Raw genomic sequence first — 576,716 nt, forward strand, 5'->3', positions numbered from 1 at the left:
GTGTTATTACTTACAGGGGAATGAAATCTTGTAATTCACTTACTCATGGCGGTGTTAGAAAGATTGATCCATCGTGTGCTCTGATTAAGCTTTGTAGACTAGTGCATACGTGATAGGATGTACATACATGTGAATATTGTTTTATACACGAACATGTAGTTTTGTTTAATTATAGAGAGTTCCCTATTCCAAACCACGCCACGCCACGCCACGCCACGCCACGCCTCGCCACGCAGATTTACTTTGGGTGCAGACTCAAACGGCACCTCAGCAAAACGTCACCGATTTCTCGGGCGAAAACGGCACCTCATTAGGCGACAACGGCTACTAATTGTCGGGCGAAAACGGGACCTCCATTTTTAATAACAATAAGAATGATTTATGTAGTAGTATATATACTTTATTTACATGCTTTATCATGTTATATTGTAATATGTACTAAAACGAATATTAAATATATAGCATACCTGTAGTCCAATTTCTTGACATTTCCGCCAGGCTCAGTTTCAGCTTGCCATTGAGCTAATGAGTTAATTTGAGTAAAGGTAATTACAACTTCAAAGCATGTGATGTTTTAACAATAAAAAGTCGGTGAGTAAATTGGAGTAGGGCTAATTTCTAATGTAATTAACATTTTATCTAACATTAACATTTCACAAGTATTTGTGTTTGCAAGTGACCATGTGAATTTAATTTCATTTATTTTACTTCAAAGCATGTAATGTCTTAGCAATACGTTTCGCCACATCACATCTTGCACCAACGTGGTCCGAGTGATTTACTATTTGGTGACACCCCCCACCCCACCCGCCCAAACCCCACCCCCACCTTCAACCCCTCCCCTACCCGGGGAGTCAAGGTCGTTACTCAACCTTATGCGTGGATGCACAGGGAAGTAGGCAAGATGACTCCCAGTCCGTGGGAAAATTGCGATTGCATTTTTCATAATCGATGTGAATGGAAAGAGTTCACGGTGGCAGAGAAGGATGTGAGCTTTCATTGTGGGAGTGTGACTATAAATCTTAACTCATTCACTCACTCACTCACTCACTCACTCACTCATTGTGGGAGTGTTGGTTGCGTGAGAGCGATGGTGTTTTCATTCGGAAAATAAGATCCCTGGCTTTTGTAAAGACAGATAAATATGTTATTGATTTAAACATCTGGATTGGAAAAGTTATGTTAATACAGCTCCAAATGTGTTATTCGCGTAGAATAACGGTCGTTTGGATTAGAAAAACACAAAAGATAAATTGATAGTCTTTTCGAGTACATTGTTTTAGCATTGACTAATTGGTTGCTGTGTTGAAATACATTCAGGGAAACTACTGTAGATTTATTTACATTACGTTTTTTACTTTGAGATTAATTCAGATTTGTTAGTAAGCAATCTCTCTTATGAGGGTGAATGTAGTTTTACGGCTGAGTCAGCATTATTCCGGGGCCTATAAATAATCTAGCGTGTTGAGGCCGACCCGGATGACAGCTCTCACCTGTGCCCCATACAGTGTGGTACTGTTGTTAGCTGGGGACTGGTGATCATGCTATCGCCCACCGGTACCCCGTCTCCAGACCTGCTAACACAAGCAACGGCGATGATACGTATTAGCATTCTGCTAGACCGGGCAGCCATTCGTAAAGCAACTTATGACGTTGAGAGCGGGCGGGTAGCGTTCGCTCGTCACGCCGAAGACCCGGGTTCGATTCCCGACATGGGTACAATGTGTGAAGCCAATTTCTGGTGTTCCCCGCCGTGATATTGCTGGAATATTGTTAAAAAAAAAAGCGGCGTAAAACCATACTCATCCACTCATGACTTTGACAATTTTTTCAAACACTACATCTATATAAGGTTCACATACCTGTAAAGTTGTGTCAGCTTCAGAATGTATCTGTGACATTTGAATCAGGCACGATAAAAATAAACATATTCTCACAGGTTGCAAAACTGAAGCTCATGATTATTAATAAATCAGAATGTGACCGTGACATTTGAATCCAGACAGGATAAGAAAATATTACAGGTTTCAATCACTGAAGTTAATAAAATATAAAATATAAATGAGTTTTGTTTATTAATGTACTAATGTGTCTCATGGACATTATATTATTGTGGGTGTTTTTATATTAGTGAGAAAGTGAGTATGATTTTACGCCGCTTTTAGCCATGTTCCAGCAATATCCCGGCTGGAGACACCAGTCATGGGCTTCACACATTGTACCCATGTCGGGAATCGAACCCGGGTGACTAGCGAACGCTTTAACCACTAGGCTACCCGACCGCCGCTGTTTTTATGTTACCAGAGAGTGGGAACTATTTTATACAGTATTTTTAAGTAGATAGGAATTATTGTGACTTACACAAGGGCAATTTAGGCGCAGTTACTTTTTTTCTCACTTCGTGATAAGCTGACGAGCGAAAGAATGTATATACTTGAAAATTAGATTGACCAACAAATTACAAACGTTATCAAAACGTTACTTGGCTGAAAACAGTCGCCGAAATACTGCAAACTTGAGGTCCGAAACACAACTATGATATATCACCAACCACAGGGCTTGTAACGCAACATAAACCTGCAAGATATATGTTGTCATTGCCGGGGTCATCGTACTATATATCCTTTTATATAGTACCATGACCCCGGTAGTGACAGCATATATCTTCGCTATTTGCTCTACAAGCCCCCGTGTCACCATCGAATAACTATTTCTTGTTTGTTTCATTTGCAGCCATCACACATGGATGTATAATTTCTTTTGCTCGCATAGGGAGTTAGTGAGCATTGTTTTACACCGTATTTAGCAATATTCCAGCAATGTCACCAGAAATGGGCTTCACACATTGTACCCATGTCGGGAATCGAACCCGGGTCTTCGAAGTGACGAGCGAACGCTTTAACCACTAGGTTACCCGACCGCCCCTCGCATATGCAATGAAGTGATATGTCGATATGTTTATTGTGACATTAAGCGTGAGACACCGAGACGCAGGGCTAACAGTTGTACATATATGAGGAATCAAATCCAATTTTTCGACTTGGTGAGCGACCACACTCCCCACTGGCCTACATACTCAACAACCCCTTAGACTGAATTGTGATTTCACGTATATTATAGTCAACAAATGATCATGCATTGCCGGTAACCACACTTACAATGATACGCGCTAGGCGCAACCATAAAACTATTGTCAGAACATTTACACTGGAAATATTTAGCACGCATCAAATAATGTTGCCTAGTCCGACACTCTTGCATTGAGAAATTTTCATGATAAAAAGACGAATAAGCCACGGAACCACCTCCAAATGCATAAATACCTTTGTTTATGGCATTACTGTGTAAGCGTGTATACTCAAGGTGATAAAGAATTAGCTGGCGTGACAATCAGGGACGTGAGGCGTGCTGTGGGCGACCAGATGGGCCCACATTATTTGACTGGGGTCACGTACTATCACACCTTCATTTGACGTTGTCGGCATGACTGGGATAATTCACGGCGTTTTTAAGACACACATTAAATATGTTGGTGTTGCTGGATAGCCGAGAACATAATGTATACATTAATAGAAATCTTAATTCACATTATACAACCATGAAAGTATGAATGATGTAGTTAGATCGCGCTTGCTGCAGTCATGCGCATGTATATTTGACACGCCCATGCTCTGAGGATTAATTTAACAGCGGGCTTTAAATCCACCATTCACTTTTTTCTACGAATGAGTACGAATGTAGGCTGTCATGCAAAAATGACTGTGTTTGAGTGCACGCGTAATGTCAAAAAAGGAAGAATGTGTATTAAGATATTGCGGTCCTGTGAAGATTCCATAAAACCACTGAGTGAGTGAGTGATGTTTAAACTATACAAAACATAAAGATGATGACCAAAACCAAATTGTTCCGCGAAGTATTTGCATTCATCACTCATGTTGTGCAACCCTTCTTTATCAAAAAGCTGTATCTGCGCTTACCTTCATGTATTGAGTTTATCAAGGGCAGATGTTTGGTAAATATCTGCGTAAACAATCTCTCAGGCACCGACCATTTGACAGACTGATGAAAAAAAGGATTGTCTGCCACAAAAAATGCGTTGTTGCAAGGTCGGTTTTTTGGTAAAAAAAATATTTAGGCTTAAAGTTTTATTTTAAAACATGTGGTTTTGCACATGTAGCCGAAAAGTATGTCATATATGAATTACTTCCCTGGCCAGCCTGACCAATCACACATGATTATTGTTTCGTGAGATATCGGCAGTTTCCGCCAACTTTCCCCCACCTACGAGAGTTCAACCAATTTCCCTATAAACCTTCTGCTTGACTGGGCAAGGATTGGCGATCCTTTTATGATAAAATCCGTGAAGTTATAGCATTATATGAAGGGTGTCTGAGTTATTAAGATATACTAAACGGAACCAAAGATCATTAATTTCTCTAATTGATTGGCTCGCAACAACCGTGAAGTCCAGTTTACAACATTTTTCGAACTTAGCGACAGACTCGAAACACCTTAAGGCGTTGTGAGACGCCGTTTACCGCTGGTTAGAGAGAAAGTTTAATACGCGTCTTCACACCTCGCCTACAGTAGCTGCTCCTCTGTTGTTCCTTCACTGCTGGCGTTGAAAGGTTATATTGCAAATATTAAATATTTATATCATATGAGAAATAGATTTAGGGTTAGTTGAGCCTGTTTCTTTGACTAGTGTATATATGTTACAATCTATGACTATAATGGTTCACTTTGGCAAATTTTTAAAATGCCTGAATAAAATTTTAAAAATCTGTCCATTTATTTGAGAGTTCAAAAGGACTTAAAAACATATAACAGACTAATTATGCTTGGATTAGAAGCCCCCAACAATAATAAAAATGTTCATTGACTTTCGCTTTCTTTTCATCCTACCATTTTCAGTCAATAGGTGAAGAAATTATACATAACAATGTTTTGAATTCGCTATTATGATAAAACATATAAAAAGATTTTTCATACTATTTGTAAAATAACTGAAATATTCAGATGTTTTGTAAAATTATCATTCTACAAATTGACTTAACATTATATATAGTATACATACGAACGGAAAAAAGTGAACATAATTTATTTTGAAATTAAATAATGCATCTTTCAATACATATTCATGAAGACATCTCTTCGGCTTTAAGATAGTGAAGCCCATTTAAGGTATCCCCCGCCGTGATATCGCTGAAATATTGCTAAATAATGTGCACGTGCGTGCATGCGGCGCACAATTTAGATGTTTGTGTGTTTGTTGGGATCATGGTACTAATACACGTGTGTTTTTTTTAAAATGTGAACAGCACACAATGATTTTTTAGCTATCAGGTGCTCATAAAAACGCTTTTGTGTGACGCTTATGCAATGCCACGGCTTGCTGAAAATCAGCGTCTACGCGTCGTGGGTTTGCTGCAAACAGGAATGGCGCAAAAGGAAGTTGCCTGAAATTTTACTGTTCATCGAAACACAATATCATCTCTTTGGAGGCGTTATCTACAGCAGGGCATCACTCATGGCTTACCACGGGCATGTCCTCCACGTGTGACGTCACGTCAACAAGACAACCAAAGTCGGTTGGTGCATCTACGGAATCGATACCAAACGGGCACATTAACAGCTAGGACAGTTCCTGGGTTTAGACCAATTAGTGGCAGAACCGTGCGCAACCGGTTGAGGGAGCACCGACGTCCCGCGATACACCTAATTTTGCTTCCACGTCACCGTCAGCCACGCTTAGCTTGGTGCAGACTGCGTCCGAGGTTCAGAGTGAGTGAGTGAGTGAGTGAGTGAGTATGGTTTTACGCCGCCTTTAGCAATATTCCAGCAATATCACGTCGGGGTCCGAGGTTCAGAAGACAAGACCGGGACAGTATACAGTTCACAAATACAGTAAACTACGGTTATAACGAACACGCTTATAACGAACTGACGGATATAACGAACTTACTTTTTTGGTCCCGACTATTTGTTATGCTGTATATATCCTTATAACGAACTACGGTTATAACGAACTATAATTAGTAGTCCCCTTGATTTTGTTATAACCGTACGTTACTGTATGTCCAGGTTTCATCTGATGTTGGTGCTCTACAGGCTTTTAGGAGAACGTTCAGTAGCGACGCATGCTTTTCTCAACGTCGTCAGTTTTGGGGTGGAAGTGTAATGGTATGGAGTAGCATCACAACTCACGGGAGAACACAACTCATCATTGTAAATGGCAGTTTGAATAGCGTACGCTACCAGGACGACATCGTTCGAGGTCATGTTCTTCCCTACCCCAAAGGCAGGGACGTAAAGTCACGTCTCAGCAGGATAACGCCCGCCTACACGTTATATGTGTTTTAACGGATTTTTGAGTGAGTGAGTATGGTTTTACGCCGCTTTTAGCAATATTACAGCAATATCACGGCGGGGGACACCAGAAATGGGCTTCACACATTGTACCCATGTCGGGAATCGAACCCGGGTCTTCGGCGTGACGAGCGAACGCTTTAACCACTAGGCTACCCGACCGCCCCTCTCACCCTTAGAACATATCTGCCATTCTTGGATGAGTTGGACTCATTGTGTGGCAATCTTACAAACATAAACTACAATACGATGGTCATAAAAGTAGTTTGGGAAAGTTCATTGTAAATATACTACTCAAAAGAAGTTAAAGAACACCTGATTCTTTCATATTACTGTGGTAATATGGCTTGGCAGATGAACTTTAGTTTTATGAAAGAATCGGCGTTCTCTAACTTCTTTTGAGTATTATATACTGATTTATCCACCTGGCCATGTTGGGTGTATCCAAAGTTGATGATTTGTATTGATATTGTCAGTTCAGTTCAGTGGAAGGAATTATGGATTTGCTTGTTCAAACGTGGCTGTTGGGTAGGGTAGTGGTTGAAGCGTTCGCTGACCACGACGAAGACCCGGGTTCGATTTCCCACAAGTGAGAAACTATTTCTGGAGTACCCGCCATGACATTGGTGGAAAAGTGGTTAAAGCGAAAAAAACCTCACGCACTCAATCACTCGACAAAACGCAGTCAAACAAAGTCTTGTCGGCAAAGAATTTAAAATTCTATAGTAGTGGGTAGGGTAGCCTCATGGTTCAAGGTTGGTCCGTCGCACCGCAGATCCGGGTTCGATTTTCTTTTGGATCCAATTTGTGAAAGCCATCCTTTCCGTTGCCCTAAGCCGATAAGACTGGAATAACGCAGAAAAGGCATAGAACCATACTCACTCACTCGCAATTCCGGGTAAGAATATAAGTATGGAATATAGCAATATAGCGCGTGCGTGTGTGTCCGAACTAAGCCTACTAAAATGCCATGTCGCAGTTTTACATGGACACCCAAACTCGGCCACACAAAAATGACTCCGAGGCGGCCAATCCTTGCCTTATCTCCTTAATGCCGATCGCCAGGCATAGTAACAAGTAACATATTTTAAGATCTTTTAATATGACGCGGCCTGGTATGGAACCACCGATCTCTGCTCTCAGGGCACGTGCTCTGTCCACAAGACAACTGTGGAGATTACGTGACCTTGTTGGCGCTTAATCTGGCACATCGTACATGTATACCGTTAATTTAAAATCACAACATGTCAGCTTAAACTTCCAAATTATATGGAAAACATGTCTTAAGAAATAACATCAGGTCAGGTGAAACTTCCCTCACGAAGTAGCTAACTCCAATGCCAAGTGATCGTAAATTTCGAAGACAGGACAAGCGAGAAGAAAACGGAACAATGGCGAGTATTTGCAGACTGTCACAGAGAAGCGGTTAACATTCTCTTGGAGTGAGTGAGTGAGTTGGGTTTAACGCCGCTTTTAACAGTATTCCAGTTATATCGCGGCGTCTCAGCTTAATGTGGGAGGAAAGCCCGAAGTGATGCAGGCCTAAGACGTTTACCACTTCGGTGAAACCCGCGAGCACGGGTATGGTGCTGACAAACCTAGAAACATAATCAGGGCGAACCGGGATTCGAACCCACAATCATAGGTTTCTGGCGTGCCCAAGGGACGCAACTCTGCACAGCGAATAGCGGCGCCTTAGACGACTGGGCCACCCGTGCCCCCACATTGTCTTGGAAGCTTCTGTAAAATCTTGTCTCCATCCGTCGTTAAGACGAGTGCAATTACGAACTGATATTACAGATTTTAGCCAGCATGTTATTTTTTCAAATTATCCATAAACTAAAGCACAAACAAATAATTTTTCGATTCAAAAGTGTGATGAGGCTGGGGAATGGAAAAGTGAATAAATATTGCCCTGAGACATAAGCACGCTTGCATCTTTTGAAGTAAACGGCCCGTTTTCGCCGAGATGTTTTGGTTTTTTTCAAATCACTTAACTCTTTATAAAATATAGAAAGTAAAGTGTCTTCTCTTTCGTTACATTTTGTCTCAAAGAATTCGATTACGTGTGCACAGAAATTCTGCATCAATCTGTTTTCATATCTGGGCTAGGATGCGATATTTTACGAGCGCATCTCTCAATATGCAAACATGAACAAGCCGTCTTACAGTCCATTCCTGAGACTTCTTTCTTGTCGTTTAATATTTTTTTGTGTGTATAAAAATAAACCCCAATAACAAAGTTTAATGCCTTCAAACTGCCGTTACCTCCTTACAAAGGGTGCAGACATTCACCACTTCAGTTACAGCTTACAGAGGATCATTATCTGGGTATTTCTTGGATTTGAACCCAAAGCTGCAGATCTTGGCAACAATGGAACGCAACTCAGCACAACACATTGAGTGAGTGAGTTTGATTTAACGTCACTTTGAACAGTATTCCAGTTATTTCCCGGCATAACAGCTTAATATGGGAGGAAAGCCTGAAGTGATGCAGGTCTCAGACTATACCACTTCGGTGAAACCCATGAGTGCTGACAAACCTGGAAACATAATCTGGCTGAACTCGGATTCGAACCCATGACCATAGGCTTCACTAGATACAATTCTGCACTGCCAATTCCTAACAACTAGGCCATCGATGTCCACACAGCAAACTGAAGCAGCACAGACCACAGGGCCACTCAGACCCCAATTCCACACGATATGCACCGATAAAGACCGTGCCACGTCATACCATAAGATGTTACCATAAAAGTCATGAAATTAGAAAATCCCCCCGACAATGGCACCACCTCTCTTGTCTAAAGGTAGAGCACCCGCCCAAAGAGCGGAAGGTCCAGGGTTTGATCCTCAGACGCATCATACCATAAGACGATAAAAGAATGTACTTGTGGTTACCCTGTCTGGAACTCGTCATTAGGGGCTAAAACAAGGACTGGTCGGCTTAGAGTCAGTATATGCTCAACTGCGGCATGGTATCTCAGTGGGCTAGCTCTATAAAATAAGCTTTAGGACAAGTACACACGCACGCACGCACGCACGCACGCACGCACGCATGCACTTAAAGTAAATGCGTAAGTGCAATAATCTTGGAAACGACGTTAAACCTCATTTCACCTCGACTGACAGATACACAGATGACAGAAAGACAAAAATCATTTATTGTTAAGTCATTTTATTTATTTCCATTATTTTATTATGATTTGAGTAACAAGTTTCAAGTGATATAACATTGATATAAATCAGTAAAATCCATTTTGATTGAGCTATGATACAGTTGGATATTTACATATATGTCCCATTATATATAATAATATATGTCTGTATCGATATGAAGACTCTGGAGACAAGGTCTCCGACGCCATATTGCGGAGATATATTCCTCGTATGTACATTTCGAGTGTCAGCGGCGTCAGTATCACAAGTGCATTATGTGCAGTGTATACAGATTAATTCCCTTGGCATAAAGGGCATATAACAAAAATATTACATGCTGATAGACATTCGAACATATCAATGAAATGTACATCTGAAAACAAGCTTAGGACTACAATGACAAAAAAATAATATTCTACAATCTGTAAACTGTTTTTTACATAAAATGATAGTAATGTTGACATGTATTATCAAGACTTATCTTTTCAATAAAATATACTTGATCTCATTAATTCTGTCTCCATATCACATACATACAAATATATCAATTGTTCTATGCCTATTCACATTTACTGAATAAATCATTCCAAGTTTTATATAATCAAAACCAACACAATACTCCACAGATAAAATACCTGAGTATATGTTATGATGTATATATAAATAACTATTTCTATCTGAAAATGGAAATCTATATTCTACTTCTATGAATTGAGGTTTGAACGGTGAACTGGCGAAGGACTGTATACTAAGTTTCCTGACAAGCATCACAGTTGACGCACGGAATTGGTGACTACTTAAGTGCTTCAAGTGATCCATGTCTCACAGCGTCCCTCCTTTAGCAACACATTTTAATAGACCTATCACATACATACTAACAAACAGTGCTATTTTGTACTCTGCAGATGTGGCATACCTTCTCCAGATCTTAATATCTGAAAAGGGCAGACAACTCTAACTACACTTTGGTGTCCTGGGCCCCGTTTCACAAAGCGATCTCAGCGCTAAGATGATCGTAACTCTCATACTTAAACATAGACCTACGACAGTCGTAGCTTTACGATGGCTTTGGGGAACGGGGCCCTGTTACCATATTTGCCATATTAAGCACCCTGCTCCAATACTTACACCCTGACCAACGTCTAGACCAATCTGTAAGTAGCTGTTATAAGCACCTCCGTATAAGACGGAAAGTTTACATGACAGTCAATGTTTTCTTGTGTATATCGCCCATTGTTTACAGAAAACAGCAGCACAGAGAGGATACATGACTTCCATGTAGCTATCACCCAAGAAGTTTAAGTTTCATCAATGTTTCAACTAAGTTTGTTCACGACCATTCAATCTTCGAGAGTGAGTGAGTGAGTATGGTTTTACGCCGCTTTTAGCAATATTCCAGCAATAGCACAGCAGGGGACACCAGAAATGGGCTTCACACATTGTACCCATGTCGGGAATCGCACCTGGGTCTTCGGTGTGAAGAGTGAACGTTTTAACCATTAGGCTACCTGACCGCCCCTCAATCTTCAAGAACAAATTTAACTTGTTGTATATGGTCTAATTAAGCACCCCTTTTGTCAATTTTCAAAGTGCCCAGGGGTTATATAACAGTGAATACAGTACGACTATTGACCAGTTGTTTCTTGTCTGTGGACCACAACTTCAGAAGGAAAATGAAAACATTAAAGTAACTTGCATTGATTTTGTCCGAAAAAATCCCCAATAAATATTTTATCAATTTTTGAGGGCAAAGATAAATCATTGCTGCTAGTATCTAAATCTGCAATTGATACAGGTCAATTTCAGTGCATTTCAACCATCATAAATCATTGTCTGGGTGGGCTAGTTAAAATAATACCATAAAGCCTAAAGGTTTAATACAGCTACTACTATCCTTTCAACTGATATTGTATATTTTCAAATATTCAACCATCTTAATACCAGTATCTGAAACAGTCATCAATACACTCTTTTCAATGAAGAAGTGGCTATGATGTATACACATGCAATGGTCTAGATCCACATTGTCCCATTAAAATAGTTAAAATAAGTAATTGAGCTAGTATCTCGAAGCATATAAACACTTTGACTAAAATACTCATTTGGAAAAAAGGATAAATGATCACTAATCCTGAGCAGTAACAGATGAGCTCGTTGTTAGAATATCTATTCCATTATGTAACAAATGAATAATCGACACATCACTGTGACTGCTGTGAATAGTTTCCAGGAGAGCTGTGAATAGTTTCCGGGAGAGCAGTACTAGACGAAGTTTAATCACTGCAGCGTATATTTTGCACAATATGACTACCGGTATTGAAAATGTTATTAAAAACAAAGCCTAGACACAAATACCAGTAAATAATAATGAAAACATGAACGTTGATGTGATGTTATCAGTTAAAGTTACTCAAAGTGTGTGAAATAATCGGCATATATTCATGAGGAATCAGAAGTGGTCTCAAATGTATATTACTCAAAAGAAGTTAAAGAAATCTGATTCTTTCATATTACTATACATGTAGTTAAGTTGTGAAGGCGTGACAGATTAACTATAATAATATGAAAGAATCGGGCGTGACAGATTAACTATAATAATATGAAAGAATCGGGCGTGACAGATTAACTATAATAATATGAAAGAATCAGGTGTTAACTTCTTTTGAGTAGTATATAAACTAGGACTAACATATGCTGTGATGGTATATTTTTGTCAAAGCCAATATAAATTATGAGCAGAAAAATACATGTGCGATGAGCTACCACAAACAAATTAAGGTTTTGTACAAATATGGAGTGTGTGAGTTTGGCTTAACGCCGCTTTTAACAGTATTCCAGTTATATCGTGGCGTGTCAGCTTAATGTGGGAAGAAAGCCCGAAGTGATGCAGGTCACAGACGTTTACCACTTCGGTGAAACCCACGAGCACGGGTATGGTGCTGACAAACCTAGAAACATAATCGGGGCAGCCGGGATTCGAACCCACGATCATAGGTTTCTGGCATGCCCAGGGGATGCAACCCTGCACAACATATCGCGGCGCCTTGGACGACTGGGCCACCTGTGCCCCCGTACAAATATGGAATGGCGTACTTTACGTCTGACAGGAGGTATTGGATGAGTAGTTTGATTATACAGTACATATATCACAGAACAGCGGAGCCATTATGCAGATTAGTTGTGGGTCATGTGTATACCACTCAACTGTAGATAGGGATACATGCCGTCCATACAGTGAGCCGGGTTAGACAACACGGTCAACAGTAGTTTAGTTACATCACGCTGTGTCAGCTAAACGTGGGAGGAAAACTAAGGTGATGCAGGTCTCACACACTTACACTTTGATGAAACCCACGAGAATGGGTATGGCGCTGACAAACCTAGAAACATAATCAGAGAGAAAGTGGGATTTGAACTCACGATCATTGGTTTCTGGGATGCTTAAGGGCGAACAGCGAACTTCAGCACCCCATGACTGTGCCACCCATGTCCCCCTCCCACCCACGTCACCAGTAATCAGCTTTTGGATATCATGATATCACAGGACTATCCCTATCAACAACTGAGCAGTATAGTACCAGTATATATATGGGAATGTACCAACCTCTGATCATAAACTGAGAAAAACCCAACAATGTTTGTCTAGGCAACACAATTCAAAGCTACGGGTATGTTAACAAATGATATCAACCCTTTTCTTCAAGCACAGCGAGTTGAAGCGGTTTAGATGACTGGACCACCTGTGCACCCGTCCATCAGTTGATGATGGGCTAATTAAACACACATAATGTCTCAGTTTGACAAAAGGCATTTAGTACACTGACGAGACCTACACCGAAACAGGGCTCCACATCATGAAGTATTGTACCCCTTTAAGTGTTTTAAAAGGAATAAGAATTTTATTTGAATTGCAGCCTCCTCCCATCTGACCAAAACAATTAGAGACAAATAATCAATTTGTTGGAGGAAATTTAACCCATGCTTGTCGTAACGGGTGGTCAGTCTCACTGACTTGGTTGATGCATGTGGATTGATGCTCATGATGTCAATCACTGGATTGTCTGGTCCAGACTTAATTATTTACAGACCGCCGTCACATAACTGGAATATTGCTGAGTGCGGCGTTACACAACAAACAAACAAAGAAACAAATGGCAAAGATGAGTATCTGCAAAAACAAATGTGTAACATTGTTGTTATTCCTCTCAGTTTGTGGAAGATGGTTGGGTACATCCCTGCACGGAATGCTGAGTATATAGTAACAAGCTTGTAATACTCCCAGCTTATTTCTCATCAGTCCATTGAATATGAACAGTGAATATCTGTAAAATAATTCTTGTTTTAACAGATATAAACATGAAGAATCATGTGAGTCAAATATTACCATGTAAAATAATTCATAACAAATGGATATTTATGCAACATAAAAATTAATTTCACATTTTGAATGATTTGATTGAAGGATTTGTGAAACCTTTAAAATCAAACTTTGTTTATTCATTGTAATTTTTGATTCAAGCAGTTAATCATACATTGCATGTTAATATTAAAGTGCAAAAGCATTATATAGTGTAAGTTAGAATAACAGATTCTCCACACCCTTGTGTTAATTCCTTGTTCATAATACTCCACACAGCATGCAGGTATTGAGAATTGACCTTAATATGGAATATTGTAGAAATCTAAAAAATAATTGAAAATTATGTGACAACTGGCCTTCTGTTCTAAAAATATGTGTATTATATACATATATGAAGACTATAAATAAATACATCTGAAAAGAAATGAATTTGTTATGATATATTTGAACAATGAACCTTTAATTTGTGAAGATAGTTCTGAGGGTGATAGAACCTTGCAACTAGAGTTATTTCCCTTGGACCATGCATGACAATCTATTCCCAGCGTATTACCAGTACTAGCATGGAATAATCTTGATATCCACCATCCACTGGATTTTCAGTTAGTACCAAACCAAAGTTAAGACAATGATTTGTATGAAACAAGATCTGATGACAACGATCCTTTCTTTCTAAATAAAAGTTGAATTCTGATTTACTGAAGACCGATGTTGATTCTCTTTTGCTTCCAGACGACAACAACGATGTCAAAAGAGCTATGAGACAATTATAAACAGAACACATTAAGTAATATTTCTTTTCTAAAAAATAAAAAAACATGTAATTGCTTTGATAACAGAAAACCTGTTTCAGTTGAAATACTTTGATAATGACATAATTCTATACTTGCTGGTCTAGTAAGACATGCTAGAAACCCATTTCCGTCCAAGACATGATGAGGATGAATTGATCAGGAAGACATGACAGGATAACAGGATAACTCAGTCATAGGATAACAAAATCTTGAATAATTCTTTGCCCCATTGGACTCATGAAGATCCGGGGTAGAATAGGTCTTCAGCATCCCATGCTTGCCGTAAAAGGTGACTAATCTTGTCGTAAAAGGCGACTAACGGGATCGGATGGTCAGGCTTGCTGACTTGGTTGATGCATGTCATCGATCCCAATTGCATGGATCGATGCTCATGATATTAATCACTGGATTGTCTGGTCCAGACTCGATTATTTACAGACCGCCGTCATATAGCTGGAATATTGCTGAGTGCGGCCTTAAACCAAAAACCAACCAACCAATCTTTGCCCCATTGATAAACCACAATAGATTCAATATGAGATTTCCAAAAGTACATAAGAAATGAGATGGGACACACGATACTTACTACTTCTACTAAGAAAAGCTAAGGACCACCTGATTCTCCCATGACAGACTAACTACAGTAATATGGAAGAACCAGGTAGTAATTAGCTTGTTTTTAAGAGTAAATTTTGTGAATTGACAAGTAACAAGCAACTTCGTCGACTGCAGAAAGATCTGAGAACCCATTTCACAAAGCAATCTTAGCACAATATGACTGTAGGCCTCTGGTAAAGAATATGGGGTAACAATCATAGTGTTACAATAGATTTGTGAAGCTGGGCCTTGTCTATGGTGATGGGTCCTTTAAAAATATCAAACCTGTATTTTCAAGAGAGGACTTTCGGACAAAATCTCATATTTAATGTATTCTGGCCTTTCATCATGGTTAATTTGTAGAAATACTTGACAGTCTTTGTCAGGAACATGCACGATTTGTTAGACATGCGGTATAATGTTCTACTGCCTAGTTCTGTAGAGTTAGTTTGTACTGGTCGATAACGTTCATAGTCACCTACAACAAAATAGCAGCGGTAAGCAGAGCATAAATTAGAATGCCACTCATAAACGCAGGGAGAAGGACTCATCTGAAACACACGAAGTCAGTCACATTTAAAACAGTGTGAAAACAAGCATAGAGAAGGAGAAGTAATTCAAAGTTTGTTAAGGTGGTTTGTTATATGTCCTTTATGGTCTGCACAGAAATGATCTTGAGACACACATACATTGAACCATTTGCTGGATTGCATATAACAATTATTTCAAATATAAGAGGGTGTAGAGCCAAGAACACCCACCCATCCCCCACCCCATCCCCCACACCACAATCCCACAATATTCGAAGCATGTTAGTATTTTTTAGCAATACATCAAACTGACCTTTCTCTGAATTTATATGATTTACTTGACAATGACAGCCCAGCTATATATTTAACCAAATGAATCTTCAATATCTTTTGTTTAAAACAGTTTCTTTGTTGCTTAACGCTGCACTCAGCAATATTCCATCTATATGACGGCAGTCCGAAAATAATCGAGTCTGGCCGACACAATCCAGTGATTGACATCATGAGCATGGGTTTCTGAAGACCTATTCTACCCCAGGTCTTTCTTCAATATCTGTGACAGTGGAATAAAGGACACATTCCAGTAAACTCAAGTACAGGATGGAAGTGTATGTGTTAGAAAATTTAAAATAAGTGTTAGGTTAAATATACAGGCAGTGAACCAAGGCTGGGGAATCTCTATGGAACACTGTACAACTATGCATACTACTCAAACAAAGTTAAGGACCACCCAATTCATTCATATTACTACAGTCAGGACCACCCAATTCATTCATATGACTATAGTCAGGTCCACCCAATTCATTCATATTACTACAGTCAGGACCACCCAATTTATTCATATTACTAAAGTCTGGACCACCAATTCATTCATATGACTATAGTCAGGACCACCCAATTCATTCATATTACTACAGTCAGGACCACCCAATTCATTCATATTACTATAGTCAGGACCACCCAATTCATTCATATTACTACAGTCAGGACCACCCAATTCATTCATATTACTACAGTCAGGACCACCCAATTCATTCATATTACTACAGTCAGGACCACCCAATTCATTCATATTACTACAGTTAGGACCACCCAATTCATTCATATTACTATAGTCAGGACCACCCAATTCATTCATATTACTACAGTCAGGACCACCCAATTCATTCATATTACTACAGTCAGGACCACCCAATTCATTCATATCACTATAGTCACGACCACCAATTCATTCATATGACTATAGTCAATCGGGCATGGAATGACAGATTAAGTAAAGTAATATGAAAGAATCTATGGCAGGACAGATTAACTATAGTAAAATGAAAGAATCGGATGGTCCTTAAATTATTTTGAGTAATATATTTTGCAATAACAATGTAAGATCATCATGAAAAGGTTAAAAGATCCCAAACAGAAAAGTTTCCTAGTTGGCCACACCGTCCAGAAGTTGAAATTTGAATAGTTATACATCTTCTAATGCAAACCAAACCAGAGAGATGTGATCTATAACACTCAACCTTTGAATGGGATTCTCAGTTATTAATACTATTTACATATATACACATACCTGTGTGACAGAATAGGATGAATCCCTAACAAAGGTTGAACAGTGTAGATCAAATTTAATTGACCCGTTTGCATTACAAGAAACACCTAACTCAAATCTTTCCATGAACACATTCATATTACAGATACTGATCCATGGGCGTCTGCTAAGAGCTGCTAATAAACACACCTGTACTCGTGATAATGGCTGCAGATTCTGAAACCCATATAACTCATACCACACTCTACAAGAAGCAAATCAGGTGAATTAGTTTTAATTAATTTTTCTGAACTATTTTCCAAACTTACGAAATAAAATTTGACCAAAAAGTATCTTTCCTTACAGTTTAAAAGCTATGTGTGTAAACATCACTGAACAGATTGAAACACAATTGTCAATACAAATGGCTTACAAAACATGTCTCTCTAAGTTCATGCCATGTCGGCCTGGAATTCTGTGTAAGGATATGTCATTACAATGATCAGTGAGCATCTTCAATACCAGGGTGAGTCACTGCATATATATTTCAGCTATAACAGGCAGGTGTTACCGTACTTGACAAAATAACTGCCCTGTACCTGTCAAAACTTCCTTGAGCACGTGAAAGGTACTAAGTGCTATCAAATATGCACCTGATTTATCAAATTACCTTCACACATTCAGTGCAGGTGAGTTATAAAAAAGGGGTTTTCTCAAGGATTTCGGACAAAGTTCTGGTGTGCTAAAACACACGGTTGTAATGTGAAAGAATCAAGTGATCCTTAACTTCTTTTGAGAAGTATATAATGTCATTTTTTGCAATGCTAAAATCCATTGGTTTATCACATTGATAACATTGAGTCTGACCACCCAATCCCATTAGTCGCCTCTTACGACAAGCATAGTCGCCTGTTCTTGAGTTGGTCTTTCCGAGTCATGATATTGTTGCATATTAATGTGCACTGAGATTACCCCACCCCACAGGCTTATTGAAACTGGATCAATCAAAACCATGCATGATGACATATGAAAAGCATAAACTAAATAAAAAAAGTTCAATTTTCTCCTTTTGGCAAACCTTTTGGAAATATATTTCTGTTATTAAAGCAACTGAATACCATATAGGTTGAGCAGTAATTATGTCAAATACGGTAATGTATAGAGTAGCAAGAGGTCAAGAGGTCAGTGTTATATACCAGCATGGGGGATTATGACAATCAGCTGACAATCATCACATGGGTTATGAATGACGGACACGTTATTTACTTTTTAACTCTTTGAGTGTTTTCAAGAGGGTGCTAAGGAGTGAGGCGAGGTTAGTGGCCTGTCGCATCAGATATTTCATATGAGGGTCCGTAAGGGGCTTCCCGCACGCTGCGTTTGCTGCATTCAAGGTACTTTTGAATGAATTGGATACTTTAATGACTTCGAAGCCGAGGTGCTGCGCTTGATGAACAGACTGCATCATCAACATAACTGCTTGACTGTGGAGGAAGAGTTTGGCGAGAGTGTGAATTCCCTTGTCTAAATTCACAGCCAGTTTCTCCTTTGTGTGGGTAGCACTACTGACTAAAAGTTTTGCATCATTGACGAAATGTCTCGTTTGGCTAATAAGTTCTTCACGACACATTTCAAATTGTTTCGGACTACGGTCTATCCGTGAAGCTTTCAAGGATTCCATTGTGGATTTTAAGTCTGTTAAAAGTCTTTCAACATCGTTAGTTGCCGTGTCAAAATCTTCCACTCCGTATGAATGTGACACAACGTATTTCACTGAGTCTGTCACAGAACCACTGACAAGTGAATAACTCTCCTCAGACACTGAAGATCTCCTCAAAATTGGGGGTGGGTCTTTCTTTGGAACACTGATGTCCGATTTAACACTCCCGTTCAATTTTGAAAATTCAGTATCCCTCGATGTGGTATCGGAGTAGTCCGGTTTGGTTTCATCTTCAAATGATATTGTCTTTTTTAACTTCACAGGCTCTTTAGCGAGAGAATCAGTCTTATCAAGCTGCTTCAACTGTGATGCCATTTCACGGAAGTCATCAAAACTCTGGTACACGTCATCATCTTTAATTGAACTTGTTGTCATAGATAGAGGGCGCCACATTTTCACAGTAGCGTAGGGATTGGCTTTGATTTTCTCTCTACTTTTTCTACTTAACATGTTACTGTCATCCTTGCTCTGAAATTTCTTGCTTTTTGATTGGTCAGTTTTGGACTTGGCAGAGTGACCTCCCCTTAACAAGGTGCCTCCCTTTTCAGTCTTTTCTTCAGAACCAAAGATTGACGAGAGGGCCTTCAAAGGACCACCCTTCTTGGATTTACTCTGAAAAATGCCAAAACAATATATTAAAACAAAATTAGACGACATTAAAAGGTGTATATTGGAAGTGAGTGAATTAAAAAAGTAAGATGCATTATTTCAACAACCATCTATAAATTATAAGCATAAATAATATGGGCAAAAAACAAAGCAAATGTCTATAAAGAGATGTGGAGAGACTAAAAAATGAACACAAAAAGGATGGAAATTAATTGAGAAATGATCTTATTCTTGTATAGTTAATGTCATTAATCGTAATCAGAAGAAAATAAGCCTCCATATGCACTCAATAATACACAAAACCATTATCAAAATAAATATGGTTAATAAGTGAAAATTATGAGTCATTTCCATGACAACTGTTAACTGCATGTCATTAAACATTACACAGTGATATTTGTTAGTTATGTGAACCAAACTTTGGAATGTGATATATGTGTGCTACATGTAATTCCCCTGCCAGATGTAATCATGCACAAACACTGTTTAATCATTCATTGAGGAACAGCTCCCTTTCTTCAGGTTTCAATGAAGGAATCAGTTGGTTCTGCCTAATGCCACTTTTAGCAATGATACAGACATATTGGGGCAAAGGGACACCAGAAATTGGCTTAAATCAACAACACAGCATACCAGGTTTTTTCAGGTGACAAGGAAATGCCTCAGCCATGATAGTATGGAAGGTAATTTTAATAGTGTTGTGGTGTACAATTTAGTCAAGTACCATTCACACCTAGCTCTTCAAATTTGGCACCACCACCCAGCATATAGTCCTATCATCACCACCACCCAGCATATAGTCCTATCATCACCAACCCCAGCCCACTATACAGTCCTATCACACCCACAGCCCTATCACCACCACCCCCCGGCATATAGTCCTATCACCACCACCCCCAGCCCACTATACAGTCCTATCACATACACAGCCCTATCACTACCAACACCCCGGCATATAGTCCTATCACCACCACCCCCAGCCCACTATACAGTCCTATCACATACACAGCCCTATCACTACCAACACCCAGCATATAGTCCTATCACCACCACCCCCAGCCCACTATACAGTCCTATCACATACACAGCCCTATCACTACCAACACCCCGGCATATAGTCCTATCACCACCACCCCCAGCCCACTATACAGTCCTATCACATACACAGCCCTATCACTACCAACACCCCGGCATATAGTCCTATCACCACCACCCCCCGGCATATAGTCCTATCACCACCACCCCCCGGCATATAGTCCTATCACCACCACCCCCCGGCATATAGTCCTATCACCACCACCCCCCAGCATATAGTCCTATCACCACCACCCCCCGGCATATAGTCCTATCACCACCACCCCCCGGCATATAGTCCTATCACCACCACCCCCCGGCATATAGTCCTATCACCACCACCCCCCAGCATATAGTCCTATCACCACCACCCCCCGGCATATAGTCCTATCACCACCACCCCCCGGCATATAGTCCTATCACCACCACCCCCCGGCATATAGTCCTATCACCACCAACCCCCAGCATATAGTCCTATCACCACCACCCCCCAGCATATAGTCCTATCACCACCACCCCCCGGCATATAGTCCTATCACCACCACCCCCCGGCATATAGTCCTATCACCACCAACCCCCAGCATATAGTCCTATCACCACCACCCCCCGGCATATAGTCCTATCACCACCACCCCCAGCCCACTATACAGTCCTATCACACACACAGCCCTATCACCACCACCCCCCGGCATATAGTCCTATCATCACCACCCCCAGCCCACTATACAGTCCTATCACCACCAATCCCCCCTCTCCTTAACAATTAACAATAGTCTTAGCGCTAAGATCGCTGTGTAGTTCAAAACAGCATCTCTGTCTAAATGAGTGAGCTAAAGTTAACACTGCTTAAAACAGTAGTCCAGTAATATCATGGCATGTCAGCTTAATAAATGGGAGGAAAGCCCGAAGTGATGCAGGTCACAGTCGTTTACCACTTTGGCGGAACCCCCGAGCATGGGTATGGTGCTGACAAACTTAGAAACTTAACCGGAGCAAAGCGGGATTCAAACCCATAGGCATGTCCTACTGCATGGTATGAGTTGACGGCCACAGATATCAGCTACACATAAACTCAAACAGGTTTCTCACCAAACTTCAATATTCTCAAAAACGTGTCAGACTTCATATGCTCTCACAATGGCACTTAACTTTGCCAGATTTATGACCTGAAAATTAATTGACATTTACTAGCGAAATACACTTTTACATTATAATTTGTAACACAACCGGTTTGAATAACCTATCTCCCTGTTCAAATACCACTGCACAAAAACATATTTCTACAATGGTAATCAATGTAATAATTCATATATCCAACAACCAATTTGTAATGCAGCGTCTATATTTTCCACAAGTGTTTCTGACAGGTCAAAGTCCTCCAGGAGAAGAACTAGACAGAGATGGAATAACTCCCATTTGTGTTCTCACGTCACATGCAGCATCACGACTGTCACATGTACATAATAACAGTGACATAAACCACTGGGAGTCCATGCTGACAGGAATACAAAGGACGTTAAATTTCCTGACCTACATGGCAGCTGCGTGTGTTTTCATGCCTTTCTCTCAAATCATGTGTGAGAAATACTATGTCAAAACAAGTGTTTACTTGGCTTGTAGCATGTTTAGATTTCACAGGTTGTGGCAAATTTTATGATGAAATATTACTTACTTTACGTTTTAAATATGGGGCCACCCAATTCATGCAGTTTGTTTAGATTTCGAGGTTGTAGTCTCAAGAACTTGTTTGTTAAAAATATTATTTACCTTGCTTATTGAGTGTCAGGCCACACAATTCATGAAGTTTGTTTAGATTTCTAGGTTGTTAGTCTCAAGTAATTTTTATGTTAAAAATATTATTTACTTTGCTCATTGAGTGTTAGGCCACCCAATTCATGCAGTTTGTATTTATTTCAAAGGATGCAGTCTCCAAACATCCAACCTTTTTATCATGAAAATATTATCTTCCATATAACCGACTAACATCTGTCAACTATGAAATCTAACGAAACAAATTCAGTTTAATATCAATGACATTTTTGACACAGACACCGCCCTGATTGGACGGAACAATGACAAACAAACCACTATGCCAAAGACTTCTCCTCAAAGACCTACATATATTATGCAATGGTCTCATGAGAGAGCCCTGTGACGTATTCACAAGATGTATAGTTGACATCAATCATTCTGATCATCCTCTTTCATATCAAACGTTCACCTAGTCTGTTATACTGTCGTATTTACCACCTGTGCTGATCACTTGTCATTGATTATTGATAGGTGTCATTCAAAACGAGAAACAGGTGGTGTCTTGTCACACTTAAACTGCAGTAATTTATCTTATATGAGAGTGAACAAGCATTGTGACAGGGCTTGACTGTTTAATACTGGAACAATGTGAATATGACATATAGAACTATAAGATTCTTTCTCTATTACCCAAAAGAAGTTAAAGATCACCAAATCTTTTCATATGACTCTAGTTAATCTGTTACGTCAGGATGTATTTACTTTAGTCATATGAAAAAAAACGTGTTCTTTAACTTCTTTGAGTGGTCTATAAAGAACCCTATAGCCAATCCATAAAACGCTTGTTTGTTGTTTAATGCTGTACTCGGCAGTATTTAAGCTATATGATGGTGGCCTGTGAATAATTGATCTGGACAAGACAACCCAGTGACCACCGGATCCATTTAGTAGCCTCATGCAACCAGCATGGTTGCTGTGGACGTATCCTAAGCGGGGGGCACAGACGGTACACTATATACAGGATAGTATTATTAACATTAAAACATCAGCAGTTTTCACAGTCATGAGTGAGTGAGTTGGGTTTTACACCACTTTTAGAACATTCCAGCGCCATCATCATGAGGAACTTCAGAAACATGCTTCACACACTGAACACAAGTGGGAATCAAGCCCAGGTCTTTAGCAAGACGAGAAAACACTTTCACCACTTGGCTACCCCACTACCTAATCGAGTGGTCGGGGTAGCTGACATGGTTGATGCATGTCATCAATCCCAAAATTACGTGGATCTCTGCTCATGAAAATTAATCACTGGATTGTCTGGTCCAGACTCTCATACAGCTGGAATATTGCAGCGTTAAACAACAAACCAACCAACAACCAACCACTGCCTCAAATAATATGATGAAACTGTGTTACATCATTTGATGATGTCATTTAATTAAACAAAAGTGACGTAAAACAAAAAGGCAAAATTGTTGACGAACATCACAACCTGAGTGAACCTACGCTGTCAACAATCCACTTTACAGCTGTGAAATGGGGCAAAGATAGTTACATCCTCGTGAAATAAAAGTGACTGAATGACCTTGATTCATGTTGAATTGTGACATGTGACATGAAATGAATGCTGTAGAACAAACCGTCCTGGAATCACTTGATCTAGAGTTCTAAGAGAAATGATCACAAGTGATGGAAATTCGCGTTGAACACATATGGAACAGCAACTATAAACAGACTGATTGATGTCAATCTGGCGAATTTAAGTACCTTGTAAAAATGTAAGTATCATCAAACCTTGGGACCCAACCAAGTAACTTCACTGGGTCAGTCTATCATTCACGATGCGTTTAAAAGTTTTAATGTTCCCCCTTCACCCACCCCAATCCCCTCAAGTTCTCCAAGATATTTAAGAAATGACCTCAATATTGTTTGTATAAACATTAAAACACTTTGAAAATCTGCGTAGTTCTATTACGCATAGTGTGCACACCGTTTTTACATTTATGCATCTCTCAACACCCAAACAAATTGAAATCAGTTCTCATAAATATATTGGTCAACAATAATATCTACTCATAAAACTGTATGCAACAGTACAAAAGTAGTGCCATTTTTCAGCACAATAATACAAGCCAATATGATACAAGCCAATATGATACAAGCCAATATATCAGCCAATCTGGAAACAGTAGTCTGCTAGTGGGACTGGCCTATATATTTTATTTTTGTCAGATACATAAACTCAAAAAAAGAATCACACAGTTAGCCAATCAAATGGCATGGAATCACTTGCAATTTATTCACTATTATCTGACATCACGTGAGTGAGTGAGTGAGTGAGTGTGTGAGTGAGTGAGTGAGTGAGTGAGTGAGTGAGTGAGCGAGCGAGTGTGCGAGTGAGTGAGTGAGTGAGTGAGTGAGTGTGTGAGTGAGTGAGTGAGTGTGTGAGTGATTGAGCGAGCGAGTGAGTGAGTGAGTGAGTGAGGAGTGATTGAGTGAGTGAGTGAGTGAGTGAGTGAGTGAGGAGTGATTGAGTGAGTGAGTGAGTGAGTGAGTGAGTGAGTGAGTGAGTGAGTGAGTGAGTGAGTGAGTGAGTGAGTGAGTGAGTGAGCTCTATCTCTGCCTTGTACAGTATTTCAGCTATGTCACAGTGTGTCAGCACCATGCGACTGGAATGCTGGACACAGATAGTAGACATTACCACTAGGTGAGACTGACACGCTTGGGTACAGTGCTGACACCATGTAACTTGAAGATGTTGCAGCACGGGATAAGATGACATGTGACACCTGCAGCTGAACACCTCCCTGTCACATCTGCACACTTGACTGATGGGATCATCTGGATGTTCCACGGCTTAATGAACATTTACAGGTAATCCTCCTGTCATCAACACGTGGCTTGTGATTGAGATCGTCTTCTATAGCTATGGAAGGTCCAGACATCATTGCCTTACACAATCCCGGTGTGTATTACATGTGTGATGTGTCAGATCTACACACTGCTTGTCTCCAAAACTGGATAACTCAGTATCTGTTCCTTCAAGTTCCTTCAAGTCTACGTATCAAAGTATATTGTCTTAACCAGATCGTTAAGAAAGAAATTTGGGGAATGAGTAAGTGAGTTGGGTTTACCGCTGCTTTGAGCGAGCGAGTATGGTTTTACGCTGCTTTTAGCAATATTCCAGCAATATCACAGCGGGGGACACTAGAAATGGGCTTCACACATTGTACCCATGTCGGAAATCGAACCCGGGTCTTCGGAGTGACAAGCGAACGCTTAACCACTAGGCTACTCAACCCTCCCACTGCTTTGAACAGTATTCCAGTTATATCACAGCGTGTTAGCTGGATGTTGATGAAATCATGAAGTGATGCAGGTCTCAGACGGTCAAACACTTTGGTGAAATCAATGACCATGTGTATGGTGCTGACAAACCTAGAAGCATAAGGTTGAATCTGGTATTCAAACCCATGATCATTGGATCCTGGTATGCTTAAGGGAAGCAACTCTGCACAGCAAACTACAGCACCTTAAAAAACTGACAAACCCATACAACTGTTATCTTCAAATAAATGCCTCGTGTGTGACTTACAAGTCTCCCATTGCACACATAAACTGTGGTCGGAATAGTTTTTTGTCAGTGAAGTCAGCTATTGGGATATTTCTGTCGCCAATCTCTACCACTCTTGAGTTATTGTGTTTGGAGTGTTTGCACTAACCGTTTGTTCATAGCTATTTCAGTCAAACTTGGAGACCAAACACTTCATGTACTATATAGTCCTCTTAAAACCTTTTGGAATACACACCACTCGGGCTCGACTTTAACTTACAGACTCCACAGACTTCCAACCTCTAGTCGTTTTTTAATGTAGTTCAAGTCATACGGAGATAGTACCTAATACATCATCTTTAGTGAGTGAGTGAGTGAGTTAGGTTTAACACCGCTTTTAACAGTATTCCAGTTATATCACGGCGTGTCAGCTTAATGTGGGAGGAAAGCCCCAAGTGATGCAGGTCTCAGACGTTTACCACTTCGGTGAAACCCACGAGCACGGGTATGGTGCGGACAAACCTAGAAACATAATCGGGGTGAACCAGGATTCGTACCCACAATCATAGGTTTCTGCCGTGTCCAAGGGACGCAACTCTGCACAGCGAATCGCGGCACCTTAGACGACTGGGCCACCCATGCCCCCATATCATCTTTAGTATTTATTGAGGCAGTATATAGTGAGCACAGTAATTCAAGTATGGTCTATTACATCTGAAGTAAATATAAGTCATCTTCAAAATTGATTGATACATTAAAGTTAATTTTGATAATGACATATCAGTATATTTCCATGACATATTCATAAATCATAACTTGACTTGGATAATAGACAATAAAAATACATATATATATATATATAAAAACGTGATTTCATCAGGTGTATAAGTATTAAATATAGAAAAACCAGAGCACTAATATCTGGACTCTGTTTTATATATATAACTCAAAATAAATTTAAACATTAAGTTTAGAACGGAAAGACATAAAGACCTTAAGCAAAAACCTTAAGAAAATAAATTTGATTTTCTATTTCCATTTAAAATACCATAGGTATAAAAATACAAATTTCATTTTAGAAAATCAAATGTGCCCATTCTGTGAACTATTTGCTAACATATAGCCCACCATCCTACAGAGTCTGAATAAACATCATTTGGTACTTTCAAAATACTTGTAAAGAAACCATTTGAAAGAAGTGCATCAATGTCTTTGAATAAGACATACCAGGCTCGCACAGAAAGTCCACAATAATGGCCAACACCTTCATAGTGAGGTGTCATATTACACACGAAGAAATGACATTTCTTTCTCAAAAGAGTTCACAACTAACCCAGTAAAAAACAGCTATTAATAAATAAATCATCATTATAAACGAATCATTAAAAAACAAGTACAACAAAAAAGTACAACATAAATCATAAATATGAAGCTTTCCGTTGAAACTATTTCAACATTTAAATCCCAGACGGTGAAATTGGTATAAGCTCACCCCTACCTTGAACATGGTGTAAGACGTCACGCTCTCAAACAAAACCCGGTCATGAGTAAACAAATAAATTCTGTCCGTAAGTTAGCTGATATGGTCCAGAAATCACGGGGAATGTCGTTTCCAGTAATTCACATTATTTTGTGAATGAGGTCCCTGGTCCTTCTCAGCAGAAGCTGTTGACACTATCAGTAGTCCAGCTCCATCGACTGTGCGAATATAGAGGTCGCCACTTCACCTACGTGTGACTTGATTTACAACCTATCGGGACGGTGCAGCGACCCACGACTGCCTCAGTATAACATAGTCCCGTACAAACAACACAACTATAACACGACTTTCTGATTCAGATGATTCACACCCTAACACAGCAGAAATTATTTTCCATTCAGTATTGTCACTTGCCTGAAACTAAGATGAGAACTGCCCTGAAACGTCACGGTATAACGATGGCAGAAATTCAAGACTCTTACCTGTTTGTATGACAACCTATTGCATACCGAGGTTGCTGAAGTTTTATGATTATCGCAAGGCTTGTAAATTATCCCTAACCTCAAGAAAGTTATCTCAAGAAAACAACAGTGTTCAGCCTGTGTCGGTATCCGGGTATACACTGAGCCTGACGGATGGGTTCGGGGATTTAGGCCAAGAATTTACTGGCAAAGCCGGGTGGAGTTTGTGGCTGGTTGAACATTTAACAGTCTGAATAGAAACAGGTTATCATGGGCTAGCTGGCTCTTTGAGAAGAAAGGGAATGTTGCATTGCAACGTGATCCCTACAGGGCATTGTAGTGACTGGGAACAATAGCTGTCCATCCCCCAGGGAGTCTGTACACTGGCTTCCTTGTCAGGGAAATAATTAAACCAGCAAACATTTGTAAGGGGTGTACTGAGCTGATACATAGTGATATTATGTAATGTTATATTGAGAACTAAATATCTTATTTGTTATCTTTTCTTAGTAGAACCTGTTCTTTCTTCAGGTTCCCAATCTGCATTGCCTTATCACGTGAGTTTCCCTCTCAGTGCAACCCCTTTATCAGGTCAGTTTCCCTCCGAATACAACCCCTTCATCAGGTCAGTTTCCCTCTCAGTATAACCCCATCACCAGGGCAGTTTCCCTCTCAGTACACCCCCTTCATCAGGTCAGTTTCCCTCTCAGTACACCCCCTTCATCAAGTCAGTTTCCCTCTCAGTATAACCCCTTCATCAGGTCGGTTTTCCTCTCAGTATAACCCCTTCATCAGGTCAGTTTCCCTCTAAGTACACCCCCTTCATCAAGTCAGTTTCCCTCTCAGTAAAACCCCTTCATCAGGTCGGTTTCCCTCTCAGTATAACCCCTTCATCAGGTCGGTTTCCCTCTCAGTATAACCCCTTTATCAGGTCAGTTTCCTTCTCTCTATAACCCCTTCATCAGGTCAGTTTAATTCTCAGTGCAACCCTTTCATCAGGTCAGGTTCCCCCCTTTCAGTGCAACCCCTTTATGCCGTCAGTTTAATTCTCAGTGCAACCCCTTCATCAGGTCAGTTTCCCTCTCAGTATAACCACTTCATCAGGTCAGTTTAATTCTCAGTGCAACCCCTTCATCAGGTCAGTTTCCCTCTCAGTATAACCCCTTCATGCCGTCAGTTTAACTCTCAGTACAACCCCTTCATCAGGTCAGTTTCTCTCTCAGCATAACCCCTTCATGTGGTCAGTTTAGTTCCGAGTACAACCCCTTTATCAGGGCAGTTTCCCTCTCAGTGCAACCCCTTCATCAGGTCAGTTTCCCTCTCAGTAAAACCCCTTTATCAGGTCAGTTTCCCACTCAGTATAACCCCTTCATGCGGTCAGTTTAATTCTCAGTACAACCCCTTCATCAGGTCAGTTTCTCTCTCAGCATAACCCCTTCAAGTGGTCAGTTTAGTTCTCAGTACAACCCTTTCATCAGGTCAGTTTCCCTCTCAGTGCAACCCCTTCATCAGGTCAGTTTCCCTCTCAGTATAACCCCTTCATCAGGTCAGTTTCCCTCTCAGTACAACCCTTTCATCAGGTCAGTTTCCCTCTCAGTGCAACCCCTTCATCAGGTCAGTTTCCCTCTCATCAACTCTAACACCCCAGAATGTGGCAGTACAGTGCACTTTATCATTGTCAGTGTAATTTTAAGTAAATGAAGTTGGCAGAGCATCAACACTGAGACACACCAGGAGAGACGAACTGACATCGAGACATGCTCCACTTGCACCCTGATATGCAGCTTATGACAAGACAATTCATGACACATGACGTCATGACACCAAGTCCACTCAGTGCATGCCTACGAACAATGAACTGTCTTTTTTTCATACAGTAACCCATAGCTCATGCATACTCACGTACACCAGCACTGATAGAGAAGCGAAGTTTTTAAGTCTCATTAAAAATGGATATAGATAAGCAGGAATTACATGGCTCATTCAGGTCCAAAAAATATCACAAAAAACAAACAACAATGTGTTGTTCTTCCTAAGGGGCCTCCCATTCAATATACTTGTGGGGAGCTGTGATGTTTTGGCAAAAATATTTGGATCCAGAAGATTATATAGTTTAGCCTGAGGCTTTACAAGAAATTGTTCACTCAATATGCTTGAGATACTGAGAAAAAATGTAAAAAAAAAAAAAAATGGATTTTGTTTGTTATATTGTCCTGTCCGGCTGTTAGAGAAACAACTGAATGTTCTGAAGCAGTGATAAAAAATATCCTGTCCTCCACCAAAAATCCCAGTTTCCTAATAATTGGTATTTAAAATAACAATCAGACTGACATTTCTGACTTTCTGATTTCTGTTTTATTACTATCCCAACATACTCACACACTCACTCACTCACTCACTCCTGATTCCTGGTACATATTCCTCCCCACTTCCCTGAAGAAACACGTCTCATGTACGTCATGGTTCATCTCTTGGATTAGGAACACTGAGAACTTCACAAGCAATGAAACAACCTCTATTGTCACCTACATGCTCTTAATCCCATCTGACACGATCTCTCTATCAAAACAACCGAAATATCTATATTCTGGTTATAGTGAGTGAGTAATAAGCATTATCACGGCAGGAACACCAGAAATGGGCTTCACACATTGTACCCATGTCGGGAATCGAAGCCGGGTCTTCGGCATGATGAGCGAACAATTTAACCACTGGGCCCTTGACTGTCCTCCACTGCTTTGAACAGTATTCCACTTATATCACAGCGTGCCACTATTCTGGTCATAACATTTCACCAGAGGGTGTCCTGTCCTCTGCTTATGCTATATGCTACTCAAGTTTAGATAAGGATACTCAGGTATTTCACACTGTGTAACAAGTCATCAGTGTGGCACGTCATGTAATAACAGCTATATCTCCCTGACAGGGATGGAGCCAATTACATAAGTTTATGTATGGCATTCTTGCCAAGATATAAGTACATGTACTGTTTTGTGAGGTCATGTTGTGTTTTGTTGCTTCTGTTGTTGTTGTTGTTGTTTTATTGTTCTTGAACTTTACAGCTATATACAGTTAGCTTGTAAATAATGAAGACTGGACCAGACAATTCAGGGACTGATATTATGAGAAACATTCCACTCTTGGTACATAAGGCATCACCAGCTTACTATCCAGATACATATCATATAACTATCTTACTATCCAGATACATAAGTTACATCTTACTATCCAGACACATATCATATAACTATCTTACTGTCCAGATACATATGTCACATCTTACTATCCAGACACATATCATATTGCTATCTTACTATCCAGAAATATATGTCACATCTTACTATCAAGACACATATCATATAACTATGTTACTGTCCAGATACATGTGTCACATCTTACTATCCAGACACATATCATATAACTATCTTACTATCCAGAAACATATGTCACATCTTACTATCCAGACACATATCATATAACTATCTTACTGTCCAGATACATAAATGTCACATCCTATTATCCAGACACATATCATATAACTATCCTACTGTCCAGATACATATGTCACATCTTACTATCCAGACATATATCATAATACTATCTTACTACCGTATACATACCGTATTCGTCGTAATAAGCGCTCCGCTCTAATAAGCGCCCACGGCGACATTTGCTAATATATTGGCTAGTGAACAATCCCAATTATCACCCCTTCCGATTGATCAATGTACACAAGACTTATTTATTCGCGAATAATACGCACTCGTGTGTTATATGCACCCTTAATTATGGGCAATCAAATTCTGGAAAAATATATCTGTCGTACATAAACACTTCAGGCTGTCAGCATAAACCATGAAATTTATCTTTCAACTCTGTTTCTTCACCAAAATAAAATTCTAATAAGAGCCCCCTATTTCTATTTTTGAGAGCGCCATGGGCGCTTATTACGTCAAATACGGTATGTCACATCTTACTATCCAGACACATATCATATAACTATCTTACTGTACAGATATACCACCAGAGAGTATAATACCTATCAAAAGTTAAGTAGCATGACACCTGAAACCTGATAATGGGAGGTGGTACTTCTACATATAAGCTAACCACTGAGTGCAGGCACAGAGTAGATAAGTATAGGGGGAATAAGGAAATTATATAGAAGTATCCTGCTTAATGTACTTAGATGCACAGGGTGCTGCTGAAATTACCAGTCACACAGAGACAAACAACATGATGAGAGTGGAACTTCTCAGAGTTCTGTATGGGGGAATAACAAGGTTATACATAGTGCAATCACTAGGCTATATCACATTATATCACTCCTAGGAACAACCTTCAGACAAATTAACTACATGTTTAGTTATTCTGACTAAGATACAGAAATTGTATCACATGACTGGTTGATTTAGACATATTGTCAGTCAAGTGGATTTTATAAATGTGATATTAGAAGTAAAGTAGTAATAATAATGTCATGGTGAATAAAATCTATGTTACAAGGCACCATAATAAAGCATGATATGTTATTGCCTAACAAGACCCGACACCTTCTCCACTGAAGCAACCATGCATAACATACACCTACTGGTTTTTATACAATGAAAAGGAAGATAAATGATATGAAATGAAGGACTTCCAAGGAAGACAATGTTGGAAAAAACATTTTTATATATTTTGCAAAAAGAGTATATCATTAATGATATCGTTTGATGAAAAAATATGAACACCTGAAAAGAATCTTGCTTATAGTGAAATATGAGTAAATGCAACAAATTAAAGAGAAAATAACATTGTAATTCCTTGGAGACTGAGAAGGCTTATTTTTAATGGAGGATGCATTTCCAAAATATACGGAACAAAAAAACTTAGGGATCATGTACATATTGCAAGATATATTATTGTAGTGAAGACACAATTTCATAAAAATATTCCTAACAAATATTCATGATCCTTAAACTATCCTGTTCTGTATATATCCCTATATTCGTAGTATGTTTGAATATAAGCATTATAGCTCTACCCTGTGCAAGCTCCCGGATGCTGTAACCTTCCCAACATGCAGTCTGTTTTAGATGTCTGTTGCCTCTAATGCCATCCCATCACCAAGCGGTTATAAACAGAATCTCTGCTACATAAACCTTCATCAAGAAGCTGCCCTTCAACAGCCACTCATATAGAGTAAACAGAGTTATCCCCCTTTGGGTACGCTCATTTTTTTAAACTTTAACCAGTATCAGCAAAATAACAATGACTTAGGGTGTGGTCTTTTTCGGGTCAACATTGAATGTATTTTATGTCAACCTGATGCATATAGACTGTTAAATACAGTTTATTCATTGTTCAATGCTGCACTCAGCAATATTTAGCTACAGGACTGTTACCTGTTAGGAAATGTTTGCTAGCACTACTTGATCGAGGATCTCTCCTTCAATCACAGCTACATATTAACAGCACCCTCCCCATCCATAAGTCACTACATATTGAATCAAGCCGGGGTTCCATGTTATATGACTTGAAATGACAAGCCTGTCAGTACCCATGGAGAACTTAACAGTGACAATACTATTTTAAGCTATCAAGATGTCAAAGTTGTTTCAATCACAAAACAACTCCCAATATATCCATCAGAAAACGTATTGGCAATGTTACAAATTAATTTTTGTAAAAGCATTGCAAAATTCTTAAAAATTCCCCAAATATTTTTCAAACTTGATAATGTTCTACATGCTATTGATGTAAAGCTGCACTTTAATATATTTTCCAGGTATGGAATCAGAGAATTAAACAAAAGTAGTCATCTTAATTTTTATCAGAAAAGATAAACACTACAAAAATCAAACAGAATTAATTAACTGTTAACTGTTTGAAATGTATTGAATCAAGTCCCTGTCCCATTGTAACACATTATAAAGAGAAGATATACATATTCATGTTAGTCTAAAAATATTTAACATCCTGCACTTTAAACCGAATTGTCTTTACTTTGTCACACCAAACTGACAAACCTAAAAAAATCCATGCCAAACTGAAAACAAAATTCTCAGCTACACACATTTAATTAAAAATTTGTATTTTATTCTGCCACAGCAAATTGGTGATCGACAAAGCTATAAACAATAAACTTATTAAGACTGTATTGCAACTAATCCTTCTTGATAGCTTCAGTGGTTACAGTCACTCTCAAGGCCAGCATGTGGAACTGTGGGTACCTCCAACAAAGCAGTTCCAGGTGTATGACAATCACAAGAACAGGTAGAATGGAGACAACTAAAGCCCCAGGACTACCTTCAGGGGCAATCCCAGGAATATATTCAAAAAGGATTACAGGTATAAATCGAAAAATTATAGCAGCTGTAAATTAAAAAAGGATTTTAGGTATAAATTAAAAAAGGATTGTAGCTATAAATTCAAAAAGTATTATAGGTATAAATTTAAAAAATATATAGCAGCTGTAAATTTAAAAAAGTATTATAGGTATAATTTAAAAAGAATATAGCAGCTGTATATTCAAAAAGGATTGTAGGTCTAAAATAAAATAGGTTTGTAGCTATAAATTCAAAAAGGATTATAGCAACAAATTTGAATTTGAACTGTTTGCACTGAAAATGATTCAAAAACATTATTTTTGTAATGTTTTTGTATTTGTGTGATGTTATATATTGCTACAATATTCTGGCAATTTGATGGATGATTTTGTTCAAAAGGGATTTATGACTGTCATAGCAACCAGAATTCTTTGTGAAAGGTACTGTGCGTTGGAACTGCTCTGGACCCCTGATTGAAGCAGGTGCTTGCTTCCCCCTCGACAATGACATGCATGCTTCTGGCATACCCATGCTGAGAATTGTACAAGAACATACGACAACGACGACGACAGTGGTGCTATCGGCTGGTGTTAATGTTACACGGCTCGTCATTGCATGCAAGAACAGTTGGTGTGGTGGACAATATCCCCGTGTTTACCTGATCACTATCATCATCATCATCATCATCATTATCTGTGGAATCCAGCTGAAAAACCAGGACTAAGGTGAACAGAAACGACAGGATAATGAAAGGTGAAATGTTCTAAGAGTGTACCGTATTTCACGCATTTGGCACTCTTACAGCAAACAAAATGTAGTGGCTGCTTAGGGAGAAGAAGAAGAAGGAGAAGAAGAAGAAGACTACAATGAAAACATTGAATAATAAAGAGCATGTTAACAAGTCATCAGGTAGAGCGAGTGTTCAAGAACACAAAGTGAAATATTACCTTGATCCTGTGCAGAAAAGTACAATTTCCTGATAAATTATCTTTTCCTCAAGGAAATATGACATTTTCCTGATCAAATTATCTTCCTTTTATGATAGAAAATAAGAAAATTGGAACTTGTCTTATTAATTCCTGAGTGTGAGTGAGTGAGGTTTTACGCTGCCTTTAGCAATATTCCAGCAATATCACGGCGGGGACACCAGAAATGGGCTTCACACATTGTACCCATGTCGGGAATCGAACCCGGATCCTTGGCGTGACAAGCGAACGCTTTAACCACTAGGCTACCAGACCAACCGACCTATTTCCTGAGGGGAAAATGAGGAGAGTCACAGAAGCATGTCTCTAGCTACTCCCTTCTCACCCAGACCTTGAATGAAATCTCAGTGTACATTACACGGACAGACACTGCTATTGATTATAAGACATGCACAACCCTGTCACTGACAGATCAGGCATCAAAGTGCCCAATTCCTAGATCAAGGCTGTTAATTATGTGAAATATGGTAGGTGTATCACTGTCAAACACTACAGTCTGACGTTCAACACAGCATACATCTTGTATATGCCAATCGCACAGTCAATGCAACACTGCAAACTGAGACTGTTTGGTTGGTTGGTTTGTTATTTAACGCCGCACTCAGCAATATTCCAGCTATATGACGGCGGTCTGTAAAATAATCGAGCCTGGACCAGACAATCCAGTGACTGACATCATGAGCATCTATCCACGCAATTGGGATCGATGACATGTATCAACCAAGTCAGCGAGACTGACCACCCGATCCTATTAGTCTCCTATTATGACAAGCATAGTCGCCTTTTACGGCAAGTATGGGTTGCTGAAGACCTATTCTACCCCGGAATCTTCACGGGTCCACTGCAAACAGAGACTGACTAACAGGGACTACTGGGTGTCACAGACAGATCTTACACATGGCCCCAAATAGAAGGTGTTGGTATGTTTGTGCATGGCAACTGACACACACCAAAACCCCAATTCATTACTGTGTTTAGTACATGGATACGTGTAAAACTGCAGTACCAAATAAAAGAATGAAGTCACAAAAATAAAAAGAAGATATAATTGAAAAACATTTTTCTAAGTTTACTTATCAAAGAGAAGAGACATATATTACAAACAAAATAAAATTAAGAGGGAATGAGTGAGTATGGTGTTACGCCGCTTTCGGCAATATTCCAGCAATATCCCAGCGGGAGACACCAGAAATGGGTTTCACACATTGTACCCATGTAGGGAATAGAAACCGGGTCGTCGGCATGACGAGACAACGCTTTAACCACTAGGCTATCCCACCGCCAAAATAATAAGAGGAAAGTTTAAACGCAGAGAAGAGCTAGGGTACTATAAACAAGGGAGGTAACCCACCTTTTCAGAACTGTTTGTTGTTATTGGAGGTCTTAGGATTGTTGACCTTGGTAATGCCAGAGTCTCAATCATCTTCATAGACTTCTTTGAATCGCTAACCGGTGTAAGGCAACCATCCAAGTTTGAATCTGTGTCCCCACTACCATCTTGACTCATGGATTTCTTGATATTTTCCTTGGAACCACGTTTACTAAATCGTGCAACAAGGTCAGAAAAGGATCCTGATCTTCGAAGCGAACTCTTCCCCTCCTCTACCTTCTCTTTGCTAACATTTTCACTACTTTCGGACTTATTCTTCTTCAGTCTAAAACTGCTCCGGTTAGACTTTTGTACAAGGTCATCTTTACAAGCTTTTAATTTGGCTTTTAATGATGCAAAATGTTCAGACCCCTCACTGTCCTTTTTGGAAGGCTTCTTCACACTGTCAAAAGACTGAGCCATGAGGATCACAGGCTTCTGTCTCTCTTCAGGTGGATTAAACAGCTGCGACAACGGAGTTCTATCAACACTACTGGCCCTCTTAGGAACCATCACTCTGAGTGAAGCAGCCTTCTGCTGACCTGGTTTCAACATGGCCGACTCAGCAGACGCCAAAATATCCAGTGAGGAGCTCCTGTGGAGTCGTAATGATCCAGTCCATGAAGCCCCTTCAACGCGGGGAAGTGATGCCAACAAGCTGTTCAACTTTTCTGACACAGTTGCTGGTGATTCGGCAGCAATCCCAGTCCTTTTCCCTGAAACTTTGCCAATCTGACCTAAGGATGAAGGTGGTTCAAGTTGTCTATGCACTGACTTATCCGCGTTTTTGTCACCTGGTTGGGAGGAATCTACAGATTTGCTTTTATTTGTTGCAAGAAAATCTTTAGCTAGTTGAAGGGAGCTAACATCTACAGATGATGAACGTTTGTGTCGGAATTTTTTCCGTTTGGTTTCTGCCTTTGCATCACTGACTGGCGGAACAACAGGAATGTCATCTGTGCTGGCAGTAGAACTCTCCGGTGGAGGAGGTATGATCAGCGAAGCAAACTCGTCTTCCACCATCTTCATATCGAGTGTTGCCTGTTCCAGCGGGTTCTTTGGCCGGGCGCCATGCCAGGTCTGTGCAAGAGGATCTGATGACTCACTATCTATTTCTGATGGTGGAGGAGGAACAGTGAATCGAGCTATGAGCTCATCAATGTCATTGTCAAAGAAGTCCGGACAGTGTCCGACACTTGCTGATTTGGCCAACTTCTGCTGCGGCGACCCGCGGACTGGTGGAGGGGGGGCAGGTCGTGCCACTCTGTGTATGGTGGTGGGTACAAGCGGCGCTGGTTGTCCCACTGTAGAGCCTGCGGGTCAACGAACAAAACATTGGTATCATTGTCTTTTAAACTGGGCCCAATGGTATCATTGTCTGTAAAACTAAACCCACTGGAATCATTGTCTGTAAAACTGGGCCCAATGGTATCATTGTCTGTAAAACTGGGCCCATTGGTATCATTGTCTGTAAAACTGGGCCCAATGGTATCATTGTCTGTAAAACTGGGCCCATTGGTATCATTGTCTGTAAAACTGGGCCCATTGGTATCATTGTCTGTAAAACTGGGCCCAATGGTATCATTGTCTGTAAAACTGGGCCCATTGGTATCATTGTCTGTAAAACTGGGCCCCATTGGTATCATTGTCCGTAAAACTGGGCCCAATGGTATCATTGTCTTTAGAAATGAACCCAAAAGTAATCAAACCATACTTTGGGTTTGGGTGTAAATGGGAGATACCGCGACTCCATCTTACCTGCTGTTGTAGTGCTGGTGAGGGGGAGTGAGGGGGAGTGAGGGGGAGTGAGGTAGAGGGTTGCGTTAACCCGGGTTTGGGTGTAAATGGGAGATACTGAGACTCCATCTTACCTGCTGTTGTACTGCTGGTTAGGGGGAGTGAGGGGGAGTGTGGGGAGTGAGGTAGAGGGTTGTGTTAACCCGGGTTTGGGTGTAAATGGGAGATACTGAGACTCCATCTTACCCGCTGTTGTAGTGCTGGTGAGGGGGAGTGAGGGGGAGTGAGGGGGAGTGTGGGGAGTGAGGTAGAGGGTTGCGTTAACCCGGGTTTGGGTGTAAATGGGAGATACTGAGACTCCATCTTACCTGCTGTTGTAGTGCTGGTGAAGGGGAGTGAGGTAGAGGGTTGCGTTAACCCAGGTTTGGGTGTAAATGGGAGATACTGAGACTCCATCTTACCTGCTGCTGCAGTGCTGGTGAAGGGGAGTGAGGTAGAGGGTTGCGTTAGCCCGGGTTTGGGTGTAAATGGGAGATACTGAGACTCCATCTTACCTGCTGTTGCAGTGCTGGTGAAGGGGAGTGAGGTAGAGGGTTGCGTTAGCCCGGGTGTGTGTGTAAATGGGAGATACTGAGACTCCATCTTACCTGCTGTTGTAGTGCTGGTGAGGGGGAGTGAGGTAGAGGGTTGCGTTAGCCCGGGTGTGTGTGTAAATGGGAGATACTGAGACTCCATCTTACCTGCTGTTGCAGTGCTGGTGTGGGGGAGTGAGGTAGAGGGTTGCGTTAGCCCGGGTGTGTGTGTAAATGGGAGATACTGAGACTCCATCTTACCTGCTGTTGTAGTGCTGGTGAGGGGGAGTGAGGGGGAGTGAGGTAGGGGGAGTGAGATAGAGGGTTGCGTTAACCCAGGTTTGGGTGTAAATGGGAGATACTGAGACTCCATCTTACCTGCTGTTGCAGTGCTGGTGTGGGGGAGTGAGGTAGAGGGTTGTGTTAACCGGGGTTTGGGTGTAAATGGGAGATACTGAGACTCCATCTTACCTGCTGTTGTAGTGCTGGTGAAGGGGAGTGAGGTAGAGGGTTGCGTTAACCCAGGTTTGGGTGTAAATGGGAGATACTGAGACTCCATCTTACCTGCTGTTGTAGTGCTGGTGAAGGGGAGTGAGGTAGAGGGTTGCGTTAACCCAGGTTTGGGTGTAAATGGGAGATACTGAGACTCCATCTTACCTGCTGTTGTAGTGCTGGTGAAGGGGAGTGAGGTAGAGGGTTGCGTTAACCCAGGTTTGGGTGTAAATGGGAGATACTGAGACTCCATCTTACCTGCTGCTGCAGTGCTGGTGAAGGGGAGTGAGGTAGAGGGTTGCGTTAGCCCGGGTTTGGGTGTAAATGGGAGATACTGAGACTCCATCTTACCTGCTGTTGCAGTGCTGGTGAAGGGGAGTGAGGTAGAGGGTTGCGTTAGCCCGGGTGTGTGTGTAAATGGGAGATACTGAGACTCCATCTTACCTGCTGTTGTAGTGCTGGTGAGGGGGAGTGAGGTAGAGGGTTGCGTTAGCCCGGGTGTGTGTGTAAATGGGAGATACTGAGACTCCATCTTACCTGCTGTTGCAGTGCTGGTGTGGGGGAGTGAGGTAGAGGGTTGCGTTAGCCCGGGTGTGTGTGTAAATGGGAGATACTGAGACTCCATCTTACCTGCTGTTGTAGTGCTGGTGAGGGGGAGTGAGGGGGAGTGAGGTAGGGGGAGTGAGATAGAGGGTTGCGTTAACCCAGGTTTGGGTGTAAATGGGAGATACTGAGACTCCATCTTACCTGCTGTTGCAGTGCTGGTGTGGGGGAGTGAGGTAGAGGGTTGTGTTAACCGGGGTTTGGGTGTAAATGGGAGATACTGAGACTCCATCTTACCTGCTGTTGTAGTGCTGGTGAAGGGGAGTGAGGTAGAGGGTTGCGTTAACCCAGGTTTGGGTGTAAATGGGAGATACTGAGACTCCATCTTACCTGCTGTTGTAGTGCTGGTGAAGGGGAGTGAGGTAGAGGGTTGCGTTAACCCAGGTTTGGGTGTAAATGGGAGATACTGAGACTCAATCTTACCTTCTGCTGCAGTGCTGGTGAGGGGGAGTGAGGTAGAGGGTTGCGTTAGCCCGGGTTTGGGTGTAAATGTAGGCGGAGGTAGAGCTAGCATGGTAAAGTCTATTATGTTGTCATCCTCAGGCGTCACTGGTGGTGGAAACAACGTCAGATCTGAAAACAGATATGTAGCTTGTGAATGGTAACATCTCCATGACACGTAAGCACCACCTCATAAACATCTGAAAATTGAACATGTACTTTAACTGCAAGAAAAGACAGTCCTGAAATATCAGGCTACCAGTCGATAATGAGGCCATTTTGCCTCCAGGATATATTTCGTATCCATAATGAGAGTTGACTCAGTACACAGCAAACACACTATCTACTTGGCTACCCATCTGTCACTGGAATCATTATAACCAATAGCGAACTCTCACAATACACACATATATTTAGTCAGGTCATCAAGGCAATTGAAAATATATTGTAATGTGATAAATGCTTACTGTTTCCTAAATCCTATTTTAAAACATTTCGCAAACCCATGCATAAATATACAAAGCACTTCCATAGAATACCCGGCATTCCCAGCACCTTTAACTGGTGATGGTAATGAAATGTTCAAGGCTCCAGGTAAAGGCACAATATCATTCAAGTTGTTTTATATTTCCAATGCCAAGCATGCACTGTAGTGAGTGAGTGAGTTGGGTACAGTGCCACTTTCAACAGTGTTCGCTTGTATCATGGCATCTCAGCTTGATGTGGGAGGAAAGCCCGAGGTGATGCACGTCTTACGTATTTACCACTTTCATGAAAGCCATCAGGGCACAGAGCTAGAAACATGATCAGGTGGATTCCGGAACCCTGAGTACAGGGTTCTGGGTTGTCCAAGGGAGACAACCCTGCACAGCAAATCGCAGCACCTTGACATCTGGGCCACCCAATCAGAATCAAATCTGGCCCTGGTCCTTGTGTGCACACAAAAGCAGAAGACCAAGCTATAGAGAGCCTTTGTGAATGTCGGGTACGTCTGTGTAGCTGTATAAAGGCATTCAGTTTCTACGACGACTGCAACTTGCCCCCTATCAGTCTGAGGACAAGCTTACATTCAGATGTCCCTCCAAACACAGTCCAAGCAGATGTGTATTTTTGTTGTTTAATGCAGAACTCAGCAATATTCCAGCTACATGAGGATGGTCTATAAATAGGCGAGTCTGGATCAGACAATCCAGAGGTTGACATCATGACCATCGATCTACCCAACTGGGATACAATGACATGCATCAACCAAGTGAGCGAGCTCCAAACACAAGGCGATATACGTTGACTAGCTATCTAAGTCCAGGCCCCAGCATCATGCATCATTAAGCAGGATCCTACCTGTGATCTCAGAATCAATGTAGACATTCTTTCCCTTCCCTAGAATAATCAAGGCATTATGAAGTACAGTCTAAATCACTGAACAACTTTTGTCAGATCTACTACTTATCTGAAATTCTCAGAGACAGATATTTGTCTCCTCAACTACATCAAATGTTCATATCCCACAGTGGATGACAAGGTTTGCGACAAGGATATTACAACTTGATTGTTTTGTTTGTTTGTTTAAAATGCCACACTCAACAACATTCCAGCTACATGATGGTGGTCTGTAAATAGTTGAGTCTGGACTAGACAATCCAGTGGTTGACATCATGAGCATCGATCAACGCCATTGGGATACTATGACATGTATCAACAAAGTCAGCAAGCATGACCATTCGATCCTGTTAGTCACCTCTTACAACAAGCACAGTCGCCTTTTATGGCAGGCATGGGTTGCTGAAGATGTATTCAACCCCGGATCTTCACGGGTTTATTACAGGTCCAATAAAGAGAAAAGGACCTCAATATTAAGTTTTACATTATTGCATTATTTTGGCTGAAATAATTATTTTCCTCAATCTACCTTCCACTGTCACTTAGTGATAAATCCTCGACAAATCCCGATTAAAACAAGTGACTGTATACTTTTCTGTTTCAGCAGCCATAAAACAAGTGAGTGAGTGAGTGAGTGAGTGAGTATGGTTTTACGCCGCTTTTAGCAATATTCCAGCAATATCACGGCGGGGGACACCAGAAATGGGCTTCACACATTGTAACCATGTCATGAATCGAAACCCGGGTCTTCAGCTTGACAAGCGAACGCTTTAACCACTATGATACCCGACCCCCATAAAACAAGATTACATTCACATGTCCCCTAAATACATGTTTCATTATTCGTTTGGAATGACAGATATGGCAATGATGTGACAGAGAAACATTGAAAGGCAAAAGTGGTATGTAACACAGACGACATTACCTATGATATCAGGGTCGAAGTAGACCCTCTGGCCCTTCATGGTGGTGGGGTCGTTGAGGACGTCGATCAGCTCCTGGGGGATGTCGTCGGGACTGTGGAGGCCAAAGCTCTCGAGGAGTTGCTGCTGCTCCTGGTCTGATGAAGGAAGGAGGTCGGGGCTCAGCAGCCCAAAACTGTGCTCTGTCAGCAGAAACAAGGACAGTTAGAGGGAGTCACACAGCAGCAGGGAGCAGCAGGATGGAGAAATAGAGTGTCATAACAGTAACATAGAGGTGGATTCTGCAGACAGACTACAGTAAACAACATTTATAATGAACACGCTTAGAACCAAGTGATGGATATAACGAACTGTTGTTTTTGGTCCCAGCCATTTGCGATAACCTTTAGTTGAAATGCTTATAATGAACTATGGATATAATGAACAAAAATTATTGGTCCCTTTGAGTTCATTATAACCATAGTTTACTGTTCTTCACTAGACGGAGCTAAACACTGAGGCTTGTAATGTCTTTCATATCTTTAGAGAACATTCTTGAACAATCATGGGGTCACCTATTCTGCCCTGGTAAAACAAGTATTAGAAGCACTGCACAAATTCTTTTTGAGTACATCTACAGGACATTCACACATAAACATTTTTTTAAAAGAATCATTGAAATTATATTAAGAATCCTTACTCCAGGAGGCATCTGCCAACTCACCACTGCCTCCCTGGCTCATCCTTCCTTTAGCTGGGCTATCATGAGGCGTCCCCCACGAGTCTGTATCATCACTCTCAACATCAAAACTTGTCCGAGCGTCGCCGTTCATCATCAAACTACTCTGCGACGACAACAATGGCCTCTTTTCTAAATCTGCTCCTGAACCACTGTCTGTGTCCGACGGAATCTCCTCCAACCTTGATGGCTCGAATGCCGAATGACCATTGGTCAAAGGTCCCGTTTTCCGAACGTTCTTGGCAGTACCATTCTGACTAGCAGTACTGAGGAATGTCTGGAAGGTGAGCCTGTTTTGCTGTGAGCTAGCCGAGCTGTTGAGGCTGCTCTCCTCTGTGCTGTCATCACCGACGGACAAACCCGTGGCACCGAAGGAGGTGACCGCTTCCTCGTAAATACTGGTATTGTGGGAAGGAGTTTCAAGGGAGGTAACATCACTGTCGTCATTGTGGAATGTGTTAAGTTGGACTGTCTCAACCATTTCTTTTGGATCCTCGGACTGAAAAAGAATAAGAAAGGTATTGCCAAGAGATAAAAATAACTGGAATACTTTTGTTTTATTTCTTGGGTCTCACCAAAATGGTAAAAGTCTAAGACCTGCATTACTTCAGGATTTCCTCCAATATCAGAATGACATGCTGTGTAACTGAAACATTGTTCAAAGCAGCATTAAATACAACTCACTCACTCACAGACAGAAAGACCATGCACTGTTAGAAGCCAAGGAGCAGATCCACATACCTTCATGCCGAGCTCCTGTTTGATCTGAGCCAGGTATTCCTTGTTCTCTGTGTACGGCGGCGGTGACTGGCCCAAGTCAATCAGCTTCTCATCCTCCGACACCTGGCCATTCTCCTCCAACACCTGTCCGGCATCCACCACCTCCGATACCAGGTCCTCGGGGTAGGCCCACCGCGCCCCCTTCACCCTATGCTTGCTGCTGTACGCTGGAACTGGAACAGGAGAGGGGGAATGTGACGTGATTGTTACAATAAACCTACTTACCATCCAGACCTGGCTTCCTGGGGAGATGTCCTTTGGGTGAGATCAAGCAATATATGTCTTTGGAGATCTAGCCCTGAAGCCACAGACCATGGTGATATCCTCAGCTACCAAGACATCAGAATCAAATGACATCGCTGATATCTAAGCTGTAAGCTGAGGATAGCTGTACACTTCACACTCAACACACTGGTTAATACTGTTTACAAAAGTTTGAAGAATGATTTGGGGAAGTCTCAGAGTTTTAAACTTTGAGCGATGAATGTTGATATTAGAGCAGGGACAAGTCCAAATTTACTACCCGGGTACCCGACCCCCTATTACCCAACCCTACCCTGGTACCCACTGTAGGTCTCAAGAGGTGGGAATAGTTTGACAGTAGCCTTGGCAAAATGTAATAAGTTACATGTATAAAATTAAATGGTCATGCATATACTGAAGTTGACTGAAGCTTTATCTTTATTCAAACATATGAAAGTCAGAAGGAATGTGTGCATAGTCAGAAAGAAGTGCTAACATTAGTGACTTGTAGTGTAACAATGGAGTTCTAATTAATTTTCGTCATTAAACAATACATCATGTGACTAACCACGGGTCCAGGAAGTCCTGTGGGTCCTACTCAGTACCCACCCACCCGACCCGGGTACCAGAGTTACCGTCCAAGCCCTAATCACTAATATCTAAGCCACTGAGGCGGTTAGCTGTCCTCTTTACACTCAGGACACTGGTAAACGCCGTTTACAAAAGTTCAAAGAATGATTTGGGGAAGGCTCAGATTTTTAAACTTTTATCGATGAATGTTCATATATTTGATATCAAAAGACACTCAGATGAGATTCTGTATTTAGCCACATTAACCAAGCAATATCATATTGTCCTTTTACTACTTTACCGTACTTCTTAACTGTACAATGTAGAAATGTAAACTTTGGCACACCCTTTGTTTGTTGCATAAGGCGCCCCAGGCACTTGATATTGAATCTACATCGAAACGTCACTACATGCAATGGTACAATACAGTACAACGTTTCGATGGTGATTCATACATCATTATGAAGTTGGAGTATCCAGTTTGATAATGGGGTAAGAATCTACATCAAAACATCACTAGATCCTATAAACCCGAAAGTTGTTATCCATAAAGTTGTATGTTTTCTTACAAACTCACCAACTTCTAGAATGCCAATCAATCAATTAAATTGGAGCTTATTAAACCATGCACAAGCTTAAATTTGAGTCAAAATTCAACATCTGCTCGTATATCACAGACATTCCAGACTGTTTTTTGTTGTTGTAAAAAATTGTATTAAAAAAAGAAAATATGCATCATCATGTAAGATTTCAGTCTTAGAACAGCGTACTCATAAGTATTACGTGCAGCGTGGTCTAATGGTAGGTTAGGGGACGCTTATTGGAGTTGGCACTCAATATGGCAGTACAACATATATTTAAGTAGATATGTTCAGACAGCCTTGTTCATTGATCCTGGACTCATATTTTTGTTTTGTAATGGGTTACGTATGTATTGTTATAAAAGAAAAAATGAGTAGGCAGCCAGCAAGGGTCAGTTCATATATATGCCGAGATGACGATCCAAAATAGAGGCAAGTGGGAAAATCTGGGATATTTGTCATGAAACATGAATAATTTTCCAAAAGATTTGTAATCACCATTAGCAGAACTGCCTGTATGGCATCATTTGCATGACACACACCTCAAAGTCTTCCCATCACAAGTAAAACAATCTTCCATCTTTGTGCATGCAAATTAAACTAGTTGATCTGTGGACAGTTCACACAATTACTCATACCAGTAAGTATTCTATATGACCTTAAAGGAGCTCTTTGCCTGACAACGTGATCCCTGGCTGAATTGATTAATTATTTCACACACCCCCCCCCCCCCGTGTGAAGTAGATTGGCAAACAAATTAACCCTGATGGATGAAGTGTTAATTGCCTCTTTCAGTTGCTGCTGCTGCTGGGCTGGTACAGTGCTGCTGAGGGACCAGTCATTTATCACAGTGGAGGGTGGGTAAGTCAGAGGTGTTTCATGCACTAATGTATAGAGAATAATGACCCTCCCCTAATGCTTGTCATATTTCGGGATGGCCCTCTCCATGTCCTTAATGGTTTTGAGGATCTCTTCGAAAAGACAAAATGTAAAAGCACTCCATATTTTATTCTATAATATGACCCTCCCCTAGAGCCTGTCATAATGTTGGGGAGGGGGCACGGTTGGCCCAGTTGTCTAAGGCGCCGCGATTCCCTGTGCAGAGTTGCATCCCTTGGGCACACCAGAAAGCTACGATTGTGGGTTCGAATCCCGGTTCGCACCGATTATGTTTCTAGGTTTGTCAGCACCATACCCGTGCTTGAGGTTACCACTGAAGTGGTAAACGTCTAAGACCTGCATCACTTCAGGCTTTCCTCCCACATTAAGCTGACACGCCGTGATATAACTGGAATAATGTTAAAAGCGGCGTTAAACCAAACTCACTAACTTACTCACTCATAATGTTGGGTGACCATCCACTCAATCCCTCTGATCTACGCAACTGGAATACAAGGACATGCATCAAGCAGGCCAGCTAGTCTGACCACCCGATCCCGTCAGTCACTTCTAGTCTGACCACCCGATCCCGTCAGTCGCTTCTAGTCTGACCACCCGATCCCGTCAGTCGCTTCTAGTCTGACCACCCGATCCCGTCAGTCACTTCTAGTCTGACCACCCGATCCCGTCAGTCGCTTCTAGTCTGACCACCCGATCCCGTCAGTCGCTTCTGGTCTGACCACCCGATCCCGTCAGTCGCTTCTAGTCTGACCACCCGATCCCGTCAGTCGCTTCTAGTCTGACCACCCGATCCCGTCAGTCGCTTCTAGTCTGACCACCCGATCCCGTCAGTCGCTTCTAGTCTGACCACCCGATCCCGTCAGTCACTTCTAGTCTGACCACCCGATCCCGTCAGTCACTTCTAGTCTGACCACCCGATCCCGTCAGTCGCTTCTGGTCTGACCACCCGATCCCATCAGTCGCTTCTTACGACCAGCATGGGTTGCTGAAGACCAAATCTAACCCGTATCTTCATGGGTAGAGCTAAATGTATCAAGTTCACATGGCATACATGCACACCATCACACTGCACCACACTCCCCTGTTCAATGGAAATAGATTCTTCCACTGCATGCAATGCCTACTGTCCCCAAACCCAATGTTCTACGGCTGGGACAGGTAACTTGGGTACTCGGGTCGGGTGGGTACTGAGTAGGACCCGGGTACCAGGACTACCCGGACCCGTGGTTAGCCACATGATATGTCTTTTCAGGACAAAAATTCACAATGACTACATGGTTTCACAACAATTTTAAGTCTCTAATGTTCGCATTTCTTCAGGACTATGAACGCATTCCTTCTGACTTGTATGTTTCAACAAAGATAAAACTGCAGTCAACCTCAGTGTTTGCATAACCAGATCGTTTTATACATGTATGTAAATGCATTTTGCCAGGGCTACTGTCAAACTATTCCCAATCGGACAGTTTGTACCTATCTCTTGAGACCAACAGCGGGTACCCTGGTAGGGTCAGGTAATAGGGGTGTGGTTACCCGAGTAGTAAAATTGGACTCGTCCCAGCCCTACAATCTCCAACAGGATTTTTCAAAAGTTTAGAAGTAGGCACCAAAATAAAATTTCACCAATCCAGGTACTCAGTATATTCATGCAACATGAATCTGTCCAATGAATGAAATTCAATTAGACAATAGAGCAGAGAGCACAAACCATCCTTCGTTGTCTCCCACATTACAGCTTCCCCTAGACTAACATCTAGTCTCTGAAGTGAACATATTGTACAGAAAAAACAGTTGTTCAGTTATCTTAATAAAAATATAACAAGAGTTTGCCACTAACATGGCTATATCCCCCGCCCCTGTTGCAGAATTTATGACATAATTAAATCTAAACAAACCCTAAAATTTTTTAATGAAGGTGGAACTTGTCATGGAAATTGTAAAAAAAAGATGAGTTTGGAACCTAAGTCCATCTTGTTGCCATGGAAACGTAAAAAAATTTTTTTCTAAAATTTCTCAATAGCAAAAGGCACCAGTTCAGCATGTACCTGACAGACCTGCAAAGTTTCATGAAAAAATATTGAACGGTTTATGAGTTATGCTCCGGAAACGAAACGTGACGGACAGACGTAGGGACATAGGGACGGACGGACGGACGGAGCCCGTTTCTATAAAAAAAGGGAGTCCAGTGACTCTCCTGATACTGCAGTAATCTAGACTTGCCAAACATTATAGGCTTGCATGGGCTGTATTTGATATATATTTGTATCAGGGTCTGTAAGACAGACTAAGACAGACTAAGCTTCACCAAGCCGTTGTGCAATTACAGGAAGCAGATAACAAGTCCAGTGAAGTGATACCCTCTTGCGGCATAAGAAGAAACTCCACACTTGACGGTGATACAAAGCAGATTGGAGCAAACCATCCTACCAGAAACATTGGGCAGATGCAGAGAGACAGGTGAAACTAATTGTGAGACTCAATTCTAGGTTCGGATTCTAAAGTAGAGACACTCCAGATTTTAATACTCTAGGTTTTTGTTTTCCCATGTAATGTTTCAACCTGAGGATATTTTTATAAAATCACTCAAATATAATCAGGAAAGAAAATTCAGGACAACTTCTTCAAGAGTTCACAATTCCAAACTTCTTCTCCAATCATTGGGATTTAAACAAGAAAAAAAAGTCACAAACCTGGCAGTTTTACTTAATTAAGTTTTTCCAAAATGAAATTCAGGATCACTCTGAGAAGGGACTGTAATAAATTTCAAAATTGGCTTTAACTGAAAAGAATTTTGCCCAAGTGAAAATTACTTCAATAGAATGACTGAAAATGCCAAGCTGACAGAGTTATAAACTGAAGAAGATGGAATTTAGAGGTGTAATGAAATTTGACCATGGACGATCAATGCATTCCTGGTGATCACAGTTACCTCCCTTTGTTGATGGTGCTTCATGTATTCTGTGTGCTAGACATAATCGTAAATGTGTCCATTCCTGTTTAATATTCTCTGCACTGTCAGCTTCATCCTGTACTACCTGAAGGTGATATTTCTGAACAATCTGAGTTTTTAAATTGTCAGAGATTGATTTAACTTAAACTGAGATGTTATGGCAATTTTTATAGATTGTCGCCATGTTACTTTGTGCCCTTAATTTGGTGCTGATGTTGCTAAGCGTGAGATGAACTGCAATGACTTTAAGTTAAAGTGACAGGGTTTATGTTGCCTGGGCGATAGGCTCACTCATCCGGGAGGAAGGTGACGAGCAAGAAATGGAACATGGCCATACCCAACCCGAGTCAGAATACAAGACACGTCAAACTTGAATAAGTAACTCTCGACAGCGTCTGAAGAATGTCTGAATCGCTACTGACAGTCTTCAAACCAATATTCCAATAATTTGTTCTTGGTCCCAAAATGCACAGAATACATAGCAGCCGCTCAAGTCCAAACACTTAACAAATTCAAATCATATACACAAAACAATTATCAATTTTGATTAAAATTAAATATAAACAGATTTTGTTAAATTCCTTAATTCCTTCTACACATAAACCTTCAGAAATTCAAACATATAATTATATAAAATTCCATTCTAAACCCCTTCTCAGATCTAGCAGCCGATACTCATCCCTTTCTCAGCTCTAGCAGCCTATACTCACCCCGTCTCAGTTCTAGCAGCCCATACTTACCCCCTTCTCAGATTGAGCAGCCTATACTCATCCCCTTCTCAGCTCTAGCAGCCTATACTCATCCCCTTCTCAGCTCTAGCAGCCTATACTCATCCCCTTCTCAGCTCTAGCAGCCTATACTCATCCCCTTCTCAGCTCTAGCAGCCTATACTCATCCCCTTCTCAGCTCTAGCAGCCTATACTCATCCCCTTCTCAGCTCTAGCAGCCTATACTCATCCCCTTCTCAGCTCTAACAACCTATACTCATCCCCTTCTCAGCTCTAACAACCTATACTCGTCCCAAACTCAGATCAGCCACCATTGCACAAAGCAATCTTACCACAATGACTGTCATATGTTTATGTTAAAAGAATGGAGCTATGATCGTCCTAGGGCTAAGATTGCTTTGCGCAATAAGGGCCAGGAAATTAAGAGGCTTAAAGGTTCCTTAATACTTGAGGGTTCCCTTATGGAAACTATTTCTTTAACATAACTTTAGACTAACACATACATCCTGCTGACAGCCAATTAGATATGTGAAGTCATGATAAAGAGTGTTACCATCTGGGTCAGATGTGTTCTTTCCTTGTGTTGTCTCCACGATGCGCTTATCTCTGTCAACAAATATCTTGTAGTAACCGGACGCCATGCACACAAAGTTCTGGGCATCTTCCGTCAACAGGCCAAGGCTGATTGGCTAAAAAGGAAGCAATGAAAGTTCTGAAAACCACACTTTTTCAAACATCATTATCATTACCACCATTTTTACAAACATCATCATCATCATCATCATCATCATCATCATCATCATCATCAATAATTCTGAACTGACCTCTGCCTTCTCGTCGGTGAGTTCGATGTCCACCCTGTGCATGTTCTCCCCCTCTTTCGTCACCCTCACCCGCGCCATCTGGTCAAACTCCGCCAACAGGGACAACTGCAACACCACCGCAACACATAAACTACACATCATCTGAATCATACTGTACAAGATGCCAACAACATGAGACATTACACAACTAATCCTGTCAAAGAGATGCCTTTCAGGCGACTCAGTGGTCAATCATACAAACGTATCTTTTTTTCAAGGGTCTAGGAGTCCTTCCCAGACAATAATACCTTCCCAGATTGGCTTTAATCAACACCCCATCACAATTCATCAGTGTGAAATATACTAAAAGCATAATCAAATCCAGTCATCCTAAATTGGTCCTATTTTGAAGGAATTGTTGCCTGAACGAAATCTGATGCCACAATCAGCAAAACTGAAGCAAAATAAACAGTGGACTGTTCATAACTGGTCTCGGGAAGGTTGACCAGTGATTGATAGAATGAGCAACGATGTGAGCCTAAGTATGACGACACACAGACTGCAATCACCGGATGCTCATCACTTGTCTCTTACAGCCAGCAGGGGGTTGCTGGGACCTTCACTGTCCCCCATCCCTACCAGACAGCCCCTTGTCACATTTGTCTCATTTTGACAGATCTCTGGTCTGTGTTAAGCTGCTACTGTACCGTGTAGGACTTGATGTTGGTGACCACGCTGATGCCAGACTTGGGACCCACTAGAACCATGGCCTCTGTCTTCTGATCCTGAAATATGACATGCGGGGAATTACATCCATCACCAGTTGAGTCATAGTACATCCTTCTCAGTTAAAGTCAGAAGCTCCAAGGTCAATGAATATGCAAGGTCAATGAATATCCAAGGTCAATGAATATCCATGATCAACTACTATCCATGATCAATTACTATTCATGATCAACTACTATCCATTATCAACTACTATCCGTGATCAAATACTATCCGTGATCAACTACTATCCGTGATCAACTACTATCCGTGATCAACTACTATCCATGATCAATTACTATTCATGATCAACTACTATCCATGATCAACTACTATCCATTATCAAATACTATCCGTGATCAACTACTATCCATGATCAATAAATATTCATGATCAACTACTATCCATGATCAACTACTATCCATGATCAATTACTATTCATGATCAACTACTATCAATGATCAATTACTATCCATGATCAACAGCTATCCATGATCAAGTACTATTCATGTCAACTACTATCCATGAGCAATTAATATTTATGATCAACTACTATCCATGATCAACTACTATCCATGAGCAATTAATATTTATGATCAACTACTATCCATGATCAAGTACTATTCATGATCAACTACTATCCATGATCAACTACTATCCATGATCAACTACTATCCATGATCAATTACTATTCATGATCAATTACTATTCATGATCAAATACTATCCATGATCAAATACTATCCACAGTCAATGAATAATGAAAAACAATGACTGACCAAGGTCAATGACACTCCTTGAGCATGGTCAGATAGCCTGGTGACTATGACCATCTAATTACCAACGGTCTAGACTTGGCCGCCATTGTGAGGGTAATGGGAGATGGTAGCCCTGATCATCATCAGTCAAACACCACTGTGGTCATGACTCCCAGACAGTCTGGAACTGACATGCTACATTCTCAGCAAAACTACACTTGCTTGAGTTAATATCTATTTGATATTCTTCCTGGCTATTACGTCTGGAACAAAACATTTAGTCGTCATATAAATCACGAAAGTAAGTACCGTAAAGTGGCATTCAGGAGCTGTACATTCAATGAAGACAGGGCTGATGGATGTCAAATGGTTTTTCTTTGAATGTGGCTTTGAATGAATAAAGAACCTACAATTCATGAGTCTTCTTTGATATACTAAGTTGAAAAAGAAACGCGCATCTCATGTTGCAACTTTCAATCTCAATAATATCCACTTGCAGTTATTTGAACACACATTGATAGAATAACATGTCTAGAAATGTTCCACTCATCGTTTTTGGATTCAAAGACAGACACTGAACATAGAGAGACTCTTCATATCCATGTGTTTTCTAATCATGCAGCCTCAAAAAGGTTAACGTGGGGTACCCTGAATGACAGGAAGAGGCTGTATGACTGAATCCATCAAAATCATCATCTTTCTCTCGCTACAATAGGATAAACATCTGAATAGAAGATACTATGCATAGCTCCAGGGAAGTACAGTAAACTATGTTTATAACGAACACGCTTATAACAAACTGATGAATAATACAAACTTATTTTTTGGTCCTGGCCATTTGCATTATGTATGCTGTATATATGCTTATAAAGAACTACGGTTATAATGAAATGTGGTCCCTATGAGTTCATTATAACCGTAGTTCACTGTACTGCTATAAATCTAGGCCATCTCTCATATAATCTGTCTGTCATAGATCTTTTATACATTCCAGACCCGTGAAGATCCAGGTTAGAATAGGTCTTCAGCAACCAATGTTTGGTGTAAGAGGCAACTGTGTTTGTCGTAAGAGGTGACGAATGAGATCGGATGGTCAGGCTCACTGTCTTGGTTTGATGCATGTCATGTCCCAATTGTGTGGATTGATGCTTATGAGATCAATCACTGGATTGTCTGGTCTGGTCAAGAGGTGATTATATACAGACCACTGTCTTGTAGCTGGAATATTTCTGAGAGTGGCGTTTAACAACAAACAAACTCATACATTCCAGGATGTTCTTTTGTTCAAATTTTGAGTCAATAATTTTTCAAAGAGTAGTTTGGAATGGAGTCGCCAGTTTGAAACTAGTGCCGTAAAGCTCGAGAAAGCTGCTTTAGGATTGACCAGTTTCGATTTCTTCTTAGTCATTTTATTGCAAAATGCCGTTCTTGCATGACCTGTAATGGGACGTCCTCAGATCTTTCAAGTGGAAGCGAGAACTAAGATCTGATTTCAATGAGATTGACAACTGTCTCTATCACTGCAGTCTACACCGACCTCACGTACCAGTAATGTGACCATGAACACCCGACTGCCGAACGTCTTCAGTTCGCTGACAATCTTCATGTAGTGTAGTTTGGCCTGGAGCGGTGTCAGCTGCTTCTGCCCGGGTGCGGTGAGTGACTGGTTCATCTTCAGGTACTGATTGAGCATCTTGCGGAGGTCCTTGCCCTTCATGTTCTCAATCAGACTGTGCGGCACGAACTTGTCCAGACCGCACTCCTTCCTGGAAACAAACAAACGTAGTGCCTCTTACTTCACAGATGAATCTACCATAAATATGTACACTCAAGTTTTGACTGGAAATCAGAAATTGAAGTAATTTGAGGGAGGGTGAAATGTGGTTTAAAGTCAGAGTTCTAGATTATTGCACTTATATTGCTGCATGGAGTCCGTCCTGATGACAAGCAAGGGGTACTGGGGACCTATCACATACAACCAGTCCAGACACGTCAGTGAGTACGGTTTGACTCCACTTCTACCAATACTCCAGCAATACCCTGGCAGGGATACCAGGGGAAACGCTGTCCTCATGTGCGGAGTCAAACCCAATCCTTCAGCGTGATAAGCAGCGCTGTAACAACTAGGCTACCTAGCAAAGGAAGCAAGGATAGCTAAAGAAGTGTGTATGTTTTGCAGACAATGCAACCTGCTCTGGCTGTACTTGCTTCAGACACATGATGTTTATGACTTACTCAATAGCCTTGATGGAGATCTTGCCGGTCATGTTGTTGCTGGTGGCGTGTTGCTGTATGTGCAGCGCTGCCAACCTCAATGCCGTGTCATATTTCAGCTCCGGGACAAACCTCTCATGTATCACATCATTACAGCACTGAAATTAATTTCCACCATGTGATGACTTTATTAAATGTGTTGATATTTTAAACTGAACTAAAAAAATAAATAAATATGTTTAACATATTGAGAAAAATATTTCATCAGTATGTCGATCATAGAATCTGACAAAAATATAAAATTTTAAAACAACTATTGCAAGGAAATGGCATTTCATATCAGGAGTGAATACTGGATGATAAAATTAAGAAAATGCCATCCATAAGAGAGTAAGTATTGTTTTATGCCACTTTCAGCAAAACTTCAGCAACATCACAACTGGTGACACAAGAAATGTGCTTCACACATTGTACCCATGTGTGCCATCAATTAACACAACATATAAAGTGAGTGAGTGAGTATGGTTTTACGCCCCTTTTAGCAATATTCCAGCAATATCACGGCTGGGGACACAAGAAATGGGCTTCACACATTGTACCCATGTCGGGAATCGAATCCGGATCTTCGGCGTGAAGAGCAAACGCTTTAACCACTAGGCTACCTGACCACCCCAACATATATAGAAAAATGCTCAAAAGTATGTTTGGATTTGAAACAGATAACTACATAGAAAAAATATTTTCCAGCATAGGTGTGATTCTGTGAAGAAAGTTAAGAGCTGACATCCTTAGAATAACTCACCTGTAAATAAAAATACTCAAAAGCTATTGCATCTTCCCTCACTAAGTCGTATGCATCTCTAGGGACATAGGCCACGCGGAACAAACAGCGGAAGTGTCGGGCGCCGGGGCGAGCTGCGATCTGCAGATAGAAGTCGTTTTTTTCAGTCTTGCAACACACACTTACCCTGTACCCCAGGTCAATCAGCGTATCCCTTCATGTGAGTGAGTGAGATGGGTTCAACGCCGCTTTGAACAGTATTTAAGTTATATCGAGTTGTGTCAGCCAGACAGTAAGGCTGGTGAAACACATGAGCACGGGTATGGTGCTGACAGACCAAGAAGCATAATGGGAGCACACCGACATTTGAACTCTCGATCACAGGTTTCTTGCATGCCCAAGGGAAGCAACTCTGCACAGCTAAATGTGGCACCTTCAAAGACTGGGCCACTTAAACAAAGCTGTCTATGTTAATAAGAACATCTTAAAAGAAACACAATTCAACAATGTTGTCTTCAAATTTTCTTACAATGTACTTGAGTAAACTCTAAAATTGAGAGAGGCTTAACCACACAAAAAACACCCCATGTATAGATCCTTTTCAGTATTTCACAATATCTACATTACATCCACAGCAATGATTAACATAACATTTGAAAGCTGTGAGATCTGGACATGACAGTGTCCTCCATGGTAACCACGGTGACCCTGACCTCTGCGAGTGTCTCGTGCTCCTGCAGCAGTGTCATCTTGCCGGCAGTGTTGTTCTTCATGTTCTGCAGCACCACGTTGAAGTGGTGGATGCACTGGATGTTAAGCTTCTCCTGCAGGGACTGCATCACATCCTGAAACAAACAACAACCTCAAAGTCACAAGCAGCACCAATAACAACCTCGCTGTCAACAGCAGCAACAACAACCTCACAGTCACCAGCAACAACCACCTCACAGTCACCAGCTACAACAACCACCTCACAGTCACCAGCTACAACAACAACCTCACAGTCACCAGCAACAACAACCTCACAGTCACCAGCAACAACAACCTCACAGTCACCAGCAACAACAACCTCACAGTCACCAGCAGGAACAACAACCTCACAGTCACCAGCAACAACAACCTCACAGTCACCAGCAAGAACAACAACCTTACAGTCACCAGCAACAACAACCACCTCACAGTCACCAGCTACAACAACCACCTCACAGTCACCAGCAACAACCACCTCACAGTCACCAGCAGCAACAACCTCACAGTCACCAGCTACAACAACCCCACAGTCACCAGCAGCAACAACAACCTCACAGTCACCAGCAACAACAACCTCACAGTCACAAGCAGCAACCTCACATTCACCAGCAACAACAACCTCAGTCACCAGCAACAACAACCTCACTGTCATCAGCAACAACAACAACCTTGCTGTCACAAGCAGCAACAACAACCTCGCTTTCACCAGCAACAACAACCTCACAGTCACCAGCAGCAGCAACAACCTCAGTCACCAGCAACAACAACCTCACAGTCACCAGCAGCAGCAACAACCTCACAGTCACCAGCAGCAACAACAACCTCGCTGTCACCAGCAGCAACAACCTCAGTCACCAGCAACAACAACCTCACAGTCACCAGCAACAACAACCTCACAGTCACCAGCAGCAACAACAACCTCAGTCAGCAGCAGCAACAACAACCTTACAGTCACCAGCAACAACAACCTCACAGTCACCAGCAGCAACAACAACCTCAGTCAGCAGCAGCAACAACAACCTCACAGTCACCAGCAACAACAACCTCACAGTCACCAGCAGCAACAACAACCTCAGTCAGCAGCAGCAACAACAACAACCTTGCTGTCACCAGCAACAACAACACAACTTTGGTACACAGGATGGGGCAAACAAACCAAGAATCATGACCAGGGCTTTGAACCCATGGTCATCTTATTCTGGCATTAGGGAATTAGGGAGGCAACAGTGAACTGCAAAGGGGACCAGCAAGCAAACACACATAGTGACACACCATCTTGTCAGGCAGGGGTGCTCCAGGGGGTGGATCAGGGGGATCAGATGGATTGATGTGTTTTAACTCAAAACAAACTTGTGACAGCAAACGGAAAAATAAAAACAATGACTAATGATGTTTTCAAGATGGATGAGGTCTAAAATCATATCGACCAATCCGGTCAATCCAATACCATAATTTACTTCTGGAAAATATTACCAAAACGTTTCCGGCAATGGCTGGGCCTCATCCTACCCATGGCCAGTCATCATGATAGACACACCCACACCAAACAAGGAATAATTGAAGGCCTACACATATTCTCCCTGCGGCCACCAAAAACATTGAATAGTTTTACATTCCCTGCCAGAACAATGTTCACAGACTGACCAGCTGAGTCAAGGGAAAAGCTGTCTGGCACTCGTAACTTGTAACCTGAATGATGTGCCCTAGTGGGTGGGAGAAAAGTAGGTGAGTACTCGAAGACTCTCGCAAAGACAGAATTGCTAATAATCGACAAATGTCTGGGTTTACTCATATATGTTAATATTGAATTGATATAAATCAAGTTTTCTAACTGTTGAAATAAATCAATCAGTTTCAAAAATGATTTTCAGATCCCAGAATAATCCATGGTGCTTTAACTGAGTCACTTATGAATGAAAAATGAATTGATATATAAATGCTTACTTTTTGGGGGGTAAAATCAATCATTGGGGTTTTAAAATGATTTTCTGATCCTAGAACAGTCCATGGTGCAACTGACTGGAGTTATTCATGAACACCCAATTTTTCATATTAGCACAGTTAATCTGTCATTTCATGACAGATTAACTCTAGTAATATGAAAGAACTGGCTGTTCCTTTACTTCTTTTGAGTAGTATATGGCATGTCTTGAATACTGCCTGGTGAGGACCCCCAGCTATAGATCAGATCTCCACAAGAAATCATGACTGGCAGTGTGTGCAGAAGGCCGTAATAAATTGATTATTCAATTTTGAGATTTCAGTAGAATAGTTTCCAAAAGTGAAGCAAGGAGTATTCAACTTCTTAAATGTCAGTCTGGGGCAACGTTTTGGAGAAGAAGAAAGAGTCCAATTGAAATATGTGAATGATAGCAAGCTGCATCCATGGGGCTGGTCGACCACTGCCTTGAATGTTCCTTCACTTACATCACGGCATGTCAGATTCTGTTGGAGGAAGGCCGAAAGTGATGCAGGTCGTAGTTGGTTAACACTTCGGTGAAAACCAGGAGCACAGTGAGTGAGTGAGCGAATATGGTTTTACGCCGCTTTTAGCAATATTCCAGCAATACCACGGCGGGGGACACCAGAAATGGGCTTCACACATTGTACCCATGTCGGGAATCGAACCCGGGTCTTCGGTGTGACGCCAGGAGCACAGACATAAAGTTTTGATGAAGCTTACGGATTTGAGCAAATCAGGAGATAAATGCAATTAAAGTGGCTGGCTGGCTGGATGTTTGTTTGTTTGTTGTTTAATGCCTCACAGCAAAATGACAATCGTCTGTAAATAATCGAGTCTGGACCTGACAATCCAGTGATTGACATCATGAGCATTGATCTATGCAATTGGGATGAGATGACAGGCATCATCCAAGTCAGCGAGCCTGACCACCCTATCCCGTTTGTCGCCTCTTACGACAAGCATAGTTTCCTTTTAGGATATGCATGGGTTTTAAAGTGGATGGAGCTGCACCTAAGACCACAAGGCTACCTATCTCCATCATCAAAATGAGTGAGTGAGTTGGGTTTTATGCAGCTTTAGCAGTATTCCACTGATATCACAAGGGACATATGTTATTCCCATATTGCGAATCAAACCAAGGAATTCGGCATGACGAACAAACACTTTAACCACAAGGCTACCCTACCTCCCCCGCCATCAAAAAAGATTATTATAGAACAGTGATTAGTGAGTGAGTGAGTGAGTGAGTTGGGTTTAACGCCGCTTTTAACAGTATTCCAGTTATATCACGGCATGTCAGCTTAATGTGGGAGGAAAGCCCGAAGTGATGCAGATCTTAGACGTTTACCACTTCGGTGAAACCCACGAGCACGGGTATGGTGCTGACAAACCTAGAAACATAATCGGGGTGAACCGGGATTCGAACCCACAATCATAGGTTTCTGGCGTGCCCAAGGGACGCAACTCTGCACAGCGAATCGCGGCGCCTTAGACGACTGGGCCACCCGTGCCCCCAGAACAGTGATTAACCCAATCATTTAGTTCTGAATCAAAACAGAAACATGCCCCTGCTTTGATGGTTGATGTCTTCAGTGAGTAATGTCCAACACTGTTGACTTTAAAGTTAATCCCTACACTCTATTACAATACAGGATGTAAGGGTAATGAGAGCACGTTGGCGCTGCCAGGCCAAGAAGGAGCTTGAGAACCACCATGATTGGTGCCCAGATTACGAACTGATTTGAAAAACTAAAAAGCAATATATTCTGTGCAAATGTTGCTTGAATATCAACAAAATGAAAGACTGTAGCAAATTGGGGGGAAACCCATCCATTTATACAAGTTATTGAGTGAACGACCTGCTGAGTGACAATTTCATCCTACCAACGGTTATAATTAGGAGTGATTTCTCTCACATTGGACCATGCCCATGGATCAGGTGCACTGAGTGCACAACACTGTAGTTTGTGAATGTGGGTCGAAGGTATTGAGGAAAGTTGGTCTAACTTTCCATGAGTTATTAGCTTCAGGTGGAACATCCAACAGAGAGGATCAGTCTTTCCAAGCTGTACATCTTTGCAATTACCTCCCTTCTCAGTCAAGAGACCACTCATCAATATTACCCATACCTCATCAGCAATATTACCCATACCTCAACAGCAATATTACCCCTACATAATGAGCAATATTACCCATACCTGATTAGCAACATTACCTACAGATTATAAGCAATATCACTAACAGATTATTAGCAATATTACCCATATATAATCAATATTACCCATAAATCATCAGCAATATTACCCATAAATCATCAGCAATATTACCCATACCTCATTAGCAATATTACCCACAGATTATCAGCAATATCACTAACAGATTACTAGCAATATTACCCATATATAATCAATATTACCCATACGTCATCGGGAATATTACCCATAAATCATCATCAATATCACCCACAGATTATCAACATGTAACTCATAGATGATCATTAATATAATATCATCATATCATATGGGGATTTGAACTTGGGCCTTTGATGAGCTGACCACATGCTTTAACCACTGGACTACCCCACAGCCCCACCTAGATTCAGGAGATAGCAAAGGAAGCTGTGATGGGCATGAGGAAGTTGGCTCCCATAACCAGATATTAAGACATAAGAAGGTGAATATTGACATAAACTTTGGGAAAAGTCAGCCACTGACCGATCTGACTGTTCTTGTTTTTGTGCTCAGCTTGGGTTCAAATCCCTGGTAAGAAATCACAATCTACAGATCCACTGGTGTATTGTCCCACCACTACTCTTGACAACCTAGGCTCTGCTCTGGTAAAGTAACACTACAAAACACTCTGAAACATTACAATGAAGGTATCTGGTATCTAGCTGTTTACCAACAATAACTTGTACATAATGACAACATTTGATAATCATTTACTAATGGTGATTGAGTGAGTGAGTGAGTGATTTAACGCCGCTTTTAACTGTATTCCAGTTATATCATGGCATGTCAGCTTAATGTGGGCGGAAAGCCCGAAGTGATGCAGGTCTCAGATGTTTACCACTTCGGTGAAACCCACGAGCACGGGTATTGTGCCGACAAACCTAGAAACATAATCGGGGCGAACCGGGATTCCAACCCACAATCATAGGTTTCTGGCATGCCCAAGGGATGCAACTCAGCACAGCGAATTGCGGCATCTTAGATGACTGGGCCACCCGTGCTCCCTAATGGTGTTAGAATTTTCACCGGAATGTTGGGTTCAAATCCCTGGTTTTGACCTACTGGTCTGTCAGCACCACACCACGCCTGCTGGTTTCACCAAGTGGCAAATGACTACCATCTGGATCACTGTCCTACCCCAGCACACTGTGATTCATACTGAACACAAAAAGTTGAATGGATCATGAATGTTAAGGGGGACATTTTTCTTCATTCCAAAACATAGCCGCCAAAATATTTATGAACCTTAACGTTTTTGGTTCTGTGAAGACAGAACTAAAAATATGCTATCCCAAAGTTGTGACTGCAAAATTGTTGGCAGTTGAGAGTATCAGATTGAACCCTCCATCCACAGTAAATACATTGTTTTATTCTTTGGCAGTAATATTCCCTGCCCTGAGTTGTCTGACCTCAGTCTCACCCACAATCTGTCCCTCAGGAAACAAGTCTCCTCTCTAACACAACACACAACCTAGACCCCCACTTGTACAGCCCCACAGGAAACAAGTCTCTGCTCTAACACAACACACAACCTAGACCCCCACTTGTACAGCCCCACAGGAAACAAGTCTCTGCTCTAACACAACACACAACCTAGAGCCCCGCTTCTACAGCCCCACAGGAAACAAGTCTCCGCTCTAACACAACACACAACCTAGAGCCCCGCTTCTACAGCCCCACAGGAAACAAGTCTCCGCTCTAACACAACACACAACCTAGACCCCCACTTGTACAGCCCCACAGGAATCAAGTCTCCTCTCTAACACAACACACAACCTAGAGCCCCACTTGTACAGCCCCACAGGAATCAAGTCTCCTCTCTAACACAACACACAACCTAGAGCCCCACCTTTACAGCCCCACAGGAAACAAGTCTCCTCTCTAACACAACACACAACCTAGAGCCCCACCTTTACAGCCCCACAGGAAACAAGTCTCCTCTCTAACACAACACACAACCTAGAGGCTCGCTTTTACAGCCCCACAGGAAAAAGTCTCTGCTCTAACACAACACACAACCTAGAGCCCCGCTTTTACAGCCCCACAGGAAACAAGTCTCCGCTCTAACACAACACACAACCTAGAGCCCCGCTTTTACAGCCCCACAGGAAACAAGTCTCCACTCTAACACAACACACAACCTAGAGCCCCGCTTTTACAGCCCCAAAGGAAACAAGTCTCCGCTCTAACACAACACACAACCTAGAGCCCCGCTTTTACAGCCCCACAGGAAACAAGTCTCCTCTCTAACACAACACACAACCTAGAGCCCCGCTTTTACAGCCCCACAGGAAACAAGTCTCTTCTCTAACACAACACACAACCTAGAGCCCCGCTTTTACAGCCCCACAGGAAACAAGTCTCTGCTCTAACACAACACACAACCTAGACCACCACTTGTACAGCCCCACAGGAAACAAGTCTCCGCTCTAACACAACACACAACCTAGAGCCCCGCTTCTACAGCCCCACAGGAAACAAGTCTCCGCTCTAACACAACACACAACCTAGAGCCCCGCTTCTACAGCCCCACAGGAAACAAGTCTCCGCTCTAACACAACACACAACCTAGACCCCCACTTGTACAGCCCCACAGGAATCAAGTCTCCTCTCTAACACAACACACAACCTAGAGCCCCACCTTTACAGCCCCACAGGAAACAAGTCTCCTCTCTAACACAACACACAACCTAGAGCCCCACCTTTACAGCCCCACAGGAAACAAGTCTCCTCTCTAACACAACACACAACCTAGAGGCTCGCTTTTACAGCCCCACAGGAAAAAGTCTCTGCTCTAACACAACACACAACCTAGAGCCCCGCTTTTACAGCCCCACAGGAAACAAGTCTCCTCTCTAACACAACACACAACCTAGAGCCCCGCTTTTACAGCCCCACAGGAAACAAGTCTCCTCTCTAACACAACACACAACCTAGACCCCCACTTGTACAGCCCCACAGGAAACAAGTCTCCGCTCTAACACAACACACAACCTAGAGCCCCGCTTTTACAGCCCCACAGGAAACAAGTCTCCACTCTAACACAACACACAACCTAGAGCCCCACTTTTACAGCCCCACAGGAAACAAGTCTCTACTCTAACACAACACACAACCTAGAGTCCCGCTTGTACAGTCCCAAAGGAAACAAGTCTCCGCTCTAACACAACACACAACCTAGAGTCCCGCTTGTACAGTCCCAAAGGAAACAAGTCTCCGCTATAACACATCTTCCTCTTTTTCTACTTCTACAAATTACATTTGATATGATAGACCGCTTTAGGAATAACTGGGATCATTTCTAAAAACGCTGCTTTTACTCTCTTGGGTTTGGTTACAGTGTTAATCAATCTCGGCTATCCATCACACAGCAGTATGTGCACACAACCATTAAACCCACTTAGGGGGCTCTGGTGGTGGAATCCCATGGGTCTTATCCCTGTCAAACACTCATCTGAGAGACATTCACTTAAAGATTGCCTCGACACTACACCATAATGGAATTGAGAAGTTCTTCCCAAAACAGAATTTGGTAAACGTTTGTCCATTGAACATCCTCAGTGATACAGACTGAAATTGAAAGCCTGTGACACAAAATGATCACACGAGTTAATGCCTATAGAAGGCGCCTTACACGCTTTAAGCAACAGATAGGGGGATGTGACAGCACATTATTGGCATGTTAAGTTTGTTAGTTGTTGTTAAACACCGCATTCAGCAATACTCCAGTTATATGACGGTGGCCTGAACTTAATCACCTATATTGTGAGCAATTAAATACGCCATTGGGGTACGATCACATGCAATCAATCAATTCACGAGTCAGACCATCTGACCTGTTCAGGGTATCAGTGCTTCTCATCCGAATAATGCACTTACATCTCATGTAAGCCCAAAACAACAAACAATGAATGCATTACAAGTGTGTGTAGTACATGTTTCTGAATGTTTTACCTGGATATCAAAGTTTCCTATATTCATGTGATCCAATAGCCATCTCTGTTTTGACCAGAGCCTTCAGCAGTGGTATAATGGACTGTGCAAGTAGTCGAAGTAGTGTGTGTATGTAGGAAGCATGTGCGCACGTGTATCATTGTACTAATCTGGACTATTATACCAGTTTTATAGTCCATTGAGATTGAGATAGTATGCTGCAGTAAATATGGATACCCCACTCAGACGACCAAGCCGACCAGTCACCTTGATGTCAAGTGACTGGTAGGGTAACAACAAGTAAACTTTTTAATGTCTTTTGGTATAATGCGGCGGGGGATCGAACCACCACCTTTCCGCTCACCAGTCAGACACTATCTACCAGACCATGGGGGAGGTCATAGCTCATGAACACAAATCATGCCAGTAACTGTAGTTTTCAAACATGGCATCTGCCCGAGGAAAAGCTGTTTTCTTCATCTTAAACTGCTCATTTAATCACCATCATACTCAATTATCCATTATTATCATCTTATTTTGATACATATCCTGAACCCTCTGACACAGGATGACTTCATTCAGGAAGTGACATCACAACCTCCACTGGTCCTTTCACTAGCTTTACTCAGATTAATCTTCCAGAAGAGTAATTTGATTGGACGGCTATTTTTACTGTCATGCTTTTTGAATCGGGTTCCAAATGAAGGTATTGTAGCAATGGGTCAAGGTATCCTGATGGAATGGCAATGTAATAACCCTGTATGGTCGAGGATGATCACGATGTTTGTTGAATTTTTCTCAGTGAAAGTTTAATGTTTATCCAGAAGACTTTCGTAACGTTGAGGACATTGAAAAATAAACAGAAATAGAACCAAGCATTATCACTTAAATGAGACACAAATATCAGAGAAGACGTCATTGTGCCTTTTGTGTTCCTGTAATGCAACTACCTAGAATAGACTCAAATTGAGAACAGTATCAAACTGTTCATAGAGAATAGACTCAAATTTAGCAGTAACGACTTCAGGACACCCAGAACAGCTGCCAGATGTCGTAAAACATCTCAAGTGGAAGGAACCAGACATCTATCTCACCTTTACTGTGGTTTTGTTGTCGTACTTGAAAGACTTGGTTTGCCCATTCTCCAGAAAGACTTTCAGAACATTAGGCATGAAAGGCACATAGCTTTCCTGGGCGGACGGCTGGAAGAAAGACAGAAAACATGTGACTGGTTAAATCTTTAACATGACAAATTTGTCTGGCAATGGTCCCCTTGGCTACAGATATGTCGAATTGGAGACAAAAAGAAAATAGAACAGATTTATAGCTCAGAGTGACACTCTAGAAAAAAGGACAGTCGTATTTTAAGCATTCCTTTGAACATAATTTTGGTGAAGATCACAGAGCTCGGAAGTCTTCATCCGAATTGAAATAAAACTCAGCCATTCTTTGAATGAATATTGATCCTTGCAGACAGACGCATTTTATAATGAATAATCAAATACCCCTAATTTGTACAATTTAGAATGAGATTATTCTAAAACTGTCTGCCATGACAGTTCTGCTGATTAAGGCACAGAGACGTTGTAATATGTGTTGAGTTAGTGAGTGAATGGGGGTCACATGGCAACCTGAACAGGTTAACCAGTGACCGATAGCATGAGCATGGATCCATGTTGTCAGAGTAGGATGCCAGGTCAGAACTAGAGTTATCATTCACAGATTAAATATTGATGTATCAATACTGTTTTACATTTAAATGTCAATTAAAGATATCATTTGTTTTCTAATACTGTATCAACACACAAAATTGAAATGTAATAATATTTCATTTCACCCAGAACATAACTGAAAATATTGACTGAAACTTGAACTCAATGAGCAAACGCATTAACCACAAGGCTAACTGACTCACAAACCCGTACTTGATTAGATCTTTGAAATGCTCTCTAATACACCAATTAATGATACAACTGAAAATGTTGATCTATTGTGATATTTTCTCATACTCATATCAATACTGACACTCCCAATCACTGCTACCCAAGCCTCAAGTTGTCTTCCTAATGTCCATCTTTCTTAAGCATTATATACTGAGAACCGTTTCTAATCCATAATCCATGATACACCATATATTCATGGACAGAACAGCTACCAAGTATTCCATTCATTCCCAGGGATCAGAGGGGTAGCCTAGTGGTTAAAGCGTTTGCTCATCACACCAAAAGTCTGGGAGTGTAAAATGATACTCATCTTGCCATCTTCCCAACGAAACAATGGCACTACACTATAAGTTGTAGCAGGATCACGAGGGGTAGATGGGGTTTTACACCAGCTTTAAAGCTGGGTGTAAGGGATTTATTCTGCCTCTGAGAAATCCACGTACAGCCTGTATTGCTCGTGGCGGGGTATAAGAGATTTATTCCACTGCTCAGAAATTTATTACCCTCCAAGGCGGGTTACACAGTATTTTATCAAGATCATGTGGACCAATCAGATCTCATCATTTTGACATGGTCGTATGATAAAAGGAAATTTAACTGGTCCTGAATATTACTAGTCTTGGACTGGTGGACGTATATTACTTCGAGCCCTGACTGCAACAATGTGAACATGTTGCTGTTGATATAACAGAAACTTCATAGCCTGCTGTGCAGTTTCAAGTTTCTTAATTCAGTGCTATTTCATTCAGGAACAACTAATTCAATTCTGAAGAGAATTGAATGACTTGCCAAGAGCACTTTATTGAATCCATAGAACTTTCCTGATTTTTCTCTGAACCAAAACAAACTCATTTAAAAGATTTCTACAGCATGATCTTTAACAAGCTCCTTTTTTCTTTAACATTTAAAACATTTCCTTCAAGTCAACTTGTCCTCATTTAGTAACCTATATTTCCTCAGTCCATAAAGTTCTTGCTGAAAAGACGTACATGCCCTGTTCATTGTGTAAAGGACATGAGATATTGCTTGTGTATAGGACATGAGCAATTGCTTGTGTATAGGACATGGGCTATTGGTCATCTGTAGGTCATGAGATATTGGTCGTGTTTAGTAGATGGGTTATTGGTTGTGTATAGGACATGAGATATTGGTCGTGTTTAGTAGATGGGTTATTGGTTGTGTATGGGACATGAGGTAGTGGTTGTGAAAAATTGAATATCTGATGAGTATGGGACATTTGACATTTGTTAATATTGTCTCTTGGTCATGTGAGCATTGTCTAATACTTCCTATTTAATGACTCAGTGAGTTTTACCTGAAAATGGTTTTTCAAAACATTTTAGTTCGGTCAAATTAAGTTAAGGTAAGAAAGATGGCAAAAGTGACTCTAAAAGGTAGGTCACAACAACACTTGTTTATGGGCTTTACCCTACTTGAGATCATGCAATAACCTATAGTCCTCCCACTTACTGTAAGAACAGGGGCTCCGTTTACCATGACGGAATCGGCAAAGCGAACTCGAGAGGGGTTACTTTTTAACTTGGCCTTCTTTGCCGCAGTGAGTAGAGCTGACTTCCGTGAAGACTGAAAATAAAGAATAGTAATGATGAAGCAAGCATCTCCACCAGCCAAGCAGTCACATACACACGTAAAATCAATATGGCCGATATGGTAAGCTACATGTCGTCTGCTAAGTCTGTGTGACTTCTGCTACCTGCACATTCCAATATTTTTGCTATCAACTGAAACAAGATTAATGTGGACAAAATTTGTGTGGGATGATTGAAATATTGAAAAGTCAAATTTCACCAAAGTAGACACAATTTATGGATAATAACTTCTTTATTTACTGTAAAGTCGACTTTTCGGTATAGATCAAGCAAGGCTGACATCAAGCTTTATTCTACACTTCGCATACTACAGCAGGGTAGAGAAATGCATCAGTATTTCCCCACAAAAAAATAATCTGTAAATAGCTTATGAATGATTTTGACAAAGTTATGTGCACAAAACTAACAACATAATGTTCTAATCAGTAGTGAAAGTAAACACTTCCCCCCTTCTACAAACAAATCACAAAATTGGCCAATTATTAGATGATTTACATTTTCAAAAGTTGACAGAAATCGACAGCAAAAAATGTTATCAAATATTATTCAATTTCTGTTACATCTCTTCAAACATTTGATGAAGTCTCAAAAAAGAATAAAGAACAATGATAATAAATGACAACCTTCTTCACAGCCGACATTAACTCGATTAAATAAATGTTGCACCCAATTTCCACTGTCTTCACAAGCAGACATAAAGATTTTAAAAAATCAAGACGGGCTGTTCATAATTCCCTTTGCATGTTCTGTCCAAAAAGATGGCCAATCCACAAATTCCAAACTGAATTTCAGCTGTCGGCTGAAGGGAGCAGAATAAATACTTACATTATCCGAGTAAGGTTGACACACAGTAAGAGTGATGGCTTGTTTACAGGCTCTGTCAAAAGAAGAGAATAATTACAACAAACAACCTTAACATGACCCAGGGCATTTCAACAAGCCTCTGTCAAATTGTACAACACTGTTGGCAGGAGTCTAACACCTCTTTCATTGGCTGGAACCAGGGGGTACAAAAGCTGTTATTCTCCCCATGTTTGATTTTGATGATTAAATTAATCGGCATATGGTGAGAAAACATTTTGTATTGTTAATAGCGTAAGAATAATACAATCTTGTTTGTTCATTAGTTCATTAGTCAGCATTGATGCAGGATAAAATATAATTATGGCTATTGTTTCAGGTATTAGCCATAATGAAAACATAGTCTCCTAAAATATACAAACATTTACGATGTAGTCCGTAAGATTATTGCAAATTTGTGATGCAAGCATCATTCAACAAATCACTACAATATCAAATCTGTCAGTTTTATTTGAAATGCAATATAAACCACTCATCACTCAAAGACAACAGAGTGCCTTTTTATGGTTCTAAAGGCCTTAAATCATCTACTGAATGTGCATAAAAATATGATAAAAGTTTCCAAAGAACACAAACTGTTCTTGAAGCATTGGGACCTTGATTGCCTGTATGTGTCATTGCTGATCATGAAGTTGGCAGCTTTGATATACATGCATTATTGAACAAGCTTTTTATACCACTTTCCAAGGACCATTCATTGGATTTTCTCAACTGCACAGAATTACCTTACGGCTATATTTTTACAAGTCGTACAATAACAGAATTGAACAGGGAGATCTGAAGACACTGCGAGAAACAAAACCATTCCCCAAGATTAAATCTCTTGCAAGGACGGTAATTGGACATGTATTTGAGCATCATTTGTTCAAATGGGATCGGACAAATGATAAGGTTCCAACACTCTTGAAGAAGTGCTATCATTTGGTCGTCGTTTGTATCTTTGAGTGCCAATACTGCAAATATCCTTTTTCTAAAAGAACTGAGAAAGCTTTGATGAGTTAATGAGCTGAAAATTGAGCTTGGCTCCTTGAAGTTGAAAAAATAACTTTGGTTACTTTTATCGGAATTTGCATTGTAATGAGGTGGAAATAGAATTGTTACAGACAACCCAGTGGTTGCTGGACAATACCCCAAATATCCGTCCATATTATTAATTGCCACAAAATGTTTGTAACAGACATTGAGTTGTAATTAAACACTTGGATGTTTGCATATCTTGATGTGCCATAATATATAGATTCAAGAAAATGTTTGAGCATTTCAACTTTTACAAATAAACTTGTACTTTTATTAACCACAATTTGGGGGAGAGATAATGCTGTTTAACAATGCCATCATCACTATTCCAGTTATATCCCAGTATAATCAAGTTTGAACCTGACACACCAGTGACTGACAACAAGAGCACTGAACCACACGTGACAACAATGGCGGCATGATGACATGTAATAAGCCAAGTTACAACCCATCTCAATCCCAACAGCAGATCAGACAAACCAGTGACTGACAACAAGAGCACTGAACCACACGTGACATTAATGGCGGCATGATGACGTGTAATAAGCCAAGTCACAACCCATCTCAATCCCACCAGATGATCAGACAAACCAGTGACTGACAACAAGAGCACTGAACCACACGTGACAACAATGGCGGCATGATGACGTGTAATAAGCCAAGTCACAACCCATCTCAATCCCACCAGCAGATCAGACAAACCAGTGACTGACAACAAGAGCACTGAACCACACGTGACAACAGTGGTGGCATGATGGCGTGTAGTAAGCCAAGTCACAACCCATCTCAATCCCACCAGCAGATCAGACAAACCAGTGACTGACAACAAGAGCACTGAACCACACGTGACAACAGTGGTGGCATGATGGCGTGTAGTAAGCCAAGTTACAACCCATCTCAATCCCACCAGCAGATCAGACAAACCAGTGACTGACAACAAGAGCACTGAACCACACGTGACAACAGTGGCGGCATGATGGCGTGTAATAAGCCAAGTCACAACCAATCTCAATCCCAACAGCAGATCAGACAAACCAGTGACTGACAACAAGAGCACTGAACCACACGTGACAACAGTGGGGGCATGATGACGTGTAATAAGCCAAGTCACAACCAATCTCAATCCCACCAGCAGATCAGACAAACCAGTGACTGACAACAAGAGCACTGAACCACACGTGACAACAATGGCGGCATGATGACGTGTAATAAGCCAAGTTACAACCCATCTCAATCCCACCAGCAGATCAGACAAACCAGTGACTGACAACAAGAGCACTGAACCACATGTGACAACAGTGGCGGCATGATGGCGTGTAATAAGCCAAGTCACAACCAATCTCAATCCCACCAGCAGATCAGACAAACCAGTGACTGACAACAAGAGCACTGAACCACACGTGACAACAATGGCGGCATGATGACGTGTAATAAGCCAAGTTACAACCCATCTCAATCCCACCAGCAGATCAGACAAACCAGTGACTGACAACAAGAGCACTGAACCACACGTGACAACAATGGCGGCATGATGACGTGTAATAAGCCAAGTTACAACCCATCTCAATCCCACCAGCAGATCAGACAAACCAGTGACTGACAACAAGAGCACTGAACCACACGTGACAACAATGGCGGCATGATGACGTGTAATAAGCCAAGTTACAACCCATCTCAATCCCACCAGCAGATCAGACAAACCAGTGACTGACAACAAGAGCACTGAACCACACGTGACAACAGTGGCGGCATGATGGCGTGTAATAAGCCAAGTCACAACCCATCTCAATCGCACCAGCAGATCAGTTCTAATTCATGTCTCAACAGATTGTGTACATTTTAGTTAAAATCTGGCAAAACTAAAAAAAGATAGTGATCATCAATTAACATTTCACAGAATATCGTAACTTCTAAAGATACATCAAACTCAAAAGACTGATCAAATTCCCTGCAAATGACAAAAAACAGTTTTGTCGGATAAGAATGTAATTCTCACAAGACAAAATGATTCATCTGTTGAATAAACTCAGGATCTTTGGTTATCTCTTCCACTGGAATATTACAAGGCCTGCAATACTCCATCCTGATGTTGCTGCAGGAAGTTGAAACAAGTTTACAGGAAACCAATATCTTCTTGTAACTGTTAGAACTCCTTCTGAAGAATATTGCAGTAAATTATCAATACTATGTCAATTTTGTCACTGTTACAAAAAGCCCTTAAAGACAAGTGATGTAACACTGACCTCTATCTGTTCATATTGATACAGTGACCTCCATTAATGGCTGAAATGAAAGTCATTTCCTGAAAACTAGTTCAATGTTGACCTTTTTCCGACAAGCCCCTGTTCATCTTACAGGTATAATCTTTTCCATCAGTTAACAAATCACTTGTCCTTTTACAAAAAGCAAATTTCAAGATGGAATATTTTGCAAAAATCTTGAAAAGCATGTAATCTGCACAAGTAAAGACGGACTAGGGAAAACAAAAGGAAATCAATACTTAGTTCTCAGATTCGAAGGCAATCATGGCCGAGTAAGAGGAAGCAGAGATGTGCCTGAAGATATTCTCCTCACAGGGATGTAGTGAAGTGTGGTCCTTCAGCATTACGTGATCACTTCTCTCCTAATCCAGAACACTTCACGCTGGATGACTGTCACACCCAACCCTTCAGTCTGATTATGTTTTTTTTCCATTGTGTGACTTTGTACATAAATTGCACACATGAATTACATAAAAAGACATTTCTTCATTCCTGACCTGATTGGATCTGTCTTAACATTGTGAAAAACCTGAACTCATTTTATGTGGTGGAGTATTTGTGTTTTCAAATATTTTGGTGTTCAGTAATTTTACAGTAGTGAGTGAGTGAGTGAGTGAGTGAGTGAGTGAGTGAGTGAGTGAGTGAGTATGGTTTTACGCCGCTTTTAGCAATATTCCAGCAAGATCACGGCGGGGGACACCAGAAATGGGCTTCACACATTGTACCCATCTCGGGTATCGAACCTGGGTCTTCGGCGTGATGAGCGAACGCTTTAACCACAAGGCTACCCGACCGCCCCTGATAATTTTACAGAACGATGAGTTGTCAGAGAATGATAATGGAATAATAAGGTGTGTCAACAACCTCCATGCATTCGTCACCACTCGCTCCTTTCCGTAACCTGCAAGAAGACTCGTCCCCCTAACGATGTTACGTGCAAAAATACGACAAAACCAATCAGAATTCGTGTATGACTTCAAGTAATTCCTTCAAAGAATCCCTCAGGAATAATGTTTGATTTTCCATGTCTTGCATTTAAAAATATACCCAAGATACATTTAAATGTGTTCAACCATACTGTATAATAATGTAAGTCCCTATGTGTTTTCAAAAGCATTTGAGGGAAATATATGTGAATCATTATGCAACGAGTTGACCATTTTTTAGCTATGCCCGTTTGCGCTCAGATGGAACCCAGTCGCAAAAATTGCCACGAGAGGGGCACGAGTCGCTAATCGGCTTGTCCCGGAATAACACGAGTTGGTCACAAATGCACCTCCATGGTGGGATGGACAGAGCATCTCCTCAGAGATTGCAATGTTAAGCTCGGTGTTTTGATCTCCTGTCATATACCTGCTCATTGAAAGTATTGATGTATACTCTTTGGCTGAATATCTAAAGAACTTAATTAGATCATAAATCTATTTCCTTCAAATACAAAGCCAGAACTTCATGTGTAATTGAATGCCTCTTGAAAAAGTGCAAAGGATCTCAACACCAGAATAATAGCAACAAAAAGATCAAAGTACAGATATATTCTCATGGAATATCTGAAGAGCTCATTTCTTGAAACTGCAAAAACCTTAAACTGAAAGCATTGGTTTATTTCTTGAAGTCGTGTTGACAATCTCAACACCAGAAGAACACATGGGCAGAAGATACCAAATTCTTCACGAACATTTTTTCCTGGAAAGAACAATTCTGCCAATAAACCATCTCCACAGTCTACAGAACAGCCCTGCAATGATGACCCATGATCCCTGTTTGATGACCCATGAACTCTGTTTGATGACCCATGAACTCTGTTTGATGACCCATGAACTCTGTTTGTGGACTCGCATCACGGTTTAGGTCTGTTCGATATGTCACACATGATAAAGCATACACCAGCAATATTACGACACCTTTCTTGCCCCCTAAGAATCAATCAACTCCATTGGTCATCTCCAGGCTTCGGAGAAGTGAAGTGCTCCACTTTCTTCCACTGGTTCACTCAACACCATTAAACCCAGACAAACTAAACGTTGAAGCTTCTCAACTTTTGCATTCAGAACCATTCTCCTAAAAACAGATTTTCTGCTTTGGCTTCCCTTCACATGAAAAGCTGTGAGTGTCTAAATAAATGCTAACAGCGAACCAATTAGGGTCAAACACGAAATTCAATAGAAAGATTTCAATTACAAATTAAGCAAAATGCTGAATTAATGTAAATGAAATATGGATTTCGGATTTGAAATAAATTGGTTTATAGGATGTAGATATGAGAAGTTGGACACCCTACAAATTGAATTTGGATTATTAATCCATCACTATTTGTTGGGAATATAGTCTCATGGCAACTGAGGTCTAACATGACTTCTGATCTCTGACCTCCTTATGCCCAAAAGATATCAACAGAGTTAGTTTGCTATCCAGGGCTAGCATTTAATGGAAGTTTGATTCCTAGAGTCTACAAATTGAATTTGTTTCTAATACATCAATATCTGCTAAAGTGTATGTTAAGAAATCAGTCTAAGCGAAGTTACATATCCTGTAGGAATTTGGGAAAGAATAGGCTGCCAGTATACTATTCCATCTCCTTCATGAGATCTGATTTGAGATTCCAGTCAGTCATGATATAACTATTGTACTACCCATCCTGTCCAGATATCCTACAGTCAGCCATGACATAACTACTGTATTACTGAACCTGACTAGATATCCTACAGTCAGCCATTACATAACTACTGTATTACTGAACCTGACTAGATATCCTACAGTCAGCCATGACATAACTACTGTATTACTGAACCTGACTAGATATCCTGCAGTCAGCCATGACATAACTACTGCATTACTGAACCTGACTAGATATCCTACAGTCAGCCATGACATAACTACTTTATTACTGAACCTGACTAGATATCCTACAATCAGCCATGACATAACTACTGTATTACTGAACCTGACTAGATATCCTGCAGTCAGCCACGACATAACTACTGTATTACTGAACCTGACTAAATATCCTGCAGTCAGCCACGACATAACTACTTTATTACTAAACCTGACTAGATATCCTACAGTCAGCCATGACATAACTACTGTATTACTGAACCTGACTAGATATCCTGCTGTCAGCCATGACATAACTACTTTATTACTGAACCTGACTAGATATCCTGCAGTCATCCATGACATAACTACTATATTACTGAACCTGACTAGATATCCCAGTCAGCCATGACATAACTTCTATATTACTGAACCTGACTAGATGTCCTGCAGTCACCCACGACATAACTACTGTATTACTGAACCTGACTAGATATCCTGCAGTCAGCCATGACATAACTACTTTATTACTGAACCTGACTAGATATCCTACAGTCATCCATGACATAACTACTTTATTACTGAACCTGACTAGATATCCTACAGTCAGCCATGACATAACTACTGTATTACTGAACCTGACTAGATATCCTAGTCAGCATGACATAACTACTTTATTACTGAACCTGACTAGATATTCTACAGTCAGCCATGACATAACTACTGTATTACTGAACCTGACTAGATATCCTAGTCAGCAATGACATAACTACTGTATTTCCGATCCTGTCTAGATATCCTACAGTCAGCCATGACATAACTACTGTATTACTGAACCTGACTAGATATCCCAGTCAGCCATGACATAACTACTATATTACTAAACCTGACTAGATATCCTACAGTCAGCCATGACATAACTACTGTATTACTGAACCTGACTAGATATCCTACTGTCAGCCATGACATAACTACTTTATTACTGAACCTGACTAGATATCCTACAGTCAGCCATGACATAACTACAGTATTAATGAACCTGATTAGATATCCTAGTCAGCCATGACATAAGTACTGTATTACTAAACCTGACTAGATATCCTGCAGTCAGCCATGACATAATTATTGTACTACTGAACCTGACTAGATATCCTACAGTCAACCATGACATAACTATTGTATTAATGATTCAGGCATATAAGAACATTCAAAGAGTGAGAAGCAACAATTCTACATATCCCCACAAATTTGTTCAGTAAACATTAAGTGGTGAAGTGTCACCCAAAGGTGTCAAACGAACAGCATTTTCAAAACTCACTGGTCTCAGGAGCTGAACTCTTCAACACCCGAAATAAAAAATGAGCTGATTTGGATCATGCAGCTCGCGACTCAAGCTTCCAGTGACAAATATGACGTTATGACTTATATTGGTCTGTGTAAAATGTCAGCCAAATTGGCAGGCCGGGCATCATTTCCTGCCACCTAGCCATCGGTAATACGAAAGGGGAAAAAAGTCTATAATTACCAAGCTTTGCTCTATTGCTCTATTGCATTTGGACTGAAGGAGTCACTGCATGTTTCTTGGCCGACAGCGAGTTCTGATCATACAGCACAGCGAGGGCATGTTTGTCTGGGAACTTCCTGACAGTTTGTGGGGTCAGCAGGATGCATCACCAGGCAGATATCACAGTCATAGGGTAGACTGCAGTATTTGGGGGCCCAAGCCAGAATGAATGTTTATCATATTTACTGAAATTTATGAATCAAAAGCATTCCCCACATGCACACTTCATTATCTACAGACGAAACAAGGGTATTTTACGGGCGCCATTTTTGTTGCCTAAAGCTGTCGTCTGAACGTTATCTTAGCAAGACCCTTGGGCATAGGGGATGGAACCCCCTTATTAGAAACAGAACAGAGAAAAACAAGGGGTGTGAAGGGTTCTGGAACCCCCATTTTTCAACAAAATCTCTCAATGGACACTTACAGTAAGTTTGTTCTGAGAGGACCATGGACATGAATGTCAAACATGATGAAAAGTTCACATGACATTGTATTCTTAAACTAGTAGATCCTTATTTAGAAAGTCATGTTCCACAAATTCAGGCCATGATTTCAAGTCAATGTCTTTTACTTTATATACAAAAAGGGGGCACGGGTGGCCCAGTCGTCTAAGGCGCCGCGATTCGTTGTGCAGAGTTGCATCCCTTGGGCACGCCAGAAACCTATGATTGTTGGTTCGAATCCCGGTTCACCCCGATTATGTTTCTAGGTTTGTCAGCACCATACCTGTGCTCGTGGGTTTCACCAAAGTGGTAAACGTCTGAGACCTGCATCACTTCGGACTTTCCTCCCACATTAAGCTGACACACCGCAATCTAACTGGAATACTGTTAAAAGGGGCGTTAAACCCAACTCATCCACCCACCTTATATACATAAAGACATTTCTAGTTTTTCCATCATGGTTACAACATTCAAGGCTTCAGTAAATCTTTCAAAAACTTGTATGGAGGACATTTAAAAAACTGACACATCAGTGACAAAAACAATACTATGTTCCCTTGTTTTTTCAGATGATCAGTTGGTATCATCACTATTTGATAGTGATTCGTAAACACATGCTCATGATATAGTTTGACAATCGACTCTGCTTTTCGAAAGGGTTTTGTAGTAATATTTACGTAAGATCCGTCAGCACCAAACCAATGCTCAAGGGGTTCACCAAAGTGGTACTATCTATGACTTGTGTCACGCTTTCCCCAGCCTCCCACATCGCGCTGACACACGGTGACATTTGAAATACTACTCAGGGACGAATAAAAACCACCAAGTGTCCATTTTTACACTTTGTCTTCCTATATTAGTCAATGATCAAAGAGACTTCAGAAATAAAAACAGTCTACAAGTCCTTTCTATATCTCTAGTGGCATTACAGACTAAATATGTTCAAGTCCTTCTTGACTAAAATACAATTTGAAGAACCTGACTTGTAAAATTCAATGACTGTAGGCTATTGTAACTTGTCTATTTTAATAGATTTAAATCTTGTTTGTTGACAGAGCTGTCAGTTTGCTGTAACAGCCAAAAGACACACATAAAAGTAGCTGTACCGTTAATGAACATATTGTCAATTCCCTTTGGCTTGTGTTGCTGCGTACCACATTAATCAGAATGTTTCAAAACATGAACGTCAATGAAGGACTGAAAAACAACTTAAGTGGAACGGACAGATCCCATTTGAATTTGATAATTGAAATTTTTAATCTGATTATCCTCCAGAGAAACAACAGTGTGACAAGTTACTACCTAGCAAATAATCAATACTGAAAACAACACCCACAATGCAATATTACTTGACATGAGCAGGAAACACTAATTACATTTAGCCTTTCATCTCAAAGCATGTAAAAATACAACAACTTCTTATGTGAAACGTTTGTAAAAACCCTTGACATTTTCCATTAAAGAAAGTTTTAGGTCATGTAATGTCACTGACAGGTAAAAATGGAAGAGTTACATGAGCTGGTAATTGCTTTCCAAACTGTTGCTCAGAAACAACAGGACGAACAAAATATTCACTACAATATAATAACATTGCCTGTATCAAATTCCATTAGGAACTGCCTGGTTGAGTTCATTTTTTAGATACCAAAGGTTATTGGCCGACTGAAATGTTCACCTGAGGGGACCTATGAAGAGTTTGTCAGATCCTCCTTAAGACAGGTATCAAATCAGAGCAGGTATCAAATTAGATCTGATTTCAATGAACTTGCAATAAAAAAGTTCATCAAAATTTCAACATCTTCCCAAATTGCAACAACTAGGGACCGAGGAATGGGTTCCAGGGAGGAAGGGTTCCAGGGAAAGGGGGTTCCAGGGAGAAGGGGTTCCAGGGAAAGGGAGCAGGGGGTTCCAGGGGGAAGGGGCTACAAGGAAAAGGATCTCGAGGGAGATGGGGTTCCAGGGTGAAAAGGTCCCAGGGAGTAGGGGTTCCAGGGAAAGGGAGCAGGGAGTTCCTGGGGGAAGGGGTTCCAGGGAAAGGGGGGTCCAGGGAGAAGGGGTTCCAAGGAGAAGGGGTTCCAGGGAGCAGGGGGTTCCAGGGGGAAGGGGCTACAAGGAAAAGGGTCTCCAGGGAGAAGGGGTTCCAGGGTGAAAAGGTCCCAGGGAGTAGGGGTTCCAGGAAGAAGGGGCTCCAGGGAGTAGGGGTTTCAGGAAGAAGGGGTTTCAGGTGAAGGGGTTTCAGGAAATGGTTCCAGGGTGAATGGGTGCCAGGGAGTAGGGGTTTCAGGAAGAAGGGGCTAAAGGGAGTAGGGGTTCCAGGGAAAAGGGGTTTCAGGGAGAAGGGGTTTCAGGTGAAGGGGTTCCAGGGTGAAGGGGTTTCAGGAAGAAGGGGCTAAAGGGAGTAAGGGTTCCAGGGAAAAGGGGTTTCAGGGAGAAGGGGTTTCAGGAAGAAGAGGTTTCAGGAAGAAGGGGTCCCAGGGAAAAGGGGTTTCAGATGAAGGGGTTCCAGGGTGAAGGGGTGCCAGGGAGTAGGGGTTCCAGGGAAAAGGGGTTTCAGGAAGAAGGGGTCCCAGGGAAAAGGGGTTTCAGATGAAGGGGTTCCAGGGTGAAGGGGTTTCAGGAAGAAGGGGTTTCAGGAAATGGTTCCAGGGTGAATGGGCGCCAGGGAGAAGGGGTTCCAGGGAGTAGGGGTTTCAGGAAGAAGGGGTCCCAGGGAAAAGGGGTTTCAGGTGAAGGGGTTCCAGGGTGAAGGGGTCCCAGGAAGAAGGGGTTTCAGAAAATGGTTCCAAGGTGAATGGGCGCCAGGGAGAAGGGGTTCCAGGGAGTAGGGGTTTCAGGAAATGGTTCCAGGGTGAATGAGTCCCCATAAAAGTAAAGAGTAATGTGTGTCCAGCTGAATATGGACTGCTGCTCATAGTATCAACCACTGGTTTAGGGATAGCCCAAACTATCATTTAGAATCTGCAGCAATAAAGCTGGAATGATGCAGATAGCGATGTCAACGACCTTCTAACAAATGGGGCAACTCATCAATGGCTCAATGAGAGATTCCTGTGCACATGATAAGTGCCGGGAATAAATTGAGAGTTTATCACAGGTCGCCGGTTATAATCAGTTTGTTGCAAGCAATCAATACTAGATCATTATACCATGAGTGGTTCAAACTGGCAGAGGTCTCACTGCTGTGGTGCACAATGATCACCGAGTTATGTGGACGCAGGAAGGTAAAGCAGAACAAAGTTTCCGTCACAGTTATTCTCCCACTAATCTGAATCTCATACTTCATCAAACATTTGATCATTTTCTTCTTCAAACCGTGGCAATGATAACGTATTGATTGACCAACTAGCCTCCACACTCAAGAGTCACCCCCCTCCCCATGTAGACCTCCTCCCTACAGTTCACTGCGTCACAATCATGCAATGTCAAGAATTAAGAGTAGTTTACGCTCCATGAATCCTATCAAATGGAATTCATAAAAATTTATTGTGATTCCATGGGAGGTGATTAGACCAAAGATATAGATGTGTGTGTTGAGGGAAATGTGTCCTTGACAAAAATTACTTCGATGGTTAGTATTTTCATTTTTCAAATTTATCATCACATATACCTTCAGCGAAGAGAAATACAAAAATATAAACAACTTACATGACATATTTTATTTCAGTTGGTTCATGGAATATTCCGAAAATATATTTAGTTTCGTTGGGGATGGGTGAAATTCTGACATGACACATACCTGTATTTGGACTTTGCCATTTATAAATACCGTGACTAAATAAAACAATGCAACACAATTATTCTCTGTGCCCTGCATATTTAATACTTTGAACTGCATTTTAAAATACAAGGAGGAGTGAGACATGCAAGTTTGGACAGTAAAATAGTTTCATTACTGTGCAGCAAGATCTTGAAAAATATTTTGTTAATCTTTTATTTGCTTATTCGGGTTGACTGTGATGAAATATAAAATAAAATGTTTAAATGTTAATTTTGTTTTGGGGTCGGCAGATCCGTAAACAAAGTTAAAAAAGGAAAAGAAGCCATACAGTGAGATACACAGTATTGGGTGACATGCTGATACACTCACCAGGGACATCTATATACAGTAACTACGTTTAAACGAAACACACTTTCAGGCCGGGCCATTTGCTGTACGTGTGTATACATGCTGTATATAGACTTATAATAAACTACGGTTGAAATGAACTGAAATTAAGGGTCCCTTTGAGTTTGTTATAACCGTAATTTACTGTACATTGTTCTGGCCTTAGGTTCAAGACTAGGACATGCAGAAATTCTGCCACATTAATAACCTTTCTGACTTCTGCTGACTGCAACATGAAATTATCCGGCTGACCAATGGCACATCTCATTTAAGTATTTCCAAACAAAAATACTTGTCATTTGGAATTTCTTTTATCCAACTTGAAACAAATTCAAAGACGACTTGTTATCAGTTGATTATGCTCAATCCTGCAGAGTAGTTGATGACTATCAAGTACATTGTCTTACCACGTGTTGTCATTTGTCGAACAAAACAATATCAAACAAAAACAGAGAAAACTTCGAACAAAGGGTATTAAATAAACACAATTTCAACTATTACCAAGAGAAATAAAAATTAAAATATCAAATCATACAGAAATACCTAGAAATAAAAGGAATGCTGCTATGGACCAAAAAAAAAGGTGCTATTACCAGAACAATTTTTTTGGTAATAATCGTCTAATTTAAGTAATAAAATTAATTTAGTTGAACTTCACTTGAAATATAAACTTCCTGATGCCTCTGTGGCAGGAGACCGTAGATCTACCCGGTCTAATCGGTCTTGAGTAATTTTTTTATGCGCTTGATATTCAAATTTTTCTCTCCAAAATACTGAATCCGCTAGAGGAGGGTGCGCATTATACATGGGTGCGCACTATACTGAAGAAAATACGGTAATCCTGATTAAAAATTAACATAATCACAAGTATCTGAAAGAAACACATCACAATGCTTTCACATTTTCATGCAAACAAAAGCACAAATATCACAAAGATCTCTCAAAATAATGAAACTGGACTCACCGGACAAGTTCTATGACTTTTTCTCTAGGAGCCTTGCGCACATCTTCTCCATTAATCCTGAGAATCTGATCTCCGGAGAGAAGTTTGTCGACGCTCGGTCCACCTGTTGGGACGAGACACAAATGTCAACACAGCAGATACAAGGTTCGGGTAAGTCAGGGGAGTGTTAATGAGCGACCCAGGTGAATCTCAGGTGTGCACATACCTGCACCAGTGCGCAAGGTCAAGATTTGGCAACAATCAGCTGTCAGGGTAAACATATGACTTTAATTCTTTTCAGTTTACACCTGTCAATGAAGAAAGAAAGCAAGCATTCTTATATTCAAAATAATCAGTTTCAAGAGTAATCATTCAAATTTAGGACACATCCAACTGTTATGACTGTTTCCTCTAAACATATATCACTTTAATAGGCAGCAGTTGTCCCGAGTTAATAGTTATTTGTAATGCCGATTCATGAACAGCTTCATCACCCGAGACTCTAAAACAACAGCCATCAATCAATCTCAATATCACATCAGTCAAGTTGAAAACCAAAATAAACATTGCATGGAAATAGTAAATAGATAATATGATTGTAAAATCCCATTAGAAATCAAATTCTGAACTTTCTTACCAAAATAAAGTGATGGTAAAAGCACTGATGAATTGCAGATGTGCTTCTGAAATCAGATTACTTAATCTACGACAGGTCTGCCACAGCGTACGTAATCTGATTCAACATGTATGCCCCGTGAATCCTCCATGGGGATTGAATGGGATAGACATTAAATGGATTGGACGATTTCACAGAACTTTATCATGACAATAGGCATCTAAATCACTTAATATTGACAAATACTGAAATAACTGAAGCATTGTAAAAACATTAGGATTGAGTACAAAACAATCCCTGTGCGAGGATCCTTGAAGTTGTACCTGTTCTGCAGGGACTTCAGTGCAATGTGTTTCTCCTCCCACATCATAACTCACTCTGATGCCTCCTGATTGGGAAACCTGATGCTTGCTTTAAACTGTCTTCAAATACACACTTGGTAAGTCCAAACACAACAGGGTCAAGCCTTCTGTTGCACAGTGGACATTGAGAGTCTCACCCATGTGTCTTTTGATATCAAATATATCAACACAAGTCAATAAACTTTTAAAACTCTGACGCTTCCCGAGGAGATTTCAAATTTCAAGTGTTGAAATGTTTGATATCAAAAGACACGATGTGAGATTATATTTATCATCCAAAAGCATTCTTCCAACCTTTTAAGTTTGTATACAGTAATAGTTTGTTTGTTTGTCGTTTAACGCTGCATGTCTGCAATTTTCCAGCTTTATGACCGCGATCTGTAAATAATTGTGTCTGGACCAGACAATCTAGAGATTGACATCATGAGCATCGATCCACGTAATTGGGATCGATGACATGCAACAATCAAGTACAGTACTAACCAGTGTCCTGAGTATAATAAATAAACACCTAACCAGCTTCAATGGCTGAGAGGTAAGTGATGTCATTTGATTGTGGCATCATGGTAACTGGTGACATCACAATTTTGCAAAGTATTGTGATGCAATTTCATTGCAACAATACGTCCAGGGAGATATCGTTTAATCTCACCCAAGCAGTATCTCCTGTGGAAGCCAGTCTGGATGATAAATATATTGTCCCAGCATCACGTTGACAAAATATGTCATCTTCCCCCCACCCCCCCCCACCCCACCCCACCCCCGATGAAATCGCCAATAGCTATTACGTACGTTTTGCAAAGTTCATAAATTGATATCCAATATATCCTTGGAAAAGAAAGAGTTGTAAGCAATACTGAGCTATATTTCTTAGAGTAATGGAGTTCCAGAACCAACGAGTTTGTTCTTTGTTTGTTTGTTGTCAGACGCTGCACTTGGCTTTAGTCCAGATATATGATGTCAGTCTGTACATTATTGAGTGTGGACAGACAATCCAGTGATTGACATCATGAGCATTGATCCACGCAATTGGGATCAATGACATGCATCAACCAAGTCAGCAAATCTGACCCCCCTCTGTACTAGTGAGTGTGATTTTGGTCACAATAGGTGCCAAGTAACCAGGATTGTGGTATGACGATTAAAGATGCATGACATGTTAATGGATGACCTGACTTATTTGTGTTACAGTGCCCACTCACTCACACACGCAACCACTCACTCACTCACTCACTCTCCAGCCTGTCATTAGACTAGCCATACACCATTGTTGTTTCTTCACTATCAACCACAACAAACATTACCAAATGTGGAACCTTGAAAGGTTTTACTGAAACATTATTCACCCAATCAAGAAGGACCCTTTAAGTTAGGCTTTCCTTCTCATAACTTCTCCAAGTTTCTTATGAATCTGATCACATCATCTCAGGAAGATTCCTCCACTTGTAAAACCACTTATTAGGAACATCAAATCGGCAGATTTTTTAAGCCGTAAGCATAGAGATGATAGGTAAATAATTGCATCATTTTACCATGTAATTGGGAAGACATTTACCACAAAATGATCAGCAAAACGCATCCCCAGGGAAAAAGTGACATTTGAAGCACTGTTTAAGTAACAATCACTCCTGTAAGGACATCCAACACCTTGATGTCCTCCTGTACTAACGACCCCATCACGGTAATGAAGTCACTACATGTCCGGCAGAGACTCCTTCGGCTAAACTGGGCAACAATTTTCAAGCAGTATATGAGCAACCTCCTTGGTGTTTGACAAAGTCAGATAAACAAGACTGCAAGGGTTTCTTAAAATGAGACATACACCACCAAGTCAGAGTGAGTGAGTGAGTTTGGTTTTACGCCGCTTTTAGCAATATTCCCGCAATATCACGGCGGGGAACACCAGAAATGGGCTTCACACATTGTACCCATGTCGGGAATCGAACCCGGGTCTTCGGCGTGACGAGCGAACGCTTTAACCACTAGGCTACCCGACCGCCCCTCCACCAAGTCAGAAACATTTTAGATGATTATATGCAAGTATCGAGTCTTCCTTGGGGTCCAGGTGAAAACAGTACAGGTCTTGTTCTGACATGACAAATTCTCGTGCTGACAGCCACAACATTGCTTTCTGGTTGGTCATGTGAAACCCTCGTACAGACAACCACAGCAAGGCTTTCTGGTTGGTCATGTGAAACCCTCATACAGACAACCACAGCATGGCTTTCTGGTTGGTCTTGTGAAACCCTCATACAGACAACCACAGCATGGCTTTCTGGTTGGTCTTGTGAAACCCTTGTGCAGACAACCACAGCATGGCTTTCTGGTTGGTCTTGTAAAAAACACATGTAGACAACCACGCTAGGCTTTTTGGTTGGTCTTGTGAAACCCTTGTTCAGACAACCCCAACATGGCTTTCTGGTTGGTCTTGTGAAACCCTTGTGCAGACAACCACAGCAAGGCTTTCTGGTTGGTCTTTTGAAACCCTTGTGCAGACAACCACAGCAAGGCTTTCTGGTTGGTCTTGTGAAACCCTCATACAGACAACCACAGCAAGGCTTTCTGGTTGGTATTGTGAAACCCTTGTGCAGACAACCACAGCATGGCTTTCTGGTTGGCCTGGTGAAACCCTTGTGCAGACAACCACAACATGGCTTTCTGGTTGGCCTTGTGAAACCCTCATACAGACAACCACAGCAAGGCTTTCTGGTTGGTATTGTGAAACCCTTGTTCAGACAACCACACCATGGCTTTCTGGTTGGCCTGGTGAAACCCTTGTACAGACAAGTCATAGTAAATTAATTCTCTAACTATTGGGGCTAAAAATCTCTCAAAAAGCCAAGACATTTCTCCTCACTACAGAAAACAATAATATCCTGTTGACACACACGACATTCTTTCTTGCTGACAATTTTTCTTGCTGAGTTAATCTTGCTGCTGGTAGCTAACAGCTATACAATATTGGCCAATTCATGCTATCAAGGATGTACACCACATATTGCTCCTTATTTCAGCCAACTTTGATGGCAAATCTTGCCTTGGGTCATCACTGATAAATGTAGGTAATTGTGACATGAACGGCAAATCCAAGACCGGCATATGATTGGCAGTAGGAGATCAAAGATACAGCCACAGACATTTGCAACACGGTGTGATAAAAGGGACATCAGATATACAGTTTAATCAAACTATCATATCGCAATATTTGGGGAAAGCAGAGATGACAGACATGCTGGCCTCTTTAATTCTTCGTCAGAATCCATATAGATGTAATTAGCCTGGCAATCTCTAGCCTCAAAATAGTCCTATCTTCACTGTAAGTGGGTACAGAGACTGGCGGGTGACAGTAGCGGCATATGCTCCTTGCTGGTTCATACAGGAGATCCCAAACACTTCATCCTCATCTTAATCTTTCATTCATTGTCTATCAAAATTCAATAAACATTTTAATGACATTTTATTAAAAGATATGAAATGGAGGAAGGGGTTCGATCAAAATAAAACAAGAGTTTGCCACTAAAGTGGTTATATCCCTCGCCCCTGTTGCAGAATTTATGACATAATTAAATCTAAACAAACCCTAACTTTTTTTAACCAAGGTGGAACTTGTCATGGAAATTGTAAAAAAAAAAGAGTTTGGAGTCCATCTTGTTTCAATGGAAATGTAAAAAATAAAAAGTTCTAAAATTTCTAAATAGCAAAAGGCACAAGTTCAGCATGTACCTGACAGACCTGCAAAGTTTGATGAAAAAATATTGAATGGTTTATGAGTTATGCTCCAGAAACGAAACTTGATGGACAGACAGACGGATGGACGTAGCCCGTTTTATTATCCCCCACCAACTTCATTGGGCGGGGGATAATAATATAGCTGTCAATATGAGAGTGAGTTAGTGAGTTTGGCTCGTGCCACGTTGAACGTTATATCATGTATGTCATCTTGATGTTGGAGGAAAGCCTGAAGGGATGCAGGTCTTAGACATTTACCACATTTACCCAAAGGGGCTTTCATTTTTCTATTATTTTATTTACAAAAAATTAGGCCTAAAATTCAATGTAGGTGGTCTATATTAGTAGTGCCAATAATAAATGAAAAAAAACAAACATGGCAAGATACCAAAAGGTAATTGAATGTTTTTAAGTTACCGGTAGAATAAAGATTTTAATACATATTATTCACCATTTCTTATGAACAGCAGTGAAAAATGTGTGTGTGTGTTTTCATTTCACCTAATTAGAAAATAAATTTGTCAAAAATCTTCAGATGTTTTGGTAGGGAGATCTTATAAACCAACTATAGAAGGCCTAAGCACAGGTATGGTGCTGACAAACTTAGAAACATAGTTCCGGGCCATATTGTTTCTGGCATGCATTACGATTGCAACTATGGTATATCGCTGTCTATACAAGCCCCTGTAGAAGCCTTAAAAATTGATGCTGATTTGTATAGCCTCTCCAAAAAGCAAATCAGAATGAAGCACATCACAAGTGCATACACAATCCCCCCATTTGCAATAAAAACGTGTTTGTCTTCTACAGAAAAAAACTACATCATATCCCTTCAGCGAATTCAGGAAAATGAATAGGTGATAACATACATGTGATACACAGCGATGTATGGTGTGCGCAGTCAATTGCAGTGCCTAAACCATCTAGATCCCTGAGTCCTTTGTCAAAATATGTGGTATTTTAAAGCTGTGATTTGGAATTTGATGCATGAATAGTGTCCAACATAAGCCATTACTTTCTTTTTCATGACTTGAAGAAATAAAATTTGTAATGCAGTCTGTCTGATACAATACAAGATACTGATATATATATATATATATATATAGCATCACATTATGCATTCATGATCTTGTTTTGTTATTTTTCTTCCAAATATGATTGATATTTTGAATTATCATTTCAATTACAGAATATATGAATAATCATTCAGGGATCAGGAATACTTGTCAAAACTGTCTCCTCCTGCTGCCAACCTTTCAAAGAGTTTCAGAGCCTGAACCTCATGACATCACCATAGCCACTCATTAGTTCAGCATGAAGCTATCCATCATTAGCAAGACAAGATGGCCCATCTCAGATACTGGTGTCTCATTCTGGATGTGTACATGTCTTAGTTTTCTGGATTTCTGAACTTTTATTACTGACATAACTCATGTGATGGCAAATTGTGTTTTTCAATCAGAGGCAAAAAATAAATGAATTTGTATCCTGGGACTTTGTTTTACAGATGCAGATGACACCAGAGCCCACTTGCACAAAGTTATCTTGGTGCTAAGACTATTGTAAGCCAATGTTAAAGTATGGGAGTTACGATAATCTTGGCACTAAGATTGCTTTGTGCAAGTGGGCCCTGATTTGTTTGTTTGTCAGCAACATTCCAGCTATATGACAGTGGGCAGCGAATAAACAAGTCTGGACTAGTGATTGATATTATGAGCAACATTCCACATCATCTGGGGACGATAAAACACAAGCAGTCACCACCCGATCCAATTGGGTCTACCCTTACCCCATGCATGAGTGTTGGGATTCGAATCCACCATAAGAGTGGAAGGACCAGCAGGGCAGAGGGGTGGGCAGGTGAATGAGTGTCACAGTGAAGAATTCAGGGACAATGGGGTTAGCCCAGTGGTCAAGCCAAATGTCTGGGTTCGATTCCCCACATGGTTACAGTGTGTAAAGCCCATTTCTGGAGTCCTCATGATATTCAATGGATATTGCTACAAGAGGCATAAAACCCAACTCATTCACTCACTCACTCTCACTCACTCACTCACTCACTCAGACCTGGGTTACCAATAGCTCGCTCACTCACTCACTCACTCACTCACTCACTCAGACCTGGGTAACCAATAGCTAACGGATGTGTTATGTATGATTTCATATTACACGCCTAAAAGTATTACTATAATGCATATCCATGAAGATTTGGTTTGAATAGGTCTTCAGCAACTCATGCTTGCTGTAAAAGGCGACTATGCCTGTCCCAAGATGTGACTAACAGGATCAGTGGTCAGGCTCACTGACTTGGTTGATGCATGTCATCATATATCAATTAAGTGGATCCATGCTCATGATATCAATCACTGGATTGTCTGGTCCAGACTCTATTATTTACAGACCGCTGTCATACAACGGGAATATTGCTGAATGTGGTGTTAAACAACAAACAAACCAATAAACAATCCTATGATGCAACTGTTACATGTGTAATGCTGCACTAGTGGGATTCCTGACGAACTTGCTAAGGGTTTCTCCTTCTGAAACCATTTATTTTGCATAATAAATATGTAAATTAAAAAAAAGAACACATGTGTGACAGTTTGAATGGATGGAAGTATTAATAAAATTAATAAAATTGATGAAATTTCATGTAATATTTCCCAACGAGCCAATACTACATTCTTCATGCAAACGGAGAGATCCCTTGACACTCTAGACCATTACCAAATAAGTGGCTGCATAAACGAACCCAAGTCAAAAATCAATTTTACCAGAAGACAAACGCCAGGATAAGAATGGCCTTCTTGTATCAATACTTGCTGTGGTGTAACAGTAAACACTGTCATTGCTTGTCCCCCTCTCCCCTCCACAAACACAGACACGAGCCAATTCACGCAGCTGACCAGCCCCCGGAGAAAGAAAACCCAACCTATTTACCCCATCCCAAGTTTGTGCTGTGAAGGGAATGCTTACATTTGATGAGGTTTTGGGGTCATGCCAAACGATGTTAGCATCCCTGTCACGATTTCGTAACGTTTTTTTCAAACCTTTGATTGGGGAAATAATTGTGTCGCATCCTGAATCTGTATCTCTGGCTGAGAAGGAAATGGTTGAACGATCCGACACGCTGAACAAATGCCAGCAGCGGCTGATTCAAGGCCACAGAGTGGTGGAGTTCACAAACTGTGTTTTTTATACAGAACTGGATAATTTACCTCTCAACAGAGAGTTTATCATTATAAGCTAGTATTCATTATTATTTTTATTATTATCAGTATTCATTAGTATTATCATCATCATCATCATCATTATCATTATTATTAACCAGTATTCAATCATTTTCCGAATATGAACCAAATTATCATTCTTTATACAACCCTCTACTGTATAGTCATAAATTCATTTTATTGATGAGGGCCAGATTTGATAAAAAAAAGATCACAATAAATCTAACTGAAAAACCTAAATTAGGGGTTGGAGGGAAAAAATGAGGGGCTTATGGGGGAGCTAGGCTTTGAAAAGGGTTGGGGAGGTGGGTCAGGGGGATAGGGTGGTTTGGGAAAGAGGGGATGGGTAGGGGTGGAGTGAAGAGGGTTGGGGAGGTGGGTCAGGAAATGTGGGGCTGGGTAGGGGAGGGGTGAAGAGGGTTGGAGAGGTGGATCAGGGGAACGGGGTAGTTAGAGAATAAGGGGCTGGGGGTGGTTGAAGAATAAGATCTGCCAGGGTGCTGCTACAAGGTCAATGTTGGTACCAGCTGTTTTTCAGGGTTTTTTTAGAATTAAGTGAAGCCATCTGTGTATAGCCAAGTCCTCCCTGGAGTTACATGTGAGGCCCAACAACACTGAGTGAGTGGGTGAGTATGGTTTTACGCCACTTTTAGCAATATTCCAGCAATATCACGGCGGGGGACACCAGAAATGGGCTTCTCACATTGTACCCATCTCGGGATCGAACCTGGGTCTTCGGCAGGACGAGCAAATGCTTTAACCACTAGGCTACGTGACCTCCCCCTGAAATAATGACAGACTGCTACTTCTCTCTCAACTCATCTTAGTTAGTCATAGCTCTTCCTGCAACATAAACACATAATTCAAGTATGTAGGATGTGATATATCGGTGGTTTCTGTCTGGGGGCAGCTGACCCTAGAGAATCCAATGGCAGTCCTCTAGTGGCAGTGGTTACATCACAGTTTCCCTGGCAACCAAATCTGACATTTAACAAGCAATCAAATTATTGCACCATTCAACTCGGGGAACAAACAGACTAGGGAGTAAACAGAAAAGAAAAGAAAAAAGTGTTTCATGAGATCATCTTTCATGTCTTACATTCTGTCGATGCCTGGCTAATCTCAAATAATGTCTGGAGTTCTTAGCTATAACAGGGTATGTGTAAATTAGGACTTTAAGTTGGCACCAAAACAAAATAACAGAATTTTGAACTGTATCTGTTCAACAACAATATATAATCATAAGTTTGACCATCATAAGACCATTTTCATAGCACCAAGAATACCACTTTCATTACCACGAATCATCATCATCATCATCATCATCATCATCATCACATCAATATCATTACCACAAATCATCATCATCATCATCATCATCATCATCATCATCATCATCATCATCAATACTCTTCACTCCCAGCATCCAAGTGTACGTCTGCTTCCATTCCACGAGTATATGTATTTGAGTTCCCTTCCTTCGTGTCATTGGGCAGAATTTAGAAGTAGTCATGCCTTGCAAAACATGAATATGATTTCCCATATGAGCCAAACTGGAGCTCTCGGTTGTGTGATAAAATTATCTGAACTACTCCCTCAATGTTTTATTACATCTATTTGAGCTACGCTTCTTGAGCCTGCCAATGCCAGAAAAACAAATATTGATTGACTCCATGTCGTTCACTTAGTTTCAACAGCTTGGCTGTTTTTCTACTCAGTATAAGTAAACAATCCACATGTGGCTATTTGCTGTCCATTCAGATGAAAACCAGAAATTTATCTTCAACGCCAATGAAGGCAGTCCATTAGTGAAGGCTATAAATGATGCCTCAATCAGCTGAACCACACAAGGAGCAAACACATAAAAGATGAACCCTCTACACATTATTCTTGAAATGAAAACAAACCTGGTCATTCTGGCAAACACTGAACAGAAAACAGTAAATCCTTCCTTAACAAGCCCTGAATCCTCAGCCCCACCAACGACTGTCATGTTCTATACAGTTCAGTCACGTCAGAAAAGTCGTGGGATGTTCCGCATGATTGCTTTTAAATGCATCAGCGATCAGAGAGAACTGGATGCTGTACAATTTTAATGACAACAGCTTCATAAGAAAATTCAATCAATGAATTGTGCAGTTCCTTGTGTATTAATCACATGCAACTCAGAACACAAGGTCAGGGTCAAGGTCAATGCTTAGCATCACAAGACGGACAAAAAAACATTGAATCTACACAGGTTACATTGTTTTCCATTATCTTGCAAATTAAGTCAACCAAGCAAATACTCCCAAGACAAAGTGTCTTTATTGAGCCTGCAACAATTCCTAAGCGTAAATGTATCGCGAATTTAGACCTTACGATACGATACACACGCAGTTACCTATGTATTAATTCACCATTTGGTCATTACACCAAAACATGTTTAGAATACTTTTTTTTGGAATTACGGTCAGTTCCATGTTTCCTTCTAATAATGGAGTCTTATTAATTACTATTCGAAGTAGTTTCTGCTGTTAAATAACAATATCCTAGCCTCTAACTGATCCCCATGCGGTAAGAGGGCACACAATCAGTCAATCAATCCCCTTTTGACCACACAACCCTCATATTAGTCACACACCTTTGTGACCCAAAAGCCCCACCAGATTAACATCATTTCTGTGCATCCTGGGGGTCATATAACAAATGAGCTGAGGTGATTGATGATGTGTTCAAAACTATTCCACTAATATATATATAGTGACGTGCATGCATGGGTGTGTGGCTGCTTGTTCTAGACCGGACCAATGCAGGATTAATACTGCTAGCCCATACCAAGCCACAGTTTAACATCGATACTGAATACATGTCTATGGACTCCGAGTTGACCATCCCATATACATGTGTAGGGACTCCTAGCTGACCAGTCCCATATACATGTGTAGGGACTCCGAGCTGACCAGTCCCATATACATGTGTAGAGACTCCAAGCCGACCAGTCCCATATACATGTGTAGGGACTCCGATCCGACCAGTCCCATATACAAGTGTAGGGACTCCGAGCTGACCATCCCATATACATGTGTAGAGACTCCAAGCCGACCAGTCCCATATACATGTGTAAGGACTCCGATCCGACCATCCCATATACATGTGTAGGGACTCTGAACTGACCATCCCATATACATGTGTAGAGACTCCAAGCCGACCAGTCCCATATACATGTGTATGGACTCCGAGCTGACCATCCCATATACATGTGTAGAGACTCCAAGCCGACCAGTCCCATATACATGTGTAGGTACTCCGATCCGACCAGTCCCATATACATGTGTAGGGACTCCGAGCTGACCATCCCATATACATGTGTAGGGACTCCGAGCTGACCAGTCCCATATACATGTGTAGGGACTCCGAGCTGACCAGTCCCATATACATGTCTATGGACTCCGAGCCGACCAGTCCCATATACATGTGTAAGGACTCCGAGCTGACCAGTCCCATATACATGTGTAGGGACTCCAAGCCGACCAGTCCCATATACATGTGTAGGGACTCCGAGCTGACCAGTCCCATATACATGTGTAGGGACTCCGAGCTGACCAGTCCCATATACATGTGTAAGGACTCCGAGCCGACCAGTCCCATATACATGTGTAAGGACTCCGAGCTGACCAGTCCCATATACATGTGTAGGGACTCCGAGCTGACCAGTCCCATATACATGTGTAGGGACTCCGAGCTGACCATCCCATATACATGTGTAGGGACTCCGAGCTGACCAGTCCCATATACATGTGTAAGGACTCCGAGCTGACCATCCCATATACATGTGTAGAGACTCCAAGCCGACCAGTCCCATATACATGTGTAGGTACTCCGATCCGACCAGTCCCATATACATGTGTAGGGACTCCGAGCTGACCATCCCATATACATGTGTAGGGACTCCGAGCTGACCAGTCCCATATACATGTGTAGGGACTCCGAGCTGACCAGTCCCATATACATGTCTATGGACTCCGAGCCGACCAGTCCCATATACATGTGTAAGGACTCCGAGCTGACCAGTCCCATATACATGTGTAGGGACTCCAAGCCGACCAGTCCCATATACATGTGTAGGGACTCCGAGCTGACCAGTCCCATATACATGTGTAGGGACTCCGAGCTGACCAGTCCCATATACATGTGTAGGGACTCCGAGCTGACCATCCCATATACATGTGTAGGGACTCCGAGCTGACCAGTCCCATATACATGTGTAAGGACTCCGAGCTGACCATCCCATATACATGTGTAGAGACTCCAAGCCGACCAGTCCCATATACATGTCTATGGACTCCAAGCCGACCAGTCCCATATACATGTGTAGGGACTCCGAGCTCACCAGTCCCATATACATGTGTGGGGACTCCAAGCTGACCAGTCCCATATACATGTGTAGGGACTCCAAGCTGACCAGTCCCATATACATGTGTAGGGACTCCAAGCTGACCAGTCCCATATACATGTGTAGGGACTCCAAGCTGACCAGTCCCATATACATGTGTAGGGACTCCGAGCCGACCAGTTCCATTTTTATCCCACTGATGCCAAGGCCAGACAGGGGAACAACAAGTACCATCTTCTGGTGAGATACGGCGCGATCGAACCACAGACTTTTTTGGTCATACACTCGATTCACAAGACCACGGAGGATGTTCTCAGATTATAATTATATGACACAGAGGAATATTCTGGATAATAAACTATACATCATGTAAGCAAGAAAGGAATTGGACAGGACTCATGTTCTTCTCTCCTTCATCTTCTTGCTCTTCTTCGACAGCAGCAAACCAATCAGCAAGCATTGTCACTGCCGAGCAATCTATGACTGACTATGATAATGTTTTTATGGTTTCTTAAAAGAAATCTATTTGTCGCAAGTAGATTTTACATTGACACATTTAATTTGAGAGTGAGGTATCTGTGGCTTCTCTGACAACAGTCCCTGCAAAGTAAGGATTCAGTCCACTGGCAACAAACTACCAGTAACAATTGATTTCTTACGCCATAGAGAGACGACAAAAAGAATGCAATTTGTGTACATGTAAGTAGACTCATGAGGCAGCTAGTCCATCAGACCCTGTTTGGTAACACCGCGGAGTCACACTGAGTATGTTCAACATCCTCCCCGGTGTTCAGCATCAAGGACGGAAGTGCAAAACAGTTTGCAGGAAATTGGAACTGTGTGTGGTCCAGTCTTTTCTGTAACCAACTCTTATATATAGATTTTAATTTCAATCTCAAAACAGGAACTAACTTGTGATCTTCACAGAGGCGAAGCCATGTCTGACCTCCTTTCTGTTCTCCATGTTACAAATAGGATTTTTTATCTGAGGTCATGTTCCCATTTTACACACAAGACCTCTATTCCCAAGTTTACACATCAGACTTCCTTTCTGAGGTGGGGTGGTCGGGTAGCCTAGTGGTTAAAGCGTTCGCCCATCATGCCGAAGACCCGGGTTCGATTCCTGACATAGGTACATACAATGTGTGAAGCCCTTTTCTGGTGCCCCCCGCCGTGATTTTGCTGGAATATTGCTAAAAGAGGCATAAACCAAACTCACTCACTCCTTTCGGAGGTCACCTCTACTTCCCATTCTACATATCAAACTTCCTTTCTGAGTTCACCTCTATTTCCCATTCCACACATCAAACCTTTCTGAGGTCACCTCTATTTCCCATTCTACACATCAAACCTTTCTGAGTTCACCTCTTTTCCCCATTCCACACATCAAACCTTTCTGAGTTCACCTCTATTTCCCATTCTACACATCAAACCTTTCTGAGGTCACCTCTATTCCCCATTCTACACATCAAACCTCCTTTCAGAGGTCACATCTATATCCAATTTTACACATCAAACCTCCTTTCTGAGGTCGCATCTATTCCCCACTCTACACATCAAACCATTCTGAGGTCACCTCTCTTTCCAATCTTTCACATTAGATTTCCTTTCTAAGGTCACCTCTATTCTCCATTCTACACATCAAACCTCCTTTCTGAGGTCACATCTATTTCCCATTCTACACATCCTTTCTGAGGTCACATCTATTCCCAATTCTACACATCAAACCTTCCTGAGGTCACCTCTATTCCTAATTCTACACATCAAACCTTTCTGAGGTCACCTCTCTTTCCAATCTTACACATTAGATTTCCTTTCTGATGTCACCTCTATTTCCCATTCTACACATCAAACCTTTCTGAGGTCACCTCTATTTCCCATTCTACACATCAAACTTCCTTTCTGATGTCATCTCTATTCCCTATTCCACTAATCAAACCTTTCTAAGGTCATCTTTATTTCCCATTCTACACATCAAACCTTTCTGAGGTCACCTCTATTCCCCATTCTACACATCAAACCTTTTTGAGGTCACCTCTATTCCCCATTCCAAACATCAAACCTTTCTGAGGTCACCTCTATTTCCCATTCCACACATCAAACCTTTCTGAGGTCACCTCTATTTCCCATTCTACACATCAAACCTTTCTGAGTTCACCTCTATTTCCCATTCTACACATCAAACCTTTCTGAGGTCACCTCTATTCCCCATTCTACACATCAAACCTTTCTGAGGTCACCTCTATTTCCCATTCTACACATCAAACCTTTCTGAGGTCACCTCTATTTCCCATTCTACACATCAAACCTTTCTGAGGTCACCTCTATTTCCCATTCTACACATCAAACCTCCTTTCTGAGGTCACCTCTATTTCCCATTCTACACATCAAACCTTTCTGAGGTCACCTCTCTTTCCAATCTTACACATTAGATTTCCTTTCTAAGGTCACCTCTATTCCCCATTCTACACATCAAACCTCCTTTCTGAGGTCACCTCTATTTCCCATTCTACACATCAAACCTCCTTTCTGAGGTCGCATCTATTTCCCATTCTACACATAAAACCTCCTTTCTGAGGTCGCATCTATTTCCCATTCTACACATCAAACCTTTCTGAGGTCACATCTATTCCCCTCTCTACACATCAAACCTCCTTTATGAGGTCACATCTATTTCCCATTCTACACATCAAACCTCCTTTCTGAGGTCACATCTATTCCCCTCTCTACACATCAAACCTCCTTTCTGAGGTCACATCTATTCCCAATTCTACACATCAAACCTCCTTTCTGAGGTCACATCTATTCCCCTCTCTACACATCAAACCTCCTTTATGAGGTCACATCTATTCCCATTCTACACATAAAACCTCCTTTCGGAGGTCACATCTATTCCCATTCTACACATCAAACCTCCTTTCTGAGGTCACATCTATTCCCCTCTCTACACATCAAACCTCCTTTCTGAGGTCACATCTATTCCCAATTCTACACATCAAACCTCCTTTCTGAGGTCACATCTATTCCCCTCTCTACACATCAAACCTCCTTTATGAGGTCACATCTATTCCCATTCTACACATAAAACCTCCTTTCGGAGGTCACATCTATTTCCCATTCTACACATCAAACCTTTCTGAGGTCACATCTATTCCCCTCTCTACACATCAAACCTCTTTTCTGAGGTCACATCTATTCCCAATTCTACACATCAAACCTCCTCTCTGAGGTCACATCTATTCCCCACTCTACACATGAAACCTCCTTTCTGAGGTCACATCTATTCCCCTCTCTACACATCAAACCTCCTTTCTGAGGTCACATCTATTCCCCACTCTACACATCAAACCTCCTTTCTGAGGTCACATCTATTCCCCACTCTACACATCAAACCTCCTTTCTGAGGTCACATCTATTCCCCTCTCTACACACCAAATTTCCTGAGGTCACCTCTATTCCTAATTCTACACATCAAACCTTTCTGAGGTCACCTCTCTTTCCAATCTTACACATTAGATTTCCTTTCTAAGGTCACCTCTATTCTCCATTCTAAACATTAAACCTTAATGAGGTCACCTTTATTCCCCATTCCACACATCAAAACTTCTTTCTGAGGTCACATGCTTGATTGTGATTGGTTAAAAAGATGTCTCCATTTTGCAACAGAAACCTCTTTTAAACATATTAAGCCTTTTCACAAAAAAATCATCCATATGAATACATTGATAGCCAACAAGAGTAGATACCTCTTATTCATACATTTCAAACCTCTCGCTAAAGTGCACTGTTCCAAATTAAAATAAGAGGTATCTACTCTGCAGTGGGACTACATCAAATTTCAAAACACAGTAGGTATATCTCCTAATAAAAACATCAAGCCAATGTCAATGGCATGCAAGATAATCAAGCCTGGTAGAAAGACTATTGGGGAAGAGGTAGAAAGAGGTGAGGTGAAATTGGGTTTAACGTCGCGTCCAAGATTATTGCACTTATACAGCGACGTGCATGTACATGTGTGTTTGTGTAGCTGCTTGTACTAGTCCGGACTGATGCCGATTTATAGTACTAGCTCACTGAGATACCATGCCACAGTTTAACATGAATACCCCACTCAGACACAGTATACTAATTCCGAGATAACCAGTCCTTGTTTTAGCCCCTTAATGACGAACGCCAGACATGGTAACAACAAGTACCATCTTTTAACGTCTTTTGGCATGACGCGGCTGGGAATGGAACCCCGGACCTTCCGTTCTCCGGGCGGACGCTCTACCATTAGACCACAGAGGCGGTTTAGAGGCAGAAAGAACCTATAACATGAAGCAAGAAGACATCGGGATAATCGGGCTTAACTCTACCTTGAACAACAGTTAATTTATATCAGCTTTGTGAAAAGAGCCATAAGTGACGCAATTTGTTGATTTTTACAAGTGGAACCCTAAACAACAAGCAATACGAGAGACCACTGGGCCACCTTGAAATACAAGGAATAAAGAAAGCTGGAGAATCAGAGTCATTATAGATTCAACCTAACAACTCATACATACAAAATTTACAATTCTTCTCTCCGAGGTCCACAACTTCTCAAGGGCTGAACGAACAATCACTGTGCAGCATAAACTTGACACAGCTAAAACAATAACAATTTGTCTTGTCAATGATTGGAAACACAGCGACCTGGCCATGTCCCAATAAAAGGGTTGGATGATTTGCTAAAGTGGCCGTTCCCCTCTGAATCAATACAGGGCTGGTCATATATGTGTGGCCTAGCTATGACAACCATAAGACTATAGGACTTGCTTTGATGACACTGTGTCATCCTGGTCGAACCACTGCACCAAGATAACATTCTGCATAAATACATGTTATTAACCCCTCCGTGTCACAGTAGCTTCTAAAACAGTAAAAACTAAATATCACAAAAAAAGGCTTGTTTTTTATCTGTTTAGTGTTTATAACAGAGCAGTATATTGGGTTGACATTGAGCATTGAGGGTCAATATCAATATGTTATGATATGTTGGAGTGTTGACATCAACATCATTAAATAAATAACGGACATTAAAACATATTAAACATTAAAACAAATAAAACAGGAAAAATGCTTGGTACAGATTTGGTTAACACTGGCTGTAGGCTGTATGTGGAGACATTGAAACAGGGTGTCCCATTGTCCAAGGTGCTGCAGTTTGCTGAGCAAACCTAATACATATGATCATGAGTTCAAATCCAAGATACACCCTGATTTTGTTTCTAGGTTTGTCAGCACCATACCCAAGATCATGAGCTTCACCAAGATGGTAAACATCAAAGACCTGCATCATTTCGAGTTTTCTCCCACATCAAGCAGACGCACTGTCATATCACCTAAATAATGTTCAATAGCTGCATTAAGCCAAACTCACTCATTCTGTAGAAACACATTGTTGTAACTGACATCGTGTTATTTCTATTTCTTTATGTCAAATCTTGATCTTTTCAGCAATCAGTTCCTGTCACATAAAAACTGATGAACTGTGGTGAGTGAGTGAGTGAGTATGGTTTTACGCCGCTTTTAGCAATATTCCAGCAATATCACGGCAGGGGACACCAGAAATGGGCTTCACACATTGTACCCATGTCGGGAATCGAACCCAGGTCTTCGGCGTGACGAGCTAACGCTTTAACCACTTGGCTACCCGACCGCCCCGCTCATATTCAGAAAGATTTCGGTTAACACTACACATTAAAACAAACATGTGAACCATTTATTAACCAATATTGACAAATGTTCTCTATTTCCCGAAAACATTTGACTCAATTAACACCTCCATTTTTGTATTCCAGTTCAAATTTGGAGCCTTTCCCATCCAAAACCTCCTTCAGCATTAGAAAGGTTAATTGTGTCATAAAATAAAAACATAAACCACATCAAGTCCCAACTTCATGACTGTCCAAGAAATGGAATATTGAGCTGAGTGAGTTAATTCAATACGTTGCCTTATGAGGGACTAAATTCAACTTGATTTCAAGTGGCACCAAATTGCCTTTCAAGGCTTTCCAGGTTTAATAGCAATTCAGACATTTGAGGAAATGGAACAATTTATATTATGCCTCAAGGGAGCTATTTGATCCCAGTGGCTGCCTTACCGACACAGGAAATGATACCAATGTTTTTGAATTACTTTGGTGTACTGACACATGCATTTACATCAATGTTTTGAAATTCCTCTCTTTAAAACATCAGGACAAATCAATGGATCTAGTCATTCCATTTAACAGGTTACGTTTGAGACTGTCATGGCCATTTACCCCAATTACCCAAACATAGAGGCAGTATTCTCCTGTAAAGGTAATTTGTGCATCAGCGTCACTGAAGTCATCGGATACAAATCAAAACCTAATAACATAGCAGTGAAATAAAACTTGGGTTTCAACAATTCCCGTTATTCCAGCCACCCCTGATACTATAATGAGCAAGTTGTCATTGTATATAATTCATCATTGTTTCTGTGCAATGATGCCCCTGTAATTTAACAAAAGAGGAATGAAATCTCAATTCTAGGAGGTTAAGTATACACACTGGAAAAAGACAGAACCACCAGACACTATCATCACAATCTGAGGACCACCAGACACTGTACCACAACCCCAGGACCACCAGGCACTGTACCACCACAACCCCAGGACCACCAGGCACTCTACCACCACAACCCCAGGACAACCAGACGCTCTACCACCACAACCCCCGGACCAACAGACACTCTACCACCACAACCCCAGGACCACCAGACACTGTACCACCACAACCCCTGGACCACCAGACACTCTACCACCACAACCCCAGGACCACCAAACACTGTACCACCACAACCCCTGGACCACCAGACACTCTACCACCACAACCCCAGGACCACCAGACACTGTACCACCAAAACCCCAGGACAACCAGACACTCTACCATCACAACCCCAGGACCACCAGACACTCTACCACCACAACCCCTGGACCACCAGACACTGTACCACCACATCCCCAGGACCACCAGACACTTTACCACCACAACCCCAGGACCACCAGACACTCTACCACCACAACCCCTGGACCACCAGACACTGTACCATCACAACCTCAGGACAACCAGACACTCTACCACCACAACCCCTGGACCACCAGACACTGTACCACCACATCCCCAGGACCACCAGACACTGTACCACCACAAACCCTGGACCACCAGACGCTCTACCACCACAACCCCAGGACCACCAGACACTGCACCACAACCCCTGGACCACCAGACACTGTACCACCATAACCCCTGGACCACCAGACACTGTACCACCACAACCCCAGGACCACCAGACACTGCACCACAACCCCAGGACCACCAGACACTCTACCACCACAACCCCAGGACCACCAGACACTCTACCACCACAACCCCTGGACCACCACAACCCCAGGACCACCAGACACTGTACCACCATAACCCCTGGACCACCAGACACTGTACCACCATAACCCCTTGACCACCAGACACTGTACCACCACAACCCCAGGACCACCAGACACTGTACCACCACAACCCCAGGACCACCAGACACTGTACCACCACAACCCCAGGACAACCAGACACTGTACCACCACAACCCCTGGACCACCAGACACTGTACCACCACAACCCCAGAACCACTAGACACTGCACCACAACCCCTGGACCACCAGACACTTTACCACCATAACCCCTGGACCACCAGACACTGTACCATCACAACCCCAGGACCACCAGACACTGTACCACCACAACCCCAGGACCACCAGACACTGTACCATCAAACATTGTATCCAACTTTGTTATGAAGTCACTCAGGACAATGAAAAATCATGGAACAATCAAGAAATTAAGGTCAGGAAGTGAACAGTGTCTGCCTGCATGCATTATCAGTGCCTACAATCTACTTCCTTCTCAATCAATGCTATAGTGTCCATTGTTCCTTGAGGTCTCATTAAAACCAGTGTTCGATGAATATAGCACGTGGACCTGGAGGTTGCAACTCTCCTTACTCCCTAACGAGTAACTGAGCCTTGGTACATGGATCGACTGGGGGCTTTTGATTTACCACAACAGCCCAGCAATGGATGATATCAGGCCTTCCAGGTGACAAAGGGCCATCTGTTTCAACTGCTCCTGGAAAGAACACCCAACACCCTCTGACCAACTCTCACTGTTCCATCCCAACACCCTCTGACCAACTCTCACTGTTCCATCCCAACACCCCGACACCGAAGGCTAAATAGTGCTAAAAATTGTATCAAACAGTGAGTGAGTGAGTTGGGTTTAATGCCGCTTTTAACAGTATTCTAGTTAGCTTAATGTGGGAGGAAAACCTGAAGTGATGTAGGTCTCAGACATTTACCACTTCAGTGAAACACATGAGCACGGGTACGGTGCTGACAAACCTAGAAACATAATTTGGCAGAACCGTGATTCGAACCCACAATCACAGGTTTCTGGCGTGCTCAAGGGACGCAACTCTGCACAGCAAATTGTGGCGCCTTAGACGACTGGGCCACCCGTGCCACCCATCTATCAGTCATGACACCAGATGTTCTTGAAAAGGGTAAGCGTGTCCTCGAAAACTTGTCACAGAAAGTCTGCTACACTGCAAAGCATGTACAGTTTATGATAAAATATGGGAGATGTGACAGTTGTTTGTGGGCAGTCCATTGAGTGAGTATGGTTTGAAGCTGCTTTCAGCAATATTCCAGCAATATCACAGTGGGGGACATGAGAAATGGGCTTCAAGCATTGTACCCATGCGTGGAATTGAACCCCGACCTTTAGCGTGACAAGAAAATGTTTTAACCATTAAGCTACCCCACCACCCCAGCAGTCCTTTGAACCAGAACTAACACATGCTCAAGATAACGGTGCCCAACATGACCACAGTGAACATTGTTTCACATATACGTACATAAAAAACTGTGTCTGGAAAGTTTCAAACAACAATCCAAGCAGCAAACAAAAAATACCACCAATCAGTACCCAATGCATACTGTTGGCTACCTTGAACGTCTCAACCAGCTGGAAGGGTCAGAGCCATGTTGATGCATGGCATATTCAGGTCCGGCAGAACAATAAATTGGGCTTCTCCAGTTCATTTCTCTAGGATCAAGTGTAATTGATAGGATTGGGAGAATTACTGAAGTCTCACCTACCATCAGTGACAAATCGGACCACGACAGGCTTCTCGCTGCCAGCTACGAAACCAAAACCTTTTTCTGGATCTCGGAGGAGCTCAACATCGCGGGGTTTCGGCGGTTCGATGTAGTCTGGGTCATTGCGGGGATCCTCCCGAGTCGTGTATTTCTCGATGTGACTGAAACATAACATAAAATTTGTTAAAGTTGTTGTTTCAGACATTATCTTGGCCAGATTCTGCCTGTTCTTCGTTTTATTTGTACACTTATGTACTAAAAGCAATTACGGTGCCAGAAGTTGTTATATATTTGTCAAGGAGTTCGAGGGTAAGACATATTACATCTAGATAATGCAGTCATTGATGAGACTGCACTGGAGCAGGTGAAAGTCAGTTGGTTGCGTCTAAGTTTATAAGCAGAAGTCACTGAGTGCAGTTGGTTAAATATTCCACAAACAGGCTAATAAACACCACTTCAAATTTATACCATGTATACAAGAGCTAAACAAACTGATGTCATGTCAGGCTACAGTGTGTGTTCATATTTGGAGCAGGCACACCCAAGACAGTGGCAGAATGGAGCTAATGCAACAGTGAGTGAGTGAGTGAGTGAGTGAGTGAGTGAGTGAGTGAGTGAGTGAGTGCACAGTCAGCAATATTCCAGAAATGTCATGTAACTATTCAAGTTTAGACTAACCAAACCAGTGTTTGATAGCATGAAAGATTAACACTAAGAGAGTACAATGACATGCAATCACACAAGCTACCCAGCCATCCTATCCCCATTCAAGTCACAAGTATGAGCCTATGGGAAGGGCATGGTGACACCCAATCAACAAAGCCACAGAGCCTGACCACCCAATCCCTGGGACTCTGGTGACCTATTCTGACCAGGATGTTATAACAGCAGCAGCAGCGATGGCTAATAATTGTCAGAGGAACAGTAATGGCAGTGTCTGGGAAATTGATATACTTCACCATACTGAGTCCCTGAATCAGACCACCATATATAATACACTATACTATGTCCCTAAAAACAGACCACCATATATAATACACTATACTATGTCCCTCAAACAGTCTACCATATATAATGCACTATACTATGTCCCTAAAAACAGACCACCATATATAATACACTATACTATGTCCATGAAAATAGTCTGCCATATATAATGCACTATACTATGTCCCTCAAACAGTCTACCTTATATAATGCACTATACTATGTCCCTAAAACAATCTACCATATATTATACACCATACTATGTCCCTAAAAACAGTCTACCATATATAATGCACTATACTATGTCCCTAAAACAGTCTACCATATATTATACACCATACTATGTCCCTAAAAACAGTCTACCATATATTATACACCATGCTAGTGCTATGCCCCTTACAACAAGCTACCATATAATATACAGATCTAAATGTGATACTATGCCCCTTACATTATTCAACTATATATAATAGAGATCTAATGCTGATATTACATCTCTAACAACTGAGGCAGTAAATACCATATAAGGACAATGCCTCTCGTCTGCAAAAAAAAAAGACCCCATCCTTTCACAAACCAATTTCCCTCCTAAATCCCTCTTCTGTAAAAAGGATTTACAAATGTCTGGCAACTCTGTTCAGATTCTGGTACACTCCCTTACAATGAGACAAAAACCATTTTTCTGAATTCTTAAAAGTTCATTTTGATGAAAGAAATCTAAATTTGGAATTCCTGATACATGCACTGGCTGCATCCAAAATGCCAGTCAAGCGAGGTTAATGTCCCTTGAAGAACAAACGTGTGTCTGAGAAATGCAATTAATCTGGAGAAAGGACACCAAATGGGCAACCTTTAAATATACAAAAGGATACGTATGGTTCATTCATCATTAGGCCCATGTTTCCAGTCGGTCCTTATAACACTGTCTCTCGCAGACTGTCCTGTTATCAAAGAGTCCTGTAATCCACAGAGCATGAGGGTACCTACACCACAAACAGGCTCACTTCAAGGAGTTAACAAATAATCAATACCCAGTCCATACAGACGACAAGTTCAAATCAAATCATTCAGTGCATGGTATTGAAAATGTAAATAGTAATTTGACTTTTACTTGCAGAAAGTAGGAAGAAGGATCAAAATGAAATGGCTTTAATCCAGCAGGAAATGTGGGCTGAACTTGTCAGACAGAATCATTTGGAGGTCTGGAGTGAGTGAGTGAGTTGGGTATTACCCAACCTTTTAGTATTATTCCAGCCATAGCATGGCAGGGGCCACAATTATTTGGCTTTTGAAATTGTACCCATGTGGGGATTCTAACCCAGATCTTTCACATACTGCGCCCCATTGCCATTCCCACCCCCAACCTTACCCGGCCCTTATATGGCATGTCCAGATGTACTGGGAAGACCCATAGGATACCCTTACTATGAGTGAGTGAGTGAGTGAGTGAGTGAGTGAGTGATAGCATTTAGAAGTGATACACATAAGGAGGAGAATATATGGATGTCAACTTCTTTATTATGAAGAACACATTAATTTTGTTGTCCTTACATGTACATATATATGCTCTCTGCCTCATGGCATTTATTCACCTGGTTCAGGAGTAAGCATGTACTCCGAAACGTTGTGTTCCTCATAATATAGAAGTTGACATCCATAAATTCTCCTCCTTATATCAACTCAGGTGGGAACCCACAAAGTAGTGGCAGGGGATATGGAGTGAGTGAGTGTGTTGGGTTTAATGCTGCTTTGATCTGTATTCCAGTTATATCACTGTGTATCACTTGGTGTGTGAAGAAAGCCAGAAGAGATGCAGGTCTGAGACGTTTACAACTTTGGTGAAACCCACAAGCACGGGTATAGTGTTGAGTGAGTGAGTGAGCTTGTAACAGTATTCCAGTTATATTGCGGCATGTCAGCTTAATGTGGGAGGAAAGCCCGAAGTGATGCAGTTCTCAGACGTTTACCACTTCGGTGAAACCCACGAGCACGGGTATGGTGCTGACAAACCTAGAAACATAATCGGGGCGAACCAGGATTCGAACCCACAATCATAGGTTTCTGGCGTGCCCAGGGGATGTAACTCTGCACAGCTAATCACGGTGCCTTAGACGACTGGGCCACCCGTGCCCCCGGTATAGTGCTGACAAACCTAGAAACATGATCAAGGCAAACTGGGATTCGAACCCACAACCATGGGTTTGGGGCATGCCTAAGTGAAGCAACTCACAGCAAATAGACAAGCCCTAGACAACTGGGCCACCCGTGCCTCCGACAGAACATATGGCTATCACTGTCAACACACATAAACCTAAAACATCCTTTTCTTTCTCCAGTGTTATTATTCTCTTTTAACCTAATGTTCCTCTAACTCTTTATGTCACTATGAGTTACCAGAAGATACTGATGAAATTGCTTGTATGCCAATGTTACAAACATGGCCTGACAATGAAGACTGTGGACACACAGGTCCATTAACACAGTCCCCTACTTCCATCAGCTTTACCTACGCCGTCTTACCAGCGGGAAATAAAAGATGTATCTCCTCTCCAGCCTTCTCTGGACTTACTCGTGCCATCCGCAGTAATCCCTGCCACAAACCTACAGCAATACCGACCGGAAACCAATCTATTTGTGGCAAGACACACTCCACACGGCCATACATATAGAAGTCTGGACATTTGAATAGCAACATAAAATAAGGCCCATGCTTACAGAAATATCTGGACAACTGTTGGGAACGAGCATAAAAACACAACAGTGCTTTTTACGCTAAGTGACGCCGAGTTATCAGACCAAGTCTTGTACATGTCTCTACATAACAGTTTATATTTATATATATATACATTACATGTCAGAAAAACAAATGACAATAAAATACCACTAACAGCTATTTATAAATATCAAAAACCGATTTTTTTAAATTTTGAAAAGCATCACTAGGTATTGGATAATTTGCAGATTCTTCAATACCTTTTTCTGTAAATGCTCATTGTCACAGGTTAAGAATTAAGAATTCACAATTCAGTTAAGAATTAATTATTGACTTCAATTTTGTGTGAGTTCATTGGAGTATGAACCTTCATAGAGTGAGTGCCAAACTACGAAACATCGGAATGTCAAAATTTAAAAGCACAGCATAAAACAAATAAACTCAAATGACTGAACCAATTCCGTTAATGTTACTCTGCTACCACCCGTATATCACCCTCTCTCAACAGGGTTCCACATGCCTTGTTTTACAGTGCCAATGGTGTGGTTAAATGAGAAAGTAATTTACAGTTAGAGCCTTGGTTTCTGAAGGGCACACTTAGAAGTCATATCTTTTGAACAAAACACCTTGTGACGATGTGTATTGTGCAGAGCTAGCCATAAATATTTTAAACAAAAGTAAAATGACAACACAAACGTGCATAATGCACAGTAGGAATCAAGAAATAAACATGTTTATTCAGAAATTGAATAGGATGTATTTGGGCTGGGATGGGTAACTCGGATACTGGTCCTGAGTAGGACCTGGATACCCGGACCCATGGTTAGTCAATTGTTTTATGACAATAACAATCAAACTCCATGGTTACACTACAAGACGTTTAATGTTCATTTATTTCTGACTATGCATGCATTTCACCTGACTTTTACATGTTTGAGTAAAGATAAAGTTTCAGTCAAATTCACTGTATGCATGATAAGACTGGTTTGTGCACATATCTGCGGAGTTTTTGCCAGGGCTCCTGTAAAACAATTCTCAACTGGACATTTTGTTGCCAACTTAAGACCTACAGTGGGTATGCGGGTAGTGTCGAGTAATAGGAGGTCGGGTATGCAGGTTATACAATCAGACTCGTCAAAGCCCTAGGATTTATCAATCTAAATGAAAAAGAGGCCCGTGAGGATCCGGGGTAGAATTGGTCTTCAGCAACCCACGCTTGCCGTAAAAGGCGACTATGCTTGTCTTAAGAGGCGACCAGGTGGTCAGGCTTGCTGACTTGGTTGATGCATGTCATCGATGCCAATTGCGTGAATCGATGCTCATGTTGTCAATCACTGGATTGCCTGGTCCAGACTCGATTACTTACAGACGGCCGTCATATTGCTTGAATATTGCTGAGTGCGGCTTTAAACAACAAAAAAGCAAACAATGAAAAAGAAAGAGGCAAACGAGATTACAACCACGTATTGTAAAGCTCATGGCGAAATGACATGAACTGGGAACAAAGATGGATCTAAGGTATTCTGTTGTTGGCACACTTTAATTCCAAAGGGCACATCTAAACATCTTTGACAGTGCCCTGGGGCACACATGAGTGAGTGAGTGAGTTTGGTTTTACGCCGCTTTTAGCAATATTCCAGCAATATCACCGTGGGGGACACCAGAAATGGGCTTCACACATTGTACCCATGTCGGGATTCGAACCCGGGTCTTCGGCGTGACGAGCGGACGCTTTAACCACTAGGCTACCCAACCGCCCCTGACACGCATGAAAACATCGAACCTATCACTGCTTCATTTCACTGCATTTCCACATACAAATTTGTATTCGTATCAAATCATTTTGACCACAAATTCAGTCATCTATCTAGATCCTCAACCCGATACATAAACTCTTCCAAAACTAATCATCTACAGGTCCACATAACACCAACAGTATTCCTTTAAGGAACAAATACACAAATGATTTCCACAGCAACAACTCAATTCCATTCAACAATAATTCAGTATGGGTCACAAACTAGATGCATTCTGTCCTTAACGAGCAGTTACAGTTTCTGCTGCCCCTTTAATACCAGGCGAGCTAAATAGCAATAACACCGTGTGAGGAACAGAGAGACGTATTTAACACATATTGCTTCCTCTTATAGCCTGACACAGGGGATCCCAGTCTCCAAGGCTATTGATTAGTGAACCTGCTTCAGTGTGCATGATGGCGGTACCCGTGGTGAATACGAGGCAATGCTCCCCTGGAGCTCCCCTCAACACTCCAGGGCCATGTTCCATGAAGAGTTTGTAGCGTAAATGATCATAACTCCCATACTTTAACATAGACATACTACAGTCTTAGTGCTAAGATGATTGTTACTTCTATACTTAACATGGACTTACTACAGTTGTAGTGCTCAGATGATCGTAACTCCCATACTTTAACATAGACTTACTACAGTCATAGTGCTAAGATGATCGTAATTCTCATACTTTAACATAGACTTACTACAGTCATAGTGCTAAGATGATCGTAATTCCCATACTTTAACATAGACTTACTACAGTCGTAGTGCTAAGATGATCGTAATTCTCATACTTTAACATGGACTTACTACAGTCATAGTGCTAAGATGATCGTAATTCCCATACTTAAACACAGACTTACTACAGTCATAGTGCTAAGATCATTTGGTGAACAGGGCCAAGCATGTATACTTCTTCAAGCATCTTTAAAGCAGCCCAGATGCAGCTGCTCAAGATTTTAACAATATTTTCGAAGTTTCATTCAGTCTTTGTGTCAATACTCGGAAATAACCACATGAGTGGCTGTCAGATAACATTTATCTTATGAGTTGTTTCAAAATGTATCTAACAAGCAAAATAACAATTTAACACACAAAAAATTCAGTCAAGTTAAAAACTAATTTTCTTGAATGATACTTGAAAATACTGTCCCCTAAGTCATACGAACTACTATAATAATTCAATGCATCAGTGTTCTTTCAACAAAGCATGTTCTCAAATAACCTCACAGTAACATCCCTCTTTCATATGAGATTACAAACTTCAGCACCGTAGGAAGCAGACTAATCACAACGTTCCCATGGTGAGTTCTGATTCCTTGATAAAACTCAGAACAACATCCACTGCTGTGAAACACTAACTTGTCAAATTCCATCTGGAAGGCAAATATCAGTTTTTGAAATTATTATTATTCTATTATCAAGCACAGCAGGAATATACAAACTTGGTCAAAGTTGGTCTATAAAATGGAAGAATGTCTTTGTAATATATAGCTGTATTAACATCACATAGCACATTATCACTGCCTACTGGAGGCATGCTGGGTTCCTGATAGATAGTACAACAACAAGCCTAATGCAATATCGGTGAGAACATTGAGTTTTACACAACCATATTTAAAAAATAGCGACACAAAACATTTCCATTATCATCAGACAGCAAAGTCCATTGTATGATTCAGACAATATTAGTATGTACTCATGAATCAGTATCAAACAGTGATGATTCCAGGTGTGCACGAAAAAGTAATCCTGCACCACCAGTGATACCAATTACAAACACATGCAAAGGCAGGTCAATTGTTCACCTTATTCATGGAACATACGGTACAAGTCAGAATAGGGATTTGCTTCAGACATAATTTCTGGCACCGATGCATTAAATTTGGAAATGTCCTCCACATGTCTACCATAAAACCTTTTGAAAGCTTTACTGAGGCCTTGAATGTTTTAACCCTGATCAAACAACTTTACAGCAAGAGTCTGATGTTCTTTGAAATCTTTGTGGAAAGCGTATGCTCAGTTGTACACCAAAAGTGAAATTTAGACGCCAAAGGTTAGAGCTGCTGGAACATTGCGTGACAAAAAGTCTTTTCATTGCATGACATGAAAGTTTGGAAGTCCAAAGGACACATACAGCTTATAAGCATTTACCACTTTACAGAAGGCCTGGGAAGATCCGGGGTAGAATAGGTCTTCAGCAACCCATGCTTGCCGTAAAAGGCGACGATGCTTTTTGTAATAGGCGACTATCGGGATCAGGTGCCACTGACATGGTTGATGCATGTCATCATATCCCAATTTTGTGTATCGGTGCTCATGATGTCAATCACTGGATTGTCTGGTCCAGACTCAATTATTTACAGATCGCCGTCATATAGCTGGAATATTGCTGAGTCATGCGTTAAACAACAAACCAAATCAAACCTAAAACTTCACAGAAACCTGACAGCATGAGTTTGGTGCTGACAAACCAAGGATCGTAATCAGGGTCAATCTGGGACTTAAACCTTTTTGTAACAACAATAAGCTTCAACTTGGACCACTGAGATATATAACCCCACATTAATAACAGGAGTTATGGTTTTCAGAGGTTGGACAAATTCCAAGTAGTGAGTGAGTGAGTGAGTTGGGTTTAATGCCGCTTTTAACAGTATTCCAGTTATATCACGGCATGTCAGCTTAATGTGGGAGGAAAGTCCGAAGTGATGCAGGTCTCAGACGTTTACCACTTCAGTGAAACCCACGAGAACGGGTATGGTGCTGACAAACCTAGAAACATAATCAGGGCGAAACGGGTTCGAACCCACAATCATAGGTTTCTGGCGTGCCCAAGGGACGCAACTCTGTACAGCGAATTGTGGCACCTTAGACGAAGTAATGTTCAGTGTTTCTGTATTCAGAGAGTGGGCCACTAACTCCTGAAAGTCAGTACAAACATGGCTCTATGTGAATATAAGTTTTGGCCCTTCCCCATCTCTCTTGACAACGTGATGTGAAGTTGACTAATGGAAGCCGACGGCTCAGAGAGGAATCTATTCTCTTGCGTTATTCTCCACGATATATATCCTTTTGATGTCTGACACAAGGGACGTACGTGAATGCATTGCTAGTGTACGTGCCATCAATCGGTCAGTTGTGTTCAAACTTTTGAATTGCATGCACAAGAATATGACTGAAGTGGTGCTGGCTCCTTGCTGGCTGTGGTGAAATATGGTTTGTGTAGAGAAAGTGGACAATGGGAATGGAAGTCATCCATTTGCCTTGCATGACAGATCAGCTTCTGTCCAAGCTGACATAAACAGCGATCACGCACTACACTAAGTGGTACAAATTGAGTGGTAGTAAAATAACATACAAAGTCTTTCCCCTCGTGCAAATGATAATCTCTTTCCCAGAAAAAAACATTTGTACTTCCTCAAAATTAAAACGGCAAATGGCTAGAACATGCAATAGATGCTAAAATGCTTTTGTTTGGTGAGGAAGAGGTTTACATCCTGTTGCAACAGGTTCTGTTTGTTTGTTATTTGATGCTGAACTCAGCAATATTCCAGCAATATAATGAAGGCCAGACAAACCTACCATTGACATAATGAGTGAGTGAGTGAGTATGGTTTTATGCCGCTTTTAGCAATATTCCAGCTATATAATGAAGGCCAGACAAACCTACCATTGACATAATGAGTGAGTGAGTGAGTATGGTTTTATGCCGCTTTTAGCAATATTCCAGCTATATAATGAAGGCCAGACAAACCTACCATTGACATAATGAGTGAGTGAGTGAGTATGGTTTTATGCCGCTTTTAGCAATATTCCAGCTCTATAATGAAGGCCAGACAAACCTACCATTGACATAATGAGTGAGTGAGTGAGTATGGTTTTATGCCGCTTTTAGCAATATTCCAGCTCTATAATGAAGGCCAGACAAACCTACCATTGACATAATGAGTGAGTGAGTGAGTATGGTTTTATGCTGCTTTTAGCAATATTCCAGCTATATGATGAAGGCCAGACAAACCTACCATTGACATAATGAGTGAGTGAGTGAGTATGGTTTTATGCCGCTTTTAGCAATATTCCAGCTCTATAATGAAGGCCAGACAAACCTACCATTGACATAATGAGTGAGTGAGTGAGTATGGTTTTATGCTGCTTTTAGCAATATTCCAGCTATATGATGAAGGCCAGACAAACCTACCATTGACATAATGAGTGAGTGAGTGAGTATGGTTTTATGCCGCTTTTAGCAATATTCCAGCTATATAATGAAGGCCAGACAAATCTACCATTGACATAATGAGTGAGTGAGTGAGTATGGTTTTATGTCGCTTTTAGCAATATTCCAGCAATATCACGGCGGGGGACACCAGAAATGGGCTTCACACATTGTACCCATGAAGGGAATCGAACAATCGTCTGTATGCAGACTTGACAAACCAACAAGCTTGATAATATAAACACTTTTTCAAATATATGCTATCTACAATACAGAAACACACTTGCCTAATAGTCTGTTTGTCCAGGATCAATTAGTTTTGATGTAAGTTGTCAAGAAGTCTATGTCAAGTGATTGGCAGTGATAAGTAAGATATTTACCAGCCAATCAGGAAGCTCATGCGTCATAATAACAAACTCCATTACATGCGTCGTAAAACGAAACACAGTGATGTATCAATTCTTCTGTTTTCCTAAAAATATTCTTCAACTTAACAATCATAAAACCTTTCCTATTATATCTTACCATATCTCGACAAAACATCCTTTTCAAATTAGACATGGCTCCAGGCTAGGTGAGATGTATGGTCCATGAGGCATGGCAAAGCAGTAAGACAGTATACATGACAGTGCATTAAGGGTTTCCCTAACAACTATTAGATATCTTGGCAGTGTAGAGGACGTCTGTTGAAAATATATATAAAATTTATAGTGTGGTTCTCAGCATAAACAGGAATTTATGGCAATGATGTAATAGAGGTAAGGTATTCAAAAGAATTATTACAGTTCTCCACACAGCTGTCTCATGGAATGCAGTAGCAATGCTAATATACTGTTAAACACCCTAAAAGCACATCAGCACTGATAATGTCTTTACTAAATTGCTCCATATTTCACTTTTGTCAGTTCAATTTGCTTCTGATGGGATCATGATGTGCTCTGAAAATATTTCTTCATTTACGTGCTTGGTAAACTGCACAACTGCTCAAATTGAGTGAGTGTGTGAGTTTGGGTGAGCGGGTTTGGATGTGTGGGTGGTCAGGAGATGACTGAATGAGAGGGAGGGACGGAGGGAGGGACGGAGGGACAGAGGGAGGGACAGAGGGAGGGAAGGAGGGGAGGACGGAGGGAGGGACGGAGGGATGGAGGGGAGGACGGAGGGAGGGAGGGATGGAGGGGAGGACGGAGGGAGGGACGGAGGGAGGGGAGGGGAGGACGGAGGGAGGGAGGGATGGAGGGGAGGACGGAGGGAGGGAGGGATGGAGGGAGGGATGGAGGGGAGGACGGAGGGAGGGAGGGACGGAGGGAGGGAGGGATGGAGGGGAGGACGGAGGGAGGGAGGGATGGAGGGGAGGGACGGAGGGAGGGAGGGAGGGAGGGAGGGATGGAGGGAGGGGAGGACGGAGGGAGGGAGGGAGGGAGGGAAGGAGGGACGGAGGGGAGGACGGAGGGAGGGAGGGATGGAGGGAGGGAGGGATGGAGGGGAGGACGGAGGGAGGGAGGGACGGAGGGAGGGACGGAGGGAGGGAGGGATGGAGGGAGGGATGGAGGGGAGGACGGAGGGAGGGACGGAGGGAGGGAGGGATGGAGGGGAGGACGGAGGGAGGGACGGAGGGAGGGACAGAGGGAGGAGGGATGGAGTGGAGGACAGAGGGAGGGAGGGACAGAGGGACGGACGGAGGGAGGGATGGAGGGAGGGACGGAAGGAGGGACGGTTTAGGGAGGGAGAGATGGAGGGGGAGGGACTGAGGGATGGAGGGACGGAGGGAGGTGGCAGGGGGCTGTGAATCAATGACGTTCCCTGGATGAAGTCCCATAGTGCTGTGATGTCATGCAACAAGGTTACAATGACAGGACATTGCCATGGCTCTCCCATTCTCCTTAGCCATTACACAACCTGTCATAAAGTGGGAATTAATCCACTTCCTGTGAGTGAGTGAGTGAGTGAGTGAGTGAGTGAGTGAGTGAGTGAGTGAGTATGGTTTTATGCCACTATTAGCAATATTCCAGCAATATCACGACAGGCACACCAGAAATGAGCTTCACTCATTGTACCCATGTCGGGAAGCTAACATGGGTCTTCAGCATGACGAGCGAATGCTTTAACCACTAGGCTACCTCACCGCCCCTTTTTACTTTATGATCCTCAACTGCTCACTTGACATTAATTTCAGATAGGACATGAATGAACTCCTGAACCATGACAGTCAAGCCTCACTTCAATTCTGTTGTTTGTTGTTTAATGCCATACTCAGCAATAAACAGCAGCCTATAAATAATCGAATCTGGACCAGACGCAATTGGGAGACGATGACATACCTCAACCAAGCAAGTCTGACCACCCGATCACAATACTCGCCTCTTACGACCAATTTGAACCAGGATCTGAACAGGGGTACTGTTATGTAATGTAATTGAAAATCAATGTTCGAGCTCTGATTATCGATACGAATATTTATCTGGTAAGCTGGAGACCTTCTGGGAGTCGCAAGCTTCCACTCTGTATGACCTACACATTTGTTTTCTTGTGCTCTTAACAGTACCAGTATTTTTCACGTTGGCACCAAAGTGAGATATGCAGTACAACCATGGCCACGACATGCCCATTTACACTGGAGGAACAAATGGGGGAAAAAATAATCCTTTTCTTTGCGCAATAGAGTTAAACATTATGCTTTTAAGATAATCAATATCCTGTCTCTTTGAACTCATACCTTTCCTGGTGATTTAGTTTCTCGAATTGAAGTTCAAGCTATTTCCGATGTATTCGCTCAGCAACTTGCTTCTTTTTAAGGGAATTAAATATGATGCTTTTAAAATAATCAATATTCAGTGGCTTTGAACTCCTGATTTGCTTTGCTTTGAAAAAGTCATAAATGATCAGGTTACAGAGACTAAATACATTTTGAATAATACAATCACAACATGGCATTTGAACAAGAAACAAAACAGCTCTAAAACTACAAAAAAAGATGAAAGTGGGAAGCACCATTGAATGGCAGTGTTGACAAGTAGGACGTCCATGCCGTGCATGTCTTGTACTCTGATCTCCCAATTACACGATAATGTGGAAATTTCCATAAGGAACGAAAGTTAAAATAATACTGTTAAAATATTGCTGATACTTTCAAAATATTGCTGGGATACTTTCAAATTATTGCTATGATACTGTCAAATTATTGCTGTTATACTGATTAAAATATTGCTGTAATAAAGGTAAAATGTTAATGTGATATTTGTGGAAGTATTACAGACTATTTTGTAAATGTAATGATGACACCGTAGTGATAGTGTTGTCAAATTGGGATGGTGTTTAAATGTTGTGATATTGTTCAATTATTGCTGTGATGTTCAAATATTTCTGTGACATTGTTCAAATATTGCTGTGACATTGTTCAAATATTGCTGTGACATTGTTCAAATATTGCTGTGATGTTCAAATATTGCTGTGACATTGTTCAAATATTGCTGTGATGTTCAAATATTGCTGTGATGTTCAAATATTGCTGTGACATTGTTCAAATATTGCTGTGATGTTCAAATATTGCTGTGATGTTCAAATATTGCTCTGATGTTCAAATATTGCTGTGACATTGTTCAAATATTGCTGTGACATTGTTTAAATATTGCTGTGATGTTCAATTATTGCTGTGATGTTTCTAGATGAAGTCATTACAGTGAAACTACTGACATATTACTTCGCTCTGGCGTGATATTCCTTCACATGGTGAAAAGCAAAAAGGAAAATTGGTTTTTATCAGTTATCCATGATTGTGACAAGAACGATGCAAGTTTTATATCTGACCAACCCTGAATTAATCGCTTTTCAAAAGCTGCACCAGTAATGAAACAGAATGCTTTCTCAATCCATACAATGTCCCAGGAAGAGTCAGCTGTTTCCCTGTTCCATACAGAGCATGTCTGTCCCACATAAAGGCAAACTCATTTCTTCCGAACAAAGAAATCAATAAGACGTTAATGTTAAACTGTTTTTTCAAAATGTTCATTTTTTAGGGTAAAATGAGGCAAATCTGTCGGGAGTGAAAACAGAGCAGAAAGTGAACAAACTCTCTTCAATGGAAATTGAATGACAAAAGGAAAGATTTCATTAGAAATGGAATCTTGCACTAGTATTATTTCATTTTGATTCTTCTTCCCAACACCAGGTTCAAAACAGAGGAGTTAATTATTTCCAAAATGAGAGAGTAAAACAAAAAGAAGGACTGAATTATTCAGCGTAATTTCTCAAGTCTCAAACTGAAGCATTATAAGACTTCCTGGAGGAGAAAGTCGTCAAAGGTCAACTGAAATTAATCAACTACTCCCATACTGAAATTTGTTGACAGTTAAAAAAATTTGGCAGACATACTGTCTCCTTCTTGACAGGTATTTCGTTCAGTGTCAACAGCATGGGCGTAATTGGTAAAATATGAACAACAGCATGAGACTGTATTGATTCTAGAAAGTTTTCTTGAAGGAATATAACTTGAACATGAATGTTAACGAACATAATTCAATAAAATTGTAACTGAAATAGAATTTAATTATATCAAAGAGAAGGACACAAAACTAAAATGAAGTCTTAGTCAGGAAAACAATATAAAAGTTTAATGACAATCCTTGAAGGAAAAAACGTAAGTTTACTACTTTGGCCATCACCACCATCATCACCATCACCATCACCATCATCATCACCGATCAGTATCATCACCGATCATCATCACAATCATCACCATCACCATCATCATCACCGATCAGTATCATCACCGATCATCATCACAATCATCATCATCATCATCATCATCATCACCAATCAGTATACACATCATCATCACCGATCATTATCATCATCATCATCATCATAATCATCATCACCGATCAGTATCATCATCATCACTGATCAGTATCACCATCACCATCATCACCGATCAGTATCATCACCGATCATCATCACAATCATCATCATCATCATCATCATCATCATCATCATCACCAATCAGTATACACATCATCATCACCGATCATTATCATCATCATCACCATCATCATCATCATCACCGATCAGTATCATCATCATCATCATCATCATCATCATCACCGATCAGTATCATCACATCACCATCAGTATCATCCCCGATCATGCCAAGTCATCACCACCACCATCAGCAGATGAATAAGATAAGTCTGACGTTGACTGTCATGTATATTTTTCCCAGAACACTCACAAGGCTTTGCCCTTTACAGTTTTCATGTGCCAACAAGAAGAATATGTTTGATTCATCTTGGAACAAGAAAACTATCAGTAGTATTTTAAAATGTTTGCCCCTTCCTTGTGATCAGAACTGATAATACCCTTTTCAACTTTTTAGTGAGTGAGATAGTTGGGTTTAACAACGCACTGAACTGGAATACTGTTCAGTTTCATGTTGGAAGAATGCTCGAAGTGATGCAGGTCTGATATACTAAGTATACCCATGGCCATAATTTGTTTGTCTAGATCAGTTGTTCAAAGGCACATGTATGATTGGCTTCATTATAGCAATCAAGGTCAGGGGGTAGTTTTGTGAAAAATATTATTTCTTAGTGTGCTCTTCACGAACTGATTTTAACCGTGCCTTGCTATTTTATCTATGGGATTGTCACTCAGTTACACGGAAGTTTTAAACCTGTAAGACCTCCAGTATCTTTCCCATACTGAGTGAGTGAGTTGGGTTTTTAACGCCGCTTTTAACAGTATTCCAGTTATATCACGGCATGTCAGCTTAATGTGGGAGGAATGCCTGAAGTGATGCAGGTCTCAGACGTTTACCACTTTGGTGAAACCCACGAGCACGGGTATGGTGCTGACAAACCTAGAAACATAATCGGGGTGAATCGGGATTCGAATCCACAATCATAGGTTTCCAAGGGATGCAACTCTGCACAGTGAATCGCGGCTCCTTAGACGACTGGGCCACCTGTACCCCCTTCCCATACTGACTAATCATGAATTTAATGGAAAACAGAAACAAATTTCAATCTGCACAAAATCTCATATTTTTTTAAATTAAGATCCTGCCAATCGAATCATAATATTCATAGCCAATCATGATATTCATCATAAAAATTATCATGAAATTTATCCTAACCATCAGAACATTTATTGCAATTATCATCATAGATTTCATCGTATTCTAGGAAGACAGCCCGCAGGTTTAAAACATGACATGCTTATTACCGTGCCGACACAAAATGGTGCCCTGATTGAAAGAGCACAGTCAAAGCCAATCACAAGCCATCCTCACTGACCAGCGGTGGACTAGCTTGCGGCCTTGACACGCTCAGCTTGGGTTAAAGCAAAGCCCAAACAATCGCCACCAATGAGAGTGAGCACCATGAAGTGTGGTATTGACCTGTGTATGCGGTAACGATAGGTCTGATTGGAGGCTCGGAGCTGGGTATGTCTGGTCATAAAAACAAGCAGTGACCTACAGTATTACTGTGAAATGTCAGGTTGAAACATCTGCATGTGTTGCCTCAATTACCTGTCAGTGAGGTGAGGTGAAATGGGGTTTAACAGCGCGTCCAAGATTATTGCACTTATATAGCGACGTGCATGCGTGTGTGTGTGTGGCTGCTTGTACTAGTCCAGACTGATGCCGATTCATAGTGCTCGCTCACTGAGATACCATGCCGCAGTTTTAACATGAATACCCCACTAAGACACAGTATACTGACTCCGAGCTGACCAGTCCTTGTTTTAGCCCCATAATGCCAAGCGCCAGACAGGGTAACAACAAGTACCATCTTTTAATGTCTTTTGGTATGACGCGGTCAGGGATCGAACCCCAGACCTTCCTCTCTCCGGGCGGACGCTCTACCATTATACCACGGAGGCGGTCTACCTGTCAGTGACATTCTGGAGACAATTGTTAGAAAGTCGTAATTTTAATAGGTTTTTGCTATAAATGAAATAGTTAACATTCTTTGTTTTCTAAAGGTTTATACGAATTGGTCATTCATGACTAATGTATATTGTGCAGCTATGTTAATTACAACTTCAAACAATCATCTAATAAGATTAATAATGTTTGTCGCACAGTGATCCTTCACTATAACGCTACCTATGGGGTCCCAAAAATAGACGATCATGATAGACAATCAGCAGATTATCCAGCTGTAATCCGAGGGGGTAGATGTCTAAGATGGCCAACACAACAGCACATGCTCTGCCTACATAACGTGATCTATGCTGCACTTTTCAGAGTTTGGTAAGAGATTAGAATCATAGTTGTTCATGATTCAGAGAGTAAAATAGATTCATCAAGTGTTATGCACAAGGAAAGAAACAGCCTCTTATCCCTCCAGAGAATTCAGGTGAATGATGAGGTATGAAACTTGGTCAACAAAAATATGAAATTTGTTATAAAACTTCGCTGGACATGATGATCTACCATTTAAATTGCATTTCGTGCTCTCCAAGGCATTGTTGTATATGGAGAGATTATGAATACCATGTGTATATTCTTGTAAAAAAAAGCTGGAAATAGCAATCAGCTGTACACATGTTTTCTCTCAATCTACCAGTGATTTAGTTCAAAACTACCCAATGAAAATATCGCGTTACTTTAGTTACAGCTATTGCTATATATATCTAAAATCATAAGACTTTGGTACAGCTGACTGCTATTGTAGAATATTTTTTACAGATGGAACAATTTGACAAGTCAACATAGGGACTTCAGGCCCGACACATATTTTTATTGCGAAAAAGGTTATGTTGACATATAATAGTCAAATCGCCACAAATATGACTTTTAACGAGTCAAGGTATGGCCTTGATGATACATGTATCCGTTCTCGGTGTGACTGAAGTTCATTTCAAGGCATCAATAGCAATATTTGACCGTGGTTGATGTACATAACAGTGAGTTTACCGATCACTTTACAATCGATTTTGCCGAACTTTATGTACACAATATTGGCTGAAATTTTTAATAAAATTAATAAAATATAATACAAAGGTAAGTCCAGAAACACAATGAACACATTTTTAAAACCAGGTGGTATAATAATGGGATGAAATGTACTACAGTTAAGACTTGTTGACTAGTATTTCTGGTGTTAGATGCTCGCTAGAGATCAGCTGGTAATGTTTTTTGGCGATGGGGAAAAACATCATGTTTGTGTAAAAGTAAATTTGGGGAGCCATGTGTTTCCGTGCACTATAAATGAGTATATTAAAGGGCGCATTAGCAAGGGAAGATACATAATTTCCAAAATTTCTGCCGGTTTGGATGGCTGAGTTTTTACAGTATTCCCACACAAACCAAAAATTCTGGTTTTATTCTCAACATGACAACAATGTGTCCAGCCGATGCATGTTCTGGTGTTGTGATATTGCTATACAAAACCTGCAACGAACAATCTCCCTCTTTTACTACCCCAATCATTTCTATCTTATCACTATGTCATTATAACTTCTGCTGTCTACAAAAGACTTCATAAATAAACAAAATTGGAATATTTCTTTCTGAAAATCTAACTGGATAATTAACCTTTAGCCTGCTGAACTGATGCACGGCTAGTGACACACTGTACACTGTTAAATGGGCCCGACATTGGCGTTGAGAGCTTTAAAATAATACACTTATATTTAGAAACTAAAATAGACGAAAATTATTGGTTAATAAATCTTGTTTATTATATGTTTATATTTGTTTATATAAACAGATAATGCCAGATATTGACAATCAGATTGCCGAAGTGGAGAGAACTCTGCGAAAATCTAGCCATTGAATATGGAGGTCTAGAGTTGAGGAAATGGACAGATCAATCTGGTATTGAACTTGGCGCCATAGATAGGAACCAGCGTGGCCGGAGAGTACGAGCATGGAACTCTTCAGGCCTAGAGGACAGTTATTGATGAGTGTTTAAAGGTCAAAGATAAAGTGTCTCGTAAAGACCCAAGAAGGAGGTTTCCTGCTCAAACAATCCATTCAACGTTGATTTACAGTAACGGACAACTTTTTCATTTTTTGTCGAGTACCTCGCATCAAGTCTCTTGAACACCATCTGTTCAACATGGACAAAAATTAGTTTCTGCCTCGAGATGCATGTAAGCCATACGACGTGAATTGAAAGTCTCCGTAATTGATGTTTTTTGAATGAAAGGTTCAAAGATTGATTTTCCCATAAAAGGGCACCACTGATCCCTATCCATAGACATAAAACTAGTGGGGTTAATGGCAAAATGACTACAAAATACCACAATAATGCCAAACGTTTCCTGATGGCTAAGTAGTCTGTCTAGAGGGAGACCAACAGTTGTAACATGACCACTGGCATTTGTAACTCAGGGAGACAGGATTTAGAAAGAAACATTTTCATTCATCTCAATCTATAATCGAAACTAATGAAATAATTGATTAAAAGAAAGCTCCAAATTGGTATGTACTAGACAACACAATCAGTGAATGGGGTAGAAGAAGTCTGTCCTTGGTACCAGCTCCTGACCCTGTCAGTGCAAGTGCATCTTTAATTATACAATAAACAAAACCAGAATATTATGTGGGTGTGTGAGTGTGTTGGAATGAGGGTTGCTTTAACCAGGATTTCCATTACATAATTCTGTTGCTAACCAACAACACAGACATTAAAATATTTCAATTACAAATCTCCGATCAGGATCACACACAGAATTGTGGGGGCATGTGGTCCTGTGTACAGCACACGGGTCACAATCAGATGGTTTGTTTTTGGTTTGTTATTTAACGCCGCACTCAGCAATATTCCAGCTTGATGACATCGGTCTGTAAATAATCGAGTCTGGACCAGACAATCCAGTGACTGATATCATGAGCATCGACCCACGCAATTGGGATACATGTATCAACCAAGTCAGCGAGCCTGACCACCCGATCCCGTTAGTCGCCTTTTACGACAAGCATAGTCGCCTTTTACGGCAAGCATAGTCGCCTTTTACGGCAAGCATGGGTTGCTGAAGACCTACTCTACCCCGGAATCTTCACGGGTCACAATCAGATGGAGTTAAGTATTGCTGGTAGCAGGGCGTAGGGTAGTTGGATGGGTGATGTGTTGCCAGCTTGACTCCTAAGAGTTTCTAGGGTTTCAATCCTGTCCCACATCAAGCACATGTGGCGTCTCATTGGGCAAGTGACTTTGTTCAAGAAACATGCTTCAGTTCACCCATCAGTTAATGGGTACCTGGTTGGATGAGATGGTCAAATACATGTGACCAACCATGAGATAAGAATCCTGATGGGTTAAAAAATCACAGCTTAACATTTTATTATATTTTAAAACAACAGCATCTTCGGAAAACAAAAATACAATTCAAAAGCTTCAATTCATATTTATTACAGAGATGCGTGACATCACACATGGCGATCTTCACTGAAGTTAGTTGACGTCAAATGTCTTCATGACATATAGCACAATCGTATTCTAGCACCCACTAGGTCCATTTTCTCCTGGTGGGTCCAATATGTTAACTTAGTGCCTTGTATACTCCAAAGGGAGCTGTAGTGGACATCTGTCATAGTCTAAGTGCATTTGAGCAGTTTTAAATTTGAAGGTGCATTGTACAAAGTCTGAAAATTTGTCCTGGAACAAAGCTCCCAAAAGATCATGCTTGTGTTCCAGAAAGGCTTCAAGCCAATCAGGTCTCATTGAGATTAATGTCAGTTAACTGAAAGCCTAAACAACTCTGCAAAGCAAATGAGTGAGTGAGTAAGTATGGTTTTAAGCCGCTTTTAGCAATATTCCAGCAATATCACGGCGGGGGACACCAGAAATGGGCTTCACATATTGTACCCATGTCGAGAATCAAACCCGGGTCTTCAGCTTGACGAGCTAACGCTTTAACCACTAGGCTACCCGACAGCCCCGCAAAGCGGATGAGGTCAAGTAAAGAAAATCAAACTGCAAAATACAACCCATCATAGTATTCCCGTCTGTACAATGTCACGTACATCATTCACAGTATTCACAAAGATTTCAGTCAACTTACAGTGACATTGCAGGAATTATGAATGGATTTCCAGCGACATTAAAATCTCAATAATCTTATATAGTTCCCAAAGTCATTGTAAAATCAAAAATAAACATTATCCCAATTTCCTAATTTCAATCAGTATACAGCACTACATCTCCAACAGTTCATTACATTAAGAAGCAGCCACCTAAAAACCTGATGTCAGCTTCATTCTGGTGAAAATAACCAGCCCCAGAGAATCCCAATGTCAGAGAAACAAGAATGCAAGTTTGTCCAAATGTCTCATTCTGGAATAATGCACAACAATTTAACCTCAAACATTTCTCCGACAACAGCCATATGAACAGAGCGAGAAGTGGGATTCCAACTGAATTTCCCCCACCGCTTTGTGTTGGACCCACAACAGCTGCATGACATCAAAGCAAAACACTTCCGCATTCATATTCAACACCGATGGCAAAGCTGTCATTTGGTAATTCAAAATAAAACATACTGCAGCAGCTATCGATCCAACTTGGGATGAAAATTGCTGCATTTGCATCAGATATTTTGTTTTAGCATCAGCCATGAATAAATGCAGGTTTGAAAGAATATTACAATAAAAAGCTTCCTTTAAATGAAACCTGGACAAAATGGAATCATTCAAGGAAGATTAATAAATTCATGCTCACGGAACCTTAAAGAGCATGTTGGAAATGATTTTCATTCTGAAGAAGCATTTTCAAGTGAATATTGTTTAACACAACAGATGTCTGTAGACCTCACATCTCAACCAGAATGAATGAGTAAATATAGTTTGACACAACAGCTGTCTGTAGACGTCATGTCTATAGTTCGACACAACAGCTGTCTGTAGACGTCATGTCTATAGTTTGACACAACAGCTGTCTGTAGACCTCATCAACCAGAATGACTGAGTAAATATTGTTTGACACCACAGCTGCCTGTACACCTCACATCTCAACCAGAATGACTGAGTAAATATTGTTTGACACAACAGCTGTCTGTAGACCTCACAGCTCAAACAGAATGACTGAGTAAATATTGTTTGACACAACAGCTGTCTGTAGACCTCACGTCTATAGTATGACACAACAGCTGTCTGTAGACCTCACATCTCAACCAGAATGACTGAGTGACTAATGTTTAACACTGCAGCTGAAATGTCTCAGTCATTAATTGAGACTGATAAACTATTGATCATGTTGATGTGTCTAAAGATAACTGGGCATTACACAATACTACCTCTGGTTTCTATATATAGCAAACAGGGGCACGGGTGGCCCAGTCGTCTCATGGGCCGCGAATCACTGTGCAGAGTTGCGTCCCTTGGGCACACCAGAAACCTATGATTGTGGGTTCGAATCCCGGTTCGCCCCAATTATGTTTCTAGGTTTGTCAGCACCATACCCGTGCTCGTGGGTTTCTCCAAAGTGGTAAATGTCTGAGACCTGCATCACTTCAGGCTTTCCTCTCACATTAAGCTGATACACTGCGATATAACTGGAATACTGTTAAAAGCAGCGTTAAACCCAACTCACTCACCACATAGCAAACAATAAACAAGAATGACAAACTAATGAGACACTAATTGCTTAATGGAGGACACCTGTTGCTGGTCCACATAGATGCCGTCTTTGCTAGCCCCGATGAGATGCCTGGCTCATTGATCACGATGGTATTTTTGTAAATTGCAGGGTGGGCTATAAACTGGGTCCAAAATCTCCACTTGCGGTTGTTTAATTCTAATGATATTCAGGCCAGGGAGGTGATTAGTACAATCCCCTCACTCTCACAATAACTCAATTTTCACAAACAAAGATCTGTATTTATTAAATTTGTCCCATAATAGAAGGCCATTTTGTGCCAAGTCTGGCCCCAGCCCTTCAACAGAAGATGGTCAGACTCTGTAAAGAAAGGCGGTATCGAAATGGCGTCATTACCAATATGGAAATCAATAATGAAAACAGCTTCTATTCTCCTTACAACACATCTCAGTGTCACCAGTTCCTTGTGTCGAGACTGTCGTAGTTGGAATTCATACCCACTGTTAGACAGGGTTCATTTTCCCAAACCTGCTAAGACATTCTCTCCAATTTTGACGTAAATAGAATTATTTGCCCAATATCATTCTATTTTGTCTTACGAGTGGGACAAAATCGATCTACACTTATCCAAATTTGTCAAGACAGACAAAAGGAAAATGATGTTAGAATATTTCGCAAGGAGCGAGGGGTTTTATAGCTGGTAATTTGATTCAGTCTCCTCACGGGAGCAACAATTAGCAGTCTAGGTTATTGTTTATAGATCTTAAAACATGGTACTACATTTAGCAAGTATCCATGTACCTACAGGAGAAACTAGTCCATTATCATGTTGTTCCTAACAGGATTTTTATGTAAACAGGAAGGGCAAGAATTAAATTTCTTTACGTGTGAATTCTCGATTTGCAATGAAAAAATCATGAAATGATTAATTTTCAAATTTATGTGAGTTTGGGGACCATTGTGACATCATTGGTTATCATGACATCACAATCAAATGACATCACTATTCTTTCTTCCACTGAGGATGGTTAGCGGTATTTTGCACACTTATATACTGTTTACAGACTGGTAAAGTAGGAAGAATGATTTTAGATGATAGAATTCACCCTCATGACTGTTGACATCAAATATATCCACATTCATCAATTAAAGTTGAAACTCATCAGAACACTTCTGAAATGTAACCACTAATTTGAAGGTGATGTAGTGGCTTTTGGGTCTGGACCTCGATCAGACCACAGCTTCCATTGGAACCGATATATCGAGTTTGGTTTTACGCCGCTTTTAGCAATATTCCAGCAATATCACAGCGGGGGACACCAGAAATGGGCTTCCTACATTGTACCCACGATATATTGGGGAATACATCACAATTATTATTGCCTACCTAATCCATGTTTGATTGTTCTCTAAAATACTTTGACACATTGTAACCATTACTTTCATCCAAAATTGACATGAATTGTGTCAAGCAATAACAAACATCAAAGAGAAGATCAAACCCAGTCTCTGTTTCAGAGTAACCAAAACACAAACCACGAGGTTCTGCCGACATCATGCACATTTTCAAGCCCTTGATGGGATTCGAACTACAGACTTTATGATCTGAGGTCGGATGCTTTGTCCACATGATCAAAGAGGTTAATCTTGTCAGCATGCAGACAAGGTAATGATGTCATCTGTGGGATGACTCCACGCACAGCTACACCCATTATTCATAAAAGACAAAATCCTTTTCATAACAATAAGAAATCTCTGCTAAAAGCAGAGACTGCTGAATGTGCTTATGAAACAATTATGAAGTAATTGAGTGGTTAAATGAGGGTTTAGGGGAGTGGTTGAGTGAGTGGTTGATTGGTTGGATGAGTTGTTGGATGAGTAGTTGAATGAGTTGTTGGATGAGTGGTTGGATGAGTGGTTGGATGAGTGGTTGGATGAATATTTGGATGAATGGTTGATTGATTGGATGAGTGGTTGAGCGAGTGGTTGGAAGAGTGGTTGAGTGAGTGGTTGATTGGTTGGATGAGTTGTTGGATGAGTAGTTGAATGAGTTGTTGGATGAGTGGTTGGATGAGTGGTTGGATGAATATTTGGAAGAATGGTTGATTGATTGGATGAGTGGTTGAGCGAGTGGTTGGAAGAGTGGTTGAGTGGTTGGATGAATGGTTGATTGATTGGATGAGTGTTTGATCAAATTGTTGGATGAGTGGTTGGAAGAGTGGTTGAGTGAGTGGTTGATTGGTTGGATGAGAGGTTGGATGAGAGGCTGGATGAGTGGTTGGGTTGGATGAGGGGTTGGATGAGTGGTTGGATGAGTGGTTGGATAAGTGGTTGGATGAGTGGTTGGATGAGTGGTTGGTTGAGTGGTTGGATGAGTGGTTGGATGAGAGGTTGGATGAGTGGTTGGATAAGTGGTTGGATGAGTGGTTGGATGAGTGGTTGAATAGTGGTTGGTTGAGTAGTTGGATGAGTGGTTGGATGACAGGTTGGATGAGAGGTTGGATGAGCGGTTGGAAGAGTGGTTGGTTGAGTGGTTGGTTGGTTGATTGGATGAGTGGTTAGATGGGTGATTGGTTGATTGGATGAGTGGTTGGATGAGCGGTTGGTTGATTGGATGAGTGGTTGGATGAGTGATTGGTTGATTGGATGAGTGGTTGGATGAGTGGTTGGATGAGTGATTGGTTGATTGGATGAGTGGTTGGATGAGTGGTTGGATGAGTGATTGGTTGATTGGATGAGTGGTTGGATGTGTGGTTGGTTGATTGGATGAGTGGTTGGATGAGTTGTTGGTTATTGGATGAGTGGTTGGATGAGTGGTTGGATGAGTGATTGGTTGATTGGATGAGTGGTTGGATGAGTGGTTGGTTGATTGGTTGGATGAGTGGTTGGAAGAGTGGTTGGATGAGTGGTTGGTTGATTGGATGAGTGGTTGGATGAGTGGTTAGATGAGTGATTGGTTGATTGGATGAGTGGTTGGTTGATTGGATGAGTGGTTGGATGAGTGGTTAGATGAGTGATTGGTTGATTGGATGAGTGGTTGGATGAGTGGTTGGTTGATAGGATGAGTGGTTAGATGAGTGATTTGTTGATTGGATGAGTGGCTGGATGAGTGATTGGTTGATTAGATGAGTGGTTGAGCAAGTTGAATGAGATGTTGAGAGAGTGTTTGAGTGAGTGTTTGGAAGAGTGTTGAGTGAGTGTTTGGAAGACTGGTTGAGTGAATTGTTGATTGGTTGGATGAGTTGTTGGATGAATGGTTGATTGATAGGATGAGTGTTTGAGTGAGTGGTTGGAAGAGTTTTTGAGTGAATGGTTGATTGGTTGGATGAGTTGTTGGATGAGTGGTTGGATGAGTGGTTAGATGAGTGATTGGATGAGTGTTGGATGAGTGATTGGTTGAGTGATTGGTTGATTGGATGAGTGGTTGGATGAGTGGTTGGATGAGTGATTGGTTGATTGGATGAGTGGTTGGATGAGTGTTGGATGAGTGGTTGGATGAGTGGTTGGATTAGTGGTTGGATGAGTGGTTAGATGAGTGATTGGTTGATTGGATGAGTGGTTGGTTGAGTGATTGGTTGATTGGATGAGTGGTTGGATGAGTGATTGGTTGATTGGATGAGTGGTTGGATGAGTGGTTGGATGAGTGGTTTGATGAGTGGTTGGATGAGTGATTGGTTGATTGGATGAGTGGTTGGATGAGTGGTTGGTTGAGTGGATGAGTGGTTGGATGAGAGGTTGGATGAGTGGTTGGTTGATTGGATGAGTGGTTGGATGAGTGGTTGGTTGAGTGGTTGGTTGATTGGATGAGTGGTAGAGCAAGTTGAATGAGATGTTGAGAGAGTGTTTGAGTGAGTGTTTGGATGAGTGTTTGAGTGAGTGGTTGGAAGAGTTTTTGAGTGAATGGTTGATTGGTTGGATGAGTTGTTGGATGAGTGGTTGGATGAGTGGTTGGATGAATGTTTGGTTGATTGGATGAGTAGTTGAGCAAGTAGTTGAGCAAGTTGAATGAGATGTTGATAGACTGTTTGTTTGAGTGAATGATTGGATTAGCAAGTGGTTGAGTGGTTGAATGAGGGGTTGGATAAGTGATTGAGCGAGTGTTTGAGCGTGTGGTTAAGTGAGTGAATGGATGAGTGGTTGAGTGAGTGCTTGGAGGAGTTATTTAGCAAGTGAACAAGTGTGCGATTGAGAGTGGGATACAATGAGTGAGTGGTTGATTGAGTAGTTGAGTGAGTGACTGAGTGACTGAGAAGATTTTTGGGTTAGTCAACTTGTGTTGAACCTCCAGGTGGCTAAATAATGACAAGATTAAGATTATTTAGATCAACCAAGCTCTCCAATGTAACAGATCTGTGATATCCTGAACAATGTGAATAGGGAGGACAAGATGGGATTAGAATAGAGCTCCAGTACTGGCCATTAACTCTCCACTTCCTTTCTCGGCTCAACAAACAGGGTTTGCTCAACCAGCAACCATAATGACCATCCACTGGCACAACTAGCCACAGGCGATTGGTCAAGCCCGGACTTGGCCGCATGTCTATAAAGCCTGCCTAGCTGTGCCACTGGAGCAAGAGGAATCTGACCCTGTCTTCAGACAGTCATCACATTAGTCTTCTAAATAGTATTTTCAATAATGTCAAACTTCCGACAAACACGACATGTGGTCAAATTAAGACAAAGACTCCTTATTATTTGCTGGGAAGCTGTATGAACTTCATAGCTGTGCTTTGCCACAATGACAAGTGTATCACTGCGGAAGGTTGTATCAGCACATGCCTTGGAAACTCTGTTTTGATAGAAACTTACTCTGTAGAGAGTGTTGAAAGTTCTTTACACCACAGTCAGCAATATTACAGAGTGAGTGAGTATGGTTTTATGCCGCTTTTAGCAATATTCCAGCAATATCACGGCAGGGGACAACAGAAATGGGCTTCACACATTGTACCCATGTCGGGAATCGAACCTGGGTCTTCGGCGTGATGAGCGAACGCTTTAACCAACAGGCTACCTGACCGCCCGCACTATTACAGATAAACAGGCAGCCTAGAACACTTGAGTCTGGACAAAGCAGACCAGCTGTTGAGTGAGTGTGAGTGAGTATGGTTTTACGCCGCTTTTAGCAATATTCCAGCAATTTCACGACGGGGGACACCAGAAATGGGCTTCACACATTGTACCCATGTCGAGAATCGAACCCGGGTCTTCGGCGTGCGAGCAAACGCTTTAACCACTAGGCTACCCGATCGCCCCCTGTTGAGAGCACACAATCAGCCAGGTAAAACATTCTAATTACCTGTTCTTTTTTGTCGGTTCAGGGTAAGGTGAGGTGAAATGGTTTAAGATTATTGCACATGCATAGCGACCTGATTGCACATATTTGTGTCTGTGTGGCTGCTTTTACTGAGAAGACTAGTGCTATCCAACAGAGATACCATGCCGCAGCTTAGCATGGATACCCCACTCAGACACAGTATACTGACCCTAAGCCGACCAGTCCTTGTTTTATCCCCTTAATGTTGATCAATCACAAGGCAGGGTAACAACAATTTCCATCTTTTAACATGTTTTGGTGTGACATGGCCAGAAATCAAACTACTTTCCGTTCCGCTTTCCGGATAGATGATCTATCCACTAGACCACGGAGGCAGTTTAGTCACCACACGGAGATCCTTTAGTCATGGCCTCCAAATCAAATTAATCATATCTCCCTGTGTTGAACTTTTAACGTAGCATATGAACCATATAAGACTGTTCAGAGTTGCTGACCTTATGTCAAGGAATCTAGGAGAACAGAACATCTGTATTTTGATATAAATATATAAACAAAATCCAAATCTGACTCCCAAAAAACCATGACTTTGTAAAAACGTGTAAAATGTAGGAAATTTGCTGTCAGAAGCAATGTAGGAAAGGCTCTCCATGATAATCAGGTTCACTGTCGAAAAGCAAATCTTGACTTAAGTTATTCCACAGAATGAAATATTGCCCGGAGAAGTTTGACAGCTGTGGTACTGGTTAGAAATAACCAGTCAGTAAACATGCAATTATCGTTCAGGCTTATTTTTTTAAATCTGACAAGTCAACATCCCTGGACTATCTCATGTTGGATGAAGTGTACAGCAAAATAGAGGTCGGTGGTATAGGTGGCCATGTTCCATTGATCAAGCAGCTCCTCCTTCAACAGGAACCAGAGCAAACATTCAGACTTGAAACTTTATAAACAACAACTTCTTGATTATTTCTCCACAAACTGTCCGGGCTCCGTTATCATTCACCAATGTCTATTGGTTCTACCCTCCAATGTCCAAACACCTACCGAAGGCTATCAAGACAAACATGATAAATCAGTCATAGCAATAGCCCCATATCCCATTAATTCCCATAACACTGACCATTGGCCTATACTTGCCTTGTTTATGTCAAACACAGTGTAATTTCTTTTGATTGGTATATCAAAATGTCCCCATGAATTGGTATAAATGTCCATAGCTGCCACGGCTTGGAAGGTCATGCCAACAATCTCCATACTAATACATAGTTTTACCTTGACCTGGCCAGCCATCCTTATGACCAGTGGCTGCCGTGTACATCAGGAACACCAGGCACTAGTTGTAGGAAGCCAGCATTGACACCTGGTACCATCACTTTGACACATCGTGTACAGGTTGTGACATCTGGTACCATCACTTTGACACATCGTGTACAGATTGTGACACCTGGTACCATCACATTGACACATCTTGTACAGGTTGTGACACCTGGAATGGGTTGTGACACCTACTACAGGTTGTGACACCTGGAACGGGTTGTGACACCTACTACAGGTTGTGACACCTGGTCCAGGTTACAACACCTTTACTTTGTGACACCTGGTCCAGGTTACAACACCTTTATTTTGTGACACCTGGAACAGGTTGCAACACTTTTACTTTGTGACACCTGGTCCAGGTTGTGACACCTTTACTTTGTGACACCTGGTACAGGTTGTGACACCTACTACAGGTTGCAACACCTTTACTTTGTGACACCTGGAACAGGTTGCAACACTTTTACTTTGTGACAGCTGGAACGGGTTGTGACACCTTTACTTCGATACACCGGGTTGTGACACCTTTTTCTTGGTGACACCTGGTACAGGTAGTGAAATCTTTACTTTGTAACACCTGAAATAGGTTATGACACCTACTACAGGTTGTGACACCTTGTACAGGCTGTGACACCTTTACTTGGTGACACCTGGTCTAGGTTTTGACATCTGGTACAGGTTGTGACACCTTCACTTTGTGACACCTGGTACAGGTTGTGACACCTTTACTTGGTGACACCTGGTACAGGTTGTGACACCTTCACTTTCTGACACCTGGTGCACGTTGTGACACCTGGTACAGGTTGTGACACCTTCACTTTGTGACACCTGGTACAGGTTGTGACACCAACACTTTCATTCTTGATCAAAGGCACCAGTTGACAACCAGATCTCTGTGTTTGCAATGTTTCTTCTACAAATAGCAAGTTGTTTCAGAGATATGGTCTAAAGACACCACTATTAACAGTCAAAGTAAGACTTGTTGCCATGGAAACAGAATAAATAAAAATTATAAAAATACCTGAATAGAAACAGGCACCAGTTGACAACCTGGGTTGAACAAAGTGATCTTAGCGCTTAGGTGATTGTAACTCCCATCCCTTAACATAGACTTGTAGTGCTCAGGTTGTTTTGGTTGTTTTGCACAACAACACCCTGGTCTTTGTGTATGCAACATTTCATGACAGAATATCTATTAGTTTTAGATATATGATCCAGACAAAATATGATTACAGACCGTATTACATACAGGGGGGATAAAAACTTGAATATACATGTCTACATTGACTTGACTGATAGGCCAAAATAATAGCTGGTAAATGAAATAGAATGTCAAGATGTTTCAATTGTCTCAGATCAGAAGGAATGAAATATTAATTGTCTGGCTTTGAAACACATTTGAGTGGGTGAGTGAGTATGGTTTTACACCGCTTTTAGCAATATTTCAGCAATATCGCGGAAGGGGACACAAGAAATGGGCTTCACACATTGTACCCATGTCAGGAATCAAACCCGGGTCTTCGGCGTGACAAGTGAACGCTTTAACCACTAGGCTACCCGACTGCCCTGAAACACATTTGAATGCATGCCAAGTGTATGGCGCCACACAGAATACTGAAATCCTGGTCCGCTAGTGAATATGTTCTGTGGTACTGCTATGACTCTGATACTGCATTTATTCTCCATCCATTTATCTTTACATGGTAGATATTATGTTTTTATCACATAATGGCTCGTGTTATTGATGCATAAAACCAAACCGATAAACTTATCACAATCCAAAAATAGGCAAATGATGTCACCTAGCAGGAACTGCTGTAATTTCAAGTTCCATATCAATGCAATGCCTTCATCGTCAATTATCTGTTGACCGACGTTCCCAATATGCTTAAACTTGGGGTTCCCAATGTGTCTGCGTTTTTGAAGACAAAATAACCTGCAAGTCATCTTGCACTATATGATAAATTGGGCGTTTAACTAAAACACTGTACTCATCCTCTGTTTCTAAAGTTACATCATTGAGAGAAATTGAGTCTTTAGCTTACATGATGATAAGAATAGCATTATATAATAAAGAGATTATTATCCTTAAGTGTATCTGTATTATAAATATGATATCTTAGGAACAAAACTTGTATCATGTGAGTCTTTGGTGCATAATGCAATATATATTCCTAATATGTAATATTATCGATATGGAAACGCACTCAGCTCATAATCTCTATCTGTTATTAACAAATTTACTCATCCTACAAAATTTCTGATTCCAAGAAATTCGGCTTCAAACATAAGACCCCATAATTTACAATTCTGAATTTAAGCTTCAAAACATGATTGAGAATATTTCCATAATCAATACAACAGACCCTTCAATATCCACTGCCAAAACAGCTGAGCAGATGGAAATGCCAGTTAATGGCAATCTAGAAGTGACGGATCGTATATCATCCCTCTTTCAGGGTACACAACACAGACAGCCATCTATGTCAGAAAGGGGTCATGTGAATTGGTTTACCAGTGAGTTAGTAAATACTGTATTACGGTGAAGTCAGCATTATTCCAGCCACATCATGGAGGCTCATTCTCCGGTGCACACCTGTACAGGTCTCAAATCAGGTGAAGTTAAGCAGCATCTGTCACGAGTGAGTGGGTTTGGTTTTACGCCGCTTTTAGCAATATTCCAGCAATATCACAGCGGGGGACACTAGAAATGGGCTTCACACATTGTACCCATGTCAGGATTCGAACCTGGGTCTTCAGCATGACGAGCGAACGCTTTAACCACTAGGCTACCCGACCGCCCCACATCTGTCACGAGGAGTCCTTGGATGGGTGACCATGTTTTGGCAGCTTGGCTCCTGAGTATACCCCGGTGTGGTGTGGAAATATGTGCAATATAATGTCCTATAATTATTACATCAAAATAACCAGTAATTGATCAAACCTGGCTCTGTCAAATCAGTGGTTGATGGCATGAGCAACAATCCACACTATACTGCAGTGTGACACACAGCAAACAAACATTATTAACATTAACCATCCATCCTCATTATAAGTAGCCCACCTATGAAGATCCGAGTTAGAATTCATCTTCAGCAACCCATGCTTGTCATAAGAGGCGACTACCATGATCGGGTTTTCAGGCTCGCTGACTAGGTTGATGCATGCCCTCATACCCCATTTGCGTAGATCGAAGCTCATGATGCAAATCACTGCATTGTCTGGTCCAGACCTGATTATTTACAGACCACTGTCATATAGCTGGAATATTGCTGTGTGTGGCACTCAGATCTTTTTAATTCTGCTCAGGATCCCATAGGGATTTCTTATGTCACCCACACACCAATGTTGTCAGCACAAGGTAGGAACTTGACAATCCTGCAGCATGAACAAATATTCACTCTCATGGAAAGGCATAGCTTCTCCTTTAGCACATGACTTCACACTGTAGGTAGACACCCATCATAGTATCTGTCAAATTACATTTTCTATTCCATGGCTTTTCTGTCCATTGATGTTCTGATTGAATTTTCAGACAGGAACCATATCATCATGCCAGACAAACCATATTTTCAATGTAGAGACATTTCTAGCCATTGGCGCCATAACCAAATGCCGTGCCATGCTCAGCTTACCATGGTCCAATTGCGCTAGTTCCTCATGTCTAGACTTAAATAATGAGGCAGTTTAGACTTGTTGATAGTGGAACCAGTCAATACTCTGAAGACTGGTCTGCTTTTTGCAGCAATTACGAATAGTTAGATTACAAGGAATGTTGTTACACTTCTTCAAACATAATCAGCACCGTTCCAAAGCATGAGTTCTAGGTCCTTCCTTCTGAAACTTTGGTAAAATATTGTACTACTCTTCATGTATAAGATGCACGCTGCACTGCTTTTACTGCAGAACTTTCTTGAAATGTGGCTTTGATGCCTTAATTGTTTCATGTCTAAATACATTACAATGTCAGTTGTAAAGGGTTTTCAAAGCCCGCCTCCTGGTGGGGCTTAACCTCAAACAAGACACAGACAGAAAGTGTGTCTGTGCATGCTTGCATGTGGGCGTGGTGGTTGTTTATGTACATTTAGGGGGCACGGGTGGCCCAATCGTCTAAGGCACCACAATTTGCTGTGCAGAGTTGCGTTGGGCACGCCAGAAACCTATGATCGTGGGTTCGAATCCCAGTTCGCCCCGATTATGTTTCTAGGTTTGTCAGCACCACACCCGTGCTCATGGGTTTCGCCGAAGTTGTAAACATCCGAGACCTGCATCACTTCGGGCTTTCCTCCCACATTAAGCTGACACGTGGATATAACTGGAATAGTGTTAAAAGCAGCGTTTAACCCAACTCACTCACTCACTCACTCACTCACTCACTATTGTACATTGCACTCAGCAATATTCCAGCATGTATAATAGTGGTCTCTGGGGATTCTGGGTAAGAAATCTAAGCTCCCAGCAAGCTCTGCTTGTCATAAGAGGTGACATGGCGGGTCGTTGACTTGGATGATTGCGTGTCACCGTATCCCAAATGAGTTGATCGAGGCTCACATTATCAATCACTGGATTGTCTGGTCAAGACTCAATTATTACAGACTAATGTCATATAGCTGAATATTGCTGAGTGTGGCATTCAACAACAAACACACAAGGCTTGGGAATACAGCATGGAAAACACTGTGGATATGCAAAATATTGACAAAATACCACATAGCCATCCCACCCCACCCCCCTTATCTGAAACAACTGAAACTAAATGCAACCATTTACACAATTTAAGAGTGAGTGAGTGAGTGAGTATGGTTTTACGCTGCTTTTAGCAATATTCCAGCAATATCACGGCGGGGGACACTAGAAATGGGCTTCACACATTGTACCCATGACGGGAATCGAGCCCGGGTCTTCGGCGTGACGAGCGAAGGCTTTAACCACTAGGCTACCTGAGCGCCCCACACAATTTAAGATAAACACAGGTGATTTCCCACCTGCCTCATGGTCAAAGATTAAGATATGTTAAGTTCAAGAATTACTCATAAAATGTAAAGTGGACAGATGCAATTGGTTCTGTGACCTATCCCAGCCTCCACTGATTATTGGAGGAAAAGGTACCCACACCTTTTACTAACATGAGTGAGTGAGTGAGTGAGTATGGTATTACGCCACTTTTAGCAATATTCCTGCAATATCACGGCAGGGGAGACCAGAAATGGGCTTCACACATTGTACCCATGTCGGGAATCAAACCCGGGTCTTCAGGGTGACGAGCGAACATTTTAACCACTAGGCTACCCAACCAGCCCTTTAATAGCAAGACAATATGGATGATATACAGTGAGTGATACCATTACACAAATATGACACTGGTGGATTTTGTTTCTGCCTTTCCTCCAAGACCAAACACAGATTCAACTTCCCAGGCAACCTATCCCTAAGAAAATATGGCATATTGCAATGTGACATTTAACATCTTCCTCCGCCATATGCAATGATGATTGCCCAACTACACAAACACCAGGAGATGGTCTCCATATTTAAGAGCACATGAAAGAAGCCTTGTGGCATCTCCCTGGCCCACCACAGTCAAGATGGTAAGTGTATGCATTAAACTTGACTAGGACAGAATCCATGATCATACCAATCACAACATATACTACTCAAAACAAGTTAAGGTACACCCACAATTGAGAAGGTTTGGTGTTGCAATACCCACCAGCCCTGACAGATGAACTGTGAGTGAGTGAGTGAGTGAGTGAGTGAGTGAGTGAGTGAGTGAGTGAGAGTGCGTGAGTGAGAGTAGTTTTACGCCGCTTTTAGCAATATTCCACCAATATCACGACGGGGGACACCAGAAATGGGCTTCACACATTGTCCCCATGTCGGGAATCGAGCCCGGGTCTTCGGCGTGACTAGCGAACGCTTTAACCACTAGGTTACCCGACCGCCCCTAGATGTACTATGAGGAAATTCAGAACCAATTTTTTTATATTAATTTTTGCACTCAAATCAAGTTAAGAACACCCACAATTGGAAGACTGTGTGTTGCAATACCCACCAGCCATGACAGATTAACTATAGTCATATGAAAAGTTTGGGTGTTCTTAACTTCTTTTGTGTAGTATATAACAGAGCTCAACCTTCCAACATCCCATGAGGGTTAGGATATGAAAAGATGTGTGCACACATTTCCTGTCAGTAATAGTATGAGGCTCCCTTATTATCAAAAGAGAATCTACATCTTAAATAAGAATAATTTACATATTTCAATTATTTTGGACAATATCAAGAACAATGGTTGATGTGTTACGTCTGTATTGTTTTACATAGATTTGCTGCAATTTGAGTGGTGGCATGAATAGGATATTCAGAACCAATTTAAAAAAAAAGCAAATGGACTTGTTATTAATAATAGGTGAAGTGATAAAACCCTTTTCATTATCACAAAAAATCTCTGATACCAACAGAGGTGAGATGAGGCGAACTGGGGTTTAATGTTGCGTTCAAGATTATGATTCTTACTATATCATATTAAAGCATGTGCTTATGAATCACTATCAAATGTGATGATAAAAGGTGTTTTAGAGAAGATGGCATCCATCACAAACACACGCAAAGGCAGGTAAATTATTCACCTGAAAAACTTATTACTTAATTATGCTAAGACACTTTATGGTCATACTTATGTCTTCATGAGAATTCATCTCCTTGAACCTTGTGTTTTCTGAGATGAAGATTCTTACGCATTTTTAAGTTTGAGACTTGTCCCGACTTATACTGGTTTAATACAGCTAGTCCCCTGAGGTGCCATGCCACAGTAAGAGGCAACTAATGGGATCAGGTCAGGCTTGCTAACTCGGCTGATGCATGTCATCATATCCCAATTCCGTAGATCTATGTACATGGTGTCAATCACTGAGTTATCTGGTCCAGACTCGATTATTTACAGATTACCATCATATAGCTGGAATATTGCTGAGTGTGATTTTTAACAAAACAAACCATGCTGCAATTTAACATGGGTGACGTTACTCAGGCACAGTATACTGAATCCAAGACAACCAGTCTTTGTTTAAGCCCCGTAATGCCAGCACGAGGCAGGAAAACAACAAGTACCAACTGAACACCTTTGAATATGACAAGGTTGCACTGACCTTCTGCTCCCCGGGCAAACTCGATCTACAAGGCGGTCTTCAAAGTTTGAAATATTTATATTCATACATAACTATTTGTTTCATTTGACCGGCATGAATGAATCTGCACCTCATCAAGATGCAAATGTTCCACAGTGTCAGCTGGCTGGGAGTTGTGCTGTTTAAGAAGATTGTTAAAAACACAAAAATTCACAATTTAAATTGGTTTTCATTTTCAACCAAATCGCACAAGACACTGCCTTAAACATCACACTGTTATTCTGGTGCTTGACAACCGATTAAAATTTCACGATAATATTTCAGCAACTTCAAGGAAGAATATCGAAATGTAAAAGACAGATGGGTGGCAGTTTGATGCCGAAAAAAAGACCAAGGAGGTTTTCAATGGACTTCGTATCAGCTGGGGTTTGTCAGATCATGCTTTTTATGAATATATGACTGTCGGAACTAGAAGACATGTGCTCTGTACAAGAATGAAGCATTACAGAAATAACGCAGTTCATAGAATATAGGAATTGCCCATATGACCTCCGAGATCCAGCAGCTAAATCTTCAGCATGATCGAGCCTACTTCTTGCCCCAATATCAGTGTGATCTCTGCCTCTTGCTGATCGATATCAATCTGTAACCGTCAATCACCTGTCAAGGCGGAGCGTTGATTACAATTCTTAAACCTTACTGTATTTCTAAATGTATCCCTCATCCTTCCGAATGGTATGAAAAGATATCCGTGGTGTACAGCCTGCGATTTTTCATCTCCCGGCTTTGAACATTGAACCAATGAATCTTTTTGCTTGTGGGTGTCTTACGATAATGCTATTATTAATGAAATTGAAAAAAATACATTGGTAATTGAGATGTCCAGTTTTGCCCTTCTATGAAGATAGAACTTTTCTCCATTTTGGTGAACGCTTTCTAAGAAACTTCATGCACTGGAAAATCAAATTATTAGAATTGATTTTCCAATAAATGCTGTTTTGTTCTGTCTATGGTGGAACATAATTAGAACATTAGTCTATATGGAGATTACTTTTTCAATAATTTTACAGGAACCAAAAAACCTGACCATCAGTCGTAGTCTGCTACAGGGGGACAGGTGGCGCTGTTGTCTGATGTGTCATGCTACAGGGGCTAGTTGTCTGACCTATAGTGCTACAGGGGCTAGTTGTCTGACCTGTAGTGCTACAGGGGCTTAGTTGTCTGACCTATAGTGCTACAGGGGCTAGTTGTCTGACCTGTAGTGCTAAAGGGGCTTAGTTGTCTGACCTGTAGTGCTACAGGGTCTAGTTGTCTGACCTGTAGTGCTACAGGGGCCAGCTGTCTGACCTGTAGTGCTACAGGGTCTAGTTGTCTGACCTGTAGTGCTACAGATGCCTAACTGTCTGACCTGTAGTGCTACAGGGGCCTAGTTGTCTGACCTGTAGTGCTACAGGGGCTTAGTTGTCTGACCTGTAGTGCTACAGGGGCCTAGTTGTCTGACCTGTAGTGCTACAGATGCCTAGTTATCTGACCTGTAGTGCTAGAGGGGCTAGTTGTCTGACCTGTAGTGCTACAGGGGCCAGCTGTCTGACCTGTAGTGCTACAGGGGCCTAGTTGTCTGACCTGTAGTGCTACAGATGCCTAGTTATCTGACCTGTAGTGCTAGAGGGCCTAGTTGTCTGACCTGTAGTGCTACAGGGGCCTAGTTGTCTGACCTGTAGTGCTACAGGGGCCTAGTTGTCTGACCTGTAGTGCTAGAGGGCCTAGTTGTCTGACCTGTAGTGCTACAGGGGCCAGCTGTCTGACCTGTAGTGCTACAGGGGCTAGTAGTCTGACCTGTAGTGCTACAGATGCCTAGTTGTCTGACCTGTAGTGCTACAGGGGCCAGCTGTCTGACCTGTACTGCAACAGGGGCCTAGTTGTCTGACCTGTAGTGCTACAGGGGCTTAGTTGTCTGACCTGTAGTGCTACAGGGGCCAGCTGTCTGACCTGTAGTGCTACAGGGGCCAGTTGTCTGACCTGTAGTGCTACAGGGGCCTAGTTGTCTGACCTGTAGTGCTACAGATGCCTAGTTATCTGACCTGTAGTGCTAGAGGGCCTAGTTGTCTGACCTGTAGTGCTACAGGGGCCTAGTTGTCTGACCTGTAGTGCTACAGGGGCCTAGTTGTCTGACCTGTAGTGCTAGAGGGCCTAGTTGTCTGACCTGTAGTGCTACAGGGGCCAGCTGTCTGACCTGTAGTGCTAGAGGGGCCTAGTTGTCTGACCTGTAGTGCTACAGGGGCCTAGTTGTCTGACCTGTAGTGCTACAGGGGCCTAGTTGTCTGACCTGTAGTGCTACAGGGGCCAGCTGTCTGACCTGTAGTGCTACAGGGGCCAGCTGTCTGACCTGTAGTGCTACAGGGGCCAGTTGTCTGACCTGTAGTGCTACAGGGGCCAGCTGTCTGACCTGTAGTTCTACAGGGGCCTAGTTGTCTGACCTGTAGTGCTACAGGGGCTTAGTTGTCTGACCTGTAGTGCTACAGGGGCCAGCTGTCTGACCTGTAGTGCTACAGGGGCCAGCTGTCTGACCTGTAGTGCTACAGGGGCCTAGTTGTCTGACCTGTAGTGCTAGTGGGGCCTAGTTGTCTGACCTGTAGTGCTACAGGGGCCTAGTTGTCTGACCTGTAGTGCTACAGATGCCTAGTTATCTGACCTGTAGTGCTAGAGGGCCTAGTTGTCTGACCTGTAGTGCTACAGGGGCCTAGTTGTCTGACCTGTAGTGCTACAGGGGCCTAGTTGTCTGACCTGTAGTGCTACAGGGGCCTAGTTGTCTGACCTGTAGTGCTAGAGGGCCTAGTTGTCTGACCTGTAGTGCTACAGGGGCCAGCTGTCTGACCTGTAGTGCTACAGGGGCCTAGTTGTCTGACCTGTAGTGCTACAGGGGCCTAGTTGTCTGACCTGTAGTGCTACAGATGCCTAGTTATCTGACCTGTAGTGCTAGAGGGCCTAGTTGTCTGACCTGTAGTGCTACAGGGGCCTAGTTGTCTGACCTGTAGTGCTACAGGGGCCTAGTTGTCTGACCTGTAGTGCTACAGGGGCCTAGTTGTCTGACCTGTAGTGCTAGAGGGCCTAGTTGTCTGACCTGTAGTGCTACAGGGGCCTAGTTGTCTGACCTGTAGTGCTACAGGGGCCAGTTGTCTGACCTGTAGTGCTACAGGGGCCTAGCTGTCTGACCTGTAGTGCTAGTGGGGCCTAGTTGTCTGACCTGTAGTGCTACAGGGGCCTAGTTGTCTGACCTGTAGTGCTACAGGGGCCTAGTTGTCTGACCTGTAGTGCTACAGGGGCCTAGTTGTCTGACCTGTAGTGCTAGAGGGCCTAGTTGTCTGACCTGTAGTGCTACAGGGGCCAGCTGTCTGACCTGTAGTGCTACAGGGGCCTAGTTGTCTGACCTGTAGTGCTACAGGGGCCTAGTTGTCTGACCTGTAGTGCTACAGGGGCTAGTAGTCTGACCTATAGTGCTACAGGGGCCTAGTTGTCTGACCTGTAGTGCTACAGGGGCCAGCTGTCTGACCTGTAGTGCTACAGGGGCCAGCTGTCTGACCTGTAGTGCTACAGGGGCCAGTTGTCTGACCTGTAGTGCTACAGGGGCCAGCTGTCTGACCTGTAGTTCTACAGGGGCCTAGTTGTCTGACCTGTAGTGCTACAGGGGCTTAGTTGTCTGACCTGTAGTGCTACAGGGGCCAGCTGTCTGACCTGTAGTGCTACAGGGGCCTAGTTGTCTGACCTGTAGTGCTACAGGGGCCAGCTGTCTGACCTGTAGTGCTACAGGGGCCAGCTGTCTGACCTGTAGTGCTACAGGGGCCTAGTTGTCTGACCTGTAGTGCTACAGGGGCTAGTAGTCTGACCTGTACTGCAACAGGGGCCTAGTTGTCTGACCTGTAGTGCTACAGGGGCTAGTAGTCTGACCTGTAGTGCTACAGATGCCTAGTTGTCTGACCTGTAGTGCTACAGGGGCTAGTAGTCTGACCTGTACTGCAACAGGGGCCTAGTTGTCTGACCTGTAGTGCTACAGGGGCCTAGTTGTCTGACCTGTAGTGCTACAGATGCCTAGTTGTCTGACCTGTAGTGCTACATGGGCTAGTTGTCTGACCTGTAGTGCTACAGGGGCCAGTTGTCTGACCTGTAGTGCTACAGGGGCCAGCTGTCTGACCTGTAGTGCTACAGGGGCCTAGTTGTCTGACCTGTAGTGCTACAGGGGCCTAGTTGTCTGACCTGTAGTGCTACAGGGGCTAGTTGTCTGACCTGTAGTGCTACAGGGGCCAGCTGTCTGACCTGTAGTGCTACAGGGGCCTAGTTGTCTGACCTGTAGTGCTACAGATGCCTAGTTGTCTGTCTTCAGAGTCCAGTTGTCTGACTACAAGGGGCTCAGTTTTCTGACCTGCAGTGCTACAGAGGGGCCTGTTGTCTGACTACAGGGGCCCCAGTTGTTGTAGTGCTACAGGGGGCCTGTTGTCTGACTACAGGGGCCCCAGTTGTTGTAGTGCTACAGGGGGGCCTGTTGTCTGACTACAGGGGCCCCAGTTGTTTTAGTGCTACAGGGGGCCTGCTGTCTGACTACAGGGGCCCCACTTGTTGTAGTGCTACAGAGGGGCCTGTTGTCTGACTACAGGGGCCCCAGTTGTTGTAGTGCTACAGAGGGACCTGTTGTCTGACTACAAGGGGCCTGTTGTCTGACTACAGGGGCCCCAGTTGTTGTAGTGCTACAGGGGGGCCAGTTGTCTGACTACAGGGGCCCCAGTTGTTGTAGTGCTACAGGGGCCCCAGTTGTTGTAGTGCTACAGGGGCCCCAGTTGTTGTAGTGCTACAGGGGGGCCTGTTGTCTGACTACAGGGGCCCCAGTTGTTGCAGTGCTACAGGGGCCCCAGTTGTTGTAGTACTACAGGGGGCCTGTTGTCTGACTACAGGGGCCCCAGTTGTTGCAGTGCTACAGGGGCCCCAGTTGTTGTAGTGCTACAGGGGGGCCTGTTGTCTGACTACAGGGGCCCCAGTTGTTGCAGTGCTACAGGGGCCCCAGTTGTTGTAGTGCTACAGGGGGCCTGTTGTCTGACTACAGGGGCCCCAGTTGTTGAAGTGCTACAGGGGCCCCAGTTGTTGTAGTGCTACAGGGGGGCCTGTTGTCTGACTACAGGGGCCCCAGTTGTTGCAGTGCTACAGGGGCCCCAGTTGTTGTAGTGCTACAGGGGGCCTGTTGTTTGACTACAGGGGCCCCAGTTGTTGCAGTGCTACAGGGGGGCCTGTTGTGTTACAGGGGACATCATTCTATGATCGCTGTTTGGGTCTCAGATTTGCTATGATTATGGTCATTTGTTTGTCAGCACAAAGAGGAAACGTCTGAGATCTGCTTCACTTTGGGTTTACCTCCCACATTACCCTGACATGTCGTGCTATAACAGGAGTACTGTTCCAAGTTGCATAAAACCCAAATCACACACTCACTCTGTTCATCTAGCACTAGTAGTAGTGTGTTCATCAATAGCAGATCATACTATTCAAGGGAATTAAATACCGTATTCGACATAAGTGCCCAGGGCGCTCTCAAAATTAGAAATAGGGGGCTTTAATTAGAATATTATTTTGGTGGAAAAAAAACAGTTGAAAGATCGTAAATTTTGTGGTTTATGCTGACAACCTGAAATGTTACATACAACAGAATTTAATTGCCCATAATTAAGGGTGCATATAACAAACGAGTGCGTATTCTACACAAATAAATAAGTCTTGTGTACATTGATCAATACGAAGGGGTGCTAAATGGGATTGTTCACTAGCCAATATATAAGAAAATATCGCCATGGGCGCTTATTACGTTGAATACGGTACATCAGAATCAACGTCCTTACAAGATATTTGTAGGAATATAACTCATCCATGTTATTTGAGACTGTGGAAAAATCCGTCACTTACATATATATACAAAACTTCTGATATTTAGCAATTCACATTTTTATCCTATTTGTCTGGACATTTTGTCCAAAGTATCACATCTACAAAGTAACTAAACTACAGTATATTGATTTCGTTATAATCTCTAAAGTATATCATTTTTAGTCCTGTCCTAAAATTGTATGAGCATTGTGACTTAGATGTACATGTCTATCACATATTACATAATTATTTAAAAGAAGTCTATCAAGAATACGTAACAAATTTCATTTCAAAATTGCTTAAGGAGTATTTCATCCTCCAGGAAATCAATGATAGCTCAAATGGGTTGACATCTGTACTATGAAGTATCTTAGATAGATGACATTGTGTGAGTGAGTGAGAATGATTTTATGACGCTTTTAGCAATATACCAGCAATATACCAGCAATATACCAGCGGGGGACATCAGCAAAAGGGCTCCACACATTGTACCAATGTGGGGAATCAAACCTGGGTCTTCGGCGTGACGAGCCAACACTTTAACCATTAGGCTACCCCATCGCCCCAGACAACACGGAGAGTATTTGGACCTTCATCACTGAAGTGAACTTGTGCAAGCCTTGATGGTGTACAGAAAACAAGCACCTCAACAACAGGGCAAGAAAATCATGCATCTGTATGACCGACTCAAATAATTTCAGGCTAGTGGCTGACAAAAGTATATTTACATTTTGGAAAAAAATAACTCTTCCTGGAAACCACAACATGGGTTTGTGGCCATTCCAAACCCCAATCTAAATATCACCTCTCGATGGTTGCATATTCAAATCAATTCTGCACTACATGCATGAATATAAACAAAACCAGGTCATATTTCTCAGGACAAAATAATGTTTATAGTCCATATCAATAGTACTCCTCTTTTTCAGATGCTTTAACACGGGATAGATTGCCACATATTTTCCCTCATATTATGTGTCAGATACATATTCTGCTAGTGAGCAACAAAAGAGAGTACTGTGTGATGCTGAGTCTTACTTGATGTAATATGGCTTGTCGTTCCTGTCCACGCCCGTTTCCCAGCCGTACGGCAGCCCCGTACTCGCATCCCAGTTGTCCCGCGGTGGCAGCCATGATGATGTCTGATTCTTGTGGCTGGAAAACAAACCATTTCAAGTTGAAGTGAGTGAGTGAGTGAGTTGGGTTTTATGCCACTTTTAGCAATATCCCAGCAATATCAAGACAGGGACACCAGAAATGGGCTTCACACATTGTAACCATGTGGGGGACTGAACCCAGGTCTTTGGGGTGACGAGCGAACACTTTGACCACTAGGCTACCTCACCACCCCTAGTTTGAGTTAAAGAAAGGAAGAAGTGTTTTCAGATTTGAAGGTGTTTATACCCTCCTCATTCATTGCTGTACACTACTGTACAGTTCAGTGTACACATCATTATCTGGAGATCTCACAGCAGTTTGTGCAAAACAGTTGCGATTCTTTGAATTCCACCACAGACATCATAGACATATTCCATTGATAAAAATGCTACTGAGAGGATAGCAGCTATGTCATGAGCATCAATACAGCCCTTTTTTGATAGACTGATTCCTGGTTCTCTGTGCATGCAGGGGCGGTCGGGTAGCCTTGTGGTTAAAGCGTTCGCTCGTAAAGCCGAAGACCCGGGTTCGATTCCCGACATGGGTACAATGTGTGAAGCCCATTTCTGGTGTCCCCCGCCGCGATATTGCTGGAATATTGCTAAAAGCGGCGTAAAACCATACTCACTCACTCACTCACTCTGTGCACTGCAGGATCTTTTCATGTAGAAATGTTCTTTTCGTGATCTACTGTTATGAATCTATTTACAGTCAATGCATGTTTGGGGAATGCTATTTTGTTTACCATCCTGTAACATAACACTTCATTACATATGCCACCTCTTAGCATAGCTGCCATGAAAAATTTGAAAATGATGATACTCTGACCTTGCATGTGAAAGTTTTTTATTTTTCATATTTTATAACCTTTCTGGAAAACATGTCCAAACTTTCAGAACTTCAAATCTGGTTCAAGTTGTAAAGAAAAGGCTCATTCTGACAACTTCTCTATTAACTCAAACAAAGTTTGACAGCGTGATTGTCGTACATTCTCTGTAATATCTAACCTGCTGACGACTCCTAGGTTGCTCTTCACACAGAGAGCTAAGTCAGTAGAACGGCAACACACGTAGCATGAAATTGTCCGCCACAAGCGTATGTGACATGTGTCCCAATGAGACTGTAAGTTGACAGAGGCAACTAACTTATGAAAGAAATCATCCTAATCCAAGATGAAATACGCAGACGAGAGACAGACAATTTGCTTCTACGTGCTCAAAACCAGACCAAAGGCATTGTTTAATCAGCTGTGAGTTCCTGCTCGTGAAAAATGTCATTTAATATTACAACTCAGCCAGACAATGCCCAAATCCTAAGTACTTGCCTAAAAATGAATTTATTGGTTAGAGATCTCTTAAGAAGACATATGAGGATTACAGGACCTCTACCCCTGGCGAGTCTGAGGCACTGGTCAGATTAGAACCGATTGGAACAAATTCTTGTCCTCAAGTTAGGATTAAGTCGGCAGAGTACATCTGACATCTTGCCCATATTCTCAACCCGTCCGCCTCCTGAAGATGATTGTTGTGAAGGAGATTCATCACAGATGAAGTGTATACACCTGTGGGGCAGCGACAGCTTTCAGATACTGTGCTTGTAACTTTTGAAATATGTAGACATAAATATGACATGCTTTAGGCCCAAAATAAAGGAAGTACTGAGATACTGAAATTAGAAACATTCTTCTGTAAATACCCAGCCTATTCTGTGCAACATAACAAGGTTAACCTTTCATGACTTATTGTCAGGAATAATGGCGTTGATTTCTCATGTATAACGGGGCGAGTGAGTAATGCCACTTTAGGAATCATGTAAGCACAACCTTTCTTTGCACACACTGAATGCCATCCAATCCACTCAGCCATGTCATGTGAATATTTCAAACACCAAACGAAGCCCTTGTCAAAAAGGTGAGATACTATGAAATCACTTCCAACTTCTTAAGAATAATTTGATGAATCACTCTTACAGTTTCAGTGCAAAATATCTACAAATGATATTAGATAACATAAGATATTACTTATTTACTTACTTAGGTACTTATTATTTTCCAAACCAAATAAAATTTGATTATTTTGTAATATCTTGTGACTCTTATCTTTCAGTTGCTGTGATGACAGGTAAACATTTTCTGATCTTCAGCCAAGGAAGTCATTAATGACCATAATATCCACAATAAAACTTAAAGATAACTTTTATTTCCAAAGAACTATTTTTTATCTTTGGTTAAAAATCTGATCAAGTACATTTGACATTTCCACAGAAAATGAAATATGGACTCATGACATGTGGTTGCTAACACAGAATACATGTAAGTCGTTCACATTGTTCGAATCTGAAGACAGATATCAGTTTTCAAAGTACTGAAAACAAAAGTGTTACCGAAATAGATGTCAAACAGCGCTGCTGCAGAAGATGACTAAGGGCGATGGCAGCAACAACAATATACTGTGACCACACAAGAGCTGCAACAGTCACTGAGATCTTACAATAACATGTGTTTGTGCCTTGCTTATCCAATCACAATGCGTCTTCTCCAGCCTTCTTCATACACCATATTTACCATTTTAAGTGTCCCAGGCACTTGGTCAGGGGCATTTATTGGAGTGGGGCGCGTAATACAGTGACTGTGGTACATTTCAGAAGTGATTTAATGATACAAGTGTGTCCTGTGTGTTGTATGCATGTTCATCCTTCCATCTGTGTGTGGGGGATTCAGGTGGGATTCAAGTGGGATTCAGGTGGGATTCAGCTGGGATTCAAGTGGGATTCAAGTGGGATTCAAGTGGGATTCAAGTGGGATTCAGGTGGGATTCAAGTGGGATTTAGGTGAGATTCAGGTGGGATTCAAGTGGGATTCATGTGGGATTCAGGCTGGATTCAAGTGGGATTCAGGTGGGATTCAAGTGGGATTCAGGTGGGTTTCAGCTGGGATTCAAGGGGGATTCAGGTGGGATTCAAGAGGAATTCAAGTGGGATTCAGGTGGGATTCAAGTGAGATTCAGGTGAGATTCAGGTGGGATTCAGGTGGCATTCAAGTGGGATTCAGGTGGGATTCAAGTGGGATTCATGTGGGATTCAGGCGGGATTCAAGTGGGATTCAGGTGGGATTCAAGTGGGATTCAGGTGGGATTCAAGTGGGATTCAGGTGGGATTCAAGTGGGATTCAAGTGGGATTCAAGTGGGATTTAGGTGGAACTGAACATATTATGTTGTTTGATTGTTTGTTTGTTTTTTTGTTTGTTGTTTAATGTCTCACTCAGCAATATTCCAGCTATATGACGGCGGTCTGTAAGTAAATGAGTCTGGACCATACAATCCAGACATTGATATCATGAGCATCGATCCACACAAATGGGATGTGATGACATGCGTCAACAAAGTCTGCAAGCCTGACCACCCGATCCCTTTAGTCGCCTCTTACGACAAGCATAGTCGCCTTTTACGGCAAGGAAGGGTTGCTGAAGACCTATTCTACCCCGGATCTTCATGGGTCTTATGTTGCTTGAACAGAATGTCAACTATGTGTGGAAGGAAAGCCCCATAAGTGATGGAAGGTTGTTTACCACTTTGATAACAACCACCAGCACGGGTACGGAGCAGACATACCAAGGATCATAATCAGGGTAAATCTTAGGCTAGAACCATTGATCAGCAGATCCTGGCATGGCAAAGGGACACAACCCTGAACGCAGACATGTCTTTGACCACTAAGTGAAGATGTGAAAATTAAGTAATTATTAAAAAGATATAATTAGAACTTGTAACCAGAAAATTGCACACCTTAACTGGATTCTAGGCAGGTTGACAGGAGCTTGTGTGATGATGTCATTTCAATGAATTGCTCTTTCACCATGTAATTTTTGTTAGACCAAAACACTGATAAAGCCAAATATTTTATTTTCCTCACGCCAGATTATTATACTGGAATAGAGCCAGTCCTTACTTCCTTACTTCAGTCCTATAGGGTTTTGTTCCTGTCTAAACAGTTCCTTACCAGTCACAGAGATCACACATCATTCAGTATAGGACAGCACCAAGCCAGTTTTACCACCTTGGAGAAAGTGTAATTTCTTTCCCACTAGCTATGAAAGGTAGCACTTCCTAACATAATTGACGCTGACAGCTTTCATGTAAGACTCTGCTGCAAGTTGAGAGAGCTGTCACAAGTGGAAGTAAGATGGCTGAGAACCTGTCTGCTGGTAGACATCTGTCAGCACCTGTCATCCAATCACTGGCTTCTACAATTTCCAGGAATCTAGTTTTGGTAAACTGTATATAGTTATACCACATGAGTACCTATTAACAGATGACTGTGTGGTAATGGATGAGACACCTCCAGGAAGGATGCCATCTGATGGTGGTCCACATGCTGAACAGATTCTCTAACAGTTGGACCAATGGCAGCAACACATCAAGAATGGGAGTTCGTGGCTAATCATTTACTGGTGACAAATTAATTCTCAGTCTTTTCGACAAATCATTTCTAATTGACATAGTGAGAAGTTTAACTGGAACTATACTCAAGAGGTGAGACTATTGAGTGTAGAAATGTTTGGAGGCAATCAATACTCTTCATTTAATCAGACTGTATTTAAGAGAACACGATTTGTGACAATATTGGGGACACACCGTGGTATACCATGTATACTATGAGTGGCCATCAGTTTACCACTGACAGGAATGGAACAGCTTCTTGAACACGGATATATAGTTTCCTGGTCAATATATACAGGGTTAGTGAGCGGATGAGTCAGATAGAGTTAGCAAAAAAGTGTGTGGATGAAAATGATGAAAGAGAAATATATTTAAGCATCACCATTTCAGTAAAATATGGCAACATGAGGAGAGAGAGAGAGAGAGAGAGAGAGAGAGAGAGAGAGAAGGAAGGAAGGAGTAGGAGGGAGTTATAAGGGAGTAGGAAGTGGGAGAAAGAAAGAGAGAGAGAGAGAGAGAGAGAGAGACAGAGACAGAGAGAGAGAGACAGAAGGAAGGAAGGAGTAGGAGGGAGTTATAAGGGAGTAGGAAGCGGGAGAAAGAAAGAGAGAGAGGGGTAGAGAGATGGGGAAAGAGAAAGAGAAAAGGATAGGGAGAGAGGGAGAGAGAGAGTGATATGCTCTCATTCCTATTTCCTTCTACCAATTTAATGACAGTGAGTGACTGAGTGAGAGAGTGACTTTCATTAGACAATATCATGTCAGCAGACGCCATGGCCTACATCAATGACAAAACAGTTCCCACAATGCACCGCCCATCGTGTGTAATTAATACCAAAGGATGTATTTACTGCTACAACTTCCCAACATCATCCCCTCCTCCCAGCAGCAACACACACTGATCAGCCCAGCAGCACGGAGTAATCCGGTCTACACCAACATCAACTCATTACAACCTGTTTGCAACCCCAATATTTGCCAATCTGTAAATCTACACATTTTTCAAGGTGATAATCCCGGTAATGGCTGCTCCTGAGCCAGACCCCTCTCAGCAAGAGACTAATCGTGTGTCACAGGTTCAGTGAGGGCCGGAGGGCAAGTGATTCTGGGTAATCTGTGAGTGGTTTGAATCCTGATGATGACAAACACGATTTCAACTTTCATCTCTCTCTCACCAGGGAGCAATCAGTCCCGTCATCCACCAATATATTCACTGTTCCCTGACAGGGAAACACTCCCTAGATATGTCCACACTTCTGTCTGAGTGGAAGCTAAGAGACAGGGATAAAAGGCTGAGGGGAACTGTGATGATTATTGTGATGATAATTGGGAAATGTGAAAAAAAGAGCTCCTACTATGATGGCACGGAATATGAAGTACTGATTGATGTTGGTGCTGACGCTGATACTGCTATGGTTGTTGATGCTGCTGTTGCTGATGCAGATAAAGAGGATGAGATTGATGCTGATCATGATACATTGTTTGGTTGTTTGTTGATAAGCATTCCAGTCATATCACAGTGGCCTGAACAGAATCTATCCTGGACCAGACAAACCAGTGACTGATATTATGAACATACATGATACAATGATACCTCCCCCTGAGCCTCTCCACCTGATCTATTCAGCTGCCCCCTACAAGGGTTACAGGGGCACAGTCTCATCAGTAATCCCCTCAGATATATATGAGGGATGAGGAGGTAGATGTTGATGAGGATGATGACCCAATGAATATATTATCACATACTTTTTGACTTGAAACCTTTTCAAGTATCTACCTAAGTCGGGGACAGATATCAGGCACTCTGAACCATAATCCCTCATGGCAAACCGTTCAGTTACCTGAGAACCAGAGGAGATGCCTTTAATTATTGTGTATGCGTGTTCTTGTTACGGGCTAATGCTGGTTTTATGGTGCTAGCCAATGAAAGACCATGCTGTAGTTTAACATGGATACCCCACTCAGACACAGTATACTGACTCCCCAGTGACCAGTCCCTTCATGCTGGGCACTGGGCAGGTAACAACAAGGACCCCTTCTTGATATGACGTGGCAAGGAATCCAGCCACTGACCTTCTATTCTCCATCAACTACACCACGAAGGCAGTCAGGGGATCGAACCACTCGCCTTCCACTGGCCGGGCAGATGCTCCATCAACTACACCACGAAGGCAGTCAGGGGATCGAACCACTGGCCTTCCACTGGCGGGCAGATGCTCTATCAACTACACCATGAAGGCAGTCAGGGGATCTAGCCACTCGCCTTCCACTGACCTTCAACTCTCCATCAACTACACCACGAAGGCAGTCAGGGGATCGAACCACTCGCCTTCCACTGGCCTTCCACTGACCTTCAACTCTCCATCAACTACACCGCGAAGGCAGTCAGGGGATTGAACCACTCGCCTTCCACTGGTGGGCAGATGCTCTATCAACTACACCATGAAGGCAGTCAGGGGATCGAACCACTGGCCTTCCACTGGCAGGCAGATGCTCTATCAACTACTCGATGGAGGTGGCTGACTGAAATGAGGGCCCAGGGGTTACACTACTTCTGTGTCATCACATCCTTGACAATGCAGAGCAGTGCTCACACTATCAACCACTGGTTTGCTACTCAGATGTTATAAATTGCAGGCTGCTGTGATACGGGCAATAATGTTGTGTGAATCATGAAACAAAGTTAACTGCGATTGGTCTCTTTCTGAAGATGATCAGCCAGAGTTGTCTGAGTTGGGATAACACAGAAAGGGTCAGAGAATCCGTTACATGAGTATTTCAACAGTATCGAGATCTTCACGCATGGGTACGAAGTAATGGATGTCACAGACGGTATACCACTGACTAACATCAATCACACAATGTTCCCATCGCCATGCTACAGCATCAAGCACACGGTTCAGATATAGAAAATGAATTTGTCACACTTGACATTTTTGTTAGAAACAGGCCTAGACAGATATTGACAAACCAGTAGGAATCAGTGGCGAGTTCCAGAGAGCTTCTCAAGACAGTGGGAACTGCCATGGAGTAGTCTGGGCGACGGAGCAGATCACTCACACGCCGGACAGGAAGGGACTTCTGCGTTACGCACCTTTTACCAATATTGCTACCATTTAGCCAGAATACTACAAACAGCCATCAGACAACTCACTGTAGGGAGTCAACCCAGAATGCAGGTCACAATGAGTATAAACAATAACTTGTTTGTTTGTTTGGTTTGGTTTGTTGATTAACACCACACTAAAAACTCTTCTAGCTACATGATGGTGATCTGTATACATATTTTATTTTTTATTTTTTTATTTTTTTGTTTAACACCGCACTCAGCAATATTCCAGCTATATGACGGCGGTCTGTAAATAATAGAGTCTGGACCAGACAATCCAGTGATTAATATGAGCATCGATCCACACAATTGGGATCGATGACATGCATCAACCAAGTCAGCGAGTCTGACCACCCGATCCCGTTAGTCGCCTTTTATGACAAGCATAGTCACCTTTTACGGCAAGCATGGGTTGCTGAAGACCTATTCTACCCCAGAATCTTCATGGGTCCTGTATATATTCGAGTCTACAGCAGACAATTCAGTGGTTGGTATTACGAGCAACGATCCATACATCTGGGATACAGTGACATGCAGTCAACCAAGCCTGACCACAACAAGCTTAGGATGCTGGGGACCTATATTGTTATCTGGAATACCCACAGGTTGTAAACAATTCAGTCCAACAAACATGCAAAGAGTGAATTAATGCTTCTACAGATGTAGTTGGACCTGAGTTTTCATGTAACGGAGCGATGGACTTTACACACTGTACCCACCTTGTACCCGCCTGTGCCGCCACAAATATACAGTGATAGAGTCTTTCGAAAGAGGTTCATATTGCCCAGATGTGTTAGAGCACCATTAAAACAGTTTGTTAAATCTTTTAAATACTGTTTGAGATTGACACAGACACAGCAAATTCAGAGTGAGTTCCACATTAAGAGCATTTAAAGAGAGCAATATAACCCAAAGAAGCAATTCAAGTTGGAAATGGAGAGGAGCCTGTTTGCGAGGCATCGCCTGGAACAAGAAGACTTATATTGGCCCAGCACAGCAACAGCCTGCAGTCATGTCCCATTTATCTCCTGATTGGGCAGAGACAGTTCCTTACAGTTGGTAGATCCAGAATTCAAATTCTCTGCTATCTCAAACACGTTAGTCAATACCAGGGCTGAACAGAACAGATACATCGGACACGGACATCAGCTGTAAAATGAACGGGAGTATGATGCAATCTGAACGCTTGAAGAAACTGTAACCCAGGAATCTTGCCGACTCTTCACAGAGTATGGATACTTTTACTTGAGTAGCAGCGTTTTTCTTACAATCCAAGATTGGTAAACCCCTGTGCCATTCAGCTAGGTGTAATGGATAACACATTTATTAAATACTACTGCTCCACTTATTAAAGGATAATCAGATATGTTAGATATATTTAAATATACACTTGACATATTATAGGGGTCATTGTTACGTATCATGGAAAGATGAAAACATATCACTATCAAAAAGTATAGTGGAATATTAAGTATGATCACCATTTAACAGTAAAAATCCTTTTTGCCAACCAGGTGGGTTCAGTTATCTCAGAAGCAAATGATGTCATCCATGGTATCATGAAGTCATTCCAGTGGACTAGTGGTAGAGGAGAGCAGAAGGTGGGGGTTCGATCCCCGGCCACGAATGTGAATCTGTTACGTAGTATACCATCAGATCATAGGTCAGCCATGTTTATCGTGATTACTCTCACAATAACGGGGGATCATACAGACGTTGTAAATACTCAGATCATGGCTTGTTTTTAAGAGAAAACTGTCTTTTAAAAGTGAATGAGATGTTTTACAGTTGTCCGTGTGATTAGAGAGAAAACTATGAATGTTTCTTAAGCGTCTGAAAACCCTTTACACAGGAATATACTGCTCAACTTTTGATAGGGATCGGGAATATCCAGGCGAGGTCTGAATGTGACTGATTGCTCGGATATGTTGTCTTACAAATAGTATTCAAACTTGCCATGGAACCAAAGTATGTGCAGCTTCATTTTAAGTTGATTTAACACAAATACACAGTTTAATAAGTTGTTGTCATCACACGTCACAGTATGAAATATCTCAGTACTAGGGCATCCCTTCAAGTATTGAGTAGTATATCTAACAATTTTTTTATTTTCTTTATAGTTCCCAGAGTTGTAGAGTAATACAGTATATTTAACAATTCATAGCTTAGAAAAAGTCCAAAAATGTCAGATCAAAATGTTGAGAAATTGTATGGATGGAAATACATAGTGACAGATACAATTGTGGTTTCTGAGGATGCTGACAAAATAAGTTGCAACAAATAGGATAAAGTTTATGTGAAGAAAAAACTACCAAGACTTGCAGCCCTTGAAAGAGATGATCACTCTCCACAACCTTTGGGAAAATTACTTTTCTCAATTTCTTATTATTATCTTACTGGCCTTTTGAGTCAGCACTGTGCCCCAAGGACGACATGAACAACCAATTTTTATATATCAAATGTTGCCCTTTAACAACAAAAGTCGCACACCCCCTGAGGTATTGCCCAGCATGGGCATTGTATAAATCCCGTACACTCATACCTTGGAAGTTGATATATCTACAGACTCCACCAAACATTGCTGTCAACAAGATATTGGTTTAGGAAAATATTTCTATGATATTTGAGATCAAGTGGTATATGAGCAGAATGGCGTCAGTCTTGTGGCATCCTGATCACGTTATCTCTCATCAACATAAAGTTCAACTTCAATGTCGTAATTCCAATACCTAGATATATTGCACAAGTCAGGTGCATAATCACAGTGTGGAGACATAAAATGTCCGTGTCAATGCCTGCATCAGGAGTTTTGTTCTTGTATGATTTGGGTAGCCTGAACCCCTAGCTTTATTCAAATGCAGGATGCACATCTGGTATGAACCTGATGCTATGGTATTATTCCTACTTTACATATAGTCGCCATATCAAATACTACCATCCCTGCCATGAACTAAAAAGGTGGTATATTTTCAGTGACTTGTTATTCTTACTTAGAACATATGGGTACCAGATGAAATTTCATTCCCTTACTTGCCATCAACTAAATACAAAGTGGTATATTTTCTGTGATCTCGGATTCCTACTATAAACACATAGGTACAATATGAAATTTAATTCCCTTACTAAAATCAATGTGGTATATTTTCGGTGATCTCGGATTCCTACTTAAAACACATAGGTACCAGATCAAATTTCATTCCCTTACTTGCCATCAACTAAATACAAAATGGTATATTTTCTGTGATCTCGGATTCCAACTTAAAACACATAGGTATCATATCAAATTTCACTCCCCTCCTTGTCTTCAACTAAATATGTCATGGTATATTTTCAGTAATCGTGAGGACTTAACAGTTAAGGTTTCACAGGTGTGTCATTTTTGTGATGATCACATACAATTAAATTGATCTCTGACATTTTTAAGAAAACTCAAATTAACACTAACTGTTTTCAGTTTTTGCCGTAATAATGCAACAAGAATATGGAAAAACACAGACGACATGAACAGAGGCAGTCAATTAGATACAGATAAATATAGGACCATCGGTTGTCTCAGTTTCACACAATAATATCGGAGATTCAAACACATCTAGAAAGTAGCAAGTACAACATGATCAATGAAAAACAATTTGTACTATTATCCCTGATAAATGGGATCTGAGAGAATACAATAAGGGTCGTTGAAGACCAGTTCTGGTACTAATGAAAGCCCACAAGGGCACCATGAAGCTCATTAAACTACCATTAATTACCTTAGCTGCAGCTCCTTGGGATGTGCCCGGTGTTTACGTCTCTGACAGGATACACAACAACACGTACATCCACAGTTAACCTTCGAGTTCTTATTCCCCATCCTGTTAGGAAGCGATTGATTAGAAAATACAAGATCTACATGGCACGCTTCGTCCTTGCCGACTCACGTCTCCAGTGAGAGAATACAGAGTGTTTAGGCACTTCCACTGACAAATGTTGTTTCCGAACCTTTTTAGTCAAAGTCTTTGTACTGGACTCTAGAACAGTTGTCAGTGTGCTAGTATCACTGACCAAGAACCAGTCATGCTCTCTGACAAACTCCAAGCCTCTTTTGAAAAGAAGTGAGGGAATTACTTTCCCGAAACAAGGTAATCTGTGTTAGTACATTCTATCCCGCACAATTTAATTATTGATAGAGATCTTGGCACTGTCAGTCTCCCCTCTAAGATTAGCCATGCCGGGAGCAGCCTATTCCACACAGATCGGACACAATGCTGTCCTAATGACCGCTTCTAATGCAGACCGTGCAGCGACAGTCATACATTGGATGCCATCGCATCTGCTACTTCACCCAACATAACATTGGCCATAGCAATACAAAATGATCTAATTGATTAATGCAAATCTAAATTGAGTTTCAAATCTGTAACCATGGTGATAGCTTCCTTCACTTTTCTGCCATTTTGCTCCAAACATGAACACGACAGAAGAAACATCTTCCATCATCCAACTGACAATTCACAGATCGCTCTCATAGGAATTTCAGCTTGCTAATGCTGGAAGTTGTAAAGGCAGTCAGAGTGAGTTTTACAAGTCCGTAAATATGAGTATTTACATCGCCGTGCCTCAGCAGCTCGGTGCCAGTGAGAATGATATTGGAGAAGTAATCGCCCAGAAAGTTTTCCCCTGTCCAATACGTCATTCCTCTGATCAGCTGTGTTTCAAGAAGGTTCACAAAACAATTAGCAATCAGTGGAAGAACATATGCGCTTGCAGCAGGGGACGCGCCACGTGGCAGAATCACGCTGCTGCCTGCACCATTCTTTATATATACATTATATTGCATGTCATCATTGTAACTGTAGAACCTCTGAACAAAGGACCCTCGATTCAGTGGACACCTGTTTACCATACATCCACATTGGATCTTCATTAACATTGTTTCCAAAACCCATTAAATACAAAACACAGTCTCGATTATCCAACAAAACAAATTCCATTGGGTATAAAAGGTTAAAAAATAATGAAATAAACATAACCACAGTTGTTTAAACTGTATCATGCTTCATTTTCTTACTTATATCATTATTTTATAAACATTTTGAGAAATTGTTTGTAAAGTGAAATGATTTAACGATGAGCAGATTTTTTGCTTGATAAGACTTGTTAAAGTTGCCAGAATCAGCTCCAAAATATTAAAAAAGTGTAAATAAAGAAGTTGTCATCCATTGAAATTGCATGTTTTTATCACACTGAAGTTGATAATATTTGCAGAATACAAATCAGGCAATTGAACTCTCATGCCAAGCACTCTGCAATCAGCAGGCAGCAGGCAGCATTCAGCATGTGGAGTTATTCCTTTTCTAACAGTTTGCATACATATATTCATTTTATGAAGCATGCTGAGTACAATGAGAGCTTTCCCTTTTTTCCAGTAGCCAAACACGTCTCAATGTAAATTCCAGTCTGACTTTTGATTAGGAATGATAATATAAGTGACAAATCACTTTGCATAATCATAAAAAATCTCTGCTAAGAGCAGAGTCCATAGTACGATTTGGACGACATCGCAAGCATGTGTTTATAGTGATGATACCAGGTTTTTAATAAAAGGTGAGAACATTCTGCTCCATCTGTAGCATCTATAACAAATACAAGCAAAGGCAAGTCAAGTGTTCACCTGAACAAACAAGGGGACATATGACACATATCTATGTTATGTGAAAATACAAATAGGGACTGAGCTGAAGGCAAAGCAAAATATGTTTGTTGTAAGTTTTTGGCAATCATTTCGCCCTCAAACAATAAACAAAAAGGACAAGGAAAAAAAGAAAAAGAAGAAAATGAAGAAGGAAGAAGATAAGAAAAAGAAGGAGAAAAAGAAGGAGATAGAAAGAAGAAGGATAAAAGAAGGAGAGAAAAGGAAGAAGGAGTAAAAGAAGTATCAGCTCAAAGGCATTATTACCATGGTCAATGGATCACTGTCCACTCGGTTATAATTATCATCCCTGGGGATCCTACAACGCAAGATGTCTGTGAGGCAGGAGAAGGGTAACAGTCCCATTACCCATTCACTGCTGGGTGAACAGAGGCATATCTGGAACCAAGTCACCTGCCTAAGGAGACAGATATACCGGTATTGACAGGTTTGAATATCATGGTATGAGTCCAATATTTCTACATTGAATGGCGAATGGTACCACTGCTTGTTCACAAAGGAAGATAGGATGCTGGCTTGTTTGAGGGCGTGTGGGAGGTGTTCTGTCAGGCTTTTGTGTAACGTCTGCCAGACAATGACACTAATCACCCACAACGTCCGGTGTCTGATGATACTTCAACCCTGCGACTAACTCTGCAAGTCGAGAGGCTGAACATAACAAACAATCCGTCATTTCAAAGCTACAAATAGTACTCATCAAATGATTTATAAAAACAGTTCCAAGACGACAATATGAGCCAGTGTTTGGTACCATCAAGACTTCATTATTAGTGTCGTGTAAAACTTACACAATGAGTTAGTGTAATGAGGGAGAAATCATGTGAAATTCACACACTGTCTCCGTGTAACAAGGTGGAGACTTCATTAATACTGCTGTGTTAAACTTACATATTGTTTCAGTGTAACGAAGTGAAAACTACAAGTGCCCTGAGTGAAACATACACCGTGCAAAGAAGGTAAATATTATCTGATACCTTGATGTACATCATGTTAATTTAGGGGGCACGGGTGGCCCAGTCGTCTTAGGCGCGATTCGCTGTGCAGTGTTGCGTCCCCTGGACACGCCAGAAACCTATGATTGTGGGTTCGAATCCCGGTTCACCTCGATTATGTTTCTAGGTTTGTCAGCACCATACCCGTGCTCGTGGGTTTCACCGAAGTGGTAAACGTCTGAGACCTGCATTACTTCGGGCTTTCTTCCCACATTAAGCTGACACGCCGTGATATAACTGGAATACTGTTAAAAGCGGCGTTAAAACCAACTCACTCACTCACTCATGTTAATTTAAGACAGCAGTCAAACTACTTGATTCAAAGTGACTGCCAATTATACCGTCTATTTACCTTAAGCCCCTCATATCCTGTGTTACCTATAGAGAAGGGTGGGACTTATGGGAAACTAGACGGAATAACTGACATTCACTTTCAGCCAGTCATTTGTCTGCTATCATTTATCAATATGACTGATATCCTGTGTAAACTGTACCCCATGAAGATTCGGGATAGAATTTGGTCTTCAGCAACCAATGCTTGTATTAACTAACAGGATCGCGTGGTCAGACTCAGTGACTTGGTTGATGCATGTCATCGTATCGCAAATGTGTAGAACAATGCTCATGACTTCAATCACTGGAATATAGCTGGAATATTGCTGAGTGCCGTGATAAACAACAAACAAATGTTAATTCTACAATGACAGTGAAGAATGCTTGATTCTGATTGGCTAAAATGAGGTCTTAATTTTCCGATTGATACCTCTAAATTAAAAACAAAATAACACTTACAAATCCCAGAAATCAGTAATTCTCAGGTAGCCAAACACCAGCACTTCGAACATACCTCCATGTAGTGGCCGAGGAACACGAGGTCCTCCGTTCACTACCGTAATACATTCACACCTTACCGTCAAAGCATGTTCTTGCTGACTGGGTTAATTAAGCTTGGGAAGCAATCTCTGTCTCATGTTTCATGCTCTGCTTGAGAGGGTGCAGTGTTCTAGAACACCTACATCATCAGATGTGATAGTTATTGACACCAAGCAGGATTTGTACTAGATAAACCATCTCAGGTCTGGAAACAGGATTTGGACCGGACAAGCCACAGCTGATGCAGGAACAGGATTTGGATCAGAAAAGTTCAAAGCTAGTCTTGGAATGGGATTCGTACCAGACAGACCACAGGTGATACATGAACAGGATTTGGACTAGACAGACCACAGCTAGTCCAGGAACAACATTTGGACAGACAGACCACAGCTGGGTGGGTGGTTGCGTGCGTGCTTGCGTGCGTGCGTGCGTGCGTGCGTGCGTGCATGCGTGTGTGCGTGCTAGTCCAGGAACAACATTTGGACCACACAGACCACAGCTGGGTTGGTAGGTGGGTCTGTGGTTTGGTGGTTGCGTGGTTGCTTGCGTGCTAGTCCAGGAACAACATTTGGACCACACAGACCACAGCTGGGTTGGTAGGTGGGTCTGTGGTTTGGTGGTTGCGTGGTTGCTTGCGTGCTAGTCCAGGAACAACATTTGGACCACACAGACCACAGCTGGGTTGGTAGGTGGGTCTGTGGTTTGGTGGTTGCGTGGTTGCTTGCGTGCTAGTCCAGGAACAACATTTGGACCAGACAGACCACAGCGTGCGGGCGTGCGTGCGTGCGTGCGTGTTTAAATAGAATAACACCTGATTATCAAAGTTGGGTAGAATGAGTAGAACATAAATTTACATGAAAATTAAGTGGATTTCAAAGAAGAAACAAATTGGTGAAAATAATCAGAATGTTTACCGTTTTGTGACAAATACTTGTTACTTAATTCTTGGCATTTAACCAAACCAGATCAAGCCTGAAGCTTCCTGTTTCTTCAAACAATGGCCCAGGGAATATAAGTCATATCAGCCTAGTGATCCCTATCTGGCTGTCATCTGCTAGATATTCGTACACCTACATACAACTACCTCACCACTACAGACCTACATATGAGCAAGCCTTCATTACAACAAAATTCATTATAATGAAAATAATCATACAAGCTTTATTAACATAACGAACCCAAAGGGACAACTAATTTTAGTTCGTTATAACTGGAGTTCAGTATCAGCATATGTAGACCATATATATGGCAAATGGCAGGGCCAAAACATTATTTTTTTTATAAACGTAGTTTATTGTATATGTTTACATTATTACATCTTAGTTCTTTAAAATATTTACAAGAGAGTAATTCATGAAATTCATGTCAAAACAATGGAAACGGAAATGATTATTGGTATTTTTTATTGACATCTACATACAAAAGTATTGTGAAGAATCAATTTCAAAAACTGATATTTTGACTTGTCATTGTAGTATTGCCACAAGACCAAAGAAGCATTGAAAGTTTAATCAATCATTTCACCCCATTAGGGATATGACATGGCTTATTCCCAACACTGTTTCAACAATGCAGCTTTATTTCTAATCTTTTTATTTTCAACTTTGTTTGAATTGTTCCTGAACATGAACGTTATGACACAGCTGGAAGCCAATATGGATCTGCTGTCAGATAAGAAGATTACCCTGGTAATTTGTTAGTTGTGTTTCAAACAAAGGAATAGAAATCTTCTTCACCGCCCTGAAAGCCTGCAGCATGTATGGTTTGCAGCTGCACCTGAACTGCATCATCACCGCCGTCTGCCCAACACTGACGGAGGAAGCCCTCTGCAGTCTGATGACAGGATTACACATCTCACAATCACAGGTCTTCACAATGACAGAAACAAAACTGATTTGAACATATTGGGTAAATGTCATGTAACCCAACTTATGAAATCATTCACATTGACACCTCTATTATTAAATACCATACACCACCTTTGTAGGGTATTTAGAGTAATTACGGACTACCGTATTTTCTTGAGTATAGTGCGCACCCATGTATAATGCGCACCCCCCTCTAGTGGGTTCAATATGTTGGAAAAAAAAGAAATTTGAATATTATGCGCAGAAAAAAATTACACCGTACCCTTTCAGCGAAGTCCGGCAAACGAACGGGTGCTGAGAAACTTCGTCAGTACAAATTCGAAATTTGAGATAAAAAATCACCAGACATGTTTATTTACCGTTTAAATAGTAACTATTGTTCTGCTAGGCATTGTTTTATATCTAGGGATTAAGATTACCTTGTGTATTTTCTCGTAAACTAAGCCGGAAACAGCTATCAGCTGTACACACGTTTTCTTGGAATCAACCGGTGATTCGGTCAAGACACACCCAATGATATAACTTTATAGGATTTTTAATGCAAGGATCGGCAACAATTGTATCTGAAACTATTTTATTTATCAGGAATAATATATATAGGGTATGTGTCCCTCTGACTCGGCAAGTTCCCAGTCTTGGCTTCTTTAGATTACTCGATCGTATTCCATAAAATCGTCATGACGTCATAAACAATTGGTGACATCCTCCTCAATTATTTGCAACGATCCATTAATATAGCGTTACATGATACACCGGGCGGTCGGAGAGCCTAGTGGTTAAAGCGTTCGATCGTCACGCCGAAGACCCGGGTTTGATTCCCGACATGGGTACAATGTGTGAGCCCATTTCTGGTGTCCCCAGCCATGATATTGCTGGAATATTGCTAAAAGCGGCGTAAAACCATACTCACTCACCCAATCACTCACTCACTTGTTTTATGGCTGCTGAAACAGCAAAGTATAATCGGGATTTGTCGAGGATTTCTCACTAAGTGACAGTGGAAGGTAGATTGAGGAAAATAATTATTTCAGCCAAAATAATGCTATAATGTAAAACTTGATACATCAAACTCTTTTCATCCATTGCCCAAAGTAAAATTTGATGTTCCGAGATCCTTGAGTCATGCATGTAAGATCAGATTCAACACATCATTAGGGAACACAGCATTAGATCTCATATCTCTAACGTAAGAATTTAACAGACTGATCCTGATTGGAATGAATGATGGATTCAAACCAGCAATTTCTGACCCGTCCTCTATAATCTTATCTCTCTATTCTGTTATGATAAATACACTAGAACTATTAGCCACCACAGCTTTGTTTTAAGGGTCACTTGACCATCAGCATCTCAAACTCAGCACAACTATTTTTTCGAGTAATTAATTTGATTAGACCCGTGAAGATTCCGGGGTATCATAGGTCTTCAGCAACCCATGCTTGTCATAAAAGGTGACTATGCTTGTCGTAAAAGGTGACGAACGGGATTGGGTGGTCAGGCTCGCTGACTTGGTTGATGCATGTCATTGATCCCAATTGCGTGGATCGATGCAAATGATATTAATCACTGGATAGTCTGGTCCAGACTCGATTATTTACAGACTGCTGTCATAAAGCTGGAATATTGCTGAGTGCAGCGTTAAACAACAAACCAACCAAACAACTAATTTGATTAGAGAACTATTTTTGACATCATGCTATTCAAATACGGTTCAAAACAAAGCTAGTGTAGCAAATATGTCCAGGGTATTTGATAAATAGAATTAAGACAATATACCCAGGATCATCAAGGATGGTCTGACCATGATAAATGACTTAACTTAGTACAACAAGAAATGGCATCATAGAGAGGATGACTTAAAATGAACATGAACTTCATAACGTCTTTTTGGATGAAGTTATAGTATAATACTGCTGGCTGTTTGAGAAACTGTCTGTTAAGAATTAAGGTGAGGTGAGGTGAAATTGGGTTTAACGTCGCTTCCAAGATTATTGCACTTATATAGCGACGTGCATGTACGTGTATGTGTGTGTGTGGCTGCTTGTACTAGTCCGGACTGATGCCGATTTATAGTGCTAGCTCACTGAGATACCATGCCGCAGTTTAACATGAATATCCCACTCAGACACAGTATACTGACTCCGAGCCGACCAGTCCTTGTTTAAGCCCCTTAATCCCGAGCGCCAGACAGGGTAACAACAAGTACCATCTTTTAACGTCTTTTTGTATGACGCAGCCCGGGATTGAACCCTGGACCTTCCTCTCTCCGGGCGGACGCTCTACCACAAGACCACGGAGGCGGTCTTAAGAATTAAGAATATAGACCATCTACAACAGTAAATAAATAGAGCTAACTATACATAGAAATCTCTACCATCAGTTACAGCATCACGGGCAAGATACATCTGTAATGAATGCTCCAGTAGTTTACAGGCCAGCACAGACATAGACCATGAATAAGGTTTGACCAGGGTAATTCAATCTGTGGATGTAAAGCAAGTGGATATTTCTCAAGTACATTCTGAAGCCTAGACAGTCCCAACAAGTCTGCGACCTCCATAATAATACATACTAGACAAATATAAATGTAACATTTATGTGTACTGATCTATACTACCCAAAAGAAGTGAAGGACCCCTGATTCTCCCATACTACTATAGATAATCTGTCGGGGCATGACAGATAGACAACACATTCGTCACCACTCACCCCTTTCTGTAAGAAGACTTGTCCCCCCTATCGATGAATGTTACGTGCGAAAATATGACAAACCAATCAGATTGTGCATATGATTTCAAGTTCTTCGTAAAAAAATCCCTCAGAAAATTTTTTTATTTTACATTCGACTTGCATCTATATATATACCCAAGACACAATTAAATGTATTCAATCATACCAGAGACCATGGTCTCAGTTCATACTGTATAATTTCGCATGTCCCGATGTGCTTTAAATTGCATCTAAAATATATACTATATTTGGGGAAATATATGTGAACCATAACGCAACGAGTTGACAATTGTTTTAGTCTTGTTTGCACTAAGACGGAACCCAGTTGCCAAAATGGCCATGAGAGGGGCACGAGTCGCTATTCGGCTTGTCCCGGAATAACATGATTTGGTCACGAATGATGGACTACTGTTACATCAAAGAATGAGGTGGCCCTACACTTCTTGTGAGCAGTATACTTCAGAATAAATGATTCAACTCTCTTAAATTTCACCATGATTATCTGATATCTATTTATTTATTTTTCTCATACAACTCTGATAAAATATTTTCTTCTATAATTAAGCCTCTTTTCAAATAGATGAATGCGCACAGTTTGCACCTAAAAGACTGTACCTCAGCTTGAAATCTCACCATACAACCACGTGTTTGACACACAGTCAACAAAGTAACCGACCATAGTTTGGTGGGGACCAATTCCAACCCAGCATCCCCCGATGGAATAGACCCTTGAAAAAGTATATATACCAACAGTAAACACAAATCTTAGAATTAAGAAAAACTGGAAAGTAATAATGGAAAGTGCAAAATAATGCAAAAAAATTGTTTATACAAAGTTCTACATTGTAGCTATGAACTGCCTTAGATAGCTTTAATTTGTTGTTTTTTTAGGTGAGGTGAAATTGGGTTTACCGTCGCGTCCAAGATTATTGCACTTATATAGCGACATGCATGCACGTGTGTGTGTGTGTGTGTGTTTGGCTGCTTGTACTAGTCCGGACTGATGCCGATTTATAGTGATAGCACACTGAGATACCATGCGGCAGTTTAGCATGAATACCCCACTCAGACACAGTATACTGACTCCGAGCCGACCAGTCCTTGTTTTAGCCCCTTAATGCCGAGCGTCAGACAGGGTAACAAACACTACCATCTTTTAGGGTCTATTGGTATGACGCGGCCGGGGATTGAACCCCGGACCTTCCGCTCTCCGGGCGGACGCTCTACCTCTAGACCACGGAGGCGGTTGCAGTGAGATCTGCAATGCCAACTAGAATCAAGGTTTTATCAATAAGAACCTTAAGTCTTTGATAGGCATTTAGAAGCTCATTCAACACAAAGACAGGAAACTTTAAAGTAGCTCTAAAATGTTGTGACAAACAATTAAGAAGTTGTTATCCATAAACGTTTAATGTCTTCAAATAACTATTACGTTGTCTGGGACATTTAAAAGAACCATCTATCCTCATAGAATTTACACGGAATAAATGAAAATATTAAAAAGAAATTACAATATTTTCACATCTGTCTGATGAAGAATAGAATTTTAGTTTGGGGTAGAATGTAGAATTTGAAGGCGTAAAACTTAAATTTGAGAATGAACATAAAAAAACTAACTGAGCTAAAACAGGAAATGATAGCAAACCACACTGGGCTATTATATAATCAACCTAAAATTAGGTTAATTTTAATTTTTTTAAAACAAAACATTTTTCTCTTAGCAAATGTCTCACAAGGTCAATCATGTCATTTAAACTCAAACCTGTCACCACTATCATACCTTTGCCACTAAGCTTCCTAAAATATTCACAAGGCAACGAACAAAAAATCTAAATCTCTTTCTTCCCAGACAACCTTCGGAAGATAAACAGATGGCGATAAAAACAATGGTATCTTTTTAATTCAAACTTGTATTTTTTTATGCAAATCCTTTATAAACAAAATTCAAACACAAAGAGACAAGAAGAAAAAATCTCCTGCCTTCTTCAAATAAATCTCCACTTGACTGATAACCAAATTACATGAATGACGAGTCGAGAATATTGCTGGCAGCGGAAGAGCGTAACTGACGTTTATGATCCTCATGCAAATAGGCGAACACTAAACCTAGACGAGAACAAGCAATGGTGTCTGTCTTGGTCTCTCTTTGTTCAGAGTAATACCGTTCTTAATTTTTCTAATATAAAAATAAAACAAAGAATGCAGAGTTGCAAATAACCTTCTCGTAAACTTCAAGGGATGCAGGAGGATAGTATCACCGTGCTTAGTTAGGGTAAGGTTTATGGATGGACTCAGTGGCGGTTATAAAAGTGAGACGACGGCATGATTGAGGACACTCGGCAAAGGCATGATGGGAAATACAGCCTTCTCGCAGAACATTCATCTTCAAGATGGATCAGCTGATGTACACGACATATGTATTTTCGGAACTTTGTTTATTGGAAATTGTTACGCAAGATTAGGTAAATAAAGCACTTTTATAGGCTACTGTGATGCAGGCACGGATTGCACATTAAGCCCAGAATAATATGATCGATATGGTTTTATTTTGGAGATAATTAACCTCATACTATTACTGATATTCTTCTCTGGGACAGTGTGAGTAGGAGGCTCTCTCAAAATAAATTTCATTAATGAAAACATGGAATGATATGAAAGGCATCCATTTCATGTAAACACACGGAGCATACATGCAATCTGTGCCCAAAATGTCTGAGTCTACAAGCCCAAACACTGCTCTCAGCATCTTCTACACTAGATTTTAGTGTGGTAATATGGACAAATAGTAGTGGAGACAACTTCAGACTTGTGGCTAAAGTCACCGACAGTGATTGGCTCCAATCCAGGAGAGTGATAGTGACATACATGTCCCTTGGACAGTGGAAGCTGTAATGGCGCCAACATACAGATTGAATCCATAACACCCAAGGACCACTTTGCCTTAAGGGAAGTTTGTGTCTATATTACCCAAGGACCACTTTGCCTCAAGGGAAGTTTGTGTCTATATTACCCAAGGACCACTTTGCCTGAAGGGAAGTTTGTGTCTATATTACCCAAGGACCACTTTGCCTTAAGGGAAGTTTGTGTCTATATTACCCAAGGACCACTTTGACTTAAGGGAAGTTTGTGTCTATATTACCCAAGGACCACTTTGCCTGAAGGGAAGTTTGTGTCTATACTACCCAAGGACCACTTTGCCTGAAGGGAAGTTTGTGTCTATATTACCCAAGGACCACTTTGCCTTAAGGGAAGATTGTGTCTATATTACCCAAGAACCACTTTGACTTAAGGGAAGTTTGTGTCTCTATTACCCAAGGACTACTTTGCCTTAAGGGAAGTTTGTGTCTATATTACCCAAGGACCACTTTGCCTTAAGGGAAGTTTGTGTCTATATTACCCAAGGACCACTTTGCCTTAAGGGAAGTTTGTGTCTATATTACACAAAGACCACTTTGCCTTAAGGGAAGTTTGTGTCTATATTACACAAAGACCGCTTTGCCAAGGGGAAAATTTGTATCTATATTACCCAAGGACTGCTTTGCCTATAGACAAGTTTGTGCCCATAATACACAAGGGTCACTTTGCCCAGGGGAAAGTTTGTGTCTATATTACCCAAGGACCGCTTTGCCCAGGGGAAAGTTTGTGTCTATATTAATCAAGGACTGCTTTGCCCAGGGGAAAGTTTGTGTCTATATTAATCAAGGACTGCTTTGCCCAGGGGAAAGTTTGTGTCTATATTACCCAAGGACCGCTTTGTCCAGGGGAAAGTTTGTGTCTATATTACCCAAGGACTGCTTTGCCCAGGGAAAGTTTGTGTCTATATTACCCAAGGACCACTTTGCCCAGGGGAAAGTTTGTGTCTATATAACCCAAGGACCGCTTTGCCCAGGGGAAAGTTTGTGTCTTTATTACACCATGACCGTTTGGCCCAGGGGAAAGTTTGTGTCTATATTACCCCAGGAACACTTTGCTTCAGGTGAAAGTTTGTGTCTATATTACCCAAGGACCACTTTGCCTCAAGGGAAGTTTGTGTCTATATTACCCAAGGACCACTTTGCCAAAAGGAAAGTTTGTGTCTATATTACCCCAGGACTGTTTGGCTAAAGGAAAGTTTGTGTCTATATTACCCAAGGATTGCTTTGCCCAGGGGAAAATTTGTATCTATATTACCCAAGGACCACTTTGCTTCAGGGGAAAATTTGTGTCTATATTACCCAAGGACCACTTTGCCTAAAGGAAAATTTGTGTCTATATAACCCATATATATATTTACTTGAGTGAATGAGTTTGGTTTTAACACACTTTGAACAGTATTTCGGTTATGTTATGTCAGCTTGATACTGGAAGAAATCCTGAAGTGATTCTGGTCTCAGATGTTTACCACTTTGGTGAAACCGTAGAGCACAGGTATGGTGCTGACAAACCTAGAAACAAAATCAGGACGAACTGGGATTTGAACCCACTTTCTGGCATGCCAAAGGGAGAATCTCTCCACAGCGAATGGCGGCATCATACATGACAGGGCCTCCAGAGCCCACCAGGTCATTTGAAACAAGTCATAAATCCCAGGGATTGTATGTCACAAAAAAGACCAATATCACCCAAGCACATGATTTGTTTTTTCTTTTGTTTAACACTGCAATATTCCAGCTATATGACGGTGGTCTGTAAATAATCAAGTCTGGACCAGACAATCCAGTGATTGATATCATGAGCATAAATCCACGCAATTGGGATACGATGACATGCATCAACCAAGTCAGCGAGCCTGACCACCCGATCCCATTAGTCACTTTTTATGACAAGCATAGTCGCCTTTTACGACAAGTATGGGTTGCTGAAGACCTATCCTAACCCAAATCATCACAGGTTCCAAGCCTATGAATAACACGAGGTAGGTCGAGTTCCTGTCAACTGAAGACACCTATATCCTCGGGGAGATGAATCACAATGAAGGCTTCTATCACCAATGGACATGTATTCCACTCAGTAGTTCAAGTCTTTATCAAATGAAGACACATATGTATCATATTTTGTGTAGGACAACATAAGTCTGACTGTTTTTATGTGACTTCAAACCCTCATCTGGGCGGAAGTTGGTTGGTTTTGTAGTTTAACACTGAACTCAGCAATATATTCCAGCTATATGACATTGGTCTGTAAATAATCAAGTCTGGACCTGACAATCCAGTGATTGATATCATGAGCATAAATCCACACAATTGGGATACGATGACATGCATCAACCAAGTCAGTGAGCCTGACCACCCGATCCCGTTAGTCGCCTCTTACTCTGGGGAGAAGTGTTTCAGTTTCAAACACAGTTTCCATGAATCTCTGGAAACGGACATGAAACTTGTCAGGCTGGCGTAGATGTACTTGAAAAAGAGATTCTTAAATGCATTGTGGTTCACTCACAATGCTCCAGATACAAAGGGCACAAGTTCGACTAAAATCCACTAAAATATATAGAAGACATTTGTGATTTGATTTTACATCATTTCACACTTTTCTTACAGAAATAGAAAACTGCAAATGCAAAATCTCTGGGACAGAAGGATTCACAATAGAATATCCCTTGGCTGGACGTACTTTCTAAGAATATTCCTGGGACAGAGCTGAAAGGTCATTCTACAAAATGAGGGCCCAGCTAAAAGAGTATGAAATAAGAGTTATTATCACCCAGTGACATTACGTATTAGGCACTGCGGGTATACTCAGGTCCCAGAGTTACTTACCATACACCAGGGAAACAACTGCCAGCGGTGTCAACCACTTACTCACTGTTCTACCAAAAACATCCAGACAATCCACACACTAAATATTCACTGTTAATAAAGAATTTTATTGAAGAGGTCTGGTAAAATAGATTGGGAAACGGTAATCCATCTATTGCACAAATATATTAAAGTTTTGCCATTGGCTGTTGTATTGGTATTTTATGAGTGCTTCCTTCAACAACTCTTTCCCCAAAAAATAAATGCTTTGTGAATTAAAACTTTTAAAAACAGTGAGAAAAACCTGGATCAATCAGATCTGGTATCTAACAGGTCACATAAAAAAACAGCAAGGAATTAATGACAAAAACTCCAGTTTTGTCTGAACATTCTTTAGAACTCTAGCAGAATAGGTTCAATACCTGATTTGGACATTAGGACTGCAAGAGTTGTGTCCCTTCTCCCAGCAACATCCATGGTTAAGAAAAATGATGAAGAAATTTCAATCATGAACAGAAATAGACATCCGAGCATATGATAGACAGCGACAGATTAAATATATGATTAAATATTGTTTTCTCATGTATATATAAGATAATCAGCTATGATGGAGTACGTCAGATGGTTAAGAAATTGTGCCTTGAAACTGGAAGACATTGGGTAATGATAGCTGAGCCTTGACAGTTTGTAGAGAAATATTCAAGGTACACTCAGTACTGTGATCTACTAGATCAGACAATTCAGAGCTGGAAAATCATCTTCCTGATTATCACCTCACCATTCTACAGCCATACTTTACGGTCTTTGCGTTGGCAGTGAGGTAGCCTAGTGGAAATGCATCACAACGAGGGCCTGGTTTGATTCCCATATGGGTACAAGTGTGAAGCCTTTTTCTTTACTCACTCACTCACTCACTCACTCCAGCCATTGTGACCGCCCAATCCACCTTTAGTCACCTCTCACATCTAGTGTTCAAAACAACTTAAACCAGACCAAGTATGTTGCACAATTAAACCCTGATGATGTCACGCTATCGTTGCTGCAGTTGATTCTGAGCCAGGAATTTACTGGACATTCTGAACGTATGTTTTAACAAGTTTAACTATAGGTCATTATGCCAAATTATGGAGAAATTCCACTATCACATGGTTTGAGTTGTAAAAAAAAATCACTCAAATCTGTTTATTCTGGAAGTCGTATCAGTTTGCTAATTCACAGCCTGTAGATCCTACTTCCAAAGACTCAGGTGATTTCTCAATCACAGTACACTAAACTATGTTTATAATGAACACGCTTATAACGAACTGGCGGATACAACAAACTGATTTTTTGTCCCGGCCATTTGTTGTGTAAATGCTGTATACATGCTTATAACGAACAACGGTAATAACGAACTAAAATTAGTTGTCCCCTTGAGTTTGTTACAACCATAGTTTACTGTATATTGTTACCTGCAACAGCCTTTTGATACATGGAGATGGATTCTTTTTGCAACATTTTCAGCTTAGTTGAAAATCTGTTGAATTATTCTAAATAATCTCTCTGGTGATAACATCTTTCGGTTGATCAATTCTTTCCAATGAATTTATCCTACGTCATTTAGAAAGTTTGCAAGTCCTGATTTGCACCTTCAGACAAAGACATGGAAACAAGAAACATGTGGCAAAATAATTACTGCAGAAATTCTGCAATGATAGGTGAGGTGAAATGGGGTTTAACGTCGCGTCCAAGATTATTGCACTTATATAGCGACGTCTGCAATGATAGTGTGCAGGTAGGAGAATGAAATAGGTATGACGCAGTAAACAACTATTGGCAACTGAACCCAGTCAAACTGTACAAGAATACACATGGTTGGTTCAAAACTTAACCTACCAAATCACATTTTTCAAGGCAAGAAGTAAGACCCAAGAGTGCTATCAAAATATTTAGCAGACATTTACAGAAGGCAAGCTGCGGTAAAGTAGCAGAAAACTACATCAGACAGCTATGACAACAGCAAACAACAAATAGGTCAGCAGACGACTACAAACACTGCTACCACAGCATATGACAACAGCAGAGAGGAGGCCACAGGCAACTACAGCAGACAGTTACTACCAAGCAACTGACAACTCCAAACACAGCTACTTCTACTGCAGACAAGCTGAGGGGAGGTAGCAGACGGCTACAGCTGTCTTCACTTGTCAACATAATCCAAGAAGTCAATAGCCCCCAATCCACTACATCCAAGAGGCAAAATATCCATTACAAACCATTTTGTACTTTGCAACAGACTACCCCAATAACGATAATGGCGGCAGAGATGATTATAAGGGGATATGGGAATCGAAGCACTGTGGCAATATTGATGAGAGTATTACAGCCCACAGACATACAGCTGACCCAGCCATTTATCAGGATGAAAATACTGCTACCAAGTTATCAAACATGACTGTTTATCGTACACTTTTACACTGGCACATACATTGCCAGTGTTAACTATCGTTACATGCCGAGCAATGTTATGATGCTTTGATACTTGTCTGTTTCTGCTTGGCATATAATGTGTGGCTGTGAAATGAAGGGATTTCAATATCTCAATTATTTATAATGTTGGCAAACACTAATCATAAACAGGATTCCAAAAGACCTTGTCCTGAGACATGGGCAAATACAGATCAGGTGGACACAATCGATTATCAAACTAGACAGGATTACTACTTGGATGAGCAACTACCTCGAAATATAACTGGATCCAGCAACCACCTCAACCAGAACTATATGGATCCAGAAACTATACCAGCATCCAACAACTACCTGGATCCAGAAACAACCACAACCAGAAACTATATGGATCCAGAAACTATACCAGGATCAAACAACTACCTGGATCTAGAAACAACCACAACCAGAACTATATGGATCCAGAAACTATACCAGGATCCAACAATTACCAGCACCCAGCACCCAGCAACCACCTCAACAAGCAACTATATGGATCAAGAAACAATACCAGAACTAGCAACTACCAGGACCAGAACTTACTTGGATCAGCAACAACCTGGACCATAGATAGCCACAACCAGTAACTATATGGACCCAGAAACTATACCAGGATCCAACAACTACCAGTACCCAGCAACCACCTCAACAAGCAACTATATGGATCAAGAAACAATACCAGAACTAGCAACTACCAGGACCAGCAACTACCAGGACCAGAACTTACTTGGATCAGCAACAACCTGGACCATAGATAGCCACAACCAGTAACTATATGGATCCAGAAACAATACCAGGACCAGCAACTACCAGGACCAGAACTTACTTGGTTCAGCAACAACCTTGACCATAGATAGCCACAACCAGTAACTATATGGACCCAGAAACAATACCAGGACCAGCAACTACCAGGACCAGAAACAACCTGCATCAGCAACAACATGGATGAGCAATGGGTGGACAATGGGGGACTATCTTGACAAACTGCCTCAGATGTTGCCTAGCCTATTTAGCACGTCACCTAACACTGCTGCCCATGTTAAAAAAATATTCCCCCATTTCGTATGTCTGGGGGCTTGAAGTAAATTAATAAAGCATTCTGCTGTGACACTTTGTGTCTACAAGGATGTATACAAATGGTCAAACTATATCTGAATGTCCTTTTTAAATTAAGTGACCATAATAAGCCACCTATTCTGATCAAAATGAAAACATTTCGAGAACACCCCAAATGGAAATGGGGCTCAGTTTCAGTCTTAATGTCGCACCAAATGGTCTATCAGATCCCATAAGACCAATTGACAAATCACGATACTTTGCACGGCCTGAATAAGAATGGTGGATTAGTTCATAGTAGATAGTGGGTTCCATTGATTTTTTAGAGTTCATCAGCATTAAAGTCATGTGTCACTAATAAATACTGGCTCAGTTCACTCGTGCGACATGCAAACCACTTGATCAGGTAACAGCACCTCTGTCTATGCATTTCGCCAGCAGCTTATCTCCCACATACCTCCCGACACTGACAAGCAAATCGCCACGTTAGCTTCTCAATTAGTTTTTTCCCGGTCACAAAGCCCCTGTTAATCTAGTAGTTATGGTGTTGGATAAGCATATTTCGGGGACTTTAAATAGTTTAAAATATCAAACATAAAGATTGTCCATGCACAATTTGACAAGCTTGCAGTTTATGTGAGCGAGTGAGTGCATGTTTTCAGCACTGTCAACACTATTTAAACTGTATTCCAGCTGCCTGTAAATATCTTAGTCTGCATTTCCTTATTTCCTTATGTTTTTCAAGTACATTCTGTCATTCTTTCTTGAAATGTCATAACCAAAGTTACGACTCAAACTTGTAATGATTTCAACCAACTGCTTCCTAAGATACTTGGTGTTTCGATCCGTCCCCATCAGACCACCCCACCAATGCCCTTCACCCGCCTAATGCCAGCTTGCCGTTGTTTCTTCTACATGACAAACAAGATAAATAGATAGCCCATGACAGTTCTTGAAAAAACACTTTACCCAACAAATAAATTTATCTTTTTCATTGAAGATGCATATTTATTACCTACTAGGGCAAACATATCGGGGTTCATAAAAATCATATGTGCCCTTGGGTCATATCACGCCACAAGAAAACAGTGTATTGTTTCCATCTTCAGGACGGCATTGTTGACGTCATTCAAATCTTATTGTGACGTGGGGTCTGAATGACGTCACACTAGAAACGATGTCATAGCTGAAGATTGTTGACATCATTTGACAAATTGTGGTTCCGCTGCTGTGGCAACTAGCTGTCCTTATAGGTAAACACTCAAATTTGTTTCTGTATGTAGACATTTTCTTCGGTAATAAATAGTACATTATATCTTGTTCGGGAAATACCAGAATTCAGACAATCATGTCATAAACATAGTATGACATGAACACTCATATAATATCCTCTACACATTTTATTTGGATGAAATATCGTCTTTGCATAACATTGATTTTTTCCCTTCAATACTTCCTCCAAGAGGTCAGTAAGTCCCTCCAAGTACGCAGTAATTACAAATCAAGTCAATCCCCCTGAACACAGCAATGAAACCAGGGGGTACCTAGCCAACAATCTACTCCACCTTAAGTTCCTGCCGGTCTGTGTGCTGAGCAATCAGTTCAGCTGGACATATACCAAGGAACACCATCACAACCTATATTAGATGGCAGGCTGTGTTCTGCCAACAATGAATCTACATACAATAACTCAGCTTGGTACAATGCACAAACTACCCAGGGATATACAATAAGCCCTCACAGCATACTGTGCCGTATGTCTAAACACACACCAAAGACCGTATCGTGATCGCCCAGTGAGAGCATGATCGCAACCAGGATCAAATGTACTGGTCGTAAATCCAAATACCCACACTGACAAGAAACCTTTAATTGGGGCTAAGTTCTGACAAATTTGACACAGCTTCTAAGTCTAATCATCAACAAGGTAAGTCAAAAATCATTCAGTGAGAAAGATCTTTGTGCGAAAACATTCCATGCCATTGTGAGACCGACTCGTAAACTAATTTTTAAACATCTTGAAATAAGATAATTTATTGAGAAAGACTCTTAACTTCAAACCTTTACAGAAATACATCTGACACTTTGACAAATAGCAATAGAAATAAAAATACATGTTTACATACCTCATTTGTCCTTCAAGATGCTTGAATAGGTCTAAACCTTTGTGATCTGTGACTAACTTTTAAGTGACAGTTTTCTTTTCTGTATGGAACTGTCTCTTGATTCGATCTTTGCAAACTGTGAAATCTGACCTGTGACTACGTCACAAGTTGGAATATGTTCCAAAATAGCCTGTTGTTAAAAATCTACAGATATCTCTTCCCGTCATGCACATGATAAAGGTTTCATTTCAATGCGATCAGTTTAAATGCCAACACTCCACTCTCAATACAATTCCATTTATTTGCCATGAAATCTTAGACAAAACATTTCTCAGTCTAATTTTCGCCCCTACCTATCATGACATGAAGTACATTCATGCTATACTGCTGTGTAAGCTGTGGAAAAACCAAGCTGTTTCCATGGCAACCATCACAAATTTATTCTTGTAACCAAATTATATCTATTTTTATGGAATTGTTATTTTATTGGTCATCATTACCCTCACAAAGTTATTTTTCTGAAACTGTGGAAACTGATCTGGATCCCCTTCCTCAAAGCGATCATATCTATACAAGTATCGCAAGTTAATGTTAAGGTGGTGCAGTTATGATTGTTTTAGGGCTAAGATCGCTTCGCTGAACAGGGTCTTGTTATGGTTAAGCAACTGTTTGTTTGTTTGTTTGTTGTTTAACGTTACATCCTGCAATATTCCAGCTACATGACGGCGGTCTGTAAATAATTGAGTCTGGACCAGACCATCCAGTAATTGATATCATGAGCATCGATCCACACAATTGGGATACAATGACATGCATTAACCCAATCTGCAATCCTGACCACACTATCCCCTTAGTCACCTCTTATGACAAGCATGTGTTGAAGACCTAGTCTACCCCGGATTTTCACGGGTCAGTTAAGCTACTGAAAAGACAACTATTTTAATGGAACTGAACCTAGTATACTGTAAACTTGTGTTTGTAGTACACATAGATTATGGGATTCAACGGAAACAGATGTTATGGACAGTCATAAAATTGTTATATCACATAATAGTTGAACTTGACTGTGGACAGTGAATAAGGGAGTGAGTTTGATTTATTTCAGTTATATCATAGATGTTTACCAGTTTGGTGAAACTCATGAGCACGGGTTGGTGCTGACAAACCTAGAAGCTCACTCAGGGAAAGTCTGGCAGTCAAAACCATCCATGACCATCAGTTTGTGGCATCCGAGGGATGCAACTTTGTAATTGCAGTGCATGATATGACTGGACAGTCTCTGAGTCTCGTCAACCAAACAGACACACACCAAGCCAACACAACTTCAGCACAGAGTTGGACTTGCCTGGCCATTCCCATCCTGCCACATCCAAACACTAAGCAACCACATCTCAGCATCCACAATAACCAACCACATCCCAGCATCCACACTAACCAACCACATCTCAGCATCCACACTAACCAACCACATCCCAGCATCCACACCAACGCACCACATACCAGCATCCACACTAACCAACCACATCCCAGCATCCAACACTAACCAACCACATCCCAGCATCCAACACTAACCAACCACATCTCAGCATCCACACTAACCTACCACATCCCAGCATCCAACACTAACCAACCACATCCCAGCATCCACACTAACCAACCACATCCCAGCATCCACACTAACCTACCACATCCCAGCATCCAACACTAACCAACCACATCTCAGCATCCACACTAACCTACCACATCCCAGCATCCAACACTAACCAACCATATCCCAGCATCCAACACTAACCCACCACATCCCAGCATCCACACCAACCCACCACATCCCAGCATCCACACTAACCAACCACATCCCAGCATCCACACTAACCAACCACCTCCCAGCATCCACACTAACCAACCACATCCCAGCATCCAACACTTACCAACCACATCCCAGCATCCACACTAACCAACCACATCCCAGCATCCAACACTAACCAACCACATCCCAGCATCCACAATAACCAACCACATCCCAGCATCCAACACTTACCAACCACATCCCAGCATCCAACACTAACCAACCACATCCCAGCATCCACACTAACCAACCACATCCCAGCATCCACACTAACCAACCACATCCCAGCATCCACACTAACCAACCACATCCCAGCATCCACACTAACCAACCACATCCCAGCATCCACACTAACCAACCACCTCCCAGCATCCACACTAACCAACCACATCCCAGCATCCACACTAACCAACCACATCCCAGCATCCACAATAACCAACCACATCCCAGCATCCACACTAACCAACCACCTCCCAGCATCCACACCAACCACATCCCAGCATCCACACTAACCAACCACCTCCCAGCATCCACAATAACCAACCACATCCCAGCATCCAATACTAACCAACCACATCCCAGCATCCACACTAACCAACCACATCCCAGCATCCACACTAACCAACCACATCCCAGCATCCAACACTTACCAACCACATCCCAGCACCCACACTAACCAACCACATCCCAGCATCCACACTTACCAACCACATCCCAGCATCCACACTAACCAACCACCTCCCAGCATCCACACCAACCACATCCCAGCATCCACACCAAACAACCATATCCCAGCATCCACACCAACCACATCCCAGCAACCACACTAACCAACCACATCCCAGCATCCACACTAACCAACCACCTCCCAGCATCCACACCAACCACATCCCAGCAACCACACCAACCAACCACATCCCAGCATCCACAATAACCAACCACATCCCAGCATCCAACACTAACCAACCACATCCCAGCATCCACACTAACCAACCACATCCCAACATCCACACCAACCACATCCCAACATCCACACCAACCACCTCCCAGCATCCAAACCAAACAACCACATCCCAGCATCCAACACTTAACAACCACATCCCAGCATCCACACTAACCAACCACATCCCAGCATCCAACACTTAACAACCACATCCCAGCATCCAACACTAACCAACCACATCCCAGCATCCATATCAACCAACCACATCCCAGCATGCACACCAACCAACCACATCCCAGCATCCACACTAACCAACCATATCCCAGCATCCACACTAACCAACCACATCCCAGCATCCACACCAACCAACCACATCCCAGCATCCACACTAACCAACCATATCCCAGCATCCACACTAACCAACTGCATCCCAACCTCCACACCAACCAACCGTATCCCATCATCAACACCAAACAACCACATCTCAGCATCTACAACCAGCCACTATGTCCACCCCCTCCCGACTATAGCTGCCTCCTATGACAAGCAATATCCATCTCGAATATAAAAAACAACTAATGATAAACTATTTGGTTTCTACTAAATCCAAGAACACCGCCTGACCAGATATCCCCCATTCAAACCGACCACCACCCCAGTCCGTATTTCACAAAGCCCCAAAGAGCATGATCCATATGCAGTTAAGCAAGCTATCAAATCAAACACCAGTTACCTGCGTTCTATTTATCAGCTGATATACCTAGAGGACAACACATGGCTAAGCCCTCATAACTGAAGTATTAGCAATGTCATCTTATGCGTGCAATGTGATCTTCCAAATAATGGAACAGATCAAACAATATACAAACAGTGCCAAGGAATCGGAAAAAGATATGTGATATGTAATCCACTAAGTAATTGTAGAACCACTCTCAGTATACAAATAGATACTGGCAGCTTAATCCCAGAAACAGCAGTTACCCGTGGAAACAAGCAACCGGAGATACAAGGGATATTACAGCTTATCATTTCAGGGGAGGCAACTCTTGCTGTCTTCACAGTATCTAACTCCAGGAACTGTGGAATCTTTTCAGTATGCTATCTAGATCATAAAGTGAAAAAAATATATTTGTGAGAAATTGTATCAGCAACTTAATTGTAAAATGCTTCCATGAGTAGACATTTATATTTATCACAAAGTATTTTGTCACATCAGTAATCATGTTTTATGACAGATACCAGTATGTCTGGTCAGCAGATCACAAGCCATTAGCAATCATAGGATGTCAGACATGGTTGATATTAATAGCCAAACCCACACCTAATTCCCACCCAATTGCAGTGTTATAATATCCAAAGCACCTCACTGTCAACATTTTCCTTCTACTCTTTACACCAACATCAATTATCTCAACGAAATCCACGCCATCACCCAGTGACACCCTCATCCCATACCTGCACACACAGCCATGCCAAGGTCCCCCTCACCCCACCCCCATTGTTCATCCACTCCCACCCACACAGCCATGCCAATGACCCCCAACCCCTACTGCCACCCCTTCCACATCCTCACCCACCCATGCAAATGATGCCCCAACGAAATGGGGCCCACTGTCACACCACATCCATACCACACCCATGTGCATGCCAAAGACCCCCTACATCCATGTCAATGACCCCCCATCCCCATGCCAATGACCCCCCACACCCATGTCAATGACCCCCAACACCCATGTAAATGACCTCCTATCATGTCAATGACCTCCAACACCCATGTTAATGACTCCCCACCCCAATGTCAATGACCCCCACCCCCTTGTCAATGACCCCTCACCTCCATGTCAATGACCCCCTATCTCCATGTCAATGACCTCCAACACCCATGTTAATGACTCCCCACCCCAATGTCAATGACCCCCACACCCATGTCAATGACCCCTATCCCCATGTCAATGACTCCCACACCCATGTTAATGACTCCCCACCCCTATGTCAATGACCCCCACCCCCATGTCAATGACCTCCAACACCCATGTTAATGACTCCCCACCCCTATGTCAATGACCCCCACCCCCATGTCAATGACCCCCCACACCCATGTCAATGACCCCCTTTCCCCATGTCAATGACCACCCACACCCATGTTAATGACCCCCCACACCCATGTCAATGACCCCCCACACCCATGTCAATGACCTCCAACACCCATGTCAATGACCCCCCACACCCATGTTAATGACTCCCCACCCCATGTCAATGACCCCCCGCCCCCATGTCAATGACCCCCCACACCCATGTCAATGACCCACCCCAGCCCCCTGTCACTGACCACCCACCCCAACATCAATGCCCCTCAAGCTGGAATATTGCTGAGTGTTGCATTAAACAAATTCCAACCTCAACCTAGGTACATCAACCCAACATGTTAAACTCCTCAGGCCCGACACAGATTAAGTCTCATGGCTAAATCTTCCAACATTCAATCTCCTATGATGTTGCTCATCAGCTGTTTCAGGACATGCGATTAACAACAAAAACACTGATGCTCTGTAATTAACCACCAGGCAGAGTGCAGGATCTTTTTAAACTCAGAAAACAAATTACCTTCCATTTTGAAAAAGCAAGTTGACTTTTTCAGATACAGACACAATCGAATAATGAATTTAATAGTGTTCAGCAATGCAGAAAATTGCAGGTTGTACAACAGAGCCCACTGACAACACTCTGGGCGGAGACCTGTCTTATATGCTAGTCAAGCGATCGCCAACATTCAAAGATCTACACTAGTCTTTGATGTGTAAACTGGGACCATCCATGCGATGTCTATACATGCTGATGGCTATCAGTCACAACATTCTTTGGGCAAGTTCAGTTTTAAGCCCCTTTTGACATTATTCCAATATATTTTTTGTTTGTTTGTTGTTTAATGCCACACTCATCAATATTCCAGCTACATGAAATCGGTCTGTAAATAATCAAAACCAGACAATCCAGTGATTGGCATCATGAGCATCGATCTACACAATTGGGATACGAAGACATGCATCAACCAAGTCAGCGGGCTTGTCCATCCGATCCCGTCCAATATATAAAGGTGGGCAACACCAGATATCTATTTCACACTTTGTCCCATTGGGTCTATTGAGTGATGAGCAAACACTGTGACCACAAGGCTGTCCCACCACAACTCTACAATCTTTGTTAAAAGGCTCTACTGAATTTGATTTTCATTTGATTTTTGGGTATTCCAGTTATATGGCGGCATGTCAGCTTAATGTGGGAGGAAAGCCCCAAGTGATGCAGGTCTCAGACATTTACCACTAGGGTAAAACCCACGATCACAGGTATGGTGCTGACAAACCTAGAAACATAATCGGGGCAAAGCGGGATTCGAACCCACAATCATAGGTTTCAGACGTGCCCAAGGGACGTAAATCTGCACAGCGAATCGCGGCGCCTTAGACAACTGGGCCACAAATTCAAGAACATGATTCCAATGAAGCATGTATGCTTGGACCATGTTTATGGTGTATTACCGTAAGGGTTGAAGGATCCTATGTAATAACTTTCTGATATCTGCACACATGCATTTTAGTTATTTGCAATGCTGATGGGTCATTTGACGCTACATGAAATCAGAAAGCTTCATTGTTCATTGTAATAGGACGTCATCCATTGTTCATGACATCACAAATTGCTGACATGACAACATCTGAACAATAGGGTGCTTTCAGTGAAGTTTCTCTGTAGGAATGTGTCTTTCGATTTTAAGGCACAGACAGTGTGCTATAATCAAACTACATCGAGTGACTGAGTATGATTTTACACCGCTTTTAGCAATATTCCTGCAATATCAGGGCAAGGGACACCAGAAATAGGCTTCACACATTGTACCCATGTCGGGAATTGAACACGGGTCTTGGGCGTGACAAGCGAATGTTTTAACCACTAGGCTACCTGAGCGCCTAAATGCAAACTGGCCTACAAGCTATAAGACATCTCAACAGAAGGGTCTCTTGCAGTGTCAATTAAGTGATTGAATCATCTGACCCCCATAGATCCATCTGTCCCCCATAGAATCATCTGACCCCCATAGATCCATCTGACCCCCATAGATCCATCTGACCCCATAGATCCATCTGTCCCCCATAGATCCATCAGACCCCCCATAGATCGATCAGTCCCTCATACATCCATCTGTCCCCCCATAGATCCATCTGACCCCCATAGATCCATCTGTCCCCCCATGGATCCATCAGACCCCCAATAGATCCATCTGATGCCCATAGATCCATCTGTCCCCCCATGGATCCATCTGTCCCCCATAGATCCATCAGACCCCCATAGAATCATCTGACCCCCATAGATCATTCTGACCCCCCATGGATCCATCTGTCCCCCATAGAATCATCTGACCCCATACATCCATCTGACCCCTATAGTTCCATCTGACTCCCCATAGATCCATCTGAACCCCATAGATCCATCAGCATCCACCTGTCTCACAAAAGCTCCACCTGTCTCCCCACAGCAGCCAAGATACTCTGCATGACATGCCTTATCAAACTTCCTCTCCAGAAGAGCTCCCATCAATTCCACATCAAATCATGCCCCAAATCCAATATTTTACCCTGAAATCAGGAGTAATTCTTCAAGATTGTCCGGACACAGCCAAGAGGGTGAATGCTGCATCCTTTTGATGTACTAATGGTTCCACAATCAAATATAATCGCCACATATTACAGTTAGACGTATTTGCCTGTGTGGCCCTTCTGGCCATGCATGACCCTTTTGGTGTTGTTCGGGACTCTTTCAGGCCCTTGTTCCTGTTGTAAGTCCTTGACCCTTCTGGAACTGCCCACAGCTCTAACGTGGTGAACAGTTACGTTCAGCTGTGGACTTGAGAACCATGCACTTGACACACTTCACCTGGCCCCTAAACCAAAGACTGTTTGCTCAGTGGTGATTGTATCCTTGGGCTAACAGAAATTAGGGCTGAAATTACTGATAGTTGGTATCGCGATAGTTTGTGTCATGTGATCTGAGTATCCTTTCACGAGGTCATGTGTCGATACAGATCAATAAATGTACATACCAGCAGTGAGTGAGTGAGTGAGTGAGTGAGTGAGTGAGTGAGTGAGTGAGTGAGTGTTCCAGTTATATAACTGGGTGTCAGCTTAATGTGGAGAGAAATCTCAAAGGGAACAGGTCTCAACTTTACCACTTTGGTGAAACCCACGAGCACGGGTATGTACTAAGAAATAAAATCTGGACAAACCTAACTTTGTTACTTTCGCCTTTAGGGTTACGACAAGGATCGACTAATATGCTTAGTTTCAAACTCTGCGAGATACAGGGACCGATTCTAAGATGGAGTCATCACAGGGCAGTTTGGTTAACCATCGTCCTGTACATGTTACAAAAGCAGAACTGGCATCACACCAACTGACACCATCTCTCAGCCTGAGGATACCAGCTCCATATTGAAGATAGCCATTGGTGATGACTTTATGTATATATGTCGGACATTTGTAGTGTGTTGTCAGGTTGTCACTATATCCTACTGTATGTGACAATAAGTATCCTTCCCGTGATGGATTAGATTGTTAGCCACTCACTCACTCACTCATGAGGCAGGTACAGTTGGCAAGACATCTGTCAATGTATGAATGTACAGTACTGAGATTGAAGCTGGATTTAACTTGAACCACAACCATTATTGCTTGGGGCTATGTGATCTACTGGATTTCGAATTTTCAAGAACAAACTAAAGAACAAACCATAATCGATTGAAAAACCGTCCGATATTTTATAAAGCTACGTTGGTTGGTTGGTTGGTTGGTTGGTTGGTTTGTTGTTTAACGCCGCACTCAGCAATATTCCAGCTATATCTGTCTGTAAATAATCGAGTCTGGACCAGACAATCCAGTGATTAATATCATGAGCATCGATCCACGCAATTGGGATCGATGACATGCATCAACCAAGTCAGCGAGCCTGACCACCCGATCCCGTTGGTCGCCTTTTACAACAAGCATAGTCGCATTTTACGGAAAGCATGGGTTGCTGAAGACCTATTCTACCCCGAAATCTTCACGGGGCAGTGGAAGAGGAACATCAAGGGGCCATTCATAAACAGCATGGGTGTTTAACAGTACCACAGGGCTATATGCCCTGATTACTTAATTAAGGCTAAAAAAAAAATAGTCTTTGTTCTCAGGCACCGACCGCATCTTCATATAGTTCGCTGAACATTTCATTTTTAATTCCATTTTTAAAAAGAAACACAAAAAATCCTTAAATATAAAGTCCAAAAGTCCAATGGTAGTCAAATACTGTATTCCAGTATTTTACTCATCAAGGAATACATTTATATAGGGAGGCCCTTTCCCGGGTTGATTGTACACAATTGTTTATTGATTACACAACTGTTTATTGGTTATATACTAGTTTGAACAACAACAACAACAAAAGTCAATAATAAAACATTGTCTGAGAACCATTTCTTTTATTTTTTTAAGCCTAATTGTTTAATTTTCAAGAGTAATATATTCAAACAAGAGTAGTGCTGCTGACATGTGCAGAAAGAGGTTCAATTGTGGAGTATCTAGGTCATGTGATACTTAGGTCTTGCAGTCTTTATGTATGACTCGATAACTACCTTTAAGGGACACAACTCCGCACAGCAAATTGAACCTGTCATTGATGCAAAAAAGTGACCGGTAATCATACTTGAAAGATTTGTTTCCTAAAAGAACTGGATTGTGATGAGAATACAGGTTTGGAATACATTTGCAGATTTGAAACACGAGACAAAATTACCTTTTGCAAAGTATGTACCACCTTCACAGAGGTTGCAGCAGATTAAAGAAGGGATGAATATTGCAAAAATATGCATTCTTATACACCCTGGTTGCATTGTGATATGAATTGATACCTGCTGGAATTTAATGGTTACCATGGCAAAGCATGATGCAGTAAAATGGCTGTTTACACTCTGATTCTGTAATTGCCTAGACGTGCAAGTCAGGTATACATAGCACATATCAATATAATATCCTCAAAAGCTTGTTTACATCAGCGTTTCTCTGCAATTGGATGATAACTGCTGACGCAGCTGTGAGCATCAATCATTCATTCACGCTCTCTCACTCACTCACTCCAGATCAGCATACTTTTTAACTGGTTGATCTAATCAGATCAAAACATACTACTCAAAAGAAGTTAAAGAACACCCAATTTTTTCATAGTTAGTTAGTCAGTCATGACAGATTGTCATGATGGGTCATGTTTGACAAACTATGTCACATAACGTGCCTTCAGGTGAACTGTATGTAGGTCACTGTGTACTCTGACAGATTATTATTCTTGGTTTGTAAGCACTATAATTATGCTTGTGTGTTTTACTAAAATGGCAAATGTTGACCGCCCTTGTCAGGATCTTTCCTCCCCATGCCATGATATGACTGAAACACTGTTGAGAAATGTCAAACTCCCTCACCACAGGTCTCAAAAAACAGGGATGGCTGCGAGATGCTGATATTCCCTCACTCACTCAAGACGTGTGAAGATTGAGTGAGTGAGTGAGTGAGTTGGGTTTAACGCTGCTTTTAACAGTATTCCAGTTATATCACGGCGTATCAGCTTAATGTGGGAGGAAAGCCCAAAGTGATGCAGGTCTCAGATGTTAACCACTTCTGTGAAACCCACGAGCACGGGTATGGTGCTGACAAACCTAGAAACCTAATTGGGGTGAACCAGGATTCGAACCCACATTCATAGGTTTCTTGCATGCCCAAGGGACGCAACTCTGCACAGCGAATAGCGGCGCCTTAGACGACTGGGCCCCCTGTGCCCCCATGTGAAGATTGACTATAAGGATTATCCAACCTGACAGTTGTAATCATATTAGACTAAACGGATTGACTTTCTATCAAAGCTTGACATCCCCCACTTTCTAATCCCTCACTTAAGCCCCTAATCCCCTTCATTAAAGCTTGGATACTCAGCTCAATGCCTGTTCTATCCATCATCTCCTCACAGTCAATAAATCATAACCCACTTTTAGCTCTTTCCAAACTTTCTGCTCCATCTAATGACCCTTACCTTCCTGAACCCCATTCTTCTCTACTTCTTCAAGTGAGTGAGTTGAGTTTGATGCTGCATTCATCAGTATTCCTACCATACGGTGGGGGCGCCAAGACGGGGCTTCCAACATTGTAGCAAGTATGTCAAGCCAATGGTTTCATAACCACAATCGGGGCGGTCGGGTAGCCTAGTGGTTAAAGCGTTCGCTCGTCACGCTGAAGACCTGGGTTCGATTCCCGACATGGGTACAATGTGTTAAGCCCATTTCTGGTGTCCCTTGCCGTGATATTGCTGGAATATTGCTAAAAGTGGCGTAAAACCATACTCACTCACTCATAACCACAATCACACAACCCATTCTTAAACCTAGCCACATACTCTTCACTGCAGTAACACCCTGTGGGGACTCTGGGTTGGAACAGGTCTCCAGCAGCCCATGCTGGTCGTATGAGGCAACAAAAGGATCCAACGATCAGATTCAGTAAATTGGTTGATTGTGTGTCATCTTACCCTGACGGCGTGGATTCTTGCTCACCATATTCATCACTAGATTGTCTGGTCCAGACACCATATTTACAGGCCATAGTCTCAATATAGCCTGAATATTGCTGAGTTTGACAGAAATCACAAACAACCATCACTCCACTAAATGTCCTTCCTTTTCTTCCCACATCCTACCACTACCTTTTCCTTGTTACTCTCCTGCTCATCGTCTAACATTAACTTTCTTCTCCAAAACACTCTCTTCTGTTCATCTCTCGCCTAAGTACTCATTGTCAAACATGCTGTCTTCCTTCTAAACTAGCCTCTTCTCCACCTCACTAGCTCCTCTCCCTAACTAGCTCTTGTTTTTCCAAGCTCTTAGACTCTCCCATTCTCATTCTTCTCTTTCCACAATCTCCCCTTCCCAAACTCATTCTTCTCTTTCAACAATCTCAGCCTCACAAACTCATTCATCTCTTTCCACAATCTCCCCCTCCCAAACTCATTCTTCTCTTTCAACAATCTCCCCTTCCAAAACTCATTCTTCTCTTTCCACAATCTCCCCTTCCCAAACTCATTCTTCTCTTTCCACAATCTCCCCTTCCAAAACTCATTCTTCTCTTTCCACAATCTCCCCTTCCCAAACTCATTCTTCTCTTTCCACAATCTCCCCTTCCAAAACTCATTCTTCTCTTTCCACAATCTCCCCTTCCCAAACTCATTCTTCTCTTTCCACAATCTCCCCTTCCAAAACTCCTTCTTTTCTTTCCACAATCTCCCCTTCCACAATCTCCCCTTCCCAAACTCATTCTTCTCTTTCCACAATCTCCCCTTCCAAAACTCCTTCTTTTCTTTCCACAATCTCCCCTTCCAAAACTCCTTCTTTTCTTTCCACAATCTCCCCTTCCACAATCTCCCCTTCCCAAACTCATTCTTCTCTTTCCACAATCTCCCCATCACAAACTCATTCTTCTCTTTCCACAATCTCAGCCTCACAAACTCCTTCTTCTCTTTCCACAATCTCCCTTTCCAAAACTCCTTCTTCTCTTTCCACAATCTCCCCTTCCAAAACTCATTCTTCTCTTTCCACAATCTCCCCTTCCCAAACTCATTCTTCTCTTTCCATTAGCTCACCTCCCCGAATACTCTCTCCTCTGTCCAAAATCTTTCCCTCCCAAACTTTCCATCTTTGGCACAATATATTCCCTCCACTAAATTCTATGCCCTCCACCCTAAACAATCTTCCCAACGTAATCTCCCCTACCTACATAATCCCATTCTCCTTGATTTGATATCCCTGTATTCTCTGCCAAACCCTCCACCAAACACCTACAGCACCTTCACCCCCAACCTCAAGGTAAACCTGTTTTCGAGTCAATTAACACCATTACCGCTGCATATGAAAGGTATGTGGACATGAGTAGGCCCTCTAACAAGTGGCTACCTCTGTTGGTCTGTGTGATATGTGGCTGTACTTGTGTACAATCCTGACCAATCTTTTGACCTGAATGTCTGCCCTACTGTCAACAGCGGTGGAGGCTGTGGTGATCACATGTCACGCCCCACTGTCTCCCAGGCAGAAGGAGACACTTATCACATATGTGTATACACATAGGGAATATATTACCTACCTGGTCAATAAATAACTTACTAACTGCCTTCTATAAAGTTCAGCTATTCAAAGATCAAGAATATTGTCAAATAGTTTGCAGACTATACTTCAAAATCTCACGCTCATGCCTTTTGATATTAAATATATCAGCAAGAGTCGACAAACGTTAAAAATACTGAGGCTTACTAAGAAGTCTTAAACTTTTATTGACAAGTGTTGATATATTTGATATCAAAAGACACAAGGGTGAAATACTATTTATCATACAAAAACATTCTTACAACTTTTCAGTTTGTTAACTTGAATATTTCATGGCTTTTCTTTTCAGATTAATAAGAATTTATACTTCCTAAACACAGGTAGGCTAAATACAACTGTAATAAAATTTATTTTACATATTAGAAAGTTATTTTTTTAAATCTGTCCTGTCAAATGAATTGTCTGATAGGCATTTCTTTGAAGCTGGCAGATGACTAATTTCGAAAAAAATAATTATGGATAACAACTTTTGGTACAGATCCTTAACTGTTGTTTAGCATCTTTGTTGTAATCCATACATTTCTTGTCCACTTTTTTTCTGTCAAAATGTTTTTGAGAGGGCAATCACATTTTTAAGTCTGATTAATTGAATTTGTTTTTAAAAAGATACTGTACAGAATATGAAGAACCTATTACTATGTCTCTTTTAAAAACAATCATCATGAAATGTATATTAATATTCTGTGCATTTGTTACAGTAAACAATATCAAGAGACAACAATTCTCTTCAACTTTTGCCATAACAACCGAAACTTGAGGCAAATTAACTTAGTTAATCTGAAATAAAAGTAATTAGAGTTTCTGATATATACATATTTTATATTCCATTTGACAAGGCATACTCAGATTGTCAATTTAGTACAGAAAAGGGGAAATAAACTTTGATGGCCAAACATCAAGCTGAACTTGATAAATCTAAACTTTAAACATGCATAAAAACACAAAAATAAAACAATTCCTTCTGACTTGGAAAATAGCTTTGTGTGTGATCAGATGATCTGTAAAGCATAAAATTAGAAGGTTTGGCCTTACAGAGAATTTAGGGGATTACAAGACCAACGTTAGCATTCTTCCTTCATCCAAAACCCCATAAACAGCCTAAGACCTAAGCACAGGGGCACTTGCACACACTCCAGGTAAGTATTGGATTTCTGGACAGGGCATGATGGGAAATCAGGATGAATACAAGAATTTAGGGAATTCCCTCATGAGATTCATAAGTAGTCTGATTAGAAACATGTCCCTTTAGATAACAGAGTAATAGAGTAGTCTCTGACCTAAACAATAATTCCCAGGGGCTAAAGGTAAGGTGGGGTTTAACATTGCATTCAACACTATTGCATTTACATAGCTGTCTGTCTGTCTGTCTGTCAGTATGTCTGTGTTACCATACTGCAGTTTAACATAAATACCCCACACAGATACAGTATGCTGACTCCGAGCCGACCAGTCCTTGTTTTAGCCCCTTAATGCCGAATACCAGACAGGTGAACCACATGTACCATCGTATAACGTCTTTTGGTATGACGCGGCCGGGATCGACCACCCAACTTTCCGTCCCCAGGCAGACACTCCATCCACTAGACTACAGAGGCGGTACCCAGGGGATAAAGAGCATACAACTTGTACATGCTGACTGGAAAAATGTGACTTAGAAAACATTATCATGAGTGAGTGAATTACATCTACTTCTGCTTTGAACAAAACTTTAATCATATCATGGCATGTCAGTTTAATGGAGGAAGTCCCAAAGTTATACAGGTTGTAATTATTTGAAAGTGATTCATAAACACGTGGTCGTGATATTGTCTGAATCTTACAATGGACTCTGCTATTACCAGAGGTATCTTATGAATATGTAAGGGTTTTGTCGTTATTATTAATGTGTGTAAACCCAAACACATGGTGATGGTGCTGACAAACCAAGGTTCATAATCAGGACACGTCTTGGATTAGAACCAACTAGCACAACATCCTGGCACTAACAAGGGAGGTAACTTTGTACAGAAACTTGCAATGCCAATGATGACCCAAATTTCAGCATTGGAAACTTCCATACATCTTATAGTAATTGGTCCAATATAAATTTAAATTGAAATTAGAAGATCTGAAAAAGTTCCTGTACATGTCACAAGAACCACAGACTTATATTAAAGTTTTTGACTCTACTCACCATATTTGTTTATATGTTTATAAGGGGTTAGTTTCCCTAAGAACAAAAATGTTATAGAAAAATTCACGGTTACTACAAAACATTCTTGCTTAGTTACACTAGGAAGCGAACACATTTCTCAACAAAACTTCTATCACTTACAGAAATAGCCCCAACATAAAAACCATTAATGACATCAACCATGAACCATAACTGAAAAACAAACACATCCATACTGAATAATAGCCCATATTATGGCGTAAAGGAAATAATCCAAAATTATTTTGTCCAGACATTCTGAAAATATGACATTTTACTGGAACAATGGCCATTCAGGCAAGACAGACTTCCCAAGAACAAGTTATAACCATAAATATGTTCATTTTTCAATAACCTCGGATCTAATCCCAGAATCCTCTGTTGTGCCACATCCCAATGAAACTGTCCTGTGAGGTATGAATTACAATCATGATAAACTAATTTCTTGAAGATGGTTAAGCATGTTAGGCCTCTCATATAAGCCTGTCGATTTATAAACCAATTAATAAAGAATATTTCGGCGCTATTCAGGAGACTGGGCAGAGCAGTTCCATCAATACTAGGCAATTGATCCCCTTGTGTTGGCATATCTTCGACAAGCATTTTCCCAACATTGGACATTACCCCCAAACCAACTCGCCATAAATGTTCCACGAGCGTCTCAGCTTGCCCAAGCTACATCCCTACTTTGAGGAACGCAAGCAAATTAGAATTATGTGAGCCTGTCCTTGAGACAAAAATAGTTGAAACATAATTTGGAATTAAGTATTGAACAGAAAATGTAAAAAAATGGTTTGTACCATTTTTTTTATTTAAGTCCATTTTACAGAGATGGAATTGGACTGTTGGTGTATTTTTGAAACTTGTTCTTTTGAGTGCCATTGTGGAGTACCATTCCTGGTGTAATCAAGAATGTTGGTAATCAGGACATAAAATAATAATAACAAGTTATATGTATTGAAATATTTGTTTGTTTGTTTGTTGTTTAATGCCGCACTCAGCATTATTCCCGCTTTATGACGGCGGTCTGTAAAATAATCGAGTCTGGACCAGACAAACCAGTGACTGACATCATGAGCATCGATCTCAGTAATTGAGATCGATGACATGCATCAACCAAGTCAGTGAGCTGACCACCTGACAAGCACAGTCGCGTTTTACGGCAAGCATGGGTTGCTGAAGACTTATTCTACCTCTGATCTTCACGGGTCTTATATTAAACTAAAAAATCCAGTCACTTAGTACCTTCTCAAAGCTCTACTCAACATTATATACATTACATACACAAGCAACTGTGATAATGAGATAGGTAGCTGTGACAATGACACTTGGAACAGGAAGGTCTTTAAATGAGATTTTAAGGAGTGTTGGTAAAAGCATGTGGCAGGCAGTTCCACAGAACTGGAGCAGTGTAACTGAAGGAACGGTACCTGAATGATTTTAGGTGACGTTTTGGTGTTTTCAACAGGCCTAGATCAGCACATCATAATATCTGGATAATATATTCCAGAGATACTTTAGACCTGTTCCACTAAAACACTGGTAGTTAAGTGAAAGAATCTTGAATTATATTCATGTTGCATGGACGTAAGAGGCGATCATGTTTGTCATAAGAAGCGACTAACGGGATGGGGTGGTCAGGCTCGCTAACTTGGTTGAAGCATGTCATTGATCCAAATTGCGTGGATCAATGCTCATGATATCAATCACTGGATTGTCTGGTCCAGACTCGATTATTTACAGACCGCCATCATATAGCTCGAATATTGTGGCGTTAAAAAAAACAACCAACCAATCATGTTGCATGGGTAGCCAATGTAAAGATTAAGAACTGATGTGATTTGTGACCGCTTGCTGGTCTGACTGATGATTCTATTAGAAGAGAAAATCACCATATTACGGTACATGCAAGGCTTGGATCAATCCATGTCTTTGACCAATTTCAACAGGATAGATGATCCAGTTTCATGTTTCCTAGAGTTGACACTGATCAAATATTATTGAACTTGTGGGATATTGAACAAGGAAGATAGTTCTCTGGACATACGACTTCTTTATTACAATGAATGCGACGTTTCGGTGTAGATACTAATGCAGTTATCAAGCAAGTAGAAATATCTACCTTGTACATCATTCTGACTTCTAAATGCCACTTAAAGAAGTTATCCCCCCCCCTTCATGGTGACTTGGCAATTCCAGCCATCAACAAACTCAAGGACCATATACATCACTTGCTTGATAACAGTGATTGTCTCTACACCAAAAGGTAGCAGTCATTGTAATAAGAAAGTTGTATATCCATAGAACTATCTTCCTTGCGCATCATGCCAACGTCTAAATGCCACTTACAGACATTGTGGGGTATCATCGAAGGCGACTCATGAAGACCCGGGGTAGAATAGGTCTTCAGCAACCCATACTTGCCATAAAAGGCGACTATGCTTGTCATAAGGGGCGACTAACGGGATCAGGTGGTCAGGCTTGCTGACTTGGTTGATGCATGTCATCATATCCCAATTGCGTGGATCAATGCTCATGATATCAATCACTGGATTGTCTGGACCAGACTTGATTATTTACAGACTGCCGTCATATAGCTGAAATATTACTGAGTGCGGTGTTAAACAACAAACAAACAATCATCAAAGGCAGGGATATAAAACCTTCACAAACAAGCATACAAATGGACAAAACTGTGTTCACAATGTAAAGTAAAATTTAACAACGAAGACAAAGTTGATGGAAACTGGACCAGACTATAATCCCGACATGAAATACACAACAATATTACTGAATACAGACATGAATGTAGGGTATAAATGTCACTGACAACACAGTATTCAAATACAAGCCAATAAAACATAGACTCAAATACTACATTACTAATAATGTAACAAACGTTATATTTGGGATAACACTTTCTTAGTAAAGTACAGATTCTAGTATTTTTATTAAAATCCCATCCAGGATTTGAACCCACTCTCCCAGAGCGAGGCACCTTATTGCCAGCACACAAAGTCAGCGATATAACCCACTCAGCAAAAAAACAACAACTTGGCTTCCACTACTAAGAAAGTGTTATCCCAAATATAACATTTGTAACATTTGACCACTTTCTAAATGGCATTGTGTGTTCACTACATGGCTTATTAGAATCTTCTATTTCTTCCAAAATGTCATGACTACATATGATTTCCTGAAAAAAAAGAACATGGTTCCTGGTTTTCCGTGCTTTGGTGCCAGTTGAAGCCATGTGGTATTCTAAAATCTTGCACAAATGAAAAGACATGGTAAAGGGTTAAGTTATGAACAAAACCCCTTTGAAACATGTATGGTGGTTTCCTAGCGCAATATCATCATGCTCAATCTAAGTATGATATCCAAATAAATTGAAAATTCTAGCACAGGGAAAGCCTATTCATCTAGCCTTTAATAACTCACTTTATCAAACAAGAAATTGTGAAAGATGAGGTATGTGATTGATCATGCTAAGCCTGTGACAGTTTCCACAGTAAACCCTATGATGTATTGCTGTGCACCTTCATCGTATCAATACAGAGCTTAAAATGAACACTTCATAATGCCATTATCATATTTTCAAATCCGCAAGAAAAAGAGGACCAAATTATTTGCTTTTTCAAGATTGTCAATCAATGTCATTTACAATCTCTTCATAAAAGTTCTGTTCATATTATATTATCGATATTATTAATCTTAACTTTTAATAACACATCAAAAACTTTCATTCTGTATTTTTAATGGATTCACTTTCAAATATATTTTTGGCGTAAGGGATGCAACTCTGCACAACAAACTGCGGCACATAAGATGACAGGGCCACCTTTGCTTACAGAGGAAGTGATGTACGAGGGGTGGCTGAAACATTCGGAGCCTAACTAGGTTGGTTGGTTTGTTGTTTAACGCCGCACTCAGCAATATTCCAGCTATATGACGGCGGTCTGTAAATAATCGAGTCTGGACCAGACAATCCAGTGATTAATATCATGAGCATCGATCCACCCAATTGGGATCGATGACTGTGCATCAACCAAGTCAGCGAGCCTGACCACCCGATCCCGTTAGTCGCCTTTTATGACAAGCATAGTCGCTTTTTACGGCAAACATGGGTTGCTGAAGACCTATTCTACCCCGGACCTTCACGGGTCCTGAGCCTAACTACGAAGGATGTATAGTAAACCCCTGACAGTTTATATACACTGCACATGCCTACAGGCTGCATTTGAACCACATAAAAAACAGGCAGCGAATTTTGGCAGCCATCAAAGTGACTCTTATAGTACAGAAACTACGGTTATAATGAACACACTTATAACAAACTGACAGAAATAACGAATTTATTTTTTGGTCCCGGCCTTTTGCTGTATATATGCTGTATATATGCTTATAATGAACTACTGTTATAACGAACTACAATTGGCTGTCCCTTTGAGTTTGTTTTAACCGTAGTTGACGGTACAACCTCAAGAGGTTGCATGTAGTACCGTAAGTGCAATACTCTCCATGCTTACAGGATACATTTGAACCACACACACAACAGGCAGCATATTTCTGCAGCCATCAAAGTGACGAGGTATTCTCTGTTGATGAAAATGGACAAAATTGTCTAGCACACTGTCATCAAGTATCTCCAATTGAAAGGGCTCATTCAAACAGCCAGCCATGCAAACATGGAGTCAACCTTGGGAATGATGCTCCTTCCTTCCTCTGCCTCTGTTGGGAGGTGGGCAGCAGAGTTCAAGAGTTCAAGAGGAAAAGCTTCAATGATGTTCCATCATCAGGATCAGCTGCCACCACTAAGGAAAATATTCATAAAATATGTACGACTATGGATGATCAACGGCTCACCACACATCACATAACCAATACAGTGGGCATGTCTTATTTTAGAGTGTTGGGAACCAAAATTTCTCACTTTGTCAAAATTTTCATCATCACATTTTGCAAGGTCACATGACCTTGACTTACTGAATATTGACCAACTTGACAATCTAACTTGAATTGTTTGGTCTTTTTATAAGAATATATCCACAAACAATCAGTGAGTGAGTGAGTGAGTGAGTGAGTGAGTGAGTGAGTGAGTATGGTTTTACGCAGCTTTAAGCAATATTCCAGCAATATCATGGCGGGGGACACCAGAAATGGGCTTCACACATTGTACCCATATCCACAAACAAAATCTGGTAAATATCAACCAATATAGTCAGGAAACCAATAGCTGTTGATCTGATGACAGCAAGAGGATGGTTGGCAGGACGGATGCTATGCCACCTACCTGTCCATTACCTAATGATAAAAAGGTAAATGGGGACGGATTTCCATTCCATATATAAAAACACATAATACTGGGAAAAAACTCTGATAACTGATAACAGTAGACACAGCAAGTATCCAGTATAACGATTATCAGTAAATAAAGCCTAGATAAATGAGACTTACAGGCTTCCAATTCAATTACAGAACACATCCTGCTAGAACAAAACACTGACCTTGAACCGAGACCTATTGGACACTGATATACTGTGCCACCTGACTGATAACAGTAGACACAGCAAGTATCCAGTATAACGATTATCAGTAAATAAAGCCTAGATAAATGAGACTTATAGGCTTCCATTCCAATTACAGAGTCTACTAGCCCAAAGCACAGGGTGGCTTATTCAACCACCAACAATAAAGTCAAGGCTATTTCACAGGATATTGACTATGGTAGATGATGAGCACAAGGCCCGGAGTGTCAGCGTCAGACGATGACCATCGGTTCTAATGGCAGCATTGATTGGCCCAAGACTGCCTTCTCACTGCTGCCAGGGAAAATAATTGTGGGTTTCATTTTGGAACATTTCATTGGTACCATCTGACTCATTTGCATGTAAAACTTTTCCTTTCTGTCCAGTTTAAATGACGACTTGTATACAAAATAAAATACACTTTATGCAATAAGTGGGTATGACTTTACGCCGCTTTAAGCAATATTCCAGCAATATCACGGCGGGGGACACCAGAAATGGGCTTCACACATTGTACCCATGTCGGGAATCGAACCTGTGTCTTTGGCATTAAGAGAAAACGCTTTAAGCATTAGGAATGAAGAGACCTTTATTAACAAGTAACCAATAGGTGATTAGGGAGTGTTTCATCTTTACAATTTGACTTGTTCTCTGAGGTTGAACCCCGGCTATGTCATACCAAAAGATGTAAAAAGATGGAACTTGTTGTTACCCTGCCTGCTGAACAGCATTATGGGGCTAAAACAATAAAACAAGTGGGCTAGCACAATAAAATCAGCATTAGTCTGGACTAGTACAAGCAGCAACACACACACACATGCATGCACATCGCTTTTTAAGTTCAATAATTTTGGATTAAACGGTAAACCCCATTTCACCTCATCTAAGGTTGAAGTGGCATTGGGGTAGTGTAGTGGGGTAGCATTGGAGTAGCCTTGGTTCGATTCCCAACATGGTTACAATGTGTGAGGCCCATTTCTGGTGTCTTGCACTCACTCACGCACTCACTCGCTCGCTCACTCAACCACTCAACCAATCAACCACTCAATCAACCACTCACTCAACCAATCAACCACTCAATCAATCAACCACCCACTCAACCATCCACCAACCTCTCACCCACCCACTCAACCACTCTTAGGTTGAATGATGCAAATTAATAAAGTTAATGCCCTTCCAGTGAAACGTCATTAGACATTCACAATATGATTGTCTGTGGTGATCAGTGCCTCAAGGTCAGATGAAGAGATTCTGATGGTGGGTGTTTCAGCTGCAGGTATGAACGTCACACAATGTCAGATCTGAACCTTACATCACAGAGAACCAACAGCAGCAACTGATGGAAGTTTGTGTCAAATTGAACTGATTTTTTTGCGGGGAGGGGTGTGGACAGGTGTGAAACAGTAAAAAAAACCTGCGAGATCGTCTCCCCTGTGGAGAGGGAAGGGAGAGGGGGAGTGAGATGTCCTTTATTTTCAGGGGAAGTCACGATAACTTTATTCATGTTGAGAAACACAAGTACGAGATATCTATACAACTTGTTACATTTATCAGGCTCTATGAAAGATTATAACTGAAATTCAGTATGATTTAATTTTAACAATATTATGTTCCAAAATGTTCACAAACTACATCGTGAAAATTAATTGAGAATCAGCAAACAGGCTGAGCCCATTTAAGGGCTTCTCTCCATGTAAAATATAATCTTTCTCCATGTTCTACATTTACAGTACAATATAATTAAGTGTGATAACAGCAAATACTTTTATATAATGCATATATTGCTAAAACCCTAAACAGAGCTACAAACTAATAAGGATATTTTGTTTCAGCAATAAAAAAAAGAAACTTCAATGTGATAAAAACAGTTGACAAACTACAGTTCATTCTTATTCCTTTTATTGTGCCCAATTGCATTATCATTGTCATCTGAAATGAGGTAGAATGGAACACTGCACCACACCCTATAGTTGTGAATCCCCACACTTAAAACACACTGTTTCTCTTAATCATATAAATCTGTTAAGTAAGGAATTGATCCCTTTCACATCCTCAGACAAACACTCAAAGCCAACGCAGTACTACCTCCCCTTTTTCAACACTCAAGTCCCATTTTATTATTTATTTATTCATTACACTTTTTAAAGACAGAGGTTTTCATGAATATACGAACAAACAGTTCTTGTACCTTTTTAAGTCAAATTCGTTTAAATCATCTGGCTGACACAGCAACCATAATATTCCGGTAACATATAACATGCTGCAAGTCAACAAACATCTTCCAAAAACACAAGAAGTGTTGTCTAAAAAAACTATTTAAATGCTACAAACAGGTTGAAATTGCCCATTTAAATTCTGCACAAATTGTCTCTGTCCAAACACAAGGCCTTAACATAGGTCCTATATGTATGTGAAGCTTGTGAGTAGCACAAGCGTTGTATTTAAAGTAGCTTTAAGGTCACAGCAACCTTTAGGAAAGTCCTTTTCTTCAAGGCACTCAATCAAAACTTTCGTTCTACACTCTGGATGACACATGGAACAGTATTAATGCGAGCATTTCAAAGGAATTTTTTATGAATGTAGTTTCAATGTTTTCTGACAAATGGCACTTTTAATGATTTTTAATGAGTGTTTTAAACAAGTTCAACAAATGTTACTTTAACAAAATTTTAATCAACATATTCTTAATGGTTTTTAACAAATGGTATGATTTTTTTATGAATGTAGTTTAAATGAGTTTCAAACATTTCACTTTTAATGATTTTTTTTAAACATATTCTGAATGTTTCTTAAATTTGATTAATTTTGATGAATGCATTCTAAAATTTTACACTTAATGCTTTAATGAATTTAGTATAAATGATTTTTAAGGAATGGCCTTTTGATGTGTGTCTAATTTAAAAGAGCATGTTTATACTTGGCAGACCACGCACAGGGGCTGACATTAAGCTCTACCAGTATCAATGTCACACACACAAACTTGACTTAAAGAAATCTGACCTTTACAAAAATTATTCAACCATTTCATTTAATCGAACGAACACTACACCATACAAACTGAATAAATGACTTTGTTTTTTCAGGACTTGGGTGAGGTGATATAGGGTTTAGCGTTGTGTTCAAGATTTTTTCTTTCATGTAGCGAGGTGCATGTGTGTCTGGTTACTTGTACTAGTCTGGACTTACACTAGACTTCATAGCACCAGCCAACTGAGATGCCATGCTGCAGTTTAAGATGGCTACCCAAATCAGACACAGTATACTGACCCTGAGGGAACAGTCCTAATATTATGCCTTATCAGGCAGGGTAACAACAAGCACTGTTCGTAACCATTGTTGTTAATGCCTCACTCAGCATCATTACAGCTGTATCAATGATCGAGCCTGGGCCAGGCAAACCGGTGGCTGAAACATGAACAATGATCCACGTCCTTGGGTAAGATGACAAGGAATCAACCAAGTCACCTAGAGGCTCATTTGATAGTTACAATGTGTGACCTAGCTGATAGCGTGTCATCGTAAGTAATGGGCAGTACCCAATGCTACAACCAACTACTCTATTCGACGTAATAAGCGCCCACGATGATATTTGCTAACATATTGGCTAGTGAGCAATCCCAATTAGCACCCCTTCCTATTGATCAATATTCACAAGACTTATTTATTCACATATAATACACATTTGTGTGTTAATTGCACCCTTAATTATGGGCAATTAAATTCTGGAAAAATATATCTGTCGTACTTAAACAGTTCAGGCTGACAGCATAAACCATGATATTTTTCTTTCAACTCTGTTTTTTTCACCCAAATAATATTTGAATAAGAGCCCCCTATTTCTGATTTTGAGAGTGCTTACCTCTAATACGGTCCTTGTTTTTCAATGCTCAGATTGATGATCTACAGGCTGTGGTGATATAGCTGACTGCAGTGACAAACAACATCCACTGTCACAGTCTGTGCCAAATGCCTTTGAGTCTACGAGCCTGAATTTGGCAGTCAGCATTATTTTTCATACATTTTCATACATATGGGATGTTATCAGTTTTTCACTAGTCTGGCTCTGCCCAAGTGGCTAAAGTCCAGACTTCACTCACTCGCTCACTTTTTATTGTGTAAGCTGCAAACATGAAAGACAACAAAATACATTCTGACACTACAAACATAAAGCTGCAAGACCTTCAACATCAATATGGTGTTGTATATAACAACAGTTCGGTTTATTACAACAGTATGTACAGGCTACAGGGCCGGATTCTCTCATCAAGATGTCTATCACGAAACCTTCCACTCCACAACGACCAGGTCGTAAATTTGTATTGACACAGCACATTCTGGGGGCACACAAGCCAAGGAAGACCCAGTACAATTGTCTAATGCCTGGAGCATCTTATAACTGGTATCCTGTCTGCGCCACCAAACTCCTCACATCGTATACATGCATTCCATCAATGAAAGGAGTCTTGGTACAAAACTTTAGGACAATTACCATATCATCATAATAAGCACCCATGACATAATAGCTACTGCAGAATATCAAAATCATCATCACTTCCAAACTCACCGTCTCCATGCTTCAAGAACAGGGAAGTGGGATGGTCTCGTTGATAAAGCGTTAGTATGTTGAAGACTGGGGTTCGAGTCCCCAAATGGGTGCAAAGTGTCAAGTCGATTTCTGATGTCCCACACCATGATACTGCTGGAATATTGCTAAAGGTTGAGTAGGCCCCAACTCACTCACTCACTCCACAATGTTAGGTGATTCAGTGCAAGATTGTTAACAAAAAGTTTCCCTCTGACCGGACTTGATTAAATATCTGGCAGTAATTATATTAATAGGGTAGTTCTTCAGTTTGCTCGGTTTGAAAATTACAGATCAGGTAGATCGCGTAGCCCGGAGCATTAACGTTTGTGGTACAGATTATATCCAGCTTCAAATCAGGACTGGTTGATGAGTATTGGCAAAAGTCTAAAAATATTTTTTTTAAATCTGGGTGAATGACAACAAAACTGGCTGTGGCCTCGGCTTAATACGGTTGTTTAAGTGACTACCTACAAGACATGCATGTAGCAGGGGAGATATCTTCCTTGTTCATTTTACACCAAAGGAAAATGGACCAAAATTATAGGCAGTGAGGCAAGCTCACTGATGCAAGAAAGATCCAACTGATTTGGCTGAGGTTAATGACACCTTATTACAATCACAAAAAGAATAATTTCTTCCAATGTAACATCCGAAGAGATTAACCCAAACTTTCTAATACAACACTGAATATCGATATTTCACAAAAAATGACTTGGAGCTTCTGGATATTATTACTGACTGTGCATCAGAAAATTGCCTCCTGTACTGATTTGTAACAATCTATTACAATGCCAGCAAAAACCATTAATACACTGAATCTCATAAAAAAAAATCATCAAATTATTTTCTACAGAATCCTCACCCAAATCCCTCAGATTATCCCCAACCAAATGTAAGACTCAAAAACAGGAAGTATAAAAAATATAACCCTCCTGTTACCAGTATTCTACAGGATAATACATTCCCATCCATGCAGAGATAAAGCTTTATATCTTTCAACCTTAATCAAAGACAGGACTGTGTATTTCAATGGCAGAGAAGCAAGCCTCCTCTCCTCCCCACTTCCCTACTAATGACAAGGAAATGGCAGATTTATCCCCAACTCGCATCACCACCATTATTCCCTACCCTGAGACCACCATTCCTCGGTTGCCTCTCCCAGGTTGTTAGCAGCGGCAGAAATCAATGCACCTGCGGAGATTAGCGATAATTTAAGACATCTCCATCTGAAACATACATTTGTCACCAGCCTCTGTTTCCTGTCAGGACCCTGCCACCACAAAGCCATTATTAAATCTTTGATGTTGGGAGTTTTTTCTGCTCCTTTGAGCCCTCAACAAAAACCTTGGTGGCCTTGCAGAGTTATCTGCAGGGTTTTCTTTAATGATAGAAATGACTCCACGATTTTCACCTTTCATATCATTTTCTTATGCTTGTAATGATTTAAACGTGATAACCTTTCATGACAGCTCCTTACACCACACTGTTTCAACAGATGTCAAGAAAAAAAATTCATACAAGTGTCTTATAATAATAATAGTTTGTGGCATCTCAACTAATTCACTGAGCAGAGTTGTGTCCCTTAGCCATCCAGGATGTGCTAGCATTGATTTGAATCCCAGATTGCCCAATATATTAAGAGAATTCAGTCTGTGACTTGCCCACACTGGACACTTGACATTTTCAGTATATCAAAGAGTTAACGTACGTACATTTGTTTGCAAAACTTACGATAGCAAAGTATATTTTACTTGACTTGGATTACGGACAAATGGCTGAAGTCACAGATAATTTCCATCAGAGGAGTTTTAACTTGTCACTATTGCATCTGGAACAATACATTATATTGGTTCTCTAAAAGAATGGAGAAATCAACCTTTCTTTGATATCGACAAAGGCACTAACTGATCCTGACATCCGTGACTTACACTGAGACTGATTAAGAGTAACTGTATTAGCAATCCACCTTGTTTAATCAGGAAGATAGAGGTTACAACAAACAGGTGGCCAATAGGAACAGGATCCCACTTTGCTGTGCAGAGACACATCCCAAACCTGTGCCACTGTCTCCTGATTCTGGGTTTGAATCCCAGACTCATGCTGATAATGATATATGGTTTGTCAGCACCACACATGGGTGGTGTCACAGGTGCTACAGACACCAGTCAGCTGACCTTGGGCTTTCCTCCCCCATGCTGTAGCCCTATGCTCGACAGTGTGAGTGAGTGAGTAGGGTTTACACCTCTTGGAACAGTATTTCGTCAAGTGTTTCAGCTTCAGATGGGAGGAGACCCGGGTTTGATTGCCCACATCGGTACAATGTGTAAGGCCCATTTCTGGTGTCCCCCGACGTGATATTGTTGGAATATTGTTAAAAGTGGCATAACACCACTCACTCAGTGGGGAGAACAAAATGTTCAACACTGCTATAAAACTAATCCAAATGACACGATTCAGTTTGTGTCAAACAACCACTTCATTCAATACATCCAACATATTTGGCAAACACTCATCTCACGAACCCATATTGATCTATATACAATGGCAAGATACCATACCAGAAAGTAAAGTAGCATTGCTGTCATTTGAACGCCAAACTTATATTCCAGCCGTATGAAAGTGACATTGCAATGACCAATAAAAGACCAAGCAGAACAAAGAGTCATGTTCCAAATAAAATAGATTTCATCACAAACAGGTAAGGGGAGGTCGGGTAACCTAGTGGTTAAAGTGTTGGCTCGTCTCACCGAAGACAAGTTTTTGATTCCCGACATGGGTACAACGTGTAAAACCCATTTCTGGTGTCCCCCGCCATGATATTGCTGTAATATTGCTAAAAGCAGCGTAAACCCATATTCACTCACTCACAAATGGGTTAAACACAATGTGAAATCACACATGACAGAAAAGAATCATTGATGCTTTTAAAAGATCTTAAATGGCCATTTTACTCGAAAATCTTTAAACCTCTGTAATCCTGCATGCACTGAGTAGGAGAATGTACTAATAAAGTAGAACATTGTCCAAGACATCCTTCCTTCAGGCTGATTGACAGCTTGCAATGGATCGCCAAATATTTTTTTCTGCAAATAGATCTCAAAGTCCTTGCTTTTCTCCTGTAGCTATTACAGTATTTTATCAGCCAAGCTCACTGCCGGTTTAAATAGCTATCAATGCCGAAGCTATTTGTGTGTGGAAAGAGCTCAAGGCCCACAAGCTGAGATTTGAAGGAAACCAGTGAAAGTGTTCATTTTCTTCCATATATTCTTCATGTAACAGTTTGTTGTCATTTTGCAAGATGAAACTTCGTTGTTTCATGGTCCCGAGGGCTCCTGTTTTTCTTTGAAGGTCAGGCTAGCTGTACGGACTCCTTGCCAGGGCCTACAAGAGTCTCGACTTCATATACCAGAGTTCAAGAACATCACGATTCCTGGCACTCCAAGACACAACCGACCTTCTCCGTAATAAGCAAACAGTATTACAGCATATTAGATTTATGCCATACTTACATAAGCTTAATGTCTGTTCAAGGTCTGTAAAAATCAACGATGTTGTTCAGCCTTCTGGCTATCTCTATCTAGTTGACTATATTACTCCACATTTGACAGGGATATGCCTATTGCTCAGTGATGCACCAAACTCATAATATGGATATAGAGAGAGCATAAAATACTTGTTGTTAACTTTGGACTTGGCAATATTCCAGCTACCTGTAAATAATCTAGACAAGACAAACCAGTGACTGATATTCTGAACAACGTTCCACACCGTCAGGGAATGATGACACGCAATCAACCAAATCACCTAGCCTGACTACCCAATACATATAGTCGTATCTTACGACCAGTATAGGTTTGCTTGGGACAACTTCTAACCTCAAATCCCCACCGGATACAAATGCCTTACCACAGCTGTCAATACTACATTTTAGATACAATTTACTTTTACTGTATATATAACATATCTATGAAAATTTGATTAAACTTTTGAAATTCACTGTAAAATCCATCATCATCATCATCATCATCATCATAATCATCATCACAAGGAATAAAAGATTTCTAAGTGTTCCTTTCAGGCACCGACCCGTGAAGATTCCGGGGTAGAATAGGTCTTCAGCAACCCATGCTTGCCGTAAAAGGTGACTATGCTTGTCGTAAGAGGCGACTAACGGGATCGGGTGGTCAGGCTCGCTGACTTGGTTGATGCATGTCATCGTATCCCAATTGCGTGGATCGATGCTCATGTTGTCAATCAGTGGATCGTCTGGTCCAGACTTGATTATTTACAGGCCTCGTCATATAGTTGGAATATTGCTGAGTGCGGCGTTAAACAACAAACCAACCACCCAACCAACCTCCAGGCACCAGGAACGTATTGAATTTGGACCATTATAATTCTAATCAAGCCATTGCCATTCTAATACAAGGAACCTCTGATCTTATTCTATTCATTTCGCTTAAATGAAGCATAAACAAAACATGACATAAATAGGAATTAATATCAAATCAAATAACAGATCAAATGTGTTTTTGAAATCTGTGAGAATGCTAAGCCATGAGTCTGACACTCCTCAAGGACCATGGCCATTTACCCTGTCACCCTACTCCTGCTAAAGTCACTGCAGGATAGCCTGATATCTAATGATTAACGATTCCACGCCTCTGTGCCCTTGTTTTAAAGGAATGCTATTGAGATGTGAAATTGTGTTATCCAAGGGAGATAATGAACTAAGGCACTTCCCCATCCAGGTCCCAACTGTCCGCATGGCTGATGCTCCACTAACTTCAGCTATAACCATTTTCTGCGGAACAAATTTGAACATGTTAGATTTTTTCCTAAAGAGGATCAGGTGACTATCCTTTGCACGGCGATGGTTGGTTTATGCCACCATAATAGCTTTGATCGATCCAGGTTTTGAGCAAATTCCATTAAAGCACTCTGAAGAGGTATTTAAAGAGAACTAGCACTTTGCTATGGGTTTGGCCGTGTGTTTTTGGTGGGGTAACACCAATGATAAGTGTTCAAAATGACAGTGTCTTCCCTCTTTAAAATATTAGTACTAAATATTAACACGTTTAAATAACACTAGGTACCTTGTATAAAGGTCAAGTTAACAGACGATTATCAAAATATTGTTTTTGGTCGTAGCTATTTATCAATGTTTGGCAGCATCAAAGTATGAGATCTTGTATTGACTGGAGGTGAGATGAAACATGGTTTAATGTCACGTTCAAGATTATTGCATTTATATAGCGAGATGCATGCATGCGTGAGTGTGAGGACTTATGCCGGTCTTATAGTACTTGTCCACCAAGATACCATGCTGATACACCACTCAATAACAGTATACTGACCAGTCCTTCCTTAGTCCCTTAATACCGAGCACCAGCCTGGGAACAACTAGTATATGTATCAGCTTTTAACGTAATTTGGTATGACGCAGACAGGGATTGAATCACCCACTTTTTGCTCTCGGGGCATACACTCCATCCACTAGGCCATAGTCACACACGACTCTACATTTATACCACAGGGAAATATTGTCCCTCCACAAGTGTAAAAGCATACTTAGCCACTTATAGTTCTTGTGCAAATTGGCCAAAACAGAATATAATCTCAAATATTGTCAAGTATCAAGAGCCATATATAGGTTTATTTGTTTTGAGGTCCTGGAGACTCACAGCTTTTCATTACGGGAGTCCCAGGATAAAAATAGAAGTTTGTTTCTTTGTTTGTTTGTTGTTTAACCCTGCATTCAGCGATATTCCAGCTATATGACAGTGGTCTGTCAATAATCGAGTCTGGACCAGACAATCCAGTGATTGACATCATGAGCATCGATCCACACAAATGGGATACGATGACATCAAGCAAGTCAGCTAATCTGACCACCTGATCCCGTTTGTCACCTCTTACAAAAAGCATCGTCACCTTTTATAGCAAACATAGGTTGATGAAGGCCTATTCTACCCCAGATCTTCAGAGGTTTCCCTAAGGTACAAAATGGAGGTCCTTGCTTTACTTTGCTAGCACAAGAAGATTGTGAATCATTCGACTTTGAATTGTATTATATATTATTGCATATTTCTTCATCCCAATGGATGCAATGAGAACACAGAATGGTGCAGACAAAGCAAGAATCATGACCATAGAGAATCCAACATGATAACAAATAATCAATGGATCTTGGCTTAAACACTCTATTTTTTAAGTTTGGCCAGTCATTATTCAAAAAAACTTTGATAAATGAAATAGTCACAATAGTTCAAAGGCATTCTCCTGACTTGATGCCACCACCAATTTTTCTATTTTCACTTAGCTCGACACGATCTAACAGAATATCTGTATGCCGACCACATATTTTGTAAAGGTCAATGTTGTATAGACATCAACAATGAGCAAATAACCCTTCAAAACAAATCACAATGCTTTAAAATATCACATCTTGATATCCAATTACGTCAAAGTGTCTCCATAAATATAGCCACAGTGACAATAACATTTTCCACACAACTGGTCATGTTTGAGAACTGTGAAAATTACAAGTCACAAAAGTCAGATTGTGGGTATAATTTCGGGTGAAACGTACACAACTGCCATAAATGTTTTGCAATGAATATTTTGACATGAATATTTTGACATGAATATTTTGACATGAGTTTTGCCATGCTTGTCATTGTTTGGGCTGAGACAATAATACCACCTCCTAGTGTGTTGTAAAACGCTTTTACTTTACTTTTAAGCAGCAGAATCTCAGCACTTGTACACACCAGATATATATTTCAAAATTAACATATCGTTTTGGTTTCAACAAAATCAGTAAATGCACTATCCTATGACTGCATTTCTGGGCAATCACTTGGCTATACACATTCTATATATCTCATTGCTCAATATGATGTCTATCAGAATACAGATGTATTTGACATGTCATAAGAAAAGAAATACAGAATACCATTGAGTCTCAGGATAGATTTACCTCAAAACTAATTAGATAGTTGGCAGTGAAGGACGTCTGCTGAAAAATCAAAAGATTTGATAGTGGGATAAAAGCTAAAACAGGAATTTATGGCTATGAGGTATAATATTCAAAGGAATAAAACAAAATACAATCTTTTGATCATACTGCAAATTGATGAACATGGATCGTATCGCATTCCATATGGTCCTTGATCTTCCGTGCTGTATTCTTATCTATTTAAATGAGGCATAACAAGTCTGATTGTGTAAGTTCATAAACTTCTATGGACTCCTTATGGCATGATAAGCTTTGGCCTTGAGCGGACTGTTTCTTTAATTGGATATTGGAACGTAGACCAAAATAGCAGTAATAAAATATCTGTCTCTGACAAGAAAGTGTTGGCCATGTTTTTCTTTAAAATTGTTAAGAAAATAAATCTTGCTGCTACTGTTTGTGTATAAAACTTTTCATGAAGCATTTTTTCACTGCAGAGTGAGTGAGTGAGTGAGTATGACATGTTTTCAATAAACAAATGACAAATAACACTAATTAGGATGTTTTGAGCTAAAAAAGAAATATCTTACAGAAAGAAAGCGTGAGTGAGTGAGTGAGTGAGTGAGTGAGTGAGGTTTTATGCCGCTATTAGCAACATTCCAACAATTTCACGGCAGGAAACACCAGAAATGGACTTCACACATTGTACCCATGTCGGGAATCGAACCCGGGTCTTTGACGTGACGAGCGAACGCTTTAACCACTAGCCTACCCGATCGCCCCTCTTTCACTGCTGAACAATTTCCTATTGACAACAAGATGTCGAACAAGTTAATATTATGCTTAGTTTTAAAATAGTGAATTACTGGCCAGTAAATAGCATCAGAAATGAAATGGTAATGACCATGGTAACACAATGTTACCACACAATCCTCAGTTTAATCAGGTAAAGTGACTGACCCATTGATTCACTTGCATCCCAAATGCTTTTATCCCAGCTAGAAACAGACGTCAAGACACCAAAATTTACATTTGGAGTGAGTGAGTGAGTTGGTTTTACGCCGCTTTTAAAAGTATTCCAGTTATATCACGGCGTCTCAGCTTAATTTGGGGACAAAGCCCGAAGTGATGCAGGTCTAAGACATTTACCACTTCAGTCAAACCCACAAGCACGGGTATGGTGCTGACAAACCTAGAAACATAATCGGGGCAAACCGGGATTCAAACCCACAATCATAGGTTCCTGGCGTGTTCAAGGGATGCAACTCTGCACAGTGAATCGCGGCGCCTTAGACAATTGGGCCACCCGTGCCCCCATTTTACATTTGAAAGCACACATCATCATTGCCATAACTGATTTGATGTAAGATTTCAAAAGACACTGCAACTAACATTGGTTTAAAATTTGCCATTTGTGTAATATATTATCCCACAAAAAGATTTTTTTTTTTTTTTTTTAAAATACCTACTGATTTTTTTAAATATCTACTGATCCAAACTTGTTGGGTTCATGTTATCCGAAACGCAAGTTTGTTTCTTTTCTTTTTTTGTTTAACACCTCAATCACCAAATATTACAGCTTTATGATGGCAGTCTGTAAATAATGGAGTAGGGACCAGACAATCCAGTGATTGACATCATGAGCATCAATCCACGTAATTGTGAGCAGTTTTTGAAGAGATACTACCTCACATTTACTTAACCCCTGACAATATAAACATTTAACATATTTCTACAATTTTTAAAAATCAATTAATATGACTCAGTGATCCAAAGAAGCATCAATTAGAATTGTTATAGTACTTTAGAACAGCTCCACTCTGATTGAAATATCTCAATGACGAATACTAGCCATTGAATTATAAAGATTAATAAATTCGCAATGTCTGAAACCCAGCCTATCAATCTCAAAGCAGGAGGTCTTTAGGTGTTGCCTTAAAATGCCATCATTATTGGTATACAAGACATTTCAAACTAAAATCTGTTTGTGTTCCCGAGTTAATACATATGCCAGCAAGACTGTTGTGACTCAATGTGTGCTGAACATAAGAAAGAGGAAATGGCACATGGGGTATCTGTAAGTAACAAGGTTCAACCAATCACTGCTTAATCTCCGGGGGCATTCCACCCCACCCAGGACACATAGCTGAGATTGAGGGCATAGGCCACGAGGCACTGTCACCCAGAAGTCTGCCAGTTCCCCTCCAGCTGGGCCGAGAGTGGCTGGATAATCAGGGTTCCACCGGGTCGTACTTCACAGAGACCGGACAATCAGGCTCTGCTTTTGGTCTGCTATCTAGTTTGGATAATCAAGTCCTCACCCTAGCTGACCTGGCTTTCATTAGTATGGATAATCATGTCTCGATCATAGTCTTACTTCTTCCCCTTTTTGAGGGCACCTGGTGTCATTGAGTTTCAGTCATTCATTCATACAACTTTCACCACTGTTTTGCCAACTGCACCTAATGGAATCTGTTTTGGCACATGATCGAGATATTTTCTAAGGTTGACATAATACATTCACATAGTCTGGATAATCAAGACTTCAACCTTGTCTTACTTTACTTAGTCTGCATGATCAGCCAAACCCCATCTAGCCATACACCCTCAACACAGCCCAACCCCATTTAGCCATACACCCTCTGAACACAGCCCAACCCCATCTAGCCATACACCCTCTGAACACAGCCCAACCCCATCTAGCCATACACCCTCAACACAGACCAACCCCATCTAGCCATACACCCTTAACACAGCCAAACCCCATCTAGCCATACACCCTCTGAACACAGCCAAACCCCATCTAGCCATACACCCTCTGAACACAGCCCAACCCCATCTAGCCATACACCCTCAACACAGCCCAACCCCATCTAGCCATACACCTTCAACACAGCCCAACCCCATCTAGCCATACACCATCTGAACACAGCCCAACCCCATCTAGCCATACACCCTCAACACAGCAGCCAAACCCCATCTAGCCATACACCCTCTCAACACAGCCCAACCCCATCTAGCCATACACCCTCATCAAAGCCCAACCCCATCTAGCCATACACCCTCAACACAGCCCAACCCCATCTAGCCATACACCCCCTCAACACAGCCCAACCCCATCTAGCCATACACCCTCAACACAGCCCAACCCCATCTAGCCATACACCCTCAACACAGCCCAACCCCATCTAGCCATACACCATCTGAACACAGCCCAACCCCATCTAGCCATACACCCTCTGAACACAGCCCAACCCCATCTAGCCATACACCCTCAACACAGCCCAACCCCATCTAGCCATATACCTTCTGGACACAGCCCAACCCCATCTAGCCATACACCCTCAACACAGCCCAACCCCATCTAGCCATACACCCTCTCAACACAGCCCAACCCCATCTAGCCATACACATTTAACACAGCCCAACCCCATCTAGCCATACACCCTTAACACCATCTAGATGTACACTGTCAACCGCATCTAGCAATACACCCTCAATACAGCCCAACACCATCTAACTGTACACCCTCAAAATAAAAGTACACCGATGGCCAGTTTTATTGCCAGCATTGCTGAAAGTGAGAAACATGATATCAACTCTTAACAATACTGGGAGACAAATATATCACTGATGTGACTGACCCTCCCGCCAGGTCAACCTGAGGCTCCCTGCCTCACACCACATTCCATTGCTCACACCTTCAATTATTTTCTATAACACTTGAGATATATAGATTTCTCTGCTGTCATGCGGAACCAGCTGGTAAATGGAAATTGCCATGCTATCTACATCATGCAATATGAATCAATACAGCTTGACAGTAAGAAAGAGACCTGCTATATACACGTGAGATACAAATCAATATTCACTGGACATTTGGAGGTTATGGTCATAATGGCTATAGGGTCAGTGATTATGGCCAAGATTTGTTTCACACACTTCATACAAACTTGCTTTTGTACTATTCCAGGAAGAACTGTATGCACGAAATAGGAAAAAAGGTATTGCAATTCCAAGAGATTTAACATTTACCAGTCCAGGAAGAATGGTATGCATGATAGGGGAGAGAAATATATTAAGATTACAGAAAGGTTTATCAATCATTCTTCTGATAACCTCAAAGCAATAAAGACTCTTCAGACTTCAGCTGTTTGTGGCAATTCCCCTTGAACTTAAAATTCATCATACAAGGTCCATACACATATATAAAAGGGATTGAAAGGGACACAATTTCAATCAATAAAAGTTGTCAACAACAAGAAATGCTTAAATAACAGAAATTGTTCCTTTGTAAAGAAAATTAATTACCATATACGAGTACTGATAGTGACAACGGGCTGTTTGCAAGGAATTTAGTTCCCTCCTGGAATATCCCAAATTGTTGAAAGGTTCTTCTGAAATATTTCAAGTGATCTTGAAAATAAAAGCAATTTGATTTGTATCTTCAAAAACTGAATTTTGATATGATGCCCACAAATTAATCGCAATTACAGACAGCTTTTCACGTGTTGGTTGGTTGGTTTGTTGTTAAACGCCACACTCAGCAATCTCCCAGTTATATGACGGTGGTCTGTAAATAATCAAGTCTGGGCCAGACAATCCACTGATTGACATCATGAGCATCGATCCACACAAATGGGACACGATGACATGCATCAACCAAGTCAGCGAGCCTGACCACCCGATCCCGTTTGTTGCCTTTTACGACAAGCATAGTCGCTTTTTATGGCAAGCATGGCAAGTTGCTGAAAACCTATTCTACCCTGGATCGTCACAGGTACTTTTCACGTGAAATATCATGAGAAAAACATATTTTTCAGAAGTAAGCTATTGTTTTCAACTTTAGAAATGTACAGTAACATTTAGTGAAGAAGTTGGTGATAATAAAGGAAATTTGTGCAGCACATTTGTGAGTATGGCTTTACACCGCTTTAAGCAATATTCCAGCAATATCACGGTAGTATCACACAATGTACATCATCCTTTATATTGTTCTTTAAAATCTCTGGCAGTCTTAATTTAAATCAAATATTCTTCAAGATTTTGCCTTTTATCCTGAGGCATTTAGAGGCTAATAAGAATCAAGTGAGTGCAAGCTTGAATGAATAGTAAAGGGAAAAGAAAAATATCTTTCTTGCATGACAGTTGAGACTAATGTTTGTAAGTTATTTATGCAGCCTGCGAATCCACACAAAAGACTGCCACAAGTAAATATGTAAGGAATATCACTGATCTTGTTCATGGTGTGATGAACAACAATACCAGGATATACATGACTGGATCCATGGTATTCAATAAGTCAATAGGTGCTATTGACGTGACAATGGGTCATTGGTTATAGGGCTGTATCACATAGGTGTGAATGGCAATACTATGAACTATTTCACTTGCAACAAGTATTTGGCTATCGTTTGACATTGGAATGCTTATGTAAGTGTAAGATCATGTCTGGTACCATTACCAGTGAGTAGGTGAGTGAGTGGGTGGGTGGGTGGGTGGGTGGGTGGGTGGGTGAGTGAATGAGTGAGTGAGTGAGTGAGTGAGTGAGCGAACGAGCGAGCGAGTGAGAGTAAATAGGGATTGAGTGAGTGAGAGAGCGATCAAGTGATTGAGGGAGTGACATGGTTGGTGGGTGGGGGAGTGAGAAGAGTGAGTGAGTGAGTGAGTGAGTGAGTGAGTGAGTGAGTGAGTGAGTGAGAAGGGGACAAGCGAGTGCCATCTGCAGTGACATGCCATTATACCCAATAAGGATGTTATACACCAGGGCCTCGTTCAAAGGTTACAACACTTCAAACAGTTTTAACTCCCAAATAATACCATAACATCCCTTAAGAAATATTCTTGCTCGGTGTTAAGTGTGCATCTTAGCAAAGGATATTTGGGTCGGCCCTGAACCAACTAACGACAAAATAACACTGACAGTTTTGTATACAGATTGATATTCTGAAATGTTATACACTTGTCTACAGTAGAGTGTAAAAAATACCCTGGGCTATAAAAGAACATACAACAGGACCAGGGTATTTTGCCAAACAAATTTCATTGCAACCAGGATCCATTTAAAGCCCAAATGACAACAGATTACAATCAAACCTTGACATTAACTGCCCACAAGAACATATTTTCTAGTCAACAGAACACAAAGAAATAACACCAACTGATTTTAATACTTTGTTACAAAAGATAAACAAACAGTGACCAATAAATAAATGTTCCCTACACATGCCTGAAACACAACCTAGAAAATGATTACTCTCCATTTCCATACAGCAGCACATGTTTTGCTTTGTCACCAATCAATCACTCCGCTTACAAATTCCTTTTGACATACAAGTGACCCACTTGCTACGCGGAACTGTGCCCATTAATTGATTGGTTGACAATACGGGACAACGCATCCGTGGGCCAACAAAAGACTTGTCAATCTATTTCAAATGTTAATGTCCCCTACCAACTGAAAACACTTCAGAAGGGTAAATTTCGCCCAGCAACGATAGTCTCAAATCTCAACTGAGAAGATTTGGACGTTATTGACAGAGGTGACGTCTCCCAGACAGGAGAAATTCCACAGCACAGTGTGTGTAAATAAATATTGGCATTAATCTCATTCAACTGAAATATCAGCGCACAGAAAAAGTCAGAAATTTCATTAATCCCCAGGCTGCAGCTTTTGAAATTATCTTAATTAATTTGCTGGCCTTTTTGATCACAACGATCAAATGAAATCACAGATAACCAAATGAGAAGAAAACGAGAATAAGTCTCTTGTTCAACAGATTATTCAATAACAGAATGAAAATGCTTTTCTTTTCCAACATTTTGCAATCTTCAGACATAATTTTACCCAAAATTCAATAATCATGGAAGTAATAAAATGGAATATATTTTTAATTACTTTTCCTTCTCTTTAGATATTATTTAATCTAACATCTTCAATTGTGGTTTATCTTCTGTCAGTGTTTACTGCAAATCTCAAAGCGATCACCAAGGCTTTCCTGAGTATTTTGTTACTAACAGAACATAACAACGTCAATCATAATGATCACGCCATGTCTTTCCATGTGCCCAAAGATTTCAATTTATTCTAAATCGATAGAAATATTCCCTTTTAATTGGGCCTAGCCAGAAAGACAAACACTATTCTACATTTATAGAATGTCTTTCTGATTGATCAAAAACAAGTAACAGGCAGCGTTTCTGTTACGAACCAGGATTTCACTACCCAGAACAAGCAACCAATGATGCACTGCTTGGACACATCTTGTATGTTATGTACATTAACCAGCTTGTCAAACTTTATTTCCTAGATAAAGACAAAAGTGAATTATAATGAATTATTTGCAACATCTGTCAAACATTGTCAGTATTTCTTGAAAGGCTAAGCAGAGATCCATTAAACATTTGACAAGCAGACATATGAAAGTTTCCTGGGGGCTTATGGCTTCATTCTACAGCGGTTGTCTGGCTAACAGTATCGGAAAAGGTTCATGGATTAAGTCATTTAAGCCTCAGGATGGTTGTTGGTTTTTCCTGAACCTGTTTTTATAGAAAACAGAATGAAATGACAGGGATTGACATTGGGTCACTTTTGATTGGTCAACTACTTTTAGTGCTGTACGTTGTCCACAAAATGGCTTACGTTGTTTACATCTCAGAGTGGGTACTTGAATACATCACTATGCCAGTGAAAGCAATGTCACAGCAATATGTCACATAGAGCTCAGACCAGCTGATAGTGTTCAACATCATTAGAGATATGACACCATTCAAGTCAGGTCATAGCCAAGAGTAGTTGTCATATATGTAGTACCATTTTTCTTGGTTCTCACTTAAGTACTACCCTCTTCTCAATTGTCACACAAGTACTACCCTATTCTTAGTTATATCTGCTTAACATATATATTTTATTCTCAATATCAATTTTAATATCAATCCAAAATGAAATAACCATTCACACAATAAAATGGAAGTACAAATGTTAGAAATTCGACCTACACTATTACTTCCATGTCTATTGTCACCACCATTGAAATGCATTAATGGCCTACTAAATAGCGCAAGAATGGTAATCTAATAACATATTTAGTCTGAGGATACTGAAAGCAGTGGAACAAATATCACTTATCGGGTCCCTCGGACAGTGCCCGGTCGACAACAGGTACAAATTGGTTCAATCTATTTTGTCCAGGAATAAAAGTCCAGCAGTGATGAACGACGAAAGTTGTGGGCAAGTCCCTCCAGTGATACATGTCAGGTAAAGTGTTCTCCGTCTATTCAATCAACAGAAATAGGAAGACTCGTAATGAACTGCTTCCCAACACCGTTTACCACAAATCTGTTTTCGGTCGCTGGAGCAGCCGTCCTGATCACTAGATATATCAAAGAGTCCCGCTTAATCAAATCAGAAAGCAAATTGCCACCTTAACAACGTGCCAGTCGCAGCTCGTCCGTCTTTTTCTCATCCTCGTCCTGCAAGACTGGCACGTTTCTGTGAATAATTGTGCAGGCATGTGTGAATGTGGAAATATCATCAAAAAAAATATGTCCGTTATTGGTTATTAAATCCTAGATATTCTATCAAACGGAAGAATCACAATTTCATGTACAGCTCCTTGGCTGGTAGGAAATTGTCCTGATCAAATATAATACCATATAATTTTTGGAGATGCGTAAAATTATCAGGTCAGTTTATCCTCATACACAAAACTGTCGTCCTAAACATAAGTAACTACGCCATGCTGAAAATGTTTTTTATCTTTCCGATTTTTTTAAAATACAGATCAACTCTAGCTAAATATATATAAATACATATATATATTTCAGGAATATATTTCTAAAACAGATATTGATACCAACATATCAGCTTGAAAAACTTTGTATTTCAGATGAAAGACTCACATAATATTGATTTTGCAAACCATACCCTAAGCCTTGTCTTTAATCTGATACCAGTTTAGGAGTAAATCCCCTCAGCTCAGGGTTTATGTTGCAAAACCCAGATGTAGTCTTTGACATTCAAGACATAAATTTCTAGGACAGAAAACAGAAGTAGTTGTATTGAAAACAGTTTAATTGACAAGGTCATATAGTGAGTTGAAGCCTTACATTTGTTTTACGAGTGAGTGAAATTCCTTTTATGCCAGTGTCAGCAATATTGTGGCTATAGCATGACGACTTGACAGTTTGTGCCTGATGCTGCGTTTGCCAATATGATCAACAAGATGTCGAAGAACAATGACATAACTGTAATTGTATGATTGTGATCACTTTAGGCAGCTCTTAGGACAAGCATTGGATCTACTCTGACAAATGGTTACTTGCTTTTTGGACGGGTCCAAACTTGCAACAGTCAAAAGACAAATATAATTTTGTGTTTGATCGAAAAGGAAGTTATTTCAGAGCCATACTTGAATGTCGGTTTGCGTTAACCCTATATGTATCGTCAAGTCTGTTATTTGGGAAATACAACATGTACCCTAAAACATAAAAAAATAATTTCAAATACTCTCAAACAAATCCTTGCTATAATTTGTTTGAGCAAAAACAGACCTTCAGTCAATCCCATCTTGACATTCTGACCAAACACATCAATAAAAAAATAATAAAAAATTGTTCTGGGTTGGCAAGGATTTTTTTAAATTCTTCTCTGGATGAGTAATTTTCTTCATTGGACATTTCATCTCCTTGAGTAAAGTTCACTGAACTTTGTCACCAAAAGAGGGAATAATTGTTCTGTTTGCAAACAGTTTTATATAAAAAATGCTGTCTGTTATGCCGGTTTTAGCAATATTCCAGCAATGTTATGGAGGGGAAGAACAGAAATAGTATCACACATAGTATCCATGTTGACAGTCAAACTTGGAATTTTGATGTGTTGAGTAAACACTTTAGCCACTAAGCTACCATCGTCCCAGCAATCATGTAACAATTTATAACTGTGATGACTCATAGACAAACGTTTCACTGATCCGAGGCTGATAGGAGAGGAAACTGCCCTCACCAAGGGGAGATAAGTCTGTGACTTACACGGGAACATGGCCACACCAACATGACCCCATCTATTGCACATGCATGCATACTGGATATTTAATCAAAATGAAGACATCATATTCATACCTTTGATCTACCTTAACACTCTAATTGAAATACTTCTCAAGCATGATTTGGGGAACTACAAAAATTTGGAATGAGGAGTACTCTGAGCCTCTTTCAGCAATTTTTCAGCTAATTCATGCACAAATCACTAGGCCACCCAACAAACCTGATTTTAGCAAGTCTTAGTATGACATTAACGTGAAACTGATACGATTTATTACCTCCATGTTTTTGTTTCACAAAAAGCTTTGAAAGGAAATTGCAAAAGCATAAAAAGTTAATTGGAGAATGGAATATATCCTTAGGGTGCCATCATCTTATATCGCATCGTGAAGAAAAACAATGGCCGTCATTTCGTAATCAACTAACTGTGTCACACGAGTCTTCAGATGATCATTACAAGCCGGCATAACCTCATCTTCTGGTCTAAGAAGGAGTCAGGGGGTCTTCCACGCCATCAGTCCAGGTGTGATTCTCCTCATCAAAACACATGCTAAGAATTGCGGTTTCATCAATACAACACATTGACGGCAAACAAAAATTAACTTTTGTGTTTTTTTCTAAACAAAATTTCCTTAGTTTGAGTCCCTTAGATGATAACAGTATGTCATCTGCACACCAACTAGACCGTGACTGTTTCAACACTTTTTCGATCCAAAGTATACCTTTTAAAATATGAGTGTTAAAGCAAGATGATACCCTTTACGGATGTCCTGATACGACTATCTCCCAATAAGATATGCATCAAGATATGTTCCCAATACAATACACATCGCGATACTTAATTCGCTGCAATTTTGCCTGAATTTGTATGCTTCATTTAAAAAGGATTGGAACTTCCCGAATATCTGGTCTCACATTTCAAGTATCAACATTTATATTTTACATTATAAAATAAAAAAGCAATTTCCTTTTTTGCAACATACCTCAGACTTGCACCCAAAATTAAAAATATTAAATATGAATGAATTGGTCAATTGGTGAAACGATAAGGGATTAAAATATAATTTGTTGCAGGATTAAAATATGTATCGATACAGGTAAGTGTTTATCACATGTTTTATCATTTGAGAACATCAATGTATCGATATATTGGTAAATCATGACATCCCTAACACATACCTGTATTTTTGCTGATGCGGGTGTAAGCCTGTCGCAATGCTGTGTTGTGAAGATAATTACACTTTGCACTTCTATTGCATATCATGTGAGTGTGTGTGCGGGTGTGTGGGGTGTGTGTGTACCCTGGTTGCTTGTACTAGTCTGGACTAAAGCCTAACTTAAAGTGCTAACCCACTGAAATATCTTGCTGCAGTTTTAACATCAGACTCAGACACATGACTCCGAGCAAACTAGTCCTGGCTTTATCACCTTCATGGCAACAACAAGCACCATCTTTTAACATTTTTTGGTATGATTCACCTTTGGCTCTATCCATGAGACCGCAGAATTTGCATCAAAGAGAGTCTGATACTGCTGACATTGTCGCTTATTTCAATCAAGACAGAACATTAGTATGGTACTGATGAAGATAGAGGAGCATAACCAGGGTGCCCTGATCATGAAACGATTGTGAACATACATATCATTTATCACAGAACTGCTCAGAGCATGCATGACAACCCTCCAGCCTGTAAAAGTTCTGTGTTAGCACTTTTTCTCAATTTTTTTTCACCTCCCACTGCGGCATATTGTCATATATCAAGGTTAGACACACGCCCAGGCCAGCGTTGATCAGTTTACGTCAGATAAGATAGATCAAAGCCTGCTAACGAGCATACCCAGGCGTAGCAGCAATGTGGGTGACACTACCAATGTCTTCTGTGAACTCCTTAATCTTCTGTCAGTATATGGCATGCTTGAGGAGAAATATATCTACGTACATATATCCTTAACAGTATATCCTTATCAATATATCGCAATTAATACATCCTATACACTAGGGATCAATTCATGTCTTCACATGAAAGATCCGAGAGCTCTTCAGTTACCAGAAGAAAACTAATGGTATCTGTCTGTGGGGCGTGTTATTTTAACATCAAAGTATCAAATTATCTAAAGTTACAAAAACAATTGGCTTGTTTCATATGGCTCTACTGTGAAGGATCTTTGAAGTCTTCAGGAGAACTGGGAGTCTGAAAAAATTATATTCTTAATGTTTTGCTAATATTCAGTTTATCTCTGATCATGAAAGTATTGTGCAGCTAATTGGTCACGAACTTTTCAAATTATTTGACTTTAGATCAAATTAGTTCCCCTCTCTCTAAAAGGCCTAAATTGACTACCATCTTATTCACATGCTTTTAAATGAAATAAGCTTTGAAGCTTTGAATTTAGTTTGACACAGCTTTGAGCAGTATTTCTTTAATATCTCATTACATCAGCTTGATGCAGGAAACAGCCGGAAGTGTTGCAGGTCTGCAACGCTACCACTATGGCTTAACACATGGGTGTGGCGCTGACAAACCTTGAAACAATCAGGGTGAAGCTGGGATTCAAACCCACTGTTATAAGTCTCAAGCACACCTGAGGGATGCAACTCAGATCTGGGACATCTGGGCCACCAATGTCCTCACATTCATTGCCAGAATAACTCTCAAATATGCCTGGTTCTTGTGAGAGTTCAGAGTACAAGTGTACACACCCTCAACTGTCACAGGATTCAGAGGATGTATGTAATCATACACTTACAACAAACAATCAACCACTGGTTTGCCTGTGCCTAGTAATATCCTTGATTTAATCTTTAGCCATCAAATTCAAGTCCTTTCAGGGTCTTTCAAGCCATTTTCACCCATTTCAAGCCATTATCACCATGCTAAGTGAATATCACCCATTTCAAGGCCATTGCCACCCATTTCAAGACCATTATCACCCATTTCAAGGTCATTATAACCCATTTCAAAGCCATTGTCAACCATTTCAAGGCCATTCTCAACGATATCAAGAAATAAAGTAAGACCATGCATCCTTTCAAAAAGAATTATCATGACATTCTAATTTAATTTCATATTTGACGCAATGGCTCGCTCAAGCTTCAATCACTCACTCTATGTGGCCCCTGTGAAGATCCGGGTCTTAGGCAACTCATGGGTAAAAGGCGACAAACGGAATCTGTTTGTCAGGCTTGCTGACTTGGTTATTGCATGTCATTGTATCCCCATTCTGTAGATCGATGCTCATGATGTCAATCACTGGACTGTCTGGTCAGATTCGATTACTTAGAAAACACCATCATATAGCAGGAATATTGCTGAATGTAGCATCAAACAAACAAAGACTTTGTGAGTTTAACAGCAAAGCACCAAACATCTTACAAACATATAAATTAATATATAATAGTGTCTTCCAACAACAATTAATACATAATAAAACCGAAGCTGTTAGAAAAGAGTTCTTTTCATTCATTGACATTCCATGTACCGGGGTAATAATGTATTCAAATGTTGAATGAAGTAGAAATATTACTTGTGCTTTAATATAAGGCACTGAGCACTATGATCTAAACCTAATCCGACACCATGACTCAGACATCCAATGGAACAACCAACAATGGACAGATCTTCAAGAAATCCATCATGAACTACCAGCTTCAATATTCAATCTGAAGAATACATAAGTCCATTATTGTACAAGCATACATCCTTCCTTCAGCAAACACAACACTACACACTAAGTAATGAAAATTCCCTTACATATTGTCATGATATCCGTTCCTGTAGTCATGGGTCAATGTAGAATAAAGAGCAGTCTTACATTTCTACAGACTTAAGTGCAGTGTGGTCTCCTGAAGACATTAATGACACTGATAATGGAGACGGGTTATAAGAGAATAAAAGACTAGTAACAATATCAAACATGCCTACTTTCTGACTCAATTGCTACATAATTGCAATGTGATACGAATGTAATATTTCCCACCATGGCCAAGGGGAATAATAAATCAATGCTTCATAAGAGGGGACTATAAAATGGATGGAAACCTGTAATCGTGTACATGTACATGCTTCTGTTTGTTATTGATCACACTGATGTTGGGTTCTCAGTAAGAGGAACACATTTCCTCATTGATTGACAAGTAATCTGGCACGTGACAGGTGAAACATACACGCTATCTACAGCCAGTACAGTGGTCATTAAGCTAATGGTTCTTTTGTTGTACATACATATTAATGGTAAAGTAAGACTAATTGCAGTTCAGGGTCAGAAGTTAGAAATGGTGAAATCGAGATAATCATTAGCTTTGATTAGCCTTAAATGACATTTAACATTATCACTATTTATCCCATTAACTTGACACAAATCAAATAGTCAAAGTTTCATGTTCATCAAATGCTTGATTTTGGTTTTAAGGTTTTGACATGGTTGAAAGGCCCAGTTAACTTTAGTCCGACGATCATGTGTTCATGCAGTCATGGCATCTCTTGTGCTCTCTTACAGGGTGAGTGAGTATAATTAAAAGCATTTTGAACAGTATTTCAGTTATATCACAATGCAGTGCATCAGATTAATGTGGAAGGGATGGGTAGGATTTTTGCCACTTTGATCAGAGCCATAATTATGGGTAACATGCTCACAAACCAAGGAATATAACTGAGGCGAATATTGGATCGGAACCATAACAAGCTGATCCTGGCATGGCAAAGGGAAACAACTCTGCACAAGATGTGTCACTTGAGCCCACTGACCACCACAGCTTGGGTAAATTAGGTCAAGTAAACAATATGACATTACATTAATTGAAAACATTACTGTACTGTTTTACACCACTGTACTCAGACACATTAAGTCTGCGCCAGTGCAAGTTATTTGAAATCTTTCGTGTCTACAACTCCTTGAATCTTTAATAGTCTTTAATAGTACAGTGCATTTCATTAATGTCTTAGCGTTCGATTAACCAACTACAATGAACCAATTTCTATGAGACATTAAGCATCCTGATAACCGGTAACTGTGATCAGAAATGCACTCAATCCAGGGCCACACATGGTGGATAACATATGTCATCACTGCTTCATTAGTTGTGTGGAGAATACCATTTGGATGTAATTATTGATAGTAATTTGTAGGGACAGTTATTACAAGGAAGCTGCTAACATGGTAACCATCACACAAATATAACACTATTCACAATAATCGAGATCCCTATACTTCACAAATTTACCTGTAAACTATTTCTATTGTTGCTTCTGTTACATACTACTTGCCTAAAGTTAAAACAGTACTGACTATGTCTAATATAACATTTCTGTCTGGAGTGTCATGTAAGGGTAACTTATTATCAAAATAGAGAAACTTCATGAAAAAAATTTGTTTCATAATATGCATGCTCAAAAGTCCTAACTGGTTCATTAGTATAACAGCTAATGGCTATTTCATTAGAATCATTTTAATATAGTTAAAATTTACCAAACACATTATAGTTCATCTTTCACAGAATTTAAATAGACATGATGCAGCCATGCAATATCAGGAACATTAAAATCTTCTTTGTTTTCACAAACTAAAGTGACAAATTACAATCTTTAAACATGAATAACATTTGCTAAAAAGAAAAAACAGTAAATTTACAGAACTTTTCAACAAACATTAAAAACATATTTGAAACTGATTTTTTAAACATGTATCACTTTTTAACCATCAACATGTCAGTAATATTATTCTTCAGATATTGTTTAATGGGCCTCCTTCGGATGATCAAACTTTGATCACACACACTAATGATCAAACTGTGATCGCATGAACTTCTCATCAAACACAAAGGACTTGTTCCACAAACGGGCAGAACAATACTTGCATTATCTTATCATGACGATCGTCAGTCTGTAAAGTGGCGAGTTTCACTGACTGACGTGCATCACATAAAAGCAAAGCGCCATCTTGTGTTGACAGACATTCTCAAACACATCCCTTGGAATGTCCAAACAGGTGGGACACAAGTTTTTTTGCGTAAATAACAGTAATTTCCTTCTGTTTATGTTCCCGGGGTGCTATTTGCATATGTTACAAACATGTCCGCAAATAACTTGCGCAAACATGATTTGTGACGTATGCAGTGATGGTCACAGAAAATCAATGAGTTGCACTTTTGGATAGCAACACAAGGCAAATTGTAAACGGCTGAGTACATATGGATGCTTTACACATACTTTAAACACAATACAATGATCAGTGCATGGTAGTCATTTTCTTATTGAAAATAGTTCGAAATAGTTGAGACAAAACATTTCTTACAAAGAGACAATTTTGTCAATAAAAAAAATGACTTGAGTGTATATTTAATTAAAGAATATCAATAAATAATTTCTATATCAGACTTCTTCTTATATGTAAAGACCCAGTCAATGTAATTAATATTTTGTGAAATTACATATATCTAAAAATAGTGCCATTGCACTAAAGCTCACCTGGATATGTAGTCTACAGTTTTAAATGTCAACAAAGACAGCCACTCAACAAATTTGCTTTCAGCATTGATATTCAAATATTTGCTGCATAAATACAAAAGCTCTAATGATTTGAACAAATATTATGACATCCTAAAGAGACAGAAACATGCCTTCGTTGAGCTCCCTCAACGCCTGATATGGACTTGGAGGACATTAGAGAGCATGGTCAAAACAAGGTCAAAGTTCATAATAATGCACACAACATATTTACTTCCTATGTATTAATTTTCATAACATTTTTAAAAAAAGCCCAGCCAAGTAGCTTTTTCAGTATGGTTGTCAAAGTTAAAAATATCTCACACAACGGAAAACATATGTTCAGCCCACCATATTCACTTCCTATGTACCAATTTCCATTACATTTTGAGAAATTCCCAGCCAAGTAGTTTTTTCAATATGATGGCCAAATTGAAATTGTAATCGAACCACTTGAACAAATTCAGGTTTCAGCATTGGTAGGACCAAGTATGCGATGTTTCTGCTTCGTTGGTCCAGTGGTTTCTGAGGAAAAGATGTTTCCGCCAGATGACAAACAAATAAGCTTACTTGATTTTCAGGTCAGCTAAAACAATAAAAACACAAACTTTGTAAACGTATGTATACATCCCAAATTACTATATAATACTAATATATGAATACATATCAAACTCATTATGTGTTTAGTTATTTCTATCTTCATTTCATTTACATTAAGTTTTGTTTTCAGTTCTACAGTGACCGAGTGAGTGAGTTAATATTTAACGTCACATCGGAAGTATCTCACCCATCTAGTGACGATCAGTTCCACAGTGGTAACAGCAACAGATTTAAATCTTTTACAACACAAAATAATCATTTAATCAGGTTTAATCATGTAGATTTCAGCAACGCATTAGCATCCTTATATGTGGCAGGTGCTTCTAAAACACTTCATTCAGATCAGGCCAACAGAAAATCAAACCTTCGTCAGTTAAGATGCAAAATGGACCATTTCAATTACAAAAGGATAGGAGCAGGTTAAAAAAATGTTTTTTTAAACTTCTCCTTTCCTCTTCGTCAGTTCTGCCACCGTGAATTTGCAAGTCATCAGACTTAACGAAGCTAGGTGAAATTGATTCAACAGCCATCAATGTGAGACGGCTGCCATCAACTTGCACAAAGTCGCAGTGAATCCTTAGTGCCAATTTCCACCATCCTTTTTTTAACGATGTGATCATTATCCCGTGCTTTAAGGCCTTAACTGTGAGGCAAATTATGTGATTTCTGAGCTGTAGTTGCGTGCATGGCCTCTAGGGGGCAGCACATGTACAGGGAGGTGACAGCTTGTGACATGGGCTGAGGTGACGGTCTGTCACTAACCTGTTATGTTGTCATGGTCATATTAATGTCATCACAGAGAGCTTCATGTCAACACACTTCTTATTTCCATCTGGCGATCAATTTGATATTTTCTATATTGCATTCGTCAATTTTTATTAAAACTACCAACATATTTTCATGTACAATTCATTTCATCCCTATGAAAGCAATGAATTGTATACTATAACATGTTTTTGTGAAATTGATGAAAATCCTGTACTGCCAATGTCGATTCATCTTTTCACATTTAATGATAAACTTCAAAGTATCAGTCGTCTTTACAGTCCAAAAAACTTCCATTCCTTCAAACAAAATTATTACCAATTATAATTTTACATTCTGGTAACCATGGAAACCATTTAATACAGATGTTAAATCCTTCCAGCAAAATATAAGATTAATGATCATCTTAACACCAACATTCATACATCAAACATGTAGTTCCACAGATTTCAGAAATAGAATCAAAACACAATACATCAGAAAACAAGACTTGACAAATCTTAATGGACATGTGATACAAGGAGGTTTGTGTAATTTTTATACAATTTTGATACAGCTTTTCTGATTTAAATGTGGAATTACAAGAGACAAGCATCAGAGGAATTTAAGGTATTAGTCTTAACTTATTTTATTGTCCAAAAAGACAATGGACTTGGTCACTAGTGCAACATTTACTGCTGCCTTTTCCCTATGAGGTATTGGCTTCCGTTAGTTGGTCTAACGTGCTACAACTGTCTGGACACAGTTACTTCCCTTAACTGTGACAGGATCCACTGAAAATGGGTTTGAATCCTAGAATGCCTACATTTAGGTCCTTGGTACATCAGCACCATAGCTATGAGAACTGGATTCTCTAAAGAGGCAGGTCTCTGAAATTTGCAACGATGACGTCTGGTACAGGGAAACCATGAGCAAACGGTTTCAAACTTTCAGAAACGTCACTTGGTCTTTCAACCATGTCACAGCTTAGCCACACTGGACTACTGAATACAATGAAGAGTGAAGAAAAAGTGAAGGTCACAGGAAAACATATTCTATCATGGTCATGATATTCTGATATTCCTCTTTTCATACCCACAAGTATTTCGTTTTCAAAAAAAAAGGCATCACTTTTGATGAAACAAATTAATTCAGGGTTGTTAATGATATATTTTGGTTATGTTTTAAAAATATTTTGCAGCATTCTTAAAAACATCAGAAAAAGGATACAAATATGTGAAAAAGCAACACAACTCAATTTGATATCTTGCATACCAGGTACCAAATACACTGCTTGACCATCTAAACAACAAGCATATTTCCATTCTCACTTGAAACATTCTGACACCAGATCGTATTGAGTCACCGATCACGTCAGTTTAATGTTGTTACAGACAGTTAGACTCCACTTAGTTTTTTAGTGATATCTGTCACTTCTCAAAGCTGAACAAAAAGCACCCAATCAAATAAAATGAGTAAAAATTTGCTAAAGATTAAAACCTTGTCTCCAAACATTCCCAATCCCAGGAATAAACAAAAAAATACCCTCTCTCCCAATCAGCTGCCAGTGCTTCAATTCAGCTGTCACCAGCCCGAGCCTGGATCAGCTCAAATGGTATTTGGAATACACTCTATCCCCACCATCACACGCTAAGCCAGGGACCTTATTTCCACCAACTTCTGACATGTTTTCATCAATACAAATATCGTTAGTGGTATGCAAGTTTCCTCCTCTTGCAGGATGAGCACGCGTTCACGACCATCTTAAACGATTCTCGCCCGCCGTGGCTTTCAAAATTTGGCGTGAAGAATTCATTGCCAGGGAGGAAATTGGAGTTATTTCCTCCTACATGGAAACTATGGGTCGACCATGAATAGACAGAGAGACATTTTCACAGTAAGGGAGCTTCAGTTTGGTTTTCACTTATATCAGCTGCATCAAGTAGCATCATCAGTCTTCATCGTAGCTACATTACAGCCAGGAAATATTAATGTTGCCATTCAGCAAAACCAACGAAACAAGAAAAAAAAATTGTACCTGTTCCAGTAGAACACTATCCACTACATCTTCTATTTCAGGACCAATTAGATGATGAAAGTTCCAAAATAATTTGAAAAGGTCAACAAATTGATTTGCTATTTCTTTGCACAAATGGCCATCTTAATCTACACAATTATCTCTCAGGGTTTAAAAAAAGATCAGCCAGTTCCTAACTTACGGCTGCATAAGAACACTATATCCCTAAAACTAATCCTTGATGATTTGTATATCGCCTATCGTACATTCCTTCAAAGTTAGAACTATATGTGTCTCAAAAACTGTTTAGGCACTTATTAGCATATTAGTTTGTTTGTTTGTTGTTTACCGTGGTACTCAGTAATATTCCAACCATATGATGGCGGTATGTAAATAAAAAAGTCCGGACCAGGCAATCCAGTGATTGACATCACCAGCATCGGCCTTAACAATTGGGATACAATGACATGCATCCACCAAGTCAGTCAGCCAGACCACTCTAATCCATTCAGTCACCTCTTGTGACCAGCATAGATTGCTGAAGACCAATTCTAACCCGGAATCCCCACAGCGGTATTGGCATATTACCCTGATGGCATGAAGCCTGAAAATTTAATAGCATGATACATTTTACTGACTTGCCAAAAAAAAACATTATAGTGATGTATACAAATAAACTATCTAGACATGTCTGAAAATAGTCACGAGTCAACGACGTACAGAGTGTAAATTAATTTCTAACCTATCAACTCTGGATTCTTTTGCCTTGATTCCAGACAACATATACAACAATCCGAGCACACTGTAAGTCACATATCAAGACGTATCTGCTTTAGGACTCCCCCTAACAGTATCAGTCACCTGGAACAGCACTAACAACGCGTCTCTCGTAACATCCATATACGGCAACATGCTGCCAACAAGGTAAATAACTATGTGTCCCCTGCTACAGTACATCTGTCACATTGAAGTGAAAGAGAGGCTTGTGCCCGACGCGTTAACTACGTACAGGAAGTGGTAATGTATTCCTGCATCGCCCGACTACCCTGGAGACTTGTGTGAAGGACGGAACTCCTCAGGGCTTTCTCATGTGATGTACACTTCCTGATCCGATGTGAAATATCTACTCTGGATCGTTAGACTGTTTCGATACATTTAACACGGTAACGAAAAAATTAGACACCAGGAAACAGTACCTATCTAGAAAACCATTCAGCATTCATTGCAGACTGAAATGACTTGGCCAGATCTGTCTGTGGCCCACTTTTGTGAAGATCTTGGCGTTAACAACTCCAGCAACTACAGCAACACGTGAGCATCATCAATTCAGGGACACTTTCACAAGAAATCATAGTGGCAAGAGCACCATCATCAACACGGTGGGTTCACTGCAGACGGCAGTGCAGAGAGTATCCCTAATCAGGCAGTGAGACAGTCCCTAGTCTGAGGGAGGCAGGTTGTATTAGACAGGTTGTATTAGACATATTCTGACACAGATTTAACATAAACAGACTGGGAGGACCTTTTCTCAGTGTTTGAAATAAACTTACGTCTGCTTGTGATCCAAGTGAAATTCAGGAAGGGCTTGTGACATTTGATTGTGGACTATCTATTTTACCATTTAGTGATGGCAGCTCTATAGGAGATCATTTTGCGGAATGGTGAAAACAAAAATTAATTTCTGCTGATGGATCCAACTTTGAGAGACAAGCATAGGGCAGAAGACCTTTTCTGTCATCGAATCTACATGGGGAGACAAGCATGGGGCAGAGGACCTATTCTGTCATTGAATCTACATGGGGAGACAAGCATGGGGCAGAGCACCTATTCTGTCATTGAATCTACATGGCAAGACAAGCATGGGGCAGAGGACCTATTCTGTCATTGAATCTACATGGCAAGACAAGCATGGGGCAGAGCACCTATTCTGTCATTGAATCTACATGGGGAGACAAGCATGGGGCAGAGGACCTATTCTGTCATTGAATCTACATAGCAAGACAAGCATGGGGCAGAGCACCTATTCTGTCATTGAATCTACATGGGGAGACAAGCATGGGGCAGAGCACCTATTCTGTCATTGAATCTACATGGCAAGACAAGCATGGGGCAGAGGACCTATTCTGTCATTGAATCTACATGGCAAGACAAGCATGGGGCAGAGCACCTATTCTGTCATTGAATCTACATGGCAAGACAAGCATGGGGCAGAGGACCTATTCTGTCATTGAATCTACATGGGGAGACAAGCATGGGGCAGAGGACCTATTCTGTCATTGAATCTACATGGCAAGATAAGTATTGGCAGAGCACCTATTCTGTCATTGAATCGACATAGCAAGACAAGCATGGGCAGAGGACCTATTCTGTCATTGAATCTACATGGCAAGACAAGCATGGGGCAGAGCACCTATTCTGTCATTGAATCTACATGGGGAGACAAGCATGGGAACTGTAAAACAATTTGTTCTTGAATCACCACAGGGAACACAAATCCGTTTGAACACTATTAGACCTGTTAACACATAAACGATTTCCATGTTAATTTCATTCATGTGTGACCACGATTATTGATAAATTTTCCACTGAACCTTCCACTGACATTGGCAACAATATTTGGGAATCGACACTGACTGATCATCACAAAAGACAGCTTTACTTTGAGGAACTAATCAACGACTGTGATTTACATGCAGTCTTCAGGGCCATACAACCCTCATATTGAAAGGTCACTCTCTGTTCTGGAATCTTATCACAGGGTTCACCGTTCATCACAGAACCCTTAATGACAACAAAACAAATTAAAAGAACTGGTATTTTGGAATAAAAGAGAAAATCGTCTTCACTTCAAATGCATGATGTCATAAAATAATCATTTAACATATTGATTGCTTGTCATTATTACCGATGAAGCATGGACGCACCTTAACAATCGTCTAGATTTATTAAATATTGATATGACAACATGCTACTTCAGTGACAACTAGTTTGAGAAAGAGAGATATTCTAATCCAAGCTGTCAATATTTCCTGGCTACTATCAGCTGCTTGAAGCCCCTGACAGCGTGATAACCCTGGTATCGCCCTCCCACTATCAGGGTATTATATAAGCATCCATATACACTGATTCCTGCAGTTCTGCCAAAATCAGTCCAATGACAGAGCATTACCTCTGATAAGATAGCATCATAACCTTTGACCTTTCTAGATAGAAGAAAAGCTTGGGAACCCCTAACAGAGCTTTAATAATAAACATACAGTATTGATACAGCAAGCTTCCTTAATCCACATCATACAAGGTCGCTACAGAAATCTTAGAGCTGTATGAAAGCGTGAGAAATTTCATTTAAAAACAGAAAATTTTACTCTTGTTCTGACAAGTCCATTTATAATGCAGTAGAATTCAATCACCAAGTGAATGGGCATGGTGCTAGAAACCGTTATTACGGGGACGATAATTGGATCATTGTGCAATCGATTTTCATTATCAGCTCCCTGGAGAGTATACAACTGAAGCTGCCTGTTAGGCGACAGAAGGTTAACAGTCACATTCCCATGTCATCCTACTTGGTTCACAGCTGGGTAAAACACAGGTTTAAAATCACTTGCCTAAGAAGCACATGTCCATACATGCAACATGTGCTTCAGTTTGGGGCAGGGTTGAAGCCCTAACACTGATGAGTCAAGCTAGCGAACAGTCACCCATCCACCTACTCTCCACCACCAATGCTGCGTAACTTCGTCTGATTTGAGACTTGTGTGCCGTGCACAGGACCATGTGAAATAGCAGCAATAATGTTGTGGTATAAACAATTTTCACTCACTCACTCACACAAGATACCAAAATAGGAAAAGATTTCCTACACGGAAAACGAACTACTAACGAGGTATTACTCATCACACTTTCTCTACATACTATTGCCCTGTAGACTAATGGTAGTCAGTGTATGTTGCCCACATGAGCAACAAACCGCCGGATATTCTTCTTGTAGCTGTGTCAATGTCAAACACAACTTCAGTAACATCCAGACCTTAATATCCTACCCATTACAGCCATATCATATTTTTCTTGCAACTGTTTCAAGAAACGATCACATGCACATCCTATTTCCTTGGTCATCCCACATGTATATCACAGGGGGCATGATGGCCCAGACGTCCAAGGCACTGCAATTCACTGTGCAGAGTTGCGTCCCTTGGGTTTGCCAGAAACCTAGGAATTGTGAGTTCAAATCCTGGTTTGCCCTGATTATATTTCTAGGTTTATTAGCACCATACCCATGCTCTTGGGTTTCACCAAAGTGGTACTTACATCTTTGGGCTTTCCACCAGCATTAAGCTGACACCCATGACATAACTGGAGTACTGGTAAAAGTGGCGTTAATCCCAACTCACTACCTCACTCACATACCATCATCCTAACAACTAATCAAAGTAGTTCAATTTCTTTTTGCACATTTACAAACTATTGCCATCACAACTATTCACATTGTTGTCAACTACTTCATCTGACCAGGTGAAACTGACAATCCGAATCATCTTCCTCTGATCAGGGGCTAAATGTCTTGTATTCCTGCCGGACAGCTGGTATTTGACCTCGCTAGTCTCCTCACAAACTCCTCCTCATCAGCAATGTGGGCTTGTCAATAATACACTCGATCAAATTCCCATCTTCCACATGTGAACAATTACTAGACCTCATATCTTCCGTTCTGATGGGCTCGGCTTTACATGTAACACATTCCAAAATTGAAAGAAACAATATGGATTATACCCTAGGATGGTTTTTATGGCAAGATATAAATGATGCTGTCTTTTAGGACAAGATGCCTGTTGACTTCATTGAATAAACCAGAATGAATTCATCAACTGATAAAAAAACATTGTGTGTTCATCTTGAAACAATGGTCCATTAAATTCACATGTCAAATTAAAAACAAAACAGACACGAAATAGGGACTGTAAATTTCCAATAAACATAAGATGAAGGCTCCATTTGCAAGATGGTTGTGACTATTTTTAAGGGGCAAGTGATTCCTGACAGTGATGAATTATTGCACAAGGAGACCAATTTTATAATCCTGCAATATTCCAGCCATTTCCCAGTGGTGTGTATTTAATTGAGTGAGTGAGTGAGTGAGTTGGGTTTAACGCTGCTTTTAACAGTATTCCAGTTATATCACGACGTGTCAGCTTAATGTGGGAGGAAAGCCCGAAGTGATGCAGGTCTTAGACATTTACCACTTCGCTGAAACCCACGAGCACGGGTATGGTGCTGACAATCCTAGAAACATAATTGAGGCGAACCGGGATTCGAATGGCTTCACACATTGTACCCATGTCAGGAATCAAACCCGGGTGTTCGTCGTGACGATCAAACGCTCTAACCACTAGGCTACCCGACCGCCCCTCATCATACAGTCATCCTTCACGACAGTGCTACCTTAGGAGTCCAAATAACTGATGAGCATTACAGACAACCGAGGTAGCGTCGTAGGGGTACACGACCAACACAAAAGTACATGCTCTACTAGGGGTGGGACGAGTCCAAATCTACTACCCGGGTACCCACCACCCTATTACCCGACCCTACCCGGGTACCTGCTGTAAATATTTAGAGATAGGTACAAACTGTCTGATTTGGAAAAGTTTGACCATAGCCCTTGCAAAAGATTTAGATAAATGTGTAAAACGATCTGGTCATGCATACACTGAAGTTTACTGCCTGAAGTTTTATCTTAAATCAAACATGTAAGTCAGAAGGAATGGGTGCATTGTCAGAAAGAAATGGGAACATTAGTGCAACTATAGAGTTTTAGATAATTTTTTTCATTAAACAACATATCACGTGACAAACCATGGGTCTGGGTAGTCCTGTGGGTACCCGGGTCCTACTCAGGACCCACCTGACCTGAGTACCCGAGCTACCCGTCCCAGCCATAATTGCTCTACCTGCCTAAGACGATCTTAACCTCACATTTCAGTGTTTGAAAACAGACTAGAAAAGTAGTTGTTTATGATTCATAGTGTAAAAACAGATTCATCAAGTGTTACACGCAGTTACAAAAAACACATCGTATCCCTTCAGCGAATTCAGGTGAATGAACAGGTATAACAAACTTGGTCAACAAAAATATGAAATTTGATATAAAACATCACTAGACATGATGATTTACCATTTAAAATGTATTTCCTGCTATCAAAGTCATTGTTGTATAGATACTTTTGTATATGCAGAGATTAAGATTACCATGTGTATTTTCTCATAAATAGCAATCAGCTGTCAAGCCGTTTTCAACACAATCTACCAGTGTTCCAAATGATACAAATTTAAAGATTTTTTATGCAATGGTCAGAAGAAAATGTATCTGAAATTATTATTTTATCGGGAATAATATATTCCAATATAGTGTTATTTTAGTTGCATAATAGCATAATAATAGGATTAAATTGCGTACTTCAGTTCAGACATGTTGACTGGTATTTTCTATGTTACTTGCTCGTGGTGATCAGCTGGCAATGTGTTTTGCGAAGGGGAAAAAACATATTGTCAGTGTAAAACTGTAAAAATGTAAGTAATTTTTGGGAGCCATGTGTTACCGCGCGCTATAACAGAGTTAGCGCTATAATGAAGGGCGCAAGGTGTGTCAGTTGGTATCTTTTTAGAGTGACAATAGCAATATCCAGCAATATCACGGCAGGGGACAACACAAATGTGCTTCCCACTATGATAGGATTCAAACCCAGGACTTCAACATGATGAGTGAACACTTTAGCCACTAGGCCACCAAGCGCCACTCTCCACTCATACATTAGTGGCACAACTATTGCAATAAAAGTGACAAAACTCCTTCCATATTCATTGGAAATCTCTGCCAAAAGAAGAGTCCATTGCACGATTCTGACTCTATCATGAACATGTGTTTATGAATCAGTATCAAGTAGTAATGACACCAGGTGTTCGCGAAAAGGTAAGCATATCCTGCACCACTGGTGAACAATCACAAACACATGCAAATGCATGTTAATTTTTCACCTGAAAACAAAAACGGGAACATATAGTACAAGTCAAAATAGGGAATTGCATCGAACATCATTTTTGTCACTAATGCATCAAATTTGGAAATGTCCTCCACATGCCTACAATAAAACGTTTTAAAATCCACTGAAATGTCTCCTAAAGTCACTCCATCTTTTTTACGACAAATGAAGAAGCCTGGAACGTGAACATGGAGCATCCTTGAAGAGCCTGTGCACACCCTACAAGACATATTCCCAGTGTGTAATCATAAACGCCTGTCAATATCAAGTCACCAGGTGCTCGAAGGTTACAAGTTTCCACCACATTTCATTTCAGATCCTGTGACAGTTCCTCTTCTTCTTCATCGATATGACATGTCATTTAAAGCCACTTTCATAATGAAAATGTCAAATCCATGCACTTTTTATTGTCCTAATCATTAACTTGTACAAAAATATTTCACCTTGATCTAAAGTAACAACCCTGAATTTTTCACTATATATGGCCAACATTATTGGTCAAATGATGCATGGATGTGTTATAAAGCTAATCAATAAACTTTACACGCAACATAAGGTGGGGGGAAAAAATCACTAATGTTTGCTGTTAATCACTTCCTGTGGAAAAAAAATTGGGCCAAAGACTCCATTATTGGCAAACACATGCAACATGAGTGGCAAGAACGTATACTCCGACACAATCTGAAGCAAGTGTTGGCACTTAAGGATTGTTGTATTATGACGCCGTCCCTCCGCCCAGAAGGCATGACCCTCCCTGATTATACCTCATACAGAACACTTCCACATCAGTTGACCGTCCACTAAAGCTTTCGCTAACCCTAGCTTCGGGGGAACACCATTTTACATTTAGCAGATGAAATGCTCCGAGCCCTGACTTCCCATCACAGCCATTGTTTTAACAATAGAGATCTTACCAAGACAACATTCACGCTCGTGAATGATAATATGATCATGAGGTTTTGACCCAGGGGACGGTAAGTCCTTGTCCAGTAAATCCCCAGAACGGCTTCAGCTGATGGCCTGTCATTGGTGATAAGGTCATTCATAACGGGAACTACGCATCTAATCACAAGGTGCTGTTATATACATGGTTGGGCTTAATGAGGGCTGTGATGAAGCACCTGATTCAATACTAGGCAATTCAATGTGTTTCTATTGCCTGCAAATAAAGATTTGATAAAGGATGTCTGACAATGTTAATGATTCGCCAACAAGGGATATGACTGTTCTTGTCACTGGAGCAACCACAAAAATGTTGTCCATTCTGCTGACTGCATTTCAGCAGCACATATGAGCCCTTCCCTCTATACAATATACAGGGTCCTGGTCCCCTCCCTCTATATAGTATACAGAACTGGTCCCCTCTCTCTATATAGTATACAGAACTGGTCCCCTCTCTCTATACAGCATACAGGGCCTGGTTCCCTCTCTATACAGTATACAGGGCCTGGCCCCCTCTCCCTATATACCAGACAGGGCCTGGTCCCCTCTCTATACAGCATACGGGGGCTGGTCCCCTCCCTCTTTACAGTATACTGGGCCTGGTCCCTTCCCTCTATACAGTATACAGGGCCTGGTCCCCTCTCTATAAAGTATACAGGGCCTGGTCACCTCCCTCTATACGGCATACGGGGCCTGGTTCCCTCTCTATACAGTATACAGGGCCTGGCCCCCTCTCCCTATACAGCATACAGGGCCTGGTTCCCTCTCTATACAGTATACAGGGCCTGGCCCCCTCTCCCTATACAGCATACAGGGCCTGGTTCCCTCTCTATAAAGTATACAGGGCCTGGTCCCCTCTCTCTATACAGCATACAGGGCCTGGTTCCCTCTCTATACAGTATACAGGGCCTGGCCCCCTCTCCCTATATACCAGACAGGGCCTGGTCCCCTCTCTATACAGCATACGGGGGCTGGTCCCCTCCCTCTTTACAGTATACTGGGCCTGGTCCCTTCCCTCTATACAGTATACAGGGCCTGGTCCCCTCTCTATAAAGTATACAGGGCCTGGTCACCTCCCTCTATACGGCATACGGGGCCTGGTCCCCTCTCTCTATACGGCATACGGGGCCTGGTCCCCTCTCTCTATACAGTATACAGGGCCTGGTCCCCTCCCTCTATACAGCATAGAGGACCTGGTCCCCTCTCTCTATATAGTATACAGGGTCCTAGTCTTCTCCCTCTATACAATATACAGGGTTCTAGTCCCTTCCCTCTTTACAGCATACATAACTGTTACCCTCTCTCTATACAGCATAAAGTATTGGTCCCCTCTCTCTTTTCAGTATACAGGGCCTGATTGCCTCTCTCTATACAGTATATAGGGCCTGATCCCCTCCCTCTATACAGTTTACAGGGCCTGGTACCTTCCCTCTACACAGTATACAGGGCCTGGTCCCCTCTCTCTATACAGTATACAGGGCCTGGTCCCCTCTCCCTATACAGTATACAGGGCCTGGTCCCCTCTCTATACAGTATACAGGGTCCTTGTCCCCTCTCTCTATACAGTATACAGGGCCTGATCCCCTCTCTCTATACAGTATACAGGGCCTGGTCCCCTCTCTCTATGAAGTATACAGGGCCTGGTCCCCTTTCTCTATACAGTATACAGGGCCTGATCCCCTCTCTCTATACAGTTTACAGGGCCTGGTCCCCTCTCTCTATACAGTATACAGGGCCTGGTCCCCTCTCTCTATACAGTATACCAGACCTGGTCCCCTCTCTCTATACAGTATACAGGCCCTGGTCCCCTCTCTCTATACAGTATACAGTGCCTGGTCCCCTTTCTCTATACAGTATACCAGACCTGGTCCCCTCTCTCTATACAGTATACAGGGCCTGTTCCCCTCTCTCTATACAGTATACCGGGCCTGATCCCCTCTCTATACAGTATACAGGGCCTGGTCCCCTCTCTCTATACAGTATACAGGGCCTGGTCCCCTCTCTCTATACAGTATACAGGGCCTGGTCCCCTCTCTCTATACAGTATACAGGGCCTGGTCCCCTCTCTCTATACAGTATACAGGGCCTGGTCCCCTCTCTCTATGAAGTATACAGGGCCTGGTCCCCTTTCTCTATACAGTATACAGGGCCTGATCCCCTCTCTCTATACAGTTTACAGGGCCTGGTCCCCTCTCTCTATACAGTATACAGGGCCTGGTCCCCTCTCTCTATACAGTATACCAGACCTGGTCCCCTCTCTCTATACAGTATACAGGGCCTGGTCCCCTCTCTCTATACAGTATACACGGCCTGGTCCCTTCCCTCTATACTGTATACTTGGCCTGGCCCCCTCTCTCTATACAGTATACAGGGCCTGGTCCCCTCTCTCTATACAGTATACAGGGCCTGGTCCCCTCTCTCTATGAAGTATACAGGGCCTGGTCCCCTCTCTCTATGAAGTATACAGGGCCTGGTCCCCTCTCTCTATACAGTATACAGGGCCTGGTCCCCTCTCTATACAGTATACAGGGCCTGGTCCCTCTCTATACAGTATACCAGACCTGGTCCCCTCTCTCTATACAGTATACAGGGCCTGGTACCCTCTCTCTATACAGTATACAGGGCCTGGTCCCTCTCTATACAGTATACCAGACCTGGTCCCCTCTCTCCAGACAGTATGAGATGCAAGTTAGAGCCTTACTATGAGTAAACAGGGATTGGCAAATTCTTTCAAGTTGGTGAACTATATCAAAATGTCAAACTCCGTCTGTGAGCACGACACAAACATAGGAACTACTTCAGCTAGGAAGTCCTACTCCACCTGAATGAATTATACACATTTTTTGGCACTGAGCCACTCCAGAATAACAGTCGGTCTCCATTACCACGACATGATCTTACATAATTATTCCCTATCACGTCTGTGATAAGGTTCTATACACATGTGTTGAATGGTGTGTATGGAATTCAATATGTTAATAACGTACCTCCAGCACACATAGTAAATGTAGATTCCTATTGACGGTGGGTGACTTCACTTGTTAATGCTGGTAGGTCATTTCTATTAGACACAAGTTGATCTAGATTTGATTTCTAATGAATCTGACCACGGCACACAGCACAGCGACAAAGGCTCACTTGCAGTAGTCACACAGATGTGGAATATATTATAGGGAACATATTTGAAATTTACTTCTCTTTGATAAACAGTTCACGGTAACTGGAACTGGAGGAGTCAAGTACTATTGTCTGTTTAGAGGGAGCTAAAAAGAACAGTGATCTTTTTCCCTCACTGATTCAAAACACAATATTTTTCAGTAAAAGGAGGAACATAAACATTTTTACCAAAATTACACATTTTGGTTTCAGGACATCCATTTTATTTTAATCCTCAGGATAATTTTTTTCTTCAAAATTCTCTAGACCAAATTAAAAAGAATTCCAAAACACTAAGATCAGTTAGAATCCTGGTGTCAGACACCAACGATATCACTAACCTCTCTGCCACTGAAGCCAGTGAACTGTACTTTTCACACTCAAGACACTGGTTATTACTGTTTACAAACTAAAAATGTTGACAGAAAGATTTTCGAGATAAATAGAATCTCACTCTTGTGTCTTTTGATATCAAATGTATCAACACTCGTCAAGAAAAGGTTAAAACTTCTCAGCAATCCTTGGGGTTTAAAACTTGATTGATTCGTTTTGACATAATTGATATCAAAAGACCCCCGGGTGTGATTTCCTAAAGCATGACATAACAAGCTGAATGAATCACCAAACATTGCCAGAAAACTTTTCCTAACTTTTTTGTTGCTAATCTAACCCCTTGATTGGCCAAACTGAACATTGTAGTCACTAATTAAAACAGCAGAACCCTTAAAAAACAACACTACATGATATCTATCATTACTATTTTAATAGCCCGTGGTTTGATCAGGACGTGTTTCAGTTTGTTGCTAACATTATCCAATATGTCCGCCAAAATGGCACATAAAAGTCTTAATTCCATATAATAAATAATCTGTCAATCGAACTTCATCCAAAAGCTTTGAAGTCCTCACGCCTGCCTTAATTCAATCAATAGGTGCCAACTTCAATGACAATATAGCACTTCACAAAAACAATCTGGCTTGACGTAGTAAGAAAGCTGCATCAGTAGTTACCAATACCCCGACCCTCTACAGAAACAGGACTTCAAGGAATATTGGGGATGGAATACATCAGCATTAGCACCTAATTAGTATACTATATTAGGATATATGGAGACATAAATATGTCTGTACACGATGAAGGAAGAGTTTTTTCCTAATATAGACTTAATGAAAGAGAAAAGTTGGAAGGCCATGTGAATAATGACTAGTTGTGGGGAAAACAGTATCCTTAAATCATCCGATGAAGATGTTTGGATGGAAATTGGAAAACTTAATTATAACTTACAAAGAGAGATGGAGACATGCTATGATTTATTATGAGTGTAATATATTCTTAATGCTCTAATTTTATCTTCATCAAGATAATGAAACACAGTGATCCATACAGAAAAATATTCCCAATATCAATATGACTGGAAAGGTATTATCTAGCGTTTATGAAAAAAAACATCTTCTCATGGTGTTTCTGACAAAACATATTAAGCAACTACTGAATGTCATGAATAAAACAATAAATAACACTAAGAACAGAAAACTTATTTTGTTGTAAAAAAAAAAATTTCAAAGAAATTCTTTATAAATGCTCTTCTTCATTGAAAATACTTTTGTATCACCTTTCACTATGATTATTGCAAGTTTCAACTTTTATGTCAGGGATTTTTTAAGTCAAAAACCTCAAATCAACCCAGACAATATTTTTATGACTTTTTTGTCTGTCTCATGGCATATTGACCAAAAACATTTTGCATCAAGCATTATATTTGACTAGTTGCAATAGGTTTTAAAACCAATAAAATTTATGAGTGACAAAATAAAGAAAATACTCAAATTGTTTGTTCCAGATTAATGTCAGGAAACCTACACAACCAAACCTGGAACGTCTTCAGCCACAAGAATATTGGCAAGTCAGCTAGCTGGCACGTCCCCTTTATAGACAAGCACCTGCAGGAGGTGTTATAGACAAATTACACAAATCTTATAGCTCATCCCGAGGAATTTTGCCGCAAATAATAGGACTGTCATAGTGACTAATGACGTAATTACGTCACGGCTCAGTCCAAGGAGATAGACCCAACGCTCTCGCGAGCCTCCTTATCAAAGGGCTGGATTCAGACAGTTGTGGTGAACATTCTGTCTACATTTACATGTGAAAAATACTAGCAGACTATCTTGGAAAAAATATATTGGTTGAGAACTGTTGTATGACATAAAGGGAATATAGCCTTTCATGGAATAAAACTACTGAAACATTGATGTCATGTCATCACCAAAGGGGTTAAGAACTGTTGTATGACATATAGGGAATATAGCCTTTCATGGAATAAAACTACTGAAACATTGATGTCATATCATCATCGAAGGGGTTAAGAACCGTTGTATGACATAAAGGGAATATCGCCTTTCATGGAATAAAACTACTGAAACATTGATGTCATGTCATCACCAAAGGGGTTGAGAACCGATGTATGACATAAAGGGTATATAGCCTTTCATGGAATAAAACTACTGAAACATTGATGTCATATCACATCGAAGGGGTTGAGAACCGTTGCATGACATAAAGGGAATATAGCCTTTCATGGAATAAAACTACTGAAACATTGATGTCATGTCATCACATGATTGTATTAAAACAAATTATGTATCAATATGGCAGCAAATCAATTTTATAGTTTTTAAAGAATATAAACATCAACATAACTGCAAAATAATGTCACTCTGTGGACTACCAGAGATAATTTTGATATGGAAGCAGTGCTGAAATTTGACCGTTAACTTGCAACAGATACAATGTTGAAAGTCACAAGCAAACAGAAAAACATTTATTCAATGAATACCCAACACTAAATATACAAACACTGATATCAAGTACATGCCTCAACTTTACACAAACATTATTTTCTGTACATTTGGCTCATCCAAAAATCTGAAAACATAATACATAAAAATATCAAAAATAATCTAATATAAAACCAAAACAACTTGTCCCTGAAATAATAAACCCCTCCATGTGACAGTGCTATATAGTATAGAGGTAATGACTTACTCCACATAATAGATCCGTCCTCCAGAGCTCAGCTTAGCTTCCCAGCCTTCGACCAACTCAATATTAACTTGTTGAAGGAACGTCTCCTCAGAGGCCATATTGTGATCTCCAAACTGTTAGGTATAAGTTACGTAATGCTCCATACTGATTTGCTGCAAGCTTCTCTGGGTGAACCGTTTCTCCATCACCATCCAACTTGCCTGTATTGGCAATTTTGGTGTGAGTAGCAGCAAGAAGCAGCGCTTCTTCTCTTCACCCCCTGTGATTGCTTCCCTCTACCAGTCTCCCTTGGGAGGAGTCGGCATGGCACGACAGCTCTACCTGAAATAATGAAAAGCTTTTCATACCATGTTAAATATTAGATAAGCACCAAATGGACAAAATTAAAGACTTGAGGATATGCTATTTGAGTTCAGGTTGTCCGTGGCGCATACTTGAGGGAGTTGTGGTGACCGCAGGGTCGGGTTTAAGGGTTGGTTTTGGCTCCAGACTAACGTGGAAGTGATTTGTGTTTATTTCTCAGTTAGTTTATTTGCTGTAAAATACTGAACCATCCTAATTTGTATTTTGCTTGGAACTGATTGCAGCAGTTTTTTGGTTGTCTCGTCCATGAGAAGAGACACCCAGTTGAAACTACTTCACAAAAACTATAGTGAACAAGTGGGGAAAAGGAACATGGTTGCTACCAAGTGAGTAAGTGCAAGAACCCCTAAGCAATCTCACCCTCCAACACTATTTTTTATATATTTTGCCTTTTCAGACTGGGCAAGTGCTGGGGGGTGGACAGTGAGTGGTTTCTGTGTCACTCATGAGGGTGCAAAACCCCCTGATGCCGAGCCCCATAAAGCGGTATTCTGTTGCCGCAGTGCTGTACGCTGGATGCCGAGCCCCATAAAGGGGTATTCTGTTGCCGCAGTGCTGTACGCTGGATGCCGAGCCCCATAAAGGGGTATTCTGTTGCCGCAGTGCTGTACGCTGGATGCCGAGCCCCATAAAGCGGTATTCTGTTGCCGCAGTACTGTACACAGGATGCCCAGCCCCATAAAGCGGTATTCTGTTGCCGCAGTGCTGTACGCTGGATGCTGAGCCCTATAAAGCGGTATTCTGTTGCCGCAGTGCTGTACGCTGGATGCCGAGCCCTATAAAGGGGTATTCTGTTGCCGCAGTGCTGTAAACTGGATGTCGAGCCCTATAAAGGGGTATTCTGTTGCCGCAGTGCTGTATGCCGGATGCCGAGCCCTATAAAGCGGTATTCTGTTGCCGCAGTGCTGTATGCCGGATGCCGAGCCCTATAAAGGGGTATTCTCTTGCCACAGTGCTGTACGCTGGATGCTGAGCCCTATAAAGGGGTATTCTCTTGCCGCAGTGCGGTACGCTGGATGCCGAGCCCTATAAGGGATATTCTGTTGCCGCAGTGCGGTACGCTGGATGCCCAGCCCTATCAAGCAGTATTCCATTGCCGCAGTGCTGTACGCCAGATTCCTGGCCCTCTCAAGCAGTATTCCATTGTCGCAGTGCCCTACACCAGAAGCTGAGCCCTGTCAAGCGGTATTCGATGGCCACGTGCTGTATGTTGGATACCACAAGATATTTTTCTTGAATATGGATGCCAATTTTTCAAAGTTGAAAAAAAATTATTCCCTCGCAATGAGTGAAAATCAATAAAATATTTATCCCTAAGTTTATGAGCATACATGGTCATGCATTCTATATGAAAATCCCAATCTAATTTACTTGTACCGCCTCTGTACACTGATACGACCCCGAGTTCTATAATTAGATGCCAAGACAAATGAAGCGGTATGCCGAATGCCTAGAGGGTGGGGGTTGGTACCCTTACTCCCCCTGACCAGGTTTGATGGGCATAATAAACACAGTTTCGTAGTTCTGATTACATTAGGAAATAGAGTGGGTAGGTAGGCCATTTTTCTAAAAAATCCTGCAACAATGTTGGAGAACTGCTTTTCAGTTAGTAGTGTTTGGTTTTATTTTATAAGTGCTCTTTGTTTTGTCAATAACACAGATTACCACTGGCTCAACGCTTTATATCAAGGTTAGATAATCAGAACCATTTCAGTTTGTTCAGGCATAATGGAGTCAGGAGTCATGACAAATCCTTCAGTAGTCATCTCATATACATGATGGTCTAAGTGAGAAAGTTTGGTCAACCGCTGCTTTGAACATTATTTCAGCCATATCACAGAATGTCAGCTTGATGTGGGAGACACATGCAGACCTCAAACGTTTTCCACTTTGGTGAAACCCATGAGCACAGGTAAGGTGCTGACTGACCAAGAAACATTATCATATGGAATTCAAACCATCATAGGTTTCCGACACACAAGGGAAGCAACTCCGCACAGTGAATCAATGCTGTGGCTCGGATGACTGGACCACTCGTGTCGTACAATGATCACCTAAACAAACTAGGTTTGGAAGAGGACTGTTCCAGCCACTGAACTTTGGAACATGTAGCAGAACTTGTGCATACGGATGTTAGAGCATCCATGATAGTTGTACATCACATTCTATGTATTAATCATTGCCCAGAATGAAGAGTAGCACATAACTTAGTCTGTCTTCCAGACCCTAGGGGGGCACGGGTGGCCCAGTCGTCTAAGGCGCCGTGATTCGCTGTGCAAAGTTGCGTCCCTTGTGCACGCCAGAAACCTATGATTGTGGGTTCGAATCCCGGTTCGCCCTGATTGTGTTTCTAGGTTTGTCAGCACCATACCCGTGCTCATGGGTTTCACCGAAAAGGTAAATGTCTGATACCTGCATCACTTCGGGCTTTCCTCCCACATTAAGCTGACACGCCGCGATATAACTGGAATGCTGCTAAAAACGGCGTAAAACCAAACTCACTCACTCACACTCCAGACCCCAGAGAATATATTAAAAAAGAGTGCCACTCACATCTGGAATTATTTGGCAAGTCTAGATTGCCTCAGCTCTAGGCTGAATTTAAGCATTGTCCTGTGCTCCGTTTGGATTTTATTTTATTTTTTCGAGATACATATTTTTAAATAATATTTCTGGGACTAAATGTGAGTCTACACATAGCCTATCAGCATATATAAAGTGAAGACAAATGTGTTCACTCAACAGTACACAAAACTGTCAAAATTATTTATAACCTTTTTTTTGTTGACACAATAGATGGCAACTCCCATCACCATGACAACATGAACCTGGAAACCTTTACATATTTAGCACTACACAGTCATGTTGAGAAATTTTTAAATTGATGATTTGTAATCGAAAAAAACAATGTGTCAACCACACAGTTACTTTAATGATATTAAAAAAATATAATGAGGGAGTGAGTTTGGTTAAAGAGTGAGTGAGTGAGTGAGTGAGTGAGTGAGTGAGGTAGGTTAGCAATATTCCAGCAATATCACGGCAAGTAGCACCAGAAATGGGCTTCACGCATTGTACCCATGTCGGGAATCGAACCCGGGTCTTCGGTATGAGTTTGGTTAAAGAAGCTTTGAACATTGTTGGATTTATTTCAAGGCATGTACTAATGTAGGTTTGATGTGGCCAACAGGTGGACATTAACCACCACGTTATTAAAACTAACGGCACCAGACATCTAGGGCGTGTAATTCGCAGGGCAGAGTCATTCAAAAGAAACATATGATCATGGGTTCGAATCCCAGTTCACCCCGATTATGTTTCTAGATTTGTCAGCACAACGCCCTTGTCAATGGGCTTCACCAATATGGTAAAAGTATTCAGACCAGCATCACTTCAGGCCTTCCTCCCACATGAAGCTGAAGACCCGTGATATAACTGGAATACTGTTCAAAGTGCCTTAATCCAAATTCAATCAGCCTCTCCTACTTATTTGTGACAACCAGACTCCTCCAATGAGGGGGCAGCGGATGAAACATATCAAGGGTTGCTATCAACATATTTCAAATGTCCTTGAAAATTAGAGATTTCCTTCTTGTTTTTGTTTACTGCTATATTGTATCAAAACGCGAAGAAGCTGATTCTACAAAAAATTAGGTAGAATAGGTTGACACCCTTGGATGCTAAATATACTATTCAACATTTGATAGGGATAATCTGAGTTTGTGACCTAAATTTTTGTTATTTCACACAGCACTCAGCATTATTACAGCTATATGACAGCGGTCTGTAAATAATTGAGTCTGGACCAGACAATCCAGTGATTGACATCATGAGCATCGATCCATGCATTTGGGATCCGATGACATACATCAACCAAGTCAGTGAGCCTAACCAACCGATCCCATTATTTGCTTCTTACGGGAAGCATAGACGCCTTCTACGGCAAGCATGGGTTGCTGAAGACCGATTCTACACCGGATCTTCACGGATCCTGACCTGAATGTGTGTGATTGGTTGCTTGGAAATGATGTCAGACAAATAATATTCCATGCTACCATCTGGGGCATGTTCACCTTCATTTGAAGTTAACAAAAGTAGCTACACAAGTAGACCAGTTGCTGTCTTCTATGTATCCCTCTCAAATGCTGAGTAGCATATGTCCATGCGGTACATGTGCAGATGGTTATGAGAGGTGGTTGTGTTATTTCAACAATATTCTCAAGAGTAATGATAAGGACATAAAACCTGACTGATTTTTCGCACAAAGTCGAAATTACACTTCAATAATGAAAATAACCTTCAAGTCTTAAATCTATATCCTACATAATTGGCAAGGGAATATATCTTCAACTTCAAAGCGAAGGAGACGTGGTCGGATTGGTTATAATGAACTCACATTATCCACCAATCAACTACAGACACTGTCTGTAAGGAAATGTAGACGAAAATGTGCTGGAATCCTTTAAGAAATAAGGGACCTGTCATTTGTTATTGGTTGACTTAAATAATTGTTCCAAAGAAGACCCTTCCTAAGGTAAGTTACCCTCCATATGGCTTAATCATCACCCTCTGAACATTGAACTGCGAAAGTAGTGAGTGAGTGAGTATGGTTTTACGCCGCTTTTAGCAATATTCCAGCAATATCACGGCGGGGGACACCAGAAATGGGCTTCACTGCGAAAGTAGTTTGTTGTCATGAATATAATGTAATAAAACAAACATTATTAATATTTCAACCTCATAATCACACTTTTTCATTACTTTCCCCAAGATAGTGTATATCTCCACCCAATTCTACTCTGAGACTCTCCCTACCACCCACTCTTCCTTCTCCACACCCTCTCCTCCTCGCCCCACCACCCTCTCCTCCTCACCCAACTACCCTCTCCTCCTCCTCCCCCCACAACCCTCTCTTCATTCTCCACACCCTCTCCCCACCACCCTCTCTTCCTCTTTACCCTACCCTCTCCTCCTCCTCCTCTCCCCACCACTCTCTCTTCTTCCTCACCCCACCCTCTCCTCCTCCTCCTCACCCCACCACCCTCTCCTCCTCACCCCACCACCCTCTCCTCCTCACCCAACCACCCTCTCCTCCTCCTCACCCCACCCTCTCCTCCTCCTCACCCAACCACCCTCTCCTCCTCCTCACCCCACCCTCTCCTCTTCACCCCACCACCCTCTCCTCCTCCTCACCCCACCCTCTCCTCTTCACCCAACCACCCTCTCCTCCTCCTCACCCCACCCTCTCCTCTTCACCCCACCACCCTCTCCTCCTCCTCCTCCTCCTCACCCCACCACCCTCTCCCCCTCCTCACCCAACCACCCTCTCCTCCTCCTCACCCCACCCTCTCCTCTTCACCCCACCACCCTCTCCTCCTCCTCCTCCTCACCCCACCACCCTCTCCTCCTCCTCACCCCACCACCCTCTCCTCCTCCTCACCCAGCCCTCTCCTCCTCCTCACCCAACCACCCTCTCCTCCTCCTCACCCCACCCTCTCCTCTTCACCCAACCACCCTCTCCTCCTCCTCACCCAGCCCTCTCCTCCTCCTCACCCAACCACCCTCTCCTCCTCCTCACCCCACCCTCTCCTCTTCACCCAACCACCCTCTCCTCCTCCTCACCCCACCCTCTCCTCTTCACCCCACCACCCTCTCCTCCTCCTCCTCCTCCTCACCCCACCCTCTCCTCTTCACCCAACCACCCTCTCCTCCTCCTCACCCCACCACCCTCTCCTCCTCCTCACCCAGCCCTCTCCTCCTCCTCACCCAACCACCCTCTCCTCCTCCTCACTCCACCCTCTCCTCCTCCTCGCTCTACCATCTCCTCCTCCTCACCCCACCCTCTCCTCCTCACCCCACCACCCTCTCTTCCTCCTCACCCCACCCTCTCCTCCTCACCCCACCACCTTCTCCTCCTCCCCACCCTCTCCTCATAACCCCACCACCCTCTCCTCCTCACCCCACCACCCTCGCCTCCATCTCACCCCACCCTCTCCTCCTTGCCCCACCACCCTCTCCTCCTCCTCCTCTCCCCACCACCCTCTCTTCCTCCTCAGACCCACCGTCCTCTCCTTCTACCCACCCTCTCCTCCTCACCCCATCCTCTCCTCCTTCTCACCCCATCCTCTCCTCATCCTCACCCCACCACCCTCTCCACCTCACCCTACCCTCTCTTCCTCACCACCTCCTACCCACCCTCTCCTCCTCACCCCACCACCCTTAAACCTCACCCTACCCTCCCTTCCTCACCACCTACCCACCTCTCCTCCTCACCCCACCACCCTCTCCTCCTCACCACCTCCTACCCACCCTCTCCTCCTCACCCCACCACCCTTAAACCTCACCCTACCCTCCCTTCCTCACCACCTACCCACCTCTCCTCCTCATCCCACCACCCTCTCCTCCTTCTCACCCCACCCTCTCCTCATCCTAACCCCACCCTCTCCTCATCCTCACCCCACCACCCTCTCCTCATCCTAACCCCACCCTCTCCTCATCCTCACCCCACCACCCTCTCCACCTCACCCTACCCTCTCTTCCTCACCACCTCCTACCCACCTTCTCCTCCTCACCCCACCACCCTCTCCACCTCACCCTACCCTCTCTTCCTCACCTCCTCCTACCCACCTTTCCTCCTCACCCCACCACCCTCTCCTCCTCATCCCACCACCCTCCCCAACTCACCCCACCCTCTCCTCACCACCTCCTACCCACCTTTCCTCCTCACCCCACAACCCTCCCCACCTCACCCTACCCTCTCTTCCTCACCATCTCCTACCCACCCTCTCCTCCTCACCCCACCACCCTTAAACCTCACCCTACCCTCTCTTCCTCACCACCTACCCACCTCTCCTCCTCACCCCACCACCCTCCCCACCTCACCCTACCCTCTCCTCATCCTAACCCCACCCTCTCCTCATCCTCACCCCACCACCCTCTCCACCTCACCCTACCCTCTCTTCCTCACCACCTCCTACCCACCTTCTCCTCCTCACCCCACCACCCTTCCACCTCACCCCACCCTCTCTTCCTCACCACCTCCTACCCACCTTCTCCTCCTCACCCCACCACCCTTAAACCTCACCCTACCCTCTCTTCCTCACCACCTCCTACCCACCTTCTCCTCCTCACCCCACCACCCTTAAACCTCACCCTACCCTCTCTTCCTCACCACCTCCTACCCACCTTCTCCTCCTCACCCCACCACCCTTAAACCTCACCCTACCCTCTCTTCCTCACCACCTACCCACCTCACCCTACCCTCTCCTCATCCTAACCCCACCCTCTCCTCATCCTCACCCCACCACCCTCTCCACCTCACCCTACCCTCTCTTCCTCACCACCTCCTACCCACCTTCTCCTCCTCACCCCACCACCCTTCCACCTCACCCCACCCTCTCCTACCCACCTTTCCTCCTCACCCCACCACCCTCTCCTCCTCATCCCACCACCCTCCCCACCTCACCCCACCCTCTCCTCACCACCTCCTACCCACCTTTCCTCCTCACACCACCACCCTCCCCACCTCACCCTACCCTCTCTTCCTCACCATCTCCTACCCACCCTCTCCTCCTCACCCCACCACCCTTAAACCTCACCCTACCCTCTCTTCCTCACCTCCTACCCACCTTTCCTCCTCACCCCACCACCTTCCCCACCTCACCCTACCCTCTCTTCCTCACCATCTCCTACCCACCCTCTCCTCCTCACCCCACCACCCTTAAACCTCACCCTACCCTCTCTTCCTCACCACCTACCCACCTCTCCTCCTCACCCCACCACCCACTCCTCCTTCTCACCCCACCCTCTCCTCATCCTAACCCCACCCTCTCCTCATCCTCACCCCACCACCCTCTCCACCTCACCCTACCCTCTCTTCCTCACCACCTCCTACCCACCTTCTCCTCCTCACCCCACCACCCTTCCACCTCACCCCACCCTCTCCTACCCACCTTTCCTCCTCACCCCACCACCCTCTCCTCTTCACCCCACCCTTTCCTCCTTCTCACCCCACCCCTTTTTCATCCTCACCCCACCACCCTCTCCTCCTCACCCCAACACCCTCTCCTCATTCTCACCCCACCACCCTTTCCACTTCAACTCACCCTCTCCTCCTCACCCTGCACTCTCCTCCTTCTCACCCCACCCTCTCCTCATCATAACCCCACCCTCTCCTCATCCTCACCCCACCACCCTCTCCACCTCACCCCACCCTCTCCTCTTCACCACCTCCTACCCACACTCTCTTCCTCCTACCCACCCTCTCCTCACCCCACCCTCTCCTCCTACCCACCCTCTCCTTCTCACCCACCACCCTCTCTTCCTCCTCACCCCACCACCCTTTCCTCTCCTTTGTCCTCATCCAACCCTACCATAAGATTCTCCCCACCCCACCCCTTCCCATGAGATTCTCCCCCAATCTCTCCTTCATTGTCTCCACCTCTTCTAGTTCTACCCACCCAATCTCTCCTAGCACTCTCCATTCCAACCAGCCATCAGTTTCTCTATCACAGCCTTCCAAAACATTCTCCCCACTCGCCCTATTATATATACGAGGTCCTTGATATGTTGAAACATTAATAAATGTGCTGGTCTAGGATCCCACAAGAAATCAACTTGTTCACAAAGATAGACGAGTCCAAGACTTGAGCAGTACCAAGACTTCTGCTGAGAGCTGGTCTGATTCCCACTGTAGGAGTCGCCCTGAAGCTAACCACATTTAGTCAGGTACAAATCTCGCACGCAGATAGCTGTGACTCTGGTGACCGAACCAATCAGTGACAGGGACCCCCAGCAACCCTCCCCAGACCACTAATCAGCTGCCACCATAAGCTCTGATTAGATGCCTCTTCACCAGTAATTGCTACGTGTGCACAAAAGCCAGACACTGAACTCTGAAGTATCTAGTGTCTTTAAACTACCAGTGTGCTTCTCTGCTGATTGAACAGGATAGTTTTATCATTCCTGCAGGCTTATTATGAAAGTTGATATTGTTATTAATATATATACTGAATGTTAATTATGAACGTTGAAGATGTAATTAACACTTCATGTTAATTATGAAAGTTCAAGTCATTATTAATACTCCATGTTAATTATGAAAGTCTAAGTTGTTATTAGTACTTCATTGCAATTATGAACAAACTGAAGTCATTATAATACTGCATGTTAATTATGAAAGTTGAAGTCATTATTAACACTGCATTTTAATTATGAAAGTCTAAGTTGTTATTAATACTTCATTGCAATTATGAAAAAACTGAAGTCATTATTAATACTTCATGTTAATTACTAAAATTGTAATCAATATTATTAATTTTTGTGTATTACAGGCACATCAATAGAGCTAAAAAACATACACACAAAATAGAACTGCAAATTTATACCCGAGCCAAGAAAATGACTGTTTGGTATATCAACAATTCAGCACAACCTTCAACAAAATGAACCATTGTCTGCAAAAGTCATTCCTTCATTCCTCAGTGGGCATCTCATTCTATATAAGTTCCAACATACTGCTTCCCCTACAACTAACACAGCCAAATATGCATATTGTTTTAACTTGTTGCAAAGGCCCAACAATTAACAGTTTACAGCCACAGCAGACAATGGCTGATGCCCAGGGATTGCCCTCTCCAGACCCAACAAACAGCCAAAATTGACAATGTCACTCTCCATGCTTGTGCCGCAAACAAGTACGTGTATTTTTCGCATTCAAATTCTTTACTCTGTCAAGGGCACGACACAAGTGTGGCCATCATGGAGGGCCAAGACAGTCAAATACTTGCGATTGTCAGCTCTCAATGGGGGGAATTCCAGGCAGGATTGAGTGGGAGAGAGATTGAGTATGTGGTCATGGGGTGTGGAGAATAGTGATTTTGACTTCACCTGCAAACCGATCTTTGGAAGATACCGTATTCGACGTAATAAGTGCCCTGCTCTAATAAGCGCACACAGCGATATTTGCCAATATATTGGCTAGTGAACAATACCAATTAGCACCCCTTCCGATTGATCAATGTACACAACACTTATCTTTTTGCATATAATACGTACTCATGTGTTATATGCACCCTTAATTATAGGCATTTAAATTCTGGAAAAATGTATCTCACGTATATAAACATTTCAGGCTGTCAGCATAAACCATGAAATTTATCTTTCAACTCTGTCTTTTTCACCAAAATAATATTATAATAAGAGCCCCCTATTTCTAATTTTGAGAGCACCCTGGGCACTTATTACGTCGAATACGGTATCTTTGTGGGAGCTGACTTTCTGTCAGCTGCTGGAGACAGAGTTTGGAATTTCAAAATTGATCATTGGGCCGAGGAAGTAAACAATGATAAAAATTAAAAATAAGAACATCATACATTTTAAAACACTTTCTGTCAGTATATTTCATGTAAATAATAAATAAAACAGCAAATCTCTGAAACAATATTTTTCGACACGAACACATCTGATGGGAAGCATTACAACAGCATCAGGACTTGTAACCATATCTGTTTGGCATTTGTGTCGTCATGCATGTCATACTAAACTGTGTTGTCCTCATAACTAATCTAAATGAAAATAATTTGAAATTAATCGATAACATTGTTTGACATCGATTTGAAAGTGAAACCAATCAGTCCATGATGAAATTGATTAACAGGACCAACACTACGTGGAAAGATGCTGACAATGTCATGATATGTTGATATACCATTTATACCATATTTGGTGTAATAAGTACCTCGAGAGCTTAGAAAATTGACAAAGGGGGTTGTTTATTAAAGTGAGGTGAAATTGGGTTTAACGTCGCGTCCAAGATTATTGCACTTATATAGCGACGTGCATGTACGTGTGTGTGTTTGTGTGGCTGCTTGTACTAGTCCGGACTGATGCCGATTTATAGTGCTAGCTCACTGAGATACCATGCCGCAGTTTAACATGAATACCCCACTCAGACACAGTATACTGACTCCGAGCCGACCAGTCCTTGTTTTAGCCCCTTAATGCCGAGCGCCAGACAGGGTAACAACAAGTACCATCTTTTAACGTCTTTTGGTATGACGCGGTCGGGGATCGAACCCCGGACCTTCCGCTCTCCGGGCGGACGCTCTACCACTAGACCACGGAGGCTGTCGTTGTTTATTAAAACAATACACAATCATTAAATTTGTTTTCAGAGATCAAGTGTTAACAAACTGAGTTCAAAACAAAACTGAAACATTTTTCCTATCAGTCACTTGGCAGTTACCGTAAATATCCATTTTACCTTGCTGTTTTCTATAAGCATGATAAGAAATGTGAAATATCCACAAGAAAAAATAGACTGTCATTTGAATTATATTACATTAAAATGTAAAGGTTACTTTCAGATTGGACTAGACGTTGGTCAGGGGTATACATGTCACAGGAGCAGAGCACTTAATATGGCGAATACGGTCATTTAAAAATAACGTTACTAGGATTCACTAGGATGTTTGAAGTTATCTGCAGGAGAAATATTTTGATGCACCTGCTATATACAGGCATAGGATCAAGGGTTTCCTGACTTGTACATTTCTCCCACCATATGCACACTGAACACACAAAATGGCCAACCCAACCCGACCCAACACAACAGTATTTCAGAGGGCGTATTTAAAGATAGATACAAAATCAAACCTGATACCAAGTTATTAGAAATAACAATTTCAGGTACTGTGCGGAATGAAATAAGCTGTCAAAAAAAAAACATGTTGATCTTTTCCAAGCTATGAATAATTTCAGACCAAATTGAACTCCTATCTTCCCCACACCCACGCACACAATAAAAACTGACATTGGAGAAGCATTACAAAAACACGCTTTTATTATGTCAGTTTTTAGTTTTTCATAAAAGCTTAAATGTTAAATTTGGTTTTATAAGTTTGATGAACAACATGTTAACATCTCTAAAAGCTCAGGACATTGTAGTTTGTGACAGCAATCATCGTCGCAATCTCTGAATAATAGTTTTTGTCTCTTGTAACTTGGCATATAGATCTCAACAAAATGCTTTCAACACAAATTCTTACAGGGTCATAGGCTTCATAGGTTTAAACAAATTAAAGCGAAAATGTTAAGGAAGGCTTTGTCAGTTCATTTTCTCAAGAGTTTCATACCAACAATCTTGAAATTATTTACAAATACAAATCAACTGTTTCAGTGTTATTTTCCATGTAGGCAACATACAGGAGTCACCTTTAGTCCCCACATTCTCTTTAACTCTAAAAATACCTTGAAATTTGCACATGTTTTGCCACCTGCAATTAAGCCCTGGACATGAGGGACCATCTCAAAAGTTTGTAATTGTTTATATCAAGGTTGATAAAAAAAAAACATGTTGCACAGCTTGGGGTAATATCTGATCTTGTCATACTTGATGATTAGAAGAATCTTTTTATAAGCTTGGATCCTACTTTTCTTTCATCACTGTAACTCCTTCCAGGGTCAGATCACACCAATGGTATTTTGATACTATCCCTCCATGCATAACAACATCAAGTGTCTGCAGGTTGGTAAATGTCATTGTTTTGGGAAAGTCAACAGGGCCACAAAATACCCCTGGGCCCACTTGCACAAAGCGATCTTAGCGCTAAGACTATCGTAAGCCTATGTTAAAGTATAGGAGTTACGATCACCTTAGCGCTAAGATCGCTTTGTGCAAGTGGGCCCTGATCTGTGTCACCATGACCTTCAACATCACTCAAGGATTGGATAAAATACTTGTTTAGTTAGGCTTCTTCAATAACATGTTAATCATGTGTTCATGAATACATGGAATATGTAGCACAACATCAGAGAATATCAAAAACAAGTTTTTATATATTATCCCTGTATGTTTGAAATCTGTTAAGGAAGACAATTTAAAAGCCAATTTGACAGAATAAAATGCAATCAAACAGAATCATGTTATATACAGCTGCCCTTTCAACACCAATGCCTGCCATAATATATCCTCAGGATTACGTTTCACAAAATAAACCGTTTTTAAAAAATTATTGTCGTAAAGATATAAGGTCTGCCTTTTCACAATGAAACCTGTGACAATGGTAGTCCTGATGAAACATAGACGTCATGTTTCCAAGAAAATTCAACCTAGAAAAAATAATCGGAAAAAAAATATCATGATAGTGCAAGGGTGTATATTTATTGACTTTCATCATCTTATCACTTACCATTTCCTCAATTAAAAGCTGGGCATCGAATAACATTGGGTGTCGATTAAATGTCCGGCCTCTATGAAAACCTTGGTAATTTTTTTAATGCACAGAATACTCCCCATTTCTATATTTGCAATAAAATGTCAGGGGTAAAGAGTGTCAGAAAGAAATATATGTCTTGGCGTTTAATCGAGGAAATACGGCAATATCACCTGTGAGTAAGTGAGTGAATAGGGATTGAGTGAGTGAGTGAATAGGGATTGAGTGAGTGAGAGAGTGATCAAGTGATTGAGGGTGTGACTAGGTTGGTGGTTGAGTGAGTGAGTGAGTGAGTGAGTTTTACGCCGCTTTTAGCAATATTCCAGCAATATCATGTCGGGGGACACCAGAAATTGGCTTCACACATTGTACCCATGTCGGGAATCGAACCTGGGTCTTCGGCGTGACGAGTGAACAGCTACCGGAATGGCTACCCGACCGCCCCCAATATCACCTGTGGTAAACAAGGTGCCACTTACTAACTATTTATATCTCAGCAGAAATGCTAACAAATAAGAAGTTCCAAGGTCCCCACAAAACATCTGTTGGTTCAGGCTTCTGCCAACTCGGAGTCTAAAACCAGTCATTATGGGGGGGGGGGGGCTCTCAACTGATCAACTGCGTGTTATTATTTCATGTCAATCACTAAATATAAAGAAATTTACACTCTGTAACTCATCCCCTGCTTCTTCCCAATTAAAGTTATTATTTTCAACTGACATTAACATCTGACATAGACCCATCACAAGACATTTAAATGTTACGCTCATTGACATTCACATCAAAAGTATCTTGCTTTTTGGAAACTTATAACACGATTATTTTTCCTCATTTTACATATGAGCCTTCATTTAAATAAATAATATTTTTTAAATAAGCTCTAGATCGCTTACACTCAAGATCTTTTCAGGAAAATAAAAACTAACATCATTGTTTAAAAGCATTTTCAAAGAACATTCAGAATTCTCAGCTTACAAAGCTGACATTTACTCCTGAGAGTTTATTTAAATCAACACTGAACCTGTTCAATTTCTTTTTAGTTTGCCTTTCACAACTTGGCAATTTCATCATTAGAGATAAAAAAATATATTTGAAAAAAGTGAAAACACATGTTGTATGTCTTGAAAAGTTTCCTTTAATCAATGCCACACTAATCCAGCTATATGCCAACAGCCTGTGAATAACAAAGTCTTGACTTTCAAACCAGTGGTGGATATTATGAGCAGCCAGAATTTTACGTGACACTCAAATGTGCGTCCAGTATGCACAAATGGAGATGTAAAACCCTGGCAACGGTTCAAGTCATCAGGATACGATGATACACAATGAACACGTCACCAAATATGATCCCCTCAACCATTAAGTTGCCTCATACCACAAGGATAGGTTGCTGGGGACCCATATAATCTGGAATACCCAAAGTACAAAGTATGTATTAGATAGAAAGAGTGTCACAAGACATTGCAGAAAAACGAATATGCATTACATGCACAGAATATCCTGTGAACAGTGTTGACTATATTTTGTTTGTTGTTTAGCACTGCACTCAGCAATATTAAAGCCTTGTGACGGCCGTCTGTATATAATCAAGTCTGGACCAGACAATCCAGTGATTGACATCATGAGCATCAATCCACACAATTGGGATACGATGACATGCATCAACGAAGTCAGCGAGCCTGAACATCTGATCCAGTTAGTCGCCTTTTACGACAAGCATGGGTTGCTGAAGACCTATTCTTCACGGATTCGTTCACTATGTGGGAGAAATCATTCAATGGGTCAAAGGATCTGGGCAGGCTTACACCATATCATACAGTACAGCTCAATCCTTTTCATTTTTCAATTACCGTATTTGACGTAATAAGCCCCCCGCTCTAAGAAGCTCCCACGGCGATATTTGCTAATATATTGGTAAGTGAACAATCCCAATTAGTACCCCTTCCGATTGATCAGTGTACACAAGACTCATTTATTCGTGCATAATACACACTCGTGTGTTATATGCACCATTATTATGGGCATTTAAATTTTGGAAAATATATCTGTCGTGTATATTACGCACAGACTTTTCTTTTGTATCATATTAGGCTGTCAGCATAAACCACAATATTAACAATCTGTCAACACTGCTTTTTTTCTTACCAAAACTATATTCTAAAAGCCCCCTTTTTGTATTTTTGAGAGCGCCATGGACGCTTATTACTCCGGATACGTTATTTTTAGGAAAACACTATTACTTTAGTTTGGAAGTTATTGTGGCCCTGTGTCAGAATTGTCAAATTCAGTCATGAATCGTAAATGAAATCTGGTATTATAATTCAGGATATTAATACTGATAGGTAGTGCCGAAGATACAATAACAGTTTCGAAGTTTTAGCGCTGCAGTCATTTTAGGTGTGAGTGAGCAATTTGGGTGTAATGCCAATTTGAACTGTATTTAAGTCATACCATGATGTGTCATTTACCACTTTGGTATGGTATGGTGCTGACAATCCTAGAAACAAGGAATGGTGCTGACAATCCTAGAAACAAGGAATGGTGCTGACAATCCTAGAAACAAGGAATGGTGATGACAATCCTAGAAACAGGGAATGGTGATGACAATCCTAGAAACAGGGAATGGTGCTGACAATCCTAGAAACAGGGAATGGTGCTGACAATCCTAGAAACAGGGAATGGTGATGACAATCCTAGAAACAGGGAATGGTGCTGACAATCCTAGAAACAGGGAATGGTGCTGACAATCCTAGAAACAAGGAATGGTGATGACAATCCTAGAAACAAGGAATGGTGATGACAATCCTAGAAACAGGGAATGGTGCTGACAATCCTAGAAACAAGGAATGGTGATGACAATCCTAGAAACAGGGAATGGTGATGACAATCCTAGAAACAGGGAATGGTGCTGACAATCCTAGAAACAGGGAATGGTGCTGACAATCCTAGAAACAGGGAATGGTGATGACAATCCTAGAAACAGGGAATGGTGATGACAATCCTAGAAACAGGGAATGGTGCTGACAATCTTAGAAACAAGGAATGGTGCTGACAATCCTAGAAACAGGGAATGGTGATGACAATCCTAGAAACAGGGAATGGTGCTGACAATCCTAGAAGCATATTCAGGGTTCTAGGTGTAGGTTTGTGTGCACAGAGAAACAGCAGTGTTCACTCAGAGAGCTTGGAGGAGCCAGGATTAGATATCAATCTTAACTTGGTTATTAGGCAGGAACCACAAAGCCTGTTGACACATGGCTGAAGGTAGATTGTTCAGTTCCCAGAGCCAGGAACTAAAGTACATTAAATGTGCACAAGTACTTAAGTTAACTCAGAATAGAATGTTTATTGGAACCCATAAGTCATGACCCTGTCACACCAGACACCCTCTTATACAGATGATTGCTTTTAGGAATTCCTGATTTCTTCATATGACAATAGTTAATCTGTGTCATGACAGATTATAATTAAAGTCAAAAACAAAATTGGGTGTTCCTTAACTTCTCTTGAAGAGTATATAACATGGGTAATGCCAACTCCAAAATTTCGGTAAACACATTGTTCCTGAGCACTTTGTATAGTGATCCATGTTTTGAATGTAATTAGGACTGTACAGAGGCTGTGGGCTACATACTCAATAAAACAGCTGCCTTGACTTGAAATGCTGAAAAGGACAAGGTAGGATAGGAGCCTTTATTGGCCCACTGGAATTGTTAAATATGAAGGCGAGGGTAAACTTTGTAACAATGGGGTGAGTGAGTGAGTGAGTGCGTGAGTGAGTGAGTGAGTGAGTGAGTGAGTGAGTGAGTGTGAGAGTGAGTGAGTGAGTGAGTGAGTGTGTGTGTGTGTGAGTGAGTGTTAGAGTGAGTGAGTGAGTGGGTGAGTGAGTGTGAGAGTGAGTGAGTGAGTGGGTGAGTGTGAGAGTGAGTGAGTGAGTGAGTGAGTGAGTGAGTGAGTGTGAGAGTGAGTGAGTGTGAGAGTGAGTGAGTGAGTGAGTGAGTGAGTGTGAGAGTGAGTGAGTGAGTGAGTGAGTGTGAGAGTGAGTGAGTGGGTGAGTGAGTGAGTGAGTGAGTGAGTGGGTGAGTGTGAGAGTGAGTGAGTAAGTGAGTGAGTGAGTGAGTGAGTTTTACAGTTATATTATGGTGTACATACAAAAGGAATAAACATAAGCAGTTTATGTAGTGTAGACTATACAGAGGCAGGTTGTCACTGCATAGAGTCACAGTATGTTAAAAACAATAGAAATGAAAACGCAATATTTTCCAAAATTCATAAACTTTACAAACACACTGAACACAATGTCTTTTAAACATGCACACTATCCAAACATAAACAGAAATGTGAATCCTCAAACATGTATATTTCTTTGATATCCCAAAGGAACGATATGATGAAAATTCCTTTCCACTAAGATAATCCTTCCTATTGTTGAAGATCAGTATATGGGTCAGAGAGTGGGCGTCGTCCTCCTCCCTCACAACTGGATCTGTCTAATGGCCTGTGAGATAGGAAGGACTTCACAGCAACCAGTCAAGCGGGACAAGGAGAGAGCATGTTGGGCTAGTCTTCAGCGACAATAAACACTGGCTACACTTGTAATAATAAACTCTGTGAATGACTGACAAGCCTACAAGAAAGACAACACTTCCTAAGGAGAACTTTGATGTAAACATGAGATGAACACAATAACTGTTTATCATTGAGGCACACATCTCACTTCACACAAGAGGCAGACTGGAGGCTGGCAGTCTGGTTGGGTTTAACATTTATTGCTTATTTAATGACACACTGGGCAATATTTCAGCTAGATGACAAGCCTGTACATCAAGCCTGGACCAGATAAACCAGTGACTGATGTCATGAGCCAGGATCCACATCGTCGGGGTCAATGACATGCATTCAGGACTGCTGGGGAACAATTCTAACTTGGAGTAATAATAAGATAGTCCATTTATTATACCCCCAGACCGCCTCCGTGGTCTAATGGTAGAGCGTCCACCCGGAGAGCGGAAGGTCCGGGGTTCGATCCCCAGCCGCGTCATACCAAAAGACGTTAAAAGATGGTACTTGTTGTTACCCTGTCTGGGGCTCGGCATTAAGGGGCTAAAACAAGGACTGGTCGGCTCGGAGTCAGTATACTGTGTCTGAGTGGGGTATTCATGTTAAACTGCGGCATGGTATCTCAGTGTGCTACCACTATAAATCGGCATCAGTCCGGACTAGTACAAGCAGCCACACACACACACATACACGTGCATGCACGTCGCTATATAAGTGCAATAATCTTGGACGCGACGTTTAACCCCATTTCACCTCACCTCACCTTATTATACCCCGACCTTTACCTTTTAAGTCGGGGGTATATAGTTATACCAAGGTTCCGTCTGTCCGTCCGTCCGACCGAAAACTTTGTCCGCGCGATTTCTCTTAAACTATCCAGTGGATTCATCTCAAACTTAGTACATATAATCTGTGTCATATGGAGGGGTGCAGTCAAAAGACAAAAAATTGTTTTTATTAATTTTCCATTTTTTTATGAATTTTTCAAACCCTAACCCTATCCATTATTTAATTTGAAACTACCGACACACTAGGCGGGTCGGGGTATTGGTGAGCCACGCTCACTTTTGCCTTTGTATTGTGCTGTTCTCCTTGCAGAAGCATGCTTTCAGTGCTGTGATGTTATCATTCCATTTAATGGATCAGTGTGCACTTCATTTTCATTCCATGCTCCCTAGGGAGTATACAACCCATGTTACATGTGCAGCAATCGAGGTTAACAGTCACCATCTCATATGGGAGTGAGTGAGTGAGCATGGTTTTACGCCGCTTTTAGCAATATTCCAGCAATATCACGGCGGGGGACACCAGAAATGGGCTTCTCATATTGTACCCATGTCGAGAATCGAACCCGGGTCCTCGGTGTGACGAGTGAACGCTTTAACCACTAGGCTACCTGACCGCCCCAATCTCATATGGAAGAATCATGCGTTCTTTAAGTTGTTTTGAGTAGTTTATGTAATACAAGATGTAGGAAGTCTAACTTGTATGGAAAGATATAGGTGTATTATTGAAAAGATGGACAAAGAGAGCCATAAAGATAAACAAATTGTTGTTTCTTGATACAAGTCTCTTTAATCAAGGTCAAAGAGTAGATTCTTTCTGCCGACAATTTACAATCCCAAGGTCATTTCCAAACAGGACTGGTGACTGTAACCTGAACTAGTTCTGTCCAGAACTCGTCACATTCCAGAACACTTGTACCTCATTAAATTTTCTATTAACAAAAGAAATAACATATACTACAACATACCAAAATAAACATATCCATACAATTTCTAAATTTGATAGCACAAATTTAGGGACTGGTGCTTATGCTAAACAATGGGAATGGTTCTTGTGTTACACGGCAATATAACTTAGAAACGGTTTGACGGCAAAGGTTTTGCATGATGATTTTACAGGAATTATTTCACTACTTCAGCTGAGGCCAATCATTTTCCTTGTTATACAGAAATGAAGTATTACACTTTCAAAACTTTGCAAATTAAATATTGCTGTTTGACTAAAACTATTTTTAACAATATTTCTTTTTGTGTTCAATAGCGAAATGCTTTTATGACAAAGGCTTTTATTTTTTAAATCAATGTAAAAAAATCACACAATATCTTCTTTTTGTATCTTCGCACAACAATCCATAAATTTAGATTGTGATTCTGCTGGAGACAAATGTAATTTGTACATTTTCATGATATTAGCAACTTTGACAGGACATTCTTCTATACCTTCACCAAAATTGAAAAATAATCAGTCAATGTCCTGGAAAATGAACCGATCTGAATCCCTGAGAGAAATAACATGGCCTAGCATTAGATACAGGGACAAGATTTCATTTGTCAAATATTTTATCAACAGTTAAACAAAACAGTTTTCTACAATTGAAAACTTTACAATCATGTGTGTAAATGAAAGCTCTCAAGGCATCTTACACTTCAAGTCAGTAACCATACTTTTGTTTTGGAGTGTCTCGCTGATGAAACATTCCAGCAGTGCACGTCTACATACCTGACCAGGTAATAACGATGTTTTCTACATTACTCACCTGGAACATCCCCCAAGCTTGTCACCTCGAGCATTTAATTTAACCTTTCTTAATAATGGTGACATTATTCTCCACTGACACACTGGGAGAAACATGTCCCCAGCAGGCCTCCATTTGCAAAACAGTTGGAAAGCCAGCTGACTTCACGCACTTCCCTTTGTCAACTGTTGGGTCATTTGTCACTGTCCACGAGGGTGCAATAACATGAGTAGTGAGCCTTGGTGTACTTATTTATCTTACCTCACATTAACATACTAGCTTCTGATTGGTTAAGGGTGGGCAATTATTCTCCATGAAGCACAATCACGACACCCGCTTAGAAATCAATCAGAACACATCTTCAATAACTCGCATAAGGTATGTTTGCGACAAATTTTGTTAACTCAGTGTGGACTTATATTACAAGCCTGAATGAATTTTGGTTAGAAACATTCCTTGCCAACTGATCCCTCGGTACATATGGTGTGATGTACCCTATGTGTGATTCTAAACCCCTTCTACACTAACATGTTAACAACTGATACTGTACACACCAATATTCCTGATATATGACGAGGGTCTGTAAATACAGTCAGACAGACAATCCAGTCATTGACATCATGAGCATCGATCTACATGTCTGCGACACATTGACACGCATCAACCAAGTCACTGTGTCTGACCACCCAATCTATTTATTCACCTCTTACAACAAGCATAGATTTCTTGGACCACTTCTAACCAGTAATCACCAGAGGTCAGAGGTTAACATAGGAGTAAACTAAGACAATAAACACCCATATGATAACATGGGCGGATACAGAGGGTGGGTGCAGGGGTGTGCACCCCCCCTTTTTCTTTCGAAAAAAATCTTTATTTCTGTATAAATTACCACCAAAGACAATAAATAGATCTTAATTGTGCACCACCCCTTTTCAAAAAAGCTGTATCCGCCCATGGATAATGAGTGTTGAGAATCATTTTGAGAGACACATGAAGTGAAACTCAAAACATGCAGTGACATAGTGAGTGAGTGAGTATGGCTTTACACCACTTTTAGCAATATTCCAGCAATATCATGGCAGGAGACACCAGCAATGGGCTTTACACACTGTTGGTTGGTTTGATGTTTAACGCCGCACTCAGCAATATTCCAGCTATATGACGGCGGTCTGTAAATAATCGAGTCTGCACCAGACAATCCAGTGATTAATATTATGAGCATCGATCCACGCAATTGGGATTGATGACATGCATCAACCAAGTCAGCGAGTCTGACCACCCGATCTCGTTAGTTGCCTTTTATACAAGCATAGTCACCTTTTACGGCAAGCATGGGTTGGTGAAGACCTATCTTCACGGGTCGCTTTACACACTGACTCTTTTTATTGTCCACTCATATTCCCTATAATCTTACCCAGAATCCCACAGGTCAGCAGTGGTGTAACATAGGATGACACAGTATCGGAATGCAAGGTTAGGATGTTACCCCACATAAAATATTTTGTCCAATACTGATAAATTTAAGGAGTGAGTGAGTTGGGATTAACGCTGATTTGAACAGTATTTCAGTTACCATATTTATCGCAATAAGCGCCTCACTCCTATAAGCACCCCCTTATCAACTTCCATACTATTCTGTAAGTCGTCTATATAAAGGGCGGTGGGGTAGCCTAGGGGTTAAAGCGTTCGCTCGTCATGCTAACGACCGGGGTTCAATTCCCCACATGTGTGACGCCCATTTGTGGTGTCCCTCGACGTGATATTGCTAGAATCATTGACGTCTGAACGAAGTCTGTTCTACTCCTTAATCCCAGACATAAAATTGTACTCGTTGTGAATGGTTTTGCAAAGTATCTTTGTCAATTTTCTCAGCACCTGGGGCATATATTTATCAAATATGGTACATCATGGTGTGTTGGGAGGAAAGCCTGAAGTGATACTGGTTGTAAACACTTGACTGTGGTGACATCAACTAGCTTGGATGTGGTGCAGACAAAACAAGAAACATAATCAGGGCAAAACGGGATTCAAACCACTCCTTAGGGATGTAACTCCTTGAATTGCAGCTCTTAGACCACCTGGCCACCTGAGTAAACCAAAGAATGGATGCTTTAAATATTAACTGTGAGTCACATTGGACACAAAAGTGTATGGACTTTGTAATGATGGAAGCTAAACTGTATACCTAAGTAATCTTAAATTCTTGTTTTATAAAGAAATCCATAGATTTAAAAATTAGATCATATTCAACATAATAAATACAATGAATACACTCTGGTTGATAACAAACTGTGTGTAAAAACGGCACTGTTTGGTTGTAATATATTCTTAAGCTATAAAGTGGTACTAAGCCTCGGGCTCTCTAAGTCTTAGACCACAACACACTAACGCATGTTGCCATGTATAAAACTATAAAAAAATAGAAATGCAGTTACAACCTGTATTAATACAAGTTGTACCATAAACTGACTTCTGGGTAAGAATATAGGGAATATGAGTGGACAATAAAAAGAGTCAGTGTGTAAAGCGACCCGTGAAGATAGGTCTTCAGCAACCCATGCTTGCCGTAAAAGGTGACTATGCTTGTTGTAAAAGGCAACTAACTAATCTACCTTCTGGGTTTTGGGACTTCAGGACGTTGCTCATTCCAAAAAACTTGCTTTGATGCTTATACTCGGTAATAATGTTTTGTCACTTCAAACATTAATCTGAAGCCTGACTTACCTGTTTTTTACTTCATTTTAAATTTTCTTTCTTGTGAATTTGTGTTGGCTCTAAAAATGTTGTCATGGCTACCAAGGAAATAACATAAGAAGCTATGAGGCTCTGAGGCAAATATCAAACTTTCTGGCCTGATAGCATGGATAATGCAGTGCAACTATACAAGACATTAAAAATATTTTAATTTTGTCCAAAAAAGACCAATTCCACGAGTAATACGATACATGAATCTACATGAATCTGATCCTACTAATACAACTACCATATATTCCTAACTCAAAGCATGCCATAAACAATTGCCTTGTCAAACTTCAGATGATTATTTAATATTTAACTCTCTCTTTTTTAACATGTTATCCCACAATTAAACTTTGGATCTGTTTCCTTAAAGTACATACAAAACATCAACAAGAGACATTTGAAGTCAAATTGAAAAAGAAATCTGAAAAATAAGTCATGCCAGTTCTAAGGAACTACTGAAATAAACTGGCAGCTCTATCCATGGATGTTACCTTCAACTGAAGATGTATAGCTTAAGTGTTGCCATATTGACGGCTATCATCATGCAGTGTCTTAAACAGCATCCCCAGCAGGATAAGACTTCACACAGTCAACACAAAACCACATGCCACAGTTATGAAATTAATCCTTGTAAATCACAACAGGGAGCCATCAAACTCACAAAAACACTTCCAAATAATGTCATCCAAGTCTGATTTCAGCACGTATTAACAATGAATTTATGGCAGTCTACGCCAAAAGCTTGGCTCCTAACATCATTACTGGGTACACTGTAGAGTTATCTTATGGAGTAGCGTCAGGAGATCTTACAACACTGTACAATTTTACTAGACTAGCCTTTGGACTTGTGGCTAAAGTCAGACTGTATGTACATTTTGATACTTCAAACAAGTGTGAAGGGGTGACTATTGTTTAATGCAACATCAGCAAATCTGTAGCTGTTCATGGTGATTAAATGTTAAATATGAAATTAATTTGGTATTGAGACAGGCTGTTTAGAGAGACAACAGGGAAATTACATAAACTATATGAGAGATAAACACATGTGACACGGCCTTGTCATTGTCACTCAACATTGACATAGGCAGTTTAATAACCCGTTTTCTATTTCTGACAAGATCTGTGTACATGCAAGTGTTTTGATACTTCACATGAGTAAATATTAACCTAACATGGCTTCTGAGACAACTAGATCTATCTTGCTAGGGGAACCTATAACTAAAGTCTGGGGCATATAGACATAACTGTGCAGTTAATAATTATTACCTTTACAAACAATGTTTCCGAACTCCTTCAAACATTAATATGTTGTACACATATTAAACAGTCTGTGCAATAACATGTGGTACATACCAGAGAGTTATTGGCTCATAATGAACTAATGGGTCCTGTCAAAACCTTTTATGTCATTTTTCATTTTTAATGACTGGATTTCAAAGGCCAGGAAATAACATAATCTCTGAAGTATATTTAATTTTATAAACTATAAATAAGCTACTCATAAACTAAAATGTTGATTCATATTAAACTGTCCGGTGATACTGATTCTAAAATGAATATAAGGCCTCTGATACGACCCCCTAACTATGCAGATCACTTCATGTGTGGTAGATCAAGCTTGAAACCTGTTAATGAATGAACATGACTTACAAGTTGTTATGTCACGGCACAAAGAAATGCATTAATATTGACAAGGTGATGTCATGCAAGTCAGCTCGTAAGAATACAGCCATCTTGTGCTTGAACACAGATATTTCATTAATCCAGTCAACTATTTTCCATCAGTAGCAAATTTGGATGTCATTACTGCACAGTATTAAACTGACTGTATAACTAAAACCTTCCTTCATATATTTGACCATTTACAATGAATAATGCTTTCCTACAACTAATGTTCCTCAGTGGCATACATCAAATGGTACGTCATATGAAGATACCATAACAAAAAGCACTTGCTAGGCATTATCAAAACTTGTTTAGTTTATGGCAATGGCAAATAGCAACCTGAAGTATTAAACATATCGATTTCTTCAACATTTTCATAAAAGAGAATCTAATGACAAGAGACATAGTTGATGTGATGTGTCAATGCCAACACCGATAGTACTGAAAGACACATATATTGTGCTTAAGCCCACGTTGATCTATTGAACAATGCAGTCAGGAGATGAGCATCAAGATATTAACTGTACTTAGTAAGTGCTTGGCATCATCACCTACGATAACAACTATTGTTTAAAATTACATGATATGTAAAATTTAATGAGTATAATTTGAGAAATATTCCAGTCATATCACGGCAGGGGATACCAGAAAATGAATTCACACATTGTTTTGTTTTGTTTTGTTTGTTGTTTAATGCCACACTCAGCAATATTTCAGCAATATGACAGCGGTCACGGTAAATAATCGAGAACGGACCAGATAACCCAGTGACTGACATCATGAGCATCGATCTATACAGTTGGGATACCATGCCATGCATCAACCAAGTCACTATGCCTCACCACCCGATCCCGTTAGTCGCCTCCTACGACAAGCATAATTGCTTTCACACATTGGGAATTAACCTTGGCTTTTGACATGACGAGCAAGTGTTTTTACTATTAACCCACCCACCCTTATAGACCAATTAATAACCAGGTCTTGCATGAGTAAACAGGGCTTATACTTCAGACTGACTGTCTTCACAGCCATGGTTGATGTAACGAGATTCGGTTAAACAGCAATCAAGGTAGGTGACATGTGATCGTCCAGTGCAACACATGGCTATCAATACCTAATGATTATGTCACACCTTTACTAATTGGTTTTCACACGATCAACACACCTGGTGGAAAGTGTTAAGTGATACACATTTAGGTATAATATCAATCAACAACTATTACTTCACACTTCAAATAGTAAACCATGGCAAACTGTACTATTTGTCTCAGAAATTGTTTTCATGTTCTTTTAGTTTCTGTGATCATAAAAAATATATCGTTAATTTATGAGTGATAAATTTATTTTTTTTCTCATCATAACATGTTTGATAATACCTTCAATACAACAATGTACCACACAGTGAATAATCTTAAGAAAAAGATATGACATTTAATATAATATATTAAGTATTATGATTAATATTGTAATTGGGGTGGGTGGAGTACTTGATATGATTCTACTCAATACATATGCTATATACAGTTAATTACCAACTGACTAGATGTTCTAATCAATATTCTGTTATAACCTCCCAGTGGGAAACAACACTGCTCTACATTTATGATGCCGAAAAACCCACTCTAGAACACTGTAAAACTGTGTTTCACTCATATGTCAATTTATAAGCAACAGTACACGTGTCAGTAATAAAATCGAGAGTAAATAGGTGATTAATGATTTACAACAAACTGCCCAGATTTTCACCCAAACGATATCTAGGCACATCGATTTTCTGGGATAAGGACTATGACAGCCCTATTGCTGTGTCTCCATGATACAATCTATACATTCTAAAGAAAGACATTTTTCGCGACAGTTAAAAAGCTTTAAGGCAGAAATGACATCAGGTAAGGACCGGGGTTGTTATATAAAAACGAGAAAAACTGTCATCTATCAGCTGTCTATATTTTGTTATGCACGGCTGGGCGACTTGCTGGATAAGTTGGCCGTCCTCGTCTTTCACAGTAAGCGCTCCCAGTTATAGAGATCGGTTGTTAAAGACAGACTTTTCTCCTAAGGAGGAGTCCAAACTACCGTAAAATCAACACACTTTGCAATCCCGTTCAAATTGCATTACACCGCAAGATCTAGGCGGCCTGCCAAATGTTACCTGCACATGCCAGGTAGATCCCGTCCCCACATGATCCTTTCGCCGGACAGTTTTTTACTTGACGTTTTCATGGCCCATAACAAAAAATGAAAGTACACAGATTTGTGTATAAAGTTTAGAAAACAGTTATAAAAAAGTGTCCCACCTGTAAAGATTTGTCAGGTTCCTTCCGAAAATCCACAAGACAACAAAATCGCGTTCATATCCAAGGTAAACGATCCGCACGCCTCTCAAGGCTTATATTGACAGTTTGCTACACGCAGGTGGCTGTTCGACGGTTCGGGTTATTCCGTATGTTTACGTTAGCACTGCGGAATTCACCGTCACTAGCCGGAACAGTATTCTACTTTCCTTACAACTACGGTTGTAAGTTCGAATGGTAGTCTGTTGACGATAAGCCATAACGTGGTCACATGAATACAGACAGATCTTTTCTGTAGAAAGACGAACAAATCTGGTTTACTGTTCATGATATTCTTACTAGTTCACCATCATGTCCTCAAACACATCTATCCATCACGCTATCTTAATATATATTATATTTTGTTTGTTTCACACTGTGCTGTTTACTGGTAAGCGAGAAAGTGTAAAGTGCATAATGTCTCCTCGTGCTTCATAATCGCAGGCGGGAGTGTGAGAAATGCATATCAGCTGACTTGGCAACCGAACACTGCTGAATTCTCTCTTTCATTTATAAACTCAGATCATTTCCATACAAGAATATAACTTTCCTAATCTGATTGTTCCAAATAATGTTCAGTTGAACAAACACATGCCCAAATCCAAGAAACATATTCGAGATATATCGTATTTTAGACAGTAAACATCTGGCACTTTAAGCAATCTCATTAAAATCAGATCATAGTTCTCGCTAATGCTAAACTAAGATCCTTTTATCTTTTAATTAATGCTAAACAAAGATCCTTTGTTTAGCGGTAGCGAAAAACTAAGATCTGATTTTAATGAGATTGGCACTTTAAGGGACTGGGCTTGGTGAAATTGACAGTGCAGAGAAGTTTCACTCAAGTATTAATTAATTCGTTTGTGTACTAACTCGAAGTTGTATATCAATCTAACAGTCAACAAATCTATATTACGCGGAGACAATGCGTTAGTTTCATATAAGGACCCTGCTCCCACAAGGACTTCCGACAATAATGAGTGAGTTTGTGAGTGAGTAAGGTATAAACGTGGCTTTGAACAGTATTCCAGTTATATATCACATCGTGTCAGCTAAGGCGTTTGAGGGTCCGAAGGGATGCAAGTAGGTCTCAGGCGGTGTACCAATCTGTTGAAACCCATGAGCACGGGTTTAGGGTTTCGAAAACGAGAAACATGATCGGGACGAACCGGGATTCGAACCCACAACCCTTAGGTTTCTGGTGTGCCCAAGAAATTGCGGCGCCTTAGACGACTGGGCCAAGTTTAACGCCGATTTTAGCAATATTCCAGCAATATCATAGACAGGGAAGCCAGAAATAGGCTTCACACATTTTACCCATGTGGGGAATCGAACCCGGGTCTGCGAAGTGACGAGCATGACTAGCTAGACTACCCCAACCGCAACTGAAAATAAAGAAAAAGAGGCACATTCCTTCTGCTAAAAAATACGCTGGCCACAAGCAGTTGACGCTACTGGGAATTTTGATGCTAGTCATGTATAAATTATAACCAACATTATTTTATCTCTTAACTGCAAATTATAATGTTTATCAATCTAGCAGGAAATGATACCCTAAATTCACAGGTATGATGTCTTCAATTCACAATCACAACGACCAAAACAGGACATCTGTTCAACAAATTGTACATTTGATAGACATATTTATAAACTTGGTCTGTTGTTGAATGGAGTTGGGATGTTGGTTCCTGTGTTCATCAAGATGAATAATTAGTATCACGTCACGTTAGTTGATGAAACGAGTTCTGTGTCGAGAGACAGAACAAGTTGCCGATTGTCACCACCAAGATACAATAAATAATATACTGCGATGGCCATTTTGAGATAGTTTGAAGGCTTTTCGTGTTTTATTGATACAGAGGGATAATATTGACACTGACGGGTGAGTTGAATACGTTATGCAGGTCCGTTTAAAAGCTTTTCATATTCTAGATATTTAAGAAGTTGTAACGTAGGTAAAAGCATGGATTTTGACAAGTGCCCGTGACGTCATTGTCACGTGACTAATCCAATATGGCTGAAAAGTTGTGAATGAGTGAGTAATCCTGTTTATTATCGCTATTCACACGTCATGGCATCTCTTTGCGCGGTTAATTTCTTTGCACCGTGCAGTTTAATTCAATTTACATTTGTAAACGCAAGTTTCTTTTCCAGGTATTACCCAGTATCTCCATTATTCACCGATACGTTTGCGAACTGTAGTCGCCAGTTTTCTGGGTCCTACTCATAACACGGAAGTGAGGGTAGGATTCTGCGGGTAGCATCATCCTTTTGGGTATCATCAAGTTAAATCAGATCTGACCAACACACGTCTTGAAAATGTCCAACGAAGATTCAAATGGACATCTGTACAACGTCCCTCTGTCCAGTGATAGCGAACCAGGTAAATGAATAATTTATGAAAATTATGGCACCATGTTTATAATGTTTATGCTCGACTATGGAGTACACTTGCAAGCATGGTTCCATAACATTGTGTGTTGTGTTTTATGGAAAGGTCGTGATCGAATGCTATATTAAGCTCGCGAGTACATCGTCAGAACAATGTCATATAATTGATCCTATATTGAGACTGAGAGGAAGGTGTTTTCTTCCCCCTTGAATCAATGAAGATTGGTGTGACCTAGTACAATATAGTAATATAAACCAGGGTTACTAAAGAGTCCAAAAGAACTAGTTAATTTATTTTATAGACAGTGGATCTATTTATGCTTGTATTGCATAATCATTAAGAGACACTATGATTTTTATAGCAATTGGTTTGTTTGTGTTTGTGAATAGAAATGTCTTTTACTTTTGCACTTTTCTATTCTGATATATTCAGGCTTGGGGTATTTCCATCTAAATTCAAAATTGTGTAATCTTTCAACTTTTTGATTATGATGTATTAAAGTTTAATAAATGTTTTCTATTATGGCTTCCCCAGCAAAGAAAACATATTGTTTTCAGTCTCTTTTGTCATTCTTCAGTCACATGCCTGTATAAATAAGCACATTAGGTCACCCATTGGTACCCAATTTCATGTTTCTATCTTTAAAAATAAATCAAATACCGTATTTGACGTAATAAGCGCCCCGCTCTAATAAGCGACCACGGCGATATTTGCTAATATATGGGCTAGTGAACAATCCCAATCAGCAACCCTTCCGATTGATCAATGTACACAAGACTTATTTATTCGTGCATAATACACACTCGTGTGTTATATCACCCTTAATTATGGGCAATTTAATTCTTGAAAAATATATCTGTCGTATGTAAACATTTCAGGCTGTTAGCATAAACCCCGAAATTTACGATCTTTCAACTCAAAATAATATTCTAATAAGCGCCCCCTATTTCTAATTTTGAGAGCGCCCTGGGCGCTTATTACGTCAAATACGGTAGGTCAAATATGTCTATATTTCGGGTGTATCACAACACCATTATTAGTACTTGTTGATGACCTTTAATAACACACTCAGTAGACTGTCATCTTGCCATGTTAACAATGTTCACACAACTTGCCAATGAGATTGAGGTTTAGTCACAAGACCAACTTGTTTTGAGAATGTAATTTCACTGAGACATTAAGATGTAAGATAATGTGTTTTTTTCACCAGTTAGTTGCATGAGTTTCAGTTAAAAACATCACTGGTTATTAACTTCTGTAAGTTATTTTGACATTACCAATAATAATATACATATAAAACAATGAAAAAGAACAGCAGTATGTTATGTTTCCACAGGCTTTATGTTGACTAAGAATGTTTGTTATTTACAAATATGAACTAGCGGGAATGATTAATTTAACCTTTTCTCTTTTTAAGGTGAAAATATTGATAAAAACAAAGCTATTGTGGAACAGGAAAATACCAAAAATGAAGGATTTACCGGAACAACACACAGTAAGTATTGAGCCAATCCAACTGCTCTAACGAGGAGAATGTCCTTTATCAAACATATTATCATGATAACATGTTATCATAATTACTGCACTATGTATTGACACCATGTTTCTCATGCAAATGATATGATTGTCTTAGTGTGAATATTATACTCTTATCATTTATACAGTGGTACATTAAGACAAGATAAAATGTTCCATTGCAAAATGTTTACTGTACAAAATTACCCATTTCTTGAGGAGTTTGGTGTCTCAATCGGGCCCATGGACATTCTTGGGAAGACATATTTGTTTCCAGTACCGCATTCGACGTAATAAGCGCCCAGGGCGCTCTCAAAATTTTGTGGTTTATACTGGCAGCCTGAAATGTTTATGTACGACAAATATATTTTTCAAGAATTAAATTCCCCATAATTGAGGGTGCATATCACACACGAGTGTGTATTATACGCGAATAAATAAGTCTTGTATACATTGATCAATTGGAAAGAGTTAAATTGGGATTGTTCACTAGCCAATGTATTAGCAAATATTCCCGTGGGCGCTTATAAGAGCGGGGCGCTTATTACGTCGAATACAGTATATGTCACAATAGTCACTACATAATAGTGCGTATCGGGGATACTGGGGATACTCATCCCTACTAACTAGTAACTGCCTTCGTGGTGCAGTGGATACAGAATCTGCCTGGAGAGCGGAAGGTCGCTTGTTCGATTCCTGGCAGGGTCATACCAAACGGTGTTAAAAGATGGTATTTGTTGTTACCCTGCCTGGCGCTCAGCATTAAGGAGATAAAACAAGGACACACTGTGTCTGAATGAAGTATCATATTTAACTCTAGCATGGTACCTCAGTGGGCTAGCACTATAAGAACCGACACTAGTCCGTCCTTGTTCGAGCAGCTTCATACACACGCTCACATGTCACTAGATAAGTGCAATTGTCTTGATCATGACATTAGACCACCTTTTACCTGGCCTCTTCAGTGGAATCTCAGCATTTTTGAAGACAAATACGAATGCTGTTATTCTGTTGTCAATCAGTATATTAGTCATTATATCTTAGTTGGTCCAGCTTAGATTTGGAATTTTCCCATCGACATTCCCGGGATAGAATATTGTTGCCATCAACCTATGCTGGTTGCCCCTGGTGGGGATTCCGGGTTAGAATGGGCCCATAGCAACCTATGCTGGTTGTTCCTCGTAGGGATTCTAGGTCAGAAAGGGCCCACAGCAACCTATTTTGGTTGTCCATCGTGGGGATTCTGGGTTACAATGGTCCCCAGCAACCTATTTTGGTTGTTCCTCGCAGGGATTCTAGGTCAGAATGGGCCCACAGCAACCTATGTTGGTTGTTCCTCGTGGGGATTCTGGGTCAGAATGGTCCCCAGCAACCTATGTTTGTTGTTCCTCGTAGGGATTCTGGGTCAGAATGGGCCCACAGCAACCTATGCTGGTTGTCCATCATGGGGATTCCAGGTTACAATTGTCTCCAGCAACCTATTCTGTTGTCTGTCGTGGGGATTCTGGGTTAAAAATGGTCCCTAGCAACCTATGCTGGTTGTCCATCATGGGGATTCCAGGTTAGAATGGGTCCCTAGCAACCTATGCTGGTTGTCCATCGTGGGGATTCCAGGTTAGAATGGGTCCCCAGCAACCTATGCTGGTTCTCCTATGAGATGACTAAGTGACTAAGTGGATCGGATGGTCAGACTTGATTCATTATATGTCATGATACCACAGGGGCGGTCGGGTAGCCTAGTGGTTAAAGCATTCGCTCATCACGCCGAAGACCCGGGTTCGATTCCCGACATGGGTACAATGTGTGAAGCCCATTTCTGGTGTCCTCCCCCCCCCCCCCCCCCCCCCCCCCGTGATATTGCTGGAATATGATACCACACAGCATGGAATATTCTTCTTGATATCAATCACTAGTTTGTCTTGTCCTGATTTTTATTTACAGTCATATAGTTAGAATATTGCAGAGTGGGTTAAACACAAAACAAATAACAAGTTGACATTGTTGGTCTTGTTGAATTATATTTCATTGTTGTTTTGTTTAGCCTGTAAGTGTATGTGCAAAACTGTTTTACTGAAAATATTTAACTACAACTACAGTTATGGGGTAGCCTGGTGGTTAAAGTGTTCGCTCATCATGCCAAATTCCTGGGTTCTATTCCCCAGGGGGGTACAACATATAAAACCAATTCTTGTTCCAGGATAGACACAACTTTTTATGGATAACAACTTCTTTAATACTGTAAAAGGCGACGTTTCGGTATAGATCCTTATACTGTCAGTCTTGCTTGACAACGGTATAAGGATCTATACCGAAACGTCGCCTTTTACAGTATTAAAGAAGTTGTTATCCATAAAAAGTTGTGTCTATCTTGTCATCCATCAACTTCTAAGTAATGCCTATCAAACAAAAAAAATCAATTCTTGTTCCGACCGACCCGTGAAGACCCTGGGTAGAAAAGGTCTTCAGCAACCCAAGCTTGCCTAAAACAGCAACTACACTTGTCTTAAGAGGCGACTAACAGGATCGAGTGGTCAGGCTTGTTGACTTGGTTGATGTATGTCATTGTATCCCAATTGGGTGCGTGGATCGATGCGCATGATGTCAATCATTGGATAGTCTGGTCCAGCCTCAATTTTCTACAGACCACCATCATATAGCTGGAATATTTGCCGAGTGTGTCATTAAACAACAAACAAAACAAAACAAATCTTGTCTCCAGCTATGGTATTGCATAATAATTAATCAGAGTTTGTGTACACTATACTCTGTTATTAATGTGAGCCTTTTTTGCTTGTAAGATATCTGCAAAAAGCAAGGCAGTTTCAACCACCACCTGTGTTGGGGGGGCGGTCGGGTAGCCTAGTGGTTTAAAGCGTTCGCTCGTCACACTGAAGACCCGGGTTCGATTCCTGTGTGAAGCCAATTTCTGGTGTCCCCCACCGTGATATTGCTGGAATATTGCTAAAAGCAGCGTTAAATAAAACTCACTCGCTCACTCACACCTGTGTTGGGGTCAACATAGGAATTCCATTATTGATGATGTCACAGTATGACATGAATATTGTATGATCATGATGATGTCGATTGCCACTGTCACTTGTTAAAGTTGAATGTTATCCTTCTAGGTTTGGACCCAGACATCAACCCCGATGAAGAGGAGGAGAAACAGAGACTGATCACCCAGGTGCTGGAGCTGCAGAACACACTTGATGGTGAGCTGAAGCTTGTGTTGCTCGGGGCAACAATGAGTCTTTCAGTACATTATGGATATTGAGAATTGAGAAATAAAATAAAGCTAGGCTGGGCAGCGTTAGAAATTGGCACTAGTCCTGTAGTCCTTGCCAAAGTGCCAAATAGTTAAGGTTCCAAAAGGACGAGTAGACATTTGTCATTTTTAAGGGGTTTGCTGTATGTTATCATTATAAGGACTAGTGGACTAAAAATGTTATTTTCTATCGTTGCTTGGGATGTTATTGTATGTCGTCAAATCAATGAAATGATCAATTTAATGTTCATTCTGTACTCATACAAATTTATGAATATAGAGGCCAAATGAATAATTCATTTCCCCAAGAACATTTACATTTGTTGAGATTACCATGGCATTGGAAAACAAGAAGGCAGAAATTCAAAGTTACATTTGTGACATTTAATGGACCAGTCTAGTTCATATTTAACATTAACTTGATAAATTGCTGGTCTAAATAGGATCTTTTTATCTACACACATACAAAATAGCTAACTTTGTTTTTATTAGATATACCAATATATATATCGTGATACTTTAGAGTCAACATATTGATACTAAACTTTCCAATCAATGACACCCAGCATCTAGACATAACTGAATATTAGACTATGCTTGTAAGAGGCGACTAATGGGATCGGGTGGTCAGGCTCGCTGACTTTGTTGATGCATGTCATCGAATCCTAATTGCGGGGATTGATGCTTATGATGTCAATAACTGGATTGTCTGGTCCTGACTCGTCCGTCATATAGCTGGAATTATGCTGAGTGCGGTGTTAAACAACAAATAAACAAACTCTAAGTCATGGTAGCTGATGGGTGGGACTAGTTTTTAAGTTTACTTAATAAGACAGAGGAATAACACTTTTGATATTGTTTATGTGTGTATGCAAAATTAATTACATCTGACCAATATTTTATCAAATTATTTACAATGTTTGTTGCGGTTTTGTTATCCAGCCAAAATATTAATTGTGAGTGTTAATTACAGCATGACATGATTTCATTAACTTCCTGCTGTATCTGTAGACATGTTCGAGAATATGAGTAAGGAAAACAGGTAAACACCACATTGCTGTTGTGTCCTAATCCTTTGTGAAAAGTGGTTTCTGAGTTTAGAAGTTTGTGTAAATATATAACTTTTCCTGATCCTGTTTTCAGATTTGTCATCTCGTGTGGACACAGTGAAGGAGGAAAACCTGAAACTTAAATCGGAGAACCAAGTCCTTGGCCAGTATATTGAGAATCTAATGGCGGCAAGCAGTGTTTTCCAGTCAACTTCGCCCAAATCTAAGAAGAAGTAAATGGCACTCCACTGGTAAGTGTCCAGAAGAATCTGTTACATTGTTTAATTAATGGTTCAACTTTTGACACATGATCTACAAAGTAACAAAGAATAACATAAAACAGTGTCAGTAAAGAATGACCAAATCACTGTATTCCAAAATAATGTAACAGGGTGGAAGGGAGATAACCCTGTATGAATTTGATGAACTTGTTGATAATACCTTAAAGCAGACTTTCTTACGGTTTTCTTGTATTTTATGATATTCTTTATCATTCATTATGAATTCTAATAGGTCTGTTTCTTTTCTATTTTTTACAGATGTGGAAATCCTTTATACCTGTGATCACAATGTGTACAGATGCTAGTCAGACAGACGGAATCTCCATTGAATATTTCTGGTGTATTTTCAACAGTGTATTGTGATTAAACTATCATCCCTATTTCACAAAACTTGGACAGTTGGATCAGTATTTCCATATGAAGGCCTGATCCTTGTAATAGAGAAATAACTAGCATAACTGAAAATATTCAGAGGATATGTGCAATAAAGTATTTTGAAATATTATCATGCGTAGCTCTGACAAGTTGTCCTTATCTTTCATAATTTCTTGAAGTAGTCATAAGCACTATTGTATGTATATTGCATGTTGTGATTGGGCATGTGTACATATTTGCACATTATACTATAGGAAGGGCTATGGCTGTGAATGTAATATAGCTTATGTCAATGACTGTCATATTATGTGGTATGGGACCTTTCAGGGGCCATCTCAAACGTTCTTGCACTATTTTTGGAAATAGTGACTCCCTGTATGTGAAATTGAGTTCAATGCTGGATGTACTTCTGTCAGAAATTTAAAGTGGTCAATTTTCTTAAAATTTGTTATGTTTTGTAATTGCATTTGATAATTGTTTGATTATCAGGACTTGAGCAAATGCTCCATATTTTGATATTGTTTTCCATACTGACCTAATATATGCTTATGATGTTGTGTTGTGATTAATGTCTTTGTGGTAAATATTTTCAGTAAGCACCATTTGCCGAGGGCATTAACTTCAAAATGTTTTTCTATATTACATACTGATGTACTCCATGATAATCAAATGTTGTGATCTGGCCATTTTTGGTTTCAGACAAGATGTTAAGACAAGTATTTTCAAAGTACCATATCTCATATGTCGGGTAATATAATGACTGGGATTGTTTAGTTTTCTTGTTCTGACAAGGTATGAACATTTTGTCAAGTTGGGTACATGTACTGTTTAACCAGGGACAATTAACCTGTTAAGTGGTTACTTATCACTTAGCAAATACTCTCATTCCAATTTTATGGTACCAATTGTGAGACTTAAAACATTGTTATTTTCCATTTTCACAACTTTTTCTGTCCAAATGTTATTATTCCCAAAACATGCTAATGATAAAAAGGTCGTCTGTAAGTACCTTTTATCTTTATGCTATGTACAGGGATTGTGAAGAAAATTACACCAATTTGAGGGGGAGGGTAAAGGAAGAGCTGCTACTGCCATCATCATATTTAGTATATTTACAGCTGTTATCTTCAACATTAAAGCATAATGAGACCATACTGCCCCTTATAGAGAGAAGTTGCATCAGTCTGAATGGTTTGCTAAGATTCATTCAGTATAAAAGTATTTATGCTTGCCAATACAGTGTACAAGGTTGAATGTGCATGTTAGCTTCGGCCGACAGCTTTTTTTAAGTACGGATCTGTTTTATGTCTCTGTTTACTGCTTGGTTAGTACAGAATTTGATGAGTGTGTGTTATCATTTCTCCATCTGCGTGTTCAGTTGAATGGATGGTTTATTATATGTATTTGTATTTAAGTCTGTCATGGTATCAACATGAATAAACTGCTTTTCACTTGACAACTTGGTCGATGTTCTTGCTCGATGTGCGATGCTGACTCGGGGACATTTCAACCTACCCAATATTCAACCATACATGCTGTTTTCTTTGTATGACACTGCACAAGGTAGTATTCCAGCTATATCATGGTGGCCTGTAAATAATCAAGTTTTGGACAAACCAGAGACTACACAAACGTTGTTAACTGTCAGCTCACATTTAAGCCAATAGTCGCCTCTTACTACAGAGTACTGGGAACCTATTTTAACCACAATCCTTATCTGTGCCCAAACCTTGTGAGTCGACTTGCCCTAATAGTGCTCTTTACATCATTTTCCATGGATTTTGGTGTTATCATATGGACTACTGAGCTTACTACTTGGTCTTCGGAGCAGTGGCTTAAGTCACTCAATGGGTCCTGAGTGAGTGAGTTGGGTTTGGTTTAACGCCGCTTTTAACAGGATTCCAGTTATATCACGGCGTGTCAGCTTGATGTGGGAGGAAAGCCCGAAGTGATGCAGGTCTCAGACGTTTACCACTTCATTGTAACCCACAAGCACGGGTATGATGCTGACAAACCTAGAAACATAATCAGGGTGAACCGGGATTCGAACCCACAATCATCGGTTTCTGGCATGGCCAAGAGATGCAACTCTGCACAGCAAATCAAGGCGCCTTAGACTACTGGGCCACTCGTGACCCCCCCAATGGGTCCTGAAGCATTGTGAACCTACTGTTGATCAAACAAATAACAAAACGTGTTTTATGCTTCTTCTTTATTTTGAGCTGTATCCGACAAACATATTTAGTACAACTGTCCACAGAAGGAGACTAGGTCAGCCGACTGGGGTAAGCAACGAATATATACATAGACTGGTGCTGTATATGGATGGGAAAAACATTAACATAATATGAAGGAATTTATGTACATTATGAAAGTGATGAGGACTTGGAGACTATGTCCAGCCATGCTTGCCATTAAGCACTGAGCAGAACAAGGTAAATATGAGAATTCTGGTTGACAAATCCTCCAGATCGACAAGAAAGTTCCAGGGAACCAGCTTTTCTTGAGACAGGAACTGATACTGACCTATTTCTAGCATACGTTGTACCTCAGGAAATCAAAGGCCTAGCTCTTGGTTTACACACCTAATTTTCCACAATACAAGTGTCTGGTCAAAACATAGTTTAAGGTAAGTGAGCTAAAAAATATAATTGTAAAGGTAAAATAAATATGAAAAGAAACACTTGTCCTTATTAATGAACCTTCAAATAGTTACTTTCATTTCTCTATTACCAACTATCTTTTTCATTATTAAACCAGGTGAAAAATTGAAACTAAGAAAAAACAAGTTCCGGTTATTTCCACATTTGTAAAGTTTTCGGTTTGCATGGCATCATTCCACAAAGCGATCTTAGCTTCAAGACAGTCATAACTCCCTTACTTAAACAACGATTTACGACAGTCACAGCACTAAGACAATCGTAACTTTCCAACTTTAACATCGACTTAAGACAGTCGTAGTGCTAAGATGAACATACCTCCCACACTTTAACATTGACTTAAAACCACCATAGCTTTGTGGAACAGGGCCCTGGTCTGTAAACATGCTAAGCTAACAAGATGTCTTCAAAGTAACACATTGTTCTGAAAGGTCCTAGATTTTCAACTTTGAAAAGTAATGACAAAATGAATCAAGAAAATTTCTAGTTTGCACTTGGAAAGTATACTCACACTGACAGCTACTTTCGTGTCGCAGATACCATGTCTGCGTTCCAGGTAGGCCTTGTTCCATGGGCCACACTTCCCTAATTTAATGTTGCACATATATATTTCAGCTTTTCCACACAAGGTCAGTTGAGACAAAAGTATTGATAAAAATAAATAGCTGTGTCAATCATTTATTTATTTATATGAAAGTCATTCTAAAACTGCAGCAGGCTTCTTGAATCATTGATAGTCATGAGGACATGTAATTAAATATATCTTGATATATTTCATAATAGTCTACATTACTTGCGGGAGACATAACAATAATGAGAAACGAAAAATATAAAAATGTGTGGCCTTACCTACCAGTACAGATACACTAACCCCAAACATTGTGTGATGCTGTCAAAGTGTAAAACTAGAAATAACACATCTTTCTCTTCCATATTTAGGAGGTAAAAATATTCCTTAAAATGGCTTTAAATATATGAAAGTATTAATGCCCTTGCTCAATATTAAATAAAATAAAAAGTAAATAAAAAGTAAATAAAAAGTAAATAAAAACCTCACTAACCAATACAATAAATATCTAACTTAACATGCTCTGATTAGATCATTTTCCGGGACATTGATAGATTGTCTTTTATAACTTCCATATTATTTGTTTAATCTCAGTCATGATACAGTATTATGTCCTTTCTAAATTTGCTAAAAATTGAAAATATCCTAATGACATTTGTCGCCAGCAAAACCATCGGCCTTCAACACACCCTTAAACAACCTGAGTATCTGGTTTACCAAAAAAAATGCATTTGCATCCTTAAAAATGAAAGGAAAAAGTACCATTTTAATATCACCCAACTATAATACTCATTCCTTATTCCTTCCCCTTCTCTCTGTAGTTTTACTCTTACCCGTATTTATTGTCCAGTTTATACAAAACAGAGTTTTTCACCTAATTTAATATGTCTACACAAAAACTTGACAACTTAAAAAAAGTGTCAAAAACAGATTAAATCTGTGACTTGGATGATGGATTCTCACAGTTTAAAATCTATCCAAAAAAAACTTTTTACACAAGGCCTGGGGCGATAAAAATAAATCACTGTGCTGTCGACGAGACAGGAGCAACACTATTTACTGGACCTGTTTGGAGAAACTACGTTCAAGTACTGCATCTCCGCCATGCACACAAGAAAGCTTGGTAATCTAAACATTTTCAACGATCATCTTGCACTTAAACTGTTTAAAAAATGCCCATTGTCGCTGCATATCTGTACTCCTTATCTCATGCTACCCACCCCTGTATTAGATAGAACTTTCGTGACTCCATGTGAATTAAATCACTGCTGTAAAATAAATACAATGGACCCACTCTAACATAGTTTTGTGAACATATGTCAAAATGTCTTGCTCTTATCAGGAACTTCCCACAGAATTTTTGCAATACATTACACTGTAGTGTAATTAAACTGGACGGCAAGCATCTTGTCATTCAAATCAGACTTCCAAAATATTTTTTGGAAGCAATCTTGTCATGTTTCTTTCATAATATACTACTCAAAAGAAGCTAAATATTCAATACCTGGTTCTTTCATATCACTTTAATTGGTCAAGCCACGACAATAACTACAGTAAGATGAAAGAATATGGTCTGCTTAACTTCTTTTGGGTAGTAGACAATGGAAATGTAACCCACTGGATAATCGGGGCTGAGATTCTAAAGCAGAGGTAACTCCTGTCTAAAAGTGCTATCTTTTACCCAGATCTACATATAAACCACCCTCCCAGCAAGTACATGCACCAGAGGCTGGTCCTACCTCAGCAGACCTGTCCATGCTGACTGTATGAAACAACTGGCCCAACCTACAGTCGGACAATTTATCTATCAATCCAAAGCCTAAACAGAGTCCTTCAGAATATTAGTCACAAAACTCAAGGTCCATGCAAGGCTTTCTACCTTAAAAAGAGGCCATGTTAGCCAGGTTTCTTCAAAATCTGCCCGGTAAAAATCATGTCACACTTGACCTTGCCACCACCATCCCACCAAATGAAACCATGGTTTGTTTCGGACCCAACATAGGAATAAAGGCATGTTCAACTCTATGGAAGGATACAATCACTTGAAGGACAAGTAACTCATGGTTCCCAACAATAAACAGACGAAATACAAAGTTTTAAACAAATTTCAACAGTTTTGATTTTTTCAAACCATGAAGAGACCTTTATCATAACATGCGTTTGGGATTGGTTATAAAAATTCAAGGCCTTATAAAGGCACATTACCCATCTCATAAGCCTGTTCAAGGTAAAATCCAATTTCCATTTCTTTTCAAGCCTGTGCAAACCTTACAATTTCTGTCACTTTTCGGAACAGTTCAGCTTACAAGTCCTCTCTAAAATATACACCAAACTATTCATGTTCCCTCTCTACAGAAATGGACTGCTCTATTAGTGAGTGAGTATGGTTTTACGCCGCTTTTAGCAATATTCCAGCAACATCACGGCGGGGCACACCAGAAATGGGCTTCACACATTGTACCCATGTCAGGATTCGAACCCGGGTCTTTGGCGTGACGAGCGAACGCTTTAACCACTAGGCTACCCGACCGCTCTATTAAAGGACGAGGGAGCTTGATGGCCCCCAACCCCTCTATAGGAATGGATTGCTCTGTTACACGCCTAGGGAGCTTTGTGCATGTTCTGCCGGGTGGGTCCTATGTACAGTGGGAACAGAGAAACAATTTTGTGTACAACATACCTCTTGTGTGTTGGATGATGCTCTGAATATGACTAATATCACATGACAAACAAGGCTTTGACAAGTAGGATTACCAGGGATTACTGAAGCAGAAACATATACCTTATGTTGGAAAAAAAACAGTACCAAGACCACTGATTTCTTGAAGGACATGGATTTATTGGTAAATACCACTTACGAATTCAAAATACAGCTTGAAGGAGTCAGGTCTAACCTGCATTGCTACCAGATATTTTACAAAAAAACATAATACATTTTATGTTCATTAAACATGTCACTAAGAACAGTTCAGCTAGCCCTTGCATTTCTTCTACAAAGGTAAGTCCTTCAGTGTAGATGGTGTGTAACTTGATCAACCTGCACACAAGTTGTGTACGATGTACACGAGACTTGTACTACTCAACATTTGCTAAGGACCAAAATGGTCATCTTCACTCATGTGATCCTAAGCAAACGTTGCGTTTCTCAGCATCCTTTATATACTGAACAAAAATAGTCAGGGATGATGAATATTTTTGGGCATATTTTTGAATTTGTGTTTTCAGTCTTCACATCAAAATAAATATTCCCAAAAATATTCCTGATCCCTATCCTATTTTGTTCAGTATACACGATTTAAATAAACTATCAAAATGAATGAACTGTACATAAACTCCATTGCCACATCAAGGCCAACAAAACTGGTGGACAGAGCTGGGGGCATACTAACTTTGCAATATAAATAACACTGCTCAAGACCAGTTTTTCATAATAGCACTTTTGACCGACACTGCATACACAAGTTGCCTCTTGCCTTGGACAAATGCAATAATTGTACTCCTTACTGTCATGAGGCAAAGTTGGAAGGCCGAAGCCATCCTTCACGTAACCGGATTTTCATATTGCTTCTTGGAGAATGAACACTATCTACTGAATTTTCATCAACATCTACAAGTTGGCTGCGCGTCACCCGTCTTGGCGTGCTCTCCCTGGAGTCTGGTCGCCGCCCAGGCTCCGATACATCTGTCCCCTCGCTAGACAAGGGGGAGTGAGACCTGTACCCACGACAGTCTGAAACTAGTTCCATGTCTTTGGTAAACTCAGAATCTGTACTCAATGCATCAAATCCTGTGGCAAAAATGTCTCTCTTCACACCGCCACCGAACCCAGTATCTTTCTTGCGTGAGCTTCTGGTCTCCCCTGATTTAGAATCCTCTAACTGCTCCTCGCTCTTCTCACATGGACTTTGGGTTTTCTGGGGTGTGTGTTCAGCACTGTCTCCCTTCTTGGGTATCTTGTACCCGCTGAGGCTTCCCCTAGGGGTATAATGCGCACCAAACAAATTGTTTTCAAATGGGACTTTCCCTTTGTCAGGGGATATCTCATTAAGAATACGATTACCCGCACGTAAGGACAGTGAAGATTTGGTATTACCAGATTCACTTTCCGACTTTATTTGAAAATATTTATCAAGTTTCTGCAGCGACTTGTCCTCAACACCATTCATATAACGTAATTTTCTAGACTTGAGCAGTTTATTCTGTACTCTCTCCTTGACCGACACATCTACAATATACTTGCTTGACTTCCTTAGGACACCGTTAACTTCAGGTTTTATGCATTCAGTCTTTTTACGGTCTCGAGACAGAGATAAAGTCACATCTTTTCTTTTGTCAGGGGATCGATGTTCACCCCGCCTATGTTTGTGACCACGTCGTCGATGTTTCTCCTTCCTCGATTCCCGTTTAGGTTGTGGGACTTCTTCCACTAAGATCGCATCTGGTATGGACAATCGTGACGGCGACACATCCACTTTGGGCATTTCAATCTGATGCCTATTCTCCCGCTGTGACCGTCGTGGACGTTCGGAATCAAACACAGAAGTTTCTACTTTTGGCTTGACTTCAACCCGTGTTTCAATGTTAGGATGGAAACTGGCACTTACAACAGGTGGGTCGACGGCAACAACATCAACCATCTCACTCTCTGACAGAGGTTCCACCTTCTCCTTACCCTTACCTCGAGTTCTTTCACTCTTATCTCGGACCATTTTCACAGTTGTATCATCAGACTTACTCTTTTCACAAGGTACTTCCTTTTCAAAACTGTCTGAATCAGCCTTGATTTTCACACTGTCACCTGCAGGTTCCCGAACTGCTCTTCTTTCTGGTTTCTCCCACCGTAACAATTTCTCACTCGTGTCCTTCCAAACATGACAGTCTTTGTCAAACTTTTCCCCTGAGTCACTGCCTTCCTGTCGTAAATGTCTTTCTCTTGATTTCTCACCATCTTTACCTCCTTGTCGATCATATTTTTCCCTCCTGGAAACCTTCTCCTCCTGGTCCCTTCTCTCCACTTTCTCTTTCCCAAACTTTTCAGAATGACCCTTATGATTATCCATTTTCTCTTTCCCTGACTTTTCAGAATAAATCTTTTCACCCTCTGATTTCTCTTTCCCTGACTTTTCAGACGGAACTTTTAAACTTTCTTTCCCTGACTTTTCAGACAGAACTTTTAAACTTTCTTTCCCTGACTTTTCTGAATACACTTTCAAACTATCTTTCTCTTTCCCTGACTTTTCTGAATGAACTTTAACACTGTCCACTTTCTCTTTCCCTGACTTTTCAGAATAAACTTTCAAACTATCTTTCTCTTTCCCTGACTTTTCAGAGTAAGCTTTTAAACTATCTTTCTCTTTGCCCAACTTTTCAGAATAAACTTTTAAACTATCTTTCTCTTTCCCTGACTTTTCAGAATAAACTTTTAAACTATCTTTCTCTTTGCCCAACTTTTCTGAATGAACTTTAACACTCTCCACTTTCTCTTTCCCTGACTTTTCAGACTGGATCTTTGGACTGTCTTTATTTACAATACTTTTCATAAGGACATCCTCTTTCCCTGGCTGCCTTGACTTTTCTTTCCCACTAACTCTCTCACCATAATCTTTCCCACTACGCCTTTCCGTTCTCTCTTTCCCACGTTGTTCACTGTGATCTCTTTCAGTCCTGTCCTTACCGCTGTGCTTGTCCGATAATTCCCTGATACCTGGCTTGTCAGGCCAATCTTTTCCAGAGTCTTTTTCACTTTTGTCCTTCTCACTCCGGCCAGAAATGCTGCCCTTGGAGGACAGCCTTCCCCGAAATGATCCCCCAGCATCCCTGCTGTCACTGTCTAAACTTTCACTGTCCTCGCCTAGCCAAGGCGGTGACAATATACTATGGTCATGAAAGAGCTGGCTCACTACCCTTGGCTTATCTGTGGACGCATAGCCTTCATACAGGCAGTTTTTGGTGTACTTCTTTGCTATTTTCTCAGCTTCCCTGGCAGAAAGGTTAAGTTTCTCTTCAGTCAGTGTGTGCACAGTAGCCAGGAAAGTACTTTCCCTTGCCTTGTAGTACTGGCGCTTGGTCTTCTCACGACGACTTATCATGTAGCACAAGTTGCGCACCTGAAATGAACAAGGAATAAATAACGAACGTAATTTGTGTTACTTAATATACTGTCCAATTATTTGGCTTTTTGCAGCATCAACATTAATTTTGATTAACATGGAGGTTAAACTAAACACCACTGAGAATAGAACAGTGTCTACTTCTTAAACTCAATTAACTCCTTAATTATTGAAATAATCCTTTCATAATAATAGGACACATATCACAAGTGTAAATATAGCAACGTTGGTTTGTTTTCTGCTGTACTCAGCAAAATATCAGCATTGACTTCAGTCTGTAAATCGAGTGAGATAAAGCACTGACTGAAAGAATGAATGTCAAATGCTACTGGGGTATGATGACAAACAATCACAAGGTCACCAAGCCTGACCAGCTGACCACAGTCAGTCATCACTTTCTACCAGTAATAGGGTGTAGGGCATCTATTCTAACCCATGGGGATTCGGGTTGGAAGTGGGCCCAAGCAACCTGTGCTGGTCGTGAGACAGACAGGTCGTGGTCAGATTTCGTGACTTGGTTGATGGTGGGTCAAAGTACCCCAACCATGTGGATCATTCTGAACAGTATCAATCACTGGATTGTCTGGTCCAAACTCAAATATTTACAGGCTGCTGTCATATAGCTGGAATGTTGCAGAGTGTGGCGTCTAACAAACAAACAAACAAACAAACAAACAAACAAGCACACACACAGACACACACACACACACTGTGATACCAAAACACACAACAGTTTACGCTGGCAACAAGCAAAGTAGATGCCTCACCCTCTCCAGGTCCTGTCGGAGATGCACGAACATCTTCATGCGAGCCACCAGCGAGTCCTCCTGCTGCTTCTCCAACATGTCAGCCTCCTCCGTCTTTGGCATCAACAGCGGCTTGTCGAAGTTACTCTGAAGGCAAAAAATTCAAGAAATCAGGAATGTGGTTAAGAAGACCTCTCTGTAATTCTTATAAGGCAATCATATACAGTTTCGTATATATGATTGCTAAAGTTATGAATTTGAGAGAGAGAGTGAATGAGGTTTTACGTCTCTTTGAGCAATATTCCAGCAATGTCACGGCGGGGCACACTGGAAATGGGCTTCACACATTGTACCCATGTCGGGAATCGAACCTGGGTCTTCAGCGTGACGAGCGAACGCTTTAACCACTAGGCTACCCGATCGCCCTAATTTGTGAGAGTAGTATTTATGTCATGTTCTCACCTTTCTCTTGAGTTTCCAGTATACCTCCATCATCTCGACCACCTCATCCTCCACAGACAGGTGCACAGCGATGCTGTGGGTGTCAACAACATTGTAGAAGCTGTTCTGGAGCTCAGACATCCTGCAACAGCACACATACATTAGTATCTTCCCCTACACTAAACCAACTTCAGCGTTTTCATCTCCATCACATGAAGCGGGCATGCATGCATTATTTGTTTCAATGCCACACTCAGCAATATTACAGCTCTAAGATGGTGGCCTGTTGATAATCCAGTCAGGGCCAGACAATCCAGTTATCATTAATGTGAACAATGATTCACGCCACAGAGTACAAAGACACACAATCCACAAAGCCACCAAGCCACCTGATTCATTTGGTTGCCTATTACTACCAGTAGAGGCTACTGGGGACCTATTTTTACCCAGAATCCCAAATGGGGGTCAGATGACTGGAGGTCAGCGGGTCAGCAACTAGTGTAATGAGAGAGTTGGGTGTAATGACACTTTGCACAGTATTCCAGTTACATTGGTCTATTTCTTTCTTTGTTGTTTAATGCCGCACTCAGCAATATTTCAGATAAAAGACAACAGTCTCTAAATAATCGAGCCTGACCACCCAATCTTGTTAGTCACCTCTTATGACAAGCATTGGTTGCTGAAGACCTATTCTAACCCAGATTATTGGGTTGTCAGCTTGTCTCTGATGTTTACCACTGTGGTTAAACCAACAAGCATGGGTATGGGGCTGACAAACTTAATCGGGTCAAACAATAGTAGGTTTCTGGCGGGCTCGAGGGACCCAACTTTCTACAGCGAATTATGGCACCCAAGAAGGTGCTATATCAAGTCGAGATCTAAGTCATTCAGATGTAAATTACTTTTTAGCTCTCAGGTTGGCCACTTCTTCCTTGCTGAGATCTTTCCTCGGTGTCAAAGGAGCATCTTTCCGCGGAGAATCAGGTTCCGAATCAGACTGACTCCGTTCTCGTTTCTTGCTATGACGAGGACAGAATGCCTGGAAAACAAAATGTGAGACATGACATATAAGACTTACTTCACAACACTGGTTCTACGGTATAGTAGAACAGAACTCTCACAAATCCTAGTCTAACAAGCCACTCAATCCAGACCCTTAAATTCTAATAATGATTCTAGCCCGGTCAAAAAACAGGGGTCTTTATCAATAATCTATGACATCATGGTATAACAGTCAGCCATGACCCAAATTGTTACCACCTCAGTGATAGACAACAAGGGGTCCTGGGGTCCTTGAGGGCAATTCTGACACAAAATACCCATTGGATGACACAGCCTGCAGTGAGCAAGTTCCTGCTTCACACACTCAGTCTGTGCCTTCAGCCACTAGTCGAATGACAGAGTCTAGTAAAATTCTGTTTGATCTAGTGAGCTCAGATAATAGTAGTCCACATTATTTCTGAAAATTATGGCAAGAGCCAAGTACGAGCTTGTAGACTCAAAAGCTTTTGGCACAGTCTGTACACTGGACCAATAACCACTTCCTTGCAGTTTATGTTACTGGTATTGAGTGAGTGAGTGAGTGAGTGAGTGAGTGAGTGAGTGAGTGAGTGAGTGAGTGAGAGTGTGTGTGTGAGAGTGAGTGAGTGAGAGTGTGTGTGTGTGTGAGTGTTTGTGAGTGAGTGAGTGTGTGTGTGAGTGAGTGAGTGAGAGTGTGTGAGAGTGAGTGAGTGTGTGTGAGTGAGTGAGTGTGTGTGAGTGAGTGTGTGTGTGTGAGTGAGTGTGTGAGTGAGTGAGTGAGTGAGTGAGTGAGAGTGTGTGTGTGTGTGAGAGAGAGAGAGAGAGAGAGAGAGAGAGAGAGAGAGAGAGAGAGAGAGAGAGAGAGAGAGAGAGCAGGGAATCGAACCTGTCTTCGACATGACAAGCGAATGCTTCAACCACTAGGCTACCCCACCACCCTATTCACCTTAAGCTTGACTCCATCCTGTTCGTCACTCTCATCTAGGATTGTCTTCATCTCCAGCCCGTTGAATATGGCACAGGTTACATGGAAGGCCGTCTTGCAGGTCTTGACTGAACACTGGATGCAGGCGCCCACTCTGTCTTTACACACACAGCAGACTAATGCCCACCGACTTGCCTGCAGCCAAAACACATTGTCACCTTCTTCCACAAATGGAAATTGCAAACATAGATGTTTTATATAGAATATACTGAAAAACAGAAAGTATTTCCCAGTGATAAATCAAAAGTAGAAAACAAGGGTCAACAAAAAGTACCATCAAATGAAGTTAAAGAACGTCCAATTCTTTTATATTACTGCCCTAAATCTGTCACACCATGGCAAATTTACAAAAGTAATAGGAAAGAATCTTTAACTTCTTTTGAGTTGTGTACTATTTGATTGGGCACGATTTGTACTTTTGAAACTTTTATCACATTTATCAAAGTTCCAGCAATAAGATGGGCCACTAGAAATGGGCTTCAGACATTGTTCCCAAGAGCGAAAGGTTGATGGTTCAATCAACGGTTGTGTTAAACCAAAAGACGTTAAAAGATGGAAATTGTTTTTACATTGCCTGGTGCTCAGCATAAAGGGGATAAAACAAAGACTGATCAGCTGAGAGTCAATATACTGTGTGGGTGTGAGGTATCCAAGTTCAAACTGTAGCATGGCATCTCAGCTAGCACTCTAAACCTGGCTTTAGTCTGGACTAGAACAAGCAGCCCAACGTTGACACCACACACATCGCTATATTAGTGCAAACATCTTGAACGCAATCTGAGACCCCATTATACCTAACCTCACAGTGTACCCATACTAGGAATCAAACCTGGGCCTTCAGCACCACAAGTGAACACCTTAACCACTACGTTCCCCCACAACAAGTGTCATCAGGAGGTGACATATTCCCTCGTTCTGGTGCAATTTGGAAGTGTGGCTACTTACACCCCACTTTTGGTCGATTGCCATTAGATACCTTCAGTTCAGCATTTTTCAATATCCCAAAACATCAAAAGGTACCAGTTCGCTACTAGACTGATCTGTATAGGAAGTATTATAAAGAAGGGGTTCTGCTCTGGAAACGGAAAGAGGACAGATGGACGGATGGACATAGTGATCAGGGATCGCCATAACACCCCCTTTTCTTTTTAAAATGTCGGGATAATTATATTATAGGGCAATCTTTGGATTAATTTCTGCATGACCTTGCCTTTTTCCCTTAAAGTTCCATTACAAATTCAAACATATTCACATTTAGAATTATTTTTCTTCTATAAACACGCTTTAACAGTTTATTTTTTTCATCAACAACATATACCGTATTCGATGTAATAAGCGCCCAGGGCACTCTCAAAATTAGAAATAGGGGGCTCTTATTAGAATAAAATTTTGGTGAAAAAAAACCAACAGTTGAAAGATCGTAAACTTGTGGTTTATGCTAACAGCCTGAAATGATACAAAAGAAAAACCTGTGCGTATTATACACGACAGATATATTTTTCCAATATTCAATTGCCCATAATTAAGTGTGCACATAACACACAGTGTGTATTATACAAGAATAAATAAGTTTGGTGTACGTTAATCAATCGGAAGGGGTGCTAATTGGGATTGTTCACATGCCAATATAACAGCAAATATTGCCGTGGGTGCTTATTACAGCGGGGCGCTTATTACGTCAAATACGGTAACTGTAACAAGCAAAAGCAGTGAAAAGTTATTACCAAGCATACTTACTGGAATATTTGAGATCTTTGTGATTGGTTCCATCTTTTCTACACAGCCGATGCTGACCTCTGGGATCCACAGGGCACAACTCACGTGGGCCCATTTAGTACCACTCCTGTACAAACAACACCATGTCCCAACATCAGGCAATGTCAACACAATCAAACTGATCAAACAAGGACTCGTGTTATCCATGCAATAAACCAATCCAATAAATTTTTACAAACCTGTAGAGGTTATGAATTCTCTGATGAAATCCTCCTTGGGGCACTTATTGCATTTTCCTTGCTCAAGAAAATCTACATGACATAGTTGTAACCATTTTCCTTAATAAAAAATGTTACCACACAAAAAACTTCGTTTTTGTATGATATACGACCACCCTTACGGGGCCTCACCACCAACGGCGCCTCACGCCAGGGGGAGCAACTCTCACCCAAATCACTTTCCATATGTCAAATGCTGACGGAATGTGGGGAGGTGGGTGGCCGTGCCCCAAGGAGGATTTCATCAGAGAATTCATAACCTCTACAGGTTTGTAAAATTCTCTTTCTGATTAAATCCTCCTTGGGGCACTTATTGCATCAGGACAGACTCCCAAAGATAATCTAGGAAGTGGCATCCGTCAGCAACAGGCGTAAATAAATACATCGTATTTGATTATTCAACAGAATAAAATATTGAGTTCAATAAATGGAACCAACCTTATCGTGAGGCACCACTGTCGAAAGGCGGGGGCTAGAGACAGGGCGTGGTCGACCATATATTATGATAAAGCCTGTTTTTGCGCCTTATCATAAGTTGAGAACTCGAAACACCTCCCACCCCCCCACACTTTTTTTGAACAAGTGATATAGGGGCGTAGATCACGAGAGACAATAACCAGCGCTGAGCTAGGCCAGAGGGTCCCCGAGGATCGAAGGAGCGTGTGCGCAAAATAGGAGTATTATCGAGTAGTAAGGACTGATATTTATCGACCGCAGAAGATAAAATCCGGACCATTACCGAGCAGTATAACCGGAGGACTGTCTAAAATCTCGAATGCTCAATCGGCTAGAGATTAGAACTTTGCCCCGTTCGGAGAACTGACTGACCAAACCGAGTACGCTCGCTTGAGTGTTTGTCGAGTTGGTTTGATGAATCGTGCTCGGCTGGCTCCAAATAGCAGCCACTGCTCTAACCTAATGAGCCTTCAACCTGGTAGGGGGGTCCCTGCCTGTAAGCGTATACGCTGTACAAATGGTTGTAACTATCCACCTCGAGATAGATTGTTTACTCGCAGGTGAGCCAACCTTCCTACCGCCGTAACAGCAAAATAGTTGGTTATCCTTACGGACACCAATATTTCTGCTGATATAGGCCTTGAGAGTCGTGCGGACATCCAAGACATGAGATTGTCTTGCAGTGGTCCCCGACGAGGAAGGCTGTGAAAGAGCAGGTAGCTCAATAGGAGCCGTTCACGTGGAAGCGTGTGCGACCCTTTGACGATAAGAGTCCGGTAGTCGAAAACTGACTCTGTCCCGGTGATATTTATCGACCGCATGGAAGACAGTTATTTCGGGATCGGCTGACATAACACGAATGTCGCCTACCCGTCTGCCGGACGTTACCACCACAAGGAACGCCGTCTCCCAGCTCAACAGCTGAAGAGAGAGAGACGACAGATCCCGAAAGGAAGGACCGGACAGCCAATCGAGAATGATTGACAAGTCCCAAGGGGGACTGATCCGCCGGACTGGCGGTCGGATCCTGTCCACACCTGCTAAAAAGCGCTGCACTAATGGGTGTGCACCCAGAAGTGCCCCGTCGACAGTGACGTGAAAAGCTGCGATAGCTGTAGAGTAACCCCGGACTGTTGATGCGGCCAGGCCGTCATCTAGTCGCGACTGGAGAAACTCAAGCACGGATACGAGATCTGCAGAAAAAAAGATCTGCAATCCCTCTATCGACACACCAGGGCGCATAGCAGGCCTATCTATCGTACTGAACGTTTGTCGAATCTCTCCGCGAAGCCAGTATTGTGTCTGCAACTCGTGCAGGAATACCGCTCTTCTGGAGGCGATTCCTGACAGTGGCTAAGCCACCCATTGAATCCTGGGATTCGGGTGGAGGGCCCCGTTCTGGGATAGGAGGTCCGGTCATAAAGGTAATATAACAGGAGGCTGAGCCAGAAACCTGCTTCCGGATGTAAGTCATCGCCGTTTGGTTGTCCATCTCTAGACGAACCACTTGGCCACGAAGCAGACCCGGGAAGCGTTGGAACACCAACCTGACCGCTCTCAGTTCTAGCACATTGATATGCAGTTTGATCTCCTGCTGGGACCATAGTCCCGAGGCAGTGTGATCATTCAGAACGCCTCCCCAGCCGGAGAGTGACACGTCTGTTTGAACTGTGAGAGACGGAACGGGAGTGTCGAGGGGGAGCCCCCGGGACAGATTCCCGACCTCGGTCCACCACTGGAGGTGTGTAATGAGCCACTACGGAGTCTCGAGCACAGTCTCGAGATCTTCCGAGTTCGCCCAAAGTCGACAGAGTGCTTGTTGAATGGGACTCATTCTCAAGCGCCCCGCCAGACCAAATCCACTGTCGCCGCCATGTTGTCCAGTAACTGGAGCTATGTACGAGCAGTGTGACTTGCGCTTAAGGGACTTGATATCTTGTGACAGAGATACACGTCCTCTCACCGTGTTGAAATTAGCCACTAGGAAGACTAGATTCTGAGTGGGGCTCAGATCTGACTTCTTGAGACTGACCATCCACCCTAGAGTGATCAGAATATCTATCACTTGTTGTGTAGCTATCTGACTCAGGGATTGCGATAGAGCTCTTAGTAACCAGTCGTCGAGGTACGGATGGCAGAACCGACCTTTTGACCTGGCCACTTGGGCGGGACTCAACATCAGCTTGGTGAACACCCTCGGGGCCGTGAAGATCCCGAATGGTAGAACCCTGAACTGATAACACCTCCCGTCGAAAGAAAACCTCAGGTATTTCTTGAACTCGGGGTGTATTGGTATGTGGAGATAGGCGTATTTAAGTCTATTGACGTTAGCCATTCTCCTGTCTCGACAGGTGAGATCACTGTTTGGTGACTAGGAAACAAGTCGAGTAGAAGCCCTCGCTTTCCTGTCCCTCGGGACCCGGTTCGATCGCAGCTTTCATAAGTGCGTCGACCTCGGCACGGAGGAATTCCGCCTTCTCTCGGGTAGCAGGCACCGGGGTGTGCTTTATCCCGGAGAAGGGGAGGGGCGGATGATGTTTCCACCGAGGAAAATGGCCATCCCTTAAAATGGACGGGGTCCGGGGATTGTGATGTAACTGTCTCCGATTCCTTCAGGAATAGAGCCAGTCGGCCGCCTACGGGGACATCCGGCTGGAGGCAGTGGACCCCGGCTGTCGGCAGTTCGATAACTTGCGACTGTGGGTTCACCCGGGGCTCTTCGGGCGCTAATGGGAACCCATCGTTCCCAGCCCCGCGAATAAGCTGTTGGTCTCGACCAGCTGCCTTGCCCCGGCCCGTGCCTCTCTTGCTCCTCCCGGCGCCCTTATACCTGAAGGAAGCGGCGGCTTCCAAGCAGGTGTGGACGTCTGACCCGTGCGTTAGCGTAGGAGGGGACAATTGGAGAGGCCCGCTTACGCGGTTTTAACGCTTGGTACCTCCAACATGGCCTCATGAGTCTTTGATGGAAGTATACAATTGAGCGGCCTCTCGGACCACCTGCTGAGCCCCAGGGAAGAGGGTGGCCCCCGCTTATACGGCAAAGCAAGTAAGTCTTGGCGTGTGTAAGTCGAGTATTTAGATACCGACATCCACCGCCTGAGCATGCCCATAACAGCGCACATCATCTGCGAGGCACAGCTACGAATAGCGTCCCGCGTAAGATAACTGAACTTCCGTTAGTTGCGCGGCCAACTCCGAAGAGTCGACCGGCCCCTCTCCCGCTAACTCCCTCTGTACAGCCGACAGATACGCGGAGTGTACGGACACACGGAGCTGTTGGCATGCATTATGATATTGCTCCTCGAAGCATATGTAAGCAGCCTTCAACTCGCGGGAAAGGGGGGGCAACAGCCGGCCCTGCTTGACCTTAGTCAAGCTGGGTGTCTCCGACTCTGGGCGCAGCCACCTGAGGCAGTACCTGGACAATCCTGTCCCGCACGTGCCTCTGCACCCGGCCTGATGCCGAGTCCCGGTGCCGAGGTGCCGGAGGTTCCAGGGAACCCACCTGGCGCGGGGCTAGGTATCCACTAGTGGAAGCCTCGGCCTCGGAAGAGGCGTCTGGCTCCGCTAGGGAAAATTGTGCGTCGGTAGTGCACGGGCCGAGCCGGCGCCCGCCACCACTACGCTGGGGATCGACCGCGAGCCAGAGCCGAAGCTCGGTCTCGGATCGTCCCCGAGACAAAGGGAACCTTGCACCGGGGCAGGTATCCACTAGTGGAAGCCTCGGCCTCGGAAGAGGCGTCTGGCTCAGCTAGGGAAAATTGTGCGTTGGTGGTGCACAGGCCGGCGCCCACCACCACTACGCTTGGGAGCGACCTGAGCCGGAGCCGAAGCTCGGTCTCGGATCGTCCCCGAGACAAAGGGAACCCCCCTGGCTCCGGGCTACGACTCCACTAGTGAAAGCCTCGGCCTCGGAAGAGGCGTCTGGCTCCGCTAGGGAAAATTGTGCGTCGGTAGTGCACGGGCCAGCGCCCGCCACCCCTCCGCTGGGGAGCGACCTCGAGCCGGAGCCGAAGCCCGGTCTCGGATCGTCCCCGAGATCAAGTGGCCTGCCCCGGCCGATGCCGGGCATAACACAGATCTCGAAGCCGCGTCCGGCGCCGACAACGGGGAAGGCTCAGCCCGTAGCTCCTGCCGGAGCCGAGACTTCACCTCCTCCATCATCGACGCCATCGGCGACTTAAGTAACGCAGAACAGTCTGCCAAAGACAGTGCAGGAGAGGGTGCAGTGCTTACTACGGGAACCCTCGAGCCTTCTCCCCCGGCCCCAGGAGAGGGAGCGGGGGAGACAATCTCGGCAGCTTTTTTACCCTTTTTAGATGGGGAGGGGGGGGGGGGATGTCTTAGTAGATCTGATATCTACCCCCGCCTTTATAGACCTCTTTAAAGTGGAACAAGTCAACTTGTCTCTTTTGGAGGGTAAAGGCAATGTCCTCCGCCAGACATAACAGGCAGCGTTCGTGCCTGTCTTAGAACAACCCGTACACAGTTTGAAGGTCTTTGTAAACAAGACCGTAATTTCTGAGGTGGGCGGGAAGGGTATTAACGTGTATCAGTGCGATATAAAGATTGGAAAGATACGTGCTTAAATTGTGAAACTAGAAGCAAAGGCGTAATGTAGAATGCGATTTGTAACGCGATACTAATAGCCAATGTCGTAGTTTAATTATAACACCAAAGGGGCGTGTTACGCGCTAAGGTGTAAAACCCGTAAAAAAGGTAAGTGTAGTTTATAAATTAACACACCACCTTGGGTTTTGTAAAGGAAAAAATTGTAGACCAATGCTGTATGATATAACAAAACCCCAAGCCGTTTCTTAATGGCCTTGGTGTTACATGTATCAGCCCGTGGAACTACAATATGGACGCCATTACGGCCATTTGAATTCAAAGGTACCGTGCACGTGGCGTCAATTACAACTCTATAACTTCACAATGCGAGGTATTACGCCTTTGCAATGAAAGAAATGTACTATACATACAGTTTGGTCAGCCATGGTTCTTGTCGAACGATAGATTTCTCTTATTTTGTCTTGTGTGAAAAATCAACACGTCTGTCTCTTACAGATGACATAAGGAAAGTGATTTGGGTGAGAGTTGCTCCCCCTGGCGTGAGGCGCCGTTGGTGGTGAGGCCCCGTAAGGGTGGTCGTATATCATACAAAAACGAAGTTTTTTGTGTGGTAACATTTTTTATTAAGGAAAATGGTTACAACTATGTCATGTAGATTTTCTTGAGCAAGGAAAATGCAATAAGTGCCCCAAGGAGGATTTAATCAGAAAGAGAATTGGTATTGTGACCTGATAAATAAGCAAATGAGGTGGCCCAGCAGGAACTACTTTCAACGTCCTTATATCATGCAATGCCTTCTTTCTCCCTAAACTATTGACTCACGTTCCTGATACACTTTTTCCAATGTGGGTTTTTCCAATGTGTTGCCGAAACATGTTGCCAAATATGGCTGCAAGCTTTTTGAAGCAGTTTTTATTCACACATCCTTCAATCAATGCTAACTTACTTTGTGCTCTTCATAGCTCCTCCAGTCTTGGGGCACAGGATACAGGTGGGTTTGATACCGAGGGAACATGTCCGACACAGCCACCGGCCTTCTGGGATGTTCTGTATGCCATAGCACGCCTACAGCACGAAGGAAACAAGAGTCATCAGAAGATGACAAATCCCAGCGGACCCCACAAATTTGAAAGAACAAATCATTTGACTGTTACTTAGTCCAAATTAATGAGAGGTCTTATCTAAACTCTCTCAAAACAGTACCATGGAATTGGGATTTGGAGTGAGTGAGTATGGTTTTACGCCGCTTTTAGCAATATTTCAGCAATATCATGGCAGGGGACACCAGGAATGGGCTTCACACTTTGTACCCATGTCGGGAATCGAACCCGGGTCTTCGGCGCCACAAGCAACGCTTTAACCACTAGGCTACCCGACCACCCCCTGGGATTTGGAACTTCGAATTTCTATGTCAGATACACACAAATATGTTGCCATTGAAACAGAAAAATTTTTTTTCTCAATATCCCTTAATAGCAAAAGGCAACATTTGACAACCTGGGTATCATTGTACAAAACAATCTTTGCACTATGATTGTCGTAAGTTAAGGTATGGGAGCTACGATCATCTTATCGCTAAGATCACTTTGTACAACTGCACCCTGGCATTTGTGTTTGCAAAGTGTCAGAAAGAATACTTAATAGTTTTAGAGATATGGTCCAGACAAACACATCACTATTAACAAAGTCAAAGTCAAACTTGTTGCCATGGAAACAGGAAAAAAATATTTTTCTAAAATTCCTGAATAGCAAAAGGCACCACTTCAGCACCTGATTTATACATGTAAAAACGTTTTCACCTTTTTCAAGTTGTGCTCCAGGCACACGGCCACGCACGCACGCACAGCCACTGACGCACAGCCACTGACACCCACGCACGGACCTCCCCCAAAGCAATAAACGCGCGCTGGGTGTGTGTGTGTGTGTGTGTGTGTGGGGGGAATAAATTGGGCAAGTATCTAGTCTATTTTCAAAAGACATATTTAAATTATCATGTGCTACCTTTCTTATTACAAGTAAATGTATACATAAATCAATAACAATGGTTTTGTTTGATGTTAAGAAAATACATCATACTACACACAACCATGTTGAAAATACCAGTTTTGTTGGTACTTACCTGATGAACACAAATATCACAGCCATCACAGAAAACCATCTCATTGGTCTCCTCACTGTCAGGCTGAAACACGACAATAAATATTTACTTTCACTGAAACAGACAATCAGTATCTGATATACAGTCATACCTTTATGAGGAGGCAGCAACTCAGCTATTCCTTTATATTGATAACTCTAAGGTTTTCCCGACAGTGTGAGTGCAACATATAACAAGAAGCGTTAGAAATTGGCACTAGTCCTGTAGTCCTTGCAAACTGGTCAATAGTTAAGGTATCATAAAGACCAGTAGAAATTTGCCATTTTCAAGGGTTTTGCTATATGTCGTTATAAGGACTAGTGGACCAAATATGTTAGTTTCTACCCCTGACAATCCTCAGAGTGAGATAGTGAGTATGGTTTTACGCCACTTTTAGCAATATTCCAGCAATATCACGGCGGGGAACACCAGAAATGGGCTTCACGCATTGTAATCATGTTGGGAATCGAATCCGGGTCTTCGGTGTGACAAGCGAACGCTTCAACCACTCAGCTACCTGACCGCCCCACAAGTCTTCAGAAGGTCACATAATCTGATTACAGTTATAATTAACATGGGTGACACCAACTCGGCAATCATGTTGCTCTGATATCTTTATACTTTAGGGACACAGTGTGAGTGCACCATATAACATAACAAGCCCTCGGAAGGCCACAAAATTGAAAGAAAGATATTGCTTGGTACCACTGATCCTTTTCCTGAACTTCACGATGGACAACTCACCGATCGACACACTTCACACACAATATCCTCATCATACTCGATGCCAAGCCCCTCCTCCGTCTTCATAATCTCCTTGATCTTCTCATGGCACTGCAACAACATACAGCAACATCTATGTCAACATACAGCAACATCTATGTCAACATACAGTAGCATCTATGTCAACATACAGCAACATCTATGTCAACATACAGCAACATCTATGTCAACATACAGCAGCATCTATGTCAACATACAGCAACATCTATGTCAAAATACAGCAACATCTATGTCAACATACAGTAGCATCTATGTCAACATACAGCAACATCTATGTCAACATACAGTAGCATCTATGTCAACATACAGCAACATCTATGTCAACATACAGCAGCATCTATGTCAACATACAGCAACATCTATGTCAAAATACAGTAGCACCTAAATCAACACACAGCAGCATCTGCCTGCAGCATCAACGTCAACATACAACAGCATCTACGTCAACATACAACAGCATCTACGTCAACATCTATGTCAAAATACAGCAGCATCTAAATCAACACACAGCAACATCTACGTCAACACAGCAACATCTACGTCAACATACAGCAGCATCTACGTCAACACAGCAACATCTAAGTCAACATATGTCAACATCTACATCAACATACAGCAGCATCTACGTCAACATACATCAACATACAGCATCTACGTCAACATACATCAACATGCAGCAGCATCTACGTCAACATACAGCAACATCTACATCAACACACAGCAACATCTACGTCAACACACAGCAACATCTACGTCAACACACAGCAGCATCAACAACATCAACACACAGCAGCATCTATGTCAACACAGAGCAGCATCTACGTCATCATACAGCAGCATCTGTATACGTCAACATCTATGTCAACATGCAGCAGCATCTACGTCAACATACAGCAACATGCAGCAGCATCTACGTCAACATACAGCAACATCTACATCAACACACATCAACATCTACGTCAACACACAGCAACATCTACGTCAACACACAGCAGCATCAACATCAACACACAGCAGCATCTATGTCAACACAGAGCAGCATCTACGTCATCATACAGCAGCATCTGTATACGTCAACATCTATGTCAACATGCAGCAGTATCAATGTCAAAATACCGCATCACCTACATAAACATACAGCAGCATCTAAATGAACATACAGCATCATCTAAATGAACATACAGCAGCATCAACGTCAACATACCGCAGCATCTAAATGAACATACAGCAGCATCAACGTCAACATCTACGGCAACATACAGCAGCATCTACTCTCAACATACAGCAGCATCAACGTCAACATACAGCAGCATCAACGTCAACATACAGCAGCATCAACGTCAACATACAGCACCATCTATGGCAACATACAGCAGCATCTACGGCAACATACAGCAGCATCAACGTCAACATACAGCACCATCTACGGCAACATACAGCACCATCTACGGCAACATACAGCAGCATCAGCATACAAGCACCAAAATAAAACATCAACATACACCATCAGCCTTGTTAACTAAGACAATAACTGCCCACATGATAATGTTTTAAAAATCATCATGAGGTGACATCAACTTGCTAATGTTGAGCATTTTGTTGTGTTTATAAGTAGAAATTACCTGAGATTCAAAAGCTTCTATGACTCTTTCCATTGTCCACTCATGAACAGGAAGCAGCCCTGGAACATACAATGGTAAGAAGACATTATTTAACTGTCATTTGATTTAGTTATTTCATCAAAAATACATGATATTGTGATATTTATTTAACTTTTCCCAATGACCAGCAGCCAAGAGATGGCATAATGCTGGTGTACAGGCTTATGGTCACCTGTCATATGATAAACTAATCTGTCATCAATTGTCACCTGTTGGTTCTGATATCAACACATTTAATTTAGGGACTTGTCACTTATTATAGAGGAGGTGCGGAGTGGGGGTGGGGTCATGAAAAAATGACAGCAAAAAGTGGGGTGGCCAATTCTACAGTCATAGGACCAATGTCACCCCATGATATTGACACAACTGGGTTACAGATTGGCATCTGTTGCTGCTGATGTTTAACCCCACAATTTTCCAGGTGTATGACGACTACCTATAAATAACGGATTCTGGACCAGGCAGTGATTGATATTATGAGCACCATTCCACGCAGTCAGGGTACGACAACTTGCAATCAACCAAGACACCAGAGTCTGACCACCCAATCTTACGACCAGCATAGGTAGCTGGGAATCTGTTCTAACCCAGAAACCCATGTTAGCCTAAGACTAGAGAATTGATGAGGTTGAATGACTTCAGCCTAATGTATATATGATACCGTTTTTATTAGCATCTCTGTACACACCCATTTCTTCTCGCTCCTCGTTGGCCAGCTCAAGCCAGGACACGTCCAGGTCGTCAAGGTCGTACCGCACCACTTGCTCTGACAACTGTTGCATGCCCGTCAACTCGTGAATTCCCTGGCGAAAAGTCTCATCCTGTGTGGCATGGAGGTATTTCCGAGGTCTGGAAGAGATCTACCTTGTCATAACCATGTAAGAGGTGAGGTGAATTTGGGTTTAACATCGCGTCAAAGATTACTGCACTTATAAAGCAACGTGCATGCACGTGTGTGTGTATGTGGCTGCTTGTACTTGTCCGGACTGATGCGGATTTTATAGTGCTAGCCCACTGAGAAACCATGTTGCAGTTTCACACGAATACTCCACTCAGACAAAGTATACTGACTCCGGGCCGACCAGTCCCTATTTTAGACCCTAAACGCCAAGCTGACCACGGAGACGGTCTAACCATGTTAAAGGTAGATCCTTTCTGAGATGTCAAGGTTACAGACAGTCATCAAAATGCTTCACACCTGTCACCAATACATCAGGTTTATCATGATGTGGGCAGAGTTGACTTATCACTGTTAAATTATCACTGCTTGGTTGATACCGGTGCTAGTGCTTGTCTGATACCGGTGCTTGTGCTTGTCTGATACAGGTGCTAGTGCTTGGTTGATACCGGTGCTAGTGCTTGTCTGATACCGGTGCTAGTGCTTGTCTGATACCGGTGCTAGTGCTTGGTTGATACCAGTGCTAGTGCTTGTCTGATACCGGTGCTAGTGCTTGTCTGATGCCAGTGCTAGTGCTTGTCTGATACCGGTGCTAGTGTTTGGCTGTTACTGGTGCCGCAACCATTTGATTTTCTGTGGCCCAGGATGTTTTTGGAGATCAGCATATTTCTTTGTATGTTTAGGAACTCAATTATTTTTCCAAGTATAAGCAAGTTCTGAATTATATTTTCTTTAAATAGGTGCCACTCATGATGTCAGTTCATGTACTTTATTTTATTACCGGCAACTCCAAAATGAAATCCAAACAGACTATTGGGTGTGCATTTTGTAAAAGTTGATCTTCCAAGAGAAAAACAACCTGTCTTGGATTGTCGGGCAGTAGAGTATCTTAAACACTGCAGAAACCCAATCTGTTTCAGTCAAGAACTACTACACTACTCCACTTTTGATAGGGTTATTTTCATTTTTCAATGACACAGAGTGATTCCCATACCAATAGTATGCCAAGTGCATATTTGAATAGAACGATGTATCTGGTTTTCCCAATCAAAAGTTGAGCAGTATATCATATACTCATATACAGCTGTTTTCACTGGCGACTATCCCACAAATACTCGTCCATCAGTGAGTTCAGGTTTCATGCAGTTCATACTACTCCAGCACTAGCACAGATAGGGACACCAAGAACGAGCTTCACACGGGGAATAGCAGCTGGCTTTTTTGTGTGAAGAGAATGCTTAAACACTGGTTTATATATATAAACCTAACTTACATTTTGAAGTCCCCTGTTATCGGCTTCTCATACAAGGTCCTGTGGATGGAAGAATACAGTGTCAGTATATGTGTGGCAGTTGGTTGGTTGGTTGGCTTGTTGTTTAACGCCGCAGTCAGCAATATTCCAGCTATATGACGGCGGTCTGTAAATAATCGAGTCTGGACCAGACAATCCAGTGATTGATATCATGAGCATCGATCCACGCAATTGGGATCGACGACATGCATCAACCAAGTCAGCGAGCCTGACCACCCGATCCCGTTAGTCGCCTCTTACTACAAGCATAGTCGCCTTTTACGGCAAGCAATGGGTAGCTGAAGACCCATTCTACCCCGGAATCTTCACGGGTCATATGTGTGGCAGAGTACAGATAGAGTCAGTTAGCTATCTCCAGGCATGTTTATATGTGTGATCAGGACAATTCTGGTTTTATATTTACTTCTTAAAAGGTGTTGTTTGGGTTTTTTGTTTGTTTGGTTTGGGTTGGGAGGAGAGAGGAGGAGGTACACTTTATCAGCAAACCCAACAACACAAGTCGATGTCTACAGACAACAAAAGAGACAACATAGTCCTCAGGTATTTACCATCTGCCAGGGGTAGACACCATTGGTTATATCTAACTTGTCCGTTGCTCATTTGGACTACTGGTTCATGCAAAATAACTCTTGACTTTCACTAGTCTGCCACTAATAGACTAGTGGCCTATCCCGGTCTCCCTGTGAGTGTTGCTTAATGGTGCAGTGATGGCCAAGGACACCACTCACTGTCAGCCAGACCAAGAACCCATGCCACCGAGGTTACTCAGGTACCATGAAGGCTATTGTGACTTACAACTCAGGGTTAGAAACTAACAGGTTTTTTTCCACTAGTCCTTATAATGATAACATATAGCAACACCCTTAAAATTGGGCCAATTTCTACTAGTCTTTAGGATACCTTTACTATTGGACAGTTTGGTAAGGACTACAGGACAAGTGCCAATTTCTAATGCTGCAACTCCTTATTTCAGCTGGTTCTTACATCCAGCACTGATACTGGGGAGGTATTCGGACCTGGAATACACACAGGGCCTTGTGTTTGAGGGACATCCACACATTTCCTAAGTCATGTTGGTATGAATGTACATACTTAATGCTGATATCAGGTATTTCCCCGGGGTTGACAGGCACCTGCACCCCCTTCTCCCACTCCTGTCTCCAGGGGTCCGAGATGAAGATGTAGTCCTGTTGCAATGGCTCAGAGTCCGCCAACTTCATTGCACTAATCAGGTCTTTCCGGAAAAGCTATAGCAAAAACAAGAATCCATATAGCCAAGATAGGTGGAAAATAACATATGAACGAGCATTACATTACAAGTTTCGTTTGTTGTCTAACGCCTTACTCAGCTATATTCCAGAAAATGGTGGCGTTCTAAAAATAATCGAAACTGGACCAGACAACCCAATGATTGATATCATGAGCATCGACTGGGATTGGGATACGATAACATGCAACAACCATGTCAGCCAGCCTGATCACTGGATCCCGTTGGTCGCCTCTTATGATAAGCATGGGTTGCTGAAGACCAATTTTAACTCGGATGTTCAGAGATTTCCCTAGGTTGATTGTACCATAGTATACCCGTTGTTTAGAAAGCATGATACAACTACTGTTCACAATTACCTCAAAGGTGACCTGTCCCTTTTTATTACAGATGTGTTATTGACCTACGATGTGGTAGTATTTTTAAAGAAACATGTAAACATAAACTTCCCTGCCTGTGGAGGTTGGCATGCCTCAAAAATTCAGAATGATATATCAATGTCTTAAATAATTTCATTAAAATCTGATCTTTTATTTTGACAAGACTCTCTGTGAAGTTTGTTTGTTTGTTTGCGGTGCATTCGATGCATGAAATATTATCAGCATGTTACAATGCAAAAACATTACAGCAGTGCAATATTCATATATTATTTATCATCCAAAACTGGCTCCCACAGGAGATATCACTTGGGTGAGATAAAGCGATATCTATACTGTAGATATCGTTGCAATGAAATTGCATCACAATGCTTTGCAGACCATTGTGACGTCATTGGTTACCATGATGTCACAATCAAATGACATCACAAATGGCTCTGCTACTGAAGCTGTTAGCAGTACTTTTTTCACTTAAGACACTGCTTATTACTTTCTACAAACTGAAAAAGTTGGAAGAATGATGTTGGATGATAAATAAAATCTCACCCTCGTGTCTTCTGATATCAATTATATCAACACTCGTTGATAAAAGTGGAAAAAAATCCTTGGCAAGCCTCGGAGTTTTCCCACTTTTATCAACTCGTGTTGATATATTTGATATCAAAAGACACTCTGGTGAGATTCTCTACACATCCTACCATTGCTGTGTGCCCAGGCATCTACACTGAAAAGGGTAAACCATCAACACCACATTTGTGTTCAGTGGCCGTTTTCTTTTACTGAGATGAACATTTCCAAATTGAGGCAGGGAAGAAATGAAGTTAAACTGTTTCAGAAAGCTGACATCTCACTGGTTCAAGAAACCAGGAATGCTTCATTTAGATAGTCAATGTTCAGTCAAGGTTCACCCTACAAAACCTATGATGCGTCCTCAGACTTTCAAACAGAGAAGTATCAAATCAAAAGTAAAAGATCTGACTTCAATTCGATTCTTCGTCACAATGCTGACCTAGACATTTGGACCAATCTTGACCAAAACTTTCTCTAAGCAGGGCCCTAACTTAATAAAATGAACACAAGTTTTAACAGGTTGCTGGTGATAAGAGTGAGTGAGTAAGTTGGGGGTAACACCGCTTTTAACAGTATTCCAATTATATCGCGGCATGTCAGCTTAATGTGGGAGGAAAGCCCGAAGTTATGCAGGTCTCAGACGTTTACCACTTCAGTGAAACCCACAAGCACGGGTATGGTGCTGACAAACCTAGAAACATAATTGGGGCAAACCAGGATTCGAACCCAAAATCATAGGTTTCTGGCGTGCCTAAGGAACGCAACTCTGCGCAGCGAATCGCGGCGCCTTAGTCAACTGGGCCACTTGTGCCCTGATGGTGATAAGAGAATTGGCCACACATACTGAGTGAACATGGGCAAATTTACTAACAATGGCTTGAGGACAGAAGGACAGACTTGTTGGAAAGTACAATACTAACATGGTGGTACAGCACATATATTTGGGCGAGAGGTTACATCCCTACTAGTACTCCTACCTCGGCTGGCTTGTTGTGTGGTGTGAAAGTGGGACTACGTAGGCCGTTGTGACCCAGCTTGCTCGTGGGGTGATTAGTTGCTGCAATACAAAATACACCAAATGTAAACAATTAAGCATTAGATGATGTTCACATGTGGAAAGCACTGAATTTTTACTGGATTAGAACATATTAAACCTCAAGATTACTAATCAACCAATCATGACTGAAGCAACTTTTTTACATAAACTTTTAAAGAGAGAAAATCCTGCATATGTGTAACACATTACTCCAATCAGGAAATCAAATCATATTCCCAATAGTGTTGTACTTACGTCTTTTGGGAGATCCAGAGTCTTCTTCATCATCAGTACTAAGTCTCCTCCTCTTCGACTTGTGGGACGTATAAGCACCAGAGTCTTGCAAAAACAAAAGTAATCCAGTCAGAAATTGTCACCAGTGGTGGAAACTAACAGTTTTAGCCCACTAGTCCTTATAATGATAACATATAGGAAAACCCTTAAAACAGGCAAATTTCTACTTATCCTTATGATACCTTAACTACTGGGCAGTTTGGCAATGACTACAGGACCAGTGCCAATTTCTAATGCTGGTCAGTCATGAAGATGTTGCACTCCGCTATCAGCAATATTATCAAGAGTGAATGAGTACGGTTTTATGCCGCTTTTAGCAATATTCCTGCAATATTACTGCGGGGACACCAGAAATGGGCTTCACACATTGTACCCATGTCGGGAATCGAATCCGGGCCTTCGGCGTGACGAGCGAACACTTTAACTAGGTTTCCCGACCACCCCAATATAATCAAGAAATAAACAAGGGCCACTAAAGCCGAGAACAGAGATCTGGTTGGATATTGCTTTTTCATTACTAGAGGACAAAACTCATGATCTAGGCGAGGTGGCGCCACGATCGAGCCAAGTAAAGTAGGCTTGCTGTGGGACAGGTTGAAACTAGGCCTTGATATTGGCTAGTGGACACGCTTGCCTCATGAAGATGCCGCCATGGGGGACATTTGAATTTTGTTTGTTCATATTGTAGTGAATATACACAGAGAAAGGGAGGGTAACTCCAGAACAAAAACATTACGGCATAAGTCATGACAAGCTCACTGGAACGTTTTGTGAATGGCTAAATTGCAAGCACTAAACATGTATTAAACCCAGTAAGTAGGCTGGTTTGGGTGCCACTTGTTAATTGTGGTTTGTGAATTTTTCACCATTCACATGTCTTGTACATCTCAATTAGGTAATAATGGTCCTGGTTCTTTGACAACCCTATGTAGATCGTTTTGAAGAAAATCCAAAAAACATGACAGTTTCAGTACTCAGTTAATATGGGTATAAAGTTTCATGGATAATATATGATAAAGAATTCAGGATATGATCCAGAAATGAACACTATAATCCATCTGGTTTTCGGTAACGCTCTGGTAATGAAAGTAAACTGTATTTGGGTTAAGTCTAACTTCTTATAAAACAGCAAAAGGTACCATTTCAGCATGAGTTTAATACATATCCAAAGTTTCATAATAAAAAATCAAACGGTTTCCGAGTTGTGCTCTGGAAACAAATGCTAAACATATTTGAGTAGGTCCAGCTTGTTGCCATGGAAACACCAAACACTTTTTTAAAAGAAATACCAACCCCCAAAAGGCAACAATTTAGCATGTATTTCATAATAAAATATCAAACGGTTTCCGAATACAAAATGTAACCATGGTAACAGGGACAGCACCCATTTCTGTATGCCCCTCAAAATATATTGTTATGGCACCAATTTACTGATGAATCCTATTACATATGTATCTTGAGGAACCCCACTGTTGCCACATGTATTTGAACACCTGCCAGGAGTTATGCAATAAAATCGTCACACAATCTGCATCACTAGGCGACAGTCACAGCACAGTACAATCTGTTTCATTTTTTTTTCAAGCTAACATGGTTTTTATGAATAATAGTTACTTTTCGTAGATATTGGATTGCACAGGTGACTAGCCAAATTAGTAAGAAAGTTGTTATGATATACAGTACTGTATGCCACTAATCATGTCTTTCTCTAAATATTCATAACTTAGGGCAAAACTTAAATAATATTTTATTTCAAACAGTATTTAATCTCAAGACTATAGAAAATTTGGTAGGACTTTTGTTATCCCTAAGAATCTAGTCAACAACATAAACAAGACAAAAAGTGAGCAGGGCTCACTAACACCCAGACTTTGTCCCCCAACAAATTTCCAAGTTCAACATATTCAAAACATGATAAAAATCTTTTTTTTTCCAGAAAATAAACATTATCCAAATTAAACTTTGCACTGCTCCTCTTCTTTTAGTAAGGATGTTTCAGTAAATAAATCTATGTGAAAAATAGCTGTTTTTCCTCCAGAAAATACAAATATTGAAAACAAACTTCGCACTGCACCTCTCCTATTGGTGTAGAAACTGTACCCACAATTGGAAAAGAAGCCATGAAGTAGTTTTCAAGTTATAGGTCAAACTTATGTTGAAGTAACATTATTTTTCAAAGTTCACAACATGAAAAATTTATTTTATCAAAAGCAAAATTTGTACTACACATTTTCTATTGGTTTAAAACCTGTTCCCAAAATTTGAAAAGAATCCACGCAGCAGTTTTCAAGTTTACACAAAAAATGTAAATCATGACAGGTGTATTGTCAGGTCTCAGATGATTATAGATGTCCAGTGCTGAGACATCAAGAAGCAGTTTGTGCACATCTTAAATTTGAATTTTAGAGAAGCACAAGATGTGTGTATTCACAATGCACAGAAAAAAACATGCATTTTCTGTATTTATATTTCCAGTTTTGATCATTTTATGGTCGATGGATCCCTAAACCAATTTCTAAAAGAACCCACATTGCCTAATCATGCTAAATACATTTTAATCTTTAAACATCAAAGATCTAGGTTAGATTTTACCAAAGCAACTGCTTCATTACTAGAAGTGTTACGAATAACTTCAAAACATTAATTTGATATTAGTTTTTAGTCCTTTTGTTATCTACTTGTAATTGGCAGAACTGTTCTCATATAAAATGTATCACTGAACAACATAAACATTGGTAATCTTGTTTATTTAATATCACCAAAAACACATCGAGCAAATCAGTCTATGGGTACATCATTATTTACCAACCCAAATGATGTATGGCAAATTACCTGGACTTGTTTCCCTGGCAACATCCTTGCTCTTCTTGGTTTTGGTAGCTGACATCATGGTTGTAGTGATGTCTGGAGCTTCAATGGCAGCAGTCTGATGGTGAAGGTGTAGAAGCCTGGGCTATCTCTGGAGCAGAAATAACTGAACCTTGTACGTGAATGTATCACTGTGCCATGGTGAAAGTATGAGAATGACCAAACACCATGACACTCATAACACCACTAAAACAACCTCATTGAGTTTATCAGTTTACACATGTTACACAGACACTAATATTGAAGCAGTTTTTAAATGTTTTCTCTATGCTATCATGGTTAAAGGTTAAAATTTATGCACCACAATAAATGTTAAGACTTGAACTTAAATTTGCACAACAAATTTTTATTAAGCTCAATTCATTACAAATGTTATGAATATTATATATTTTGTAAAATACAGTAAACTATTGTCATATTGAACTCAAAGGGACCACTAATTTTAGTTTGTTATAACGATAGTTTGTTATCAGTATATATGCAGCGTATATACAGCAAATGGACGGGACCAAAAAGCAGTTCGTTATATCAGTCAGTTGGTTATACATGTTATAAGCGTGTTCATTATAAATGTAGCAAGCTCGAGGCAAAATAAATCAAACATTACTGAAGTATATTTGGTAGACAATCAGACAAGTAACTATTGATATCTTCTATTCATTCACTGGTGAATGAACTGTTTTTAAAGTGTACTTTTTTCACCTCACGTCACAAAAACAAAAAGGTCTGCAAAATATTAACCCTTCAGATCAGATGTAGATCTTTGCTGCTTATTATAGTGCCATAACGAAAAATGTGAAGTCTTGTCTTATAGTTATACTCTTATCATATATCATGTTGAAGCAAATTTAGTTTACTACCAACAATGATCAATGTTATTGTATTTTATACAAAGACTTTTAGACAATGATAGTGCTTTTGTCAAACGGGGTTTGGCTAGAATACATATTCTTTATATGTGGATAAAGAAGTGTCGATAAACATCTTACACAATCAATATAGAAATTATTAAATGATTTCCATTGCATTATGGCAGAAGAACGTTTTCAGTCTGTTTGGTCAATGCTTAGTTTCTATTGAAACAAATCAGAAAAATCAAGCAGACCTGACCCTGCTGACAGACAATTCAACTTATTCAATAAAAGTAATGCTTTTCAGTGTCAAACATGATTAATGTTAATTTATTCTAATAAAATCAGCATAACTTAAACTAACCTTTAATTGGCTTATTTAAAGGGAGATAACTCTAACTGTAAAAAGAAGTCCTTTTATCATGTTATGAGAAGCCTTACACAAATAAATACAAAATAATTAACATAAAATGAAAAGGAATAAAAAAATCATTTATTGAACACGGGTCATCCTTGTGATTGCACTGATGGTGACGAAATGTTAACTTGCATCATGCAAATAGTCTTGCCTAACGAACAAAAATATCAACATAATTATTAAAAATTAGTGTACATTTTGACATAGACTAATAATATGTTATGACAATCTAACAAGTTATACAATGTACACCCTAAAGACGTTATAGAGAGTGCTGTGTCGGCATTAGAAACATAATTCACAAACATAATCATAGATATAAACAAAGTGCATATGAATGCATCCTATCTGTATGTCATTTACTTACTCGCTTAATAACAATATCCACTTAGAAATAATTTTGATCTGATTTTGACAGTAACTGATTAAGTCAAATGTAATAATTCCAACGAAAGATTTAAGCTGCCAATCATAACAGATGACGTGTGATTTTTGTTTACTCACATTTTACTTACAGCATTTACCCAAATCAGATCCCATGGACCAAAGCTTTATGCAGTTATCAAATGATAATATCATGGCAACATCAATGAGATGACAATTCGTCACTACGGTTATTATTCAAGTCCGTTATGACAGTAGCATAGCACAATTATTGTTTTGTTTTTTATCGTATCATATGTCAATAAGTGACTTGCATGGTCAGCATTTTAATGTCCAATATTGAGACAGCAATAAACTGTTTAACAATTACATGTGTGCGAACACCAGTAACAAGTGCCGATCCTTCAAGCGGATATACGTTTTCTACACAGAGATAACAGTGAAACATTTGTTTTTATTTACATCGACATCGTGCTCGTGTACCGCCACCTGCTCGTGTCGACCTAATTACGTATTCATGATAACATTAAACCACCACTAATGATTCTCACCTCCTTGACCATACGTTATAATTAATCTACAAACTTTCTTCTTTCAACATAATTGCGTTTCGATCGTTCAATCATTTCCAAAATTTGGTATCAGGGGAAATTTTCGATAGCACTCATTTGGCGCCATCATGGCGAAAATTTCATGGAAAAGTAGGTCACATGGCTGTCTCGCGAGAGTATTCGAGACTTCCACGGAAAGCTAGCAGACAATATGTCTTTGACACAGTTTAGTTCCGTATCACATGCTGTGGTCTCTCGGCAGGTCTGAGGCTGCTGTAGTTTTGGAATGTGTACGTTAACTGATCAGTATGTTGTCATTTCAAATACATTGATTCCCTGAAGTAAGAGATCGCGGTAGCCACAAGATTATTTGGGTTGCGCTTATGGACGTTTGCGGGGTAAATGTTCATGTTTTTGAACTTCCTTGTCCGTTGTTTTTATGCATGTGAAAATGTTTTAATAGTGTTTAAAAGAATATAGCACCATTTTTTAGAATCTGATCTGGTCTGAGAAGAATAACGAAGGTAACAGCTTAAAATAAGTGTGATGCATATTTGTAACTAGCCATGATTATGTTCTCTTATTTATTCCAAGAATTATTACTTTGAATTTGTCACAAACAAAACCCACCTCGGCCCCTTTCAGCTATAATTATAACATTGACATGTCAGCTCAATGTCTATCTCTGGGAGTTGTCATACAACTTTTTTCTGAGCTAGTTTTTAGCAGTTCACCAGAGAAAACAATCATCACCAGGAACAAGATTCAAAAGTATTTCACGGTGGGGAAGTTTATCGTTTCAGTTAACCTCTCTGTGAAAACAAATCAGGTATCGTGTTGACTCGTTGCATGGTCTCTATGGAAACAAGAGACGATGGGGTTGCTTACATTGGGTTCGATCCTAACGCTGAAGACCCCGGTTCGATTCCCCCAAGTGTGAAATTCATTCTTGCACGATTTTTCTGTCCATAATATAGGGAATGTTATGGGATATTTCGAGCAGAAGTACTTTACCCTACTGTGGAAATTAACATGTTCTAAATTGATGTGACAAACAAGCAAATAGAAAATAGAGGTCAAATCGGTTAATCAGACCTTGTCAACGGATGCCAATGATAAAGAAACATGTGGTGGCACATTTTTGCACTGATTTGTCGTCTTTTATCTCTGTATTCTACTTGTGATTTATGAGTATAGTTTGTGATTATTAACATACCTGAAATTAACATGAAATAAACTATCTGTATTGTTTTATATCATTTCTAAGGAATATTACAGACCCGCTTTAACTGGAACTAACGATGCCATCCTGTTCCCTTCAATCCCTTAGCCATGCACCGTATGTCCTGCTTAAAGTACCCTCGGAGATCCTGGTCAGACGAGGTCTCCACCACTTTATACCGTTTGTTGTGAGAGAGGCGACAAAATTCGATCCGTGTGTCAAACCGATGATGTTTATCACCCAACACTGCAACACAGCAGCAATTCGCGTTGCTAGGATGCGCCAAACTGTCGGGATATGATAGTCGTGAGTTCGAATCCCAGACTCAAACATGAACGTGAACATTGGTTTGTCAGCACCATGCCAATGCAGGGTCAAACGTTTACCACTTGCTTCATGACATTCCCAACTCGGGATATTCTAATACACTGGTCCATTATGAGAGTGCATGGTCACTTATTATGTAAAGTGGGGTGGGTGGGTGAAACTGGGCTTAAGACTGTATTGTATATAACATCCCCCACCCCGCCGATACATGTAAAAATTTTAATTACCCCCCTCACCAAATAATAAATTACCTGTCCCTATTTAATGTTCAAATATATAACGTTTTGGATTGAAAAATAGAACTGTCAATTGCTTACACACTCACACCCCAGTCATTTTTTCATCTCGTTGTACGGCTCCAAAATATGTATTGATATGATGAAGTATCCCTCAGTCAACTTAATGACTTTTAGTAGTGTTTACGCCGCATTGAACGCTATGTCAGCGGTATCACGATATGGTAAAGTCAATTAAATGCATCAGCCACGTCAGCGAGCCTGATGACCCGACCCCTGAGTCGCCTCTTACAAGAAGCATGGGTTGCTGGGGCCTGTTCTACAAAGCAACCGTAGCACAACGACGATTGTAAATCTGCGTCAAGTATATGACAGTTACGATCACCTATGAAGAACGAGTCCCTGACGACCAGTTCTAACCCGGAAAATCTGATCTCATCACGAGTAAATCCATGCTATTGGGGAACTACGACACCCCGTTTTCAACCAAGTCACACAGACTGACCATCTACATTTTAATTGGCTCTTACGACAAGGATGAGGTACCAGGAACCCATTCTCTCCTGGAGGGGCTAAATCAGTTGAAGGGGCTAAATCAGTTGAAAAGGACATTTCAACAGCCTCTGAAAATAATGACATAGAAATAATAGCACCTTGTTTTACGATTGAGGAATAATCCTATCCGTGGGAAGACCAGATGTCAATTTGTGTTACACAATTCGCTCTATCAACTATAAAAAGTTCGTGTTTATCTTAGTATTTCATGGCAAGATTTAGTAGCAGATTTATCCACCACTACCAAAAAACCATGTTGAAGCAGGCGGCAAAATCCCTCGTGTTATGACGATGTGATTGTGATTTTACAGGCGCTTCTCTTGACTGGTTGAGAATTTTTATTGGAGCTTGGTCACATGTAATTCAAACGGGGATCAGATAATCACCACGGCATTTTCTGTTGCTTCTGAGCGCGATGTCATCTACACACAATAGAATGTACTATCGATGCCATCTTTTGGTTTTGTGGCTTTTTGTTGTTGGAAATTCTCATACTTCTCATGCTATCAACCACTGGTTACCCAGTCCTTAATCCTGCTGACTGGAAAGATGTGTTGTTTTGAATGAAATTACATTGGTTTCACCAAGCTGCTTAATAAGATGATGAATCTCTGAAGTGTCATATGCTAACAAGTTGTATTACTATGTTGCAACACCTGGTTGTGTGTACAGCACAGTTCACAAATTGGGTGAAAATAAGAATGGTTCCTCCCTTAGAGTAGATAGACGGACAAGTGATGTGTTTCCAGTTTGACTCCTGAGAGTTTCTAAGGCTTTGGTCCTGTAAGGGCAGATCTAGCATTTTTAAAAGGGAGGGTCCAAAATATCGAAATCCTCTCTCAGATAATTTTACTGCCTACAACATACTATATTTGGTTTTCAAAAGGGGATTTGGGGTTGGTCCGGACCCCCTGAACCTCCCTGGATCCGCCTATGCACTGAAATATATGTTACATGTGGTGTCTCCTTAGGCAAATGATTTTGTTTGAACTATGCCTCTGTTCACCCAGCAGTGAATGGGTACCCGGCAGGTTGAGATGGTAATGAGAGTTGCACTTCTAGCGCTTCACAGGCAACTTGAAATGTATTCTCCCCAGGGAGCTGATAATGAAAATCAAGTGCATACTGATCCATTGATTGGGTAATGATTTAGTGCTTTGAGCATGCTATAGTACCAGGACTTTGAGTAATAGAAATATACTCATTATGATTACTTATGGTTTAAAATGCAGTTTTTGTTGCCCAAGGCTGTCAGGGGTTATTGCAAACACCCCATCAGCAATCTTGCAGCTATTGGTGGGAAGTTCAGCTTTGAATGTGTATGTCAGAAACCTAGAGGATATATTCTGGCTGATGGAGTGAGCTGATCTCACTACTGCAACTTGTACCATCTTACTCCTGTCAACAGCCATCTTCCCGAGGCAAGAGAGTTAACTGACTTTAAAGTCCAGTTTCCACCCTTGCCGAACTAGGCTGGAATTCCTGGGATCGATCGTAGCGCCACCAGTGGCTATTACGAGTTATGTCCTTTCTATGCCTCTCCTATTGACCAATCAGATTCAACCTCTCGTATCACTTGCATTTGCTTCAAACAAAACGATGGCGCCCAGTCAAGACGGTCTGATCGATAATGAAGATCTATATTGTGATAAAACGAGTCTTACAACGCGAAGTTCATCAAATCATGTGAGCACCTTGATTAAAAACATGAAAAGATTTAGAAAATATTTGTTGACAACGAGTCAGCGGTGCACATGCTTTGCAAATCCTGCAGTCGACCAAAATCTGCATGATACTTTACGAACCGGATTTCAAATTCGGTGCACGATTTTGATTGGACTATGCATAGACTCGTTAGGCCAGCCAAAATGTAACTCCATAATACAAGCCTAGTTCGGCAAGGGTGGAAACTGGACTTTTATAGTCAGTTAATTCACTTGCCTCGGGAAGATAGTCAACAGCTTGATTTACCTATATAGCAATTTGACAATTATATGAATATGAAAACAAAACATGAAATATTTATTATCCAATAAATTTATTGGCTATGTAAGAATATCACAACAAACATTTCAGACAGAAACATGAACCCTTGTTACCTTTTTTAAGGTTTGAACCGTCACCATCCTTACCATTGAATCACAATACCCAGTTTTCACAATACCCAGTTTTAGGACGTGTGAATCAAACCCAACAGGCATTATAGCGACATGGTTTTCATACTTCCTACACACAAGCAAATATTACCGTAAGTTGTAAATGCAGTAACATAAAGATATAAACGAACTCCCACTTAACACCATTTCCACCATAAACTAAATATTTTAGTTTAGTCAGACATCTTTCAGTAAAACAGTTTGTAAACATTAATATCAAGATACTTGATCCAAACTGGAGTTACCAGCTATGCAAATACAAAATGATGAAAAAAACCAGTATCACTGTATGAATATATACTGGTAAATATAAAAGTACTTACAAAAAGTGAGACTGAATTTTACATATTAAAACATTCTCCATCAGTTGGTTAGAGAATTACTGTCTTTTTGATTCTTTTGTCTCTTATTAGTGGGGTATTTCTGTAAATTTTGATTTGAACAAGGTTGATATTGATTCAGTTTGATAACAGTGCAATGTATTTCAAACACACATAATTCAAAACACCTCACAACATATAAAAATTAAAGGTCCCATACTGTTTAACATTGTTATACATTGTCAAACAATACTGTCATATATTTGTCCCAAAAACAGACATTGTTCATATAAAGAGCTGTTATACTGTACAGAATAACCCAGTTAACTAGCATAGCCTATATTCATAATTAAGAGTGTGTAACAGTCTGTATCAGTGTTTAGGCTATGAAGCCCCCATTGGTTGGTCGACCTGGCCAACTGGCATCAACACTGTTAAACATTGTCAAACAATTCTATCAGATATGTCATTCCCAAAACAGACACTGTTCAAATAAAGAGCCGTTATAATGTACAGAATAATCCAGTTAACTAGCATAGCCTGTATTCATAATTAAGAGTGTGTAACAGTCTGTATCAGTGTTTAGGCTATGAAGCCCCCATTGGTTCGTCGATCTGGCTTGATGGCATCGAGGACCTGACTGATGTCTCCATTCTTGGCCTCGAGCAGCCGTGTGAGCCAGCCGCCATCGTTTGTGAACCCCATCTGGGACATCTGGTGGAGAGCTTCAGAAATCTTGGGGTCTGCAGAAAATATTTGCACATGAAAACATACATTCACGGTTCAGAGCATGAAAAATGTAAACAGTTTCATGAGCTATCTTGTATAAGATTTAATGTACTGGATTCTAGTAAAGATATACTGAAACATAAGCGTCAGAATGTAATTAAATGGTTCATAAAGTATTAACTGCAGACAATGAAATATTGTCATGATAGTACTCATGTCTTTACTTATTTACCATATCTGATTTACCGGTGATAATGAGAACAAATTCATGGCAAACAAAGAAAGAATACCCCATGTCTACAACAAATCAATTGCAAAAGCCATTTGAGTAGTTCCAACACAGCACGTGGAACATGTCTTCCAATGTGGCCACAGTGTCCGGCTACTACTAACCTGGGTGAGGAGGGCTGGATGGAGATCTGGAACTGGACAGAAGGGTCCACTCTCCTTCACAATTACCAGGGCCCCCGTTGATCTGCAGATCCTTCATCTTCTCTGTGACTGGAGTTTCAGATGATCCGGAGCCATCCTCAGCCATTTTGGCAGCTGTTCCCTGTTGTTTGGGTTCTGCTGTTTTGGCATCTGCTGGCTCTTTCATCTCTTCGTCTTCCTTCCCAGCCTCCTTGTCCTGGTTGGTGCCATAGCGACGATGGCAGTGGCGGAATCGGTGACCATGACCTCTGTGTCCTCCCCACCCAAATCCCCATCCTCCTCCAAAACCTCTACATCCGCGTCTGCCAGCTCCATGACATGGCCCACCACGACGGCGACCGTGATGCTCAACATCAAAACTCACATCAATACCTAGGACAGAAGACAGTATTGACATTTACCTCTATTCTATCATACTTATCAAACCGAAGGTACCTAATGAATTAGTCAATCCCTTACAATCACAAAACCTTTCAAATAGTTTTTCAAAATATTTCTGATCTTAAAAAATCTTTGACAAGATTCATCTGCTACAAAAATAAAAATGGAGAAACTAGATGTGAGAACGTGTTTTCTTTCACGGAACTAACACAAAGCAAGGTAATGCTTAGTGACAAACTCTTCATTGGATTTATAACAGACAAGTCATATGACTTAATGTGACATTCTTACCCCTGATATATCAATGACCTTGTGATATATCCGTGACTTTGTGATATATTTTCAACAAAACTACACCATTACCAAACGAAAATTGCCCAATCACAAAATACACCCCCCCTTTTCCAAAAGCTGTATTCTCACTGGGGTGTTATTTCACAATACATTGATATATCGGTGAAATGTGACACCACTACGTAATGTATTATATATGTTACTGTTTGACATACCGAAAGGATCCAACATGGCCGCCACGTTCTCTCCCACATTGTGGAGATATTCCTCCTCGGGTCCAGCCTCTTGTCCTCCCTCCTGGTTGGGGTCTGAGTCTGCCCCGGGGGCACCGTCTCCCTCCGTCTCCATGCCACACCCACCGTGACGGTTGTGCCATCGGTTCATGTAGCGCTTCATCCACCGGCGGAAATGGGGTGGTGGGCGGAATGGCTGTGAATATTAACACAAGCTATGAGTGACTAATATTACTTCATGCAATTTAAACTTTATCAGAAAACTACCAATACTGAATTATATTATATCATATTATACCACTATCATCATTATTATTATCATTGAATTATGAAGTGAACACATGCTGCACAGCTGTGTTATATCTTAAGAATCAGCTAAATTGCTGAAATTTGGGATATGTACATATTTCTCAGTTATCACAAATCACACTTAACAAATAGACTAACTGAAGGAGAGCGCATAATTCAAACTTTAAGAAGAATATACACTAAAACATTTATAAAACAAACATATCAATTCAACTGATTATGGAAATCTCACCATTCTGCCTGGGCCACAGGAGTTAACGGGCTCCACAATCTTGAACATGTCATGTTCTGAGTGGATCTTTTTAGCCTCACACTGACTACAGAGATCATAGTCCGGGCACACGCAGCACTTGTAGCGGATACCTCGGACCGCCCCCTCGCAGCCGTCACACACAACGTTGGGGTGGAGCGATCCACTGCTGCTGCTGCTGCTGTTGTTGGGAGATGATGGCGGAGCATGCTCTGAAATGACCAATTAGCAAACAGTATGAAACAGCACAAAAGACTAACATTTTCTGACTTGTTTCAAATGTCAAAATGTTCGCTATGTGGTGCATTCAATTATTCTTTTTCACGAGAATGAGGTTAACTATTATTGTTCCATCCATATTTTCATAAGAATGAGGTAAGATATGATTTGTCTATCAATTGTCAAAGAATTTGTTTGCTCTGGCTCAAACAAAGAACACTCTCCCGGCTTGTCTAGGGACTGGGAGGTATAGCATGTCAGTGTCATAGTATTAGAATGTGCTTAAAAAAGGTACAGTTTTCAAAGTTGCCAAATTTTATTCAGTTTGTGATACAGTTACCTAATAATCACAAAGTCATGGATCACTTGTGGTGCTAGATGTCATGACACACTTATTTTCTTACTAAGTAGTTCACACAGCTTGATGTACAAACAGAGCTAATCATTAAACATGGGTTTATTAACTTTTGACTGACAACAGCACTGTAAATATATATATTTATGGACCTGTATGGCATTTCTTTGGTGGTAACATAACAGACAAACTAAGTGATACTCCTTTCAGAATGTAGTTATGATAATGTTGTTGGGATTTTTTAATTTCCGCTGAGGTGGCAACAAAAAAGTAATTTCTTTGAAATGTTTACAAAATGTACTGAAACAACCAGGAGTCATATGACTACACATCCTCCACAAGTTATTCCTCGCCAACAGGAAGCTCAATAATGTCACAAAAGCCATTTGAAAAATAATCGGTTTCAGCTTTCCTTTCAGGGAAATGAGGTTTGAAAGCCATTACAGAATATGATCAACATTAACAATCCATTTAGGAAAGTAGCAGTTACTGCCCTGTATTGTAGACATTCAAAACTCATTCTGTCAGTGTATATTGGAGTTAAAACAAGGTATTTGAGTCTTTGTACATAATCTAATTTTCTTTCAGTTTCTATAATGGCAACTACTTCACAAGAAATATGTAAAAAAAACAAAAAAACACAAAAAAAACAAACAAAATACTTCACAAGAAATACACAATGTTAACACAAGAATCTGATTGAACATTATAAATGTCAGTAAACTATAACAAAGTTCATGATTTTCATGGTAATTTATCAAATGCTGGTGGATATTGCATTTATACAATGGATGTACAATTTTTATCACATAGATTGATGAAACACTTTTACTACAATGTTACTAAATTTATAATCAACTGATTATACATCCAGACTCACCTCTCACATAGATTCTGAACACTGAGTCAGTTACAAAACCCAGTGCTTCCATCAGCTCCTCATCAGAAGAGAAAGACACCAGGTCACCATCGCTGTCTGGGGAAACAAAAATAAGATTAAATAACAAAATCCATTTCATCTATATATATTCATTTGTCCTTTCAATGACTCACTCCAGTTTAACATCTGTTGCAATATGTCAAATGGAAGGTGACCGCATAAACCGATAACATATCACTTTGAATATCACCTTATATCACAGATAATTCCAACTCCTCTCACACATATATATATATGAATATAAATATATATATATATATATGTGTGTGTGTGTGTGTAAACATACATATAAAAATTGATAAAAATAAGGTTGAAATATAGAAATACTTTCTAATACAAAATCCTATGTTTATACATAAAACCCATAAAAGAAAGGCTTTGAATGTATTTTTAACACAAAAGACCGTTCACCGATAATAGTTTAAAGGGGCACTGATCTAACGCCATTCCCCGGACTGGTTGTTGCCTTTGTTATTGTTTTTTCCCCCGTGAGTACCCGGATGATACGCAACGCAACTGAGCGTGACCAGAGACTGGGCTACCGTCTACAAGGACAGCTAAATAAACTTGGAGGCTGGAGGCAATATTTGTTTTACGCATTTTTGCATAAACACTGATTGATTAACTGTGATCTATAAAGATTCTACAAAGGGCGCATGTTAATTAATTTCTTCAGCCTAAACAAACAGACAAAAAGAACGGCTGAGCTCATCGGAAGTCGTCATTTGGAAATACCCCAGATGGTTATAGTGTAATACTAAAAAAAGTATCCATGCAGTGAAAACATTTTCGGATTTCGGATTGCGTCGATAATACGATTACTACCCCCTTGTTGTCATCCACGTTTTCTCGTATAACCCTACACTTGTGTATTTGTCGTCATTCACTTGATGCTCAGTTAATGAATTTATTACAGGTACAATTAGTGGTAGCACCACTTAGATTACCTGACAAAGGTTCTCATTTGGCATTTATTGTGTCTGGGGTAATTATTCAATCTAAATCCAGGTTTGAAGTGAGGTTATGTAATATGCACGTGGCAGCCCAGCAAGAGGTGAATGATCAGTTGATTTACATTTTTTTGTAAATCAACGGATCGTTCCTAGTCATCAAAGGATTAACAGAAAATATGTTGATTGATTAATCACTGTTATCTTGCACAGTGGATATGTCAAAAGTGAGTGTTTACATGTCTAGGTTTACTAAAACAAAGGGAATACACTCATATCATGGCGTGAAGTGCCGATGTAAAAACAACATACAATTTGTTCAAAGGGTTAACTGATAATACGTTGATTGGTTGCTCATTGTTATCAAACTCAATGGATTTTTTAGGAACCGTGGACGTAATGAAAATAGTTGTCACGTGGCCTTTCTCAGCCGACCTTTGAAACTTGACACCCGAAACGATATATATCTTTTAGAATATTTGATAGTTACAGAGACACGTGACATCGAATAAGTTATTTTGTATAGCTGCAGACGAGTGGGATATTATTCCTTTGTGTGGATATTCACGGAAACATTCTTCGAATAAGGAAGCTGCCTATTTATACACATAAATTTGGTAAGTTGTAATTATGGTATTTGCATTTTGTTTTCCTTCATTTGAACCGATTCGTTCTTGTTTTTCTACGTTTTGGTTGGGAAATTCTTCAATGCGCGATAGACGTTGTTTTCACAGGTCATTTCCTTTGTAAGCGTGTATAGATTACCGTCAATTTGTAAAATGTGAATCTCTCAGGCAATTTATAAAATGTGTAAATATTTCAGTCATTTTGACTAAAAAATCTGTCCAGATTGATTAAGACGATCAAAAGGGCCTAAAAACATCACAACAGATTATTATGTAGGATTAGAAGCCAAACAACATAGAAATGTACTTTTTTTCAACGTAACATTTTCAGTCTCTTGGTGATGACATTAAACATCAAAATGTTTGGAATTCGTTATCATAATGATACAGATGGAAATGTTTTTCAGTCACTTTGTAAAATAACTGAATACTTAGACGTTTAATAAATATGTTACACATTTTGACAGTAAAAAAATATACACACTATAAAAAAAGCAATGCTCAGGTGAAATATTTACTTTGTGTTGCAAGTCAAAATAGTGTAAACGAAAAACGCAAAATTACCAAGCAAGTGACTTATCAAAACTTCGTCACCATTACCGATGCTACCCACAAAGATGCCTACATTTCCTTATTATCTCGAAAACTGTATTTCATTTTGTTGATCAATGTGACCATACGCTCTTATTACTACCGGTATCCATAAAAGTGACTAATGCGCTTACGAATGGCGCAACAGAGGTCGCGAGCTAGTCTAGATTTCTGCTCTACATCCGGGTACTCACTGGGAAAAAACAATAACAAAGGCAACAACCAGTCCCGGGGAATTGCGTTAGATCAGTGCCCCTTTAAATAAAATCCAGAAGGCCAAACTAAAATTTGTTGCAGATTTCCTGACAGCACAGGGGCTTGTAACACCCAAATTAGCAGCTACAAGATACACGGTCATCATTTTATCCTTTTATATAGCATACTGACGCTGGGTGTGACCATAGATCTTGTAGCAGCTACTTTTGCGTCACAAGCCCGTGTGCCTGACAGGCCGTAAATATAGATCCCTCGAGCATCAACATTTTTCTTATATCTCTCGAGTTCCACCACAGCGTTCATTGACATCCCGGTATTGTCAGTACCTTATGCCACAAGCGTAAAATGGCTGTGGAGAAACCAGTCAGTACTCTCATTTTGAAAGCAAATTGTGCAAATTGTTTTGGTCTCGGCCGAACGTCACAACAAATGTCGTCTGCTTGACAACTCACCTTTCCAAAAGAGGTTGAAGTTTCCAGTGACAAGCCCCGGGAACACTTCTGACACCTTCTTGAACATGTAGGTGAAACTGGAAGACGCATCTGCCGGAACTCCGAAACGTCGGATCTCCGCCTTTGGGTCCCCATCTCGCTCCAGGAACGCTTTGATTACTACGGACATATTTCTGCCTGTCAAGTGACGAAGTTTCAGTGTCTCTCAAAGGCTGATTTGTTGATATATTTTGTTGACAGTTGTGACGTTCACGTATCTTCTGTGCATTAAGCTACGTGGCCGGGCTTTAGAACACGGATGGAAAACCTGAGTTTATATACCCAACATTGTGGCAGTGGGAGAAGCAATCAAACACAGAGTGTTTATTTTGATTCGCGAATTGGACTTCTGCGCAACTTCCTGAAGGATTCAGCACAAATTTGCAGTGTGTCACGGCTAAAGATAGTAAAAAGAACGTTCTCGATCGTTCGATGGACCGGTTGGGGGCGTTCCTAGTCCGATTTAGAACGGACTTGTCAGAATCACGCGGTTACATGAGTCATGGACACGTGACGGAAAATTTCGCGACCTTTCGTTATGAAAGTACTGCGTAGTAGCATATTTAACCCAGATAAACAGGTCGCTGATAACGGTCCGTTCTGGAACGAGAGGGGCCGTTCCATTTTGAATGATTACATTTAAGAAAATATGTATACACAAGTTATCAACTGTATCCAAATACATATAGAGACAGCTTCTATCATTAGCGGGATATCTCCATACGAATTCATATATGACTCCCTATAATAAGCGTCTACTCTGACATAAGTCTCTGAAATTAAAAAAAAACGTGTGTGTGTGTGTGTGTGTGTGTTATTGTCTTGTAATATAATAATATAAAGGACGAGGGAAGGTCTTCATTTGCTGAAGAAATCTAGACTTGCTTGGGATGAGCGAGTATTTTGTTTCACGATTTGCATGAATGATAGACGGTCGTAAGAGTCTTACTGTAATAAACACGTTTCTTCATCCAACAAACTTTCTTATGAACTGACAGAGTAGTGTCAGAATAGTTGGCGTATAAATGAAATTATTCTTTAAGGGAAGGACTATATATACATCCCCCATTGAGGTCATTCCAGTCTAGATCTATAGGCGTTGTAATCAGTGCGTCGTGTGTGAAATTAAACGTTAATTGTCTCGGTATGTTAAGAGTGAGTTTGTTTAACGCCACCTTGATCAGTATTTTAGGTAACCATATCACGTGTCAGCTATAAAGGAGGAAACGACAAAGGTGACATATTTTGATACCCACAAGGATTCGACCCCACTACCAGTTGATCCGGCGGTTGACAGCTGGGGACCGGGAGGGGGACGGGGTTGGGATTGTGGGTGTCATGAAAAAATATACAGTGAAAGAGGGAGGGGAGGTCGCCAAATTTTACAACTGTGAGGGGTGGTGATGGAATGGGGAAATGTTACATGAGTACATAAAATAGAAATAGGGGGTGGGGTGTGGAGTCAGCAAAATACGATACAGCCCTAACAACAACCTCGCACCCCTCCCTTAATAAATGACCAATCCCTGGTGTATATTTAGTATTATTTACCAATCTTTTATTTGATGAGTAACCAACTTGCCCAGTTTCACACAAGGTACAAATTACACATCAAGATCCGGACTAAACAGAGACAACAGACGAGGGAGCACAGTCGTCCACCAGGCGTCGGTTTGGTAGTAAACGCAATCTCATTAACATCAGACCTTAGTTCTCGCTACTGCTAAACAAAGCGACAGCGAGAATTAAGATCTGATTTTAATGAGATTGATAGTAAACGTACATGTTTCTAATTCTACGATATTCCAAATAAATTTGTTTCTCCTATGGAGGTCATGCACCGTGAGTACCATCTATATACTCCTGTGTTTTTCCAACCAGCTACAACTGCCTATCGAATATAGATACATATTATCGATCTTCAGAATCGACAGAAACATCAGTGAGGAGGGAAGGGAGAACTCCCTTAACGAGACAGTCCCCCTGCATAAATTCATTTGATAATTTGTTTATACATTGTATTTACAACTTCAAGATATCGGAACATCACACACTGGTCAGCTGCCCCTACTGCCGTGTTGCTGTCGCCTAGTCGTTTTTAGAACGCCAGTAATGTAGATTTCCCGTCTCGTGCATGCCCATTATTGTCGGTCCAGATCTAGACGCAAGAGTCTAATGTTTAGAGTGAGTGAGTGAGTATGGTTTTACGCCGCTTTCAGCAATATTCCAGCAATATCACGGCGGGGGACACCAGAAATGGGCTTCACATAATGTACCCATTTCGGGAATAGAACCCGGGTCTTCGGCGTGACGAGCGAACGTTTTAACCACTAGGCTACCCGACCGCCCCTAATGTTTAGACATGTTGAAGTTGTAAGACAGTGTGAACTAAAGATCAAATGAAGCTTTCCAGAAGACATTTTCCCCGAACCATTGTGATTCTGTCTGCTCCCCTAATGTTTTACAAGCTGAATTGCCCGAACTCCATATGAATGGCCGGTTCGCCCCGATTATGTTTCTAGGTTTGTCAGCACCATACCGTGCTCGTGGGTTTCACCAAAGTGGTAAACGTCTGAGACCTGCATCACTTCGGGCTTTCCTCCCACATTAAGATGACACGCCGTGATATGACTGGAATACTGTTAAAAGCGGCGTTAAACCAGACTCACTCACTCACTCCAAATACGAATGGATACCTGTATAGCTACGAAGCTACACGGTGTTGGACCGCCGAAGATTTTACGATCACACCACTTTCTTTTGGTAACATGAATTATCTCCCTTCGGGCTTTTGTACTGTTTCTCGTGTCATCGACCGTGTTGATAAGTTCCTGTTTTGTTCAGGAATCAATAACATGTCGTATTCTGACGTTAGAATTACGTAAACACTGGCCGAAAATAAGACACGTGTTTGGAATTTACGTGTTGGAATCCAGCGCCGAGAAATATGTCAGAACAGATCATATGTCCTGCATTATGTTCATAAATTTACATCGATAATAATATGTATCATGTATAGTATGCTTTCTTCGTCATCATTCATAAAGGAATTTAACATTTGTTATCTAAAATTGTGCGTATTGCTCTTCATATGGCATAAAAAGATACTTACTTTCCAATCTCATTCAAATCAGATCTAAGTGCTCGCTACCACTACACAAAGCACTACGATATGATTTTAATGAGATTGCTTACCAGTGCTGGCGTAAGAGGCGACAGATAGGATCGGAGGGTCAGGCTTGGTGACTTGGCTGCTTGCGTACCCCAGGATGTGGTACGTTGCTCACAATTTCGATCTCTGGATTGTTTGTAGACATGCACAAGTCTCTAAGGGAATAATTATTAGTTTTAATAATTATTTATAGATTATGTAATTGAAAAGAACAAGTAGTCTCTATAAGAGACTGGAGTTCTTAGATGTACGGCCCGTGAAGATCCGGGGTAGAATAGGTCTTCAGCAACGCATGCTTGCCGTAAAAGGCGACTATGCTTGTCGCAAGATGCGACAAGCGGGATCGGGTGGTCCGGCTCGCTGACTTGGTTGATGCATGTCATCGATCACAATTGCATGGATCTATGCTCATCATATATGTCACTGGATTGTCTGGTCCAGACTCGATTATTTACAGACCGCCGTCATATAGCTGGAATGTTGCTGAGTGTGGCGTTAAACAACAAACAACCAACCAAACCAACCTTAGATTCACTGTCCACATATCTAGACTTGCCTACTAGGATAGAATTACGACACATCCATGGACTTTTCTTTCAGTACAGCCTTTGAGCAAAGCTAGATTGTTTGGTCCAGACTCGATTATTTACAGGCCGCCGTTATTTGCCGTAATATTGTTGAGTGCGGCGTTAAACAACAAACATACAATCATAATAAATATCACCACTTTCTCTGCTCCCGATAAGCATAATAGTTCTAAATGTGCGAAGTCATTCGCTCGCGAGTCTTGTCAACTCTAGTACACAACCCGCGAGCTGGTTGGGCAACAGAGATACGTAATCAATCGATATCGAGCAGTACAAAACCACCTACCAAAGCTTCGATTTGGAAGCATGCCGCAAGTTAAACACTTCGTTCCAGTTAGTTATGTATATTTTACGAGCGAATCTTTCAGTAAGTATGTCTAAAGGAATGTTAATTTTCTGTTAATCAAGGGACACAACTCTGCATGACGAAATGTGGCACCTTAGATGACTTGGGCCACCCTGCAGAACCCAACAGTGAGTTAGTGTTTGTTTCTGTTTAACACTGTACTCAGCAATATTCCAGCCATATGAGGGTGGTCTGAAAATAATCGAGTCTGGACCAGACAATCCAGTGATTGATATAATGAGCATCAATATACGCTACTGGGATACAATGACATGCATCAACCAAGTCAGCCACCTCTTACAACAAGCATAGATGCCTCTTAAGAGAAGTATGGGTTGCGGAAGACCTGTTCTCTACCCAGATCTTCACGGGTCAGTGAGTTAGTGAGACATTGGGTAAGGATAATAACACCTTGAAAACCGTGATTCAGCTTCTCAGCTTCTCAAGGCATGGGAGGAAAGTCCAAAGTGAATCAAACGAAATACTAGCGAATTAATGACAAAACAATGTGTTTAAAAAAAGATGAATAATTTATTTCCCATGTAGCTATGACAACATACTGTCCACACAAACATTTCACTTTCCATGACACTGGTGGTTTAAACCTCTCATTCTTCCACAAGGTGTAGCATAGAGAGCATCTGTTTTTGAATAATTAAAACAATGACTGTGCATCTCATGAAATACACAAAAAAAGGACAAAGACAAAATATCGATGAACCATCTGCTGTACTTTACATAACCTGACAATGTTTTCTAATCAGCTCCAGAGACTCCATAGAAGGCCACTTTATCATAACTCCATGTCAGAATGATGGGATCTAATTGGTCAACGTAATCTTGATAAAATACTATGTAACTCACCTTGGAGGGAAATAAATTTCTCAGTGGGGGAAGAAATTTTTTATACCCCATCAAGAGCAAGTCAGGCTGCACATGGATTTCTGAGAGACAGAATAAATCCCTTATACCCCAGTTCGAAGTAAAAAGTTAAATGCTTTTTCCAAGTCTATGGAATTCATGTGACAGCACAAGTTAACCTCAGCTCAATGAACAGCTTTTTTTTTATCAATTTTGAAGTTTAAATTCATTTACAGTGTCACATTAAAACATGGAAGTAAGATCAATGTGATCCTGCTACAACTTATAATGTATAATATATAACCTGGTTGGAGGGTGAGAAAATAGCTAATTTTCTTTCATACTTCTATCATCAAAAAGTTAATAGAATAAGCTATGTGTGGTGTAAGATGTGTTTCTGTTTAACATATTGTATGTTCATTTTTGTGTAATGAATACAAAAGTTTGAAAATATAGTTCTATACAACAACAAAAAATCGTCTTTAAAATAGCTCTGACACAGCTTGTGGAACATGGCTTTGGCGCATCAATGTTGTCACAAGGTCCAAATACAAAGCTGGACCTAGTTGTTGGGGCTTAAGATTTCAGGAAACGAATGGCGGCATTTCAAACATGCATCCAGAAAAGTAACACAAATCAAAGTTTGATATTCTGTCTCCACAAAACATTTTCCCGAGGCAAGGGAGTCAACTGACGATAAAGGTTGGAGTTATGTTTTGGCTGGACAAACAAGTTTCTGTGTAGTCCAATGAAATTGACATATGGTTCATAAACTTTAGGATTTGCAAAGTATTTGTACCATTAACTGGGCATCGACAGATATTTTCCAAATCTTTTCATGTTTTTAATCAAGCTGCTCAAGTACTCGGATACACTTTGCATTTTATAACAATAAAAATCTTGATTACCCAGTATTGATCATCTTGACTGGGAGCCGTCATTTTGTGTTCGAAGCAAATGCAAGTGAAACCAGATTGGTCACCAGGAGGGTCATAACTCAAAGACACTAGTGGTGCTACAACCGAACCACAAAATTCCAGTGTAGTTTGGCAAGGGTGGAAATTGTACATTTTCTAATAAATTGTATATTTATATACTTATCCTATCTCACACTATGCATTTCTTCTTATTCTTCGATCTTGGTGTGGAAACGTCCTAGAACAAAGTTTCCAGCTTCAAAAAACACCACTCACCCAAACACATCCCTTACATCACCAATCACCACTGTGATCATGGTTCATGCACCACTAGAATCCCGTGCGACATGACCCCAGCGTCCTGATCACCTGACATATCCAGCACCCCCATTCTCAATTCTATCGCATAGTGTGAGATAGGATAAGTTTAAAAATCTGGACTTTTTAAGTCAGTTAACTACCTTGGCCTTGGGAAGATGTCCACGAATCATGATTTGTTGTTTATCCCATGCTCCATTCACACGGAGGGAACTTAATTCACTCCCACATCAACCATACACCTGTCACCATATTCACCATCATTTTGTGTATATACAATATCACTGTAACCATGGTAATAGAGTCGACAAAAAGCAAGATACCTTACACAGCAAGCACTAGAGTGACATAAATAGGATGTTGCAGAACCAAAATTGGGGTTCTTGCTGGAAGAAGACTTCTTCTGCCACTTGTTCTATTACAGCCATGATAGAGTCAATGATTGAATAATGAACACCCTCAAATGTGTGGGTGGAAAGTAAGTGGTGGACACTGGCAAGGGATATTGCATGATTAAGGCCACAATAACTTCATTTGGCCAGACCATATCATTTTCTTGTTCTACTGTTAGTGAGTTTTGTTTGTTATTCAACACCGCACTCAGCACTATTCCAGCTGTAGGACGGCGTTCTATAAATAATCGAGTCTGGACGAGACAATCCTGTGATTGATATCATGAGCATCGATCCATGCAATTGGGATACGATGACATGCATCAACCAAGTCAGCAAGCCTGATCACCCGATCCCGTTAGTCGCCTCTTACGGCAAGCATAGTCGCCTTTTATGGCAAGCATGGGTTGCTGAAGACCTATCTACCCCGGATCTTCACGGGTTGTGAGTGAGTTTAACGCTGACTGAACAGTATTGCAGTTATATAACATCGTTTCAGATTGATGCAGGAGGAAGCCCGAGGTGATGCAGGTCTACCACTACGGTGAAACCCACAACAATGGGCATGGTGCTGACAAGCATGAAAACATTATCAGCATGAACTGTTATTCCAACGCATCATCATAGTTTCATCTGGCACGCCAAAGGGATGCAACTCTACACAGTAAACTGTAGCAACATAGATGAATGGGGCATCTATGCACTCTACAGCCGAACAATATTGAGAAAAGCAAAAATAATGCAAAATAAATGTTGAATGAAAAATTCATCGACAGGTCTTTTTTTTTCATATTGTTTTAAGGATCCCCCCTCAAATCAGGCATAGTTCTTATGAGGGTTAGCTCTTTTCATATTGAGCTATACAAATTAATTTATATTTTAACTAGTTTGCAAATCATGTAAACCATGAAGAAGTGTAGCCTTAGTTTTGTACTTATGTAGGAAGTATTGTTCGCAACTGATGATGTCACAACACTTCAGTTACCCTCTATATCTGAATGTGCTTGTAAAGGATAAGTCAACCAAGAAAATAAACTGGTCTGATCTCCTGAGGTTTTCATACATTTCAAGAAAAGGATGGGAATTGTTCGGGTACTTTTACGATTGTTGTTCTTGAAAGTGATCCTAACGCATTGACAAGATGTCATATGAGGCAACACAAGGAGAAGAGGTGATGAAGATGCTGTGTTTTGGTAAAGAGGCCAGACCATGTCAACTGTCCATATATCTTACCACAAAATACAAAATACCAGTGTTTGATTTGAAATATGTTTCTTTTTATCACGTTTGGCTTATAGTTTTATCCTTAACTAAAATAAAAATATTTCTGAAGTATTCTGAATGCTTAAGCTTTCAGCTTAACTTTAATTTTATAATCACCATTTCTTGTTTTTTTTGTTACGCCTTTTTCTTATCTCCAAGAATAAAATTCATGTAAAAACGGAGAAATATGGTCTGGCCTGAGGAAGACAGATTGAATTCTGACCTTGTCATCAATGCTCTTGGTAAAGGCTTATGGCAGCAGATCAGGGTTAATAAGTAAATACAATTATCATGGTTAACTTTAACATAAAACATGACATACAATTATTTGCTCTGAGAACATCCTCAATTATCAAGGGTATTATTTCTCCATTCTATTATGATAAATATCCTGCACAACCTACCATTGTGTCACATGGCAAAATGTTAAATATAACTGTCCAATCAAATTACAATCTGTGTGACAGAAATTCCTAAGGAAGTTACTAGTCTGAGAGGAAGATGGTGACATACTTACATAAATGAAGCAATGGCAGGTAATGTGTCACAATTATTTATCATAATAGAATGGAGGTAGACTATAATTAAGGATGTATAGTGAGTGAGTATGGTTTTACTCTGTTTTTAAGCAATATTCCAGCAATATCACGGCTGGGGACACAAGAAATGGGCTTCACACATTGTACCCATGTCAGGAATCGAACCCGGGTCTTTGGCGTGACGAGCGAATGCTTTAACCACTAGGCTACCCGACCGCCCCTTAAGGATGTATAGATCTAGTACCCTGGAAAATCGAGGAGGTATCAGGGACTGACAGTCATGTATCTGACAAGTCTAGTCCAGCTACTGGGTAACAAAGGTCAAGCATAGGTTTCTGGCTAAAAGATATGCTTATAAATGTATATATTTCCATGGCATTGGGATACACAAACATTACACTTTCAGCTGACACTGATGGCAAGTAGGAGCAGACTGCTGTACGCCACATGAGACTACAGGTGAAACCTGTGCAAAAAATATCTCAAATATACAATATCTCAAAAACAAAGATGATATTTCCAACAGTTATACTTGCAAGAGTTCTTCATCTAAATAGGAACACCTCTGAGTTATCTCCCCCTGACCCTAGTTCGGGCCTCTGCAGTACCACTATCGTGCTATTTGTTTCTATTCTACAATAATTCTGTGAATCTTGTACACATCCCATAACATGGATGTCCTTAACTTATATGACTTTAAATTCTATCAAGTTGTTTTCTTTTATTTTCAATCAGCATGTGCTATGATGGCAGGTCTCACAGGTAATAATGTTTTACAGATTTTTTGTTTTCTTGTTTGGAATAATAAAGAACACATTACTGGAGATCTTCCAAACACCATGTTCTGTGTCAGCCAGACCCAGACAGATGTATGGCAGACACAAGCACAGCTGACTTTAGACTTTCCCTAGAATGTCAGGGCAGGTCTTTCGATGTTTACCACCTGGGTGAAACCCACGTGCAGAGGTATTGTTCTGACAAACCAAGAAACATAATCAGGGCAAATAAGGGATTCAAGTCCATGGACATAGGTGTCTGGTGCACCTAAGGGACACAACTCTGCACAGTGCATTGTGGTGGCTTAGACACTGGGCTTCCCATGCCCAACAAACCTAACTTGAAAAGTTCTTGAACAAACGTTACAAATGCAAAATAATCTGTTTATTCGCTGCAGCAGAAATATTTTCTCTATGACTCCTAACAAACAATCGTGCATAGGGTAGAAGAAACATGTTTACTTAGGAATTTGGGGCAGTGATATCGTTTCAAAATTTTGGCAGGATTATAGTTTTAATGATTTTCTGGGTTAGTTGACCAAAATGAAATAACATGAGTTATCTTCTCTTAGATGAATTTTCAATAACTAGTGCTTGAAAATATTTTCTTTGCAAGATATTTTGATCTGGATAATTCTTTCAGCTTTAAGGCAACAACTTCAGTTGTATGCTTGCAGCCCCACAAGAGAGCTGAACCGCAGAACCGCTGAACCGCAAACAGTCTAATTCTTGACAAAATGTAACCATGAGGGGACAAAATAAAGTGGTCCAAAGCAAGACATAAGAAACAGGCAATCTCATTACAGTCAGACCTTTCCCTCCCATACAACACCTCTGTATGTGCAGATCTGAGCCAACTTTGACACCCCATTCTAAACGCAAGATGAGTGGGTTCTTGAGCCAATCAGATGTCAGGTTTATCAAACAATTCGGCTTCATTGCTTTACAAACACGATTTGGAAATGTCACTGTCAACAAAAGAGAAGCAAACAACACAAATAATGTCCGTTTGGCTGCCATGGTGATCAGAAATGACAGGACGTGTAACAATCCACAACAATATTATGTTTATAAATTCCGACCTGGTTGTTTTAAGTTTCAGAAATCAGATATGCTGGTGTGGATGCTTCAAAACTTTAGAAACCTTGATGCTGATTGGCCGACTACATGGTTCACCTGATGTGATCTACGGAGGTGGTGTCAAGATCTCCACACAGAGAGGTATCTTATCAGAGTATAAAATCTGATTTGAATGAGTTTGTAAGGTTACACTAAAGACATGAGCATTCAAATAATACCACATTTATGACAATGTTTATTTACAAATGCAATATATACAACTTCATTCTGAGCTTCAAACCTATATATAAATATCAACATCCATAAACAGAAAACCACTCTGTATATTCTCATATACAGAGTAACATAAAATATATAAACTAAATCTATTCTTAGTTTTGGAATATGCCTGGTGTGCATTCTCTCAGTGATATGCTAGTTCCTGTGCATCTACTTCCCTAACAACTCATCATCTCATATAATGGTATCATATGGGCCACTCAGGTGGCACACTGCATTAACTGAGCCCATATAACACCCATAGTTGTCACACTGTTTCAAACAACTTTAACCTCTTTTTTTCTGGGAAATTTGTATCAAGATCAGATATTTTTTCAGCTTCAGCTACAAAACTAGATAAGTTTTTATTTAAAACTATGAGCCTGAATTCATTAAGACAAAACCTTGCAACATCATCATTTTTGTGGCAGGCTATTTCTATATTTTTTAAAAGACCTGAAGAGCATTATTTATAATTTTTAATTCTTCAAGAACTTTCTGGGACAATATATTTTTAAAAATAAAATCCCAACCCCTCCTCCCCCACCAGAACATAAAAAGTTGGTTCTTGCAGCTAAATGTATTTCTGGTAGGATTTTAGAAAACGTCAAATGACAGCCCCAACCAATAACTTAAGAAAATAACTGTATAATAACCCCAAATAGATTTTGAAATTGATATTCATTAAGACTACCCTTGTCCTTATTAACACTGATGCACCACACATAAAATGTTCTTATTCCCACCCACCCCCAACATTGAATAGAAATATTGAACATACAGCTAAGTTAATGACCTACTTTATACACATGATCATGAGAAAAAAACAAAATGCTACAATAAGGACACATTGAAAGTTGTGGTTTGAAGGAGCATGTTAAATTACTTCAGAACTTTGTGTCAATCTCTCCGTCTGTTACATATACTAGCATTCAGTGAACTTTGACGAGAAGGAGTGAGTGAGTTGGGTTTAACAACACTCTGTCAGTACTTCAGTTGATTACACTGACAGTGTCAGTTTATGGAAATAGTGAATTTATGGAAATAGTGGAGACAACTTTTGAGGTTATGTTTTAAGACATAAATTGTAAGTGAGGCCCCACCCATGAAGGGACTACTGTTTCTTGATTGGCTGAAAATAGAATGGGCGGGGCTTGTGTTGCATTATTGGGCTGAATGATGTCACCGATTTCGTCTGTTGTCTACAGTTTTGGTGTGTTAGAGATCACATACTGTGAAGTTATTATTGTTGACATATCTATCTAAAAGAATTAGCTTTAATACAATTTTGCATTTATGCAGATTTACACAGTATGCACACCATTTTTAATTCCATAAACACAACAAATATTGACGTCAATTCTTCAGTAAAAAAAAAATGTTTGTACAGCATGGAACTCAACTAAACTGAGGTTTGGAATTATTCTCAGCACGAACATATCAAATAAAGTAAAATAATGTTGTACAATGCTGCTACTGATGATTCCTTGGTGAAAATAATATACATGGTTGGAACAATGAACAGGAATATGCCATGATTAAATATATACCGGAACCGACTTAATATCCCCGATACTGATACTGAGTCAGCAAGTAATATAAAGTACAACATAAAAAAATGTCTTTTATTACTTTCAGACTGTTTTCCTCAAGACTACTCTACACATTGAATTCATGAGATTAGACGTAATCAGGCCCCATCCGACAAAGTGATGAAGAGTGAACATTGACTGTGGTGGGTCTATGTTAAAGTACTATACACCCATCATACATCACTGATCACTTTATGGAACAGTGCCCAGGTCTTGAATTATTGCCTTGACTGGAATGACCAATACATGTATATATCAAGATGATTAAATCTTTATGCCGAAAGGCAGTTGATGTAAATCAGGTCTGGCAATACCACAGTTTCCACAGTTTGAAAATGAATTACCGTATTCGATGTAATAAGCGCCCGCTCTAATATTTGTTAATATATTGGCTAGTGAACAGTCCCAATTAGCACCCCTTCCGATTGATGGATGTACACAAGACTTATATATTCTTGTATAGTATGTGTGTTATATGCATCCTTAATTATGGGAAATTAAATTCTGGAAAAATATATCTGTCGTATATAAACATTTCAGTCTGTCAGCATAAACCACGAAATTTACGATCTTTCAACTCTGTTGTTTTTCACCAAAATAATATTCTGATAAGAGCTCCATATTTCTCAGCTTGAGGGCGCCCTGGGTGCTTATTATGTCCAATACGGTAACACGCTAAACATAGCAGATATAAAACTTGTAGTGCACGATTTCAATTTCTGTTGCTTAGCAACAGACAAATGCTATAATATATTTCTGTAAGGAATGGATCACTGAACCCCATTGTTATATACACATACAAACCCTGATGTACAGATCAGTGTTGAAATAGACAGGTGTTGTTTGTCAAGCATGTCTGATGGTCTGTTACCTGTGTCCAAATGTTGACTACTGGAACCAATCGAACAAAAGTTATCTTCCCTTGTTAAAAAGCAATGCAGTTGTGAATAACATACTTTCAAAAGCTAACAAAATATTCATTGTTAACTTCTAGAGTGTAATTTCATGTATGACGTCAGTTAGATTCAAACTATAATTGTTCATTATCGTGTCATTGAACCTCAATTAAATAATGTTTCATTAAATTTGATTGAATCAAACTGTCAGTGACGCCCTCTGTACATTAACATAATGGAGGTTTGGGGTACCAAGAACCCCATTAAATCAAACATGTCTGATAATATTATAAAACCTGAAACCTCCAAAACTTGTATCGTACATGACGAAATCAATGTCAGAAGTGATGTATTTAGCAATATTGATTTGCTAAATGTTTGAGCCTTTACAACTGCTATTACTCATAAATTGTTTGATAGGCCTTACTTAGAAGTTGACGGATGACAAGATAGACACAATTTTATGGATAACATAATGGAATCAAAGAGCATAAAACCTCCACCATCAAATCTGACAGCAAATCAGCCATCTCAGACCATATCAGCAACTGTCCCAATCACATCATCAACTGGGACAACGTCCAAATCCTCGCCAACAACCTCCATAATTTAACTAAAAGAAAACTAACAGAAGCAGTCCACATTCGCCGCCACAAGCCATCAATCAACAGAGATCAAGGCTATTTCATCCCACCCGCCTACTATGAACTCATCAAACAATAACCACTTATCCTGTTAATTGGCTTCATGACCCTAGTGGCTTCCAGCTATGTGTTTCCTGTCCATCGTTTTGTGACAGCACCGTCCCTTTGTTGTCAAACCTACCAATGTTATCCCACTCATGTTTGGTATTGTTGTCAATGTTAAACCTCTACTGTTAATCCTCCACCTACTATATATATTCTGCACTATGTCCCTCATTCAGTCTTGCTTGACAACGGTATAAGGATCTATACTGAAACGTTGTTATCCATAAAATTGTGTCTATCTTGCTATTACTCATGCCACTAAGCAGATAACACAATCTAAATAAAATCAGATCTTTGTTTTCGCTACCGCTAAACAAAGATCTGAGGACATCCCATTACGGGTCACGTCAGAGCGACCTTGCGCGAACTTTGACCAACCAATGTAAAGACAAATCAGAAGGCAGATTTCTCGTGCTTTACGGCACTAATTTCAAATTGGTGACTGCCGTGAAACATATTTTGACAAATTCTCGATTACAAATTTGTAACCTGAACAAAAGAACATACTGGAATGGCTAATAGATGGTCTAGATTGTATGGATTCAGTCGTTAAACACGTAACTATCGTTCGGAGTAATGTTTTTGAGGTTGCATGATTAGAAATTACATTCCGACTGTCACTTTCATAATCTGGTAAGCGATGCTCTGATTGGTCGGATGAAAGGTCGTTCTGATGTGATGATGTAATGGGATGTCCTCAGATCTTTGTTCAGTGGTAGCGAGAACTGAGGTCTGATTTTAATGAGATTGCAGATGACAGGAAGGAGCAGGTGCTCGTTCGCTAAAAATTTGTGTCAAAATTATAGGGGAGCACCCCAATTTTAAAAAATCGTTAATCAAAGTTTTACACTTAAGGCTAAAAAAAAAAGAAAAGTCTTGGTCCTCAGGCACAACCTGCATCATCATAAAGTTCGGCGCACATTTCGTTTTTATTTCCATTTTTAAAAAACAAACAAAAAATCCTTAAATATTCCAAGTCCAACGGTAGCCAAATACTGTATTCCAGTATTTTACTCATCAAGGAATACATCTATGTATGGAGGCCCTTTCCCAGGATGATTGTAGACCATTGGTTATTGATTACACAACTGTTTATTGGTTACATACAAGTTTGAACAACCGAAAAAAAAAAAGACACCGCCCACCAGCACAATATTTTCAAAAACCATTGCCTGAGAACCAATTCTTTTATTTTTTTTAAGCCTAAAGTATCATTTTTTAATGAAAGTTTAATGACTGTTTTGTACAAGCCATTTTAAAGACACCATTAACAGCTAAAAAATCAAGAATTGAATGCACCATTAGGTTATATGAACCCTATTAGATAATGAAGTTTGGATACACACAGGTCCATGTTGCCAACTGAGACAGAAGTCATACCTACACTGTAACCATGGTAACCTTAAAAGACATCATCCTTACATCATCAGGACATATCAGTAAAGCTGAAATGCTAAAATGAGCATGTTATCAATTTACTCAAAAAAACCAAAAACAACAACAACAGTGGCAATGTAAGTGGGTATGATGTCTCATAAACTAATATGTGTATTTTGTAAAACAATAATAGTCTTGGTTCTCAAGCTGTGCCCGCATCATCATAAAGCCTATCCCGCATGTTTCGTTTTTAGTTCCATTTTAAGAAAACTTAAAAATCCTAATACATGTACAAACAATGCGATCCCATATAGCACACATGTATTTCCCTTTACATTCGCACTGCTTTACTGCACATCTTGTGTTATGGTCATGGTGGCTGTAGGAGTTTGTATGCTTGTTTACGTAGGGAGGCCCTTTACCAGGTTGATGGTACTGGTACACAATTGTTTATTTGGTTACAGACTAGTTTGAACAAGCCAAAAAAAGAAGAAAAAAAACCCAACTCCCGGCGCATATATTTTCAAAAGTCATTGCCTGAGAACCAATTCTTTATTTTTTTAAGCCCTAAAGCTAAGTCCTTCTGAGGATACTTCATGTATAAAAGTTGACTAACAAGTTATAACCCTATTTGCAAAACATATATTGTTTGGTAAATAAAGAGACAAGAAAGATGAAAAATAGTTCCAACCTATGTTGAGTTCAGACCAGCAGACATCCCTGGGGACAACAACATGACTGTGCTATGACTCACACGGACAGAACAGCAGCTTGCTTCATGTGGAGATATGTTTCTGAATAAATACCATCACTGGAGATATAGAGAATCTCACCCAAGTGTCATTTGATAAATATATGAACACGAGTTGATAAAAGTGGAAAAACTCCGATGCTTGCCGAGGATTTTTTCCATTTTTATCAACGAGTGTTGATATATTTGATATCAAAAGAGACGAGGATGAGATTTTATTTATCATCCAACATCATTCTTCCAACATTTTCAGTTTGAAGACAGTAATAGGCAGTGTCTTCACATGGTCTTAAGTGTAAAAAGTACTTCAGTAGCAGAGCCATAAGTGATGTCATTTGATTGTAATGTCATGGTAACCAATGATGTCACAATGGTCTGCAAAGCATTGTGATGCAATTTCATCTCAGCTACATCTACAATGTAGACATCGCTTGATCTCACACAAGCAATATCTCCTGTGGGAGCCAGTTTTGGATGATAAATAACATTACGGGGTCATGTCACAAGGAGGATCACTTAACAAACCCTTGTGTCTCTGGAAGAGTGTCAAAATCTGCCCCTATTTCATAACTGGTTATATTGTGTCTGACTTCCCCCCTTACATAATCACCATGATGATACGCTACTGCCAAATAAAACAAATATCCGAGAATAATATCAACACCCTGTTCATATTTAACATCACCATGATTGGTATCATGGAAATCTTTGGCTCTTCATCATATTCTTCATACATAATATAATATATAACTCCATATCATAAATCGTGCCACACATACACAAGACAAACGGCATAAGGTCGTTTTGATGAACTTTTGATAGGACATCCTTCTATATCCCTACCAAACTTAAAAAAATATCGACAGCACATCTTGTCTATCAGTCAGTGGACTAGACATTGAACCAATCTGAAATCTTGACTGATGCAAATACTCCCTAAATAATCCAATAGAGCCATGTCAGTTGCCATCACTACCAGCAATTAGCTCCAGCAACAAAGTTACAATGATGACAATAACAGGGACGTATAAACACTACTCAACAACCATGCCATAATTACGAGTAACCCTGTAAATATTCAAACCTAAATAACTTGTTTCTTCTTTTAAACTTGAGGCCAGTTCCTATTTGCTCAATGCTTCTGTTTGTTGCTAATTATTTTTTTAATTGACATTTCCTTGTCAAGGGCCCATTCCACAAAGCGATCTTCACGATAAGATGATTATATTACAGAATGGGAGTTACATTCGTCTTAGCACTAAGATTGCTTTGTGGAACTAAGCGCAGTTCGTATGACAAAGTAGAAATACATATTGGTAAACATGATTTGTGACTCAATTCCCTGGTGGAAATTAAATTGTATAATTCCCCGTTTGTTCTGCGAGCAACCATAATACCTACATGTGTTCTACTGAGCACTTTTATCATGGCAGCTGGGCCAGTTGTGACATAACAGGATGCTAAGTGATAATAAATTACTGGGCAGAGTCGTGATGTCTTCGATGGGAGGCCTCAGTCATCGGGACCGAAAAACAGCGCCGAGAATGCAAACAAGATGAACACTACGCCGCCAATCAGGGTAACTGAAATGGAGACAAACCGGTGTGAAAAATTCTGAAAAATATTGATGTGAGTGAGTGAGTGAGTGAGTTGGAAACACAGGTTACAGAAGTTTTTCAAAGGTAAAAACAAATAAGAACGGATATACTGAGCATGTGAATGTGAAAAGTCAACAAGGATAAATATAGGATAATAACATAATAAGCAACTGTGAGTAGCAAACAATTACTGCATATTAATAGAAAAATGATACATAGAGTTATGTTTCAGCAAGTGGCCAAAATGATAATTTCAATATGGCTGTCCTGGCTGCCATCTTTTAAATAAGATAAGAATTCTGTCATTATGTTCAGATACAGTTTTGCTGGGTTTGTTCATCCAGAGATTGAGCTTCATAGGCCCTAAGGTTTCAGGAGGCTTTGAAAATGTAAAAAAATACAATGAACTTTGATTTCAGGTGAGAACAAACATTTGTCTTTCAATCTGTTTCCACATTGCATGGGCAATGTGCCATGAAATGAGCTCAAATAACCATTCAGCTCACAAATAAATCAGTAAGCCTGGAGGCACCCACCTGTTCTGACAGATATCCTCTGAGCAATCATCCGTCCTCCTATCACAGCAAGACCCGTACAGAGAGCATGACCCAGGAACCCTCCCAGCAATACACCCCAGATTTCCTGAAACACACGTTGTACATGTTCTACAAATCAGTGTAAAAATAAATAAATTATCCAGTTCCATTAGATTTTGTTTGTTTGTTATTTAACGCCACACTCAGCAATATTCCAGCTATATGACGGCAGTCTGTAAATAATCGAGTCTGGACCAGATGTCGAGTGACTGGCATCATGAGCATCGATCGACCCAATTGGGATACGATAACATGCATCAACCAAATCAGCGACCCTGACCACCTGATCCCGTTAGTCGCCTCTTACAACAAGCATAGTCGTCTTTACGGCAAGCATGGGTTGCTGAAGACATATTGTACCCTGGATCTTCACTGGTCTCCAGGTCCTTTAGAAACCATTGTTTAAATCAGAAATGAGTAACATTCAACATGTAAAAACAAATGTCACGTGAGTCGAAAGGTGAAGACTTTCAGTATTTCACCGAATTTTTTAAAGTTAATTTTTGTCGCAGTCCTTTCATGCTGTAGTCAGCAATATTCCAGCTATATGACGGCGGTCTGTAAATATTCGAGTCTGTACCAGACAATCCAGCGATTGACATCATGAGCCTCGATCCAAGTAATTGGGATCGATGACATGCATCAACCAAGTCAGCGAGCCTGACCACCCGATCCCGTTAGTCGCCTCTTACGACAAGCATAGTCGCCTTTTACGGCAAGCATGGGTTGTTGAAGACCTATTCTACCCCGGATGTTCACGGGTTGTTGAACATAAGCTGACAGTTGCTACACTTACCTCCCTGGCTGCTAAAACTATTGTTGCAATCTGAGACCGGTCTCCCCATTCAGCTAGAAATGTCAGGGTAAAACTCTGCAGCAATACAGTGGAGATGAGTCCCGACAGGAAGCGGCGGCCGGGAGTGCGGATAATACCAGTCTCGATGTCGGTGGTTGGCATGTTCTGTTTCTGAAGCTGCACAAAGAAATGGTGTACAATTATACTGTGCACGTGTTGAAGTGTTAACTGGTGTGCTATATGATGTTGAAAAAAACAATCAGCACTGTTTGTTTCTTGTTTCATGCCACACGCAGCAATATTCCAGCTATATGACCGTGGTTAATAAATAATCAAGTCTGGACCAGACAATCCAGTGATTGACATCATGAGCATCGATCTACACAATAAGGATAGATTACATACATCAACGATGCCAGTGAGCCTGACAACCTGATCCCTCTTACGACAAGCACTGAATGACTTGGGTCTTGTTGAAAGTACATCATGTATGTCGTCAAATAAAAATTCATTCTTCATCAATGTGATCATTGATGAATTATCATTACACACATTTTCCTATCCTTTTTGGACATTTCACAACAGATTTTTCAGGCACCTTTGTCATGTTAGTGAGTTATTTTTTAACATGCTATTACAATTGATGTTAAGAAAATACAGTGCTGGAGGTAAATGCCATGGGTTTGAAAGTACACTAAATCAAGAATCGATAAATTATGGATAACTATTTTGCTAAAAACCTCAATGTTACTTGGCTCCAACAGTAATACTAATTTAACATATGTACATATCAGAGCAACAGTCAGGCACATAATTTAAACCATTGTGATGATGACAAGTCCTTGCAGTTCTGAGCAAGGAATTCACTTGCCATTCTGAACAAGCATTTTAAGCAAGTAAAACTGACACAACTATACATGCAAGTGGTCATTATTCAAAATAGTGAGTGAGTGAGTATAGTTTTACGCCGCTTTTAGCAATATTCCAGCAATATTACGGCGGGGGACACCAGAAATGGGCTTCACATATTGTACCCATGTCGGGAATCGAACCCAGGTCTTCGGCGTGACGTTTTAACCACTTGGCTACCAGACCGCCCCCATTTTTCAAAATAATTGAGACATTACACATCATCTATAACATGGTTAAAGACAGAGAATCACTCAAAACAGATTTCATTGAGTTCTCCAATACAGAAAACTGGTGGCAGTGTATCACATCTCCAGGTTATCATTATATTAAAACACTGGGCCCATTACCTTTGTTTTGAGGCCTGTTGGTATGACATGATCCATAAATTAGACATCCAATCAAATTCGTGATTAAAAGAGCGGCAATATCACCAGTACTCCACTTGTCTTTTTTTGTGCTGTCTCAAATACAACTGGAAGGTTGTACGGAATTATTCCTTCCCCTGTCATAATATGGAACAGTTTTTCCAGTTTTGATTTCATATACTGAGGGCTCACACGGACAAAGCCGTGATTTTAAAAGCAGATCTAAGCCAAACTCATGTTCAGAAGCATCTTCCCGAGGCAAGAGTGTTAACTGACTTTAAAAGTCCAGTTTCCATCCCTGCCGAACAAGGCTGGAATTCCTGGGCTCGATCATGGCGCCACCTGTTGCTATTACGAGTAATGTCCTTTCTATGCCTCTCGTATTGACCAATCAGATTCAACCTCTCGTATCACTTGCATTTGCTTCAAACAAAATGGTGGCGCCCAGTCAATACGATCTGATCGATAATCAAGATCTATATTGTGATAAAACAAGTCTTACATCGCGAAGTGCATCAAATCATGTGAGCACCTTGATTAAAAACATGAAAAGATTTAGAAAATATCTGTCGACAACGAGTTAGGGGTGCACATGCTTTGCAAATCCTGCAGTAGACCAAAATCTGCATGACACTTTACAAACGGGATTTCGATTTCGGTGCACGATTTTGATTGGACTATGTCCGTTAGTCCTGCCAAAATGTAACTCCATAATACCAGCCTAGTTCGGCTAGGGTGGAAACTGGACTTTTATAGTCACTTGCCTCGGGAAGATGGTTCAGAAGAGGCATTTCGAATGGTTGTAGATTTCGAGGTCACAACTGAGAGAAATTTGTGTTAAAGAGATCACTCCCAAAATGAAGCTATGTTGTCGCTGGGTCCAGGGTATATCACAACAGACTGGAGACGTGTAACACGGGATCAGGGCAATAAGCAGTCTTACTCTAGCCATCCTGAAGCCGTGAGTCCATCAATACGTACCTCATCCTCCCGCTTCTTGAGATCAGCCTGCACTTCCTCATACTCATCCTGTCCTTCATCAGGTGACATGCTCCACCCTACAATACAGGAGTGAGAGAGTGAGTTGAGTTGAATGCTCATTTGAACACTATTTCAGTTACATCACAGCATGTCAGCTTGATGTGGGAGGAAAACCTAAAGGGATGCAGGTCTTAAGAAATTTACCACTTTGGTGAAACTCATGACCACGAGCATCAAGGAAAACTATTTTCAGTAATTCACACTCAAAGAGAGCCTATTCTACATTGTCAGGCTTGGCCTTGACATTGTAATGAAAACCATTTATGAAAAGTGCAAACTGAAAATTGAAAAGTGAAAACTGATGTACATCATTAATTTGGGTAAGCTGACAAGTGGCGTCCAAATGACTTAAACAAAACATGCTAAAACTAGTCCCCCTTGAACATAAGCTGGGACAGACTTGACCATTCGTCTGAGATAAGTTATTTCTTAAGTGTTTTTCTTAGTTTTTACTCACCTTCTTTCAACATCTTGATACCAAACACAGCAAACAGCAAGGAGGAAATGTAATAAGTATAAGCCCGCGGGATCACAGTTGTAGCATACCCGACCAAACCTGACACAACAGAAGAAGACAGGGTTATTACTTGTCATTCTGGGTATTCCATTTTATGAACGAATGCAGAACTATTGTCTATGATGAAAAAGACACTATAACCTTGATATCAAGGTTAAGGTGTATATCAGAAAATTCAGAGAAAGCTTGAAACTGTTTTCAGTTTGGATCTCACTCTAATCCACACTTGATCTTTCTATCAAATTGTTGCTTCAATGGGGAAAAAATTAGAGAAAGCTTCAACGTTCATACAGTTTAGGCCTCAATCAATGAAGGTTCAAAGAAGGTCAATACTTCAGTGAAGGTTCATACTTCAATAAATGTTCACACTTCAATGAAGGTTCAATGAAGGTACATACTTCAATGAAGGTTCAATGAATGTTCATACTTCAATGAATGTTCATACTTCAATAAATGTTCATACTTCAATGAAGGTTCATACTTCAATGAAGGTTCATACTTCAATGATCTCACACAAAGTGAAAGTCAGTTCTCAATTAACTGCAGTGTTACTTGGTTCATTGCTTTATGGAATACGAGTTCAGACATATATCCAATTCTCAGTATCCGAAGAAGTAGAGTGAGTTGGACAGAACGCCACTTACCGAAAAACTAAGTGACACAAATGATGACAAAGACATACCTGAGAGGATGGTCATGAAGATGAGAGCCCCGAGAGCTCCAGTCAGGACAGTGAGACGCGAGTGTCGCATGGCCATGATGGCCGCGATGAAGAAGGTCTTGTCTCCCAGCTCCGACACGATGATGACAGAAAGAGAGGCGACAAAACCGTGGATGAAGCCCAGGTCACCTTTCCTCTTCCGCAGGTGATGGAGGATGCCATGCTCGTCCGACCACCACTCCTCCTCCTCCGATGACTGCTGAGAGAATTTATAGTTGTAACAATATTCAGGGATGTGCTACAACATCCAGGGTAACAAATCTCCATTCTCGTATGATTAATACCCTGGACCCATTTGCAACAATATCTCAGTTTCGAGCCTGATTCAAATGTAATGACACTAAAACTAACCATCCAATCAAACTTTGTGATAAGAGAGGTAGAGATGGTGACATCACTTGTGAAAGCAAATCCCCCATATTTTCATGAATCAGCATTTTTCCAGTATAGTTGTGCAAAAGAAAGTTTATCACTATCTTAATATAATACATCTTACACAATCTTATCTTCATGATGCCATTTTGATCTTAACAATGACAGGGACACTCAAATACAAAGGATTTAGAAACCAATATAACTATATCATGTATATATAGTAAACTATGTTTACAACAAACACGCTTATAATTAACTGATGGATATAATGAACTGTTTTCTGGTATGTCCATTTGCTGTGTATATATGCTGTTTATATGCTTAAAACAAACTACGGTTATAACTGACTAAAGTCAGTGGTGCCTTTGATTACATATTACACAGATTACATATAGCAGCATCGGAAGTGAATGTCAGTAATGTTAATCCTATTGTCATTACATTGGTTGTCAGGGCAACATGACTATCTGCAGGCGCACAAGCTTCAAATAATAACAGCTAATGGCATGTTTATTGATGTACTAATATCTCACCAATATTGTAGACAAAAAGATAATTCGAGGATTTTAGCACCACCACATGAATTATCATAGTTGTCATTGACTCTAGTGTTTAACAATATTTATACCATGGCTGTTAGAAGTGATAAACACAAGAGAGAGAAATTATGGATGTCATGACAAGGAACACAGTAGAGTGTATGCTTACTTTCTTCAAGTCATGAATGAATGCTAGGATGCAGAGAGCATATGTATGTACATTTAAAAACATATATATATATATATCAAAAGTGGAAACTTATACATAAAAAGATAATAAATATGCTCCTTGCTCTGGCTGGGACGGGTAACTCGAGTACTCGGGTACTGGGTGGGTACTGTGTAGGAGGGGCGGTCGGGTAGCCTAGTGGTTAAAGCGTTCGCTCGTCAAGCCAAAGACCCCAGTTCGATTCCCGACATGGGTACAATGTGTGAAGCCCATTTCTGGTGACCCCCGCCGTGATATTGCTGGAATATTGCTAAAAACGGCGTAAAACCATACTCACTCACTGTGTAGGACCCAGGTACCCACAGGACTACCTGAACCCGTGGTTAGTCCATGATATATTGTTTAATGACAAAAAACTCCTAGGCTGCACTGCAAGTCACTGGTGTTCGCATTTCTTTCTGATTATGTACGGGGGCACGGGTGGCCCAGTCGTCTAAGGCGTCGCGATTTGCTGTGCAGAGTTGCGTCCCTTGGGCAAGCCAGAAACCTATAATTGTGAGTTCAAATCCTGGTTCACCCCAATTATGTTTCTAGGTTTGTCAGCACCATACCCGTGCTCGTGGGTTTCACCAATGTGGTAAACATCTGATACCTGTATCACTTCGAGCCCTTCCTCCCACATTAAGCTGACACCCCGCGACATAACTGTAATACTATTAAAAGCGGCATTAAACCCAACTCACTCACTCACTTCTGACTATGTACCCATTCCTTCTGACTTTGATATAGTTGATAAAGATAAAACTTCAGTCAACTTCAGTGAATGTATGACCAGTGTATCTAAATACATTTTGCCAGGACTAACAATCAAACTTTTCCTAACAGGACAGTTTGCACCTATCTCTTGAGACCTACAGCAGGTACCCGGGTAGGGTCAGGGAATAGGGGGATGGGTACCAGGGTAGTAAATTTGGACTAATCCTAGCCCTACTCCTTGCATCCTGGTACTCATTCACCTGATGAACGAGTAAGCACATGTACTTAATTGGTATGTCTGTCTTTGTACAATAGATCATTCGGATGTAATATTTGCAATCACTGCCAGGTCTCTAATTTTTCCAAATTTTCTACCGGGTATCCACTATTATCAGACCCTACCTACATGACCTAGGTACCTGCTGTAGGTCTCAAGAGAAAGGTACAAATTTTCCACCGGGTACACATCCCATTTCCTGACCCTATACGGGTACCCACTATAGGTCTTAAGTTCCGTACAAAATGTCCGATTGGTTTTACAGGAGCCCTGGCAAAAAACATTTAGATACACGTATAAAATGATGTGATCATGCATACACTGAAGATGACTGAAGCTTTATCTTTACTCAAAATATAAAAAGTCAGAAGGTGAGGTGAGGTGAAATGGGGTATAACGTCGCGTCCAAGATTATTGCACTTATATAGCGACGTGCATGTACGTGTGTGTGTGGCTGCTTGTACTAGTCCGGACTGATGCCGATTTACAGTGCTAGCTCTCTGAGATACCATACCGCAGTTTAACATGAATACCCCACTCAGACACAGTATACTGACTCCGAGCCGACCAGTCCTTGTTTTAGCCCCTTAATGCCGAGCACCAGACAGGATAACAACAAGTACCATCTTTTAACATCTTTTGGTATGACGAACCCCGGACCTTCGGCTCTCCGGGCGGACGCTCTACCACTAGACCACGGAAAAAGTCAGAAGGAATGAGTCCATAGTGATTGTCAGAAAGAAATGCAAACATTAGTGACTTGTAATGTATCCATGGAGTTTTATTGTTTTTGTTATTAAACAATATACCACGTGACTAACAACAGGTCCGGGAAGACCTGTGGGTACCCAGGTCCTACTCGGGACCCACCTGACCTGAGTACCTAAGTTACCCATCCCAGCCCTACAAGAGAGAAGTAATAACCATGACAACCTGTGAATGATGTATTCTAATATATTCAGTGCATTATTCACCAGGGAGACAGATGATGTTTTGTTAACATAATTAATATTATTCCACAACAAACCTCTATAAGTGCACAATAATGACGATGCTTCAACAATTTCTGATGACTACATTATGTTGTATATGATTTTACCATGTTCACACAATGATAACAACCGTATTCAACGTAATAAGAGCCCAGGGTGCTCTCAAAATTTGAAATAGGGGGCTCTTACTAGAATATTGTTTTGATGAAAAACAACAGAATTGAAAGATAAATTTCGTGGTTTACGCTGACAGCCTGAAATGTTTATATACGACATATATATTTTTCCAGAATTTAATTGCCCACAATTAAGGGTGCATATAACACACGAGTGCGTATTATACGTGAATAAATAAGTCTTGTGTACATTGATCAATCTGAAGGGTGCTAATTGAGATTGTTCACTAGTCAATATATTAGCAAATATCGCCGTGGGCGCTTATTACAGCGGGGCGCTTATTACGTCGAATACAGTATTAATCTTTGATGAATAAAATTAATTCTGAAAACTGCCACAGGGAAAGGGCTTGTCCATAAGTCAGTGACTACTGAAAATGTAGTGGGACTAGTAGTTTTCTTCCAAAATTCCAGAAACCGCAAGTCCAAAATTGACCAGCAAGTGACTTGTTGGCCAAGACCAATGGTGTCTACACCTGTGCTAGAATAAACATAGCCACAGCGATATATGTAAGGAATAAAAGATTCTGATATCTTGGTAATTTAGTTGCAGTTTATCCCACAGGAACATAAATGAGTTTCTACTCGAAGGTTTCTGTTATTATTGGACTATAACATTTTTCATGGGGTAACAAATATTTTTTCACTTATATATTCATCTCTCTATTGGGTTTTCCCAAAATCAGTGAACATTTTAAGATTTAAAAAAATGAAAAAAGTTTTAAAACATTTAAAAACGGTTCTAATTATTGGCCTGGCTCAAGAAGTAAATCAGCTCGTAATTGTGTTTCGGAAATTGGCTCTGTTGTACACATGCTGAAAAAGCTTCATTGGGTATTTACGCATACTGTTTTAATAATTTGAGTTTTTTATTTAATGCATGCGTTTCTGCATGCAAGTTTATTGAAAGTAATTGGGTTCTGAATATTTTTTAAGGGTATTTTACGCAAAGACGCTGCTTATCTGCAGCTCTGAAATGTTGTCAGTGTACACAGTGTCATGATACATACATGACCATGGTCATTGGCACCCACTGCTAATACTGCACTATCATAAGTGGTCTATGTGAAAAGTCTATGTATATAGGTCTGTGGGGAAAGTACACAAGTTGTTGCTAAGTTTACTTTATCCTGGACATGTTGGAGGCCAGTTGGTCTGTCTCACAGTCCCCAAACCACACTAGTTTCCCTTCCGCTCAGCCCTCACTGTAATGCTGTAACCCTAAATGAAGCAAGTCTAGATTTTCCACAGGTTCAGGGTCTCCTTTTCTATTTACATGCAGTTGATTATACAAAAAAAATACATTTTAAGATAAAAAGTTAGTCTAATGCAGGGTTAGAAACTAACAGCTTTTGTCCACTAGTCCTTATAATGATAACATATAGCAAAACCCTTAAAATGGGGCAATTTCTACTGGTCCTTAGGATACCTTTACTATTGGGCAGTTTGGTAAGGACTACAGGACTAGTGCCAATTTCTAATACTGCTAATGACAGGGCTACCCAGTGTTGACCACATAGCACATATTTCTACAGGTTTCCGATGTTACCATGGTGACAGAGATAATGATAACCATGACAACAGTCCACATGAACATAAAGTTTGACAAGTCATCTCAACCACTGTCTATCTGTTGTTGAGTCCAAAGTATGCTTAGCAGTACATCATGGTAAATATCAGGTGTCCGAGGCAGGAATTTGGGGTCCCAGGCTGGTGACCTGTGACACTTTTACTTGATTTACAAGAAGTGCATTAAGAAGTTAATTAATGCCACATCATTGCATACTACTCAGAAACTTGAAGCCTGTTGTAGACAGGGGATTCAATGTTTAGACTGAAGACACCCAATGACACCCTGAACTAAAATTGTCAGTTACAAGTAAAGGACAACCTACAATTTCTATAAATGAACTTAACAGCTTTTTTTGTGCTGGTTAAATTATTACCATTTCTGTCCCACAGGACTTGCAGTCTAGATTATTATCGTTTTGTGTCCCACAAGACTTGTAGTCTAAATTATGACCGTTAACAGTTTGTATGCATATGGGTTGCAATATGTTGTGTCCATTAAAAGCCAGCCGACTGAGAAGATTTTCTGCATGTTTGGATAATAAACTGGTTCACGTCCACAAGTTCAATGGAAGGGCTTAGAGGTATACCCCAAATCTCATTAACATAAACTGATAACAGCTGACTGGTCTTATCTGGGATCTCCTAAACCTATCATAAACAGCACCCCCGCCCAATAAAAATGATGATTCTGTTGCACAAGATTATGTCACCATGCTGATGGTTAGTACAGTGGCCCTGTGCAAGATTAAAGATTAAAGCTATTAGCCTAACTACTAAGTAAATGTGAATTCAAGCGTATGGTTGAAAGTTACAGGAATAATGCATAAAAATATATCACATATTTTTTAAGTGCATTTCTCCAAATATCCCAAATCCGTTGTGAAATGAGACAATTTATACAGTGAAAAAAAAATCTTTCAGTTGTTCATGGCAAGCAAGTTGAGCTGTTTAAAAATTATGCACTATACGTGAATGGCAACACATACATCAGTTGTGATCATTCATTTAAACATCCTTTGGTTTCTGTATATATATACTGCATCATCATGACAATTTTAGTCATGCAGCAAATATTAGGAAATACCAGAGTGAATAGGAGTCCATTGAAAAGCCGCATATTTTCATGACACTGTCACGTTATCATGTTTATGAAATGAAATGTTTTGCAATTGTTTTGTATGTATGCTACAATGCTAGATGATCACAACAGATCATGTGGGTGGATTTGTACATGTGTAGCCTTTGAATATTCATCTGTTTTAGGACTTGTCCTGGGAACTCGTGCAAGCCTTATTTCACTAGTCCTCAGAGCGTGTAGCTGGTCCTGTTTGAACGAGACAAAAACTGTTTACTATGTTTAGATTTTCGGTTAGTTTTATTCAGTTCCAATTTGTAGTAAAAATAAAGCATTAAAAATTGGTTCAGGATTACAATCCCCAAACACAACTAGTCAATGAGGACTACCATCATTGGATTTTTATTTTGTCCTTATCACAATAATGTAGTGTCGGGCTAGTGGATGTGAAAATTTTGAAAGCTGCTAGGCACTGGAAATGCGCAGGAAATCTTGTTTTCACTGAAGGTCTGATGTATTGCACATAATAACTAACATAATATTGACACATCCGGGGAATAACTGCAACATCTGGCACGCAGTAATGATATACAGGAGGACATATATTGTGGTTTCTTTCAAATTAACTGACATAATGCGATTCCATGCAGCAATAAGAGAAATCCTGTTGCATGTTACAGGAGGAAACATGTTGACAGTTCATGTAGTTACAAATCTAATAATAGACATCAACCTTTGGCCTGTCATATCTATATCATATATTTATTATATTATTTATATTTATATATTCAGCTATTTTTAATTTGAATAGCCCCAGGAGTGGCTTTTCTGAATACTGTGTGGAAATACTAGGGTTGGGTCTTGAATGCACACTGTCTTAGAAATGACTGGCTTATCATTTCAAGAGAAATAAAATCATTGGATACCTAAATGTATAAATTTGTCCATCTTTTTGCATGAGTTCTACTGGGTTGCCATGTGTGATTCATGAAATAACAGGTACAAATTGTCTTGGGTCAGAAATATCTAATTGGAAATTATTTTATCATAGCCTTTGCAAAACCTTTTCAGATTCCTGGATAAAACGCTCTGATCATGCCTACACTGAAGATAACTGAACCTTTATACTAATTCAACCACATACCAGTCTGAAAGAATGTGTGCATTGTCAGAAAGAAATGACTTCACACAAACATATCTGCAAAATGATTGCAAATAAAAGAACATTATACTGACACATCTGGGGATGAACCGCAACATCTGGCATGCAGTAAGGCTACCGGGTATATCAGCTTTACGACCATAATCATGATGATGTCTGTCACAACCCTTGTCCCTTCATAATAACAGGGACTAAATTTCAGCATAGCTGAAGGCAACTCTGTGTGATCAAAGGCTTATCAAGCCAGAGGGATACACACTTTCTACACTGAGGATGAAATCGGCTCCTCCAGAAAGATAAACTCTCCATCTTCATCATCAAATGTCCTTATGTTTATGACAATCATGAAATGCTTACAATGCATCTTTGAGTAAATCACTCCAGATGTTTTTCACACGTTTGCTGCTCACTCTAATGCTAACTGTTGTTGACTCCTAATAATGTTCATAATAACCATAACTGATATTAAGCATGCCATATACAAGACAAACATGGAACTGCCAGCCATTGTTTCCTTACTATTAAGGGGCGCAGGTGGCCCAGTCGTCTAAGGCGCCGGGATTTGCTATGCAGAGTTGCGTCCCTTGGGCACGCCAGAAACCTATGGTTGTGGGTTCGAATCCTGGTTCGCCCCGATTATGTTTCTAGGCCTGTCAGCACCATACCCGTGCGCGTGGGTTTCACCGAAGTGGTAAACGTCTGAGACCTGCATCATTTGGGGCTTTCCTCTGACATTGAGCTGACACGCCGCGATATAACTGGAATACTGTTAAAAGCGGCGTTAAACCCAATTCACTGACTCATTCCTTACTATTAACATTGTGTGCCAAAATCTTCTGATTCTACTGTCCAGAACATCACTTGACATCAATTCCAGTAGATCTTAGTGTTAACATGATTAATGTAAGGACTTTCACTAATGTAAAGTGACTCAGTGCTGCAATAAGAGAACTCTCATTCTATGTAACATGAGGAACGTTATGGCAACACCAGTAGTAAATCTAATAATAGGGAAACAAACATCATTTAATGTCTTTGTGTATGACATGGCCAGGGGATCAAACCACCAAAATTCTGCTCTCCAGGCAGATGCTCTATCTGGAAAAGCACAAGGTTGTCTGTTGGGATACATACGTAAGACTCACAGTAAAATGATAACGGGCAAGGACCAACCTATGAGATACGGGTTCATTTTCACCTCATGATGATAATCATGAATTGTCAGGAGCAGGTGTCCCTCACAGTTTGAGATCACTGGCGGACCTTATAGGGCATGTGTTGTGTATGTGTGCTGGGGTGCTCACCCCGACTGGAGAACATAGCCCCAGATAATAAGGAATGGTGAAAATGGCCACAAATTTTGGCGAGAGTTGACACAAGTTATGGAGAAAATGGACACAAAATTTTGAGAAAGAAAACTTACACAAATCTTAAAAGGGATTTAGTTCATAAATCGATCGATTATTCGGGTCTGAAAGTTCTGTTTGATGGTCTGTCAAAACTGCATAACTTCAATTAACTTCTTAAATGTGTATCAGAGCAGTGGCAATTAATCATCATCCTAACAAACTAATTATGCTGCATAAACAAAGTTATTAATCATGCTAATTAATCCCAACCCCGTTAAGTAAACAATGATTTTATTTGTCATCGTCGACAATATCACACAATGTGTCTTAAAATGTATATTAAGAAAATGTCAGCATATCTATCTGTTTATGATTATTATTGTGTATGGAAGAGGTCTTTACATAAGCTTTTACGCTTGTATTACACCTATTTGTTTTTTAAATAATTATTGTTTGATCCATTATATCTTCAATCATCCCAACAATTAATACATGGGGCAAATTTGGGGCATTCACTAGTCCTCACTTCTCCAGTATATGTCGTTGTCACTGAGGCCTATCTGGCTTTTTTTAAGACTACTACTAATTGTAAAACAAACAAAATAGCAATTAATAATATCAAATGGGAGACACGGATGCCATTCAATAATTGTACAAACTGGATAACTTAGTTTCATTTGGGTCCATTTTCTCCAAAATTTGAGGCTGTTTTCTCCAAAATTTGTGGCCATTACCACTAATAATTAAGCCCATTGTCAGGTCCATATTCTCCAAACTTTGAGGCTAGATTTCTCCAAAATTTGTGGCCATTACCTCTAAAAGTTATGGTCATTTTCTCCAAATTGTCAGGGGCAGTTTTTGCATGGGGACAGCCCTCTTTTTCAGACACCTTACACGTTAACTGCATACACTTCCTGACTTAGGTATTATGTGCATCAATGCTTTTAAAAATCCTAGATCCGCCTCTGTAGATAAAAAAACAAACATGCTAATACTTGATAGAATTAGCTTCAGAAGTGACAAGAGGGCTTTCTCACCTTTTTCTTATCTTTATCTTTGTCCTTGTTTTTCGTTTCTGACACCTTAGGATCATCTAATAATCTTCTTCCGGGTAAATGGTCAACAGTTTCCACGATGTTTTCAGAATGAGAATAACAATCCACTAACAAACATAGTTGAAACACAAAAAGAAAAGTACAAACAAAACGAACAATTCTTGTCGACTTCGTGGACATTGTTCTGGCACTGAGACCAAATTTTGCGTTAAAAGTTGAAATAAATAAACTGTGGAGTAACGTCGTTCACAATGATTCAACGTGGAATACCAACACAAATCACACTTTTCAACAATATTGCTTCAGACAAACCGGTGACATGTCATGGTGATGAGTGGATTGAGTTATGTCCCTTTATTAAGAGGCCCCCGCAAGCTCCTCACAGCGATATTTCGTTTCCCTGAATAATTGTTAACGAAGGTTGTATGCCCTGAGTGGAGCTTGACACGCCACCTATATTCATCGGTGTTATGTCAAATAAGCACCACGTGAAATGTGGAAGATACGTGTATGACCAAAACGGATATATTTGAGACATAAAAATAAAATGAACTTACACTACGGGTAGATAATATATAATCCTAAGATTTGGGCCCAGATTTGTATTCAGTAAATGCATTCATACACCTTTCTTCAGTTTCTTGAGCCACACTGACGAGTACAATTGGAAATTTCTACCCTCATCACCGCCGCAAGGGAACAGCTATTTTTGTATTATGACAGTATGAAGAAAAACTGTATTTGTGTTTTAAAAACAACTATATCATAAAGGAAACTACATTGACATTAAATAAAAAAATAAACTTTCCACTTTTTACAGCGATTTCGCGTTTTCAACGTAGGTAAATACTGAAACACTATTAAACAAACATCATTAGGAATTTCTCCCCGAGTACCTGTCAGGTTAACTGGAGATGTCAAAATAGTATCGGAATGCGGGAGGTACAAAGAGGACAGTATGGGTACGATGCAATGACAAAATCCTAAGAATCTACGCTAAGTGTTTGTACCTAGCTACATGCACAAGATGTCTCGACAGTCCTGGCCTGAACTTGTTGGGAAGGTAGGTTATGTGACGAGTATTCTACAGATTCTTTTAAAGGTGGATTGTCGGCATGCCATTTAGAATGGGTCGCGGTAATTCCGTAAACCAAACGAATTCGAATCCCTAGAAAAATTCGTAACCCTAGAATTAAGAAATTTCGTATAATAATCTATTATATGGTCTCTGGTAACACTATTTCGTATTTCTAAATATTCGTGTATGAGACAGTATTATCATTGGACTATTGGATAACTGCATGGTTTCATATGTTCGTTTATAACATGTAGTAAGATATAGGGCTTATAATAGATATAGTAGGAGTATAGATTTCCAAATATACTTTTCTGACGACCATGTTTGTTGGGATTTCTTTTGCTATAACAAGTTGTATGATGTCAATGTGTAGCAGTCAGTTCATCGCATAGGGATAGAGGACAAAACAAAGGCTTTTGAGATTTCATAAAACACATTTTTCACAAGGCAATCATTGCATTCAGACAGTCATCATATAGCTGGATTATTTTGAATATTGCATATACGCTGTGTTTCCAACCATCACATCCATCACACTGAAGTGCTTGCTTGAGTGCCTGTACTTCAAAATCACATGCAATGCATGTATAAAGACATCGTTCAAAGTAATCGTGGTAATTGAATGTTGTTGCTTTTGTTTCGACAGCTCCAATTCGACTGACCTGCCCCTCTTTGGGGCTCCTGTGTGAGCAGGACACACATATCTATTGGGGTTTTTAGTATTGATAAAATGTCTCTTTTCATATTGATATGATTTGATTTTTGAAATTTAGAAATTGATAGAATTTGCTAATTCCATAGGGTTACAAAATTACTTTTGATTTGGCATTTGAAATTTCTCATTTCTAGGGGTACGAATTTGTTTGGGTTATGTATTTATATACACCCTTCAGAATAACCCCATATTTAGCATTCATAATGGGACAGACGGCGGTGAGAAAGAACTGCCAAAGGTTTAGATATGTACAGTTGTGACAGTTTTTGTGTTATCCATCATCCTTCCGTTGTAGACAAATATACATATATAATAAAAATATATAGATGAATACATTCTACCAACTAATTGTAAACATTATTTTCCAGCCATGGAAAGAAGCTGAAGAAGCTATACGGAGGGATTACCCAAATGTATCGGTATGTATTATGTTCCTGTGTGGGTCATGTTGAAAGTACTGCCTCCGTGGCATAGTGGATAGAATGTCTGCTTAGAGAGCGGAAGGTCATCTCCTAGCTGCCTCATACCAAAAGATGTTGAGAGATGGTACATGTTATAACCTGCCATGTTTGGTGCTTGTTGTTACCCTGTCTGGTGCTCAGCATTAAGAGGCTAAAACAAGGACTGGTCAGTGTGTGAGTGGGGTATTCATGTTAAACTGTATGGTATTTCAGTGGCTTAGCACTATAAAATAGACATAAGTCCAGACTAGTACAAGCAGCCCCACACATGTGTGCATGCACATGCATGCGAGTTCCATAATCGTGACCGCAACCCAATTTCACCTCACACAGGTCTTGAAAGTGCCAATTAAAGGTATTGACTGGTTTTCAACGCCTTAATGAAGAATCAGAGCATTACAATTCTTTGTGAAATGACAAAAGTTGGTGTCATGAGAGATCATGTACCTTGTGTACCCAGGGGTTTATCTGGACCTGTCGGTCTCAAGTCCGCAGCAAATGTCATAGAGTACCTTGTGTACCCAGGGGTTTATCTGGACCTGTCGGTCTCAAGTCCGCAGCAAATGTCATAGAGTACCTTGTGTACCCAGGGGTTTATCTGGACCTGTCGGTCTCAAGTCCGCAGCAAATGTCATAGAGTACCTTGTGTACCCAGGGGTTTATCTGGACCTGTCGGCCTCAAGTCCGCAGCAAATGTCATTTTAAATTTCCAAATTAGAATTATTCATTTCCCAATTCATATGACAACTAAAACCTAATTTCAGGTTTTTGTAGAGGTAACTGTCTGTTTAAATGATAACAGGATGAAGAGGATTTATATATAAGCTTTGTTTTATACTATTGCATTGTATCCAGTCTTAAAATACCTCTGAAAGTAAGAGCACTCAAGAATCTCATGTTTGAACAAAATAATGATTTCCCCCGAAATTGCCTGCCAGGGACACTAAGTTTATGGTATTAGACATACATGAGTAATGTTTCTATTTACACAATCTAAGATGTAATATTATGTCTATTATTGTCGACCATTCCTTCCTGAATTTTAACTAATAAAACAATAAGACTCAGTGAAAGATAAGCTGAGTGTTTTGATAAATGTTACAAATAGTCTTTGATGAATAACCTATCAACATTATGTTCAAAGGGATGCTAATGTGAACAACAATGTAGTTGGAGTTCTTCATTTATTCCTTTCTGTTGTAGATTCAAGTGCTGCCTGAGAACTCCAGTGTGAACCGAGATGTCCGACCGGACCGAGTGCGGATCATCATGAAGGGAGACGGTACTGTGGCCAAGCCTCCGCACATAGGATAGGACTGAGATAGAGAAGCTGAACCCGATTCAGTTACAAGATTCAGCATGTTCAAGTCCTACTTTCATCTCTACCCGGATCCCAATGTGAAGGGAGATGGTACCGTGGCCAAGCCTCCGCACATAGGATAGGACTGAGATGGAGAGGCTGAACCCGATTAATTTACAAGATTCAAGTCCTACTTTCATCTCTATCCGGATCCCAATGTGAAGGGAGACAGTACCGTGGCCAAGCCTCCGCACATAGGATAGGACTGAGATGGAGAAGCTGAACCCGATTCAGTTACAAGATTCAAGTCCTACTTTCATCTCTATCCGGATCCCCATGTGAAGGGAGACGGTACCGTGGCCAAGCGTCCGCACATTGGATAGGACTGAGATGGAGAGGCTGAACCCGATTCAGTTACAAGATTAATCCAAAGGTGATTAATCCATTCACCTGATGAAGGAGTAAGCATATACTCCGAAACGTTGTGTTCCTCATAACAAAGAAGTTGACATCCATATTTTCTCTTCCTTATGTGTATCCCTTCTAAATGCCTTTCAAAGACCTGAAGATTAACCAATCCTACTTCCATCTTTATCAGGATTCCAATGTGAAGGGACATGGCAACGTGGCTCAGCCTTTGCACTCTGGATGAGATCGAGACGGAGAACGTGAACCCGATTCATCTTTTTATTTATCCGATGCACATTAAAAAATGACAGGATCCTTTTGTCTCTGCCTGTCTTGTTTCAGTTGAATAAAGATGCATGTCTTGCAAGACTTGAAGCAAATTGTATGAAAGTGACATATGTCATGCCTCCAGTATTTATTTGTATGGGTTGTGAGATTATAACCCAGGACAAATATAAGACTTTTTGTGCCTATGGAAACATGTTGTGTTGGGTTTGAAAGAGCGTGATGTTGATTCTGCTTACAATTGACCAGTAACCAATCTCTATAGTCTATAGACATAGTATTAACTTCACATTCTAATACTAATATGCATGGTTACAAGACAAATACTCATGTATGTAGTTTTGTTGTTGAAATATTATTTCGTGGATTTGTTTGTTTTTTGTTTGTTTCTAATTTTATAGGCAAGAATGCCAAAATACACAGATGCAAGAGGCTAATAAGATTAACAAAGACACCAACATAAAGACACTAGCAGAAAGTGTTTCCTGACCATGAATCTCCATGTGTGTGTTTTAATTTTTTTATAATTTCATACTTTACACTGTTTACAAGGTTACACTGTTTCTTTCTTGCTGATTGGCTGAATGGGTACACCTGTTCTGATACATGTATTTGGAGTTCACACACCTCCGAATGGACAGAAAAGTTCACACAATGTGAACAATTTTTTGTGTGAAATTGAACGTGAACTTTTGCCGGAACTTTTTTCTTAAACCCTCGCAAGCTACGATGTTCACAGAGTTTAACCACTGCTTTTAAGTCTTTTACACTTAAATGAACCCATCCAAACTGATGTAAAAATTTTAATTAGATTTTCCTAACATTCAGGAAAATTTCATATTTAAAGAAGAAACAAATATTTGTTCATTGCTTCCAAAAATTGTTGATGTGTAATGGAAGAAACCTTGGTCATTTAATGTCAACTCCCCGAGTATTATTCCGAAGTGATGCCGGTGTGTTCAGTATGTCTGTGTTCTCTGCAAAACCACATTATTCTTGGTCCAGTACTTTTGTACGGTGGATGGAGAATGTCAAGGATGTCCAGAGTATTTTACTTTTTCTAAGATATATTACGTCATTTACATATAAATAAATTAACTTTCAACATGAAGAAAGGCTGTTTGTGTCCATTCAATTGTGAAAGGCACTTAATAACTGCCATGCCAATTCACTTTTTATAATAGAGACCTATTGGGAAATCCCTCGGTCTTTATAGGTTTGCAGTAAGTAATTTATTGTTAATTTTATGTTTTAATCATATATAGATAAAATGTTTATCTGTTGGAAAACCTAATAGTTTCTATATGTTAGTGTGCTTATTTCTCAGCAAATAATTAAGATTGTGTGTATTTCATTCAGTTTCTAACATGGAGCGATATTCCAATGGTAATGTCATACAGCACTGTTTTGTCACAAAACAAGGTTACAAGGAAGCAATGTAATTGTTCAGAGAACAGTACAGGGCTACTCTCAGTCACTTTTGTATTAAACTTGTCATAAAATGGGAATTAATTCATGTTTTGTTTGATATGATATTCCATATTTTGACAATTTCACATTTGGACTTTGATTCTCGCCTGTATTGCATTGTGTTGGTGATATATACTCACCACCAAAAGAAGCGCGAACCATAGAAAAATACAGTGAAGTATGTACGTGAAGAAGAGATGTTTCCAATGTGTACCACTTAATGAAAAAACTAGCATTCAGTCCAGTGTTACCACAGAGTGTCTATATTCTTATCACAATATGCTGCACATGATTTCCAAACTTTACACGCTAATCCTGCACGAGACAAATGGTGCATCTCGAGTCATGGATCTGTTACATCACATGTGATGCGTTCATGAGTGTCGGTTCACACAACATGCCAGTATGTTCAGTTGGCAATCGTGCCAATCTACTATCTATGGAAAATGAGTAAGTCTTCATATATTAACCAACATGTATGGTATTCACGTTTCTTTTGGCAGTGAGGGCGGTCGGGTAGCCTAGTGGTTAAAGCATTCGCTCGTCATGCCGAAGACCCAGGTTCGATTCCCCACATGGGTACAATGTGTGAAGCCCATTTCTGGTGTTCCCCGCCGGGATATTGCTGGAAAATTGCTAAAAGCGGCCTAAAACCGTACTCACTCACTCACTTTTGGCAGTGAGAATAGATTGACTCAAAACATGCTGTAAAAGGACTCCCTATATTGACAGTTCGAGTTGCGCTGATCACATGACAATTCTTGGTATGCTTCATTTACATTGGTTTACACATGTTTTTGTTGTCATGTTTGCTTGTTCAGTTGTGGTCCATGCACATATGTGTTGGTGCATATGTTGTTAGGAAGGCAGTGTCTTGCCATCATAAGGGGGTAGTAAGTGAGTGAGGTTTTACGCCGCTTTTAGCAATATTCCAGCAATATCACAGCAGGGGACACCAGAAATGGGCTTCACACATTGTACCCATGTCGGGAATCGAACCTGGGTTTTCGGCATGATGAGCAAGCGCTTTAACCACTAGGCTGCCTGACTGCCCCTTTCATAAGGGTAGATTCTGCATCTGTTTTACCATTGATTGTGAATGTTTATGTTCATGTGCTTTTTATAGCTTTTGGTGCTATGTGAAATATTGATTGACGAGATCCAGTATGGCCCTGTTTTATCATGTTACGTGATTATTGACCATGTTTTTACAGTATGGTGTACATGGGGGTCACATGTACTTTCAAAATAAATGGGTCTTGTTTAGTATCCATGTATTTTCTGAACGCCTCTGTGGTTGGAGCGCCTTCCTGGAGAACGAAAGGTTGGTGGCTCAATCCCCTGGTTGTCTTACCAAAAGATGTTAAAAGATTTGCTTGTTGTTACCCTGCCTGGTGCTTGGCATTAAGGGGATCTACGAAGGACTGGTTGGCTTGGAGTCTGTATATTGTGGCTGACTGGGGTATCCATGTTAAACCTTGACATGGTATCTCAGTGGGCTAGCACTATAAAACCATCATACGTCCGGACTAGTACAAGCAGCCACACACACAGACACATGTGTAATCTTAAACGTGACATTCAACCCAATTTCACCTAACCTCACCCATATATTTTCTAAATTCATGTGGATAGATAACTTCCAATGATTTTCTTAAAGTAAACAAATCACTTTGCCAGATCTGGAGGATTACATTCTGAGTCAAAGATATTCTAGTTGCAAATAAATATTTGCTGTATTCAGGGTGTTTGTATTAGAAGGATATTTACGGTATCATGTTTTAGCATTTGTGCCTTCATGTTGTTCTAAAGATAGGAAGTGAGTGTGTCTACCAGGGGTCCGTAAAATTTAAAATCCAAATCGGACATTTGCATTTAGGCCACGTCCCCTTCAAATAGTGTATTTTAGTACGACTAAACACACACATAACAAGTTGTTACGTTCAGTGTTCCTTTGTTATTGCACGCTTCAATAAACCGCTAACTCGGTTATAGCGCGCTAAAGCATGGCTCCCATAATTTACTAACATTTTTAATAAACTGAAGTTTTCCAATGACACAATGTTTTCCCCCATCTCAGAAAACATGGGACATGTCCGGCGCATGTGACTGTTTCCGGATCCCTGGTGTCTACGGACAGTTATGTAGCATAACAATGTAGGTAGCGAGTGTGTCTTTAGAGAGTTATGTAGGGTTACAACGTAGATGAGCAGGAACTAGTTATTTTCTTCAGCATTATCATGTCTTGAGTTGTCTTTCATAAATTTTTAATTTTCTCAAACGGTTAGGCCAATCTCATTAAAGTCAGATCTTAGTGCTCGTTACTGCTTCATATAGATCTGGGGACATCCCATTTCAGGTCACGTCAGAAAGATCTTGCTCACACTTTGACCGACCAATGAAATGATTACACCCGGTAAGAAGTTGACATTTGCCAATCAGAAAGGCACTTTCTCTAGCTTTACAGCACTTGTTTCAAACTGGCAACTTTCATTCTAGACTATGCTTTCAAAACTAATTTGACAAAGCTCTGCATTCACAATTTGAAAACTGAACAAATGAAAATTTGGGAATGCCCGATAGATTGCCTAGATTGTATGGTATTTATGGTATACCTTACACAGGCTATGGATTGTCTCTTTCATTTCAAAATATTTATCCCATTGAAGCGAGAGATATACAATGAGTATTGACTGAAACAGTTGTATAGGCCATAACTGTCATTTGGAATGCTTCATGTAAACCTCTTGAAGGTTTAATGATTAGAAAAAAAACAATTCCAACTCACTTTCCAATCTAGCAAGCAATGTTTTTATTGATCAGACGAAAGGTTGTTCTGACATTACTCGTGAGATGTCCTCAGACTTTTGTTTAACAGAACTAAGATCTGATTTGAATGAGATAGCAGTTTGGCTGATTAGTGGTGTGTATATAAGGAAAACTGCATCTGTAACAGAAAGAGGGTGGCCCAAAGGTCTCATACACTGCCATTTCCTGTGCAGAGTTGTGTCCCTTAATTGCCAGGATCTGCTACTTGTGGGCTATGATTCCAGATTTGTCCAAATTATGATGCTTGGTTTTAGGGCTTGGACGAGTCCAAATTTACAGTCCCGCTACAGGTCTCAAGAGTTTGGTACAAAATGTCAGATTGGTAATAGTTTGAGCGTAGCCTTGGTAAATGTATTTGAATATATGTTTAAAACGATCTGGTCATGCATACACTGAAGTTGACTGAAGTGTTATTTTTATTCAAACCATTAAAAGGTCAGAAGCAATGGTGCTTAGTCAGAAAGAAATGTGAACATTAGTGACATGTACTGTAACCATAGAGTTCTAGATAAATTTAATCATTAAACAATATATCACATGACTAACCATGGGTTCGGGTAGTCCTGTGGGTACCCGGGTCCTACACAGTACCCAACCGACCCGAGTACCTGAGTTACCCGTCCCAGCCCTACTTGGTTTGTCAGCATCTTACCCATACTCATGCCTGTCACTTTTGGCTTTCCTTCCCACATGAGTGAGTGAGTGAGTGAGTGAGTTTGGTTTTTACGCCGCTTTTAGCAATATTCCAGCAATATCACGGCGGGGGACACCAGAAATGGGCTTCACACATTGTACCCATGTCGGGAATCGAACCCGGGTCTTCGGCGTGACGAGCAAACGCTTTAACCACTAGGCTACCCGACCGCCCCCCCTTCCCACATGAAGCTGACATGCAATATGACGGAAACATTTGTTTAAAAAAACCAAAAACAGCATTTAATGACATATCACTGTCTCAGAAATTGTTGTGGTTAGATGCTTTGTGTTGGTGTTCATTGTGAGGCTGTGTTGATGGAGATATTTCTCAGCCATATTTGTCCTGTAGCATGTGACGATAGTGCCTTGTCAGCTTTATCATGAATCTGTGTTCAGTCACCTCAACTTTGTTGTGTTTGACTCTTCTACTTGTACATGGCTTTTACAGTACTTAATAAACAATGGTGACAATTGTATGTGTGTCCTATCTTCCATTACTTTTGTGGAAATATTTAGTTCGTTCTGCCTTTCTGCTCAGGGCCATTCCACAAAGTGATTGTAGCACTATGTTGATACTAATCCAATGAGAAAACATAGGCCTTACAACCATCTTAGCATTATGATTGCTTTGTGAAACAAGCCCCTAACATCTTCATCAAAACAAAATCTCAACAGACTTCCACAGAAAGACTTGTCAGCCATGGGTAACTATGTTGATAAATAGACATATCATAATTATTTTTTCCCTACTAATTCTATTCTTGATGATCCTGGGGAAATGGATAATATATGAGCAATTTCTAACTGCTGTGACATTCTGACATCATACAGCGCTATGACATTACGCAGGTTACAGTGCAGTGATGTAATAGTTCATAGAACCTTGCGGTGCAACACCCATTTACTTTATGCCGTTGCGGACGTGACAGGTCACAAAAGGAGAGTTTAGTCACTTTATATTCCTGATTCCAAGCTTCATTGCTTCATATTGGCGATATTGGTTTGGGGTGAGGGGTGGGTTGAGGTAGGGGGGTGGGGGACACCAGAAATGGGCTTCACACATTGTACCCCTGTGGGGAATCAAACATGGGTCTTAGGCGTGACGAGCGAACGCTTTAACCACTAGGCTACCGGACGCCCCCAAGACAGCTTGAACTATGCACTGAAAATGAAATCATACCAGCAGACATCCTTAATGCTATGGTTGGGAGGGTGAAGTAACAAATGAAATAGCATACAGCTTGGAGTCTATCTTTGTATGGTAAAAGTGCCCTTCTGGTGTTGTGGAAAGAATGTCTGTCTGGAGAGCGGAAGGTTGGTGGTTTATTACCCTATATGTGTCATAGCAACAGACAAAGAAATGGTACTTCTTGTCATCCTGCCTGGTGCTCGTCTCCAAGGGGCTAAACCAAGGACTGGCTCACTTGTGTCGGTAAACTGTGTCTCAGTGGGGTATCCATGTTAAACTGTGGCATGGTATCAAAGTGAGCTAGCACATATAGAACTGACATCACTCTGGACAAGTACAAGCAACCACACACACACATGTATGTCGCTATATGAATTAAATAATCTTGAACGTGTCATTAAGCCCCATTTCACCACACCTTGCATGGCAAGTGAAAGTGTTAGTTCCCTTCTCATATCAATCTTCGAAAGTGTTTTTCAGTAGACTTTGTAAGCAGACTCAGCTGGCTAATAAAGACCCCTTAAAACATTTAGTTTAATTCTACATTTGTGAAAGTTTAAATCAACAGAACCATAAACCAAAAAAATGAAAATGCCTACAACCAAAGAAAACCATAAATACTGTACACAGTAACATCTACACTACAAAAAGTGGCAAGTTCGGTAATGAGAGTGAGTGGGTATGGTTTTATGCTGCGAGCATTATCACGATGGGGGACACCAGAAATGGGCTTTACACATTGTATCCATGAAGGGAATCGAAGCCAAGTCTTCTGCATGATGAACTACCACCTTAACCACTAGGCTACCCCACTGCCCCTTGGTAAGGAGAGCATTCATGATGGTGATACATTCAATGCAAACACAGCAAGAGCAGCATCTGATAACCTGGCACTGAAGCTGACAGGAGATCACAAGAAGAGGCATGAATGTAGTCTGATGCAGGATTTTAAGTAGACAGAACTGTAATTTTGATTACACCTTATTGCATTAAATTGTTGTTTATTTGTTGTTTAACACCACACTGCACTTTTCCAGTTAAATGCTGGCATTCTGTAAATAATCATCTTCCTGAGGCTAGAGGAGTTAACTGACTATATAAGTCCAGCTTCCACCCTTGCCGCAACTAGGCTGGAAATTCTGGGCTTGATCGACATGCCACTAGTGGCTATTACAAGTTATGTCCCTTCTATGTACCTTCAACCGACCAATCAGATTCCACCTTTCATATCACTTGCTATGCTTCAAACCAAATGGCGGCGCCCAGTCAAGACAATATGAACAATCAAAATCTATATTGTAATATAAGGAGTCTTACTTCGCGAAGTGCATCAAATCACGTGAGCACCTTGATTAAAAACACGAAAAGATTTGAAAAATATCTGTTGACGCTGAGTTGGCGGTACACATACTTTGCAAATCCTGCAATCGACTGAAATCTGCTATGTTAGTCCAGCCAAAATATAACTCCATAATTCCAGCCAAGTTTGGCAAGGATGGAAACTGGACTTTTATAGTCAGTTAACTCCCTTGCCTCAAGAAGATGGTAAAAATCAGGACTGGGCCAGACAATGCAATGATTGACATAATGAACAATGTCCCCTGCTATTTGGATACAATGACATGCATCAACCAAGTCAGCAAGTGTGACTAACCGAACCCGTTAGTCGCCTCTTATGACAGCTTGGGTTGCTGAAGACCTATTCTAAACCGGATCTTCACAGGGTTATTGCATAAGAAGATAAAACAGCTCCAAATGCCTTCTATTAAATATTCTCCATAACATCAAGATTGACATTATTCTGCTATAAATGTAACTTACCGGTAACATCCTTGTCTTGATTGGCAAAAAATGTGTACTGGCTTGCAATAATCTGTGTTAACCCTTTGTCCATGGATATACAGAACACTGATGATGAACCAGTCGCCCCTGGTCATTTCACTGTGACCAAAAATCCTGACATGGCAAGCGTGAGGTGCTATGACAAACTTTGCCTGAAAAATCCCTGAGGGGACAAACATGGAAGCACACTCCATTTTGTCACATTGAAATATGAGGGGTTAACCTAAATTTTGAAGCAAGAATAGAAACGTGTCATTCTGAATTAGTCATGTCATGCCACTGGCATTTTTGTGAGCTGAAGGTTATTTCAGGGCATGTTCAGTTGGTGAATTCAAAAACAAAAATTTAGAGGTTTGATTATATTTTAAGCATAGTGTTATATCATCATTAAAATATTTCTATGAGTAATGAGCTAAAATCACATTTTCAATATGTCCGCCATGTTTAAAGTCAGATTGGGATTCTGTATGCAATGTTTAGAGGCACCATGGCTGGAGTCATTCATGCCAAATTTTAGTTTCATAGGACTTGTAATTTGAGAGATGTGTCAAAATGAAAAAGATAATATGGGGCGGATGTATGACAAACAATGCACCACAACATAAGCTCACTGGACTTTCATTGTTGAAATGTAGTTACTTGTTCCATAGTTTTCAGTTAGTCCTCACTAGAACATATCTGAACATTTATGCATGCAGAAACTTTAGTGTTGAGTGTGTGTGTCTTTTTGTGTATGTGTGTGTGAAGTGTGTGTGTGTGTGTGAAGTGTGTGTGTGTGTGTGTGTGTGTGTGTGTGTGTGTGTGTGTGTGTGTGTGTGTGTGTGTGTGTGTGTGTGTGTGTGTGTGTGTGTGTGTGTGTGTGTGTGTGTGTGTGTGTGTGTGTTTTAATGTTCTTTATTCCAGCCATATGATGGAGGCCTGGAAATAATCAAGTCTGGAACAGACAAACAGACACACAAGTCACACAGAGTTTATTGGTGTCATTTTTGACATCTTAAACTGATGACTACATATCCAGGTGAGCTACAATGTAGTGTCGCTAGTTTTGTATTATTTGATAAGGCAGGGACCCAAAAAATGTATCAACTGTATGCATAAGTAAAACCATTTTTCAACCAAACATGGTCAACCCGTTCAATATGCAGCAACAAATGCCATTAAGTGAGTGAGTTAACGCCACTTGGAACAGTAACTCTGGTGTATCTTTGGAGGAAAGTGTCATCAACACTATCAGCTACAGTGAAACCCATGGGTATGGAGATCTGATCACTGACCAAGAATCATACAGGATTCAAACTCACAATCAGTAGAGTAGACAGACCTAATTTGATCTGAAATTTGGTTTGCTAGGGACAAGGCAGCTGCTTTAATGGGATTTCGTAATGTTGGTAAATATCATAGGAAGTTTTGTGTGTCCCAACACAGTTTCACTGAACCCAGAGCAGTTTGTGTCCAAATAACACACAGCAAAGAGGTTATTATGGGAGGGACCAGGAAAAAAATGCAGACATGAACATGATAAAAAACAAGAAAATGTATTATTTCTTTTTAATTTGTTTAACATTGCAAAGAGGCAAAAGTAAAGAAATCAGGCCTAACAAATGCCTGTTAACATACAAGTAAGTAGTTCGCTTGATAAAGATAATATCCATAAGTAGCAACTAATAAAATATATTAAAACATCTTTTTTCTACATCTCTGGCACATGTGTCTTGGGCTACAGGCATTGTACATTCCTAAAAGCAGGGATCCGGAAATATCTTTTTGCCAACTGGACATTTGTATTTGGCCACGCCCACCTCATATCTGAGGTGCAGGATGTTCATGCTTGAATAAATAGAATAAACTCAAGAGTCACTTTCATAACATATATACATGATATATATACAATTTATTAACAATTCAATGACACATAGATCTAATATATACAATTTCAATCGGGATGTTGGTTTTACAAACTTGGCTATGGAATGGTTTCCACTGTAAAGCTGTCGGTTGTGTCTACTCTTCGAGGGTCGCATCGTCGGTGTTGGGTCGAAATGAAGCAATTTTGGTCCACAAAGCGATATACACATAAGTCTGTCTAGGGTCTCCGTTGTTATTCTATATCTCAGTCTCGTCTTAATGAGGTTTTGTTTAGAAAATCCTCTCTCACATTCTACGCTGGACATGAGCAGTCCACAACCGATCTCCATGAGATTAACAATATTTGGGAACTGATCGGTCAATTTGGAAGCATGCTCTTTACTCAATTATATTATTTTGCATATTTATGCTTGTTGCCAGTATTCATATAGTATAAAACATGCATTCTACATTACTTGAAGTATAATTACATTATTTTGCATATTTATTCATGTTGCTAGTATTCATATAGCATAGTTCACCGTTGCGTAAATCTTATTGCATGAGATATCGATAGACAGGATCATAAAAGGGATTAAATACATATACTGATGGAAGTGCATAAGGGAACACTCAGTTTTAGACACAGTAAAATGATATGCTATCATGGCTTCCCAGGCTTGTCTACCAAATACACTTGGGAAACAATGCACACAAACACATCTCAACATTTTATTCTGACATGTATTGATGTGTATGCATCTCTGTATGTGTGTACCCGGGCCCTACTCAGTACCCACCTGACCCGAGTACCACAGTTACCCATCCCAGCCGTATTTAATACACACTTACGATAATCACAGCTCCAATACTTCAACGCAGACAATACGAGTTATCACCAACTCTCTAGCCTTGATTCATTTCACATGTCACAAAGCCTGGTTCCCATAATTCCTTCATGGCCATCTCGCAGGAACACATACCATCCAGGTTTCCCTAGCAACGGGTCATGAGCCGCAGCCTCCCGGGTTCCGGGGAGCAGAGCGGGGAACATGTTTCTGGGCCCCGGGCCAAGGAACGGCAGGACGGCAAGGAGCTCCCCGCGGTAGTTGTAGTGGTACAGCGTCTCTCTGTAGTTGACCTGGCCTGGGTCCTGGAGGGACACGGACACAAGGAATCCAACTGGAAGGACAGGAAGCCAACATTAAAACAACTGAATACTGTAAATCGTGAAATTAATGCATCTCCAAAAGAATGCGACCGCTGGTCCCTAGCCAAAAATGCGACACCCCCTCCTCTCAAGCATCTGTGGATATATACCTAAAGAAATGTCCTCTGTCAGGTTTACAGGAGAATTCTCACCTTAATCCAACCTTACATAAATCCAATCACACACCAAATAGCACCGCTTATTAGCGCTGAGTAGAGTACTTCCGCTAAAACAATACATGCGCTGGCTCGTGTCGGCCTTTGATGCAGTCGCAAAGAACAAAGACACCTTGTTACTTGGGTAGCGTCTGTCTGGACTTGCAGGTGTGATCAGTGATGACATAAGTGAGTAGAACTCTTGTCTTGACCCAAGCAGTGACAATCCACAGGATGTAATTAGAGTTTGAATGACATTTGTTACAAATTCTGCTCAATAAACAGTGATGTTGAATACATAGTTGTTTGTTTTCAGCATGTGTCTAAGTTGATATTTCTGCTATCTAAAATGTCTTATTGTTGATATAAATGCGATGTTTAATAATGCGAGCAAAGGTCACTTGCATTTTTCGCATCTAATTCACGCTCACGTTAATTTCAAGATTTACAGTATATTGGTGTCAGAATGTGTGGCAGGAATGGCTAAAGTGACAGGGGCCATAGATGCTTACAATTTTGGAGAAAGTTGGTTGAGTAAAACTCTAATATATGTGACCATTTTATGAGTTTTGCCACTAATCTGAAGACTAATTCAAGTCTTATAACATTCTGTTTGGTCTTGTAAGCTCAACTAATAATTGTCCACATAATAACATGAAAATCAACTGAAAAAGATGTTGAGAGTCATGTTTGGGCCAGTGGACTCAAAATGTTTGGGAAAGACTGTCTCGCTATCAGCCAAATACAGAGATACCATTTTAGTGAAACCTACGGCAATGATATAGTTCTGTCAAACCACCAGTACATCAACTTCTATAAGCGCCCCGCTCTAAAAAGCGCTCACGGCGATATTTGCTGATATATTGGCAAGTGACCAATCCCAATTAGCACCCCTTCCGATTGATCAATGTACGCAATACTTACTTATTGGTGTATAATACGCACTCGTGTGTTATATGCACCCTTAATTATTGGCAATTAAATTCTGGAAAAATATATCTGTCGTATATAAACAGTCAGGTCGTCAGCATAAACCACGAAATCTATCTTTCAACTCTGTTTTTCCACCAAAATAATATTCTAATAAGATCATTAGATCATAATCAGAGCTAATCTGGTGTTTGAACAATTGGCAGGGATAAGGGAGGTAACTTTGCACTTGATATCTACCTCGGGTCATACAGCATTTCTTGAACCAGGGCTGTGACTGAGTCTTATCAAAGACCTAGAGTACTGTTAACATCTAACCTGGGAGTCAACACAGATTATGTCCACTTTCTCTGTTGTCATCTTGTAGGCATACTTTTGATCAAATAATTATCTCCCTTGGAAAAAGATAATAGTATTTTGCACAAATACACAAACATTTTTATGTATGTGCATAATTATTGTGGACAAACATCGTGTGTAGAGAATCAGAAGACATTTATTTTACACAAGTGGCGTAACAAGGCCTTCTTTACAATATACAGGGGTCGTGTTGGAGGACAAGTAATGTGGTGACAGCTCGTGAAAAGAAGGAATCTTACGGACACAACGATCACAACACAAATGCCACATTAACTTCATTAACCCACTCACCATCTCTATTCACCCAACAGAACTCTTTAGCATGTCCCGGCGCCGCGATACACAAACCGACCTCAGCCTCACGGCCTTGGAACAGGAGGAGGTGATTGTCTGCTGCCACGGCAGTCCCGTACTGCTTGCTGCCATCATCTGTGTCTGGCAGGACCCTCTCTCCAATGATCTGAACTGTGGACAGATTGGGAGCTTCTATCGTCCTCTGGTCTGAACTCAGGGACAGGGAGTGTCTGTGGAGGAACCAAGTGTCTTAAATACTCATCTGTATAACTCAAAACATTTATACTGAAATTTATATTTCTGTTGAAAAAGTCAAGAGTGAAGTTGGAGACTTGAATGAACATGGCACATCTTCCTACATTTCTCACACCCGTGAAGATCCAGGGTACAATAGGTCTTCATCAACCCATGCTTGCCATAAAAGGTGACCATGCTTGTCGTAAGAGGCAACTTACGGGATCGGGTAGTCAGACTCGCTGACTTGGTTGATGCATGTCATCGTATCCCAATTGTGTAGATTGATGCTTATGATGTCAAACACTGCATTGTCTGGTCCAGACATGATTATTTACAGACTGCCATCATAGAGCTGGAATATTGCCGAGTGTGGCGTTAAACAACAACAACAACAACAAACCAAAAAAACAAAAACAAACAAACAAACAAACAAACAAATCCTACATTTCTGTAAGTACAATTGACCTGAGTTAGTGGGTGAGTTGGATTTAATGCCACTTTGAACAGTATCCCAACGTGTCAGCTTAATGTAGGAGGAAAGTTTGAAGTGATGTAGGTTTCGGACGTTTACCCTTTTGGTGAAACCCACGAGCATGGGTATGGTGCTGATAAACCTAGAAACATTATCAGCATGAACCGGGATTCGAACCCGCAGTCCTAAACTTCTGGTGTGCCCAAGGGACAGTGATTTGTGGCTACTTAGATGACTGGGCCACCATGCCCCCAACTGAAGAAAGACGTCCCACAGGAGCACCGGCAGTGGAGGAAATGCCAGTCATAAATCTTTCAAAGGGCATAATTCCTAATAATGAACATCTTATATTTGGGTCTGCGACTTTATTTGCTGTGACTGACAATCTCATTAAAATCAGATCTTAGTTCTCTAATTACCGCTAAACAAAGATCTGAAGACATCCCATTAGAGGTCACGTCAGAACGACCTTTCATCCGACCAATCAGAGCATCACTTACCAGATCATGAAAGTGACAGTTGGAATGTGATTTCTAATCGTACAGCCTCGAAAACATTAACACGGGATATGCCGAACGATAGATACAGGTTTAACGACTGAATCCATACAATCTAGACCATCTAATAGCCATTCCAGAATGTTCTTTTGATCAGGTTTCAAATTTGTAATCAAGAATTTGCCAAAATATGTTTCGAAACAATTTGAAATTAGTGCCGTAAAGCATGAGAAAGCTGCCTTCTGATTGGTCATTCCATTGGTCAAAGTTCGCGAAAGGTCGGTCTGACCCGTAATGGGATGTCCTCAGATCTTTGTTTAGCGGTAGCGAGAACTAAGATCTGATTTTAATGAGATAGCTTTGACTGACTACCCACATACAGATGACGTTATCACGATGTACACATGGAGATATAGCTACGGCCTCTACTTACGTGTTGGTGGTGACAGTGATGCAGTTCAGCTGCAGGGAGTTTGGACACAGGATGTGGAGACCGATCTCCGAATGAACCAGAAGGACAGAGGGCAGCACCAGCAGGTCAACAATGTCCCAATCAACCACACAGCCTCTGATTGGCTCACCGCCAGTCAGCTGATCACACAACACGCTGTGATACAACAATATCAAGAATAAAGTAACGTATTGTCGGACACTTCTGCAAAGGTTGTAAAAACAGATTGAACTATAGAAGATTTGCAACAGTGACAGTCACACAGCAGTACATCGTGAACATCCCCCTTTAACTGAAGTCAACCACACAGCAGTACATGGTGAACAACCCCTTTAACTGATGTCACTCACACAGCAGTACATGGTGAACACCCCCTTTAACTGATGTCACTCACACAGCAGTACATGGTGAACACCCCCTTTAACTGATGTCACTCACACAGCAGTACATGGTGAACACCCCCTTTAACTGATGTCACTCACACAGCAGTACATGGTGAACACCCCCTTTAACTGATGTCACTCACACAGCAGTACATGGTGAACACCCCCTTTAACTGATGTCACTCACACAGCAGTACATGGTGAACACCCCCTTTAACTGATGTCACTCACACAGCAGTACATGGTGAACATCCCCCTTTAACTGATGTCACTCACACAGCAGTACATGGGGAACAGCCCCTTTAACTGATGTCACTCACACAGCAGTACATGGTGAACATCCCCTTTAACTGATGTCACTCACACAGCAGTACATGGTGAACACCCCCTTTAACTGATGTCACTCACACAGCAGTACATGGTGAACACCCCCTTTAACTGATGTCACTCACACAGCAGTACATGGTGAACACCCCCTTTAACTGATGTCACTCACACAGCAGTACATGGTGAACACCCCCTTTAACTGATGTCACTCACACAGCAGTACATGGTGGACAACCCCTTTAACTGAGAGTAGTAAGAGAGTAGTAACTGACAGGTTGGTTGATAAGTGGCAACGTCACCTGTGCCTGTCTGGAGCTATGCCATACAACATTGTGCCGTGAACTAGTGGTGTCTGCATCTCCTCCCCTGTCAGCAGGTGTTTCTCCATCAGCAGCGTTCCTCCCTGGCCGTACACATGAAGCAACCTGCAGCAAACAAACATGTCCTGTGGTGGACAGTCTCTCTTTACATGTGACCTTTTGGGAACCTGTCCCACAAATGTATTATAGCCTAGCACAGTATTTCTAGTACATGTGACTGAGTTGGGTTTAATGCCTGTTTGAACATTATTTCAGTTATAGCATGGCATAACAGCTTAACTTTAGGGGAAAGCCCATGTGATGCAGGTGTCAGATGTTTATTACTTAGGTGAAACCCACAAACACAGTTATGATGCTTACAGACCTTGAAACATAAACAGGGCGAAATGGGATTCGAACCAATGAGTGAGTGAGTTTGGTTTTACGCCACTTTTAGCAATATTCCAGCAATATCACGGCAGGGGACACCAGAAATGGACTTCACACATTGTACCCATGTCGGGAATCAAAACGGGTCTTCGGCATGACGAGCGAACACTATAACCACTAGGCTACCCGACCGCCCTCGAAGCAATGACCAAGCAACAAGGGACACAACTCAGCACAAGGAATAGCGGCACCTTAAATGACTCGGCTACCCATGCCCCCTCCACTATATGAAGAATGTAGTGTTGCATTTCTTGTCATTCTACCTCAGCCTACAGTTCCCGTCAATTCAACCTGCGGTAACTCCCCAGTGGACAACAGTATGAGAATGTTTCACTTTGCTAATGAACTATATAGGCTTACATTAACACTTCCTGTCAATGGACTCTACCCCTATGGTAACACTGGTGTTTCAGTCTTGTTTGTCACCAAATTGAAGCATCTTCCCGAGGCAAGAGAGTTAACTGACTGTAAAAGTCCAGTTCCCACCCTTGCCGAACTAGGCTGGTATTATGGAGTTACATTTTGGCTGGACTAACGAGTCTATGCATAGTCCAATCAAAATCGCGCACCGAAATCGAAATCCGGTTCATAAACGGTCGTGCAGATTTCGGTTGATTGCAGGATTTGCAAAGCATGTGCACCACCAACTCGTTGTCAGCAGATATTTTCCAAATCTTTTCATGTTTTTAATCAAGGTGCTCACATGATTTGATGCGTTTCACGATCTAAGACTGTTTTATCACAATATAGATCTTGATTATCGATCAGATCGTCCTGACTCGGCGCCACCATTTTGTGTGAAGCAAACGCAAGTGATGAGAGAGGTGGAATCTGATTGGTCCATAGGACAGGCTTAAAAGGGTCATAACTGGTAATAGCCAATGGTGGCACTACGATCGTGTCCAGTAATTCCAGCCTAGTTTGGCAAGGATGGAAACTGGACTTTTAAAGTCAGTTAACTCTCTTGCCTCGGGAAGATGAACTGAAGGGGCACCTGTTATTCCTTGCAGACTCTAGCACAATCCACATCACACGGCCATGGGCAATACTGTTACTTCTCTGTCTGCTGATTGTCTCTCCTTGTTTGTATTCTCGACCTGTTTTTACAATTACTTGGATCTTGGGATCCATAAAGGCTTCCAAGCTGCTGCAATCAAAGACCTGTAAATAAATAGAATTTTTTTTTAGTCTGTAGAAGCACTATCAATCAATAGTTCAATCACATGTTATTTTCAAGTCTGTTGGTTTTCATACAGATATGGGGGCGGTCGGGTAACCTAGTGGTTAAAGCGTTCGCTCGTCACACCGAAGACCCGGGTTCGATTCCCGACATGGGTACAATGTGTGAAGCCCATTTCTGGTGTCCCCCCGCCGTGATATTGCTGGAATATTGCTAAAAGCAGCGTAAAACCATACTCACTCACTCAGTCATACAGATATGAGGAGGCATGGGCAGTCCAACCATCTAAGGCAGGGCACCTTGCTGTGCAGAGTAGTGTCCCTTGGGCACACTGGAAACCTATGATCATGGATTCAAATTCTGGTTTCTCCCCAGTTATTAAGCTAGGTTTGTCAGCACCATACCTGCCGGTGCTCATGGGTTGCACCAGAGTGGTATATGTCTGACACCTGCATCACTTCAGGCTTTCTTCCCACATCAAGCTGATATGCCATGACATAACTGGAATACTGTTAAAAGTGGTGTGAAACACAACTCACTCATTAATATAGGTATGACCATCCAAACTCACATAATTCCTTTGAATACCTTACCTCTATTACATCACAGCAACAATTTCTGTTTTGGCCGTTCTCCCACTGTCAACATCTTTAGATTTTTCATCAGACGTTCTCTTCACTTTCAGTTATCTAATGAGCAGTTGCATGGGTAGTAGTATCAAAACTGTGCACGTGAAAAGCAAGAATATGTCTCTTCTTTTCTGTATGACCTCGGGGCAACAAGGAAATAAAAAATTTCCCCAGTTTTCAAAGTCACAATTTTGGTTTATTCTTTCATTGATATATACTTAAAAGATTTTGCACAGTTAAACAAATGATCTGAAAGTTTAGCATCATCTTGCAAGATCATTCACACAAGTTGAGTTTGTGTTTAAGTTTTTGAAAATGGACTCTCCATTACTCTGTGAGAATTGTGGAACTCATCAGATTACTATGGATCCCATACTATGTGTTTCAAGTGCCGGGATATCATGTGCACCATGGACTCTCGATGGGACCTGTGTATTTCTCTTACTGAGACCTGTGGCTTGACCTGCACAACACACGTGCTGCATAACAGCAATAGGAGGCTGACCTCATATCGTCTGAGGTGTTGCTGTAAGCTTGGTTGTACCGTGTAACAGTATGTGCAAGGCTGTACAACAGCTGCACAAGCTTTTTCTAACTTGCTGTTGACAACTTGGAGGAGATTGATCTCTGTCTTCATCCCCTCATTTTCATTGTATTTTTATGCATATTTGAAGCACCTAGAGTATGTGCATTGCACATCAAATAAAGTCCAGCTGTCAACTGACATCCTAGCTTGTTCTGTGTTTTGCTTCCCTAACTGGAGCCTACCCGCTACTACAGTAAGACAGTGATTTGTGAGACTTGCTAATGACATTTCTTTTGTCAGGAGAGTCTGCAGACAAGGCCTAACAAGATGAGTGGTGAACCCTGGTCGACAATACCATGTCATAATTTGATTTCTCTTTTGATTTTGATCTACCAGTATCTACATGCAGTTTTATAGTTTTAAAAACCTCATTCAGGTTTAAAGGGGATGTGTGGGTTCTGAGGCTTCTTTCTTGGGGAGACAGCACCCCTTGCATCACCGACCTGTCAACCAAATGTACTCCTTTTCAAACAGGGGAGGATGGGACAGGCAACCAGATCTCCCCTCTCTTGGGGAGACAGCACCCCTAGCATCTTATTTTGATGTCCTTACCTATACATATATGCTCTCTGCCTCATGGCATTCATTCACCTGATGAAGGAGTAAGCATATACTCCGAAATGTTGTGTTCCTCATAACAAAGAAGTTGACATCCATATATTCTTTTCCTTATGTGTATCACTTGTTTAGATGTGATAACAAAAATTTGATTCTTTATATCTGGCCACACAGGAAAGAAGTGACGCTTTCCTGACTCGTGCATGCACAGTTGCATTAGTATGGAGGATAGGGTTTGCCTCACAACTTTTATATATGTTGGCAGTGAAGAGGAGGTTGTAACATCTAAAGATTTTATAGTGTGATTACAGCCATTGCAGGAATTTAATGTCAAAGATGTAATAGAGGTAAGGTATTCATAGGAATTATAAGCTTCACATAACTTACCCATGTGAGGAATCAATCCTGGGCCACCGATGCTTATAACACAATGCTATCCCACCACCCTGATAAGACAAGAAATTCACTTACAACTTTGATGCCAGTACACTCATCACACATCAGCAGCAGGAAGAGTGTTTCCCCGTACACAAAGTACTCCACAATCTCCAACCCAAACTTATCACATTGCATCTCTCGAAGTTTTGTTTTGGCACCTTCAAGTTTCAAAAGGGCTTTCTTGTTTCGGGATTTCTTCAATGCAGTTTCACATTTCTTGATTTTCTTCAGAGAATGCCTAACATAGTGAAGTGCCTGAAAAGATGATAAGTTGGGATTACACAATTAACATAAAAGGTTAGTTGTGAGTACTATTTCAATAGGTCTTAAAAATTAACAGTCAACAAACTAACAATGAGTTACATGTGTCAATAGCAAGGCGTACAGTCCTTAAAGGGGCACTGATCCACAGCAATTACCCGGGCCTCATTGTTGCCTTTGTTATTGTTTTTTCCCTATAAGTATCCACTTATTGCGGCAACGGTAAGTGCTCTGGTTGCTTTTATTGATAGTATCGTCTTTTATATATAGGTATAGGTTTTATCGTCACATTGATCAACAAAATGAAATACAGTTCCATACATCCCCCTCCATGTGGGCCCCTGAGGTTGACAAGGTGTACTCACATATCCCCCTCCATACGGGCCCCTGAAGTTGACAAGGTGTACTCACATATCCCCCTCCATATGGGCCCCTGAAGTTGGCAGGGTGTACTCACATATCCCCCTCCATATGGGCCCCTGAAGTTGACAAGGTGTACTCACATATCCCCCTCCATATGGGCCCCTGAAGTTGACAAGGTGTACTCACATATCCCCCTCCATATGGGCCCCAGAAGTTGACAAGGTGTACTCACATATCCCTCCATATGGTCCCCTGAAGTTGACAAGGTGTACTCACATATCCCCCTCCATATGGGCCCTGAAGTTGACAAGGTGTACTCACATATCCCCCTCCATATGGGCCCCAGAAGTTGACAAGGTGTACTCACATATCCCCCTCCATATGGGCCCTGAAGTTGACAAGGTGTACTCACATATCCCCCTCCATATGGGCCCCAGAAGTTGACAAGGTGTACTCACATATCCCCCTCCATATGGGCCCCAGAAGTTGACAAGGTGTACTCACATATCCCCCTCCATATGGGCCCTGAAGTTGACAAGGTGTACTCACATATCCCCCTCCATATGGGCCCCTGAAGTTGACAAGGTGTACTCACATATCCCCCTCCATACGGGCCCTGAAGTTTACAAGGTGTACTCACATATCCCCCTCCATACGGGCCCTGAAGTTGACAAGGTGTACTCACATATCCCCCTCCATACGGGCCCTGAAGTTGACAAGGTATACTCACATATCCCCCTCCATATGGGCCCTGAAGTTGACAAGGTGTACTCACATATCCCCCTCCATATGGGCCCTGAAGTTGACAAGGTGTACTCACATATCCCCCTCCATACGGGCCCTGAAGTTGACAAGGTGTACTCACATATCCCCCTCCATACGGGCCCTAAAGTTGACAAGGTATACTCACATATCCCCCTCCATATGGGCCCCTGAAGTTGACAAGGTGTACTCACAAATCCCCCTCCATATGGGCCCCTGAAGTTGACAAGGTGTACTCACATATCCCCCTCCATATGGGCCCTGAAGTTGACAAGGTGTACTCACATATCCCCCTCCATATGGGCCCCTGAAGTTGACAAGGTGTACTCACATTGCCGCCCATAGAGAATCCCTTGTTATAGCAGTAGTCAATGGATTGTGTCATGACTGACACCCATTCCTCATTGCCCTCCACAAACTGTGTAATGTCAGGATCCCGGGTTGACTCAAAATAAGATACTTTTTCCTACAACAAGAACAGCTGTTTCAGTATTTACATTTTGAGGAAAATCTTCAAAGGTAAAGTGCATGTATTGACATCTTTGAGGTCAAATGTTTCAGTATTCAATAACAAATGTTTCGGCATTTAAGAGCATATTTTGTGCAACAACACTTGAGGCAGAGTATTTAATCTTCCAAAGAAATCATATTTTCAAATGTGAGTGAGTCAGTGAGTGAGTGTTCAACCCTGGACAGGTCCAACCAACTGTCCAATTGTGAATGTCCAAGTTCCTTACATCTCTAACAGATTTTCTCAGACGAGAGAAAAGGTTCAACTTTGTCCTGTTGCCATTGGCTGCTGTCCAGAAGAATGTAAAGTCGTGCAACGGTATGCCATTCATCGCAATAGTTTTACTAGCTAGTTGCACTGTGTCTCCACTCTCATTTTCATACAGCTGCACAAAGGTTGGGGCAATAAATCCACCTGAAAATATAAGGTGCAAAAACCTGTGAAGATTCGGGGAAGAATACTGTAAACAGCTTTATTTCTACGCCGTTAAAATATTGCGAATACCACACCAAAGACAATACTGTGACGAGATATTTTTGCGAGTTGCCGTGTTGAGATGACCTCTCGATTACCAAACAATAGACAGCTTCTCTCCGAAGCTAGTTAATCTGAGTTGGCCGGAAAGTTGACCGGAAGGGATTGCGACAAATGATCAAATACGATAGTTGACTCAACTCATTGTCATGACTGTGAGTTGGTATGCAAATGAAATTGTGGACAAAATTGCAAAGGACACTGACGCAATCAAGCGAGGTTGGAAGAAGGCAGGATTACTGTGAGGTAACAGTGACACTGACTGGTCTGTTTACACTGTCATTTGTGATGTATTGTGTGACCATTCTGTATTCATTTGTGTTTTTAACTTATTGAGTAACTTGTGGTTCTGGTTGATGATTTCAACATTTGATGACGCGTTGCAATGAATAAAGTATGTATGTATTATTTATACTTATTTTTGCGTTTTTAATTTTTGCAATTGAGTCTCGTTTGCAAAACTCGCAATAATAAAACGGTCGCAAAAAATTCCCTGTTTACAGTAGGTCTTTAGCAACCCACGCTTGTTGTAAAAGTCGTTCATTTGTAATCAAGTAAAATCTGCGTGCGTGTGTGCATGTGTGCGTGCATACTGTTCTGTTGTGTGAACTGACCCCCATGAGTGAGTGAATGAGCTGGGCTTCAAGTTGCTTTGAACAGTATTCCAGCTATATCATGGCAACATTGGTGAAAAGCCTAAAGTAATGCAGGTCTCAGACGTTTACCACTTGGTGAAACCCACCGGCACAGATATGGTGCTGACAAACCAAGAAACAATTGGGGCAAACCAGGATTTGAACCAAAAATCATAGGCATCTACTCAATAAATTGCGGCGCCTTGGATGACTGGGTCACCCATGCCCCCGGAATGACCAAGGAAATGAAATAATAAAGATAAATTATAGAAACATTGTTTTAAAGTTTAAAAGAACTGTTGGAAAGGTGAATAAAAAATAACATGTATAACAATGTCAAAGGGTTAAAGTCTTTCCCATACTGACCAAGTTTGATTTTTTTTATCACTGCAATAATTCAAACAGATTAGGTAAAAAGTATCAGTTTTAATCCACTTTTGTGAAACTTGTGACAGGCAGATTTGCAAATAAAGGTATTACAACCAAAATGCCATACCATTGTAGTTGGAGGCCTCTATGAGAAACCTGCAGGAGTTGAGGGAGTGCCAGGGCTGGGGAACAGTGGACAGTGTCTTGAACACATGGACACTGAAACACAGAGATTACTTATGTCATAGCCAGGGAACAGTGGACAGTGTCTTGAACACATAGACACTGAAACACAGAGATTACTTATGTCATAGTCAGGGAATAGTGGACAGAGGCTGGAACACATGAATACTGGAACACAGAGATTACTTATGTCATAGCCAGGGAACAGTGGACAGAGCCTGGAACACATGAATACTGGAACACAGAGATTACTTATGTCATAGCCAGGGAATAGTGGACAGAGCCTGGAACACATGAATACTGAAACACAGAGATTACTTATGTCATAGCCAGGGAATAGTGGACAGAGCCTGGAACACATGAATACTGAAACACAGAGATTACTTATGTCATAGCCAGGGAACAGTGGACAGAGCCTGGAACACATGAATACTGGAACACAGAGAGTGCACATTGTCATATGAACAACTGACTGGTATAACATAGTGCTGGTCTCGAACACAAACCCTGAAACAAAAATATCTCCAAACTCTCAAAGAGGTTCTTCAATACTTTGGCAAGTCTAGATTTCTATAGTTTGTATTGAGAGTACACCAATCACCTACCCTGTGTAAGGATCCAGGTTAAGGGCCCTGATAGGTGGCAGCACCATCTGGAGGTCACCTGACAGGAAGCCGTCTGTTGTCAAATGTAGATGCAGGTTTGTCTGTGCTATGAAGTCAGCTTCATAACATTGTCTGAAAACATCAGGTAATACTTCTGTATGTAACATATCTCGATTTCTTTAAAATCACATCTCGTTACTGCTAAACAAAGATCTGAGGACATCCCATTATTGGTCCAGTCAGAATGACCAATCAGAGCATCGCTTACCAGATCGAAAAAGTTACAGTCAGAATGTGTTTTCTTATCATGCAACCTCGAACCGGTTAATATGGGTTATTCCGAAAAACAGTTACAGCTGTATGACTGATTCCGTCAAAGTCATCATCAATCTCTCACTTCAATAGGATAAACATCTAAAACAGAATAGACATTCCATAGCCGATGGGAAATACTGCCATACAATATCGGCCATGTGTTAGACATTCCAGAAATTTCTGTTGTTCAGTTTTCAAATTTTGAATTGATATTATTTCAAAGTGTAGTCTGGAATGGAAGTTGCTAGTTGTAAAAAGTGCTTGTGTGTATTCATAGTGCCGTAAACCTTGAGAAAACTGCTTTCTGATTGGCTAATGTTGACTTCTTGTTAGTCATTTCATTGGTCAGTGAAAATTCCCGAAAGGTTGTTCATCCTTGATGGATGTCCTCAGATCTTTGTTTAGCGGCAGCGAGAACTAAGATCTGATTTTAAAAAGATTGAACACATCCATACTACACAGAAGGTTTTGTGTTGGGACATCTTGTCATTAATAGTTAAAGTACAACTGAAATCTCAGGCATTTGTTATGTACAATAAAATCAATTCAAATATTCTGTGTGCAAGACAGGCACAATATTAGATAAGACAGGCCATTTTGAGGACATCAGATTTAACTCTCAGACCAATCAGTAAGTAATCTTTATAAGTGTCCCTGTAAAAGGACAAACACTTATCTACAGAATATTACAGAATGCAGGAGGGGTGTATAATTAAGGAATTCAGAAGTGAACCACATAAGGAAGATAATTTATGGATGTCAACTTCTGTATTATGAGAAACACAACTTTTCAGATTATATACTTACTCCTTGATCGGGTGAGTAAGTATATACTCCGAAATGTTGCGTTCCCCATAATACAGAAGTTTACATCCATAAATTCTTTTCCTTGGGTGTATAACTGGTAGTAACTATCATCAAAAGTGAGTAAGTGAGTATGGTTTTACCCCACTCTTAGCAATATTCCAGCAATATCACTGCAGACACCAGAAATGGCTTCACACATTGTACCCATGTTGGGAATTGAACCCCACTCTTTGGCATGACGAGCAAATGCTTAAACCACTAGGCTACCTGACCGCCCCTTTTATCAAAAGAGTTTCATCGACATTTGAACTACCACTAGATCTCTTCAAATCTCACAAACTCAACTTGTTGTGTAGAGTTTCAATAAGTGGTCAGATTTGTCCATTTTCTTAGCACCTGGGGCACCTATTATGGTAAATACAGTACGTTGTCTATTCCAAGTGTGAAATTTAGGTCAGAAGTGTTGACCACTGAGATGAAAAACACAGGACTGGTGCAGACAAACCAAGTATCTGGGATTACAACTCATCATCATAGGATTCTGTCACACTTGAAGGATGCAACCCGGTTCCACAAGTTGCAGTGCTTCAGTTGGCTGGGCCACCCACATCCCCTTAGTTGTGAATGAGTGAAGAGATGGAATACATACTGCCCCGATACAAGCCGCATGTGTTCCAGCTATGTCCGCCACATCCCCTTAGTTGTGAGTGAGTGAAGAGATGGAATACATACTGCCCCGATACAAGCCGCATGTGTCCCAGCTGGGCCACCCACATCCCCTTAGTTGTGAGTGAGTGAGTGAGTGAAGAGATGGAATACATACTGCCCCGATACAAGCCGCATGTGTCCCAGCTGGGCCACCCACATCCCCTTAGCTGTGAGTGAGTGAAGAGATGGAATACATACTGCCCCGATACAAGCCGCATGTGTCCCAGCTGGGCCACCCACATCTCCTTAGTTGTGAGTGAGTGAAGAGATGGAATACACACTGCCCCGATACAAGCCGCATGTGTCCCAGCTGGGCCACCCACATCCCCTTAGTTGTGAGTGAGTGAGTGAGTGAAGAGATGGAATACATACTGCCCCGATACAAGCCGCATGTGTCCCAGCTGGGCCACCCACATCCCCTTAGCTGTGAGTGAGTGAAGAGATGGAATACATACTGCCCCGATACAAGCCGCATGTGTCCCAGCTGGGCCACCCACATCTCCTTAGTTGTGAGTGAGTGAAGAGATGGAATACACACTGCCCCGATACAAGCCGCATGTGTCCCAGCTGGGTCACCCACATCCCTTTAGTTGTGAGTGAGTGAAGAGATGGAATACATACTGCCCCGATACAAGCCCCATGTGTCCCAGCTGGGCCACCCACATCCCCTTAGTTGTGAGTGAGTGAAGAGATGGAATACATATTGCCCCGATACAAGCCCCATGTGTCCCAGCTGGGCCACCCACATCCCCTTAGTTGTGAGTGAGTGAGTGAAGAGATGGAATACATACTGCCCCGATACAAGCCCCATGTGTCCCAGCTGGGCCACCCACATCCCCTTAGTTGTGAGTGAGTGAGTGAAGAGATGGAACACATACTGCCCTGATACAAGCCACATGTGTCCCAGCTGGGCCACCCACATCCCCTTAGTTGTGAGTGAGTGAAGAGATGGAATACATACTGCCCCAATACAAGCCGCATGTGTCCCAGCTGGGCCACCCACATTCCCTTAGTTGTGAGTGAGTGAGTGAAGAGATGGAATACATACTGCCCTGATACAAGCCACATGTGTCCCAGCTGGGCCACCCACATCCCCTTAGTTGTGAGTGAGTGAAGAGATGGAATACATACTGCCCCGATACAAGCCGCATGTGTCCCAGCTGGGTCCGCCACACCACTTTCAAGGGCTGGGGACAAACAGCCTTGACCTTCGCCAGCTCAAAGATGTTCACCCATTTCTCACATAACCACATAGCACGTGCACTGAAACAGAGAAAAAGCACCCCAATAACTATAACAAAAATGATAGTATGTAGAATTCTATATAGTGAATGAGTGAGTGAGTGAGTCTGTCACCCATCCCAGTCATGCCTTCACCACAGCCTGATGGAGTGAGTGATTGATTGAATGAGTGATTGAGTGATTGAGTGATTGAGTGAATGAGTGTGGTGTCAGCATCTGTCGCCCGTTAGAGCCACGCCTACACCACTGCCTTAAGGTGTGAGTGAGTTACCCAATGTGTCTGTGTGGTGTCGGCATCTGTCACGCCTACACCACAGGCTGATGGAGTGAGTGAGTGAGTGAGTGAGTGAGTGAGGTGTTGGCATCAGTCGCCCATCCCAGCCACGCCTCCACAACTGACAGAGTGAGTTGGTGAGTGAGTGAGTGAATTATCCAATGTGTCTCTGTGTGGTGTCGGCATCTGTCATGCCTACACCACAGGCTGATGGAGTGAGTGAGTGAGTGAGTGAGTGAGTGAGTGAGTGAGTGAGAGTGAGTGAGGTGTTGGCATCAGTCGCCCATCCCAGCCACGCCTCCACCACTGTCTGACGGAGTGAGTTGGTAGTGAGTGAGTGAGTTACCCAATGTGTCTCAGTGTGGTGTCAGCATCTGTCGCCCACCCCAGCCACGCCTCCACCACAGCCTGATGGAGTGAGTTGGTGAGTGAGTGAGTTACCCAATGTGTCTCAGTATGGTGTCAGCATCTGTCACCCACCCCAGCCACGCCTCCACCACAGCCTGATGGAGTGAGTTGGTGAGTGAGTGAGTGAGTGAGTGAGTGAGTGAGTGAGTTACCCAATGTGTGTCAGTGTGGTTTCAGCATCTGTCGCCCACCCCAACCACGCCTCCACCACAGCCTGATGTGTTAGTGAGTGAGTGAGCAACCTAATGTGTCTCAGTGTGGTGTCAGTGAGTGAGTGAGTGAGTGAGTGAGTGAGTTACCCAATGTGTCTCAGTGTGGTGTCAGCATCTGTCGCCCATCCCAGTAACGCCTCCACCACTGTCTGACGGAGTGAGTTGGTGAGTGAGTGAGTGAGTTACCCCATGTGTCTCAGTGTGGTGTCAGCATCTGTCGCCCATCCCAATAACGCCTCCACCACTGTCTGACGGAGTGAGTTGGTGAGTGAGTGAGTGAGTGAGTTACCCCATGTGTCTCAGTGTGGTGTCAGCATCTGTCGCCCATCCCAGCAACGCCTCCACCACTGTCTGATGGAGTGAGTTGGTGAGTGAGTGAGTGAGTTACCCAATGTGTCTCAGTGTGGTGTCAGCATCTGTCGCCCATCCCAGCAACGCCTCCACCACTGTCTGACGGAGTGAGTTGGTGAGTGAGTGAGTGAGTGAGTGAGTTACCCAATGTGTCTCAGTGTGGTGTCGGCAGCTGTCACTCCTACACCACAGACTGAGTGAGTGAGTGAGTGAGTGAGTGAGTGAGTGAGTTACCCAGTGTGTCTCAGTGTGGTGTTGGCAGCTGCCACGCCTACACCACAGGCTGAGTGAGTGAGTGAGTGAGTGAGTGAGATAGTGAGTGAGTGAGTGAGTGAGTTACCCAATGTGTCTCAGTGTGGTGTCAGCATCTGTCGCCCACCCCCGCCACGCCTCCAGCACAGCCTGATGGAGTGAGTGAGTGAGTGAGTGAGTGAGTGAGCGAGTGAGTTACCCAATGTGTCTCAGTGTGGTGTCAGCATCTGTCGCCCACCCCAGCCATGCCTCCAGCACAGCCTGATGGAGTGAGTGAGTGAGTGAGTGAGTGAGTGAGTGAGTGAGTGAGTTACCCAATGTGTCTCAGTATGGTGTCAGCATCTGTCGCCCACCCCAGCCACGCCTCCAGCACAGCCTGATGGAGTGAGTGAGTGAGTGAGTGAGTGAGTGAGTGAGTGAGTTACCCAATGTGTCTCAGTGTGGTGTCAGCATCTGTCGCCCACCCCAGCCATGCCTCCAGCACAGCCTGATGGAGTGAGTGAGTGAGTAAGTGAGTGAGTGAGTGAGTGAGTGAGTTACCCAATGTGTCTCAGTGTGGTGTCAGCATCTGTCGCCCACCCCAGCCACGCCTCCACCACAGCCTGATGGAGTGTGAGCATGGGACAGCAGCCCTGGAGAGACTTGATCCAACACAGGCCTTCCTTCAGATGACTCAATGTACTGACATCTGCATGAAATAAAATCTTTATTTAAACTTTTAACATGGTTTCACCAGATGCAAATGTGAGTGAGTGAGTATGGTTTTACGCCGCTTTTAGCAATATTCCAGCAATATCACCGCAGGGGACACCAGAAATGGGCTTCACACAATGTGCTCATGTCGGGAATCGAACCCGGGTCTTCGGCGTGACGAACTAACACTTTAACCACTAGGCTATCCGACCGCCCCTACCAGATGCAAAACATCGTCATGCATAAAATCAAAATGGTTGCAAATAGAATGCACTACAAGTCCCATCAGCTGGATAAACGCTAGTTGTTTGCAAATAGTTAAATTGAATCACACGTATCAAATTTACATGACAATGTTTTCCAATGAGTGACCAGGGATTTATGCTGTTTTCAGCAATATTCCAGTAATACCACATTGAGGGACACCAGAAATGGGCTTCACACATTTTACCCATTTGGGGATTTGAACCTGGGGCTTTGGCATGAAGAACAAACGCTTTAAGCACCAGGCTACCCTAACGCCCCTGTTTCCAATGAATACAATCAGACTATTAGGCCTACGATTTGTGTTACATTTCAGAGCATGGACAATGGCATGACCTCAACCTCCAGGAAGTCCAAAAGAAATTAAATATTCCAAATAAGGTAGGTCATGCAGAGGACACCCGACAATTGCGAGTTCACATTTTGCAAGGTGTGGTTCCACGTGGAGACATTGCTGTCCATCATTGTGATGAAGTGAGAAAGTGGGTTGGTTTTAACACTGCTTTGGACAGTAAATCATTACTCCCTGGCTGTCAGCTTAATGTGCTCTGTTGACGTTCATTGCTTCCGTATGTCAAATTATTTCTGAAAAATCAAATCTGGGTGGATCCATGGATCTTGGCACGACTATGGACAAAGCTTTGCAATGAGAGATGTATCACAAATGTTTTGACAAATCTATTTGTATGTGTGTGGAGTTCCTGTAAGGCATTTGAAATGGAACATTGAAACATTGAAGTGTAGGGTAATCTCAGACATGTACCTCGTCTTCTGTTTGTTCCTGAGTGAAAGCAGAAGTGAGATTCGACTGCTCGGAGAGAGGTTGTATGCGGTGCAGTGGTGGTGTGTTGCAGCGTCGCTCTCCATGATGCTGATGCCAGCTCCGCCTTCTCTTCTGTCATCGGCCTGGAGACATGGACTTGTATCATGAATGATATTACCACCACATACATAATATCTAAAACATTATTACAGGAGCTCCATCTGGAGAGAGAGAGAGTGAGTGAGTGAGTGAGTGAGTGAGTGAGTGACAAGACATATTACAATATCACAGCTAAATCATGGCAGCCTGTAATTATACATTAATTCGGGTACTGAGAATCTATTGTGGCCAAGAAACCCCAAGGGAGGCAATCACTGTGCACGGGGGAAGTATGGAAGTCTTCAAGACCACAGATGCTTGTTTACAACACTTTGCACAAGTAATTACGGCAAGGAAAACCCTGCCATGCCAAAATAGCATGACAATCTAAATGAGTGAGCAAGTATGGTTTTACGCCGCTTATAGCAATATTCCAGCAACATCACGGCAGGGGACACCAGAAATGGGCTTCACACATTGTACCCATGTCGGGAATCGAACCCGGGTCTTTGGCGCGACGAGCGAACGCTTCAACCACTAGGCTACCCGACCGCCCCCATGACAATCTAAGCTTCTTATAGGGTTTATATAAGTAACTATGGAATCTATGATCACAAGATGACATCAAGTTCCCAAAGAATATAACCATCTAGATCAACACTGTACATACGTCATATCACCCACCCTTGGTCATACAAGTTTGTCATCAGGAGAGACCTCTGTGTGGTGACCTCCTGCTCGTCCTGGTTACCTCCCTTTATTCTACCAATCACAGCATCTGCGGATTCCTTATAGAAGTCTCGCGCCATCTCCGTCTCCCCAACAAATGCACACAGTCGAGCCCCCTCGCTGAGATACATCGCTCGCCGATATCCTGTTGATGTCAAACATTAACCATAGGATATACAAGAAAACATTTTTTGAACATATAACGAGGACTGTTTAAACTGCTTTGATTAAACATGTTACAGAAAAAGATTGATAAAATATTAGTATATTGTATTCAGGGACCCCACAAAGCGACCTTAGGGCTAAGACAATACTCCATTACTTTAACACTGACTTATGTTTGTTTGTTTGTTTGTTTGTTTGTTTGTTTGTTTGATGTTTAACACCGCACTCAGCAATATATCAGGCATATGACAGCAGTCTCTAAATAAGTGATTCTGAACCGTGGATATGATGAAGTGCATCAACCAAGTCAGCAATCCTGACCACCCGATCCCGTTGTCGCATCTTACGACAAGCATAGTTGCCATTTACGGAAAGCATGGGTTGCTGAAAACCTATTCCACCCAAGATCATCCCGGGTCGCTTTGGCTTATGATAATCATAGTGATACAGTCACTTTGTAGAACAGGACCCTGCGCAGTATAGCATATAGTACTGGGAAACTGTTATAAATGATGTAATTAAGCTTGTTTCACATTTTCTTTGAAACGGAACATGTTTATGAAACTCTGAAGTAAGTATAATGAATGTTATGAAAGCTATGAATACACAATGCCATAACACTTGTTTAGTAAAGTACAGATTCGGCCATGGGAGCCGTGCCAATTTACACTTATCAGAGGGGTACTCAAAGTACGTGATCTAGACTACCAGTTGTCAGACTTTCATTTTGTGGAAGCCTCGGTGGCTGAGTGGGTTAGATCGCTGACTTTGTGTGCTGGCGATTAGGTGCCTCACTCTGGCAAGTGTGGGTTCAAATCCCGGACGGGACTCAACCCAAAAAAGTATGAGAATCTGTACTTTACTAAGAAAGTGTTATCCCAAATATAACATTCATTACATTTGACCACTTTCTAAATGGCATTGTGTGTTCGGAAGTAAGTACTTGCAGGTTCCTCCAATGAGGAGCAGTGTTGTGAACTGTGTCAGAGACCACTACCTGAGTTCTGTTTAGCCAGGCTGTGGAAGTGTTGCAGAGCCAGGTCCACATTCCCTCTGGCCCACAGTGTGTAGGGAACAGCCTCCTGGAACACATACTTCACCACCAGGGGGTACCTGCCACACAACATTGAACAAAGATGGAATTAGGTAGGAGGGCTTCTATCAATATTCCAGGGCCATTCAAGCAATATTTTAGCAATTTACTAGCAATGTTCCAGACATATTTTAGCATTACGTCAGCACTATCCCAGCAATATTTCAGCAATATGTAAGCAACATAACAGCCATATCCTAGCAATATTCTAGCAAAAACACAGCACTATCCTAGCAATATTCTAGCAATATTCCAGCAATATCAGCAATATTCCAGTAATATCCTAGCGATACCAGCAATATTCCAGTAATATCCTAGCGATACCAGCAATATTCCAGTAATATCCTAGTGATACCAGCAATATTCCAGTAATATCCTAGCGATACCAGCAATATTCCAGTAATATCCTAGTGATACCAGCAATATTCTAGCAATATTCTAGCAATACCAGCAATATTCCAGTAATATCCTAGTGATACCAGCAATATTCTAGCAATATTCTAGCAATACCAGCAATATTCCAGTAATATCCTAGTGATACCAGCAATATTCTAGCAATACCAGCAATATTCCAGTAATATCCTAGTGATACCAGCAATATTCCAGTAATATCAAGGCGGGAGACATCAATGTTGTTCTTTGTACCCTTGTCAGGTATCAATATACGGAGTGAAGAAACCACTAGGTTACGCAAACATAAATACAGATGCATCAATGATACATACCGTATTCGACGTAATAAGCGCCCCGCTCTAATAAGCGCCCACAGGGATATTTGTTAATATATTGGCTAGTGAACAATCCCAATTAGCACCCCTGATTGATCAATATACACAAGACTTATTTAATCGTGCATAATACGCACTCATGTGTTATATGCACCCTTAATTATGGGCAATTTAAATTCTGGAAAAATATATCTGTCCTATACAAACATTTTCAGGCTGTCAGCATAAATCACGAAATTTATCTTTCAACTCTGTTCTTTTTTCTCACCAAAATACCATTCTAATAAGAGCCCCCTATTTCTAATTTTCAGAGCGTCCTGTGTGCGTATTACGTCGAATACGGTATATATTTTGATCATAAATGCAGAGAGAACTCTTCATTTCTAAGGGTGAATTATCAAGTCCTGTGTGGAGCTGCGGCACACAACCTTTTCTGTTTCAGTATAAATGCCCAAAATACAATTATCAAAATTTCACCAAAAAGTATTATGACTTCATCATGTTCATAAAATCTAATGACAAGTGGTTGGACATTTGTGATACATTCTCTTGTGCTTATGCATGTAGATTTACCTTTGGCTTAGTGATTTCCCAATGAGGCTGAGGGGTGTGGCTATACTCTTATTTCTTGTTGACATTGGCGATATGATATGATTGGTGGATTTGGTAGACTTGCAAGACTTGGTCATGGCAGTGTTTTGCTGAGGTAGCATTAGATCTAACACACTTGATAAACCTGGAAAACAACAGCTGCAACAACATTATCATTATCAACATCAGCAGCATTTAAGTTAACACCACATCAGAAGAGCATTGACTTACAATCAGAGGAACTAATGACAGACACCATCAGAGGACAATGACTGACACCATCAGAGGAACAATGAGTGACTGACACCATCAGAGGAACAATGACTGACACCATCAGAGGAACAATGACTGACACCATCAGAGGAACAATGAGTGACTGACACCATCAGAGGAACAATGACTGACACCATCAGAGGACAATGACTGACACCATCAGAGGAACAATGACTGACACCATCAGAGGAACAATGAGTGACTGACACCATCAGAGGAACAATGACTGACACCATCAGAGGACAATGACTGACACCATCAGAGGACAATGACTGACACCATCAGAGGAACAATGAGTGACTGACACCATCAGAGGAACAATGACTGACACCATCAGAGGACAATGACTGACACCATCAGAGGAACAATGAGTGACTGACACCATCAGAGGAACAATGACTGACACCATCAGAGGACAATGACTGACACCATCAGAGGACAATGACTGACACCATCAGAGGAACAATGAGTGACTGACACCATCAGAGGAACAATGACTGACACCATCAGAGGACAATGACTGACACCATCAGAGGAACAATGACTGACACCATCAGAGGAACAATGAGTGACTGACACCATCAGAGGAACAATGACTGACACCATCAGAGGACAATGACTGACACCATCAGAGGACAATGACTGACACCATCAGAGGAACAATGAGTGACTGACACCATCAGAGGAACAATGACCAACACCATCAGAGGACAATGACTGACACCATCAGAGGAACAATGAGTGACTGACACCATCAGAGGAACAATGACTGACACCATCAGAGGACAATGACTGACACCATCAGAGGAACAATGACTGACACCATCAGTGGACAATGACTGACACCATCAGAGGACAATGACTGACACCATCAGAGGAACAATGACTGACACCATCAGAGGAACAATGACTGACACCATCAGAGGACAATGACTGACACCATCAGAGGAACAATGACTGACACCATCAGAGGAACAATGACTGACACCATCAGAGGAACAATGACTGACACCATCAGAGGAACAATGACTGACACCATCAGAGGACAATGACTGACACCATCAGAGGAACAATGACTGACACCATCAGAGGACAATGACTGACACCATCAGAGGAACAATGACTGACACCATCAGAGGACAATGACTGACACCATCAGAGGAACAATGACTGACACCATCAGAGGAACCAATGACTGACACCATCAGAGGAACAATGACTGACACCATCAGAGGAACAATGAGTGACTGACACCATCAGAGGAACAATGACTGACACCATCAGAGGAACAATGACTGACACCATCAGAGGACAATGACTGACACCATCAGAGGAACAATGACTGACACCATCAGAGGAACAATGACTGACACCATCAGAGGACAATGACTGACACCATCAGAGGAACAATGACTGACACCATCAGAGGAACCAATGACTGACACCATCAGAGGAACAATGACTGACACCATCAGAGGAACAATGACTGAAACCATCAGAGGAACAATGACTGACACCATCAGAGGAACAATGACTGACACCATCAGAGGACAATGACTGACACCATCAGAGGAACAATGACTGACACCATCAGAGGAACCAATGACTGACACCATCAGAGGAACAATGACTGACACCATTAGTGGACAATGACTGATACCATCAGAGGAACTAATGACCAACACAATCAGAGGACAATGACTGACACCACCAGAGGAACAATGACTGACACCATCAGAGGAACAATGACTCACACCATCAGAGGAACAATGACTGACACCATCAGTGGACAATGACTGATACCATCAGTGGACAATGACTGATACCATCAGAGGAACAATGACTGACACCATCAGAGGAACAATGACTGACACCATCAGAGGAACAATGACTGACACCATCAGTGGACAATGACTGTCACCATCAGAGGAACAATGACTGACACCATCAGAGGGACAATGACTGACACCATCAGAGGGACAATGACTGACACCATCAGAGGAACAATGACAGACACCATCAGTGGACAATGACTGACACCATCAGAGGACAATGACTGACACCATCAGTGGACAATGACTGACACCATCAGAGGAACAATGACTGACACCATCAGAGGAATAATGACTGACACCATCAGAGGAACAATGCCATCATTACCAACTTATCAGGATTACATGTGGTAGAAAAATGTGTATTTGTAATTGCATGTATGTACTGTAAATCTGGAAATTAATTTGTCTGCAAATTAATACGGCTGCCAACCTCTTGCCGAAAATGCAACTCAATATCCCCCCACCCCATTCCCAGTGGAATGATACATATCCTTATCTTAATCCAATCAAACAGCAAATAGCATCGCTGATTAGCCCTGAGTAGAGCACTGCCATTAAAATAATAAACAGTGTTTTCCTAAAAACAACACACTGTTTATATGTTAATTAATGCGAGCTAAGACCACTTGCATTTTTCGCACATAATTCACAATTCAATTTCAAGATTTACAGTATTCTTAATTATTATTAAATGTGTATAACATCTCCATTCTGTCACAACAAATACCCTTGACCCATTTACTACCAAACCTTTGTTTTAAGTTGAATTTGAACGACATTAAAACATGTAAAGTAGCCATCAAATCAATTTACTTTTTATTCCCTACTTTGTGATGATGATAAGTGAGTGAGTGAGTATGGTTTTACGCCGCTTTTAGCAATATTCCAGCAATATCACGGCGGGGGACACCAGAAATGGGCTTCACACATTGTACCCATGTTGGGGATTGAACCCGGGTCTTCAGCGTGACGAGCGAACGATTTAACCACTAGGCTACCGGACCAACCCTGATGATGATAAGAGAGATGGAGAGGGTTACATCACTTCCCATACAAACATGACCTGAAGCTAGGGCAGGAAATGAGTTTAGGGAAATAGTATAGAAATACACAGGATAATGAAGGATGTAATGTGTTCTGCTGGTTGAATATTCACCCTGATTATGTCCTCGGGTCTGTGTCTGTGCCAGTTGGTTTCAAAAGATTTGTTTGTTTGTTGTTTAACGCCACACTCAGCAATATTCCAGCTATATGACAGCGGTCTGTAAATAATCGAGTCTGGACCAGACAATCCAGTGATTGACATCATGAGCATCGATCCATGCTATTGGGATATGTTGACATGCATCAACCAAGTCAGCGAGCCTGACCACCCGATCCTGTTAGTCACCTCTTATGACAAGCACAGTTGCCAAGTCACTTCAAGCATGGGTTGCTGAAGACCTATTCTACCCCGGATCTTCACGGGTCGGTTTCAAAAGAAAGCAATGGTAAGGAATTGGTCATGTGTATTATCATAATAGAATGGAGATATAGCACCCTGGACAAACAAGGAAGGTGTGCATGAGGATTCATGCATTGACTTTTACCTGACAACAGGGAAGTAGGGAGCTTCCACCAATATGAGACATGATTCAAAAATGGGCCTATTTCTGCATTGTTCATGTAGCTATAGGGCAGCCAATCAGACGCCTCTGTCCCACTATACTCCATAAAGTTCGGAGACTCCTCATAACCCAAGACTTTACAGTTCCACACAGTGCGAGTTGCCCTTTGTAACACTGACTGCCTCAAACCAGCACCTTCCTCGTCTGTGACCCCCCCTAACAGGTAATATGAATCAGTCTGTAACGATTCCTCTCCGTCGCCCAGCAACCGGTACAGCCACTTCAGTTGGGCAGTTGCCGTGTGCTGGGTCGATCTCCACATAAACAATTCATGCTGCATCCCTGCAGGAATATCAGTTTGTTGTGAAACATTTGTACTTCCAGTTCTCACCAAGTTAAACTCCCACAATGTCTTCATACATATCTCCACCAAGCTTGGTATCTTCCTTTGAACAGTCACTTCCACCTCTCTGTCCAAGTTCATACAATCAAAATCAAGGATTTCAACATCCCTGTAGGGAATGGCTGACGCCATGTCTTCACGTCTGCGCGCCCTCTTTTTGCGTTTCTGCCTCTTGTTGGGAGCCCTGTACTGCTGAGTCTCAGGTTCATGCACTTGCAGGTCAGATTCATCCAATAATACTTCCATTCTAATCTCTTCTTTGGTTTTATTGCTTGCAACTAATTCATTTATGGCAGGGTCAGTTGTTTCCTCTGATGAAGAATATTCTCCCTTGTTGCTCTCACTGTCACATTCAACTTCTGCATCGATGTCACTTGTTTCTGATTCAGGCAGTTCAACACTATCTGAATCAGTTCCAGAGTCTGTATTTCCAGTCTTCCCCATGACTACTTCAGATTTTTTCCTTTTTGGCAGTCTCTGAGCCTTATTCCCAATTTCCCAGGATACCATCCTGACAAATGCTGTCCGATGTTTTCGCAAATGCAGCAGTGAGTGTATGTCCTCCTCTTCATCCTCCATGTTCAAACTGCCTTCAGTTCACTTTTAGAACGGCTCTGGAAAAAAGGAATACAGAAGCAGTGTTAACGTGGCATGTAACCATGGCAACAGGGTTTGGTGTCAAATTTGTGCATACTTTAGACAATCCTTGTAAAATATTTTTTATAAAACCTGTCCATCTCTCTTGACATAACTTAGTGCATATTTTCTCTCACTCATGAGTTTGAGTTTGGTATAGATCTTCCTTCCAAATCATGTTCTCAGCTGAGTGAGCCCTCAACATATGAAAACAAATTTAAATGACTGTCATTAATAATGAATTTAGCTGGAGTACAAAGGCTATTTGCTAGTTCAAATCATGAAAGAACAAGTATTTTGATTGGATGTAGGGATCCCGGGTTAGTACGCTCCCCAGTAACCCAAGCTGGTCACCCTGTAAGGATCCCGGGTTACTAAGGTCACCAGTAACCCAAGCTGGTCACCCCGTAGGGATCCCAGGTTACTAAGGTTACCAGCAACCCGAGCTGATCACCCCGTAGGGATCCCGGGCTACTAAGGTCGCCAGTAACCCAAGCTGGTCACCCTGTAGTGATCCCGGGTTACTAAGGTTGCCAGTAACCCAAGCTGAGTGCGGCGTTAAATAACAAACAAAACAAAACTCCATATGATGATCGAACGATTGAACCACAAGGCTATAGTATACCCCACCGCCCCAGCTTTCAAGAGTATGCCAGATGTTGTGACGATTCGCCTAAGTATCGTCCCAACCTGCTGTCATGTCGAGTTATGGTTGAAATGTTGCTCAAAACAACGTGAAACAATGCTCACTTACTTACTTAACACTTTAAACAGCGAATGTAGTTTGTAAAAGGTTCTTTTTGAGTGCCATATCGCGTAGGGTACACATGGTCCATCTTGGAACTGTTTCATTAGTTACTTGCACAAGTGTGGCACTTCGGTAAGAAGGAGCGTGTTCATGTACACTCACTGGTAAAGGAGACAGTGAGTTTTGTTTTACGCCGCTTTTAGCAATATTCCAGCAATATCATGGCGTCGGACACCAGAAATGGGCTTCACACAGTGTACCCATGTGGGGAATCGAACCCAGGTCTTCGGCGTGACGAGCGAACACTTTAACCACAAGGCTACCCCACCGCCCCACTGACAAAAGAAACCATACGAAGCGAGATATCACAATCATTGACAGAAGAGAAATGACAGTTGTAATTGCCAAATACATTATTTTGCATAAACATGAGAAATTATTGAAGGGTAAGTTGATAAAATAAAGCGTATATGGGGCACATATGAGGGTTGTTAAAGTTGTCCGGTATTCGATCACTCAACAATGCATTTAGTAAACCGTTTAAGGTCAGTCATGGTGACAAGATGGTCACAATGTTTGTCAATATAGAGAATCTCACCCTCGTATCTTTTGATATCAAACATATCAACCCTCGTTTATATACTTGACATCAAAAGACACGAGGGTGAGATTTTATTTATCATCCAACATCATTCTTGCACCTTTTTGTTTGTAGACAGTAATAAGCAGTGTCTTCGGTGTAAAAAGTACTGCTAGCAAGCTGGTCACCCTGTAGGGATCCCGGGTTACTAAGGTTGCCAGTAACCCAAGCTGGTCACCCCGTAGGGATCCCAGGTTACTAAGGTTGCCAGTAACCCAAGCTGGTCACCCCGTAGGGATCCCAGGTTTCTAAGGTCACCAGCAACCCAAGCTGATCACCCTGTAGGGATCCCGGGTGAGTACGGCTCCCCAGCAACCCGAGCTGATCACCCCGCAGGGATCCCGGGTGAGTACGGCTCCCCAGCAACCCAAGCTGATCACCCTGTAGGGATCCTGGTTAGTACAGGTCCCCAGCAACCCAAGCTGATCACCCCGTAGGGATCCCGGGTTAGTACGGCTCCCCAGCAAACCAAGTTGATCACCCCGTAGGGATCCCGGGTTACTAAGGTTTCCAGCAACCCAAGCTGGTTGCCCCGTAGGGATCCCAGGTGAGTACGGCTCCCCAGCAACCTGAGCTGATCACCCCGTAGGGATCCCGGGTTAGTACAGGTCCCTAGCAACCCAAGCTGGTCACCCTGTAGGGATCCCGGGTTAGTACAGGTCCCTAGCAACCCAAGCTGGTCACCCTGTAGGGATCCCGGGTTAGTACAGGTCCCTAGCAACCCAAGCTGGTCACCCTGTAGGGATCCCGGGTTAGTACGGCTCCCCAGCAACCTGAGCTGATCACCCCGTAGGGATCCCGGGTTAGTACAGGTCCCTAGCAACCCAAGCTGGTCACCCTGTAGGGATCCCGGGTTAGTACAGGTCCCTAGCAACCCAAGCTGGTCACCCTGTAGGGATCCCAGGTTAGTACAGGTCCCTAGCAACCCAAGCTGGTCACCCTGTAGGGATCCCGGGTTAGTACGCCCCCCAGCAACCCAAGCTGGTTGCCCCGTAGGGATCCCAGGTGACTACGGCTCCCCAGCAACCCAAGCTGGTTGCCCCGTAGGGATCCCGGGTTAGTACGGCTCCCCAGCAACCCAATTGGTCACCCTGTAGGGATCCCGGGTTAGTACATGTCCCCAGTACAGGTCCCTCATTCTCGGTCTTAGGGAAACTTACACGTATTTATGATCCAATACCCGTTTTCAGTCTTAATGAAACTTACACGTCTTTACCATCCAACACCCCTTTTCGGTCCTTAGGGTTAGCTTGCTTTGGGCAAGGGTTAGCCATAAATTCTTACCTTTTCAAGCATTAATCTGGTTAATCCCATTGGTTGGTCATGTTGACATAAACAATGGTGGGTGTGGTTTCAAGAAAAGATGAATGGGAGAACATGTGCAATTCATTGTTTACTGAATTATGCATGCATGTTGATAGGGATTCTATGACCCGTAAAACGAGCACTGATTACATGTGATGACGCTGGTGGTCCAGTAGTAGAGCGTCGGCTAATTAACACATTAATTAATGCGTTCGAGCCCCCACAGCGCTAATTGGATCTGCAAAAAGTGCGCCCGGTAAAGTGCAGTACTCCCCCAATGTTTGATTATAAAAGCAATATCTTGAAGGACATATTGAGTAATCTCACAAGCAATATTTGCTGCTAACATTGCATAATGACAAACGGTCTCATTTCATTAGCAGACTAACTTCAAAAATATAAAATATGCCAGTAGTGATCGAATCATGCGATGACATTCGATGATTTGATGAGGGAAATATTTATCTTTCAACTCAGATCACTTGCATGCTCATATGCGCTGAACCAGACAACTACAGCAATCTTGTGAAACTACCACTATAGAATATGGAAGAAGGAAATGTAAAAAAAAGGGAGCAGGGGATCGTAGACTAGAGTGATCTGCCCTTGACAGGTTAAAATCCGGAAAATAGCTTGAAGTCACTATCCAATTCAGTGCATGTTACTTATGAGTAATGACACTATGAATTCATTGTTTTCAAACGTTTACAATAGACATATTAGAGACACATGTTTATATTGAAGTAAGGTTTGATTTTGAAAATGATAACATTAGAATAATCGACGTTGAAAAGAACAAAATTGATTGAAGCGTTCCTACAATATCCTTACACCTGTAGCATTTGTTTGTTTGTCGCACTCAGCAATAGTCCAGCTATATGATGGCGGTCTGTAAATAATCGAGTCTGGACCAGACAATTCCGTGATTGACATCACGAGCATCGATCTACTCAGTAAGGATACGATGACGTGCACCAACCAAGTCAGCAGCAGCATTTTGCAGCGAAATAATGTATGCGACATGCTGCGACATGCATTTGTGATTTACATCAGAGACCATAAAACAATATATTTTATGTATATCAGTCTCTGCTTATTCGAGCAACTTTTTCCCCATTCAAAGATGTTCTATTTCATTAGTCTGAATGTGTTTTTTTCCCATAATTTCGAAATCCGAAAGATAATTGTAGAGACGTACCTAGAGTACTACAAATATTTAATTAAGAAATAAAGTTTGCTCTACCCCCACGTGTAGTGTATTACATTATAGTATTGCCCTGAACTATTATAGTTAAAACTCTCGGCGCCTTTGATCTTTTAGCCAAGCATCTTAGAAATATAAATATATGTGTTCTTTTGAGGAGATAGAATTTAAAACTTAAACATAGTCAAGCAGGATAATTATCTGTATCCTTTTCGTCCTATATTTCGATTATACAGTGGTACTGCAACTTAATGTTTAAAAACTTTTGAATTTTTTATTTATTTGATGGCTAAAATACTTTAAATAGCCTTTGACATATCGTTTGAAACATTATTTAGATAGTAGAAAATGTTTTTAGATATTCAGAAATAAGGAAGAGAATTTATGGATGTCAACTTCTTTATTATGACAAAACACAACGTTACTGAGTCTATGCTTACTCCTTCATCAGGTGAGTGAATGCTATGAGGCAGAGTAACAGTGTAACAGATACTTCTGCATGGAATGATAGACAGTACATGAATCCTAAAGTCCCGGTGATCCACTGTTAGTTAAAACGAACCAGTGGAATATGCTGAAATTAAAAACTGTTATGAGAAAGATGCAGGAGTTATCTCGCTTACTCCAGGAATATCCAGGGTCAAAGTCAAATAGAAAATACTTATTTTTCCACTTAATTTTAATTTCTATTACAGAAGCAATTTCATAATAAAAATAATAATTTGGATCCATTTTGTGATTAATTGTACAATTGCATATATGTATATATCCAATTAACATTGCTCATCCCATAAAGCCTAAGAATAGTATGCATTTACAGTTTTCCAAAGCCGAAACCGTTAAGCGAGATCTAAGACCTGATTTGAATGAGATGGGTGCAGGTGTTCGCCAGCATTGTCACGTGATGTCAAAGTTACGGGTTAAACCAATCGGGGCTAATTTCCGTTGCACGACCTTTTCATGCGCGTTAATTCAAGTTTCCCGGAATGGAAGCAGACGGGGAATGTCAAATTATCCGAGAAAACCGGTGAAAATTTCCGATATTTTGGGATGAACATGAGCTGATACACTTATCATTAAATGTTTCTACTGTTTACTGAAGACTACCCATGAAGAATATATACTTCCACGTGATTTCTTGCCTTGTGATTTTTTAAGGACTGTTGAAAATAACTGTAAGGTAAGTGTAGGAATACATAGTATATAACATGGTCACAAATTCAGAAAGGTAACGTTTTAAGGTTGTAGTGAGTGAGTGGAATAGGATTTAATGCAGCTTTTTAGCAACATTCCAGCAATATCACGGTGGTGAACACCACAAATGCGCTTCACACATTGTTGCCATGTGGGGGAGACCCGTGAACATCCAGGTAGAGAATAATTCTTCAGCAGCCCATGCTTGCTGTAACAGGCAACTATGCTTGTCGTAAGAGGCGACCAACTGGACCGGGCGGTCAGGTCGCTGACTTGGTTGATCCATGTCATCGTATCCCAATAGCGGAGATCGATGTCAATTTCTGGATTGTCTAGTCCAGATTCGATTATTTACAAAATGCCGTCATATAACTGGAATATTACTGAGTGCGGCGTTAAACAACAAACAAAACAAAACTCCATGTGATGATCGAACGATTGAACCACAAGGCTATAGTATACCCCACCGCCCCAGCTTTCAAGAGTATGCCAGATGTTGTGACGATTCGCCTAAGTATCGTCCCAACCTGCTGTCATGTCGAGTTATGGTTGAAATGTTGCTCAAAACAACGTGAAACAATGCTCACTTACTTACTTAACACTTTAAACAGCGAATGTAGTTTGTAAAAGGTTCTTTTTGAGTGCCATATCGCGTAGGGTACACATGGTCCATCTTGGAACTGTTTCATTAGTTACTTGCACAAGTGTGGCACTTCGGTAAGAAGGAGCGTGTTCATGTACACTCACTGGTAAAGGAGACAGTGAGTTTTGTTTTACGCCGCTTTTAGCAATATTCCAGCAATATCATGGCGTCGGACACCAGAAATGGGCTTCACACAGTGTACCCATGTGGGGAATCGAACCCAGGTCTTCGGCGTGACGAGCGAACACTTTAACCACAAGGCTACCCCACCGCCCCACTGACAAAAGAAACCATACGAAGCGAGATATCACAATCATTGACAGAAGAGAAATGACAGTTGTAATTGCCAAATACATTATTTTGCATAAACATGAGAAATTATTGAAGGTTAAGTTGATAAAATAAAGCGTATATGGGGCACATATGAGGGTTGTTAAAGTTGTCCGGTATTCGATCACTCAACAATGCATTTAGTAAACCGTTTAAGGTCAGTCATGGTGACAAGATGGTCACAATGTTTGTCAATATAGAGAATCTCACCCTCGTATCTTTTGATATCAAACATATCAACCCTCGTTTATATACTTGACATCAAAAGACACGAGGGTGAGATTTTATTTATCATCCAACATCATTCTTGCACCTTTTTGTTTGTAGACAGTAATAAGCAGTGTCTTCGGTGTAAAAAGTACTGCTAGCAAGCTGGTCACCCTGTAGGGATCCCGGGTTACTAAGGTTGCCAGTAACCCAAGCTGGTCACCCCGTAGGGATCCCAGGTTACTAAGGTTGCCAGTAACCCAAGCTGGTCACCCCGTAGGGATCCCAGGTTTCTAAGGTCACCAGCAACCCAAGCTGATCACCCTGTAGGGATCCCGGGTGAGTACGGCTCCCCAGCAACCCGAGCTGATCACCCCGCAGGGATCCCGGGTGAGTACGGCTCCCCAGCAACCCAAGCTGATCACCCTGTAGGGATCCTGGTTAGTACAGGTCCCCAGCAACCCAAGCTGATCACCCCGTAGGGATCCCGGGTTAGTACGGCTCCCCAGCAAACCAAGTTGATCACCCCGTAGGGATCCCGGGTTACTAAGGTTTCCAGCAACCCAAGCTGGTTGCCCCGTAGGGATCCCAGGTGAGTACGGCTCCCCAGCAACCTGAGCTGATCACCCCGTAGGGATCCCGGGTTAGTACAGGTCCCTAGCAACCCAAGCTGGTCACCCTGTAGGGATCCCGGGTTAGTACAGGTCCCTAGCAACCCAAGCTGGTCACCCTGTAGGGATCCCGGGTTAGTACAGGTCCCTAGCAACCCAAGCTGGTCACCCTGTAGGGATCCCGGGTTAGTACGGCTCCCCAGCAACCTGAGCTGATCACCCCGTAGGGATCCCGGGTTAGTACAGGTCCCTAGCAACCCAAGCTGGTCACCCTGTAGGGATCCCGGGTTAGTACAGGTCCCTAGCAACCCAAGCTGGTCACCCTGTAGGGATCCCAGGTTAGTACAGGTCCCTAGCAACCCAAGCTGGTCACCCTGTAGGGATCCCGGGTTAGTACGCCCCCCAGCAACCCAAGCTGGTTGCCCCGTAGGGATCCCAGGTGACTACGGCTCCCCAGCAACCCAAGCTGGTTGCCCCGTAGGGATCCCGGGTTAGTACGGCTCCCCAGCAACCCAATTGGTCACCCTGTAGGGATCCCGGGTTAGTACATGTCCCCAGTACAGGTCCCTCATTCTCGGTCTTAGGGAAACTTACACGTATTTATGATCCAATACCCGTTTTCAGTCTTAATGAAACTTACACGTCTTTACCATCCAACACCCCTTTTCGGTCCTTAGGGTTAGCTTGCTTTGGGCAAGGGTTAGCCATAAATTCTTACCTTTTCAAGCATTAATCTGGTTAATCCCATTGGTTGGTCATGTTGACATAAACAATGGTGGGTGTGGTTTCAAGAAAAGATGAATGGGAGAACATGTGCAATTCATTGTTTACTGAATTATGCATGCATGTTGATAGGGATTCTATGACCCGTAAAACGAGCACTGATTACATGTGATGACGCTGGTGGTCCAGTAGTAGAGCGTCGGCTAATTAACACATTAATTAATGCGTTCGAGCCCCCACAGCGCTAATTGGATCTGCAAAAAGTGCGCCCGGTAAAGTGCAGTACTCCCCCAATGTTTGATTATAAAAGCAATATCTTGAAGGACATATTGAGTAATCTCACAAGCAATATTTGCTGCTAACATTGCATAATGACAAACGGTCTCATTTCATTAGCAGACTAACTTCAAAAATATAAAATATGCCAGTAGTGATCGAATCATGCGATGACATTCGATGATTTGATGAGGGAAATATTTATCTTTCAACTCAGATCACTTGCATGCTCATATGCGCTGAACCAGACAACTACAGCAATCTTGTGAAACTACCACTATAGAATATGGAAGAAGGAAATGTAAAAAAAAGGGAGCAGGGGATCGTAGACTAGAGTGATCTGCCCTTGACAGGTTAAAATCCGGAAAATAGCTTGAAGTCACTATCCAATTCAGTGCATGTTACTTATGAGTAATGACACTATGAATTCATTGTTTTCAAACGTTTACAATAGACATATTAGAGAGACATGTTTATATTGAAGTAAGGTTTGATTTTGAAAATGATAACATTAGAATAATCGACGTTGAAAAGAACAAAATTGATTGAAGCGTTCCTACAATATCCTTACACCTGTAGCATTTTTTGTTTGTCGCACTCAGCAATAGTCCAGCTATATGATGGCGGTCTGTAAATAATCGAGTCTGGACCAGACAATTCCGTGATTGACATCACGAGCATCGATCTACTCAGTAAGGATACGATGACGTGCACCAACCAAGTCAGCAGCAGCATTTTGCAGCGAAATAATGTATGCGACATGCTGCGACATGCATTTGTGATTTACATCAGAGACCATAAAACAATATATTTTATGTATATCAGTCTCTGCTTATTCGAGCAACTTTTTCCCCATTCAAAGATGTTCTATTTCATTAGTCTGAATGTGTTTTTTCCCATAATTTCGAAATCCGAAAGATAATTGTAGAGACGTACCTAGAGTACTACAAATATTTAATTAAGAAATAAAGTTTGCTCTACCCCCACGTGTAGTGTATTACATTATAGTATTGCCCTGAACTATTATAGTTAAAACTCTCGGCGCCTTTGATCTTTTAGCCAAGCATCTTAGAAATATAAATATATGTGTTCTTTTGAGGAGATAGAATTTAAAACTTAAACATAGTCAAGCAGGATAATTATCTGTATCCTTTTCGTCCTATATTTCGATTATACAGTGGTACTGCAACTTAATGTTTAAAAACTTTTGAATTTTTTACTTATTTGATGGCTAAAATACTTTAAATAGCCTTTGACATATCGTTTGAAACATTATTTAGATAGTAGAAAATGTTTTTAGATATTCAGAAATAAGGAAGAGAATTTATGGATATCAACTTCTTTATTATGACAAAACACAACGTTACTGAGTCTATGCTTACTCCTTCATCAGGTGAGTGAATGCTATGAGGCAGAGTAACAGTGTAACAGATACTTCTGCATGGAATGATAGACAGTACATGAATCCTAAAGTCCCGGTGATCCACTGTTAGTTAAAACGAACCAGTGGAATATGCTGAAATTAAAAACTGTTATGAGAAAGATGCAGGAGTTATCTGGCTTACTCCAGGAATATCCAGGGTCAAAGTCAAATAGAAAATACTTATTTTTCCACTTAATTTTAATTTCTATTACAGAAGCAATTTCATAATAAAAATAATAATTTGGATCCATTTTGTGATTAATTGTACAATGGCATATATGTATATATCCAATTAACATTGGTGCAGGTGTTCGCCAGCATTGTCACGTGAGTTACGGGTTAAACCAATCGGGGCTCATTTCCGTTGCACGACCTTTTCATGCGCGTTAATTCAAGTCTCCCGGAATGGAAGCAGACGGAGAATGTTAAATTATCCGAGAAAACCGGTGAAAATTTCCCATATTTCGGGATGAACCTGAGCTGATACACTTATCATTAAATGTTTCTACTATTTACTGAAGACTACCCATGAAGAATATATACTTCCACGTGATTTCTTGCCTTGTGATTGTTTAAGGACTGTTGAAAATAACTGTAAGGTAAGTGTAGGAATACATAGTATATAACATGGTCACAAATTCAGAAAGGTAACGTTTTAAGGTTGTAGTGAGTGAGTGGAATAGGATTTAATGCAGCTTTTTAGCAACATTCCAGCAATATCACGGTGGTGAACACCACAAATGCGCTTCACACATTGTTACCATGTGGGGGAGACCCGTGAACATCCAGGTAGAGAAAAGTTCTTCAGCAGCCCGTGCTTGCTGTAACAGGCAACTATGCTTGTCGTAAGAGGCGACTAACTGGACCGGGCGGTCAGGTTGATCCATGTCATCGTATCCCAATAGCGTAGATCGATGTCAATTTCTGGATTGTCAGGTCCAGATTCGATTATTTACAAAATGCCGTCATATAACTGGAATATTACTGAATGCGGTGTTAAACAACAAACAAAACAAAACTCCATGTGATGATCGAACGATTGAACCACAAGGCTATAGTATACCCCACCGCCCCAGCTTTCAACAGTATGCCAGATGTTGCGACGATTCGCCTAAGTATTGTCCCAACCTGCTGTCATGTCGAGTTATTGTTGAGATGTTGCTCAAAACAACGTGAAACAATGCTCACTTACTTACTTAACATTAAACAGCGAATGTAGTTTGTAAAAGGTTCTTTTTGAGTGCCATATCGCGTAGGATACACATGGTCCATCTTGGAACTGTTTCATTAGTTACTTGCAAAAGTGTGGCACTTCGGTAAGAAGGAGCATGTTCATGTACACTCACTGGTAAAGGAGACAGTGAGTATTGTTTTACGCCGCTTTTAGCAATAGTCCAGCAATATCATGGCGTCGGACACCAGAAATGGGCTTCACACATTGTACCCATGTGGGGATATCGAACCCAGGTCTTCGGCGTGACGAGCGAACACGTTAACCACTAGGCTACCCCACCGCCCCACTGACAAAAGAAACCATACGAAGCGAGATATCACGATCACTGACAGAAGAGAAATGACAGTTGCAATTGCCAAATACATTATTTTGCATAAACATGAGAAATTATTGAAGGGCAAGTTGATAAAATAAAACGTATACGGGGCACACATGAGGGTTGTTAAAGTTGTTCGGTATTCGATCACTCAACAATGCATTTAGTAAACCGTTTAATGTCAGTCATGGTGACAAGATGGTCACAATGTTTGTCAATATAGAGAATCTCACCCTCGTGCCTTTTGATATCAAATATATCAACACTCGTTTATATATTTGATATCAAAAGACACGTGGGTGAGATTTTATTTATCATCCAACATCATTCTTCCACCTTTTCAGTTTGTAGACAGTAATAAGCAGTGTCTTCAGTGTAAAAAGTACTGCTAACAGCTTCAGTGGCAGAGCCATTAGTGATGTCATTTGATTGTGACATCATGGTAACAATGACGTCACAATGGTCTGCAAAGCATTGTGATGCAATTTCATTGCAGCGATATCTACAATGTAGATATGACTTGAGGTGGAATGCGGCGCCATTCCTTTACTACAAGTGTTTGCAAGAAACCTTACCCAGTCATCACAGGAACCTGTCCTGCTCTAATTTTACGTTCCAAATGATATTGGAGATTTGTTAGGGGATGTGTTCTGTTCAGGGCAAAACCTTCATATTGTTGGCGTTGAGAGAGTTCATGGTGATTCGCTCTGTGTGTGATCGGTCGTTGTCTTGGTGGAATATGGTCCAAGGGTTTTGTTGCAGCTACGGATGAAAACCTGAACGAATTATCTCATCCACGTAGCGTTGTGTCGTGAGATTGGCGTTGATCCGAGATCCGTTTTCTGCTATCCACAGATAACGCTCGAAAACCATGACGCTACCGCCGCTGAATGGCACGACCCAATGGATGGAAGAACGTGTCGTTCGCTCTCCCCGTCGACAGTGAGCACGAAGTCTGACTTCAGGACTGAAAATCTGGAATCGACTTAAGTCAGAAAAGATTGCCCGTTCCCAGTTTCTGTTCTTTAATTGGCTGATGGTCCCTGCCCGTCTCAATCTTTGACGTCGATGCTGCCGTTGTGTCCTCGATATATCGTTCCTAGACTGACAGGGTGTACAAGGGAAGTTGCTGACGATGACGTCACTGACGAAGTTGTTCCTAACGTGTATGACACGTAGATACCGGTCTTCGCTGGGGGTTGTGGGGGATGGTCTACCACTCATGTGATCTTATCCCAATTGCGTGGATCGATGCTCATGATGTCAATCGCTGAATTATCTGGTCCAGTCTCGATTATTTACAGACCGCCATCATATAGCTGGAATATTGCTGAGTGTGGCGTTAAACAACAAACGAACAAACGAACAAACAAACAAACAACCGAACAATCTTGACACATGGTCATGTGTAGCTCCCATCTGTATCATACCTATTGTCCTCTCTCTCTTCTTTCGACAGCCTTGACATGTCTGTTTTTTACGCTGATTTGGGTGAAACAGAAGACAGCTCTAGAGCTTTTATACCCTAAGATCCAAGTAACGTCGTGTTGCACCCAACTTGCAGGTACATCAAACTTTCACGATTAAAGAGATCAACGTGACCAGAATTGGAGCTTTCAGAAACACACGTGTTGGTTGTGTTTCGGTGATTAATTTACAGCAATCTTTAAAGAAAAAAAAGGATTTTAATTACGACAAATTATAATTTAAATTTGGGGAAAGTTTCCGTATCTAGAAATCAATCCAATGTTCAAACGTAAAATTTTCTTTTGCCTGTCAGTTTAAATATGTCTGTAATCCTAGTACGAGGTTATACCTGGACGACCAAGGTGCCTGGACATGATTTACACACAACTGTCCCTGATCGCGTGGGCTCCATTCTGAGAAAGCCATGTGGTGCTAGACTTTCCCTGTGAATAACGTGGTCAGTAGATATTTGGGGTGTATTTTGCTGGTCAGAATGTTCCGAGTTGCGGGGAAAGTATCACCTTTCGCATTCATGGTGAAATGTAAGTATGAGTTGCGGGTGCTGTCCACACCCAATGATACCCCAGTTGCCGTAGAAAGGCAGTTGTAGTGTAACCTAAGGTCGTCTTCATACCTATTCCCATGTGTTCTTGTATCCGTAAATGTATCGTACTAAATCTTGGTGAGAGGTGTAGAATATCCCTGCCCACCTCTCAATTTTCAAAGTAGTTTGTGCAAAGAATGCGAAGGAGATATAATCTTATAGTCCTGGCAGATTTCTCTGAACACAATGATCAAATATCGGTAATTGACCAAACGCCGAATATGTGATTAAGTTTTATAGGTGATCGTGTATTTAAGTGTAAACGTATAACACACTAGAACTAATCCATTTAGTGATGTTTTCAACACAATTCCCGATAACGATCCTCAGTCTGTCAGCACAATATCCGTAACCATGGGTTTCACTGCCTTAAATGGATCAAATGCATTTGAAATTAAGGAACATGGTACCATTGAAATATAGTACCTGTTAACACAAAAGAACAATTGAAAGCGTCTGCCTCCTTTTGAAGCACTCGTAAAATATGATTAGATCTACAGTAAATCATGCAGTCAGCTTCATATTTTAAGAAAATAATTTGAGAAAACAGAAATTCGCTGGTACAATGTATCAGTTAAATGAGTTATATAATTCAAAAGGTTTCACCTTCGAGTATAATTGTCATATCCTTCTGGTCACCTAAAAGTATAATTGTCATATCCTTCTGGTCACATATAAGTATAATTGTCATATCCTTCTGGTCATGTACAAGTATAATTGTCATATCCTTCTGGTCATGTACAAGTATAACTGTAATATCCTTCTGGTCACCTACAAGTATAATTTCATATCCTTCTGGTCATGTACAAGTATAATTGTCATATCCTTCTGGTCATGTACAAGTATAATTGTAATATCCTTCTGGTCATGTACAAGTATAACTGTCATATCTTTCTGGTCACATATAAGTATAATTGTCATATCCTTCTGGGTTCTGTTCACAAAGCACTCTTAGTGCTTGGATATTTTATAAAACAGGACCCTGGAATTAAGAATCCCCAAGCTAGTTCCTGTATGCTGTAAAAGGCTGCACTGTGAAAGGTGGCCATAACCCGTTACATACAATATAGGTAAACTTTCGTAGAGCTTTCTAACAGAACTTTGTTGATGAAGTTGATAGAAATTATATCCTCTACGGGGGCCAGTTCAAAAGTATGATGTTGGATAAAAATCTTAATTCCTGAAGTTTAGGGGTTAAGGATCTAATCTCTTTATCGGACATCAAACTTTTGAACTGGTCCTAAGTCAGTTTCACTGTCGTGTGTCTAGTTGCCAGATATGGCATGAACCTATAACATAGTTCACATATTACCTACGTCAGGTCAATAAGACTTGAATCAACACATGCAACTTTTAGTATTTGCCCATGCCACTAGTTGTGAGTTGATGATTGTGTTGTGGATGTCATGGTGTCAAGCACCTGTTGTGAGCTGTTGGTTGTGTATGATGTTCATGCAATCAACCACCTGTTGTGAGCTGTTAGTTGTGTTGTGTACAGATGTTCATTCTACCACCTGTTGTGAGCTGTTAGTTGTGTTGTGTATAGATGTTAATGCTATCTACCACCTGTTGTGAGCTGTTAGTTGTGTTGTGTATAGATGTTAATGCTATCTACCACCTGTTGTGAGCTGTTGGTTGTGTTGTGTACATATGTTCATGCTATCTTCCTCCTGTTGTGAGCTGTTAGTTGTGTTGTGTATAGATGTTCATTCTATCAACCACCTGTTGTGAACTGTTAGTTGTGTTGTGTACATATGTTCATGCTATCTTCCTCCTGTTGTGAGCTGTTGGTTGTGTTGTGTATAGATGTTCATTCTATCAACCACCTGTTGTGAGCTGTTGGTTGTGTTGTGTACAGATGTTCATGCTATCTACCACCTGTTGTGAGCTGTTGGTTGTGTTGTGTATAGATGTTCATGCTATCAAACACCTGTTGTGAGCTGTTGGTTGTGTTGTGTATAGATGTTCATGCTATCTACCACCTGTTGTGAGCTGTTAATTGTGTTGTGTATGATGTTCATGCTATCTACCACCTGTTGTGAGCTGTTGGTTGTGTTGTGTATAGATGTTCATGCTATCTACCACCTGTTGTGAGCTGTTGGTTGTGTTGTGTATAGATGTTCATGCTATCTACCACCTGTTGTGGGCTGTTGGTTGTGTTGTGTATGATGTTCATGCTATCTACCACCTGTTGTGAGTTGATGGTTGTGTTGTATATAGATGTTCATGCTATCTACCACCTGTTGTGGGCTGTAAGTTGTGTTGTGTATGATGTTCATGCCTTAAAACCACCTGTCTGGAGTTGTTGTGTATAGATGTTCATGCTATCTACCATCTGTTGTAAGCTGTTAGTTGTGTTGTGTATAGATGTTCATGCTATCTACCACCTGTTTTGAGCTGTTGGTTGTGTTGTGTACAGATGTTCATGCTATCTACCACCTGTTGTGAGCTGTTAGTTGTCTTGTGTATAGATGTTCATGCTATCTACCACCTGTTGTGAGCTGTTGTTTGTGTTGTGTATAGATGTTCATGCTATCTACCACCTGTTTTGAGCTGTTAGTTGTGTTGTGTATAGATGTTTATGCTATCTACCACCTGTTGTGAGCTGTTAGTTGTCTTGTGTATAGATGTTCATGCTATCTACCACCTGTTGTGAGCTGTTGTTTGTGTTGTGTATAGATGTTCATGCTATCTACCACCTGTTTTGAGCTGTTAGTTGTGTTGTGTATAGATGTTTATGCTATCTACCACCTATTGTGAGCTGTTAGTTGTGTTGTGTATAGATGTTCATAAGTAGTGTGACAATTCACTGATGCATCAGTAGATCGCAATTTCTTACCTTGATACAAGTATCAATCACAATCGCACACATAGTAAAAAGTATCGATTCTTACCTTAAATGTATTCTTCATAAAATGTTACACCAAACACTAATTACTAGTGAAAATGAGCAGTGAAAATGTGGCTCACGCACCACAGAAAAGTGCACATGCAAGTATCATGATACGTATCGGATCGTGAGCAAGATATCGTGATACGTATCGGATCGCACAGTTGGGTGTATCGTCCCAACCCTAACGTTCATGCTTTCCACCTCCTGTTGTCAGCTGTTAGTTGTTGTGGAGAGATGTTATGCTATGTTGATCAAGGACACCATGTCAGTTCAATAATTACTGGCTTCATGTCATATTCTCTGTATCCACACCAAACATTTGACCTGTGGAACAATATGCCCATTCCCTCGGTCAATTTCTACATATGAATTTTTCTACCAAGGCCGATGATCAAAGTTAAATGAATGAGTAAATGTTTCCCCCTGAACATTTGTTTGGGGGGAATAGATATACCAGCAGTATTGGTTCCTGTGGAACAATGTACCCAGGATGATGGCTTTTTCCTTCCAACGCTCAATTTCTACATTTGAATTATTTCTGCTCCAGAATATTTATACCTGGGAGTATCTTGGCTCACACATGCAGCAGTCAACAGAAACAAAACAAGTCTTTTTATTTGTCATATTTATTTACCATGGCCATGAATGGCAGCATATAGGAGTTATGATCGATGACATGTACACATAAACAGACGATGGTGCTATTATACAGGTGAATGAGAGGTACAGTGGTGTTAAATGCATGTATCATGGCATCTAGAAATGTACAACTTTGGCCTGTAGCTTGTTGGTACACTGACATGCAGTCTATATATCAGTATTGTACACTATTATGTCTCTTAGTATTACATGGTCTCACTACAATGTAGAACACATTACACTGTTATCACATGGAGAAGTAGGTGATATCACTCATCTCAAATGATGATATCACAGAGATAGCGTACAGTTGAGTTGAGTGAAAAGTTAAAGCTGCAGAAGTGAGTGTACTTTTCGGCTGAATAATACCTGAATAGAAAGTAGTTTCACAAAGATTATGGGTTGATGTTTCCAACAATGCTGCACGGCGAATGCATTCATATCTGCGTGTACAATCTTGTATCATACTTGTGTGTACAATCTTGTATGTACGTAACTACATTATCTGCGACTAGAACTGAAGGCAATGGATATATCCACATAGCACTATAACTCAGAAAGTGTGATATTTCAAATGCCTCGGCAGGTATTGATACTCATCCCCTTGAATAACAATTTAATTTCAACATTAGCACTCAATCGTCCAGCTTGATGCAAAATCCAAGTTGATTTTGGACACTAATTAATTACTGAATAAACCTTTCACCATTCTTAACAAATTAATGAGGTAGGTACAGAAAATCGCTTTGTTTCAGCTTCTCCAAAGCACCAACTGAAATGTTCTACTCTAATATATGGAGTCCCAAGCCCACATAGTATGGATCTCCATTGCTGCCAAAATATACATACACACCTCCTGCCCTTGGGTCCTACAGCTGGAAGAATACAGTCAGAGCTGATGCAGAACTGGACAAAAACATTCTTTAACCTTCCCTTGTATCAGTGTAACACCAGCTAATCACAATGTATGGAACACAACAGGGCCATAATTGCCCTTTACTTTATATATAAATAGAACACAATTCTTGTGATGTTGTCCTCCTCAGTCTTCCATACTTTGTAACAAATATGTACAGCAGTAACATGTGTATGTTATCAACAAAATTGTACAATGTATTTATGCTTTACAGTTATGCTCTGTGTATCACGACATAGACTTAGTGCCCCTTACTTCAATCATGGCACACTATTTAACTGGAGGGCCCTGAATAATACATTCTCTCCGAAAAGCATCTAGCTGCCATTTTATCATCTAGTCCATATGCACCTGTTGTCCAAGGCAACTTTTTTGTTGCCTAGGCAACCCATAGGATGCAGTTAGTCTTTACCTACACAGATGTACTAGCATCACTCAAGCATCAATCTCAGTAATATCCAGAAGCACTATTCAACAACTGACTTAGTCCATGCTCGCAAGGTTTCAGTCGCAGGATTGGTAGCAAACCAACCCGTGCCTTGTAATCCATGAAGTTGTTCAGTGAACACAATTTGTCCATGATACAGAAACTGAACAGCCGAATCATCGTCCTCACACTCAGTCACAATATCAACTTCCCGACGATTACAGAAGGCACAAGTCTCATCACAGCCCTGTGTGGAGCAGTCACAGTGCATGCTACTCATTCAACAGACATCACAAGCAGACGTGAACACAAACACATCCGTTGACATCAGTCCGTGTAATATCAGCTAGGCTTCCTGCTACTCCATCTACGATATAATTCAAGCAAGGTGCTTCATCCTTAGTCGTCTATCCATAATATCTGCACACACCGTGCTAGGCAATGGCTGCCCTTGTCATGGTTCAATAAAGCACTAGACATTTGTCTCGGGGAGGTCGGTCTGCTGACGGAAGGAGTCTCGGACACGCTCCATGGAGTTGCAGCAGATGTAGCCAAATGACTTGTTGTACCACTCTGGACATCGGCCCCTGCAACACAAATTTTTAACATGGTACACAATGTTCTTCAATGAATAAGCATTTCTGTGGTATAAATAATGTTAATTAAGTTCAATTCCTCATGGCCATATTTACTCCCGTTTGACTGTAGAGGAATTATACATCACCAGTTGGGGAACCAAACCAGGTTCTTAGCCATAATGATCCAAATCGGGGCTACCCCAGCACTCCTTAATGTAGAGCTTTTTGAACTACTGTTGCAGCAACTGCCTGTGTACTGACCTTGTGTCGGAGCGGGTGATGTGGATGAGCCTGGCTCGCCCAGACCCACATGGCTCAATCAGGAAGTGAGACATGAGCTCTACCGCCTGCACGCCCTGGACCTCATGCACATCTGGGTGCTCCACCGATGTCGACACCAACGCACATGCTCCCTTCACCAAGTCCGTCCTCCAATATCTGAGTTGCAGAAAGAAGAAATTAATAAATTAATATTTTGAACATATTTACAAAATATTTACATACTTAATACAACTCTTCAGCTTAATAGTGGAGTTTGCAGGAGTTTGAAAATGTAGCCAAATGAAATTCCTGGTCTATATGAGGGGACAACATGCATGAGGAATTTGTGTATGCCCCAGAAGTACTTGTTCACTTGAGGAAATTAATGTAGGCCTTAGAATGCCTTCTTGAGGTCCTCATAAACCAGTTAAAGAGTCCTTAGATTATCATCTCTTAATCCTTATTAACCAATTATGGTATAAGTGATCATATCTCACCTGAGCAGAGTGTAATGGCGGGTTGGGTGTGGCGCCATGCTGTTACACACATACTGGAAGACGTCAGCATGCTTGTCAAGCGTCTCCACCACCGACCAGTTGAGCAGATCCTCATCCCAGACATGCCTGCAAGCAGACAGGACATACATACAGAACTATGCACACTGGGGGTTATACCGACATACATACAGAACTATGCACACTGGTGGTTATACTGACATACATACAGAACTATGCACACCGGTGGTTATACCGACATACATACAGAACTCTGCCACCGGGTGTTATACTGACCAATGAATTAATTCATATATCACCGAAGAGGCATTAAGGTTAAATTATAAACATTAAATTATCAATTATATTAGAAAAAGAGAAAAGATTTTAGGTTTTTCTTCTTCACTAACCTTTCATGAAGCACCCTGTTGAGGACTTCTACCGGCGGCGCCTCGATCTCCACGGTACACTTCCACTCACGCAGTGGGTTGCTGTCTGTGGGCTTCCTGTAGTAGACTTCTGTGCCGTTCTGAGACAGGAACAGGACCCAGCCTCGGTTCTTGTCATGAGATTCCTGAAACAGATATAAATATTGGATTTATTAACATTTCTTTTCTAAAATTAAAAATTTAAATACTTGATCTTGTTTACTTTAATGCTACAGACTGTGGGAATGGTTTTCCCATTCTTTCACCAATACATGAACAACTGCAAGGGGTAAATAAGACATGTATATTTGATTTTTTTTCAGAAAAACAATGCAGTTTATGAATTAGTCTTTAGAGTATCTCACCTTGAGTATTGTCTGTATGCACTCCTCGCCATAGGATTTGAAGTCTGGTCCCTCATGGTGTGGATGCTTGTAGAACTCCTCGAAAGGCATGGGGTCGGCCCCCTCCACGCACGACAGATGTAACTTGCTGAACACCCAGGGTGCAATCTGCAACACAGAAATTGTTCAATTCAGTTGTAAGTATAAAACTTGAGAAGATAGATCTTACTTTGTCTACATATTTATAGATCAAGGATTAATGATTTCTTTTAGCAAACTGTAAGAGACCGTAAAGTGCTGATTTGACATTCTCTCTGCTGCAGGCTCACCATGAATATTTTCTTGCACTCGAGGACCATGGCCGTGAGACACTCGTGTGCAGCTTTCTGCTCCAACAGGTCTCGCGCCTCGGGCGCTCCCAGGTTCTTGCGGTTGCGCTTCGGACTTGCTGTCTGGTTATTTCGGATTCCACACATATTGAACAAGGATGGGGCGAAACATACAGCTAGGTTGCTGGCAGTCATCTGGGGAGGGAAGACAAGGTTTCATAAACACCAAATTCACTTATTATTGAAGCAAAGCAATTAAAGGACTCATTTGAAGAATGAATATTTTGAAACAACATGGCAAAACAAAATGGCTGAAGAAAAATGTAGTGGTACATTGAAGGGTGTGTTTGGAGTTATCTCCCTTGGACCTACCTGATGCTCATCAGCATGCTGGGAGATATCACTGAGGAAGAGCAGCAGCGATTGTAGCACTTCCCGGTTCTCATCGGGGAGTAGAACAATGGCAGCCTGGATTGCTTCAATACGCAGAGCACTTGGTACATCTGAAAACAGGTGAATGATTTGGTTAACATTTATAAAATTCATGTCTAACTATTAAATATCAAACTTAGTTGTATAGCTATTTTGATATCTTCTTTTGGTTTTGCGAACATAACCAGTGATTTCCAATTTTTTTTGTTTTTATGAATATATCATAATAGGTCTTTATGGTTTATAGTCATTTCAATGTTTCACATACTGCGACAATACTTACGAGTAAATATACTGATGAAGGTCTCTGACAATTTGTTTGTGAGCAGACACTCGGGCAGCTCTCGAAAATACTGCTTCAGTACGTCTGCTACATCATACGCCTGCATCTCCTCAAAGTCCATGATTTCTGAGAAGAGACAAACATAAAATGAATATACTGGGAAATTGCAGACATTGGATAATTGTTAATAATTGGTAGAGTGATAAATGATTGTCGAAAGAGGTCGATTGGGTGGTCAGGCTTGCTGAATTGCTTGATGTGCGTCATCGTATCGCAATTTTGTAGATCGATACTCAATGATGTCAATCACTGGATTATATGGTCCAGACTCAATTATTTACAGACCGCCATCATATGGCTGGAATATTGCTGAGTGCAGCATTAAACAAACAAACTAAACATTAATGACTTGGTGGTAAAGAGAAATTATGTGTTAGTCTCACCAGGATGAGCTTCAAGGTCATTCCTCAATTTCTGGATGCGTGAACGGACTCCAGATTTGCGAAAGATGCCCAGTGCGTCCCCGGCAGCTTTCCGGAGGTACCGCATAGCGTAGAGGATGCACTGTGGAAGAGGTTGGCCACTGCGCTGCAGCGTCATGTGAAGCGGCAGACCAAACACGTTCTTGTCACTGTAGTCCGGCGTCTTGTTGCGCTTCATGAACCTCGGAACCATCCAGTTCCATCCGGTCCTGTTGGTCGGAGAGTATTTTTCCATGATTGCTGTCAGCTTGAGGAGGGATAGTTTACGTAGCACCATGAGTTGGCGGACAGAGAGTGCTGCGATCTGCAAGTCTCGGCTGTTGAGACTTGGTCGGTGGCACTTTTGGAAACTGTGCCAGCGAATCCTCTTCCTCTTTTTATCACTAAAAATCACAAAAAAAATAATTTGAATGAATATTTGTATCGAGAAAAGCAAACAAAATGGAAGTGATTAAACAAATGGAACCATGTGGTCACCCCGGATTATTCAGCTATGATATGTGTCATAAAAAAATGCAATTAAGACTACTACCATACAGATAAGTAACAGTCACATGCAATATTTTCAACCTGAGCAACCAACCCATGCTTGCGACTATGCTTGTCGTAGGGGTGACTAATGGGATCAGGTGGTAAGACTCGCTGACTTGGTTGATGTATGTCATCGTTCCCAATTGCGTGGATCGATGCTCATGATTTCAACCACCGGATTGTCCAGTCCAGACTAGTACGTGATCTAGACTACCAGTTGTCAGACTATCATTTTTGTGGAAGCCTCGGTGGCTGAGTGGGTTAGATCGCTGGCGATTAGGTGCCTCACCCTGGCAGGTGTGGGTTCGAATCCCGGACGGGACTCAACCCCAAAAAAGTACTAGAATCTGTACTTTACTAAGAAAGTGTTATCCCAAATATAACATTAGTTACAGTCCAGACTTGATTTACAGACCACCATCATAGTGCTGCAATATTGCTGAGTGTGGCGTTAAACAACAAACAAACAAAACCTTTCTTCAATAATGGAAGCCCAACTAGCCTTTCTTCATGGTCACCAATTTGGTCTCCAATCTGGTCACATTCTTTTGTAACCATCTGATCCCCATTTCTTACTGGGAGTAATTCCTACCTTTGTGTGCCATTTTATAAGATAAATAAACAAACCTTGGTGCTCTGGTTAAAGATGACCCCACACCGGAATCACGGCGTTCGCGGCCCTCAATGTTGTCAAGGGAGTCATCAGGGGATAACTCCTCAGCTGGAATGTCATCATGATCGCTGGCGTCCTGTGACGAGGACAGTTGACTGCTGATGTCATTGTCATGTGTCACCTCTTCTTCTTCTTCTTCGTGGTCCACACTCACATCTTCCTCCATCGGCGACGACAGTGACGGCGCCCTCTCCACCTCCAGGAATGATGAGTCTTTCTCCTCCTCATCTGTAACACAAATTCCCCATGTTAATACCCTGGATTTTCTAGGTGCATGTTTATACGACGTCATTTGTAACAAGTAACAGCTCTACAACATCTACAACATCAGTCAAGGTCACATAGGTTTAACAAAATGCACAATGATAGGTTCGAAACTGACCTGAACCTGTCAAAACCAGATGCAGTGAAATAGCTCTGAAGTTCCTACGGAATAGCATTAATGTTATGCCATGCAAATGTAGAGCCAGTAATGTTTCATTGGGAAAAAATACTGTTTCATTGGGAAAATTCATTGGGAAAAAATACTGTTTCATTGAGAAAAAATACTGTTTCATTGGGAAAAACCGAGTGTTTATTGCAGTCTGAAATGTCTCATCCTGTCTTCCAGAGAAACTTGTGGTTGCAAAGAACTAATGACATCCAACCAGCCACGTCACACATCACAACCAGCCATGTCACACATCACAACCAGCCATGTCACACATCACAACCACCCAATCACCATGTCACTCAGCTCTTGTGAACAGAACCTCTGCTATCTCAAGCTTTTCAGTTTCACTGAAGTTGCAGCTACATGACAATCTTGCACAGGTTGAACATGAAGGTTTGACATCCGATGTCAGAACTAGGAAGAAGCCCCCACCATCTGACCCTGACAGAACATGGGTGCTCCTACATGTTTTCACTCGAATAATAACTGCACTCCATCTTCACCATGAAAACATGAATTAGGATTGAAATTTAACCAACAAAATCTAGTTTAGATTGACAGTTTGACCTCAGTGCCTTCTGGGAGACATACGTTGGTGGCATGCACGGACTAGAGGGAGTAACGTGTGTAGCATGTAGGTAAAGGATACCTGGAGGCGGACAGAAGTTGGTCTACAGGGACTGACAGACGACCGTATCAGCCTCTCACCTGTCACTCACCCACAGGTACGCAGACACGTTTACCTTCCTATGTTTGTATTGACCTACATCATTACTCAATCTAGATGTGTTTGTGTGATTCAGATGTCACAGTTTCTCATAGGGGGATGCTTAACATGAAGCAAATTAATGAATTACAATTGGTTCTGCGGCATTTCATTGGCCAATTTTGTTTGCATTTATGGCCAATTGTTTGCATTCATGTTTCCATAAACCAATATTTTTGGCCACTAGCAGACTATTTCCTCATAAATGGATTTTGTGTGAACATCTTTTTCACAATATTTTACATCTGCACATTTCATAAACATAAATGAAACGTGTTCAATTTACATAAAACGGATGAAAAAATTACTTAAAAATCAACTATCTCGAATGACTAAGGGAATATACACAAAGGTAGATATATTCCAGCATTATAACTAACACAACACACACCTGTAATTATCTCAGCGACATTACAGGTGTAACTACCGATGATGCCACGGGTCATGAGTTTCCTTTCATGTCAATTCAGCAGGTAACCACAACCACAAAAATCTTGTGAGAAAATCCTTCTTGCTAACTGCACTTATTTCCGAAATTTCATGGGAATAGTTCAAATGTTGACATTTAAAAGAAAACATAAACTTGAACCCAACCCAGGTTCAGTGTTACAATTACATCCACTATTTAGCCATGAGTATTGCACTGACAGGAGTACGCCCAGTTTACACGCTTGCGTGGAAGCCAGACCATATAATTGCCTGGCTCGGAAGTCTACATTGAAGGGTATTATGTAGGTACAATATGTAGGGCTCCTCTGTGAGCATTGTCAGTGACTACAGGTAATGGAACAAGCAATTCTATTTGAGAGGCAGGAAAATACAACAGTAAATGAGGCTGCACCTAGCTATACTGTCTATTCAACAGATGCTAATGAGTTCCTTTACCAATCCTGAAGGTACAGAGTATAATCCCTGTGTCAATCTACATATGGGCACATGTCATGGCTAGTGTGCCTCCTTAGCAGCACAGAAATCACAACTACACACTACTTTTTCATTTGTCCCAATGAAGAGAACAGCTGTCCCCTTTAGAATTTTAACTGTTACAAGTAACCTCTCCTCAGCTAAACAAGCACCTGTTTGGTTTAATAAATGTGTGTGTTGTGCAGGAAGATTAACGTTGATGTACTTATGTATAGGAGTCTATAACCCTGCTGTATTCACCGACCTGGTTAAATGCAGCATTCAACAGTATTCCAGTCATTCCATCCTGTTGGTTGGTTGGTTTATGCCGCACTCAGCAATATTCCAGCTACGGTATATGACGGCGGTCTGTAAATAATCTAGTCTGGACCAGACAATCCAGTGATTAATATCATGAGCATCGATCCACACAATTGGGATCGATGACATGCATCAACCAAGCCAGCGAGCCTGACCACCCGATCCCGTTAGTTGCCTTTTACGACAAGCATAGTCGCCTTTTACGGCATGCATGGGTTGCTGAAGACCTATTCTACCCCGGAATCTTCACGGGTCCATCTCATCGTGGCATGTCAGCTTAATGTGGGAGGAAAGCCTGAAGTTATGCACCTCTAGGATAGATACTGATTTGATAACCCAGGATTCGAACACATGATCATATGCCAAAGGGATGCAACTCAGCACAGCAAATTGTGGTACCTCCGATGGCTGGGCCACCAATGCCCTCAATACCCATCTAAACAAACAACTGTTTATAATGTTTCTTTGAGAGTATAAATCAACTCTTGTGTTTCAAAACAACACACATACAGATGTGTCTACACCATGGCCAGTATAGTAGCCTCTTGTTGCCCTGTGATACCCACTAAAACCAAGCACCTGCTGTGCTGTGTGTATCAGCAGGCATGTATGTATTTCAGGCCACTTCTTCCCAAGTGTTGTTGTTAATCTACAGCCACCATGTCAGTTTCCATTTACAAACCAAGCAAAAAACATTTGTGTGCCATTTTGACTACCCATCTGAAGAGCATTTAGCCTTTATGTGGTACACGGCCCTGCAGGGGTCCCCATCGGATGAAGGGTGGGGGTGGGGGATGGGGAGACAGGAAATACCCTGATCAACTGGTGGTGAGTGAGTGGTAGGGGTTTATACTGCCTGGAATACTATTCTGTCAAGCTTAATGAGGGAAGAGGCAACCATGTAGGCTCTGCTGTTGTGGAACCCCAAACAGGTATGGTGCTAACAGACAAGGTAAATGGCATGGTGGGATGCAATGGCAGTGGTTTGTAACCCATCACTCCTTTACTAAAAACATCTAGCTCCAAAGAATATAAGGATCGGCAAAAAATATCAAATTTTAAAAGTGATCATTATTGGTACATTTACTTTTATCACATAGTCAATATGAATGAAAATATTATGTTATATCTATATATACAATGTACACTAAGTATATCTACCTCTCATGTTTATAGTTATATTTATTCCCATATGTAGAATGTAGTTTGTACCCTGCCCTACGAGGGTGTTCAATAAAAAATTCTTGATTCTTCATAATCTTCTTTGAAATATACTACTCAAGTTTGGATAAGGATAATCAAGTGTCAGATATGTTAAAATACACACTTGATATATTATGAGAATCAGTTTTGTTTGTCATTGAATAGATAAAAAGATCCCTATCAAAGGTTGAGTAGTATACTTGTTCAAATGAAGAGGCAAAGAAGATGATCTTTTACAATTTCTTACATTTTCTGTGAAACACATTACCCATCACACAGACTGCCCACTACAGTCTATGTAGTTTTCCTGGGTGCCCCATGCAAGGTGGAGTAAGTGGTAGATATATGTCAGTGTGTGTACTCCAGCCCTCCCTGTCACCCATTAACCTGGGCAGGAATCTAAATGTAGTCTCGCACATTGGCCACCAACTGACCATGTGTGTCATAGAGACTTATCCAAATCCTACTTAATCTTGCTGGGCCGACCTGGAGAAACATTTGTCCTTCATGATATGTGAGCACTGCTTATCTAACCACATTAACATTCTTGGAGGCTAACATCAACATCAGTTAACCAAGTGTTTGGTATTATCATAATTGCTTAAATGGTCTGCTTTGAATCATAATTTCAACTCCTAATTTGATAGTATAGTTTCAGGTAATATCCTGGCAGTGTCAAAAAGTCAGTGGATTATGAGATCATTAAACACCATATTTCTCAAAAGATTTAATTGGTAAGAAGTTAGTATCTCTCACAGAGGTAATTTTTGAAATCATGTTGCTGAAAATGTTGAAGAAAAAATAACAAAAATGGTTTTCAAACAAATATAAAAATCCCAACAAAGTACTTACTATTGGTTTTGCCATAGATAGCCTCATTCAGGCCATTTATGTTCTCGAACAGCTCATGCAGGATGTGGTCCAGCTCCTCCTTGGCTGAAGACAACTCTTCATCTGGGGTTTCTGGTTCTTCTGGTGTTTTCAGTTTTAAGGGATCTCTTTGTAAGGACCTCACACCGTCCCGGAAGTGGACACGTTGTCCGTACCTTTCACTCGCACTACGCACAGGGGATCCCATATTATCATACATGCTTATTCGATTGAGCATACTTGGGTCATGTGACCCACGACGCTTATGTCCATTGTGGTCCACAAATGGATCTTGTGTGTAACTTCCATCACGACCAAGACTGAAACTCCCTGTACGATAGTTGATTCCCTGACCTTCGCAAGTGTCGATATATCCATTTTGAAGGCGTTTGGGAAAACTTCCAGGTTTGTGGTCATGAGGTAGGAGGAATATTTCCATAAGATTTGTATCACTATTGTTCCGTCGGACGCTCTGGTGTATCCGAATCTGCTCTGAGTCCAAGCTTTGCAGTAGTTGTGAATGTGCCGTATAGTACTCACTGAACGTAGAGTTTCTAGATTTCTCACTTTCACTCACAGATCTCTCCAACACAGGGTGTGCTGGCACCGGAGACAAACTGTCTGAGAGGGAGGTACCTGACGTGTCTGCGTCTGTCGGAACCGGTGACCTTGCTGGTGACATGGTATCACTAATTGGAGAGCCCAGAAGATGGGAAGAAGGCAGTTCTGATGTTGGACTGATATCGACACAGTTCAAATGCTGAATCTTTGCTTGCATGTGTACACGGTCTGCCACAACTGGACTACTGATTTCAACAATGTTTTTGGAGGAAAATTTCTTATTCCTCTTGGTCTTAAAACTCTCCATCTTCTTTAAGAGGTTCTTGGCACTTCGGATTCTCTCACTTGCTGCTCTCCGCAATCGTGGACTGATGATGACGTTCGATTCTGGAGTTGATGTCTTCCGGTCAGACAGCGTGTAGCCGACATGTGGCATCTTGCTGTCGAGGACTGGACTGTCGTCTGGAGGACTACTGCTGTCCTGGTCAGCAAGAAGGCTATCGTGGCTCAGACTGGACTTGACTGTTGGTGGAGTGGTATCCAGATCAAGATCTTTCCTGGACCACCGGCGAACGTTCTGTTGGTATTCCCAGTGGCTGCTCAGTGCACACAGATCCTCATCATCTGAATCTTCATGCTGCAACAAAAATAATCTCATTAGCAGGCACGATGGAGCAGAAGCATCAAGTAATTGTTGGAAAAATCATTGAAAGTGTACACATAGCTGATAAAATTCTCATACGATTCCATCAAGATGGGTAATCGAATCTCCCACCTCGCATGAGTCATTGAGTACACCAGTAGATCTGCGTTGAAAATTGAACTAAAAAAACAACAGCTTTTCATAAATGTAACCTCCAGACCAGGGTGCTGTTGTACAAAACCTTAGCGCTACGACCTATGTTAAGGTATGGAAGATAGGTTCACCTTAGCGCTAAGATCGCTCTGTACAACAGCACCCTGAGCCATATCTGCCAGTGCACATGCTGTCATGGACATGTACATCTCCCAGCCTCACGATACCACCTCCCACTATACAGATATTTAGCTTTAATGATGCCACCTCGTGTTATACAAGGAGCAAGAACGAAGTCCACCGTTTCATCATCATAATTCCCCTTGATCAAGCCATCTTTTTATGATGGGGCTACATCGCCACAACCCGAATCTGGCCACATCATTTGTTTTGCTGATAATCTGGTCCTAATTGAAAGTCCAGGCAAGCGGTCAACCGCTCTAAATGGACATTCCATCAGAGAGTTATGATTGGATTTTCCTGTTTTACACAATTACTGCTTCCCATTATCTAGTGATCTTAAATGTCAGGACCCTAAAATAAGCCTGGGCCCCATACAGGAGGAATTACCCATGCCTCAGTCCATGGCGCTGCACATGTGGACAGACTTTATGTGGGGCATGTGTTGTTTTCCAATGAGATCATCAATGTGGCTTTACCCAGAGGTTACTGAATGCATTGTCCCATATTGCCACATGACTTGTGGAAGATAAATACACTGTACCAACCTAACTTGGCAGTGGTTGCTGAAGCTGTGCGACCAACCTATACTACCACATGGTGTGGATGATATTTAGAACCAATGTTGCCCTTTCTCTACTGCTGATGTATGTATCTTTATAATTTTATGTTAATTATCTTACAAAGAGAGTATTTGAGATTTAAGCCTACTTGTGAAACAATTCCCTATGGCACAGTTTCACATACAAATAAGTTTCTATCACAAAATATTTATTTTGATGAATTTATTATTATTTTCAATTCTGAACACTTCAAATATTGTTGCACTTTCATGAAAATACAAACATGAAGCTGAACAAAAATACTTAAATTGATAACTGAACAATGTTTACTCTAAGCACTTTAATTGAAAAAAGGCCTGGATGGTGTAATACTTTCCCACGACAGAATCACTTGAGCTTGATGCTGTTAGGAAATGGCTATAAGTAATGGACACACTGGCCCTGATGGCAAGAGCATAAATCAGGGGTAGAGTCACAGACAGGTTAAGCACACACTACACAACCAGTCTCTGTAATTCCCTTGCCTATATTCTGATCCCAACTCAACATGTTACAGTGTGACAAACGGTTGTCATATCAATCCATATCATTGCTGTTTATTACGAAAATAATATTTCTCGTATTACAATTCTGATTTCACTTCAACATGTTATATTAACTTATGGCCGTCATTTAAATTCTGGGCATAACTCTTAGTTATGAAAATGATATTGCCCTAATTTTATTTAAATTAATAACAAGAAATTTATATTGCAACTGCAATTTAAAGGTCCAAACGATATTTTGCATTATCATCAATTTTAGGAGCACAAAACAAATGGTTAATCTATTCAAAGATATTCAAAAAGAAAAGCCAGTTATGACTGAACAAAATGCTTAATAAAGACAAAAATTGGTAAATGTTTTTAAGAATTTGTATTTAAACTAAACAACCTTTTACGATTATAGTCAAGAAATGAAATAAATAAAAGAATAAATTTGCATAAATCCGTAAAGTTGGGTAAGACAGGGTCAGTGACTTAGTCCCCAACTGTTAGTGTAAATGGTCCATCTATCTTCCCACACATGCTGGGCAGCAGCGACCCCAGATTTCATGGAGGTAGAGAGATTAAGTCTAGCAATAAACCATTGTGATATATATATTTCTTTAGGTACATCTCACCCTTCATATTGTGACTTATTGGGGACCATTAACATACAGAAAGTAGAACAGTTATCATTGTGAGGATTATCATGGATTTGGGAACATTCTGGGTTGTTTAGATTCACACAGGGCATCCATATGAAATATATTGTGATATACACAATGACAATCTGTGCACTATTTATGTGAGTATTAAAGCCATATCTGCAGATATTCTAGCAAGAGATAAACGTCAGTTACAAATATAAATATATAAACATCAAACTTAAATTCTTTTACAATATTTCATTAACACTGGTTGGACAATTATCACGCATGAGTTCTGGATTGAACACAGGCAGGATAAGCATCACTTATCTCATTCTATATTTGAAGAGACTGCTTGATCAGAAATTATACCAAACCCCTCTTGACTTGTTCAAGTAGGGTGGACCCCATAATGGAGGCTTCAGAAATCTAAAGAGGGCCAGTGTTTATACAAGAAGATGAATATCATAGAGACTCTCCTTCATAGAGGTGGGCGGGGTGAAGGTCACTCTGCTAGATTCTCTGTCCGTGTGGGGCGATCTGTTTGCAAACAAACACTAACACCACCCACAATGAAACTTTCTCTTTCCAAGTCTAACAGTTCATTGAAGGAATTTCTTTGCCCTTGTTCCCTCCCTGGAGCATGGTGACATAGACTGTGATCTACATCATTGTCGTAGCCATACAATGTGAGCTTAGACGTATTTCATGCTGCCATTTCCAACCATCTGTTGCACTAGTACAGTTTGATGTGTGGAATGATAAATCAGCAAGCATATTTTCATGACAGTAAATATGGACCATTGAAAAAAAATGGTATTTTATAAATGAAACTTATTGACTTACCCCTTTATGAGGATGAGCATCTATCTTCATAACAGCACACCTGTTGAGGGTGTTTAGACGTCTGTGGAGAAAAACAATGATAATTTGAAGTAGAATATCGAACCATGTTTTCGAAAATTCTCTAAATGGAATCTGTTGGATAATTGAGATTATACTCGGGCATTGATGTTTTTTATATAAAAAATACAACTGCACATGAATACAACCATTGCACTTATCCACAGGTGGTCATTAATAGAACAAGTGGACAAGCATAAATATTCTTGAATTTCAACACACACATCCTCTATAATCCATGCACCCTCCCAGATTTCCAGTTCAACATCCTATAGGAAAACATCCAGGGAAGTCCAAGTATATACCTCGATTCAAATAGGTGACCAGTGTTTCACTGTCTGATGAACAGGTGGGATGGACTAGTGATGGACGCACAGGTAGATATATGTGTGTGACATCCCATGTATTTCAAGGCAAACTGTACCCACCCTGTGTCAACACAGTATTCCAAACCTCTCTACTCTACCCCTTGCCCTCCAAACACCTGCTAAAGATACAAGGCTTCCCCAACCTTCTCTCATTGTTTAGACTGTTAACTTGTTGTTTTAACAATTTCAACACCTATTGTTGATTACATAGGTGTCAATTCAATTCCTAAACAACAGCTGATGTTAATGCAAACTTGTGAAGCAGACAGGTCCATGCCTCGTTGAGCCTTTTGAAGTATCCTCTGGGACAACTGGCCTGAGTAGACCTATAGGGGATCTTCTCACAACCCTATGTTTACTTAATAATAAAGGAAAACCTGTTTGTTTCTTTGATATACACTTGGAGATGTATCTATTAAGAATCAGTGCTGATCCCGGCCCTAACGCAAATACTTGGAATGAAGACGGTTTATTTTTAATCCCTCACATCAATGTGGTTTTAACATAAATCCATGCATTTGACAACAGCCAAAAGAACATATTGAATGTATGTTTAATGGATAATCCCCCTTACAAGGTACACATATTGAGGCATGGGTCGTCATTTGCAGGATCAGTAGTCATATATGTACAAGAGGCATGAACAGTATCCTGTCCCAAATACGCATCAGTCGGAAAGCGCATGTTAAATCTCCAAAGTAAGTAAGTAAGTAACAGTGTCCTGTCATAGGTTCTCAGATATTCAGAAACTTTAGTAAGAATTAGAATGATTAGAAAAGAACAAAGATGTGTTCATAAAATAAAAATATTTAACGTTCCGTATAACCATTTATGCTTTAATTTTAGATTTTACAATTTTAAAAAGCAAATTCTTGATCAATGTTTCCATAGTAAAAATTTAAAGTGTATACTAGGAACATGTAACCAAACCAACTTTTTAAACACATGATACACCATGTTGCAGCCAGCACTACTCGCTAGGGATGAGTTCCAATTTCTGAAGAATAACTTGCCGAGGCTCCTTATAAGTGCTGACATAGCCATTAATTAATGTCTATTGATTTATGTGAACTGCTCACTCCAATCAAGCAATCACAGTGAATAGTGCAAGTGACACCCTGATGACCAACTCGGACATTAGTAGGCAAAGAATCCCTAACGATACTCAAAAGGCAGACTGCTCGTTATTGACAACACTATGCTTGATTAGGGGATACTGATTATCAAAACAAACATTAATTACAGGGATGAATCTATACTCTCCAGATCAAGTTGCTGGAACTTCCTTTAATCAGTGTGATGGCTGACTTGAACAAATGGCCATTTGCTGGTCAGTGTGTAGTAATCAGTGTTTTGTTTCTGGTCATGGTTTTGGTGGCATTACAGAGACATATCCCATGACAGAGGTCAAGCACTTTCCGTTTCTAATCTGTATTGAATGTTGGTAGGGAAATGACACAGACTGACGAGGAGGTAAATATTGACAAAAAAATTGTGAAACAGGATTTGTCATTAGTTTCAGATAAAAGCTATTATTGTCAACATACAAATATAAATATTTTAAATACATAATGCATATTTTATGCACACATTTATGTGTGATTTTTTGTATAAGTAACAATAAAATTTGTCCATCTCAATTTTGGAAAATGTCATAAATGCTGTGTTTGATTGAAAATTGGCTTATTTAAAAATCCCACTTTTTAGCAGTATTCCTAATACTTTCATACAAGGACCTTTTTATAAATAAACAAACAACAAATTAGGGAAGAAAGCCATCATGAGCACTATTCATCTTAACATCATTAGCAACAAATAATATATTCAATATTCACACAATTTTTCATATATTACTTCATTGTGATAATTAACATACCTGAAAGCTTCAGTAAAACTTATTTCAAAATTCATTTTATGAGATCCAAAGAAGCAAGTATCCAAAGAGAGCACACTCAATCACATATCCACAGAAAACAGATGAATTTGTTGCATTATCTAAAAAAATATCCAATCAAGGCGTAGTATCCAAAGAACACAATATCCACAAGGATTTGATATCCCATCTGGAAGTGATATTTACCAGGAGGTTATGTAAACACTCGTATAGAACATATAGAAAAGGCACAGAACTGAACACTTTGTCTTGTGTTATATCTTGTGTTATATCCCGAATGTCGTGAACCTGCTTTGCCAATTCCATGTCATATGGGCCTGGGTCAAGGGGATCTGCTCCATCCGTTCATTTTGTTCTGTAATCTGTGTGGCTCTTGCCAAGTGTCTACTTCACCACACTTCCTGTATTCAGCATAACTGGGTTTTCCATTTCAATATTTTCAAGTGAATGTCTTGGAATTCAATTCTATACTTAATATAATTTCATCTTGTGAAGCATGCAAGTGGATTTTGGACCCCGTCTAAACAGTGACTCCAGTTTCATGCAGCTTGCTTGTATGAATGCAGAGAAAAGGAAAGCTGATTCCAACTTGCAAACATCAATACTTGTATAATATTTCAGAATTGATACAACTTACCATCTAACCATCTTAGTGCAATCCTTGTTTCAAGCATAATTTTGATATTTTAAAATATCTCTTTCAATCACTCATATTCAATTATCCTTAAATGCCCTTCAACAGCACCAAAGACCTTAAAAATACACCAAACAAACCGGTCCTAAAGCTATGAAATTATTCACAATCCCTAATAACAAATCTCTCAAGACTGACATTCACCATGATGAACTTGAATACAAATGTCCTATAATCATTAAAACAATTGTTGCTAGGCAATGGAAATTATGAATGTCATCGGATTTACAGATGGGAGAGGATGATTCGCTCGTATTTGCACACGGACATTCATTTCCTGCTGTTTGTATAACAATCAATACACGATCTGTAATTATTACCCGACCAGCACAAATTAACCAGACTCAACGATGTCAGTCTTGTCCAACAGCTTTCGAAAATTCACTTAATGAAATTAAAATAATTTTTCCTATCTAATGTGGGCTTTTGTTCATTACTGAATATGCCCTCATTTTGTGGAGCTAGTTACTTGTGTCGACACAATCCACGCAAATGTCAAAGCTAATAAGGAGGACAATTCCCATGATCCTTACAAGAACTATTGCTTCCAGCATTTACACATAATTTCATTATAATGATTATTTTGATTAATTCAAAATGACACAAATTTTTAATTAACAGTGGATTAATGTTTCCAACTTCTCCCTTGTTAATAAAAAAAAATGGATTAGTCATCATACAAAGGTTATGTCATTGTTATCTTTGGACATTTTGTTTTAATAAAATGACCACATAACTTGTGATGAATTAATTCCTGGAAGTAAGCAATCATACTGAGTGTTGGATTTACATATAATAGTGCCACTTATTCTAAGACTGATGATGATATACTAAACAAAAAGGTTAGGGAACATGAATATCGCCAAAATTCCAAGAAATATTTCATTTGAAAAATATCATAACATGACAGATTAACTATAGCCGCATGAAAAAATCGGGTGTTCTTTAACTTGTTTTGAAGAGTATACTATTTACCATTCCCGCATGTTTTCACAGGATTACATAGTCATGTGTCTACAACAGCTTGATGCTACACCGGCTATACATCTCACAACTTACCCTAAGCTGTTCAGTAATCCAGGTTTTACTCCTTGCCCCAACACTGTAATCTACAGTTATATCCACAGCAAGAACAATACCACCGTTAACATCAACAGGCAGGGTGGCCAGCCAGCATGCGTCATTACCTTTGTAATACCACACGACCCATAAACACCATAGGTAATTTTCCTATTATATCTGTAACACAATATTAAATAGAACTAAGTATTTCTGTTTCCTTACCATCTACCCTTACCCGTCAATCAAACCACAAGAGACCAATCCCCAGACAGGATGGAAACAATGTACCCAGTGGGTGGAATCAGGCTCCGTTTTCCCTGTAGTGTTATTGTGTGTATCTCCCTACCTGCTATACAGATATATGTAACCCTCAGAAATATAGATATGTGTTCCTGGTGCTAGGTGTGGGAGTGATTGTCCTATACAATAGCCACGGAAGGGATTAAATCTCAATGTCCTCAGGCAGCATAATGTCCTCATTAATATCCTTTCTTGCCATGACAGATACATCTACGGGTTGGATTCCGCAGGATGTGATATGACATTATGTCAGATTTCTTCCTATACAGGACAACCATAACATCCTCAATTAATGCTTAGAATTTAAAATTAAAAGGAAGTAAAAATACATTTTCAACATTCCATGCAAATTGTGAGGAAGTATTGGAATACTGCAAATATCAGACACTGAAACATTCCAATTACTAAAATAAGTACATGAATCATGTTAACAAAAATCAGGGGTTCTTTAACTTCTTTTGGGTAGTATATATTCATGCAGATTAACTATAGTTATATAAAAAAATATCACGTTTTTTTAACTTCTTTTGAGTAGTATATTACTACCCACTTTGCCGTGCGGGTTCTCAGAGCATTATGCAGCCAAGGATATTGTTATGCCCAAATATGTTTGATAAATTGTTTTTAAATATAACTTTGTATTCATAAATAAACTGTGTTCATATTAACTTGGTCTCGTCGCTATATGGATGAAATAATGCCAATGCGGCGTTCAATTTTAACCCAATGACTTACGTAGCCAAGAACATCAATGCTTGTTATGTATTCACCACATTTTCTAACTTGGCCTATTATGTTAGAAGAAAGAATACTTCTCAAAATAAGTTAAGAACACCTGATTTTTTCAAATGATTTTAGGTATACTGTCATGGTTGGTGGGAATTACAACATACAGACTTCCAATGGTGGATGTTCTTTAACTTGTTGTGGTATATATAGGGTAAGAATCTGTTCAGAATGCTATCCAAAGAATTGATACAACCGAAAACTTCTGGTGCAATCCAGTGATCATGCAAATAAAAGAACAATTTCTTTGATAACCAAAAGTGTGAATCTCCATGAAAGCAACAACTCGAGCGAGGAAAGCTATCAAGATAATCACAAAGATGTATGGGATATTATGAAGCGGAATGAATCGTAACACAGAGTTCATCCTCACAGCTACGGTAGAATACATACACCGCGATGTGCTCTGTGTGCTTGGAATACTGAGTACACACCGGGCCACGCCCTGGTGTCAACCCCATTACTTATGTCACATAACTCGCATTGTTCGAGGGGAAGAATTCGGATGCTTCACCACGCAATCCTGCACTCACTGTTCATCTACCATCCTCATCTACTTTTCTCATGGGATTGCTATAAAATATTAAACTAAAAGATGAGATATTATGTGACAAACCTACATTCTTGAAAAGAACCTACAAACTACAAAAGCACATGTACTGAATAACAAGAAGTCCTGGATCGTGGATATTATTGGGGATATTTATATGAATCTATTGCTCAGTCTTCCCGACAACAACAATATCCCCTGAAATATTCCTTATCTCTATTGTTCTGGGTTCAGTTTGTATATCTTCGGCACTGATACAAGGTGTCATGTCTATAGTTCATAATGAAATAGATGTTTTGGTTGAGGATTGAATTCTGATTTGAAAAACGTTTTCTTCGTCCGCGTTCGGATGATATGAATATTTGAGCTTAATTATGTTGATCAAGCAATGTTGAAAATGCATCTGTTACATGCAATGTCAAATACTATTTGTATGCCAACATATGCAAGTAACATTCAGTCAACACGTGAACACTCAAAATACCCTTATCAAAAGGTGAGTAGTATGTTTGATTTAATATTGAACAATGTCTTCAGGAGTTTTGACAATGACAAAGTAAACTGTAGGCTCCTGTATTTCAAAGTTTATTGAAAGCATGCTGTATTAATTGCTTTGAAATACAGTGTGGGTTTGCCAAGTCAACTCCCTTGCTAAGACTTCACATCCTGTTCAATAACTTGGAAACTAATTGGCCAAGAATTAAACGAATTCTTCATGTGTGAACAATCTGTCTACGCCTTACATTAGCATTATTAGTTTCCTTTCATCAGTATTTTTCTTTTCAACAAATTTCAACAATTTCAACAACTGTATATATGAAGTATTACAGTTCCCTTTCAATGAAGGGTGTACATTAAATTTGAGTCTGAAATTTTAAGAAGTTTATGACACTCCAGGGAGGATTCCAGGTAAGAAGGGGTGGTGGGGTAGCCTAGTGGTTGAAGCGTTTGCTCATCATGCCGAAGACCCGGGTTCTATTCCTCACATGGTTAAAGCCCATTTCTTGTGTCCCCAGCCGTGATATTACTGGAATACTGCTAAAAGAGGTGTAAAACCATACTCAATCACTCCAGGAAAGAATAGTTACCAAGTACTTCATCCTTGTCATAAGAGAGAGTGACCTGGGTTTAACACTGCTTTGAACAGTATTTCAGTTTAATCACAGTGTGTGAGGTTAATGTGGGAAGAAATTTCAAACCCGAAGCGATGCAGGATGTTTAAAATTTTCCTTGTAAAATTGAGTATGGTTTTACCCCAATCTTCCAGGTGTGGGACACCATAAATAATACCGATGTTGGGATTCAAACCTGTGTCTTGATGAGTGAACACTCAAACCACTAGGCTACCCCACTGACAGCAGCCATCATATACTGTAATATTGCTTGGGTAGGACAACCTCACTCACTCAGACCAGATCCCCGTTCCACAAAGCGATCTTAGTGCTAAGGTGATCTTCCAGACTTTAACATAGGTTTACGATTGTCATAGCGCTACAATCGCTTTGAGGAACGGGAAGCTGAGCCCTGTTTCACAAAGTGATCATAGCGCTACAACTGTCGTAAGCCTATGTAAAATTATGGAAGTTACGATCATCTTAGCTACGATCACGTTGTGGAACAGCGCCCTGGGCATGGCTGTTATTCTGGTGTGTAAGCTGATAGCTGTGCATGCTGGTTGGAACTAATAGTTGAATAATAAATATCAATTTCAGCCATTTGTGTGACAACTACACCATTTTTCATTCTAAGCACAATATGTGGTGGTCTGTGGGAATACCTATTACAAAGCAACCTACATATAATATATGTCTACCAATACACAATGAAACCTTGATAGTAGAGGGACCCTACTTAATGCTCACTGTGTGAAATGTTGACAGAACAAGGATTCATACATCAGGAACTTTCTTAAACAGGATAGTTTCACTGGATGAAGTCCAGATACAATGGCTTTCACTTAATAATAGTGATTAAGCAGGTTTTAAGCTGCTTTTAACAATATTCCAGCAGTACTATGGCAAGGGACACCAGAAATGAACTCACATATTTGATCCATTGGGAGAATTGGATCTGGGTCTACAGATTGATGAGACAACACTTGATTATTGTATTGTATAATGCAAAACCATAATTTAATTAATCGCTAATTTTTCCCGAATTTCATTCAGGATTAATTAAAGAAGACAATTCCCAAGACACAATGGTGGCTAATGACAGTGAGGGCTTTCCTTCCTTCTTACCTGAAGAGTGACTGGATGGAGTCTCTGTCCAGGAAGTCGTGATCTCTCTCAACAACAGCAATATCCACTGGAAACTGTCCGTCTGCAACAGAATCCACTCAAACTAAACCACACGAAGCAACCTCACATGCTGCAGTCCCATCTGTTGACAACAGACGCTGCGGGAAAACCTCACACACATACATCGTCTACGTGGATGTGATGCTCCCACACACGTCCCTGACATACCACCACACACTATGTCAAATGTCAATTATCAGGAAAAAACACTGACATAACAAAACCACACAAACAATAACAGATGAACAATAACAACTACAGAGAGCCAGTGTTGATTTGTCGATCCACGACGAGATTAATTGAGTCTTCGATCCGCCCACTGTTATTGCATCATATTCAAATTTCAAGGATGAAGATTGAAGATGACACAAATACCTTACCTTTGTCACATTCAAAGCCTACACAATATTTTCACCTGCATCCATTGTGGGCTTGACTAATGACGGCAGTAGGATGTGGACAGTTACGCCCCTGACAGACTGATGTGACAGACTCCGTGTCATAATCTATGATGGACAATGAAGGCCTCACAAAATTTGAATTTTGAATCGTTCATGATTTCATTTTAAACAATGTTTTCATGTCATTGCTAACTGTTATTTAATTTGTTTTTCATTTTACACACTGCAATACATTTAACATCTGGCCTCAATAACAAGTGTATATTTTATACAACTTTGTTTTAAGCCAACTAAAACTGTTTTCTTCCAGCACTCATGTCTGAATCTTGCATTGATAAAACCTCTAAATATACGCTCATCTTCATATCAGCATGTTAAATGAAGAACATTATCAGTCATCCTGCTGCAACTGTACATAACCTAAATACCTCGACAAAACAACCTATGTTTAATAATTTCGGTCAAGTGTTCCCCCTCCCAAGAAAACGTCAGTCCTTTCAGGTCACAGCAGAATTCAAACCCGGGCTATAAAACTGGCCACATGTGCCTTGAAGTATAATTCTACTCAAGGACTTAAATCTGAGAAGGGTCATCTTTATCTGAATTACTGGACAGATTATTACCAGAAGAATTATTCCCCACTTGAATCACACAGCTTAACATCAAAGGAAACACGCCCTGATCATGCCGGACTTGAGATATCTATCTCTTCTTCTCCCCCTTGTCACCATCAAACTTAAACCCAGCTTATCCCAAACAAGATCCCAGTGTTGTCTATACAACCGTTTTCTTGTCCTGTAGGCTAACTATTATCTGTGAGAGGCACACAGCCTGTGAATGGTCAACTGCTCTTCAGTGGGGCCGAGGAAAGGGAAATACCTGACACTACTTTCATGTTTGTGGAGGGCTTCTGTTGCAATTATTGTGTCGGGGGAAAGTGGCTACTATGTCATGTTAGAAGCTATTCTGGGTAACAAACGTTTTTGTAGGTGTAATGAGATTGTCACTAGATTGAAAATAAAAGAAAAGCTTTTGCTTGAAAATAGGCTTGGGTTCTTGACATTCAAAGGTATGTTGAGAACTTCACAGAAACAGAGTGACGGGAGGATAGATAGACAAAAGCGTGGACAAACAAGATGGAAGGATAGGCAACAACATGGATAGATAGACATACAAATGGATAGACAAATGGATGGATAGACAAATGGATGGATAGACAAATGGATGGATAGACAATAGGATATATAGACAGAAGGATGAAAAGAGAATGAGATAGACAGACAGACAGACAGATATGAATGGATAGACAATAGAATCAATGGAAAGATCAGAGAGACAGCAGAAGACAACAGGCTTGATGGACAGGCAGATGTACTGATGTGTGGGGAAGAAAACCAAATGGATGGACAGACAGTCGGATGGAGATATAAATAGAGTTATAAACAGACAAACTGTCAGATTTCATCATCATGTGATAATCTTTTGGTAAGCTTAACAATACAAATTGAAGGTAATAGCCATAGGGCCGGATCAAAGTGTGTCCCATGCAGTAAACACAGTGTTTATGAGAGAGATGTTTGATCAGTGAAGCATGACTTACCTTCATACATCTGAGCATACTGGGGGAAGCCGGCAGCTCGCAGCCATTTACATGCCTCTATTGCCTCGATTTCTGAAACACATAATAAACAAAACGTAAACAGATAGCTTGAATCATGCTCAATGACAAACATTCTGTGACAGCAATAATAATTCAAAGTATCTGAAAATATAAATGGTTATTAAATTAAAAAAGGATTTAGCTTCCGTAAGAATCATTGAATAAACTACCCTATAACACCAACATGAAAGTGATTTACTGCCAGTTAGACTGCCTGTGATAAAAACATGCAGTGTTGTCAATGTAAAAACAGCCAGGATATTCCTACCCCTTCAACATCTAAAACCTGGAATATAAAGGACAAATCTCCCTGTTCACCTTGCAGAAGGATAATGAGCAAGAACGCATCGCACACACCGAGCTTCTTCCATACTCGAACGCTCCCAACAATACCACGACAACACTCGTCCATGAAACTGGAGAAAATCCAAAAATGTAGTAATATTTTAAGAAGATTTTGGACCATTTTGGAAAATCCCAATCCCTATAACAAGCCGATGGCTTTGGAGCATGTTCACCACAGCCTAACAATCACACTCTACAACAGCACAGCGTTATGGCAGATGCCGAGCACGGTATTAGTCATGTAGAATAAAAAACGTAAGCCTTTGTTCCCTAAACACGACTTAGTCATCTATTGTTAAGTATCCCTTTAGCCCCTTCCATATTTAAAATGGCAATACTCTTAAAAATTCTTGAAACCTAACAAAATGACACACTTGTGTAAATTTCCTGATCAAAGCAAGTCATTCTTAGCAGTTTCTGCCAGACTGGCACGGAAAGGGACGGGTATTTAGCAGCAGACTTTTTTACCTCCAAACAATGAGAGGTGTTTTAACACTTTTAATCTTGTCAATAGCTTGAGAAATGCCACCTTGGCTGCCCCTGCCATGCTGGGAGCGTGTTTCTGATTTGAGCAGATATCTTTGATGATCAGCCTCTACACAGGCAGCATGTTGGATGGGAGAGCCTCCGACCCTGTTAGTCCACGAGCCCTATAGTCTCCGACCCCTGTTCACACAGCAGATAGAGGAGAGCTTCATTAACAAGGCTACAGTCATCTTCACCAGTATGAAAGCCATAGAATGCACTGTGCTAAGGTCGTCCTCACTGTCAGCTATTTCTCCATGGCCTGGATTGTGTGGGAGGAAGCACTGACATAAGTTCAAATTACTGTGGCAGTCATTTGTATTCTGACATTAGGCAGGCTAACTTGCAATATATTTTGGCCACATTTGCATTGAGTTAAGTTCAAATAACAGTATAGTAGCCATTTGTAATCGGATAAAACCCAGGCCAGTCTTGTATTGTTATACAGTTGCCACACTGGTCATGCAATGACTATCTCCAGTCCAGCCACAACACTGACCACTCTTGAAATTGTCACAACTCTACACAACCGTATATCCATGAATCCATTACACATCATGGTGTCCAAGTGAGCACAAACTACAACTTTCTGCAACATGGAGTGTTAGTTCACAAAACAAAACCCTCTGTTGTAAGAGTCCTCCATCAGGAGAGACATGTTTCACTGTGCGAACTGTCCTGTTGACAACTGTATCGATATTATCTTGACTTCCCAGAAGTCTGTGCAGGACTTTGTGTTCATGCAACAGATGCAATATGGTCAATAAAAATAAACAAAAAGTCAATCACGTGTTGACTACATTGTGCAGTGGTCCCAATCTGTCATCAGGCATGAAGCAGGCCTTTTGTTTACACCTCGTTAATCTGCTTCCTGTTAATCCAGACGTTTACTGCTGCGAAACTTACAAGTATATAATGTGACATTACTCGGTACCAATAATTTGTCAACATGTAAATTTTTAAGATTTCACTGTCCTAATCAGTTTCACGTTACAAACATAACGATCTGCTGAGGATCGTATACTTTCTGAACATTAAACATTTCTGTCTGGCAGTAAGTGAGCATGTTGAGAAAACCTGGTAGTATTTTAGTATAAGCACAGCTTGATTTGAGGAAAACCCAAAGTGACGAAGCAGGTTGTTCACCACAGGCATGGTGCCAACAAACCCAGAATCAAGTGTTGGATTCAAACACTAGCATATATTCATGGCAGCAAGAATGAGGGCACACTCAAGTTATCATGTGCATCTTGATAGAAATGTTTTTCTATTTGTAATAATGGTAAAACATATCAGTATTTCTAAAACTTTACCATTCTCAGGTCTTGATTTCCCAGAGAAAAATCGTGATGTTTGAAGCACATCCAAAGAAACACAATTTTGTTTCACCATTTTGAGGAACAGCAGTCCATGGATAGCTGTACCTTCTTCCCACCGAGACACAACACACGAAGCAACTGATAACCCTGCAGCTAGCCACTGATAGTCCAACGACCTCTCCCCCTTACATCTGGTACTGCCTGATTCAGTGGTCAGGGAACTCTCACGAATCCGCTGTGATGTTACAGGGGCGCACCACCCAACAACTCACACTGTTTGTAAACAAATACCCCAATACTTGAATCCCGATCAGCATTGCCCGTACTCCACCCAGCCAATAAGCCTATGTCAATCTCAGCACTATTCAGCCCCTATTGTCCATAGCATGGCTATGAAGTGGCCAGTGCTTGGAACCAACCGACACATATTTCAGATTTTAAATCTACTCAGGCTATTATAGCAGAAGCCATTTGTAGAGAACTCTGATCAGTGCGACAGTACAAACCGTTATCGGCACCCATACAAGTCACAACTACACCTGATAAAAGTATATTTGGTTCACGTTAGCAAAACTGGTGACAAGTGTTTGAACACTATGAAAGCTTTTAGATACCACTGATATATAGTGTCAAAAGTTCTCTAAAGCGGGTTACAGAATTCTGACACTGATTGTCACCTTTATATTACCAACTCTCCCCTGTATAACAGTGGACAAATGGCATAATGATGGAGGTGTTGGGGTGAGTGAGTGGAAAATACAAGTACCACCCCTTACAATGAAAAACATGCCCGATAAAAAGAGAAAATGTTACATTAATAAAATGACTATATATAACGTGAAAATTTATCATGTATGAAGCCCAAATTTTTACTTGGGGTGAAAAATAGTATATAAATAAATTAATTAAATTTTATAAATTACTTGCTCATGTAATTAAGTTCCCTTGGGATGTTTTCCTTGAAACTACTTCCAAAGTGTCCCAATGTACACACACAGTGTCATAAACTTTTATGACATTTTAACAATTGACAAGTTGATATACTACAGTAATTTTAGGTACTCGTTGGTTCCTATTTATATAGACAACGAAGAATAATACGATGAAACATAAATATCATTTCCTCATAATATCCACATGTTAATGAATCATAAATCTTGATGTCATGCAGATAAACAAGTCCGGTCAGGCAATCCTTAGACAAGGAATCCTAAAAACAGGGAAAGGATGTAAGTGATAGGATATACATCCTCATAGCAGTGGCTAAATAAAGTGACAACAAGATTTAATCAGAATCTAAATAACTCTACATGATGAAATAAAACAGTTTGACTTAATCCAACTTGTTATTCCTACCTGTAAGATAGAGAATACAGAACTGACATGGTTTACAGTCAATCATGTTGTACTCGACGTGGTATCCTTCCCGTAAGACAGGTGGGGCCAGTATGAGAGCAAGTAGAACTCTTCCTACAGGAGGTCGGAAAACAATGTGTGACGAGTTTGTGAGAATTACGAACACTTCGTCTTCATACACCTACACACAGGCGTTCACACTGGTAGCATGTGATATTACAAATACACCCACCGTTATGGTGGCACTGCCCATGGTGTTTACTGTTTAACTGCGTTGATTTGGTTAATTCGTCATTATGGAATGACTAGCAGATGGCGGTGGGAAGAAATTGATTTCTCATTTAGGCATAAAAAATATGACTCTTTTACAAGTTTTAGAATGGTTGGCTGGGATTTATTTTTTACCAAAACTTATTCAATGAATTATTCAATGTATTTGTTAGATGGTCAGTACAAATTGGAAAACCACAACAAAAAACAGATAGTCAGGTAATATAAGCCACATTTATCACACGATTTTCTTGATTCAAAACATTTTACTACGTTGTTTGATTTTTTAAATTAATTTTTTATATTTTATAAATTCAGAATTATTTATTTTTTAAAATCGGTGAAAACAAATTGAGATTAACAATGACCTATAAAGTGTTTCTCTCTGTATTCTCTGAAAAACTCACAATGGTGTAAATATGATGAGAAAGGTGACCACATGACACGACTTTGAGAGGTTCCCTATATTCCTTTCTGTTCCCCTCTACCTCTCAATATGTAAATCTCACATGAGAAATGATATCCTGCCAAACTTTATTCCTTGCTCTTCATGCATTTCAAAAGAGCATCAAATCCTCAACATAAATGAAAAAGTAGCAAAGAAATGAAGAAAAGATAAAGTCGACGCTAAGCCCCTTCTGTCACATTCACACAACTTCGGCGCAAACTCATTTTTCAATTTCCTTTTTCATTGCTTAACATTATTCCACCCGATTCATATAACCCCATAACATGCTACAAAAAATCTGAATAATGAAAACATCTCCGAGAATGCAACAATGTTCAGCCAGGCTTAAAATGTGTCTGAACAAAAGGCGCGATGACCTGAATTCTCGTGCGACATTGTGTCCACCGACGAACTGGAACAAAGGCTCAGGTCAGGTTCTAACACTAATCCACCAATGTCCTTTGAAACGCGCTTGTGTAAAATGAGATGGTTACTTGGGCAGAGTTATCTGGCATTATGAATTCATCACATGCACGTCCTGAGTCTGAGGTCAGTCAGCTGACCCCTGCCGCGGATTAGCTTGAAGAAAACTGTGTAGTCGAAAGATCATCTGTATCAGTTTTAACACTTTCCTCGTTTAGTCGGTATTAGGCAGATAACATGTTTGTCATTCATCTTTACATAATGTAGATTGAAATAAACTCAAGTATGTCTTCTGTCAACGTTGTTGCAAGGAATTTGGCCTTGATCCAGAAGGTGTCTCTTTCAGAAGGTTTACCACAGTGATGTTCAGTTGTGAAAACCCGTGACTTCACAGTTGAGTATTTCATACAATATAGTTTGACAGAAAACAATAGCTGTGGTTGTATTTTATGACCTATGCTGGTCAATGACTTGGTATGTGTGACAATGCCCTACTGTACAGTGACCTGCATTCTTGCGTACATACCCCCCTGAATACTGTCACAGCACGACATTTATCACCACAGTGACCATCAAATAAACATTGACATGCAGCTGTGACTACCACCACAAACTGGACACACATTTAATGACCATAAGACTATTATCAATAATGATACTGAAGTGACAGCTGAAAATATACTACTTCCCTAAGACAACATTGATTCATTTGCACCAATGAGCAATGGATGGTGACGTTGTTATCTGGGTTGTAACGTACGTGGAAATCATGATCAGTGTACTGCTACGGTGGCGTGCATCCAGATGTGTGTGTATTTATTTGCAGCTGCCTCTACTAACCTTGACTATTCCGGTTTTAAAGTGCTCGCCCACTGAGATATCACGCTGCAGTTTAACATGGACATCCCACTCAAACTCAGTATACTGACTCCCCTTAATGATGATTCCCTTAATGTCAAGCCCTGACATTACAACAAGTAACAAGTACCATCTTTAAAATCTTTTGGTTCGATGACGTGGGAATCTAACCACCAGCCTTCTGCTCTCTGGGCAGATCATGGAGGCTGTCATAAGTAATCCTGGTTCGCCCCGATTATGTTTCTAGGTTTGTCAGCACCATACCCGTGCTCGTGGGTTTCACCGAAGGGGTAAACGTCAGAGACCTGCATCACTTCGGGCTTTCCTCCCACATTAAGCTGACACGCCATGATATAACTGAAATACTGTTAAAAGCGGCGTTAAACCCAACTCACTCACACATAAGTAATACAAAGCATTTATTGTTGATAAATACTAACATCAGTCTCTGAAAATATATTATTTTGATAGAAACGAATAACTCCATTTATTTGAAAAGGAGGCCCATGAGATGAGAGATTCAGAACCTGAGGAAAATCTACACTGACATACAGAAAGGGCTGGGCGGACGGAACAATGATATGGTTCAGGGACTGTGAGACTATTGTTTATATAACAGTTTATGAAAGAGAAGATGGAAGTGACTTAAACACAAACTCATCATCTGATACAGCTACTGAACATGTTGGTACTGACACCTTCAAACTACAAGGGACTCTACAGTACAAAGTAACAAACTTGAACCCACATTCAGGACCAGTAATACTATTACCCAAACAGCCACACAACCTGTTTTGTAGGTGGTATTTAAAACACAACCATGACTTGGCTAATGTACACATACATATTCTAAACATTATGTCAACAGAGAAAAGTTTCTGTACTATTCGGAACATTTTTTAAAAGACACATCGCGGACACCCCTCCTCACCTACCTTGCATCTTGCCATATAGTCAGCAGCCTGTCATCCTCGGACTAAACGATCTAAACCCTGTCTCCGACAAGTGTCCCCTTCAGTAAGTGGCAAACAACCAATACGACAGCACGTAGCTCAGTGCAAAAACAGATGATCACCACTCCCGTGTAATTCGGGAATGTAGCGTCATTGTGAAAGTTGAGCTGGGATGCAGTGCAAGATGTGTGAATGATACGGATGGAGGCTTGGACTGAGGTGTAAGACTGTACAGGGAGTCTGTCTTAAATATAGGACCAACTGTCCCGCCAGGTTGTTAGAAACATGGACGCCCCAAGATGCCAGTTTGTTTAGAATAGGGACACTCCAGCTTAGACGAGGCTATTATTATACAACAAAATGTTAAACATCGTTGTCATAAATGCTTTATTTCATAAAAGAACAAATTACTACTTATTAATTTTCATAAACTGGAGACAAATCTGATATCACCATCTTCTAAATTCAAGTACAAACAAATACATTCTTTATGGAAATCTTAAACGCTTAAAAGTTTTTCTGGAGCTTCTTGTACAAACATATTTAAGTGATTTTTTATCTTTAGACTAATCTATTTAATAAAATGAGCATGTCATTAAAGCCTTTTGTCAAAATGTTATTTCAAAATGTAATTTTTGACTAATCTTGTCTTTTCTGTCTCACATCAATGTATTTTTTGTTAAACACATAAGAAAATATTTTTTTCCTATTCATTTTCATGACAAGTTTATAAGTTTTAGTATGAGAGTAAACTTTAGTCTTCATGTTTATTTTAATGTGTCATGATGGAACAAAGACATTGGACCTCCTTTTTTGTGAATCATACACACTTAACCGAGACTTGAGAACCAATAGCCACAATGCTGTAACTAACTCATGTGTTGCGTGTTCAACTGTCTGGGTTTCAGTTTGAGTCCATCAGGATCTCAATGATTGCCCATATGGGAATGAAGTGCGGAGAGTGTCATCAACAACTGTTTGATTGATAGACAAGTAATATGAGATGCTCCACTGGCATAATGATCACCCATACATGTGACAAACATTAATTATTGTCAGTTTTCAGAATAAATGTTTGACAATAATCAATTTAATATTGTAAGATTTGGACAATCATTGCTGGATTGTCATTGCCGAGCAATGCAGGCAATGTTAACATGGTATCAAATCATTTCACAGATGGGCACGAGAGACTAAAGTGAAACCTCCTCCACACACAGAGTGATAGATCTTGATGTGTTTGATTGCAATCTTCCACGTCTGATTGCTATCTTCCACATCTGATTGCTATGTTCCACGTCTAATTGCTATCTTCTAAAATTTCATTGATATTTCTGTTGAATGTTGATTTAATTCTGAATAAATCCATTAATCAGGAGCTTGAAAAAAAGTTTCTTGCAAATTTGAGTGAGCGAGTTGGGTTTGGTTTAACGCCGCTTTTAACAGGATTTCAGTTATATCGCGGCGTGTCAGCTTGGTGTGGGAGGAAAGCCCGAAGTGATTCAGGTCTCAGACGTTTACCACTTCGGTGAAATCCACGAGCACGGGTATGGTGTTGACAAACCTAGAAACATAATTGGGACGATTCGAACCCACAATCATAGGTTTCTGGTGTGCCCGGGGGACGCAACTCTGCACAGCAAATCGCGGCCTCTAGTTTTAGCCTCTGACAGGAATACTGCTGGACTATCAGGTGATCCCCAGAAGGGGACATACATTGCATTCTCATCAGATCTATTGCTGGATGAACAACTTTTACCAATGGAGACCCGACTGGAGGCCCAACTAACCATTGCTGCCCTCAATGTTAACATTAAAGATAGTCATCCAGGTTCTAAAAACGATCATTTTTAATAAATGTTCTACCAATTTTCACACTATATATCTATAATTTTCTGATATCAGTTTATGCCCTCCAACAACTGATCATGAAATATTGCTAGAGCTGACCCCATAACCAGACAACCCTGTAATTTACTAGTATGTAATAAATTGTGGTCCGAGGTGAGGTAGACAGGAGATATTGTAAGTCATACGAAGGACTAGCACCACCCCTCACTTCTCATCAGACTCCCAGGGTCAACACTATTAGATGACAGTCTCACAGGACAACAATGGCCTACATTATGTAGGAATGTTCTATCACAATAAACACTCTCAGATATACAACCCACAACTCAGGGAAACATATAGGATGTACCTAAAGAAATTTTATCACACAGTCTTGAATAATCAAGTTTACAATGTCAAAGCTTTCAGGGTTTTAGACAATAACGCCTGAGGAATGTTACAAGGATTCGCCGAAAGAATACAAAGAAAATGTAGGTTTGTCAGGATCAAACTGGAACTGTTGAATTTTATGAGAATTGTTATAAGGATTCACTGAAAAAATACAAAGAAATGTAGGTTTCTCAGGATCAGGAACTGTTGAATTTCATGAAAAAGAATGAATTAAAATGATATCTCGACAAAATTATAATAATTTCTGCAGCCTGTTTTTTAGTCTGTCCATCGTCATTGTTATGAATTGTCCAATCATAATCGGTCTATTAATGGGTTCTTAAGCTTGGAAAGACTTCATCATTATGACCAACAGCATACAGGCATGCATGGATGAACCAGGCTTTGACACTCCATGTATTTACACCCCACTTAACCCTCTTTTATTGTCAACAAACACAGCTTTGTCCATTTTGTTTTGGATGTGTAGAGAGGGGCAATTTAACAACTTAACCACTGTCAAATACCTGATAAATGACTGGTATTTATGAGAACAATTTGCCCATCATAATTATCTTTCTAAATACAGAAATACAAGGACGAAGGTGGGTTATTGTGGTTGTTGTCAATATGAAAAATAGCGACTGATTGCCTCCTATTACCTCGTTTGACAGTTTACATTTGCCAGTTATGCTGCGGTGAGGGAGGTGAAATGGTCGACATTATCACTGGTTTACTTTAAAGATAAAGAGTGTCATGTTTGGGAAACGAAGTATAGTTATCGTTTCCTTCTGGATATAATCAACCTTATTTTAAACAGTCAGCCATCTTATACACAGTGAACCATGTAGCTTCAGATGTTGTCCATTTGTTTCAATAAGGACCCGAAGGTTTGGACAATTTAATATTGAAACATACGGACTCGAGTAAATTCAGAATTGTTTTGGAAAATAATACAAATCTGAAAGAGGCACATGACAGGACAGCCAGTTCTCATTTCAGTCAGATATACAACAAGCATGAGTGAGTGAGTGAGTTTGGTTTGACGCCGCTTTTAGTAATATTCCAGCAATATCATGGCGGGGGACACCAGAAATGGGCTTCACACATTGTACCCATGTCGGGAATCGAACCGGGGTCTTCGGTGTGACGAGTAAACACTTTAACCACAGGGCTACCCGACCGCCCCACAACAAGCAAGAGGTAATGGGGACCAGGAATCTCCACAGGATCGCTGGAAGGTGAAAAGCCTTACTTGCATTATAATAAAGTATCAATAAGAAGATAGACAGTGAATACACATTTTGTCCTCTAAAAAGTATGTTTATCTGCACATAAACGGTCTGCCTGTGTTGACAGTGCTGATACTGGGATGCGCTTGTGCTGACTGGGCTGGTGTTTTGAACACTGCTATCAGCAACATTGACATGTGTCAACACGAAGGACCTGACATTATCACACTATCCACACAGGGCAGCAAAAAACAGGCATTCTGAAAGGGCAACTTGTTACATCATCTGTAAACATTATGAAACTGGATCATTACAAAAACACGGAACTGGGATCTTCACGGAAAAAAGATATGATCATTATGAAAACTCTAAACGGATCATCACCAAAATACGGAACTGGTAGCGTTAAGGCGGAAACAATGTGATCATTATGAACACTCAAAACTGGGATCAATATTGACTTTTGTACAATGCTGAATATTGTCACAATGTACAACTTGTCACATCTTGCAGGAAGAATTTCAAAGATGACAACTTTTATATCCCTGTTTAGAGCACTTCATGGCCTATTCAAACTGTTAAGAAGAATTATAAACACAGATGTCACATTGTATTTCAAAGTTATATACAAATTCTTCTTCAGACAAACATTTTTGCCTATGAAATATAAAGAAATCATGTGCTGAATATTTTTTCAAAACAATGTTAAAAAATCAGAAATGTGTATTTCATTGAACATGTCCATTTTAGCTCAATTTTTCATTATGGACTAATAACTGTTCCAACTCAACACACAAATATTGTCACACATGTGAATATAAACATAAATTAATATCTCCTCATTTTAAACAAACAAGTATGAAAAAACATATTGTGCCCACAATGCCGACTGAATCGTCCAGGAATGCTGGGGGTACTGACTTGCCGAGTCCTGCCATGATATGACCCCAATATCGGCAGCTACCACCTGCCATGAAACAACCTGACAACTTTCTTTTCAAAGTAAAGTTAGATTAAGAAATCATGAACTTGTTGGAAGTCTAACTTTGAGAGTGCTCAAAAAATACATTTCACGCTTGGGTGATCTTTTTCACCAGTTATGCAGAGTAATGATAACAGTGTTGTGTGGTGTGGTGTGTAACACATTTCTTCCTCAGAGCTGAGCCTCAAGACTACGACCAGTCACAAATGTCACGCATTCTTCAAATTTTCCCTAGATCTACATGCCAGAATGTTCTCACAAAAAGGCACCATTTTCGTAAAGTTTAAAACATTATTTGTCTTGGAGAGAGAAAAAAATCACTGATAAATATATGATATTTTTTAAAGTGTGTGAATCAATATTATTTTGGACAAGAAAGTATTACTTCTTTTCATATTAAGCAAAACAGAAAGAAGCAAGTTCACAGTAACATCCAGAGATGCACTTAAATACCTTGAACAGGTATAAGAAAAGGGTTCATGAACATTTATTATAGAAACCTCATTGATTCAAGTTCAAGATGAAATCTTGCATCTTGTACATATCACAGCATTTTTTAGTCCGGGCCAAACCACTTTACAAACCGATACCCTGATACAAATACGAGAGAACAAGCTACCAACATGCAATACACATGATCTACAACAGTCCATAGTAAAGTCACATACCAGTCTGACCAGCAATCAATACTAAGACTAAACCAGGGGAAATTGTTAACATGTGTTCAGTGGCAAGCCTAGTTGTACCACAGGCAGAGCCGGTCGTGGTGTGTCCCTAGCCCGCGTACAGACATCTATCAAAATCCTACCAGCCTTTGGCTTACACTGGTGTCATCCACTAATCTGACATGGGACTAATTACCGAGTAAATACACTAAGTGCTAGAGGTTGTTAGCTGGACCCGTTGTTTAACAGCTGTGACCTATTAACACTAAAATGCTGAAGTGACACCGGCGAACAATGCACATCTTTCTATCCTCACAACAGTTCTGTGAAATTTGTGAAATATTTTCGTACACAAAATACATATTTGGTGTATTTAACTTACCAGAGTTAATAATTTCCGTGGATGACGCCGTTTCTAAAGCCATGTTGGCAACAGGTTGTCATCTGTGTCACATATGTCTGGCCATCCCACTGTTGGAGTTCTCGAGTTCTAACTTAGAGAATCGAGTCTCGCATATTGTGTTTCTGCCTCACAATAGTGGGTCACATGACCAATCTGTTGCCGACATTTGTCGGAGGTTACCAGGATTTGTGAGAGATTCTCAGGGGGTAATATGATGTTTTAGCACACCCCATATCATAAAGGCCTGTTATCTAGCTCATCTGAGAAATGAAAGGCTCGCTCCATCCACCCATGCAGTGTGAGTTCATCCGTGGAACAGTTTGAAGTCTTTTCACTTCTCAATAGGAAGGAAGCACTGAATGAATTCCTATCAATGTACCCTGTAATTTCATGCAACAAATTTCATGCTCAATGAAGGAATAATATAACCAAATTGATCTGATAAACATTCAAGTTAAGTTCTCTGCACCAGTGATAAAGTCAACCACAAAGAGCTTAATATCTTATTCATGCTGATATCAAAATATTTGTAAATAATTTAAAGATGTAATAACATATGCCATACAAATGGTCAGACTATTGTATTTCAAAGTTACAATTTTTTATATTTGTACAATTATGTGAATATTTAACCAAAACAACAAATGCATGAGTTACCTTTGAAGGGAAAAAGCAACGTTGCGAAACATACGAAACAGTCACCCCAGCACAGCCGAAAAAAGGAATTAAACCATCTGAATCCACATTTTATACTCAACCCTGACATGGACAGATAAAGAGATATGTGCATATTGATATGATATCTGTTTCCTGTGAGGGCCACTAGGTTTATACCAAAAGCTGCATGTGAGAAGAGGATAAAGGACTTCTTAAATGATAAATCGCCAACATTTACTGCTGAACCAATCAGGCATGATAAGGGCCGGAAGATGGGTGAATATAGCGTGGTTGTTGCTTTGTGTTGGTAAAGTCATGTCTCTGTCTTATCTCTATCTTAGACTTGGTTTAATTTTCATTATCTGTTTATTAAAGTAGCAAATAAACATAAATCTTTCAACTCAGCCAATAAAACCTATCTGTATACAACTAATCAGTTTAGGACCATTTCAGAATGGTATATATTTTTTTGCGATATAACTTACAGGTTAAGTAGCGCTGATACCAACTTAAAGTAGATCTGATATACATTTCAAGAAATCCTTTATCCTAACAACTGGTAAGGTGACATATCAAACAAAAACAATTCCCAAACCATAAACAATTAGGTTCCATTAAATTCTCGTTTCAAGCGGCAGCGACACAGGACATATGTCGCCAGCGAGAAAATAATAAATGATGCAGCGTTCCTGACAACTGACTCAGCTTTCATGGGTAAATAATAAGCATGCAGTCATCAGGTGACCAACCCAAGGGAGAACACTGGACATCAGTAATGAAATGAGGCTAATGGGGGACTTCAGCATCAGGTAACATGTGGTAGCCTGATTAACTTATATTCCTCACTATATTATTACAACTAACATCACAAGTTGGTCAACTTTCAATACCTGCCTGCGGTCGGCCACCTATTTTCTATCATAATGCATGAACAGCTGAGAGTGTATGAGTATAATCATATCACCCAGTGAAGCATGAAGAAATGCGTTTAATATACCTGGGGCTGACATACATCTGATATAGCTGATAATGATCATTTATTTACGAAAACATGTTAATGAAAGCAAATTCGTAATTTACATAAATGGAATAGTGCTGAGTGCGGCATTAAACAACAAACCAACCATCCAACAAAATGAGCCAAACATAAAACATCAATATAAAATGAAATAATTGAAAAAATATAAATGAAACTTTAAGGTTAAAAAAAAATATGACTGCTAATAGTAATGACAACATACCTATTTTAATTGATAAAATCCAAAGGTAATTATCCCAGGAACACTTGACCAACTAGAAGAGCTCTCTATGTTCCTCCAGCAAGCAATGCCTACAGACTGACCGACAACTATATATATGTCCACTTACTATGTCCAGTGGTCATAAAGAGTCTCTAGTCATTTCGTTAAGTATGAGACGAGTACCACACTGAAGTGTTATAAGCAGTCTGTCTCATGGGGCCTCAGTCTCTCACCTGTGACAGGGAGTCTCTCTCACCTGTAGCAGTGATAATTACACAGACAACCCCGAATCAATTAGGTTAATTAACTAAACAAGCTGTGAAACAGACAGACACTTGCCCTGTGGTTCCAGTCAATAGGTTAGTTTATACAATAAACAAGTGTTAAGGACTTTTAACACATTTACAGTAGCTGGCTAAAATAAACAAAAGGTTGTCGTATTTATTGGTTGGATCAGAAGGACCATGGACCATATTGTTCACAACGTCTGATAGTAGATTATTCTGTAAGTGTAGGTGTGACAAGATTATAGTTGATTCACTCAAGTCACAAATATGGTGCAGTCTCTTCCACCATGACATGTTCACCAAACGGACATTGCAATACTATTGTGCTGTTGCCATTGACGTCATGTACCTGGTCTTCAAAGGGATGGAATATTCAGAAAGAGATTTATTATTCTGGTAAGGGATTATCTTTGAAGTTGATTTACTTATTGTACCATAACCATGAGAAGGCTTTATATAATCTTCCTGAAAATAAGTAATGGGTCCAAATTAACATAAAATTGTAGATTCCTTCAGAGATAATCAATATATCATATTGTGATGTATTTATAACAATGGCTTCCATCTAAACTGAGAAAGAAATGATACTATTTTCTCAGTTTCCATTAACAACTATAACCAATCACTTTAAGACAAACAGGCACATGTGTTATACACTACTGTGTCTAGGATATAGACTAACATCTAGTCTCTGAAATGAACATATCATACAGAAAAACAAGTTGTTAAATTATTTCAATAAAAATATAATAAAAAGGAGCCCAGAGGCTCTCTTCATTTTCAGCCTGATACTGCAGTAATCTGGACTTGCCACACATTATATATAGACTTGCATAGGCTGTATTTGATAGACTATCTAGGACTATGAATAGGTCACAACTACTGGTGCAGTGTAAGCAATAATCGCTCTCTCATTGATGTTCAGGAGTAGGCCTTATAACATATACTACTCAAAAGAAGTTAAGACCATTTATTTGTTTCAAATGACTAAATGTAATGTAGTTAAAATATAGTCATATGAAAACTTTGGGTGTTCTTATATTCTTTTGAGTAGTATATGACACGCTGGCTGAATACTTACAAGAGTAGCTTCAAGTTCAAACTTGAAAGCGCTGATCAAGAATACAGCACTATCTGATCCTGGGGTCCTGGGATCAAGAATACAGCACTATCTGATCCTGGGGTGCTGGGATCAAGAATACAGCACTATCTGATCCTGGAGTGCTGGAACAGGTCCCTACAGGAAGTGACATCACAACTACACTACGGCTATCAGTGAATCTCTTAGGGATGTCCTAATACTTCAACTAGAGACCCTGGTCAGTTGATTTATTTTTCCTGTCGAGTAAAACTGATTTTAATTCAATGAGGGAAGCCTTGTGGTTCTGCGTGACACCAAAACGATGGCTTCTCATAAGTCGGGAGAATCCTGTCAAGTATCATATTCCATCAATAAAGATCAGGAGAAATCCCTGCTTAACTGGGTCGTCCATTAGCCATTCTCACGTCACCTCTTCCCGATCCTTCTGCAGGACACTGGCTGCTGGAATCTATCGGATCACTTTCAACATCTAAACACCAGAAAATCTCCTCCAGGAAAAATAGACTTCTTGTTCTCTCAATTTTGATGTGTTGTTTTGATAATGAGTTAGCAGATTAAGTATTTCAAATTTCTGATGAAATACTTCACATATCGATTTGAATGACCCAATATGTACACAAAATACATTAAAAAAACAGGGCTATGAAGTGACTTTTAATTATAAAACATCTAGAATATTTCATGAACAACATTCCAAATTTTTTCAATGTCTTGAATGTATTTATTCAAAATTTTAGTTTTTAGATTTGAAGTCTGAAAAATCAGATCTATTCAGAACTAGAATCATTCTGAGGTGCCTTCATCAATATGTGGAGGTATACACAGATTCTGCATAGTTCCCGCTTCTGGACACAGGTCACTGACGCTGGATGTCTGTTGCCCCAACATACTCCCCCCAGATAGTCAGTGCAGCTACGCGGAGACCACATGGTCAAGCAGATGACCACTGTTCTCTGGTGCCACAGACATCGGCAGCCATGTTTGATTTGTTGCAATGCCTATAGGGCTTACTGGAATGTTACAATTCCCATGGCATGTTTCTGGTCAGTGTTTACACAGATCTGGTTTGTTTCACTTCCATCTCCAATACAAATTCTTGTCCATATATGTATAAAATATTTATCAACTGCATACTAATCCTTGATACAAAAAATTCTTTTCTTGAAATTTTGTTGCTTTATATCTGCATTCGCAGACACAAGTTATGTCAAAAATATCAAATAAGACTGAAGGGATTCAAAATATTATTCAAAATATAAAGTTTGTTTAAAAATTGACTTCAATATTTTTTGTGTTTATGTAGATATAAAGGTAAAAACCAGCGAGCGGTGTGTAGCGGACTTACACAAATGTGCACACAGGTTTTTAAATTCATAACTCCATTAAAACAAACACATATTGAAGTCAAGTCTCATAAATAAATATGTCAACAATAAGTTCACAGAAAACTTATTTAACCACCAACGTGAAAAAACAAAAACAAGACAAAAATCCAAAATCAGTGACACCATTTGGTGCAATAATGCAACAAGCTCCGCCCACTCTATTATCAGCCAATCAGGAAACAGTAGTCCGATAGTGACCATTGCCTAGTTATTATTGATTTTGAGAAACATGAACACCAAAACAGTTGCTTGGTCAGCTAATCACATGCCATAAAATCACTTGCAAGTTATTTATATTACAATGTACCTTTATGACCTAATGATAATTTCTCTAATTACAGTCTTGCTTCTTTAGCAAAACTAAACTGCAAGATTCAAGGAGTTGAACACTTAAACAATCCAAAGTATTAAAATATCTGTGGACAGTTCTCCAATAGTGTGTGTTTTCATACACTTAGACATTAACTGCCTCATAAGACTGTCCTTCACAACATACATCAAGTCTGTCATAAGCTTGACCACCAGATGAACGAGACAATCACAAAACTCGAGCAGACAAACAAACATAAACCACAGCCATCTTCTACAAGGCCAGTCGCATAAAGATAAGTCCAGTATGTTAACACTGACACCAAGCCAGACAATACATCAGCAGCGAACCTCACCCCAGTCAAGACAAGACTGGCCCCACTCTGCTGACCCCCTGTGGAGGTGCCTAAAGTTTCTGGTGTGTGTATCAGGCCTGTTGGCAACCCACAAGGGGTCCCAGTTAATCAATCGCTTCATTGGCGGGCTGAATTTAATCCCTGAGTGATGAGTGACATCGGGTCCAGGTGAATACCGCGGTATGTCTGGACACAGGTATCAAGCTTCGGCCTCCTGATCTGATGCGACACCTTTAAGAGTGGTCCATTACTCCTTTTCTCTCTTAATGGAGGGTGGGGCACAGTTCCCACAAGATGTATCGGTCTGCTGGAGAACCTGAGCTGATTAGTGAAACTTGATGAAAAAAGGACTGTGGTCTGCTGTGGGATTAAAGTGTCATTGAAATCCTAATAAATTGGCTTATTTTATTCCACTTTAAGGCCAAACTCTGATAAATTATTTTTTCTCCTGAAAAGGATTTATCTTTTTCTCAGAACATGTATCACAATGCACCTTACAATGAACTGAACTCAATGCATCTTAAAAAACTTTTATAAAAATTATTTTTTGAAGAGTCAGTAGGAACAAACTTCTAAAAGTACAAAGCGTTTTCAAGATAGCAATATTTTCTTTGAAATGCCCTCTCTACAAAGAGACTGGAACTAAATCATCACCCACCTTAGCTATACCCCCAGTATCACTTAAAATACTTCTAAAGCCACAAGCTTCTTCTGCAAAAAGTATCTCCTATTTCTTTTACAAAATGTTTTTGCAAAGAAAATCTGCCTCTCCTCTCTAGGTCTTACTAATGGCAATATACCAGTCAAGTTCATGCTTTGTAATAGTTAAAAAATAACATCTTGCCAAAGTGCTGTCATTCCCCGTCACAATACCTGTGGCTTTGTGGTATCTAACCCTTCATGCTGGCACACCAGGCTTATCACTGACAGGTGAGATATGCATTTTGAGCATGTCTCGTAAAATCAATCATCTCTCACAGGAAGTAATATGATTTACAAGCCACTAACAAGACCCATTGTTTTCACAGGTGTGATTGTCCTCTACTCGTTAGCAGGTGTGAATGGAGATAGGTTATTAACATGATTGTTTCATGAGAGACATTGTTCACAGGAGGGTAAATCACCACCAGTGGGTACTACACACGTGTGAAGATGTTTACAGGTGTAAACTCGTTATCACATTACCAATCATAATTGTCATGTTGTTTATCACACCTGTCCAAGACACTGAACTGCTTTTCACCTAAGTGTTAAGCGGTTGAGACCTGAATCACTTCGGGCTTTCCTCCACATTAATCAGACATACCATGATATAACTGGAATACTGTTCAAAGCAGCGTTAAACAAAACTCACTCACTCACTCAGTGAACTGCTATTGAATTACTACAACAGCACTGTCAAATAATATAATTTAAATTGATAAGATTTTGTTTGTTTGTTTGTTCTTAGCGCAGCACTCAGCAATATTCCAGCTATATGACGGCGGTCTGTAAATAATCGAGTCTGGACCAGACAATCCAGTGATTGATATCATAAGCATTGACCCACACAACTGGGATACGATGACATGCATTAACAAGCAAGCATGACCACCAGATCCCTTTAGTCAACACTTAACACAAAGCATAAGCGCCTCTCACGACAAGGGTTGAGGAAGACCTGTTCCACCCCAAATCTTCACGGGTTTAAATTGATAACAAAAATCATCCTCATATGTTCATCTGAATAAAAGTTCATACACATTCACCTCAAATATCTCGTATTCATCATATACAAAACAGGAATTAGCAAGTAAAACAATTAAGATTTACATAAAGATATACTTCAAAGCACATAGCAATTTGGAACTGAACCCAAGCTGATGACAAAATTACAGTTATTTTACCTACTTACTGAAATAAAATATGTTATGAGAATATAATAGCAAGTTGGTATGCGAGGCGCCCCATTGTTTCCGGTTTCCTAGGTTACGCCCTGTTGAATAATATCTGGCCATCAGCAATCAATTATAAGAGTAGTATGTGGGGTAATAGTGGGAGGAAATGGGGCCGTTATGTGACATGAAAGCACCTTGTGACATACACTATACATACACTTATGTCAACTCTAAAAGTCAACACAGTCCCACAATACTAACTATGGTGCAAGCTTAGTGTCAGTATACTTTATAATTAACTTCTTAACACAATCATTTTGAATTCTTAAACCCTGAAGTTATTTTAACATATAGTCATAACTGGAGAGATCTTAAACTAAGAAAAGAGAAGAGGTTAAAATTAACATATAAACTTAAACTAGAAAGAGTTAAAGACTGAAAAACTTCAACATGTTGTTATTGCAGTGTTAAATATTCACTTGCATAATAGATCTATTACATGGGGATAATATCAGGACGAAAAATATTTGGAACAAAAATAATTTTTTGGTTTGTTTTGAAGATACTCGTACAAATTTTGTCATGTCATGTCATTTCAAAAAGACACGGTAAGAAACAATGGTATCTTGTTCCATCATCAAGAGACTAAAATAGTCAACACAATGTCTAAACAGTGAGGGTGAGAACTGACGAGTGTTTGCATACACAAACATGAGATAGTGGTTGTATCATTTTCCTGATCCTGTTAACCGCTAACTGACCCGCTAAGATTTCCACCAGAATACTATCCGAGAGCACGTTCTAAACCAATATTGGATAAGACTGTCACACAAAAGGAGACTGTGTTATGTAATTTCCTTGCCAAACAGATCACCTAGTCCCTGATTAACACCAACTAACTTGGGCGACACACTCGTGGTTGGACTGAGAACAGATTCAACAAATATCGCACCCAGCGGTACATGACAATTGGTGAATATGCAGCGAGCAAGGGAGACAGCATCTCTTGGGGCCCTTGTCAGCAGCTTGACAAATACCTCTTCTCTACTTTCCATTGGATTTTCCACCTCATCCTGATGTTCCCATTCTACACTGATCCTGATTTCGATTATCACTAATTATCACATACAATGAAAATCTTGAATCATACATGCTGTCTGCTCATCCAAACAAGCACGTCTGCTCATACAAACAAGCACGTTTGCTCATCTAACCATGCATGTCTGCTCATCCAAACATGCACGTCTGCTCATCTAACTTGCGGGGGCATGGGTGGCCCAGTCGTCTAAGGCACCGCGATTCACTGTGCAGGGTTCCGTCCCTTGGGCAGGCCAGAAACCTATGACTGTGGGTTCGAATCCCGGTTCGCCCCAATTACGTTTCTAGGTTTGTCAGCACCATACCCGTGCTCGTGGGTTTCACCGAAGTGGTAAACGTCTGATATCTGCATCACTTCGGGCTTTCCTCCCACATTCAGCTGACACGCCGCGATATAACTGGAATACTGTTAAAAGCGGCGTTAAACCCAACTCACTCACTCACTCATCTAACTTGCACATCAGCCCATCCAAACTTGCATGCCTGCTCATCCAACCATGCACATCTGCACATCTCACCATGCATGTCTGTTCTTCCAAACTTGCACACCTGCTCATACAAACTTGCACATCTGGTCATCTAACCATGTACGCCAGTTCATACAAACTTGCATGCCTGCTCATCTAACTATACATGTCTGCTCATCTAACCATGAACTTCTGCTCTTCCAAACTTGCACGTCTGCTCATCCAAACTTGCACATCCACTCTTCCAACATGCATGTCAGTTCATTGAAACATCCACTGTTAGTGGAGTCTAAACAATACGTTACCGTATAACTAGTTAAATGAATAAATTAGAGATGAGATTGATAAATCTGATTGTTTGATTTATCCTTCATAGTTGTAAGTGTACATCTGTAATGTAGATGAATACCTGCTCATAGCAGTCAACAGCAGAGGATATAGTTTCGATTTAAACAGGAACTTCTTGCAAGAATGAATTAAGACATTTGTGGTGCAGGTGACCTTAGAGAACCAGAATGCATGAAACACATGTGCATTCTCTGCAGTCACAGCAACCATGAATATCATTATCAGCCAGCGAACTCTTTGAGAAAAGTGTCATAAAGAATCATTACTGGTTGATAACACCAGCAGATTCCTCTGTCAGAATGACACAGAAATATACACGAAAACAGAAAAAGAACATGTTATTGTTCTGGAAGAATAAAGCAGACAGCTTCAGTTCAGAAGAAGGCAACTGACAACAGACGAGTGACAGCAGGCCAGATTCCCCAGGTTGGTGGGTATCTGTCTACTGTAGTGACCATAGGGCAGTCCGGGAATGACAGTGGTCTATTGACAAGGTGCAAGCATTATGTATCCTCATGAGAACTGACAAGACCACAGCTTCATCCTTGTCTCGCCAACAATAAAATTCAAACATCATCCACAAAAGAGTATTGTCTCACCTTTTGTTTGCAGCTGACAATAACATCTGTGTCGTATTTCTGAAGTGTTACCCATCGCCTGATTAGTAACAGCATGGCCAGAACACTGGTCACTGTCTGAACTCCGACCCGCTACTAGTCTGTCATGTGACCTCTGACCTTCTTACCGACTTCCTCATTATAAGGAGGACAATGGGCAGAAAAGGAACAAGGTTAAAGTGGTGGTGTATGTCAATAATTTTCTCCCACAAACATGTCTGAGTATTGACTAATCAAGTGAAGGTGATGGGACGTGATTGAGGGGGTCTTTGGAGCTAGTGCTGTAGTAGACGTTGTAGCGAGATGACCGAGAGATGACCACTAGTTTGGGGACAAGAACCGATATCCCAGCTTGCATCACTTCCTTTCCCTCCCACTTAACACTAGAGAGCAAATGCCCATCTGTTTCATTACATCATACTTGTTAAGAAGGTTTGACATCCACTTGTCTGTAGATACTCCTTGTTGTATATGGCTTAAATAGTGTCGATGCAATGTTAAATTTTAACTCAGACACACAGACATATTCCAGCTATTTGCATGCAGCCTGTACATAACCAAGTCTGGACCTGACAACCCAGTGATTGATATTGTGAACAAAAATCCAAGTTGTCAGATTCAATGACATGCCATTAACCATGTCACCGAACCTGGCCATCCAATCTATTTGGTCACCTTTTACGACAAGCAGAGGTTGATGGTGAACTGTCTATCCCAGAATCCCCATGGGGGATCATAGCAGTAGAATTAACAGGCAAAATATGACACACATGAACCTTCCTAATCTGGTCAGTACTGTCCCCACTGTGTCAATTAACAAATGTCCAGATAAACAATCACTGGTATGGAATACTGGCTGTTGTGGTATAAACTACTCAAAACAAGTCGAAGAACACCCAATCCTTTCATATTACTATAGTTATCATGGCATGATAGATTAAGAAATGTTATCTTTGGGATAACACTTTCTTGGTAGAGTACAAATTCTACTCTCTTGGGTCGAGTCCCATCCGGGATTGGAACCAACACCCTCAGAGTGAGGCACCTAATCTCCACCACACAAAGTCAGCAATAAATTGGCACAGCTCCCTCCCATGGCCGAGCTATTGTGTCTTCATGATAGATTAACTATGGTAACATGAAAGAATCTGGTGTTCTTCAACTTCTTTTGAGAATTAAATATATTTACACACTGCCATCAGTAATCAACCAAAGGTGGGTTTTCTTACAAAGTCTGGCCTAACAGGGTTTCACTGAAGATCCATACTGGACACCTTCACAAGCTCTCACATCAATGAAACACCTCTTCTGCCAAACTATAACATACTCCTTTTGTGAGTAGATGAACCCAACATAAAATGTCAAGTTTACCAATCATGTACTTGATTTTCATGATTTTTCATTTATGGATTGACATTATTAAAATGTCCTTACACATCCTCTCTCCTTCAGCTTCTAAAACCTTGTACCAACAACCACTCTGTGAACAACTGAGACCAACTCTGGGAGAGTCCAGTCCATGACCCAAACCCCATAAAACCTTCATGAAGGCAGTTTTCAAACAAATACCAACTGCCTGGGGCCCCATCTCTGACCCCAGGGCCTTTTAACACTTAATTCACCTTAAATGAAATTAGGCTCTTCACAATCAAGGGAGTTAATCCTCTCAGGAAACAAAAGGGGCTTGTTAAAAGTATTAGACTTCCTGTGTGAAGCCGCCTTAAGGGCTTTTCAAAATCAGTGAACATTGTCCTCAATCTCTACAAACCAACTGACAAAATGAAGACATCAGTTTGGAGCTTTAACAGAACTGTAGAATTGTAGTGGTACTCAGTCAGACGTCGGAGTCGATGTATAAACTGACGAAATGAAACCATCATTTGATAGAACAAGAGTTCATCTTCATTTGCACTGCCTCTATCATAATTCCATGCAGGGCCAGGTAGGGTAGGACATGCTTACCCGTTTCCTGAACACCTAGTGTCATCTCTGATTTTCAGTGATCCATTCCTATACTTTTCACCTCTATTTTCCCTTTGATGCAAAGTGCAGTCTGTTTGGGCAGATAAAACAGATTGGTGTTGATGTTTATATTCACACATTGTACCATGTTGAGAAAAAGAATCTGGGACTTCTGAGTATGAAGCGAACGCTTTAACCACTAGGCTACCCCACACCCCTTAGTGGAATAAGAACCTGGGACTTCTGAGTATGAAGCCAACGCATTAACCACTAGGCTACCCCACATGGATAAGAAAGCAAAGCACAAATTGCTAGGGCTCCATCAATGCCTAAAGAGAATTCTATACAGGATTCTGATACCAAACCTGAAAAATACCCTTTTCAGAGCTTGAAAATGAGTAATGCATTACCACGAGTACTTTCCAGCAGTAGAAATGTTCCCGGCACTTTGAAAGAGAAGAACGTACATTCCTCCACACGATATTGTATGTAATGACTCAATGGAAAGGGCAAAAAAATTGTCATTAAGTAGAACCACGAATATAGAGCATAGCTGACACATGACATCGTTTCTGACCTAGCGTGTACGTGGGAGCACATGCTGAAGAAATACACAAATTCTTGTTTTCAGGAACCATATGGGCATCTCCATATTTGGGCAGTACGTGGCGTGACCATGAACAGATCGTGAATGAAACAATTGGACAGGATGTGGTGGAGGAAAATAACAGGAAAACTTTAATTCCATGCTGGTTATATTTTTAGCCATATTTAAATAAGAAAACAGATCAACAGTTGCCTTGGTAATTCTAACAATGTGTTCTTTTTACACTGACCCAGTGAGATGGAAATATGAGCCTTTTTTTTCTAAGACATAAAGCTTAATTTTACTATACATCAGCGTGTTGCTGGATCTAGAAATGTTACAAAAGTGTGAAACAAACAATATTTCTAACTGCACAAAGATTTAATCACAAGGAAAATCAATAACAAACTACTATTTCAAATGCAAATTTTGCTCAAGTCTGGCAACTTTTACACATGACAAGAGACTGTATATTTTTTCTCTGGCAAGAGTGAGTGAGTGAGTGAGTATAGTTTTATGCTGCTTTTAGCAATATTCCAGCAATATCACGGCGGGGGACACCAGAAATGGGCTTCACACAATTTACCCATGTCGGGAATCGAACCCAGGTCTTCGGCGTGTCGTCTCTGGCAAGAAGGGGTAGTGGGGTGGCCTAGTGGTTTAAGTGTTTACTTGTCGCGCTGAGGGCCTGGTTTGATTCCCCACATGGGAAAAATGTCTGGAACTCATTTCTGGTGTCCCTGGTTGTCACGTTGCTGGAATATTGCTAAAAGTGGTGTAAAACTTTACTCGCCCTCTCCCCGGCAAGAGTAATTACTTTTCATAAAAACACTAATTTAATCTTAATCAATTAAAATAGTTCATTTCTGGCTGGCTGTCAGATCAAAAAGGTTCAGGAACTGATGACTTTTTCCCTTGGTGATGAATGGCATTATGAAACTGAGAGTGAGTGCTGTTGCCAACTGACCACTGTCCAGATGAGTCATGCTTGTCCAGGACATGAGCAGGTTGATAATGACAGATTAGTTCCCCATGAGCTGGACAACCATCACCCAATCTCATCAGATGACATACATCATTATGGGGTATGGCAGGTTACGGTTGCCATGGCTGCCTGATAATTTGCATAAAGGTCTTTTGTCACAGTCCTGAGATGAGGATAAGGTCTTAAGATACATGTTTACAATATTTCAGTTTTATGAAAGTTGCTAAAAATATTGCAAGATTGCATGATCAACCCGAATGAAATGAAAACAAACTGAATAGCAACAAGAGATCCTTTTCTGTAACCATAATCTATGAATACAAAACAACACCATCTACCATCTACAAAAACAGATTCCATTGGGCATAAACGGCAAAATAGTGGTAAAATTTATATGAATGGATAACTGAAAATCAGTGACGGCACAAGGTATTTGCAAAAAGGTTAAGTGTGTCCTGCTCTACCAGAGTGAGTGAGTGAGTAAGGTTTTACCCCGCTTTTAGCCATATTCCAGCAATATCACGACGGGGGACACCAGAAATGGGCTTCACACATTATACCCATGTCGGGAATCGAACCCAGGTCTTCGGCGTGACTGCTCTACCAGAAGCCAATTAAATAGATCATATCATCATAAAAATCATAACTCCAACTCTTCTCCTCTGCAACCCTGACCTGATACACTATCTCGCCTCCCACTCATCTGCATCCCACTAGGGGGCATCGCAGTGTTTATCAGCGTTAATGCTTCATCCTTATCAATATTTTGCACTGACCAGCATCAGCCTCACCCTATGAAGCATCCTATATCTGGCTCTATCTAGTCCACACCAGACCAGTGTAGTGTAATGGAGGGGTCAGTGTATAATGGAAGTCATGGGCAGCTGTCTGCAGGTTACAGGTCCTGCTTGTAAACAAATTGAAATGATTGTACACAAATCGGTAAATGTTCACGAGCTTGGAAACTTGTATCACACTGATAAGGCTTGTGGTCCATCCGAGTCATTGATAAGCTTTGACTAGGACTGGGACGAGTCCAAAGTTACTACCCGGGTACCTAACCCTCCTATTACTCGACTCTACCCGGGTACCCACTGTAGGTATCAAGAGATAGGTGCACAATGTCCGATTGGGAAACGTTTAACTGTACTCCTGTCAAAATGTATTTAGATACAGGTATAAATTTTTTAATCTGATCACAGCCAGCTTCACTTACATGTATCTAATTATAACTGGCTTTATTTGTATACAGTGAGTGAATGAGTGAGTTAGGTTTCACGCCGCTTTTCACATTATTCCAGTTATATCACGGCGTGCCAGCTTAATGTGGGAGAAAAGCCCGAAGTGATGTAGGTCTCAGACTTTTACCACTTCGGTGAAACCCACGAGCACGGGTATGGTGCTTCAAACCTAGAAACATAATCGGGGTGAACCGGGATTCGAACCCACAATCATAGGTTTCTGGCGTGCCCAAGGGACGGAACCCTGCACAGCGTATCGCGGCGCCATAGACGACTGGGCCACCCGTGCCCTTATTTGTATACAGAAGAAGATAAAAGAAGATTTGTTGTACATGAACACCCACAGGGGCAGGGTACAAAGCATGAACATGACTAGTTATATGTCAAGTTCTCCCAACCCTGTATTCATTGGACAAAAGGAAAACATTCATAATATTCCTTCACATATTTTCTGATTTTATTTTTTGGGGTGATAATAAGGAAATAGGGTGGTTTAATTTCTTTCCTCACTATGTGTTAAAGGTCTTAGCATTGTGTTTTGTTTATTGCAGAGTTGAAACACATTTCTTAACATGTGCACATGTTGAAATGAAGCATTAATTGCATATCTCTACTTGGAGTGTCATTTCACACAGCAATATGTCAGTTCTATCACAGCATGTCAGCTGAATTAGGGAGGAAAGCAAAATGACAGGCTGTAGATGGCTACCACTTGGTGGAACCAACAACATGGGTATGGCGCTGATGGACCATGTCATAATTGCTATAATGTCCACAACGACTGTGCATGACTTGAACCTGAAACTATTTGATCACCACAGTGATAACACAGCACTATCTAAAGCAGTTTCTATTGCTCAAACAATATTCACTTCACATCTAAATTATCCAATCTTGATTGGAACATATGGCTTTACCTCACCCCAAGGACTCTATTACTGGAGTCAGATACCCTAAAATCCAGCCATGCTCTATCTCCAGATCAAACAAGATGTCACGCTAGCTGACTCAAGTAATGAAGGACATGGAAGTGCATGGTGGCGCATGTGTGAGAGTAGTGAAGGGGCTAGCCGTTAATGAAGGCAGACAAAGAGGTGTCTGTGTGGCCCCAGCCAACCATGTCCACCTCCACCACAGGAAGACCAGCGCCAGGCCGCCCTGATAACATCACAGCAGGGACTGGCCTCGCAGGAGGAATCCACTCTACCGATTCCACAAACATTTCCTGTTCATGAAGATTATGATTCATGGCCTCTCCCTCCTACCCTGTCACTCATCCAGTTCCCTGACCCTCCTCAGACCCCCATGTCCTTCAGATCTGCTCCTCAGGACAATTCTTCCCCCCAAACCAGCTGCTTGACCGATATCCAGTTATTTCTAACCCATTTTCTCTCTTTTAATAGCCCCACAAAATCGTAGGTGGGTGGGTGTGCAGCCCCCTATATCTTTAGATGTCCCTACTAAAACTTCCATCTGCTCTAAATTGTCCCTGCTCCTCCAACCATCTCCTCCAACCATCTCCTCCTACCATCTCCTCGGTCCTTAAACAACAAATAAACAAAAGAAACGTCTCCCATATACTCGGCTTCTCTGATCAATCAGATGCTTCTACACCCCCTGACAACTTCTATCCCCCCTTGACAACTTCAACACCAACACCTCACCTTCTACCTCATCCACCCATCATACACCATACTATCGGTCTGTTTAGAAAACTATGCACTATGAAATCCACTCCATACTAGTATCTGGAATCTTTCTAACCATTTTGGTACAGATATATATTGTACACCCCATGGGTGCTTTTTATACAAAATCCTCATTCTTATTCAACATGCAACCCCCCCCCCCCCAAATCCCTGTCAATTCCTACAGCACACTATTGCAAAATCAACAGTTTCTGATTATCAGATAAGGACATTTGTGATGCGTGGTGTGTTCCCTTGAAGTAATGTAACCAGCTCAGCATCCTCATGAGTCCTCTCTGTTGACTACAACCATGAATCACATGGCAATGTATACCTCTCCTGAATGCTGCGTGGTATCACAGAATCACATCAAAACGTCAGCATTCCAATGATAAATGTCCCTTGCATGTGTTTGAATGCAAAAGCAGTTGGCCATTAATTCTGTAAATAAATCTACATTGATGAGAAAATGAAACAAAAACACAGGATTTTAATCTTCCAGGTGTTCTTTTGTGTTGCATGGAAACAACCAGGCTCAAATTACCATAAAAAAACAGCCCGTGTTACAACAGCTTCTGAAGCATATAAAACTACTTAAACTATTAAAGTCCAAACCTCGCTTCAAAACTTGAATGTGGGTCCGTGATTCCACAGTTAAATCCATGAGTACAGGCCTGAGAACCAACGTCTCTAATGCTCAGTGACACATGCTCCACAGAGCGCTGACTCAGCAGAGTTCCTCCAGTCACACACAGATTAGGGACCAGCACAATCTGCATGTGTGATGCAACGATGTATAACACAGGACATCCCTGGTGTTGCTTCAGCACATTAGTCCAAAGACAGGGAATATGACTTAGACCTTAACATGAAATATCCCCTATAGGCAGGGAATACGACCGAAGCCTAAACTTGAACTATCCCGATCCTATAACTTGTAGTAAAGTTTGGGAAGAATGTTACATGCACCAATGAGGAAGGTTTTGGGATTTGTTTATTTACAGTTACTACTCAACCAGACTATCCAAAATTTTGACTCCCCCCACCACCTCGTGTTCCTGCTGAATCTGTCCATACATTTCAGTAATAAAAAATAAAAAACCTTATCAAGACTTGTCCATGTTACACATTAAGATAGCTAGCTGTATCACAATTCCTCAGTTTCGAGGTTTGATGCAAGAATAAACACTTACACACTCAAGGAATTTCAGGCATTTTCCACATGATAAGATATTTAAACATTCAAAGAAATCAAAACAAATTAAAATAGAAGCACAATCTTTGATTTATCATGAGGATGGATAAGGCAAGGTTCAGCTTCAGAACTTGGGACCTGACTTACGTAACATCATATAACAATGTGTAACTTGTTGACTGTAACCAATCAGTGAGATTGTCTGTGTCAAACTCAGTACCCACACTCAAGAGGCTCCAGATGGGGCCTATTATCTCCCCTGAATATTTAAACACAAATAAAGGACATATGACTGTCTGCTCTTCTAAAACATAGTTCCAACTTTAAGACTGTTAATGGAAGGGTATTTCCTGGTTTTCTGTGAAAGTAATAAAATTCTTAGTTGTGTACTTTGATCTGTTACATGAAGACCCCCCATGTGGGGCCTCTGATGAGCCTGAACAATAGAATCACAGTATCCGATGTTATCTGTGTTCATCATATGATGTAACAATGGCAGCCACTGGTCCAAGATTTATTGCCAAACAGATAGCTTAAAAGGAGGAAATGGCCCTTATATAGTTCATGAGGGCATAACATTTTATGTGCCTACAAGTAATGACTGAGGTAGGCGATTACTTGATTAAATTGTGGATAATTAATAGGAGTTACTTTCCAGATTAGTCAGGAGAGATGATCTCATGTACTTAATTATCATAATTGAAACGAAGGAAAGGAAAAAAAGTCTAAAAGGAGATACCCTACTCAAAACAAAATAATCAAGATTAAAGTAACATTGTGATTTAAAAATTGATTACATTGACAATTGAACTTAAACAAAGACAAAATGTTGTTTGATGCTTCCTGATTACATCATGAAATATGTAAAAAACATTAAGTAGCAAATGAAAACCAAAAACAATGGACACAAGCCATAAATTTCAACTCTCAATTTGACAAATAAATTATTCATGAAACCCAAACAATAAACTGTTTAAAACTTTAAGAAGCATGAAAAGCCATCACATTCAAAGAACAAAATACCAAATTACACAAATGGCAAGTTTATTTCATTAGTTGAAGTGCAATAAACAGTTCCTGTTGGGATTTCTTATGATCAATAAAATGTCTTGAAACCAGAGAAACAGGAAAACCATTAATTTTGGGCCTGGGCAAGTTGCAACATAAAACAAAACCTGTTCGTGATCAATTGTTTCTTGGGTGAGTCAAGCCAGCTCAATGGATCCAGTTTGTTCTTCACAGCATGGTTGATGATGGGAATGTAGCAAAATATTCTTAATGGAGATGCACATACTCTTGTAATCGGAATAAGTATTAGGAAAATAGCATGTGGACCACTAAAATATTAGTCTCAGACATTTAGAAGTTGGATATACATACAAGGCATATAATGGATAACAACTTGTTTATTATATATATATTTAAACATACAGTAAACTATGGTTATAACGAACACGCTTATAACGAACTGACGGATATAACAAACTGTTTTTTTGGTCCTGTCTATTTGCTGTATATATTCCGTACATTAGCTTATAACGAACTACGGTTATAACGAATTAAAATTAGTGGTCCCTTTGAGTTCGTTATAACCGTAGTTTACTGTATGTCTTTATATCATAAAGAAGTTGCTAGCAAAGCATTCCTTGGTATACATTAAAATATATGTCGACTAGTGTAGAGGAAACTATATTACAAGAGTTGGGAAAGTTGGAGGAAGATTGCGTATCTGTGAGTATACAGCTTCAGAAAATTGCATCCTTGTACGCATACATTCACCAGGAAGCTCTCTTTCATTCACAAAATAATTACTAATCACAATCAGTCAGGCCATACATTAGCAGACCATCTGTTGCATGAAATCTTAAAAAGATCTAAAACATACTGTTTGGTCTGTCTGTCTTCTCAACAACAAATATCTGTAATAGATTCAATTTTGAGGGGCAGTCGGGTAGCCTAGTGGTTAAAGTGTTCGCTCGTCATGCCGAAGACCTGGGTTCGATTCCCGACATGGGTACAATGTGTGAAGCCCATTTCTGGTGTACCCCGCCATGATATTGCTGGAATATTACTATAAGCGGCGTAAAACAATACTCACTCACTCACTCAATTTTGAATCTTGAATCTCGAATCTTGAATCTCAAATCTCGAATATGCCTCAACTCATAATTTTGATTAACTGACTCATCCAACACAAAATCCAACTCTATTCTAAGAAAACAAAAAACAGAATGAGTGCACATAATGTATTCATATAGACACCTGCTGACCTTGCGAGGTAATAATGACCTAATATCAGAGCTACAGCTTTTAGTCCTACTTCAAACATCAGTATACTTACTCCTTCACGTTTGTTTTGAAATCCTTCACAAGTGACTGTGACGATAGTGATCTCCGATACCCCAAACAAGGAACTCCTAAACCTGTCACAGAGGTCAGCTTGGATTTTCTGACTTTTCCTGGTCCTTGAGCTCCGCCCAAGTATGGGACCAGCTGGGAGGACATGTGCTTGTGATTGTGACGGTCATGTAAGGTAATGTGTAACTTTGTCACCAGCCAATGAGTCGTCAGTTGCCAGGGAAATAGCATACAAACCACCACATAAGCAGGACTGCTCTTTTGAATTTTGAAAAACTGTGACTTCCTAAACATGAATAGTTGTGTTTTTAGTTTCTATGAATCGTAACTCGAATTTATTGTTTCTGTGAAGAAGATATGCATCGTTACGTTTACAGAAAATTACTTAATTAGTTCATATGACGCCAGTATGCCATTTAAAAAAATTCAATGACAGAATACGAATAAAAGGTTTCCTTATATTTGTGAATTTATTCAATTGAATAAACGTTTAATTTCCATTGAAGTTTTCATTCTGTCAAATACTTCTGGCAGGAGGAAATGTTATGAATAAGATATCCCACAGTGCACCACATAAGGAAGTGGTAGGACAGAAGTGTTGACAGAGGTGACTGACAAGCTGTCAGTTGCAGACACCTGCATCCTCGGACAAGGAACACAGAGTTGTCTGCCCCTGACTTATCACTGTTGGTGGCCAATGTTCACGAATAATGAATAGAAGATTTTCAATTAGGCCAGAAGAAAATAATTGTTTTTCTGATTTATGACCCTAGATTGAAAACTAAGTACATTCATTGCCACATCTCAAATTATCAGTTGGATGATATCTGATAAATCAAACAAATAATTCAAGTATTATAATCCAATATAACATTACACTCATTCAATCATTGTTTTACTGAGATCATAAAGTCATAATCGCAACGTAAAATCAAAGATAAAACCAAAAGTTTTAAACTCAGATGCTTTTTGTCCTTGACCTTTAACTATTCTCCATAGGGGGCAAAAATAAATTCATTCAAGTTTGTATATCTTAAGTCAAACGATTAACTCAAGTCTGCATTTCTCAGACACATGGCTATGACAGTGTGTCCGACGAAGACAACAGTAATTCTATCTGCCTTGGGTGTGTAATTTGCTAAGCTGCATGTTTTTCAGGCAGTGTAAAATTTCCTGATTGAAGTAGCGATACCACCAGGAGGCACAAGGAAGCCAATACTACTCAGGAATAAACTTGTGAGAAAATATGTATCTTGCCCTGCTAATCTGTCTGTCTTAGATAAACATCGTATACAATTTGTTTAGATATGTGGTTGTCAATCATCACGGAGAATGAATGCATAGCTTGAATAACATTGCAACTTTAAGGTATTCCTGCATACCATGCTTTACTGTAAATAAACATACTCTCAATACCTTTGAAAACTTCCACAAAAAGGCATTTCTTAAAATGTCAGATTACAAATGTATTTGTATACTACAAACCAAGTGTTGTAAATCGATTCCGGCAAACCTTTGTTTCGGTTCAGCTAAAACATGAACAATACTTATCATGGATATTCCAAATGCCAAGTACTTGGTCAATACAGCTGCATATTTATTCAGGAAATGTTGAAAATAAACCCTCTCCTCATATCACACTCTACACCATTCAAACTGATAACTTGTGAGTTTTGTTTAGTATTTTCTTCAATAAGACGGTATAAGACTTTCACACCTATACTGTAAACACATCTGAGCTCTAACACTGAAGTACAGCTTCCCTGGCAACTAACATCAAGCTGGGCCATCTAGTGTTTACAAACACACAACAAAGACAAAAGTAGTTGTTTTGACACTAGCACCCAACAGCAGAACACATATTCCAGACAACTACCTCCCATGTAGACAGCCCACAGCTGTGTTTTGGGAGATCTCAAACGGTCATGTTAAGATAATGAACAGTAATATGTTAGGGTCTTAGCTATCTTTTGAAGACTGGTCCAGACCCCCTCCTTCAAGCAACCTCCTCAGTCAGGCTACCCCACATCCACTCAAGATCTGTCAGTGGAGGGGGGCAACAACTGTAAGTGTTCCCCTCCTAAGCTGCGTCTAGACTTAATAAACACTGACCAGGGATTAAACTTCTAATCCTATTGTGTAACATACTTTGCTGCTTCTAAGACCCTCAAGTTTTATGGACTGGATGCTGAAACCATTCATGATTCTCCTCCAGGCAGATAATGTGTACTGATTGCTGCCGTGAAGGGGGACGGTTGATCCCTGCCACCTCCACACCCAAATCTGTGCCAGTTGTCACCTGACAGCTCAGTGAATATGGTTTTAACCAGCTTTTAAAACATTAAATGATTAGTTTTACATACCATGGCCGGTGACACCAAGAATGAATGGGATTAGCACATTGTACCCATGTGAGAAACAGCATCCAGGTCATTGGCATAACGAGCCAATGCTTTACTACTGGGCTACCCATAGACTAATATTAAGTCTCTGAAATCTTATATTACACAATATCCTTCTTGACTCTAAAAATATATAAAAATTCCCTATGCTGATTTGTTGAATAGAGCTAGCTTGAGCTGGCTAGACTTGCTTTTGTATGAATTTCTAGATTATTTTTTTTCATAAAATAAATATATTCCACGGTCATGGTACATGACTATGCTACCCAGTGTTCGAACTTAAGTGGATCCTCCTTGAGGTTCGCTCCTAGTTTGTTTGTTTGTTGTTTGATGCCACACTTAGCAATATTCCACCTGTATGATTGAGGTCTGTAAATAATCGAGTCGGACCAGACAAACCAGTGATTGACATCATGAGCATCGATCCATGCAATATGAATACGATGACATGCATCAGACAATCAGACAAGTCAGCCAGCCTGACCACCTGATCCCGTTAGTGGCCTCTTATGACAAGCATAGTCGCCTATTACTGCAAGCACGGGTTGTTGAAGACCTATTCTAACCGGGATCTTCATAGGTCTATTTGATCTAGGGACACCCTTTACGTTTACTATGAGGACCCCTCATTTTCATGCTTCTGCCTGAACACTGCTCCCAAACCCAACTTGAAAGATTCTTGGTATACACAACTGAAATTCATTGCATTAATAACTCTGAAGGACAAATCTTGATATGTTTTTGATGTGTCATGTTATTATAATTCATAAGCAAACAAAGGGTTCCATGGCCTTGAAAAGAGTTGCTATTTTCCACAGAACGGCAAATGATGATTGTTGATAAGGATCTCCTAGGATAGAGTGCTATGTTCCAGTGCCACACACGGTTGTATCCTTGACAACCAGGTTGTAACCTTGACAACCAGCACTCCATGTTTTTGCCCTATTGTACACAAAAAGCCTTCAGGACAAGTGACATCGACTCAGCCTTGAGTTGTCAGAACTCCGACAACAGCTGGTCTCACACGACAACACTGGCCACAATACCCCTCCACGCCTGTATGTATACCTCCCTACTAGGCATATATATACACATGTCATATCAGCACAAACACACATCTATCATTCCTTCTTGTCCCATGCAGATGTGTGCCAGATGGTGACAACAAGCTACACACACCATACAGAAACACGGTGACTGGGATGCAGTGATATATTACCTGCCAAGTACTTACATTGATAAGTATATATACAACAAATGCCCTAATCAATATAAGGTAAGTTCAGAATCTGCCAGAATATAGGAGTTATAGAACTATAAACAATATCTACCATATATTTCATGACATATATGGAAATTTAATAAAAGATAATTCCTGCTGTCAAAGATATATATTTCATACTTAATCAGGCACATGTTCGGATATAACTTTACAATTACCTTTTCGCGACCACCTGGTATCATCACTATATATAAACACACAGAGAAAGTTGGCATCATACAATGGACTCTGCTCTCACCAGAGATTTCTTATGATTATGGAAATCTTATAGTCACTTTTATAATTGTGAAAAAACAGACATGCGAACAATTGCAGCGGGAGCATATTGTAAAAGAAAGGAGAAACAGTAGCAAGGGATTTTTTAAATCGATTGCAGCAGGATCATATTGTAAAAGAAAGGAGAAACAGTAGCAAGGGATTTTATAAATCGATTACAGCAGGATCATATTGTAAAAGAAAGGAGAAACAGTAGCAAGGGATTTTATAAATCGATTGCAGCAGGATCATATTGTAAAAGAAAGGAGAAACAGTAGCAAGGGATTTTTTAAATCTATTGCAGCAGGATCATATTGTAAAAGAAAGGAGAAACAGTAGCAAGGTAGTTATAAATCGATTGCAGCAGGATCATATTGTAAAAGAAAGGAGAAACAGTAGCAAGGGATTTTATAAATCGATTGCAGCAGGATCATATTGTAAAAGAAAGGAGAAACAGTAGCAAGGGATTTTATAAATCGATTGCAGCAGGATCATATTGTAAAAGAAAGGAGAAACAGTAGCAAGGGAGTTATAAATCGATTGCAGCAGGATCATATTGTAAAAGAAAGGAGAAACAGTAGCAAGGGATTTTATAAATCGATTGCAGCAGGATCATATTGTAAAAGAAAGGAGAAACAGTAGCAAGGGATTTTTTAAATCGATTGCAGCAGGATCATATTGTAAAAGAAAGGAGAAACAGTAGCAAGGGAGTTATAAATCGATTGCAGCAGGATCATATTGTAAAAGAAAGGAGAAACAGTAGCAAGGGATTTTTTAAATCGATTGCAGCAGGATCATATTGTAAAAGAAAGGAGAAACAGTAGCAAGGGATTTTATAAATCGATTACAGCAGGATCATATTGTAAAAGAAAGGAGAAACAGTAGCAAGGGATTTTATAAATCGATTGCAGCAGGATCATATTGTAAAAGAAAGGAGAAACAGTAGCAAGGGAGTTATAAATCGATTGCAGCAGGATCATATTGTAAAAGAAAGGAGAAACAGTAGCAAGGGATTTTATAAATCGATTGCAGCAGGATCATATTGTAAAAGAAAGGAGAAACAGTAGCAAGGGAGTTATAAATCGATTGCAGCAGGATCATATTGTAAAAGAAAGGAGAAACAGTAGCAAGGGATTTTATAAATCGATTGCAGCAGGATCATATTGTAAAAGAAAGGAGAAACAGTAGCAAGGGATTTTTTAAATCGATTGCAGCAGGATCATATTGTAAAAGAAAGGAGAAACAGTAGCAAGGGAGTTATAAATCGATTGCAGCAGGATCATATTGTAAAAGAAAGGAGAAACAGTAGCAAGGGAGTCATAAATCGATTACAGCAGGATCATATTGTAAAAGAAAGGAGAAACAGTAGCAAGGGAGTTATAAATCGATTGCAGCAGGATCATATTGTAAAAGAAAGGAGAAAAGAAAGTTTCTCTTAACAAAAAATTAAGATTAAAATAAATTACCTCCAAATATGAAGAAAGTGACCACTACGTTTATAGGTAATTATTAAGTGTCCCAAATGTCCCAATGTTTCCCTCCCTCCCTCCAGAATATGAACAAAATGACAAATACCTTTCATACATAAAATCATAAGTATCCCAAATGTCCCACTGTTTCTCCTCCTCCACACAGGACAGGCCCCTGCTACAGCAGTGACCTCGATCTCAGCCCACAACAGCAGGAATGGCAGTGATTTTAATCACTCAGTCATGCAACCTTCATCCTGTGGGGTGGGGACTGTGTTTGACTCAGTGCCCCAGGGCGAGGATGCCGACTGGTCACTCCCACACAAAGAGGCCCAGTAACTAGGTGGGAGATGAGCTACCACTGCTTCTTTTTAATATAAAAAACATCTTTTCCGGTTTATAGTCTTTGAGGAGGTTTTTGATAGGGCATTTCTCATAGCCTGTCTCTTCTCGGAAACATCAAAGGGAGATAAGTCGGAGTATGGTAAACAATGTCGTAGAAGAATAATGGACAGCCAGTATCTTTCATCTCAAGCACCTCATGTCATGTATTTATGGTAAAACCTAATAAATATGGAAAATTATGTAGAAATCAAATGGAACACGGACATGCGGGAGCCATGTTTTATATCATCCATAGAGCCATTGAATATATATAGTAGTAGCCATGATTTAATCATTCCAATACAGTATGTATATATATTTATATTGGGACATATGCTAGTAGGTCAAAATGAACAACAAAATGCCAGATAATAGCTTATTCAAACCATCACAATTTGTACAAAACAATATGCTGTAATCTGCTGATATGCTTTCTAAACTCCTAAATAAATAACCCTATTGTTGGCTTCATCTAATAGTTTCACAGTCCCTGAACCATTTTATTTTCCCTTCCACCCAGCCCTTACTGTATTGCTTTCGCCCTCAATGAAGCAAGTCTAGATTTTCCTTTCCTAGGGACTCCTTTTCAATTTAAATGAAGTTGTTTGTTTCTATCAAAATGATATATTTTCAGAGACAAAGTGTAAACTACCTCAAACTGAAACCGTATTTGCAGAAAGTGAACATGAGTCTCTGAGGTACATGACAAAAAGCTCTTGAAAGAATCAATTACTATGTATCTCCTGAAAGCATGTCAACAAAGACCCTGACGAAATAATTAGAAATAACATCGAATGCAAGCTCCCAACTTTACATGACAAATCAAAATCAACACACAAAGATAGAACAACGCCACCACAAACATCCCTGTTGTTGTGACAGAGCCATAATTGGGAACATGCAGGAACAGTTACGTATCAATTACCCTCGTAATGAGGGGTGGACTCTCCACCTAGCCCCGAGACATGCTCATTAGATTTGTCAAATTACGAGATATAGGTTGAGCCCTAGGCCCCCTGCATCAGTTCAATGGCAGTGGGAGCCGACTTGTCAGGTTAGATACTGTGAGGAGGAACAGCATGGAGGAATACAGCTTGGGGATATGTTTTCAAGTTATTGTCCCAATCTCCCTGATTCAATTATTCTTGGGACAAGTGGGTCTTGTTGTGGTCATCTGAGGTCAGTGTTGCTGTGAGCATTGAACCATGGCACATCATGTCTGGGTAGACTTGCACAAGTCTCTAAGGCAATTGTTCTTAGTTTAATTCCTCGATTATATAAATAATATGAACAAGTTGTCCCTATAAGAGACTGACGGCCACTTATCTAGACTTGCCTATAAGGAGGATGGAATTACTACACATCCATGGACTTATCTTTCAGTACAGCCTTGGAGCAAGGCTAATGTCAGGGCAAATGGGAGACGGAAGTTTGTTTTGTAGTTCATTGTTGCCTTTGAGAGCAGCCATTCTACTCAATGTTTTTATTTCCTGTTATGATTCATAAGAGTGTTATCATTGGCGATTAGCTAGTACTGTTGTTATTGTTTACAATGTAAAAAGCAGAATTTGTTTTGATTATTATCAACTGTTTTATATATCATGTCTATATGTCACCTACTACATCTCCAAAACCAATACTCCCTCCCCCATCCATTCAGTCCCTCATCACACTTCCCAAACTCCCACACCAATACTCACCCACTCCACAACTATCCACTCATCCCTGCATCACCCACACCTCCCCCACTCACCCACACCAATACCCCCCACCCCCACACCAACTCCATCAACACTGTCCCACCTCCCATACTCCAGCCCCTATCCGTTCAGCCCCCTCACCATCACCTATACCAATACCAACCCACATCCACACCATCCCATATCAACTCTATCCTTATAATATACTGATCTGCAAAAGAGGACCACATTGAAATACTTTACAGAGTGAGTGAATCACTCAGGTACAGTATACATCACTACACATCGGTTTGAAAATGGAGAAAAATCAAAGGTAAGTAGTATTTGCCAAATTGTTTTTATTGATGAGCTCATCATAAAATGATTCTCATTGAAAAATATAAGTTCCAAAGTGACATATTAGAATTTGATGTGACCGCCACAAGCCATTTCCTGTTATTCTGATCGTCAGGTCAAACATACTGCACATAATCTATACAATCGAAAAGTACAACAAACCAACCCCACCCTCCACCCCCACAAACACCCTGTGGCTCCCCACCAAGGGGCACCTGCCCCACCCTGCTGCATGCCCTATAATTACCTGCAGCTGGGAGGAAGGGGGCTGGCCTCACCCCCTGACACTGCCTGTGCCCGGGACAATCCCCTTATATAAGCTAATCATCCATGTCCAGGCCAGCATTCACTTCATCAACACCAGTAATTCCTTCTTTCTTCACCTGGTAATCCTATTCCCCACACAACTAGCATTCACATCCATAAGTCCCGGGTGATGTGGTGGCAGAATTGATGGCTCACCTTTCACTGAGGCGGAGAGGAATCAACAAACTCATCAACAGATATTCATCATAATGTCTCTGGTCTTTCATTAACACACTTCTGTCAAACAGGTACAAAAGTCTCCGACAAATCCACCAAGTTGTACATCCCCTATCATATTTCTCGTTCAAAGGAGTGTCCTGGGTTTGAGTCCTGTAGCAATCCACCATTACAGATACCTGGTATCACCACATCGTTCAATGATGCATCAGATCCTGCTGCAAGCCTACAGAAGAACCACACCATCTCAATGTTCAATAACGTCCTCCACTCCCTGACAAATCAGATCTATCAGTCTTGTACCATGGCAAGAATTGACTGACAAGATGAAATTTCATTAGCGATTCCTAACTGGTGGTCAAGCTGATGCAAGGTGAAGGCCGAACTGGACAGGGGACACTGCAGGTATGCTCTGTGTCCACACACAACCGAGGTTACTTCAAGTTCAGCCTCAGTCCGCGGACATAATTGACAGCTTGCTGGGAAACTGTATCTTCCTAACTGAACAATGCGCATCTACAACAGGTATACCTGTATCTACAACTAGACTTATTTTAGGCTACAATAAATTATCAGATAATAGATAATTTAGGCAGGTTTTCAAATTTCAAATATTCCTGCATATATAAAGTGGAAAAAACAATGTCTCTCTCCTTATAAATAAACGCTCCTTGTTTTAGTATTAACATGATCTTTCAGATGTTAAATGTAACACATGTTTAGATATTTTATCACGATTTATAGAAATCTCCTTTTCAATTCAAACGCTCTTTACTCTCATGGCAAACATTCCGATCACTTATCAAACACATACCTCTACGACAGGAGTTTTATCACACCTCTCAAGAAACTTCAAAAGTGTGTCTTTGGTCAAGATTAATTCACAAAAATGTCAACAATTCAAACAAAAACTGAGGAGGGTTGTTTAAACAGTGAACATGTACTTGAATCCTTCTGGGGTAGGTGAATAAACTACAGCTTTACAGATTCCATTGTAGCAGTAATGATTTATGACACAACAACACAAGGTACCTCGCAAACCTCAACCGCTCGATTCCTGAAAGGTGTTAAATCATTCATTGAATACTTCTAATTCTCAAACCTCAAACGCTCGACTCCCTGAAAATTATTAATCATTCATTGAATACCTCTAATTCTCAAACCTCAAACGCTCAACTCCTGAAAGGTATTAAATCATTCATTGAATACTTCTAATTCTCAAACCTCAAACGCTTGACTCCTGAAAGGTATCAAATCATTCATTGAATACCTCTAATTCTCAAACCTTAAGATGTTTCATATACCGATAGTACAGTTTATACTAAACAAAAAATGCTTGGGATCATGAATATTTTTTTGATATTTGTTCGTAGTGAAGACCGAGCACACAATTTCATAAAAATATTCCCCAAAATATTCACGATCCCTAAGTTTTTCTGTTCAGTATATTTCAATGACAGCAGTATCTTCCATAATCTGTGACTATCCCCATATCATCAAATGAATGCCCTGATAGATGGACAAGTGAAAGGCTGGAAGGGCTATAAGCAGAGTTGCCAAGACTTGAGAGCCAAAACAAATAAACAAGTTGCCAAAGTAGTCGGCCATATCTTAGCTAAGTCCAGTGTATAAATCAAAGTGACCATGCTTGTTGTTGTGTGTTTGTTGAGGACTGAGCAGGGGACACCTTCAACACATCTGTACAAGTAAATCTCACAGGATCACTGTGTCATGCGGACAGGTTTTTGCTGAGGTCATGTCTGGGGCTCGTCTCTCTTACAGACACCTACAGCATAAATATAGTAAAACAATCACCTCGTTCCTTGCTTCTCCCATTCTCAGCCCTTTCAGCCTCTACTCATCCTTTTTAGGCCTGGAATTAAGAGACTTGAGGGTTCCTCTATCTTTGTCTATGTGGCCTCAGCAAAGCTTTCAAAAAGTGAGTGAGTGAGCGAGTGAGTTTTAACGCCGCTCTTAGCAATATTCCAGCAATATCACGGCGGGGGGGGGCACCAGAAATGGGCTTTATGCATTGTACCATGTCGGCAATCGAACCCGGGTCTTCAGCATGATGAGCAAACACTTTTCACCACTAGGCTACCCAACCACCCCAGTAACACAACAGTGACAAAATTTATGTCCGATGCAATTCCTTATTTTGACTTATACCATATGTTCCCGTGTTTTTTTCCAGGTGAATTGACATGATACGGTCACCTTTTTGTGAACACCTGATACCATCACTCCTTAACAGTGATTCCTAAACACATGCTTATGATTTAGTCAGAATCGCACAATGGACTTTTAGAGAGAGTTCCATCACTATGCAAATGGCTTTTGTCCCTTTTTATTCATAGAATTATTTTGATTTCACCTAATACATAACTTTATTTTGGTGCCCATATTCTTGTCTACTTGGAGGCTTCTCCACACTTCACTAAACTCGGCTGCCAACTGATGAAGGGCTTCAAGCCATGCTTCAAAGATTCTGTTATGAAATCCAGTCAGGGATGGATAGAGCATCATCAAGACAGCCTTCCTCCCTCATCTACATCAGCGACCATGATGCATTAGCCATATGTCAACATTGCTCTCATTCTATGGGTCATCAAGTTAAGAGTTCATTCTATCATTTCATCATTTTTGAGAATCCCTAATGGGTTAGGAACCACTTAAGTTACAAGTAGACTATAACAGCTTTAAAAACCGCATCGCTATGACGTCATATTATCCACATGGCTCAACACCTGTTGTGTTATTAATGAAAAGAAATGCTGTCAATACATTTCCTACCTGCCAACTTTTTCTCGCGTTGAGCTCCAATTCCAAGCTCAAATCTCCCACGTCGAAAACCTCGAACTCTTTCACTGAAACTGCGAACCCAATTGTGGTTCTCTTCCTCCTCAGAACCCTCATCATCATAGTAACTATGTCCGAATGTCTCAAACCCTTCATCCTTCTTCTTCGACCAACAATTGGTCGCCATTTTCACAATAGCTTTCAAGATGAAAAAGAAGTATACTCTTCCATAACAACCATAATGATCAAATTTGATTGTCAAAATGAACTCCCAGTCCGTTTATCTCATTGATGAACAATGTCATGAATTATTTGATCTTACAATTGGCATGAAAAGTGTCAAATCAGCAAAACAAGCCAATATTCCACTTCTGGGTTGTTAAACTGGTGGTACCTCTATCTCCATCCATCAGCAATAATGGCAACTCGTCAACAGGAGTAGACTTGACATGTGTCTGTCCTGGATGTCCGTATGTCAAAGCATTTGTTGATGTTTCTACAATAACCACCGCATTTACACCAACTCACCTCCACTGCTCCTCACACTATCAGGGAGCTGTTTGAACATTCTGGTGAGGGTGTAACAGTTATCACTTTCTGATAAAATCTTCCTACTTTTGGAAACTTCAAAATCAATCTTGTCTACGGAGCCAATAAAATGCCCACTGCTAGAGATAGGTAAAACACATCTCTAAGGCACCAGTGTTTCTATGTTAATGTACACTCTCCATTGAAATGTGAAATCAGAATCTTGGTGTGAAATCAGAATCTTGGTGTGAAATCAGAATCTTGGTGTGAAATCTGAATCTTGGTGTGAATGAGAATCATGGTGTGAAATCAGAATCTTGCCTCCTTTATGCATTTCATCCAATTCCTAGTTATCCTAGCTGAGGTTATGTGTCGTATCTGTTGTCACTGTATTCATATAACACAATCTTTGTAATAAATATAACATTGAGCTCCATATTATCCAGCATAAGACTTCAGTTCATACTAAGATCCTTTCACAGCTTGCGACTTCAACTTCCAATAATGTTCTCTGCAGGACCTTCATCCCTCTTGTCCACTCGTGTGTGATTTGTCTCATCAAATCTCATTAAATCCCGAGTAATTGTCAGTATAACACATCATAACACCCCAGGTCAAACTTATCTTCTGCTTCCTTGACCCTGAGATCAGCCTAATTGGATGAACATTTGATCAGGTATTGCCAAAACATTACTTGTTTCACCTCTGATAACTTTGGGCAGGAATCGTTCATCGTGCTGACATGAAAATGGTCAAATGGGATTCACATATCTACGTTGCAGTAATTTTCAGGTTTGATCCACATGAATCCTACCTCTGAGCAGTCGACCCAATAGGTAGTTCACATCCAGTTATCTCCTACGATAACCTCACTCTAAATAGAACAAATCCACTGGGAATCTTTGCTGGATGAAATCGGTGAAAAGATACAAAAAGAACTGCACGTGAGAAAATCCGGATTTCTTTCCTCCATTGAAAACAGCTCCAGTTCATGTAGCCTTATCAAGATTCTCTTACACACTCACAGTCTAACAAATGATTCTTTTGGCTCTGTTCAAGTACAACGGTTTAATTGACTACGGTTCCAAAACCTTCCATTCAATATCTTGAACAACCACAGGAACTAAATAACATTTTGGTCCTGAAAAGCAATCCAGTGGTCAAAAGGATAGGATCTATCTTCAACCTCACATGATATACAAGCACTAATGTTCCAGTGAAGAGAGCCCACCTGTTTATCCTATGTGAAACATCATAGACTCCCAACTCCCAGCAGTGTCAGGAGTACGTAGAGAACACTCCAGCAGCATTCAGCCAATGATAGCAGTTCTCCCAGCACGCAGCTGATACCTATGTCTTACACAGATCACAACAAGCCTGACTTTACCCAACACTGGATCCGTGTCCCCCTGGCTGGGTTAGTCCCACAGTGAAATCTGGTTGTGTACCATTGTTTTACAGGTCAGGAACCAAATTGTTTTCTCCCTGGTGAAACAGTCTGGCTTACTGTATGGAGCCACCTGCTGTGTTTGTGAATTAACTGCAGCCAGGTGGTCACATGAAAGGGTGGACAGTGTTTCCGTAACCTCTTGTGAGGGATTGATCTGTTGGGCTGACCACTGTTAGGTATCACTTTGTCCTTCTAAATGATGGGAGGAATGAATCAGACAGAGTCGTGAGTCCAGTCTTCCGCAAATGACAGACAGAGTGACCACTGTCAAAATATCAACTTAGTTTAGGTGGGGACAACAGAGTAGGAAACTTGATGCTCCCTGTCCAGCGAGTGACAGACACGTTGACCACTGTCAGACTCTGACCCTGTGCCTCCAGACCATGCCAGGACAAGACAGGATGACATACCAGGTAGTAGTGGTCAAGCAAATGACAGATGGCCTGACCACTAGGATGCCACGTGTTCAGCATATATATATCAGGTGGCAGGTATGTATGGGCATGCCTGTCCAGTACTCTTGACCACTGTCCTAGAATATCATTCCATATCATCCACTTGAAATCAATACAGTCCTAGAATATCATTCCATATCATCCACTTGAAATCAATACAGTCATGGAATATCATTCCATATCATCCACTTGAAATCAATAGTCACAGGTTATCATTCCATATCATCCACTTTGAAGTAAGATGACCACTACCATTGATTATCATTCCATATCATCCACTTTGAAGTAAGATGACCACTACCATAGAATATCATTCTATATCATCCACTTTGAAGTCAGATGACCACTACCATTGATTATCATTCCATATCATCCACTTTGAAGTAAGATGACCGCTACCATAGAATATCATTTCATATTATACGATTAAAAATAAATAAATATTGTACACGTCCGACTCAGGTCACACTTAGGAGGAATCTTGACGACAGTCAAAGAACACCACTTCACTTGTTCCACATTTAAAGCAGACTGACCACAATCATAGAACATCAGTCTATTTCCTCAACATACAGTACAGCAAGGACAACGTGTTGTCTGTGAGGTCAGACGTCCAGCAGCCACAGTCTGGCCATCATCACGGTATATCACCCGGTTCCTCCCCTTGTACAGAAATGGGTTCGGGCCTTGACAAGTGGGCGCCTTGACAAGTGGGCGAGTCTGGGGTGTTGCTGGACACACATGATAAACAATGGTCAGTCGTATAACCCAGTGATTTATAGTCAAACACTCTTGAGGTCAGCTGGAGCAAGCTTGACCAATCTCATCAACATAACCTAGACACTGGAGAGTGCTGTGGAATTTACTCACACACAAAGCTTGCTACAACCACGGCAGTATAAGAGTATAAGGCAAGTTCACTGTAAGCAGTAAAGTTAATGCAGCATGTTTGAGTTAATCGACTGCTAGTTCGGGTTAATGAACCTTAATTTTCTATTAGCCTGGGCCAGTTCTACAAAGGAATCTCAATGCTCCAAGAACTGTGGCATATAACATGCCCAGCTTACATGATCACCAGGCATTTATTTAGAAAATATGCTGAAGTTATATAGTACGCTGAGTTAATCAGGGTCAGGTAAATCACTGAGTAAGCATTGGAACAAGCACCTGCAGGTTATTACAAAACCCGTGGCTGTATCAGGGGATTAATCCCTAAAGCCTTTAACCAAATTCCTCAGTGCAAATGATTCTTACACTGAAATCCACTACATGCTTCCAAAATTACACAGAACATATTCTCAACAACTCTGAAAAATTGCAGTTTGACATGCTATGGATACATCCATCTCAGCATCTTCAGCAATCTTTTAACTTCACAACTTTTAAAAACATATCCACTTCAGCTTTTCATGGTAATCTCCTAATGCATATATTTCCCTCCACAATCAGCTTCATTAACTGTGGGCCATAGTGACACACACAAGATTGCTGTTCACCAGGTATGTGTGAAACATGCTCTTGTCAGCTGCCGGAGGGGTAACCCTGTGCCACTAACACATCAGTGCAGGTGTAGTTGTGAAGGCTATTAACAGCCTGCTCCCAGGTCCATGTACCTCACTGGTTGGGTTACTTCCAGCCTGACACATCATGGCCTCCTGTGTGATATATGCCATATTCAGTTGTGTAAATTGATATATGCCATATTGAGTTGTGTAAATTGATATATGCCATATACACTTGTGTAAATTGATAAATGCTGTATTCAATTTTGTAAATTGATACATGCTATATTCAATTGTATTTAACTGATAAATGTTGTATTGAGTTGTGTAAATTGATAAATGCTGTATTCAATTATGTGAATTGATATATGCCATATTCAACTGTGTAAACTGATATATGTCGTATTGAGTTGTGTAAATTGATATATGCCATATTGAGTTGTGTAAACTGATATATGCCATTTTCAACTATGTAAACTGCTATATGTCGTATTGAGTTGTGTAAATTGATATATGCCATATTCAAATGTGTAAACTGATACATGACATATTCAGTTGCGTCCACTCTCATAAATTGGCCAATCTCATTTTTGACATTTGCAGTTTTTAGTTGCGTCCACACTCATAATTGGTCAACTTCATAACTGATATAAGACATACTGCAACCACTCTCATAAATTGGTCAAAATCTGATAATTGATATATGCAATATCCAGTCACAACCACTCACAGAATGACATCCAATGACATCAGCCAAACGTCTGCAAAAATAATGACAGAAAACACAACAGACCAGTTTGTACAAAATGTCAGATAGTTGATAATCGGTCATTTGCATATGTTTCAACGGCCTTGTGGACAATGTCGGTCTTCATTTTTTGCAAACAGATCTAAAACCTATGAAGCCAGTACTAAAAACCTTGTCCTTGCAACAACTAAGTAATTCATATCAGGTTGGTTTCCACTTCACATGCACAAATTACTATTCTGGACAAACCCACCTCTCTGTACTGTGGCAAGTGTGTGAATGCAATCAAACATCACACCTTTCCTTGAACAGATCACTATTCTTGGCACAGAATTTGTCTAAAAGATCTGACCTTGCTTGTCATTTGCTTTCCCATTGAGCAGAAGTGGAGCCCACCCTGGTGCAACCTCTCATTGACTTAAACTAGTTGTTACACCGCCATTGTCACTAAATAAACTTTGGACATAGAAGTAAGTGTGCACCAAAATATGAAGGTGTGTTTTCTTTAAACTTCCTTGAAAAGTTCAAATAAGCCTTCTTACTTGTGAAGACGTAACAAGCGCATTTTTTTAGACTTGTGAAAACAACCGATCTGCTGCATGGACCACGGCTCACACTTGCCATGGAAAAGCAACAAGCTGAAAATAAGTTTGTGCTTTTCCCCCCAAACCTGGATCAACACATCCTCATGTAGCAGTTGACTGCATCACCGGTAGGGCTATTCCCATGCATGGTCCATTTCAGACAATCTCACTGCCTTAACGACTGCAAGTTTCAGATAATATTACTGCCTTAACGGTGACGAGTTTCATACAATATTACTGCCTTAACGATGACGAGTTTCAGACAATATTACTGCCTTAATGATGACGAGTTTCAGACAATATTACTGCCTTAATGATGACAAGTTTCAGACGATATTACTGCCTTAATGATGACGAGTTTCAGACAATATTACTGCCTTAATGATGACAAGTTTCAGACAATATTACTGCCTTAATGATGACGAGTTTCAGACAATATTACTGCCTTAATGATGACAAGTTTCAGACAATATTACTGCCAAAACGTTGACACAAGTTTCAGACAAAATCTCTGACTAAATGTTTATTGACATGAGTTTCAAACAATACCACTGCCTAGACATATATTGACCTGACTTTGAAGTCACTTTTCTGAGTTAATCAATTTAATGTATTCATTATCTTTCATAATTTTTAATGTACCTTCTGTGATTTTGATGAAACAAAAGATGAGGAACACTTCCTGCTGCGATGCCCTCTCTACAAAGATCTGAGAGGTGAACTAAATTCATCACCTGGCTTTGCTATGCACCCACTATCACTAAAAATACTATTAAATCCACCAGAGCCCTTTGCAAAAATTATCTCTAATTTCATCCACAAAATGTTCAGGCAAAGAAAATCTGCATCTCCTTCCTAACAATATAATCATAGCAATATTTGTATTATGTTTTGTATGTCAATATTTTAATTAGTCATGTTCATGTTTTGTACCCTGCCCCCTGTGGGTGTTTATGTACAATAAATATTCTTCTTCTTCTTCTTCTTCTTATCAAATATGAACCTAGAATCTTAGTGTCTTGATGAAATGATTCCATATAAACCATCATCAACACACTTGAGCATCCACTGCCACAGATCTGAAAGTTAACACTGTTGTCATCAGCCAGGTCTCAGCATCCATCACCTGCTAAATCTGATCAGCGCACTCTCCATGCATCATCCTGAGCATGCATACATGTCCATCATTGCTCCGTATCCCCCCTCAATACTGCCCTATCATTCGCACTTCACTCAACAGATGGTATTTCAACCCTCTTCTGCTGATTCCAGCTGAATGCTGCTTGTCAGACTGTTTTCCTAAAAACAGTTCATCTCATTAACAGCCTCTCTTGCTTGGAACCCCTCCAACTGACCATTATGTCTAAAAGAGCTTTAAGTAGTGTCAGATGTAGAAATCATGTTATGAAAGAACAACTGCAAATATTTCCCGTCCAGCCTCATGCAGAAACATGACTCTGAGGATGTGTAACGAGCAATAAAGGAAGTCTTGTTTTCTCTTCTGGTGTTGGAGGTTTAGTTGGGGTAAATATTTTCCTCGTTAATTAGTGCCATAGATTGAGATCAGAGTCCATCGGTTATCTTTCAGCAGGATGTAGACTGGTCTTATCTATGTGTTAACAAGTTTACAGGGAGGGTCAAGGAAAAGGTCAACTTCAAACCAGGAGTCTGCCCTCCACAGCTAGAACACTTCTACACTGTGCCCCATGGTGCCACTCCAACCCACAAAAAGTCTGTCTGTTATCTCAGAATGGCTTTCTTCAAACCTATGTTTACAAATCATGACTTTCATAGCAACATCTAATGCCCTCAAGAAAAATTACTCTATTTTTCTGGTATTAATTCCTTTTGTTTTTCACAATGTGTTTGCCATATGGTGGGTATCTTAAATATATCCCTAATAAATGCACCTGTTTAGGAACAGCCTTTACAGTTATTAAAAACTGCAACTCCTAATTTTACAATCACAACATACTAAACACTGTAGAATCAAGGAATTTCTTTTTATTGCTAATCCAAATTAGATATGTTTCTCCTAGTATTTTTGTAATGTCAGTTACTCTGCCAATATGGTGGTCAAATGTTCAGCATGTGGTGTCCAGATTTAGACTGACCACCAGTATATATTTAGCCATATTGACCCCAGCTTGGACTGGATACGACTATATCAATCCTAATTGCCTTTAGGGACCATGAATAATGGCTAATCCACATTCCTTGCAAGATTTATAACCAGCAATAAAGGTTATAGTTCTAGTCAATTAAATCAGATATATTTCAATCCCATTGGAAATCACAGCCAGGTTTATTTGCAGTGGCTTTCAATCAGGAATTTCTACATAGTTTAAAAATAAATGTATCTGAACTTGGTAATCTTGAATTAAAGAAAAGTAGCAATATCACAGACCATGAGGTCAATGTCAATATCCCTGATAAAACAAGCATGGATAACTCTTTGGAAAGGGAGTGCACATAAAATACACTTGCTAGCACAAAAGTTGTGAGTGAGTTAAATTCATATTTATTCTATTTTGAAACCTAACGTCGCATCAGCATTATTTCAGTCAGCCATATAGCAACACATAAGTCGTTATGCAAACTAATTAGTCAATTAACTGTTATTATTCTGGAAATCACGAAATAATTTATTTTACAATTGACTTGCCTCTGCATGTATTTGTGATGGGTACAACTGGTGTGGCAGGATACCCACATATTTTTCGTGGTATCATCTGGTATCGTCACTGATGACATAGCTTTAATTGTACAATAGACTCTACTTTTAGCAGAGATTTCTTATGATAATTCAAAGGGTTTTGTTGCTTTCATTTATTTTATTTTGATTACATCAACATAACCAGTATAGTGTGCTTCAGAACAGTGTGTGTTTACATGCATATGATTGCAAGCATTTCAGGTTCTGCTTTTTTCACATAAAAATGTAAGTTTAAACTCATTAGCCATTATGGAAATGTCAATCAGGAAGATTAAAGAAAATGATTACAATAACGTTTTTTTAATAAACACCATACTATCTTTAACTATTGGACTACAGCCATGAATTAAACACAGATCACTTCGCTTGTAGACTCATTACAAGCTAAGACGTTATGCATCCGTCAACATAAGACTTGCACGATTTGAAATCACTTTCAGTGAGTAGGCCAACCAAGTGCCTGACTTGTTCCCCGGCTGAGACCAGTGTTTGACGGATCTCTTACATCCTCTTCATGTGCTTTGTGAACAACATCATCAGCCTTGTAAAAACATCTCCTCCTAGCAGCCCAGAGTGGTTCATCCTGTTACAGCAGAATCACGCCAGTTGGTGGTGGCAACATGCTCTCTTTCAGATAAGAACTAGATGACACAAATGGCCACATTCCCCGCATGTTGAATGCATGGACCATTTGCTGAGCTATCGGTGTTGATACACCACAAAGACATCTGTATTTTGATATCCCAAGGTGAGATTATGTCACGGGCATTAACAATTTTCCAAATCCATATCTGTCATCAATTTTGGTTGTAAAGATGATGTTTATTAAGCATGAAATTACAACAACTTTGACAGCTCTGTAGTTTGTATATTTAGTGTTGCTATCACTTTGATCACTGATATTCAATATTTGTGAAGAAATTCTACCATGAATGTGTTTCCTGTGATTTAAGAGTGTGTTTTTGAAGAATGTATCTGGATTTGACCATTGACATGAGAATTTTTTCTACATTCATCCACTGCTCCCATGAATGATTTGATGAAGACTTAGAAGCAATATTCCCATGAATTCACCTGAAACACGGTTGACTTTAGATATCTGGATGCTGTACATCCATGCATGAAGGACTGGAGAGAGGACAAAACCACTTGGAAGACAGCTAGAGGCTGATCCAGACTGAGTGCACACTGCTCAAGTCGAAGAACAGAACACACATCTGTGTCTTGATTAACCCACGCAACAATATTCTAGCTATAAGATGATGTAAATAAGATTGGCTCAGACAATCCAGTGATTCATATTATGAGCAATGTTTGTTTGTTGTTTGATGCTGCACTCAGCAATATTCCAGTTATACGACGCGGTCTGTAAATAATCGAGTCTGGACCAGACAATCCAGTGATTGATATCACGAGCATTGATCCATGCAATTGGGATACGATTACATGCATCAACCATGTCAGCGAGCCTGACCACCCGATCCAGTTGGTCGCCTCTTACGACAAGCATAGTCACCTTTTACGGCAAGCTTGGATTATTGCTGAGTGCAGCGTTAAACAACAAACCAACAACCAACATGCATGATGCGGAAAGACTTCAACTACAGGCTACACATCATTCCCAGACACAAGAAAACATTTTGAATATTTACCAACATGGTATACAATCTATTCCTCATTGAATTTATTTTGAACATGGAAACCACATGTGATGGTCTGAAAGTATTCCAAGAACTGCTCTGCCCATGTGCAACATATAAGTGTATCCTGCAGCTTGCATTACCCCCACATGGAGGCAATGGTGCCTGGAAACAGCAGAGGTGGGATGCAGGTAAATCTCAACCTTACATTATCCTATTTGCTTCAGTATGACCAACTGGACTGTTTCACAGGTGTTGCCTGTCTTGAAGACTCATGTACCAACAACAAACAATCAAACAAACAATCATGTACCCTGCAGGTCCATGCTTGCCGTAAGAGGCGACTAACGGCATCAGGTGGTCAGGCTCACTGACCTGGTTGATGCATGTCATAATATACCAGTTGCATGCATCAATGCTCGTGATATCAATCATTGGATTGTCTGGTCCAGACTCGAATATTTACAGACCACCGTCGTATAGCTGGAATATTGCTGAGTGCAGCGTTAAACAACAAAGAATCCTTCACACAGATCAACAAGGTGGAATGGAAGACCCCTACATCTCTTGATAATGTCAGATCATCCCTGGACACCAGCATCCTCTGTCAACTCTATACAGGTTGTTGTTAGTGCAGTCTTAGCACCATGCTAGCTGTCGAAATAAGCAGGTGAAAATAAGCCTTATATCATACCAGCAAATGGAAATAAACCTTATACTATATCAGTATGTGAAAATAAGCCTCATATCATACCAGCCAATGGAAATAAGCCTTATACCATATCAGTATGTGAAAATAAGCCTCATATCATACTAACAAATGGAAATAAGCCTTATACCATATCAGTATGTGAACTTGCTGAAATAAGCCTTATACCATACCAGCACATGGAAATAAGCCTCATGTCATGCCAGCATGAAGTAATAAGCCTAATGTAATACCAACATGTTGAAACAAAGGCCTATTTAGGCTTATAAATTTAGAAATACAGTTTAATACAGAAGGGAAAAAAGCCTTATATTATCCAAATACAGGCTTGAATTATATGAATGTAGAAATCCAGATTTCATACAAAAGAAAATTGTTGACATGATAAAACATACCATTCAGAATGTTGAAAAACAAGTCACATAAAGTCATGTACCAGCCCATGATGCATGCATGTTTTACACCACACTTGCCCAAGGACGTACACGGGAACACATTGCATGACCCGTACAGTTCCCCACTCACAAACCACATGTATCTTCTACATTTGTCACGCATTGAATTTCTCGGCAAACTCAAGGTAGAAACTGAATTCAGTTACGTAAGCACAATTTTTTAAAAGAGTTTTTAAACTAGCTTCCAAACTGCAAATGGAAGTAGAGAAAGCCATTTGTTTAATCACATAAAGCTATCAGGCAAATGTGTGGACCACATGCCGCCGTGCAATCTGTCCAGGACGAGGCTATCTGTACTTCCTACTTCAAACCAATACAGTCGTCATTAGCAGGTGCTTCCTGCAACCTGTACAGTTGATTGTAATCTCGTTTCTGGAGAATGCCTTCAGTGTTTGATTAACTAAGATCTGTTAACTATCCCTGCTAATGTCCTGTGAGTTAAGGTGTAAGATGGATGTACCTATGGGGGCATCAGACATTGCATGATGATAGGGGAAGCTCCTGTCTCACGGAGTACATGTGTACTCACAGTCGGAGGAAGCAATGGCAGATTTGAAGCAGTGAGTTAGTGTGTGGAGTGCAAGCATGCATGTGTTGGATTTTAAAGCTCTTCTGGACATCATCATGGTCATATCACAGACATGTCAGCCGAATGGTGGAGGACAGTGATGATGTTCTCAGACTTTGTCCAGGTACAAGCACAGGTTTGGTGCTAACAAACCAAGAATCAAACTCAGGACAATTCAGGGACATGAACCATGGTTATGAGATTCTGGCATGCTTAAGGGGTGCAACTCTTCTCAGAAAATCTGGCACCTTAGACAATGTACCTTGAAGCCTTGACTTAAAAAAACATCTCCAAAACAGAAAAGTATTCCTGTTACCTTTCAGAGATGATACCATCTTTTTACATCTCAGATGCGTATTAGATCAAAACTGAAGTCTTATCTTCTCTCTTCCAACATCTCAATGCCAATCAGTGTTCGCATGTATAAGAATAAGAATAAGAATAAGAATAAGAATAAGAATAAGAATAAGAATAAGAATTTCCCTGATCCCTGTATGATCCTTGTCATGCTCAACACACACATAAACCTGCTGTAGAGCGGTGTCATCTCATGGTCAAAGTATTAAAACCTATATTGAGCTGCTCTAACCCTTCAACCTCCATACGGTAGCAGCATTAACAGACATAAGCACTTGGTGAGGAGCTGCCAGCTCCATATAGGGCCACAAGGGAAGTAGTCACAACAAAGCAACAAACTGTAAATTCCATACAAGGATGGACTGTGGAGGCATCAGTAAGTTAAGAGCTGTAAACTCCAAACAGGGTTAGAAAGGAATCCCTGTGCGCAGTAAGGCATGGTCAATGATTATAGTAATACTGTAGGACATTGTTGTGGAGCCTGCCAATGAGCCATGCTGAAGCTTGCTGTGGTAAAAGGGGCAGTGGCTCCCCCTGTTGGTACCCTTGAGAGAACAGCTTCAGAAGGCACTTGTCGTGATGGCCCCCTAGGGAAATGATCATAGACCTGCTGGAATTCAATACAGCCATCATGATGATATTGTGGGAATATCCTGGGTGAAGCCTTGTGATAAAAGGCAAGCATTTCCACCGATGTGGTTATTTTGCTATTTATAGAATACATGCTGAACGAAAAAAGTTAAAGATCATGACTATTTGGGGGGGATCTTTTTTGTTGCAGTGAAGACTGAGCACACAGTTATAATAATATCCCTCCCAAATATTCATGATCCCTAACTACTATAGTTCATTATATATATTTGTCACATACAGGTTCAGTAAACTTAATACAATTGCTAAAACGTCATTTTTATTGCAAAAACTCAGAAAGTTATTTTAGAGGGTTTTAAAATTTTAATGAACATTTTTGCTTTTAGTGATTGGAGCATGTATTTGCACTTAAGATGATGGCTGTTGCCTCTTGTGGTGCTTGAATCTGTAAACCATCACCAGATATAGCATCTTGTACATTTTCTGATATTACTTCAATGCCAGTTTAAAGAAGTTCCACACACATAAACGTTCCAAAATATTACAGTAAAACATACTTCAAAGGTAACTCGCAAAAGTTCAAGATTCACATTTAGTGTACGCCTTTGAAAAACTGTTACTCCCAGCTTAGTTTATTATCCTGCAACTCAATCTCATCAAACATGAAACATTATACAAGTTCATCTGTAATAAGTGCGCCTTTGTGCTTGATTAATGTCAGTAGGGGTTCAATTAGCTGTCAGATCTACTCAGGTGCCACTTCAGCTTATACAAGTATCTCTTTGCCATCTTCATAAAAACACCTATGGATTTCTGTCTTAAAATAAACCTTTTTTCCCCACATGATCATATTCTTGGATCAAAGGACATTTCAGGTTAAGAACTTGTGCATTTTAAAATCACAGGTGGGAGTTTCTCATTGCGTCTATAATAAATAACCTGACATGTACTGTTAATGATATTTTCCTCACATTCTTCTATGACACTTTTGATGCATAAAAATTACAGTTTACCCAACAGCGCCAAATATATTTGAGATTAATACTTGTGTTTGAAGAACATGATGAATCTCAGCACAGGATGTCTGGCTTTCTCCTACATCCTTCTCGTTCTGCCTTGTATAACAAATAAGGTAGACGTTAAATATCTTGATATAACATGTAACAAACCTAATTTCCCACAGGCTTCAGCCTGGTTTCTGCCCTAAATACTCTTTGTAAAAACGTTAGATGCTGTATTTAGCAGCCGATGATAGTGCTATCTGCAAAAGCCATCCCTTCTTGCTGCTCCTGTCCAAGAGTTAAGTTACCTTTTGTTTACAGAGCTCAAATTTCTTTTGATAAGTGGTGTCTCGTTTTCAAGAGATTTGGTCCAAGCTTCCTCTTGGTGTGGGATTACAAGACAGCAATCTTGATCACTGGGCATCTTAATCCTGTAATTGTCGGCCTAGCTGAACCCTGGCCCCTAACAGGTGGGTGGAGGTAAAACATGGGTGGGTGGATGTAAAATGAGGATTTAACTGCATCTGGGTAATGAATTTTCTAGTTGTGTATCATCTGATTGATTTTTGCTGTTTCCGCTTCTTGAGTTTCAATGTTAATGAGATGCTAAGAACACTGAGACAGAGTTACACATTTCTTCCCCGTGATTCAGTTTACAGACTATCAAGAAACTAGTAAACACATCAATGCAGGTAACATACAGAAGAGGTAAAAGTTGTAACCAACTTATGAAAAGCTGTAAACAAAATTAGGAAAAGTCAGAAACAAAACGATGAAATAGAATCTCCAAATGTTCTTCTCACTTTAAACAAACTGCAATATATAAATATTAATTCAGTATAACAGAATTTTGAATGTTATTTATTCTTCATTCACCTTGAGTCAGAAGCAAAACAAAAGAGGTTTTCAATTTTCATTCCTTTTCTTAGAAGTTCTGACTGGCACCTCCCTGAAGAAATGTCTTATAAAGTTTCATAACATGGGCGGGAACCGCTATTTGAACAAAGCTAGTTCCACCTAGCTCTCAGTACGAACTAACCTCTGGTGTATATTTCCTATCTCAATACAAGAATCACTGGGTGGTCTGAATGACCCTGGGGTCTACAGTTGTCTAATTATTTCCCTGGCATTTACTTTGTTCTCGAGATAGCCGCTGTATTCTTATATTGGACGGATGGTTAATACAGAATAAAAATAATCTTATTCTTCCCCTGGGATATTGATGTTATTCTCTGCTTCTGTATACAGTATTTCTTCACAATACATCACAAACACATAAACAACATCTTAATCATGACATTACATCAAATAAACAAACTATTTCCTTTACTACACATTTTGCTTACTAAGCATATATTCCAGCCGATCTGAACCAGGTGTTACCCTTGAATATACATGCAGTAATGATTTAGCCACACAATATTCAACTAAGTCACACTCAATATAAGGATGATTTAATACCAAATAAATGTATGGTTTTAACATCTTCTATTTTGCCGATTAAGCAAAGAAGATTTATTGTACATCAACACTGACAGGGGGCAGGGTACAAAGCATGAACACAACAAGTTCGAATGTCATAAATTTTTCATATTTACAATGTAATTTTAAGGTCGAGACAGGAGATGTACATTTTCTTTGAATTGTTTGATAGGCATTACTTAGAAGTTGACGGATGACAAAGTAGACACAATTTATGGATAACAGTATTAAAGAAGTTGTTATCCATAAATTGTATCTACTTTGTCAGATTTTCCTTGATTGAAAGAGGAGACAATATGGCGCAGGTAGATTTAGTAGTATTTCAAGTGATATGTTCAAAATAAACTGTCATAATTAATGTCATAATTTGTAATTAACACACAACTGGTTTATGTAATTACAAACCACTTGTTTGTATCTACATGTCAATATCTTTTCTCTCATTTTATATCTTAACGAACACACGCTGAAGGTATTTAGCATGTGATTATCCAGCACCACCAACATACATAACGGTGCACACCAAAGGCAGCAACCTAGCCAGTGCTGTCAATTATTTCCGTTATCACAAACACAACACTACTGCAATCAAATTGCTGCAATAACTTCAACATATCCTGTAAATATTATCCTGACTGGCGGAGGAGGTCTTGAGAAAGTGGCAACTAAGTAATTATCTGTGTTTTCACATGACATTTTCCAGCAAACTCCCTCCCGGAGTTACAGCAAGCTATCTTTCCGATACAAGGTGCTTGGGCTTCGGTTGGCCTTAGGGTTTTTACATTCTTCTGTTGATAAATTCCATTTGTGAAAATTTACAAAAAATAAGATTGTTTACTACATGGCCTGGGCTGGTAATGTTGGCTGACTAAATGAACAAGAAGCAGATACTATCAGACAGACAAACTGTACACTGCAACATGGACAGTCAACAAATAACCATCAGATGACGGTTTCCAGAGCACTTGATCAGATGTAATATCATATTACATATATTTTTAATACCATCAATTATTGGTTTTTCATACCATAAAGGTGTGCTTCATTAAAGTTGCATCCGAAGGACAATGAACACAACAGCTCATTTATCTATCAATACTAATGCACCATTCCTAACTGTCAGGGAGTATGTCCCAACCCCACTATGTAGACCCAGAAAAGGTTATCTTATTTAAAAAAGAAGAAGAAGACTTATTTATTCGTGTATAATACACACTCATGTTATATGCACCCTTAATTATGGGCAATTAAATTCTGGAAAAATATATCTGTTGTCTATATAAACATTTCAGGCTGTCAGCATAAACCATGAAATTTATCTTTCAACTCTGTTTTTTTCACCAAAATTATATTCCAGTAAGAGCCCCCTATTTCCAATTTTGAGAGCACCCTGGGTACTTATTATGTTGAATGTGGTAATACAAAATAAAAGATAAATGGAGCACAGACCAATGCTTAATTTCAATAGCAGAGGCAATCTGGATTGCCAAATCATTCTTGACTTGAGTTGGGTTCATTTTAAATTTCATCTATAGATTCTGGGAGACAAACTAGTCCAAACCCAAATACTGTCTGAAAACCAGCACAACAAATACAAGTGTGCGTGTATGTGTGCGTGCATGTGTATGTGCGTATGCGTGCTTGTGCGTACATGTTTGTTTGTTCTTTAACATCATACTCAGCTATATTCTTTCTACGATAAACAGCAGCCTGTAATAATTCAACAATCCAGTGACTGATATTGTGAGCAACAATCCCGCCATAGAGGTACAATGTTGTGTCATCAACCAAGTCAGCAAGCCTGACCACCCAATCCAATAAGTCGCCTCTTACGACCAGCACACGTTCCTGGCAACCCCTTCTAACCCAGAATCCCCATGGGGAACAATACAACAGTGTAATGAGTGAGTTTTTTGGCTTTACGCCGCTTTTAGCAATATTCCAGCAATATCACGGCGGGGGACACCAGAAATGGGCTTCACACATTGTACCCATGTCGGGAATCGAACCCGGGTCTTCGGCGTGACGAGCGAACGCTTTAACCACTAGGCTACCTGACCGCCCTACAACAGTGTCAATAAAGCTGGTACCGCAATATGAACCACAGACCCTTGTTGTTTCTCTCCAGATTCTGTTTACATCAGGAAGTACATGGATGCTGCTACAACTGAACAAGCCTCCATACACATGAGTAAGTTGGGTTTTACACTGCTTTGAACAGTCTTCCATTTATATCACAGCGCCCTATGAAGATGAAGTCAGTACCCAGTTATCCTTCTTCACAAGACACTAGCTTTTGCTTAAGAAACATGCCAATTTGTCACAATAAACATAACAAATTGCACCTTCATTGGGAATAAAACTCATGTCAGATATGTCACAAGCAAACACACTAACCATTGGGCTACCTGACTTTATCTCTATGTATAATTCACCAGGGACATGTGTTCATAAACATTTCAATTTTTTGGAATAAACAGTACTATTTGTCTAAATTAACATTACAATTTGTGTGAATAAACAGCACTATGTGCTTAAAGAAACATAAAAATTTGTGTGAAAAAAAGTACTATTTGCCTAAAGAAACATTACAATTTGTGTGAATAAACAGCACTATTTGCCTAAAGAAACATTACAATTTGTGTGAATAAACAGAACTTTTTGTTTACAATTTGTCTACATGCCTTCGGAATCAAAGTACTACAAAGTTAATGCAGCATATACCGAGATTCTTTAAACCCTTTATACACATGGATAATGGCAAAACAACATGCTTTAAAACCACCCTTCCTATTCTTCCTCTGCCTTGACAAGACGTGATTGTCAAGAGGCAAACAGTTGAAACATAGTCAATCCCATATCAATGGTGGCCATGCTTGTTGTATGTAAACCGTCTTTTGGAAATCACTCAAGTGCTTTCTCTGATCAACAGATGCCATTCAAGTGTCCGACAATACTAGATGCTAATTATTCAAGTTTAATGGTTCATGTCACAGGCAATCCTCCCGTCCTGGCTGTCAACCGCTTCGGATGCTGCATAGATGATGTTCGAGGTATGTGAGCACTCATGCTTACATGATACGAAATTCTATGAGGAAATTATTTACCTTTCTGGTTCATTCATAATGTGTCCACGGCTTGAAAATAGTTGAATGGAAATAGTATTTTCATGATAATTACACTATTGCTCTGAAGAATGTTGAGAGAGGACGAGAGAAGTGATGGGCACTGTCTGTAGATTTATTGCACCTTCACTGGGAATAAAACACAAATTGGTTGGTTGGTTGGTTTCTGGCTTAATGCCGCACTCAGCAATATTCCAGCTATATGACGGCGGTCTGTAAATAATCGAGTCTGAACCAGACAATCCAGTGATTAATATCATGAGCATCGATCCACGCAATTGGGATCGATGACATGCATCAACCAAGTCAGCAACCTGACCACCCGATCCCGTTAGTCATCTTTTACGACAAGCATAGTCACCTTTTACAGCAAGCATGGGTTGCTGAAGACCTATTCTACCCCGGAATCTTCACGGGTAAAAAGACACAAGTCAGATATGTGACAAGCATTTACCATTGGGCTACCTCATTGCAACTCTATGTTTCCTAAAGGAAATGCTATTCTCAATTTTCTTTGAAAATACATAATTTCATTAGCTTTGTACCCCCAAAAATGAATACAGGAATAAAATAGGTTGATACCACAAATATTAAAATGGAATAAAAGTACCATTCATTACACAATTCTCGGGGACGACAAATGTGACAATGGCTGTCAATGACAAAATATGAAGTATCTGAAGTGGACCAGCTGTAGGCGTTACCCGACAGGAAGTAAGATCGCCATCTCCCCAGATTACCACCACTGCTTCTATAAGCTGACCTCTGACCTCAACTAGTTAAAGTCCTGTCCATGTGTTTACCACAGCAATCTAATTAGGAGCACTGACCACATGCCCCTGGAGGTCCTACAGCAATCCATGCCACGTACATGTATATATGTTGTTAGCCCAGGGAGCATTCCTGATGGACAGGTATCAATATGATAGAGATGATATCTGTAGGACTGGCCTCACCTGGCCGCACACCTGGCTCGTCTGTCCTTATGCAGGACAGGTACAGGGTGAGCCATGCTGTAAGCCTTTATGTATTTCCTGACCTGATCGTTGAACTTAATGAAACAGGCAGCATTGAACTGGACTATCTACCTATATCTGGTATCCCTCATATGTAAATAACTCCTACTTGTGATCTTATATGATCACTATTCCATTTGTCCTCAGTTGTATATGAGCCCTACCTCAGATCCTCAGACCCAAATAAACCCCATCTATGTCCTCACACCCATACAAGCCCCACCCCATGTCCTCAGATCATACAAGCCCCACCCCATGTCTTCAGACAAACATTAGCCCCTTTCCATGTCCACAGATCCATACAAGCCCCGCCCCAAGCCCCGGACCGTGTCCTCAGACCCATACAAGCCCCACCCCATGTCCTCAAACCATACACTGCCCACCCCATGTCCTCTGACCATACACGCCCCACCCCATGTCTTTAGACCATACAAGCCCCACCCCATGTCTTTAGACCATACAAGCCCCACCCCATGTCTTTAGACCATACAAGCCCCACCCCATGTCTTTAGACCATACAAGCCCCACCCCATGTCTTTAGACCATACAAGCCCCACCCCATGTCCTCAGACCATACACTCCCACTCAATGTCCTCAAACCATACACGCCCACTCAATGTCCTCCGACCATACACGCCCACCCCATGTCCTCAGACCATACACACCCACTCAATGTCCTCAGACCATACACGCCCCACCCCATGTCCTCAGACCATACACGCCCCACCCCATGTCCTCAGACCACACATGCCCCACCCCATGTCCTCAAACCATACACGCCCCACCCCATGTCCTCAGACCATACACGCCCTACCTCATGTCCTCAGACTATACACGCCCTACCTCATGTCCTCAGACCATACACACCCACCCCATGTCCTCAGACCATACACGCCCCACCCCATGTCCTCAGACCATACAAGCCCCACCCCATGTCCTCAGACCCATACAAGCCCCACATGAGCCCTATCCCATGTCCTCACACCAACATTAGCCCCACCCATGTCCTGAGACACCCCCACTACTCTGTTCCCAGATCCTATCTTCAGACATTCCTCCCCTGCAGGCAAGCAGCCAGTCACTACCTACTGTTCCTATCACCAGTGTCATGCTTGACTGAACAGCAAAACTATGAACAGTTTGATATCCTTTGATAAAATCGGTATTCATGGAAACAGGAAATTGCCTGAGATGGCCACTTACGGTCGCACATGCACTCTCATTACTACACCAACAGTGACATGGAGAAATTCTGCTCACACATTAATCCATGATTTCTCCGTTATCTGCAATACAGGACAGGTACTTCCTTCCCTTGTCTCAGCATTGTTTTAATAAGACAATCACCCTAATTCAATTCTCATCCCGGTCTTAGATCTAGCAGCCTGGGCCCACTTGCACAAAGCGATCTTAGTGCTAGGATGATCATAACTCCAATACTTTAACATAGGCTTTCATTAGTCGTAGCGCTCTAGGAAATTAAATTTAAGATACTTCAGGCATCCTTTTATAGAATTATCTCAACTTAATCATATATATTTCTAAACCCTTAGCTTGCTGAATTATTTTCACACTTCTTACCCCTGCCTGCTGGATTAATTTTAGCTTAAGGCGATCTAAAGAGGGTGGATGACTTCAAACAGTCGGTGCCTCATTAAACAAGGGCCAATTGAAGAAATATTTGGCACATTTATTCATGATAGAAAAGTTAAAGAACACTCAATTCTTTCATATCACTACAGATAATCTGTCATGGATTATCAAAATATCATGTATGCTATTCAAAAGAAGTTAAAGAACACTTGATTCTTTCATTTAAATATAGTTATGCCATGACAGTGGACTATAGTAATATGAAATATTTGGGTTTTCTTTAACTTTTTTTTAGTTGTATGACTTTGTGTCCGTCAGTTCCTCCACCTGCTTTAACTAGCAGTGCTTAACATTGACAAGAAACACAAAAAATTAAACTATCTCTTAAAGACTCATCTTTAACAAACACATGCACTTAAGTGTTACAACATACCCAGAATGCTTTTGTGAACTAAAACAAACAATAAACATTTCTCGACAAACATTGAAAATATCACGTAACCAACATATATACATTTCTGTTAAAATGTACACAGTTCATCTCAATGTACTCATAATAACTCATTGTTTACATGTATTGTTTTGATAGTTGTAGGGTAAATACTACTGCAGTTTTTTAGGAAAATTTGTAGTGACAATGAAAAATGACAGCACAAATTATTCCCCTGCTGTGACCTGTGCACCAAGTTTTTCTATCCGCTGTCATACATGGTGAACCAAGTTGGTCTCTGGCCCTACACTGTACTAAATCAACCTGCACCGTCTCACTCCCACCTTCATAACACATTCAATAAAAAAAATGGCTGCCATTAAATAGAAATATGCCAGCGCTGAAAAAGTATGACGTTCGAAGAAATAAATCTACCATGACCCCTTTTCCAACTTCTTATTTTCAGCAAGTCGATCACTCATAAGCCGACACGCTTCAGTGAGCTCTTTGTGTTCAATGTCATCCCATTCTCTAGGAAATGAATACTACAGTTTTGTACATGTGTTATTATGATATAAAGGTTTACACAGTTCAACAAGTCTTGGCTACGAGAAAAAGAACATGGCTATTCACTGACAAGACTATTTTGTTGGTCAACGCTATAGAAATTTACCAATATAACAAATCTTTAAAACATGTCAAGAGTTATTACCACTCATTAATTCCATTACAATGACATCTGACATTTTCATTTGTTTACATTTGTGATATTGGGGCTAATAACATGTTGCTGTAGTGAGATGGTATGTTGTTGGCAAGACAGGGAAGGGGACATAACTCTGTTGAGAAAGTAAGGGGAAAAGGTGCTGTGGTGATTAGGTGATAGAGCACCTGTCCCACATAAATTGCTGTATGTGATGTGATGTGACCTGAAATGGGGTTTAATGTTGCGTTGAGGAGTTTTACACTTATATAGCAATGTGCATGCATTGAATGTACGTGTGTGTGGCTGCTTGTACTAGTCCGGACTAATTCTGGTTTTCTCTATACATGGTTTACTGTATACATGGTTTTCTCTATACATGGTTTACTGTATACTGACTCTGAGCCGACCAATCCTTGTTTTATTCCCTTAATGATGAGCACCAGGCAGGGTAACAACAAGCACCACATTTCAGGCACACGCTCATTCCACTATACCACAGAGGCTGTATGATAAAACACAGGCACCATATTTGGACTTGAACACAATGAAGCCAGCATGACAATCGACTTAATAATAGACAAGAAGTTACATCCACACCCTAACATTCAATAGAATGTTCTATTTCCCAATTACCGGAACATAAGGACATGAAATACTAATGTGGTTATTTCTACTGGCATTAATCTTCTATATCATTCCCATTGACAGTTTTTATACCATAACCCTGATACTGTCTAGAAATGGAGGTATGTCGTCTGCCACGGGAGAAGGCTTATACCCCTATAGATGCACCAGGCTTTGGTCGAGTCATACTCTTTTGATTGTCACCAATATGTTATATCATGGAAGGATTACAGTTTGGAGTGATAAGTCACAAAATATCTTAGGATATGGATGGCAATTACAATCTGTTAACTCAAACTCAAGTTGATTTGGTACAGGTTTGATCATTATGCATTGCCAAACAATTTTCTTCCCCAAAGCATAAACAAACAGAAAATCATTTGAGATGAAGTGTAACTAAAATTGATTCTCAAACTTTAATAAATATATTTTATTGTTGTGTTGTGTAAATCTAATGTATTAATTTCAATATTTAACAATTTCAAAAAGAGCTTTTACACTCTGGAAAAGAAAGAGCAGGGAACACTCAAGAAACATCAGTTTGGTTTGGCCTTAAGATAATTACAATTTTGACATGACATATTGACAAATAATACAATTTTATCTAGTGTGAAGAGTTTATGTACTTGGAAAGTGTCCAGAATGTCTCTATATCTGACTTTTAGCACGTCTTTACCGTGCTTACATTAAATTTAGGCATAGGTTTCAGTTCATTATCATTTAAGAAAACTTTATTTTAGGTTTGTTAAAACACCTGTTGGCTGAATTAACACAGCACTGGGTGGTCCCACAGTTAAAATGTTCACCACACATAAACTGTGGTTGGTGTTCCCCTCATCACACATAAACTGTGGTTGGTGTTCCCCTCATCACACATAAACTGTGGTTGGTGTTCCCCTCATCACACATAAACTGTGGTTGGTGTTCCCCTCATCACACATAAACTGTGGTTGGTGTTCCCCTCATCACACATAAACTGTGGTTGGTGTTCCCCTCATCACACATAAACTGTGGTTGGTGTTCTCCTCATCACACATAAACTGTGGTTGGTGTTCCCCTCACCACACATAAACTGTGGTTGGTGTTCCCCTCATCACACATAAACTGTGGTTGGTGTTCCCCTCATCACACATAAACTGTGGTTGGTGTTCCCCTCATCACACATAAACTGTGGTTGGTGTTCCCCTCATCACACATAAACTGTGGTTGGTGTTCCCCTCATCACACATAAACTGTGGTTGGTGTTCCCCTCATCACACATAAACTGTGGTTGGTGTTCCCCTCATCACACATAAACTGTGGTTGGTGTTCCCCTCATCACACATAAACTGTGGTTGGTGTTCCCCTCATCACACATAAACTGTGGTTGGTGTTCCCCTCATCACACATAAACTGTGGTTGGTGTTCCCCTCATCACACATAAACTGTGGTTGGTGTTCCCCTCATCACACATAAACTGTGGTTGGTGTTCCGCTCACCACACATAAACTGTGGCTGGTGTTCCCCTCATCACACATAAACTGTGGTTGGTGTTCCCCTCACCACACATAAACTGTGGTTGGTGTTCCCCTCACCACACATAAACTGTGGTTGGTGTTCCCCTCACCACACATAAACTGTGGTTGGTGTTCCCCTCATCACACATAAACTGTGGTTGGTGTTCCCCTCATCACACATAAACTGTGGTTGGTGTTCCCCTCATCACACATAAACTGTGGTTGGTGTTCCCCTCATCACACATAAACTGTGGTTGGTGTTCCCCTCATCACACATAAACTGTGGTTGGTGTTCCCCTCATCACACATAAACTGTGGTTGGTGTTCCCCTCACCACACATAAACTGTGGTTGGTGTTCCCCTCATCACACATAAACTGTGGTTGGTGTTCCCCTCATCACACATAAACTGTGGTTGGTGTTCTCATCACACATAAACTGTGGTTGGTGTTCCCCTCATCACACATAAACTGTGGTTGGTGTTCCCCTCATCACACATAAACTGTGGTTGGTGTTCCCCTCATCACACATAAACTGTGGTTGGTGTTCTCCTCATCACACATAAACTGTGGTTGGTGTTCCCCTCACCACACATAAACTGTGGTTGGTGTTCTCATCACACATTAACTGTGGTTGGTGTTCCCCTCATCACACATAAACTGTGGTTGGTGTTCCCCTCATCACACATAAACTGTGGTTGGTGTTCTCCTCATCACACATAAACTGTGGTTGGTGTTCTCCTCATCACACATAAACTGTGGTTGGTGTTCCCCTCATCACACATAAACTGTGGTTGGTGTTCCCCTCATCACACATAAACTGTGGTTGGTGTTCCCCTCATCACACATAAACTGTGGTTGGTGTTCTCCTCATCACACATAAACTGTGGTTGGTGTTCCCCTCATCACACATCAACTGTGGTTGGTGTTCCCCTCATCACACATAAACTGTGGTTGGTGTTCCCCTCATCACACATAAACTGTGGTTGGTGTTCCCCTCACCACACATAAACTGTGGTTGGTGTTCTCCTCATCACACATAAACTGTGATTGACTTTTTCTTCAACACACCACAAACTATGGCGGCTTTCCCCTCATGGTACTAATCATGAAAACCTTGCACGATACACTGATAAAATATTTGTCACATTACAAGATGCCAAAAGATTATACTCAAAACTAAGTAAAAAAAACTAAATCATGAGCGATATATCTCAGAAATATTTAAATGCGCTTTATTAATATCTTTTACTTTTTTCTCTTCTCTTTTTTATAATTATAATTATAATTATAATCATTATTATTATTATGAAAATAAAAATAAAATATGCAGCAAAGAGGGTTTGGGTGATCCTGGCACAGTCAGGCTGGTTGTTGTTGTTATTATAATTATAATTATAATTATAATTATAATTATTAAGTGGCATAATCGTTCCTGAAACTTTGTCCTCCTCCTTGTGGTTACCCCTCCCACACCCCCACACCCCCCCCCTGTACACGTCTGTGTGTCTGACAGCGGGACACAGGATCCAGTGTCCCCATGTGATACGAGTTTGGACAGCGGTTGTTTAACAATGGACAACAGTAGACTTGTAGCCAGCCACTCTGGTATTCCCTCCAGTCCTGACTGACCTCACCAGACCAACTGACTAATGAACTGGCATAACGAGAGGTCACCATTGATCTTGTTCCATTTGTTAATTTCAGTTTTCAGGATAACCGTCCTTAGAAAGCCTGGTATTGGCTCAGCTGATGACAGGTCTTGTTGCAACATGACAAGGATGATGAAGTCAAGATGGGTTTGGAACTTTTCAGTTACAGGTCATTAGGCTCAGTAATAAGTCTTAATTGTGACTTTAGTTTCTTCATTCACTCACTCTATCACTCACTCACTTATTTAAAATCTATCAAATTACGATCAATGTAGAGTATCACTCATTGATAGAATTGTTGGAGTCTCTTAGATGAGAAGTGTTTTAAATTTCTTTTCAAAATAATTAACTCAATATTGCACACAGACTGATGAATTTAAAAACCGTAGCATGATTTGAATCATGGAAAAAAGATTGAGATTTTCCAAAACAACATGATACATGTACATCATTGTCATATATACATCAAGTGAGATATGTTGGTACCGAGTTTTATCTTCAACAAAACAAAAGACAACAGTTGATTGTAAGTCTCTTCAACAAATATGTTTATAGAAATCTGCAGCTCAAAGACAAAAACAGCACATCCTTGCAGAAAGTATGTTGAAAAACTTCCAACAAGGTATTGTCTATTTACTCTGGCCACCGGGAGGTCAGAGCAGTGATACGCCATATTGACTGTCCACAACGCCAGTGTTTAAAGACCATCCACCAGATAAAATAGTCCCTTTTCGTACCCAACAATGAAACAGCACTTTTGACAATTAACGCAGCTAAGTTTCCATCGCTGGGAGATGTGAGAAACACGACGGCCATTATGTCCACAAATGTTCGCGACACTGAGAGAGTAGAAACAGCATGATAATGTGCTTGTATTTGGGCACATCAAACACCACGACAAACAGCAAGGCACAAGAGCCAAAGGCTTCACGCTGGACAGAATTAATTAGGATAAATAAAGAAATCTGTATGGATAGCAAACAGGAAACTGAACTACGTGGGGGCTGGCACATTTCTGCTATCACAAAGTGACCTTCACCCTAATCGAATTATTGTTATTTTTTTTAAAGTAAATGAAGAATTTTTTGAAAGCACTTTTGGAGGAAAAATCCTACTGCACATCGTGAGAGATGGCACATATCAACTCTGGACAACCTTCACCTTGACCTTGATCGGTGACTGAAGTAGAGTGATTCCTGTTGTCACGTTACATTATGAGACATTGAACAACATGAACTTCCTGTCGTGTCAGTCTTGCCAAACCAAATACCAGCAGACCTGTTGGACCATAATGTGGAACGTGGAAAGTTGCAATACCAAATTCAAAATAGTGAAAATGTGAAAATGATTTCCTCTTTTGAATTGAAGGTCTTGAAGAAATGTCAGTTATGAAAGTAAAACCATTTGGAACTATCGACTTACCTTGTATGGATTCTTCACCTCCAAGTTCAATACGACATTCTACACGAACAGTTCATTCATACAGTACTGAGCAAGGGCAACACACATCTTTATTTCAAAAATAATTTAATTCAATAGACGGACAATACTTCTTCATAAGATGAAAATGTTTGTTTTTCATGTCAAGTTTGCATTTTCTAAAATAAATGAATATTTTCTTAAAGTGTGTGAAATATCTGTTCTGATCCAATAAATATTATTTGATCTTTTCAGTGTCATTTTCTTTTGCTCAATACTGTTCAAGCAGCAATCTGCTGACCAATATATTCTACAAGTTTATCAACAACAAAATTCTTTGAAATAAAATTGGTTCTAATTCCATTTGCCATGATTAATTGATGCAATCCGTACCAATGCATTTGAAAAAGATGGTAAATGTTTGAAAAGACCATTTGAAAAGAATATATCTTTTAACATGTATTGATTCTCTACCAGCATCAAATTTGCCTGCTATGGAAGTAGAACCATGGATTGTATACAACTCAAAAGATTTTTTTCATATGACTTTATTTACCTGAGAAGTATATAATGTAGAAGTAAATCCATTAAATGCGTATTGATTAAAACATAAACATACCTGCTTGTCGCCGCTCGCTGAGTCCAGCATTCAGTTTCTGAAAAATACAAATACTCTAATTATCAAAATGCTTATTTCCTTACAGTCATTGACGTGTAAATGAATTAACAAACTAAGCATGACAAACAGGTACAAGTTTACTCTAATACTGGCAGTCTGACAACTGTATTTCTGTTTGTGCCATAAACTTTGGTGGAGAAAAAGAAAAAGACTTGTCATGCTACATGCATGTACACCAATGTATTCTACTCAAAAGAGCCTAAAGAATGAACAATTCTTTCTTATTAAATTTGTAAACTATAGTGATATGAAAGAATTGGGTGATCTTTAACTTCTTTTGAGCAGTATGTTTGAACTGGTCCGAACTTGACTTCAGCATCACTATCAGTATATTCTCTTGTTTCTGTACAGACAAGTTTTAGCTCAGCTTACTGGGCCGATTCTTACTGGACTCTCTGTACTATGGCTAAATATAAAATGTCAAAGCTAGAGAATATTCAGTCTCTGTTACATTCTGAAACAGATTCCATTGGTCATAAAAGGCAAAATCGGGATGAAAGTTACTGGTATATGAATGTATCAGCACTGACACCTGGGGTTCACACAATGAGTAGGCAGGAGATGCTCAAGCATAGGTCATCCAGCAATCCAGCTCACAACATCATATTTATATCACACAAGTTTTGAAAGTTGAGTGGAATGGAGAAAAAGAATGAAGGAGTGAGTTGGGTTTACAGTCGCTTTGAACAGTATTCTAGTTATATCACGGCGTGTCAGCTTAATGTGGGAGGAAAACCGAAGTGATGCAGGTCTTAGACATTTACCGCTTCGGTGAAACCCACGAGCACGGGTATGGTGCTGCCAAACCTAGAAACATAATCAGGACGAGCCGGGATTCGAACCCACAATCATTATAGGTTTCTGGCATGCCCAAGGGATGCAACTCTGCACAGTGAATGGCGGCACCTTAGACGTCTGGGCCACTGTGCCCCCAGAAAAAGAATGAAATATTAACAAGGTACAATAAAAAAAAGTTTACTAACAACAAATCAAAATAATTTTAGCCACTGCTTACCCATGATGGTTTATCTTCCGATTTGAAACAAAACATTTCAGCCAATCCAATGCATCAGACATAAAATATGACTAAGATCAAGGCAATTATTCAATCGCATCTGCATACAAAGTAGACATACTGTCTGTTCTCAGACAACGCAAGGCACTGTAGAAATCCACATCAACTCATCAGAACACACATCACTGTCAACTTGACACAGAATATACATCTCCAAGACACTCAGCCCGCGTTTCAATGAAATGTGTTCAAACCATACACAGCAACAGTGCTCTGTGGAGCAAACGCCTCGTTGCAACTGGTTGTAATTCATACTGGAAAATAATCAGAGAAAACTCCAGCGATATTCATCAAAGTGACAAAATGAGCCATACTATATCCCTGATGACAAACTACAGTTATGAACCAGGCCAAAAGATTTCCTCCTAACTCACGCCCCTGTGGTAATTGCACTTGGCTGTGATATGCATTAATTAGCTGGGATGCCTCAGTGTCCTCATAAACACTGTGGTCATTCCTTCATGGTTTGACCAGACTCACATGATATACAGATTCAGGGCCAGTGTACTGGAAAGTGTGACCCTGAACAAGATCATATCTGATATTCATTATAAAGTATACTTCATATCTTCATAAAGTTTGTGGTCATGCAAATATAGTTTAACCCTTCCGACATTATATGTATACAGATTCAGGGCTAGTGTTGAGAACGGAATGGCCCTGAACTTGGACAATAGCCATGTGTGTTGGTTTGACTGTAGCCCACTAACAAACCAAACTACTAACACAGTGATGTAAGAACTCTCTGCGTGCTATCCCTAATTAAGTCCAGTGTCAACAAAAAGTCTGTCCCCATTAATATTGCCATATCCTCTCCATCATCGTTTCAACATTCATAGTCTAACATCCGTAACAGTCCTCTATCATTAAAGGCTGTCACAGGCATGTTGTCCAGACACAGGAGAAAATATTTAATCAAAATAATTAGAAAATCTACAGATACACGATATTCTTATACCCTGAAGCCTGATGTGTTTTGAGTTCATAAAGATCAAGTTAGAATAAAACTAATAATTATGCAAGCCTTTGGTAAGCATAATGCATATTTTGTATTTCTAATATATGATATTTATGATACAGAAACTAACGAGGGTAGTAATCTCTTCAACATATTATGTCATTCTTAAAATAATCGATTTGTATTTTTACTCAATGAAATAACTGTAGAAACCATTAAGTGAACTGTTCCATGTACCATACTGTACCAAATGATTTGCAGCCATGTTCGTCTACATAAACACACATATCGGGAACTCCTATCAAAACTTTTACTAATGTCAGTCAATAATTTATTGATCAAACAGACATTGTATTGATATATAAAGAATACAAGTACTTCCTGCTAAATGATCTCATTTGCATATTTATTAGATTGTGAAAACAAGATTATCGGTTAATTGGTTTATTGCATTGATAACACTAATTTGAAATTATCTGTAGAAACATCTTCTGTAATGAGAAAAACAACCTGCCTTCTGTAATGTTATAATTAGAGAGGAAGCCCCTAGACCTGTAGAACTGCTCTTGCGCAAAGAACATGCATCACCACGTACTAGCTCTGACAAAGAAGACGTCTAATTTAAATAATATGAATTGTTCATGTCTTGAATCTAAAATCATCTATGTTTGCCACAACTTTACATGCAAGGCCAATTTAACATGCTTGTTTACATGACATTATTTTCACCTTCCCTTATATACTTTCAAGGTCATCAACATGTTAAACCCACACTGAAACACCTGCTGTGTCGGTAACTCATAATACATATTCATACTTGCCTTTGATAATTGTATCTTTGTGAAGCGGCAATAATACATTAAACTCTTCATCTTGACTTGGGATGTTTTGCTAACATGTATTTAAAATTCTGATCTACTTTCTAAACCAGAGTTCATTAGATTTATGTTCCCAAAATGTACACCCTGTTTTCTTTGAAAGACGTCTTTCATTCCAAAACTTGCCTATCACTCCAACTAACAATTTGAAGTTTTAATACAATCCCATCTTTGACAACTTTGCTCAAAGATGAGGAAGGGATTGTGAGGATGTGTTCAATATGAGGCCATGGCCAACAGAGCAGCAGCTATGGGGCACACCCCTGATTGCATCCAAGCTATTACAGAAAGCAGACAGCATAATGTCCTCCTTGTCAGGTAAGTCTGTTTGAACAAGTGCTTACAGTCACGGTAATTTGCCGCTCAGACAGAATAACTTCAATTGCAACCTTATATCTCCACACTACCTTACAAAGTTACCAGACCACGGCACAACGGACAATTAGCCAATCATATACCTTACCACCACCATTATAATCTCCTCATTAACCCACAATGGCCAGTATGTACGAGGATTAACCACTTATATGCTACAATTAGCATCATTCACTAAGTCTGTGGACTGGATTACAGAAGAAAGATGATCTTTTCGCCTTGAAAACATTCGACCCGATAGCCTCAATGTATTTGTCTTTTCGCCTCAAAGGAATTTTGTACCCATCCAACTTGCTCAATATTGCCTTGAATACTCCCAGATCCTTTTGTATTAGCATTTTTATATGTAACCAATCATGCATAATATCTCAAAATCACATGAATCAATGTTTGAATGTGGCTTTACATTTCTCGACCAAATTTTCTGCATGATTTCATGACAAATTCATATTTTCACCTATCATTTCGGTCCAATGCATTTCATGTGATTTATCTCAGCCCTTCAATTAATCTTTTGAAGCCCATGTTTGGTCAACAGACCTTGTTGTAAGACGTTACTTGATTTGGCGTCACTTGGCATGCTTCGTGGCTCTCCCAAATACAGGGACGTTATCTGTCCCACACTGGCGCTGGATTAACAGCCTTAACTTGACATATCTTGTAACTGGACACACATATTCATCTACATTCCTAACTAGAACTTCTTATCTGGCAAAAAGTTGTCGTCATTTTGAAACCCCGGAATCTATAACATATCCATGACAACACTCAAATAGGATTTTCTGACATATTATGTAAAAGTTGTAATCTACATCGTAACAATCTCTTGATCAATAAACAAACTATTTCCATGGCACGATCTGAAATATATAGCACATGTCATGGAGAGCAGCATGAAGCCTTAAACTGACTTCCCTTAGTTTCTGTGACAAAAATAAGCTCACGTAATTCTCTTCTGGAACATGCTTGTTGATTATATCAATACTCTACCTCCTTCAAAAATACAGCTATGGTGGTTTGGGAAATAAAGTCACAATTAGTATGCAATAGGGAATTAAATCAGACATCATTTCTGTCACAGATCCGTCAAATTTCGAAATGTCCTCCAAATGTCCACAATAAAACTTTTTGAAATCTTTACTGAGGCCTTGACCCTGATTGTCTCCCAAATGTCTATACAGCTGTCTACCCCCCCAACATGGACATGTATGCTGACTATACTGTAAGATCATGTTGTACAACGTACACATTCACATCAGTATCATGCACACACTCCATGTTATCTTTCGTATTCCGCTTGACCCTCTGACACTCGTTTGTATTAGCGTCCACTTTCTGGTCAAGGTGCTCAGATAATTCACATGGTGTAACACCATTCTAAATATACCTCATGAAAGAAGCCCTTGAAGCATCTTTACATGATAAGTCGGCCACCACATTGAGATCAAGTAGAAGCCTTACAGATAACTTGAGTGGTTTCAGCCTAAAAATACATAATGGTCAAGTATGGGGTGTGTTAAAACGGGACCACACAAGATTCACTCTATGACCATTGGTCAATGATGCAATGAGTCTTACAAGGCTTAGCAAGAGCTCAGTAACAGCACTGGTCAACATTGTTGTCCAACCACTGGGTGATGCAATGTCACCCTATAACCCAGGTATGCTGGTCTATATAAGTTAGGGATCAGGTCCAATGGGCCACATTGAGGGCAGAGTGATGCAATAGGGCTGTTATGCTTAACCCTGTCTGTGTCAATATGTCAGGAGAGTCGGGGCAGCAAGTGTATTATACACCAACAAATCACAGGAGGTACTGGTGCTTGCTAGGTTATAACGCTACTTATACCACGCTTGTCTCCATATTCTGTTGTAGCAGACAGGCTGATTAGGGGGCAGTGTTATACTGACAGGGGACATCATGGCCCTTAGAGAGATGGTCACTTTAGATAGCTGTGTTGACCAAGATAAGGTAACTCATTGTCATCTGACCCTCATTAAAGTTAAGCTTCTGTATAAGGATGTCTTTACTACACTGACCCCTATATTTCAACTTCGTAATATTCCATATACAAGCATATCAGAATTCCAGACAATTGTTTTAGTCTTAGAGAATTACTGACAAGTTGTCATCCTCAATGCTTATTTATAGTTTTCTTGGTATGTTAGTTAAGAAATTTACATTAATTGCTCATACATGATTTTCATAGTAGATATACTGTCAATTACTTGTTGAAATCTTTAATATAATAAAAAAATAAATATTAAAATTAAAACGACAAAAACATTTAAACAACCCGAAGTCTCTACCAAAATCATACTCCACTACCTGACTCAGTTTTTGAAACACTACAGATTTCAAATTTGAATTAAGGATATGTATTATATATTCAGCAAATGGCAGATTTGGGGTCAAACTTGAAAATATCAAGCGTCTTTCAAAAGAATATCAATGACAAAGCACCTGGTACAAAATTTGAATATAACGCTTTCAAATTCCTGACAATCACGTTTGGCGATAAAAAGTGACATGAGTGAAAGAGTGAAATAATCCCCCCCTCCTGCCTGGGGTATAATACGTGTATCTCCCACTCATGTTGTTATCTGTGACATCATGATCACATCTTTACCTGACAGGGGCAAAAAACATCCCTCCAGGAGGAGGTGGGACAAACAAAATACTTGACTACAGATAGCGTACATTACAAGGACAGAGAGATGATGGGGCAAGCCAGAGATTTGGGAATAACTTTACATTGTCATCCAGAGATGTAGAACTCTAAGTAGGATCTTTCCATGGATATAACTACTTGTGTTTAAAAATATCATTGGGTGAACTAAATTTTATTTCAAGTTCAATATCAATCCATAATAAAAAATTACTGCTTCCATTTTACTCCAATTTTTAAATGTTTTTACTATGGGCCTGCATACCCTTGTCTGTAATTACAAGACAATTAAATAAAGAAAAAAAAAAAAAAATCATTTCGGAGACAATATTTTACTCTAACCTTTCTTATAATTAAGATGTATGCAGATCTTTAATAAAAATAATAAAAGCAACAAAACTGTTTCCAAATTCATTAGAAATCTCTGCTAATTCTGACAAGTGAAGTGAGTGAGTGAATATGGTTTTACTCTGCTGTTAGAAATATTCCAGCAGGAGACACCATAAAATCGTTTCACACATTAATTGAATCCATGAGGAGATTGAACCCAGGGCTTCAGCAAGACAAGCGAATGCTTTAACCACTAGGCCACCCTACGGCCCCTTTAATCAAAGACCATGATAATGAACATAAAATGGTTGCTGTTTATACAGGATATAAAAATGAAAAAACATTTGTATGCAACATAATCAACTGATTCTCCTGAACACGCTCCCCCGGCCACACCCAAGCATCCACTCAATGATCAGTCACCGTGATAGCAATCATCTGTCTTACGCCTACAATACAAAATGGATTCTAAAAATGGCGAACATTATGCGACAAGTGTTTTCCTGCTTTGTGTCTGACACTGACAGATCACTATTGATTTCTGCATCAGTTTTACACAGGTGATCATTAACATTATTTATCTGAACGATTTTCTACTTTACACTTCCAGTCAATCTCTGCCCACGCTAAAGTGATACCAAGGATTCTGATGATTAACATTGTTCTTTGTCTTATACCGGTTTATTTAGTCTTGAAGACATAAAAAATAGCAGATGTATTCAAATGTAAAAACACATTTGCACAACTTGATTACAAACAGCAAGAAGATTTTATGAAGCAAAAAACATGCATGGTGACAACATTTGTTAAGGGCCGTGGGGTAGGCCAGTGGTTAAAGCGTTCACATGTCAGGCCAAAGGCCTGGGTTAGATTCACCACATTCGTCCAATGTGTGAAGCCCATATCAGGCATTCCATATTGCTAAAAGCAACATGGAAATACTTTTGAAATTAAGAAAAAAAGACAAAGAAACAAAATCCCCATTTTAAACGAACTATTTGTCTGAAAAGGGCACCTACGTTGGAACTGTAGATAAATGGTTGTCAGGAAGGAACCTTATCTTTAATGGTCATTGTTAAAATACATATTTCCATGTGTAGTCAATATAACCTTCAACCAATTATCAATTCAGGAAAGCAAAAAACTGATCTGATACAAGAGACCAAGAGGTCAAGAAAAAAGATTGCTTCTTCAAGTTCCATTCCAAATCATACCATGACAAAATTATTCAAACATAACTCTTCAGAATAGATAAACAACCAATTCAGAAACAAGATAAAAATGATGCATCAAAACACAGCCATTTGAGTCCTCCTAATCGAACACATCTGACGATCAAGCCATGCCAGCAATCAGTTGACTCTTTACACATGCATGAAGTGGTATATTTATCTTTGAAGTCAACTCGTATGTCGAGATTAAAAGACTTCAAGAAGCACCAGCCTACAACAGTCGTCTCTATGTACTAGATATTGATATGTGACATGACAGCATAGATGAGATGCCACAGTGAAACACACCCTTGACAGACCACACTCAAAGAGGTATGTTGTCAAGAGGACTGTGATTGTATAGAGACATCACAGCCTATAATTACACCTGTCTCTACCATGGAACCATGCATTACTTTCAAAGGAACTATTTGGTCTTTTCTGTATTTGTAGATATAACAATGTTGGGCCAATTAGAACACTGTCAAAAATAAGTATTGATTTATAGATATGCAAGTGAAAGGAAGCCATCAAGCGCTAACCAGGGACTGGAAGACGTAAAGTACCATGTGACCTAAATATGTCAATGAAATCTGTACCATTTTCTATTCATGAGTAAAATATGTTGTCAAAGCATATTTAAATTAACGCATTGTACAAAATTTTGTAGCATCTTAAAGTTTGATTTGGATTAGCAGAGGATAAAAAATAAAGTTTTGGCCTGGTTTGTGTCCTCATATATAAATTTTAAATCTAAAATGTTTATTGTAATGACATTTTAATGTAAAGTAATGTAATGTAATGTTATGTTTGAAAAATATCTGCATTAGTCATAGAAAAATCCCCTGGATTATTTTTATTGTCTTTAGCAATCTCTTCTGTTGACAGTATTAAGAACCTTGTCATTACGATTTTAAGTTTAAAGATCCATAAATTAAGCATAAAAATATGGAACATCATATGTAAGCCATGTTGTGGGGTTAGGCAGTGCTTGGAATGAACACTTGATGACTAACTTTTAAGAATTACATATATATATATATGGGGCAGGCTGAGAATAAATGTGAGTGAGTGAGTGAGTGAGTGAGTGAGTGAGTGAGTGAGTGAGTGTTGTGTGCAACAGTAAGGAGTATTCCAGTTCTATTTGTCAGCTTGTTAATAATCAAGTCTGGTCCAGGCAAACCAGTGACTGAAAACATGAGCAGCGATCCACGCCATTGTGGTACAGGGGCACATAACCTGATCACTGGATCCAACTCCACCTTCTTCCCTTAACAATTCAGACTAACACCCACGGTTTCCAAGGTAATAAAAACACAAAACTCTTAATCCTACACTTTTTTGCACACTTTTTCACAAGTATTTTCTTTTTGTCATATTTTTTTTTCAAAACCAGAAAAATTTAAATTTCCCTCATTATTTCCCATATCTATAACTGCATATGGAATATGCACTTAGAAATATATTGTGTTATATAACAAAATAATGCACTGTTCCATACACGACTGGCAAACGTATGAGTCATGCCTTTCAAAACTTAGCACAGTCATAACTGCATATCAAATTTGACAACACTTAGAACTATATTTAGACTTACACATAGCTTTGTAAATCTTATATTACACTTTGAATTATATATTTTTTGGTTGCTGACTTCATAGAATTCATGTGAAATCAGGATTTGCCTATTTTTAGCATCGATACAGGTTTTATTAAACTACCGCACATGAAGATATTCCACACTCATGGTACAGGGCTAATACAAATGTATTAACATATTAATCTAAGGTTTGGTATACGACTTGTAAACCAATGATTCATACTTCTTTATTTCACAGAACTGCCTAACGAGGAAGGCATTTTTCCACATTTACTTTGGGATTTTAGTAAATCTGAACCGATTCTCTTATCACCCTGCAGAGGGGTCACCCTCCCATGTTGACACAGCCCCTGTCTCAGCCCCAGCCCAGGGCCAGTGTGAGTCACAGCCAGCCCTTGACCCCCCCACATCTACCTACACAGGTGGTCACTCACCTGTAATCAGCATGGGCAACATTCAATGCTTTCTAAGTGGGGGTTACCTTGTTTCTTAGTGGGGGTAAGCTGTTACTCTTATAAATTCATTTATTTCATTTAACTGATTCTATAGAAAGGCAATTTAAGTAAATTATCATTCCAAAGATCTCCGTATTCCAAAATGATTATGTTCCAGATTGTTAAGAAAAGCTGATATTTGGAGCCTATTTTTGTTTTAAAAACTGCCTGCTTTGCTAAACAATTGAACTCTTAATAGTAAGAAAATGTATAAAAAAATACCCCACTGTCCTCATTTTATTTTCAGTCCTGTTACCTTATTCATGATCAGTGTGCAAATAGTCAATGCATGAGTCATTTCTTCGAAATAGCTTACAATATCAGCAATAATGTTTATCTTCAAGACATAACAAGTATATATGTACCTACACTGAAACAAACATGTCACCATTCCCAGAACCTGTATTTGTAAAATGTCCGAAGAATTTATTCAAGAGACAATAATTCCTACGATGGCAGCTTGGACTGTTTGCAAGGGCTTGACCGAGTAAATCACAACAACGTATGGCAGGTGAAGATCGATCAATTTATCTGCATTCCTGTTGAAGAAGGCTAAATAAGCCTGAGAGGGATAAAAAACAAATTCCTGGCAGGGTCGTATATCAAGATTCAGTTAATAGGGTACATGAAGGCCAACTCTAAATCAACTCTCCCTACCCTTGTGTCAATAGGAACATGTCTTTTCGGCGATGAATCACTACAATGTGTTGAAAGGGTGTCATTTTGACCAGTTATATTTCTACATTTCTTTCTTTACTCAAGATCATCTGAATTCTTTGACATATGTTGGGCAAATATGATGTCGGCTTTGATATCTAAGTTCGGACCAAGAAGTGCAGGGCTTCGGCATACAGGTGGTCAGAGAAATGGAGCTATGTATTATGTACTATTTGTTTAATAACTATCTCCAACATGTTATAAAAGAAGGTGCTGTTACTTTCTCAGCTAGGTAAATAGTATCCCAGAATGTCCACAAAGGAGGCAAGGTCATCAAGTAAATCCGAACATTTGAACCTAAATGGTTAAGAAAAGAGGCAATGAGATATATACCGGTTAAGTATGTTCCTTGATTATTGCGACTGAATCATAATGGTATATATCTGTAAAATTTATCAAATTATCACAGTGTGATTAAAGAATGTGTCATTGATACACTGTAAAGAATAACTTTTAATTCAATCTTAAGATATGATTTAACATATACCTCCGTTTGAATATCAGAATAGTGTTGTAAATCTTATAAGATCTAGAAACCTTATCATTTTCAATTTCTTGATCAATTTAAAATTTGGTCCAACTCAGGACCCGAGTACCCGAGTTACCCGTCCCAGCCCCAGTCACAGGTAGTCCAGTGGGTGCCCGGGTCCTACTCAGGACCCACCCGAGTACCCGAGTTACCCGTCCCAGCCCCAGACCCAGGTAGTCCAGTGGGTACCCGGGTCCTACTCAGGGCCCACCCGAGTACCCGAGTTACCCGTCCCAGCCCCAGACCCAGGTAGTCCAGTGGGTACCCGGGTCCTATTCAGGGCCCACCCGAGTACCAGAGTACCCAAGTTATCCGTCCTAGCCCCAGACACAGGTAGTCCATGGGGTACCCGGGTCCTACTCAGGGCCAACCCAAGTACCCGAGTTACCCGTCCCAGCCCCAGACCCAGGTAGTCCAGTGGGTACCCGGGTCCTATTCAGGGCCCACCCGAGTACCAGAGTACCCAAGTTATCCGTCCTAGCCCCAGACACAGGTAGTCCATGGGGTACCCGGGTCCTACTCAGGGCCAACCCAAGTACCCGAGTTACCCGTCACAGCCCCAGACACAGGTAGTCCAGTGGGTACCCGGGTCCTACAGGGCACACCCGAGTAACCGAGTACCCGAGTTACCCGTCCCAGCCCTAGCTACAAACAATATAAAGGACGTAAGTTTCATAGTTTAATAAAATGGGCACCTTCTCCTGCCCCCTGGACAGGCTATGACCCTCAATATTAATAAACACTAAGACAGTTTCCTGACAAACACGTTTGATACTTCAATAACTGGAACATGTGGCTTATGGGAGGGTGGTTGATGAAACGTGACAAGACTGAAGTTTGGCACATCAATGACAAAATAAATACAAATTAATAAACTGACAGAGTTCATGATTTTCTAAAAAGGCTTATCATTTCGGAATAAAGCCCTGAAAATGGAGGAATGTTTGTGAAAGCATGGAAAGTAACACCTGGGTGAGGTGGGCGGCTAACGAACTGAGTCTATGGCCAGGTGGACATATGGTCTTGTTAGGAATCAATATATCTAGGTAGGAGGGAGGCTATTTACTGTCGCCAGGTGTCGGAGGAGGCATGCTTCTCACAAAACACCTTCTTATAGATCTCTACTGCACATGTCGGAGTCGAAGTCACGCTGGCGGGTGGACAGTATGTTGTACACAGCAAACATGTTTATTAACAGGGAAACTAACCTCATTCCTCATGACGCTGTAATAATAATAATCAAATTTCTGATATCTTTATTTTAGAAATCCAAACAAAAGTAAAGATGTTTTTTTCATTTCTATTTGGTGCAGAAATCAGCAGATCTAAAATTCCATAATGAGGAAAAAAATTGATTTTGAGAAGAATTAATTCTTTCTGCTAAATCCATTAATTACATTTCAAAAATGACATTTTTAAAAGAATTTCATTGGAGAAAGAGATATGTATCTTTGTCTTGTCTTTCATTTTTCTCTTGATTTCACCAGGCTGACAGTAATTGAAATAAAAGCGAAAAAAACCCATCAGAATCACCAACATTCAAGCAGAAAAAAAACCCTGAACGTAAACTATCAATTCCGTTTGTCAGAATTGTAAACAGTCAAATGGATTGAATAATTGTGGTAGGCCAACTCCACTCTCAAAGTGCATAACTTCTATGAGTCATCCAGATGGGTCCAGCCAGACTCTTCTTCAAAAAGCAATCGTAAGCGTTATCTTAACTTAACTACAAAACTCTATCACAGACTTAATAGAGCTGTATCATTAACATTGCTGAATGGAACAAGCCTTATTGTTTTCATTAGTGACATACATTGTGTTTTCATCAAATAATTTATTACCCATCAGCACTGAATGCATTTTCATACAAAATATTCCCATTAATCATTTATATCTTCCTGGACCTTACTGACAAAAATTAAGTCTTAACATAAAAAGCAAATCCTGTAGTACATTAATATTAGGTCTTATTTTAAGGTATATACAAATATACAAATCAATAACAGAATATGATATAAAATTATCAAAGACGAACATCAACTATTTAATGATACAATATCAACTCCATCCCACTACAGCGTAAGTCAGATAAATGTCTTTTCCTGCCTACACCACTCTCCAATACATTACTCAGATTGCGGGCGTGCTACCTGCCATTTCAAAAATCGTAGAAACCAGTCTTAACATAATCCAAAAATATTTCACACGAGCCCGATAATCTTGAAGATATTTTTATTTCCCGCACTTCAAATTGAACAAAGAGTACTTGAAAAGTAGGGATACTCAATTTCGAAGTCAAATATCTGCGTAGCTACAATATCTCGTCACAACGTACTCGGCCGTCTCCACCGCTAGGTAGGCAACCAGTGATGTAATGCGGACAGCAAGGTAACTTTGTTGTGAGTGTGTACAACTAGTTATGATAGCATGTTATGGCTACGTCCCCTTGTGTAGGAATCCTGACTCAGTTACATGTATGTTAAGTGGATCGCGTTTATAGAGTTTGTAGCGTGAGATCTGGTTTATGTCCGTGTTACTGTCTCTATAAGTACAGTTTGTTCCTCATTTCATGTCATCCAAATGTCATACCACTCAATGTGTGATAGGGATGATTATTTCATCAGAAACATGCTAAAGGCAGAAATTTCACCAGAATTTATAGATCATTAATGTGTAGGAAAAAGATAATACGCTGATGTATGAGGTCCCTGAATAAAATTATCAATTTAAAAAAATAAAAATTCCTTGCAAATGTTGACAACTATATCAAAAATTAAAAATTAAAAAATATATAGGAAATCTGCATTTTAATTTGTAAAACAGGACACTCATTATTCAATACCTGTACTACCCCGCACTTCACTTCAGACGGGTATTCCTTTCCTTAAACCTCCATGTACATTGTATACACATATTGTCAAAATCAAAACATATTTTGCTTGATAACATCTTTAATTGCCTTAACTATTATATAAGAAGGGGGCACGGATGGCCCAAGCGTCTAAGGCGCCATTATTTGTGCAGAGTTGCATCTCTTGGGCACGCCAGAAACCTATGATTGTGGGTTTGAATCCCGGTTCACCCCATTTAGGTTTCTAGGTTTGTCAGCACCATACCCATGCTCGTGGGTTTCATCGAAGTGGTAAACCTCTGAGACCTGCATCACTTGGGGCTTTCCTCCAACATTAAGCTGACACGCTGCGATATAACTGGAATAATGTTAAAAGCTGTGTTAAACCCAACTCACTCACTCACTATTATATAAGTATATCAACGATGAATGATATAATCCACACTAACCTTTAACCGACACATGTCGAAACATCTATATCTTATTTCTATCTCAATATTTACAACACACCTTTCACTAAACCTAGATTGAAGGAGATATATATATAATCCAACAGGGTATGTCTTCTGTTGTTGGGATCAGCTGGTGTTTAATTGTCCCTGTGTACGTGCGGAAGTGCAGAGTTCTTGTGAGACTGGCCATGTTGCGAGATAGGAACAGGATTCTCTCGGTAGACTTTGCCATGACCTCACTCACACCACATGGACCTTCGAGTACTTGCCTCAATCTCAAGCACATGGTATTAATGTCCACAAATAGCTTAAGTCATCACGCAACTCTCTCTAATCGTGTTTCTGTGTCAAAAAATATTTACAAGATGGTCCTGTCACCAACTCCTTGAAGAACTATTTTTGAAATCCTTCTCTATGCAACAGATAACGCCTTTATCATTTATACATAGAGATAGATCTATTAATGGTTAAGAAAATCAAAATATGCTACTTTTTAAAATACAAAACAATAATTCTGATATAACTGACAAAATTAAAAATGACTTTTTAATTATGACTGAAATGTACAGCCGTTAATACACTTGTCAATGAAATTCTTAACCAAAATAATTCTAATCACCAGGTACCATGATTCAATATGAAGACTATACAAATTATGTTTAATGTCTTAAACAGCATTTCTGATTAACTGTCATAATTAAACATGACTATTCAATCATTCAGTTTGTTGTTTAACACAACGCACAGCAATATTACAGCTATATGATGGTAGTCCGTATTAATATAACCCAGTGATTGATTTTGTGAATGATCCGCGCCAGTGGGGTACCATGACATGCCATTAACCAACTCCCCAAGTCTGACCACCTGATCCATGTTCTTACCTCTCCTGCTGGGGACCAATTCTAACCCAGAATCCCCCCAGAGATTTTAATCAGTGACTTAAATGCATATCCATTAATATATTTTTAAATGAAATGTTTAACAAAAGCACTTCCTTAAAAAATGGTAACAGAGTTTTCACAATATGACCAGACAGCACAATTAAATAGCACCAACACTAGTCTTTTATACCAGTTGAAATAGTCAGACCCATTCCTCAGTTAGACATTCAGCAACGGACCTTAGACTAATGCATAGTCTCTGAAAAGATATATTTTGGATAGAAACAAGCAACTTCATGTAAATCGAAAAGGAGCCCCAGTGAGATGGGAGATTCAGAGCCTGTGTATGTGGAAGATGTAGACTTGCTTCATTTAGAGTTATAGCAGTATAGTAAGGGCTGGTGGAAGGGGAAATAGTGTGGTTTGGGGACTGTGAGACCGACTACATGGGACCAACACACATATTTTAATTTATTGAGTCAAATTAAGACAGGACTAAAATTGATTTTATAGATGGGAATGACCCACACCAGCAGTCAGGCTTCCTCCTGCAGTTTAAGAGAACAATTGATATACTCAGCCAAGGTACATAAACCCAGTAGAAGGGCGGAAACCGTTTCTCATATTCAAAGTGTCACTCACCAGCTTCAGCAATGACACGTATGTCCAACAGAACAGAATTTATTACAGAACTTGTACCAGAACCTGCCCTGAGTTATGTAAATATCCAGCTTTTAACAGCCATGTAATGGACTATTTGCACTAGGGGGTAATTAAATGTGTCTAAAAGTGTGTCACTTCAATAAATCAACACACTTAAGTCTCAATTTAGAATTTATTCATCTTAAATTTGCTGGTGTTACACAATAAAGGTTTATTTTATACAATCATCTAGAATGGGAGGCTGGGTCTAAAGGAGAAACCATTTGATTCTCATGGGGGGATTTTGGTTTGATATCATCAGTTTTTTTAAGGATAAGGAGCTCAATTAATTTGTTCAACAAATGCTCAATTATTCATTTCTTAAATAAATAACAATAACAAATGTATTCATTGGACTCTTATAAAATCTTCTGCACAGGATTGTCAGGTCACTGGTCAGAACATCTCATAAGTTAGGACTCATATCCACATTATTTTTGTTCCTTCAATGCATGTTATATGTAATTTTTCTTCACTACAACCGGGGCTTGATCTCCTCCCCCCAACCCCCCCAAATAATAATCAACTGGTTGCTCTCTAACATTACAGGAAGGTCGTACTTGTGTGATGGCTTGGACCACGTAGTATAACACATGACACAGCACGTTCTGTAACTTTTAAAGCCTTGGTTAAATTTATGATGCCAAACACAGCGTCCCATGTCATATATCAGTTTCACACCCTATGACTGAGGCATATTTTTTTCTTCTGGACAGATCAATCTATCATATTGGAAGCATAATAAGGGAGAGACACACCAGAACTAGGCTTCAAAAATTATCCTATGTGGGAATCAAACCCAGGTCTTCGGCATGACAAAAAAACGCTTTAACCACGAGGCTACCCCAAAGCTCCTTATCTACATAAAGCAAGATCAATCTTAAAATTGAAACTGGAATGAGCAAAGTGGCATATAAAATACATTATTAAGCACAACCTGACCAAACCTCACAAACAATTTACCTGTTTAACAATTTTAGTGTTTTTCAATTGGCTAAGAGAAGTTGTATGCGTTCAATTTAAGAATATTTGCATGACAATTTAATAGTTAACTGAATGCGTTTTAGTTTGGAGTACATGATTAATGTTTGTCTTTGAATCGGTGTACATGTAAACCGGAGTATAACACACAGATGAGAACATCCGGATCTCTTCATGAACATGATCGGGACACTGTAGACTGACAAACACCAGACAGATGGAACATGACAACACTGTATCGGACAGGATCGGGTGTTTCGTGAACTGACCACCAGTGCAGTGTATCATTATCGTGAACTGTCATGACACTGGCCAACCTGTGGAGCCAGGCAAGGCAAGGCAACTGAACACGTGCACAAACACTGCCTCTTTCTCAAACCTGCTGATACAGCATGTTCTTGGATAATTGGGAGACAGTTACCATGGAGATAGTTTCAGATTTTCATTAAAAAAATCGTCTCAAATAACAGACAAGTGCTGGTGTGACAAATTCCAAGCAGGCCAAACATGTAGACATGTTGATCCTCAGTGAGTTCACAAAGCAGTAACAGCACACCAGGAAAATATAAAGATGTGGCCTTGGTTTCTAGTTAACATTCAGCCAAGGAAATGTTGATGAACGTGATACAGAGTATGTGCGTGTGTGAGTGAGTGAGTGAGTGAGTGAGTGAGTGAGTGAGTGAGTGAGTGAGTGAGTGAGTGTGTGAGTGAGTGAGTGAGTGTGAGTGAGTGAGTGAGTGTGTGAGTGAGTGAGTGAGTGAGTGTGTGTGTGAGTGAGTGAGTGAGTGAGTGAGTGAGTGAGTGAGTGAGTGAGTGAGTGTTCACAAACAATTACAGAATCAATCACACTTTAAATCTTGAAATGAAATCTTTAAAATGAAGCTGCACTGTTATTCACTCATTGCTGTGAACACCATTCATCATTCATCCAGACACTAGATTTATCAGACTGTCAAAGTGATAACAAAATTGACACAATTCTCTTAAATCCTTGCTCGGAAAAAGCAAAATATGTTACATACATTCTCTTGGACACGTTTATAAAAATATCCCATCTTTTAGACAATGTTAGATTGTATATATATTTTGTATAACAATAATATTTAATATCTTAAAAAATAATGTACATTATATGTATATTTACCTTTCATGATTGTAATTATTTTTTTACTTCCAAATGTAGCTAGGTTGTACTCTGCACTTTGCATGTTGTACAATACATTTCTTGATTCTCTCTTGATTCTTGAACACACATGAAACCCATGCAAAAGAGTGAGTGAGTGAGAGTTGGGTTTAATGCTGTTTCAGCAGTATCCCAGTTTAGCACAGAGTGTCAGCTTCATGTGGAAGGTAAGGCCATCAAAATGCCCGTCTCAGACGTAAACCATGTTGGTTACACCAACAGCACAAGTACTGTGCTGACAAAACCAAGCAACATAATCAGGGCAAACCGGGATTCAAACTTCACGATCACAGGATACAGACACACCTATAGGTTGCAACTCTACACAGTGAATTAATGCCTTTAGCAAGCCTTTAGTTCAGACAACTGGGACACCCATGTTCCAAACATGCAAAAAACTTGACCTCTAGAGGTCATCACATTACCCCTGCTGGAGCAATAATTGTTAATCTGGTCAGCTACTCAGACACATTCTATAAACTTACAAAACTATTGTCGTAGACCATAAAATGAAACAGTGTCCCCACTTGAATACCTCAACCCACAGACTGAGACATATCAGAGTACTACCCCTAGGGGACATGGTATCCCCTGCAAGGTGGAGAGTTTCGTTATCATGTCATGCTTCAGAACAAAGATGCAGAACAAACCCCTGCCCTCCTCAATAGCTGTGGGAGGGAGGACAATAGCCAGGTACTCCTGTCAACATTCTCTATCTCTCTCCCAATCCCCTAATCCCTAACCTTGGACCCCAGGTCTCGGATCCCCTGTTGAATTCTCCTGTAAGAAGGGCTGGCCTGAACACACGATACCCCTGTCTCGGCATGGATATATTCCGTTAGTTTGATTACTTTTAAATTACTTTTGTCCTTTGATGTTTCATATAATTTGAGGAAAATTGAGTTTGTCTATAAGATTGAAGTTCATAAAAGATTCCACTCGACATGAAACCTTAATGTCCTTCTAATATATTTTTTTTATCCTTACTAAAATAAATACTTTTTGTATATTCTGTCATGTAAAACCAAAGTCATCAATGAATAGTAATATGTTAGTTAACATTACTTCTGTACATGGTCATATCTACCGAATGCCTACATGGTTATAATTACTTGCATGCATGATATATTTTACTTTAAAAAAAAGGTCAAATGCAAGATTATATACAGCTCAAAAGTTAAAAAACAGCCAATCTGTTCATATGACTAGAGGTAATCTGTCACAGCCTTAACGATTAGTTGTAGTCATATAAAACAATCGAGTGTTCTTCAACTTCTTTATATATATTTACTTCACGGTGATCTTAACATTAATATATTGAATAAAATTGAGTTTCTGAAAAAGATGCATGGTGCCTTAACCTTCGTTGATGACGAGCAGCAGGGCCAGAAAGGTTACCCATGGGGTTTCCTACCCTCTGCCTATCAAATCTACGAGGCTGTGAAAGACTTTAATACTCAATACAAGTCTAAATCAAATATATTTCCTCAAAAGACATAAATGAGACATTTGGAGTTAATCAACTTTGAAGGATAAACCCAGAGATTCAACTCCATTCTGGACATGCCAGGGCAGTCAATATTTGTTACTGTGCTACTCCATAAAAGATTAAGACTTGAATCTCACCAAGGGAGCCACAAATCCACATTAAATCAGTGGTCAATGAAGTTGGTCAAGAGACAAACAACAGTTGCAGGGATTAGGATGAGACGATGATGAACCTCAGCCCTACTGGAGGACAATAGAGATCATGACACCAGCCTGTGTCCAGTTGAACAATCACAATGACTCCATCCAAAGACTGGGGTCGTGATGAGCTACCTTCCAAGTCTCCTGAACACAATAGGACCGGCCAGGAAGTGCCCCTGGACACACCTCGTTGTGGACTGAAGACGAGGTGGTGGGTGGACAATGTCCACTCTGTGTTCCTCAGCGTAATCATGGGTTATTATGGCAAAGTGTTCTGGAGGTGCTGCCTCTAGGTATAACTGATCTATTACTGACAATCTTGAGACGAACAAATTGCTTGGGAGGTGCTCGAGGGGGCCTTGTTACACGTACTACACCCAATTCAAGAATGAGCAAGTGGAAGTTGTTCAACTCCACAGTCTGCGATATTCCAGACATGTCATGACAGCTTGTAAATAATCGAGCACCTTTACACAAAGTTACTTTTGACCTAAGAAGATCTTATTGCAATAGTTTAACATTGACTTACGACAGTCATAGCGCTAAAACAATCTTCTTAACTCCAATCGTCACGTCTTTCCAGTCACAACGCCCATGTGGGCATAAGTTTTTACAAAAATGACTAAAAAGATAGGTACTACATCTGACACCAAAATCCCCTTAAACTAAATTAACTGCTATATTTCTAAATATTTTCTTAGCCCAACAAAATCTTGAACTGACATTAACTGTACCACTGACTGTCACAGTGCAAAGATAACTCTGTGAAAGGGGTCCCTGCTTCAGGCCTACCAGAGGCTTAGAGCATGGGATACTGAGGAGGTGTAGAAGTTCCCCTATGGTTCACACACCATCAGGCATTCAGGAAGAGTACAATATAAATCTTGTCATTTAATAATCTGAATGAATATTGTGATGAGGTCAGGAACATGTTTTCTACAACTGACCGATATTATCCTGACTAAACAACCATTTCAGACAAAATCTGTTATCAATCAAATAATCAAATCAACTAATAATTATATTCAAAGCTAGAAATGGCTTCTTGTCATAATTAACAACCTATATAAATTGAAACCCTCCAAGAAGGTATTTTACCAAACCTATTCAAAACATATACATTTTCATTATTGATGCATTTTAGACAGTGTTTAAGTATATCATCTGGTATATATAACATAAGCTCTTACTCTGAAACATTTTAAACTAACACATTAGGCCATCAATCATTAACATTTCAAACTTTCAGCATAGATTAACCCTACATCAATAACTACCAGACACAATACTATCTGCAACAACCAATGCTATTCCACCTCAACATTGTCCTCTGAACTTGCTAGTAAATTGTTACCGCCGGGCTGTATGGTTCATATCACCCACCAAGCTGTGTGTGTATTTATTACAGACAACCGACACCCGATGCCAATAAGAAACAATGTTACAAATCCAAATCTTTTCAACTATTTACATCAAAGAAGCGACAAGTTCGATAAACGGTCATCACTGACTCTATTTTTCTTTAATTTGTGCCAAAGAGTTTTCGCTAAATTCCATCAAAGGCGAGGGTAATCCCAAGACAATACGACACAAAACGTCACAGCTCACCTGAACGCTGGTGTCCCCAAGAATGACATCTCAACAAGCACATCCCTGATGAATGTCTCACTCGTGGGGGAAGAGGCAACCACACATTAAATCAACCCTGGGATCAATGCGAGACAATTTTCTACTGCAGCCTTAAAACACTGCTTCAAGCCAGACACCTGATACTCTGTTCCTGGAGAGTGAAATTGATGACAAAATCGCCCTTCGAATCTGTGTCATTAGGTTGATGAGAAAAATGAGTAGCGTCTGCGTCAGTTTCAGAATTTAAATGAAAAGCTCTTTGTCCTGTATTTATAGTTAATGTAAGATATTCAATAAAGCTGCTCTGTCCACACATGGGTTCTTCCGCATGCTACATCCCTTCATCAATCAAAACTTATTACATGTAATTCAGCAGCAGACGGCAATGCCTTCATCTTCACATTTGGGCTTCATTATGTCACTGTTGAAACACCATACTGTTCTAATAATCTGATGTTGCCTGATAAAACCTTTAGAAATATGAAATAGTCCTAAAAATATAAACTTTTTTCTGTAAAACAAATTGACATGAGCCTAAGACTGGGAAGTCTTTTTTTGTAACATGAAATTGGGTCAGATGGATAAAGAGAATATCAACATGATTGATGAAGCTATCAATAATCATAAAAAGATGCTAATTTATCTTACATCTCTATTAACACAGCAGCAAATTTAAAGATTTCTAAATAAAATCTAATAAATCTATATCTAGATCATATATACGGAACAAAAAAATGTTATGCATCATGAATATTTTGGGGAATATATTTCGTAGTGAGGTTTGATTGCACAATATCATGTGCAATATGCCTCCAAATATTTATGATCTCTAACTTTTTTATTGAGTATATTATGCATATTTTAAGCCATGCCTAACATTATAAGCAGTTTAAGTTTAGGCATATGGGACCAAGTCATATTTGATATTCATTCAAACACAATTTCTCTCCAAATTTTAGCAAGTCATCTGTAAAATGCAGTTTATAGTAGTCTCCAACAGACCCTGACTTTTAATACCAGTAGCATCTACTGAATCCTAAGTAACCATGGCGAACAATTTCACATTAAAATTCAATATGGATCATCTTTATAGTCAGACGCTGCGACTTTCGGAATCTGAAATTCATATTCCTTTCAAGAAATCTTTTGAAGTTTTCGGCAAGTGTGGACGAGTAAAAACTGTTTGCTTTGATTGAGGCACAAGCGAGTTGCATATTTATAAAGATTTCGGCCCCAAGTTATGTGCTGCGCTCAGCTCCTTGCTATGAAGACTGCAGGGAATGATCGTCAAGCCTACAAAAACTCCCCCTGCACAGGAGCACAGTTCCCCCGGCCACGAAAGAAAAGTTTGTTTAAAGTAAAAAGATGTGGCGTACCTGCAATGTCCATTTTCCTCCATCTTCACTGCCACAGAGGAGTGACAGCGATTTGATATAAAAACACACATCAGCCATGGTGAAGAGTCATGTCAGTGACAACCACTAACGAGTCAACGTCCAGGTAACCACAGGTAAAGCACAGGTAAAACACAGGTACAAACTCTCAACACGTTCCAAGTGTGTAAACTGTCGTCCAGCGCGGAGGGTCAAATTATGTCCTATAATCTCTCATGGTCCAGCTTTACGAGTGTGTAGGAGCTCCGTCTTTGCCGGTCGTGTCCATGATATTGTGCTGTGACTGCCGGGTCGTCAGTGGACATACCACTCTCTACTTCATTGATACTCCCTACCTGAGAGTGGGTCAGTCCATTGTCACATAGGGTTGACAGGTACACTTCAATAGCCTTAGCTGGCTCGGAATGAATTCAACTGTGACCATTTCATTCAGTAAATATGCTTTAGAAGATAAATATTTTTTTAGGTCGCCAGTTAGAATGTTCACTCAGTTCATTTATACCTCCATATTTTGTTGAGTACAAACTCAAGGTCGTACACTTATCAAAAGAAATCATGTTCACTATTACACTGAAAAGCTTCCACTGTTGCTCTATACAACATTATCCGAATCTCTTTATCAAACACTGGGTCCAAAATAAATAAACTGATGCTAGTTCAAAAACAGACAAACATGATTTGTATACTGGAAAAATCTGCTCATTGCTTGTAAATAATTTCATGCGTTTCTGTTACTCTGGTATTTTAACTTAAAACTGAAATAATTAATTAATTATATAAATAATATTTAAAAAGGCAAAATAAAAAAATACTCTTGGCAGTATTTCATTAAAGAAAACCACAGAGGCTTTAATTCCACCTCGTTTTTCGTCATTGTTTATTATGGGTATCCAATTTTTGTATCAATTATTAACAGCATGAGTCATACAAAACACACTGTATGAATGAACCCTGAGTGAATCAATGCTTGTACAATGCAGACAGTAGAGTGCTCCATTACTTTAATGACCGTGCAGGCCATGGGCAATCCCCTGGTGTTGAGTGTACAACATGTTCTGTCCCACAACCTGGCCACATGCAACAACCAACTCAGGAAAGAAACACTGAAAGATCTCTGATAATTGTAATAACTTTTCCTTTCCATGCTATGATGTACATTACCAATATTGATAATGGATTAGTTTCTGGTATTCAGGACTGAGTGAGTGAGTGAGTGGGTTTTGGGTGAGTGAGTGAGTGAGTGAGTAGTGAGTAAGTGAGTGAGTGAGTGAGTGAGTGATGTTTAACATTGCTTTAAACAGTATTCCACTTTTATAGTGTGTGACAGGTTAATGTGGGAGAAAATTTAGTTCTTGTTTCATGGAATACATGGAAATATATTGATAAATATTTCACTTCTATGTTTTACTTAATATTACAACAAAAGTCCACAACTAAAAAATACTTTTGTGAACTTGTTTATTTTATCATATACACTTAAATTGGCCTGTAGGTGGTACATGTTTCTCTCAAAAAGCTTACAGAAATGTTTTTCTCAAAACACAATCAAACATTCAGATTTCTTCAGAGTGTTACCTACCATAATTTTTGACCGAGTTAAAAAAGGTGAAAAATGTGTCAGTATATGATATTTCATCTGTTCAGGGCCGTTTCAACATAAAAAAAAATAGAAGCCAAAGATATATCCGAAAACAATGTTAAAAAAATAGATTCTTTTGGATTTGTACAAAAAGGATAATTATCTGAATCTTTAAAACATTAAATGACATATTGAACACTTCTTAGATTGTTTCATCTTTTCCTAGACTTACCGTATTCATCGTAATAAGCGCCCAGGGCGCTCTCAAAATTAGAAATAGGGGGTTCTTATTAGAAAATTATTTTGGTGGAAAATAGAGTTGAAAGATAAATTTCGTAGTTTATGCTGACACACTGAAATGTTTATATGCGACAGATACATTTTTCCAGAATTTAACTGCCTATAATTAAGAATGCATATAACACACGAGTGCGTATTATGCGCGAATAAATAAGTCTTGTGTACATTGATAAATCAGTAGGAGTGCTAATTTGGATTGTTCAATAGCCAATATCTCAGCAAATATCGCCGTGGGCGCTTATTAGAGCGGGACGCTTATTATGTCGAATAAGGTATGCAGTACCCTTTCAAATGAGACAATTCGTACAAGCTGTCTCCATATCCCACTTTCGCCTCATCAGGTAAGACACCCCAGGCATTATTGCATGGGGACTATGCCATATTTCATGAAGCTGCCATATTAGGTGGCAGCTTGGCAGGGATGCAGATTAATTTCGGAACATAATCAGGCTTGACCACTTCTCATACCACAGAGTACAGCCAACATAGATAGGGATTATGTGTAACGCATGCAGGGTTACGTCAGACCGGTCCAACACGGTGTCATGGCTTCCGTGGCCTGGGATGACAGGGCAGAGACAGATACACATCTCTCATTCCGATCGCCATCACGCTCACGTCTATCTTGTATGTCAATTTCACAAGGATTATTCCAGCACGGGTAGATCATCTGATCTTGATAACATTTAATAACTTTCGATAATAATTAACTCCTCAAACTATGAAAATCTGACACTCATCTCTGTCTGTTGGAACCACATAGACAAAACACATGGACCTCGTTAGTACAGACCTTGAAAGCTTCATCAAGTTGGACTTACCAATCATAAAATCAGCTTTTATTAATGTATAGTTCTGCTGGAATAATTGGTCTTTCAACATTACACTCATTAGTAGGTGAGTGAGATGAAGGCATGTGGTCCTGTGCACAGCGCACCGATCACTAATCAGGTGAAGTTTAGCAACGTGGGTCTCGGAGGGTAGATGGAAGGGTGACCATGTTAAGCAGCTTGACTCCTGAGAGTTTCTAGGGCTTCGGTCCTGCCCCACACTGAAGCACATGTAACACATGTGGTGTCTCCTTTGGCAATTGACTTTGTTCGACATGTGCCTCTGTTCACCCAGCAGTAAGTGGGTACCCGGCAGGATGAGATGGTAATGTGGCTTTTAAGCTTCTAGCGCCTCAAAGGCAGCTTGAGTTGTATACTCCCCGTGCTATATCTGGGACCGTGCTACACCTTTAAACAAACTTAATGATCTTTTACTGTTAGGCAGATTTGGAATTTACCAGATTAACATTTTCAGGATAGTTGAGTTAAAAAGCCATGTTAATCTAAATCTGTTTTGATCACGAAATGAGAACTAACAACACCTAAGCTCATTAATTAACTCTATATATCCAGCAAATCCCCCAACTATTGCATAATGTAAGCTGTACATTTTATTGAACTTAATCTGGTTAACAGGGAAATACATGACAATCAAACAGGAAAAGGTATTTAGTGGGAACTGCACAGGGTGTGAAGGGACTGATGCACAGAAAGAAACTCAAACCCATGTGTTATTGACTCAACATTAAACCCTCAATGTTGAGGGTTTACGAAGCCTTGGCCAGGTCTGACCACTTGAGGCTGGATGGGGGACTTAGACAGGTTCTTTGTAAGGTAGTTTCATACACAAAGGCTGAACAGTGGCATACCCTCAGGACAGAGGGTTTGGCTGGCGAGGTAGTGCAAGTATATTGATGCAGGGTGGGCATATGGTGTACATCTGCAAAACTTCACAATATCACAGGTAACTGGGTGTAGGGGTATTTATGGTGTAGAGGAGTAGAGAATGAGACTAGATGTTATTTTACCATGGGTATTTTTCAATAAAGTGCTTTGAACGGTAACAGCAGGGGTAAGGGTTACATTTTTTAATTTGTGAAGTACAGTGGTATTGGGTTCGAGGTGTATTAGCAAGCAAAAGTGGGATGCTTTAATGGCTGATGGAATATTGGTAGATAACAGATGTTGCTAAATGGGTGTTATATGGAATATTGGTAGGTAACGGATGATGCTAAATGGGTGTTCTATGGAATATTGGAAGTTAATAGCTGATGTTTAATGGGTGTTCTATGGGGTATTGGAAGTTAATGGCTGATGTTAAATGGGGGATTTATGGGGTATTGGAAGTTAATGGCCGATGTTAAATGGGGGATCTATGGGGTATTGGAAGTAAATGGCTGATTGGTGATTAATGGGACATTGATGTTTGGGACTGCAACACAAGTATGAAGCATAATTTCTGAATGAATCCCACACACTTCTAAACCCCAGGAGGAGAGTGTGTTATAAATAGATAACCATATTCATACATCTCCAAGAGGATGCTGCACACTTCAGATGACATGCTTAGTCAAATAACCCAGCCTCGTCACATGACCCAGGCGATGAAATGGAGTGTAAGTTTCAACTGGATGAGTGTCATGTTTGGTGATTCTTGAAAGAGAGTAAATAGGTCAGTGATCACCACTGAGTGAGTGAGTGAGTGAGTGAGTGAGTGAGTGAGTGAGTGAGTGAGTGAGTGAGTCAGTGAGAGTGAAGCATTTTAGAATATTAAATAAATAATGGTCTCTCAGAAAAGTTTTCTTGTTAAAAATGAATGTACTGCATTAAGTAACAGAGAATATTGCAATATCTGTCACTTTACAAAAGTCTTTTGGGTAACACCCTGAGAGCTTCTCATTACAACCAATCAGAGATTGACCTTTGAGTGAGATAGTAAGTTGGATTAATGTCAGTTTGACAACTTGGAAAGAAAGACAATACTGATGCAGGAATTGGACTGTTAGGATTATGGGGAGAAACCCTGCAGCATGTGTACGGTGCTGACAAACCACTTCCAGGGTTCTGAGTGAGTATGATTTAACTGCGCTTTTAGCAATATTCCAGCAATATCACGGCGGGGGTCACCGGAAAATAGGCTTCACATATTGTAACCATGTGGGAAATCAAACCCGGGTCTTCGGCATTACGAGCCCACGCTTTAACCACTAGGCTACCCCACCACCCCTGGATGCAACTCTGAATAGTGGATTATGGTTTCTTTGTCGTAGGGCTGGGACGGGTAACTCAGGTACTCGGGTTCGGTGGGTCCTGAATAGGACCCGGGTACCCACAGGACTACCCGGACTCATGATTAGTCACGTGATATAAATTGTTAAATGACAAAAATTATCGAAAACTCTATGGTCACTAATATTCCCATTTCTTTCTGACAATGCACCCATTCCTTCTTACTTTTATATGTTTGAATAAAGATAAAACTTCCTGCATTAAACTTCAGTGTATGCATGAGCGGATCGTTTTACACGTGTATCTACCCTGTATATACATTTTGCCAGGGTTGCGGTCAAACGTTTCCAAATCGGACAGTTTGTACCTATCTCTAAATATCTATAACGGGTACCCGGGTAGGGTTGGGTAATAGGGTGATGGGTACCTGGGTAGTAAATTTGGACCCGTCACAGCCCTACTTTGTCAACTGGGTCATGCGTGCGCTCCTTGAGTGTTATACAACATAAACCTGAAAAATCTACTGTCACAAAGAGACTATTGTGAACTTTTACTGGGTGACACACACACAGGCCCTCCTAAAAGTAGACAGAGACACCCTTAATACAAGTACTTCCAAGACAAACATACCATGAATTATTGCTGTTATTTAAGTACCCTTAAGTCCCTGTGTATATAATCAACGTCTAAGTATGAAGTCATGAATCGTTATTAGATACACACAGTATGCATTTTATGGGACTTAAAAGAAACGGTTGAAACCATTTGATTTCTCTACAAAGGTGAAACTTTGTAAAATTAGTTTATGGATCAAAAGTAAAAGTAACAAAACAATAACATAAATGAAAACATTAAGTTGTTTTAAATCTGAGATAATGCAAACTCATGCGTTTACTATAGAACTCAATTGAGTATATAAGAAGTCAATACAATTACAATACATATATAATATAATATATAATACTTAATAAAATTACACTCACAAAAGGTTAAAGGATGACATATCAGAGTCACAGTACCTTTTTAAGATAAAAATATATAATTTCTATTTTCTTTTCTTATCTATCAGGGGCAGTTGGTAGCCTAGTGGTTAAAGCGTTCGCAAGCCATGCCCAAGACCCGGGTTCGATTCCCGTCATGGGTACAATGTATGAAGCCCATTTCTGGTGTCCCCCGCCGTGATATTGCTGGAATATTGCTACGAGCGGCGTAAAACCATACTCACTCACTCACCAGGATTTTTCGCAAAAGTATTTGAAAAACCAACAAAGTCTGGGGTGAAGGACATATGCTTCAAAAAAGAGTTGAGGATCAGTTATATTCTTTCATATTGCCAGAGTTAATCTGTCATGCCATGACACATCCTGCACACATATCGCTACATGTCGTAATAGGAGCGAATAAAAGGCATCGGAAACAAGCATCTCCTGAAACAGGGACCCCTTCTCCTGAAACACGGGCCCTTGCTCTTGTAGTCTACAAATGCATCATGCAGTCTTTGGCCAACCATTCCCAGGTGGCTTCTCTCAAGTTGTAGTCATGTGGGAAATCGAACCCGGGTCTTCGGCATTACGAGCCAATACTTTAACCACTAGGCTACCCCACCACCCCTGGATGCAACTCTGAATAGTGAATTATGTTGTCTTTGTCGTAGGGCTGGGACGGGTAACTCGGGTACTCCGGTCTGGTGGGTCATGAGTAGGACCCGAGTACCCACAGGACTACCTGGACTCGTGATTAGTCACGTGATATAAATTATTAAATGACAAAAATTATCGAAAACTCTATGGTCACTAATATTCCCATTTCTTTCTGACAATGCACCCATTCCTTCTTACTTTTATATGTTTGAATAAAGATAAAACTTCCTGCATTAAACTTCAGTGTATGCATGAGCGGATCGTTTTACACGTGTATCTACCCTGTATATACATGTTGCCAGGGTTGCGGTCAAACGTATAGGAAATCGGACAGTTGGTAGCCTAGTGGTTAAAGCGTTCGCAAGCCACGCCCAAGACCCGGGTTCGATTCCCGTCATGGGTACAATGTGTGAAGTCCATTTCTGGTGTCCCCCGCCGTGATATTGCTGGAATATTGCTAAAAGCGGCGTAAAACCATACTCACTCACTCACCAGGATTTTTCGCAAAAGTATCTGAAAAACCAACAAAGTCTGGGGTGAAGGACATATGCTTCTAAAAAGAGTTGAGGATCAGTTATATTCTTTCATATTGCCATGACACATCCTGCGCACATATTGCTACATGTCGTAATTGGAGCGAATAAAAGGCATCGGAAACAAACTTGACAAGCATCTCCTGAAACAGGGACTCCATCTCCGGAAACACGGGCCCTTGTTCTTGTAGTCTACATATGCATCATGCAGTCTTTGGCCAACCATTCCCAGGTGGCTTCTCTCAAGTTGTATTGAAAACCTTACACCCTTTTATCACAATTACGACATTCAAGTCAACATGCTGGCACTCAGTCCGACATGCTGCGTAAAGCCGGGACATGTGTCATTGGTTATGAGCAGAGAGTCAGTGAGGACAGTGTATGTTTTTGTAACCATCACATATATCCTGTTGGAGAGACTGTCATGAAAAATGACACGACATGCCTGATGTTTGTATAGGGGGATTTCCTGCACCACTGACAGGGTGACATTGGGACTGACCGACTAGACAGGACAAAGGATAAGGCAGCAAAATACAACAAAACAGTTATCTAAATGAGTGAGTGAGTGAGTGAGTGAGTGGAGTGAGTGAGTGGAGTGAGAGATGAGCGAGTGTAGGGAGTGGAGTGAGTGAGTGAGTGAGTGAAGGGGTGAGTGAGTGAGTGAGTGAGTGAAATGAATGAACTGCAGCAAATAACTGAGAGATTGCACTAGCTGTCCCAATTCTTTGAAAACCCTGAGAACTTTACACCACGACAACAAATCACAGACAGGCTTTCTTGACCTTTGAGTGAGTGAGTGAGTGTAGCAAGTGAGTGAGGAATAGAGTGAGTGAGTGTAGCAAGTGAGTGAGGAATTGAGTGAGTGAGTGAGTGAGTGAGTGAGTGAATGACTGGAGTGAGTGAGTGAGTGAGAAAGTGGGAAAGACTTCAGTACATAAGGCAAGCAGACAGGCAGACAGGCAGGAGGGACGTATGCTGTACGAGATGGGATATTTAATACGGTGGTGAATCATGGCATGTTTCCTGTGTGACAACATAGCTCGTATACACCAGCAACACCAGGCGGAAACTCTGCCCTGCTGGCGGTGCCACATGACAGTCTTTGGTATGAATAACATGCCTCCCAGTGTGTGTTACATGCACGATCACCCAGACACCGTCCACAGTATGGGGGAGGTGGGGCAGCCGTGTGGCTAGAGTGTTCACTTGTCACATCAAGGTTTGGGTTTGATAAGGGTGAATCTGGGATTTGAACCATTGATTTCTGGCATACCCAAGGCACGTGACTCACAAATTGAGATGCCATAAATGATTAGGGAACTCGTGCTGCTGACTGAAAACCATGGATTGTCCTATGGGGAGGTGGGGTAGTCTAGTGGTTAAAACATTTGCTCATCACGTCAAAGGCACAAGTTCGAATCCCATATTGGTTTGTGTGTGAAGCCCATTTCTGGTGTCCCCTGCCGTGATGTTGCTGGAATGTTGCTAAAAGTGTTGTGAAAACCATATGTACTCACTTACCATCCTATAGACCCTATAACATTGAGAGTAGAGTCGGTGGATTCAATCTGCGGTTTGTCATATTCTGGATATCCGTTTCAACATCCTCAAGGGAAGCAAGAACTTGACTGTGTACGATTTAGGATAAAAGTGAGTCTTTTGACTAAAATGGAATTATGTAAGCGTTTCTATGTTGGGATCTCATCAATGAACTGTTACTATGTCTCACTCATCCATATTCTAAAACTCAACAGATTAAACAGATGCCATATCCAGTGTTTCAGATACTTGTAACATACACTGTAATAAGGATATAAATCCTGACTAACGACCCTACTTCCTGACCCTTGAATAACTTCAGTATGAGTTCATTGTTTCACAATCCAGCCGTAGACGAACCAGTGTCCTAAGTACTTATTACAACAGTTTGGATCTCCGACCTCTTCGTGGTGAGTCAGTGAATATGGTCTAAAATTTTGTTTGTTTGTTGTTTAACGCCACACTCAGCAATACAGCTTAATATGGTCGAGTCTTCAAGTACCCAGGAATCAGAACACGTATTGGTCTTTACACAATGTCTGATACTAACGTTACATAGTTAATGTCATCAGATACACTTCATCTGATGGTGGTCTGTAAATAATCGAGTCTGGATCAGACAATCCAGTGATTGATATCATGAGCATCAATCCATACAAATAGGATATGATGACATGCATCATCAACAGCAAGCCTCAGGCCAACGGATCTTGTTAGTCGACTCTTACGACAAGCATAGGTTGTTTAAGACCTATTCTAACCTAAATCTTCATGGGTATAAAATAGTGTCATGGTTTTAAAAGCTTCAGGTTGAGAGTAATCAAACCACAGACCACCCATGTCATGAAACCTTTGTTATTTATACGGTTTACAGATCCTCCGAAACAACATACCAAGAAAATGGGCAAAAAATAAAAATTACGATTTTCAAAAATAGTTTTAGCACTGCAGACCCCCTAAACTTCTGTATTTGAATAAAAAAATATATTTCAAGATATCTTGCAATGGGGTAATGAGACAACTTTGCCTTAAAAACTCGCAACTTTGAAGAAGAAATCGGTTCTGCAATAAGTTACGCGACAATGCAGTATGGCAGTAAGGGGCAGTACCTCCAGCCACATCAGGGTACCTGTCACGTCAGAATTGTTTATTCTTCTTTCCGATTGAACTGAATTTGACAAAAATTTGATTAACCAATAAAATATAAGGCCTCAGAACATAGCTCTGAAACCAGTGGTCGATAGAGTCAGTCTTGCCATCAGGACATGGCAACCTTCATATTATCAGTAGCCATTAGTATCTCCATTTTAGAATTTTAGACCATACACCATGTTAATTGGGTAATATTCTGTCGTAGCATCCAACCCCCCCACCAGCACCTCACACACCAACACCTGCAGCATGCAACACAGTCCTACACTCTGTCAGTCGACACATGCCACCAGTCACATACTCTGTATGTTGGAGATAGGCAATCAGCGGTCGTGCTGTGAAGGGTGTAGCAGTCGGTGTTGCAGCCAGTGTGGCAGTGGGGGTGTGTGGAGGAGGTGATAACACAAGGAGCATGTCAAGGGGGGACAAAGATGGAGAGGTTGTTTCTGACAGCGTCAGTGCCCATTTGATGATATGCGTGTGACCACGACCTTATCAAGACACTTATGGGGTACACTTCCGACTAAACAAACAATCTATTTGTGATGAATCCTACTTTCAGCAAAAGGAATCACAGCTTTGTGCAACACATTGAAATATTAACATAATATGTATTGTTTTAAAGGGTGAATGGTACAGTGTCCTCTCACGACACAGATCCAGTTCTATTCCCAAAATGTAACCCAGTATTGGCATCCCTTGCTTGTAATGATGGACCTGCAACATTGCTAAATGTAACAACCTTATTTATCCATTTGTTCATCTCGTATGCCTCAATTTGATTCTGTTCATAATACAAGTGTTGTTGGGTAGCTTCGTGGTTAAAGTGTTCGCTTATCATGCTAAAGGCACATGGGTTCAATTTTTAAATCCCATTTCTGGTGTCCCCTGCCATGATGTTGCTGGAATATTACAAAAAGGAGTGTCAAAAACTCCCTCACTCACATATAACCCAAAACATATGTCAGGATATACATGTTCCCTCCGTAAACACCAAAGGTGCATTAAACAACAACAGTTATCTGTCATTATAATAGGTGAGGTGAAATGGGGTTTAACTTATATAGCGACGTGTATGGACGTGCATGCACGTGTGTGTGTGTGTGTGTATGTGTGTGTGGCTGCTTGTACTTGTCCGGACTGATGACGATTTATAGTGCTAGCTCACTGAGATACCATGCCGCAGTTTAACATGAATATCCCACTCAGATACAGTATACGAACTCCGAGCCGACCAGTCCTTGTTTTAGCCCCTTATTGCTGAGCGCCAGACAGGGTAACAACAAGTACCATCTTTTAACATCTTTTGGTATGACACGGTCGGGGATCGAACCCCGGACCTTCCGCTCTCCCACAAGACCACGGAGGCGGCCTGTCATTATATTGAGGCAGTCCTATGAACGAAGATGTGACATTATGCATGTTCAGCCATTGTTTATCATTGCTGACATCTGATCTTGACACACGTCACTTGTACAACACATGTTTGACAGAATAATGCACCGTATTGATAACAAGCTGATTGTTTATCTTGTGCCTCGTAATCTGACGTGTGTAGTCAGCAGGCCGGGACGTACTCTTACAAACAATACTACTGTGTGTATGTGACTATCAACATCCTCCATTGATAACTGCTACAGACAGCGGGACATCCCTATCGGTGCTGCATAGACACGCTGTCGGTGGTGTAGATATACATGAGCACTGTCACACCAACCACCCACTGTTGATGTGTGTGCCTGCACGTGTGTGGTGATTCAAGGTCATCATATACAAAGGCTGGTCCCTGCTCCTGCTATCAATCACTGGTTTGTCTGTCCAGACTCAATCATTTACAGGCGGCTGTGATATAGCTGGAATACTGCTGACTCATTGCCAAACAACACCCTCTAAACAACACTCACTCTAAACAACAGGCCAACACAGATGGATCTTTATTGGCCCAATACAAGAAGCATCCAAGACAGGCAACAGCTTGACACATTAGACAAGAGGAGATCTACAAATTTATTTCCCTGTGGAAATTCCAGGTTAAAATCCATCTGCAACAGCATATGTTAGTTTAATGTGGCGACTTAATAATATCAATCACTGGACTGTCTGGTTCAAACGTGATTACAAACAAGCTGCTGCTATACAGCTGAAATATTGCTGAAAAAACTTCATGAAGTTTGTGACTATTACCATATTTGACATAATAAGCACCCAGGGCACTCTCAAAATTAGAAATAGTGGGCTCTTATTAGAATATTATTTTTGTAAAGAACAACAGAGTTGAAAAATGGTAAATTTCGTGGTTTATGCTGACAGCCTGAAATGTTTATATACGACAGATACATTTTTCCAGAATTTAATTTCCCATAATTAAGGATGCATATAACACAGGTATTATACACAAATAAATAAGTCTTGTGTACATTGATCAATCGGAAGGGGCGCTAATTGGGATTGTTCACTCGCCAATATATTAGCAAATATCGATGTGGGCACTTATTAGAGCGGGGCATCGAATATGGTATTCATATTATGGTTCTACCTCAATGCATACACAATATTTGAACCAAGAAACCAAGAAACTCCACATTTATACAAACAACACATACATTTGATCCTCTGTACTACAACATGAACAGAGCTACTATCATAAAGGGTCAGCTGTGTGTGAGGGGGATTTTCGTTAAAAATATTTCAGTGCTATCAGAGATTTTCAACTTGATGTTAGAGGAAAGCCTAAAGATATGCACTTAGGTGAAACCCATGTGTTTGGTGCAGACAAACCTAGAAACAAAACCAGGGTGAACCCAGAACTGGACCCACAATCATAGGTCTCTCATGCACATTAGGGACACACTTCTGCACAGCGAACTATCACATCTTAGACAACTGGGACACCCGGGACCATCAGCAGATCCTGGCATTGCTAATGGAGACAACTCTGCTGAATAAATCGAGAAGCCTTGTCCACTGAGCTGTGCTTTGTAAGACTTCGTAAATAAATAAAAGCAACAAAACCTTTCCATATTTATAAGAGTCGATTGTATAATTGTACGATATCTTTGACAGGAGAACTCACCAACGACATCCCTCGTCGATGACTCCAAGTCTGGTACCTCTTTTTCATGGTAAATTCCATTCCGATGACCAACACAAAACTTGTTACAAGGCACCAATCACAGAATCCCCCACTTCTGTCCTGCCTGCATGATGCTAACTCTCTGCAGGACAATCACACTCCTGATTAACTTTACTGAGACTTGACACAAGCTATGGACCAGGAAACAGAAAGGGTCAAGTGGCAACAAGTCATCAGAGATTGGATTCGGCTCATCTGTTTACTGCACAGAACGGAAGGAAGGAACAACGGATGGAGTAAGGAAAGAGTGGTTGTCTCACTCCTCTCAACAGACACAGTCAAATGCCAGATGTTTACACATTTCCTGATTGTAGAAAGCGCAACGCCTCAATGTGTGACTGAGTGTGTCTATGTCCTTAACATGCACTACAGCATCGGCATGATAAACACATCTTTTTTTATCACCATAACATATCTGTGAATGGCTTCTCATATCAAGAGTTCATGGAGAGCAGAAAATGTGGTTCAAATAAGTTCCTGATGTTTAGTATACAGTATCTTTTGTTTTAAACTTCCATGTGTCAAGATTTCAAATTTTTTAAAGAGTCACTTTTGTAGGAAAAAAATAACATGCTTTTTTAAACACAAGCAATTCTCTTGATTCAAACATATTTTTATACCCACAAGTTGTGTAACAGTAGACTCATTATGCTTATACCAAAAGGACTAACATGAAGTTCATACAGCTCCTCATAGTGGTATTTGGGTACAATGTGTGAAGCCCATTTCTGGTGTCCCCTGCCGTGATATTGCTGGAATATTGCTAAAAGCGGCGTAAAACCATACTCACTCACTCACTCACTCATAGTGGTATTCCCTACACTGTCCACACTGAGAGCACAGTTCATCACTGTGATGGAGCTTTGCATATTTCAACCAGATACAAGCTGGTTCCTGGTATTTTGGGTTCGCTGAAATTCTCCACACTCAACAATATCGCAGCTATTTGACAGCATCCTGTGAAACCAGTGATTGATATTATGAGCAATGATCCACACTAGGCTTGACCACCCGATCCATTAAGTAATCTTGTATATCGCATAGGTTGCCAGGGGATCTATTGTAACCCAGAATATGCATATATTAATGGTTTTTCAGAAACTAATGTTCCTTTGGAAAAATGGAGATTATGAAAACTGGGATTTAATCAATTTTGAGTTAAAGAGTTCAAATTAAAGAACTTTATTGTCTTTTTCAAATTTGTCTTCAAGAACCATGTTAGAACAGGCTTTCAGCATCCCATTCTTGTTGTAAGAGGTGACTAACGTGATTGAGTGGATCGGTGCTCATACCAATCACTGGCTTGTCTGGTCCAGATTCAATTATGTACAGACTGACATCATATACCTGGAATATTGCTGAGTGCAGCATTAAACAACAAACAAATAAATCAAGAACCATGAGACATCCTCACAAGCACTGGATTTGCCCTGGCCATCCCATCTTGATGCATACAGAAGGATTGTATGACACTTCACTCAGTATCGATACCACAATATCTGTTGCCATTTGATTTCTCTTCACAGATTTTCTTCAACACAAGATAGTGTAGCTGATTGCAAAATTAATGTTAAACCCCATGAATTCTTCACCAGTAGGTAAGAGAGATGTTACAGACTTGGATGTATGCAACATCATATTTGCTGTCTGAGGCTGTTTTCAAATGTTGGCATGTCAAGTAGGGCTGGGACGGGTAACTCGGGTACTCGGGTCGTTTGGGTCCTGAGTAGGACCCAGGTACCTACATGACTACCTGGACACGTGGTTAGTCATGTGACAAACTGTTTAATGACATTAACAATAAAACTCAATGGTTACACTACAAGTATAGCTAATGTTCACATTTCTTTCTCACTATTCGTTCTGACTTTTATATGTTCAAGTAAGGATAAAGCGTCTGTCAACTGCAGAGTCTACATGATCAGATGGTTTTATACGTGTATCTAAATAGTTTTTGCCATGGCTGCAGTAAAATAATTCCCATTTGGACATTTTGTACCCAAGTCTTGAGACCTATACCGGGTATCAGGGTAGGGTCGGGTAATAGGGTGTTGGGTGCTCGGGTAGTACTTTTGGACTTGTCCCAGGCCTAATGTCCAGCTATGATATGATTCATTGCACTCTCAAAATTAGTTCGTTTTGTTTGACACTACTTGTAGGCATGAGAATAATTTTGATTACCATTCAGTGGAGCAATAAAACCTCAAGTTCCATGAAGTTGACAATACACCTTATATCTGAACACTATATCCGAAGTCGACAAAGACACAAGATCTTTTCTGTCATAAACCAAACATAAAATACCATATTCGACGTAATAAGCGTCCCACTCTAATAAGCGCCCATGGCGATATTTGCGAATATATTGGCTAGTGAACAATCCCATTTAGCACCCCTTCCGATTGATCAATGTACACAAGGCATATTTATTCTTGTATAATATGTATGTTATATGCACCCTTAATTATGGGAAATTAAATTCTGGAAAAATATATCTGGCGTATATAAACATTTTAGGCTGTCAGCATAAACCACGAAATGTACGATGTTTCAACTCTGTTGTTTTTCACCAAAATAATATTCTAATAAGAGCCCCCTAATTTTAATTTTGAGAGCACCCTGGGCACTTATTATGTCAAATACGGTAGCAGTGCAAGATATCAACACAATCTTACCTTGTGTAACGTAGGTGTGCTGTCCGGAGTTCCCTCCCCTTTGAGTGTGTGTTGTGAGCGAGGCGAGGACTGGTGGCTGCTCCCCGGGGTCGAGATGGGCGTGTCCGAATCGACAGGGGTCCCCCGAGGGGGGATGGGTGGGGGCAGCTGTAATACTTGCACTGGCTCAAAACTAACCGGTGGTCCTCCTGGAGCCAGTAGGTGGCGCTGTTGTGAATACTGATATGAACAATACCTTTTATGCATGGCATCGAGTAATGATTTTGAAATGTGGGGTAAACTTCGATGAACTTGACCTTGACCCATAGTCATCATGCCATTGCCAATATTAGCAAGACTAGCGTTTCGTCTGTTGAGCAAAGTGAAGTGGGGGGCACTTTCAGAACTGACCATACCAACACCCATCTTTGGTGCTAATGGTTTTGAAAAACCAGTCCCAGTAATTCCGTGCCATGTCCTTGACATTTCAGGGCTGATTATTATGCTTTCTTCCACTGGTTTCTTCGTCAGATGGCGAAGCTGAGTTCGAGGTGAACGGCCATTTTGTTCAACTGGTTGCGTCGGAGGCCAGTTCTCACAACTCGGCTTCATCTTTTGATTGATCAATGTCTTACACTGTACATTTTGAATTGGATCAACTTTTGATCTTTCACTTGCTTCTGCTATTTTCTTGCCATTTTCGATTGAGTTTCCTCGTCTGAATGGGCGTCTGCGATCCAGGACTGGAGTTGAAGAGTTGACAACAACCTGCATCTCTGGAGATTTATCCGCCATTAAACTCTGCATATTTTCATCAATAGCAATGGTGAGCTCTCCACTGAATTTATTCGGAAGACCGCTATCAGAAGACTTCCTTTGACGGGGGTTAACTCTGGTGACAATCTCCCGGGTTCCTTCAAATGACTTTGACCTCGTTGGGACTCCCTGCTTCCCCGATTCCATCAGGGCTGACCTGAGTCTCCTGTGTGTCTGGGTAGCTCTTGAAACTCTTCCATGTTTATGCAAAGTTAACAGTTTATCTTTGGTTTGTATGCTCTTCGACATCTTTTCTATATCTTTTACTTCTTCTTTTGATGAGACCGTCTGACATCCAATTGAATTCCTCCCAACTGTGTCAGCACGTCCATTTTGTTTCTCGGAAACACATTTACAATTTTTCTTTATCTGACCACATTTACATTTTGGATAATTCTTAGAGATATATTCTTTACATATCTTGATTGGGCTTGGTGGAACTTGACAACCAAAATCTGTGGAACTATTCTCACTATCAGACAGGTCTGCTATGTCTTTGCTGCATCGTGATTGGCTGTTCTTCTGTCTCCCACCATCATCACTGCTTTCTGATTGGCTCTTTCTTTTTGTCCGTTGCTGGTTGATCACATGACTGATCATCTGCTCTGTGCGATCGACAGATGGGAGACATGATGACGTCGTACCATCATCATTGGTGATCACCAGCTCCTGAAACAGAAAGGGCTTGTGTTAGATGGAGAAAACGTGGGACATATAGTGTTTTACAAAGCAGTGTTCTGAGTGAGTGAGTGAGTGAGTGAGTGAGTGAGTGAGCGAGTATGGCTTTACGCTGCTTTAAGCAATATTCCAGCAATATTACAGCGAAATGGGCACCAGAAATGGGCTTTACACATTGTACCCATGTCAGGAATGAAAGTTTGACCACAAGGCAACTCGACTGCCCCCTCCATGAGTGAGTGAGTGATTATTGCTTAAAGTCCCATCAGCAATCTTGCAGCTATTCAAGGTGAACAGTGCTCCATGAAACCTAAACTGGGTCTACATCTTGACTTTGGTATCTGTGCTATGCATGAAACTGGGACATTGTCTCCGTTTACTTGATGTCATTAAAAACTGATCGACTGATCATCATGAAAACTGAATCAGCAGACAAGTCAAGTGACATATGAAAGCCTTGCTAGGACTGATGTGCCCCAGCCTAGTACATGTCGAAAAGCAGCCGCATTCAGAATGTGTAATACACTGTAATAATAAGAGTGAGTGAGTGAGTATGGCTTTATGCCGCTTTTAGCAATATTCCAGCAATATCACGGCGGGGGACACCAGAAATGGGCTTCACACATTATACCCAGGTCTTGGGCGTGGCTTGCGAACGCTTTAACCACTAAGCTACCCTACCGCCCCTGTAATAATAAGAGTAAAATGTTTATTTGTGTGTGGCACAGGTGGCCCTGTGGTCTAAGTGGATAGGATCCAGTGACTGTGCGGTCATGATCAGTTCCCATGGCAAATAACTTTGACATGATCCCATTTTACACCAACATTGTGCTGACACACTGTCATCTATCTGAAATACGGTTGAAGTCATCTGAAACCAAAATTCACTGTTCTCAAGATGATGAGATCCATGTCAAGCCTGTGACAACTGACTGAAGCAGCAGTAAAATCCCCCAAACCTCAAGGTCTTTTTATGAACGAATCATTTACAATCTAATCTCTGACAAACCCAGTTCATATGTTTTAAGATCATGTAATTACTTAGCAAGAGTGTCTACCAATCAATGAAAAGCACCTGATAACATAGAAAGTATAAACAAATAAAATACATTTTGCAGTTGTTTAAATTTTGATTAGATTGATGGTCTCGATGTCAATCACTGGACTGTCTAATCCAGACTGGATTATTTACAGGCCGCTGTCATATAGCTCGATTAATGCTGAGAGTAGGTTAAACAACAAACAAACAAATGTAAATTCCTACAGGGGATATTTTTTAACTTGTAACTAAAATAATTTGTATATAAAAAACCCAATTTAAAACGTTTTAAAACATCATATGATGAGTTTAACATTAAACATACATTGAACACAGTACTTACTATGGGATCATGGGTTATACAGTGGACATTAAAAAAATATGATAAAGGGACCCTTTGACCAACGAGAATTCAGGTTGTTTTTTATAGATACACAATAGCCCCATGGCAGTTTTTAGGATTTTATAAATAATGCATAAGTAGATCTTCACCTGTTTTTTGGTCTTATCTTCCAGTTGCAAGGCTTTTATTGTCACAAATGGGTTTTTAGATGCATCCTGCAGGTGTGGAGTTTCAAAATACAAATAATAGTTATTTTTCCAAAAGAGTCAGAAGGTAAGGCTTGTGCATTATTGTCCCAAAGGAGTACATAGGTACAGTCAATGCATTTAAAAAATGCGTATTTGTGAGACATTTAAAGAAAACAACCAAAACAACATTAAAACAATTTAACCCATCTAAAGCTAACACAAAAGATGACCTAAAAAATTGTCAAGAAAATCAATATAGCTAGCCAATTTGCATCTACGAACATAATACAATTAACACGTACCATTCTGGAAGCTGGGTTGACGGAGACTATCATAACGATAAAAATGTCCTCCCTGAATTGATGTTTAATCCTCTAAATGTGCCATTTATCACCAATGTAAACCCATAGCAGTAATTATGAACTGTGTACATGCCATCTATCATACAGGCTTCACACGGTATCACCAGCTTCCGTTACCTTTAAACTTTTATCTGATAAACAGTATCGACCCAATGGATGTGGCACTCATCATAGACACAGATGTAAGCCTAAACTTAATAATCACATGACCAATGGATCGTCCTCTATATTGGGTGTGATAGTAGATATATTGGCACGGCTGATAACATGGGCCAACTGTTGTGATATATTTATACACAGGTGACTTAAAGGTACATTCCTACTACAGGTCAGGTGAAATGGAGTTCAAGATTATTGCACTTATATTGTGATGTGCATGCAATTGTTTGTGTGTGTGGCTGCTTGTACTAGTCCGGACTGATGCTGATTTATAGTGCTAGCTCACTGAGATACCATGACACAGTTTAACATGATAGCCCACTCAGACACAGTAAACTGACCCCGAGCCAACCAGACTTTGTTTTAGCCCCTTAATGCCAAGTGCCAGACAGGGTAACAACAAGTACCATCTTTTAATGTCTTTTGGTATGACGCGGCCAGGGATCGAACCCTTTCGCTCTCCGGGCGGATGTTCTACCACTAGATCACAGAGGCGGTCTACCGTTGAGCATGATGGAGATCTGTTGTAATTTTTGTTGACTTTGTCCTGTTGTGATTTTGGACCAAGTTGATTATGGTATACAAATAGTGAAAACACACTTAACTTTGTTTGAGTCAGATCATTATGAAGTTATGGTCACACTACGTGGATTTTACAACTTTCCCTCATGGTGTGAATTTTATCTAAATATAGTACATCGTAATTATAATCCAACATTAAGACCACTGCTCTCCAACATCAGATATTTAAAGGCATGGGTTGCCCAATCGTCTGAGGCGTCATAATTCACTGCATATCCCTAAAGCATGACAAAAACCTATGGTCCTGGGTTTTAATCCTGGTTCGCCCAGGTTATATTACACGGTCTGTCAGCACCATATTCATGCTCATGGGTTTCACTGAAGTGGTAAATGTATAAAACTGGCCTTTCCTCCTACATCAAGCTGACATTTTGTACTATAACTTAAATACTGTCAAAAGTGATGTCAAACCCAACTCACTCACTCAAGCTTGTATCCTCCCATAAATGGGCAGTAGGGTAGCCTAGTGGTTAAAGTGTTCGCTCTTCACGCCGAAGAGCTGGGTTCGATTCCCTACATGGGTACAATGTGTGAAGCCCATTTCTAGTGCCCCCCGCCATGATATTGCTGTAATATTGCTTAATGCGGCATAAAACCATACTTACTCACTCAATGGAGCCTCAATTGCGATTAAAGCAGCATGCATGTGTGATATCCTCATAAATTTACAACTTGTAATTGTCATAAACTGTAGAAGATCTGGGAACTTTTGTAATAAACATACTGAGTTCAGTTTGAGCCTTTAGTCCTTTAGATGTACAGCTTCGTCACAGGCATGGAATCAAACGCAAGGCAAATTAGGTTGCAAACCAACACTGGACCCACTGACCCACCACGCCAACCCATGTAGCCTTGTGGGAGCCCTTCATCATGTGTGTTAAGTCAGATGCAACTAAGCCTGAACAATGAGATGTGAGTTTAGTACATGATCTACCTCAAATGGTTAAGTGGACCTGAAATATGTTAACACACATCAGATTTCCTCCTTCGCTCTGCTCCCAGTCGACAATTCAAGATGCACTCTCTGCCTCGCTTACAGTTATTTTCTCCTGGTGATTGTTCGTTGCGCTAATTGAGTACTCAATGATAATGTTTACAGACCATCCTGATCTTCTTCCAAGGCAGAAATACCTCAAGCATAGTGTTGTTGTTGTTGTTTTTTCTGCACTGAAATTGTTTGAGTCTTAATCCAGCACAGCAGCTTTTTTAAGTCATTGAAAGGATCATTTTCATTATATAATCTGATGTTTGAGGGGCGGTCGGGTAGTCTAGTGGTTAAAGCATTCGCTCGTCACACTGGAGACACGGGATTGATTCCCCACATGGGTACAATGTGTGAAGCCCATTTCTGGTGTCCCCCGTTGTGATATTGCTGGAATATTGCTAAAAGTGGCATAAAAAGATACTCACTCACATTACTTCAACATGTAGTCTTGCATTAGATAAAATCAACTTCAAAAATAGTCTGGTGCTTGATAGGGTCAACTTCAAAATATAGATGCTTGATAAGATCAACTTCAATATATAGTCTGTGCTAAGGATCTACTTCAACATATAGTCTGGCATTTGATGGGATCAACTTCAAACTAAAGTCTGGTGCTTGACAGCAAGTATGTTGTCATCAGCAACATTTATCATATCATATATTTTCCATAAGTTTCAGACAATGGCTTTAGTATTTTTTTAAGCCTTACATGGTACTTTTTCTGGGCAGCCTTAAAGGGCCACCCGTGGTTGATAGTGTGAACAACAACCTCTGTCAATGAGTCATGATGACCCACTATAGCAGATAGGGTACACAGCAGTGTTCAGCAGATACCATAACACTCTTTCATCACTTGACATTGTCCACTCATACACTTGCACAAGTATCAAAGGCAATAATTATTAGGTAAATCATAATTTCTAGTGAGTGAGTGAGTGAGTGAGTGAGTGAGTGAGTGAGTGAGTGAGTGAGTGAGTGAGTGAGTGAGTGAGTGAGTGAGTGAGTGTGGCTTTACGCCGCTTTTAGCAATATTCCAGCAATATCATGGCGGGGGACACCAGAAATGTGCTTCACACAATGAACCCATGTCGGGGATCGAACCCGGGTCTTCGGCGTGACGAGCGAACGCTTTAACCACGAGGCTACCCGACCGCCCCATAATTTCTAGATTATGTGAATAAGAAGAACATGATGTCCCTATAAGAGACTGGTGTCCTTAATACTGTATACATATCCAGACTTGCCTATTTGGAGGATAGAATTACGACACATCCATGGACTTACCATTCAGTACAGCCTTGGAGCAAGGCTAGGGTCCCACCAAAACATTATAAATCTGCTTCATCACTTTGGGCTTTGAAATTAACCAGAAAGATAGTGATGGAACTGGAATGTGGCATTAAACCCCCTTCACTCACTCACTCACTCAAAGGATGGAACCTTCACCTGCATTCCTGCCTGCTCAACTATAGATCTCACTGCACTTCAGCCACTTCCCAAAACGGGACTGCAGCTTTAACGGCAGTCAGCCATGTGTTCCTCGTTGTGAATCCATTCATAATATTAACAGATATACAACCATCCGTCCTTATCAGTGAGTAGGTCGTGGGCCTGGCGACCTCGAGAGCATGATGATATACACAGAGACCAACAAGTGGCTTGTACTGTTTATAATCTCAAGCCAGGATAAGTAAAGAGAGAGGTATTAGATCAGGGACATTCATTAGACGAAGGAAACAGAATCTAGGTCATTATATTGTGGACTAGTGCCACATGTTGCTGATGCGTATCCCACAAGCCTCGTCTCCAGTATCGCCATGACACCAGGATAATATTACATTGTATTAAATTACAAAAATAATAAATCTGCCTGAACATTACACCTATACAAACAATGCATTATTCTTAGCCCATTATTTATGAGATTAATTCACTTTTAGTCTTTTAATGTCTGCCTGTAATTTATGACAAACATCTAATTTCATCAGTCTTATTCATTTTCAACCTTTAACTTATATATTTTGAGGTTCACTTCCGCATCGAGTAACTCGTCTTTTGTGTTGACACTGAGATCCGATCTTACATCGTATCTGTCAACAATGATCACTCTTTTGAAGAGTTACAATAAAAACCCTGTGGGAAGTCGGGGTCAAAACTTGTTGCCATTACTCAGTGTCTTTTACCTATTTTATCAATTTAATTTGACAACTACAACAAAAATAAACAAATTTCAAAATTGGATACGATCAATAATCTTTTAACAAAGTACCTTGAAGCTAATATTTTATTCAATCATAAGTCTAGTTTAGAACTTACCATTACCCAATGTCTTTACCCATTTTATCAATTCAATCTGCCCAAAATACAACAAAAATACACAAAATTCAAAAATGGATATGATCAATAATCTTGTAACAAAATAACTTGAAGCTTAATTTTTTATTCAAACAATCTAGCTATTCAAAACACAAATGTCTCAAGGCCATAGATGCCATGAAAGTATGTTGATTTCATATTCGACAACAACACAAGCAGAAGGTACAATGACCGTAGGCACGTACATGTCAGTGTGATTGACAGCAGGAGCCAGATAGGATGGGAAAAGACATGTGTCCAAACAATAATGTCAAGTACAGGTTTCAAACACAGTAGACAGTTACCCAGTACCCAGAGAGATCCTCGAGATCGCCTCGAGGTGCCCCCCTCTCAAAGAGCCATAAACAAACAGTGGGATCCACCCTTTCCTTGTTCCAGCTTTTATTACTGATGGTGTATACACAAATTATTGCTTATCGCTTGTATAATATTTGATGGTGTTATCGTGGGTGTTAACACCGCTCCTCTCTTCTGGCACGTCCACGTTGTGGGTGTGAGAGGGTCATAAGGTATTTGTTTACATGTAGGGATTCAAATGGTAGCCCTTTTCTTGGATTAACTTCAAAATATATAAGAGGTTTCGAACATGTTTTTTTAATATCAAGAATTCTGAACTTGTAAACAAATGAAACAAAACAAAGAGCATTGTAACTGATTTTTGACACTACTCAAGACAGTCCTTTTGTGTCACAGAAAATTTGTCTTTTAGTACTAAGTTACCCAGGGCCTGGTACATGTGTTGAGAGACCACAGCCACGAAACACATATTTTATTCTGTGAAACGAGGAACTGTGTAATATAAAAAAAAAGTGCAGTACTTGTGACCAACAATGAGATAAGGGACCTCAAGGTGAAAAATCAAATTTTGACTTTTCATTATATTTTAAAACTAGTGTCTTCAGAACACAAAAATACAATTCACAAGCTTTAATTCATATTTATTACAGAGATACATGACATCAATTATTTGGAATCATTTTCCAACTTATAACTGTTTATGTAATAATTGAAGGTTTTAGACATGTCTGATAGAATTGAAAGAAGACATGTATGCTGAAAGGTTTCGAAATAATGTTTTTATTACATCATGAGTGAGTGAGTGAGTGAGTTTGGTTTAACGCCGCTTTTAACATTATTCCAGTTATATCGCGACGTGTCAGCTTAATGTGGGAGGAAAGCCCGAAGTGATGCAGGTCTCAGACGTTTACCACGTCGGTGAAACCCACAAGCACGGGTATTACATCATGAAATAACTAGAGAGAAATAAGATATGTTTGTACAGTCATGGCGATCTTCACTGGAGTAAGTTGACATCCAGTTTTTTATGACGTCCTAGCACAATTGTATCCCATAAGGTCCCTTTCTCCTGGTGGGGCACATACATTTGTAAGGACATCCTGTGTGTCCAAGTGGTAGAAGAGGATGATATTTATTTTTAAATACACCTCACTACAACTCTTGCTCCAAATATCAAGTGGCCTTCCCTTAAGGCTGGTGCAGATAAGTCATAATGTCATCATCAATGTTTCTCCGATAAGTGAGGAGGGAGGCTTGTCATTTTTCAAAATGTCTTCCAAGAAAGTGAGTGAGTGAGTGAGTGAGTGAGTGAGTGAGTGAGTGAGTGAGTGAGTGAGTGAGTGAGTGAGTATGGTGTCCCCCCGCCGTGAGAATATTCCAGCAATGTCACGGCGGGGGGGGGACACCAGAAATGGGCTTCACACATTGTACCCATGTCAGGGATCGAACCCGGGTCTTCGGTGTGACAAGTGAACGCTTTAACCACTGGGCTACCTGACCACCTCTTCCAAGAAAGATGATGGCACTACTTTCTGGATTTAAGTCGAGCACAATCAAAAGTGACGCTTCATGAGTATTTATAGGGAGATAGGCATGGATGGTTATCTAATAATTATGAACATTGGCCTAAAATGGATAGAAACCACACATTGCACCCATTTCAGGAATCGAACCTGGGTCTTTGGCATGATAAGCAAATGCTTTAACCACAAGACTACCCGACCTCCCCACCTGGAAATAGAGATGACCTCGGCAGACACATTATACAAAATAGAAAAGAAATATACCAACAGAAGCCATCCCTTGAAACCAGACCCCTAAAAGCATTAAGGGCAAGTACCAAGCTAACAATGTCTGCCTCATTAAAGGCATGTACCAAGCCACGCAGTGACTCTTCTGTATTAAAGACCCATGACCAGATGGAGAAGCACTTGGATGTTTGTAGATTGTATCAGTCAGCAATAGAGCCACAAAAGGCACACTTGTGAATGTCATGAGATCTCAACTTTCAACCTGTGCATTATCAGCACAGACGAGCATGTTTGTCATCTCCCAAATGGATTCAAAGAGTGACTATTACTGTAATTGGTCGTAGATGCTATCTCCAGTGCAGGACATTCAACAAGCACTTGTACTTATGGCGACACCAAGATCATATCGGACTCCAAAACTGTATTTGTTGAAATGCTTATCTGCTTAAACAGAGTTCACATCTTGGATGACTAAGGCCTCTACATGTCTGTAATTGACGTTGTAGAGATCGAGGCAGTTCTTGACGTAACGGTGAGATCACACTGAAGCAAGAGACTCTATTTGATGACCATAATGTCTCTACATATCCACAAACAGGCATAACGGTGAGATGACAGGGGTCCGGAAACGGTCACATGTGCCGGACATGTCCAATTGGGAATCTCAAATGGCCGGATTAAAATATTGCTTACCGGACATTTAAATTTTTCTGTCCGGTCATTTTAAAAGACAAACGGGGTCCAAATGATTGATGAGCGTTATCATATCCCTTCAGTGAATTCAGGTTAATAAACAGGTACAACAAACTTGGTCAATAAAGTATGAAATTTGATATAAAACATCACCAGACATGATGATTTACCATTTAAAATGTATTTCCTGCTCTCCAAGGCATTGTTTTATATGCAGAGATTAAGATTACCGTGTGTATTTTCTCATAAACTAAGCAGGAAATAGCAATCAGCTGTGCACATGTTTCCTCGCAATCTACCAGTGATTCAGTTAAAACGTTCCCAACTTCAAAGACTTTTAATGCAATGGTCGGAAGAAATTGTATCTGAAATTATTATTTTATCAGGAATAATATATTCCAATATCATGTTATTTTAGTTGCAGCTTCCACCATATATACTTAAAATTATAAGAACCATAAGCGTAGCACTTTGGTACAGATGGCATGCAGGATATTTTTTTACTTATGGAACGATTCTGACCAGTCATCGTAGGGACTTCCCGGGCTACATGTATTTTGATTGGAAAATGCTATGTTGACATTTAACAGTCAAACTGCCTCAAATATGACTTTTAGCGAGTCATGTTAGGCATTTATGATATGTGTATCCATTCTCTTGCAACTAAAGTACGTTCCAAGGCATCAATAGCTGTAATCTGACCGAGGTTGCTGTAAATAACGGTGAGTTGTGCGATCTACCGATCGAAATTCGCCGAAATTATTGTAAACATAATTATAATTATTTAATTAAATTTCAAATATGATTAATCAAATATATTGCAAACATTAGTCCAGATAAATAATTAACAATTTTTTTATTACCAGATATAAAAATAATAGGATTAAATTGCATACTTCGGTTCGGATATATTGACTGGTATTCCGGGTGTTACGTGATAATACGCTGATAATGTTTTCTGAGATGGGGGAAAACATCGTGTCATTGGAAAACTTGAGTTTATTAAAAATGTTAGTAAATTTTGGGAGCCATGCTTTACCGCGCGCTATAACCGAGTTAGCAGTATAGTGAAGCGTGCAATAACGAGGGAACACTGAAAGAAACTTGCAATGTGTGTGAAAAGTCGTAATAAAATACGATATTTGAAGGGGTTGTGGCCTAAATGCAAATGTCCGATTACAATTTAAAATTTTCCTGACCCCTGCATAACGGTGATGCAAGAGACTCTATTTGATGACCATAACGTCTCTACATATCCACAAACAGGCATAACGGTGAGACCACACTGAAGCAAGAGACTCTATTTGATGACCATAACGTCTCTACATATCCACAAACAGGCATAACGGTGAGACCACACTGAAGCAAGAGACTCTATTTGATGACCATAACGTCTCTACATATCCACAAACAGGCATAACGGTGAGACCACACTGATGCAAGAGACTGTTTGACTATAAAGTCTCTACATATCTATGGGAGGCATGGGTAGCCTAGTGGTAAATGTGTTCGCTCCACACACTGCAGACCTGGGTTTGATTCCATACATGGGTACAATGTGTGAAGTCCATTTTTGATGTTCACTGCCTTGATATTGCTGTTATATTGAAAAAAAATGTATAAAACCATGCTCACTCACTTCACATCCATTAAAGAAATTGAAGAGAATCTTGGCACTTGACACAACAGTGTGATTACTGTAGTTTTCGATCAACAATCCACACCATCAGGGTACGGAGACACTCAATCAACCAGGTCACCGGGCTTTACCACCAAGAGGTCTGCCTCTTACGACCAGCATAGATGCTAGTGCCCCATTCTAACATGGAATCCCACCAAGGTAGAGTTGTGGAGACTCGAGACAAGGGTGACAAAACTCTGATGCAGTAGCCTGGAATTTCATGAAGCTCTGCCCTAATGCACCACAGTATTCCTTTTGAAGGTGTGGTGAAATGGGGTTTAACATTATGTTCAAGATTATTGCACTTCCATAGCTATGTGCTATACTGACATTTAGTACCAGAAATAAAGTTATCTTAATAAAAAATAAAAATCTACAAAATAAAAAGAGCCCTGAACAATCCATAATTTCAGCGAGGCTGGGGCATATCTAGACTTGCTTAATCATTCTAGACTTGAGTTTGACTCCTTTTTCAAACTTTTCTCAGTGTCTGTGAGACAGACTAAGCTATGTGCATGCACATGTGCTTCTTGTACTTATCCAGACTTAATTACCATGCAGCAGCATAACATGAATTCACCCTTCAGACACTGAATCCATGCTGACCAGTTCCTGTATAATCCCCCTGATGTCTAGTGCCAGGCAGGGTAACAAGGAGTACCTGATGACCTTCTGCTCTCTGGGCAGACGCTGAATCCACTAGACCACAGAGACAGTCTATTCCTTTTGAGGACCCATTTTGATGGTGCAGTAGGGACAAACAGAAAGGTCTTGACTATTCTAATGAAACAAGCTTATTGAATTCGTTTTTTACATCAGAGTAATCTCTACATTGTCATCAAAAAATTTTCCCATGGTGTATAAGCCATATCCTACCATTGAAAATATGTAAACATTCCATTACAGATCCATTCAAAATATATTCTGCTTTGTCTGAGGTTGTTACTGTTCAAAATGCAACAAAATGATTGCATTCGTCATCTGAGACTTTCCCCATGACTACCAGTATATAACCCATATCCCAGACTGCTGAAAAGAAAACACTTTCAATGTAAACATTACATTACTGATCCAATTAAAATAATATTCTGCTTTGACTGAGGGATGTCTCAGGATAATTAAGCAACCTTTTCATCCTCACTGAACCATGACCTATAATGAATCCACATTGAACAATACTGCAGCAACCCACACCACATCTCCCAGCAATTGAAGCAAAACCTTGGCGATGTCATCTTGATAATTCTGTGATTTTATCAAATCCAGCATACCAGAAGTCTGCCAGTCAACAGTAAGATCAAGACAGTCGCTCAGTCATGAAATCTTGTATCTATTTATTAATACCCAGTATTGAAACCTGATGCCCTGTAAGTAGTGGTGTAACGCATGGACCTACATTTACACTGAGAAGGTATATATTTAAAGAGTGACAAGCTGTTGGGGAGATGTTACATTTCAATGGAGAGTCAGTTTATACAAGCCTGACTGAAACAGGGACTGAGGTAACAATGACTTTGCATTTTTGTCACATTATTTGTTTTATTGATATTTTCTGCCACGAACCAACATTTAGCTTTTAATTGATTCATGAAAATCATCTTTCGTCCACACCATTATCATCTAGTCTGTCTGCAGACCCAAGAGCTTATATTGAACAAAACAGTCCCATTCTCATCTAGTCTGTCTACAGACCCAAGAGCATATATTGAACAAAACAGTCCAATTCTCATCCCAATCCCATCCTCATTAGGAGTGAACGATACAGCAAGGTCATGATACTATATGTATCATGATATATAGGTCACGATACGATACATATCACAATATACAGGTCACGATACAATATGTATCACGATACTCCTGACAATAGCCTTCAACTCCGGACAACAAGCTTCAATTCCAGTCAACAGGCTTCAACTCCTGACAACAGGCTTCAACTCCGGACAACAGGCTTCAACTCCTGACAACAGGCTTCAACTCCTGACAACAGGCTTCAATTCCTGACAACAAGCTTCAACTCCTGACAACATGTTTCAACTCCTGACAACAACCTTCAATTCCAGTCAACAGGCTTCAACTCCTGACAACAGGCTTCAACTCCTGAAAACAGGCTTCAACTTCTGACAACAGGCTTCAATTCCTGACAACAGATTTCAACTCCTGACAACAGGCTTCAACTCCTGACAACAAGCTTCAATTCCAGTCAACAGGCTTCAACTCCTGACAACAGGCTTCAACTCCTGACAACAAGCTTCAACTCCTGACAACAGATTTCAACTCCTAACAACAGGCTTCAACTCCTGACAACAAGCTTCAAGTCCGGTCAACAGGCTTCAACTCCTGACAACAGGCTTCAACTCCTGACAACAAGCTTCAACTCTGGACAACAGGTTTCAACTCCTGACAACAGGCTTCAACTCCTGACAACAAGCTTCAATTCCGGTCAACAGGCTTCAACTCCTGACAACAGGCTTCAATTCCTGACAACAGGTTTCAAAAGGCTGACAACAGGCTTCAATTCATGACAACAAGCTTCAATTCATGACAACAGGCTTCAACTCCTGACAACAGGCTTCAACTAGGTGACAACAGGCTTTTAAAGTTACAATGTTCATATGACCACTCCACTGTACCCTACAATAAACACCATACTCTTGTGATGATGACACACGTTGTTCAAGGGGGACATAACTCCGTGAGTGAGTGAGTGAGTGAGTTTGGTTTTACGCCGCTTTTGGCAATATTCCAGCAATACCACGGCGGGGGACACCAGAAATGGGCTTCACACATTGTACCCATGTCGGGAATCGAACCCGGGTCTTTGGCGTGACGAGCGAACGCTTTAACCAATAGGCTACCCGACCGCTCCGGACATAACTCCGGCAAATTGGCAATGTACCTATGTTCGTTGGTGTTACCAAAGTGATAAACATCCAAGATCTGCATGACTTTGGGCTTTCCTCCCACATTAAGCTGACACACCGTTATATAACTGGAATACTGTTAAAAGCTGTGTTAAACCCAACTCACTCACTCAGTCTAAATGCCTATCAAAAACTTAAAGAGAGTACACATACTCACCACTTAATGTTTCAACATGGTATATTCTAATTCATGGGAATACTTACAACAACACGAACAATCCAGGTACGTCCAGGTAATGTCCAGGTAATTACCCCACAGGTAACACACACACACACAGTATATCTGTACACACAGCCAATATGACTTCCGTAAAGGTGTGTCCTGGTGATTATGAAAGACAACAGCTGACAATCTGCTAGTCCTTAATACCACGCAGGGGATAAAACAGTATTACTTGTCCATGAACATTCAACCTGCGTTCAGATTCCGGAATAGTTGAGATATCTCAGTTGTGTGTAGTATTCCTCAGCACGTGTGGGTACACACAAGGAAGCTATCTCACAGCCACATACCCTGACATACCAAGGCTACCAGACTTGCCACACTAACTCAAGCAAGACGGTATGGTCTTTAAAGAAAAATATCAAGTACAGTATCATCTACTACACTTGAAGGACCAATACAAACAAGTTGTTTAGTTTATAGTGATTTACAGTGTCGTGTGTACTCCGCATTCCGCGACATGCTTGAATGACCTGCCACAAATGTTAACAATCAGAGCCTGACCCCAGAACAGTCTGACAGACTGGACCATCTTACCAGAACATACTATCGTCAGCATACCGAATCAAATCGTGCCCATTAATTTGGTCATTCTGTTCAACAGACATGCTTAAAGCTTGTTCGGTGTGTGAGGTGGGCTCGTGGCTGCTGTAAGGGTGATTGTATCGACATTGTTAGTGTGAGATACCCTCTGGCTCGGTAAGCCTCCATGACCAGTGTCCTCAAGGTGTAGGCTGTTATTGTTACTGACCCCACATTACTACAGAGAAGGACAGAGAGTTTAGGATTGTTTGGAAATAGAAAAAAATGTCACTTTAAATAGAAACTCACCTTTGTTTATATTAAAAATTGTCCAAAATAACAATTTACGTATTGAATAGAATACTTGAATAGCATCATCACCAACTTTCTACAGCAAGTTCCAAATATTGTTTAGCCTAGACCTATGGCAAATTCTTCAACAGAATTAGTTGTTTATGTATCACAAACAAACAAACAAACAAAAAAACAGGAATGAGACGTTGCTGAACAGGCACAGTGGGTTAACACATATATTATGCACTAAAAGTAACATTTGTTTTTAACAATTTTTTAAAACATTTAATTAGGTTGAATGAAATTTTGATTTTTCTAAAACTTCATACTATTCATATCAGTGTGCTAGTTTTTCAACAAATAAATGATTGTTTATGTGTGTAGGTTCCTTCAACTTACAGCAATGTTTCCATTAAGACATCACAGAGCTATAACATCATACCATGAGATGGCAGCAGGATAAGGGCTGGGACGAGTCCAAATTTACTACCCGGGTACCCACCACCCTATCACCTGACCCTACCCGTGAACCCGCAGTGGGTCTCAAAAGTTGGGTACAAAATGTCCGATTAGGAATAGATTGACCATATCCCTGGACAAAATGTATTTAGATACACATATAAAATGATCGGGTCATGCATGTACACTGAACTGGACTGAAGTTTTATCTTTATTCAAACATATAAAAGTCAGAAGGAATGTGTACATAGTCGAAAGAAATGTGAACATTAATGACTTGTAGTGTAACCATGGAGTTCTAGATATTTTTTGTCATTAAACAATATATCATGTGAGTAGCCATGGGTCCGGGTAATCCTGTGGGTACCCGGGTCCTTCTCAGTACCCATCCGACCTGAGTACCCGAGTTACCCATCCCAGCCCTACAGGACTCACATCTATGGATTGGTTGGTTTGTTGTTTAATGCCGCACTCAGCAATATTCCAGCTATATGACAGCAGTCTGTAAATAATCGAGTCTGGACCAGACAATCAAGTGATTGATATCATGAACATCGATCCATGCAATTGGGAACGATGACAAGCATCAACCAAGTCAGCGAGTCTGACCACCTGATCCCGTTATTCGCCTCTTACGACAAGCATAGGCGCCTTTTACGGCAAGCATGGGTTGCTGAAGACCTATTCTACCCCGGATCTTCACGGGTCCACATCTATGGAAGCAGAGAGTAACACATGCTGTGTCCTTGCATGGATGTTGTTTGAAATGTTATGGTTGATATATAATTTATCTATAATTTTGCATTATGACCTACAGTTGAGTCAGTTTTACTTGTTCAAAATGCCGGGGTAGAATGGCAAGTGAATTCCTGACTCAGAATCAACTGCAACAACAATAGCGTGACATCCTCATCAAGGATTAAGAAATGTTTAGTCATTGACGACGTGAGTTTTAGTCTATGATAGTCAGCTGCATTCAATGATATCATTTATACCTTTTTAAACATGTTAAAAAGGTTTAAACCTACTTTGGTATCGGCAGGCTATACCAAAAGACTCAAAATTTGTAAGACTCAAGCATTGTAAGAAAACTTCCTGCCTGAGGGTCTATGCATGAGGGTCAAGATAACAGGTGTCAGAGTATCTCCCACTTTAAGATAAACTGACTCATTAAAAGATGGTATAAAACCTGTCAAGATATGCACAGGGCTCAAGGTCAAAGGCCAAGATAAAGGATGCCAACTGTAGTCCATTGACCCCAGGCAAACCATCCACTACATCCAGTTCACTGACCACCTAACAATATTTTGAGACAAACATTTGTTTAATTTGGTTGGATATGTGTGGGGCATTGGTATTCATTACAGGTGCAAAATTGGAATCAGATTTTTTTAATGTGGCCAATATTGGTATTCAGCAACCCATGCTTGTCGTAAGAGGTGACTAACGGGATCAGGTTGTCAGGACAACAGACATGGCATTGAAACACAAGTGCATAGATTAATGATCCTGATAACATAGGTTTGAGAGAACACGATTTCTCAATGACCAAAAAGCAATAGGTCATACCACACTAATGGATATATCCTTCAATGTCGGGCTGGGACGGGTAACCTGGGTACTTGGGTGGGTACTAAATAGAGCTCGGGTACCCACAGGATGACCCGTATCCTAGGTTAGTCATGTGATATATTGTTTAAGGAGAACAATTCACTACTATAACTCCATGGTTACCTACAAGTTGCTAATGTTGGCTTATCTTTTTGATCATACGTGCATTCCTTCTGACCGTTATATGTTTTGAGTAAAGATACAGCTTCAGTCAACTTCAGTGTATGCATGACCAGATCATTTTATACATGTATCTTAATACTTTTTACCAGGGGTCCGGTAAAACAATTCCTAATCAGACATTTTGTACCCAACTCTTGAGACCAACAGCAGGAATGCGGGTAGGGTTGGGTAATAGGGGGGTCGGTTGGTTACCAGGGTGGTAAATCTCGACTCGTCCCAGCCCTATTTCAATGCCATGAAACTCTTTTCATACAGACTGGTTCCTGGATATATTTGCTTTGCAGCCCTTTCACTTTAGGTCAAGACACATTTGCAGATTATTTATTCTACCAGTAATCAATCTACTTTAAGCCACCAGAAATGTTGGCATAATCCTTGAGCCAGTTAAAAAAATATTTTTAAAAATTTCACAGGGTCTCATGATGGGATAAAAAATATCCATAATCTGAAAGATCTGAATTCATATTTTCAACATTGTTGAAATCTGACCTATAAAATGCTAAGAATGTTTTCCCTACGTCTACATCATTAATGTAAAAATCTGACACCCTCATATCCTTGTCATTTCTCCCCCATCAAGTTACAGCAACTAAAGATGTTTCTATTCAGTAACAGGCATTTACTTGGGTTTATGTTTTTTATCGTCCAAGGCGACAATACGGGGTATCTGGCTGGCGACCTATGGCACGCTTCACTGGATTTCCAATGCTAACAAACCTTATAGGACGTTATTGATGGTGGTTTTGATGTGAGATTGAAGTCACCTACTGACACCCTGAACTTGGAAGTGTATTTCTTATCAGAAAAAAATTATCAGTTACATTTGACAAGCAATCTACAATTTTGACAAGTCTAATGGCTCAAACAGTCCAACCGGACACACAGTTTAAATTATTTGCGTCTATTCAGAGTTTGTATGTGTACAGGATGAAATATTTTGTGTCCGATAAAAGCCTGAAGCACTACCTATTGTAATGGATGTTTACAGTAGAGTGTGTCCACCAACCTCATTGGTCAAGAATCAACAGTGTCCACTACCGTTTACCTGTGTACTTTCCCAGATTCCCTTATACCACACTATTGACTGACATTACCATAATTTGTTACAAAAATAGTTCCAACTCTCAAAAGTAGGTCTTATAAAAATGCCACCTTAATTACCAACTTGACGAGCAGACAGAGACCCCACAGAAACAGAACAATGGAGCAAGCTACAATCAACATGGTGACACTGTGTAAAGATTTGGTACCAGGTCATTCATGATAGACCCTAGTACATTAAGTCTCTATATGTATCAGTGGAAGGGCACCTGCTACCCGAGTGGGTCAATTTGACCGAGACTGACCAGGGTGTTTATCCCGATCTAGCACCTCTGTGTTAGCGAGACAGACAACAAAGGGGTCTTGTTCCCGACACGAGGATCGAAGTGTTGGACACTAGCTGGACGTGATATTGTGACGTAACCCTGGACAGGGCACGCTTGTAGGGGTACAATGACACACATTGAGGCAGGACACCAAATCCTCGTTTTAGCTGTCTCTTACAAGTACCCACTGTACTGTACTTGTACTGGCGACTTTCTAACCCGGCATTCCAACGTGGTTCAACATGTAGGAACTGATTGGTTTCGGATGTTGATGCCACTTATGCCATGGTATATAAAGATAAACACCCCCAGATAGTTATAGAGGGGCAATGGGTTAGCCTTGTGGCTAAAGCTTTAGCTCGTCACTCTGAAAGTCCAGATTCAGTTCTCCAGATGGTTACAATGTCAGGGCCATGATAGATTAACTATAGCCACATGAAAAAATCAGGTGTTCTTTAACTTCTTTTGAATAGCATACTTCCTGACGAACAAACTGTGAAATACCTGAAATGGTATAAGGCAGTACTGGTGCCGATTGAGATATAATGAGATTCCAAGGTTGGGTAACTTGCTAGACAAGGCACTATCACTGACATTGAATCCTAATAAAACCTATTTCACATAATTTCTACCAACTTTTGTTTGATTAAAATTAATGATTTTCTGACGTGGTAGGTTGTGCTACAATTTCAATATAATATGCAGAAGTCAGAAACTGTGAAACAAAGCAAAAGAACCTCATCAGCTATTTCATGTCTATGTAAACCACTTGAGGATGTCTTCTTATTCATTAAATAAAGAAATATATGTCCATGGAAGTTTAAAAGTGATGATTTACACTGCCTCTGCTGATTTCAATGATATATTGCATGTCATTTGAAAATATTCCAAAAATATTCACTTTCCCATCATATTCACGTATTTCCCAATCATTAGTGCTATATTGAGAGGAACTCCACAAGATCAGACAGATTAGCTATCTGTAAATGGCAATGAGACAGCCTGTCTCTGTGTGGCATGTACCTGCTGAACTTGGTACATGAAATAACTCATATATCTGTTATCAAGATGGTATATATCACGATATATCACACCTCTGGGATAATACTTGCTCTGAGACCATTAGGCCAGTTGAAACATGGATCAGGTTTACATTTCACACTAAATAATAAGGATGATGTATTGGTGTCTATGTTCTTACAACTGGCCCTTATAACACTGAAGTTGTCGATGGTTGAATAAGATGCTATATCAGGCAAATCATATCGTGTCTTTTCTAGAACTTTGTTTTGAGAATGAATTGTCAACAGATGTCATTGGTTGAAGAAGATGCTATTTCAGGCCAATCGTATCGTGTCTTTTCTATAACTTTGCTTTGAGAATGAATTGCCAACAGCCGTCATTGGTTGAAGAAGATGCTATTTCACACCAGTCATATCTTTTGAAAAGAATCTTGCTTCGAAAATTAACTGCCACCACATGACATGCGTCAGCCTCCTTGGTGATAAGTCTATGTGTAGAAACATTTCTGGACACTTGGAATGCAATGATTTATATTTGATTGATATATTTCAATTATTTGGGTAATCAACATCTTTATTGCTCATATATCATGTTAATCTAGCACATTTCCAGACTCATAAACCCTTTTTTCAAACACAGCCAGCATGAATCACACTGACTTATGACATAGCCATCACTGCTCGTGATGTCTGCCACTGTAGCAGATATAAAAAGTGGGATTCACTTGGAACTGAACTGAGATCTTTCTGTGACAAACGAAGGTAAGGACTCCCTGATTCTTTCATAGTGCTACAGTTAATCTGTCATTGCATGACAGAGGCTTGACAATAGTAACATGAATGAATGAGTGAGTGAGTTGGGTTTAACACTGCTTTTAACATTATTCCAGTTATATCACAGCATGTCAGCTTAATGTGGGAGGAAAGTTTCATTATATCATCTGGAGTTAAAAGTTACTGGTACCCATCTCAGCATAAGTAAACTTCTGCTTGAAACCGAAGTCAGTGGGTTACTTTAGGCCCTTTGCTAAGGCTTGCATTTTGGTGATTTCCCATAACAAGTATGAAGTCAGTTGTGGAGAGTTAAAATTTGGGTTTAACGTAGAGTTAAAGATTCTTTCAATCTTGCATGTGGGTGGCTGCTTGTTCTTGTCCTGATCTAGGGCTTAATGTCGCCTTCAAGTTTATTGCACTACTGTAGAGACCGTGAATGCATGCATCTGCTCGTACTAGTTTGAATCATGCCAGTTTTATAGTGCTAGCCAACTGTGATACCATGCATGCCATATTGACATATTCCCCTACTCAGACACAGTATACAGACTCATGTTTTCAATCACCGGTTTGCCTTGTCCAGACTCAATTATTTAGTCCCCAAAATAGTGTTATATCATTTATAAATATGTATCCACAAAATAAAAAGTAAAATCCAGATGGAGCCCAGCTGATACTGCTTCATTCTGAGCAAAGATCATAAAATAATAATGTTATGGTTTCTGTTCTTAGGCAATCTAGACATGAGTTTGATTCATTTTTAAAAATTCATTCTATCGTGGAGACTTTCAGCTGGAATATGGCAGACAGTTTGTGTACAGTAATATTCACCCAATGACTCTAAACAAGAGGCCAACATGGCTGGTTGTTTACTGACCCTATACAACCGATCTGAGGAGTGGAACACTGCAGACAAGAGGAGAGGCACACATGTACTTATGTAACCTGGGCTCCCTCCCCTGGCCCAGGTGTGGATGAGGGGATAACTATACCAGGAAATGATTCACAAAGAACTGTGAACCAACATGAGAGGACATGTGCTTCCCATTGAAAACTTGTGAAACTGAAGATACTTCTGCAGGTATATGTAAAAGGGACGAGTGATGTCTCACATGTGGCTGTTGGGTCACAACGTGCAGACATGTAACTACCAATATAGCTGGCTCTTTTTGTAAATGTTCAGCTCTGAAACTTTCTTTGACGTAAAGTAAAGTTGCATGTATTGAGCAGCTTAACACTTCATTGGGGGTGGGGGTTGGGGGTTGGGGGGTGGGGTTCTTGGCATGCTGATGACAAGTTTTATTCCTCTCGAGAATATGAAATAGTTCATCTAAAGAGGTTCTTTACAACTTATCAAAAAGCACTTCCAGTGTTTTATTATGCTGGTGTTCAGCGAGTGCAGTCGTACCTTAAATACAATGACGACCATACGTGTTGGGTGCATGGAGATCTGAGGAGGATTATATCATGAACACTCAAACAGAGACCAGCAATTCATGAAGACACCATCTTATTGATAAGGACAAAATTGGAACCATAACATGAATGGAAATGACAATAATGTTCAAGACACATAAGAGGCACTTGTCAAATCTTTCTTCATCTTGGTTCTAGAAACTCAGTTATGAAGAGGTTGACAGTGTCTTCAAGAGGAATCAACTTGGAAAGTATATGTGCACTTATATATTCATTTATTATTCATTAATGCAATCCTGTTCTGATCTATGGTTTATAACTGATGTTTGATTGTTTGTTTGTTGTTTAATGCCTCACTCAGCAACATTCCAGCTATATGTCATCAGTCTTTAAATAATCGAGTCTGGGCCAGACAATGTGATGTGTATGATGATATGCTAACTCAACCAGTCCAGTGGTTGATAGAATGAGCATTAAGCCTCATGAGATGGGTACATTGACATGCTAACTCAACCAGTTCAGTGGTCGATAGTGTGAGCATTAAGCCTCATGAGATGGGTACGATGACATGCTAACTCAACCAGTTCAGTGGTCGATAGTGTGAGCATTAAGCCTCATGAGATGGGTACGATAACATGCTAACTCAACCAGTTCAGTGGTCGATAGTGTGAGCATTAAGCCTCATGAGATGGGTACGATGACATGCTAACTCAACCAGTTCAGTGGTCGATAGTGTGAGCATTAAGCCTCATGAGATGGGTACAATGACATGCTAACTCAACCAGTTCAGTGGTTGATAGTGTGAGCATTAAGCCTCATGAGATGGGTACGATGACATGCTAACTCAACCAGTTCAGTGGTCGATAGTGTGAGCATTAAGCCTCATGAGATGGGTATGATGACATGCTAACTCAACCAGTTCAGTGGTCGATAGTGTGAGCATTAAGCCTCATGAGATGGGTACGATGACATGCTAACTCAATCAGTTCAGTGGTCGATAGTGTGAGCATTAAGCCTCATGAGATGGGAATGATATGCTAACTCAATCAGTTCAGTGGTCGATAGTGTGAGCATTAAGCCTCATGAGATGGGAATGACATGCTAACTCAACCAGTCCAGTGGTCGATAGTGTGAGCATTAAGCCTCATGAGGTGGGTATGATATGCTAACACAACCAGTTCAGTGGTCGATAGTGTGAGCATTAAGCCTCATGAGATGGGAATGACATGCTAACTCAATCAGTTCAGTGGTCAATAGTGTGAGCATTAAGCCTCATGAGATGGGTATGACATGCTAACACAACCAGTTCAGTGGTCGATAGTGTGAGCATTAAGCCTCATGAGGTGGGTATGACATGCTAACACAACCAGTTCAGTGGTCGATAGTGTGAGCATTAAGCCTCATTAGATGGGTATGACATGCTAACACAACCAGTTCAGTGGTCGATAGTGTGAGCATTCAGCCTCATGAGATGGGTAAGAAGACATATTGCATAAACACAGCCAGGTTACTGAAAGGTTGGTTGGTTGGTTTGTTGTTTAATGCCGCACTCAGCAATATTCAAGCTATATGACGGCGGTCTGTAAATAATAGAGTCTGGACCAGACAATCCAGTGATTAATACCATGAGCATCGATCCACGCAATTGGGATCGAAGACATGGATCGACCAAGTCAGCGAGCCTGACCACCCGTTCCCGTTAGTCGCCTTTTACTACTGAAAGGAGAGATAGAGATGGTGATGTCACTTTCCAACAGAACTATAGTAGCAAATAGCTCCAAGGTACTTATTGATAACAGAATGGAGATATAATTCCCTGGATAACTGAGGATGAGGTTGCACATTACCTTTTTGTCTCCATGATGCAGCTCTGCGTCTGGCTCTTTATCACAGCAGTCACTGTCAATGCAACAGTAGCGATATCCTTCCTTGCTGGACCGCCGACTCAACCCTCGCGACGTGCGACCGCTACCCTCTTCCACGACACAACTATCCTTTTCTCCGCCACGTGAATGATTTGAATTTATCCATTGGGAATTGTTGTTAGATTCCTCGCTTTTGTTACCTGGCTTCTGATTGGTCACGTTATCAACATGTACATCCTCGGCAATTTCACGTTTTAAGTCATCGGTAACATTTGATATGGCCTCACATATTTCCCCCTGAAAACACAAATTACATGATTGTCAGCAATGTCCACGACATGTCATGGTGAATTTTAAAGTGGTACAGGATCTCTCATATCCTGGGGGTGGTGGGGTAGACTCGTGGTTAAAGCGTTCTCTTGTCATGCTGAAGACCTTGGTTCAATTCCCCACATGGGTACAATGAGTGAAGCCCATGTCTGGTGTCCCTTGCTGTGATATTGCTGGAATATTGCTAAAAGTGACGTAAACCCATACTCACTCACTCACTCACTCTCATATCCTAGTCAACAATGTCTCAGAAAAATTATGGTGAACTGACGTGAGGTGAAATAGTTTTAATACGTTGCCTTCAAGTTTATTGCACTTATTACGAGTCTGGAAAAATGCTAGTTTGATTGTGCTAGCCCACTGAGATACCATTCCTCAGTTTAACATGCATGCACCATTCCTACACAGTCTTCTGACCAAGCCAACTTGGCCATGTTTTATACCCTCAACGCTGAGCGCCAGGCAGGGTAACAACAAGTTCCATCTTTTAAGTCTTTTGATATGACATGGCCTGAGATTGAACCACTGACCTATGCTCTCCCACTAGACTACCTATCAAATAGACCACGAAGGAGGCCCACATCATTGTGGAGTTTATCACTGGCCAGTGTAGTGACGGTACCTCATCATACTTAAATCACAGACCCTGGTCATCTGTAAGTGAATTGT

The 576,716-nt window shown here is 40.6% G+C and overlaps 8 protein-coding genes and 1 long non-coding RNA gene across 19 annotated transcripts in view; 3 read left to right on the forward strand and 6 right to left on the reverse strand.

Annotated features, from left to right (window-relative positions):
- Positions 1–9,563: 9,563 nt before the first annotated feature.
- LOC139449349 (uncharacterized) lies at positions 9,564–271,407 on the reverse strand. Of its 2 annotated transcripts, XM_071230674.1 has the most exons (23): positions 271,337–271,407; positions 243,975–244,295; positions 146,453–146,569; positions 103,544–103,704; positions 82,053–82,155; positions 68,849–68,900; positions 67,884–67,997; positions 65,565–65,672; positions 56,307–56,438; positions 55,615–55,734; positions 54,834–54,970; positions 54,145–54,364; positions 51,784–51,861; positions 51,098–51,202; positions 50,827–50,962; positions 44,263–44,474; positions 43,507–44,020; positions 42,806–42,985; positions 41,842–41,880; positions 40,483–40,632; positions 36,638–37,968; positions 18,604–19,669; positions 9,564–15,830 (listed from the first exon to the last, which is right to left on the reverse strand). In XM_071230674.1, exons 2-23 carry the CDS (start codon positions 244,070–244,072, stop codon positions 15,805–15,807), a joined length of 5,199 nt encoding a protein of 1,732 aa, XP_071086775.1. In that variant the 5' UTR covers positions 244,073–244,295; positions 271,337–271,407; the 3' UTR covers positions 9,564–15,804. The 2 variants fall into 2 exon arrangements, with proteins under 2 accessions (XP_071086775.1, XP_071086774.1); XM_071230673.1 differs by lacking the exons at positions 41,842–41,880; positions 68,849–68,900; positions 82,053–82,155; ... (2 more) ...; positions 243,975–244,295; positions 271,337–271,407 and having other exon boundaries at positions 67,884–67,990.
- LOC139450812 (uncharacterized) lies at positions 245,403–251,479 on the forward strand. Its single transcript, XM_071232651.1, has 2 exons — positions 245,403–245,522; positions 250,391–251,479. Exons 1-2 carry the CDS (start codon positions 245,403–245,405, stop codon positions 251,477–251,479), a joined length of 1,209 nt encoding a protein of 402 aa, XP_071088752.1.
- A 1,952-nt stretch (positions 271,408–273,359) lies between the features above and the next one.
- On the forward strand, positions 273,360–281,693 carry LOC139449523 (short coiled-coil protein B-like). Its single transcript, XM_071230950.1, has 6 exons — positions 273,360–273,407; positions 273,527–273,755; positions 275,182–275,259; positions 278,405–278,491; positions 279,688–279,844; positions 280,133–281,693. The coding sequence occupies exons 2-5, from the start codon at positions 273,692–273,694 to the stop codon at positions 279,828–279,830; spliced, it is 372 nt and encodes a 123-aa protein (XP_071087051.1). The 5' UTR covers positions 273,360–273,407; positions 273,527–273,691; the 3' UTR covers positions 279,831–279,844; positions 280,133–281,693.
- Positions 281,694–282,458: 765 nt separating this feature from the next.
- On the reverse strand, positions 282,459–315,341 carry LOC139449404 (protein Jade-3-like). Its single transcript, XM_071230774.1, has 17 exons — positions 315,209–315,341; positions 312,969–313,095; positions 310,098–310,181; positions 309,784–309,863; positions 307,685–307,839; positions 306,554–306,592; positions 305,071–305,231; positions 304,344–304,402; positions 302,683–302,772; positions 301,921–301,983; positions 300,748–300,866; positions 294,517–294,622; positions 292,741–292,914; positions 291,677–291,813; positions 290,796–290,916; positions 290,355–290,480; positions 282,459–289,584 (listed from the first exon to the last, which is right to left on the reverse strand). The coding sequence occupies exons 2-17, from the start codon at positions 313,024–313,026 to the stop codon at positions 286,984–286,986; spliced, it is 4,173 nt and encodes a 1,390-aa protein (XP_071086875.1). The 5' UTR covers positions 313,027–313,095; positions 315,209–315,341; the 3' UTR covers positions 282,459–286,983.
- A 4,234-nt stretch (positions 315,342–319,575) lies between these two features.
- On the reverse strand, positions 319,576–327,363 carry LOC139449477 (sequestosome-1-like). The gene is made up of 6 exons (XM_071230893.1): positions 327,002–327,363; positions 324,107–324,202; positions 322,635–322,864; positions 322,076–322,289; positions 321,147–321,557; positions 319,576–320,767 (listed from the first exon to the last, which is right to left on the reverse strand). The coding sequence occupies exons 1-6, from the start codon at positions 327,168–327,170 to the stop codon at positions 320,607–320,609; spliced, it is 1,281 nt and encodes a 426-aa protein (XP_071086994.1). The 5' UTR covers positions 327,171–327,363; the 3' UTR covers positions 319,576–320,606.
- A 4,324-nt stretch (positions 327,364–331,687) lies between these two features.
- Positions 331,688–359,296, reverse strand: LOC139450572 (putative divalent cation/proton antiporter TMEM165). 3 transcript variants are annotated; one of them, XM_071232328.1, is made up of 8 exons: positions 358,940–359,296; positions 355,548–355,640; positions 349,422–349,656; positions 348,680–348,778; positions 348,163–348,239; positions 345,905–346,081; positions 345,049–345,154; positions 331,688–344,497 (listed from the first exon to the last, which is right to left on the reverse strand). In XM_071232328.1, exons 1-8 carry the CDS (start codon positions 359,135–359,137, stop codon positions 344,427–344,429), a joined length of 1,056 nt encoding a protein of 351 aa, XP_071088429.1. In that variant the 5' UTR covers positions 359,138–359,296; the 3' UTR covers positions 331,688–344,426. The 3 variants fall into 3 exon arrangements, with proteins under 3 accessions (XP_071088429.1, XP_071088431.1, XP_071088430.1); XM_071232330.1 differs by lacking the exon at positions 355,548–355,640; XM_071232329.1 differs by lacking the exon at positions 355,548–355,640 and having other exon boundaries at positions 349,422–349,659.
- Positions 359,297–359,860: 564 nt separating this feature from the next.
- Positions 359,861–362,661, forward strand: LOC139450784 (uncharacterized). Its single transcript, XR_011652246.1, has 3 exons — positions 359,861–360,020; positions 361,119–361,169; positions 362,415–362,661. It is a non-coding gene; the product is annotated as an uncharacterized lncRNA (long non-coding RNA).
- A 10,482-nt stretch (positions 362,662–373,143) lies between these two features.
- LOC139449784 (uncharacterized) lies at positions 373,144–404,283 on the reverse strand. The gene is made up of 18 exons (XM_071231312.1): positions 403,875–404,283; positions 400,146–401,180; positions 396,431–396,593; positions 395,034–395,149; positions 393,827–394,016; positions 393,044–393,186; positions 391,864–392,011; positions 389,716–389,847; positions 386,755–386,886; positions 386,094–386,185; positions 384,655–384,842; positions 384,249–384,383; positions 382,565–382,786; positions 380,135–380,301; positions 378,691–378,816; positions 377,664–377,837; positions 376,022–376,254; positions 373,144–374,257 (listed from the first exon to the last, which is right to left on the reverse strand). The coding sequence occupies exons 2-18, from the start codon at positions 401,143–401,145 to the stop codon at positions 373,998–374,000; spliced, it is 3,621 nt and encodes a 1,206-aa protein (XP_071087413.1). The 5' UTR covers positions 401,146–401,180; positions 403,875–404,283; the 3' UTR covers positions 373,144–373,997.
- Positions 404,284–417,649: 13,366 nt separating this feature from the next.
- Positions 417,650–576,716, reverse strand: part of LOC139450641 (rho GTPase-activating protein 7-like) — a 252,331-nt gene continuing 93,264 nt past the window's right edge. For 4 of the 8 annotated variants that reach the window (XM_071232430.1, XM_071232433.1, XM_071232432.1 and 1 more), the window contains 17 exons: positions 575,700–576,014; positions 551,129–552,592; positions 512,855–512,891; positions 442,463–442,534; positions 440,402–440,483; positions 432,451–432,511; positions 428,316–429,531; positions 423,792–424,065; positions 422,595–423,016; positions 422,152–422,277; positions 421,809–421,939; positions 421,437–421,631; positions 421,129–421,275; positions 420,746–420,909; positions 420,339–420,464; positions 419,842–420,018; positions 417,650–419,589 (listed from right to left, as the gene is read on the reverse strand). In XM_071232430.1, the coding sequence (XP_071088531.1) occupies positions 419,475–419,589; positions 419,842–420,018; positions 420,339–420,464; positions 420,746–420,909; positions 421,129–421,275; positions 421,437–421,631; positions 421,809–421,939; positions 422,152–422,277; positions 422,595–423,016; positions 423,792–424,065; positions 428,316–429,531; positions 432,451–432,511; positions 440,402–440,483; positions 442,463–442,534; positions 512,855–512,891; positions 551,129–552,592; positions 575,700–576,014 (5,124 nt within the window). In that variant the 3' untranslated portion in view covers positions 417,650–419,474. Of the gene's footprint in view, positions 419,590–419,841; positions 420,019–420,338; positions 420,465–420,745; positions 420,910–421,128; positions 421,276–421,436; positions 421,632–421,808; positions 421,940–422,151; positions 422,278–422,594; positions 423,017–423,791; positions 424,066–428,315; positions 429,532–432,450; positions 432,512–440,401; positions 440,484–442,462; positions 442,535–454,500; positions 454,600–485,384; positions 485,630–512,854; positions 512,892–535,497; positions 535,809–548,393; positions 548,642–551,128; positions 552,593–575,699; positions 576,015–576,716 lie in introns of those variants that run through there. The other 4 variants (XM_071232437.1, XM_071232436.1, XM_071232434.1 and 1 more) reach the window with 4 other exon arrangements.

This window comes from Haliotis cracherodii, unplaced genomic scaffold (assembly GCF_022045235.1).
Source record: "Haliotis cracherodii isolate W230 unplaced genomic scaffold, xgHalCrac1.p SCAF_8, whole genome shotgun sequence".
NCBI lineage: Eukaryota > Metazoa > Mollusca > Gastropoda > Lepetellida > Haliotidae > Haliotis > Haliotis cracherodii.

What these genes read in the sequence shown, in the direction of transcription:
- LOC139450572 (XM_071232328.1), bottom strand. Translation starts at nt 359,137, where the DNA reads ATGTCCACGAAGTCGACAAGAATTGTTCGTTTTGTTTGTACTTTTCTT. An exon ending in CTTCATGACCATCCTCTCAG is followed by an intron (nt 348,779 to 349,421) that starts GTATGTCTTTGT and finishes CTGTTGTGTCAG; the next exon opens with GTTTGGTCGGGTATGCTACA. An exon ending in GAGGATATCTGTCAGAACAG is followed by an intron (nt 344,498 to 345,048) that starts GTGGGTGCCTCC and finishes TCTCCATTTCAG; the next exon opens with TTACCCTGATTGGCGGCGTA.
- LOC139450812 (XM_071232651.1), top strand. Translation starts at nt 245,403, where the DNA reads ATGCCCAGCCCTATCAAGCAGTATTCCATTGCCGCAGTGCTGTACGCC. An exon ending in AAGCTGAGCCCTGTCAAGCG is followed by an intron (nt 245,523 to 250,390) that starts GTATTCGATGGC and finishes CTTCCTCCTCAG; the next exon opens with ACCCACCGTCCTCTCCTTCT.
- LOC139449404 (XM_071230774.1), bottom strand. Translation starts at nt 313,026, where the DNA reads ATGATGTCAGCTACCAAAACCAAGAAGAGCAAGGATGTTGCCAGGGAA. An exon ending in CAAAGATCTCAAATATTCCA is followed by an intron (nt 292,915 to 294,516) that starts GTAAGTATGCTT and finishes TTTTGGCTGCAG; the next exon opens with GCAAGTCGGTGGGCATTAGT. An exon ending in GCCAACCTGAGAGCTAAAAA is followed by an intron (nt 290,917 to 291,676) that starts GTAATTTACATC and finishes GTGCTGTTGCAG; the next exon opens with GATGTCTGAGCTCCAGAACA.
- LOC139449784 (XM_071231312.1), bottom strand. Translation starts at nt 401,145, where the DNA reads ATGGAGGATGAAGAGGAGGACATACACTCACTGCTGCATTTGCGAAAA. An exon ending in GGGAAATCACTAAGCCAAAG is followed by an intron (nt 395,150 to 396,430) that starts GTAAATCTACAT and finishes GTTGTGTGGCAG; the next exon opens with GTACCCCCTGGTGGTGAAGT. An exon ending in AGTGTACTGGCATCAAAGTT is followed by an intron (nt 380,302 to 382,564) that starts GTAAGTGAATTT and finishes ATTTATTTACAG; the next exon opens with GTCTTTGATTGCAGCAGCTT.
- LOC139449477 (XM_071230893.1), bottom strand. Translation starts at nt 327,170, where the DNA reads ATGTCCGTAGTAATCAAAGCGTTCCTGGAGCGAGATGGGGACCCAAAG. An exon ending in GGCCATGTTGGATCCTTTCG is followed by an intron (nt 321,558 to 322,075) that starts GTATGTCAAACA and finishes CTTCTGTCCTAG; the next exon opens with GTATTGATGTGAGTTTTGAT. An exon ending in ATCCAGCCCTCCTCACCCAG is followed by an intron (nt 320,768 to 321,146) that starts GTTAGTAGTAGC and finishes TATTTTCTGCAG; the next exon opens with ACCCCAAGATTTCTGAAGCT.
- LOC139449523 (XM_071230950.1), top strand. Translation starts at nt 273,692, where the DNA reads ATGTCCAACGAAGATTCAAATGGACATCTGTACAACGTCCCTCTGTCC. An exon ending in GTCCAGTGATAGCGAACCAG is followed by an intron (nt 273,756 to 275,181) that starts GTAAATGAATAA and finishes TCTCTTTTTAAG; the next exon opens with GTGAAAATATTGATAAAAAC. An exon ending in GCTGCAGAACACACTTGATG is followed by an intron (nt 278,492 to 279,687) that starts GTGAGCTGAAGC and finishes TCCTGTTTTCAG; the next exon opens with ATTTGTCATCTCGTGTGGAC.
- LOC139449349 (XM_071230674.1), bottom strand. Translation starts at nt 244,072, where the DNA reads ATGGCCTCTGAGGAGACGTTCCTTCAACAAGTTAATATTGAGTTGGTC. An exon ending in AACAGGAGCTCGGCATGAAG is followed by an intron (nt 44,021 to 44,262) that starts GTATGTGGATCT and finishes ATTCTTTTTCAG; the next exon opens with TCCGAGGATCCAAAAGAAAT. An exon ending in GATGAGCCAGGGAGGCAGTG is followed by an intron (nt 42,986 to 43,506) that starts GTGAGTTGGCAG and finishes TTCTGCTGACAG; the next exon opens with AGCACAGTTTTGGGCTGCTG.